Below are 528423 nucleotides of genomic sequence, written 5' to 3' on the forward strand. Positions count from 1 at the left end.
ACGTGTCAAAGGTTTGGTAGTCAGTAGTTCATGTAGGCAATAACACTAGTTTGCCCATCACCTCAGACTAAAGCTCCGGTATTACTGACGTGGTTTGTTCATCTTTACTTTCACTTGCTTTTCAACCTCATGCTGCACCTCAAATGGTCACAATCAACTTTTCACTCAGAGCTAATCTCAGTGCCATCATTCCTAAATGCAAGGACACCCTCTACTGGCCGTGTTCAACATAGGAATGCAGTCTATTGGGGACAGTACTGTAAGCACAAAACAGGACGCCCGCTCAAAGCTCTAGAATTTATTATAAATATCAGTTTAAACAAGGAGCAACAATTACAGAAATATTTACAGGTCTGCATTTTCTTCAAACTCGGACAAGTCCCCTTGTTTCAGGTTGGCCCCGCGGTGTAAGTCTCTGTGAGGCTCCATTTAGAGTGACATTTCACAAGGTCGGGGACGAGCAGCACCGGCCACGGCTCTTTCCAAACCTGTGCCTGGCCAGCCGTCTGATCCATACAGAGTTCTATGTGGGCGAGAAAGGTCAAGTGAATGTGCTTACACAGGATATGTGTGGGGAGACTAGCGTCACCTGGGGGTGGTATAAAATAAACAAAACACCCCTTCTAGTTAGTAGTCACAGTGCAATCCAGTAACCAGCTATAAAGAGCCAGCACTCTGGTGTGTGCGCACATGTGTTCCTATAAGATGGCTCCCCTTCTTTCTTCCTGTCAAACATCTTGTTTTTGCCTATACAGACAATAGAACACTGGTAGTCCTCTAAAAGTGGGTGTGGGAGTGTTTTAAGACTTCAGTTTAGAAGGCGGGACCACCACAGGGCTGGAGTGGTCTCTGGGGCAGTCCCATCTTGCTGCTCCACTGCACACGCAGTCTCAAGGAGAGATGACCTTGCTCCTCTGTTCCCCTGGGACAAGAGGGTACACAGCACTAAAGGCTGTCTAGTTAAGTGGGCTTTGGGGTGGGAGAATACTGAGGGAGCCATGGGGATAACCAGAATCAGACTGGCAGATAGCACTGAACCCTGGCTGGGTAAGAGAGGCTAGTGGAGCGAGTGCATGAAGCTGTCCAGGTTGTATTCGGTTTCGTACTGCTGCTGGTCCCACAGGTCCCCCAGGCCGTCCAGCACGTTCTTAATGGAGGCTTTCCCTCCAGAGGACGACGACTCGCCCTTATCGTCCTTCCCATCCTAGACAGAGAGAGACAGGATAGAGAGATCGAAACACACACACACAGGACAGGCGACACTGGTTAAATAGATGTGTGTGAAAGAGTAGAATGACTAAGAAGACAAAGGGGGGGGGGACGATGCACGTGTATAAGTGTGTGTGTTTGTACCCAAGCGAGCGCTACTGACCTTGTCCAAGGTGAAGAGGTTGAGGAGCTGGTCGGTGCCCATACTCTGCAGACTGGCGTTCTCCTGGCTGATGACAGTGTTGGCGATGCTCATCTTGAACTTCTGCAGGCCCATGATCTTCTCCTCCAGGGTGCCACGCGTGATCAGACGATACACGTTGACCACGCGTTTCTGCAAGAGGAGACACACCGTTACAGCAATGTGTCACTACGTTGGGACTGCCAACCGGCCAAGCCTGTGCGCATGTCTGAGACGAACTACGTTGCAGTTGGACCGCACAGAATCAAGACGAGTGATTCTGAAGCCTCGGCTTACTCAAAATTGATCCACTCAAACATGCTTTTTGCCTGATTCACACCGGAAGGCCGAACCAAACCACACTGTGCTGGCCTGGATATTTTATTTGACATTGTGCGCGGTCCATGCAGAGGCAGTAGTTTACCTGTCCTATCCTGTGTGCGCGGTCCATGGCCTGTAGGTCTCTCATCGGGTTCCAGTCGTGTTCCACAAACACCACCGTGTCAGCGCCGGTCAGGTTCAGACCCAGACCGCCCACGTGGGTGGTGAGCAGCAGCACGTCTATTGAGGGGTCGTTGTTGAACCTGAGAGCGAGCGTGACAGAGCACCGTAGGGAGACAGCGAGAGAAGGACAGTGCCACTCAATTCAGATGAGGTTTGTGAGTGACACGTCAGCAAAGGCGGCAGGACTGTGCCTTAGTCTGGTGTAGCAGTCTAAAAGCTCCCGACTACACATACCCCCCCTGGCGACGTGGGTTCCAGCCTCAGCTCAGCCTACTGTCTGAGCCCAATAGCGGTCCCTCAAACTACTTCTAAGGGGTCCCGTCCTAAAAACAAATAACATTGAAGGAGATCGGCGCTCCCGATCTCCTTAAAAAATAAATAATAATAAACACGGACTGCTGGCAGCACTACTGACGATAGTGTTACAGGCTTGTTTGACACCAACGCCATGCATTTGTATTGCCACACACAGGACCCATAGACTCCCTCCATGCTCCTCCCTTCTCACCTGGAGACGATGGAGTGGCGCAGGCCAGTTGGGACGCTGCCGTCCAGTCGCAGGTAGGTGACGGCGGGCAGCTGGGGCTTGAGCAGGTCGTGCTCCACGATGTCCAGCATGCTCTTCAGCTGACAGAAGATCAGCACTCTGTGCGGGGCCACCACCGCCTCTGTGCCCTCCGCTGAGCCGCTGCTGCCCAGACCACAGTCCAACAACAACTGGAATAAGGGGGGGGGGGGGGGGGGGGCTCAGTATAACAACTTACTCGCTGGGGTGTTTTTATCTGCAGGGGTTGAGTAGTGTGGAGTAGGAAGTATCTGCACCTCACTCCACTACTATCCCAATAACTGCCACTTCTGGAGCAGAGAAGATTTGGGGGACAGGAATAGGTTGGTATGTGAAGGCAGAGATGGGAATAGGGGTGGTGCCTGGCTGAGATTGGGGTCAGCGTAAGGAATGGGTGGCACCTAGAGGTAGGGTATAGGGGTACCTGTTTGAGAGCTGAGAGTTTGGGCGAGTGCTGGATGTCTCGGAGGCTGGAGTGTTGTGCTGCCAGCTGGTCTGTGATGCGCTTGTACTCCGGGTGCTGTGGCAGCAGTACCAGGCCCGGGTGGTTACACAGCTTCCGCAAGTACTGCAGAGCCTGGAGAGGGAAGAGGATGTAAATAACAAATACCAAGTATGGTGTATACGCACACATTTAAAAGATATAATACACATTTGGTGGGTGATTCTATTGTGTCCTATTATACGCATGTGTGAAATGGAAATGTGCGCCGCGTGGCACAGCAGTCTAAGGCAGGGTCACCCAAACTCGGTCCTGGGGCCACCCCCGAGTGCACGTTTTGATTATTTGAATCAGCTGTGTAGTGCTAGGGCAAAAAATGTAATTGTGTGCCATAGGGCGGAGCCTAGCGCCGTCCGGGTTAGACGGGTCATGTCTCGACCGTCGCCTCTCCCGAGCCCCCAGAGACACCCTCGGAGAGTGGGCTCACGGCCGGAGTCTGCCATTATCAACGGCGGCCCTGGAGAAATGACGGTTAAGTTCCTTGCTCAAGTGCACAGACAGGTTTTCACCTTGTCGGCTCTGGAATTCGAACTAGCAACCTGTCGGTTACTGACCCAACACTCGAAACGCTAGGCTACCTGCCACCTTCTACCATTTTCCATGCAGGTCACAAGTGGCAAAAAATGCCCCAGGCACAATCCACAAACTAAATAGAAGGCAGTCACATACATTGACCTGTGTGTGTGTGTGTGTGTGTGTGTGTGTGTGTGTGTGTGTGTGTGTGTGTGTGTGTGTGTGTGTGTGTGTGTACCTGGAACACGTGGCCCGTGGCCTTCAGCTTGGGCTTCTCCTCTTCGTGGATGGAGGCTGTAGAGATGGTGTCCTCCACACTGACCTTGGCCCGGGACTTGGCAAAGTCCTCATACAGCTGAACCTGCAGACAGAGAGCGCGACGGCGTGTTTGAGGGGATCGGTTTGAGCAAGGTGAGGCGCAGAATTGCTCATCTTAAATCATGTAACGAGTAGTTATTTGGGATGAACTGTAGATCAGTGATTCTACACAGTATGTCTGCAATGTAGTCAATCTCAAAATCCCACACAGATCAGGCTTTCATTTAATGGATTGTACCATTAACATTTGTTGCAGCAGCCTCAGATTTACTTTATATGGGGACGAGAAATCGGGAATAAAACACAGGGTAGACCATCACAACAGACGTACTGCTGTTCTCTTCATATGAAGAGGCCGTCTATGTGACATTATAACAGTGTTTCATAGTGTACCTGTAGAGGGCTGAGGTTGCAGTAGTAGTCCTGGATGATCTTGGGGGGCAGGTCCTGCAGCACGTCCTTCTTCATTCTCCTCAAGAGGAAGGGCAGCACCTGGCGATGCAGCGCCTCCATGGCCAGCACCCCTAGAGTGGAGGAGCGGAAGAGTCACCGCAAGAAACAAAAACACACCACCGTCGGTGTCAGATTCTTGGGGAAATCAAGTGTCGCAATATCGCCACAACCACGGTGCCAAATGAACGAGACCCAGCTTCCGTGCCCTCATTGTTAGGCATTCACAACTGGTGATTACACCAACATCAGAACAGAGAAAAAAACGGATCTTTACCGGCCTCTTGTTCGCGTGACGAGCTCTTGGCGTCACGGCTGGCCAGGATGGGCTTGCCATAGCGGGCGGCAAACTGGCGCTCTGTGCCCAGGAAGCCGGGCATGAGGAAGTCAAAGAGCGACCACAGCTCCAGAACATTATTCTGTGAGGCGGTAGAGGGAGAGAAAGAGTCCAAAAGTGAGAGAGTTGTATTAGAACGAAATAAACGCCGAGACTTGGAAGTAGTCCGACTGCTTGGACTGAACTCCTCTATAAAGGCTACAGCGGCAGACTGGCCAATAGGCATCACCGAATCTAACATACATCACCATTAATGTCACATATCTTTGGCATAATGTCCTCATTTCATCCACTAATAGACCCATCAATATAAAGACAATACGGCCAACCGAGTGGAGGAAGGAATCATTAGGCCAGTATAGAGAAATGATTAGGCAACATTGATCTGATGCAGTGAGCACAGAACATTAACAAGCTCAAGAGGATCCTGGTCTTACAATAAAGTCTAGTACAAACAAAAAGGTGCTAAAAACCAAAACAAACACACTGCAAGAGATTCATTTCCACTGCAGACGCCTCTGCTTATTCTTTACTGACTTAAAAAAAAAAAAAAAGCTCCCGAGTGGCGCAGCGGTCTAAGGCACTGCATCTCAGTGCAAGAGGCGTCACTACAGTCCCTGGTTCGAATCCAGACTGTATCACATTCGGCCGTGATTGGGAGTCCCATACAGTGGAGCACACTTGGCCCAGCGTCGTCCGGTTTTGGCCGGGGTAGGCCGTCATTGTAATTAAGAATTTGTTCTTAACGGACTTGCCGACTTAAATAAAGGTTCAATTAAAAAATACATATAATAATCGGCTGAAGTTTATGCGCCCACCTGGATGGGCGTTCCTGATAGGATGACTCGGAAGTTGGCCGCCAACTGCTTAATGGCCTTAGAGAGCTTGGTCTTCCCGTTCTTGATCACATGGCCCTCGTCGAGGATACAGTAATTGAATTTTATATTCCTGAAAATTAAAAATGGTATATATTATTTATAAAAATGACAGCCACCATTCCAAAGATATTTGTTTTTAAATAAAATAAATAAATAACCTAAAAAAGTCAATGTCGTTTCGTACAACATCGTAGGAGGCTACTACTAGGTTGTGCTTTTTCACTTGATGCTGTAACCTGCAATAGAAAAAAAACAATTATTTTAACCTCGTAATAATTTTAACAAATGATAATGCCGTGTTCTCCTATGCAATCTCTGTGGTGGAATCGTGTGTATGTTTGTTTGGGTGGGTGAGGGTCGGTCTAGGGGTCTTACCGTGCTCGCTCGGTGGGGGGTCCTGTGTAGTGCAGGGGGTTCAGGTACTCGTCGGTGCAGAACTTGCCCACCTCGTCCACCCAGTGACCCGTCAGGGTGGGGGGGCACACCACCAGAGAGGGCAGGGGGGTGCAGTCTGCTGCCTTGGTCTTGGCATACTCCTGCGCCCTGCACACAATTAATAGAACTCTTAACAACAGAGGCGCCTCCAATGTGCTGACGGTGTATAGTTTAGTCAAACAGTGGACACGTTCCAGGACGAATACATTGCAGTTGCCTGCCAGATTTCACAACGCCTGGATAGGTATTCAATCCAATCAAGCTTTATTTATATAGCACATTTCAGGCATGGATGCAACGATGTGTTTCACAGAAAAACAATTAAGAAAAACTACTATTTACTTCACACAAAAACAGATAGAAGAATCTTAATTTGTTCTAAAACTCACAGGCAGCCAGCACCCGTGCTGCAGCATTCTGTATGTTTTGCCCTTGACCAGTGGCTTTCTTGGGTTGACCAGACAGGAGAGCATTACAGTAGTCAAGCCTGCTTGTAAAAGCATGGATGAGTCTCTGTATCAGCCTGAGAGAGAAACAACCGCACCGTGGCAATGTTCCGCAGGTGGTAAAAATCTATTTTGGACACACACACACACACACACACATGTGTGATTGGAGTTCAAAATCTATAGTTACACTTAGGTTTTTTACCTTCACTGCCTGTGAATTAAAATGTGCAGTCAGATTCTCTCTCTATGCTGTGGCTCCAACAATAAGTGCCTCGGGTCTTGTCCGGATTTAGCTGGAGGAAGTTGTGAGCCATCCAAGTATTTAAAAATCACAAATAGTCTCATTTCTGTGGAGCTAAAAATCCTCTGGTGACACAGAAACGTAAAGTTGTGTATCATTTGAGTAGCAGTGGAAATCAATGCTGTGCTTGCCAAGGGGTAACATACAGTGCATTCGGAAAGTATTCAGAACCCCTGACTTTCACATTTTGTTACGTTAGTCTTATAAAAATAAACAGGTTAAGAAATGTTTGCAAATGTATAAAACAAATACCTTATTTACATAAGTATTCAGACCCTTTGCTATGAGACTTGAAATTGAGCTCAGGTGCATCCTGTTTCTATTGATCCTCCTTGAGATGTTTCTACAACTTGATTGGACTCCACCTGTGGTAAATTCAATTGATTGGACAGGATTTGGAAAGGCACAAACCTGTCTATATAAGGTCCCACAGTTAATAGTGCATGTCAGAGCAAAAACCAAGCCATGAGGTCAAAGGAATTGTCCGTAGAGGTTCGAGACAGGATTGTGTCGAGGCACAGATCTGGGGAAGGGTACGAAAATCTTTCTGCAGCACTGAAGGTTCCCAAGAACACAGTGGCCTCTATCATTCTTAGATGGAAGAAGTTTTGAACCACCAAGACTCTTCCTAGAGCTGGCCACCCGGCCAAACTGAGCAATTGGGGGAGAAGGACCTTGGTCAGGGAAGTGACCAAGAACCCGATGGTCACTGACAGAGCTCCAGAGTTCCTCTGGGGAGATGGGAGAACATTCCAGGAGGAGAAACCTCTCTGCAGCACTCCACCAAATCAGGCTTTTATGTTAGAGATGGAAGCCACTCCTCAGTAAAAGGCACATGACAGCCCGCTTGGAGTTGGCCAAATGGCACAGACTCTCAGACCATGAGAAACAAGATTCTCTGGTCTGATGAAACCAAGATTGAACCCTTTGGCCTGAATGCCAAGCGTCACGTCTGAAGGAAACCTAGTACCATCCCTACGGTGAAGCATGGTGGTGGCAGCATCATGCTGTGGGGATGTTTTTCAGCGGCAGGGACTGGGAGACTAGTCAGGATCGAGGGAAAGATGAACGGAGCAAAGTAGAGAGATCCTTGATGAAAACCTGCTCCAGAGCACTCAGACTGGTTCACTTTCCAACCGGACAACAACCCTAAGCACACAGCTCAGACAATGCAGGTGTAGTTCGGGACAAGTCTCGGAATGTCCTTGAGTGGCCCAGCCAGAACCCGACCGAACATCTCTGGAGGGACCGGAAAATAGCTGTGCAACAACGCTCCCCATCCAACATGACAGAGCTTGAGAGGATCTGCAGAGAAAAATGGGAGAAACTCCCCAAATACAGGTGGCAAGCTTGTAGAGGCATAACCAAAAACTCGAGGTGGTCATCGCTGCCAAAGGTGCTTCAACAAAGTACTGAGTAAATGGTGTGAATACTTATGTAAATGTGGTATTTCAGTTTATTTTTCATACATTTGCAAAAATGTATTAAAAAAACAGTTTTTGCTTTGTCATTATGGGGTATTGTGTGTAGATTCAGACAAAAAAAAAAACGTATCCATTTTAGAATAAGACTGTAACCTAACAAAATGTAAAAGAGGTCAAGGATCCGAATACCTTCGGAATGCACTGTATATCAAACCTCGCATCAGGTCTTGCCAGCCTAATGATTGGGATCTTATCTCTGAAACGCGTCACATTTAATATGTGGAGGAAAGTTCAGACTTGCGGGGGTTGGATTTATCAGGCCATCAATGGCAGAGAAGAACACTCGAATGATTCTGATTATTAGTGATCATGTCAGAAAAATGTACCCGTTTTGCATTTCTAATTGCCTTGTTATATATGCCAAGATGCGCTCTCAGAATATCATAATTGACCAGCAACTGACTTTCTCCACTTCCGCTCTGCCTTTCTGCAATTTCTTATTAATTGATATGTTTCCTGACTCATCCAATTGGCCTTTTTTTAACCTTACAGGAGCTATGGCGTCAATGGTTGCCCTTAGTTTGCTATTAAAGTTAACTAAATCATCACAAGAGGAAGGCAGAATAGGTGATGGTGTGTTGTTCATACACTCAAAATCTGTAGCAACTTCAGAGGTGAGATAGTGTTTAGTACTACCCTGTGCAATGGGGAACAAGGTAGTAAAAAAAACACAAGGAGATCAGACAAAGCAACATCAACAAGAGGATGTGTCAATAGAAAGCCCTTCGGTAATAACCAGGTCCAGAGCATGGCTGCAGTTATGGGTGGGTCCAGTGACATGTTGGATGAAGTCCATAGAGCTCAAAAGATTCATGAATTCAATTGCCTTGGAGTCAATCTCTGTCAACAATGATTTTATCATAGTTGAATGACGATAGTTCAAAGAAATCAGGAAATAAAATGGGGCAATGCTTTGATGGCCAATGCAAGGTTATCACCAGCACTGGTGGCTGACATTTAAACAGTATAGCATGATGCTCAAAATACTTACAAAAGTCACCAAACTATATGTCCTTACAGCTGAGAGTATTAATAAAAAAAATAGAGGCTGTCACCCCACCCTTTACTGAGAGTATGAAAAGCTGTAGTCTGGGGGGGCAACTCAATAACAGTAGAACTACAATCTGAAGACAGCCATGTTTCAGTGAGAAACATGCAATCCATTTTGCGCTCTGTAATGAGGTCATTCAACTACTGATTTAACTAGTGATTGCTCTAACATTTAAAAGCTCCATATTCAATGAGTGTGGGCCTCTCGAGGTAACCAATGGAAAAACGACCAAATGATTAACGTTACAACCAGATTTTCTGAAAGTCTCCAATTTACCAGAATGGCAGACGACAGTTTGTATAAACTCACTAGAAGGCAGAGTTAGAGGAACATAAATTAGGTTACAATAACCACAGTGCCATTTCCATGGGAGTTGATATGGTTTCCAAGTCCTCCGTTGCTTATTCTGACAGGGAGGACTGGAGCACTACCAGACACTGTCCGTCAGTCTCTAAACGGTTTGCCATTGTCCTGGAAATATTCCTATAACCCCTGCAGTTAGGGTGAAATCCAGTCTCTTAAAAAGTGCCGTTGCGCCCACAGCAAATCAAAGTTGTCACAAAAGGAGACGTTCCTGTCCTTGCAAAGTTTCTTCAGGTACTCGTTGAGGGCAACGAGTCGGCTGAAATGTTCCGAACCCCTTCGGTAGCACGGGAGGGGGCCAGAGAGAATTATTCTCTTCCCTGTGCTAGCGAAGGTGTTACCATTTTTTGCGTAGTACTCCCTCAGATCACCTAAAGCGAAGGTCGTTAAAAACCTTGTCAATAATGGAGTAGTTGGCCAGAATTGTTTGGCGGGAGGGAGTTGATGTCATGGAAACGGGCTCCTGTGTGACAGTGGTCTTTGGGTCGGTCCACAGAGGCTTCGAGCCAGGCTAGCCTGATTCTTCTCACCAGCAACAGTGGATGGCGTCGGAAAACCCCAGGAAGGTGGCGGCTGGCCCGAGATCCTTCTGTCTCGAGTCAGCGACCTGCTAAACTGTGGTGGCCATGTAGGAGGGTGCCACTGGCTGTTGGTATATTCCCAGGATCCGTGTTGACTCCCGGGCTGGGTGGTCTGTATCAAGCAGGGGAAAGCTGTTTGATAGCGGAATCGGATCTTCTCGGATATATGAAGAGTGGCCAGACTGCCTCCCCGATCTCCTACGGCTTGCGAGATCCAGTCGCCAATGGGCCGCAGAGTTGAGCTTAATATCTAGCCGTTGGATTGGGACAGATCAACGCCGCCTGACTCAGACAGCTTAGCTATAAGAGGCACTTAAAAACAGATTTGGTTTGCCTGGGCTACGGTAAGAAAATAGGTAATCCGCTACTCATAGCTGAAGGATCTCTTTCCCTTAAGATGCTTGGTGGTGGTGCATATAGGGCAGACCAATCCCAGTCCATTTGACAGTTCCACAATCTTGTGATTGTGAGGAAATCAAAACACCTAAAGCATGTGCCCAGCCGTGGGAAAAAAACATTGGTGGGCTTGCACTGCTAGCGTTAGCCTGCTCTGTTTTCATGACGGCTAGCAGCTAACTGCTACTTAAGAGGATTCTGCGACACAAACCTGCAGTCCCAGCCGTAAAGGCTAACCGCGTCACGGAATTCAATAAAACTTGAAAAAATATTTGTTGAAAACGATTCAATAAAAAAATTAACCAAATGTAGACAGTACACTGTTCTGTTGCGTGCTCTGATGGCGCCTGGTAACCACATATGATATAGCAATCTGATGCCCGACTGCAGTCAATGACATGGCATGCAACCGTTGATTGATGCATGCAGTGCAACTGCAATATAGTCGGCCTGGAACACAACCTGTTTGTGTGGTCTTGCAGTTAAGTACCTGAGGTAGTGGTCCCCTGCTAGGATGCAGATGGACTGCAGGGTCTTGCCCAGGCCCATGTCGTCACACAGGATACCATGCAGCTTGTACTTATTCAGGAAGGACAGCCAGTTCACTCCGTCCTGGAAAGATCAAAGTCATTGAAACGGTCCATCAAATTAGTCATTTTAATAACCTTATCAATCACATTCTGCATACTAGCTATGGCAGGGTGGGACAATGATGTGACTCAATGAGCTGTTGCACTGCATTTCATGCCACACCGTGTGAAGTGACGAGTGAAAGAATTCATACAAACATTGTCACTGTGCTGACATTTTGCGTATGACTACATCACAGGCAGAATCACTGATCTACAAATCACTTTTCCATTAGAGAGATGGATGTTGGGCACAAAGCCCATCCATTCAACCACTTTAAAATGTGTGTTCTGTTCAAAAGCCATTTGTCAGCAGCAGCTGCCCTCCCTGCTACATTTAAAGCAAACCCTATTTGTAGAGGCTGGCAGAAAACGATGAGACGGAAGATAAAGTGGAAAGTGCTGAATTGCTTGCAGAGTTATTTAACTAGTTAGAGACAAGGCCATCCCTCATCTTTTAGTCCTGGAGCATATCTGAAGAGTAGTGGATATCTCACACACACACCCACACGCACACACACACTTTCCAGCCCTGTTCCTTGAGAGCTACTGTTCTGTCGATTTTCACTCCAACCCTAATCTACAGCAGCTGAATGCTTCTTGATTAGAGTTGAATCAAGAGTTATTCAGCCATGGCATTGTAAACATTCTTGTTTGATGAGCTAGCTGCTAGTTAACGTTAGCATAACTAGCTAGCTACTTCTGTGCAATTTACGTTTTTGGCTGTTATCTAAAGAAATGCCCTTGGAATGCGTTTATGGGTGAATATTCTGTACATTTTCATTCGAAACTGCATGCATAATGGGTGTTTAAGCAACACAAGAGACAGCAGCAAGCAGTTGCTGTTGAGTAGTCTGAGACCGAGAGCACACTACGGTTGTCACTAGTTACCACAGCCAAAATTGGCTATACCGTAAAAAATGAATGAACACAACAATTTGCTTTTTGGTCTTCATTTAAAGGTTAGGCATAAGGTTAGCAGTGTGGTTAAGATTAAAATCAGATTTAATAGCCACCAAAAAATATAACTAAACCAAAATATACCAGAGCCTGTCGTTTCCAATTGGAACAGACGAGTCATAGTGGGCAGAGCCAAGCACGAACTAGCGAGATCCTATTGGCGCGATCTGCATATTTGCGTTATGGAACACCTCCTGAAGTGCGCAATAACTCAATTCGCCTTTGCACTTCTAAACAACGTGATTTTTTGAAAGGGCAAAGTCTACAAACAAAATCTACAAAAATAAATATTAAAAAACAGTCCACTCCGTTCATAAACAGTTTTGGGAACAGAAAACTGTTGAAATCCAAATGTTTCATTGATGAGAAAATGTGCTGAACGTCGGCCAAAATCAATCTCCTCCAACTGCCAGCCAGTGGGCTTCCTCTTCCTCTACCATATGTTTGGTATTGAGTGGAAACGCCAAGCGGATGCTTCACATTTATACATCCGGCAAACTATCTATCTCATTGTTCCATCTGTGGATTAGCCATAATTATTACTTTGTGCTTGTGGTAACTACTGACAACCGCACAGCAGAGCGCATTGTGCTCTGTGCTCATTGTGTAACGCGTTAACTTTGATAGCCCTTACAATAATAATCAATTTGACTTTGTTGTATGGTAAATCTATTGATAAACTGGGTAAATCAAGATGTTGTTTAGGCCTACTTACAATACAGGGAAAAGCATATTCAATGAATGCATGCATTGAGTTACTGAGCTTGTTTTGGCAAATGTCAGTAGAGTGTTTGTCATCTGTAACATATGGAATTGTTTTAAGTTGTTCATACCATGGATTTAGCTATTGATTTTGAATTTTAGGACCCCTTTCAGAATAAAAAAATAGTGATAAAATATTGAATTTGGCCTACAACTATAGCCCATAGAAACACATGGAATAACACATTCCTAAAACGGCAAAGACAGTAAAAAAATTACACATAAGGAATACGATTTAAGTGTCTGTCCTATACCTAGGAGATATAAGAAAGCTCAGGAAATTTGTATTTTTTTGACACCCCTTATTTTTGTTGGCACAAAACTACCTTAATTTGTTTGTGTGGGTTACCTTCAGACGAGTCCTGTGAAACTTGTGGGGGTCATAGAGCAAAACAGAGAACCCCATCATGTTCGTGAGAGTCTTCCCTTTCCATAGAGTCAAACCGTTCGGACGCTACAGACGTTTGTGAGAATACCGATTTTCAGGATGTCTGACAAACACCGCTGTAGCTCTGCCACCTTCCACCGCACATGCTGAAGGCCAACATCCCTAGCTCAAATATACATCTAGCTTAAAATGTATGGATTTTGATTGGTATTTTTATAATAATGTTACTTAGATTGACGCACAGCTGCATCAATAGACTCAAGGATATATATATATATATATTTTTTTATATATATATATATATATCTTTTAATCGGCCTATAGGTTAATTTGCATAATTTTGTGTCATTAAATTGGTGTCAGAATATAACAAACCCGTCATTCAAAAACAAAGTGTTGGATCCGACTGGAATTCTTATTTTGACGAAAATAGTAAAGTACAGTGAGTTTAGAGTTAGAAAGTAGCTTGAGTAACATCAACTAATGGCTCAGTCTAGTCAGAGCGAGCTGTGAGCAAGCCAGAGCGGAGACTTACTGCTAGGCAACAAGCCAGAGCGGAGACTTACTGCTAGGCACCAAGCCAGAGCGGAGACTTACTGCTAGGCAACAAGCCAGAGCGGAGACTTACTGCTAGGCAACAAGCCAGAGCGGAGACTTGCTGCTAGGCAACAAGCCAGAGCGGAGACTTGCTGCTAGGCAACAAGCCAGAGCGGAGACTAGCTGCTAGGCAACAAGCCAGAGCAGAGACTTGCTGCTAGGCAACAAGCCAGAGCGGACACTTGCTGCTAGGCAACAAGCCAGAGCGGACACTTGCTGCTAGGCAACTCAGACGCAGGCTGAAGCAGCGGAGCAGAGAGAGAAAGGAGACGCATGCAACAGCTAACAGCTAAGCTAGCGACCCAAAACGTGTCAGCATTTCTCTATTGGTTTTCATATCCACCTTCTTTCGTTGTCTAGAAGCCAAAGGCAAAATCCTAGTCATATTAACCCATCCTAGTTGTTGCATATATAGATTTCCCCTCTTTATAAGTCAACGGAGATGTTTCTCTTAAACCACTCCATCAGGTGCATCTTTTAGATCAATGTTTTCCCGCAAATTGTACGCCTTACTTCGTCTGCTTCATTACAGTAGTTGCACGTTCAATAATATGAGACGATCGGCTCGCTATTGTCGCATGTTTTTAAAGCTTTTAATGACACATTTCCATTCCTTGTACCCATGCTAGGGTGTTAGGTCACGTGACAATCTTGACAGAGGATTCTGCTGTTTGACTCTGGTGCGCACTTTCTAAATCATAAAAATGTTGGCACATTCGTTAACATGTTGTGAATAATGTGTAAATGTCAATTTTGTCTGATAAACCACTCATGAGCATGTCTCTGATATCGGGGAGCGCACAATCAGTGGGGCCAGAGCGGTTTTACGCTTCTTCCAAAAACTTTTCGCTGGAAGTGAGAAAGCTAAAAAAAAACGCCTGACGAAACGGCAAAAAAAAAATATATATATATATCAAGTCAAATTCTTGGGAACATTTTGCTATGTTGCTGTCAAGATTTCATGCAATCTTACAATCTCACCTTTGCTAGAGTAGCTATCAGGAAGGTTAGCCGCCACCACAGACGGTTTTAGAGCAGGTGGGCACAAGAAAAATAAGAGAATGTTGAGTGAAATTACATAAGTGTCTGTTAGAAGCACACTAAAACCCTACAGTATTACCTCTGGTTAGTACTGTAGCATATGTGTGTGACTAATTGCATTAGTAGGCCAAAATAAATAACTTAAGTGGAAAAAGCCTAATTGGTCAATGATTTATTGCGTACAACAGAAAATGTATACAGTACAGGTGCATACCGTTAAACTTCAATTAACAGCCCAGGCTTTTATTTGCTTCAATCACTGGACACAACAGACAGACTATTTCCTTAATGCACACAGCTTTGTTCATTTGCATAGTTCATTGTTTATTTCCAGCTTTTTAATCAATTCCTTAATTTCCTGCACTAATGTGTTATCATTTACACCCTTTTTTAAATTAAGACAAACTTCCTTGACAGAATTATTATCCTCTGACTGTGCATTTTTCGGCAGATCTCACTTTCACCACTAGATGGCGATATTGAATTTTTGTGCTTGTCAGTTAGCTATCATCCAATAGCTAGCAGTTACTTACTGGCGATAAAAACAGCTGATTGCCATAATTCAGTAATGACTTGCAAAAGTTATATAATGTGACACATCAAACATTAAACCTCGTAAACAAGTCACGGTAACCTCGTAAACAATTAATTTAGACAGGGCATTAATTTAAAACAGGCATTTATATTGCTGAAATGTGTAACATTGCCCGGCTACTAAAAATAGGACAAGTGGCTATTTGAGACTCAGTGTTTAATTGAAGTTTTACGGTATGTAAACATATTTAATTCTATTTCATTTTAACATGCTCATATTATTGTATAACCCTTGAAAATGTCATGTTGATAGGACTTTCCGATCTTGAGATATTTGAGTTTGTTTATTAATCCGAGTCCACTTGTGTCATTATGGAAAAGGCTCTGCCATTGACCGGTGCATTATCTCCTGTGACCTTTTGACCCAGAATTCGTACACACAAATTGTAATATCTCAGCAATGGTAAGGCCTCCAGACATTAAACAAAATGCACTGTGCTTCAGAGTTGTATCATGTGGTATGCTCAGTTCAGCAATGTTATTTTACCCCCTACCCATGCATAGTACTTTCCTTCAACTAATTTGACTGTTTTCTGTGAATGCTTTCTGTGAATGCTGAATGTTATCTTGCTAGCTAACTAGCGAGCCAACGGTATCAGTCTTTGTGCCGTAGCCTGTATGGACATTGTTTTGCCGAACAGGAAATTAATTTAGGATTCAACATTTTTGCATTATACAAGTGTGATAAATGATGTGCAGCATGAGTGGGTAGCAAGATGCAGCCTATAGGTTCCTTGAGGAAAGATAGCTTGCAGCAGCTTGACACAACAGGCACAGTGTGCTCGCGCTATAAAGGAGATCTCAGCTGCACCTATAGTCAAGGGCTGTTAGCCGATCGATTATGAAAATGGCTAATATTGTTGGTAGAATTCTAACACCCACAAAATGCAAATGCACACATAAACACACGTTAAAAAAAATAAAGGCCATGTAAACACACACCTGCTGATACTTGCGGAGCTCAGCCTTGATGGGCACAGGGATCTTGTAGTTCTCCAACTTCCTGCTGTCCAGCAGCTGTTCCATGAAGTGACGCTCTCTGGCCTTCTGGCGAATCAGATCATCCGACATGGTGGGAGGATCCGGGATACCCGCCTACGTTAACAAATAATAATAAAAAGGCAGACTCAAAACCCTTTTCACACCACTAACCTGAACCAAGCCCAGCTGTACTTTGCTGACCTGGTTTCACATCCACCATAGTTGCTGGAACCTTGCTGGAAATAATGAAAAAATTAAATACCTGAGCGCATTACAATTGTGGTCAGCATAGTGTGATAGTGTGAAAAGGGTGTAAGATATCCAAACAAACATTACCAGGTGCCAACATTTTTTATATGGGAGTCAACTGTGTCTGGGCGGTATGGGAGGTCATTCAGGTGACATTCAGCCGTTCCGATTCTGCAGTGCATCTGATTCATTACTCCCACTTAATCTCTCTGATTGAAGTCAACCAATGACCCAATGAACACTTAACCGCTGACAGATGTCAATGTCGCCATGAAGAGAAAAAAAGGCCAACTTCATTAGAGCACACACACACATCCTCCAAATGACAATCACATAAAATATTCAGCATAGGAAAATAGTGAGATACTGCCCTCTAGTGGGCAAAAGGCAAATAACCAAATTTGCACAGTAGGAAGTAACACCGAAGCTCTAGCGAGAGTTTGAAATCGACTACACTGCAGTCGGACTGCGCAGAATCACAGATCTACAAATTACCTGGCATCCCAAAAAAGACTAAATAACTACTCCCAAATAACTACTTGCTCAAACAAATCTCCTTAAAACATACTGTCTATGCTGTATTGTTCGGTGTGTGTGTTTACCTCCAGTGGTAGCAGGCGGATGAGGGTGGCGAAGCACTGCGTGGCCATGAAACGGACGCTGTCACTGGGGTCACTCATGCGGCCCAGCACCGGCACCACCAGCAACACAATGTACGGCACAATGTCCACATCCAACTGCTCCATCACACCTGGGGAGCGGTGGCCAAGGGGTCAAGGACAACCAACCACAAGACACCAACTCCCCTGGTTTCAATATTACACCCATTCTTTCAGTTATGTCAGGTCTTGTGGGGTTGTGGGTTCAATTCATGGTGGGGTCACATTTACAAAAAAAATGTATGCATGCACTCAATATACTGTTGGATAAAGTGTCTGCTACATGGCATGTCATTTTTCTATCTTTTATAAAAAACCATTGGTTGGTTGCCCATATACGGGAACATGTCTGACACGTATGAAGGATACAGGCCATGGCCTCGATGGCCCCCTCCTGCTTAGTGCCGTCCTCGATGCACCCCAGCCAGGGCAGCACACGTTCCAGGAACAGGTGCATGGTCTCCATGGTAGCGATCTTACTGAGCACACCAACGCAGCGCGCCGCCATGTGACGCACGGCCGTGTACGGGTGCTGCAGACAGGTGAACAGGTGGGGCAGGTGCTCCAACAACTGAAACACAGAGGGGAAGAACTTATCAGACAGACAATACAGTAAATGCGCTATTCTGAGACATTACGCTCCAAAATCAAAGTTTGTCTGCTGTTTTCATGTCAAAGTCCTCTGTTGAGATAAACGCACGTCCCAGAACACAAGGTGGTGTTTTGGATTGTGGCAAGTGATGTACATACCACAATTCAAAACACCACCACGTAATTTCCAGATACCGGTGCTCATCTTCACCATTAATTTTGGCTTGAGGCATACAGTGCCTTTGGAAAGTATTCAGTCCCCTTGACTTCTCCCCATTTTATTACATTACAGACTTATTCTAAAATGGATTAAAACACCCCAAAAATCCTCAGTAATCTACACACAATACCTCATAATGAAAAGGCGTAAACAGGTTTTGAATTTTTTTTGCAAATGTATAAAAAAAAACAAATACCTTATTTACATAAGTATTCAGACCATTTGATATGAGACATGAAATTCAGCTCAGGTGCATCCCGTTTCCATTGATCATCCTTGAGATGTTTCTAGAACTTGATTGGAGTCCATTTGTGGGAAATTAAACTGATTTGACATGATTTGGAAAAGGCACACACCTGTCTATAAGTCCCACAGTTGACAGTGCATGTCAGAGCAAAATCCAAGCTACGATGTCGAAGGAATTGTCCGTAGAGCGCCGAGACAGGATCGTGTCGAGGAACAGATCTGGGGAAGGGTACCAACAAAAATGTCTGCAGCATTGAACGTCCCCAAGAACACAGTGGCCTCCATCATTCTTAAATGGAAGAAGTTTGGAACCACCAAGACTCTTCCTAAAGGAGGCTATCCTGTCAAACTGAGCAATCGGGAGAGAAGGGCCTTAGTCAGGGAGGTGACCAAGAACCCGATGGTCACTCTGACAGAGCTCCAGAGTTCCTCTGTGGAGATGAGAGGACCTTGCAGTAGGACAACCATCTCTGGAGCACTCCACCCATCAGGCCTTTATGTTAGAGATGGAAGCCACTCCTCAGGAAAAGGCACATGACAGCCCGCTTGGAGTTTGCCAAAAGGCACCTAATGGACTCTCAGACCATGAGAAACAAGATTCTCTGGTCTGATGAAAGCAAGACTGAACTCTTTGGCCTAAATGCCAAGCATCACGTCTGGAGGAAACTTGGCACCATCCCTACAGTGAAGCACAGTGGTGGATGCATCATGCTGTAGAGATGTTTTTCAGTGGTAGGCACTGGGAGACTAGTCAGGATCGATGCAAAGCTGTACGAAGCAAAGTACAGAGATCCTTGATGAAAACCTGCTCCAGAGTAATCAGGACCTCAGACTGGGGCAACGGTTCATCTTCCAACAGGACAACGACCCTAAGCACACAGCCAAGACAACGCAGGAGTTGCTTCGGGACAAGTCTCAATGTCCTTGAGTGGCCCAGCCAGAGCCCGGACTTGAACCCAATCGAACATCTCTGGAGACCTGAAAATAGATGTGCAGCAATGCTCTCCATCCAACCTGAGAGCTTGAGAGGACCTGCAGAGAAGAACGGGAGAAACTCCCGAAATACAGGTGTGCCAAGCTTGTAGAGTTACACCCAAGAATACTTTTTCATATATATCTTAATCTCACTTTCTATCTACGAACTAAATATACTTTCCTGCAACCCGCCTCATCCAATGTGGTACGGATCTGCTATTTTTATTCCTTATAACTGGAACTTCCATCAGGAGCTAGCCAGCTAATTAGCTACTAGTCTTTGTTAGCCACGGCTAGAGGTCTTCACCTTCTTCCTCGGTCACCAGCCAGCCACCACTCAGCCTTAGCTCGGACAACGCATGCCTGTCTGCACAGCGTGATATCAACCCAGAGCATATCGGACTGCTTTCCTCTACCATATCACTGGATTGCTGCCGCTCTGAATCATTACACTGGATCATCACAGCTAGCTAGCTGCAAATGAGTGACTACTGTTAGCTAACGCCTCTGTCCCGAAGCAAGCACTAGCTAGCATTGAACTAGCCTCGAGCTAGGCCCATATACAGATTACCGACCATCTCGAATCCCACCATACCTTCTCCGCTATGCAATCTGGTTTCAGAGCTGGTCATGGGTGCACCTCAGCCACGCTCAAGGTCATAAACGGTATCTTAACCGCTATCGATAGGAAACAGTACTGTGCAGCCATATTCATTGACCTGGCCAAGGCTTTTGACTCTGTCAATCACCACATCCTCATCGGCAGACTCGACAGCCTTGGTTTCTCTAATGATTGCCTCGCCTGGTTCACCAACTACTTCTCTGATCGAGTTCAGTGTGTCAAATCGGAGGGTCTGTTGTCCGGACCTCTGGCAGTCTCTATGGGGGTGCCACAGGGTTCAATTCTTGGACCGACTCTCTTCTCTGTATACATCAATGATGTCGCTCTTGCTGCTGGTGAGTCTCTGATCCACCTCTACGCAGACGACACTATTCTGTATACTTCTGGCCCTTCTTTTGACACAACAACCCTCCAGGCGAGCTTCAATGCCATACAACTCTCCTTCCGTGGCCTCCAATTGCTCTTAAATACAAGTAAAACTAAATGCATGCTCTTCAACCGATCGCTGCCTGCACCTGCCCGCCCAACACTCTACTTAGCAAATTGGATGTAGTCTATCACAGTGCCATCCAATTTGTCACCAAAGCCCCATATACTACCCACCACTGCGACCTGTATGCTCTTGTTGGCTGGCCCTCGCTTCATATTCATCGCCAAACCCACTGGCTCCAGGTCATCTATAAGTATTTGCTAGGTAAAGCCCCACCTTGTCTCAGCTCACTGGTCACCATAGCAGCACCCACCCGTAGCACGCGCTCCAGAAGGTATATTTCACTGGTCATCCCCAAAGCCAACTCCTCCTTTGGCCAACTTTCCTTCCAGTTCTCTGCTGCCAACGACTGGAACGAATTGCAAAAGTCTGGAGACTCATATCTCCCTCACTAACTTTAAGCACCAGCTGTCAGAGCAGCTTACCGATCATTGAACCTGTACACAGCCCATCTGTAAATAGCCCACCCAACTACCTCATCCCCATATTGTTATTTATTTTTTTGCTCCTTTGCACCCCAGTATCTCTACTTGCACATTATCTTCTGCACATCTATCACTCCAGGGTTTAATTGCTAAATTGTAATTATTTCGCCACTATGGCCTATTTATTGTCATACCTCCCTAATCTTACTACATTTGCACTAACTGTAAATAGATTTTTCTATTGTGTCATTGACTGTACGTTTGTTTATCCCATGTGATGTTTGTGTCGCACTGCTTTGCTTTATCTTGGCCAGGTCGCAGTTGTAAATGAGAACTTGTTCTCAACTGGCCAACCTGGTAGGACAGATAAAGGTGAAAAAAAAATCATAATAATAATAATAAAATACTTATGCAAATGTGATATCTGTTTTTTTATTTTATAAATTAGCAAGCATTTCTAAAAACCTGTTTTTGCTTTGTCATCTGTGTGTAGATTGACGAGGGAAAAAACAATTTCATCAGTTATAGAATCAGGCCTAACAAAATGTTGAAAGCCAATGGGTCTGAATACTCTCCTGGACCTACACAGCAGATGGCGAGGGATGTGAACTCATCTTGACAGACTACAACTGAGGTGTGAAAACATTGGAGACATTTCTGAGCTTTAGATAGGATGGTGGTGTTTCTACTGGTGAGACTCCTGCATGTTGTCTTACCAGAGGTTTGAGCTCGGGGGCCATGGCTCCAGCCGTGACCTCCAGCACCTGCAGAGAGTTGACCAGCTCCTGGGCTGCAGCATCCCCCCTCTCCAACTGGAGCTTTGCATCTACAACACCATAGAGCAGAAATGCATCAATATCTCTTCATTGATGACAACATATACAAGAGGTATAGGAAGACGCCCATCTGGAAGTGGACAGTGGGTAGCAAATAGCAATACATCTTGGTCATGTTCATTAGGCACCAAATGGGACTGAAACAGGGAAGGGCTACCTTTACTTGTCCAATAAGAAACGTTTGCTTTCAGTTACGGTGATCCCTAATGAACATGACCCATATGATCTAATGAAGAGTGTAGCATACCGATGCCTTGGTTGTTCTCCACCACGGCCCTCAAAGGTCCCACCACAAACTCCCACAGGTAGGGCAGTGACCTCGTCAGCTCCTGGCCAAAGTGCCTAGCAACCGTCGTCAGAGAGAACTCGGCACCTCTTCTCTGAACGAGAAATGGCTTTTTATTCTGAAAAAATAAACGATAGTCATCAAGAACACAGTCAATACACAGGTAAATGTTTGCTCCCTCTGTCACCCACCTCATCAGTATCTGTGGTCGTGGTGCTGCCGGGTGGCAGTTCAGTGGCGGGGGTCTTGGAGGTTTTGGGGGTTGGGCCCCTCTTGCTGGTGATGACAAATGCTGCCCTCTGGTGGCGGTAGAGGGTGATGATGCCCTTGGTCTTATTGACCATGTGGTGCATGCATTCTTTCTCCGACATGCCAGCTAGGGGTGAGAGAGAGAAAGGGTCAACAGAGTGAGTGTCAGAGGGTTCTATGTAATATCTGTTTCTGGCAGCCACAACCTCGTTAGTGTTAATCTGGGTCATGTTCATCAGGCTGAAACACGGAGGGACCACAAGATCTTCTCCAGTTTTTGTCTACATTTCACTATGGTGTGCCCTAATGAACATGACCCAGATTAAAAATGTTGTGCATCCCATCCCATACCTTTGGCAGTCTGAGTGGGGGGCACGGGGCAGGCCGAGGAGGGCGTGAGCAGGGGGTCCATGCAGATCGACGAACACAGGTTCTTGACGATCTTGGAATTGGGACATGGCTGCCTAGTAGCACACTGCTGCAGCAGCTTGGCGATGAAGGAGGCGGCGTAACCCTGAACCAGGGTGTTCTCCTCCCGCTTAGCCGCCTCCATCAGCGGACGCACCACTGGGTTCAGCTTGTCTGGTAACGCCTGCAGGTTGGGATGAGAGAAAACAAAAATGAGCGTTTGTAATTGGTCAAGTCCAGATAGTCTGTTTCAGTCCGTTCGGTGCCTAATGAACACAACCCAGATTTAACGCTGTACATTTCAGTTTTCAGGAAATCAGTTCAAATCAAATAAAGTCATTAGTCCCTAATCTATGGATTTCACATGACTGGGCAGGGGCACAGTGAGCCTGGGAGGGCATAGGCCCACCCACAGGGGAGCCAGGCCCATCCACAGGGGGGACAAGGCAATCAGAATTAGTTTTCCCCCACAAAAGGCCTTTATTACAGACAGAAATACTCCTCAGAAACCCCCCACAGACGATCCCGCAGGTGAAGAAGCCGGATGTGGAGGTCCTGGGCTGGCGTGGTTGCACGTGGTCTGCAGTTGAGGCCGGTTGGACGTACTGCCAAATTCTCTAAATGACGTTGGAGGCAGCTTATGGTAGAGAAATGAATGTGCAATTCTCTGGCATCAGCTGGTGGATATTCCTGCAGTCAGCATGCTAATTGCACGCTCCCTCAAAACTTGAGACATTTGTGGCATTGTGTAGTGTGACAAAACTGGACATTTTAAAGTGGCCTGTGTAATGATCATGCTGTTTAATTAGCTTCCTGATATGCCACACCTGTCAGGTGGATGGATTATCTTGGCAAAGGAGAAATGCTCACTAATAGGGATGTAAACAAATTTGTGCACAACATTTCTGGGATTTTTTATTTCAGCTCATGAAACATGGGGCCAACACCTTACACGTTGCATTTATATTTTTGTCCAGTGTAAATGGATTTGAAAAAATACGGAATAAAATGCAGCAGCAAATAGAGACAATGGCCTACTTTGGAATGCCAAATAGGGCTTCAATTAAGAATATTATGCAAACAATGCTTTGGCTAGAACGGTGAGCAGAGGGAAAAAAATACTTACAAAATGGTAAATCTACACTGAGTACCAAACATTAGGAACACTTTCCTAATATAGAGTTGCGCATCCCCCCCTTTGCCCTCAGAATAGCCTCAATTCATCGAGGCATGGACTCTAACAAGGTGTTGAAAGCGTTCCACAGGGGTGCTGGCCCATGTTGACTCCAATGCCACCCTTATGTCAAGTTGGCTGGATGTCCTTTGGGTGGTAGACCATTCTTGATACACACGGGAAACTGTTAAGTGTGAAAAACCCAGCAGCGTTGCAGTTCTTGACATAACCTGGCACCTACTACCATACCCCGTTTACAAGGCACTAAAATATTTGGTCTTGACCACTCACTCTCTGAATGGCACACATCCACAATGTCTCAATTGTCTCAAGGCTTAAAAATCATTTCTGGTCTCCTCCTCTTCATCTACACTGATTGAAGTAGATTTAAGTGACATCCATAAGGGATCATAGCTTTCACCTGGTCAGTCGGTCATGGAAAGAACAGGTGTTCCTAATGCACACTAAGTGTATATTTCATGTAGAAATTATTAAAACAAAACCATTTCAATAGACATGCTATCGATATCAGGGAAAGCAAAGTGTTGATAAAGAAAGTTTCCAGTATTAGATGACATTTGTGTGGACACACCTACCTGCAGGTTGACCACGGCGCAGGCGGTGAACATGTGGACGCGCAGGTGCAGCTGCTGCCACTCCACACTGGTCTCGCCCACCGTGGACTGGGCCTGCTGGCGCTTGCTGTCCAGTGGATGAAACGGTTTGGACTTCATATCCAGACCCACGGTGGACTCTGCGAAGATGGTGGTCACCTATGTACGGAGGGAAGAACAGAGGATGTAGAAGGTGATTCGTAACATTCCTGGGTTTGTCATCGTTCAATACAATGGCGTTCAGCCTCCATGAACCCCAATAGGGTCTATAGTTGAATTCCGTCGGAGTTAAGGGAAATGACCCAAAGTCTGATAGGGAATGACAGATTCAGGGCAAATCTCTTCACAAAACAATCATTGCATTACCAATGTTCAACAAAATAGATGAGAACCAGAAGTCGCAATAACACAGAATTCTGAGTTTGTCATGCAAATAAGATAAAACATAATGCTGAGTTCTGTTAACGCAGGCATTTTGTCTGTCGCAGTTCGCGCCAAATCCTAAATGTTAAACGAATTGTGATTCAGTTGCACTTTCCCACTCAGATGAAAAATCTTGCTCGTCTTCAAACCAATTAAATCCCCCGCGTTCACAAAGGTACATTTGATCAGCAGACAGTGTTCTGACTGACGTTTACTTTTCTCCGGTAGTTTTAGCAAGTTAAAATGCAAACTTTTTTAGCCGATGGCCATGTATCGTCGATACAAAAGGTACTGCGCTCTTTCGTGGTAAGTCAATTTACTTATGCGTGGATGCTAACCAAATGGCGCAGCACTTCGGTTGTCCTCTGAGGAAAACTAAGCTATTTCCTCCCAAATGTTTGGCATTCATTTATTTTGTGTAATGAAAAACTATAGTTGCACACCCCTGATAACTCTACTGAAGCGACAACAAAAAAAACACCTGTCTTTCGAATTTCAATGCAGGTGAAATGGTTTGAAAACATATGATGGTCTACGTTTTGAAAATGAAGGTTTCTGAAACCTAATGCGACCCCTGGAGAACATCGATTCAATATTTAAACATAAATGTAATGACTTCAGACAGCTCAAAATGTCTTCTGCTAAAAGCTGCATTTAATCTGTGTTGAACATGTAGGTTATGAATCTATGAAGACTTAACCAAGGTGGCAAAAACATGGGAGTAGTACACTTAGTATAAGCAGCCACCTTCTCCTAAAGCTAGAATTGTTTTTGCTCCCAGACAGTGGCATATTTTATTTTATTTAACTAGGCAAGTCAGTTAAGGACAAATTCTTAATTACAACGACGGCCTACCCCGGCCAACGCTGGGCCAATTGTGCGCCGCCCTACGGGACTCCCAATCACGGCGGGATGTGATACAGCCTGGATTCGAACCAGGGACTGTAAAGTCGCCTCTTGCACCGAGATGCAAGAGGCACTGCGCCACTCGGGAGCATAGGACCAGAGACGGTCAATATTAGTACACGACCATCAGTCTCTCTAACACGGCGTCATCACACCCCTGTGTCTCCGTGGCAGATGGGCACAGGGCCCTGGCCTTCTTCCCAGGCAAGCCAACACACCACAGAGACAGCACAAAGCACAATAGTAACCTAACGTTGCTAAATGAGCGCATAAGATGTTTTTTTTTATATCAAACATGTTGAATATTATAAGTTATTATAGTAACTTGATCCCCGCTGAGCTTAGACTGAAACATGGAGATGGAAGGTGGCCAGTAGGTGGCCCAAAGGTTAGAGGCCGACCTGTAGCCGGAGGGTTCGATGACTCGAATCCCGGAACGGGCAATAAAGAAATGCGGTCTGAACTGGCAAGAGCAGAAAAATGTCTGTTCTGACAAATAGACAATTGAAATCCACAATGTCATTGAAACACTGGATTTGGCTGCCATTTTATCTTTTAGGGATGTAACACAGATACAGTGTGAGTGTCGTCCTCACCAGTTCGTTGGCCTGGTCGATAGTGAACACGCTGCAGTTGAGGCGGTCGCGCACGTCGATCTGAGCGTCGGCCAGCAGGGCGATGAGCTGCTTACACTCGTTCTGCATGCGTGTGAAGGGAATGGCGATCTCATCGTAGTACAGCTGCTCTGACAGGATGGCTAACAGGCGAGGCTGGACCATGGCTGACACCACCTGAGTCAAGAGAGGGCGGGGGCAAGGCGGACAAGGTTTCATTTGACATTGGCTGGGATTCAATGAAACTACAGTTTGCTGGTATCGTGTTGGCTATCTACGGTACACCTTTGACGTCGGCTCAAGCTGAAATTAAAGGTAAAAAAAAAAATCGCTCTGCACAGGTAGTTTGTGTTTGTTTGAATCCCGGCCATAAAAGCAGTTCTAAAATAAATCCCGATAGAATTGTGGTGAACAACTCCTATTCAGACAGCACCAAACAAAACAATCTGACGAACGAAAAAGAGACTCGGGCCCTACCTTCTGCACGGCGGCCCACTCACAGAGGACCAGTGCCACAACGATGCGCTGCAGGGCAGACTTGGAGTTGAGGTGGAAGAGGAGCAGCTGGCCCAGCGACTCAGCCGGCCGGATGTCCTGGGAGGATGAATTGAGCTGCGGGTCGCAAATACACCGACACAGGGCCCCCAACAGCCTGAAGAAGAGAAATAAAATGATTTTAGACATTCATCACTTATGCAAGTGTTGTAACTGGATTCGTCGCAATTCCACCACAGTTTTTACCTCGCCTTCTTTTGTCGTCAAGAGAACACAAGTTTTAGTTTGCATACTGGTTAGTTCAATGAGGAAAACAATACGCTGGGATGTGCGAAATGTTTGCGTCACAGCCGCTGCTAAATCAAATGAAATTGTATTGGTCACATACACATGGTTAGCAGATGTTACTGAGAGTGTAGCGACATGCTTATGCTTCTAGATCTGACAGTGCAGCAGTATCTAACAATTCCACAACAACTACCTAATACACACAAATCTAAGTAAAGGAATAATAATATATAAATATATGGATGAGCAGTGACAGAGCGGCTAAGATGCAATAGATCGTGTAGTATATACATGAGATAAGAATGTTTACATATCTCGCATTACTTTAAGTGACTAGTGTTCCATTTATTAAAGTAGCCAATGATATCAAGTCTGTAGGTAGGCAGCCTCTTCTGTGCTAATGATGGCTGTTTAAAACTTATTATGGCTGGGGGCAGTATTGAGTAGCTTTGATGAATAAGGTGCCCAGAGTAAACTGCCTGCTACTCAGGCCCAGAAGCTAAGATATGCATATTATTAGTAGATTTGGATAGAAAACACTCTGAAGTTTCTAAAACTGTTTGAATGATGTATGTGAGTATAACAGAACTCATATGGCAGGCAAAAACCTGAGAAAAAATCCAACCAGGAAGTGGGAAATCTGAGGTTTGTAGGTTTGCCTATCCAATATACAGTGTCTATGGGGTCATATTGCACTTCCTAAGGCTTCCACTAAATGTCAACAGTCTTTAGAACCTTGTTTCAGGCTTCTACTGTGAAGGATGAGGGAATGAGAGCTGTTTCAACCAGGTGTCTGGCAGAGTGCCATGAGCTCACTCAGGCGCGCCCCCGTGAGAGGTAGCTGCGTTCCTTTTCGTTTCTAAAGACAAAGGAATTCTCTGGTTGAAACATCATTGACGATTTATGTTAAAAACATCCTAAATATTGATTCTATACATCGTTTGACATGTTTCTACGAACTGTAATGTAAATTTTTTACTTTTCGTCTGGCCTGCGCGTCATGAATTTGGATTTTTGAACTAAATGCACGAACAAAAAGGAGGTATTTGGACATAAATTATGGACTTTATCGAAAAAAACAAATATTTATTGTCAAACTGGGATTCCTGGGAGTGCATTCTGATGAAGATCATCAAAGGTAAGTGAATATTTATAATGCTATTTCTGACTTCTGTTGACTCCACAACATGGCGGGTACCTGTATGGCTTGTTTTTGTGTCTGAGCGCTGTACTCAGATTATTGCATGGTTTGCTTTTCCCGTAAAGTTTTTTTGAAATCTGACACAGCGGTTGCATTAAGGAGAAGTTTATCTAAAGTTCCATGTACAGTGGGGAGAACAAGTATTTGATACACTGCTGATTTTGCAGGTTTTCCTACTTACAAAGCATGTAGAGGTCTGTAATTTTTACCATAGGTACACTTCAACTGTGACAGACGGAAAATCACATTGTATGATGCCCCACGCGGTGCTTTACCGAACAAAACTGTCACGGCTCCTCCTCTGCAGTGCAGGGGGCGGTTCCTGATTGGAGCGTTAGTGATTGGAGCTCAGGGTATAAAACTCCTTCACTAATCACCTCTCTCTCTCTCTGCTCTTCCAGGTATGATCATGTTTTGTTTGTTCCTTTGTAGTTTTGCATAGTTTTCACTCAGTCATGTTCACACACACATATTCACGCATCCATGCACTTTACATACACCTTACATTATGATACTTCCACACCTCATTCCTTTTTCTTAGTTTAGCTTTTTGTGACTCCTCTCTTTGGCTGGAAAAATGGCTGTGGTTTTCTGTGACTAGGTACTGACCTAACATAATCAGATGGTGTGCTTTTGTCGTAAAGCCTTTTTGAAATCGGAAACTGTGGTGGGATTTACAACAAGTTTATCTTTAAAATGGTGTAAAACACTTGTATGTTTGAGGAATTTTAATTATGAGATTACTGTTTGAATTTGGCGTCGTGCACTTTCACTGGCTGTTGTCAAGTCGATCCCGTTAACAGGATCTCAGCCGATCTCAGCCGTAAGAAGTTAACAATCTGATGGCCTTGAGATAGAGATTGAAAAACAGCTTCTGTCCCAGCTTTGATGCACCTGTACTGACATCCTCTTCTGGATGGAAGTGGGGTGTACAGGCAACGGCTCGGGTGGTTATTGTCCTTGATGATCTTTTTGGCCTTCCTGTGACATTGGGTGTGTAGGTGTCCTGGAGGGCAGGTAGTTTGCCCCCAGTGATGCGTTGTGCAGACCGCACCACCCTCTGCAGAACCTTGCAGTTGAGGGCGGTGCAGTTGCCGCACCAGGCTGTGATATAGCCCGACATGATGCTCTCGATTGTGCGCCTGTAAAAGTTAGTGAGGGTTTTTGGTGACTAGCCACATTTTTTTGAGCCTCCTAAGGTAGAAGAGGCACTGTTGGAACTGTTAGAAGCATATGGGATCAGTAGACTGGGATAGAGATTGATGGAATATGTCCGTAAACACACCAGCCAGCTCGTCTGCGCATACCTTAAGGACGCGGCTAGGGATGCCATCTCGGCCAGCAGCCCTGTGAGGGTTAACCCATTTAAAATGTTTTACTCACGTCGGCCACGGAGAAGGTGCCCAAAGTTTTTGGTAGCGGTTCGTGTCGGTGGCACTGTACTGTCCTCAAAGCGTGCAAAGAAGTTGATTAATTTGTCTGGAAGCAAGACGATGATTGTCTGTAGACCCCGTCACATACGTTTCGTGTTTGAACATTCCGTTGAATTGCGACTCCACTTTGTCTCTATACTGACACTTTGCTTGTTTGATTGCCTTATGGAGGGAATAACTACACTGTTTGTATTTGGCCATATTCCCAGTTGCCTTGCCATGATAAAATGCGGTGGTACGTGCTTTCAGTTTTGTGTGAATGCTGCCATCAATCCACAGTTTCTGGTTAGGGTAGGTTTTAATATTCACAGTGGGTACAACATCTCCTATACACTTCCTTATAAACTCGCTCACTGAGTCAGCGTTATCTGAGGCTACCTGGAACATATCCCAGTCCACGTGATCGAAGCAATCTTGAAACGTGGAATCCGATAGGTCTATCCGACACTGGTCCGACCAAACCACGGGCGCTTTCAGTTTGAGTTTCTGCCTATAAGAGGGGAGCGACAAGATGGAGTCATGGTCAGATTTGCCAAAAGGAGGGCGGGGGAGGGCCTTGTATGCATCGCGGAAGTTGGAGTAGCAATGGTTGAGCATGTTACTCGCTTGTGTACTGCAATCGATATGCTGATAGCTAATTTGAGAACAAGGCTACCTAAATTCTTTGTTAATATCCCCAGCTGCAATATATGCAGCCTCAGGATATGGTTTCCAGTTTGCATAAAGTCCAGTGAAGTTCCTTGATGACCGTCTTGGTATCCGCTTGCAGGGGGATATACACGGCTGTGACAATAACGGAGGAGAGTTCTCTTGGGAGATAATACGATCGCTATTTGATTGAGTAATTCTAGGTCAAGTGAACAAAAGGACTTGAGTTCCTGTATGTTGTTACAGTTACACCATGAGTCATTAATCATCGCTCTTCTTACCGGAGAGATGGTTATTCCGGTCGGCGCGATGCACTGAAAATTCTGTTAGCTGTACTGACTCTGACAGCATGTCCCAAGCTGGCCATGTTTCTGTGAAACAGTGTATGTTACAATCCCAGATATCTCTTTGGAAAGCAACTCTTACCCTAATTTCGTCAATTTTGTTAACTAGGGACTGGACAATAGCGAGTAATATACTCAGAAGCGGTGGATGGTGTGCGCGCATCCGAAGCCTCACTAGAAGACTGCTCCGGCACCCTCTCCTCCGGCTGCGTTGTTTTGGGTCGGCCTCTGGAATCACTTCAAATGCCCTGGAAGGTGCAGACAAAGGATCCGCTTTGGGAAAGTCATATTCCTGGTCGTAGTGCTGGCTGTGCTGGTAAATTGACGTCTCTCTGATACCCAATAGTTCTTCCCGGCTTTATGTAATAACACTTAAGGTTCTCTGGGCTAACTATGTAAGAAAATGTGTAAAATTGCAGGAAATTAACTTTAAAAACAGCAAAAGTTTGTCTCTGCGTCCACTATCTGTCAACATACAGTGCATTCGGGAAGTACTCTGACCCCTTGACTTTTTCCACATTGTTACGTTACAGCCATATTCTAAAATGGATTAAATCGTTTTTTCCCCCCTCAATCCACACACAATACCCCATAATGACACAGCAAAAATAGGTATAGAAATTTTTGCTAAATGAATACACATTTTAAACTGAAATATCACATTTACATTTGATAAGCATAAGTATTCAGACCCTTAACTCAGTACTTTGTTGAAACACCTATGGCAGCGATTACTGTCTTGGGTATGACCCTACAAGCTTGGCACACCTGTATTTGGAGAGTTTCTCCCTTCTCTGCCAGGTTGGATTGGGAGCATTGCTGCACAGCTATTTTCAGGTCTCTCCAGAGAAGTTCGATAGGGTTCAAGTCCGGGCCACTCAAGGACATTCAGAGACTTGTCCCAAAGCCACTCCAGCATTGTCTTGGCTGTGTGCTTAGGGTCGTTGTCCTGTAGGAAGGTGAATCGGCACCTCAGTCTGAGGTCCTGAGCACTCTGGAGCAGGTTTTCATCAAGGATCTCTGTACTTAGCTCCGTTCATCTTTCCCCTCGATCCTGACTAGTCTCCCAGTCCCTGCCGCTGAAAAACATCCCCACAGCATGATGCTACCACCACCATGCTTCACCGTAGGGATGGTGCCAGGTTTCCTCCAGACGTGACGCTTGGCATTCAGGCCAAAGAGTTCAATCTTGGTTTCATCAGACCAGAGAATCTTGTTTCTTATGGTCAGAGTCCTTTAGGTGCCTTTTGGCAAACTCCAAGCGGGCTGTCATGTGCCTTTTACTGAGTGACTTCCATCTCTAACATAAAGGCCTGATTGGTGGAGTGCTGCAGAGATGGTTGTCCTTCTGGAAGGTTCTCCCATCTCCACAGAGGAACTCTGGAGCTCTGTCAGAGTGACCTTCGGGTTCTTGGTCACCTCCCTGACCAAGGCCCTTCTCTCCAGATTGCTCAGTTTGGCTGGGTGGCCAGCACAAGGAAGAGTCTTGGTGGTTCCCAACTTCTTTCAAGAGTGATGAAGGCCGCCTCCCGAGCGGAGCAGTGGGTTCAAACCCAGGCTGTGTCACAACTGGCCGTGACCAGGAGTCCCATTGGGCAGCGCACAATTGGCCCAGCATCGTCCGGGTTTAAGGGAGGCTTTACTTGACTCATCGCGCTCTAGTGACTCCTTGTGGCAGTCCGGGCGCCTGCAGGCTGACTTCGGTCATCAGTTGAACAGTGTTTCCTCCGACACATTGGTGCACCTGGCTTCCGGATTAAGCGGTTAAGCGGGCAGGTGTTAAGAAGCGCGGTTTGGCATGACTTGACCTGACCTTTGCCTCTCTCGAGCATATTGGGGAGTTGCAGCGATGAGACAAGATCGACAATGGGGAGAAAAAGGGCGTAAACACAAAAAATTAAATGGGGCGTATACACAAAAAGGGCGTATACACAAAAAATTAAATGAGGCCACTGTGTTCTTGGGGACCTTCAATGCTGAAGACATTTTTGGTACCCTTCCCCAGATCTGTGCCTCGACACGGATCTCTACGGACAATGCCTTCGACCTCATGGCTTGGTTTTTGCTCTGACATGCACTGTCAACTGTGGGACCTTATATAGACTGGTGTGTGCCTTTCCAAATCATGTTCAATCAATTGAATTTACCACAGGTGAACTCCAATAAAGTTGTAGAAACATCTCAAGGATGATCAATGGAAACAGGATGCACCTGAGATCAATTTTGAGTCTCATAGCAAAGGGACGGAATATTTAAGTAAATAAGGTAAATTTTTTATACATGTGCGAAAATGTATAAAAACCTGTTTTCACTTAGTCATTATGGAGTATTGTGTGTAGATTGATGGAGAAAAACTTTTATCCATTTTAGAAAAAGGATGTGTAACGTAACAAAATGTGGAAAAAGTCAAGGGGTCTGAATACTTCCGAATGCACTGTATGCCAGGCACTAAGTGGCCTGGAGACAAAACGATGTCAGATGACCGAGTTGCTCTTGCACCAAGTAATGAACAGGCCAACCCGGAGTAGCAGCTGGCTGCAGATACCATACAGTGCTGCATTCAGTTCTTAATATTAGTCTCTCAGGATCCAACCGCTACCTACTGTCCCAAATCTACCATTTAGTGATTTTTCTTAAATCTCTCTAGGGATAAAAATTAGATTGAGGAATAGAAACAGAGACTAACTTAGCGGCCATGAGTCGAGCCCGTGTCACCACGTAGTCCCGCGTCACTGGGTCCTCGGTCACGGTTTCTGCCCCGGCGATGTACTCCTGAACAGTCTCCTTCACTTGAACCAAGGCTCCCTGGCGAGGCTTCCCACCAGCCTTCTCCTGTCAAATGATATTAGAGAACATCTGCATCAGAACCCTGGGTCGAGTTCAGTAAGCCTGAAATGTTTATTTTTTGCCCAAAACGGACTACCATCTGAGGTTGTCCAATAAGAACAGTCACTTTTGTTTTCCGTTGCAAAAAGTGTCTACAGTGTGCCCTAATGAATAGCGCACTAGACTATTGCATCATACGAGGCAATATACAATCAGTGGCCAGTTTATTAGGTACACCATCTAGTACCGGGTCGTTGCCCCCCCTTGCCTCCAGAACAACCTGAATTATTTGGGGCATGGAAACATTGCTCAATTGGTATCAAGGGACCTCACGTGTGCCAGGAAACATTCCCCACACCATTACACCACCAGCCTGTAACGTTGACACCAGGCAGGATGTGGCCATGGACTCATGCTGCTTACGCCAAATCCTGTGTCATCAGCATGACAACAGGAACCAGGATTCGTCTGACCAGGCAATGTTTTCCACTCCTCAATTGTTCAGTGTTGGTGATCGCGTGCCCATTATTGGTTTTAGCCGATAGGAGTGGAATCTGGTGTGGGCGCCTGTTGCAATATCCCATCCGTGACAAGTACAGACGAGTTGTGCGTTCCGATATGCCGTTCTGCACAACACTGTGGTACTGCACCGTTATTTGTCTGTTTGTGGCCCGCCTGTTAGCTTGCACGATTTTTGCCATTCTCCTTTGACATCTCATCAACGAGCTGTTTTCGCCCACATGACTGCAACTGACTGGATGTTTTGTTTGTCGCCCCATTATCTGTAAACCCTAGACAATGTCTTGCGTGAAAAGCCCCGGAGGCCGGCCGTTTGAGATACTGGAACCGGCACGCCTGGCACCAACGATCATACCACGCTCAAAGTCGCTTAGGTCACTAGTTTTGCCCATTCTAAAGTTCAATCGAACAGTAATTCAATGCCTTGATGCCTGTGCTTGCTTTATATAGCAAGCCACGGCCATGTGACTCTCTGTCTGTAGGAGCGAACCACTTTTGTTAACGGGGTGGTGTACCTAATAAACTGACCACTGAGTGTATATCCTAAGGGAGCACTCTAATTTTGGAATAAGAGCACAATTGAGAATACAATCTGTAGCGGATGTAACGATCAGTCCTAACAGAGTAACCATCCTCTCACCTTGCAGCGAGACTTGACTTCCAGCAGTATGTTGATGTCTATGGGGATATGAGAGGCTTGCATCATCAGACAGAGCCAGGCGCCCATCCAGGGACAGCTGGCTGCTACTACGTACTGCTGAGGGGCCTGGCGCAGCAGCTCTGTCCACACCTACAAGAAGACAAAACTCGTTAAAAACAGCAGCCAAGATTTACGGTTGTAAAATTCCTGGAACTTAATTTAAATTCCCTGGTTTTCCCCAAATCCCAGAATCAGGAGGGAATAAGCAGGAAAATTTGAATCAATCAACCAGGACTTCTGGAAAACTAGGGAATTTATTGATAAATGACAGGAATGTAGCATCCCTGTTTCCATTAACTTGTCCAGTGATTTTTTTTTATTGACATTTCGAAAGTTTGTATCGAAAACAGATGCAACAATTGCCTGCTAGGGTGCGTTTCCATTTGACAATCATGTCGATAACAGCTGGACGTAATGACGTCACAAAAAATAAAATAAACATCTGCAAAAACCTATTGTCATTTTTTTTTAAAGTGGTTGAAGTGTTTCCATTCCGCATTTAGGCAAATTGCGCATTAATAAATTGACGACAGCATGTATGCCCTCCCACCTCCCATCTGTTTCATGCCTCAGGTATCCTGTGAAAGCCAGCATGGATAGAATGCAATCATTTAGTAATATTTGCCATATTCCAATAATGCTCATGTGCCAACATATCGGTCTGTGCCATGGTGAAACTTGCACTCCTGTACATCTGAAATCATTTATTTTAGCAGGTAAGTTGATTGACAACACATTCTCATTTACAGCAACAACCTGAGGAATAGTAACAGGGGAGAGGAAGGGGGATGAATGAGCCAATTGGAGCCTGGGGATGATTAGGTGACTATGATGGTATGAAGGCCAGATTGGGAATTTAGCTAGGACACCAGGGTTAACACCCCTACTCTTACTATAAGTGCCATTGTATCTTTAGTGACCACAGAGAGTCAGGACACCTGTTTAACAGCCCATCCAAAAGACAGTACCTTACACTGGGCAATGTCCCCAATCACTGCCCTGGGACAGACATATTTATTTATTAGTACCTGTCAAAACTTTGGACACACCTATTAATTCAATGCTTTTCTGGGCAGGTAGCCTAGTGGTTAGAGCGTTGGTCCAGTGACCGGAAGGTTGCTGTATCGTAACCCCGAGCTTACAAGGTAAAAATCTGTCGTTCAGCCACAGAGCAAGGCAGTTAACCCACTGTTCCTGAAGACGTGGATGTCGATTAAGGCAGACCCCTGCACCCCTGATTCAAAGGGGTTAAGTTAAATTCCCTTTATTTTTTACTATTTTCTACAATGTAGAATGATAGTGAACACATCAAAACTATGGAATAACACATATGGAATCATGTTGTGTTAAAAAATGTATAAATAAATCAAAATATATTTTATATTTGACATTCTACAAAGTAGCCACCCTTTGCCTTGACAGCTTTGCACACTCATGGCATTCTCTCAACAAGCTTCATGAGGTAGTCACATGGAATGCAGTTCAATTAACAGGTGTGCCTCGTTTAGTTAATTGGTGGAATTTCTTTCCTTCTTAATGCGTTTGACCCAATCAGTTGTGTTGTGACAAGGTAGGGGTGGTATACAGAATATAGCCCTATTTGGTAAGAGACCAAGTCCATATTAAGGCAAGAACAGCTCAATTAAGCAAAGAGAAACGACAGGACCGTCACAGGAAAGGAAGACCCAGAGTTACCTCTGCTGCAGAGGATGAGTTCATTATTTTATTTATTTTACCTTTAATTAACTAGGCAAGTCAGTTAAGAACAAATTCTTATTTACAATGACGGCCTACCCCGGCCAAACCCTAACAACGCTGGGCCAATTGCTGCCCTATGGGACTCCCAATCAAGTCCAGATGTGATGCAGCCTGGATTCGAACCAGGGTCTGTAGGGACGCCTCTAGCACTGAGATGCAGTGCTTTACACCGCTGTGCCACTCGGGAGCCCAGCCTCAGAAATCGCAGCCCAAATAAATGCATCTGAGTTCAAGTAACAGACAAACCTCAACTGTTAAGAGGAGACTGCGTGAATCAGGCGTTCATGGTTGAATTGCTGCAGAGAAACCACTACTAAAGGATACCAATGAGAAGAGACTTGCTTGGGTCAAGAAACACAAGCAATGGACATTAGACAGGTAGAAATCGGTCCTTTGGTCTGATGAGTCCAAATAGATTTTCAGTTCCAACCGCCATGTCTTTGTGAGACGCAGAGTAGGTGAACGGATGATCTTCGCATGTGTGGCTCCCACCGTGAAGCATGGAGGAAGAGGTGTGATGGTGCTTTGCTGGTGACACCGTCAGTGATTTATTTAGAATTCAAGACGCACTTAACCAGCATTGCTACCACAGCATTATGCAGCGATACACCATTCCATCTGGTTTGCGCTTAGTGGGACTGTAATTTGTTTTTCTACAGGACAATGACCCAACACACCTCCAGCCTATGTAAGGGGCTATTTGACAAAGAAGGAGAGTGATGGAGTGCTGCATCAGATGACGAGAACCCTCTGAAATCCCCTAACCTCAAACCAAATTGAGATGGTTTGCAATGAGTTGGACCGCGGCGTAAAGGAAAAGCAGCCAACAAGTGCTCAGCATGTGGGAACTCCGGCAAGACTGTTGGAAAAGCATTGCAGGTGAAGCTGGTTGAGAGAATGCCAAGAGTGTGCAAAGCTCTCATCAAGGCAAAGGGTGGCTACTTTGAAGAATATATATATTTTTTAACACTTTTACTACATGATTCCATACATATTATTTCATAGTTTATGTCTTCACTATTATTCTAGAATGTAGAAAAATGTAAGAATTAAGAAAAATCCTTGAATGAGTAGGTATCCTATACATATATTTTTTTATTTATTGACCTCATGAAAGAGTGCCTCCTACTGGCCCTCCAACACCACTTCCAGCAGCATCTGGTCTCCCATTCAGGACCAACCCTGCTTAGCTTCAGAGGCAAGTCAGCAGTTGGATGCAGGGTGGTATGCTGCTGGCAAATTGAATGGAAAAACTTTACAGCTAACCTGAAAAAGCGAAGCTATTCAGGAATTCTTGAAAGCCAGGATAATCTTTGTCATCTCGCAAAGAAAACATTTTATAGTTGATTTTTTTTTTTTGCAAGCAGTAGGCACTTAGAATTAAATGTGGAGAAAAGCTTATAGTCATGCGATGACATCACATGCACCGTAGCATCAAAATCATTTGGCAATCATTTATTCAAAAAAAATTGTTTCCATCATTTGTCGCAATAAAAGTTAGACAAAAGACAACTCCACCAGTTGAACGGATAAAAATGTTGTCGATCTTTAGAAAATGTCTCCTGTCTGCCATTTTTTATTACACGTCACAATAATTTGTTTGCGAAATTGCTTTTGTCGAATAAACCTGGGTCAATGGAAACCTGCCTCGTGTGGTGTGTGTGTGTGTCTCAAACCTTTTGGATGAGGTCCAGGATCTCCTGATTGCTCTCCAGGATGCAGGACTGGAAGATGTGTCGGAGCATGTCTTGCAGGACCTGGTTGAGCCATAATGCACAGCTCTGGAACAACACAAAACAGACTTCAGTTATGACAACGAAGAGTTGTATTCATACATTAGCATTCCAAAAATTGGCCCAACCTCAAAAATCGATGACTAGACCGGGCGCTATGTTGATTTTGTCCACACACACACACCAGGCGCAATCAGGACACGCAGGTTGAAATATCAAAACTCTTAACCAACTACAGCTAATTATTCCTGGGATATAAACATTGGGTTGTTATTATTTTACCTGAAATGCACAAGGTCCTCTACTCCAACAATTAATCCACAGATAAAAGGATAACCCGAGTTTGTTTCTAGTAATCTTTCCTCCTTCAGGCTTCTTGTTCTTCTTTGGACTTTATATGGCGGTTGGCAACCAACTTTAAGGTGCATTACCACCACCAACTGGACTGGAGTGTGGACCTCAGCTCATCTTCCAAATCACCCACGTGGGTATATGCTCCTAAAAACCAATGAGGAGATTGGAGAGTCGGGACTAGCAGCACGTCAAGCATCACAAATAGAACCAAGTTCTATTTCAGCGCCTGGCTACTGTGGTGGTTAATTTCTGTATTACCAAATGAGGAGAGAGACAAACTTCACACACCAGTCAGAGTTATACTTAAACTACACCTTTAATGATAAGAGCTTTGCAATAGCAATGACTTTCAACAATTCCCTATTTCTAATGAACCGTTGAGAGTGTCCACACAATGGCTACTGAGATCTTTTATAGCGAAGATCCACCCCCCTGGTCGACATAACAAACCACAGATATTAGGAACAGTTCACAAAGGAAGACTTTATAATGAGAAAGGAGTATCCCGTAGCCAGATAGCATTCGCTATAAATTATCGATCAGTTTGGTCCCTAAGACGAGGTTCTAATCTCGTTCCTGGTACTTCATAGCACAAAACCACCAACTCATCCAATGGCATAACTCAATTGTCAACTCTAGATACTCCCATCTCAAGTAAAACCCCTTCTTGACCCCTCTCCTGGACAAGCTCTCTGAGGGGAGTGAGCCTCTAGGTCATATACTATCCCAGGATAAGTGCAACATCAGAGGGGACATACAATGGTTCCAGACACTGCCATACACCTCGCCCCAATGCCAAAGGAGGGAGTGACTTGCGCACAGACATTGTGGAGGCAAGTAATTGGTTCCCCATTAATCACACCATCCCTTCACATGGTTTAAGAATAGGTGAAGACACATTCACATATGAAAACCATGTTCCATCCTGTCCTCTTCCCTTTCTGATATTCTGCACCAGAGACATGTAAAAGACGTCGTTGACGTGCGCAAGCAGTGTGGATGCAATGACTGAATAACACGTATACATTTATTTTGTAACGCGAGCGGTGTGGTCAGCATGTAAGGCCGTACGTGTGTGGAGACCCGAGAGGATTTGATTGGTACAAGCAATATGGTGAAACTTCTACCTAGCCTATCAGGGGGCAAGGCAGAGCTATTACCTTATTACTTACACCTGTCAAATCCTCTTAGATTTGACACTAGTGCATAGGGCTCTATTTAGGATTGGGCCATTGACATATTTCTCTTACAAACCCACCTGGTCAGCTTTGGATAGTAGGGTGTAAAGGGTCTCTAGTGCGGCCCGTCTAACTGACGATATGGTGTGTCTAAGGAATGGCCAGACCCGAGGAACGAGGACCGTTAGGGACTGCTGCATGCTGGAGGGACAAAAAGAGAGCATTGTTGGGCCTATCATCCCTTGAAAAAGTTGTCCTTAGTACATCCTAAGCACACTAGACGTTTCATTGACAAAGGACACCACAAGAACAAACACGTACTGGTTTGAATGTTCCTCAGCCATAAACACCATTGACTTTACAACACCTGCTTTTTACCACAACAATTGTTAGTGCAACTTTTTGATTGTAGATCATCGGAATGTTCCTTAAAGTACAAGATGTTCATGATTTCCACAATGAAGTGGGAGAAGAGGTTATGTCTGTACAGACAGGAGAGGTGTCACTCACCTGCACTGTCGGACTTGAGGGTAGGTGAGCAGAGAGGACAGTAGGGTCATGATGCTGTTGGTGGAGGCTGTCAGATCATCCAGCTCCAGGAGAGCATCCCACAGGGAGTTCACTATGAATGGGACCTGAACAATACCGGGGAAATAACAGCAGTCATGATCTACATACAACTGAGACAACTGCTATGGTTAGCACAGTACTGAAAAAAAAAACCCAGAGCAAATAAACATCAAACTGGGTTGTGTTCATCAGCAAACTCAATGGAAAACATTTTTGCAACGGAAAACGAAAATGTCCAGGTAGTCCCTCCCGATTTCAATCAATCAGTCCATTTGGTGCCAACTGAACACAACCCTATTGTGCCATAGACATGCCAAGAATTTTGAGCACCACTTCTGCGCGGCGGCGGCACCCACCCCGCAGACCCCACGACGGCGCGGGCGACACCCACACTGCTCAAATCATAGCTAAATTGTGGGGGTTTTTGCCTTATGTTGGCAGAAGACTGCCTCAGTAGGAATGGTAGGCTATTCTTCAGTAATTAATTATACTGAACTAAAATATAAAAATGCAACAAGATTTTACTGAGTTACAATTTATATAAGGAAAATCTGTCAATTTAAATAAATTCATTTGGGCCTAATCTATGGATTTCACGACCGGAAATATAGATACGCATCAGTTGGTCACATATTTCCCAGCAGCATACCACCCTGCATACCACTGCTGGCTTGCTCCTGAAGCTAAGCAGGGTCAGTCCCTGGATGGGAGACCAGATGCTGCTGGAAGTGGTGTTGGAGGGCCAGTAGGAGGCACTCTTTCCTCTGGTCTAAAAAAAAATATCCCAATGCCCCTACACACTACCCTGTGTAGGGTGCCGTCTTTCGGATGGGACGTTAAACGGGTGTTCTGAGGTCATTAATTATCCCATGGCACTTATAGTAAGAGTAGGGTGTTAACCCTGGTGTCCAGGCTAAATTCCCAATCTGGCCCTCAAACCATCACTGTCACCTAATAATCCCCAGTTTACAATTGGCTCATTCATCCCCCTCCTCTCCCCTGTAACTATTCCCCAGGTCATTGCTGTAAATGAGAATGTGTTCTCAATCAATTTACCTGGTAAAATAATTGATTGTGGCCTGTCTAATGTTGTCACACTTATTTACATTTACATTTTACATTTAAGTCATTTAGCAGACGCTCTTATCCAGAGCGACTTACAAATTGGTGCATTCACCTAATGACATCCAGTGGAACAGCCACTTTACAATAGTGCATCTACATCTTTTAAGGGGGGGGGGGGGGCAGAAGGATTGCTTTATCCTATCCTAGGTATTCCTATCTTCAAAGGCTGTGTGAAGTTGCTGGATATTGGAACATGGTGACCCAGAGCATCCCAAACATGCTCAATTGGTGACATGTCTGATGAGTATGCAGGCCATGAAAGAACTGGGACATTTTCAGCTTCCAGGAATTGTTTACAGATCCTTGTGATGGCGGTAGATGAAGTGCACGACAATGGGCTATAGGATCTTATCACGGTATCTCTGTGCCATCAATAAAATGCAATTGTGTTTGTAGCTTATGCCTGCCCCGACAGGCACTCTGTTCATAATGCTGACATCAGCACACGTGAGGCCGGTTGGACGTACAGCCAAAGTCTTTAAAACAACATTGGAGGTGGCTTTAACATTCAATTCTCTGGCAGCAGCTCTGATGGACATTCCTGCAGTCAGCATGCCAATTGCACGCTCCATCAAAAAGTGGCATTGTGGGACAAAACTGTACATTTTAGAGTGGCCTTTTATTGTCCCCAGCAGAAAGTGCACCTGTGTAATGATCGTGCTGTTTAATCAGCTTCTTGATAATCCATCCACCTGACAAGTATGGCATATCTTGGCAAAGGAGAAATGCTCACTAACAGGGATGTTAACAAATTTGTGCATCAAATTTGGGAGAAATAAGCTATTTGTGCATATTGAACATTTCTTGGATCTTATTTCAGCTCATGTAGCATGGGACCAACACTTCATGTTGCGTTTATATTTTTAAAATGTACAATCAGGGCTCTCCCTAGGATATTCTGACAAGGTGGGGTTGATGTAGGACTTAGGTTGGGAGGTCCGGAGGGGGGGGGGTCAGTCAATTTCCCCCTCAAGAAGTCGGAGCATTTAGCAGTTTTTTTTTTACCTGTAATTGCCATTTCCGTGAAACTTAGTCTTAAATTATAAACAATGTAGCCAACATGGAAGTCTTATGTTTGATCCTTAAAATTTCACATTATTCCATTATTCTAGGTAAAATTGAGGGGTAAAGATTATTCTCATTATTAGGTGTCTATGTGGCTAGTCTAGTGAAAATGGCTTCTTACATTTTGTTTGGGGAGATAATTCAGAACAATTCAATTACTGGACGCAAAATAGCTAGTAGTCTAGCTCACTGTAGGCTATTTGGAATAGGAAACTGAACTAGGCCTATAGGAGCTTGTTTCAGATCTCCATCTCTGACCTAATCCATCAAGTTAAGTCTGACTACTAGGCTACCATTCATTCAACATGCCTCGTTGACATCGGTGAACTGACTATTATCATAATTAGCAGCCTACTGTTGACATACAGCTATTTAAAGAGGACCGATCAAGAACTGATTAATTAACATAGGCCTACTAATCTTTAAGAGTCTAACAGTACGGTTTCTGTTTCCATCCACGCAGCAACACACACTGAACTACGATAAGTGCTTTCTGGGATCAGAGCAGACCGCTAGAGATGAGTCAAAAATCACAATGTGCCAACGATAAGACTATTTTAGGGTCGTTTTTCGTACCAGCGAACTCTAATCTCAAATTGCGTGCATGGTGGGCAAAATGTGTGCAGGTTGACAGGTCTGAAGAAGTTTACAATGACAACAAAGGCAAAGCCATGGGACAGGCATGACAGAGGGGTGAGGTTGGAGAGAGGCTAAGGAGCAGATAATGTGACCACATGTAAAGAGTGACTGTGGAGAGGAGCTCCTGTCTGACCTTGTTGGGGAGTAGCTGCACTAACCCGTCCACCACAGGGATGAGGGCCGCGGCCGCCACCGCTCTGACATCATCATCCAGGTCCTGCAGCCCCTCCGTGATGGCAGGGAGCACCCGTGGAAGCAGAGCGGATATCAGGTCCTGGGAGGAAAGCGAGGGAGCGAGAAAAAAAAGTTACAGAAAGACAATGAGTGCAGTCCAGGGATCATGAACTAGATTCAGACTTTTTTTTGTTCAGAAAACTTGGGGGGGGGGGGGATAAATTCACCCACGGGCGAAATTCAGCCAGCTGGGTAACCCTGGTCTAGTCTACAGTATGCATGTATAAAACACTTGATTTACTGCCTTAAAATGGATAACACACATCACGTATGTTGGGTGGCAGAGGCAAGCAGACAGGACAGGAGGTTATTGGTACCTGTCTGACTGCCAGGCCATACTTGATGCCCAGAAGACCCCCATGCCGGACCTCCCACTGGTCCTCCGTCAGCAGCTTCAGCAGGATGTCTACTGTCATGGTAACACCGCTGTCAGTCATGTGGCGCAAGGCCACGCCCAGTGTCTGGGCACAGGTCTCTCTAACCGGAGCCACCACCTGACCAGAGAGACAGCATGTTGGACATAGAGCAAAGCCTGACTCGTAAATGCCAGTGAGTAGGGTTGCAAAATTCTGTAAACTCTTGCTTTTTTTTATGTTCCTGGAATATTGTGACCTTACCCCAAAGGAGTAGTCACCAACCTTTTAAGTCAAGATCACTTGGAGTCAAAATGAAAACCGAAGACTACCGCTCAGATCATTATACATACATACAGTTGAAGTCAGAAGTTCACATACACCTTAGCCAATTACATTTAAAATCAGTTTTTCACATTCCTGACATATAATCCTACACTCAATTAGTATTTGGTAGCACTGCTTTTAAATTATTTAACTTAAGCTAAACGTTTTGGGTAGGCTTCCACAAGCTTCCCACAATAAGTTGGGTAAATTTTGGACAATTCCTCCTGACAGAGCTGGTGTAAATGAGTCAGGTTTGTAGGCCTCCTTGCTCACACAGGCTTTTTCAGTTGTGCCCACAAATGTTCTGTAGGATTTAGGTCAGGGCTTTGTGATGGCCACTCCAAACCTTGACTTTGTTGTCCTTAAGCCATTTTGCCACAACTTTGGAAGTATGCTTGGGGTCATTGTCCATTTGGAAGACCCATTTGCAACCAAGCTATCACTTCCTGACTGATGTCTTGAAATGTTGCTTCAATATATCCACATCATTTTCCTCCTCATGATGCCATCTATTTTGTGAAGTGCACCAGTTCCTCCTGCAGCAAAGCACCACCACAACATGATGCTGTTCTTTGGCTTGCAACCCTCCCCCTTTTTCCTCCAAACATAATGGTCATTATGGACAAACAGTTCTATTTTTGTTTCATCAGACCAGAGGACATTTCTCCAAAAAGTACGATCTTTGTCCCCATGTGCAGTTGCAACAGTAGTCTGGATTTTTTATGGTGGTTTTGGAGCAGTGGCTTCTTCCTTGCTGAGCGGCCTTACGGGTTATGTCGATATATGACTCGTCGAACTGTGGATATAGCTACTTTTGTACCCGTTTCCTCCAGCATCTTCACAAGGTCCTTTGCTGTTGTTCTGGGATTGATGTGCACTTTTTGCACCAAAGTACGTTCATCTCTAGGAGACAGAACGCGTCTCCTTCCTGAGCGGTATGACAGCTGCATGGTCCCATGGTGTTTATACTTGTGTACTATTGTTTGTACAGATGAACATTGTTCCTTCAGGCATTTGGAAATTGCTCCCAAGGATGAACCATACTTGTGGAAGTCTACAATTGTTTTTCTGTGGTCTTGGCTGATTTATTTAGATTTTTCCATGTCAAGCATAGAGATACCTCACTTGCTTTGGCAATGTTTACACGTTTCCCATGCCAATAAAGCCCCTTGAATTGATACTGAGTTTGAAGGTAGGCCTTGAAATACATCTACAGGTACACCTCCAATTGACTAAAATTATGTCAATTAGCCTATCAGAAGCATGACAATTTTCTGAAATTTTCCAAGCTGTTCAAAGGTACAGTCAATTTAGTGTATGTAAACTTCTGATCCACTGAAATTGTGATACAGTGATTTATATGTGAAATAATCTGTCTGTAAACAATTGTTGGAAAAATTACTTGTGTCATGCACAAAGTAGATGTCCTAACTGACTTGCCAAAACTATAGGTTGTTAACAAGAAATTTGTGGAGTGGTTGAAAAACGAGATTTAATGACTACAACCTAAGTGTATGTAAACTTGCGACTTCAACTGTACATACATACATACAGTGCCTTGCAAAAGTATTCATCCCCCATGGCGTTTCTCCAATTTTGTTGCATTACAACCTGTAATTTACATGGATTTTTATTTGGATTTCATGTAATGGACATGCACAAAATAGTCCAAATTGGTGAAGTGAAATGGAAAAAAATTACTTGTTTCAAAAAATTCAGAAAAATAAAAAACGTAAAAGTGGTGCGTGCATATGTATTCACCCCCTTTGCTATGAAGCCCCTAAATAAAAAGTTATGCAACCATTACCTTCAAAAGTTAAATAAAGTTCACCTGTGTGCAATCTAAGTGTCACCTGATCTCAGTATGAACTTAGCAAAAACAAAGTCCTCTCGCTGTTTATTTTCAGAAAAATTAACATGTGCAAATATTTGTGTGAACATAAGATTCAAAAACTGAGACAAACTGAACAAGTTCCACAGACATGTGACTAACAGAAATTGAATAATGTATCCTGAACAAAGGGGGGGGGGGTCAAAAGTAACAGTCAGTTTCTGGTGCTTCATGAAGTACTGCAGCGCATCTCCTCCTCATGGACTGTACCCGATTTGCCAGTTCTTGCTGTGAGATGTTACCCAACTCTTCCACCAAGGCACCTGCACGTTTCTGGACATTTCTGGGGGGAATGGCCCTAGCCCTCACCCTCCGATCCAACAAGTCCCAGACGTGCTCAATTGGATTCGCTGGCCATGGCAGAACACTGGCATTCCTGTCTTGCAGGAAATCACGCACAGAATGGCTGGTGGCATTGTCATGACAGGATGAACCTGCAGGGAAGGTACCACATGAGGGAGCAGGATGTCTTTCCGTAACGCACAGCGTTAAGATAGCCTGCAATGACAAGCTCAGTTTATGCTGTGAGACACCGCACCAGACCATGACAGACCCTCCACCTCCAAATTGATCCCGCTCCAGAGTACAGACCTCGGTGTAACGCTCATTCCTTCGTCGATAAACATGACTCGTCAGTGAAGAGCACTTTTTGCCTGTCTGGTCCAGCGACAGTGGGTTTGTGCTCATAGGCGACGTTGTTGCCGGTGATGTCTGGTGAGGACCTGCCTTACAACAAGCCTACAAGACCTCAGTCCAGCCTCTCTCATCCTATTGCGGACAGTCTGAACACTGATGGAGGGATTGTGCATTCCTGGTGTAACTCGGGCAGTTGTTGCCATCCTGTACCTGTCCCACAGGTGTGATGTTCGGATGTACCGATCCTGTGCAGGTGTTGTTACACGTGGTCTGCCACTGCGAGGACAATCAGCTGTCCGTACTGTCTCCCTGTAGCTCTGTCTTAGGCATTGCAATATATTGCCCTGGCCACATCTGCAGTCCTCATGCCTCCTTGCAGCATGCCTCAGGCACGTTCACGCAGATGAGCAGGGACCCTGGGCATCTTTCTTTTTGTATTTAGAGTTAGTAGAAAGGCCTCTTTAGTGTCCTAAGTTGTCATAACTGTGACCTTAATTGCCTACCATCTGTAAGCTGTTATTGTCTTAACGACCGGTCCACAGGTGCATGTTCATTAATTGTTTATGGTTAATTGAACAAGCATGGGAAACAGTGTTTAAACCCTTTACAGTGAAGATCTGTGAAGTTAGATTTTTACAAATTATCTTTGAAAGACATTGTCCTGAAAAAGGGACTTTTTTTTGTTGCTGAGTTTATATTTCCCTGTTCTGAAAGGCCCCAGAGTCTGCAATACCACAAAGCAAGGGGCACCACCAAGCAAGCGGCACCTTGAAGACCAAGGACCTCTCCAAACAGGTCAGGGACAAAGTTGGAGAAGTACAGATCAGGGTTGGGTTATAAAAATTCTGCAACTTTGAACATCCCACAGAGCATCACTAAATACATTATTTAAACATTTAAAGAATATGGCACCACAACAAACCTGCCAAGAGAGGGCCGCCCACCAAAGCTCACAGACCAGGCAAGGAGGGCATTAATCAGAGGCAACAAAGAGACCAAAGATAACCCTGAAGAAGCTGCAAAGCTCCACAGCGGAGATTGGAGTATCTGTCCACAGGACCACTTTAAGCCTTACACTCCACAGAGCTGGGCTTCATAGAAGAGTGGCCAGAAAAATGGCCATTTCTTAAAGAAAAGAAATAAGCAAACACATTTGGTGTTCGCCAAAAGGCATGTGGGAGACTCCCCAAACATATGGAAGAAGGTACTCTGGTCAGATGAGAATTGAGCTTTTTGGCCAGAGAAAAACCCTATGTCAGGCACAAACTCAAAACCTCTCATCACCCCGACAACACCATCCCCACAGTGGAACACGGTGGTGGCAGCATCGTGCTGTGGGGATGTTTTTTTTCATCGGCAGGGATTGGGAAACTAGGCAGAATTGAAGGAATGATGGATGAAGCTAAATACAGGGACATTGGAGGGAAACCTGTTTCAGTCTTCATAGAGATTTGAGACTGGGAAGGAGGTTCACCTTCCAGCAGGACAATGACCCTAAGCATACTGCTAAAGCAACACTCAAATGGTTTAAGGGGAAACATTTAAATATCTTGGAATTGCCTAGTCAAAGCCCAGATCTCATTCTAATTGAGAATCTGTGGTATGACTTAAATATTGCTGTACACCAGCGGAACCCATCCAACTTGAAGGAGCTGGCGCAGTTTTACCTTGAAGGATGTGCAGAAATCCCAGTGGCTAGATGTGCCAAGCTTATAGAGACTTGCAGCTGTAATTGCTGCAAAAGGTGGCTCTACAAAGTATTGACTTTGGGTGGGTAGAAATAGTTGTGTGCTCAAGTTCAGTTTGTGTCTTCTTTCTTGTTTTTTTCACAATGAAAAATTATTTGCATCTTCAAAGTGGTAGGCATAGTGTAAATCAAATGACACAACCTGGTTATTAAAATGGGGGGAGGGGGGGGTTTGTAAGGCAACAAAATAGGAAAAATGCCAAGGGGGGTGAATACCTTTGCAAGCCACTGTACAAACACACTATATATATATATATATATATATTTTTTTTTTATTATTATTATTATTATTATTTTATTTTATTATTTTTTTTTACATACGCCTATCAACATTACCCAAAATTAAAAACAGTTCTGTAGCAATGTTTGTGCCGTAGGCTATAGACACAATACATTATCACGGTGTATTGGCAATGCTTGAATTGACCTGCCAATGTTGTCAAACAATTATGAAATTATATACATTTTTAAATTAGGTATATGATCACACTAGTTATGGATCATTTGTTGTATTATTTGTGAGGCTCAGCTTAGTAAGCATAATCATTTTACTTTCTTGTGGACTGATGGCCTACATCTGATGGAAGGGAGGAAGCAGCAGTGAGGCTGCCTCTCACCGGACTCAACGTCCCTCTGTCCCCTTTTCTCAGTTGAGGACAGTCTTCTAGCTCATGGCGATACTCAAGCAACACTCCATTATTTCTGCTTCATGCAGCAATTCACGTTGTTACTCCTATGCCCAAAGAAAGTGAAATATTCCTTGATATTAAAAAGAGACAGGCCGCTAATAATAACGATCCAAGCTTATCCTAAATCTTTGGTATAATCATTCGTCGCAGCTGCAGTATTGGTTATAGTGTATGGAAGTAAGGAACACACACATTATGGCTTATAAAGGTGTTGAACAAAGTGTTGACAGGGCGGAACAACTTACACATAAAAACAGCAGCTCTTTGCTGTATTTGTCGAGTCTGTCTAGTCATGGTTTTAAACGTTTAGAAATCTCACAGTAGGCTTGTCAGCTTTGCGTTCTGTTCGAGGCTTCTTTTTACAGTCTACGGCCTCGAGGAAACTGTGCAGACACAGTGATCTGAGCTCTGATTGGCCAGCAGTAGGCCTATAGGTGCACTTGATTTGTTCTCCGGGCCTGCCGGGTAGGCAGCGTTCCACCTTGAGACACATGAAATGGTTCAGAATGGGAACATTGCCTTCCCCGAGCTAGGGCTGCTGAATCAATTGCACCTACCACCAACAGCAAGACACAAATACAAAATAGGAACGAAAAGCTATATCGTTGTTTTTGTTTTTTACAGATATGTTTAGTTATTGACTAGAAATGCCTTGGAGATCGACTGGTTGGGGACCACTTATATTGAATTAAATTCAGCCACCCCTTGTATGCTACAAGACACACCTCATCAGAGACAAAATCTCCAAAACGGTCCAGAGCAAAGACACAGAGCAGCCGGATGACCACATCCTCCAGCCACTCCTGGTGGTACCGCGCCATCTGGAAACGGTCAGACATTAGTGGTCAAATCCATTATAGGTCAACTGAAATATTTATGTTTGGTTTGAATGAAGGTTGCATAGAGAGAAGTGTTAGATACAGTACCTGTTCTGCAGTGCTTCCCACCAGCTTCCCTCCTCCAGCGCCTTGAGACTTGAGGATCTCCCTGAGGCCTGTGCCTGCTCCGTGACGAATCTGGACACAGACACACAATCAGAGCACTAGTAGCTGCACAGCTCATATTAGTGTCAGTCTACATGCTGCCCGTTGAGTTATACATTGGATCCTTAAAATAACAATACAATGAACAAAAACACAATATTTAAACTGTTGATCCCATTTTTCATGAGCTGAAATAAAAAAATATCACAGAAATGTTTCATAGGAACAAAAAGCTAATTTCTCTACAAGTTTGTTTACTTCCCTGTTTGTGCACATTCCTCATTTGCCAATATAAGCCATCCACTTGACAGGTGTGGCATATCAAGAAACTGATTAAACAGGATGATCATTCAGGTGCACCTTGTGCTGGGGACAATAAAATGCCACTAAAATGTGCAGTTGTGTCACAACACAATTACACAAATGTCAAGTCGAGGGAGCATGCAATTGGCATGCTGACAGCAGGCATGTCCAAGAGCTGTTGACAGAATTGATTGTTCATTTCTCTACTATAAGCCGCCTAAGTCGTTTTAGAGAATTTGGCAGTAAGTCCAACCGGCCTCACAACCGCAGACCACGTGTGACCACGCCAGCCCAGGATCTCAACATCAAGCATCTTCACCTGCAGGATTGTCTGAGACCAGCCACCCGGGCAGCTGATGAAACCGTGGGTTTGCACAACCCAAGTATTTCTGCACAAACTGTTAGAAACCGTCTCAGGGAAGCTCATCTCCGTGCTTGATGTACTCAATGTCTTGACCTGACTGCAGCTGAACATTGTAACCGACTTCAGTGGGCAAACGCTCACCTTCAATGGCCACTGACAGTGTGCTCCCAGTTTCAACTGTACCGGTCAGGTGGCAGACAGCGGGTATTGCGTTGTATGGGCGAGCGGTTTGGTGATGTCTACATTGTGAACATAGTGCCACATGGTGGCGGTGGGGTTACGGTATGGGCAGGCATAAGCTAGGGACAATAAACACAATGTGCATTCAAATGACCATCAATAAAATGCTAGACATACAGTAACGAGATCCTGACGCCCCTTGTGGTGCCATTAATCCGTCACCATCTCATGTTTCAGCATGATAATGCAAGGGCCCATGTCACGAGGATCTGTAGACAATTCCTGGAAGCTGCATACTCAGACATGTCACCCATTGAGCATGTTCGGGATGCTTTGGATTGACGTGTACGACTGTGTTCCAGTTCACACCAATATCCAGCAACTTCGCATTGCCATTGAAGAGTGGGATAACATGCCACAGGCCACAAACAGCCTGATCAAATCTATATTAAGGAGCTGTGCTGTGCTGCATGAGGCAAATGGTGATCCAACAGATATTGACTTGTTTTTCAGATCCACAACCCTACTTTTTTCTTTAGGCATCTGTAACCAGATTTATATCTGTATTCCCAGTCATGGTAAATCCATAGATTAGGCCCCAAAGAATTCATTTAAATTGACTGAGTTCCTTATATGAACTGTAACTCAGTAAAATCTTTGACATTTTTGTATGTAATACCGCCGGCTGCTGTTTTACACAACCTTAAATCAACCGTGCTATCTTGTCACATTGTAACTTGTTTTTTTACATAATGTTGCTGCTACCGTCTCTTATGACCGAAAATAGCTTCTGGATATTAAAACAGCGATTAATCACCTCAAATTGGCCGAAGGGTATACTGCTTCTCCGAGACCAGGCCCAAATCCCTGTCCTTCGCGTGAAAAGACAGAAATACAGGGGGCGGAGATAGGGGTGCCTTGTTAGACTTCAAAGGCGAGTGGGTATTCCGCCTCAACCATCCGTTCTATTGCCTAACGTGCAATCACTAGAAAATAAACTAGATGATTTCCGTTCGAGACCATCCTACCAAAGGGACATTAAAAAGCTGTAATAGCTTATGTTTTACCGAGTCGTGGCTGAACAACGACGCGGATAATATACATTTGGCTAGGTTTTCCGTGCATCGGCAAGACAGAACAGCAACGTCTGGTAAGACGAGGGGCGGAGGTGTGGGTCTATTTTTCAATAACAGCTGGTGCAATGTCAAATATTAAGGAAGTCTAAAGGTATTGCGCAACTGAAGTAGATTACCTCATGAAACTGTAGAGCTGACTATTTTTCGTAGCCGTCTACTTAACACTACAAACCGATGCTGGCACTAAGACCGCTTTCAACGAGAACAAGAAAATGCTCATCCAGAAGTGGCGCTCCTAGTGGCCTGGGACTTTAATGCAGGCAAACGTGAATACATTTGACCTAATTTCTACTAGAATGTCACATGTGCAACCAGAGGGAGAAATAATTATTTTAAAAATATTTAAAAAACACCTCTAATCCACACAGATGCATACAAACCACTCCCTCCATCTAGCAAATCTGATCATAATTCTATCCTCCTGATTCCTGCTTAATTAAAGCAGGAAATTGTCAAATGACAGATGCTACAGGACAGTTTTCCTAGCACAGACTGGAATATGTTCCGGGATTCACCCAATGGCATTGAGGAGTATACCACCTCAGTCACCGGCTTCATCAATAAGTGCATCGATGACGTTGTCGCCACAGTGACCGTACGTACATATCCCAACCAGAAGCCATGGATTACAGGCAACATCAACACCGAGCTAAAAGATAGAGCTGCCGTTTCAAAGGATTAGGACACTAATCCGGACACTTATAAGAAATCCCGCTATGCCCACAGACAAACAACCAAACAGGCAAAGCATCAATACAGGACTAAGACTGACTCCTACTACACCAGCTTTGACACTCATCGGATGTGGCAGGGCTTGCAAACTATTATGGACTACAAACGGGAAACCAAGACATGAGCTGCCCAGTGACACGAGCGAAATGCCTTTCATGCTCACTTTGACGCAAGCAACACTGAAGCATGCATGAGCGCACCAGCTGTTCCGGACGACTGTGATCACACTCTCCGTAGCCGACGTGAGCAAGACCTTTAAACTGGTCAACATTCACAAGGCTGCGGAGCCAGATGGATTACGAGGACCGTGTATTCCGAGCATGCAATGACCAACTAGCAAGTGTCTTCACTGATATTTTCAACATCTCCCTCACCGAGTCTGTAATACCAACATGTCTCAAGCAGACCACCATAGGCCCTGTGCCCAAAAAAGTGACGGTAACTTGCCTAAATGACTACCGGCCTGTAGCACATGAAGTGCTTCGAAAGGCTGGTCATGGCTCACATCAACACCATTATCCCAGAAACCATACACCCACTCCAATTCCCATACTGCCCCAACAGCTCCACAGATGACGTAATCTCAATAGCATGCCACACTGCCCTTTCCCACCTGGACAAAAGAAACACTTGTGAAAATGCTGTTCATTGACTACAGCTCAGTGTTCAACACCATAGTGCCCTCAAAGCTCATCACTAAGCTAAGGACCCTGGGACTAAAACACCTCCCTCTGCAACTGGATCCAGGACTTCCTGACGGGCCGCTCACAGGTGGTAAGTGTAGGCAACAACAGTCACGATGATCTGCAACACAGGGGCCCCTCAGGGGTGCGTGCTTAGTCCCGTCCTGTACTCCCTGTTCACCCACGACTGCGTGGCCAAGCATGACTCCAACTACATCATTAAGTTTGCTGACAACACAACGGTGGTAGACCTGATCACCGACAACAATGAGAATGCCTATAGGGAGGAGGTCAGAGACCTGGCAGTGTTGTGCCAGGACAACCTCTTCCTCAACATGAGCAAGACAAAGGATGTGATTGTGGACTACAGGAACAGGAGGGCTGAACAAGCCCACCATTCACATTGACGGGGCTGTAGTAGAGCGGGTCGAGAGTTTCAAGTTCCTTGGTGTCCACATCACCAAAATATCATGGTCCAAAGACACCAAGACAGTCATGAAAAGGACAAAACTTTCTCCTCGGGAGACTGAAAAGATTTGCCATGGGTCCCCAGATGCTCAAAAGGTTCTACAGCTGCACCATCAAGAGCATCCTGACCGGTTGCATCACCGCCTGATATGGAACTGCTCGGCATCCGACCGTAAGGCGCTACAGAGGGTAGTGCGTACAGTATATCACTGGGGCCAAGCTTCCTGCCATCCAGGACCATCATGTAGTAATAAAAAAAATGGTTAAGTGTTTAATCAAAATTGATTTTAGATTGTTCAAAGTAGTATCAGCTTTGCCCACCCTTGGCATTCTCTCAACCAGCTTCACCTGGAATGCTTTTCCAACACTCTTGAGGGAGTTCCCACATATGGGGAGTACTTGTTTGCTGCTTTTCTTCCACTCTGCAGTCTAACTCATCCCAAACCATCTCAATTGGGTTCAGGTCAGGTCATCTGATGCAGCCCTCCATTCCCCTCATTCTTGGTCCAATAACCCTTACACAGCCTGGAGGTGTTTGGGGTCATTGTCCTGTTGAAAACCCTAAATGATAGAGGGACTAAGAGCAAACCAGATGGGATGGCGTATCGCTGCAGAATGCTGTGGTAGCCATGCTGGTTAAGTGTGCCTTGACTTCTAAATAAAATCAGTGACAATGTCACCAGCAAAGCACCCCCACCACCTCCATGCTTCACGGTGGTAACCACACATGCAGAGCTCACCCGTTCATCTACTCTGTGTCTCAAAGACAAAAAATAATAAATCAAATCTGGACTGACCAAAGGACATTTTTCCACCGGTTTAATGTCCTTTGCTTGTGTTTCTTGGCACAAGGAAGTCTCTTCTTATTGGCGTCCTTTAGTAGTGGTTTTTTCGCAGCAATTCAACTATGAAAGCCTGATTGACGCAGTCTCCTCTGAACAGTTGAGGTTGAGATGTCGGTTACTTTATTCGGGCTGGTAACTCCATATGAACTTGTACCCTGCAGCAGAGGTAACTCTGGGTCTTCCTTTCCTATGGCGGTCCTCAAGAGATCCAGTTTCATCATAGGGCTTGGTTTTTGTGACTGCACTTGACGAAAATCTCAAAAGTTCTTGACATTTTCAGGATTAAGACAAAGGTCAGTCAAAGTAGTGATGGACTGTCGTTTCCCTTCGCTTATTTGGGCTGTTTTTGCCATAGTATGGATTTGATCCTTCACCAAATAGGGCCATCTTCTGTATACCACCCGTACCATGTCACAGCACAACTGATTGGCTCAAACACATTGAGGAAAGAAATTCCACAAATTAACAAGGCACACATGTTAATTGAAATGCATTCCAGGTGACTAACTCATGAAGCTGGTTGAGAGAATGCCAAGACTGTGCAAAGCTGTCATATAGGCAAAGGGAGGCTACTTTGATGAATTTCAAATATATTTTGATATGTTTAAAACGTTTTTGGTTACTACATGATTCCATATATGTTATTTCATAGTTTTGATGTCTTCACTATTAAGCTACAATGTAGAAAATAGTCAAACTAAATAAAAACCTTGGAATGAGTAGGTATCCAAACTAGTTTATTTAGTAAATATTTTCTTAACTCCATTTCTTGAACTGCATTGTTGGTTAAGGGCTCATAAATAAGCATTTCACGGTAAGGTCGACACTTTGTAGTCGGGGGATATGACAAATACAATATGATTTGATGTTGCGTTTATATTTTTGTTCAGTGTTCATAAAGAGCTGTAGGATTGCAATTGACTTGAACAGGTCTGCTAAGACTACGAAGGTCATTACCTCCCATGAGGGGTTGAAGAGGTCATTACAGAGCTCATCACAGAAGCTCTCCAGGGGCCACTCCTGGGTCTGAATAAAAACAAAAACACAAGTTGAATCAGAACTTCTCTTCAATGTTTGGACAAAGACACTAATTTCATAACTATCCAGTCTGTTTTTTCAAACACCTAGTAAATTAATTCTCAAGTTCTGTGTAAAATAGTTTACTTCAGCCGTATTCTTTAACGAAGCTTTATCCTTGCTGACCAATCTCCTACCTCTTCCAAGAGACTGGAGTTGTCTGGAACGTTATCGATTAAGACTTTATGCTCCGTTGCCGGTTGCTCGATGACTACGTTACTAGTTTTCCTGTGCTTCTCCTCAGGCTCCCCCTCAAAACTGTCATTACTGCAGGAAGAAAAACATTGATCTGTGATTTGATTTCCCAACTCAGTAATCCAATTTTTTAAAAAGACCTGCAGATGGAAACCAAAGCCCAAAACACCTGGGTCGTGTTCATTAGGGCAAACGTAAATGGTGCATTTCTTACTGGACAAGCCTTCTCCTTCCAATTAGTTTCAGAACCATTTGGGTGCCTAATGAACACAAAGCTTTGGAAGAAATAGGTCATACCTTCTCTCGTTGGGATCCATGTCTCTGGATCGTTGCTTTGCCACTAGCTTGGCCATCCTCTTAGCCTTGTTCTTCTGTCGGTTGCTCATGCCTGGTCGAAACTCTGAGTCTATTATCTCTGCCGCCTGCATGGGCTGAAAAAATATCAATTTCAACTGAACATGAGTTTTTATTGATTAAACAAAACAATATTTACCTTATTGAAAATAAGATTGGAGTCATTAATTCCAGACCAAAGAGAGACTGTTCCTCAGACAGGGAGCATAATGTGTTCTTCTAACAGTGACAAATATTTATGAACAAAATGTGCAGATCACATGCTTAAGTGAAGTGAGCACATAATGACTTGACGCCTCACACGCTGAAAGGTGCAGGCCAGATGGGATGCTGTTGAGTTCATGATCCAACATCTTGAGTCCCCTCACTGTTGAGACTGGTGTTTTGCAGGTACCATTTAATGAAGATGCCAGTTGAAGACTTGAAGTCTGTTTCTCAAACTAGACACTAATATACATGTCCTCTTGTTCAGTTGTGCACCGGGGCCTCCCACTCCTCTTTCTATTCTGGTTTGAGCCAGTTTGCTCTGTTCTGTGAAAGGAGTAGTACACAGCGTTGTACCAGATCTTCAGTTCCTTGGCAATTTCTCACATGGAATAGCCTTCATTTAAGAACAAGAATAGACTGACGAGTCAGAAGATCTTTGTTTCTGGCCATTTTGAGCCTGTAATCTAACTCACAAATGCTGATGCTCCAGATACTCAACTAGTCTAAAGAAGACCAGTTTTATTGCTTCTTTAAATCAGAACAACAGTTTTCAGCTGTGCTAACATAATTGCAAAAGGGTTTTCTAATGATCAATTAGCATTTTAAAATTATAAACTTGGATTAGCTAACACAACGTGCCATTGGAACACAGGAGTGATAGTTACTGATAATGGACCTCTGTTTTTAATGGAATATCTACATAGGCATACAATCTGCCGTTTCCAGCTACAATAGCCATTTACAACATTAATGATGTCTACACTATTTCTGATCATTTTGATGTTATTTTAAAGGCCTTTCTTTTAAAAATAAGGACATTTCTAAGTGACCCTAAACTTTTGAACGGTAGTGTACATATGAGAAAGCTGAAGTCGACATTTACATCAATGGATAGGTAGTCCGATTCCCAGTTCGTCAACTAGATAGCAGTAGGTGATCACATGACGTCTCTTGGCCACTTGAGCCTGGTTTGTGTAGTTAGGCACTTGCTAGGTTTCCATCAAATTGGTGACAGATTTTCATGCAAATAATAAAATCTGTGCATTTCCCACCAGACATGAGTTCATCCAATGTACTTCTTGCGGATAAAAGGATGCGAGTGATGACGTAGTGCACATAAAATGGTGAAATGGGTTTCCACCGCATTTTCAACTCTACTGATGGTTGTCAGAAAGAATATATTTTATATAGCAATGTTGCACGATACACCGAAACTAGAACATAAAATAAAGTTTAAAAAAAACAGTTTGGTAGCAGAATATTACTTTCGGTACTTCTGTCAAATGTGTCTCATGGATCAACTCGGTCTATCAGTGCAGCGGATGTACCCCTTAGTGCGAAAAGCAGGGCCTGCACTGAGTTGCAGCATGTTAATGTGGGGAGCTAACGCTTGAATAATGCGACACGCCATGTAGACATTTTGAAACTTAATTACATTGCAAAACATGTCCAGAACACTTTACAATGCAAGATGATATCAGTAGCTTCCAGCTTTGTAGACTAACTTTTCTTGTTAAACTTACAGCTGAAGCTAGCATCAATTTACTATCCTGGTCATTTGTGTGATAAAATGCAAACTATGCTGATGACCACCAAAACATTATTTATTCCCTTAAGGCGTCGCTCACATTTCTCCCTAAGATTATCTATTGCCTCAGCGAACTGACTCTGGGACATGCCCCTCTTACATTACTGGTTGAAGAGACAGTGCGCACTTTTATCAAATAAGCTACTTCTATGCAAATGTTAGATCCATACAATAAAATAAGTTCCAAATGGAAGGGAAACAGATGGTTTGTCATCTGTATCCTCATGAAATCAGCCAAAACAAGCTCAGACGCAATGCATGCACACTCCTATTGAACACGCATTTATGTGAATAGGCCTAGGCTACATATTGATTTACCCAGTTCATCAAGAGAGAATCATTGTTATATACTGAGATTGTTTTTACCAAAGTCAATTTGATTGATTCATTAATGCATACATGGCTGTCTCTGAATAATGTTGATGTAAAAAACAAAAATGTCAAACGTATTGTTATTGAACTCAAGACGCCCAACGATTGAATAGAGCAGTAGCTGAGTTTATGTCTGGATCAAGCGCCATTCTGTGACTTTGGTTAATGTGCTCTCTTTAGTATCGTGAAGTATCAAGAATTGTGATACTGGACCTGGTATCAAAGTTACAATTCTGGTTTTGGCTTCTTAGCCTTTGTCCCATAATGAAGCTCAGATATTACGACTGACTACGTATCGACCATTATGTAACTATCAGTACAGTCTAACGAGACTACTATCAGTATAACTGTCCATTTTCTGACATCCCATTCATTGTGAGCTATCAACTTGATTTCGAGAGAGGAGAATATATATACACACCCAACATAAATGTGCATAACTGTCACTCATTGGCCCCAAGGGGGTCCTTGTTTCCTCAATGCCTCTAAGCTCATTGGAGGAGGTGGTCTGAGGGAGGGTCCTTGGATCCTATCCTCCAGTGAGCTTAGAGAGGCATTGAGAAAACAAGGATGGAGGAAGCAAGGATTTGACAGCTTGTAACATTTTCAAACAGTACGAGCCAAAGCATGTTGTCAGGACCTACTTCAATGCCTTCTACCGGACTTCCCAGTCAGACAAGCTACAGCATGCCTCTTTCCAAGTTTGGTTACGCATAGTCAGGTAATGATTGGTCAAAAAATACACCTGGCAATGCTGTTCGGTGCTGAAAGCGCCGCCAAGCTTCTAAGCCCGGCGTCACACACCGAGTACGGTTACATGCACACAATGTGATTATTGTGGATAGTCATAATATAATAGTTTGATTAAAACATTTACATGATTTGAGAGAAGAACGATTTCCTTAATAATCCGGTTTACATGGACACATCTGAAATCAGGCTACCTGATGGCAGACAATCGCTAATCAAAATAAGCGACCATGTTATTTTTGGGAAGCATATTGGATTCGGAGTTCGGCCCTATAAAGTTGTGAGAACTACTTCTAAAGACACATACATTCATTCAGTTGTCACTAACTCACTTCACTCGTGCTAAAGAGGGATGCTCACACTGCTGGTGCTACCCCACGGGCAGATCAAATACACAGCTTAAATGCCAATAAAGGCATTTACCTGTAACTAAAAATTCCCTAAATTACTCAGAAAACCAGTTGTTTTAGTCGGCATATGTTTACTTAGATTATGATGAGCAGAGTAAGGTGTTCACATGACTATTGCCTAATCTGCATACTGCCATAATCAGTTTAATATTGAATTATTACTGTGCATGTAAATGTACTCAGTCTGCCACCGTTGTGACCTGAATTAACCTATACTTAGCTTTCTAAATTAATGGGAAAGGATAATAGCCTGCATTTGATGCTACCTGGGATGAGTTCAGTAGTGAGAAAATGCTTTGCATCAGGGAGGGATTACATGGATACATCCAATAAGAAATGCTGATTTTCATTTCCCGTTACAAAATACATAGCCTAATGAACACGACCCTGGTATCAAGCTTCATAGGATGCGGTCCATAATTTGGAGCTCAACATACAGCAGCAGCGTAAAGGAGGAGAGTTGGAAATCACGGTAGTGTTACCGACTCACCACGTGATTGCTGGAGCAGGGTTCAGAGCCCCTCTCTCCCCGTCCCTGGGCCTTAGGGCCACTCGGCGTGCAGGTGTACTGGGTGTCCAGGTCCTCGTCGTTGAACAGCTCCATCGTGTCCATGCCAATGGCGGCACCCATGTCCAGTCCCAGCTTTCTCTGCAGCAGCTTCCTCTGGCGGGCCAGACGCTCTTTATGGTCCACCTCACCTGGCAGGGGCGAGCACAGAGCTAGGGTATGGTGCTTGTAGAAAAGACCAACTCACATTTTATGTAGAGAACACAGGGACATTTATGGCAGGCTTCCCAGACACAGATTAAGCCCCTAGTCTTGGATGTTGTGTGTATTAGACCAGGACCAATGCGTGTCCCTGAAACCAGCCCTTAAGGTATAAATGAAAGCTTCATTCTGCATGTTCCTGTACTTAGGGGACGTAAGTAGGGAGGTAGACTGACAGGAAGGCAAGTGAACTAGAGATTAGAGTATATTATATAACAGCAGGTCAGGTAAACTGTACTTTCACAGGTTGCAGCCAAAATATATCAAAGAGGCACGCAAGTCACTCTGGACTAGTGTAGCAAAGCACAAAAACATGAACTGTCACAGGACCTTGAAAATATGACATAGAGTAGTGAATACTAGGCGGTCCATAGCTGGGGGAACAAAATAAAAACATGTATTATTAAGTTAAGACAAAAGGACAGACTGGAGCCGTTTGAATTCAAATTGTATTCGAACTTGTCACTTGGATCACCACATCGTCATGTAAAAGCAAACTTAGAGGATACAGATTCAATAGTCTAAAGGAAAAGAATATGGGCCCTGGTCCAAAAATAATGCCCTATGAGATTATGGTGCCATTTGGGAGAGATTCAGAATGCAGATTATGCAACATTGAAACTAAATCCTGACACCCTACAGTGTCAAATAATTGTTTGCTGTGTGGAGTCCGGCACAAGCTAAAAGACGAATGTCAATACAGCGGCGGACTCAATCCAAGCAGCTACTTGCTCAGAAGCAGAACCAGACATAGCCTAGCCATGTGGTCACATATCGGATTCTCCCATAACATTCCTTCCAATGGGATAATAACAGACGCAAACCAAACTATTAGGAGCCTCACTGAGCACAGGTGTTCATAGTAGGAGTTAAGAGTTAAAAAGCAGATGGGAAACATGGTTTCAGGGAGTGGATAGAGACATGTTGGCCTTGTGGGGTTGGGGGAATGGGCTGGGAGGTTGGGGTGGAGGCCTACTTGTGTTATATTTTCTTTTCCTGTTTATACTGAATGTATTACTTAAACTTTAAAATATGATCAAATACTCAATACTTTGTAGTTATGTACCTTTTGTAATGTTTTAATTTTTTCTTCTGAGTGGCAGCCCACATGTATGAAATATGACATGATAATACTGATGAGAAAAAAATGCATACCAGACTTGTCATCCTGGACCTCAAACTCCGCACCGGCGGAACCCAGCAGAGAAGCACCATGTTTGAGCAGGCGGGAAATGTCAAAGCGGTAGAAACTCAACCGGTCAGAGGAGTCTTCTGGGGAGAAGTCTGCACACGACTCTGGAAGAGAGACAAGCATTCCATTTTAGTCATTCATCAGATGCTCTTACGCAGAGAGACTTACAGTTCGTGCATTCATAAGATAGCTATGAACCAAACAACCAAAGGCAGCACATGCTTCCTCAATATCAGTAGAGTCAGAGCTAGAAGCGAGGGGGGGGGGGGGACGGGACAAGAAAAGGAGAAACCTGCACACTTCACTTGCGAGTATCACTTGTTTATTTAAGCTTACATATCAGTCCCACTGCCTTGGTCAGGGATTTTTTACAGTACAAAATTAGAAAGTGTGGACCTTGAGTGCTTGATTGCTGATGAAATGTCAAGTGTTTCACTTCAATATGTGATATGAGCCTGAACCACTTTTAAAAAATGTGCCTGCCCACACCTACACACTTAAGTACCTCGTCACCTCCTGTCAATGGTTACTTAAGAGCAGTAGAGATGCAGCGCTAACATCAGTTGTATTACAACACCTCGGGCAAACATCATTACACCCATTCCTGGCCGTTTCAAAGGTAATTTAAATGATAATCCTTTGTGTAATGGAACGTTAAGGCATTATTTGTTCGCTGCTGTAACGATTAACAAAATACAGGCACTTGGCTGTGACTAACGTGGCAGGTTCGAGGTTGGTTCACCTTCTTTGAGCTTGGGTGACGGGTTCCACTCTGGGATATTCTTCACAATGGCCTCCACTGCCTGACCCGCAGCGATACGCGTGTCCCAGTTTGGACTTCTCAGGTATGTCAACACCTGTAGGTTATGGGCAAGTGAGAAAACAGACTCAGAGGATGAACACCTCATTCAAATAGGTGTCAGGTCCCATGTGGCTCAGTTGGTAGAGCATGGTGCTTACAACGCAATGGCTGTGGGTTCCATTTGCAATGAGAACCAATATGAGAAAAGTATGAACTCTGGATAAGGGCGTCTGCTAAATGACTAAAATGTAAATCAGATGGCTATTCCAGGTCAGACAGTCCACTTGTTTAATAATCACTTCAACATTCCCCTGAGGCAACAAAAGACAATGGGCTATGCAACATTCTGACCTTTACGGGCCGCCAGTTAGATTTTTCCAGACAAGGTGAAGGGGGGGGGGGGGGTTTGCAAATCTGTATGGTGGTTAAAGTATGGATGTCCTTTTGGCAGCACTGCAGGCAGATGTGTGGGGAGCTGACAACGTGGAATCCCTGGATCGTTTTCATTAGCCCCCATTGTAGCAAAATGGAAAAAAATAACATTTAAGAACAAGTAGTCTCTCCCCGTTTTAGTCTTTCCTTCCTTCTGGTGCCTAATGAATACAACCCTGATGTAGATAGAAACCTGACTGTAGGCACTCATGAGGACAAGCCCAGCACCCACCTTCGACAAAAGGTTGTTGAGCTCATGCGGGTGGAGCTTGACCACATCTCCCAGCTGTACGGCAGCAGCCTTCCTCGTCACCGGTGTAGTTCCAGTGTCAAGCAGGATGAACAGACGATCAAGCCTGGAGGACGAGAAAGAGAGAGAGAAAACAGAGGAAACAAGTAGATCAGAAAATAAGCATATGCATGCATTGGTCTACATTGCATATATTTTAAGAGACTTCTGAGAAGTTGCATTCATTTTTGGGGCATTTCCAAATGTAACGAAAGGATATCAACTCCATGGAGGGTTGTAAGAATCCTGTCGACAACACTGCAGTTTAAGTCGGAACTTGAACTTCAGCTTTGTGAAATAAGGTGTATATACACACACTTCAGTTTTGCAGTGTATATAACACTAGGGAGGGCACTTCATATCCAAACCATTAAATGAGTTATGACAATCATTCGAACCTAGAGTATACTGTGCATATTACTACCGTTTGATAGGAGCGTTGAACACATCTCTGCTAAAAATAAAACAGAGTGCCATTAAAAACGGCGACGCTGTTCAGTGTGGCAAAATACCAATCCCACTCAAAGTAAAACAAATCCAACCATCTCTAGGCTACAGATGAATACAGTTGTGGTTAAGCAATGGGTATATCTTTTGTGGATTAGGAATAATTTAGGCAGGGGCAGAAAAATAATTTATCCCTTTGGCCATTCAATACAAATGATCAGGGTGGAGCATTTCGGATTTGTTATTCATTGTTATTGTACTACTAACTACATAATTTCATATCAAAATGAGGATGTTCAGCAGCTTGATTATACAATGTGCATTTCATTAGAATTATAGATTCATAAATTGGCTGGAGGGTAACTGTCAATAGATATAAATAAATAAAGCCTTCAGCTGATTTATAGCCTATGTTTTAGTTGAAGGCTTCAAATAGGCATCTTCTTGCGAGCCTGACTAGACAAACTCAGACACGATTGCCCATGATATTTTTTAGCAAACTAAATTTACAAGATATGACACGGGAAACCCACCACCGTACAATAACCATACGTTTGGGAGACTAATCTCATCAAAATAAATCTCTGGATGAACACAATCTATAATCTGATTTGCAAGGATGACAGACTGGCACATTTGCAAGCAGATTGCACATCAATTAACGGTTAGCTAAAAGTAACATGTCTCGTTAAACATATTAGCAAGATCAATTGTATACTATACAGGTCTGCTAGTAACTAACGTTAGCTAACATTATGTATTTTTTTTACCTAGCTAATTGGCAATAGCTGTTGTGTAGATGCTAGCTAGCGACCTACCTCAGTAAAACTGGCTGGCTAATTGAAATAGCTAGCTAACGTTAATTTAGTTAGAGCTAACGGTAGCTAGTTAACACCACCGTGAATGATAATGACATTGCCTGTTCATGCTAAATAACAAGTACCTAACTATTTGTTAATCATCTTTGATAAGAATAGCTAACGTTAGTTGGCTAGCTAGGGAATCTTACCTTGACACGGCCATGACGATTAATTGAATGCGTAAATGTGCTCTTCTGTGATCCGCATTTAACAGATGCTATCATTTATTTTAAAAGTTATCCTCTTTACTTGACGCTAATCCAATGCGATAGCTAGCGAGCCTAGCAAAGGAGGCCCTGGTGCGTCTCTCTTTAGTCACACAGCTCACCACCTGAAACCAGTCGAAATTAGTTCAACAAATCATGGCTTCAAAGTAGGTCCCTCTTGTCTCTTCAATAACTTCTTCGTCAGTTACTTGCCATGTATTACACGTATATCACCTTAAACCTTGTATCAACCTTCAGCACTACTCCCAGATAAGTACTTTAATCTAATACGATTTAAAGAGTAATTTTGTTGTCCTCTAAACGGAACACAGGAGGCTGATTTTATATGAGGAGCCATCTTGCATTTATTCCTTCCTCCAAAGCAGACGCCGGCTGATTGGTTAGAAGCCATTTCAGCGACCAATCAAAAATAACATTGAAGAGGAAAGTACGAAAATGAAAAAAATCCTGCAGGAAATACTTTTTCCCTTTTGAATTGACAGAAGCCCGCCCACGCACCTTTCATTCCCTAGAGAGAACCTTTACAATCAGGTCTGTACAATGCATTTACTCAATGGTGCAACTCAAACCTCATGGTGATATATTTGATAAAACGAATTTATTAACCTAACTGTACATCAACGTTCCATCACCAAGTATTTTAAACTTTCTTCAGAGTCACACAGTTTAATATTTGAAGCTGCTAATTAAGCAAAACACTTTTAAATGGTCTAGATACATTTTATACATTCTTGAAGTGTCCGGCTTGCTAAATTTGTAAAAATATTTCAGCAAGCAGCCAAATCTGTCTGTCGTAGCTGAGTTTCAGCACCAGGAGCTGACCAGTGCTGAATCTGCCAGTTTGTACAAAGACGAGAACGTTGATTGAACGTTGATTTAGCGCGCTCTGATGTGTGGGCACAGCTAGCTAACATGACAGTGGAGCAGTGAAATTATGGCGAAGAAATCTCAGACTTTCGTTGGGTACAGTAGCTATGTTACATAAACATAATACATAGTAGCTACATTTATGGTCAATCAGCTGCTATCTAGCTACAGCGAGGGAGCTGTCTAAAGCAAAGCCTATCAAGTTCTATCTAGCTAACTTTAGCTGGCTAGCTATAAGTATGCATTTGGGAGGAACCTAGCTAGCTAGCAAACTAGCTAACGTTACTAGTAGCTAGCTAGCTATGCTGAGAGAAAATATTAGAACTAGCTAACCCCTTTCATCTGTGCTGAGAGTCTAACTAACTAGCTAGTACTTATCAATTGGGTGTTATTTTCCCTACACTTTCACCATGATGGTATTATTTGTCTTTCCTGAGAGTTTGTTTGTTTGTTCTAGTAGTTCGTTTATTTGATCTAATGTTTATTTGATACCATGGCGACCATGGCATGGTGACTTGTCTGCCAGGTCTCACTAGACTGTAAAAACAATATGATTAGGCTATCTGCTCCAGCTGTATCCTAACCAGATATTCAAATGAATTTAAGAAATGTTTATCTCATTTTTGCGCAACTTCAAGGTGAGGCTTGAGGATGAGACACGTGGCTATAACTCGTGGCAATAGTGAAACAGTTCTGTATGACATATCCATTTGTTTGTCAGGATGACAGAGGAGAATAAGGAAAAGGTTCAGCTTCAAGATGGAGTGTACATCCAAGAAAGGGGTATTGGCGTACTGCATACATTTTCTTTTATTCAGTAGAGAATTGTGCATTTGATTGTTGTGTTGTGTTTACTGACTCTGCTTGGTGACCACATTTGACAGTGATACAACATCCCCCGCATATTAGGCTCAGCAGAAGTCAAGAAAGAGGTAGACTCATGCTCCAGGAATACAAGGTGAGATAGTCTTTATTTCCACTAAAGCTATAACCACGATATGTGAACAGGTTCATCTTGTCATCCTTATGTTCCCTCATCTAGTTAAAAATCCTTCAAAGTAAAATCAATGCCGCAAGAGAAGTGAGAATAAAAGAACCTCAGAAGACTGCTGACAAGCCGGTAGGGAAAATACAGGTCTTGTCATTTGTGCATTATACAGTAGGCTAGAGGTCTGACCAGGGTATTGGGTCTGGCTTTCATCATTATGTTGTACTATTGATTTGATACATACTTACTTAAATGAGAGAGTGTGTTTCTCTTATAGTCTGGCCTGTCTTTGTACTGTTTTCTTTTAAGTCATGCTCAGAGGAAGAAGCCTATCGATTCTTCTGCCATAGATTTGATGAATTGGAGAAGAATGGACCTACCACTGGCACACTTTCACAACAGGTAGCCCAGCAATAGTGAAGAATATACATTTGGTGGAAAATGTACGAAGATAGCTGTGATCATAAATGTATTAAAGGCCCAGAGCAGTCAAAAACGTGATTTCCTGAGTTTTATATACACTGAGTAAAGGGATGCTGGTCCATGTTGACTCCAATGCTTCCCACAGTTGTGTCAAGTTGGCTTGAAAATAGTTAATAGACCAACAAGAAAGAGAGTTTCAAACATCTCTGCCACTAACAGCACATTTTCCCCTCCCCACTGAGGCCACTCAGTCCTAGCAAAATTCTTGCTTGAGAAATTGCTCTTTGCTAAGAAGCTATTTATGTTTCTTTTTGACCATTTTAATCGAAAACAATCACAGTAGCTAGGTTTCCATACAATTGGCGACAGATTTTCAATCAAATATTCTAAAATCCGTATCAAATTAATATGCGCATTTTCCATCAAATTGACTTGTTGGGGATAAAAGTCTGTGCGTGATGACGTAGTGCTCATAAAAAATATATTTTGCGGTTAAATTCCCATGTACCTAATAAAAAAATCGTATTTTCAACTTGACTGATGGTTTTCTCACAACAACAAAAAAATGGACCCTCGCTATTCATTGGAAAGGAGCATCAAGCTCATCGCCTTTCACTTTCACCACCCTGTGAAGTTCATCATAATTCAGGGAGGACCACACAACATGTCATCACATAAACTCCCAAGTTTACTTTGATATGATGGTTATTATATCAATATTTGCTCATAAAAGCGTCTCCACCGACATTTCTCGCATAATACATTTTACTGCCAAACAGATCCTACCTTGTGTAGTGTATTTTTGTTGTTGTTGACATTTGGAAAGTTTACCCGCACATTTTCGGTTTCCATCAGGCCTGTCATGACATTATTTTAGCCGACATGTACTTTACTCGCATAAAAAAGGTTGGATGGAAACCTGGTTAGTAAGGTACTTAAATTGTTCCCCAGAAATGATTTGATATTGAGATAAATACGGCTGCATTGGGCCTTTAAAACATTTTGTCATTCACCTATGTAACTGGGTTATGAAATGGCTGCCACATTATTAATATGCAGCCTCTATTGAAACATGTTTATTTTGTTTCCACGATAGAGTGGGATAGATACTGTCATCGATATTGAGAATGTGGATGAGTGTCACAATCCTCTTGTTCCTGGTGATATTGAGACACTCGATGTAAATCCAGACCTTTTATTTGTACCCAGTGATTTACCAGGTGATGTAGACCTATACTCTTTATGTTAACATTTTGAGATGTACAAGATACCCCTACTGTTTATGTTTAGTACCTTATTGTTGCTTTTGCTGTTATTATAACTGCATGTGAAGGAAATAGAATTTTAAAGTGAGAATCATTTGATTAAATCTGATGACAGTAAACCAAATGAGGATTATACCAAGGTATTTGAAGCCCCGTTTTTTGGAGGATGAAGGTTTTTATGTCTGTGAGAGGCCCCAAGTGCCGAGGAAGATGATAAACAAAATGGGCAACCGGCTGATTGAGGAAGAAAAGGTATTGATTCATGTTATATCGATAATAAGTACATTCCGGTACATAATCACAATATTTTGTATTTCAGTGTGTTTAGGGAGTAAAGGTTGACTGATATAGGGGTTACATAATACATATTTGTAATAATTTAATCGCATCATATGAGCAGCCTTTTCATGGCTCTCTTTAGAATTCTGGTTATGAAACAACGTGTTACGCAATATCTAAAATGAGCACAGGAAAGAGGAGTATTCATGTTTACATTCAGATGTCATCAAATGGTGCCTTTTACCATTCAGGAAATATATGGAATCGGCTCTAATGAAACATTTTATGCTATGTACAGTATACTGCTTAGCTAAATAACTAAAATGTTAAATTGCTGATATAAAGGCACATTACATTTGATCTGGTTTTGTCGACATTTTATCAGCAAAGTACCACGTTGACCTTTATTATGTGTAAGCAAAAGTGAGCGGAGATGCTGTGCACTTGTTGTCGTTCAGGGACAGTCCTGGTTTGGAGAGAATGGTTGCATGATTGCTATTCCGGACCCAATCCAGAAGTATTGGCATTGTAAAGTAGATTTCCCATTCTCATGCCAGTCTCCTTGTCTGGCCACGGTGCACATGAGGGTGAGTCTGTCCTTGAGTCTACTATGTGTGTTGTAAAATGTGTAATGTCTTATGAGTGGAATGGCTTGTTACATATAAAGTCCCTCTTTTCATTGATGCAAAACCCATTTTTAAATACACTTGACCTAATCCCACCTGTCATTAATACCATGCTCGAAGCACCCTACAGCCAGTCAGTAATACCATGTCCTCTTACAGCCTGATAAACTGCGAAGTGCAGGATCTGTTGTCTCTGATGCAGAGGGCAGTGCAGGGCTGTGGCAGCTTGACCTGAACCTAGCCAGGCTGAATTTCACCCATCATCCCCTGTTTAGCACAGAGCATGTGTTGGCTCAGAGACTGTATGAGCTCTATGGGCATTATGAAACCCGAGAGATGAAGGGTGCAGCTACCTCTCTGCAGGACAAGGTACAACACTATCATAAGACTTACAATTGAAATCATTTGGGGAAAAGTAATGCAGTCATACAGTAGTATATTGTTAATCTGCAAAAAAATGTTGTACCTCACCCTGGTAGCTAAGCGGACTGAAGAAGTCGGAAACAGCTTTGACCACCACTGATGAAACTGCTCCTTGCTCAAAGTTACGGGATCTGAGACATGAAATACGGTGAGAGGGATTTCTGTTCTAAGAAATACGATTATTTATGTTTGTAAAGGTATTGCTTTAATGAATCTGCTCACTGCAGAAAGACCCATGTAGCACTGAAGAATGAGAGGCAGGCAGACATCTCTCTGGTGAGGAACATTGTCGCTGCTTGGAAGCGAATCAAAACCCTCAGGGCCAAGAACGGCTATGTGAACACCACTGTGACATTACGGCTGCATAAGTAAGCATCATTAGTATTATTTTGACATAGAATAGACCTAAATATGCTGTACATGCAAATTCTGGTCATAAACGTTCATGTACGTCATGGGTCATATCACATGAACAACACACATCGCTCGATAGCCTCGTTATTGTTATTTGATTGTGTTACGATGTCCTTTTTTTTTAAATTTAGCAAATATTTTTCTGCATTGTTGGGAATGGGCTTGTATAAGTAAGCATTTCACTGAATACATCTGTTGTATTCGGCGGATGTAACCAATACATTTTGATTTAGATTTGATTTATATTTCTTCATCTTCACATTGACTTTTAAAGTCATTGCAAAGCATACAGTGGTGTATCATCTTAAAGTAGGCTATTCATGTGTTCAACATTTAGGATAGAGCAGTTGTTACCATTGAGATACTAGAGAACGCATCTCCTGTCTTTACAATGGCTGCTTCTGTGAAAGCATGGGCAGAGCCATTTAAGGCTACACTCATTTTAAAGTTTTCAGTTTCTTCTTTTACTTCTTTGAGTGTATTGACAGTTCGTTAATAAACTGAAAGGTGCATACTACAACTAGTGTGTTGTAGTGTGTATAGTCTGAACAGGTATAAAGCCAAGTTTGGTGATTTACTGCCACTTTCAGTTATGGAATGTTTGCTCAGGAGTATAATCCATTGGCTGACCCTCCCTGCTGACCTGGATGGAATTCTGTGAACCTTGCTTAACCCAGAGCAAGTTACATCCATTTGACTACTTCAAAATGGTGAATGGCCGTCAGTGGCACTTCCCATGATACAAAAAAATCTTTGGGCCAAGTCTGGCCTCTATCCAACTCTATGGTTGTAACCAGGAAGTGTTTAGAAAGCATTGCAATGTATCTTTTTCATTGCAACTAATCTCATTCACAGAGTGAAGGCAAGGATCACTGACAGCACGACAAACAGAACTGGGACAGATGAGCACATGAAAGCAAGTGTCTTCTCCCAATGACAATCTCTTAACACAACTGTTATTAATAAACTATAGCCGTGCTGTTTGTAGTAACCTTTGTTGCATTGTTGTTGGTGTAAACATCCTATTGCAGACACATCTCTACACGGATGGAGACGTAGCGATCAAGCAGCACTACCTGTGTAGGGAGCTGAAGGAGCATAACAAAGAGGATATATACATCCCTCCAGTTCCAGGACAAGAAGAGGAGATGTCTACTGATTCTGTCAAGCAGGAGGCAGATCAGTTCGATCTAGTTCCTGTTCTTACTATGTGTGGGGTGGTCACTCCAACCAGTAGCTGTCCACCGTAAGATTCTCTTCAGAAGCAGAAAGATTTGAGCTAGTTGTTGTTTATTCATTCATTGGAAATGTATGTTTTTAAGACTCTCCAGTTGAGAGTGAACATGGCACTTACTTTGGCACTGACTGATATACGATCATGTATTTTGATGTTATCAATATATTCAATTTGTTCATATTTTATAGTGATGAGAAGGTTAGAAGATATGAACTGGCCAACCACAAAGTATCAGTGACCATATTCTATAATGGAAAGCATGTGTCTACCTCCGAGCCATCCATGTTCGACAACAGTGACTTCGGAGTTCAAATTCAACAGATGTTCAACATGCAGATAGTACACAGCCCAGAGAACATTATGCTTGAGGTATGTTTCTCTTGCTGTCAATAATATTGGTCATTCGTTTTTGGCTTTTGAGAGATGTTAAATTCTTACATTGTTCCAGTAGCACTTTATGTTAAGCTACACCTTATAAGTAGTTTATAAACTTAATTATTTGTTTTGTAAATTCACAATTCCAGATTTGTGAGACAGTGAAACAAAAGAGCACTGTTGTGGCCAAAATGTATGTGCCCATACCAGACAGGAACATGCTCTCTAGCAACGCTACAATGGAGAGGTCAGAGTTCAGCAGTGACAGAGCCACCAAGGCCTACTACGCTGGTGTTGGGAGCAGTGAGTAACGTTGTAGCTAGGCTTTGTGATTGTTTGGAAGATGTGATATTTAGCATTGGTGAAATTGCTACAGGGAAATAACACATATGGAATCATGTAGTAACAAAAAAAGTGTTAAGCAAATCAAAATATATTTAATATTTGAGATTCTTCAAAGTAGCCACCCTTTGCCTTGATGACAGTTTTGCAACCTCTTTTATTCAACCTTTACTTAACTAGGCAAGACAGTTTAGAACAAATTCTTATTTACAATGACGGCCTACCTCGGCCATCGCTGGGCCAATAGTGTGTGCCTATGGGACTCCCAATCACGACTGGTGGTGATACAGCCTGGAATTTAACCAGGGTCTGTAGTGACGCCTCAAGCACTGAGATGCAGTGCCTTAGACCGCTGCGCCACTCGGGAGCTCTTGTCATTCTCTCAACCAGCTTCATGAGGAAGTCACCTGGAATGCATTTAAATTAACAGGTGTGCCTTGTTAAAAGTGAATTTGTGGAAGAAGAGACTAGCTTGGACATTAGACCGGTGGAGATCTGTCCTTTGGTCTGATGTGTCCAAATGTGTGATTTTTGGTTCCAACCGCCGTGTCTGTGAGACGCAGAGTATGTGAACGCATGATCTCTGCATGTGTGGTTCCCACCGTGAAGCATGGAGGAGGAGGTGTGATGGTGTGGGAATGCTTTGCTGGTGACACTGTTAGTGATTTATTTAGAATTCAAGGCACACTTAACCAGCATGGCTACCACAGCATTCTGCAGCGATACTCCATCCCATCTGGTTTGCGCTTAGTGGGACTATAATTTGTTTTTCAACAGGACAATGCCCCAAAACACCTCCAGGCTGTGTAAGAGCAATTTGACCAAGAAAGAGAGTGATGGAGTGCTGCATCAGATGACCTGGCCTCCACAATCATTCGACCTCAACCAATTGAGATGGTTTGGGATGAGTTGGACCGCAGAGTGAAGGAAAAGCAGCCAACGGGTGCTCAGCATATGTGGGAACTCCTTCAAGACTGTTGGAAAAGCATTCCTCATGAAGCTGGTTGAGAAAATGGTAACAGTGTGCACAGCTGTCATCAAGGCAAAGGGTGGCTACTTTTGTCTGGTACTGTATATACACACATTTTTTGGAGGCAGGGAGGGGTTGGGGGCCCCACAAATAGCATATGAACAAAATGTGTACAATTGCAGGAAATTTGCTTTAACTGTTGACTCTGATCACGAAAAACTGTCCAACTTGTCTTTCTCAATTTTTGAACAGAAATGGGTCTTGCCTTTGGTGGTTCATCAATGTGTCATTCTGGTCATGCACGCTGCGACTGACGTAGCTAGTTCGTTAGCTAGTAACTCCTCCAGTATTTGTTGACCCCATTTCACAGGATTTGTTTTTGGATGGAAGCTGTATAGATCAGTAAGAAATGTCACTTCTGTAGCCAAATATCTTATTCATCAATTTTTGTTTGTTTTCAAGCATTGAATGACCTGGTATGATGGTGCATTGATCAGTTATACAGTTTATAGCCGTTATTTTTTCGTTTTTGCCCAAAGTCAACTTTTAAAGTAACTGTTCAGTGTTTTGAGATTTCTATGAAATATGACCTATAATTAATTACAGTATGACTGAAATAGTTTTCCTTGAAAAAAAATAATTAATTAAGAAAAAATAATTAATAATTGTAATTAAGTTTGTGAAAAGCAGTTTTTAAGTGTTGGAATGGTGTGGGTGTACCCCAACAACAGAATGATGTGGGCGTATACCGGTCATTAAAAATATTCACACGAGTAGACCTCTGATTGACATTCCTCTATGAGGAAAAAGCAAGCATTTATTAAACGGTCTGTTTGAGATACAAGTTTGAGGTGGGGGTTTTTCTCTACAATTTATGCTTTGGCCACAAATAGAAGTATAATTTAGTCAACAACATTATTTGAGTATGATTTAACAGAATATAATTTTTTAAAATTTGTCTCAGCCTCATGGCAAACTGTGTAGAGTAGCAGGAAATTAGCATTCTCATTGCAAAATGTGAAAAATAGCATGTAATGAGCTATAAAACAGAAAAATTCTCTCTGCCCCATGGTAAAATGTGTAGAATTGCAGGAAATTAGCTGGCTTTCCACTTATCCTTACACTTATTTTCAAAATACCCCACCATATACCCCTCAAAATACCCCTCATAGATAATAAGTGAATTGCAGGAATTGCGTATAAATTTTTTTTTTAAATCTACAGTTCGTCACCCCCAATATCTACACCCCAATTTTACCGTTGATATTTAGTGATGAGCTATCCTGTGAAAGTCTATTTAAAAAGATATGGTAATTTAGCTCACTATGTGGTTTCTTGTTGTTGTATAAGGATAACGTCAACCCAGATCTTTAGTGACAAAACAATGGTCTTTTTAGATGTCCCATTCAAACTAGAGGAGGAGGATGCCGAGGTGTGCCTCATGACCTCTGGGAGGCTGCTGTATGACGTCTCCTGGGCTGTGGATGAGAGTGGCGTTCCCATGGCGCCCACTGCCCCACTACACAGACCCAGCTTCACCAGGTGAGTCTGAACAACACCTGACTGACTTCCACAAGGTTGACCGTCTTCACACACCTCTGTTTGTCTGTTACCTTCTGAGTTGAAGGCTTTTCTTTAGGCTGTCTTGCACTAGAAACCCTAACCATGTTACATTGCCTGTAGACCCATAGCCAGCGGTCCCAATGCAAGTAGGCTTGAATGGATCAGGGACCTTCAGTTTGACCCCAACCACCCTTCTAACACAGAACTCACAGAACTCCTTAGGGTGAGTGTTAACACTGTAGACTCAGAACCTCCACTTGTATTCTATCAAAATAAACCCAATGATGTGTTGTTGATACAAAACACTCAGTGGTTGCCATGGATTCAAATCCAGGAAACGGCTAGAGTGCTGAAACATGAAAGCTTGCCCGGAGCACTTGGTTTGAAGTGGACGTTTGAAGTAGCGTCTCATATTGTTTGACCAATAGGAGGCCTGTGAGCAGCGAGACAGAGCCACGGGTCACTTCCGCCTGCATGCCCTGGAGGAGGAGTTTGACTTCACCACTGAGGAGCAGCTGGAGAAGTCCAGACTGCGGAGCTCTCATGCTGTGGACGTCAGCCCCTCCAAACCCATCCCTCTCCACGATAGAGACATTACTGAAGCAATGTTCGCTGTAATGCCTTTCTCATATAGCCTGGTTCCAGATTAGCTTGTGCTGTCTTGCCAATTCCTACAGCATGGTCATTGTCATGCCAATGTTTGGCTATACACAGCATAAACAAATCTGTGGGACCAGAGTAGACTACTTCCTCATTCCTATATTCTGCAACGTTTTGTTTCATAAATAGTTTCATACAGGTACAGTTGAAGTCGGAAGTTTACATACACCTTAGCCAAATACATTTAAACTCAGTTTTTTATAATTCCTGCCATTTAATCCTAGTAAAAATTCCCTGTTTTAGGTCAGTTAGGATCACAACTTTATTTTAAGAATGTGAAATGTCAGAATAATAGTAGAGAGAATGATTTATTTCAGTTTTTATTTCTTTCATCACATTCCCAGTGGGTCAGGAGTTTACTTACACTAAATTAGTATTTGGTAGCATTGCCCTTAAATTGTTTAACTTGGGTCAAATGTTTCGGGTAGCCTTCCATAAGCCTCCCACAATAAGTTGGTTGAATTTTGGCCCATTCCTCCTGACAGGGCTGGTGTAACTGAGTCAGGTTTGTAGGCCTCCTTGCTTGCACATGCTTTTTCAGTTCTTCCCACGAAATTTCTATAGTATTGAAGTCGAGGCTTTGTGATGGCCACTCCAAACCTTGACTTTTTTGTCCTTAGGCCATTTTGCCACAACTTTGGAAGTATGCTTGGGGTCATTGTCCATTTGGAAGGCCCACCAAGCTTTAACTTCCTGACGGATGTCTTGAGATGTTACTTCAATATATCCATATAATTTTCCTCCTCATGATGCCATCTATTTTGTGAGCGGTTTGGCGGCTGCGTGGTCCCATGGTGTTTATACTTGCATACTATTGTTAGTACAGATAAACGTGGTACCTTCAGGCATTTGGAAATTGCTCCCAAGGATGAAGCAGACTTGTGGAGGTCTACAATGTTTTTTCTGTGGTCTTGGCTGATTTATTTTTATTTTCCCATGATGTCAAGCAAAGATGCACAGAGTTTGAAGGTAAGCCTTGAAATACATCCACAGGTACACCTCCAATTGACTCCAATTATGTCAATTGGCATATCAGAAGCCTCTAATGCCATGACATAATTTTCTGGAATTTTCCAAGCTGTTTAAAGGCACAGTCAACTTAGTGTATGTAACTTCTTACCCACTGGAATTGTGATACAGTGAATTATAAGTGAAATAATCTGTCTGTAAACAATTGTTGGAAAAATTACTTCTGTCATGCACAAAGTAGATGTCCTAACCGACTTGCTAAAACTATAGTTTGTTAACAAGACATTTGTGGAGTGGTTGAAAACAAGTTTTAATGACTCCAATCTAAGTATGTAAACTTCCGACTTCAACTGTACATACTTTACTCTCTTCCTGCAATAACTTTGTGGGTGAATTTCTTTTAACGAAAGGGGACATCTGTTGCTTTGCTGTTTCCCAGGATTATGGTGCATTCCCAAGTCTGTCCCTTATGGATGAAGACCCTATCACAATACAGAGAGCACGCTCTATCCACTACATCCAAAAGGTACTCTTCCTTCCCTAGATTCTGTCATCTGGAGTCAGATTGCATGTTATCGCGTATGTCTGTATTCACAGCTTACTCATATGATCTGTTTGATATATGAACATGTGCTAACGAGTAGCAATACAGACATGTCATTTTCGATTGTCATGCAAGCTGTAATTGGGTTTTTTAGGCGCTGAATTTGGCAAGAGAAAAACTGTTGAACATCAAGAGGAAGTACAAGTTCTCTGATATAGTCACCGAGTACCACGAGGCAGATACGGTGATGTGAGTATCAAGACTCATTTTCTCCTTAACCCTTCTCCACATACAAATGGTGTTGCTGTACAGCCCATAAACCACATGTCATAAAGAAATCTCAAAGTATTTTTAGCTCTTGGGGCCTCTGCGAAATTGCAGACATAATGATACTAATTTAGTGGGTGCTTATATTTGTCCTATTTCAAAGTGTTTTTTTGCATATCCCATTCTCCCTGAGACACCCTCGGAGAGTGGGGTCGTCACAGCCATTGTCTGCCATTCAACAGCAACCCTGGAGCAATACGGGTTAAGTACCTTACTCAAAGGCACATCGACAGATATGACACATTGTCAGTTCTGGGATTCGAACGAGCTACCTTTCGGTTACTGGCACAACGCTCTAACCGCTAGGCTACACGATGACACGTCTCTATGTTTTGCTCTGACACTTCTAGCGTCCTAGCCCAGAATCCAAACTGATATGCTTTGTTTCACCATTGAAATGGAGCATATCCATTTGAATTCCAGGCTAACACTCTCCACCCCATCAGGGAGTTCGACTGGGACGTGTTCAGACTAAAGCGACCTCTCCAGCCTCAGCGTGTGAAGAGGAAGATCATTCCTACCTGCTCCCTCTCAGACGGGGACCTGAGGATCCATGTTGCCATCAACAATGCCCAGGGTCTGCCTGTTCGCCAGGAGGCTTTCCTCAAGTATTGATCCAAGTTCTACCCATCCTACTCCTTTTACAACTACTACTACTACAGCTTCTAATGTAAAACCTATGCTATTACTATAACAAACAAACTATAACAAATACCTCTACTTCTACTATCATCACTTTACAGTACACCCAACCCAATACTACTTGTACTATTAGCTGAACATATTCGCTATATCTACAAAACAGTTGGCAACTTGCCTTAACAACCCCACATTGGCAGATACTTCAGCTTCTCATGCCTGCAGCTATCCTAATAGAATTCTTACTGTACTGTACAATGCGTGACGTAATGGTCCTCTTATCCAATTCTAGCAAAGATAAAAACCTTTTGACTGAATTTCCTCCCCCACTTGACAGCCACGCTCATAGAGAACACCATCAAAAATAGACACTGCTTTCTATTTCCTTGACAACGCAGTTCCATCTGTGTGGAAGCAGATCTAATGAGTTGTGTTTTGTGTACCTTTAAGGGAGATCCACGCAAGAGGCTCCTGCTGTGGTCTGTCCAGCAGCAGCAGACACACCATGAAAAGCAGCTCGGAAAAGGCTGTCGTACAGGTAAAATGGTAGAGGTAGCACATATTTGGTGTTAAAATATCACAGACAGAGACGTGATCGCCGTATATTGAAACAGAACTCAAATTGCATGATTGACAGTCAGATACTACTGGACTACGAACAGTAACTTATTTTCCTGATAGCTTTTTTTTGTTGCCGTATAGGCCGTTGACATGACTTACTGTATATAACAATATGGTTATGTAGGTTCATAACAGGTACAGTAGGTTGAGTTTGTCCCATGGTTGTGCCAGGCTCAGGTTCAGCCCTTCGTGGAGGTTAGGTTTCAGGAGACAACATATGAGAGCAGCATAGAGCAGGGACCCAACCCATGCTGGAGGGAAGAGTTCACCCTGGAGTTTAAGTATAACACCCACTACTGTCCTAATTCACTGTTAATTCCATCTCCACAAGTGAATACTGTGCATCCTTACACAAACACATGTAACTGTACTGTTCGTGCTAATAAAATCACATTTCAGAAATGTCAAATGTAATGTTCTCTCAGATCCTTAGGGGGTGATTATAGCCACGCAGGCCTTTCCAAAGTACAAGACGACATTGTCATCAATGTGTTTGATGAGATGTCCTTTCAAGTCATTGAGGTACTGTAAGCCTCAACCATGAAAGTACAATCACTATTCAAAGGCCACTTCAAATCGCAGGGTGAACTGGGAAATCAACATTCTGTCTATCCCATCTCCATCCCTCCCTTACTCTCTTTTTTTCTTTCATCTTTTATCTCACCTGTGTGGAACCCAGAGCAATTCTCTGAGAGGCTGCGGAAGCCAGGTGTTCTCTGGCAGACAGTGGCTGGGCTCGGTCACCTTACCCTTCAGATCTCTGCTGCAGCAATCCAAGGTACTGCTCTGCGCGCACACACACGTTCAGGTGGTGCACACAAGCCCGGATAAAAGGATTTAAAGCCTGTCAGCTTTGTCCAACTTGGCCTAGTAATGTTGGGGAGTTGCTGTGCTTGCTTACTGTATGTGAACATGTCTTTGTATGTACGGTTGCCTTGTAGATAATTAACATTCTTATATTGTCTTCTCTGCGACCATAAAAACAAGGTACTAAGTTGAACCATACAGGGTTCTTCGGCTTGTCTCCATATGGGAACCCTTTTGGTGGTAGGTAGAATCCTTTGCAGAGGGTTCTACCCAGAACCCTCAATGAAGGGTACTTCATAGAGCCCTCTGTAAATGGTTCTACATAGAACCCTCCATGAAGGGTTCTTCCTAGAACCCTTTATAAGTGGTTCTACAAAGACCCCTTTCATCATCTAAAGGTTCTTCCTAGAACCCTCTATGAAGGGTTCTACCAAGAACCCTTTTATCTTTGAAGGGTTCTTACTAGAACCTTCTACGAATGGTTCCACCAGCTTTAAATCAAATCAAATGTATTTATATAGCCCTTCTTACATCAGCTGATATCTCAGTGCTGTACAGAAACCCAGCCTAAAACCCCAAACAGCAAGCAATGCAGGTGTAGAAGCACAGTGGCTAGGAAAAACTCCCTAGAAAATGCCAAAACCTAGGAAGAAACCTAGAGAGGAACCAGGCTATGAGGGGTGTCCAGTCCTCTTCCGGCTGTGCCGGGTAGAGATTATAACAGAACATGGCCAAGATGTTTACTATTTGTTTACTTTACTATTACATTCTTTATGACAATACATGACATACAGTACCAGTCAAAAGTTTGGACACACCTACTCATTCCAAGGTTTTTCTTATTATTTTTTTTACTATTTTCTACAGTGTAGAATAATAGTGAAGGCATCAAAACTATGAAATAACACATATGGAATCATGTAGAAACCAAAAATAAATAAATAAAAAATGTATAAATCACAGAAGACAGAAATCATGGCAAAGATGTCAACTATAAAAGCTGAAGAACATGTGCACATCCTGGTACTTTCAGCAGGTGCTGGAGTTGTAGGTAAACTCATGGAAAACAGAGAGGAAAACACTGCCCACTGCTGCTCATGCTCCCAGGGGATATTTATTTATCCGTATCCCAGGTGGGGGTGGAAGGTCCTATATACAGGGGCAGTACTCAGTGACATCACTTTCTGAAACAGGAGGTAAAAAAATGTATAACATAGTTTCACAGTATTAACATTCAATGTATCAAAATATGTGATCATACACAGAGAATGTGATCAATATTTATAGTAATATACATACAATATTCAATTAGGATTTTTTTTAAACGACACACTTCAGACTTATTGAAACTTTAAGAACGGTTTCAAGTCAAACTCCTCGTTAAGGCCAAGAGGAGTCGGTGGTCAGCATGTGGATCCAGAAAGATTCCCTTTGAAGAAGTTTCCTCTCAATGTCCCCTCCCCTGCGTGACATCTTGACCATTTCTATTTCAATGTATCTCAGAGAACTAATAGGATGTGCAGCTTGTACAAAATGAGCAGCCACCAGATTTGTTTGTATCATCTGTTTTGTATGTTGCTGCGGTGCTCACTGATCCGTGTCTTAAGGCTTCTATGGGTTTTCCCTATATAAGACAGACCACATGGACATTTCAACATGTAAATAACATTGGTGGACATGCAAGTAATCAAGCCCTTGATCTTAAATCTTTGTCCTGTGGGGGGTGGGTAAATGAGTTCCATTTGTACGTAAAGCTGCTTTGAGCACATTGGCCACGTTTGTAATTACCCTCAGGAACCTTGTCCAAAAAAGTTTCCCTTTTCTCTGGTGGGTAATCAGATTTAACTACAATATCTCTCACGTTTGGAGGTGTTTTAAAAATCATACGTGGGGGATATTTAAAACTGGGTTTCAGTTGTGGGTCAGTATCAATAATGTACCAGTGCTTCCTGATAATGTCCTTAAATGCCTTCCCCAATGCGCTCAAAGCAGTGGCCAATGTGCTCAAAGCAGCTTTACGTACAAATGTAACCCATTTACCCACCCCACACAGGACAAAGGTATTGGACATTGGAATATGGAATAGAAATGGTCAAGATGTCACGCAGGGGAGGGGACATTGAGAGGAAACTTCTTCAAAGGGAATCTTTCTGGATCCACAGGCTGCACACCAACTCCTCTTGGCCTTAACGAGGAGTTTGACTTGAAATAGTTTTTATAGTTTCAATAAGTTAAATTGTGGGTTTTTTTTTATCCTTATTGAATATTGCATGTGTAATGTATATTACTATAAATATTGATCACATTCTGTGTATCACATATTTCTGATACATTGAATGTTAATATTGTGAAACAGTTTTTCATTTTTTACCTCCTGTTTCAGGAAGTGATGTCACTGAGTACTGCCCCTATGTATAGGACCTTCCACCCCCACCTGGGATACGTTGTAAATAAATATCACCTGGGAGCATGAGCAGCAGTGTGCGGCTTTTTCCTTTCTGTTTTCCAAAGATATCAACTATGTCAGTGTTGTATATGTGAAATGATTACGGTACCAGATACATGCACAAATATCCCTATATAGGTACAATTTCAAACATTCTAACACCTCTCTTTTTAAACTTATCCCGATTACTAAACGTTTAAACACTGAGGTAAAGAGTGATGCTCGGGCACTATTTCAAATAAAGGCTTCTTCAGATGAAAAACGTTTCTTGGTTTAAACCTATCCCTCTGCAAAGAATCATTTTGGAACCATTTTATCTAAGAGTCAACTCGCCCATATCTTATCATTTGATAGGTGTATGAGAAACTGACCATCTGTACCCCACCGACTCTACTGGGCTACATGTGGACAGGGGAGGACATGATCAATGACCAGGGAATAGAGATACCCGCGAGAAGAGATACCAGTTTCATGAATGTCTTCATCACTTTGGATCCAGCCATCTCTCTGAGTGATGACCAGACAGCAAAGGCAAATTATTTTAATGTGTAATACTGTTTCATTTTAAAGAGGTACTATGTTCTAAAACCTCTTTGCCTTCAACTAAAAACACTTAATTGTTATTTGATTTAGACTTTTGCTGTGGAAGACATTGATCGACAAGATGTGGAATATAATTACTTTAATCAGCATCCATTATTTTGATGTGCTTATGTTTAATGTCATGACTACTGTGATTGATAACCAACCGTACAACTGCATCAGAACACACATCCATGAAAATGTATTATTTGCCCTCTTCGCATTTAGTATGGTGACCAGAAGCCCCTTTGGCTGGTGAGTATCAGTCCAATTTGTATTGCTTAGCCTAAATGATAAGTCACCCTTCTCCATGCACTGCTGCTGCTCCTACAGAATTCTGTGTTTGTATCTGTCTCCGCGTAGTTTTCCACAGACGAGGATGAGGACTTGCTGAACTTGACCTACGAGTATGAGAAGCAGTGTAAGGTGGCAGCAGGCCGGGTGAAGAAGCGAGTCATAACCACAGTGATAAATAGTGAGGGGAGGCTTGTCCTGGCACACCGGTTCTTCAAGCCACTTCCTCCACCACAGGAAGTTGTACTGGACACCCCCGACAATAGCATGTCTGTTCTAGTAAGGCTCCAACATAACTAGATCTGGGTTCAAATACTATTTGAAATCTTTCAAATACTGATCGTTTGCTTTAGTCTGCCTGGAGAGCCAGATGGGCTGGTAGAACTTTTTAAATGTATATTTATTTCCTAAGAAAAACTGAATTGCACCGTTTTCACATATGACACCGGTATTGTGCCGGAGATAATGAAAATTAGGTTGAAAAGAGGTGGAGTTGCCCTTTAATTGATTTAAATGGGCATTATGTTGTGCTCTTAAAAATGTTTCGCTCCGTGTAACCCAGGAGAGGGTGGCAGCCTTCGTGTCCCTGATTCCCACCTTGTCCTTCCCATCTGACGTTGGTGACAGTGGGGAGATGTGGCTCACCTCAGAGGTAAACAAACACAAAATGTTAATTCTACAACATGGTCTATCAGAGCCAAGACTTAAAACATCACTTAATGTTGAGCAGATATTAAATACCAAGAAAAAGACCGATAATTATCAACGTAGTTTGGTCAAGTTGTTGTTAACCCAGTGGTGCCTTTTTCATTCCTTATTGCACACCGTTGCTATACACAATAGCAATGCTTGGAGCTGGCTATGGGAAACGATGTCAGTTTGGCAGTTGTGCTGTGCAACTTCTTTCATGACCTGACGGTAAATGTGTGGCTTCTCCTGGGAACATCGGTCATAGAGGTAACAATTGACATGTGCTGTTTAATTGCCTTCATGAAATTATTCACACCCCTTGACTTTTTCCACATTTTGTTGTGTTACAAGGTGGGATTAAAATGATTTGTCATTTTTCGTCAATAATTACACAAAATACTCTATAATGTCAAAGTGGAAGAAAAATACAAAACATTTGTATAAAAAATATGAAACATGAAAAATAGGACACTAATATATCTTGATTACATAAGTATTCAACCCCCCCCCGAGTCAATACATGTTAGAATCACTTTTGGCAGCGATTAAAGTGGTGAGTCTTTCTGGGTAAGTCTCTAAGAGCTTTGTACACCTGGATTGTACATTATTTGCACATTATTATGAAAAAGATTATTCAAGCTCTGTCAAGTTGGTTGTTGATCATTGCTAGACAGCCATTTTCAAGTCTTGCCATAGATTTTCAAGCCAATTTAAGTCAATACTGTAACTAGGCCCCTCAGGAACATTCCATATCATCTTGGTAAGCAACTCCAGTGTATATTTGGGCTTGTGTTTTAGGTTATTGCCCTGCTGAAAGTTGAATTTGTCTCACAGTGTCTGTTGGAAGGCAGACTGAACCAGGTTTTCTTCTAGGATTTTGCCTGTGCTTAGCTCTATTCTGTTTCTTTTTATCCTAAAAAACTACAGTACCTAGTCCTTGCCGATGACAAGGATACCCAGAACATGATACAACTACCACCATGCTTGAAAATATGAGTGGTACTCAGGGAAGGGATGTGTTGTGTTTGCAACAAACATAACCCTTTGTACTCAGGACATAAAGTTAATTTCTTGACCACATTTTTTGCAGTTTCACTTAAGGGCCTTATTGCAAACAGGATGCATGTTTTATTCTGTACAGGCTTCCTTCTTTTCACTCTGTCATTTAGGTTAGTATTGTGGAGTAATTACAATGTTTTTGATCAAACCTCAGTTCTCCTATCACAGCCATTAAACTCTGTAACTGTTTTAACGTCACCCTTCGCCTCATGGTGAAATCCCTGAGCGGGTTCCTTCCTCTCCGGCAACTGAGTTAGGAAAGACATCTGTATCTTTGTAGTGACTGGGTGTATTGATACACCATCCGAAGTGTAATTAATAACTTCACCATGCTCAAAGGGATATTCAATGTATGCTTTTTATTATTTCTACCAATAGGTGCCCTTCTTTGCTAGGCATTGGAAAACCTCCCTTCTCTTTGTGGCTGAATCTGTGTTTGAAATTCACTGCTCGACTGAGACCTTACCGATAACTGTATGTGTGGGGTACAGAGATGAGTCATTCAGAAATCATGTTAAACACACAGTGAGAGTCCCTTCAACATGTGACTTGTTTAAGACATGTTCTGTTGTGTGCCCTAATGAACACAAACCTGCTCTCGTACAATGGGGAGCGTGTAATGTTTCCACTAGAATACAAACAAGTGTTTCCCCTATGATTTTTTTTTTTTTTGCAGCGGTGGCAAAGTTAGAGGGAGAAGGTGACTGAGGTCACTTCTAGTAACTTTTTCAAAAGGACATTCTACTCCAAAATAAATTCAAATAGAATTACGCTGACATCTGAAATATACCTGTAGCCCTACTGATGCAGCATAGCGGCTTTAAATAAATGGGCTGAAGAAGCACGGGGTTGCCCTTGCACATTAATACTCAACGTATTTAGGCTTGCCGTAACAAATGTAATACTTAGACTCAAGACAATTCAGCTTTTCATATCTAATTTGTCTAAAAACATAATTCCACTTTGACATTATGGGGTATTGTGTTTAGGCCAGTGCCACATCTCAATTTAAAATTCAGGCTCTAATAGACAAAATATGGAAAAAGTCAAGGGGTGTGAATACTTTCTGAAAGCACTGTATACATAAAACATGATGCACTCCCATCCAAATCAATGTATTTGCGAGTCAGCTGAGAAAATAGACACCTGTAGTGCGTTTAATTGTATTCGTTGAGGGCAACACAGTAGCATTCATGTTTTTTGTTTCTTTTTCAGGGAGAGACCGCCTATGTCCTTACTCAGGAGAACACTTGGTTTGTGTTGTGGAACCCCAGAGATGGGAAGCACTACCAGTCATACGACTCCTTCTGTCCTCTAAAGACTGTCGACTGTCTGATCAATGGTGAAAATGTACGAGTGGAGTCCATGGACATCCTCAGTGTGTTTCATTTATGTCATCCACTCAGGATGTTGTGTACGTGAGTTTAGTCAAAACAGATGTCAAATCAATAACTACGCCCCAAAGTCCACTTCCCAACTGCTGTTCTTGGTCTCTACCCGTGCTGTTTACTATGCGATTGTTGCCGTGACACTGTGCTCTACCAGATATTCGATATGTTAGTGTCATGAGACTGTGTTGTGACCTATAAATCACTGTCAGTGATAGATACGGCTACATCATTATACCAGCACGTGTGCATTCTAAGCAAGTCTTGTTCACCAGCTGTGTGGCGCTCTAACACTGTTGAAAGGGATTCTCATCTGCAGCCGCCATCTTAAAACGTTTTTAGGTGACGTGTCCGTTGGCCATAAATGTCCATGATCTGACTGGATGTCTCACCAGGTGTGGTTCCATCTCCAGCCAACAAGAAAGATGCCCATCACTTTCGACGTATCAAATAACGCCACATGGAAACCCTTATTCCCCAAAGGATTCAACTCTGACTCATCCTCAATGGTATTTTTAACCTCGTTTTTTTGCTGCTGTAGTGTTTTTGACAGGACATAAAAGGAAAGATCCGGTTCCAAACATAAGAGGCGTAGGTTTTCCCCCTCATTGAGAATCAGTGACAGTAGTGAAATATTTGAAGAACATAAGTTATGTTGAGTCAACGATGCACAGTAAATAAAAACTGGTCAATGCTAACTGTCACATTTTACAGCCAACAGAAATTAAATACCGTCCCACTCAAATAGATCTGGTCAATCACCTTCAAAGAAGGTATGTTAAAATGGATTCTATATTTAAGGCTATGCATTGCTTTCAGAGACTGAAATGCAGGACAATTTCATTTATGGTCTTGTCTGTCCCATCCATGAATTTCATTCTTCACAGGATGGAGATGAAACTGAAAAGTTGTGTGATGGACTGGAGAAGCCCCCACCCTACACGTTGGAGCCCCCGCTGTGCAGCCATGCTCTCAGAGGTCACGCAGAAGCTTGAGAGGAACCCAGCCTCTGACACAATAGCGCTAGAGCTAGACAGGCTGCTGGACACCATGAAGGATTACAAGGTGAAATAGGCCTACCCGTAACCCTCTTTAATATGAAAAGGGGAATCATAGTGGTTAGTATTTATTATGGACCAAATGGATTGAAAACAGGAAGGGACTACCTGGACTTGTCCAATAAAAAGCTTATTTACTATTCTGTTGTGTGTCCTGATGAACAACCCTGCTCTTGTACAATGGGCAGGGTTTGATGTTTGAGATTGCCCTTAAATTTGATAGAAAACACACAGGCCTTGAGAATAAAATAGGTGGATACTGTTGTAAAACTTGTTACATGACTAATGACAGTGACCCAATAATTGGGTCACCCCCCCCCAAAAAAAAAAATTATAGAAAAAGGAAGATGAACATAAAAATAACTTCCCTATAATTTATTTCAGCAGCGGTCGCAAAGGTAGCGGGAGAAGGTCACTTCTGTTGACTGCAAGGTCACGTCTAAGGACATTCTACTCCAAAAGGAATCAAAATTGTGTTGACACCATCTGAAATATAATTTTCCCTTTAAAAGCATAACCTGTGGCACAACTGATAAATAGCGCCTTTCAATAAATATGAAAAAGCATGGGGTTGCCCATCATTTACATCATTGAAAAACCCCAAAAGACAATGCATTAAATACTACACGTTGTCATTTGTCCCTCTGTTCTTAAAAGCACATCTCGGCAGAAAGATACAAATAAACTATAGGGGAAAACACTGATTAACTGTGTGTTTTTAGGTGACTGGCTTCCCCATTCATATGGCCTACCAAGACATGAGCACAGTGATCGAGGCGGTCTACAACACCAGAATCCACAGCACTGAGATCCCTGGGACAGAGTTTGCTCTCTCCACCTACATCCACCCATACCCCAACCACATCCTGTCGGTGTGGATATTCCTGGCAACGCTGGTCAAACACCAGCACGGCGTGTTCAATGTTCCTTCAGTACACTGATACATCCTGGTTGTGTTCATTAGGCACCAAATGGAAGGAAACTGACAAACGGGGAGGGACTACCTGGAACCCTTTTTAGATTTGAGGGTTTTTTTGCACGCCCGTATGAACAAAATCTCAGCCTTTCGGGGTCAGCTTTTCCTAGACGTTTTTCTACTGTGGGAAAGGAATGCAGAATGATTCAGACCAATTGATTGAATCCACAAACTTGTACATGGTAAATTAATGGAAATACTCGACAATAAAAATTGTTCATAAATATGCCGGCAACAAGAACCTATATTTGTTAAACCCTTGATTAGCACATATCCGGTATGTTTTCAAGTTCACAATATGGTTGGTGAAATGTTTTAGGCAATATTTGTTGATGTATGTATAAAGCCTTATAGGCCAATTGATAGACATACTACTGGCATTAGCCGTATGCCAATAATATGATGCATTATTCAAAATAAACCAGAAGCACAACTGACAAGCATTTTATTTAAAAGTACCATATTAGAAGTACACAGCACTCCCTGCCATTCCGCATGCACAGGAAGGTGTTGACCTGACACATTCCCTCCAAATTACTGCTCGAAACACAAAACAAGAACACAAACTATACTTCCTGAATATTGCAGAGAACACTGTTCCGGAGCAAAGGTGCAGGTAGTCAACATTAACATTTGAGGTAGCTTCTGGCAGAGTGATGCGTGTTCCTCTATCAAACTACCATATCTTACTACTAGCTGAAAGTAATCCCTCGAGTTCAACACTGATATAAGATTCCCGTTATTACTCATGGCGGCAGGGAACGGAAAGAGAACATTCAATGCTTCGGAGGTATCGCAGCTGAAATAAATGCAGCACAGTCTCTTGTCTATAGTGCAATTAAATTATAGCTAATGCAGAGTGCTGGAAAAACAACCCTTTGCACATGACAACCATGCTTGGTGATAACTCAATCATATTGGTTTAAAAAAGAAGAAAAAAACACCTTTGGCAGGTTAGCACCGGAATGATACATGACAAATAACTATATTGCACATTTGTGGAATCTTATATTGCACATCTTACCATAGAAGAAAGTGCTTAAATCGCATCATAACTTCTCACATTTAAAAAAAAACATACCTGGTCCTGCTAATTAGTCTAATCCAATGAGACGACATACCCATCTAGTCGCTCGCACTTTTACTTCCCATACTGTCGTAGCTCTACCTTGGAGATCCAGCCATCACCTGTCAAAGCAGGGAGCTGCACAGGTATAGTGCATATTGACCTGGTAGGCTCTGCTTGGAATGTTGGCCTTGCCATCCAGACCAGCAGAGATGGTCTGGGGGTGGCTGTGTGGTAGGGTACCAGGGCCCTGCAGGGTGGCAGAGTGGGATACGTAGGAGGCCGGGCCGTGGCCTGGGGCTAGGGAAGGCTGGAGGGCCTGCTGAGGGTACTGGATGCTGGCCTGGTGCAGGTACTGAGGAGGCATGGTGGTGGTTGTCTGGCAAGGGTTATGGTACCCAACCTGGCCCGGCTGCTGACCGGGTGGCTGGCACGTCTGCTTGTTGGCCTCCTTCACGTCGCTGTCATGAGCACTGACAAAGAAAGACCAAAAGTGACTAACCTGTCAAGCCTGCGGCACAATTCTACAACCATGTTACTAAGATTATGGCAAGAGTTGACTTATTTTCTCAGGTTGCATCAAGGTCATTAGCCACCAAACGGAAGAAAACATACTGAAGAGAGAGGGACTCCCTGGACTTGCCCCCCCCAAGTTGCAAGAAAAAAATATATATAAGGTGTGCCTTAATAAACACGGCCCTGGTGTTTGGCAGTATTTGTCAGCAGGCAAGAGAGGCCAACTGAGGACAGACACTCACATGATCATTTTTTCTACACAGGGGACAAGATGATCCCAGCTGTATGCGGTGAGGCGCTGAAGCTGAGGTGGCCAGGAAGGGGATAGGCGCAGGATGACGCGAGAGGCTGCCACACAGGCAGCTGCCACCAGTGAGGGTGCAAACCTCAGAAACACATGATCTGGAATAATAGCAAGTCATTAATCATCACCATGTATTGCACCAGAATATTGTGCAACAAGGCTAGCTTTGTCTTTAAGTGCAAAAAGTGACATTACGCTCTTGTTCTTCTTAAAATCATATTTTCAGAAGGAAACACTGGTTTGAAAAACCTTGAAATACCGGTTATGATATACAAAAATAAAAGATGTGGATCCCCATTAGCTGTTGAAGAAAACAGAACATAAAACATTACATTAATGGACAAGAACAGCAAAACATTAAAACTAAGTATACATCGACCAAATGTAACGGATGTGAAATGGCTAGCTAGTTAGCGGGTACGCGCTAGTAGCGTTTCAATCAGTTACGTCACTTGCTCTGAAACCTAGAAGTAGTGTTGCACCTTGCTCTGCAAGGGCCACGGCCTTTGTAGAGCGATGGGTATCGATGCTTCGTGGGCGACCGTTGTTGTGTGCAGAAGGTCCCTGGTTCGCGCCCGTGTCGGGGCGAGGGGACGGTTTAAAGTTATACTGTTACACAAAGAACACCACGACTACTTAAAAAAATATGTATGTAGACACTTCTCTGTTGTAGCTAAAGAAAACAGTTAAAGAATAATGTGTGGGTGTGTAGAGCAGGGCTCTCCAATTCTGTTCCTGGAGAGCTACCCTCCTGTAGGTTCACTCCAACACCAGTTGTAACTAATCTGATTCTGTTGATCAACAAGCTAATTATTTGAATCAGGTGTGCTAGATTAGGGTTGGAGCAAAAAAACTCAAATCAAATTTGATTGTCACATACACGTTTAGCAGATGTTATTGCGAGTGTAGCGAAATGTGTGTAAAAAAAAAAAGACAAAAAAAAGACTACAAGCAAGACGGCCCTCTCTGTCGGCGCCATCTTGGGTACCTACAGGACAGCATCTCTCCAGGAACAGAGCCCCAGTCTCTAAAGGAAAACAGACAACTTTATCGGTGTTAACTAGACCGAACCTGAGAAACAGGAAGCGGGATGAAACGTTTACATGCCACAGTATCTTATCCAGGTTTCTCATAACCGGGATACAAGCTTTTAACATGAATAGTAACGGGATATTGGTGTGCATGTAAAAAACGGTCAGTCTCTCCACTCTGAACTAGGAGAGAGTGACATGCATGCTGTTGACATTGGCCCTCCGTCTACAATTGAGGCCAGACGTGGTGCTATATTCTTGGCCAGCTGCAGCTTTTCTAGCTCCTTTTTTGACACACCTGACCATACAACTGGGCAGTAGTCAAGATGCAACAAATCCTAAGCTTGCAGGAGCTCTGCATTCACTGGTCCTAATTGTCATCCTATAATCTTGTAAAGTAAATGATTGTATCTGTACAAATCAAGGATTATTTCTCATGTAATGGTCTGATAACTGGTTTCCAGCATGCATACAAAGGGCATTCTACGAGTATGGCCTTAGCACAAATGACAGATGATTGGTTAAAGAGTATAGATGACAGGAAGTTAGTTGGTGCAGTGTTGTTCGATTTCAGTGCTGCTTTTGATATAATTGATCATGAACTGTTACTAGGTAAACTCAAATATTATGGTTTTAAGTCTGCAGCTCTATCCTGGATGGAAAGCCATCTATCCAGGAGAAGACAAAAAGTGTTCTTTAAAACAGTAAAGGTATACACTGGGGTGATCATCAAGGAAGCTGCCTAGGTCCACTTCTCTACTCTAGCTTTACTAATGATTTACCCTTCAGTATTGAACAAAGCAAGAGTGGTCATGTATGCTGATGACTCTACAATGTATAGCGCAGCATCAGAATGTAATGGGCTAACAGATGTATTGAGCAGTGAAGAAGAATGGTGTAGGAGTGGTTTGATATGAACAAATTGGCATTGAACATTTCTAAAACCGAAAGTTTGTATTTTTATTTTATTTATTTTTTTACAGGGACAGTGCACATTAATCAACGTTTCAGTAAAAGTGCCGGTTTTAGCCAGCCGGCTAATTTTCAACCGCAGTCCCTGGGCAAGTTATTAAAAACAATTACAATATAGACAATAGCAACATAGAACAAGACATAGCAACATAGGACAAGCAAGACGTAGCATACAGACAGAGCAACATAGGACAAGCAAGACGTAGAATACAGACAGAGCAACATAGAACAAAAAGCAGCAAGACAAAATTCATAAAAGCAACAAAGTGTTTCCACACCTCACAAGTTACAGACAAGACATGGAAAGCGGCAACACACAGCTAGGGACCATGTTCACAAATCTGATTGACCTTTAGCCATGTCTTCAAGCATTTTGTGAAAGTGTGATATGTGGTGCAGTTATGTGTGTCTGATGGCAGTGTATTCCAGACATGGGAAGCTCTCACAGAAAAAGCGGATTTACTAAAGGTGCTTTTCCTTAGGGGAACTACACAGTCACCTCTCATGGCAGACCTTGTGGATCTGCTGCCATATGTTTGGGTTTTCTGTTTAACAAAAATACTGAGCGGAGGGGGAGCCAAGCCATTTAGGATCTTGAATACAAGACATGCATCGGTGTATTGCACAAGATTTTCCCAACTCAGGAGCTCATGCTTTCTGAGGATGTGACAGTGATGATGGCTATTGGGCTTCCTATCAAGCACTTTGAGAGCCTGTTTGTAGACAGACTGAATAGGTCTTACTGTTGTACAGCAAGCTTGGGCCCAACTAGTCAAGCATTATGTTAAGTGGGGGAGTATCATAGATTTGAAGTACAGTTTTGCTACCTCTGTAGTCAAACAATTCCGTATAAATCGGAAATTAGCTAGGTTGAATTTGGTTATTTGAATTACCTTTTTCACATGCTTTTTAAAAGCGAGGTTGGAATCAAGTATGATGCCAAGGTACTTAAAATCAGATACCACCTGGAGCTTCTCCCCTGACACATAGACATCTGGCTCAGTAGCATCTGTTGCCCTCTTTGTGAAGAACATGCAAACAGTTTTTTTCACATTGAGATGCAAACACGAGTCACTGAGCCACTTTGTAACCTGGATCATCACAGTAGTGAGTTCTTGTGCAGCTTGTTGTTTGCTCTTTGCATGCACATATATCACTGTATCATCTGTATACATTTGGTTCAAGATCTATGCTTGCTGATGATCCCCAATTGAATTTGTCGATGAATAGAATGCATGTAGAACACGGCAGGTAGCCTAGTGGTTAGAGCATTGGGCCAGTAAACGAAAGGTTGCTGGATCGAATCCCCAAGCCAAGGTAAAAATCTGTCGTTCTGCCCCTGAACAAGGCAGTTAACCCACTGTTTCTAGGCCGTCAACCCACTGTTCCTAGGCCGTCATTGAAAATAAGAATTTGTTCTTAACTGAATTGTCAAGAGCAAGTGAAAAAAACGAAACTACTAGGCGTCATGTTGGACGCAGCTTTATCATGGTCAGAACACATAGATAATATTGTTATTTAGATGGGTAAGGGAATTGCTGTTACAAGTACACAGGACCAGGGATTGAATCACCTGATTCAATCACACTTTCAGTACTGTCCAGTTATATGGTCATCTGCAGCAAATAAAAATATATAAAAAGCTCAAAATTGCTCAAAACAGGGCTGCCAGATTAACTCTTAATTTCTCTATCCATATGAATATTATCCAAATCTCTCATGGCTTCACATTGAAAACAAATTCATATCCAGTCTTTGAATTTTCTTTAGGAATGTTAAAAAAATAATTTAAAAACAGTATTTTTCAGGACAGTTAGTACATACTAGCAACACGCATAACCACCAGGGCAGCTAAGATAACCCAAGGCAAAGACAAATCGCCTTAAATCTACAGTTTTATATAGAGCCACAGCTGAATGGAACTCTTTACCAATCCATATTCCTCAGGCAAAAAGTAAATCCACCGGCCAGAAAAAATAAATAAAACATCTAATGCGATAGACCATATGACTGGACAGGAAATATAAAGCATCAACTGAAATGTTAAATGTGTTTCCTGACAGGTATTTTAATTGTCTATTGTCTACTTGTTGAATGTTTGTGAAGTCTTGATTTGTGGTTGTTTGTAATGTCTTGTTAATTGGTGTTGGACCCCAGGAAGATTAGCTAGCGTTACGGCGTTAGCGAATGGGGATCCTAAAAAAAGACAAAATTACTTTTGTTTGCCTGCATGAGTGTTAAAAAAGCAAAGAATCTATCAGACAGAACCCCCCCCCCCCCCCCCCCATCTTTACAACAATAGAATCAATATGCTTTGACCATGACAGTTTACAATCTAATATAACACCAAGAAGTTTAGTATCTTCTTGCTGAGCCACATTATTCATTACCAGATTCAGCTGAGGTCCAATACCTTGGGGATGTTTAGTACTAGATAATGCTTTTCGATCTGTTCAGGGCTAGTTTATTCCTAGCCACCCATTCTAAAATTGAGCCCAACTCTTTAAGGTTGCAATGACTTCACTAGCTGTGGGTGCTGACATGTACAGTGTTGCGTCATCTACGTACATACACAGGCTTTGTGTAACACCAACGGTAGACCATTAGTAAAAAATAGGTAACAGTAAAAGGGCCTTGACAGCTCCCTTATGGAATACCACACTTCACATGTTTTACGGTAGAGAAGCTTCCAATAAGGAAAAGACGGTTATATTAGATAATCTGGCATATCATGGATAGAGAGCTATGTTACGCCATCAATAATAAAGGCTGCACTAAAATCTAACTACACGGCTCTCGCAATCTTATCAGTATCACCAATTTTCAGTCACGTGTGTCAGTGCAGTACATGTTGAGTGTCCTACCCTAGAAGTGTGCTGAAAGTCAGTTAAATGGCATTATATCTGGTCAAACAATATTTTCCATAAATGTGCTAAGAACCGGAAGCAAGCTGATTGTTAGAAGCCAGGGAGCTTTAACATTTTTGGATAGCAGCATGACTTCCCTCCAGGTCTGTGGACAAACACTATTCTCTAAAGATGTGGCAAAAAGGAGTGGCAACATAGTCCGCTATCATCCGCAGTATTTTTCCAAATTTATACATTAGTTGAAGTCGGAAGTTTACATACAGTTAGGTTGGAATCAACCACTCCACAAATTTCTTGTTAACAAACTACAGTTTTGGCAAGTCGGGTAGGACATCTACTTCGTGCATGACACAAGTCCTTTATCCAACAATTGTTTACAGATTATTTCACTGTATCACAATTCCAGGGGGTCAGAAGTTTACATACACAAAGTTGACTGTGCCTTTAAACAGCTTGGAAAATTCCAGAAGATGTCATGGCTTTAGAAGCTTCTGAAAGGCTAATTGACATCATTTGAGTCAATTGTAGGTGTGCCTGTAGATGTATTTCAAGGCTTACCTTCAAACTCTGTGCCTTTTTGCTTGACATCATGGGAAAATCAAAAACAATCAGCCAAGATGTCAGGAAAATAATTGTAGACCTCCACAAGTCTGGTTCATCCTTGGGAGCAATTTCCAAATGCACGAAGGTACCATGTTCATCTGTACAAACAATAGTACGCAAGTATAAACACCATGCAGTAAACACCACGCAGCCAACATACCGCTCAGGAAGGAGACGCGTTCTGTCTCCTAGAGATTAATGTACTTGTGCAAATCAATCCCAGAACAACAGTAAAGGACCTTGAGAAAATGCTGGAGGTAACGGGTACAAAAGTATCTATATCCACAGGAAAACGAGTCCTATAAAATCGACATAACCTGAAAGGCCACTCAGCAAGGAAGAAGCCACTGCTCCAAAACCGCCATAAACTGCACATGGGGACAAAGATTGTACTTTTGGGAGAAATGTCCTCTCAACTGATGAAAGAAAAATATAACTGTTTGGCCATAATGACCATCGTTATGTTTGGAGGAAAGAGGGGGAGGCTTGCAAGCCGAAGAACACCATCTTAAACACCACGTGAAGCACAGGTGGCAGCATCATGATGTGGAGGTGCTTTGCTGCAGGGGGGACTGGTGCACTTCACAAAATAGAAGGCATTATGAGGAAAATCAAGACATCAGTCAGGAAGTTAAAGCTTGGTCACAAATGGCTCTTCCAAATGGACAATGACCCCAAGCACACTTCCAAAGTTGTGGCAAAATGGCTTAAGGACAACAAAGTCAAGGTATTGGAGTGGCCATCACAAAGCCCTGACCTCAATCCTATAGAAAATGTGTGGGCAGAACTGAAAAAGCGCAAGCGAGCAAGGAGGCCTACAAACCTGACTCAGTAACACCAGCTCTGTCAGGAGGAATGGGCCTAAATTCACCCAGCTTATTGTTGGAAGGTTGTGTTAGGCTACCCGAAACGTTTGACCCAAGTTAAACAATTTAAGGGCAATGCTACCAAATACTAATTGAGTGTATGTTAACTTCTAACCCACTGGGAATGTGATGAGAAAGAAAAGGTGAAATAAATAATTATTCTGACATTTCAGTCTTAAAATAACATGGTGATCCTAACTGACATGACAAATTTTTACTAGGATTAAATGTCAGAAATTGTGAACGGAGTTTAAATGCATTTGGCTAAGGTAAAATTCCAACTCCAACTGGATGTGGACACCGCTTCAAATTGGTGGATTCAGCCCTTTCTGCCACATCAGTTGCTAAGAGGTGTATAAAATCGAGCACACAGCCATACAATTGCCATAGACAAACATTGGCAATAGAATGGCCTTACTGAAGATCTGTGACTTTCAACGTGGCGCCGTCATAGGATGCCACATTTCTAACAAGCCAGTTCATCAAATGGCTGCCCTGGTCAACTGTAAGTGCTGTATTTGTGAAGTGAACACGTCTAGGAGCAACAGCGGCCCAGCCGCGAAGTGATGGGCCACTCAAACTCACAGAACGGGACCGGAAAGTGCTGAAGCGCGTAGCGCGTCAAAATCGTCTGTCCTAGGTTGCAACACTCACTACCGAGTTCCAAACTGCCCCTGGAAGCAACGTAAGCACAATAATTGTTCGTTATTGGGTTTCCATGGCCGAGCAGCCGCACACAAGCCTGAGATCACTATGCGCAATGCCAAGCGTCGGCTGGAGTGATAAAGTTAACCGCCATTGCATTCTGGAGCAGTGGAATCGCGTTCTCTGGCGTGATGAATCACGCTTCACAGTCTGTCAGTTCGATGGACAAATCTGGGTTTGGCAGATTACCAGGAGAATGCTTGGTGGAGGAGGAATAATGGTCTGGGGCTGTTTTTCAAATCTTAAACGCTACAAGATACAATGACTCTAGACAATTTGGCGCTTCCGACTTTGTGGCAACAATTTGGGGAAGGCCCTTTCCTATTTCAGCATGACAATGCCCCCATTCACAAAGTGAGGTCCATAATGAAATGGTTTCTCGCAAATTGTAATGCTGACTGCGTGCCCGACCTCACTAATGCTTGTGGCTGAATGGAAGCAAGTCCCAGCTGCAATGTTCCAACATCTAGTGGAAAGCCTTCCCAGAGTGGAGGCTGTTATAGCAAAAAAGGGGGGCCAACTCCAAATGTTCATGATTTTGGAATGAGATGTTTGACAAGCAGGTGTCCACATACTGTTGGTCATGTAGTGTAGGTCGTCAATACCAGGTGGTTTCTCATTGTTGGACAGTATGGCTGTCCCAGACTAACAAAAAAAATCTTGGTCGACCAAGAGTTGTCTGTTCTTTCGACCAATCGAGTGGTCGAAATGTGAAAGTGCATTTTTCCATATATAAACACCCCATCTGTTTTAATAAAATCAACTATATGTAGGCTGCCGAGCTTGTCTGATGCTTTAAGCACACTGATTAAATAAGTAAAATGACTCGAGGGAGCCAGAGATCAAGACAAAAACCTGTACACGAACCTCCACCTCCCGCTGCTGCTGGCCTTAGCAGATTCTGCCGTTACGCTCCCGAAGTTGCCAGTAATAGACTACCCAGGGGTCGGCAACCTTTTCCATTTGGAGTGAAAATGTATCTTACCAGCCCTACCAATCTGCGTGCCAGTTATGATTTTGATATGCACATTTTCATGGAAGTTTCATTTATAATTCAGTCTTCGTATCTCAAAATCATTGTCATGTGATTAAGAAATTATACAAATCTAAAAGTAGCCTAACTTCTATTGCCAACTATGTAAACATAGCCTCCATAAATACATTGCAGCCTGCAGGTAGAAAATAACCTGATAAAAATAAAGCACATTGGCTACGCAAGGCCTGTCTGCAAGGAACTTGAAGCACTATCAACTTGCTCTAACAAACTTGCAACATCATATAAACTCTGGACCCTCAGTTTCCCGAGCCAGTTTACTTCGGACTGAGACAGCTGTAGGCTATTCGCACAAGGGATACGAATATTTTACAAAATAGGCTACATTGGAGGAACTGTTGTCATCAATGGATGTAAAAACACTTTAACTTGCCGTTTGAGGTGAAGAAAAAAAAATCAGAAGCTCCATGTGCACATTTACAGTGTATTCGGAAAGTATTCAGACCCCTTGACTTGTTCCACATTGTTACGTTACAGCCGTATTCTAATATTGATTAAATCAGGGTTTCTTTCATCAAATCTACACACAATACCCAATCATGACCAATTTTGAAAACAGGTTTTGATAATGTTAAATAAAATAGCAGAAACACCTTATGTATTCAGACCCTTTGCTATGAGCCTCAATTGAGTTCAGGTGCAGCCCGTTTCCATTGATCATCCTTGAAATGTTTCTACAACTTGGGAGTCCACCAAGGCACACACACACCTGATACATAAGGTCCCACAGTTGACATGGCTTTGTTTTTGCTCTGACATGCACTGAGGTCGAAGGAATTGTCCGAAGAGCACTGAGGCAGGATTGTATCGAGGCACAGATCTTGGGAAGGGTACAAAAACATTTCTGCAGCATTGAACATCCAAGAACACCGTGGCCTCCATTCTTAAATGGAAGAAGTTTGAAACCGCCAAGACTAGAGCTGGCCGCATGGCCAAACTGAGCAATCGGGGGAGAAGGGCCTTGGTCAGGGAGGTGACCAAGAACCCGATGTTCACACAGACAAAGCTCTAGAGTTCCTCAGTGTACAACCAACTGTGCTGCATTTCACCAAATCAGGCCTTTATGGTAGAGTGGCTAGACGGAAGCCACTCCTCAGTAAAAGGCACATGATAGCCCGCTTGGAGTTTGCCAAAAGGCACCTAAAGGACTCTGACCATGGAGAAACAAGATTCTCTGGTCTGATGAAACAAAGATTACAATCTTTGGTCAATGCCAAGCGTCACGTCTGGATGAAACCTGGCACCATCCTTACAGTGAAGCATGGTGGTGGCAGCATCATGCTGTGGGGATGTTTTTCAGCGGCAGGGACTGGGAGACTAGTCAGGATTGAGGGAAAGATGAATGGAGCAAAGTACAGCGAGATCCTTGATGAAAACCTGCTCCAGAGCACTCAGGACCTCAGACTGGGGTGAAGGTTCACCTTCAACAGGTACGACCCTAAGCACACATCCAAGACAACACAGGTGTGGCTTTGGGACAAGTCTCAATGTCCTTGAGTGGCCCAACCAGAGCTCGGACATCTCTGGAAAGACCTGAAAATAGCTGTGCAGCAACGCTCCACATTCAACCTGACAGCGCTTGAGAGGATCTGCAGAGAAAAATAGGAAAAACTCCAAATACAGGGGTGCCAACCTTGTAGCGTCATACCCAAGACCCGAGGCTGTAATTGCTGCCAAAGGTGCTTCAACAAAGTACTGAGTAAATGGTCTGAATACTTATGTAAATATTCCATTTCCATTTTTTCTAAACCTGTTTTTGCATTGTCATTATGGGGTATTGTTATGGGGTACAGCTATGAAAAGCCAACTGAAAATTATTCATGATTATTATTTGACCATGCTTGTCACTTATGAACATTTTTGAACATCTTGGCATAGTTCTGTTATAATCTCCACCCGGCACAGCCAGAAGAGGACTGGCCACCCCTCATAGCCTGGTTCCTCTCTAGGTTTCTTCCTAGGTTTTGGCCTTTCTAGGGAGTTTTTCCTAGCCACCGTGCTTCTACACCTGCATTCTAGCTGTTTGGGGTTTTAGGCTGGGTTTCTGTACAGCACTTCGAGATATTATCTGATGTACGAAGGGCTATATAAAATAAAATTGATTGATTAAAATAAAATTGATATTGTGTGTAGATTGAGGGAAACATTTATTCATTTTAGAATGAGGCTGTAACAAAATGTGGGAAAAGGTGTCTGAATACTTTCCAAATGCACTGTATAAGTATACATCCCTTACTCAACATTGACAGGAGCCCTTTAAACAAAATACAATAAATAAATTAACTCTTAAATGGAATGAAATAAACCAAAACTTGTTTATCACAAGTGTTGCCTAGGTTTGCGCACTGCAAACATGTCCACTGTAAAAGACTAATAATATATTAAATGCATTAACAGAAATTACAGTAACCAAACAAACATTGCAGAATAGATATGGGAATTAACGGTAAATGTATTACTGGTGTGCCATCCCTGCGGCCTCCGCAATGGATTAGTCCACCGAGACAGACATCAAGACATGTGCCATGAAATAAATATTATTTTTTGCAACTGCTTAATTTAAAAAAAAAAAATTATTGGTCGACCAACAGCCTATCGACCAGTCGACTAAAATGGGGTCATCCAATGGACAGCAATCATTTCCCCACCTCTCCCACACGAACTTTAAAAATTACAATGCTTTTCTTTCATTATTAGGTATTTTATGCATGAACGATGCCTCGCAGTGTGCCCACTCTGCCAATGAAATCATAAAAATAATTGCCAATGTCAAAAGGATGTGATGAATGAGCCATCCGATTCAATGAAAGATGGAGCTGAATTAGTCTTTCTTGCCATAATTTCATTTTAAGTACTCCACAAAGCTTTTTTCAATCATACTTCCATCATATCATTTCTCTTGGTTTCTTAATACATTTTATTTTGTTCAGTTTAAAATCACAATTTCCCCTTTTACAAATGTCTGCCATTCTTATTTGGCTCTCCTTTGCTTCATTTCTCTCAACCATAAAGTTTTTCAATTCCTCAATAAGCCAGGGTTGCTTAACAGTTTTAGCAGTCAGTTTCTTAATAGTTGCATGCTTATTAGTGGTGCAACGGATCACAAAATTCGCGGTTGTGAGTCACGGATTGAATAATGTTTCAGATTTTTTTTTTAAATAAAAAACAATGTAGACAAATAACTTTGCTTTCCCTTTATTACTTAAAGAGCACTTGAAGCAAGTAACTTTTCAATGTTTAAATAAAATATTAAAATGAAATATTCAATACTCAATTGTTAAATGAAAGTGCAATATGAGGCATGATAACTTCTTCCTTGGAACAATAGTGAATGAAAAAAAAGCCTGTGTCCTCTTAAAAAAAAAAAAGAGGTTAAGAAAGCAAAGCAGACCTGAGCTTATAACTTAAATTATTTTTCAAAAAGAGGTCTACATTGTCTGGGGAGAGGGTAGACCTCTTTGCAGTCACTATGTCCCCTGCCGTGCCCTCTCGCCAGGAACTGAAGTGCCAGGCACAGTCGGGTAACTTCTTGCCATCATGGCAATGTGAGGGTATTTACACACATTGCTTTTCCACCATGCCAGTGGGAATGCCGCTTGCTGCCTTGCAAACGTCTTGCCTGTGTCCTTGCTCGCAAAGGTCTCCCCGAAAAGCTCCTTCATGGCCGAATTATTTTGTGGCGGAGAGGCCTCCGAGTCTGCTCCTGTCAGCTCTGTGGCTTGACCCTGCAGAAAAAAAGACTTGATCTATTAAACTAACAAATTATTTATTTTCATAGAACTATATTTGTGGCAATAACACTTAATAAAAGCCTTTATTCCACATAAAAAATTGATGACTCTAATAGCATAGACTAAAATTAGACTGCAGTGTATTTATTATTTAAGTAATTCACTATTTTTTTTACCTCATCAGTGGCCACAATCTCAGTGGTGAGATCACTGTATGTCCTCCGGTGTAGGGCAGGTTCTCGGTGAGACAGGGACTTGAACCTTGGATCCAGTGCAGTAGATAGATTTTTTTTTTTTTACTTTACCGTTATTTAACTAGGCAAGTCTGTTAAGAACAAATTCTTATTTTCAATGACAGCCTAGGAACAGTGGGTTAAACTGCCTTGTTCAGGGGCAGAACGACAGATTTTTACCTTGTCCGCTCGGGGATTCGATCTTGCAACCTTTCGGTTACTAGTCCAACGCTCTAACCACTAGGCTACCTGCCGCCCCATCTATGAAGGTAGTCCTGTACATTTTAGGGGGGTAACTGGGGTTCAGGTCCTCTCTAATGGCAGCCTTGGCATCTCTAGTGATGATGGTGCTGTCTTCCTCACTTGGGGCCATGGATTGTAGAATCCTTGTTTTCAGAGGTAGGATCATGGACACAGACAGTGCAGTTCCAGTGCTCAATAGGGTTGTAAAAGTTGAGAGGTTTGAGCACCTGGAGGACCTCCTCTGCCACTTTCACGTCATCAGACAAGGTGAAGATGTCTTTTTTTTTTCAGGGTGTTGTCTGTCAGTGCAGAGTATATAGCTGCCTGCTGCTCAAGATGGAACTCCACTTATGACATGTTGGAGCGCCAACTTGTTGTGACATCGTGTATGAGCTAGTGGGTCGGTTTCTGTAAGCATTTCTTGCTTGGTCTTAAGCACGTCCGGCTGTTGTGCGTCGGTGAAAAAAGGAAACCACCTTCCTGATCCTCGCAAGGAGGCGGTCCATCTGGTTCACTGAGATTCCCCTTTGAGATGCTAAATTGATCACATGTGCAAAGCAAGCCATCTGTGGCCCCAGTCCAGCCTCTATCACTGCATTTACTTGGTTCTTGGCATTATCTGTGGTGGTTGGGATATTGCTATATTGGGACTCTCTAGCTTCCTCTGCTACTGCTCCTAGCAGTCCCTGCGCCAAATTTGTGCCTGTGTCTCTGAAGGGGCGTGTCTGTAGCACCGGACTACGCATCTCACACTCCTCTGTGGTGTAGTGAGCAGTCAGTCACGTAGCTTTCCGTTGCCCTGGAGGTCCACCCGTCTGTGGTGAGGGCAACAGGGGATGCCTTGGATAATTAGTTGACAATTTTGATATTTTCCTGTTCATAAAGATCTGGCACGATCTTCATATTGAAGTGGATGCGCGAGGGGATTTCGTAGCGTGGCTCAAGCACGTTTACCATATTTTAAAACCCTTTGTTTTCCACAACAGAGTACGGCCTCATGTCTGCAGCGATAAACATCCCAATAGATTTGGTGATGGCTTCAGCCCGGTCTGATTCTGCAGCAAAGGGCTTAGATGCCGCGGTGAGAAGTTGTCTCTTGGCTAAGTTGGCTCCCGTCACTGACACACCAGGGTGATGACACTTAAATGTGTGGCCACGCTCCATGTATTTCCACGTTCATGCGGCTTTCTCGTGGCACAATGCCTACACACCCTAATGGTGTTGTCCACCACCCTTCTTACGTCATCATATTTGACTGGGAAGACAAAATGCTCCCGTACATGAGACTTAAATGAAGCGGGAGGCTTTTCCAGTTCTTCAGCTCCTCCCCCTGCCATGGCTGTCACTGCTCTTTTTTCTTCTTTGCTTTTTGCAACGCAAGCATCCAGGATTGATTTGTTGTGATTTAACATGCCCCGTTCACGTGAATAGTACACACAACTGCTTTAAAAAAAAATAAAAAAATAAACCTTCTGTCTTCAGAGTAAGACAGCACGCATCGGTCTTGTCCATCTTTTCACTGCATCGAGATTTAGGGAATTATTACTTTTAAAAAATAACAGTGGCAGTAAAACTGAATTCCACACTATGCTGGTTAAACTTTGCAATTGATCCGCGGTTCACATGCGGGCCGAACCGTGGGGGTGATCCGTACGGTCCGCTACACCACTAATGCTTATCGATAACTGGAAGAAACAATTTCATAACTGCATCAAGTGCAGCGTCTGGATGCTCCCTCATTACACACAAACCAACAAATCTCCAACACAGGCGTCACTAGAACATCTTGTGTATGATCTCTTATACACCATTTTAGGCCCAGCCTTTGGAACCGTGGCTTTTCTGGATATAGCCACTGCCACTACATCCATTGGGTGTGGATACAGCTTCAGAACAAAGTTCTGCAGCATTAGTAAAAGATATGATCAATACACTTGGATGATGAAGTCCCTGTACTGTTTGTAAACACTCAAGCAGGTCGACTGATAACCTGAGCCAGATTACAGGCACTGGTTACAGTAAGAAGCTTCCTCTTGAGTGGATAGCTTGATGAAAACCAGTCTAAAATCAGGTCACCCAAAAAAATAGACCTCTTAACATCACACATTATCAAGCATGTCACACATTATCCAGATACTGACTTAGCACTTGGTGGCCTAGAGCAGCACCCTAAAAGATGACTTCAGATAAAGGCAGGTGAACCTGCAACCACAACACTTCAACAGTAGACATGAGATCCTCGCTAACCTTTACATGAATATGGCCCAATATATGCAGCAACACCTCCTCCGTAGGCATTCCTGTCTCTTCTGGAGATGTTAAATCCCTGTATTGCTACTGCTGTATCAAATTCATTATCTAAGTGAAGCAGCAACAGAACTTGAACTTGCCTTGAAGGGAGACCTCAAGGAAGTAGTCGGCGTACTTTGTCATGTAGAGCACCGTCTTCTCCAGGCACGCCATGGGCCAGCCATCATGAAGGTCCGCCTCATTGACAGCGATGGACAGGTAGTACTCTATGAAGTGTGCAGCTGTGGGCAAGTACAGGTTCCACTGGAAGGTCTCCAGCAGGAGGAGCTCCATGTGCAGCAGGCCCTGCTTGGTCAGCACCAGGTTCATGGAGCTCATGCAGCCCAGGCTGTTAAGAGTCTCCAGCTTAGGAACTCGGTCCTCTCTCTCCTCAAACTTACCTGTAGAGGGGAAATAATCACAAGGGTACACAGAAAATTTGAGTTTATAGGTTAGGTGGACCACAGCAATTGGAAGTTTGGCCAAGCAGAGTCTTGCAAGGAAGCTGTCAAACTTACTAGCCAAAAGCAAGCAGCAGAGTGCGACCATGTGAAGCTGTTGCACCGTTATATCATAGCGGTCCATGAAAAGGTCCAGCAAGTAGACGGCAAGGTGTCTGGCTGTTGGGCACAGCCGGTAGCGATTGCTTACGATTGCTATGAGGTCTGCAAAGTAGCGCCTGAGGTTGATCTGGGGGGACTGGCCTTTGTAGGAGGGCAACTTGATTTCCTGAAAAAAAGTAAACAATATATTATAAGATCTGTAATCTTGGCCACCCAGATCTAAAATATTGCGTGACTGCTTCAGCTGCTCCATTATGGTCTGGGGGGAGACGTATGAGAAAAGATAAACAAGACTAGCGGCGTTCCCACCTCCCTAAACAGAAACTGACAGTTTTGGGTAAGTCGATGGGCCAGATGTCCCCTCCCCTTCAGAGATTCCAAAGATGCAAAGATATCGTGACAGTCCAAATGATCAATGACGAAAAATCAGGGCAACAGAAGTTGTTAGTCGTCTCATCCCACAGTCTGTTCCGATACCATTTTATGTTACGCGTCTGTCCACAAGCAATTATGGCCACGTTTTAACTGTTGGAATCATAGAAATACAATTTGTATTCCGATTCACTTTTGGCTGCAACAGCTGCACCTGCTTCGACTTTTGTCTGCAGTCGGTTGCTTTAGCCTTATCACTCAAACGTGCCCAATATCAAATCATTTAAGTAGCAATTTAACCTTACGGTTAAAAATAAACAAATTCCTTCTTAGTAGTGTTGCACAGTATACCGAAACGTCTCTAATTTTTAGATACTAGAACATGAAAAACATACTAGAACGTTACTTTTGGTACTTCTGCCACGAGTCTCACATAGACTTGAACCTCTCAATAAGTACATCAGGCCAGCCGATGTCCACTTATAGCGTGAGCTCACCGGTCATGCCTCTCGCCTGATCCACTTACGCACTGCTAGAGCTCTAGGAGTCTAGACTGCCACATGTTAGCTCCTCACTCATGCTGCATAGAAGTTGCTGATTGTCACCAAAAACTTATTGGTGACCTGACCAAATTCACATAGAAATGCGAGTTATAGATCTCAATGAAAGCTAATCTAAGAAGCAGTAGATCTGTTCTGTGCGCTGTGTCTATGCTTCCTGTTCTTTAGTTTAGTTTATGCGTCTCTCGGTTTTGTATACCAGTTTCAAACTGAAAATACAATATTTTTGGTTAATGAAAATACCTCTTTCACCGTGGTTAAGATGGTACAATAATTCTCTACAATTATCTATTGCTCGTTTTGTCCTAAACTGAAATTAGGAGAACTTAGAATGTTAGCAATCACGAAATGGCAGAGCATTTCAAAGATCAGAGGTATAATAAGAACTGGAGGCTGCATCCAAGATGTCCACCCATTGTTTTCAATGTAATTTACTCACGTTCGCATACGCCGATTCAAGGACCGTCTATATTTGGTTTGCATCCGGTTTATACAGACCAACATTACATGCACACTTGCACTCAGTGCGCACAGGGAGCAGAGCAAGCAGCAACAAAGTCATCACTTCATCCAAACACACACATTGGATGAATATACACTACATACATGGTAAAATCTTTTAAATTGTAGCGTTTTTATGAGTTACAGTTCATTTAAGGAAATCTGCCAATTGAAATAAATTCAGTAGGCCCTAATCAATGGCTTTCACATGACTGGGAATACAGATATGCATCTGTTGGTCACAGACCTTTTTTTTTTTTTTTAAAGAAAAGAAGAGGGGTGTGGATCAGTAAACTTGTCAGTATCTGGTGTGATCACTATTTGCCTCATGCAGCTTGACATCTGCTTCACAGAATTTCTATTAACTAATTTACTCTGGTGATGTCAGAGGCCAAAACACCATCCCACCACAATAGGCTGAAATTTCAGGCAGACTTTTCAAACAACTCTTACACAATACTATTACAACCTAAGCATGGACAAATTCTAATTTATATATATTTAAGTACCAGTCAAAAGTTTGGACACCTACTCTTTCCAGGGTTCTCTGTTTTTGTTTTTTTACCATTTTCTACATTGTAGAATAATAGTGAAGACATCAAAATGATGAAATACATATGGAATCACGTAGTGACCAAAAAAAGTGTTAAATCAAAATACTTTGGTCTGATTTGTCCAAATTCGAGATTTTTGATCCAACCGCTGGGTCTTTGAGACGCAGAGTAGGTGAACGGATGATCTCTGCATATGTGGCTCCCACTGTGAAGCATGGAGAAGGAGATGTGATGGTGCTTTGCTGGTGACACTGTCAGTGATTTATTTAGAATTGAAGACACTTAACTTCTTACGGCTGAAATCCGGTTAACGGGAACGATATGACAACAGCCAGTGAAAGTGCAGGGCGCCAAATTCAAACAAACCTCATAATTTAAATTCCTCAAACATACAAGTATTATACACCATTTTAAAGATACACTTGTTAGTCCCACCACAGTGTCCGATTTCAAAAAAGCTTTACGACGAAAGCATACCATGCGATTATGTTAGGTCAGCACCTAGTCACAGAAAAACACAGCCATTTCTCCAGCCAAAGAGAGGAGTCACAAAAATCAGAAATAGAGAATAAATGAATCACTAACCTTTGATGAGATGACACCATCAGATGACACTCATAGGACTTCATGTTACACAATACATGTATGTTTTGTTCAATAAATTTCATATCTATATCCAAAAATCTCAGTTTACATTGGCGCGTTATGTTCAGTAATGTTTTGCTTCCAAAACATCCGGTGATTTTGCAGAGAGCCACATCAATTTACAGAAATACTCATCATAAACATTGATAAAATATACAAGTGTTATGCATGGAATTAGAGATAAACTTCTCCTTAATGCAACCGCTGTGTCAGATTTACGGAAAAAGCACACCATGCAATAATCTGAGTACAGCGCTCAGAGACCAAAACAAGCCATACAGATACAAGCCATGTTGTGGAGTCAACAGAAGTCAGAAATAGCATTATAAATATTCACTTACCTTTGATGATCTTCATCAGAATGCACTCCCAGGAATCCCAATTCGACAATAAATGTTTGTTTTGTTCAATAAAGTCCATAATTTATGTCCAAATACCTCCTTTTTGTTCTCGCGTTTAGTTCACAAATCCAAATGATGCAGGCACTTAGTTCAGACGACAGTTCGTAGAAACATGTCAAACGATGTATAGCATCAATCTTTAGGATGTTTTTATCATAAATCTTCAAAAATATTCCAACCGGACAATTCCTTTGTCTTTAGAAATGAAAAGGAACGCAGCTAACACTCACAGGCGCATGCGAGACTGAGCTCATGGCATTCTGCCAGACCTTAGTCAATCAGCTCTTATTCTCCCCCACTTCACAGTAGAAGTCTGAAACAAGGTTCTAAAGACTCTTGACATCCAGTGGAAGCCTTAGGAAGTGCAATCGGACCAAATTTTACCACAGAGTGAAGGAAAAGCAGCCAAAAAGTGCTCAGCATATGTAGGAGCTGTTGGAGAAGCATTCCAGGTGAAGCTGGTTGAGAGGATGCCAAGAGTGTGCAAAGCTGTCAAGGAAAAAGGTGGCTACTTTGAATATAAAATATATTTTGATTTGTTTTACACTTTTTTGGTTACTTCATGACTCCATAGTTTTGATGTCTTCACTATTATTCTACAATGTAGAAAATAGTAAAAAATAAAGAAAAACCCTTGAATGAGTAGATGTTTTGACTGGTGTGTGTGTGTGAGACACAAAAACACTGGACAATCACATTTTTGACTTCACTATGATCAGCCTTCTATTGTAGGCGTATGTGTTAATATAATATATCAGGTCACCAGCTCTCACTTTTGGGATATTAAACTAATGTAGCCAGTTATTGCCTCCACTTTGAAATATGACAGCATACTTACTTTGTAGCGCAAAGCCTGGTATATATCTCCAGCAAGTTGTCCTTTCCACCATTGGCCCTCAAGCTCCATTTAATCGAACTTTTAGAAATTTCTGGAGGCACAAAATTGTCCAGTCTAAAGAGTCAAAAGTTATGACAACAGTTACATATTCTGCATTGCTGAAATTCCAGCAGTGAACCACAATGATCGCTTATCTTCCCTCTGCATTTTCACTATTGACACAATTTCAATTAAAAAGGTCAAATACAGCCATTCATTTCTCAATATCAACTCATTTCTGGGTAACAATTAAGTACCTTAATGTGATTGTTGTCAATTAAAATGGTCAAAAGGAAACAAAAAAAATAGCTTCTAAGCAAAGAACAATTTTTCAATTAATCATTTTGCTAGGACTATCTGGCGGTGGTCCAAGTGGTGAGGTAAAAACTGAAAACTAGCTGTTATTGGCGTAGAGGTTTGGAACGCTTTCTTATTGGTCTATTAACTAATTTACCAGGCAGGCCAAACCTCCATCCCACCAAAACAGGCTGCAATTTCAGGCTTACTTTTATAAACAGCTCTTACATTACCATAATTTTCACAATTTCACAGCATCATTCCAACCTCAGTGTGGAAGTATATATATACACAGAAAGGAAATTACGTTTGACTGCACTGGGCCTTTAAAATAAATTAAGATTAGAAAACGCTCATAGTAGCCAAACCTATAACGTTACTATTCAGCAATTCAGGACAAAATAATCAGCAAGCCAATTGATGAGTTGGAGGGCGTAACAGTGGAGCCAAAACAGCTGTGTTCGTGTATAAATTAGATCGTTTGTGTAAACGTAACTACGAAGCGAGTAATATACTAGTTGCTACAAGTTCACACACATGACAAATCTCAACATTGATTTCAAGATGATCAGCTTGAGGTGACTATTGGCTACTATCCTACATAAAAAATGACAAGTGTTGAGTCAATTGAAATTTAACAATGGCCAAAAGTACGACTAATCAGACAAATCAACCCTGACTTTTCAATACTTACCCCTACACGCCACACTTAAAAGCGTGGTACAACTACACAGCTGACTTTTGCTCAAAAACTCGATATAGCCGTGAGTTTTCCAGTTGACATAAAGTTATGATTCTTCCATTGTTGAAGATACTCGAGTCAGTCGATGTCAGCTCAGCTCAGGCATGCGAGCAGTCCCAAGAGTGCTGCTGCAATGGGAACTCATGATAAAACGTTCTCAAAGCACTGCTGCCAATTGAAACTCACCTTACACACCAGAGACATCCAATCACTGGCCAGGATTCATAGACGTCAACAGTGATAACGTTTTTGGTCACGGCTGGTGCAATCTGGGATCCTTGGAACGTCCATACCCTAACCTTAACTATAACATAACCCTTACCTAACCCTAAAATTAACCCTTACCTTAAACATTTTATTTTTCAACTTCAATGGGTTAGGGACGTCCCAAGGATCTGTGATAGGATGAGACTTTTGGTCACAGCTGAGTCAGAAATTGCTGGAAGAAAACACTAAATAACGGATAATGTCTGCGAAATAACTCACATTTTTGTGAATTAGAATCCGATCTGAAATGAAATTCCTTCCAATACAACGTGCAAGGCTGACCCCCCCTCCACATCCAACAAGAACCCGAACAAAGAGCAGTCCAAACTACCCCCCTCAGCACTGCCTGGACTGCGGCAAAATGCAAATTCCTTCCGTTTGAGTTATGTTATAATTGTATTTTTTTTGTAGTTTTAATATTTCTATAATTCTTACTCTAGAGTAGCAGGTGCAAGTTATTTTCAATAAAGAAAGGTGCCCCATGAGTAATATCAGCTATTACATCAGAACTGGAAATGGCAATTTCAGAATAAATAAACTTCATGTGTGAAATGAACGGCTGGAAAGTAATGTATACTGAACAAAAATATAAAAAGAACACGCAACAATTTCAAGATTGTAATAAATTACAGTTCATATAAGGAAATCAGTCAATTGAAATGAAATCATTAGGGCCTAATTTATGGATTTCACCTGACTCGGAATACAGATATTGGTCACAGAAACCTTAAATAAAAAAGATAGGGGCGTGGATCAGAAAACCAGTCAGTATCTGGTGTGACCACCATTTGCCTCATGCAGAGCGACACATCTCCTTCACATAGAGTTAATCAGGCTGTTGATTGTGGCCTCCAGGAATTGTGTACAGCTTCCAGGAATTGTGTACAGATCAAATCAAACGTTATTAGTCACATACACATATTGAGCAGATGTTATTGCGGGTGTAGCGAGATCCTTGCGACATGGGGTTGTGCATTATCATGCTGAAACATGAGGTGATGGCGGCAGATGAATGGCACGACAATGTGGTTCAGGATCTTGTCACGGTATCTCTGTGCATTCAAATTGCCATTAGTAAAATGCAATTGTGTTTGTTGTCCGTAGCTTATGCCTGACTATAACATAACCCCACCGCCACCATGGGGCACTCTGTTCACAATGTTGACATCAGCAAACCGCTCGCTCACACAACACCATAAATGTTGTCTGCAGTTGTGAGGCAGGTTGGTCGTACTGCCAAATTCTCTAAAATGACATTGGAGGTGGCTTATTGTACAGAAATTAACATTAAATTGTCTGTCAACAGCTCTGTGGGACATTCCTGACGTCAGCATGCCAATTGCACGCTCCCTCAAAACTGGAGACGTCTGTGGTATTGTGTTGTGTGACAAAACTGCACATTTTAGAGTGGCCTTTTACTGTCCCCAGCACAAGGTGCACCTGTGTAATGATCATGCTGTTTAATCAGCTTCTTCATATGCCAAACCTGTCAGGTGGATGGATTATCTTGGCAAAGGATAAATGCTCACTAATAGGGATGTAAACAAATTTGTGCACAAAATATGAGCGAAATAAGCTTTTTGTGCTTATGGAACATTTCTGGGATCTTTTATTTCAGCTCATGAAACATGGGACCAACACTTTACATGTTTTGTTTTATATTTTTCTTCATTATAGTAATCCATCCAACACAGTAAACATGCATTGCTAATCAATGATAAGTGGCGACATCAACAACTTATGAGCATGTAGTGCCTTTTGCTTCTAAAAAAAAACAGATGAAAATTGTCTCTCACAATGATTTGCTTCCGACTTCAAGTTGCAGTTGGTGAGGAGCAGCTGCAGTAATTTCCAGTCGACTGCATTCAAAAGTTCATGACCTTAGAACACATGGTTGTTGTAAAGATCAAGCAGTAGTCGCAACTCGGAACATTTTTATATCCATTATGCAACGAACTTTGAAAGGGGGTGACCGACGTTGGTCAACGTCTTGACAAAAGTGATCCTCTCCAACACGCCCATTGTAAATTCATGTCTCCCATTCAAATACAAAAAAGCTAACAACCCGAGTTGCTTCAGCTGGAAGGTGGTAGATAGGCCTAAGAGTATTTGTCACTTGTGTACATTGGAGGAGATACGTAGTATCCTACGTTCATGATCTGGTGGATTTACAAAGCAGTATAGGAGGAATCAGTTTAGGCTTAGGTCAGAACCAGACATCTCTGAGTGTGCATTGTGCAGTGTTGGAGAGCAGCTCTCCATTTGGGCTGATCTGTGATCATGACCCCCTAGCACCACCCCCGGTCAGAGGGGAATAGGGCAACCTCACAAAGTTACACACAAGGATACTTTATTTACATACAACAGACATCGAATGGAAATGGTGGGAATGGTAGTGTTTTTTAAACATGCCCAACCCACCATCCCACAGGTCCAGAGATATGATTGTGATATTACTGTGCAGGACAGAGGGACCTTTGCTGTTCTCTCTGCCACTGCTTGGAGGAGACTGCATGGAGAGTGTGGCCATAGAGATCCTATTACTTGTTGAATTAACAACTTGTCCAGGTACTTGTTGCATTAACAACTTGTCTAAATCCTATTGATGGGTCCTGACTTCTAAACTTGAAAACAGGAAATATCTTTATTCATGTCACTGAGGGAGAGAGGGGAATGTAGAACGTTTACATTCTGTCAGAATTGGGTATTTGTTAGACATCAGGTATCTGATGGGAAGGAGAAGGGACACAGTCTGGTACAAGTCAACAGGACAGCCGTGAGTTGGGGAGAAGTGAGGAATTTGGGCTGAGGTCAGGTCAGATGAAGTGAGGAAGAACAGATATCACTAAAATTCTGTCTAGCAACAGAGGTGTATTGGCTGTTCAGATGTGTAAGGAGAAGACTCAGCATAGGAGAAATGGTTAAATACAAGTACTTTCGTGAATATGTCTTGGTCTGTTCAGCTGTCTGACCTATTGGGTGAATAAACTTGGTTTGAGCTTTACTAATCGTCTGTGAGTTTTTTACTCTTTATTTAGAACCTAACACGATCATCAAATTAGATCAGCCAGTGCATGGCTGTGGATTGACTGGATTGTTTGAATGGAATGTTAGCATATTGGCAGTTTAATTTGAAACATTTATGGAATCATTCATCTAAAACTGACTGGCTAGCTAGCTAGCTAACAAACATACAGTGCAGATACAGTGCCGTGAAAATGTAAAATCAGCAAAAAAAATAAACGTCCCTTTTTCAGGACCCTGTCTTTCAAAGATAATTCGTAAAAATCCAAATAACTCCACAGATCTTCATTGTAAAGGGTTTAAACACTGTATCCCATGCCTGTCAATGAACCATAAACAATTAATGAACATGCACCTGTGGAACGGTCGTTAAGACACTAACAGCTTACAGACGGTAGGCAATTAAGGTCACAGTTATGAAAACTTAGGACACTAAAGAGGCCTTTCTACTGACTCTGAAAAATACCAAAAGAAAGATGCCCAGGGTCCCTGCTCATCTGCGTGCCTTAGGCATGCCTTAGGCATGCTGCAAGGAGGAATGAGGAATGCAGATGTGGCCAGGGCAATAAATTGCAATGTCCGTACTGTGAGACGCCTAAGACAGCACTACAGGGAGACAGGACGGACAGCTGATCATCCTTGCAGTGTCAGACCACATGTAACAACACCTGCACAGGATCGGTACATCCGAACATCACACCTGCGGGACAGGTACAGGATGGCAACAACAACTGCCCGAGTTACACCAGGAACGCACAATCCCTCCATCAGTGCTCAGACTGCCCGCAATAGGCTAAGAGAGGCTGTACTGAGGGCTTGTAGGCCTGTTGTAAGGCAGGTCCTCACCAGACATCACCTGCAACAACGTCGTCTATGGGCACAAACCCACCGTCGCTGAACCCAACAGGACTGGCAAAAAGTGCTCTTCACTGACAAATCGCGGTTTTGTTTCACCTGAGGTGATGGTCGGATTCGCGTTTATTGTTGAAGGAATGAGTGTTACACCGAGGCCTGTACTCTTGGAGCGGGATCGATTTGGAGGTGGAGGGTCCGTTATGGTCTGGGGCGGTGTGTCACAGCATCATCGGACTGAGCTTGTTGTCATTGCAGGCTATCTCAACGCTGTGCGTTACAGGGAAGACATCCTCCTCCCTCATGTGGTACCCTTCCCTGCAGGCTCATCCAGACATGACCCTAAAGCATGACAATGCCACCAGCCATACTGCTCATTCTTTCCGTGATTTCCTGCAAGACAGGAATGTCAGTGTTCTGCCATGGCCAGCGAAGATCCCGGAGCTCAATCCCATTGAGCACGTCTGGGACCTGTTGGATCGGCGTGTGAGGGCTAGGGCCATTTACCCCCAGAAATGTCCGGGAACTTGCAGGTGCCTTGGTGGAAGAGTGGGGTAACATCTCACAGCAAGAACTGGCAAATCTGGTGCAGTCCATGAGGAGGAGAAGCACTGCAGTACTTAATGCAGCTGGTGGCCACACCAGATACTGACTGTTACTTTTGATTTTGACCCCCCTTTGTTCAGGGACACCTTATTCAATTTCTGTTAGTCATAGGTCTGTGGAACTTGTTTAGTTTATGTCTCAGTTGTTGAATCTTGTTATGTTCATACAAATATTTACACATGTTGTTTGCTGAAAATTAACACAGTTGACAGTGAGAGGACGTTTCTTAATTTGCTGAGTTTATTTGCCTCCTTTCTCTGTTTTTGTGTATTTTGGAAATTGAATGTTATCAGATCTTCATCCAAAACCTAATATTAAATAAAGGGAACATAAGTGAACAAATAACACAACAATTACAGATTTATTTCATAAACAAGGTTATGGAACACCCAATTCCCTTGAGTGAAAAAGTAATAGCCTTCTTACACTCAATAACTGGTTGTTCCACCTTTAGCTGCAATGTCTCCAACCAAACGCTTTCTGTAGTTGTTGATCAGTCTCTCACATCGCTGTGGAGGAATTTTGGTCCACTCTTCCATGCAGAACTGCTGTAACTCAGCGACATTTGTGGGTTTTCAAGCATGAACTGCTCGTGTCAAGTCCTGCCACAACATCTCAATTGGGATTAGGCCTGGACTTTGACTAGGCCATTCCAAAACATAAAATGTGTTGCTTTGTAGCCATTCTCATGTAGACTTGATTATGTGTGTGTGTGTGTGCATCTATCAGTTACACATACATGTCAGTATATACACACACACAACAATTAGGTCACATGGGGGAGAAGGTGTTGTGCCGTGAGGTGTTGCTTTATTTATTTTTTTAAACCAAATTTGCTATTCACTTGCGCTATTTAAGATGAAAGGGATTTCCATGAACTCATGGCTCTGTATAATACTGTACGTTTCCTTGAATTTGTTCTGGACCTACTGGAGGCTATTTTGTAAATGACATCGCCGAAGTCAAGGATCGGCAGGATAATCAGTTTTAAGAGGGTATGTTTGTCAGCATGAGTGAAGGATGTTTTGTCGCGAAATAGGAAGTCAATTCTAGATTTAATTTTGGATTGGAGATGCTTAATGTGAGTCTACAGTCTAACCAGACACCTAGGTATTTGTAGTTGTCCACATATTCTAAGTCAGAACCGTCCAGAGTAGTGATGCTGGACGGGCGGGCAGGTATGGGCAGCGGTCGGTTGAAGAGCATGCATTTAGTTTTACTTGCATTTAAGAGCATTTGGAGGCCACGGAAGGAGAGTTGTATGGCATTGAAGCTCGTCTGGAAGTTTGTTAACACAGTGTCCAAAGAAGGGCCAGAAGTATACAGAATGGTGTCGTCTGCATAGAGGTGGATCAGAGAATCACCAGCAGCAAGAGCGACATCATTGATGTATACAGAGAAGAGAGTTGGCCCGAGAATTGAACCCTGTGGCACCCCCATAGAGACTGCCAGAGGTCCGGACAACAGACCATCCGATTTGACACACTGAACTCTATCTGAGAAGTAGTTGGTGAACCAGGCGAGGCAGTCATTTGAGAATCCAAGGCTATTGATTCTGCCGATAAGAATGTTGTGATTGACAGAGTCGAAAGCCTTGGCCAGGTCGAGGAATACAGCTGCACAGTATTGTCTCTTATCGATGGCGATTATGATATTGTTTAGGACCTTGAGCGTGGCTGAGCTGCACCCATGACCAGCTCGGAAACCAGATTGCATATTGGAGAAGGTACGGTGGAATTCGAAATGGTTGGTGATCTGTTTGTTAACATGGCTTTCGAAGACCTTAGAAAGGCAGGGTAGGATAGATATAGGTCTGTAGCAGTTTGGGTCTAGAGTGTATCCCCCTTTGAAGAGGGGGATGACCGCGGCAGCTTTCCAATCTTTGGGGATCTCAGACGATATGAAAGAGAGCTTGAACAAGCTAGTAATAGGTGTTGCAAGAATTGTGGCTGATAATTTTAGAAAGAGAGGGTCCAGATTGTCTAGCCCGGCTGATTTGTAGGGGTCCAGATTTTGCAGCTCTTTCAGAACATCAGCTATCTGGATTTGGGTGAAGGAGAAATGGGGGAGGCTTGGGCAAGTTGCTGTGGGGGGTGCAGGGCTGTTGACCGGGGTAGGGGTAGCCAGGTGGAAAGCATGACCAGCTGTAGAAAAATGCTTATTGAAATTCTCAATTATTGTGGATTTATCAGTGGTGACAGTGTTTCCTAGCCTCAGTGTACTGGGCAGCTGGGAGGAGGTGCTCTTATTCTCCATTGACTTTACAGTGTCCCAGAACTTTTTGGAGGTTGTGCTACAGGATGCAAATTTCTGTTCGAAAAACCTAGCCTTTGCTTTCCTAACTGCCTGTGTATGTTGGTTCCTAACTTCCCTGAAAAGTTGCATATCGCGGGGGCTATTCGATGCTAATGCAGTATGCCACAGGATGTTTTTGTGCTGGTCAAAGGCAGTCAGGTCTGGAGTGAACAAAGGGCTATATCCGTTCCTGGTTCTACATTTTGTGAATGGGGCATGCTTATTTAAGATGGTGAGGAAAGCACTTTTAAAGAATAACCAGGCATCCTCTACTGACGGAATGAGGTCAATATCCTTCTAGGATACCTGGGCCAGGGCGATTAGAAAGGCCTGCTCGCTGAAGTGTTTTAGTGAGCGTTTGACAGCGATGAGGGGGGGTCGTTTGACTGCAGACACATTACGGAAGCAGGAAATGAAGCAGTGATTGCTGAGATCCTGGTTGAAGACAGCAGAGGTGTATTTGGAGGGCAGGTTGGTTAGGATGATATCTATGTTTATGGATTTGGGGTTGTACCTGGTAGGTTCATTGATCTTTTGTGTGAGATTGAGGGCATCACGCTTAGATTGTAGGATGGTCTGGGTGTTAAGCATGTCCCAGTTAAGGTCACCTAACAGCACGAGCTCTGAAGATAGATGGGGGGCAATCAATTCACATATGGTGTCTATGGCACAGCTGGGGGCCGAAGGTGGTCTATAGCAAGTGGCAATGGTGAGAGACTTGTTTCTGGAAAGGTGGGTTTTTAAAAGTAGAAGCTCAAATTGTTTGGGCACAGACCTGGATAGTAATACAGAACTCTGCAGGCTATCTCTGCAGTAGATTACAACTCCGCCCCCTTTGGCAGTTCTATCTTGTCGGAAAATGTTATAGTTAGGGCTGGAAATTTCAGGGTTTTTGGTTGCCTTCCTAAGCCACGATTCAGACACAGCTAGGACATCCAGGTTGGCAGAGTGTGCTAAAGCAGTGAATAAAACAAACTTAGGGAGTAGGCTTCTAATGTTAACATGCATGAAACCAAGGCTTTTACGGTTACAGAAGTCAACAAATGAGAGCGCCTGGGGAATGGGAGTGGAGCTAGGCACTGCAGGGCCTGGATTAACCTCTACATCACCAAAGGAACAGAGGAGGAGTAGGATAAGGGTACGGCTAAAGGCTAAAGGCTATAAGAACTGGTCGTCTAGTACGTTTGGAACAGAGAGTAAAAGGAGCAGGTTTCTGGGCACGGTAGAATAGATTCAAGGCATAATGTACAGACAAATGTATGGTAGGATGTGAATATAGTGGAGGTGAACCTAGGCATTGAGTGATGATGAGAGAGGTATTGTCTCTAGAGACACCATTTAAACCAGGTGAGGTCACCACATGTGTGGGAGGTGGAACAAAAGGGTTAGCTAAGGCATATTGAGCAGGGCTGGAGGCTCTACAGTGAAATAAGACAATAATCAGTAGCCAAAACAGCAATGAACAAGGCATATTGACATTTGTGAGAGGGATGCGTAGCCGAGTGATCATAGAGGTCCAGTGAGTACCTAGGCGAGCTGGAGACACATCGATTCAGACAGCTAGCGGGCCGGGGATAGCAGGCTAGCAGAAGGGCCTTAGAGGGACGTCGCAACGGAAGAAGTCTGTTGCAGCCCCCTCGTGCGGTTACGTCGGCAGACCAGTCGTGATGGATCAGCAGGGCACCATGTAGTAAAAGGGGCAAGGCCAATTGGCAAAATAGGTATAGTGGCCCAAGAAATTGGCTGATGGACCTCTTCAGCTAACAGTCCGATATGCTCTAGACAGCTAGCGGGCCGCGGCTAGCAGGCTAGCAGATGGGCATTCAGGGGACGTCGCGACGGAGGAGCCTGTTGAAAAATCATTGGTGATTTGTGTCAGTGCAATACATGTTGAGGGCCCTTCTCTATAAGCATGATGAAAGTCTGTTGTTAATTTGTTTACAGAGAAATAGCATTGCATTTGGTCAAACGCAATGTTTTCCAATAGTTTACTTAGAGCTGTCAGCAAGCTGATAGGACTGCTTTTCGAACCAGTAAAGGACGCTTTAACACTCGTGTAGCGGCATGATTTTGGCTTCCCTCCAGGCCTGAGGACAAAGACTGTCCTTTAGGCTCAGATTAAAGATATGACAGATAGGATTGGCTATAGAGTCAGCTACCATCCTCAGAAGCTTTCCATCTAAGTTGTCAATACCAGGAGGTTTGTTATTATTTATTGATGACAATAATTAAAAATATATATTTAAAAAAATACTTTAAAGTATTACTTAAGTAGTGTTTGGGGTATCTGTACTTTACTTTTTATATTTTTGACAACTTTTACTTATACTCCACTACATTCCTAAAGAAAAGAATGTACTTTTTACTCCTTACATTTTCCCAGACACTCCTTACATTTCCTTAAATTTTCCGACACATTTTCCCTTATATTTTCCCTGACACACATTTTTTATGCTTAGCGGGACAGGAAAATGGTCTAATTCACACACTCATCAAGAGAACATCCCTGGTCATCCCTTCTGCCTTTGATCTGGCAGACTCACACAAATGCTTTGTTCGTAAATTATGTCTGACTGTTGAAGTGTACCCCTGGCTATCCGTAAATGAATGTAAGGAATTTGAAATGATTTATACTTTTACTTTTGATACTTAAGTATATTTTAGCGATGACATTTACTTTTGATACTTAAGTATATTTAAAACCAAATACTTTTATACTTTTTCTCAAGTAGTATTTTACTGGGTGACTTTCACTTTCACTTGAGTAATTTTCTTTTAAGGTATCTTTACTTTTACTCAAGTATGACAAATTGGGTAGTTTTTCCCCCACTGCTTCTCCCACACTAACTTTACAGAATTCAAACTTATAATGCTTTTCTTTTATTATTTATTTTCTTTATGCATGGGAACGATGGCTCAATGTTGGCATTTCCTGCCTAAGTTTGCCAACTTTGCCAATTAAGTAATCATTAAAATAATTGGCAACATCAAATGGTTTTGTGATGAATAAGCCATCTGATTCAATGAAAGATTGAGTTGAATTTGTCTTTCTGCCCATAATTTCATTTAAAGTACTCGAAAGTTTTTTTTTACCTTTCATTCTTTATACGGTATCATTGATCTTGGCTTCATAATACAGTTTTTTTTTCTTTTTGGTTAGTTTATTCACATAATTTCTCAATTTGCAGTAAGTCAGCCAGTCAGATGTGCAGCTAGACTTATTAGCCACTCCTTTTGCCTCATCTCTTTCAACCATACAGTTTTTCAATTCCTCATCAACCCATGAAGCCTTAACAGTCAGTTTCTTAACAGGTGCACGTTTATCAAAAATTGGAAGAAACAATTTCATAAATGCATTAAGTGCAACGTCTGGATGCTCCTTATTAATCAATGGGCTATACTCGGCCTTGTCTCAGGATGATACGTTGGTGGTTGAAGATATCCCTCTAATGGTGTGGGGGCTGTGCTTTGGCAAAATGGGTGGGCTTATATCCTGCCTGTTTGGCCCTGTCCGGGGGTATTGTCGGATGGGGCCACAGTGTCTCCCGACCCCTCTGTCTTAGCCTCCAGTATTTATGCTCCAGTAGTTTATGTGTCAGGGGGCTAGGGTCAGTCTGTTATATCTGGAGTATTTCTCCTGTCTTATCTGGTGTCCTGTGTGAATTTAAGTATGCTCTCTCTAATTCTCTCTCTTTCGGCTATAGAACCCCGACCTGTTCACCGGACGTGCTACCTGTCCTAGACCTGCTGTTTTCAACTCTCTAGACAGCAGGAGCGGTAGAGATACTCTGAATGATTGGCTATGAAAAGCCAACTGACATTTACTTCTGAGGTGCTGACCTATTGCACCCTCGACAACCACTGTGATTATTATTATTTGACCCTGCTGGTCATCTATGAACATTTGAACATTTTGGCCATGTTCTGTTATAATCTCCACCCGGCACAGCCAGAAGAGGACTGGCAGCCCCTCATAGCCTGGTTCCTCTCTAGGTTTCTTCCTAGGTTCTGGCCTTTCTAGGGAGTTTTTCCTAGCCACCGTGCTTCTACACCTGCATTGCTTGCTGTTTGGGGTTTTAGGCTGGGTTTCTGTACAGCACTTTGTGACATCAGCTGATGTAAGGGCTTTATAAATACATTTGATTGATTGATTGAATCACATCAGGCCAACAAATATTTTTAACATCATCCACATAAATCCCAGCAACATATTTTGTATAACCTCTTATATAGTATTTTAGGCCCAGCTTTTGGAACTTTGGCTTTCCTGGATATAGTCACTATATTGTGATCACTGCATCCAATGGGTATGGATACAGCTTTAGAACAAAGTTCTACAGTATTAGTAAAAATGTGATATACATGTAGATTATCTTGTTCTTGTAGTGTTTGTAAACACCCTGGTTCGTTGATTAATAACCTAAACCAGAGTACAGGCACTGGATACAGTGAGACGCTTCCTCTTGAGCGGAAAGCTTGATGAAAACCAGTCAATATTCAGGTCCCCAGAAAGTAGACCTCTCTGTTTACATCACATACACTATCAAGTATTTCACATGTATTATTTAGATACTGACTGTTAACACTTACTGGCCTATAGCAACACCCCTAAAGAAAAAGCTTTAGATGTGCCAGGTGAACCTGCAACCACAACTCTTCAATAACACTCGACATAAGATCTTCTCTAAGAATTACATGGTTCTGAATATATGCAGCAACATCTCCCCCATAAGCATTCCTGTCTCTTCTATAGATGTTATATCCTTGTATGGCTACTGCTGTATCATCAAATTAATTATCTAAGTGAGTCTCAGAAATGGCTAATATATGAATGTTATCTGATGTTAGCAAGTTATTGATTTCCTGAACCTTATTTCTAAGGCTACGAATATTAATATGGGCTATTTCCAGCCCTTTCCTGGGTAGCTGATCAGAGATAGACATAATATGGAAAACAGCAAACAAAGCAAGATAAAAAAATATACACTCAGCAGTCCATTAATCAGTTGGTGTTTGTAAGTATATGTGTGTGCTGTGGGGTTGATGCTCCGAACCCATAGACTTGGCTCTCTCATCCCTTCCAGGCTTTTGGGAGGGAGGGTGGACAATGCTTACATTCGCTATGACAGGCTCAATGTCCCCACGCGCTCTGGCATCTTTCATGGCAGGGAGTTCTTTCCTCTTCTGGGGCACAGCTTCAGGATAGTCCTCGTTGAGGAAGATGTACATTCCTCTCAAGTTCTTGGCTCTTTCCAGAACAGCTACCTTGTCCTTGAACCTCAGGAACTTGACTACTATTGGCCTGGGCATGTTACCCTGGCCGGTGGTGGGTTTTCCAGTCCTGTGGGCACGCTCAACCTCAATCTTCTTGTGGTCCATCTTCAGTTTCTCCGAGATCATTTACCTCACTTTCTCCTCAGACTACGTCCAGGTCTCATGTGGAGATTCTGCAATTCCATCCACAACCATGTTGTTCCACCTTGATTGTCCATCGAGATAATCTGATTTCTCCATCATTGTTATCATCGATTCACATACAGTACTGATGTCCTCTCAATAACTTACAGGTTGCTGTCATCTTGCCATTCTCCATTTTAAACTCATTGAGCTGACCATGGGAGAACTGCAAACTGTTCTTCAGGTCCTGGACCTCTCTGGTCAGGTCGTCCATTCTTTTATCAGTTGATGCCGACAGTATTTGGACACAAAACTTGAGGCTATTTTCTTGTTGTTCTAACAACTGCTTGTAGAACTCTTTTTGTTAATTTAAAAGATCCAGGTTTAAAAGATTTTGGGTTTTATCATGGCAGCAACATAGGTTACACTGTTACTCCTCGCAGTTCCAGACTGGGCAGGTCGCAGGGAATATTGGAAATAACAAAACAGAAGGGATCTAGACAGCCACAAGCCCGGGATAATCCGCGGCCCCAACCACAACGGCTAACCGCGCCGCGGGCTTCGTTCAAGCCCTCAAGAAAACCCTGCTAGCTTGACAGGCAGCTTGATAGGCAACTAGCTAGCAGCAAGGCTAGCTGCTATGCCAAGCAGCTCCTCAGATCCGGCCTTGGTCAGCAGGATCACTGGAAAGATAGTAGGGGTCCCAGCAACTGATACCAACCGCATCGCGGGATCCAAACTCCAAAAGTAGTTAGTTAGTCACCAAACTTTTTCAAGAGACTTTCAAAACATTCCAAAACAATAAACTTTTCAAAACAACAAACCAAGTTCTCCCTCGTTCCACGTTCTGTTGGTATGAGGTTCTTACTGTGGAATGCAGTGCTTGGTTTTCACCAGGCATAATGGGATCTATGTCGTGCAAAAAGATGACTCAAGTTTGCCAAAAAGCACCTGGAAGCACCTGGATGATCATCAAGAGTCTTGGAAGAATGTTCTATGGACAGATGATTCAAAAGTACAAATGGGTCACATTATGCCTGGTAGAAACTAAACACTGCATTCAACAATAAGAACTTCATACCAACGGTCAAGCATGGTGGTGGTAGTGTGATGGTTTGGGGATGCTTTACTGCCTCAGGACCTGGACAACTTGCCTAATAGAAGGAACCATGAATTCTGCTCTGTATCAGAGAATTCTACAGGAGAATGTCAGGCCACCCGTCTGTGAGCTGAAGCAGAAGCAGAAGCACAGCTGGGTCATGCAGCAAGACAATGATCCAAAACACATAATCAAGTCAACATGAAAATGTCTAAAAAGCAAAAAAAAAAATCGAAGTCCAGACCTAATCCCAATTGATATGTTGTGGCAGGACTTGAAACGAGCAGTTCATGCTTGAAAACCCACAAATGTCGCGGAGTTACAGCAGTTCTGCATAGAAGAGTGGGCCAAAATTCCTCCACAGCGACATGAGAGACTGATCAACAACTACTGGATGTGTTTGGCTGGAGTCATTGCAGCTAAAGGTGGCACAACCAGTTATTGATTGTAAGGGGACAATTGCTTTATCACACGGGGGCATTGGGTATTGCATAACTTTGTTTATAAAATAAATGAAATAAGTATGTAATTGTTGTGTTATTTGTTCATTCATGTTCCCTTTATCTAATATTAGGTTTTGGTAGAAGATCTAATAACATTCAGTATCAAAAATATACAAAAGTGTAGAAAATGTGAAAGGGAGCAAATCATTTTTCACAGCACTATACATTCTTCAAATTCATTATTTTACACAATATCTCATCACAGCACTGGCAAACCATGGTTGACCAATTCCCTGATCAAAATGGCTGACCTTCATACCATTATAAGAAGGTTCATGTCCATTCTACAATTCTAATTCCTAATTCTATGAGTGTGACCTGCAGAGCCAGAAGGATGGGCTGATGTCTGTCCCCCTAGCGACCAACCAGGGGCCAATGTCATAGATGTGAAGGGCCAATGTACAACCCCCTAGCCTGCTAGGCTCCTGCCGGTGGAGGGACACCTACTGAAGAGTCAGAAAGTCTCTGAGAGGGCTGTAGATTGACATGTGCAAGTGCAATGGTAAGGTGTGAGTGTCAGGGTATTTTCCAACATCTATAAATCTCTTTAGTGCTGCCACTTACCTGCATGTAGAGAGCATGTCTAAGGCTGGACACAGTGGTTGTCTGGTTCATTAGTCCCCATTGACTGGTGTTCACCCGTGTTCCCATTATCAAACATTTGGGAGAAAAATCTGCTTTTGAGTGTTGACAGATCAAAGGCTGTAGATCTTCTGAGTGGCAACGGAGTGACACGAGCATTCATACGTGTACTGACAATTAGGAGTACAAAACTAGGGTATTTGGTGCAGTGTGTGAAATGTTGATAGAGTCACAGGGAATTCATGACATGTAGTGGCTCATGAGATTTAAAGGGCGACTGCACTTCCTGATTTGGTCTCATTTTAGATTTGGTTCATTAAGAAATGCTAGCGGCCATGACTGAATTAAAACGTGAGTTGGCTTGGGGGTGTGGTTTGATGTGCGTGTCGCTTGTGTGTGTTCGCAGGTGGGAAGAGTTAGCAAAATGATTTCGCCAATAAGCTTCAGCCGGCTCCTGTGCACACGTGGCAAAGTTGGTTCGACTTTGGATAGTCTATCTCTGGGGATAGTTAGGGAACATTAACAAATTACACAATGTAAATGGGACAATATTTTCATGTTGCCCTACTTTTTCTTTTCTCATTATATACGTATATCAATGATGTCGCTCTTACTGCTGGTGATTCTCTGATTCACCTCTACGCAGACGACACCATTCTGTATACATCTGGCCCTTCTTTGGACACGCTAACAAACCTCCAAACGAGCTTCAATGCCATGCAACACTCCTTCCGTGGCCTCCAACTGCTTTTAAGTGCATGCTTTTCAACCGATTGCTGCCCGCACCCGCCCGCACATCTATCACTCCAGTGTTAATGCTAAATTGTAATTATTTTGCCTCTATGGCCTATTTATTGCCTTACCTCTCTACTCTTCTACATTTGCACACACTGTATTTATATATTTTTCTATTGTGTTATTGACTGTACGTTTGTTTATCCCATGTGTAACTCTGTGCTGTTGTTTTTGTCGCACTGCTTTGCTTTATCTTGGCCAGGTCGCAGTTGTAAATTAGAACTTGTTCTCAACTGGCCTACCTGGTTAAATAAAGTTGAAATAAAAAAAATTAAATGCTTTCAATATTTCAGCATTGTTCACACCCTCTTTAGCCTCATCCCCACCCATCTCTTTAAGAGTTCAATTACATTTTGTAGCTATCAGACTTGACATCAGACCCCCCAGACCTCCTTACAGCAAAAAATACGAGAACATTTTCAATAAATATGCATGTGTTTGTCTGATTTGGACACAGATTATACCAAACAAATGGGCTGCTCAATATGCATCGGTTGGTATATGCCTATTGGTCCTTCATGTACTTTCTTGCACCATGTGTTTGAAACAATATATGGAAAGGATTCAAAGGGTGAAAAGACAAGTTAATTTACATTTATTTGACACTCAATATTATTTTTTGAAATAAACCTATTTCTATGATGTATTTTAGTCTGTGCCAATTGAGTAAGTCTCACACAAATACCATCTTTCTGTAGATATAAAGGTTTACTAGTCTTCATGGCCCTCTCTGTACTGACTTTTATCCGGGCATAGCAAATACAGAATAGGCGAAAGATCGCTCCAAGCTGGTCAGCTGAATTAAAAAGAGAGGGACAACAATGTTACAGCCGAAAACCCAGCACAGACTATAAGACTTTTTGAAAACCTACTGAATCATTTTGGTAACACCTGCACATATAATGCATCATGATGTGGTTATTATGCACTGTAAGACTTGTCTTATAATGGCTTATTATAATTTCATAATTATCCTCAGTTTAAAATGTCCTACATAGAGACAACTTATTATAAACCTTAGGGTATCATAAGATATTATAACTCCTCATACATGTATGTGACAAATAATAAAGCATTACTATAGGATTTAGGTAAAGTATTACCATAATTTCAAGCAGCTAAATGAATGTCTTCACAGATTTCAAAAGAAGACTTTTGAAAATATTTCAATTAGCGCTGTATCCCAAACATGTCTTTAACCCAACTCCCTGATCTGTTAGTCCAACAACCCTTTCCATTGCCCATAGCAGCAAAGGACATGGGCATGTACCCTCCTGCTTCCTCTATCCAGAACCTCTGGTCTCTCATGTAACTTTATCAGCAGGCTTCTATGGTCTGATTGAGGCACCATCCCACCCCTGACACCTGTGTAGCAAAGTTTAAAGAGGCAATCTGTGACTGCTCCATCCGTTTTTTGAATATTAAATGAATAATACCGGCCCATTGATTCTTGTAGAATATGACTTATAAATGCCTCATGACCTTAGTTAAACTGTCGTACCCCATCAGAACCTGAAATATAAGCTTATTTTACTCCATTGTCTGTAAACAATTAAATTGTAAACAAACACTGTATAGCCTCAAAACACGGTTAACACTATCATTTTGATATCCTACATGATCTGTCCTTGCATCCATAGCTCTATCTATGAATTTGAGAGTGGTTACATTTCTCCAACCCCCCACAAAAGTGCCCACTTTGTTATTATTTGAAATGCAGATTGCCCCTTTAAGGTGGTCAAAAGGGAATTATGCAATTCCTTGTTTACTAACAAATACATTACCCAAAAATACTATCACATACAAGTGAACATTTACCGAGCATTAATGACCTCAAATTGTATTATTATTATTTTAATGGGTGCAATCTCCCATTTTTTTTTTGCTTTGCATAATAATATTTTCACTGACAGCACAAAACACCAGGAAGAGATGGGCCATATCATCCTGTTCAGTGAACAGTAGGCTGGAGAGACAAAGGAAGTGTAGCTTAATCTTGTTATGACTCCCTCGAACAGTAATAACACTGGTATAAACTAATGGAGGGCACGTGTCTCAAAGTTAAAGTTAAAAAAATACTATATCGACTCGCCATATAATAAAACACGCGTGGATAGTCGACTTCGGACGTATCTCTATCATGTCGGCTAAAAGCGGTACATGAGCCATTATTCATCCGTTCTGGTACTCAGCTAAAGAGCTTTCCTGTGCGTAATCCCCGGATGAAGCTGTCATGGCTGCTATTCGCTGAGCTGTCAAGTCTACAAAAGAAAAAAACAAACGAAGTCTCGAATTATACATCGACGTAGTCCAATTGTATCGGAGCTTTACTCTGCGGTAAATATATTTCGGTTCACATACATTGATTGTATAAACTTTTTGTCATGCATTTTTTCTTCCTACTTTCTCACATGAGCTGTTTATGTATATTTCATTCAAATCAATCAACTGGCACGTCAGCCAGCCGTCCAAAAGCTCATACTTCACAGTAAATGTTTTACCAGGCAGTGAGGCAAAGGTGACGATGAGTGATCGTCGAAGCAAAATATGAATTGCTTTAAAACAAATTAACGCGTTTGTTTGTAACATGTTAATGAAGCTTCTCAGTCAGTTTGTTTTGGTCAAGCCAAACAGCACAACAGAAATGGCTGACAGCTTTGGTCTAATGCAAAGTTAACAGTAACATTCCGTAATAACCTTTCTTTAGCGGCAAGCAATCAATTTAGCGTTGAATATTTTCTTCTATTGAGACCCATAGGTAACAGGTGGGCTTGTTTACCTGTTTTAAATGCAAGTTTGGTCAGATTTTGTGAATTGTAGCAAGTCCTTTGGTCAGTCACATTGAGAAACTTGCATGGCACATCATTTGAGTAAACAATAGCCTGAAGTCTCAAATGTAAATAGGCTACATTGAATCTGCAACAGGTGGATCAGGTTTATCCATGATGTGGGTTGTGAGATCATGCACTACACTGGCAATTAGTCACACAGGTAGGCTACAGAGCAGTTTTGAATTGAGAAGATTGCTAGTTACTAGCCTTACAGTGAAGACTACTGCACTACAGATTTTTTACGTATTGTCTGTGGTAAGAACAAAGGCAAACACAACATCATTCTAGTTGATATACTTGATTACAGATCAGGATAATGTGATGACCATTTCAAACATGCATCTCTAATATGTTATTTTCTCAGATCTGGTCTCTATGTGGGCTGTAGACTGTAGATTCTGAGGGGACATTTGCATATGGTCTTTGACGGTTGCCAGTTTACAGACCAGGAGATTGTTGAGTTTGGTGAAAATGTTTTGTGCTCTGCTATTTAGTCATCTTCTTTCAAAAAGATGAAGCCAAGTTAAATCAATATTGTTGACTGGAAATGTGAAAAGGTTTTTACAATGAGGTCACAGGTTCATTGTCTATAATGAATTGCTGGCGTGCAAATCAACTGTCGATAGTTTATTTTACATCTGTTACAGGGGCCTGAATTGACATGGATCCAGCACATGCTGAAGTAGCTGTCCCCGCTGGAGGTAAAATTAAAGTTCTCGATGATGAGGACAAAAATTGGCACAAACGACTCCGTCTCAGGAAAGCTGCTGTTCAGGCCCCAACTATGCAAAGAGAAGATAAGCATGGGCCGAAGAAGATAGAGGACAAGGAGAAAAGCACAGAGCAGAGGCATTTGAAGAAGATACCCCTTAAAACACAAAAGAGTCAACGTGTGACAAAGGTTTATGGAAATATACTTAGGTTTAGATGTTTTGAATGCAACGGTAGTACAGAATTCAGCCCTAATGACTTACTGAGGCACTTTCAGGAAACTCACCCAGGAAGCCAACAAATCTTTCCTTGTGACATGTGCGGTTTTATTACACAGGAATTCTCCCACCTTCAAGTTCACCAATTAGGTCACAGAGACACTTTTGTCAGCTGCAACATATGCAATGACAATGTCCAGCACACTCTCTTGCAGCTCACCGCACATTTAAACACGCACCACAGCTTGAATGGCCACTACTCTTGCGAGAAGTGCAAGTTCTCCACAAGAGATGTAGGAGCATTCTTGGAGCATATGTATCTACATAACATGGTGCCGCAAGCAGGTGGCATGGCTGATCATTCAAATCCTGCTGACCAAGATTTGCAGAGACATTTCATGGCCAAAACAGCACAATTCCCCTTCAGTTGTCAGTTCTGTGACTATATAGCGCATCGAAAAGATATCATCACTAAGCACATTGCCACCATCCATGGTAAAGCGACTAGCCAAAAAAACAAGCTGAAAATGAAAGAGGTTGGTCCTAAACCAGTAGGTAATTCATCATCAAGACTGAAGCACGTGGTGACAAGGAGTACAGTGAGGGAAAATAACTGGATGTCACAAGGCTGTCTTTCTCTGCCGGGGGAAGGATTCCTGGATAAATATTGCAGACTGTCAAATCCAGAGAGGGCTTTGGAGGAGACCCAGCAATTTTTAGAGAAGTCTGTGCCTGCTGAAGCTCTTAAGACTGTACTTTCAAATGTACCCAAAGCCATCACTTCCTTTTCAAACTCTGACAACTGCATGATATCCAACCCTGGATTCCCAAACACAGGCAAGGACCTCACTGTCCTGATGCTCAAAAACAAGATTTCAGTTCCTCCGAATGGCACTACTGAAGCAATTGCTTTCAAAATGGTGGAAGGCAAAAAAGATTTGGTTCTCAAGGTTACACCATCAGCAAAGCAAGAGACCTCTGACACAACAAAGGCGTCATCGTGTGTCACTGAGCAGGAATCAGAGAATATTGCTTCTCAAACTAGTGCTGGGGACTCCAATGCAAATGGATGCCAATCAAATTCAAGTATTCCTCCAAAGACCAAGCCACCCAGTTGTCCAGGATCATTCTTGACACCAAATGATGTTGCCACTATTTCAACCCTAAACGAGCTAGTAAAATATGATCAAACTCAAGAAAATAGAGAGAACCAGGAAACAAGGGTTGGCCAAGTGCACAGAAATGATGCAGAACCCAAAGATGTGAATCACTGTGAAGATACGGCAGAGGAAACCAAGATGTCGAAGTTGCCAAAGGAGAAAAGTAAAAAAGAGCAACAATCCTTTCCTGAAGCTCTGTGCTCTTCCAAGACTATGGGGGACAAAAAAAGGGTGAGAAAGAAAGTGGTCGGCCCTAAAACTGTGGAGAAAAAATCATCACCAACATTAAAGCTCCTCCTGAAGAAGAAGCCAGTTAAGGAAATGCAGTGGATGCCACAAGGTGCCCTTCCCCTGTCGGGACGAGGTTTGCTGAATGATTACCACAGACTAGAGCACCCACAGAAAACTTTGGAGAAGACGCAGCAATTTCTTAAAAGAGCACTGTCAGCCGAAAATGGCAAAAAGAAACAGTCCAAATGTTCCAAGACTGACCAGAAACAGAACTCCAAAGTGGTCACTAGGTCGTCAAAGTCAGAGGGAGGCCTAATTCCAAACCCTGGGCATTTCAGCCCCAGAGGTAACAACCTTAGTGCCCTCATGGTAAAAAATAAGATTTTAGTTCCTCCCAATTGCACTACAGAGGCCATGGGTTTCAAAATGGTGGACGGCAAAAAACATTTGGTTCTTAAGGTTATACCATCAGCAATGCAAGAGACCTCTGACAAAACAAAGACATCCTTACATTCCATTGAGACTAAGGAAGACAACACCACATCTAAAACTTGCACTACGAGCCAGAACAGTTTAGTCGTTGTTGATAAAAGCCAGCCAAATTTGAAAATCGCTCCGAGCACCCCAACAAACAGTAGCCTAGAATATAATTTCGAAAATGCGGAGCTTCCAAACACTGATGTCAGTTCTGAAAACACAGAAGGGATGAACAATGGCATGAATTCTCATGTCCTGGATGGCCAAGATTGTCCAAGGGTAGGCTTACCTCATGTATCTAATGGAGCCAAATCAGCTGGAAATGATTTGGGCCAGATGACGGAGGAGAAGTTGGAGGCTGTGAACTATAACCAGCCTAACCAGGAAGGGCTTGGAACTACAGAAGCTCAGGTCATCATGATGTCTCCCTCCCCCATACTCCATTTCCTTACTTCCCCACAAGGTAATCAAAACTATCTTACTGAAATGTATAAAACATGATTTGTTGAATGTATTTCCAAATATTTACTTCTCATTACCTGTCGTGCATGACTCTGTCCATGCCACTCTATGCTTTATTGATAGACAATAACTTGAGTCAACATTCTTGTAGCAGTTTTACTTCCCTTTTTAACTGGACTAATTGTGCTTTGTTAACAGACTTGTCAGAGTATCCGGTCGAAACTCCAGACATTTGTTTTCAGGACGTTCCTCCCAATACCATGCTAAGAGATGTAGGACAACAGGAGGGCTCTGACAGGATTTGCCTCTCACCACAGACAAATGAACAGAGAGTTAACGGAAAGAGGAAGAGCGAGCCGTCCACAGAAGACTCTCCCGAGCCCCTCTCAAAAGCCTTCAGGAAAGTTGTGGGAGAAGAAGAGGCCTCACCAGCAGCTGTGCATCACTGGGAGCCAGGCCCTCGAGATGTGGAGAGGACCCTGAAGCTATTGCCATTAAGTCCCACTCAACTCATTACACGTCCAAGAGGAGACCAGCCTGTTGTAGTGCTAAATCACCCAGACACAGACATTCCCGAGGTCACAAATATAATGGAAACAGTCCACAGGTACAAAGGAGAGGTCCAAAAAGTAGTGCTGTCTCGAAAAACATTGAAGGCCCTTGCAGCCATGGGTTGTGATATGTTTAGGGCAAATGCCCCAGCGATTGAACGTGTGTGCAGAGTGAAAGAGAGATTCATCTTGAAAATGAAGCTGAAAAAGATGAGCAGAAAGAAGTACAAAGTGGTGAACGCAATCCCGCGCAGCACTGAGCCTTTATTAAGATTTAGCTGCTGGTTTTGTGGCCGAGTCTTCAGTGATCAGGAGGTCTGGATTGGTCATGGCCAGCGCCATCTGATGGAATCTACTAGAGAGTGGGGGAAGCTGGAAAGTGAAAAGTCATAAATGTCACCTACACTGGATACAAAGTTGAGAAAGGTGCTCCTGTACAAAAGCAATGGACAGAAAAGATGCTAGATGGAAATGATCTTAATTTATTAGAGAAATATGTTGCTAATAAGGACTTAACAAGTGTCCAAAATCAATATAACTTAATGTGAGTTCTTCCAAAGTACAGGCCTCTAATAATAGGGCTCTAGTCATTTTTGCATTTTCCGTTGCTCAAATCGAAGTATTTAATTTGAAACCCACTTCTGTTTCAGTGCTATCATTGTTTTAGATTGGATGCAATCTATTTGTCGTTTCAGTTATGTCTAGCCAAGATGCAATGCTATTTAAGTTGACCAAAGTACACTGTCATAAGGCATTTTTTCACAGAACACTGTAATTAGGACACAAATTAGGCACACTCAGAAGCTCTAAACATGAACATGTAATGTTATACGGGTATGCATAGTGTGTGTGCTAAGATGATTCATTTGGGAGGGGATGGCAGGTTTCCTTTGTTACTAGGCTATACCCGCATTGTTTAAAAAGCTATTTTATGTTTATTTCTGATTTGCAGATGTACACTGCTTTTCTTTTTTTTCTGTGATTGGCCATAGAAAAGAGTGAATGTGTTTGTTTTGTTTGTATGCACATAGTACTTACCAAAAATATGAATGGTTTCAAATCGAGTAATTTTGTTACGTTAGTCTGAGCTAGTAGCAGGAGTAGTCCAAAGAATATATCTTTTTACAATTTGTATAATATTGTATAGGATGGCTGACTGATGGCATTTGTGCATATAATTGAAATTACAATCAGTTTTTTTAATTGCACTATGAACTGACAGTGAATATTTCTTTCCATTACTTCACTTTATGAATCTTATGACAGTCTTGATATGCATGTTCTTGCATGTATCCTTATGTTCTGATCATCTCACAGTATCCATGGCAAGGGATACTTTTACTGTAGTTAGTCAGCCCAGGTCAAGGCCCAAATCACAAATACATGTAGCACATCCCTCTGAGCATACCCTTTCTTCTAGTCACCCATCATTTATTTCTTCAGATCAACAGAAAAGAACTGGTTTGTAGTAGTATTGAGAAGTCGGAGAAAGAAGTACAATTCTGACTTAGAAAACATTTGTTTTTCACCAAGTGCCTGACCTTTTCTGTTCCACGATGAATATGTATTTATCTTGACACACCTGGTAGAATTATGTGTTGAACAGATCAATAAATACGAGTAGATTGAAAATATGTGTGATTATTGAACATATACAGGTGTAGGATCTTAGTTTTTCTCGATTGATACGACACTTTTAATTAAACTGGGGTCCACTTGATCTCCATCAACCTAATGAGCACAACAGTATTATTTGGTGTAAAACTGTAAGTCATTTCTCATTGCTTTCACACACAATGCAAATGCTAAGCACATTTTTGCAAAGCAGTAAACACAACTCTTTACAAAATACTCTAAAGTCAGTTGAGTAAATGATTTGCCGTCAAAATTAAACATTTGGTCACAGCTGATACAAATTACTCACATGAATGTGAACCTGTGTGCAAAACATATTTGCTAAATTGTTCAATCAGCAATCAGGCCTTATTCATGACTAAAAGAGTCCACCTGTTTGAAAGAATTTATTGGGATGTTGTGCAATGATTGATTGATATAACTTTTCATTAGATGACAAGTTGCATGTTTTGATGTACAGTTGAAGTCGGAAGTTTACATACACCTCAGCCAAATACATTTCAACTCAGTTTTTCACAATTCCTGACATTTAATCAGAGTAAAGATTCCCTGTTTTAGGTCAGTTAGGATCACCACTTTATTTTAAGAATGTGAAATGTCAGAATAATAGTAGAGAGAATGATTTATTTCAGCTTTTGTTGTCTTTCATCACATTCCCAGTGGGTCAGAAGTTTACATACACTGAATTAGTATTTGGTAGCATTGCCTTTAAATTGTTTAACTTGAGTCAAACGTTTCGGGGAGCCTTCCACAAGCTTCCCACAATAAGTTGGGGGAATTTTGGCCCATTCCTCCTGACGAGCTGGTGTTACTGAGTCAGGTTTGTCGGCCTCCTTGCTCGTGCACACTTTTTCAGTTCAGTTCTGCCCACAATTTACTATAGGATTGAGGTCAGTGATGGCTTTGTGATGGCCACTCCAATACCTTGACTTTGTTGTCCTTAAGCCATTTTGCCACAACTTTGGAAGTATGCTTGGGGTCAATGTCCATTTGGAAGACCCATTTGCAACCAAGCTTTAACTTCCTGACTCATGTCTTGCGATGTTACTTCAATATATCCACATAATTTCCCTCCTCATGATGGCATCTATTTTGTGAAGTGCACCAGTCCCACCTGCAGCAAAGCACCCCCACAACATGATGCTGTCACCCCCGTGCTTCACGGTTGGGATGGTGTTTTTTGGCTTGCAAGCCTCTCCCTTTTTCCTCTAAACGTAACGATGGTCATTATGGCCAAACAGTTCTATTTTTGTTTCATCAGACCAGAGGACATTTCTCCAAAAAGTATGATCTTTGTCCCTATGTGCAGTTGCAAACTGTAGTCTAGCTTTTTTTATGGCGGTTTTTGAGCAGTGGCTTCTTCCTTGCTGAGCGGCCTTTCAGGTTATGTCGATATAGGACTCGTTTTACAGTGGATATAGATACTTTGGTACCTGTTTCCTACAGCATCTTCACAAGGTCCTTTGCTGTTGTTCTGGGATTGATGTGCACTTTTTGCACCAAAGTACGTTCATCTCTAGGAGACAGAACACGTCTCCTTCCTGAGCGGTATGACGGCTGTGTGGTCCCATGGTGTTTATACTTGCGTACTATTGTTTGTACAGATGAACATGGTACCTTCAGGCGTTTGGAAATTGCTCCCAAGGATGAACCAAACTTGTGGAGGTCTACAATTTATTTTCTGAGGTCTTGGCTGATTTCTTTTGATTTTCCCATGATGTCAAGCAAAGAGGCACTGCGTTTGAAGGTAGGCCTTGAAATACATCCACAAGTACACCTCCAATTGACTCAAATTATGTTAGTTAGCCTATCAGAAGCTTCTAAAGCCATGACATAATTTTCTGGAATTTTCCAAGCTGTTTAAAGGCACAGTCAACTTAGTTGGAATTTTATGATCCATTGGAATTGTGATACAGTGAGTTATAAGTGAAATAATCTGTCTGAACAATTGTTGGAAAAATTACTTGTGTCATGCACAAAGTAGATGTCCTAACCGACTTGCCAAAACTATAGTTTGTTATTAACAAGAAATTTGTGGAGTCGAAAAATGAGTTTTAATGACTCCAACCTAAATGTATGTAAACTTCCGACTTCAACTGTAGGTTGTTGATTTTGTGTCATGTAGTTAATGTTTTGAGAGTTTTAATGCATTTTGCAAATTAAATGTGTCATTTTGGCAAAAGGGTTTGAGTTTGGGCCTGCGTGTTAATTCTTTTGAAGAAGTGAATTATGCTTGAACAAATGTGCTCAAGCAATTGAGAAAATGTCATTTGACCTGTATTTTCGCTGCAAAATAATCCTGCAGCAACAGGATTTAAGCGTTTAGTCCATAATGTTGCTTGATTGGTAGTTAAGCTATCAGCTGGCCAAAATTAGACTACATGAAAAGTGCAATTCTGTTAATACACTGTGTACAAAACATTAGGCATGGACTCTACAAGGTTGACTACAATGGTTATCATAGTTGTGTCAAGTTGGCTGGATGTCCTTTGGGTGGTGGGCTATTCCTGATACACACAGGAAACTGTTGAACATGAAAAACCCAGCAGCGTTGCAGTTCTTCACACATTCAAACTGGTGCGCCTGGCACCTACTTCCCTACCACGTTCAAAGGCACTTGAATCTTTTGTCTTTCCCATTCACCATCTGAATGGCACAAATACACAATCAATGTCTCAATTGTTTCAAGGCTTAAAAATGCTTATTTAACCTGTCTCCTTCCCTTCATCTACACTGATTGACGTGGATTTAACAGGTGACAAATAAGGGATCCTAGCTTTCACCTGGATACACCTGGTCAATCTGTGTCATGGAATAAGCAGGGGTTTCTAATTTTTAGTAGAGTCAGTGTGTGTTAAAGTAGGTTTTCATTGAATTTATGTAAATCACAAAGTTGATCTGTTTTCAGTAAGGTTTTCTATCCTCATATACCATTCATACTTACTGTATATATACTACTACACTGAACAAAAATAAAAATGTAACATGTAAAGTGTTGGTCCAAAGTTTCATGAGCTGAAATAAAAGATCCCAGAAATTTTCCATACTCACAAAAGGTTATTTCTTTAAAATCTGGGGCAGAAATTTGTATACATCCCTGTTACTGAGCATTTCTCCTTTTCCAAGATAATCCATCCACCTGACAGGTGTGGCATATCAAGAAGCTGATTAAAAAAAATGATCATTACACAGGTGCACCTTGTGCTGGGGACAATAAAAGGCCACTCTAAAATGTGCAGTTTTGTTACACAACACAGGAATGTCCACCAAAGCTGTTGCCAGACAATTGAATGTTAATTTCTCTACCATCAACCGCCTCCAACGTCATTTTAGACGTTGGGACCTCAACATCCGGCTTCTTAACCTACAGGATTGTCTGAAACCAGCCACCCGGACAGCTGGCGAAACTTTGTGTTTGCACAACCAAAGTATTTCTGCACAAACTGTCAGAAACCGTCTCAGGGAAGCTCATCTGCATGCTCGTCCTCCTCACCAGGGTCTTGTCTTGACTGCAGTTTGGCGTCGTAACCGACTTCAGTGGGAAAAGGCTTACCTTCGATGGCCACTGGCAAACTGTGTTCTTCACAGATGAATCCCAGTTTCAACTGTAATGGGCAGATGGCAGACGGCAATTATGGCGGTGTGTGTGCGAGAGGGTCACTGATGTCAACGTTGGGAACAGAGTGCTCCGTTGTGGCGGTGGGGTTATGGTATGGACAAGGAACATGTTTGCTTTTTATCGATAGCAATTTCAGTGCACAGAGATACCGTGACTAGATCCTAAGGCCCATTGTCGTGCCATTCATCGGTCACCATCGCCTCATGTTTCAGCATGTTAATGCACAGCTCCATGTCACAAGGATCTGTACACAATTCCTGGAAGCTGAAAATGTCCCAGTTCTTCCATGGCCTGCGTACTCATCAGACATGTCACCCATTGAGCATGTTTGGGATGCTCTGGATCGACGTGTACGACAGTGTGTTCCTGACAATATCCAGCAACTTCGCACAGCCATTGAAAAGGAGTGGGACAACATTCCACAGGCCATAATCAACAGCCTGATCAATTCCATGTGAAAGGCATGTGGCACACTGCATGAGGCAAATGATGGTCACACCAGATACTGACTGGTTTTCGGATCCACACCCCTATCTTTTTTAAGGTATCTGTGACCAACAGATGCATATCTTTATTCCCAGTCATGTGAAATCCACAAGTTAGGGCCTAATACATTCATTTCAATTGACAGATTTCCTTATATGAACTGTAACTCAGTAACATTTCAAAATTGTTGCATGTTGCCTTTATATTTTCGTTCAGTGTATATATACTACATTACATTCTATTCATAGCATTTCTATAATCTGTTATTCTTTAAGAATACATAATGGCACTGTCCAAGGGATCATGCTTGTTGGAAAAGACCCCATAGAATGCAAAATGTTCAACACAAGTTTGAATATTCACACACATGAACAATTTTACTGAGCTAACACAGTACATTAAGTACATGTCATGCTGGTCTTGCTTTGATAGCCATGGCTGGTGAATGTGACTAAACTAATCTAACTGTTGTTCACAAACCCTGAACAGATGCTCTGTAAGATCAGACTTGAGTGCAGCATCAAATTGCCTGTTGATTTGCACACAGGTCTAACACTAGACACACTGATTTGGGATGGTCCATAGTACTAGTGAGGGTCTAGCGAGGCCTAAGGCTTCACAGCATAGCACAGTTTGGTGAAGTCCTTGGTGTTCCTCTGGCTGTCAATCAGTACCAGGGGGTTCCTCTGATGGTTCTCAATGATGTGGGAAACACTGGTGAAACGCTGAGGGAATACATTAAGAGGTGTTAGGCCTATAGGTTAGCAATCAGACCATCAATATTACATTCATATCAGAATATTGTTATAGAGCAAGATGAGACGCTGTCTACCTCCTCTCCTTTCTTCTCCCTTCCAAGAGTGTACTGCTGCGATGCTTGGATGTAGCGTACTGGGATGTTGTAGACTCTACTGTTGTAATACACCACTAAAGTGTATGGCTGATGTATGTCTTGACCAGAGCTCTTCCTTATTAGAAATGCCCCATCCTGACATAGAGAAGACACACAATACAGTCAACATAAAGATGGTCATTATGGCCAAACAGTTCTATTTTTGTTTCATCAGACCAGAGGACATTTCTCCAAAAAGTACGATCTTTGACACCATGTGCAGTTGCAAACCCTAGTCTGGCTTTTTTTTATGGCGGATTAGGAGTAATTACTTCTTCCTTGCTGAGAGGCCTTTCAGGTTATGTCGATATAGGACTCGTTTTACTGTGGATATAGATACTTTTGTACCTGTTTCCTCCAGCATCTTCACAAGGTCCTTTGCTGTTGTTCTGGGATTGATTTGCACTTTTCGCACCAAAGTACGTTCATCTCTAGGAGACAGAACGCGTCTCCTTCCAGAGCGGTATGCCCGCTGCGTGGTCCCATGTTATTTATACTTGCGTACTATTGTTTGTTCAGATGAACGTGGTACCTTCAGGCGTTTGGAAATTGCTCCCAAGGCTGAACCAAACTTGTGGAGGTCTACAATTTATTTTCTGAGGTCTTGGCTGATTTCTTTTGATTTACCCATGATGTCAAGCAAAGAGGCACTGAGTTTGAAGGTAGGCCTTGAAATACATCCAAAGGTACACCTCCAATTGACTCAAATAATGTCAATTAGGCTATCAGAAGCTTCTAAAGCCATGACATAATTTTCTGGAATTTTCCAAGCTGTTTCAAGGCACAGTAAACTTGGTGTATGTAAACTGCTGTCCCACTGGAATTGTGATTCAGTGAATTATATGTGAAATATTCTGTCTGTAAACAATTTTTGGGAAAATTACTTGTGTCATGCACAAAGTAGATGTCCTAACCGACTTGCCAAAACTATAGTTTGTTAACAAGAAATTTGTGGAGTGGTTGAAAAACGAGTTTGAATGACTACAACCTAAATGTATGTAAACTTCACGACTTCAACTGTAGGTTGATTTTGTGTCATGTATTTAATGTTTTCAGAGTTTTAATGCATTATATGCATTAATGTAAACTTTCCACTTCAACTGTATAATGTATATATACAGTGCATTCAGTGCATTCAAACACCTTGACTTTTTCCACTTTATGTTACGTTATGGTAGAGTGGCCAGACAGAAGCCACTCTTCAGTAAAAGGCACATGACAGCCCGCTTGGAATTTGCCAAAACGCACTTAAAGGACTCTCAGACCATGAGAAACAAGATTTTCTGGTCTGATGAAACCAAGATTGAACTCTTTGGCCTGAATGCCAAGCGTCACGTCTGGAGGAAACCTAGCATCATCCCTACGGTGAGGAATGGTGGTGGCAGCATCATGCTGTGGGGAAACTGCCCAAATGCAGGTGTGCCAAACTTGTGGCGTCATACGCAAGAAGACTCAAGGCTGTAATCACTGCCAAAGGTGCTTCAACAAAGTACTGAGTAAAGGATCTGAATACTTATGTAAATGTGATATTTCAGTGTTTTATTTTTCATAAATTTGCAAAAATTCTTAAAAACGTATTTTTGATTTGTCATTATGGGGTATTGTGTGTAAATTAATGAGGATGTTAAATTTTTTTAAATCCATTTTAGAATAAGGATGTAACGTAAGTCAAGGGGTCTGAATACTTTCCGAATGCACATATATACTCTGGACTCTTACATTCCTCGTCTTACTATTTCTACATTTCTTAATTCCGTTATTTTACTTTTTAGATTTGTGTGTATTGTTAGATATATTACTGCACTGTTGGAGCTGGGAACACAAGTGTTTTGCTACACCCGCAATAACATCTGCTAAATATGTGTACGCGAGCAATAACGTTATATTTTATTTTGATATTTGAGTAACTCAAACACACAAAATCTAAAGGCTAAAAAACATAGCTAAAAACGTTAGGTGACATGGGCTCATTGATCTGGACATTTCTGACAAGTTATAAACATGCTTTGACTGACATGTCGAGAGGAAAACTATCCAGTTTCGAATGTGCATCTTGTGCATTCTACTATTACAACTTCCAAGAGTAAGTTGAAAGCCGGACCGAGTTCCAAAAAGGGGCGCCACCCCTGCCGCCTCGTCCCACATTTTGGGAACCACTGTCTTAAGACTATGTAATGATAAGAGTATGTTAATTTGTCCGTAATCATGTGAGTGTGACTCGCCTTATTTGAGCGAACCAAAGTATCCTCAGCTGTCTTACGGTCACAGGTGCTGGCATACCAAGGTTTCTTCAAGACATCTGCCCCCTAACAACAACAACAAAAATACAGCATCAAGAAAGTGGGTTTAAAGTCAAGTCCATGTGGCTATTAAAATACAGCCTTTACAGTCTCCACAAACGTAATAGTGGATTCATCCATGCATCGTGTACCAGTATTCTGAGCTGTGTTATATAGTATATAAAATGGTGAAATTCAGGTCAGGTCTTTATCACCTCTTCAGCATCCGTTAACTTGTTTTCAGCTGTGGGTACAGTTCCTCTGTCAGGTACTGAGAATTATAGAACAGTGAAGAGAAAAATTCAAAAGTGAAATAATAATTGAATGTTGTATGGACACAGTAGATCCATTTACATAATACATACATTGTTTGCTATGTTGTTTCCAGTGGATGCTGCTTAGTGGAAGACGGCTCATAGTAATGGATGGAATGGAGTCAATGGAACGGTATCAACCACATGGAAACCATATGTTTGATACCATTCCATTAACTGCATTCCAGCCTTCCTCCTCTCAGTAGCCTCCACTGGTTGTTTCACTTTCAGTGTCAAAGTTATGGTCATCTTTGGTGTTTGGTATTATATTAGGATCCCCGTTATCTGTTGCAAAAGCAGCAGCTACTCTTCCTGGGGTCCACACAAAACATGAAACATAATACAGAATGACATAATACAGAACATCAATAGACAAGAACAGCTCAAAGACAGAATTACATACATTTTTTGAAAAGGCACACGTAGCCTACATATCAATGTATACACACAAACTATCTAGGTTAAATAGCCGCGAGGTGTTTTTTGAAACCAGGTTTGCTGTTTATTTGAGCAATATGAGATGGAAGGAAGTTCACTGCAATTAGGTCTCTATATAATACTGTACACTTTCTTGAATTTGTTCTGGATTTGGGGACTGTGAAAAGACCCCTGGTGGCACGTCTTGTGGGATAAGTGTGTGTGTCAGAGCTGTGTGTAAGTTGACTGTGCAAACAATTTGGGATTTTCAACACATTAATGTTTCTTATAAAAAGAAGAAGAGATGCAGTCAGTCTCTCCTCAACTCGTAGCCAAGAGAGACTGGCATGCAGAGTATTTATATCAGCCCTCTGATTACAATTAAGAGCAAAACGTGCTCCTCTGTTCTGGTGCTGCAGCACCCTTAGCACCCCTACTTCCCGTGGATATGGACACAAGTCTCTCAAACCTGTACTTACTTTGAGAGGTAAACAGCTGTGGCAGAGGAATCCTGCAGTAGAGAAAACAAGAATATACTGTAATTTGCCAGGACACTGCGGTTTGAGTAAACATACAGTGCTGTGGTTACAAACAGCATTCCTTCATTCCAAGATAATTGATATTGGCCTTGTCCCTGGTCTGTTTGTGCTGTCTTGCAAACAGATCTGGGACCAGGCTGGAAAAGAGATATGTGCGTGCAAAATAGTGACTTCTTGAGGTCATGATGTTTCTTACTTGGTACGTTTGTATTCAGAGGGCTGGGGTGTGGTCGTGGGTTTCTGGGTACTGTGCCTCATGGCCAGTGCTGGGCCTGTCGAAAAGCAGACATAGCAAGAGTGTGTGTTACAGTAGCCTACTATTATGTAAGTGGAAGACTGCATAAAAGATTTACAACTTTACAACTTGTAATGGATTTTGGTAAATGCATTACATCTTTGAACATCCAATGAAAAGAAATGAAGCTTTGATCCAATTGAGCACTCTAATATTTCAGTAGTAGTTACCTTCATTTTCCCTGGATGCAATATCTTGCCTCTGAAAAAATACAAACATGATCATTCTCCATAATTTCCCATAACATTGTGAATTCCACTTGTTTTTTCCCCCCAAAGAATATTTTACAGGTGTCCTACCGGCATTAAAGGTGGCTTCAATGGCTTCCTAAAATAGAGAGGTTTATGTGAGTTAAGTTATACCTGGAACCAAACCTTTCTGCCACTCCTAATTGAACGAGCGGCCAGCAATTAACAGAAAATAAGTTATATATGATTTTACACGCCACGTACATCTCTCTGGGCAATGGTTTGGGATGCACAGGCAGCGCCTTCTCAGCAGACTTTGTACTGCCACCTAGAAGAACAGAGATGACATACAAAATGTGCACACATACACAGCACTCATAGTATCTTACACTGGGGAGTTCTCTCATGCTCTTTTAAGATATGTTCCGCTCTTTGCACTGTTTTAACGTCTATTCATTGTTCTGCACTGTATGTTGTGTTGTGTCTCATGTATGTGTAACTGTATGTATGCTGCTTTCAGGGCTCACTTGAAAAAAAGACACGTCAATCTCAATGTGAATTATCAGGTTAAATAAAAGATGAATAAATAAATAAATAAATAATCATGGAAATAGCAGAGTAGTGTTGGCAACGGGAATGAGATGGTTCTGTTTTGCGTTAAATACAAACGTTGGCAATCCACTAGATGGCATGATAAGCCAAGTGAAGTAACTACCAGTACAGTACTTCAAATATTTAGAGGATGTGGAACAGTGGTCTTTGTCAATAGTTGCTTGTAGTCTTTTGGAACTTGTTAGTGGCATATTCTGGTTTTTCATTTGGGCTGATGGTAGTAATATGGATGAAATACATACTTTGATCTGGATCGCAGACTTCATATTCATCATCCATGGACTCCTGGACCTGGATAATAACAACAATACATATAAACGTATATGATTCCCGTGTTGATAAGATTCAAGGTTTTCTTTACTTTTCTATTATTATCTCATAAAATAAACTATTTGTGGTCAGGTACAAAGCCTAGATTCTCTTTGGGAAAGTAGCACTTACTGGGATGGGTGGACGTGTCTTTAGGTGCATTCTACAGAGAGAAGATGAAATATAAATGATTCATGTGTGACAATGAAACTGAAGGAGACAACCTTGTGTTTAGCGAATAGTTTATCTTTAAATGGTTTTCATGCAGGGAATCATTTCCCCGGTCTCTTGAATAAGTTGTAGTCGTTATAAGCACCTTGGGCTGGCTCTAGGGGGGAAACCCTGTGCAGGGACTTTGAGTGTGGAAGGTCTGTTGAAAAAAAATGTTCGAAAAAACAGTCATTTTGGTATCTCATCCATCATTTTAAGCAATTAATATACACTGAGTTTACAAAACACTGCTCTTGCCATGACATAGACGGATCAGGTGAATCCAGCTGAAAGCTATGATCCCTTATTGATGTCACTTGTTACATCCACTTCAGTCAGTGTAGATGAAGGGGAGGAGATCCAGTTTGTCAAGAACTGCAATGCTGCTGAGTTTGTCACGCTCAACAATTCCCCTGTGTATCAAGAATGGTCCACCACTCAAAGGACATCCAGCCATCATGACACAACTGTGGGAAGCATTGGAGTCAACATGGGCCGGCATTCCTGTGGAACGCTTTGGACACCTTGTAGAGTCCATGCCCCGTCAAATTGAGACTGTTATGTGGGCAAAAGGGGGAGTGCAACTCAATATTAGGAAGGTGTTCCTAATGTTTGGTATACTCAGTGTATCTTTAGATATTTCCCTTAGAGGAAATGTTGATCGCATTTGACCCTGTCTGAAAAGTGCTATGCTCCCTGAACCAGAACTGACCTGCTCACTGGGGGAGGAGAGTTTTCCTTAAGATAAAAGAGAAAATAGGACACATCAAGCATAATCCTACAGTCATTGCATAGTCAATAACTATACTATTAATTGCAACGTATTAGTTATCAAACCCACCTCAATGTCAGGAACTTCATACACATCTAAAAAAAAGAAAAAAGACTAAGCCTCAAAGTTAGGAATACCGGAGAGCCGGGTTCTAACCCAGTCGTTCACATTAAGCACAATACATTTATTAACCCCCCCAAAACAATGACATACAGTGACAAGAAAAAGTATGTGAACCCTTTGGAATTACCCGGATTTCTGTTTGACATAAAATTTGATCTGATCTTCGTCTAAGTCACCACAATAGACAAACACAGTGTGCATAAACTAATAACACACAAACTATTGTATTTTTCTTGTCTATATTGAATACATAATTTCAACTTTCACAGTGTAGGTTGGAAAAAGTATGTGAACCCCTTGGCTAATGACTTCTCCAAAAGCAAATTGGAGTCAGGAGTCAGCTAACCTTGAGTCCAATCAATGAGATGAGATTGGAGATGTTGGTTAGAGCTGCCCTGCTGTCACGTTCCTGACCGGTTTTCTGTTATTTTGTATGTGTTTGACGGTCAGGGCGTGAGTTTGGGTGGGTAGTCTATGTTATGTGTTTCTATGTTGGTTAAAGGGTGACCTGATATGGCTCTCAATTAGAGGCAGGTGGTTTTCATTTCCTCTGATTGAGAGCCATATTAAGGTAGGTGTTTTCACATTGATTGTTGTGGGTGGTTGTCTCCTGTGTCAGTGTCTGTGTATGTTACGCCACACGGGACTGTTTTCGGTTTTGTTTGGTCGTTCGTTTTATGTAGTCATTTTTCCTGTTCATGCGTTCTTCGTGTTTCATGTAAGTTCGTCGTCCAGGTCTGTCTACATCGTTTATTATTTTGTAAATTGTTCAAGTATATTTTCGTTTTCGTCCTTGTGAAATAAATATAATGTCAAGTTACAACGCTGCGTCTTGGTTCAATCCATGCTCCTCCTCTTCGGATGAAGAGGAAGAGGAAAGCCGTTACACCTGCCCTATAAACAACACTCACAAAATGTTAGTTTGCTATTCACAAAAAGCATTGCCTGATGTGAACCATGCCTCGAAGAAAAGAGATCTCAAAAGATCTAAGATTAAGAATTGTTGACTTGCATAATGCAGGAAATAGTTACAAAAGTATTTCTAAAAGCCTTGATGTTCATCAGTCCACGGTAAGACATATTGTCTATAAATGGAGAAAGTTCAGCACTGTTGCTACTCTCTCTAGGAATGGCCGTCCTGCAAAGATGATTACAAGAACACAGTGCAGAATGCTCAATGAGGTTAAGAAGAATCCTAGAATGTCAGTGAAAGACTTTCAGAAATCTCTGGGACATGCTAACATCTCTGTTGACAAGTCTACGATATGTAAAACACTAAACAAGAATGGTGTTAAAAAAAACATTGCTGCACGTCTGAAGTTCGCAAAAGAGCACCTGGATGTTCCACCACGCTACTGGCAAAATATTCTCTGGATAGATTAAACTAAAGTTGAGTTGTTTGGAAGGAAGCAACACACAACACTATGTGTGGAGAAACTATGTGTGGAGAAAAAAGGGCACAGCACACCAACATCAAAACCTCATCCCCACTGTATAGTATGGTGGAGGGAGCATCATGGTTAGGGGCTGCTTTGCTGTCTCAGGGACAGCTTGCTATTGTCGACGGAAAAATAAATACCCAAGTTTATCAAGACATAATTTTTTTAAACCCCTTTTTCTCCCCAATTTCATGGTATCCAATTGGTAGTTACAGTCTTGTCTCATCACTGCAACTCCCGTACGGACTCGGGAGAGGCGAGGGTCGAGAGCCGTGCACAACCCAGCCAAGCCGCACTGCTTCTTGACACAATGCCCACTTAACCTGTTGAGGATGGGGGCGCTGTTGTCACTATTTATGCTAATCGTGTAATTTTTGAAACGGCTTCCCACAAAATTCTTGATCGTACAATATGCATATTATTATTATTGGATAGAAAACAGTCTATAGTTTCTATAGGAGTTGAAATTTTGTCTCTAAGTGGAACAGAACCCATTCTACAGCAATTTCCCTGACATGGAGTCAGATTTCAGAAATGTTGGCCCCTGATCTGGAGTCAGTTAAAAGGGCACTGTTATTGCTATGAGTATACGGACACTGCTTACGTCTTCCCCTGGATGCCTTTACGTGATGACGATTTGAATGGGGTCGATTGCGCGTTCACAGGCACTATAAATTAAAAAACCCTGTAGCTAGCAAGTCTTTTCTTGGTGCGTCATGCCCGTGGAGGACACCGACCCGCACCTGTTCCAAGCATTAGTGTTGGGAGTAATCTTTCTCCGGTCATGTTAAGACTCGTTATAGGAGTTAAAAACATCATAAGGTAGTTAATTTAAAGCGTTTTATAGCAATTTATATCCGTTTAGTGCGATTTTGGGACATTTATTTCTGAAACGCTGTGAATAGCTGGGCACGCTTCCAGTTCATCCCGAACGCAGTTGGCATTTCCACATGGCAAGAGGACAGCTTTCCACCAAAAGACGATTAGACCCAAGAAAGGATCCTTTGCCCAAGATACTGATGGAAGAACAGCTCAAAGTAGGAACAATTTATTATGATAAATCGTGTTTCTGTCGAAAAATGTTAGTGGCTTAGGACGCCATGTTTTTTGAAGTAGCTTCGCTTGGCGCAAACTGTATTGAAAAGTAAGGATAATTTAAAAAATGTAATTCCGCGATTGTATTAAGAATTAAATTGTCTATCAATCCCTGTCCACCCTATATTTTTTAGTCACGTTTATGAGTATTTATGTATAAGAGTAGATCACTGTCTAATATGGCGCACGGACATTTTCTCACCAGCTGGGCTACATTTCACATTGTCTAACCATGATTTTGGTGGCTAAATATGCACTTTTTCGAACAAACTGTATATGCATGTTGTAATGTGATGTTACAGGGGTGTCATCTGAAGAATTCTGAGAAGGTTAGTGAAAAAAATAATATATTTTGGCGATGTTGACGTTATCGCCCACTTTGGCTAGAATCAATGCTGGGCTGCTATGTGCTATGTGCTATGCTAATATAACGATTTATTGTGTTTTCGCTGTAAGACACTTAGAAAATCTGAAATATTGTCTGTATTCACAGGATCTATGTCTTTCGATTAGTGTATGCTGTGTATTTTTACGAAATGTTTGATGATTAGTAAGTAGGTAAACACGTTGCTCTATGTAGTTATTCTAGTCCATTTGTGACGGTGGGTGCAATTGTAACCTATGCCATCTACCTGAAATATGCACATTTTTTAACAAAACCTATCCCATACCATAAATATGTTATCAGACTGTCATCTGATGAGTTTTTTTCTTGGTCAGGGGCTATAAATATCTTAGTTTAGCCGAATTGGTGATAGCTACTGGTGTTGGTGGACAAATAAAAGATGGTGGATTATGCTAATGTGTTTTTAGGTAATAGATGTACATCTTTACATATTGTGTCTTCCCTGTAAAACATTTAAAAAATCGGACATGTTGGCTGGATTCACAAGATCTGTGTCTTTCATTAGCTGTATTGGACTTTAATGTGTGAAAGTTAAATATTTAAAAAAAATATTTTTTTTGAATTTCGCGGCTCTGCCTTTTCAGTGGGGGTGGGGGGGGAGTGCCGCTAGCGGCACCCTCATCCTAGACAGGTTAACCTGGAAGCCAGCCGCACCAATGTGTCTGAGGAAACACTGTACACCTGGTGATCGTGTCAGTGTGCACTGCACCCAACCCGCCACAGGAGTCGCTAGTGCACGATAGGACAAGTACATACCTGCCGGCCAACCCACCCCTAACCCGGATGTTGTTGTGTGCTGCCCCATGGGTCTCCCGGTCGCGGCCGACTGCGACAGAGCCTGGACACGAACCCAGAATCTCTAGTGGCACAGCTTGCACTGCAATGCAGTGCCTTAGACCACTGCGCCACTCAGGAGGCGTTATCTAGATATTTTGCAAGGCTATCTGTCAGCCAATTGAAGCTCAACAGAAGTTGGGTGATGCAACAGGACAACAACAAAAAACACAGAAGTAGATCAACAACAGAATGGCTACAACAGAAGAAAATACGCCTTCTGGAGTGGCCCAGTCCTGACCTCACCCCGATTGAGATTCTGTGGCATGACCTCAAAAGAGCGGTTCACACCAGACATCCCAAGAATATTGCTGAACTAAAACAGTTTTTTAAAGAGGAATGGTCCAAAATTCCTCCTGACCAGTGTGCAGGTCTGATCCAAAACTACAGAAAATGTTTGGTTGAGGTTATTACTGCAATGTTTCCTCCAGGAGGGTCAACCAGTTATTAAATCCAAGGGTTCACATACTTTTCCCACCCTGCACTGTGAATGGTTACACAGTGTTTTCAATAAGTAACTTAGACGAAGATCAGAAATCCAGGTAATTCCAAAGGGTCACATACTATTTCTTGCAACTGTATGTTCAGTGCTCCTGCTGAGATGCAGTTACATACCTGGGCTATTTGAGCGCTCTGGCACAGTCTTAGACATTGAAGGACTGCTCTTTACTGGTTTGCCTCTTCCGTGCATTGGACGGTCTGAAGAAAGTTTACATTTATATTGTATGTTGACATTGATGTGTCTTGGTGAGGTTTGTCTGACAGTGATTGGCAACAGATGAACATGTGCAGTGGGTTTCATGACACCTGTATGCTGAAAAAAATATAATTGACGCACATAGTGCACTTGGTCTTATTTTCAATGTTTTACTTTTTCTTTTTTTTTTCACCTTTATTTAACCAGGTAGGCTAGTTGAGAACAAGTTCTCATTTACAACTGCGACCTGGCCAAGATAAAGCAAAGCAGTGTGTCACAAACAACAACACAGAGTTACACATGGAATAAACAAACATAGAGTCAATAATACAATAGAAAAAGTTTATATACAGTGTGTGCAAATGAGGTAGGATAAGGGAGGTAAGGCAATAAATAGGCCATAGTGGTGAAATAATTACAATATGGCAATTAAACACTGGAGTGATAGATGTGACCAGTGAAATATACCTGCTGGAGCGCGTGCTACGGGTGGGTGCTGCTATGGTGACCAGTGAGCTGAGATAAGGCGGGGCATTACCTAGCAAAGACTTATAGATGACCTGGAGCCAGTGGGTTTGGCGGTGAATATGAAGCTAGGGTCAGCCAATGAGAGCATACAGGTCGCAGTGGTGGGTAGTATATGGGGCTTTGGTGACAAAACAGACGACACTGTGATAGACTGCATCCAATTTGTTGAGTTGAGTGTTGGAGGCTATTTTGTAAATGACATCGCCGAAGTTAAGGATCGGTAGTCATTTATACGACGGTATGTTTGGCAGCATGAGTGAAGGAGGCTTTGTTGCGAAATAGGGAGCCGATTCCAGATTTAATTTTGGATTGGAGATGCTTAATGTGAGTCTGGAAGGAGAGTTTATGGTCTAACCAGACACCTAGGTATTTGTAGTTGTCCACATATTCTAGGTCAGAACCGTCTAGAGGTGGATCAGAGAATCACTAGCAGCAAGAGCGACATCATTGATGTATACAGAGAAGAGAGTCGGCCCGAGAATTGAACCCTGTGGCACCCCCATAGAGACTTCCAGAGGTCCGGACAACAGACCCTCCGATTTGACACACTGAAGTCTATCTGAGAAGTAGTTGGTGAATCAGGCGAGGCAGTCATTTGAGAAACCAAGGCTATTGAGTCTGCCGATAAGAATGTGGTGATTGACAGAGTCGAAATCCTTGGCCAGGTCGAGGAATACAGCTGCACAGTATTGTCTCTTATCGATGGCGGTTATGATATCGTTTAGGACCTTGAGCGTGGCTGAGCTGCACCCATGACCAGCTCGGAAACCAGATTGCATAGCGGAGAAGGTACGGTGGGATTCCAAATGGTCGGTGATCTGTTTGTTAACATGGCTTTCGAAGGCCTTAGAAAGGCAGGGTAGGATAGATATTGGTCTGTAGCAGTTTGGGTCTAGAGTGTCTCCCCCTTTGAAGAGGGGGATGACCGAGGCAGCTTTCCAATCTTTGGGGATCTCAGACGATACGAAAGAGAGGTTTAACAAGCTAGTAATAGGGGTTGCAACAATTTCAGCGGATAATTTTAGAAAGAGAGGGTCCAGATTGTCTAGCCCGGCTGATTTGTAGGGGTCCAGATTTTGCAGCTCTTTCAGAACATCAGCTATCTGGATTTGGGTGAAGGAGAAATGGGGGAGGCTTGGGCAAGTTGCTGTGGGGTTGCAGGGCTGTTGACCGGGGTAGGGGTAGCCAGGTGGAAAGCATGGCCAGCTGTAGAAAAATGCTTATTGAAATTCTCAATTATCGTGGATTTATCGGTGGTGACAGTGTTTCCTAGCCTCAGTGCAGTGGGCAGCTGGGAGGAGGTGCTCTTATTCTCCATGGAGTTTACAGTGTCCCAGAACTTTTTGGAGTTTGTGCTACAGGATGCAAATTTCTGTTTGAAAAATCTAGCCTTTGCTTTCCTAACTGCCTGTGTATATTGGTTCCTAACTTCCCTGAAAAATTGCGTACCGCGGGGGCTATTTGATGTTAATGCAGTACGCCACAGGATGTGTTTGTGCTGGTCAAGGGCAATCAGGTTGTGAGTGAACCAAGGGCTATATATGTTCCTCGTTCTACATTTTTTGAATCGGGCATGCCTATTTAAGATGGCGAGGAAAGCACTTTTAAAGAGTTACCAGGCATCCTCTACTGACAGAATGAGGTCAATATCCTTCCAGGATACCCAGGCCAGGTCGATTAGAAAGGCCTGCTCATTGAAGTGTTTTAGGTGCGTTTGCCAGCGATGAGGGGGGGTCGTTTGACCGCAGACCCATTACGGGCGCAGGCAATGAGGCAGTGATCGCTGAGTTCCTGGTTGAAGACAGCAGAGGTGTATTTGGAGGGCAGGTTGGATAGGATGATATCTATGAGGGTGCCCGTGTTTACAGATTTGGGGTTGTACCTGGTAGGTGCATTGATAATTTGTGTGAGATTGAGGGCATCAAGCTTAGATTGTAGGATGGCCGGGGTGTTACGCATATCCCAGTTTAGGTCACCTAACAGCACGAGCTCTGAACATAGATGGGGGGCAATCAATTCAGATATGGTGTCCAGGGGGCTGAAGGTGGTCTACAGCAAGTGGCAACGGTGAGAGACTTGTTTCTGGAAAGCTCAAATTGTTTGGGCACAGACCTGGATAGTAAAACAGAACTCTGCAGTAGATTGCAACTCCGCCCCCTTTGGCAGTTCTATCTTGTCGGAAAATGTTATAGTTATGAATGGACATTTCAGGCTTTTTGATGGTCTTCCTAAGCCAGGATTCAGACACGGCTAGGACATCTAGGTTGACAGAGTGTGCTAAAGCAGTGAATAAAACAAACTTAGGGAGGAGGCTTCTGATGTAAACATGCATGAAACCAAGGCTTTTACGGTTACAGAAGTCAACAAATGACAGCGTCTGGATAATGGGAGTGGAGCTAGGCACTGCAGGGCCTGGAATAACCTCTACATCACCAGAGAAACAGAGGAGAAGTAGGATAAGGGTACGACTAAAGGCTATTAGAACTGGTCGTCTAGTACGTTCGGAATAGAGAGTAAAAGGAGCAGGTTTCTGGGCACGGTAGAATAGATTCAAAGCATAATGTACAGACAAAGGTAAGGTAGGATGTGAATACAGTGAAGGTAAACCTATGCATTGAGTGACGATGAGAGAGATATTGTCTCTAGAAACATAATTTAAACCAGATGAGGTCACCGCATGTGTGGGAGGTGGAACTAAAGGGATTCATTTATTGGAATAACTTACTAGCAGGAGGTTCCTCTGTGGGATCTACGTAGTTGTCTTCATCATCACTTTTTGGGATGACGTAGTCTTCCTAAAGAGAGCAGATCATACAATGTGTCAAGGAAAATATGAGGCAAAGAATCTGTCAATATGCTGTCATAAATGTATGACAGATAACTTTTTGTCATGACAACAGAAACCAACAAGAATAATTATTATTTTGCCTAACAACTACACAGTACCTCATTGTCGTCCTGCTGGTTGGGTTTGGGGGGAAGTGATGGTGATGGTCTGGTGGGTTTTGGTAGGCAGATGGGCTTCCTGGGTGGGTGGTTTGGCCTGTCACGGCAGCTGTCTGAAAAAAAAAGAAGCAAAATCACAAACAGGACGTCAGTATTTGCATAACACAACAACACACTGTCTTTGTGGCACTTTGTGTCTGTCACAGTCCACTGACTAGTCGCTTTCATCAACACAACGATCTATGAGTGGTGTCTCAACAAGCCAAGTGTGAGTGAGGATGTGTGTGCGTGCACGCCCGCATGGATGCGCACGCATGTGTGTGGCAGAGTGGAAGAGCCCTCACCTACATAGTCCCCCCTGGAGAAGCAGGCAGATGAGGTGGGGGTGAAGACGCTCTGACTGGGAGGAGGCTCATAGCTATCATCCTGCTCCCCTTGAGGTTCCTCATAAGTGTCACTATCCTGCAACATCATGATATTGTTAAGACGCTCAGCCCAACAGCTTGGTGCGATGGAAAGCTTCTGACAGAAGTCAAACGACTGTGGAAAACAATGTCGGTTGCGAGATTCTTTGAGAAACATTAGAATATTGTAGTGTTTAGGAATCAGCAAAGCATGTGGGTGAACTCACAAACTCATTTTCAGACCACTGTTCAACATCCAAGTCATCACCTGCATAGAGAAGTATCAAATAAGGGCCCCGCATGATGCAAAGTCATTGTAAATTATAATATTGGGAAGACGTGCATGATGGCTTCCGAATCATATACTGAATATATTGCCCGGAAATACTGCTGGCCAATCTCACTATTATATACAGTTCTTCAAGGGCCACATTGTGAGACTAGAAGAAAGGTCTTACCTTGATAGTCTCTTACTGGTACTTTTGGAGCTGATTTGTTTTTAAATCTGCAGTACAGAAAGACCAGTTAGGAGTCAAAAGTGTTAGAAACAAGAATGGACTTGACCAAGAGTGTAACTTCTTTTAGACCTTACACTTTGGGCCCGAAGAGGGATTGTACACGTCAAAGGTACCCAACTCAGTTATGTGTAGTATCGCACAACCTGCTCATTCTGAAACCTATGTACTTTTTTTTCTCATCATCTATCACACTAAATGTGTTGTCCCAGTGGATGGTCCCCTTTCAAGAAAGGAAAGTGAGAGAAGAGCCATCTGTCCTTCTGCTTGTCTATTTTCAGCTTGAAGGACTACTTATGTTTTTCTAATAGTTGAAGAAAGAGGAATAACCAACTTTCCCCACAAAAAAAAAAACATTGAAGAAAATATAACTGCGAGCAGCATTGAACAAGGTTCACAGGATGACAGAAACTGACACAAGATCAGTTCGAACTCAATCATGTAGGAACCATCTACCCTTATGTGCAATCACGAGTCATAAGTACAACATCTGGATTGACTCTGGTTGACGAGAAGAAGATGATTTCGTGCATTGGTGTTAAATATGAGTTGTTAATAGTTGTTCCCTTGTTTTTTGAGATATCAATACCAAATTCAAAGTCAGATCAAATTGTATTCGTCACATGCACCGAATGTAACAGGTGTAGACCTTACAGTGAAATGCTTACTCACAAGCCCTTTACCACCAATGCAGTTTAAAGAAAAATAAGTGAAAAAAGTAAGTAAAATAAAATTCAAATAAATTAAAGACTGCAGTAAAATAAACAGTAACGAGGCTATATACAGGGGGTACTGGTACAGAGTCAATGTGCGGTGGCACCGGTTAGTCGAGGTAATTGAGGTAATATGTAATATGTATGTAGAGTTAAAGTGACTACGCATAGATAATAAACAGAGAGTAGCAGCAGCATATAATGCAAATGCAAATAGTCTGGGTAGCCATTTGATTAGCTAGATTTGCTAGATTTGACGCTCCGGTACAGCTTGCTGTGCGGTAGCAGAGAGAACAGTCTATGACTAGGGTGGCTGGAGTCTTTGACAATTTTTAGGGCCTTCCTCTGACATTGCCTGGTATAGAGGTCCTGGATGGCAGGAAGCTTGGCCCCAGTGATGTACTGGGCCGTACGCACTACCCTCTGTAGTGCCTTGCGGTCGGAGGCCGAGCAGTTGCCATACCAGACAGTAATGCAACTAGTCAAGATGCTAATGATGGTGCAGCTGTATAACCTTTTGAGGATCTGAGGACCCATGCCAAATCTTTTCAGTCTCCCGAGGGGGAATAGGCTTTGTCGTACCCTCTTCACGACCGTCTTGGTGTGTTTGGACCATGTTTGTTTGTTGGTGAAATTGACACCAAGGAACGTGAAGCTCTCAATGTGCTCCACTACAGCCCTGTCGATGAGAATGGGGGCATGCTTGGTCCTTCTTTTCCTGTAGTCCACAATCATCTCCTTTGTCTTGATCACGTTGAGGGAGAGGTTGTTATCCTGGCCCCACACGGCCAGGTCTCTGACCTCCTCCCTATTGGCTGTCTCATCGTTGCCGGTTGTGTCGTTGGCAAACTTAATGATGGTGTTGGAGTTGTGCCTGGCCATGCAGTCATGAGTGAACAGGGAGTACAGGAGGGGACTGAGCACGCACCCCTGAGGGGCCCCCATGTTGAGGAGCAGCGTGCCGTATATGTTACCCACCCTTACCACCTGGGGTCTGGCACGTCAGGAAGTCCAGGATCCAGTTGCAGAGGGAGGTGTTTAGTCCCAGGGTCCTTAGCTTAGTAATGAGCTTTCAAGGGCACAATGGTGTTGAATGCTGAGCTGTAGTCAATGAATAACATTCTCACATAGGTGTTCCCTTTGTTCAGGTGGGAAAGGGCAGTGGAATGCAATAGAGATTGCATCATCTGTGGATCTGTTGGGCGCTATGCCAATTGGAGTGGGTCTAGGGTTTCTGGGATAATGGTGTTGATGTGAGTCATGACCAGCCTTTCAAAGCACTTCATGGCTACAGACATGAGTGCTACGGGTCAGTAGTCATTTAGGAAAGTTACCTTAGTATCCTTGGGCACAGGGACTATGGTGGTCTGCTTGAAACGTGTTGGTATTACAGACAGGTTGAAAATGTCAGTGAAGACACTTGCTAGTTGGTCAGCGCATGCTCGGAGTACACGTCCTGGTAATTCGTCTGGCCCTGCGGCTTTGTGAATGTTGACCTGTTTAAAGGTCTTACTCACATTGGCTACAGAGAGCGTCATCACACAGTTGTCCAAAACAGCTGATGCGCTCATGCATGCTACAGTGTTGCTTGCCTCGAAGCGAGCATAGAAGTAATTTAGCTTGTCTAGTAGACTCGTCTCACTGGGCAGTGTGTCATGGCTGTCACTGTGTCATGGCTGTGCTTCCCTTTGTAGTCTGTAATAGTTTGCAAGCCCTGCCACATCTGACGAGCGTCGGAGCCGGTGTAGTACGATTCAATCTTAGTTCTGTATTGACGAATTGCCTTTTTTGATTGTTCGTAAGAGGACATAGCAGGATTTCTTATGAGCTCCGCTCCTTGAAAGCAGCAGCTCTACCCTTTAGCTCAGTGCGGATGTTGCCTGTAATCCATGGCTTCTGGTTGGGGTATGTACAGTGACTGTGGGGACGACGTCATCAATGCACTTATTGACGAAGCCAGTGACTGATGTGGTGTACTCCTCAATGTCATCGGAAGAATCCCAGAACATATTCCAGTCTGTGCTAGCAAAACTGTCCTGTAGCTTAGCATCTGCGTCATCTGACCACTTCTTTATTGACCGAGTCACTGGTGCTTCCTGCTTAAGTTTTAGCTTGTAAGCAGGAATAAGGAGGATAGAATTATGGTCAGATTTGCCAAATGGAGGGCGAGGCAGAGCTTTGTACACGTCTCTGTGTATGGAGTAAAAGTGGTCTAGTGGTTTTTTTCCTCTGGTTGCACATTTCACATGCTAATAGAAATTAGGTAAAACAGTTTCCCTGCATTAAAGTCCCGGCCACTAGGAGCGCCTCCTCTGGATGAGCGTTTTCCTGTTTTCTTATGGCCATAAACAGCTCATTGAGTGCGGTCTTAGTGCCGGCATCGGTTTGTGGTGGTAAATAGACAGCTACGAAGAATATATTGGTAAACTGGTAAATAGTGTGGTCTACAGCTTATCATGAGATACTCTACCTCAGGTGAGCAAAACCTCGAGACTTCCTTACTATTAGATTTTGTGCACCAGCTGTTATTTACAAAATATACACACACCGCCACCCCTTGTCTTAAATGTCAAACATTTATTTGAATAGACTGACCTTCTTAGCCTGTTCAGGATACTGCCATCATTCTTCTTGATATCCTGGACCATCTTCTGAAGCTGGCTGGAAGACACGTTTAAAGCGTCTCATAAAAGTTATCCTAATATATTCAACAAAAACCATGTAATGTTCATGAACGTAATACAGGACATAACTATTAATACAATTTGGAAGTAATAACAGGTGCTAGACAAATGTTAATGTATGTTAATACTAGAATATGGCGTAGCCTAAATATATGGCCCTGGCCGAGTTTATTGCAGGCTGCGGAACACTGAAAATATGTAAACTTCAGCATGGAATAAAACTTTTCAGGGTCTACTTTCCATGTTGGCTAGCAGTTGGAGGTGAAGGTTAACTGTAGTTCTGAGTCAAGTACACACCCATACACACTGGAACTTACTTACTCACTGCCTACATGCAATTACAGATTGAGAGCACGAGGGAGACAGGTGTGAGACGTGTAATTACAGTAACATCCACATTAGTCAGCCTTCTCTTACCACATTCCCTCTCCCTTTCAAATGTTGCATCACTAGCACCTTTTACAAATGTATGTAACAGCCACCCAGCTCCTTCATAAAGAAAATACTATACAATAAACCCATTTTTACTGTTTAACTTCATCTAGATGCAACATTTGATAAAAAAAATACAATAAGCTATTGTTGGGTAAATCTATTCTTGTGGGCATGGCAGAAAACAATTGAACATATGTACAGTATTATAAATGGTTGGCACTTTGTGCATATAATTATACTATATATTTACTGTAGGCATTTCTTTACTTGCCAGTTGCCACTACGTCATCATAACCATTGACACATAGTCAGAAGTTAGGTTGTTCTGATCACAAAGGTTAAACCATTAAACATCTGTCCCAGTTTTACAAATACATTGCCCAGCATAGAAATATGGGTATCTCTTACCGAAGTTTTACAGTTGCAGGAGCTCTGAACTTGTTCAATGTATCCATATATTAATGAGGCAATTGACCAGAGAGGCCACCTTCTGCGTCTAGCTACTATCCAGCTCAATGTTTGCGTTGTGAATGAATTCACTGGCATTGGCTGCCTGCCTAAAATTACTCTACTGAACAAGTCATGCAGCAATCAGTGATCACAGCGGAGGTGAAAAAACACCACCTCTGCAAGAACAATCACTTCTCCTTTCCATTCCACAAGTTTGAACACACTATTTTGCAGTATTTTGTTGTGGGTGAAACTCTCCTTGAAATGTCTTTCTCCTTGATGATCAATTTGAACAGAACGCTATTTCCCGTAATGCTTCAAAATGTGTTTCGCATAACCCAGGGCCGGCCCTAGCCTTTTGGGGGTCCTAAGTGAGATTTGGATTGCCCCCCTAAAATGTAATCAAACCACCGCGGGCCGAATTGGTCTGATTTAGAGGCTGGTGTGGTGAGGGAGTTTGTAACTTGTAAGGGCTGGCTTTCAACTTACTCTTGAAAGTTGTAATAGTAGAATGCACGGGGTGCGATTTCGAAATTGGGTAGGTGGTGCATCATCCGTTTTCCTCTTGTCATGTCAGTCATTGAATTCCTTAGAGAGCTATTTATAACTTGTCGGAAAGGTCCAGGTCAACTAGCCCATGTCAGCTAACATTTTTATTAGCTTACACATTTTTTAGCCCATATATTTTGTTGTCATGTCTGAGTCACTCAAGTATTACATGAAGAAACATTAGACATGACAAATAAAAGTGAAATAAATAAATAAATAAAAAAATGGCAAAATGTATAGAATTGCAGGAGCTCCCCAATGCTGGAAGGGGGGCTTGCGTGAAAAAGTACCACAAGGGCCCACAGAGTTATCAATAGGAGGGAGTGAATATGATGACAATTCTGTTTTCTGTGTAATTTGGACTGACACAATAACATTCCCACCACATAACTTGGCAGTTTATAAAGGGAAATATCGCCCCCTGCTGTGTACGGCCTCTGATCAGCCGGCACAGTAAACAGAGAGGGTAGCCTTCACTGACATGAGTCTTTTGAATTATCTAAGGAACTGTGGTGAACCAACTGCAATTGCTCAATAGATGGAAACACCCAATGGTTGCTAAAACACTGAGTAAACATTCTCCAAAGCCACTGTTCAAAAGTTGAACAGATTGCCTGATGCTTTCACTGTGCAATGTACAGGCTCAGTCTGTTGGGTATTAGGGAATATTTTCAATAAGGGTTCTAGTCTGGGATCAAGTATTGTTATTAGGCTTAATTTGCAGTGGAACATATGTGCGATTGAACTTGCAAATTACATGGGTTGAATTGAATCGAATTTAATTTATTTGGGCCAACAGACATACAACAAAATGCACAATATGGACCCAGAGGATATCACTTGAAAGCCTACAGTGCACTGTAGGCTACTGTATCAATGATCAAAGTCAAATACGTCATGTTCTTATTTTCAGGGGTTTGAATTGTTAGACTGTTCTTGTTTCTATTTGTGGGGTAATGTGTTCTGTCAACTTGCAAGGCAACACAAATGTGATAACATGAACATTGAACCTGTCTGGGAACTCTTTGAACTTCTACCCACTAGCCTCAAGCCTACCCATATGAGCAGAAATTAGACATAGGCTATAGTACACTATTGCTACTTCTAAGCAAGTACCGGTTCTGTTTATGGTTCACATACCTTGTCAGTTGACTCATGACGCTTATTCAGTAGAGCAGCTATATCTGGAGCTGTGGTTAGTTTGCCAGGAAGTGTATTGACAATAGTAACTACAGTATTTTAACACTAGCAGACCTGATCAGAAGGGGAGCCCATTTTACATTTCCCTCTAAAGCTCTGGCTCCCTGATAATCCATATGTTTCTTCTTCAGATATCAAACAAACCAAACAACAGAAACACTGAAACAAGGCAAGGAAATCATGAGCACGTGTGAGGCTCAATTCTGGAATTGCTTATGCAACTTCCTATTTGCAAAAGTTTATGATTAACCACATGAAAACGGGAACTCATAAGGAAAGAGTTCATAATAAATCTATCAGCCTACTAAAATAGACGGAACATTTTCCCCTCAGAGGGCGCACCTACACACCTACACATGCACTCGCACATGGACACACACACACGCACGCACGCACACACACACCCACACACACACCTGCTTTGCAGTGCTCTCTTGGTACTCGCCTCAAAGGCCTCAGCTATCTGCTGTGTTCACATGAGGGAAGAACACAAGAGAGGACAGAGAGAGTGTGAGGGAAGAGAGAACAGAGAGAAATAGAAGAGAGGGTTACTCACGGCTGGTGGATGAGGCTGAACCTGCTCAAATCACTGTCAGACAGATTCTGTTAAAGTAAAAGAAGCCGAAAAATACAAGATAATTATACGTTTTTTTTTTACAAATCTGTGTGTACTGTAACTGACTGGTTCTTATGTTGGGTTTTGCAAAATAACATTACAATCTGTAATTCAGTTTTACACAACATGGTGCGCCAGTTATGGAATGTATCACTTGGTAGCTTACACCAGATGGCAGCATGATGCTAAAACAGCCAAAAGCCTTTGAAGCATGCCTGCTTTTAATAAGAAAATGATTGTTACTTTATGGCCCTACTTGTGTACCCTTGATCCGGTGCAGATTACACTCAATCTTATTTTGTCTCTAATTTCATTCCAGTGCCCTGTGACATTACCTATGAAAAAAATTACAATGATGTCTCTGAATGTCTACTCACATTCCTTAATAAATTGTATTTTCATGGTTCTCTTTGAAGGGAAGCAGTTGCCCTGAATTCCAGAGTAAAATTACACAAAAAATAAAATGTGCTCTAAATCATGCTAAATTATGTATTTCTCTCTTCATTCATAATTGATTGCTTCAGGGTCCTCCTTTGGTCTCACTTGCTCTCCTTTCTTGTTATCCCTTGCTTGTATTAGGTTGAATTGATTTTCAGCATAATGAACTTTAGTACGTAGGTTCCTGATTGAATCATCTGCAAATCAGTCAGATTCCTTCAAATGAGAGGCATCCCCTTCCTCACAGAGAAACAGACCCCCACACACATCAAGGTGCACACTTGATCATTTCACTCACTTATAGGAGGAAAAGCGTCTCCACCTAAATTCAGGCTTAACTTTTTGACATTGAATAAAATATCAAATATTTCGCCTGAGTGCCTTCGCATATGCTGCTCCCAGATTGAATTATTTATGGCAAGTTTCTCCCGGTGTTTGAATGAAACACAATAGGCCCTATGCCCTGAAACCACTCCTGCATATTGAAGACCAGCAGTCCCCACTACAGAAGACACTAGAGCTTCTTCACTCCGCAGGACCTCAAAGCTCATATTCTAACTAGGTTTTGAAGACTTTGTTTGAAATCTAAATCAGCTCGGGGAAAGAGAGAGAGAGGTGGAACCACAGTCTGACCCAGCCTGCCCTCCACCTAAAATCAACATAGCAACTCAACCTTTTTCATTTAGCACTCTGCCAAGGAAATACGGGAGGATCTCAGACCTCAAAGATACTGTTGTTAACTCCCTCTGTTACAAGACACTTGCCTTCTCTCCAACCACATCTCCCATGCCTCACATACTAAAATACCCCTCTGCTGAGGGAAGTAAGGCACTCCACATCATCACCATATAAAGTACATGGAGGAACTTTGAACTGCTACAGCTTCACACACCATCCAGGACTCGCTACTACCCACACATGGTGTGGATAGACTGACCCTCTGCTGTCCTGTCCTCTGTTGTGCCTGTGGAGATATGATGATATGTCATATGGGAAACATGAGAGAAAAGACCTGCTCACTTTCTGAGAGCTGCATGCACAGCCAACCCTAATATGTCAATATGTCATATTATGTTTAAGGCTATAAATACCACATGAATATGCAAATCCATCTAAAGGCACCCGCAGCACCTACACAGGCTGACATGCAGAGGGCATGCAGCACGGCAAGCGCAGGTCCTCTCTGCCCTTCTATGCAAAACCAAAAAGTGCTGTATTTGTAACGGTATCGGAACCCTTATTGGTGCTTTATAGAACCTTTTTTAATGGTTCTTTAAAGACCCTTAGGAAAATGTTATCCAGAGCACCATAAAGACTCCATTTAGAACTCTATGAGCATGGTTCATTATACAACCTAAAACAATGGTTTCTATATAGCACCAAAAAGGGACAGGCTGTCAATATGAGCCAAAGAACCCTTATTTGGAACTATATAGAACAATTTTTACTTAAAAGTTGCTACACACTTTTAAGTGTGTACGCTAGCTACATGGACGCGGGTCTTTCTATAAATAATGGGGCCAATGTGTGACATTGGAATACACATTTCAAAATGGTTTGAAACAAAAATTATTATTATGCAGTTCCACATGTGTACTTTTGAGGAATAAAAGTGAATATATGAAAATTGGCCAATAACTCCACCTATACAGCAACATAGGCCTAGGACTATACATCCTTTAAGCAGGGTTCCTACAGACATTGGCAAGTCAAATACAAGGACTTTCAGGGAACCTTTCATGCACTTAATTGTAATTTTCAAGGACCTCAATGTTATACAATTGTTTAAATAGAATTTATAGAATTGAAACATACAGGGCCTAATATGGAACCCCCCCCCCCCCCCCCCAAAAAAAAACATCATGCAAAAAGTATACAAGAAAAAGTAGGCCATTACCACTTTAAAAATAAATCAATTATTATGACATTCAATTATTATGACTAAATAGATTGGATACATGCAGACAACAGATAATAAACCCATGAATAGCAGTAGCATTAATCTCACCATTGTTTTATAATGAGAAAGTTAAGCAAGTATGACTTTTTTAATTTTATTTAGAATTGTTTTAAATCCACAAAATTTGTGCACTGTGCCTTTGCTAGGCATGTATTAGTAGATTTAAAAAGTTTTCAGCATTGCTTTTTCAATCTGATTTATTCTTTTGGATTTCTGTGCCTATGAAAAAAACGTTTTCACCACTTTTCATTGGGGCAGCAGGTAGCCTAGTGATTAGAGCATTGGACTAGTAACGGAACGGGTTGCAAGATCGAATCCCCGAGCTGACAAGGTGTAAATCTGTCATTCTACCAGTGAACAAGGCAGTTAACCCACTGTTCCTAGGCCGTCATTGAAAATAAGACTTTGTTCTTAACTGACTAGTTAAATAAAAAACACAAGGAGACAAAATGTTAGATAGTTACACTGCATTTCTGAGCTCTCTAAACACAACAAACTGTCAAACAGAACCAGGATTCTTACAGGGGTCATGTTTATCTTAACTGATTAACGCTTAATAATATGATAATACAAATTACACTGTCATACATTTTACGACAGACAAGTCATGTTTTATGTCATACGATTTCGGACAAATCCGTCAAGACACCAACCATGATAAACGTAAGTTTAAATCAACGTTTTAAATCAAATCGTGAATTTGATTGAATTGAATATAGCTAGGATCCCCCTTCATATCTTAATGTAATGACGCACACGTTTTTTTGTTCAGATTATTATCAATGACTTATCAACAGCTGTAACATGTTGTCCAGTGTAGGAAATCCTTACTGGTAACCTAGTTTGTAACCTAGCTCTACACACTGCCATATCCCACCTGGACAAGAGAAACACCTATGTGAGAATGCTGTTCATCGACTACAGCTCGGCGTTCAACCCAATAGTCCACTCCAAGCTCGACACTAAGCTCAAGGCCCTGGGTATGAACCTCTGCAACTGGATCCTGGACTTCCTGACAGGCAGACCCCAGGTGGTGAGGGTAGACAACAACACTGCCATGCTAACCCTAAAAGTGTTCCCCCAGGTGTGCGTGCTCACCCCCCCCCCCCCCCCCCCCCCCCGCCCCCGTACTCCCTGTACACCCATGACTGTGGTGGGCCTGATCGCCTACGGCAATGAGGTAAGAACCCTGGTAGAATGGTACCAGGAAAACAGCCACTCCCTCAATGTCAGCAAAACCAAGTAGCTGATCGTGGGGGAAATACCGTACAGCTGTCGACCTGAAGTCAGCGTGCATGCGCCCGACTGCCACAAGGAGTCACTAGAGCGCGATGGGACAAGGACATCCCAGCCGGCCAAACCCACCCCTTAACCCAGACGACGCTGGGCCAATTGTGCACCACCTCATGGTTCTCCTGGTCGCGACCGTGACTTGCACTGTTTACAATAACAGAGTGAAGCGTTGTCATAATAGCAGTAGAGAATCATCTTGAACACGATCTACTTCCAAAGCTAGTTTAGCGTTTTTAGTCTGTAATCTGAACGGGAGAACGGATACTACGGCAGTGACTGGGAAGAATTTGTCTGTCACATTTTGAGTTTAATCCTCAAAGCTCCAGAGCTTGAATATGGCAAGTTGGCATTACAGAGAGTGCTGCAAACTATGAAGCTTGAAAAAAAATGGGGCTACATGAGTCTTAGCTGGACCCAGGTGTTCTGACTAGATCAATAAATGCCAGATCAATCAATACGTGTAGGCCTATGTGCATGCTTCAGATCTGGCCTGGTAACCCCCACATCAAAAGCGAATCCTTTGAAACATTAATGACTTTGATTGATTCACCTTGAAATCCCCATTGACCTTATTTTGGGGGAGTTAAAACTAGCTTGGAGGCATAGACGGACAACTTGAAAGTAAATGTCCAGTTTAGCAAAATCCCTCGTACGTAGTATTGCTGTGGTATCCTACCTCCAAATGAAAGCTGTGCAGGGTCACTGAATAGTGCATAGAAAACTAGATACAGTAGCAAAGCTCACACAATAAAATCCTTAGATGACAAGAGCTCCTTAGTCATTGCCATGACGAATGACTTGTCAGCATGTTACCTAGATCAGGCCCACCACCTAGACAAGCAGTTCACCCAGAATGCAGAACAAGTGAATAAACCATTTACACCTTCGAACAGGTAAATCCTTTATGGGCTACACCTTAACGGTATTGCACACTTTACATTACAATAGCCAATACTTAACTTGGTGACGAAAACAAAGGCATCATTTGTATAAACATTAGCGTTTCTCATATAAAATGAAAACACAGGAGAAACCAAATAAAGAGGCCTACCTAGAAGCTTGTTCAACAGCGGTGGTGAGTAGGCCTAGTTGGTGATACCAAACAAAAGACCAAATGGTAAATATTTATTTATAGCTAAATGATAATGGTAACCAGACTCTGGCATTGGTGTTCACTCAATGTAGGGACTAGCGATAGCATATAGCAAGAAATGTTTGTACAAAACAATTGTCTGTTAATGTGGGGAGAAATGGAGGGAAATGTCCCACAATGTTACTACTTCCTGTAGCGCTGTGGTATTCTCAAAGCGGAAGTTGATTTTGATGCCTCACTATTTATGTCATTCTGGGAAGTAAAGGTGGAGATTTTTTTTAAACTAATAATTGGTCACTTCCTGTAAACTTTCACCAGACTCTGTCAACTTGACTGTTGCTTTACCCTGTCTCATACGCTCAGCATACTGCTGGAAAATCCATTATGTCCATTATGCATTTCGAAAGGATTGGAAGTTTTGGTCTTACAAATCTCATGTTTACCAACAATGTTGCAAACCTGTCAGATTTTGTCTCCCCTAAATTAACAATACCAGTTAATTAACAAGGATTTAGTGAGAATGGATAAATAATGTCCACTAATTTCAGCAATCTATGGCTGAAAGTAGCATTAGGACATTTTAATTATTGCACTCCTTTCAAGGCCATAATTGCTGTCGGAATTTGAAGGGAATTTAGAGTCCAAGTCTATTGTCTACTCTTACATCATTAGAACACCAAACTAAATCTGGCCAAAAGCCAAATGTTATTATGTACCTGTTGATATCGAATTATGTGGGTTTGTTGTGGTTTGGTGATAAAATGTTGTGGTAGTATTGGAAGTAGTATTCTGGTAGTATTGACGTGTCAAGGGAGAGAGAGTATAACAAAATAACTTACCATAAACCTCTGTCCATTAATCCTCATTCTTTCAACAGTTGCAGCACATTCTTGCATTTGATTCTGAAAGCGGTATGACATTCATCCTAATGATTAACACATCATTTGCTGTGGTTTGGTGAATTCATTCAGTGGCATACAATAATGTAGTTGTTCTTTGCTCATTGGTGAAACTAGCAGTACCTTCCCAAAATAAACACACACAGTTCCTTGGAGATACCACGCAGAGGATTTCTCCTCCCACTCACCTGGCGCAGTAAGTTTGCCACCTGAGCTGAACTCCAGTCCTCACACTGCTCCCTGGTCGGCAGGTTCATCACTGTCACCACCAAAGGGAAGTCCAGGCTCTAATAGAAAGTGATGGACTGAGGTCTCTCTCTCGCACCATGACTACACTACAGCACTCAAGTCCCACATCAGGAAGTGGACTAGGGGGAGGAGGGGAGGTCATCTCTCACTTGGGCAGGCCATTCTCTCTCTTTCACTCGCTATCTCTCCCTCTTTCTCTCTCTCGTGCTCTAAAAAAAGTCATATTTCTGAAACAAATTTCCCTTAATCTGCAGGGAGAAAATGGGAAATAAAAACTTCCTCAAAGTCGAAGTGAGATATTACATTTGAAAGGGGACTTTTATTGGCTACATGACACCTTTGCATGACAACGTTCTCCTTTTTACAGATGAGGCTGACCTCATTTATATTCAGTCAACCTGTACGTGTCTAAAAGTGTCATGTTTCACTTCAACAGAAACTTGATAATGACAGCCCACTCAGCCCACTCCACAGCCCTTGTCACCAAAAGACAAAGCACTCTCCAATCTCCATTACATTTGACAACAACCTTGCTGTTTTTTGCTCAACAATCAGTCACTTTTAATACAGCTGGAAAAAAACCTTCAGTGAGACAATTATGTAGGGGGGGGGGGGGGGTGTATTGTTGTAACATCTCCAATATATAATACACATAAAAATGAAATGAAATAATTGATTCAGGTCATATAATTGAATAACCAACATCTTCAGAGTCTTTGCGTGTGTGTGTGTGTGTGTGTGTGTTTCATAGATCACACTGTTGGACTTGGGCCAGCGCGGCACACAGCTGAGTGATCAGGAGGGAAGCGGGCAGACAATTAGACAAAGCCTGGCCTGTGACACTACTTAACCCTCAAGCATCAGGCTAATGAGAGTTGTAATGTGGCTGAATACATTCCGTCAGGCATACAGGCCCCATCGGTGGGTTCACTCTGATCAAGGCATGCTTGCTTAAGGGAAACGTTAGACACTGGTGGTTCACCACATGCCTTGACATCCGCTGGTGTGTTTCATGTATTTTGTTTAGAGCTCTTACAGTCAGATATTATTATGTGGTAACCAGTGGTGTAAAGTACTTAAGTAAAAATACTTGAAAGTACTACTTAAGTGTTTTTTTGGGGTATCTGCACTTTACTTTACTATTTACATTTATGACCACTTATACATTTGTCCTTACAACCCAAAGTACTCCTTACATTTTCAATGCTTAGCAGAACAGAACAATTGTGAAATTCACTAATTTATCTAGTGGTCATCCCTACTGCCTATGTTCTGGCGGACTTACTAAACACACATGTATCTTTTGTAAACAATGTCCGAGTGTTGGAGTGTGCCCCTGGCTATCCGTACATTTTAAAATCAAGAACATGGTGCCGTCCGCTTTTCTTAATATGAGGAATTTGAAATTGTTTATACTTTGACTTCGACTTTTGATACTTAAGTATATTTTAGCAATTAAATTTACTTTTGATACTTAAGTATATTCAAAACCAAATACTTTTAGACTTTTACTCAAGTAGTTTTTTTCTGGGTGACTTTCACTTTTACTTGAGTAACTTTCTATTAAGGAATCTGTAATGGCTTTCGTCGGTAGAAGGAGAGGAGGACCAAAGCGCAGCGTGGTATGTATCTATATTTATTAGAATACTTCTTCAATACGAACAAAACAATAAACAAACGAAAACCAACGAAGCTACAGTCCTGAACTAGAGAACATAAAACACATGAACGCACGAACAGGAACAATCACCCACAAACCAACAGTGAAAACAGGCTACCTTAATATGGTTCCCAATCAGAGACAATGACAAACACCTGCCTCTGATTGAGAACCATATTAGGCCAAACAACAAACCCAACATAGAAACACAAAATAGAATGCCCACCCAGCTCACGTCCTGACCAACTAAACAAAGACTAAACAAAGGAAATAAGGTCAGGAACGTGACAGAATCTTTACTTTTACTCAAAAATGGCAATTGGGTACTTTTTCCACCACTGGTGGTAACAGATACAGTAATATATGCTATTGCACAAACACTATATATACAAAAGTATGTGGACACCCCTTCACGACCAGGAATACAACTTTCCCGAAGCGGATCCTCTGTTCGGTCCACCACCCAGGACAATGGATCTAATCCCAGTAGCCGACCTAAAACAACGGCGCCGCAGAAGTGGCAGACGGAGAGGTCTTCTGGTCAGGCTCCTTAGATGTGCACATCGCTCACCGCTCCCGAGTATACCTCTCGCCAAGGTCCAGTCTCTTGGGAAGAGGAAGGCCGGGAGTGTATGCTTTATGATTAACAACTCATGGTGTAATCATAACAACATACAGGAACTCAAGACCTTCTGATCACTCAACTCAGAATTCCTTATACTCAAACGCCGGCCATTTTACCTACCAAGAGAATTCTTGCCAGTTATAGTCACAGCTGTGTACATTCCCACTCAAGCAAACACCAAGATGGCCCTCAAGGAACTTCACTGGACTCTGTGTAAACTGCAAATTTTATATTCGGAGGCTGCATTTATTGTAGCTGGGGATTTTAACAAATCAAATCTGAGAACAAGGCTACCTAAATTCTATCAGCATATTGATTGCACGACACGCAGGACTAATACTCTTGACCACTGCTACTCTAACTTCCGCGATGCATACAAAGCCCTCCCCCGCCCTCCCATCGGCAAATCCGACCATGACGCCATCTTGCTCGTTCCGTCTTCTAGGCAGAAACTCAAACAGGATGTACCAGTGACGAGAACCATTCAACGCTGGTCTGACCAATCGGAAGCCACGCTTCAAGATTGTTTTGATCATGCGGACTGGAATATGTTCCGGTCAGCCTCCGAGAACAACATTGACCTATACGCTGACTCGGTGAGTGTGTTTATAAAAAAGTGCATTGGAGATGTTGTACTCACTGTGACTATTAAAACCTACCCTAACCAGAAACCGTGGATGGATGGCTGCATTCCTGAACCTGAAAGTGTGATCCACCGCATTTAACCATGGAATGAGGTCTGGAAATAATATGGCTGTATATAAGCAGTGTACTTATTCCCTCCGCAATGCAATCAAACAAGCGAAATGCCTGTACAGGGACAAGGTGGAGTTGCAATTCAACGGCTCAGACCTGAGACATATGTGGCAGGGTCTACAAGAAATCCCGGACTACTAAAACAAAAACAGCCACGTCACTGACATCGACGTCATGCTGAACACCTTCTTTGCCCGCTTTGAGGATAATACAGTGCCACTGTCGCAGCTCGCTAACAAAGTCTGCGCCCCCCCCCCCCCCCCTCCTTCTCCAAGGCTGACGTGAGTAAAACATTTTAACTTGTTAACCCTCGTAGGCTGCTGGGCCAGACGGCATCTTTAGCCGCGTCCTCAGAGCATGCGCAGACCAGCTGCCTGGTGTGTTTACAGACATATTTAATCGCTCCCTATCCCATTCTGCTGTCCCCACATGCTTCAAGATGGCCACCATTGTTCCTGTACCCAAGAAGGCAAAGATAACTGAACTAAATGACTATCGCCCCGTAACACTCACTTATGTCACCATTAAGTGCATTGACAGGCTAGTCAAGGATCATATCACCGCCACCTTACAGGCCACCCTAGAACCACTTCAGTTTCCATACCGCCCCAACAGGTCCACATTTGATGCAATCACCATCACACATCAGCACAAGAACTGTTCATCGGGAGCTTCATGAAATGTGTTTCCCTGTCTGAGCAGCCTCACACAAGCCTAAGATCACCATATGCAATGCCAAGCATCAGCTGGAGTGGTGTAAAGCTCGCCGCCACTGGATTCTGGAGCAGTGGAAACGCATTGTCTGGCGTGATGAGTAATGCTTCACTATCTGGCAGTCCGACAGACGAATCTGGTTTTGGCGGATGCCATGAGAATGCTATCTGCCAGAATGCATAGTACCAACTGTAAAGTTTGGTGGAGGAGGAATAATGGTCTGGGGCTATTTTTCATGGGTCGGGCTAGGCCCCTTAGTTCCCCTTAGAAATGTTTACGCTACAGCATGCAATGACGTTCTAGACAATTCTGTCCTTCCAACTTCGTGGAAACAGTTTGGGGAAGGCCCTTTCCTGTTTCAGCATGACACTGCCCCCGTGCACAAAGCGAGGTCCATACAGGAATAGTTTGTGGAGGTCGGTGTGGAAGAACTTGACTGGCCTGCACAGAGCCCTGACCTCAACCCCATCGAACACCTTTGGGATGAATTGGAATGCTGAGTGCGAGCCAGGCCTAATCGCCAAACATCAGTGACTGACCTCACTAATGCTGTTCTGGCTGAAAGTCCCCGCAGAAATGTTCCAAAACCTAGTGGAAAGCCTTCCCAGAAGAGTGGAGGCTGTTTCGCAACAAAGGGAGGACCAACTCCATGTTAATTCTCATGATTTTGGAATGAGATCTTCGGCTAGCAGGTGTCCACATACTTTTGGTAATGTAGTGTATTTACAATATTGCAAATCAGTAAAGTACGTAACGCATTACCGTGAACATTTGATATGAAAACGAAATTAAACATTGCCCCTAAAATAAATTATGAAACTATGTGTTTTTCCCTGTTTTTATCTCAATATCAAATAATTTATGGGTAACAATTAAATACCTGACCGTGATTGTTATCTGTTAATAAAATGGTCAAAAAGAAGAAAAAAATAGTTTTTTAGGAAAGAGCAATTTCACGTGCAAGAATTTTGCTAGGACTGTCTGGGAATAGTCTGAGTGGGGAGGGGACAACTGAAAACGAGCTGTTATTGTCAGAGAGGTGTGGAACTCTCTTTCTTATTGGCCTATTAACTCATTTACCGCCTGGTGATGTCGCAGACCAAAACTCCATCCCACCAAAACAGGCTGAAATTTCAGGCGGTCTTTTCAAACAGCTCTTACACTAAAAGGGCATTATCATCATTTTCACAATTTCAGAGTATTATTCCAACCTCACAGTGTCAAAACCACAGGAGGCTGCAGAGAGGACGGCTCATAATTCATAATAATGTCTGGAACGGAGCCAATGGAATAGCATCAAACACATGAAAACCATGTGTTTGATGTATTTGATACCATTCCACCCATTCCGCTCCAGCCATTACCATGAGCCCGTTCTCCCCAATTAAGGTGCAAATCAAATCAAAACACATTGTATTAGTCACAAGCGCCGAATACAACAGGTGTAGACCTTACAGTGATATGCTTATTTACGAGCCCCTAACCAACAATGCAGTTTAAAAAAGAATACAGATAAGAATAAGAGATAAAAGTAACACGTAATTAAAAAGCAGCAGTAAAATAACAATAGCAAGACTATACAGGGGGGTACCGATACAGAGTCAATGTGCGGGGGCACCGGTTAGTTGAGGTAGTATGCACCAGGCAGTGGCTTGGATGGTTGTTGTCCTTGATGATCTTTTTGGCCTTCCTGTGACATCGGGTGCTGTAGGTGTCATGGAGGGCAGGTAGTTTGCCCCCGGTGATGCGTTGTGCAGACCTCACCACCCTCTGGAGAGCTTTGCGGTTGAGGGTGGTGCAGTTGCCGTACCAGGCTGTGATACAGCCTGACAGGATGCTCTCGATAGTGCATCTGTAAAAGTTTATCAAGGTTTTGGGTGACACGCCAAATTTATTCAGCCTCCTGAGGTTGAAGAGGCGCTGTTGCGCCTTCTTCACCACACTGTCTGTGTGGGTGGACCATTTCAGTTTGTCTGTGATGTGTACGCAGAGGAACTTAAAACTTTCCACCTTCTCCACTGCTGCCCTATCGATGTGGATATGGGGGTGCTCCCTCTGCTGTTTCCTGAAGTCCACGATCATCCCCTTTGTTTTGTTGGGATTGAGTGAGAGGTTGTTTTCCTGACACCACACTCCGAGTTGTTGGTGATCAAGCCCACTACTGTTGTGTCGTCTGCAAACTTGATGATTGAGTTGGAGGCGTGCATGGCCACGCAGTCGTGGGTGAACAGGGAGTACAGGAGAGGGCTGAGCACACACCCTTGTGGGGCCCCAGTGTTGAGGGTCAGCGTTGTGGAGATGTTGTTTCCTACCTTAATCACATGGGGGCGGCCCGACCCAGTTGCACAGGGCAGGGTTGAGACCTAGGGCTTCCAGCTTGATGATGAGCTTGGAGAGTACTATGGTGTTGAATGCTGAGCTGTAGTCAATGCACAGCATCGTCTGTGGACTTGTTGGGGCAGTATGATAACTGAAGTGGGTCTAGGGTGGCTGGTAAGGCGTAGGTGATATGATCCTTGACTAGTCTCTCAAAGCACTTCATGATGACAGAAGTGAGTGCTACGTGGCGATAGTCATTTTGTTCAGTTATCTTTGCATTCTTGGGTACACGAACAATGGTGGCCATCTTGAAGCATGTGGGGACAGCAGACTGGGATAGGGAGCGATTGAATATGTCCGTAAACACACTAGCCAGCTGGGCTGCGCATGCTCTGAGGACGCGGCTAAAGATGCTGTCTGGGCCAGCAGCCTACGAGGGTTAACACATTTAAATATTTTACTCACGTTGGCCACGGAGAAGTGGGGGGGACGCAGTGCTTGTCAGTCGGCCGTGACGGTGGCACTGTATAATCGTCCATCTTTCTGTTGGAAAGTTCGTCTGCCCTCTCTCTCTCTTCTGTTGTTAGAATGGATACCTCAGAGTCCCATTCAGAAATGTTCTTATAGAATAGATGTTTTGGCGGTTGTCGGTCCTCGCATTCACGGGTACATAATTTCTAGCTGCAGACTAGTAATTAGTATCGGAGAGTTGCTCTTATTCTGTCGGATCGATAGTCTCAGAGTTTAACCATGTGGTATGGTTAAAAGATTCAGCAACCATTACAATCTTAGCTCCCTCTGTGATCGAGGTACTGGTCTACTGGGAAATTCCCATGGTGGGGGTTATACCCAGAACAGTAGGAAAGGGCTGTCCCATGACGCCAGATCAATGTCTGTGCTCATGGGGCGGGCCTATGACTAAGTTAAACTCCGAAGGGATTTGGAGTTTCCTTCATTAACTTCTTTGGGGTAGGGGGCAGTATTTTCACGTCCGGATGAAAAGCATGCCCAGAGTAAACGGCCTGCTACAAAGCCATAGAATGTGCATATTATTAGTAGATTTGGATAGAAAACACTCTGAAGTTTCTAAAACTGTTTGAATGATGTCTGTGAGTATAACAGAACTCATATGGCAGGCAAAAACCTGAGAAAAGAATCCAACCAGGAAGTGGGAAATCTGAGGTTGGACGATTTTCAACTCAGCTCCTATTGAAGATACAGTGGGATATTGGTAATGTTGCACTTCCTAAGGCTTCCACTAGATGTCAACAGTCTTTAGAACCTTGTCTGATGCTTCTACTGTGAAGTGGGGCCGAAGGAGAGGGGATTGAGTAATGTCTATCATGACCTGAACATGCGCTGACCATGGGTGTTCATGTGAGAGCGAGCTCTGTTCCATCATACTTCTGAAGACAAAGGAATTCTCCGGTTGGAACATTATTGAAGAATTATGTTAAAAACATCCTAAAGATTGATTCAATACTTCGTTTTTCATGTTTATACGGACTGCAATATAACTTTCTTAACTTTTCGTCCGTACTTTCCGCTGGACTTGCTCGCGCGTCGTGAGTTTGGAAAGTGTACTGAACGCTAGAACAACAAGGAGGGATTTGGACATAAATGATGGACATTATCGAACAAAACAAACATTTATTGTGGAACTGCGATTCCTGGGAGTGCATTCTGATGAAGATCATCAAAGGTAAGTGAATGTTTATAATGTTATTTCTGACTTATGTTGACTGCACAATATGGCGGATATATTTGTGTCTTGATTGGGCTCTGAGCGCCGACTCAGATTATTGCATGGTTTGTTTTTTCCGTAAAGCTTTTTTGATATCTGACACAGCGGTTGCATTAAGGAGAAGTGCATCTAAAAATCCATGCATAACACTTATATCTTTTAGCAATGTTTATTATGAGTATTCCTGTAAATTGATGTGACGCTCTGCAAAATCAAAGGATGTTTTGGAACTTCTGAACGTAACGTGCCAATGTAAACTCAGATATTTGCATATAAATATGAACTTTACCAAACAAAACATACATGTATTGTGTAACATGAAGTCCTATGAGTGTCATCTGATGAAGATCATCAAAGGTTAGTGATTAATTTTATCTATATTTCAGCTTTTTGTGAATCCTCACCTTGGCTGGAAAATGGCTATGTTATTCTGTGAATAGGCACTCACCTAACATAATCGTTTGGTTTGCTTTCGTCGTAAAGCCTTTTTGAAATCGGACACTGTGGCTGGATTTACAACAAGTGTATCTTTAAAATGGTGTAAAATACATGCAGGTTTGAGGAATTTTAATTATGGGATTTCTGTTGTTTTGAATTTGGCGCCCTGCACTTTCACTGGCTGTTGAAGAGGTGGGATGCTACCATCTCACGTACCCTAGAGAGGTTAAACAGTTTAAAATCACATTACATAATTTCACAAATAGTTTAATCTTTACTCATTCATTTTATACAACAATTAGATGCAAGCCTCACAACTGAGACTTGTATAAACAGAGTTATGCTAATGTGGCTGTATTGTCTCTCATGATTTTCACAAACATTAAATGAAATGGAACGGTCGTAGCTGGATTCTCCCCTGACCGCGTACACATTCTCCAAAACATGGACATTGTTCAGTTCTCAAGTTCTATGATAGAGAAGAGGTTCCTTTGTTCTCCTGTGAAACCTTCTCTCTATACTGCCTGGCCATGAGGAGAGAGACTCCTCTAGGAATTTATGAACTGCGATAACAGAGCCTGGGTGTAGGGGGAAGAGAGAGGTGTGGTGAGAGAGAGAGGGGGATGGTGCAGAGAGAGGGGGATGGTACTCGCTATCCCTAAAGAGGGCCACGTTATGACATCGGATTTGCTGAAGGGAGGGCGGGGGAGGGCTTTGTATGCACCGAGGAAGTTAGAGTAGCAGTGATCAAGTGTATTACACCCGCGCGTAGTTCAATCAATGTGCTGATAGAATTTAGGTAGCCTTGTTCTCAAATTTGCTTTTGTCACGCCCTGATATATTTCACCTGTTTCTTGTGTTTGTCTCCACCCCCTCCAGGTGTCGCTTATTTTCCCCAGTGTATTTATCCCTGTGTTTCCTGTCTCTCTGTGCCAGTTTGTCTTGTATGTTTTTAAGTCAACTAGCATGTTTTCCTGTGCTCCTGCTTTCTTTTTCTCTTTTGCTAATCCTCCCGGTTTTGACCCTTACCTGTTTTCTGGACTCGCCTGCCTGGCCATTCTGCCTGCCCTGACCTCGAGCCTGCCTCTGTACCTCCTGGACTCTGAACTGGTTTTGACCTTTATGTCTGTCCACGACCATTCTCTTGCCTACCCCTTTTGGATTGTTAATAAATATAAAATACTCTAACCATCTGCCTCCTGTGTCTGCATCTGGGTCTCGCCTTGTGCCCTGATAGCTTTGTTAAAATCCCCAGCTGCAATAAATGCAGCCTCAGGATATATGGTTTCCAGTTTACATAGAGTCCAGTGAAGTTCCTTGAGGGCCGTCTTGGTGTCTGCTTGAGGGGGAATGTACACAGAAGTGACAATAACTAAATTCTCTTGGGAGATAATATGGCCGGCATTTGATTGTAAGACATTCTAGGTTGGGTGAGCAGAAGGACTTGAGTTCCTGTATGTTGTTATGATTACACCATGAGTCGTTAATCATGAAGCATACAGCCCCGCTCTTCCTCTTCCCAGAGAGGAGTTTATCTCCACAGTTTTTATGAGAGTAAAGTCATACCATTCAACAAAAAAATCACGACGCTGTGATGGAAACAGGAAGTTTCGGGTACAATTTTGTAAATGCTGACAGATCATTTGTTCATTTGACATGGTGAGATCTTTTTGTGTCCGTAAAATGAATTATGCGAGAAATGGCGGTGGAAATGCCTTTATGCACAAATATTAATATAATAACGATCAAAGTAAACTTGGAGTCGCGATGATATGGTGTGGCGTCCCACTACAACTCGGGAGACCATGCAGTTTACTAGACTGCAGATGAAATCAATTATGATGAAATTCACAAGGTGGTGAAAGTGCAGGGTGATCTTGATGCTCCTTTCCAAGAAATATTGATGGTCTTGTTCTGTGGACACAATGCTTGACTGCCGTTTGTAAAATAAACATAATAAGATTTGACAAATGATCCATAATAATCTCATGTAGACTAGCCTACCCACACAGCCTGGTCCTCTGTAGCTCTGTTGGTTGAGCATGGTGCTTGCAACACCAGGGTAGTGTGTTAGATTCCTGGGACCACCAGTAGGTAAAATGTATACACGCGTGACTGTCAATCGCTTTGGATAAAAGCGTCTGCTAAATGGCATATATTAGTATCTGCGAGGTGTTGACTAGAGTGCTCGTGCCAAGACCAGAGTAGGCACATTTGCTATTTAACGCAACAGTTTTTGTGACAAAACTAGTTGAAAATGCGATGGAAAAACATTGAACTTTAGATTTTTATTTGGGACATGCAAACTTGAGCAAAAAAGTACATTTTGTGTGCACTACGTCATCGAGTCCGTTTGATGGAAAGGTGGAAAAACTTGCATATTTTCTTTGTGCGGATTTTCAAATATTTGCATGGAAATCTGTCCCCAATTGGATGGAATCCTAGCTGGTGTCTACAAAAAAAGCTCAATCCAGACTACACTCTTGAAGGAAGTTTGGATATTTTAATCTATGTGACAAAATCCTTTGCGTGTTCTAGAGCAGCGCCGTGGCTAGCGTGGTGAGCTATGCCATTGTATTCTGGAAAGGGAACTTAGCCGAGGAGGACTTAAATAAGCTTGACAAAATCATCAAGAAAGCCAGTGCTACAATTGGCTGCAGTCTGGAATCGATGCAGAACACGTTCATAAAAAGGCTGAGAGCAAAGGCACACGTGATCATGGACAATGACACACACCCACAACCACAGCACTGTCATGCAGCACAGGAGGAGCTTCAGTTAGCTTCAGTTAGCAGGCTCATACCGCCCAGAAGCTGCACAGAGAGCTTACCCACAGCCATGAGGCTTTTTAATGTGTAATTATTAACTGATTTATGTATTCTTAATATGAATGTTGCTGTTGCTCGTTTCCCCAAGGTAGGATAGACAACAACATTTCTTACCTCCTTTTAATCAGACTCTACTACTAAGACGTGGGTGCCTTCATATGTTTCTTATCATGTGTTTGTCATTGATACGTGTCTTGTCCTTATTGACGATGCTGAGTGATTAAACCATTTTCCAAGTTGGGATCAATAAAGTCATATTCTTCTCTCTACACCCTCAATTTGGACAAAATAGTCCTAATCATTGACCGATGGGCCATGGCATACCTACCTACACGAGTGCAAATCTTCTGTATAAGGTATCTCAAGGGGATGGCTGACCAGGAATCCCATGTGAAGCTGTCAGCTAATTAAGTGTTGGAGCAGATGGTGGAAGCGTGGTCTGGACATAATGAGATGCAGGGATAGGGGAGGTGGACTGGACTTTGTGGTTGGACAGCTGTGGGGGTCTTGTGAGGTGACCAGTATCCCAGCAGTCCCCTGGAGCAAGGTTTTTCTCTAACCTGCAGTCCAGAATCCTGATTAACAATAATCTAAATGCAACTTTTTCTGGCCCAGATTCATTATTAATATTTTTTTTTTTCAGGGGGTAAATCAGCTTCAATAGTGCAGATAGACTGTAGACTCCAATCTCCCATATATATCTTTTAAATATATATACCACCCCTCTCCTAATTGGAGTAAACTAATGGACAACAACACTTAGGCCTCTACTTCCAGCTTATATGGACAATGTATTTTACAATAGTTAACTTTTGATTGTTTTTAATCACAGCTTCCATACACACCTCACATCTATCTCTGAAGCCCATCCAGTTTGATTTCTATTTTGCCATATATTTTTAACTGTGCTGTTTCACAAAAGTTCTGAACCTATATATATTTTACGGACACAGTATATTTGACATTAGTTATCTTGTTGTTTTTAATCCCACCCTTCAGCTCCACTCAACCCCTCCCATCTGTCTCTTAACACCATCCATTTTTGATTTCTATTTGCCATATATTTTTCAACTGTGCTGTGATGTTTCACAAAAGTTTCATTAATATTGATTACATGGCTTTGCTTTTCCTCTCTGGATTCTATGTGGACTATAACTTTCGATCCATTCAATGTGGATTCATGAAGTCTCTCTAATACTGAACGTTTTATCTGTTGATTCATGTTAACCATTGAGGTATCCTTGGTTGAACTCCGTTCACTGTCATTTTTGGATGTTGGCAGTTGATCTCTGCCTAATAAAACCCAAATCATAAACACCTGTTGCTTTGCCAGAGGTTTCCTGTCAGCCAGCCTCTCAGAGACCTCATTCAAACTGCCAGTTTGTCCTTGTGTCGATAAATAGGAGCCCAACAATTGTGGCATCACCAAAACAAGGTAAGAAGTGCGGGGCACAACACAGACTATCGTTACAAAGTAGCACAAACAAGTTCCATGTTCAGGTGCTACACTTTTTGAAGCTCATCCCAAAGAGATGATCCATGCTAGCATGCTACCGCGTGTGAAGAAAAGGCCAAGGCCAGTTGAGGCTGTTGCTCGGGGTCAGGAAGAGGTCAAGTTCAATGAGGTGACGGTGTACCTGGTGGAGAGGAAGATGGGCAGCAGTAGAAGGAGCTTTCTGACCAGCCTGGCCAGGTCAAAAGGCTTTCGAGTGGAATACGTCCTCAGGTAGGCCAACCAGCCCATTCTCTTTCTCAAGTCAAATAGAGTCTCTTATTGTTTTTCCTTAGTGATCAAATAAAGGGACTGATCATGTTATGGTAGGCCCTATGTGATTGTTTGTCATAGGTTCCTGGTCATAGTATTGCTGCTCTATGTCTGATTGTGAGAAGTTTTTTGTTTCCAAGTGAGGACATTGTGCATTTAGCAGAGAGCAAAGATTATTACTTGATCTCATATAATGCCATAACTTGCATAATAATAATTGCCAGCAGCATACCACCCTGCATACCACTGCTGGCTTGCTTCTGAAGCTAAGCAGGGTTGGTCCTGGTCAGTCCCTGGATGGAAGTGGTGTTGGAGGGCCAGTAGGAGGCACTCTTTCCTCTGGTCTAAAAAAATAAAAAATATCCCAATGCCCCAGGGCAGTGATTGGGGACACTGCCCTGTGTAGGGTGCCGTCTTTCGGATGGGACGTTAAACGGGTGTCCTGACTCTCTGAGGTCATTAAAGATCCCATGGCACTTATCGTAAGAGTAGGGGTGTTAACCCCGGTGTCCTGGCTAAATTCCCAATCTGGCCCTCAAACCATCATGGTCACCTAATAATCCCCAGTTTACAATTGGCTCATTCATCCCCCTCCTCTCCCCTGTAACTATTCCCCAGGTCGTTGCTGCAAATGAGAACGTGTTCTCAGTCAACTTACCTGGTAAAATAACGGTAAAATAAAAAATAAATAAATAAAAAATAACATATGTTTAACAAGACTTCCGATGCAAGAGAACCCACACAGACGGAATCGCCCACCAGCTACCACACCATAGCCTGTATAACAGAGCACCTAGCCACACGTTCATTTAAGGCTGCTTATACGGTTCCTCCATACGCCTCTCCATGCTAGTAAGGATCCATTGTGCCATAGCTGGGTGGCAGAGAAAAACTGAGCTGATCGAGCTCAGCCAGGCAGACCCAGCTGTATGGGCCTGCCTGAGGGGCACCGGTGGGAGTAGCTGAGCTGGGAGGCTGTAGAACAGACCTGCTGCCAACGCCGCATCGAGCCAGGCTGGGGCTGATGGCAGCATTCCCAGAAACACAGCTTGAACGCTCCTACGGTTACACTTGGCTTGATACAATTGTTTGAAACAAACCACAGCTAGGAAGTAGACAGTGTGTGTGTGTGTGTGTGTGTGTGTGTGTGTGTGTGTGTGTGTGTGTGTGTGTGTGTGTGTGCGCATGCCTCAAACTGACATTCTACCTAGCAGACTATTTGATATCAGCTGCAACCATAATTTTTTTTTTATATAGATACTGAACAAAAATATAAACGCAACATGCAGCAATTTTAACAATTTTACTGAGTTTCAGTTCATATAAGCAAATCAGTCAATTGAAATGAATTCATGAGGCCCTAATCTATGGGTTTCACATGACTGGTCAGGGGAGCAGCCATGGGTGGGCCTGGGAGGGTGGTAGGCCAACCCCTTGTGACCCAGGCCCACCCACTGGGGAGCCGGCCCAGTCAATCAGAATTAGTTTTCCCCACAAAAGGGCTTTATTACAGACAGAAATACTCCTCAGAGTCGTTAGCTGTACAGTTGGCTGATCTCAGATGATCCCGCAGGTGAAGAAGCCGGATGTTGAGGTCCTGGACTGGCGTAGTTACATGTGGTCTGCGGTTGTGAGGCTTGATGGACGTAACGCCAATTTCTGTCAAATGATTTTGGAGAGAAAAAACATTAAATTCTCTGGCAAAACTTGAGACATCAGTGGCTTTCTGTTGTGTGACAAAACTGAACATTTTAGAGTGGCCTTTTATTGTCATCAGCTCGAGGTGCACCTGTGGAATGATCATGTGTTTAATCATCTTCTTGATATGCCCCACCTGTCAGGTGGATGGATTATTTTGGCAAAGGAGAAATGCTCACTAACAGGGATGTAAACAAATGTTTGCACAAAATGTGAGAATTAAGCTTTTTGTTCTTATGGAACATGTCTGGGATCTTTTATTTCAGCTCATGAAACATGGGACCAACACTCTATATGTTGAGTTTATATATTTGTTCAGTATATTTAACATCATGTAAAATGTATTTCAAATACATTTTAAAATGTATGTAATACTTTAAACTGTATTCCAGAGATAAATATACTGTGCCTTCGGAAAGTATTCAGACCCCTTGACTTTTTCCACCTTTTGTTACGTTACAGCCTTAATCTAAAATGGATTTAGAAAAAATCCTAGGCAATCTACACACAATAAACCATCCTTTTATTTAAAAAAAGAGAAATAACTTATTGACATTAGTATTCATACCTTTTGCTATGAGACTCGAAATTGAGCTCAGGTGCATCCTGTTTCCATTGATCATCCTTGAGATGTTTCTACAACTTAATTGGATCCCACCTGTGGTAAATTCAATTGATTGGACATGATTTGGAAAGGCACACACCTGTCTATATAAGGTCCTACAGTGCATGTCAGAGCAAAAACCAAGACATGAGGTCATAGGAATTGTCAGTAGAGCTCTGAGACAGGATTGTGTCGAGGCACAGATCTGGGGAAGGGTACCAAAAACTGTATGCAGAATTGAAGGTCCTCAAGAACACAGTGGGCTCCATCATTCTTAAATGGAAGAAGTTTGAACCACCAAGACTCTGGTCGGGCAGCCAGCTCTAGGAAAACTGAGCAACCGGGGGGCGTTGGTTAGAGGGGTGACCTAGAACCCGATGGTCACTCTGACAGAGCTCAAGAGTTCCTCTGTGGAGATGGGAGAACCTTCCAGAAGGACAATCATCTCTGCAGCACTCCACCAATCATGTCTTTATGGTAGAGAGGCCAGATGGAAGCCACTCCTCAGTAAAAGGCACATGACAGCCCCCTTGGAGTTTGCCAAAAGGCACCTAAAGGTATCTCAGACCATGAGAAACAAGATTCTCTGGTCTGATGAAACCAAGAGTGAACTCTTTGGCCTGAATGCCAAGTGTCACATCTGTAGGAAACCTGGCACCATCCCTACGGTGAAGCATGGTGGTGGCAGCATCATGCTGTGGGGATGTTTTTCAGTGGCAGGGACTGGGAGACTAGTCAGGATCGAGGGAAATATGAACGGAGCAAAGTACAGAGAGATCCTTCATGAAAACCTGCTCCAGAGTGCCAAGGACCTCAGACTGGGGTGAAGGTTCACATTCCAACATGACAACGACCCTAAGTACACAGCCAAGAAAATACAGGAGTGGCTTCGGGGAAAGTCTCTGAATGTCCTTGAGTGGCCCAGCCAGAGCCGGACTAGAACCCAATCAAACATCTCTGGAGAGACCTGAAAATAGCTGTGCAGCGACGATCCCCATCCAACCTGACAGAGCTTGAGAGGATCTACAGAGAAGAATGGGAGAAACTACCCAAATACAGGTGTGCCAAGCTTGTAGCGTGTGACGTAGACGCTGGGGGTCGAGAGGCAGGTGATAAGATTAATATAACAAAGAACATGGAATGAGCATCTTGACATGAAACACAGAAACAGTTCTGCCTTGGGAGAGAACTTGAGGGAGTGCCAGATAAAGGGAGGTAATAAGTGAGGTAATCGAGTCCAGGTGTGACTCCTAATGAAGCACAGGTGCGAGTAATCATTGATGCCAAGTACGCATAATGATGGTTACCAGGACCAGTGGTTAGTAAACCAGCGATGTCAAACGCCGGAGGGAAGGAGCAGGAGTAGACGTGACAGTACCCCACGTGACAGCTCCAACGGATTATGTTGGGATCCAGAATGTCCTCCACCGGATCCCAACTCTGCTCCTCTGGGCCGTACCCCTCCCAGTCCACCAGGTAATGGAGCCAACCGCCACGATGTCGGGAGTCCAGTAGGGATCTGACGGCATAGGCGGGACCTTCCTCGACATCCAGGGGGGGCGGAGGGGTGTCGTGGGGGACAGCATCAGCCAGGAGACCAGGAACCACCGGCCTGAGAAGGGAGACATGAAAAGAAGGTGAGATACAGTAGTCACTGGGAAGCTGTAACCTATACGTCACCTCGTTGACCCTCTGGAGAACCTTGAACGGCCCCACAAACCGGGGGCTCAGCTTCTTGCAGGGCAGTGTGAGTGGGAGGTTCCTGGTAGAGAGCCAGACACAACCCCCAGGATGGAACACGGAAGTCTTACTGCGGTGGCGCTCTGCCTTCTCCTTCTGATGGCGGACGGCTTGCTGGAGTCTCGCGTGAATCAGTTCCGTTTGGACCTCCTTGCGCAGTCCTCTTCTGAATAGCGTACGAAGCGCCTGCTCATTCCATCCTCTGGATGCTGCTACTGTCCGGAAAGTGAGTGTGTACTCGGCAGCAGTCTGGTCCTACTTCCGTAGCTGGCGTAGGCGCTCAACCCCTCTCTGCCCTCCGGTGGATGATTGAAGATACGTCTGAACAGAGCCATGAACCCCTCATGTGAATCCAGCGCCTCCTCTCCTTTCTCCCAGACGGCCGCGGCCATTCCAACGCTCTCCCAGTCAGCAGAGAAATAACCGTGGCAACCTTGGACCTCTCGGTGGTGGGGGCTCCCATCTGATGCGCAAAGTAGAGGGCACTGTAGTAGGAAGCCACGGCATTTAGATGGGGTGCCGTCATATTCATCCGGGAGGGACAAACGGGCATCGCTGACCTGGGCGGGTTGCTGAATGTGCTGGTGTGCTGAGTCAACTGGTGGCAGAGTATTCTCTGCTAGTTGAAGGCAACGCCTTAAGCAGTTTTGAATATTGCTCATTAAGAAATGCTAGCGGCCATAACTGAAGCTAAATGAGAGTTGTCCTGGGGGTGTGGTTTGATGTGGGTGTGTTATGTTCGCATATTGTACCCTGGTAGGTACTGTTGTTTGTCCCTCTTGAGTCACTGTAGCAACAACATAGCCACTTCCTTAAAATAGTCAAGAAATCATGAAATCTGTAATTAATTTAGACGTTTTTGCCGAGGAGGTTTTAGTTGTACAATTTTACATTTCGCTAAGTTGTTTGGTGCAGTATTTCTCTCGTAAAAAAATGTGCATGAAAAACTAGTAAGTGTGGGAAAGTCTGGCTGCGTACTCAGGACTGATTTCTGAGATACATAACATGTCTACAACTTCATCATCTGCAAGCTATCAAACTCTTGAAATAAAGCACAAGCTAAACACTGTTTATCAGTGCCCCAAATCACTTGCTAGCTAGCTATGTTCCAACTCTGTTTGTCAATGAAGATAGCAAGTAGTAGCTAGCAGGCACATTGAGCAGCCAGGCTACAATCACCTAATCAAGTCACTGGCGAGTGGCGACGTGCTATTTCGTTTTTTACAAATTTCTCACTATCTATTACCAGAGTGTGAGTCTGTCTGGCAGTGTTTAATAGGGAATCATGTTACAAAATCATTCGCGCGGGAGACACACGCAAGATTGTTCACGAATGGGTTTTTGGACAAGTTGCAGTTGGGATACAAGTGCGCTCTGATCAGCTCAATTCTCATTTTGACCAAAAAAGTGGCAGATTCGAGTGATTGACACTGTCAAACACATCATCAAGTGACCATCCCATAAAGGGCTTAGGGCAAAGGGTTATTTCAGCAGAACATTGCGATGTGTTGTCTTATGTAAACAAGTCTGAGGCACTGCATATTGGGCAAGTCTATCTCACTCTCTGGAGTTTCTGGCTGCTATGCTTGGATAGAGTGTGCGCAGCTGATAGAGCACAATCAGCACAGCTGCTTCTCTCATGTTAGTGGGGACTGGGCAAGTGGGCATGATCGTTATACATAGACAACCTTCCAATAAATCATGATGAACTCACTTACAAATCTCAGTTTTGGACGAGACTGATCTATTTACACTTTGTAGTACATCTGACACTATAATTAATGTTTCTGACTCAAATCGATGCAACTTAGGGTTTTTAAAAGCAGAGAAGTTGGTTCTAAGGGCAGTTGACCATTAAAATTAGGGACGGACGTCAATGAATTACTAATTGTAGTGGCTTCCTTTCCTCTTTACCTTACTTTTGCCACTGCCCTAGCCTGAAGCGGGGTTGTTTCGTACGCATACAGTTCACACTCAAGGTTTCCAAACGGCCAAAACATTCAATGAGATCCAGGGATATGGTGCAACAAAAAGGTTTATTCTTCTTATATCTAACAAAAAAATTATTCTCCAATCAACTTAAAGCATAGATTACTTGACATGGAAAATACATAATATGACCTGTTTGTATGTCTGTCTGTCTGTATGTCTGTATGGTCAAAAAACTATACCGCTCCGTGTCTAGCAAGGACTCCTCCCCCCGAAGGCCCAACTTCCTACCTTTATCCTAACACACTTACCACAGACCAATGAATGGGCAAGAGGGGGGGGGGGGGGGGGGGCAAAAACGAAGTTACACTAATAACAAATGAATATATCTCAATCAGGTAAATATAAATCATTAAGGTACGTACCTAATATTTCATCATATACATTAATATGTAATATATTTACACAAATGTACATGGAGCTCTGTATGTTTTGTCTTTTATACAAATATGTCCAAATCGGCTCTAACATACCGGACCCTAAATGTTGACTGCACTGAATGCACAACAATTACTTAATACTCAAACGTAGAGCCAATACACAAAACATTCTGTACCAGAGCACTATTACAGTTCAGTTATATACAAATATACAAGGTCCCATATAGGAAAATAGTCCATAGATCTCAGTCTGACTTGAAATGTTCAGGTGTTCAACTTCCAAAGATGTCAAGATTTTGACGTCCAAAAATGTATGACTACTACAAAGAATGTAAGAGTACGACATCAGCGAATCAGAGGTGCACGTGATTCGAAGATGGAGCACTGTGTGTGTGTGTGTGTGTGTGTGTGTGTGTGTGTGTGTGTGTGTGTGTGTGTGTGTGTGTGTGTGTGTGTGTGTGTGTGTGTGTGATGTATGTATGTGTATATATATCTCACTCCGTCGCCTCAAGGAGCAGACAAAGTTTATTTATAGGCCTCTGTAAGATACTGGTCTTGGTCTTAACTATGATGCTCCGGACAAGACCTTTGGCCCCTGGCAAGGCCTCCACCACACGCCCCATTAGCCAAGAGTTCCTTGGGGCGGTGTCATCGACGATGACCACAAGGTCACCAGGACTGAAGTTTCTCTTAGTTTTGTTCCACTTGTTCCGCTCCTGCTTAAGTGGAAGACACTCCCTGATCCATCTCTTCCAGAAGAGGTCAGTGATATATTGTACTTGCTTCCATCTCCTTGGTGAGTACAGGTCGCTTCTCTGGAATAGTCCTGGTGCCAGGACTGGGTTTGCTTTCAGATGAAGCAGATGGTTCGGAGTCAGGGGTTCTAGATCATTAGGGTAATTTGTTACAGTAGTGATTGGTCTGTCGTTCATAATTGCCTCAACTTCACGCAAGGCTGTCTGCAAAGCCTCACCATCCAGTACTTGCTCTTTAGGGACTGAATAGAGGATCTTTTTCACCAGTCGGATCAACCCCCATGGTGGGCTCCAGAGGGAGGATTGAATGACCATGTCACTCCTTCCTTCAGTAATTCATTTTGAATCTTGTTGTGATCCAGCTCTTTTGGAGCTTCTCCTAGCTCTCTGTGTGTTCCAACAAAGTTGGTGCCATTGTCTGTTCTGATACTTATTACTGGGCACCTTCAACAGATGAACCTGCACAGGGCATTGATGCAGGAATTAGTATCCAGATAACTAGCAACTTCTAGATGGACAGCTCGACTCACAAGGCAAGTAAAGGTCACACCATACCGATTCACATGAACGCGGCCTCGCTTCACCTCTATGGGGCCAAAGTAATCTATGCCCACATGGGTGAAAGGCGGCAAATCAGGTGACACCCGATCTTTGTGGAAGGTCGGCCATCTTCTGTTCTCCAGCTCTAGCTTGCATCCGCCTGCAGAAGACACAGCTCTTAAGGATCTTCCATGCTTAGGAGTTGGCACAGGGTATCCAAAATCGCTTTTCTGCTTTATCTAGGTCATCCACAGACAGACGTTCTTTTCCAAACGTCAGTTTGAACTTGTCAATTTGTTCCTTCAGTGAGTTTGTTAAACTCTGATCTGATCCTGGATCAGTTTGTGTGAGAACTTTCCTTTTCTGGCTTAACTGTAGAAGAAGTCTCTTCAGTTTCACTATCCAGGCAACTGCTTTCTTCAAGCTGTTCCATGTTTAATAGTACTCAATCAGTTTGCTGGTTGGACTCTTTTCTTCTACACTTGTACTGTTTACGATTACGTCTTTTCTCACCTCTGGATCATCTGGAGGGATGGAGCCAAGCTGCTCGGGGACTTTCGGCCATTGCGTTTCTGGTTTCTCCAGGAATTCTGGTCCTTTGCGTCATCTCTTTGAGTTCAGGAAAGTTTCAACATGTAATCCTCTTGAGGCATCATTGGCTGGGTTGTGTTTGGAGTTCAAATACCTCCACTGTTTTGCTTTCGATAGGTCACAGATCATAGCAACCCTATTAGCCACAAAGGTATTGAATCTCTTGGTATCGTTGCGGATGTATTTTAGCACAGACTGGCTGTCTGTCCAGAAAGTTGACTCCTCAAGTTCAATCTGGAGCTCCAACCTTAACACCCTGTCCACTCGCACTGCCAATGTTGCTGCAGCAAGTTCCAGTCTGGGGATCGTCATCTGCTTGACTGGAGTCACCCTTGATTTCCCCAGTATGAATGCGATGTGGACCTTTTCCATACCGTTTGTGAACCTAAGGTAGCTTGCCGTACCATAACCTTGTTCACTTGCGTCACCGAAGTGATGCAGCTGTGCGGTCTTGACTTGACCAAAGTTCTCAGGCATCATACACCTGTCTATCTGGAATCTGGAGAGCTGATCCAGCTCTGAGAGCCATCTCTTCCATGAAATACAGTGTTCTTCAGGGATGACTTCGTCCCATCCACACTTTAGCTGTCAGAGCACTTGAAGAATTTGTTTTGCCTTTAATACGAATGGGGCGAGGAAACCTAATGGATCATAAATAGAGCTGATAGTTGAGAGAATACCTCTTCTTGTAAGGGGTCTGTTCTTGACAGTGACTCGGAAGGTAAATGCATCACTTTCAATGTTCATTCGGATTCCAAGTGCTCTTTCAACAGGCAGCTTTTCTCTGTCCAGGTCCAGTTCTTTTATCTGCTTGGCTTTGTGTTCATCAGGGATAGAAGCCAGCACAGTGCGGCTGTTGCTGACCCACTTGGTCAATTTGAATCCACCCTGAGAGCACACATGCCTGAGGTTTTTTGTGAGAGCTATGGCTTGTTCTTCTGTGGCCACTGACTTGAGGCAGTCATCAACATAGAAGTTGGACTTAACTGTTTGAATCACCTCTTCATCGTACCTCTCACAGTTGTCTTCTGCAGTCTTTCGCAGTGCAAAGTTTGCACAACTTGGAGAGGATATAGCACTGAAAAGATGTAATGTCATTCTGTACTCCTCCCATGTTTTGTTAGTATCACCATCCGGCCACCATAGGAATCGCAGGAAGTCTAAGTCATCTCCATGGACACGTACTTGATGGAACATTCCTTCTATGTCTACCATCACGGCAATGTGCTCTTGCTGAAATCTTAGCAAGACTCCCAAAAGCTTGTTTGCCAGGTCAGGGCCTTGAAGGAGTTCACTGTTAAGAGATGTAGCTTTATAGGATGATGAACAGTCAAACACCACTCGTATTGTTCCTTTGCGCGTATGGTGAACGCCATGGTGTGGTATGTAACATGCCTTGCCTTTCTCTCTGAGGAGCTGTTCTTGTGGTACCTTCTCGGCGTAACCTTTTGTTATCATCTCTTCCATGAAGCCTTTGTACTCTGCAGCATAACCTTTGTCCTTCTTGAACTTCCTGGTAACATTTAGAGCCCGCTGCTTTGCCATGTCACGATTGTTTGGCAGGACTACATCTTTGTTGCAAAAGGGCAACGGTAAGTAGTAGTGGCGGTCTTTGAGGGCTATGGAGCTTGATACTATCTCCATAAACTTACGATCCTCAGCTGACATCTCACTTTTCTCTTCATACTCTCTCTCAGGGAAGTCATGGTTGTACTGATTTACAAGAAGAACCCCCAGGTCGGCCATTGAGATACGATTGGCCATCACCGCAGGACACCCAGATTCTTCTGCCATGGTACAATTGTTAAGAGGACCGTTCATCACCCATCCAAAGTACAGCGTTCAGACAACAAAGCAGCCAAAAAGATATCCGCCATATTTGGTGGTCAACATTAGTCAGAAATAGCATTATAAATATTCACTTACCTTTGATGATCTTCATCAGAATGCACTCCCAGGAATCGCAGTTCCACAATATCGAACAAAACAAGTTTGTTTTGTTCGATAATGTCCATAATTTATGTCCAAATAGCTTCTTTTGTTAGGGCGTTTGGTAAACAAATCCAAAAGCGCGTTCTGGTCCAGCCGAACGTCGGACAAAAAGTTCAAATAGTTCCGTTACATCCCGTAGAAACTTGTCAAACTAAGTATAGATTCAATCTTTAGGATGTTTTTTTATCATAATTCTTCAATAATGTTCCAACCGGAGAATTCCTATGTCTGTAGAAAAGCAATGGAACGAGAGCTGACTCTCTCGTGACCGTGCCTCAGAGCCTGTGGCACTCTGCCAGACACCTGGCTCATTCCTCTCTCATTCGGTCCCACATCACAGTAGAAGCCTCAAACAACGTTCTCAAACAATCTCCATACAACGGATCCTGCAGTATTTTGGCCTGTTTTTCCATGAACATCACAAGGTCACCGAACTGGGCCCTCAAGTGGCTTCTCTCTAAAATATCACATGCTGTAGACCTCCATTTTGCCCTTAGTTTGTAGGGAAGATTAAGCTCTTCCATGTTCTATAGGTCTTGCATAGCGTTACAGAAACCTCTAAGATAGAGTGCATAGCCACCCAGTCCCTTTCCATCATCCGGTTTCATGTTTGTCCAGTTCCAAGCTTTTTCCATGTAAACAGTTGTGACTTTGATTTCATTGCCAAAGTGTTCCTTTAACAACCTCTTAGCCTCTGCATAGCCTCTTCTGGCTTCCATATGCAGACAACTACGGACCAGATCCTTGGGCTGACCAGATCCTTGGGCTGACCAGGTAATAGAGCCTATCCTGGTGACTGCTTGTCTCATCTTCTATACCATGCTCAAATGCACGCATGAATGGCCTAAAGTTTAGAGGATCACCGTCAAACATAGGTATCTCCCTAACAGGGAGTGTGGCTTGTTTGTGCTGTAGTACAAGGAGGTCAGCAATTTCATTCTGCCTTTGCATGACAGTAGAGAGGTTATCATGGCTGGAATTATGGCTGATACCCGCAGTGTTGATCCTGTGTTGATTACTAGACCTTGCTGTTGGCTGCTGAACGGTGTGGTTTATGACTGTTTTCTGAATAGGTTTTGATGGCTTTGTGGTCAGCTGTTGTAAAACTCTTTGTAGTGGGGTCTTTGGAACTGAACCTAATGCAGCAAACTCAACAGGTGATGGTTCAGGTTCCTCATAGACCTCGGGTTCCGGATTCTCAAAATAAGAGTTCATTCCATCTTCTTGGCTTAGTAAGTGGGCTGCCACGCCATGGGATTGACTCAACACTCTCCAGGACCTTCAGTTTGACATTATATGCTGCTATGTCCGTTTCCAGTGCCATTTCTTCCATCCTAATATTCAGTTGAGCTTTCTGTTGTTCCATTTGAGCTTTCTGTTGTTCCAGTTGAGCTTTCTCCAGTTCCAATGCATGCTTGTCCTGTAATGATGCTTGGCGAGCCAGTAGAGCTGTTCGTTCTGCCTCAGCTTTTAGGCGTGCAGAGGACACTGAGAAAGCAGTCTTAGAATACTTTGTTTTACTTGATGTGTTTGACACATTGGAAATGCTGTCGTGTGGTTCAATGAGCATTTGTGGCTCAACTTCAGCCTGTTTGATTGTTAAACGTGGCCCTTTAAACGTGGCCCTTTAAACGTGGCCCTTTAGACCTCCTTTAACGCTTTAAAACACAGTGATCCATTTCAGCAAATTGACCCATTTTGAATTGTGCAAGTTCGGTATTTTAGATGCGTTTTCAACATTTCATCCCATTATAAGTTTTGTCCCTTTAATGATGTTTAAACACGCAGTATCTTTAGATCCTTAAATTGCATTCGTTGCGTTGATGCATTGCATTTCCACGTTAGGCCAAATATTAGACATAAGATTAGGCTACATTGTGCATAGGATCTTAGTGTTTCCCAAACTTAAACTTCTTAATTGTTTTCACAGGGCTGTGTTTTGAATTCCATGATAATCTTCAGAAATAACTTTGTCAAAGCAACGAAATAACTTGGCCTTTACAATGATGGTGAAAACTTGGAGTATTTCTTTTTTTTTGGGGGGGGGGGGGGGGGGGGTAGTGGGTTAAAATCTTCTTAGTTGTCACCGAGAGTGCACGGAATATGTCTTTATTCATATTGAAAATCGGAATGATTGAATTCTCCATGCGTGCCCCAAAGCCCTGAACATAGGACTTTGCATTTAGGCCTAAAGTGTATTCCTTTGCCATGTTTTTTTGCAGTATTACTTTAGTGCCTTGTTGCATGTTTTGGAATAATTTGTATATTTGCGCTCTTCTTTTCACTCTGTCATTTAGGCCATTATTGTGAAGTCCCTACAATGTTGTTGATCCATCCTCAACTCTCTCCCATCACAGCCATTTAACTCTGTAGATGTTTAAAATCACCAATGTCCTCATTATAACATCACTGAGCAGTTTCCTGTCCTGCTGCTCAGAGTGGTTTTATTTGGCCTTCCAAGTTTCCTGGGAAAAATTATAAAATCAAACAAAGAATTGTTGAATTTTCATGGTTGGACATCATTCTCAATAATACACGGCAACCATTTTTGTGCCAGAACTCTCCACACATATCAGCTACCAGGTGGAGAGGTGAGGAGTGATATATGACAATTAGGAATGAGGGGGATGATTTGGTGGCCTTGATGGAATGTGGCCAGGTTGGGAATTTAGCCATGACACTGGGGTGAACACCCCTACTCTTACAATAAGTGCCATGGGATTTTGAGTGACCAAAGAGAGTCAGGACACTCATTTTAGCATCCCATCCAAAAAGACGGCACCCTACACAGGACAATGTTCCCAAATGTAATCAAGGTTCGAGATGATTATGTTTTAGTCAAATATTATAACTGTTTAGGCTTCTTGCGGTCAGTTGCTGTGTAAAAATGTTGTTTTATTATGTTCCAGCCACAGACCATCCGCCAAAGAAAAAATTGGCCCTCGGCTGAATCTAGTTGATGATCCCTGAACTAGACCATGCTTAAAAAGATATTCATTGTCTGATTTGTTATTGTTACCCATCTACCAATCACTGCCATTTGTAGGCTTTCAAAAAGCACGCTGGACTTTGTAGTTGAATCTGTGCTTGGAATTCAATAATTGACTGAGGGACCTTCCAGATGTTATATGTATGCTGGACAGAGGAAGGGTTATTCATTTAATAATCATGTCATGCACTATTATTTCACACAAAGTGAGTCTCTGTAACTTTTTATGTTATTTTTTAAGCCAAATTTGACTCCTGAATGAATTTAGGCTTGCCTAAACAAAAGGGGCTGAATACTTCTTCCACTTTGACATTACAGAGTATTTTGTGTATATTGTTCACAGAACAATGACAATTAAATACATTTCAATCCCACTTTGTAACACAATCAAATGTGACAAACCCAAATCTAACTGCCTGTAGCTCAGGACTTGAGGCAAGTATATGCATATTCTTGATACCATTTTAAAGTAAACACTTTGAAGTTAGTGGAAATGTGAAATGAATGTAGGAGAATATAACACATTAGATCTGGTAAAAGATAATACAAACAAAAAAACATGCTTTTTCTATTTTTTTTTGTTCCATCATCTTTGGAATGCAAGAGAAAGGCCATAATATAATATAGGAGTCTAGGTGCAATTTAGATTTTGGCCACTAGAAAGCAGCAGTGTGTGTGCAAAGTGTCAGATTGATCCAGTGAAGCACTGCAATACTGCACAATATTTTCTATCAAGTCGGCCCAAATGTGCCAAATTGGTCAATTGAGACATTTTCAAGTAGATACATACAAAAATTATATGGTAATACAAAATGTAAGTTTACACACTCCCTGAAATGTTATACAATAACTTTCACACATCTAGATGGCCGGGCGGGGTGGGTGTGGAGCCAGAGACAGCAGGGGTTCAAACTGTAGAACCCAGTTCTACAGTTTGAAGTACAGATCAGGGTTGGGTTATAAAGAAATATCAGAAACGTTGAACATCCCACGGAGCACCATTAAATCCATTATTAAAAAATGCAAAGAATATGGCACCACAACAAACCTGCCAAGAGAGGACCGCTCACCAAAACTCACGGACCAGGCAGGAAGGCATTAATCAGAGAGGCAACAAAGAGACCAAAGATAACCCCGAAGGAGCTGCAAAGCTCCACAGCGGAGATTGGAGTATCTGTCCATAGGACCACTTTAAGCCGTACACTCCACAGAGCTGGGCTTTACGGAAGAGTGGCCAGAAAAACGGCATTGCTTAAAGAAAAAAATAAGCAAACACGTTTGGTGTTCGCCAAAAGGCATGTGGGAGACTCCCCAAACATATGGAAAGAGGTTCTCTGGTCAGATGAGACTAAAATTGAGCTTTTTAGTTATGCAAGCTCAAGTTTTCAGTTTTTTTTGTCGTATTTCTTGTTTGTTTAACAATTAAAAATATTTAGCATCTTCAAAGTGGTAGGCATGTTGTGTAAATCAAATGATACAACCCCCCCCAAAAACCTATTTTATTCCCGGTTGTAAGGCAACAAAATAGGAAAAATGCCAAGAGGGGTGAATCATTCTGCAAGGTACTGTATCCTAAAGAATGTAAAAAAAAAAAAAATGTAATAATTGTATTGGGCAGTTTTGATAAACACCTCCCTAATTCAGCCTTTCACAAACAAGATATGTGTTCTCTTGAACGTTACACACACACGAGCACGCAGGCGCACACACATTGTTTAGTGGGTGTGAAGGCTGTTTGTGAGGTGGACGAGAGGCACAAACCCTCATGTATCATCTGTTTAGTTTCACCTTTCTAATTTCAACTCTAAAATGCAAATACACAACAACAGGATCACGTTTTCTGAATTGTGAGCTTATTGTAGGAATTCTTTGTGCTGAGCTAGTCTGTGATTTTGCCTTTAGCTGGTGTAAAATGAATGGCATGTCGATAATTATGTTATACGATACACACTTTCCGTAATCTTGATCTTGGCTCTCCTAGTGGGATGCAGTGTTTGAGAGACTTCATTTAGCACAAGTGTCATCTCTCCCTGTCTGAACCCCATTGAATATACCATATCCTTGCTCACTGCACTGGGGCTCAGGGTCCCGCTGTTCCTGGAGCTCCCTTCGGGTGCAGTGCTTCGTGCTAGCTCATTTGCATCTGCTGTGCCATTTTACATTCACTGCTGGTCACAAGTTGGAAAAATATCTACATTTGGGTTGGATTATAGGAGCTATGTTTCTGTAAGGAGGGCAGAGTGTAAAAGAGCATGTGTGAGAGAGAGAGCACAATTTTCTTTACCCCGTGTTTATAAGAACAAACCCGCCATGGCTAAATTCAGTACCTATCAATTTAACCACAGGGTTGGATGTCTACATCAATCAACATTCGATTGTGACCGTCTGAAAGACTTCCTGTCTTGTTAAAATCAACAAGGCTGTCTGAAGGACACTTTCTTTTTCCTTTTTCCAAGATGATGGGTTATGCCATTTATTTTTCTGCAAAAATCAAGATTCAGTTCACCCCAATATACTTCTAAAGTTGGTGTTGGCAGTGTGCAGAATTATTACTTTCCTTTTTTTGTAATCATATAGTCATATTCACACCTGCGCAAAGCCATTGAATGTGCTCACATGCTCTACCCACTCATACGGTTTGTGTTATCTGATCAATCAATCAATCAATTTTATTTTATATAGCCCTTCGTACATCAGCTAATATCTCGAAGTGCTGTACAGAAACCCAGCCTAAAACCCCAAACAGCTAGTAATGCAGGTGTAGAAGCACCTGATGAGCCTCACTCTGGGTCTGTTATTGTTGTGGAGCCTCTCTAAACCTGGTCTCAGTGGTAGGCCAACCAGCCAACCAGTACACAGAGCAGTCAGACAGAGGATTAGTCTCACCGCTGATTTGGCCGATTAGGCTCCTGAAGCGACACTCTGTTAGACTGTTGGGATGTCCTGGGAGGGCCGTAGGAGCCGTCATGCTGTTTTACCTCTGCGAGGAGAAGGAGGAGCATGGGGAGGATAATTATGCACGCACGGGTGCTCTGATTGGCTCATTGGTATGGTAGTTAAACAGAGAGGGTTTCCTTTGGGGGAAAACCAGACACGTCTGTTGTGAGGATTCCTATGGAGCTGTGTGATACACTATGTGAATGCATGTCTCCACTCTTAGGGGCGTATTTTCAGTCATAAACATCTGAATGATGCTCAGAGGTCCTGCTGAGGAGGCTGTGGTGCATGTTGTTCAGTCTGGGCTGGTCCATATAAGGCATGTTATAGTAGTCCCTGCCAAGACTCACACTGGATCTGAAACCTTTATATATCTCTCTAAAACAATACAAATAAAGACAGTGACGTTGTTCTCTTTCTACTCCAACTAAATTCCATGAGATAAAAGGAACCACTGATCATCCAGATTCACAGTCTACAAATCAAGGCAAGTTCCAAGCAAAGGGACATTTTAGAGCCATTTAGATGGCTCTGAGACATTTGAATATCTTCAGTGGGACCTTTGACCCAGAGAAGTGATAATAAGACATCATGAGGGTGTCATACATGCTTATGACCAGTGGTGGAAAAAGTACAAATTTGTCATACTTGAGTAAAAGTAAAGATACCTTAATAGAAAATGACTCCAGTAAAAGCGAAAGTCACCCAGTAAAATACTACTTGAGTAGAAGTCTAAAAGTATCTGGTTTTAAATGTACTGAATTACAGTGGTGGAAAGAATACTCAAATGTCATACTTGAGTAAAAGTTCAAAGTAAATGCTATACATAAAATTACTTATGTTAAGCAAACCAGACAGCTCAATTTTTTAATATATTTTTTTATGGACAGCCAGTGGCACACTCCAACACTGAGACATCATTTACAAATGCAGTATTTGTGTTAAGTGAGTCCACCAGATCAGAGGCAGTAGGGAAGGCAACACGTTATATTGCTATGTGAGTGAATTGGACCATACTGCTGTCCTACCAGAGCATTCGAATTGTAACGAGTGCTTTTGAGGGTCAGGGAAAAATAATGGTAGTAAAAGTATATATTTTCTTTAGGAGTACAGATACCCTAAAATACTACTTACATTGTACTTTAAAGTATTTTTACTGAAGTACTTTCCACCACGGCTTATGACAAGCCGTACAATACATATACATTGTTTATTTCTTATTAGTTAGGCTGTCTGGTACAAATGTACATCTTAAAGCTGAAATGCAGTATACAGACGAAAAAAGAAGAAACAAGTTTATATTAAAAAAAAAGTAATTTGAGCGCAAATTCTAGTCTTGACAGCTTCGGACGGATGTTGTCTGCTCTTGGTGAGGGTCTCTATTCTGCTGACAGCCGAGTTGGTGGTTTGATGATGGTGATGTTGGTGCTAGAGTTGGCTCGCCGTTCCTGACGCTGTTCTCGGTCCTCAGCTCAGCTCTCAGCTCTCACCACTGAACCTCTTCTACAGTAACGATGTGTACCGCCACTTGTAACCACATAATCATGCATTATACCTGCAGACTTACTGACCTGTCACCCCCTTCTTCTTGTTCCCTGTGCAGTGATGAGGTCACTCACGTGGTGGCAGAGGATAACCAGGCCGGGGCATTGTGGGCATGGCTACGGGGGAGTGGTCTGAGGGATGTCTCCAGACTGCAGGTGCTGGACATCTCCTGGTTCACGGACAGCATGAGAGAGGGGAGACCTGTCACTGTGGAGACCAGGCACTGTATTCCGGTGAGGGAACCTGTGGTCAGTTTGAGTGTTGGTGGGCATTTTCCGCTGTGTGTGTGTGTGTGTGTGTGTGTGTGTGTGTGTGTGTGTGTGTGTGTGTGTGTATGTGTGTACATGTGAGTGTGCAATAGAGAGATTATTTTGGAAAACAATTGAAATACTGTATAGATACTGTTATACTGATATAGTATTTTGTAGTTCTGAAAACATACAGATTGGAGCATCAGCAGTTGTGGGTTCGATTACAGGCTCAAAATGGCCAGAAACAAAGATTTTTCTTCTGAAAAATCTGAAACAGTCTATTCTTGTTCTAAGAAATTAAGGCTATTCAATGCCAGAAATTGTCAAGAAACTGAAGATCTGGTACAACGCTGTGTACTACTCCCTTCACAGAACAGCTCAAACTGACTCTAACCAGAATAGATAGAGGAGTGGGAGGCCCCGGTGCACAACTGAGCAAGATGACAAGTACATTAGTGTCTAGTTTGAGAAACAGACGCCTCACAAGTCCTCAACTGGCAGCTTCATTAAATAGTACCCATAAAACACCAGTCTCAACGTCAACAGTGAAGAGGCGACTCCGGGATGCTGGCCTTCTAGGCAGAGTTCCTTTGTCCAGTGTCTGTGTTCTTTTGCCCATCTTAATCTTTTCTTTTGATTGGCCAGTCTGAGATATGGCTTTTTCTTTGCAACTCTGCCTAGAAGGCCAGCCTCCCGGAGTCGCCTCTTCACTGTTGACGTTGAGACTGGAGTTTTGCGGGTACTATTTAATGAAGCCAGTTGAGGACTTGTGAGGTGTCTGTTTCTCAAACTAGACACTCTAATGTAATTGTCCTCTTGCTTGCTCAGTTGTGCACAGGTGCCTCCAACTCCTCTCCTAGTCTAAAGAAGGCCAGGTTTATTGCTTCTTTAATCAGAACAACAGTTTTCAGCTGTGCTAACATAATTGCGAAAGAGTTTTCTAATGATCAATTAGCCTTTTAAAATGATAAACTTGGATTAGCTAACACAACGTGCCATTGGAACACAGGAGGGATGGTTGCTGATAATGGGCCTATGTACGCCTATGTAGATATTCCATAAAAAATCTGCCATTTCCAGCTACAATAGTCATTTACAACATTAACAATTAACATTAACATTAACATTAACAACAAAGGACATTTCTAAGTGACCCCAAACTTTTGAACGGTATTGTATATTTGTGTGTAATGTTGTGAATTGTTAGAATCTACTGCACTGTTGGAGCTAGGAACACAAGGATTTCGCTACACCGCAATAACATCTGCTAAATATGTATACGTGACCAATAAAATTTGATTTGAGGTAGTTAATGATGTAGCTAGCTAGCAGCTAGCTAGCCTAGTGTTGTCTAGCTAGTTAATGTTAGCTTCTCTGGCGTTTTTGTTAGCCCTACAAACTGGGCTAGCTAGCTAACTAGCTACCATCTACAGAATAGACTTTCCGTGCCATCTGTTGAGATTTTTTGGGATAAGCTAGCATGCTAGCTAGCTAACTAGTTTTTTAACCTTCTAAATTAGCTATCTAGACTACTACTCACCACCACTAGAATAGTTATTTTATGTTACTGAGTAGGCATATATCTTTGTTTAATCTAATTAACCAATTTATTAATCTAACTATAAAAATACTTGCAATTTTGTAAGAAATGTAAGGTATTTTTACGTTGTAATAAAGTTGACTAAAGGAAAAGCTCATCTTTTGTTTGTAGGTATTTTTACTTGGTCATGAGTAGTAAGTAATTATATAAAAATTGGTCATAGGAAAATGTTAAATTAGACTTAAATTTAAATAGCTAAATCCTGTTACAAGTGACGACCTTGTACTTATGCAGATATTGCAGATATGTACTCTTTGGTGTATTAGTGTGTTTATTTTCTCACTTGGATGGTGCTGAATATTAGATTGTCAGGATGGGTAACATACTTTGTAGGTACACAATAATTACAAGTAAATACCCTTCAAGATACACTTCATTTTATTTCATTTTAGAAAAATGCTGTGTAACGCCTAGTAATTACATTGTACTTATGCAGATATTACATGTACTCTGTGATGTTCTAGTGTGTTTATCCTCCCACTTGGATGGTGCTTCCAGAAGCATTAAAATAATGGCCAGGGTTGTCACGATGGGTAATGTACTATTTATAGTAAGTACACATTAACGACAAGTACTGTAAGTACCCCTCAAGATACAGTTAATTTTAACTAAATTCTTTGTAACACTAGTAATTATGCAGATTTTGCATGTACTCTGTGGTGCATTTGTGTGTTTATCATCCCAGTTGAGGATGACACGCACTTAAGGATGACACCAGTATGTTAGACCCCAGTCAGTGAGGTTGACCTAAATCATTTTGAGTTTTTTAAAGATTTTAGCATTTTACCCCCTTTTTCTCCCAAATGTCGATCTTGTCTCATCGCTGCAACTCCCCAATGGGCTCGGGAGGCAAAGGTCAAGTCATGCATCCCCCGAAACAAACCACGCTTCTTAATACCCGCCCGCTTATCTCGGAAGCCAGCCGCACCAATGTGTCGGAGGAAACACTGTTCACCTGGCTACCGAGGTCAGCCTGCAGGCGCCCGGACTGCCACAAGGAGTCATTAGAGCTTGATAAGCCAAGTAAAGTCCCCCCCCGGCCAAACCCTCCCCTAACCCGGACGACACTGGGCCTATTGTGCGAGCCACCTCATGGGACTCCCGATCACGGCCGGTGGTGATACATCCTGGGATGGAACCCGGGTCTGTAGTGACGCCTCTAGCACTGCGATGCAGTGCCTTAGACTGCTGCTTCACCTATATGTAATAGGTTTTTGTAACTCAGATGGTACGTTTTTGGGGGCCAAATGCTAGCAATAAAATGTAGTGGAAATTTGAAGAGTGTGCATTCCCGGGTAGGTAATTATAGCCTATGTGATCTTGGGACACCCAGTGCATCTATACACAAGAGGTTGCAACCTTGTGATAGTTGTTATTGAATTGGATGCAGCTGAGAAGAAAAACAACACTAAATTGGTGAATTTAGTGCAAACTTCCCTTTTTTGGAAAAACAATAGAAGTTGGAAGGCAGTATAACTGCAGTTTACTGCTGTCCAAAATATCACAGTCGACTGCAGTTACTGTACTTTTACTGCAGTTTCAAAACGGCAATCTTTTTTTTGTACGGGTTGCTCATTTGTAACAAACATGGTAACAAGCATTCATTGTCACACCTCTAATTACAGACTGCAATTACTAGCAGTTACATGTTGAAATAATAGTGTAACTATGAGTTATTACTATTAACTGCAATGCTCGCTACAGTGTAATTAATTAAGAGATAATCAACTAGGGGCTATGTATTCTATGGAAAATAAGGAACAATGTGGAAGGTGTGTTCCACGGCGCGTTAGCAAAGTGGAACTCACCTTCCACTGAGTTGCATTATTTTCAAGAGAACGCATAGGCACCCAAGTTAGTTATCCTTTTTATACCATGGCTATAATTGAACACATTTGCCACTAGAAATGTGTTCATTTGCCACTAGAAACCTCAATTGAAGTAGCTAGCTAGAAAGTTTACTAGATAGCTACAGTAGTTGCCATGGTAATCAAACAAGCAGACTAGCTAGTTTACAGTGAATTCGAAAAGTATTCAATCCCCTTGACTTTTTCCATATTTTGTTACGTTACAGCCATATTCTAAAATGTATTACATTGTCCCCCCCCCCCTCATCAATCTACACACAATACCCCATAATGACAAAGCAAAAACCAGATGTATTTATTTTTTCAAATGTAAACAAAAAAAAAACTAAAATATCACATTGACATAAGTATTCAGACCCTTTACTATGATGCTACAAGCTTGGCATACCTGTATTTGCAGAGTTTCTCCCATTCTTCTCTGCAGATCCTCTCAAGCTCTGTCAGGTTGGATGGGGAGCGTCGCTACACAGCTATTTTCAGGTCTCTCCAGAGATGTTAGATCGGGTTCAAGCCCGGGCTCTGGCTGGGCCACTCAAGGACATTCAGAGACCGAGGCTTGTCCCGAAGCCACTCCTGCGTTGTCTTGGCTTGTCTTAGGGTTGTTGTCCTGTTGGAAGATGAATCCATTCTGAGGTCCTGAGTGCTCTAGAGAAGGTTTTCATCAAGGATCTCTCTGTAATTTGCTTTGTTCATTTTCCCTCAATCCTGACTAGTCTCCCAGTCCCTGTTGCTGAAAAACATCCCCACAGCATGATGCTGCCACCACCATGCTTCACCGTAGGGATGGTGCCAGGTTTCCTACAGATGTGAGTTCAATCTTGGTTTCATCAGACCAGAGAATCTTGTTTTTCATAGTCTGAGAGTCCTTTAGGTGCCTTTTGGCAAACTCCAAGCGAGCTGTCATGTTCCTTTTACTGAGGAGTGGCTTTTGTTTGGCCACTCTACCATAAAGACCTGCTTGGTGGAGCGCGACAGAGATGGGTGTCCTTCTGGAAGGTTTTCCCATCTCCACAGAGGATCTCTGGAGTTTTATCATAGTGACCATTGGGTTCTTGGTCACCTCCCTGACCAAGGCACTTCTCCCCCGATTGCTCAGTTTGGCCGGGCAGCCAGCTCTAGGAAGAGTCTTTGTCATTCCAAACTTCTTTCATTTAAGAATGGCCACTGTGTTCTTGGAGACTTTCAATGTTGCAGAAATTTTTGGGTGCCCTTCCCCAGATCTGTGCCTCGTCACAATCCTGTCTCGGAGATCTCCAGACAATTTCTTCGACCTCATGGCTTGATTTTTGCTCTGACATGCACTGTCAACTGTAAGCCTTATATAGACAGGTGTGTACCTTTCCAAATCATGTCCAATCAATTGAATGTACCACAGGTGGATTCCAATCAAGCTGTAGAAACATCTCAAGGATGATCAATAGAAACAGGATGCACCTGAGCTCAATTTCGAGTCTCATAGCAAAGGGTCTGAATACTTGTGTAAATAAGGTATTTCTGTCTTTATTTTTGAAATTGCAAACATTAAAAAAACTGTTTTCACTTTGTTATTATGGGGTATTGTGTGTAGATTGCTGAGGATTTTTTATTTTATTTAATCCATTTTAGAATAAGGCTGTAATGTGAAGAAAATGTAGAAAATGTCAAGGGGTCTGAATATTTCACTGAATGCACTGTAACATAACAATCTGTCCTAGTTTGCCATTATGAAATTCGAATTTAACAATGCCAATAATGTTTTCATTTCGACTTTTGCATTCAAAAGCAGCTCAAACATAGAATGTAAGAATGAACTATAGCCATTGAATTGTACCGTGAGTTAGAGGGAAATAATGCATGCTCTAGAATGCCCTTCAAGCCAATCAGAAACAAGTAGTTTGTTTGGTTACCACTTGCTAGCTACTTCAGTGGATGTTGAACACATTTCTAGTGGCAAATGTGTTAAATTATAGCCAAGGTAAAAAAAAAAGAAGGATAATGAACGAGGGGCTATGCGTTCTATGGAAAATAATGACTATACCTTACAAATCCCCATGGCTGCCATGGAATGCTGTAGTGTCATGTAAATGCATCGTAATGCGGAAACCTCTCTGCATACGGCAGAATTGCATTATTGGAAACAAATGCTGTTTTGCGGGCTGGCCTGCATTGTAAATTTAAATGCGTTTACATTTTTGTCATTTAGTAGACGATCTAATCCAGAGTGATTTACAGGAGAAATTAGGGTTAAGTGCACTGCTCAAGGGCACATCATCAGATTGTTTCACCTAGTCGGCTCGGGGAAACAAATCAGCAGCCTTTCAGTTACCGGCGCAACACTTAACCCCTAGGCTACCTGCCGCCCTGGCCATTGTCAGGCCTCTACATTGTCATGACAATTTAGAATGAAATCACACAAGCACACACAGTAAATGATGTAGTATTCGGAATTTGGAATGTTTGGTTGGTTGGTTGGAACTCAGTTTTGTGGCAACAACCTCACGACGAGGCATGCGACTTGTTTCTGCTATCTGAGATGATCCATTTGTCACAAATGGCCATCTACATTGAGCGAATTGACCAGTATATACCGTGGAGGGGACAGGGACAGCAGTATTTTCCTGGCCTGAAAGTCTCCTCCCCACAGAAGCCCACTCTCTCAGGCATCCTCTGCTACAGGGATGGGAGGCAGGTGTGTACAGTAAGTGCCTCTCTACCTACTGTACCCTACTATCTACACTGTTAACCTATTCATTATCTGAGTAGAAAACCTCAAATCTTGTCACGGCTTCATGTTTTCCAGCCTGCTACCTCTACCTGGCGTGATGTACCAGCGCAGGCGAGGCCCAGTCTTTCTCTGAGATATCCAGTTGTAAAAGCACTGGGAAGGCCGGTGCAGACAGATACAGTAACTCAGATCTGGTTATTACAACCAGCTCCTCACCTGCTTCTACAACCAGCTTCCCACCTGCTACCTCAAGGAGATGAGGCGCATCGCCGAGTTTTACCAGAACTTGAGAGTCTCGTATGAGTCATCCAGCAGTGGAAGAGAACAGCTTGGGTTGAGTGTGCGGACACTGAGGACGAGGTAGTGGGATCTCTACAGGGCAGGCAGCGGGTGAGCTCGGATGACCAGGAGGTGTTGGCGCTGGTTAAGGCCACGGGCCTCCTGTCTTTCTCAGACTAGTCACCCAGCTCACAATGATTGAGGCTAGCAAATTGGTAGGTCAGGTGAGTTCGATAAGTGTAAGTTGGACACATACACACACAGAAAGAGACACACACACGCACACGCACACACACAGTTAAATATGAATAGTATTATTATACTATCAATAAATGTATTTGAATTTAACTATACCTACTGTGATGTGCAATTTATGGAGTGAGTGTGACTGTGTGTGTGACTGTGCGTGTAAATGTGATTGTGTGTGTGTGTGTGTGTGTGTGTGTGTGTGTGTGTGTGTGTGTGTGTCTGTGTGCGTGTGTGCGTGTGTGCGTGCGTGTGTGCGTGTGTGCGTGTGTGCGTGTGTGCGTGTGTGCGTGTGTGTGTGTGTGTGTGTGTGTGAGGAGAGTGCAATGGCCATGGACTGAGCAATAGATGGTGCTGTAAACTGTAAAGGGAGGTTTTATTAATGAACATAATAAGGGGCACTAATCAGTTATGATTTTAAATATGCAACAGAACAAAAGTGTTCATTTATGGTAGACTGCAGACATAGAGATGAATGGCCTGTAAAGTAAACGAGAAGCCAAAGGAATCTTTAAAAATATGTAAATGATGCAGACAATTAAGAGATAGTGTGAATAAGTCCATGAAAGAATGATGGGCACCAGAATCATAGATATGACAAGGACAGGCGGACAATAAAATGTGACCTTGAACATACTGAGTCCATTTTCTCAACGACATTTGCAATACTAATTACCATATGGCAAGACTTGACTAGTCAGTATGTCAAATCTATTGTTGATGCTCAGCAAACGAGTAATACAAGATCAATCCTTTATCCAAGGTTCAATGCTATATCAATATTAAATGCTAACACCTGTCAAATGGGAGCTTTATTGTGTGTGTGTGTGTGTGTGTGTGTGTGTGTGTGTGTGTGTGTGTGTGTGTGTGTGTGTGCGTGTGCGTGTGTGTGCGTGCGTGCATTTGTGTGTCTGTCAAATATACCTACCAGAGAGGAATTGTAGACGAGAACACATTTACCTTTTTATAGCCTACGCTCACATTATCACATTTCAGTTTGCTTGACAGCAGCAGAAGGATCCCCCATAATGCTTTCGCGTGCCAAATAGACCCATCAGCTCGGAGCTCGCCGCTAACCAACACACAGACAGATTTGTTTCTCCTGGATGGCACTGTGGGAGCCTCCGCAACATATGGGCCTAAAATAAAGAAATATGCTGCCTGGTTTAGATGGACAGTCTATCTCTCTACTCTCAGTGGGGGGAAACAGAGACAGACGTTCTTCCCTTCTTCCCAACATGCCGGGGTTCAAATAACATTTGAAATCACTTCAAATACTTTAGCTGGGCTTGACTCAGATTGCCTGGCGCAATGCAACCAATATAAAAGTACCAAAAGTGCAAACCCGACCATCTGGGACAGGCAAAACCAAACGCAAAAAAATATTTGAAATATTTCAGATAGTATTTAAACCCAGGTTCCTACCAACCTAAGGACAACAGTGTTCACAAGAATGGCTCTCTGACAGCGTTGTGCCAGAGTTATGACAACAAGCGTTGTGCCAGAGTTATACAACAACAGATATGAACATGCGTATTTCCCATTCCTGAGCACCCATTCGTGCTAGTCCATATGACATGTTAAAATGTGGCCCATCAATAGATGTATTTTGCCTATGTCCTTTAAGCAGCTGAGCTAATGATGCAATGTTCACATTTATCAGCCTTTCTCCTAAGGTAACCACAGGGCTCTTTTACTGCTTCTCCTGTGATGTATCCCTTTTCTGTATACAACAAGGCGATACACTGTGGCATTTATGTGTGCCGTACTTCCAATAGATTGTTTTTTATGAGTTATAAATCTATTTAAGAGCCTTGGGAAGAGACACAATATTCTCCGAGCTGGCTTCGCTAACACATTCGCCTCAGGCTCTTCCTACCACTCTAAAAACGTTATGTGTTTTACAACCATAAATATTCCACCTTGTACCCTAAATGCTGCTACTATGGAGAATTACACGTTTTGAAAACCCATTGAAATGTAATATTTCCATTGGTTACTTACCGGCATGCATACAATGGGCTACAGAGGCTGTTTTGCGTAAGTTGAATGTGATGTGGAATAGGCGGTAGGCTGGTGAGAACAAGGAGAGAGGAGGCAGTGTGCAAGAGATTGTGGGAATGATTGCTGGATTGGAGAGAGATGTGTCAGGCCTGTGAACACAGACATGCTCGCCGCAGACATGTGTTGTCCCTGTGCGGTGTCTGTCATCAATCTTCTCTTAAGAAGGGCTAGTGCGGCCTCTGTGACCCCTAACCCTGCTCGGTAGTCCGTGAGGAATTCATTAACCTGCCTGAACACTCCTCTCCGTCTGTGTGTATACAATTAACCTGAACAGACAGCCCCTGTCTGTGTCTGTAGACACACACACAAGCGTGCACAGGCCCGCCTGCTCACCCTCACCCATGCAAGCAAGCAGTCAGGAACGCACGCACGTACCGGGCATGCACGCACGAACACACATGTGCATGCGAGTGTGCCTGATGCGTGCATGTGTACGTGCGTGCGTTCCTGCCCGCTTGCTTGCATGGGTGCGGGCGAGCAGGTGGGCCTGTGCACGCTCGTGTGTGTGTCTACAGACACAGACAGGGGCTGTCTGTTCAGGTTAATTGTATTCACACAGACGGAGAGGTGTGTTCATTCCACACACACACACACACACACACACACACACACACACACACACACACACACACACACACACACACACACACACACACACACACACACACACACACACACACACACACACACACACACACACACACACACACACAGTTAGTCTGAGGAGCAGGCATCTGGGGTCTAGCATCACTCCCCTCTCCCACTAGCAGCAGATGTGAAAGGGTCTGTGAAAGGGTCTGTGAAAGGGTCGAGACCGTGGAGCATAGGTGTCCAACTTTATAAATTCAGCAGACTTTTATATGTGGACATTTAATCAATAGATCCTCTCTGAGTTTAGCAGGAGGTGAGCCTTGGGGAGAGAAAGGCAGAAGGGAGCATACAACATGGAAGTCTGTTAGAGCTGGATACATTATAGGCCTGTATAATAACTAAACCCAATTGTATCATGCCTACCTCCAACTCCCTGTGCATACTGATGTAAAAAGAAAAAAAAGAAGAAGAAAAAGTAGGTTCTATTCTGATCTGTGTAAGAGAGTTTCACTTTTGATCGTCAGAAAATCTGGTGCCATGAAATATATTCAGAGCTATTCAACACTTTTTAAGAACGTTAGAGACTTATTAGAGAGTTATTGACATAGCCTTGTTCTGTTCAATGTTCTCTACCTACGGTATATAGTACTCTAAATACCCCAATTCATTTTGTTAACTTCAAGAGTACAATATAAAAATTGCTGACACCATTCAAACCAATAAGGGTTCGGAACTTTAAAGCCAATTATCTCAGAATGATCTTTTTGCAGATAGATCCTTATAGTCCCAAGCTCTAGATTTTTAAATATTTTGATTGATTTAGCCCTCCCAATGTAGGAGACCTGGAGAGATGCCAAGCACTTTTTCATTATCTTCATCTTAACACTCCTTGTTCCTTCTTTAAAAGTCTCTGTCAACATGGCATGGTGTCATTAACTCCCTACAATTATTTTCTGTGTCACAGTGTACCCAAACTGCCTGAAAATACCATGTGTAATTTTCACAGACTCAATGTTCCATTGTAGATGTCTAATTGTCTACCAGAACATGAACATTACATCTGTAATCCTTTTGATATATTACAAATGAGCAATTTCTTCTGCGGGACTGAAAAGGCAATTTACAAATGGCAAATTGGATTATGGGTTTGCAGAATTCTTGATGTGTTACAGGTTAGCTGGAGTAATGGATTTGGATACCACCAGACTGTGTGATGAGTGTCATCAGACTGTTGCCCTGGTGATGTGGGGACTGGTGTATTCTCAAACTCTTTTATTGCTGTTCTGCTTTCAGAACCCAGAACAATTTCACATAACTTTTGAAACCCACTTTTGTCACATTTTCTATGATCCAGAATCTCTTCTTCAACTATGATTTTTCATTTGATTGCTGGTGAACATGACTCCCACTGATACTTGCACTTGCAAACATTTTGCAATGAATTCAAATCTACTGTACGTTTGTTTTTGTATACAGGCTACTTCATCCACTGCGACAGAATGTTCTCCACCCACTGCTGCAACCAACGTTTCTCAATACGCATGTCTGAGACGGACAACCACGGAAAATCACAACAAGATATTCACGGTAAGGGAAAACAACATATACAATCACACCTTACTCAATTTATCCTAGTAAATACACATATCCTAGTAAATACTACAGTATCTTATTTGCATATACCCTGCCCATTCCCCTCCCCATATCGCAATTTGTGCCACCATTAAGGGAGAAACCTACATGCCAAGTATATACCATATAGTATTGTGTTCCCTACAGGCTATAGAAAAGAGCAGAAGCTCTGAACAATTAGTTCAGTTTATGAAAGGAGAAAGCTTGAACAATTTGTTCGGACCCCAGTCCTACCTACCTACCTACAGGTTATGGAAAATTTGCTCTGTTGGTATTTTTCTAGTAGGTTTCTTGAAGGTGAAAGCCTCCACTTCTATGTCAAAGATAATGAAACAGGAACGCTATACCAAATGCTACAGTATTGTCTGCAAAAACACTAAATACTACATTATAGTACAGTCTGCAAAAACACAACATTAATTACTACAGTATATAGTATAGCTATATTTTACTATATTATTTATACTATAGTTAACTATAAATACTACAGTATAATAGATTATACTACAGTAAATCCTACAGTATCAGTATTCATTGTAGTGTTTTTGTACTTTAGTCCGCATTAACAGTGGTAGTCCACAAAAACACTACAGTGAATACTATAGTATTTAGTCTTTTTTTATGTGGGTCTGCCTTGCTTCACATACCAATGCACTGACTCTGCCCCCCATCAGATACATTAACCTACAAATGAGAAGCATCTGCAGGTATGTCATGATGAAGGCAGAACAGCTGAGGTGCCCGCAAGGGCTGGAAAGGGCTGACCCTTAGGCTGGGCATGCCACACTGATATGGGCAGTGGATGTGACGCTTCTCACCAACAATGATGGATCTTTCTCTATGCCATCGGGCAGCTATTGGCCAACGCCAGGGTGCGGGGGGTGGTGCGGGGGATGGGGGGGTGTTGATAGCACACGTTTTCAGACTGGCTGTGATAGAGGGTAATACTGCAGCTTGCCATTGCATTGTGTGCGGTAATGTTTTCCTACACAACAACAATGCCGCTTCTCACAAACATTATTAAAAAAGAAGTTTCCCGATAAATCTCACTGCCAGTATTTAATACTCGCTGCCAGTGTGTAATATGGTCTTTATGTGCACTGTGAGGGCTGTTTTGCTGACAGTCCAAGGTGATCAAAAGCACCTTTAAAGAATAGTCGGAGTTAGGGAATACATTTGAGAGATATTGCATGGAAGCATATCGTATCTGACTCTACCGCTGATACGATTCCAAACTTCCAGTGGGGCTGTGTGTGTGGGAGGTTGGTGGCTTGGTGATGATGAGTTCCTCCAAGCCTTATACAGCAGAGCTTACTCGGAGCCTATGGAGACATCTGTTTCATAATGACTTTCACTTCTCCCTGACTGACTACACATGCACACTCTCACACTTGCAGGCATGCATGTAAGAATGCAGGCATATTCATGTGACACACACACACGCACACACACACACACACACACACACACACACACACACACACACACACACACACACACACACACACACACACACACACACACACACACACACACACACACACACACACACACACACACACACACACACACCACACACACGTCAACTGGGAGTGGTGCTCGGTTCCCCTTCTCCTGTTCCTTTCCACCGCATTAGCTCTTTAATCACCTGGCTGATGATTCCCTCATTATTCCCCTTCAACATACATCACTCACCAGTGTTATTGGTGCTAATAAATGTCAGTTCAACCTGTGGCTGCGGAGGTGAGATACAGGTAATTAAACTAAATCCTAATATCCCGAGAGATGTCGAGCTTTTTAGATGTCAATTCTGCTGTTATGGCTTTGATCAGTAGGGTTTAAGACCAGGGAGGTCTGGTGAAATATCAAAGAGCATGAATGAACTACAAAACATCACCTGGGAGGTTTCTATACAGGAAGCAACACATCTAAAAAAGGTGGAGATTATATTCGGTTTAATTTGCTGTAAATTCGTTGTATACAGTATGAAAAGCACATTATCCCTGCAAACATTCAACATATAAGAGAGAACTGGTGAGTGTGTGTGTACCTGTCATCAGGCCTGTGTAAATGTGTCAGACCTACTGTAGGGCAGCTATTTTCAACCGGTGGGTCACGACCCAAATTTAGGTCGTGGGAGGTTTTGAATGTCTGAGTAAAAAAAAAAAAAATCAATTTCATTTTATTAAAAAAATTCCAGTCTGAACTTAAACGACTAAAAGCAGGTAGAAAAAGTGTGTAGAAATGATTATAAACCTATTTATTTAACATTTTCATAATAAACCTATATTTTTCTTCAGTCACGTTTTTTTTTAAAATATAGAGTTATTAGCAGTGCTATTTAGAAGATGTGGTTGATTTTGTGGTCTCAAACCAGTGTGCTTGACATTCTTCATCAAGAATATTGTAAAAATGCACAATGAAAAAGATGGGACTGTTGTTTCCTTGGTACATTTACTACCAATATAGCATTAAAAATTGTTTTCCAGATAGCATTTTTGCAACAACAAAGAAACGCAATGCGAATATTGGATTGCGACTGAGACAACCTCAACCTGGTTCAATTTGGGTCCCAAGGCAAAACCAGTTGAGAACTACTGCTGTAGGAGATCCGTCAGGTTGAGAGGAAGTGTGAGAGGAAGCAGCTCATGCTGCCATGGGGGGAGCCACAGGGTGTAGGAAGAGGAAGCACGAGGAACCAAGAGGTGTCAAGATCAGGAAAAGAGGACGAGTATGATCTACCCAACAGCACCCCAGCCAGCTGTCAATCAGCTGACAGCAGCCCCTCCCCAGGGCCACACATTAATATTCTCTCTCTCTCTCTCTCTCTCTCTCTCTCTCTCTCTCTCTCTCTCTCTCTCTCTCTCACCTTGTGTCTTGCTTAGATTCCAAAAGACATTTAAAATGTCATATTATGTGCGATAAATAAATATGGGATGTATTTACAATGGTGTTTGTTCTAGTTCACTAGTCTTTGTCGGTCTGTGTAATCTGAGGAAAACATGTGTCTCTAATATGGTCATACATTGGGCAGGAGGTTAGGAAGTGCAGCTCAGTTCCCACCTCATTTTGTGGGCAGTGTGCACATAGCCTGTCTTCTCTTAAGCCAGGTCTGCATACAGTGACCTTTCTCAATGGCAAAGCTATGCTCACTGAGTCTGTACATAGTCAAAGCTTTCCTTAATTTTGCGTCAGTCATATTGGTCAGGTATTCTGCCAATGTGTACTCTCTGTTTAGGGCCAAATAGCATTCTAGTTTGCTCCGTTTTTTGTTAATTCTTCCCAATGTGTGAAGTAATTATCTTTTTGTTTTCTTATTGTTTGTTTGGGTCTAATTGTGTTGCGGTCCTGGGGATCTGTGGGGTCTGTTTCTGTTTGTGAACAGAGCCCCAGGACCAGCTTGCTTAGGATAATTCTTCATGCAGAGTCTCAATTTGGTGTTTGTCCCGTTTTGTGAATTCTTGGATGGTGAGCGGACCCCAGACCTCATAGCCATAAGCCATGGGTTCTATAACTGATTCAAGTATTTTTATCCAGATCCTAATTGGTATGTCAAATGTTATGTTCCTTTGGTGGCATAGAAGGCCCAACTTGCCTTGTCTCTCAGATCGTTCACAGCTTTGTGGAAGTTACCTTTGGCGCTGATGTTTAGGCCGAGGTATGTGTGTTTTTTTGTGTGCTTCCAGGACAACGGTGTCTAGATGGAATTTGTATTTGTGTTCCTGGCAACTGGACCTTTTTTTGAACGCCATTATTTCTGTCTTACTGAGATTTACTGTCCGGGCCCTGGTCTGACAGAATCTGTGCAGAAGATCTAGGTGCTGCTGTAAGGCCCTCCTTGGCTGGGGACAGAAGCACTAAAACATCAGCACACAGTAGACCTTTGACTTCAGATTCTAGTAGGGTGAGGCCGGGTGCTACAGACTGTTCTAGCCCTCTCCAATTCGTTGATATATATATATTGAAGAGGGTGGGGCTTAAAGCATTTTATTATGTCGTATGTTTTTCCCCTAACACCACTTTCCATCAATTTGTATAGCAGATCCTCATGCCAAATTTAGTCAAAAGCTTATTTGAAGTCAAAAAAGCATGAAACAGCAAGGGTTCAAACTGTAGAACCCAGTTCCTAAAATTGAATATAACATGAATTTATCAAACAAAACTATGCTTAATTTTATCTCCGGGACCCACAGATTACTGAATGTAAGTACATTATTTACCAGAGGTGAATGTATCAAACCAGTTGCCATGATAAAAGTGTTTTGTTGTTGTGCACTCTCCTCAAACAATAGCTTGGTATTTTTTCACTGTAATTGCGAGTGTAAATTGTACAGTGCAGTTAGATTAACACGAATGTAAGCTGTCTGCACATATAAGACATGTCTATGTCCTGGAAAGTTGGCTGTTACTTACAACATCATTATAGTCACATTAGTGCACATTAGCAACAACCGTCCCGGTATAGGGACACCGATCCCGTATAGGTTTGATAATGCTGAGGATTTTCCCAAGGTTTCTGTTGAAGCATATCCCACGGTAGTTATTGGGGTCAAATTTCTCTCACTGCCTATGTTGCTGAACTGTAATTTATTCTCTCACACACACATACACGCTTGTGCACACACGCCCACACACAGAATCTCCTCTCCTGTTCATTCAGGTCTAGCCTACCCCTCCTCTCCATCATTCTTGTGGCAGTCAATCTTCCTCAGTCAGAATTCTACTCCCAGCCTGCCACACACTGATCCAAATATTGATATGTGTGTCCCGGTTGATTGACATGATGCATTAACGACTTTCAAACCGATGGCAACACGGACATCGCTACACACACACACAAACACACGCACGTACGCACACGCACACACCCCCACACACACACACTGGCCTCTGTCACTAATGAGAGGAGAGGAAGAGAGGTAGAGAGAGGAAGAGATAAAGGGCTAAAGGTCTTTGATTTCGTTTCCTTTCATCATATGGCCTCTGGTGATTGTCCAGCATGTCGATAGCAGCATGAAGGCAGTCTGTGTGCTTGACTGATCTTCAACTGCATCACCCTGTGTAGGTGCAACTTACACAACCATAGCAACGAGCAAACAGCAGTCTGACTGAATACAACCAGTCCTCACTATGGGCTCTTTCTATCTTGGCCTCGACAGACTCTTGGCCTCTCAGACACATTGGAGGCAGTGCTGGGTGGTAAACTGGGATGCTACATCAACTCTGCATGAACTAACTCTCCCTCCAGCCTTTACTTTTCATTAATTAGACCAATGCAAATGTGCCTGTCCTCCCCAGCGTCGGCTCTGTGCTGGAGGTAGGAAACCTGACAGCTGACAGACTGGCCTCTAAGGGAGATGAGAGGGCCAGGGTGTGTTGGTGCTGCTCATCTGTTCAGGTTGGTCCAGGAGCAGGCCGGGCGCTTTAGGAGCCCGCTGACTGCAGCACAGTCTCTGCACGACTCTGCTGGTAGCGACTCAGCACCGAGCCATCTGTCTCCTCGAGCTCTGGGTGAGACTAAGGTGAGACGTCAGTGAGATGTCAGGGAAATGTCAATTAGGTGTGGCTGACAAAAGGACCTGCTGTAAGCTGTTAGTATGAGTTGGTGAGAATGCTGCTCTGTAGTCCTATGTTACTGTACAGTGCTTCTAGTGGACAAACAGAGCAAATACGTTAGCATGAGCCGGTGGGAAAACCACTCTGTAGGTCTACATTCCTGTAAGTGATTCTACTAGACCAGTGTTACAAAGTTTATTCGCCATGTACACAGGATACAACAGGTGTGTCACGGATCCCTCCGGAACTTTCATTGCGCACACCTGGCCCGTATTCCCACGAATTGTATTTTTATATATGTGCCCCTTGTTCACCATGGTCTGGTCGATTATTGTTACAATGTCCGTTGGTGCGTGTGAGTACCTGTGCTGTGTGTTTTGGGCTTTCGTGCCTTTGTGGATTGCGCAGATGGTTACTGGTCTCGTCCCGTGCGTTAATCATTGTGCACGTGTGTTATTTATTCGAGGTACTCCTCGCTCTTTTGTTTTGGGTTTTAACCCTGTGTTTTTGTTACGTGTTTGTTTGGTCTTCGTCCCCGTGCCTTTACACGGCACGCCGTCATTTGGGATTCATAAAAAAAACGAACGGGGGAAAAAAAAAAACGGATTCCTGCGTCTTTCTCCCGACCCTTCATACCAATGTGACAAGGTGTAAAACTGTACAGTGTAATTCTTACCTTAAGAGCTCTTTGCCAACAATGCAGTGATAATAATAGTATAGATAATAATAGAAAATAGAATAAAATATAAAAATAAAAACCACACAAGAACTACGATGTGAGTTAAAGAAACACGAGAAGTACATCCAGGTCAGTGCCAGTACATTATTCAATGTGCAGGGGTACTGGAGTGGTTGAGGTGGGTTTATACATAAAATGTGACGTAGTAGAATATACATGTAAACAGGGCTGAAAAGTGACTGGTAGCAGGAATATGTAAATACTTATGGTAATATACTAATGGTAACATACTGTATACATGTAAAAAGGAGTAATAGTGACCAGTAGTAGTATAAATAAATAGTGGTAATGGCAATCAATAATAATGGACAGCAACGTAATGGAGTAATACATCTGATCAATAATCATTTTAGCAGCCGCGTAGGTTGTGTCTGAGTGGGTGGAGACCTGTGGTTGAAGTCTTAGGCAATTTTTCGGGCCTTTCATGAGCTACAGGAAACAGAGGTGGGTGCACACACCCATCCACATCAATGGGGCCGCAGTGGAGAGGGCCAAGAGCTTCAAGTTCCTCTGTCCACATCACTGAGGACTTAACATGGTCCTCTCACACCAGAACTATCGTGACTAAGGCACGGCAATGCCCCTTCTCCCTCAGGAGGCTAAAACTATTTGACATGGCCCCTTAGATCCTCAGGAACTTTTACAGCTGCACCATTGAGAGCATCCTGACTGGTTGTAACACCGTCTGGTATGGCAACTGCAAGGCACCCGACCACAAGACGCTACAGATAACGATGAATACGGCCCAGTACATGACTGGGGCCAAGCTCCGTGCCGTCCAGTACCTCTGTACCAGGCGGTGTTATAGGAAGGCCCAAACAATTGTCAGACTCCAGCCACCCAAGCCATAGATTGTTCTCTCTGCTACCACATGGCAAGCTGTACCAGTGCACAAAGTCGGGAAACAACAGGACTCTGAACAGTTTCTACATCCAAGCCATAAGACTGCTAAACAAGACAGCTAAATAGCTACTCAAATGGCTATCCGGTCTACCTTCATTGACACTTTTTTTGCACTAAGACCAAGAAGGCAGAATCACTTTCCTTAAATGCATCAATGATGGAAAGAAAATTGCCTTTATTAATGTGTACGCTCCGTTATTCTCTGAATATCATATTTTCTGTGAAAGATAACGACCTGGCTTTACGTATTTTACTGGTTTATGACTCAATGACACCACCCCCTGTTAGAGGGGAATAAAGCAGCCCAAGAGTTAACACACAGAAACGTTATTCACACAGAGGAGAAAATTAATATCGGGAAGGAAATGGGGATGTACATGGGGATGCTTCTCAAAGGTACAGAGAAAGGAATAATGAATATTCACATACAGGCTACAAATCAAATACAATTTTATGGTCGCATTCACATGTTGAGCAGATGTTATTGTGGGTGTAGCAAAATGTTCATGTTCTTAGCTCCAACAGTGCAGTAATATCTAACAATACACAACAATATATACACATCTAAAAGTAAAAGAAAAATAGAAATATTAGGACTAGCAATGTCGGAGTCCGGAGTATAAATATGTGGTGTGATGTATAGACAATATGGACAGTATGTGGATAGAATACACTACATAGTATATCTGAAGAATACATGGATAGAATAGCATATGTACAGAATATTAACTAGAATACAGTATACAGTATACATATGCTGTCACGCCCTGACCATAGATAGCCTTTTTATTCTCTATTTTGGTTAGGTCGGGGTGTGACTAGGGTGGGTAATCTAGGTTGTTTATTTCTATGTTGGCCGGGTATGGTTCCCAATCAGAGGCAGCTGTTTATCGTTGTCTCTGATTGGGGATCATATTTAGGCCCCAATGTGTTTTGTGGGATCTTGTTTATGTGTAGTTGCCTGTGAGCACTTCATTGACATCACGTTTCGTTTGTTCTTTATTGTTTTGTGCGTTTCACTTCAATAAATATGTGGAACCCATATCACGCTGCGCTTTGGTCCGAATGTTCTTACGACGATCGCGACAGAAGATACCACCACAACAGGACCAAGCAGCGTGCCCTGGAGGAGAAGGTATCCTGGACTTGGAAGGAGATCTTGGATGGGAAGGGATCCTGGACTTGGGATGAAATCAAGGCAGGACAGGATATCCTTCCTTGGCGGCAGACGCAAGGAGAGAAGGGAGGACAGCGACGACGCCGGGGTACGCGGCCACAAAGAAAGCCCAAAAAACAGCCCAATCTTTTTTTGGGGGGTGGGGGGGTGGGGGGGCTGAGGAGTGAACCAGAGCCAGTCTGGGAGAAGAGGGAGAAGTTGGAGGAGAGTGAACGGAGAGAGTCAGAGACCGTCAGTGAGTTGATGGAGAAATTGGAGGAGAGAGAAATGAGAGAGTTGTTGTGTTGGTATGATGCACGACATTCGCCCTAAGGAGCGTGTTATCAGTTTGATGCCACCTGAGTCAGCTCTCCATACTCGTCCTGAGGAGCGTGCTAGCATTCTCGTAAAAACTGTGCCGGCTCCATGCACCAGGTCTCCAGTACGCCTTCACAGCCCAGTACGTCGTGTGCCTGCTCTCCGCAATATACTTGAGGAGCGTGTCATCTGTCCGGTACCATGTGTGCCGGCTCTACGCACCAAGTCTCTAGTACGCCTTCAAAGCCCAGTACGTCCTGTGCCAGCTCCCCGCACTCGCCATGCGAAGTGTGTCATCGTTCCGGTACAATTTGTGCCGGCTCTACGCATCAGGTCTCCAGTGCGCCTCCAAAGCCCAGTACGTCCTGTGCCAGCTCCCCGCACTCGCAGTGCGGAGTGTGTCACCAGTCCGGGACAATTTGTGCCAGCTCTACGCACCAGACCTCCAGTACGCCTCCACAGCCCAGTACGTCCTGTGCCAGCTCCACGCACCAGGCCTCCAGCGATGGTCTGCAGTCCAGAGCCTCCAGCGAGGGTTCCCAGTCCAGAGCCTCCAGCGAGGGTTCCCAGTCCAGAGCCACCAGCGAGGGTTCCCAGTACAGAGCCGCCAGCGAGGGTTCATAGTCCAGAGCTTCCGGCGACGGTCCCAAGTCCAGAGCTTCCGGCGACGGTTCACATTCCAGAGCTTCCCGCGACGTTTCACAGTCCGGAACCTCCTGCGACAGTTCACAGTCCAGAACCTCCTGCGACGGTCCACAGTCCGGAACCTCCTGCGACGTTCCACAGTCCAGAACCTCCTGTGACGGTCCACAGTGCGGAACCTCCAGCGACGGTCAGCGGTCCGGAACCTCTAGCTCCATGGCCAGAGCCTACCCCTGCGCCGATGCCCAGTCCAAGCACGGCGTCCAGTCCAGCTCCAAGGCCAGAGTCTTCTTTTGCTTCGGTGGCCAGTCCAGGCACGGCGTCCAGTCCAGCTCCAGGGCAGGAGCTTTCCTCCGCGCCGATGGCCAGTCCAGACATGGCGTCCAGACCAGCTCTTCGGCCGGAGCCCTCCTATGCGCCGATGCCCAGTCCAGGCACGGTGTCCAGTCCCGCTCCCTGGCAGGAGAGTTCCTCTGCACCGATGTCCAGTCTAGACCCGGTGTCCAGTCCCGCTCCATGGCAGGAGCCTTCCTCTACACCAAGGTCCAGTCCAGGCACAGTGTTCAGCCCGTGTCCATGGCTGGATCCGCGGGATGAGCGGGTTCTTCGTCCCGTAACATCAGCCAGGAAGCATAGGAACTGAGAAGTGGTCTGTGGTCACCACCTGCAGAATCACTCCTTTATTGGGGGTGTCTTGCTAATTGCCTATAATTTCCACATTTTGTCTATTCCATTTGCACAACAGCATGTGAAATTTATTGTCAATCAGTGTTGCTTCCTAAGTGGACAGTTTGATTTCACAGAAGTGTGATTGACTTGGAGTTACATTGTGTTGTTTAAGTGTTCCGTTTATTTTTTTGAGCAGTGTATATTGAATGCAGTGTCGGGACTAATGCAAAATTTTTATAAAATTGCTTGGCATGCCAAGGCAAATACCCTTGCATGCCAGCCGTGGCACCTATGCCATAAGCTGCAGATGCCTGTACTAGACAAATGGAGCTGAGATATTTTCCCCCATAATCAGTGGAAAGTTGCTCCATACTGTATGGTAGTGCTAGGTGAATTAGGGCTAAGGCTCTATCTGCTACAGTAGCCAGCTAGCTAGCTTCTCCAGGCAGACCCACAGTGCAGACAGAGTATCCCACCACAGCAGGAGCCTGCACTCTCACCCCTCTCAATTAAGGCCTCATCCTCTCATTATCTCCCTCTGTGAACAGAGCCCAGCTGTGTGTGTGTGTGTGTGTGTGTGTGTGTGTGTGTGTGTGTGTGTGTGTGTGTGTGTGTGTGTGTGTGTGTGTGTGTATGTGTATGTGTTGGTATGTTGTGTGTGTGTGCATGCATGCGTGTGAACTTCCTGTGTGTGTGTTTGCGCACGCTTGTCGGTGTGTTTGAGGTCATCCTTTCGCTACGTGTTGTAAATGGGTCAGTGGAGTCTCCTGCCAGGCTGCGCTCAGGTCTTGCCTGCTGACCCGAAGCAGCATGTCTGGACAGATCACCCATGGCCTGGCCACGCTGTGGGTGACTGCACTGATCTAGCTCACTACTCAACCAAACCAGGAGAGAAGAAACCTGCCAACTTGGCCACGACTGCTAACATGATCTACTGAAGAGAATCACTGTTTTAAAGGTCGGATTTTCTACAGTAAAGGTGTCCCAATTTTACCCCATCTGATCTCGTCCTCATCAGTGGCACCTTGTGAATACCCAGGGGGGTATTCAGCCATTCACAAGGTGCCACTGATGAGGATGAGATCAGATACGGTAAAATGGGGACAGCTTTACTGTCCCCATGTTACTGAGTTACTCTTCATATAAGGAAATCAGTCAATTGAAATTAATTCTTTAGACCCTAATCTATGGATTTCACATGACTAGGCAGGGGTGGGCCTCACCCACTAGGGAACCAGGACCAGCCAATCAGAATTTGTTTTTCCTCACAAAAGGGCTTTATTACAGACAGAAATACTCCTCAATTTCATCAGCTGTCCGGGTGGCTGGTCTCAGACAATCCTGCAAGTGAAGAAGCCGGATGTGGAAGTGCTGGGCTGTTGTGGTTACACATGGTCTGCGGTTGTGAGGCCGGTTGGATGTACTGCCAAATTCTCTAAAACTACTTTGGAGCCGGCTTATAGTAGAGAAAAGAACATGAAATTCTCTGGCAACAGCTTTGGTGGACATTCCTGCAGTCAGCATTCCAATCTGTGTTATTGTGTTGTGTGATGAACCTGCACATTTTAGAGTGGCCTTTTATTGTCCCCAGTACAAGGTGCACCTGTGTAGTGATCGTGCTGTTTTATCAGCTTCTTGATATGCCACACCTGTCAGGGGGATGGATTATCTTGGCAAAGGAGAAATGCTCACTAACAGGGATGTAGACAAATTTGTGCACAAAATTTGAGAGAACTCATGAAACATGGGACCAGCACTTTATATGTTGCATTTATATTTTTGTTCAGTAAATATAATATATATTTAGTAGATTTTTTATATATAATTTTTTCTTAGATATTTTGTCTTATTTTTTGGACCAAACACAAGTGTGCCACTGCCCCTAATGGATGATCCGCCACTGCTCTTTATATTTTTATTACAAAACGCATTGCATTCTGTATTTCAAGTCATTAATTGCCTCCATATTTTTTTTATCAGACACGTATGTTTATTCTATCTGCGTAATATGCCTAATATACTGTACATCCCTACATTTACCATTAGTCTGTACTTTACTGTACTGTATATCAATGCAGAGCAGAAGGAAGCTTCTCTTCTCTTGAACATGGTGTCCTCTGAGACTGCTCAGTGAGTAAGGAAGCTTCTCTTCCCCGGAACATGGTGTCCTCTGGGACTGCTCATGCATAAAACCCTCACTCTCTCCCTCCTGGCAATATCCTTCTGTTGAAAAAAACAAAATTGAAAACTCCTGACAGTTGTTCTTTCCTTTCGTTGAACCACCATGTTGCTTCAGAGAGGAAAGTCCACAGCAGCATCGCAGGCCCCTAGGGAGCCTGTTGTGAACAAGTGGGAAATGACAGGTTCCTCTCCGGCGCACACCGACCCAAATATCGCTGTGCGGTCATACGGAAGAGGCCTGTGTGTCGGGGTCTACCGCGGCGGGGAGAGAGATGGATGGGGGGAAGAGGTAGAGGGGAAGGAGAAAGGGAGAGGGGGATTGTGTGCTCCGATCCCTGTCTAACTGCCACCACAGGTCAATGCATCTGACGTGTGATTGCACACCTGACACATCTCTCTCGCTCTCTCTCTCTGTCTGTTTTTCTCTCTTTCTCTCTCTCTCTCTCTCTCTCTCTCTCGCTCTCTCTTTCCTCTCACTATATCTCAATTTGTTTTTATTTTCTTTCCTTTCCCTATATTTCTCTGACCTCATACTATAATTATTTTGTGTTTGCTTTTCCATCGTTATTTCGCATTTACATATTTATATTTCCCTCTCCTTTCATTGTGCCTCTCTCTCTTTCTCTCCTCTCTCTCTCTATTTCTGTCTCTTTCTCTCCCTCCCCCCTTCCCCTCCTCTTTAGGATGTGTTGGAGGAGCTGGCGGAGAATTCTGAGTTCAATGAAAGTAAGGGTCCATGTCTGGCATTCCGGCGAGCAGCCTCAGTCCTGAAGAGTCTGCCATCAGCAGTGCACTGTCTGGGGGCCATCCAGGGCCTCCCCTGCCTGGGTGAGCACACCAAGGCTGTCATGGAGGTAACATCAGCTCCACTGCATAAATTCAGTCACACACACACACACACACACACACACACACACACACACACACACACACACACACACACACGCGATACACACACACACACGCGATACACACACACACACGCGATACACACGCACACACACACACGATACACACACACACCCACCAGTGTAAAATAAACAGAGTGAAGCCCAAACGTTTCACATGTGCGTGGACATTGGAGTGACACTCAGTAAGCAACCGCTCAGTTGAGTGAACATCAGAGGGGAAAAAATCTAAAGACCCACTGAGATGAAATAGTAGCTTAGTGAGCACTGAGGCCATGGTAGTGATGAACAATGTGTGTGTGTGTGTGTGTGTGTGTGTGTGTGTGTGTGTGTGTGTGTGTGTGTGTGTGTGTGTGTGTGTGTGTGTGTGTGTGTGTGTGTGTGTGTGTGTGTGTGTGTGCAACCCCATGAGAAAGTAAGTCAGAGCTTGAGGAGGTTTGGCCTTGGCTTGAGGGTTGCAAACCAGTGTGGAGATGCATCATTGAGCAGCATTGGAGGCTGCTGAGGGGAGAACGGCTCATAATAATGGCCGGAACGGAGCCAATGGAATGGTATCAAACACCTGGAAACCATGTGTTTGATGTATTTGATACCGTTCCACTGATTCCGCTCCAGATATTACCATGAGCCTGTTCTCCCCAATTAAGGTGCCACCAACCTCCTGTGTTGAGCAGTGGACTCAAGGCAGAAATGTCTACTCTGCTTTAGCTGCTGTTCCTTGTTAAAATAGTAAAGTAAACCAAAATACTGCTTTGTAGTCTTTTTTCATGCACACACACACACACACACACACACACACACACACACACACACGCACACACACACACACACACACACACACACACACACACACACACACACACACACACACACACAGTTGAAACAGAGTTGAAGCGGATGACAGCAAATTACAACAGAACCTCACATTTAAAAAAAAAATAAACGCTTCTCCGATAGTTGTGTCCTCTGAGATGTCCAATGATGCTACTATTACATAACTGTGATGTTGTTTGGACTTTTTATCCTACACCCTAAGCAGCGCCTTGGTGTCTACTGCTTTTACATCTTTGATAAATGTGATATGGAGACACTTAAAATGTGACCAGCAAATGAGTTGCGCTCCCTGGAGAGGAGAACGCTATTAAGCCCGGCAACAAAGCCTGTTCAAAACAAACAGTCGGAGCTGTGTAAAATTACACCCTGAGCTTTTCATTACAGCTATAAAACCGGAATTAATCCGATGCTTTACTATACCAAAGCTATTATTTCTATAATAGGAATGGAAATGAGTATCAGAGGGGTACTTTAAGTACTCCTAGAAACAAATTCCATGAGCAGCAAGACTTAAGAGTTCCTCCTTAAATTGCATTTTTTTTATTTGTTATTATTTTATTATATGTGACCAGTTGAGGGTAGACTTCATCCTAAAAGTGAACAAGGAATCAAAGGAGGCCTTCTGTTCTACATGGATGATCCCAATGCTTGGCACACAACTCTCCACAAGGCCAATAATGCACTTAAAATGTCAGAAAACAGAACAATGAGGCAGTTATACATTGATTCCACCCCCAAAATTTAACATTCATATTGTAATTACGGCACTGTGATGGTTCAAGTCTCGGAGGCTAGTCTGGATACATTTGTCCATTTACCAAACTCAAAACCTCTCCACCAAAACTGCCTACAACTGTCACGTTCGTTCTCCTCCTCGTCTGAGGAAGAGCATGGATCGGACCAAAACGCAGAGTGATATGAATACATCTTCTTTTATTAGAGACGAAGACGAAACGAACACTATACAAAAACAATAAACCACGAACGTGACGCTACAAACGAAAGTGCACACACAGCTACTAACGTTAGACATAGACAATTACCCACAACAGCCCAATGCCTATGGCTGCCTTAAATAGGGCTCCCAATCAGAGACAAATGAATGACAGCTGTCTCTGATTGTGAACCATTCAGGCAACCATAGACATACCTAGACACCTACACTCAACACTAACCCATACACTCTAACCAAAACCCCCTAGACACTACAACCACCCAAGACAAGACAAAAACACAAACATCCCCCCCTGTCACACCCTGACCTAACCAAAATATTACAGAAAATAAAGATAACTAAGGCCAGGGCGTGACAATAACACCTCCTTTGTGTCCCAGGATGTTGTCCCCAGAGTCCCTCTCCTTCCCCTGCCTGCAGGAGACATAGCCCTCAGTATGCCACTCTTACATGTGACACTTGCAGTATCACAGCATTCCAGAAGAGGAGATCAGCCTGGTGCGTCAGCATATGGATGAAATGCGTTAGTTGCATTATGCTATCAGGTGCATTGAGGAGGGCAACCAGTCTCTCAGGATTGAAGTACGCAGAATACGAGCGGAACTGTCCACCACAGTCAATATAAGCCATCTCCGGGACCTAAGAAATTAGAAATTAGTCAGCTACAAACATCCACTCCTAAAAGAGTCCAGTAAAAACCTAGAACCTAGCAAACTGTTGAACAAGGACCCATCAACCGTCTCAAACATTCAGCCAACCCAATCAACCTATCCACCAACCCAGCTGACCCCATCCACCCCAGTCTCACGGGCTGTGATTGCTCCCACTCCTGCCATCCTCCACAGGTCCGAGAAGAAGCCTGACATTGTTTTGACGATGGACTCCAATGGAAAATGAATGAATGAGCATTCACTTTTTTTTAAATAGGGTGGTGGCTAAGTTGTGGTGCCCCACATCTTACATACCCATGGAGCTCCTGACAGTGGCCCAGCTTGGCTCACCGAGCCTTGTCATTGTGCATACTGGAACCAATGACTTGCAGGCTCAACAGGAAAAGGTGGCCACATCACTTTCAAGGGTGATGGAGAGGTCCTCTACCACCTTCCCAGATGCCAGGATTGTAATGTCCACCCTTCTCCGGAGGAGAGATTTTCACCCTGCCACGATCGAAAGTATAAATGCCAGCCTCTCCCGGGATTGTGCTAAATGGCCAAATGTAAAATTGGCCCACCATCCCACCCTTACTCTGGACTGACTGTATGATAATACACACTTGTTCAAAGAGTCTGCTTCTCTGGGTGCCCAGTCCACCTCACCCCACAGGAGCAGCAGACCAGCTAACAACTTCCTGAGACAAGTCGGACATTCCTTTAGACATGCCTCCAGTGGTGCTTCACAGAGACTGGAGAACAGTCAGCAACACTGCCCCAGACCAGGCCCACCTCAACTCAGCCCAGCTCTACACAGCACCGACCACAACCTAGGGTCTGGCAAAAGACTGTTGAGGATAGTGCACCACACGACGCAGTCCACACCATGTATCAGTCACATAGCCATTTAGAGGATGCTTTTATCCAAAGCGACTTACAGTCAAGCGTGGATGCATTCTTATGTATGGGAGGTCTCGGGAATGGAACCAACTACCCTGCCGTTACAAGCGTCATGCTCTACCAACTGAGATACATGTATCATTCATATAATCAGCCCTCATATGCTGAGGGTTTGGAGCTTTCCCAGTGCCACTACCCTCCATACCACCCTCCTCGATTCCCACACAACCTCGCTCACAGGCTAGTTCTGGTTACCCTCCCTACTCCCATCCCCAGGATAGGCCTGGAACACTCCTGCCTCGAATGGCAGTCCCAACCCTGCAACAGGAGCCACAGAATGGAGCATCGGAAGAAAATCCGGTCCCCTGCAGCAGCTCCACTCAATTGGCAGGAGCTTCATCAGGGTGGACTGAGCTCTGCCAACGCTGCTCACCCAGTTCCCGCCCCATCCCCTGCATCCAGCAACTTGGGGGAGGTCTGTCGAATGCTCAGTCTGCTTTGCTCTCACGTGGTTGGACCTTGGCAAAGTCTCAGCTCACTCAATAAATAGCTGCAGCAAAAACTCCTCTATGCCTGTTAGCTCTTATGGGAATGAGCTGAATACCCCCTCTGACTTTAAATATCCTAGGGGTTTGGGCTAAAATGGACACAATTGACATTCTGGTTCTTTTGGAAACATGATTGAAAGAGACATTAAAGTACAGTACCAGTCAAAAGTTTGGACACCTACTCATTCCAGGGTTTTTCTTTACTTTGACTATTTTCCACATTAAAGAATGATAGTGAAGACATCAAAACTATGGAATAAAAAATATGGAATCATGTAGTAACCAAAAAAGTTTGAAGCAAATGAAAATATATTTTATATTTCAGATTCTTCAAAGAAGCCACCCTTTGCCTTGATGACAGCTTTGCACACTCTTGGCATTCTCTCACAACCAGCTTCATGAGGTAGTCACCTGGAATGCATTTCAATTAACAGGTGTGCCTTGTTAAAAGTACATGGAATTTCTTTCCTTCTTAATGAGTTTGAGACAATCAGTTGTGTTGTGACAAGGTAGTGGTATACAGAAGATATCACGATTTAGTAAAGACCAAGTCCATATTATGGCAAGACCAGCTCAAATAAGCAAAAAGAAATGACAGTCCATCATTATTTTAATCTGGAAAATTTCAAGAACTTTGAAAGTTTCTTCAAGTGCATTTGCAAAACCCATCAAGCGCTATGATGAAACTGGCTCTCATGAGGACCGCCACAGGAAAGGAAGACCCAGAGTTACCTCTTCTGCAGAGGATGAGTGAATTAAAGTTAACTGCACCTCAGATTGCAGCCCAAATAAATGCTTCACAGAGTTCAAGTAACAGACACATGTCAACTTCAACTGTTCAGAGGAAAACTGCGTGAATCAGGCCTTCATGGTCGAATTGCTGCAAAGAAACCACTACTAAATGACACCAATAAGAAGAGACTTGCCTGGACCAAGAAACATGAGCAATGGACATTAGACCAGTGGAAATCTGTCCTTTGGTCTGATGAGTCCAAACGTGAGCTTTTTGGTTCCAACCGCTGTGTCTTTGTGAGACGCAGAGTAAGTGAACAGATGATCTCCACATGTGTGGTTCCCACCATGAAGCATGGAGGAGGAGATGTGATGGTGTGGAGGTGCTTTGCTGGTGACACTGTCTGTGATGTATTTAAAATTCAAGGCACCCTTAACCAGAGTCAAAGATAGATCTAACCTTTGGTTTTCTTCAGAGGTATCTCAGCTCATTGAGATAAGAAATCTCGCCTGAGCCAAAGCAAGGAAAATTGTACTGGCAATCTTTCAGACAACTGAGAAACAGATTTACTATCTCGATTAAGAAAGCTAAATCAAGCTACTTTTAAGCTCTATCTCTGACTCTGCTTGTGATCCTTCAAAATGTTGGACAGTATATGCACTGAAGCATACAAGTTCTCTCTGACTTTGGCATCATAACTGAGAAGAATGGGATAAGTGATGCTTTTAATCATCATTTTATCTCGGTAGCCTTTTTATTTGAGAGAGACTGTGGTTTAATTGACCCTGGTCAGTCAATCAATTGCTCTTCCCTCTGCCAGTCTCTAACTTACTTGACGGTTAACCTGCCAACTTCTAGTGAATCTTTGTTTTCATTTCAACAATTTACTACCTGTGATGTACTAGATGCCTTGCTTAAGATTAAAGTTTTAAAAAATCAGCTAGGGCTGATATGCTTCATACATTTTTTGCTTCAGCTCTCTGCCCCCCCTGATTGCTGTATCATTAACCCATACTTTTTATCTGACAATTATATCTGGTACTATCCCCAAGGTTTGGAAGGTGGCCCATGTACTCCCTCTTCACAGAGGTGGTGACCCTTGTGACCTAAGTAATTATTGGCCTATTTCTAAACTTTGTTGCCTAGCTAAAATATTAGAATCCTCGAATCATTCTCAGCTAAGATCGTTCCTATTTTTGAAATATATTCTAAATGTACATCAGTTGGGTTTTACACCAGGTCGTGGGACTATCTCGATTGCATCCCTAGGTATAAATGATGTGATTAACTGTATGGATAATAGTCACCATTGTGCTGCCCTTTTAATGAACCTGTCAAAGGCCTTCAATACAGTTGATCACTCATTGCAAATGCAGAGGGTATCCTCCATTGGCGTAGACTCGGCTACATGTAACTGGTTTAAAAATGACTTAACAGATAGAATTCAATGTGTATCTACTGATAGTGTTAAATCTTTTTTTTTTTTTTTACAAAATAAAATGTGTCCTGCAGGGGTCAATTCTGAGCCCTGTACTTTTTACTGTTTACAATACCAATATGGGAAAATCGTAATCTGCTCTTGTATGCCGATTATACTGCTATGTATGATTATAGTATGCCTTAACTGTATTACAGAAAAAAAGTAATTGACCTGAAATGAGTTTTGAATGCAGGTAAAACTAAGTACAGTGCCTTCAGAAAGTATTCACACCCCTTGACTTTTTCCACATTTTGTTGTGTTACAGCCTGGATTTAAAATGGATCACATTTAGTTGTTTGGTCACTACACACAATACCCAATGATGTCAAAGTGGACATTTTTACAAATGAATTACAAATGAAAAGCTGATAGGTCTTGAGAATTCAAGCCCTTTTTTATGGCAAGGAGTAAAAATGTGCTGAAAAAGTCACATAGTATGTTGCATGGACTCACTCTGTGTATAATAATGGTGTTTAATATGTTTTTTGAATGACTACATCGTCTCTGAGGATAGATCGACAACATTGTAGTTACTGCACAATAATAACCTAATTGACAGTGTGAAAAGAATACAGAATACAAAATATTTCTAAACATGCATCCTGTTTGCAACACGGCACTAATGAACTCTCTATATTTTCATGCATAGTGGTGGCTGCATCATGTTATGGGTATGCTTGTAATTGTTAAGGACTAGGGAGTTTTTCATGATTAAAAAGAAACGGAATGGAGCTAAGCACAGACAAAATCCTAGAGGAAAACCTAGGGGGTACTAAGTTAACATATGGAATTGCTTTAAGTTGGTCATACCATGGATCATTTAGCTTTTTGATTTTGAATTTCACGACCCCTTCAGGTATAAAAACACTATATAAAAACATGTTTGAATTTGGCCTTTACTACTATAGCCAATAGAAACACATTGGATAACACATTCATAAATAGCAAGTAAATCATAAGGAATAAGGTTTTGAAGGGTCGACCTCTGAATGATCAGCTATGAAAAGCCAACTGACATTTACTCCTGAGGTACTGACCTGTTCCACCCTCTACAACTGCTGTTTTCGTTATTTGACCCTGCTGGTCATCTATGAATGTCTGAACATCTTGAAGAACACTCTGGCTTTAAATGGCCATGTACTCTTATGGCCATGTACACTCCACCCGGCACAGCCAGAAGAGGAATGGTCACCCCTCAGAGCCTGGTTCCTCTCTAGGTTTCTTCCTCGGTTCCTGCCTTTCTAGGGAGTTTTTCCTAGCCACCGTACTTCTACACCTCCATTGCTTGCTGTTTAGGGTTTTATGATGGGTTTCTGTGTAGCACTTTGTGACATCTGCTGATGTAAAAAGGGCTTTATAAATACATTTGATTGATTGATTGATTCTACACCTAAGAAAGCTCAGGAAATATTTGTGTTTTTTTTGGACACATATTTAACCCTTTTTTTTTGTTGGCACACAACTACCTCCGTACTCCCATTTGTTTGTATGGGTTACCTTCAGATGAGTCCGGTGACACTTGTCTCCCCTTTCCATAGAGTGGTCATAAAAGTTTGTAGCCCAAACCGTTGGGACACTACAGACGTTTTTGTGAGAAGAGCGATTTTCGGGATGTTCCATGATCTGACAAACACCAATGTAGCTCGGTCACTTTCCACCGCAGATGCAGAAGGCAGGCAAAATTGTTTATATCTCTCACTTAAACTGAAGGTGCGTCAATAGACCCTTAAGGATGGACAGATTTTGATGGGGTGCGTCAATAGACTCTTAAGGATCTACTTGAAAATCTATCGCAAGTCCTGAATGATCGACAGCCAATTTGACAGAGCTTGTACAATTTTTTAAATAATAATGGGCAAATGTTGCCCAATCCAGGTGTGGAAAGCTCTTAGAGAATTACCCAGAAAGACTCACATTTGTAATCGCTGCCAAAGGGGATTTTCTAAAGTATTGACTCAGGGGTGTGAATAAGTCTGTAAATGAAATATTTCTATATTTCATTTTCAATACATTTGCTAACATTTCTAAAAACATGTTTTAATTTTCTCATTATGGGGTATTGTGTGTAGATGGGTGGGCATTCAGGCTGTAAACCAACAAAATGTGGAATACGTCAAGGGGTATGAATACTTTCTGAAGGCACTGTATATGTTGTTCTCTGAAGCTCATATAAATAACTCTGATTTAAACAACTTTGGATGGTGTTCATATTGATCATGTCCTTGCTTACAAATATCTGGGCATCTGGATAGATGAAAAGCTGTCTTTTAAAAAGCATATTGATGAGTTAGTTAATAAGCTGAGAATAAAAATGTGCTTCTTCTATAGAAATAGGTCCTGCCTCTCACTAGATAGTAGAAAGCAGATTATTCAGTCGATGTTCCTATCGGTCCTAGACTATGGCGACATCATCGATATGAACGCAACTGACACTTCATTAAAGCTGCTAGATGCAGTTTATCATTACGGACTGCGATTTATTACGGGTGACAATTTCAGTACTCTTCACTGCATTCTCTTCCAGTAAGTTGGTTGGCCCTCTTTGATGTCACGTAGGTTGATACATTGCTATGTTTTCATGTTTAAAGCCCTTTTACAAAAACTCCCACTGTACCTACCTTAAATGATTACTAAACTTTAGACTTGTCTGGTCTCGGGGATGGCTAACTCTGGAAATTCCTTTTAGGAAATCAGCTTTTAGTTTTCTGTTCCACAAATTACATACAAATCTTCAAAATGTTGTTAAATTTGATGTTTTGGTGCCTCTAGGGCAATTCAGAAAGATGATTGAGGACCTTATTACTGATGAATGCGCTTGTTTTTTATGATTGTGTTTTTCTTTCTGTTTCCGTTTTGCATTTATATTTCGATGCATATATTTTCTGTAATTTCTGTACTTCAGGTCTTATCTGTAAAAAAAAACCTTGGTCTCAAAATGACTCCCTGATAAAATAAAGGTTAAATAATAAAAAATAAATAATACATATTTTCTAAAATGAAGAGCAATAAGCTATAGAAGTGTTTTTTTGGAAAAACCACAAAGGACTCAACAGAAGTTTGGAAGGAAAAATCAACATAGTAATGTAGTCAATTTTTTTTTTTTTTTTTACAGGAGATCCTTATATTTGGCCGCTCCTTTAAAGTTGAAGAGGTACAGAGTGATGAACGATATCAAGCACTTAAGGTGAGTGGATCAAAAGGAACTCTTTTCAATTGTCTTGTGAAATTATTTTGAAGTTATAGATACCATAGTTTAATTTGCTGTACATTTCCGCCAAATTATTATTTTATACACCATACAAATGCTGCCAGCAAGACTTAAATAGAACCTATACTAGTAATTCCTCCCCCCCAAAGAGATCCCATCTGACAACATGTTATTTTGAGTACATCAATGTTTTCTTGCCAGCTGTTCACCAGTGTGTTCGGGGTTGGACCCAAAACTGCTGAGAAGTGGTACCGCAGAGGGCTGCGCTCACTCAAGGAGATTCTGGCCGAGCCCAACATCCAGTTGAACAGGATGCAGAGAGCTGGTATGAACAGGACCTCCTCCCTTTGTTTTGATACCAGAACACTAATATGTAGCTGATCTAAAATGATCTTACTTTTGATATTGCCTTAATTGCAGAAAGTAGTCAACTCTGGTGGTTTCTCTATCTCTGGGATTGTATTCACAAAAGGTCGCGGAATACGATTCTATGAATAGACTCGATCATAAATCAGCACTTCTAACCTGATACGCTTTTACAGGCCCCAGTCTCTCATTCTGTTAAGGTAATGTCCCAGAGTAGGTTCTATATCCGATGCTCTAAAAGTAGCAGTTGACCCCCAGACAGTTGGCACTTTACAGTGATAAGCTGAGACCGTAGGTGAAGTAACACAATGAAAACCTAACAAGGGGGATTCATAATGCAAATCAATGAGTTGTAGTTATAAAGAGTAAACCTTGTCATGGGACACTCATCAATCAGCTTGGGAGAGAAGGCCCTCATTAACATAAAGACCAAAAACATTCCCTGACTTTCAATATGAGGATTATGATTTGTTTGTCACATCATTGATGCAACACGGCAACAGAGTGAAATGTGTCAGAATATTCTATCCCTACTTCTTTGCTTGGGAATTGGTTTCAGCTGACTGGGGGATCTTTTTAAGTTGATTAGCCAGGTTTGGAAGTCTTTGGCAAGCGGCCATTTGGGGTTAAGAGATGAAATACATTACAGTGGAGACAGATGGGACTGGGACATAGAGAGGAAAGTGGCAGATCGAACCAGCGCCTATGGGGCGATATGTGGACCAGAGTCAGTGGCACTACCGCTTGACCAGACTTACTTACTGATTTTATTGTTACTTTGATTTTATTTTTGTTGTCGCGGTGTCATGTACACGTTTAAAGTGGCGTTTAAATACAAAACAAAATTGGCAATACAACTTTCATAACAGTTACACACCAATAAAACGTTTTTTTTTAAGACAAGCAACAAAAAAAGACTCCAGCATGCTTCTATAGCTTGCAATAATTCAATTAAAATGGCTTTAATTGTATTTTTTTTGTCAGCAATCTACAGAAAATACTCTGTAATGTCAAAGTGGAAGATTTATAAAAAATTTTGGGGTGATAAATAAAACACAAATGTATCTTGATTAGATAAGTATTTAACCCCCTGAGTCAATACAAGTTAGAATCACATTTGGCAGAGATCACAACTGTGAGATGTCCTTAGTAAGACTCTAAGAGCATTGCACATCTGGATTGTACAATAGTTTCCCATTATTCTTTAAAAAATTCTTCAAGCTCTGTCAAGTTGGTTGGTGATCATTGCAAGATAGCCATTTTCAAGTCTTGGCATAGACTTTCAAACTGTAACTAGGCCACTCAGGAACATTCAATGTTGTCTTGGTAAGCAACTCCGGTGTATATTTGGCCTTGTGTTTTAGGTAATTGTCTGTTGAAAGGTGAATTTGTCTCCCAGTGTCCGTTGGAAGTTTTGTTTTGGATTTTGCCTGTGCTTAGCTCTATTCCGTTTCCTTTTGTCATAAGAAACGCCCTAGTCCTTGCCGATGACAAGCATACCCCTAACATGATGCCATGCTTGAAAATATGAAGAGTGGTACTCAGTGATGTGCTTTGTTGGATATGTCCCAAACATAACGCTTAGTATTCTGGACAAATTTTGGGTTTGTTTGACACATTTTTTGTATTATTTTATTGCCTTTTCGCAAACAGGATGCAGGAGGTTTTGGAATACCTTTATTCTGTATAGGCTTCCTTCTTTTCACTCTGTCATTAATTTAAGTATTGTGCAGTAACTTCGTTGTTGTTGATCAATCCTCAGTTATCTCCTATCACAGCTATTTAACTCTGTAACTGTTTTAAAATCACCATTAGCCTCATAGTGAAATCCCTGAGTGGTTTCCTTCCTCTCCAGCAACTGAGCTAGTAAGGGCACCTGCATCTTTGTAGTGACTGGGTGAATTGATACACCATCCAAAGTGTAATTAATAACTGCACCATGCTCTAAGGGATATTCAATGTTTGCTTTGTTTTACCCATCTACCAATAGGTGCCCTTCTTGTTGAACTATTGGAACACCTCCCTGGTCTTTGTGGTTGAATCTGCGCTTGAAATTCACTGCTCAACTGAGAGACCTTACAGATAATTGTATGTGTGAGGTAAAGAGATGGGCTAGTTTAAAAAATCCTGTTAAACACTATTATTGCACACAGAGTGAATCCATACAACTTTGTTATGTGTACTCCTGAACTTATTTAGGCTTGCCATAACAAAAGGGTTGAATACTTATTGACTCAATACATTTCAGCTTAACATTTTTATAAATATGTAAACATTTCTAAAAACCTAATTACACTTTAACATTATATGGTATTGTCACGATCGTCTTGAGGACAATGAGTGGACCAAGGCGCAGCGTGTGAAAAATACATCTCTTTTATTGGAAGCGAACGAAAACAAAACAACAAACAGACGAACGTGAAGCAATAAAAGACTAAGTGCTAACATGCAACCTAGACATAGACTACCCACAAAAGCCTACTGCCTATGGCTGCCTTAAATATGGCTCCCAATCAGAGACAATGAATGACAGCTGTCTCTGATTGAGAACCATTCAGGCAACCATAGACATACCTAGACACCTACACCTACACTCAAACACAAACCCATCTACTCTACCTAAACCCCCTATACCATACAACCACCCAAGACGAGACAAAAACACACAAACATCCCCCCTGTCACACCCTGACCTAACCAAACTATTACAGAAAACAAAGATAACAAAGGCCAGGGTGTGACAGGTATTGTGTGTCTGTTGGAAGTTTTCCTTTGGATTTTGCCTGTGCTTAGCTCGATTCCGTGTCTTTTTGTCCTAAGACACAAAATCTCAATTTATCCGTTTAAAATGCAGGCTGTAATACAACAACATCTTGAATAAATCAAAGGGTGTGAATACTTTCTGAGGACACTGTATATGGTATTGTACAGTACATAGCTTATTTGGGGATTCTACCATTGGCTTCGCGAAGTCATAATAAACCATTTTATTTTCTGTTCTACAGTAATATCCAGTTACTAAGCAGTAATGACAACCAAATCTCTCCCGTTGTGAAATCCCAGCGAAATCAAGATGGTGTACAGTGAGATTACTGGCTGACATGGAACAGTTTCCTAATCTTAGAGGAGAGGGAGAGTCAACATTTCAGTTTGGGGGTAGACGTAGGTAGGAGCAGAAAGATGGAGGCCAGGATTAACTGTGTTTGTCAGACTGGTGGGGAAAAGCCACAAAGATCGATTCAGTTTTCACTGTCAACAGGGGAATTGATTATTTCATAACCTTATTGATACATGTCACATATACAAAGTGGTGCAACCTTGTTGGGGGAATAATAGTTGAAATAAACAACTTCAAAGTGTCTCAACAGACTAAAGGGCATTTCAACAGGTACTTTGGGGATTCTATGGACACTTTGAGAATGTACACTTGAATTATCTTTATTTTTTTTTTACATTCTACCTTTTATCTTTTACCTCAGATTATTTGATATATGTGTCCATATTGTCGATGAGTGTCCAGTAGATGGATCACATGGTTCCAGATGTAATAGCCTAATGAAAAACAACAACAACAACATCTAATCGAGGATGTCATTTGAAAGTGAGGCGAGGCGAGGAGAGGCCAGCCGAGCTGAGGAGATGCGAAGAGAAGACATTTGATTTGGGTAGAGGAGGGCCAGGCACGGGTCCTTGAACATCCATTAGGTGATATTCCCACTTATTGTAGAGTACTAGAGAGCTATTAGGTTGTACTTACGCACCCTCTTTCTCAGTTGCTCTTGAGTAATTTTTGTGAGAGAGAAACTTAGCGCAGGGACTTCTTCTTAGCAAGAGTATAAAGTTTGGTAACACTTCATTTTAAGAGGTCCTTGTTACAGTGTAACTACATGTGTAATTACAATAACAACTATTGTAGTTAATTGTAATAACTCATAGTTACACTGTAATAACAACATGTAACTGATGGTAATTGCAGTCTGTAATTATAGAGGTGTAACAACAAATGCTTGTTACCAAGCTTGTTACAAATGGGCAGGTTACCACAAAATTCACAAATGTGTTTTTGTTTAGTTTCTTTCTTCTGTCACAAGATTGGACGGATACACTGGGTGTCTGGGATTACAAAGGTTGGAGGCTCACTGGGCTCTAATTACCTACCCGTGCGCACTCTTCAAAATCTCTACTCAATGTTGTTGCTAGCACTTGCCCCCAAAAAGTGTACAAACTGGGTTAACTTGGTAGAGTTTACAATAAACCCACAAGTACACCACAGAGTACATGTAATATCTGCATAAGTAGATCATAATGACTAGGTGTTACACGGGATTTAGCTACATAAAATTAAGTGTGTCTTGAGGGGTACTTACTTGTAATTAATGTGTACTTATATAGTACATAACCCATCCTGACAAGCTGGTACTTATTTTTGTTAATTTGGTATTTTATTAGGATCCCCGATAGCTGATCCCCAACTATTCTTCCTGGGGTCCACATAAAACATGAAACTTGACATAATAGAGAACATTAATAGAGAAGACAGAACTACATATCTTTTTTAAAGGCACACGTGACATACAGTTGAAGTCGGAAGTTTACATACACCTTAGCCAAACACAATTAAACACAGTTTTTCACGCTTCCTGACATTTAATCCTAGTAAAAATTCCCTGTCTTAGGTCAGTTAGGATCAACACTTTATATTAAGAATGTGAAATGTCAGAATAATAGTAAAGACAATTATTTATTTGAGCTTTTATTTCTTTCACCACATTCCCAGTGGGTCAGAAGTTTACATACACTCAATTAGTATTTGGTAGCATTTCCTTTAAATTGTTTATCTTGGGTCAAACGTTTCAGGTAGCCTTCCACAAGCTTCCCACCCTAAGTTGGATGTATTTTGGCCCATTCCTCCTGACAGAGCTGCTGTAACTGAGTCTGGTTTATAGGCCTCCTTGCTCGCACACGCTTTTTTCAGTTCTGCCCACAAATTTTCTATAGGATTGAGGTCAGGGCTTTGTGATGGCCACTCCAATACCTTGACTTTGTTGTCCTTAAGCCATTTTGCCACAACTTTGGAAGTATGCTTGGGGTCATTGTCCATTTGGAAGAGCGATTTGCGACCAAGCTTTAACTTCCTGACTGATGTCTTGAGATGTTGCTTCAATATATCCACATCATTTTCCTACCTCGTGATGCCGTCTATTTTGTGAAGTGCACCAGTCCCTCCTACAGCAAAGCACCACCAAAACATGATGCTGCCACCCTTGTGTTTCACGGTTGGGATGGTGTTCTTCTGCTTGCAAGCCTCCCCCTTTTTCCTCCAAACATAATGATGGCCAAACAGTTCTATTTTTGTTTCATCAGACCAGAGGACATTTCTCCAAAAAAGTACAATCTTTGTCCCCATGTGCAGTCGCAACCCTGGCTTTTTTTATGGTGGTTTTGGAGCAGTGGCTTCTTCCTTGCTGAGCGGCCTTTCAGGTTATGTCGACATAGGACTTGTTTTACTATGGAAATAGATACTTTTGTACCTGTTTCCTCCAGCATCTTCACAGGATCCTTTGCTGTTGTTCTGGGATTGATTTGCACTTTTCACACCAATGTACGTTCATCTCTAGGAGACAGAACGCTTCTCCTTCCTGAGCGGTATAAACACACCCATGGTGTTTATACTTGTGTACTATTTTTTGTACAGATGAACGTGGTACCTTCAGGCATTTGGAAATTGCTCCCAAGGATGAACCAGACTTGTGGAGGTCCCCAAACAAATTAGAGGTCTTGGCTGATTTCTTTTGATTTTCTCATGATGTCAAGCAAAGAGGCACTGAGTTTGAAGGTAGGCCTTGGAATACATCCACAGGTACACCTCCAATTGACTCAAATCATGTCAATTAGCATATCAGAAGCTTCTAAAGCCATGACATAATTTTCTGGAATTTTCCAAGCTGTTTAAAGGCACAGTCAACTTAGAGTATGTAAACTTCTGACCCACTGGAATTGTGATACATTGAATTATAAGTGAAATAATCTGCCTGTAAAAAATTGTTGGAAAATGTACTTGTGTCATGCACAAAGTAGATGTCCTAACTGACTTGCCAAAACTATAGTTTGTTAACAAGAAATGTGTGTAGTGGTTGAAAAACGAGTTTTAATGACTTCAACCTAAGTGTATGTAAACTTTCGACTTCGACTGTAACAAAACAAACACACAAACGATCTAGTTCAAATAGGGAAGAGGTGTTGTGCCGTATAGTGTTGCTTTATCTGTTTTTTAAAACCAGGTTTGCTGCTTATTTGAGCAATATGAGATGGAACGAAGTACTATGCAATAATGGCTCTATATAATACTGTAAGCTTTCTTGAATTTGGGGACTGTGAAAGGTCCCCTGGTGACATGTCTGGTGGGGTAAGTGTGTGTGTGTCAGAGCGATGTGTAATGTTTCTTATAAAAGCAAGAAGTGACGCAGTCAGTCTCTCCTCAACTCTTAGCCAAGAGAGACTGGCATGCATAGTATTTATATCAGACCTCTGATTACAATGAGGAGCAAGACGTGCCTCTCAATTCTGGGCCAGCTGCAGTGTAACTAGTTCTTTCCTTGCAGCACTCGACAACACAATAATCAAGATAAGGCACAACTAGAGCCTGCAGTACTTGCTTTTTGGAGTGTGGTGTCAACAAAGCAGAGCATCTCTATATTACAGACAGACCTCTCCCCATCTTTCCAACCATTGAATCTGTATGTTCTGACCATGACAGTTTATAATCTAAGGTAACACCAAGTAATTTAGTCTCCTCAACTTGTTCAACAGCCACACCATTAATTTCCAGATTCAGCCCAAGTCTAGAACTTAGGGAATATTTGTACCAAATACAATGCTCTTAGCTGCCCTGCGATACACCACGTCTTACATGTATAACACCATAGAAGCTGCCATTAAAGAAAAACCCTTCTAGTTCTATTAGATAAATTGCTCTGAATCCACAATATGGCAGAGGTTGCGAAGCCATAACACATATGTTTTTTCAACAAAAGGTTATGGTCAATAATATCAAAGGCTGCACTGAAATCTAACAGTACAGCTCCCACAATCTTCTTGTTATCAATTTCTTTCAAACAATCATCAGATATTTGTGACAGTGCAGTACATGTTGAGTGCCCTTCTCTATAAGCATGCTTAAAGTCTGTTGTTATTGTCACGCCCTGACCATAGTAAGCTGTTTATTCTCTGTGTTGGTTGGGGCGTGATAGTGACTTTGGTGGGTCATCTAGGTGAATTTGTATGTCTATGGTGGCCTGATATGGTTCCCAATCAGAGGGAGCTGTTTATCGTTGTCTCTGATTGGGGATCATATTTAGGTAGCCATTTCCCCATGGTTATTTGTGGGATCTTGTCTACGGATAGTTGCCTGAGTGCACAACAGTAGCTTCACGTTTCGTTTGTGCTTGTTTGTTTTGTTTTGTTGAGATTCGGTTTATTAAAAATATGTGGAACTCTACTCACGCTATCGCCTTGGTCTATTCATTACGACGAGCATGACAGTTATTTTGTTTACAGAGAAATACCATTGCATTTGCTCAAACACCATTTCTTCCAACAGTTTGCTAAGAGCTGGCAGCAAGCTGATAGGTCTGCTGTTAGAATCAGCACAGGCCGCTTTACCCCTCTTGGGTAGCGGAATGACTTTGGCTTCCCCCCAGGACTGAGGACAAAGACTTTCTTCTAGGCTCCGTAGAGAGTACCGGTACAGAGTCAATGTGCGGGGGCACCGGTTAGTCGAGGTAATTGAGGTAATATGTACATGTAGGTAGAGTTAAAGTGACTATACACAAATAATAATCAGAGAGTAGCACCAGTGTAAAAGAGGGGGGGGGGGGCAATGAAAATAGTCTGCGTAGCCCTTCGATTAGCTGTTCAGGAGTCTTATGGCTTGGGGACAAAAGCTGTTAAGAAGACTCTTGGACCTAGACTTGGCGCTCCGGTACCGCGTGCTGTGCGGTAGCAGAGAGAACAGTCTATGACTAAGGTGGCTGGAGTCTTTGACAATTTTTAGGGCCATCCTCTGACACCGCCTGGTATAGAAGTCCTGGATGGCAGGAAGCTTGGACCCAGTGATGTACTGGGTCGTACTCACTACTCTCTGTAGTGCCTTGCGGTCGGAGGCCGAGCAATTGCCATACCAGGCAGCGATGCAACCAGTCAGGATGCTCTCGATGGTGCAGCTGTAGAACTTTTTGAGGATCTGAGGAACCATGCCAAATCTTTTCAGTCTCCTGAGGGGGAATAGGATTTGTCGTGCCCTCTTCAAGACTGTCTTGGTGTGTTTGGACCGTGGACACCAAGGAACGTGAAGCTCTCAACCTACTCCACTACAGCCCGTCGATGAGAATGGGGGCGTGCTCGGCCCTCATTTTCCTGTAGTCCACAATCATCTCCTTTGTCTTGATCACGTTGAGGGAGAAGTTGTTGTCCTGGCAGCACACAGCCAGGTCTCTGACCTCCTCCATATTGGCTGCCTCATCATTGTCAGTGATTAGGCCGACCAAGGGCCCCCCTTGTTGAGGATCAGTGTGGCGGATCTGTTGTTTCCAACCTTTACCACCTGTGGGCGTCCCGTCAGGAAGTCCAGGATCCAGTTGCAGAGGGAGGTGTTTAGTCCCAGGGTCCCTAGCTTAGTAATGAGCTTTGAGGGCACTATGGTGTTGAACGCTGTGCTGTAGTGAATAAACAGCATTCTCACATAAGTGTTCCTTTTTTCCAGGTGGGAAAGGGCAGTTTTGGAGTGCAATTGAGATTGCGTCATCTGTGGATCGGTTTGGGACGGTATACCAATTGGAGTGTGTCTAGGGTTTTCGGCATTAGGGTGTTGATGTGAGCCATGACCAACCTTTCAAAGCACTTCCCGGTTACCGACGCGGGTTCTACAGGGTGGTAATCATTTAGGCAGGTTACCATCGCTTTCTTGGGAAAAGGGACTATGCTGGTCTGTTTGAAACATGTTGGTATTACAGACTCCGCTAGGAAGAGGTAGAAAATGTCAGTGACGACACTTGCCAGTCGGCTGCGACAGAGCCTGGGCGCGAACCCAGAGACTCTGGTGGCGCAGCTAGCACTGCGATGCAGTGCCCTAGACCACTGCGCCACCCGGGAGAAATCCGTTGGTAGGATAAACGTGCTCATAGCTCATCTGTTTTATTATCTAATGATTGTACATTGGCTAATAGGACCAATGGTAAAGGCAGATTACCCACTCGCTGTCGGATCCTTACAAGGCACCCAGACATACGTCGCTGATATCTCTGTCTCTTTCTCCTGCGAATGACTGGGGTGAGGGCCTTGTCGGGTGTCTGAAGTAAATCCTTAGCAATCTTCTTCCAGTACGGGGTGAGTGATCACTTTCCTCATATCTAGAAGCTCTTTTCGGTCATAAGAGACGGTGGCAGAAACATTATGTTCAAAATAAGTGACAAAAAACGCAAAAAAACACAATAGCACAATTGATGGGGACCGTAAAACGTCAGCCATCTCCTCCAGCGCCATTATCAACATTCTTAATATCATCAATCTTGGCAATTAAAACAGTTTTGTCTTCTTTTTGTTGAATTTAGTCACATCATTTCTCAATTTGCATTAAGTCAGCCAGTCAGATGTGCAGCCAGACTTATTAGCTACTTCTTTTGCCCCATCTCTTTCAACCATACAGTTTTTCAATACATTAATGACACTCAAATATGTCCTACTACTCGTTATGATTTCCTTGTTAAAAGAGGTGTGCTTTCTGGTGTACTTTGCAGAAGTGTGAATTGTTTACCGTGTGCGTTTGTTTCATCAGTGAGTTTGAGACTTAGTGTTTGTTGTTTTTCCAGTGTACTGTGATCCTGCGGCTACTGTTTATCAGTAAAGTATTTACGTTTATCCTTAACCACTGATTCCTCGTCTGGTCTCTTCTCTGCACCTGGGTCCCACCTCACCACGCCACAGCAGGCTTCTGCCAAAACATGGACCCAGCAGAGATCACCCAGATCAAGAATGTTGTAACCCACCATAGAGCACTGCTGGGGCGGCAGCAAGGACAACTCTCCCAAATATCAGAGACCCTCCGGACACTTACCGACTCCCTCCAACCACAGTCCAACCTCATCCCAGGAGGAGCCAATGCCCAAGTCTAATCGCCCAGTGCTACAGGCGTCGCCATAGTTCCTCCAGGAATCCTGCCCTAGGAAGCCTATATCCCAGCCCCCGAGCAGTATGACGGCCACCCGGGAGGATGCAAGGGGTTCCTCACTCAGTGTTCTCTGGTGTTCGAGCTACAGTCCTCCTTGTTTCACACCGATCGGACAATGATGGCCCACATCATCTCTTGACTCTCGGGCAGAGCGTGGGCAACAGCGGTGTGGGAACAGTAGCCACCATCCAGAGCTGCGACGAGTCTTCGACCACCCAGTTGGCAGACGAGAAGTGGCCAGCCAACTGTTCAACATCCACCAAGGGGCCTGGCCAGTGGCTGACTTCACCATTGAGTTCTGCACCCTCACCGCCGAGAGTGGATGGAATACGGAGGCCCTGGTCACCACTTTCCACCAGGGTTTGTCTAACTCCATCAAGGATGAACTGGCCTCTCGGGAACTGGGAGAGGACCTCGAGTCCCTGATGGCGCTGGCAATCAGGATCAACAACCGCCTCCGAAACGCATGAGAAAGCGCCTTTTTGACACCATCCCAGTATCCTGAGCACCCCAAGTCCCCCGAACGCAGCATTGAGGGGCCCATGCAGCTGCGACGCATACATCTGAGCCCATAGGAGCGTGAAAGGCACATGTGTGAAGGCTGCTGCCTCTTCCTGCTGAGGTCTCGGCCATCTCCGAGCTACATGACCAGAGCTGACGGGAAATGCCAGGGCTCGCCAGGACAAGGGGAGACCCTGTTGAGCTGTGCAGTTACCCTCTGGCTACCAAGTCACCATTTGTCTCTACACTACCCACAACCATCCACTGGGACAACCGTCAGCACCAGATTCAAGCCTTAGTGGACTCCAGGGCCACAGATTTCATTTAATTTCATTAATCAATATTTCGCCAGAAAATTACAAATCTCCTGCTTGAAATGTCCCATCCCTCTGCAGATTCAAGCCCTCGATGGACGCCCCATTGGCTCCGGCCAGGTGGTATATCAGACCAAGCCCGAAAACCCCCTTATCCTAGGGTACCCCTGTCTAGGGCTACATAACCCACTATTCCTTTGGTCCATGGGACACCTACTAGACTGGGGTAAGGACTGCCAGCCTAAGTATCTAAACCCCCACCAAAAGCCTTGCCATGTCCTCCTGCATCCATTGAAGACCAAGGCTTCTTTGCTCACCCTCCCGAATACTTCGACCTCCGGGAGGCCTTCAGTAAGAGGCAAGCTGCCACCCTTCCCCCCCGTTGTCCATACGACTGTGCCATAGAACTCCTACCCAGCTCCACACCTCCCCGGGCCGTATATACTCCCTCTCGACCCCTTAAGCAGCAGTCATAGACAATTACATCCGGGAGTCGCTGGAGGCGGGTTTCATTCGCCACTCTACATCCCCAGCTGGTGCAGGCTTCTTCTTCATGGGTAAGAAGGATGGAGGCCTGTGTCCTTGTATCGATTTCAGAGGGCTGAACCGGATTACGATCTAGAATCGTTACCCCCTACCCCTGATGTCCGCCGCCTTGGACTTGGCTCAAGGGGCCAAATTCTTCACCAAACTGGACCTCCGCAACACTTACAATCTGGTGAGAATCAGGGAGGGAGATGAGTGGAAAACTGCCTTTAAGAGAGGTTTAGCATTCTCTGTCACTTTTGAGTAGTTTAGGTGAAAGAGCAACCTAGAATAGGAACTTTTTCTTAGCAAGACTTCAAAGTTCTTATATGAAATACCCATGACTGCCAACTTGGGAGAGTGGAGGAGAAAGGTAGAGAGGCGAGTACAGGAGGGCAGGTCAGACGAGATAAAATAGCATATTCCTTAGTGTCACATGCATTTTGAGTTATACCTGTATACTCTCAGAAGAGAGGGTAGTTAGTACCAAGAATGGGTTCTTCATTTTGTCGCTGTAGGGGAACCCTTTTTTGGGCTGTGGAGAATATTTTTGTTTCGTTTTTTTTAATAACCCTTTGTATAACTATTTGTATGGTTCTTCATTACATTGTTAGAACCAGAGGGTTCTTTATTACGCTGTTGAAAATTTCCCGGCTACTGGTTGCAGTAAAAATATGGTAAATATTCAAAAAGCAGCTGTATTTTCTGAGTTGGATTAAGGTATTTTTTGCTGTAAGGGACAGTATCCTTCTGTATTCTGATAACCTGGAAGTGATCCTCACTTGGGATTTGAACTCACAACCTCTCAGTTGCTATTGACCTGAATTTCCTGTACATCCCCCAAGTCTGTAGGTATAATGGAGATTTGTAAAAATATTAGAATATTGGGACAAAAGTTTCTGTGATTTGTCCCAATGGGGTTCCATTTAGAACTATCTCATGAAGAACCCTCTGGTTCCAGGTAGAACCAATAACAGGCTCTACAGTTATACTTATAGGATACTTCAGATGCGCTTATGGCACACACTGTTAGGTACTCACATGGTACAGGTCGGTATCTTTATTGGTAAATGTGCACAAAATCTAATATATTGGGACATTTTTCTACCCAATATATTCAATATAAGGTACAATCATTACTGCACTCATTAGCATATTTGCAGGCATGGTCTAAAATATGTTGTATTTGTGCCAACCATTAGTGGAAGTGTTGTACGAGTTAAAATGGTTTCATCATTATATTGATAAAGGTTGAGCAACTCATTTGTCTACTTCCAGTTCTGCAATCTTTGTAATTTTTTTTATTTTTTTTATTTCACCTTTATTTAACCAGGTAGGCAAATTAAGGACACGTTCTCATTTACAATTGCGACCTGGCCAAGATAAAGCAAAGCAGTTCGACACATACAACAACACATAGTTACACATGGAGTAGAACAAACATACAGTCAATAATACAGTGAAAAATAAGTCTATATACAATGTGAGCAAGTGAGGTGAGATAGGGGAGGTGAAGGCAAATAAAATATATTAATAAATAAAAATATAAAAAAAGGCCATGGTGGCGAAGTAAATACAATATAGCAAGTAAAAAAACATGGTTGGTTTGCAGTGGAAGAAGGTGCAAAGTAGAGATAGAAATAATGGGGTGCAAAGGAGCAAAATAAATAAACACAGTAGGTAAAGAGGTAGTTGTTGGGCTAAATTATAGATGGGCTATGTACAGGTGCAGTAATCTATGAGCTGCTCTGACAGCTGGTGCTTAAAGCTAGTGAGGGAGATAAGTGTTTCCAGTTTCAGAGATTTTTGTAGTTCGTTCCAGTCATTGGCAGCAGAGAACTGGAAGGAGAGGCGGCCAAAGGAAGAATTGGTTTTGGGGGTGACCAGAGAGATATACCTGCTGGAGCGCGTGCTACGGGTGGGCGTTGCTATGGTGACCAGCGAGCTGAGATAAGGGGGGACTTTACTTAGCAGGGTCTCGTAGATGACCTGGAGCCAGTGGGTTTGGCGACGAGTGTGAAGCGAGGGCCAGCCAACGAGAGCGTACAGGTCGCAGTGGTGGGTAGTATATGGGGCTTTGGTGACAAAACGGATGGCACTGTGATAGACTGCATCCAATTTTTTGAGTAGGGTTTTGGAGGCTATTTTGTAAATGACATCACCAAAGTCGAGGATTGGTAGGATGGTCAGTTTTACAAGGGTATGTTTGGCAGCATGAGTGAAGGATGCTTTGTTGCGGAATAGGAAGCCGATTCTAGATTTAACTTTGGATTGGAGATGCTTGATGTGAGTCTGGAAGGAGAGTTTACAGTCTAACCAGACACCTAGGTATTTGTAGTTGTCCACATATTCTAGGTTAGAGCCGTCCAGAGTAGTGATGTTGGACAGGCGGGCAGGTGCAGGCAGCGATCGGTTGAAGAGCATGCATTTAGTTTTACTTGTATTTAAGAGCTAATAGCTTATAAATATCAAGAGCTGCACTGAACCTCAATCAGTGTCCCTGAAACAAGGACGGTTGTTGCTAACGTGCGCCAATGTGACTAGAATGACTTTGTAAAAACAGCCAACTGTCCGGGACATAGACATGTCTTATATGGGCAGAAAGCTTAAATTAACTGCAGTTTCCAATTTACAGTAGCTATTACATTGAAAAATTACCATGCTATTGTTTGAGGAGAGTGCACAACAACAAAACACTTATCACGGCAACTGGTTTGATACATTCACCGCTGAAGGTAAATACTGTACTTACATTCAGTAATCTTGCTCTGATTTGTCATCCTGAGGGTCCCCGAGATAAAATGTAGCATAGTTTTGTTTGATAAAATCCCATTTTTATATTAAAATGTAGGAACTGGGTTCTACAGTTTGAACTTCTTCCACAAACTTCAAAGTGTTTCCTTTCAAATGGTATCAAGAACATGCATATCCTTGATTCAGGTCCTGAGCTACAGGCAGTTAGATTTGGGTATATCAGTTTAGGCGGAAATTGGTAAAAATGGTACGATCCTTAAGCGGTTGAGGTTTGCATTTTCCGATTAACTTAATGGCAGTTGGTCCTTGCCCCCGGGTATATAGACTACTGCAGCATAGATACTGCCAAACACAGCCCCCATACCACTAAAGGGAAATCAACAGAACACCAACTTACAGTACTACTCTGAGACAAGGCTGAGTACAGCCCACGAAGATCTCCTCCACGGCACAAGCTGGAGTCAACCCACTCAAGTCAAGTATAACGAAAAAAGCCTGGCACGACGTGACGCAACCCTCCTAGAGACGGCATGGAAGAGCACTAGTAAGCCAGTGACTCCCCAGTAGTGGGGTCAGAGGCAGAGAATCCCAGTGGAGAAAGGGGAGCTGGCCAGGCAGAGACAGCAAGGGTGGTTCGTCACCCCAGTGGCTTGCCGTTCACCTTCACACCGTTGGGTCAGACTACAGTCAATCATAGGATCTACTGGAGAGATGAGTTTTCAGTAAAGACGTAAAGGTCGAGACCGAGTCTGCGTCAGATTTTTGCAATGTTGACTTTTTTCCACATTTTGTTGAGTTACAGCCTGAATTTAAAATGTATTAAATTGAGATCACTGGCCTACGCACAATACCCTATAATGTCAAAGTGTAATTATGTTTTTCGAAGTATTTACAATGTAATAATTAATGAAAGCTGAAATGTCTCGAGTCAATGAGTATTTGTTATGGCAAGCTTAAATGAAATCAGGAGTAAAAATGTGCTTCAAAAGTCACATAAAAGTTGCATGGACTCACTTTGTGTGCAATAATATTGTTTAACATGATTTTTGTGTGACCACCTCATTGCTGTACCCCACACATACAATTATCTTTAAGGTTCCTCAGTCGACTAGTGAATTTCCAACACAGATTTAACCACAAAAACCAGGGAGTTTACTTTATGTCCTTAATACAAAGTGTACTGTTTGGGGCAAATCCAACACAACATGGCGGTGGCTGCATCATGTTATGGATATGCTTGTCATTGGCAAGGACCAGGGAGTTTTTGGTTATAAAAAGAAACGGAAGAAAGCACAGGCAAAATTATAGAGGAAAATTTTCCAACAGACACTGGGAGACAAACATACCTTTCAGCAGGACAATAACCTAAAACACAAGGCCAAATGTACCCTGGTTTTGCTTACCAAGACGCCATGAATTGTTCCTGAGTAGTCTAGTTACAGTTTCGACTTAAATCGGCTTGAAAATCTATGGCAAGACTTGAAAATGACTCTCTAGTAATGATCAGCATCTAACTTGACAGAGCTTGAAGAATTTAAAAAAGAATAATGTGCAAATATTGTACAATCCAGGTGTATAAAGCTTCGAGACTTACCCAGAAAGACTCACAGCTGTAATTGCTGCCAAATGTGATTCTAACATGTATTGACTCAGGGGTGTGACTACTTATGTATTTTGATATTCAACACATTTGTAAAAAATACATAAACACATTTTATCAATGTGTGTAAATGGGCGAGGAAAAACATGCATTTAAGCCATTTTGAATTCAGGCTAACACAACAAAATGTGGAATAAATCAACGGGTATGAACACTTTCTGTAGGCGCTGTAGTGATTCTAAAATTTACAGTAACTTCCTGTTGCTGATTTTTGGCACGCTCACTTACCTGATGGTGTGGCAAGAAGGTCAGTTGGTTGTCAGCCAAGAGGTTGAGGCCAGGTGAGGCTATCCCAAGTGTGCTCACCAGAAATAATGCTTAGTAGTACTTTCCTGCTGTCAAATGACCTAGTGGCCTCATGGGTGGAATGTTATTCACATTTTTTTAAATGTCTTGGTAAATATTTTTATTTTTTTAAACCTGTCAAAAATCTGTTTCCATGTCAAACTGTTTTGTTATATTTCAGTCTTCTGTGAAGTATTTAAAGTGTAATATTGGGACACAAACTCGAAATGTAATACATTTCAACTGACAGTTGAAGAAGGTGTCTTCCTTTTTGTAAGCCCAAAACCATATGTGTGAGGTGTATATTTTTTGTTTCAAAGTAGATTTGTTTAAGACCAGGAAACACTCTGTGTGACCATGATTTAGCCCACTGCAGTAAAAGGACAGCGGGGCTCTTTATCACATTCTCTTACAAATACAGCAGAACTGACAGTGTTAAAAGACATGCTCAACCTTTGACAAAATAATCATCAACCACTTAAATTGGTACAACACTTCCACTGACGATTGGCACAAATACACAAAATTCAGTAACTTGTTGTTGTTTACTGTACTTTCACTGCAACCGGTAGACTGTAGTGTACTGTAAAATAACAGGAACTTTTTAACAGTGTAGCATTTCATGGCATAAAGGGAAACATGGTGGAGAGGGAAAGAACAGGAAGGTTCTTCACAACCATCACAGCAATAAAGAACACTTCCTGAAATGCAAAAACAATTGTTACACATACTATATCACTCTGACCCTGGACAAAGAACCCCCCCAACAAAACTTTTTTTAGCGTGTACTCCTTGAACACCAATTAGCTTATATTCCCACTCTTTTTAGGGCTCAAAGAGCTTTAGCACTTCAGTGTGTAGTGTTAAATGCATCCGCATGCATGATACACTTTATTTGCACATTAGTGTGTCATGCAGCATAATCAGTTTTGCAACAGAACGTTTAAAACACATACAATATAGTCCATGCTGTAATCTTCATATTAAAAAGCTACAATATTCACAAAGTTTATGGGTTATAGGTTATACTTAGGAAAATGTTTTAAAGATTTGTGATTCTAGTTTTCATATGAATAATTACAGGTAAATTACTGGTACATTTTGAAAGTTACTGTGAATATTACCTGCCTTTGCAACCCTATATATAGTCCACAATGCTAATGCTACTGTAACTATTGTCCACTTCAGATAGACAGCTCATAGTGCTTTTTATATTTTCCCCTCAGGCTTCCTGTATTACAGGGACATCTCCAAGGCTGTCAGTAAAGCCGAGGCCAAAGCTCTTAGAAGCATCATTGAAGAGACTGCCCATTGGATCGCACCCGATTCTATACTGGCTCTGACAGGTGGCTTTCGCAGGTACAGTACAACTCTTATCTCAGCTTGTCAGTGTGGATGTATTTGTGTACGTTATTGAGTTTGAAATAGTGAGCCATTGCAACACTTTCTGTACAGTATGGAATACTCTTAGTTTCTTGTAGTTTTCAGTCTACATATGACAGACATGGTTCTTTTGTTCCTGCCACGCAAGAGAGAAGAGGCATCAATCGTGTGTTACACTACAGTAATTACATTCAGCATCTAAACCAATGTCACTTACATGACATTACCATGTTCACAAGGAACGGCTACATTAACTTAAAAGGCCAGCTAGGCGGATACAATGTGGGTCCGTTTGTTCACATCCTGCGCCATCACTTTCTCTTTATGTCAGTTCCCAGTGAGCTCGAAGCACTGGGCTCTATGGTATTGTAAAAATGTTGCCGTGACTGGTGGCGGTGTGTGGTTAAATAATGCATGAGCAGTCTGGCAATAAGGACAGGCGCTTCTCCTCTCTACAGGAGTGACAGGCCTTCTGCTGCTTAGTCAACAGTCTGTTCCACGTATATCTTTTTGATCTGTCCTCGTTCCACAACCATCTCTCTCTTTCTTTCTGTATCGCAGGTTGGGGCATTTCTTGTCCTGACTCGTGTACTGGAGGCTCTGCAGAGTGGTCATTAGCTGCCACTGTCACAAAGTCATAAAATCGGATTTTAAACCTAACCCTCACCTTAAAGGCCCACCTTAGAGGAAGTTGCTGCAATATGTTTCGAGTAATTCCTGTCCTACAGTGAAAATTCTTGTTTGTTTAACCTCGAAGACTGACGCTGGCTGGTAATACATATTCAGGAATTGGGGGTGGGAACGTTGTGGCGATTTCCACATTTAGCAGAGAAATAGCAATAAATAGGCCACTGACTGACAGCTGTCAGTGTAATTAGCTAGCATGCTAACCTTAGCAAGCTAATGAAAGTTATGTGAACACCATTTCAGTTAAGACAGGCATACGAGCTGTTGACATGTTGAGGGTTGAGATTTGTCTGACTCTTGCCATTTTATAATTCCATTGAAACAGTGTCGGATTCCAGACTTCATTCATATTTGGAAACGCACACAGACATGATCATATAGCTATATTCTTCGTTCTCTGTTATCATTTCAGCAAGCTAGCTAGCTATATATCAGTGCATTATCTAAACTGTGCAGCTATATATCAATGTATTATCTAAATTGCACAGCTATACTGTATAGCAATGTATTATCTAAATTGCACAGCTATACTGTATATCAATGCATTATCTAAATTGTGCAGCTATATATCAATGCATTATCTAAATTGTGCAGCTATACAGTATATCAATGCATTATCTAAATTGAAGCAGGGAATCTGCCATAGAAATAGAACGAATATAAGCTCCGGAAATATGGATAGCCTAACTATTGAATGGTTTGGAATGTGTATTGAAGCAATGGGCAAGTTTGGTTTGCATGGCCCGGTACCCAGTGCTACACTGATTCTTTAGAATCAATGGAATTGTCAAAAAAATTGCAAACCCTGCAAACATTTTAAAAAATGTTTTATTTCCTCTTTATTTAACCAGGTAGGCATGTTGAGAAGAACTTCTCATTTACAACTGCAACCTGGCCAAGATAAAGCAAAGCAATGCGACAAAAACAACAACACAGAGTTACACATGGGATAAGCAAACGTACAGTCAATAACACAATAGGAAAATCTATATACAGTGTGTGCAAATGTAGTAAGATTAGCGAGGTAAGGCAATAAATAGGCCATAGTGGGGTTAAATTACAAATTAGCAATAACGCTGGAGTGATAGATGTGCAGATGATGATGTGCAAGTAGAGATACTGGGGTGCAAAATAAAAGAAAATAACAATATGGGGATGAGGTAGTTGGGTGTGCTATTTACAGATGGGCTGTGTACAGGCACAGTGATTGGTAAGCTGCTCTGACACCTTGGGCACAGGGCCATGCAAAACGAATTTGCCTAAAACGTTAGTGGTCAAAACCATTAATCTTGGGGTGACGGGGGGAGCGGGATTCTAAAATACAACCATATCACACAATTTTACCATTTCTAAAATGGTAATGTGTTTTCTTTATGAAGACTAGCTCAAAAATAAGTGAAACCTGACAAACTATCCAATGCTGCACCCCCTATTTTAATTTGCTCCATGGCAAGGTGGCCAAGTGTAGCGTCGTCACAAGTTAACAGCCACAACGTATCCAATTGTTACTAATTGGCTATTTTATCTGGTGGAAACCAAAGTGTTGGCTACAGAGAATAACTGTTTGGATCTCAGTCACAAAGTGGAATTTCAACTGGTGTTTCTACTGGTATGGGCATTTAACCCTAACCTTTACCACACTGCTAACCCTAATGCCTGACCCTAATTTTTGTTTTCATAAATGTTTATGATATAGACGATTTGACTTGCAGCTGGCCCATCTCTCTCTCTCTCTCTCTCTCTCTCTCTCTCTCTCTCTCTCTCTCGCTCTCTCGCTCTCTTGCTCTCTCTCGCTCTCTCTCTCAATTTCAATTCAATTTGCTTTATTGGCATGACGTAACAATGTACATATTGCCAAAGCTTATTTTGGATATTTACAATATAAAAATAAAAAGTGAGAATCAAAATTGTCAACGGGACAACAGTAACAACAATAACCAAGTGTCAAAATAACCATACATTCAACAATAACAATAAACATACAGTAGAGGACATGTGCAGGTTGATTGGTCTGTCAGACACTGTCCCTCAACTTATGGCAGGCAGCAATGTAGTGCGCTGCCAACCCACAGCTCTCTGCTTCCTCCCCCAACAGGACGGGTAGCATACTCTCATCAGAGAGGTCTTTGAAACCTTGAATAAGGGTTTCAAATTTGGGGAAATGGCACTCTAATTGTTTTATATTTTTTACATTTTGTCAGGAAATGCAGCTCCGTCTCAGGTTCTGCTATTGTGCCGTGGTTGCACAGCCTTTCATCTACAGGGAGCCAGGTTGTCCTGTGTCTACCCCTCTAAATTGCAAGGCTGTGCTCACTGAGCCTGTATTTTGTCAAAGGTTTTGATCAGTAACCATGGTCAAATATTTAGCCACGGTGTACTGTCGATTTAGGGCCAGATAGCACTGCATTTGTGTTTGTGCTTGTGTTTCCCAATAAGCAATATAGTTTTGTTTTGACTGTGTTGTAATTTGGTTTTTCCTGATTGATTGGATGTTCTGGTCCTGAGGCTTCAGTGTGTTAGTAGAACAGGTTTGTGAACTCAGCCCCAGGACCAGCTGGATGAGGGGACTCTTTTCTTTGCTCAGCTCTTGGCATTGCAGGGCTTGGTAGTGATATGAGAGGGGGTCACTGTATTTTAGATGTTTCCAAAACTTAATTGCTCTTTTTTGAGTTTTTATTATTAGTGGATATATGCCTAATTCTGCCCTGCATGCATTGTTTGTATGTCACGTTCCTGACCTGTTTCTGTTAGTTTTGCATGTGTTAGTTGGTCAGGACGTGAGTTTGGGTGGGCAGTCTATGTTTTCTGTTTCTATGTTTGTTTAAGGGTTGCCTGGTATGGCTCTCAATTAGAGGCAGGTGTTTGGCGTTTCCTCTAATTGAGAGTCATATTAAGGTAGGTTTTTCACACTGTTTGTTGTGGGTGGTTGTCTCCTGTGTCAGTGTTTGTTGCACCATACGGGACTGTTTCGTGCGTTCTTCGTTTTATGTAGTAATTTTTCCTGTTGTGCGTTCTTCGTGTTTTATGTAAGTTCGTATGTTCAGGTTTGTCTGCATTCGATTTACATTTAAGTCATTTAAGTCATTTAGCAGACGCTCTTATCCAGAGCGACTTACACATTGGAAAGTTCGTACATATTCATCCTCGTCCCCCCGTGGGAATTGAACCCTGGTCCCCCCCGTGGGAATTGAACCCACAACCCTGGCGTTGCAAGCGCCATGCTCTACCAACTGAGCCACACGGGACCACACGGGTTTTGTTATTTTGTTAATTATTCAAGTGTTTTCGTTTTGTGTTTTTTCCAGTCTTGTTTAATTAAAATTATGCCATTTCACAACGCTGCGCCTTGGTTCAATCCATGCTCCTCCTCTTCGGATGAAGAGGAGGAGGAACACCGTTACATTGTAGTTTTCCTCTGGACATGTAGGATAATCTTACAGAACTCTGCATGCAGGGTTTCAATGGGGTGTTTGTCCCATTTGATGAAATCTTGTTTTGCAAGTGGATCCCACACCTCGCTGCCATAAAGTGCAATTGGTTCAATGACATTCAATTAGTTTTAGCCAAATTTGAATAGGTATTTCAATTTGAATTTGCTTTTTAATGGCGTAGAATGCCCTGCGTGCTTTCTCTCGCATTTCATTCACTGCCTCATTAAGGTGTCCAGTTGAGCTTATTTTTAAACCTAAGTAATTGTAGTGTGTGCAGTACTCTATATATTTTGTACCAATTGAGAACTTTGGTTCCCTGAGATCTGGATCGTCTCTGGAAAATCATTATTTTAGTCTTTTTGGGGTTTACTGCCAGGGCCCAGGTCTGGCAGTACTGCTCTAGCAGGTCCAGGCTCTGCTGTAGGCCATGTGCTGTGGGTGACAGCAGGCATAGGTCATCTGCGATGAGTAGGCATTTAACCTCTGAATTGTGGAGACTAACACCAGGGGCTGAGGATTTTTCTAGAATAGTGGCCAATTCGTTGATGTAAATATTGAAGAGTGCAGGGCTCAGATTACAACCCTGACGAAGGCCCCGCCCCTGGTTAAAGAATTCTGTTATTTTCTTGCCAATTTTAATGCTGCACATATTGCCAGTATACATTGATTTAATTATGTCATATGTTTTACCCCCTACACCACTTTCAATAATTTTGTAGAACAGTCCTGTATGCCAAATAAAATCAAATGCTTTTGGGAAGTTGATAAAGCAAGCATATATTTTGGTATTATTTTGGTGGACATGTTTATCTATCAGGGTGTGTAGGGTGTAAATATGATCAGTTGTGCGATGTTTTGGTATAAATCCAATTTGGCTTTTACTCAAGACATTGTGCTTATTAAGGAAGTTTAGAACTCTTACATTTATAATACTACAGAAAACCTTCCCCAGGTTACTGTTCACACAAATGCCTCTGTAATTGTTAGGGTCAAATTTGTCTCCGTTTTTAAAGATTGGGGTTATGAGTCCTTGATTCCATATGTCAGGGAAATAACCTACACTCGGGATCAAATTAAACAGTTTTAATATAGCCAATTGAAATTTTGCACTGGTGAGTTTGAGCATCTCATTTAGGATGCCATCAGGTCCACATGCTTTTTTAAATTTGAGAGCCTGAAGTTTCTTATAGAGCTCCTGGTCAGTAATTGGGGAGTCCAATGGATTTTGATTGTCCTTTATAGCTTTTTCTAATCCATTCAACTTCTCATGAATTTGGCGTTGTTCTGCGTTTGTGTCAATTTGAATGGTGTTGTAGAGTGTTTTAAAATGGGTTGTCCATATGTCACCATTTTGTATCGCTAATTCCTCTTGTTTATTTTATTATTTTTTTTTTCCAATTTTGCCAGAAGTTGTTTGTGTTTATGGACTCCTCAATTAGTGTCAGCTGCTTGCTGTTGTACTGTGCTTTTTTGGTTCTGAGTGTATGTTTATAGAGTTTTAAGGTCTCACAGTAATGAAGGCGTAATTCACCATTATTTGGGTCTCTGTGCTTTTGGTTGGATAGTGTTCTCATTTTTTTCCTTATAATTTTACAATCTGCATCAAACCAGTTGTCATCTGTGATCTTTTTTGTTTTGTTTTTTATCAACTTCAATTGTGCTTCTTTTGCCGTTTGCCTGAATATATAGTTGATGTTTTGTACTGCTAGATTGATGCCTTCTTTACTGTGAGTGAATGTGGTATCCAGAAAGTTATCGAAGAGTGTTTGGATATTTTGGTTCCAGGTTGCTTTCTGGTATTCTTCTGTGCTGTTTTGGGCCCATCTGTATGAATTTCTGATGTTGTAGAGCTTACTGGTCTGTGAATGTGTGGTTGTTTCCATGTCTGTTCTTTTGAGGAACAACGTCATTTGGCTGTGATCAGACAGAGGTGTTAGTGGTTTGACAGTGAATGAGCTGAGAGAGAAAGGGTCAATGTCTGTGATCATATAGTCTACTGTACTGTGGCCAAGAGGTGAGCAGTAGGTGAATCTCCCCAAAGAGTCCCCCCGTAACCTACCATTGACAAAGTACAGACCCAGGCTTCTAGAGAGCTGCAAAAGATCCCTTCCAGTTTTGTTGACGGTGCTGTCACTGTTGTTTCTATGGGGGAGATGAAGACAGTTAGAAACAGTATGGCCTGTAATAAAGCTGTCCCCTCGTGTGCTTGTTAGATCAGGTAGTGTTCCTGTGCGCGCATGTGTGCCCACAGATGAGCACATTTCCCTGTGCCTGGAAATGGCACATCTCTTCCTCAAGGGTGGGGAAGATCTCCTCTGAGTAATATGGGGATTCTGAGGGAGGGAGGGGGGGGGGGGGGTGTATATTGCGCAAAGGAACACATAGTTTTCTGTCAGAACAAGTTCTTTTTTCAGTTTTAACCAAATGTGATATTTGCCAATTTTGAGGGGATCAATTAGATGTTGTTGTTCGGATTTGTACCAAATTATCAATCCTCCAGAGTCTCTGCCTCTATTGACAGAGCTGTGTTTCTGTGATAGCGCAATGACCTCTCTGTAGCCTGTGGGACAGTGAGTGACAATGTCAGCCTTACACCATGTCTCCTGCAGAATGATGACGTCAACATCTTTAAGGTTTTTGTTGAACTCCAGTGATAAACTCTTCAGTCCAAAGGTTGATGAGTTTAGGCCCTGAATGTTCCACATGTTACTGATAGTGATTTCATGTTCCAAAAGAAAGAATAGCAGTCAGAAATACAGTAACTACTAACTAATAAGTTGTTAAGAGTGAGATAAACAGGATAACATCTAACATTATTTCTGTTGTAAAAATAAATATTCCTATTCATTGAACAAGTAAATTCTAGTACAATAGGTGTGTGTGTGTGTGTGTGTGTGTGTGTGTGTGTGTGTGTGCGCTTGCATGCGTCCGTGTGTGTTTAGTGCAGATGTATTGGAGGAGCTGTTAAATCTCACTTAATCCTACAGGGTTCTCCTGTCCTCTGACGACCTCTGCGTAGCTGCGCTGGTCCTGCTGTTGGGCCCTGTGGAGTAGAGGGGGGCCAGTTCTGGGCTGTGGGGCTTCCTCTCTGGTCTGGTAGGGATGGTGGTCTGATGCGGGGTAGTAGGCTGGGCCCGGTCCGGTCTGGCTAAGCCGATGGAAGTGGTGATGCTCTGGTGGTGGGTGGGGCCTGTGGAGTGCGCTGGGTCTGGTGGGGCGTTGAAGGGGGCTGGGGCTCCTTGTTGGTGCAGAGGTCTGGTAGGGGTCTCTGGGTGGTCCTCTGTCCAGTGCGGCATGGGGTGTTTGTCTACCAAGTGCCACGTCCTTTAGAGACTTGGCAAACATCCCTACTGTCTGCTTCCTCAGGTGGGAGTGGTCGTGCAGATGCTCTGGGGTGATTGTTGGGTGGTGAGCAACGTGTACGTTCGGGAGTAGGCCACACCCTCTGGTGATGTCAGCGTTAACTTTCTGAATGGTACAGGGATGAAAGTCTTTGCGGGGCAGCAGAGTGGAGATGGTGATGTGGGAGTTGGGGAACCGCTCAGAGGCCCTCTCTGCTATTCTGTTGACCAGGCTGCCTACTCTCTCCTGCTCCACTCGCAGGTTGTTGGTGCCAGTGTGAATAATAATGTGGCCTGGTGTGCCAAAGTCAGGCTGGGACAGGATGTGGAGTGCATCCTGTGTTTTTGGGCACCATATTTTCCACACCTTGTGTTGGGGGAAGAGTTTATCTTCTTGGATGAATTTCCCGTTTGAGTCAATGAGGATGGACACCTCAGTGGGTTTTACCAGATTAGTGCGTTTACGGTCTGGGGCTGGAGTACACAGGGTCTGTGTACATGGAGGGGTGTGTGGGGGTGTGTCAGGGGGGGGTAGAGAGCTTCTCTCTGTAGTAGGTGTTCCAATGTGAGTCTCCTTGTTGACTGGGGGTGTGGGTAAAGTGTTGCCGGTATTTTTTTGGGGGGGGGGGTTGTGGGTAAAGGTGGGTCGTGGGTAAAGGTGGGTCAGTGGGGTTGTTAGGGGTGGTGAGGGGCTGTAGCTTCTCTCTGGGAGTCTCTACAGTCTGTTCTCTGTGTTGTAGCACTGTCTTGATGACAGACAACTCTTTTTCCATCTCCTCCTTTACCTGCACCAGCTCTCTCCTCATGGTGGCCTTTACCTCCTCAAGCGCTGTGGTAAGGCTCTCTCTCAGCTCCTGGACAGAGTTCTTCAGCTGGGTCCTGCACTGGTTGATCTGGTCCTGTAGAAGCTCTGTGTCTGGGCTGGTGGTGGTGTAGCTGGGGGGCTGCTCCTTCAGCTCAGTAACCCATACCTCTAACAGAGCCAGCCTGTCTCTGAGCAGGCTGATGGTAGTGTGGTCTTGACTCTGGTGGTTGTAGGCAGGCAGGGGGAGGATGGTCCTGCTGTTGGGGTGCCTGAGCTGAGGGGAGAGGTCGGGGTGCTGTCCTTTTCTTTTTTGCTTTCCGGTATCTTCGTTAGGGTGGGGAAGTCCTGCACAACAGAGCTGAGTGCAGCCTCACTGCCCTGGACCATGACAGTGCCGTTCTGGTACATGTTTACCGTCAGAAACCTGTTTTCCTGGTCCTTATCGCTGTCCTCAAAAATGTGGATTTGCCTTCCCTTGCAGATGCCTTTTTTTGTGGTATAGCTGAAATGCCTGGTTACAGCTGTATGCCAGGCAGTAGTGTGGTCTGTTTACCACCAGTAAACAGTTAGAGCGAGACGGTGAGCTAGCTGACAGATTTGAATTTGGCTAGCTAGCACGATTAAGATTGGTCTTTTAACTCACTCTCTGTTAATCTTTTCCTCCTGTGTCGATCTTCAGTTGTACAATTTGATTACCTATACATTTTTTGCTAATTTAACCGTGTCAATCTCGCTCTTAACAACCAAAAAGTTATAACAAGTCAGGAGCCGTTCTTCTGCATGACTATAATTCTCTCTCTCTCTCTCTCTCTCTCTCTCTCTCTCTCTCTCTCTCTCACTTAGAAATGTCCATGTTTTTGAAAGAAAAGCAAATTTAGTTTTAGAAACAGACGCCTCAAAAGTCCTCAACTGACAGCTTCATTAAATAGTACCCACCAACACCAGTCTCAACGTCAACAGCGAAGAGGCGACTCCGGGATGCTGGCCTTCTAGGCAGAGTTCCTCTGTCCAGTGTCCGTGTTCTTTTTATTGGCCAGTCTGTGATATTACTTTTTCTTTGAAACTCTGCCTAGAAGGCCAACATCCCGGAGTCGCCTCTTCACTGTTGACGTTGAGACTGGTGTTTTGCTGGTACTATTTAATGAAGCTGCCAGTTGAGGACTTGTGAGGCGTCTGTTTCTCAAACTAGACACTAATGTACTTGTCCTCTTGCTCAGTTGTGCATCTTCAGTTTCTTGGCAATTTCTCGCATGGAATAGCCTTCATTTCTCAGAACAAGAATAGACTGAGTTTCAGAAGAAAGTTATTTGTTTCTGGCCATTTTGAGCCTGTAATCGAACCCACAAATGCTGATGCTACGGATACTCAACTAGTCTAAAGAAGGCCAGTTGTATTGCTTCTTTAATCAGCACAACAGTTTTCAGCTGTGCTAACATATTTGCAAAAGGGATTTCAAATGATCAAAAAGCCTTTTAAAACGATGAACATGGATTAGCTTACACAGCGTGCCATTGGAACACAGGAGTGATGGTAGCTGATAATGGGCCTCTGTATGCCTGTGTAGATATTCTATTAAAAATCTGCCGTTTCCAGCTACAATAGTAATTTACAACATTAACCATGTCTACACTGTATTTCTGATCAATTTTATTTTATTTTAATGGACAAAAAACGTGCATTCCTAAGTGACCCCAAACCTTTGAACGGTAGTGTATATAATGTAGGTAAAATCAGTGGAAAGCGACACACACTTGGTAATAAAAAAAAAAAAAAAAAAGATCTTTCTAATTTGTCTATTTTTAGGAAAGTCACACTCCACTCAGGTTATTTCTGAAAAGATTCCAGTCACCTTAATTTTGGAAACCCATATTTATAAACAATTGTGGAAGTATAGTTATTTGTAACGCTCTGGGCGGCCACACAAGCATACTGTGTGGCCTGTGTGCCAATAACCTCTCTACTCCAGTGTGGTTGTTCTTCTGGAAACAGCTGGCAATGTCACATTACTCTTGTACCCTAAGGAGGGATGACAGCTGGAATGATATTTGATTATGTAAATATTTTCTTCGTGGGGGAAAGAGGAAGAGAAGGAAAAAGTGATGATCATGGGTGGCTAACATTATGATTGGAGTTGAGAGGATGAAACCGTAGATTATTTATACTGAACAAAAATATAAATGCAACATGTAAAGTATTGGTCCCGTGTTTTATGAGATGAAATAAAAGATCCCAGATATTTTCCATGCACACAAAAATCTTATATCTCTCTTATTTTGTGCACACATTTGTTGACATCCCTGTTAGTGAGCATTTCTCCTTTGTCAAGATAATCCATCCACCTGAGAGGTGGGGCATATCAAGAAGCTGATTAAACAGCATGATCATTACACAGGTGCCACTTGTGCTGGCGATAATAAAAGACCACTCTAAAATGTGCAGTTTTCCCACACAACACAATGCCACAGATGTCTCAAGTTTTGAGGGAGCTTGCAATTGGCATGATGACTGCAGGAATTTCCACCAGAGCTGTTGCCAGAGAATTGGATGTTAATTTCTCTACCATAAGCCGCCTCCAACGGCGTTTTAGAGAATTTGGCAGTACATCCAACCGTCCACACAACCGCAGACCACGTGTATGGTGTTGTATGGGCAAGCGATTTGCTGATGTCAACATTCTGAACAGAGTGCCCTATGATGGCAGTGGGGTTATGGTATAGGCAGGCATAAGCTACGGACATTGCATTTTATAGATGGGAATATGAACGCACAAAAATACTGTGACCAGATCCTGAGGTCCATTGTGAGGACCATTTTTTTAAGGTATCTATGACCAACATATGCATATTCCCAGTCATGTGAAATCCATAGATTATGGCCTATTGAATTTATTTCAATTAACTGATTCCCTCATATGAACTTTAATTCAGTAAAATTCATGAAATTGTTGCATGTTGCATTTATATATTTGTTCAGTATATTTGATGTATTTTTTGAAGGATGTGTTGATGTTGAAGGGTCTATGAGGTATAAATAATCTAATTTGCATCATGAACTAGTTGCTATGGTATTGTTCTTGGAGACAGGTGACCCCATCAAGTTCATCATTGACCCTTACATCGCACTGTCTGGAAAGAGAACATGTGCATCACCATGGAGATAATCTCAGGGGTTGATGAAACACCTCTGCAGTGGAGACCTTTTAGACCAAAAATAAATGTTATTACATAATTAATTCAAATGTTCCTAACAGTATGGCGCCTTCCACTCATGCTCCTTTACATCACTTGATAACATAAAGGAGTTCAATGTACAGAATGTTAATTATAAACCCTGGTAGACCTTTTTATCTACCCATCCATCCATGCTAGTCATACTGTCCTAGATGTATAATTCATATAAACTCTCTAGACATTATTAAAAGTGCGAGTAACCATACACACCCATTGTACCTCAGGGATTCTTGAAAGTCAGGACAATCCTTGTCCGGCAGGGAAACGAAAACATTTTATAGTTGAAAAGAATAGATTTTGTGGCATTATTTGACCTAAAAAAATTACATTTAGGAGGATTGTATTTTTCAAAAACATTTTCCATATTATTAATTTCCATGTAGGAAGTCCCTTTGTCCTGAGCAAAAACAGACATAAATGAAAACTGATCCTTTGTGACTTGTAGGAATATTTCTCTCAAGACTTGGATTCAACCCTCTTAATATCAGAACTCAGGATAAGACCCAGATGCAGACGGCTAGAGTCACATATGTTTATTGACCCAAGCAGGGGGCAGGCAAAAGACAGGTCAAATCAGGCAGACGTCTGTAATCCAGGGCAGATTGAATAAGGTACAGAACAGCAGTCTGGCTTGGGGTCAGGACAGGCAGAATAGGGAAACTAGGAAACAAAACTTGAGAAAGCAGGGAAACGGGAAACCACGCTGGTAAGACCTGACAAGACAAACTGGCAACAGACAAACAGTGAACAGAGGTATAAATACATTGGGGATAATGAGGGAAGATGGGCGACACCTGGAGAGGGGTGGAGACAAGCACAAAGACAGGTGAAACAGATCAGGGTGTGTGTCACGACTTCTGCCGAAGTCGTTGCCTCTCCTTGTCCGGGCGGTGTTCGGCGGTCGACTTCACCGGTCTTCTAGCCATCATCGATCCATTTTTCATTTTCCATTGGTTTTGTCTTGTCTTTCCACACACCTGTTGTCAATCCCATTCATTACCTGTTGTGTATTTAACCCTCTGTTTCCCTTCATGTGTTTGTCAGAGATTGTTGTATGTCAAGTGTTGTTTTATTAGTGTATAGGTGTGCGACGGGTCCTTGTACCCATTTTATTTTGATATATGTATATTACTCGTGTTTGGAGCATTTCATGGACGTTTATTAAAAGTCTCCATATACACTTCGTTTACTCTCCTGCGTCTGACTTCCCTGCCACCTATACACACGACGTTGACAGTGTGACACTTATCGGGGCATTTCTAAAATTGTAAACTTAATTTTCATCTCCAGCACCACCCCACCATCAACATATGTGAAAATGGTGCATTTCTATGTTTTGTGGGGAAAAAAGATGGCGAAAGATAAAAGTTTCCAATGACGTCATTGGTGTGCATCATGTGATTTTAAACAATTGAAAGATGGCGACGACAGGTTAGCTCTGCTTCTAGCTCCTAAGCAACTTTGCAGTATTTCGTTTTCTTGTGTGTTATTTCTTACATTATTAGCCCAGTGCATTTTTTCTGTTATTTTATATAGCTGGAAATAACTTTTGTTATTGAAATCACTGGCCACTAGTCAGTTGAATAATGTTTACATATTTTTGCTTGTATATATGTGTTTATACTGTATTCTATTCTACTGCATTTAATCTTTGCCACCCCGACATTGCTCATCCTAAAAATTCCTTAATTCCATTCTTTTACTTTTAGGTTGTGTCTATTGTTGTGAATTGTTAGATATTACTGCACTGTTGGAGAGAGAAACACATGCATTTTGCTTCAGCCGCAATAATATCTGCTTAACCTCTACTTCCTCAGAAACCCGGGTCCGGGAGCACCCCCACCAATAAAAAAGCTGACTAGCATAGGCTAGCATAGCGTCACAAGTAAATCGTAGCATCTAAATATCATTAAATCACAAGTCCAAGACACCAGATGAAAGATACACATCTTGTGAATCCAGCCATCATTTCTGATTTTTAAAATGTTTTACAGGGAAGACACAATATGTATTTCTATTAGCTAACCACGATAGCAAAAGACACAACTTTTTTTACTGCATAGGTAGCTATCACAAATTCGACCAAATAAAGATATAAATAGTCACTAACCAAGAAACAACTTCATCAGATGACAGTCTGATAACATATTTATTGTATAGCATATGTTTTGTTTGAAAAATGTGCATATTTAAAGTATAAATCATAGTTTTACATTGCAGCCACCATCACAACTCTCACCAAAGCAACTAGAATAACTACAGAGAGCAACGTGAATTACCTAAATACTCATCATAAAACATTTATGAAAAATACACAGTGTACAGCAAATGAAAGACAAAGATCTTGTGAATCCAGCCAATATTTCAGATTTTGTAAGTGTTTTACAGCGAAAACACAATATAGCATTATATTAGCTTACTACAATAGCCAACCACACAACAGCATTGATTCAAGCCAACAGTAGTGATAACGAATAAACCAGCAAAAGATATGAATTTTTCACTAACCTTCTCAAACTTCTTCAGATGACAGTCCTACACCCCCCGTTCCAAGAGCCTTTATACTGCCTCATATCTACCTAGCAACCCCATTCCAATTCTCACTGCTTACTGACATCTAGGGGAAGGCGTATGCAGTGCATGTCGACCCATAGATTACATGCAGATTTATAAACTGACCCTGGAACAGAGCCCCAGATTTCAGATTTTTCAGTTCCTGACAGGAAGTTTGCTGCAAAATGAGTTCTGTTTTACTCACAGATATAATTCAAACAGTTTTAGAAACTAGAGAGTGTTTTCTATCCAATAGTAATAATAATATGCATATTGTACGAGCAAGAATTGAGTACGAGGCAGTTTAATTTGGGAACAAATTTTTACAAAGTGAAAACAGCACCCCCCTATTGAGAAAAGGTTTTAACCTGTCTAGGATCAGCGTGGCGCTAGCGGCACACCCCCCCCCCCCCCCACTGAAAAACCAGTGCCGCGAAATTCAAAAAAAATATTTTTTTAAAATATTTAACTTTCACACATTAAAGTCCAATACAGCTAATGAAAGACACAGATCTTGTGAATCCAGTCAACATTTCCGATTTTTAAAATGTTTTACAGGGAAGACACAATATGTAAAGATGTACATCTATTACCTAAAAACACATTAGCATAATCCACCATCTTTTATTTGTCCACCAACACCAGTAGCCATCACCAATTCGGCTAAACTAAGATATTTATAGCCCCTAACCAACAAAAAAACTCATTAGATGACAGTCTGATAACATATTTATGGTATGGGATAGGTTTTGTTAGAAAAAAGTGCATATTTCAGGTAGATGGCATAGTTTACAATTGCACCCACCATCACAAATGGACTAGAATAATTACAATGAGCAACGTGTTTACCTAACTACTAATCATCAAACATTTCGTAAAAATACACAGCATACACGAATCGAAAGACACAGATCCTGTGAATACAGACAATATTTCAGATTTTCTAAGTGTCTTACAGCGAAAACACAATAAATCGTTATATTAGCATAGCACATAGCACATAGCAGCCCAGCATTGATTCTAGCCAAAGTGGGCGATAACGTCAACATCGCCAAAAATATATTAATTTTTTCACTAACCTTCTCAGAATTCTTCAGATGACACTCCTGTAACATCATATTACACAATCCATATAGAGTTTGATCGAAAATGTTTATATTTAGCCACCAAAATCATGGTTAGACAATGTGAAATGTAGCTCAGCTGGTCAGAAAATGTCCTTGCGCCACTTAGACAGTGATCTACTCTTATACATAAATACTCATAAACGTGACTAAAAAATATAGGGTGGACAGGGATTGATAGACAATTTAATTCTTAATACAATTGCGTTATTACATTTTTTAATTTATCCTTACTTTTCAATACAGTTTGCGCCAAGCGAAGCTACGTCAAAAAACATGGCGTCCTAAGCCACTAAAATGTTTCGACAGAAACACGATTTATCATAATAAAAATGTCCTACCTTGAGCTGTTCTTCCATCAGTATCTTGGGCAAAGGATCCTTTCTTGGGAGAAATCGTCTTTTGGTGGAAAGCTGTCCTCTTGCCATGTGGAAATGTCAACTGCGTTCGGGATGAACTGAAAAGCGTGCCCAACTTTTCACATCGTTGCAAAAATAAATGTCCCAAAATCGCACTAAACGGATATAAATTGCTATAAAACGCCTTAAATTAACTACCTTATGATGTTTTTAACTCCTAAAACGAGTGAAAAGATGACCGGAGAAATATAACAGGCTAAACTAACGCTTGGAACAGGTGCGCGCCGGTGTCCTCTAGGCTCATGACGCAGCTCCCAAAGAATGACTAGCTTCAGGGTTTTTTCATTTGTAGGGCCTGTGAACGCGCAATCGACCCCGTTGGAATCGTCATCACGTAAAGGCATCCAGGGGAAGACGTAAGAAGTGTCCGTATAGTCATAGCAACGACAGTGCCCTTTTAAATGACTTCAGAAGAGTGGCCAACATTTCTCAAATCTGACTCCATGTCAGGGAAATTGCTGTAGAATGGGCTCTGTTCCACTTAGAGACAAAATTTCAACTCCTATAGAAACTATAGACTGTTTTCTATCCAATAATAATAATAATATGCATATTGTACGATCAAGGATTTTGTGGGAAGCCGTTTAAAAAATTAGCCAAATTAGCATAAATAGTCTAAACAGCGCCCCCATCCCCAACAGGTTAACACATTTTTGTCTTTTGTTGAATTTCTATCACAATCTAAACTTGTTAAGCATTATCCAGTCCAAATATGCCATGATTCCACTATTTGTATCTGTTTGCGGCAATTTCAATGCGAACCACAAATTCTACTATTGTGGCTAATCGTTATTGTGACTAGCTTCGCATAGGTGGTGCAAAAGCAGGCAAAAGCAGTCAAGCAAAGTGCCGTGACATTGATCAACCAATGGTGTGTTAGATACCACCCACAGACTTTGATTGACACCCCCACATTGTCATATTGGAGGAAGAAATACAGAAATAAACAAATGAACAAATATATAAATGAGTACAATTAATTAAAGTTTGAATAAATATATAATACATACATAAATAATTAAATAGATATATATATATATAGTCAGTATTTTCTATTTTCTTGGTAATATCTTTAATTATGTGTGGATTTATTTATCTATTTATTTATCTATTTATATGTGCATTTATTTATTTAATTCAAATTATGGCAGGTTTGGTCTTCCATATATTATCATATTATAGACACTTATTATACTATGTCCTTAGATTTCTTAGATTTCTTTCTTAAGCTTTCAACCGATATAAGACACTTATATGTACCTAAATGTTTAATATACATAATTTTAATGATTATTTATTTGAATTGCGTGCCCTCCAGTTTCACCGGAAGTTGTCCTGCTAGCGGGACTCCTAGCCCTAAAGCTTGGCACATCTAGCCACTGGGATTTTTGCCCCTTTTTTGAAACAAAACTGCTCCAGCTCCTTCAAGTTGGATGGGTTCTGCTGGTGTACAGCAATATTTAAGTCATACCATAGATTCTCAATTAGATTGAGGTCTGGGCCTTGACTAGGCCATTCCAAGACATTTAAATGTTTCTCCTTAAACCACTTGAGTGTTGCTTTAGTGAATCTCAGTCCCAGTCTCAAATCTCTGGAAGATTTAGCACCATCCATCATTCCTTCAATTCTGACCAGTTTCCCAGTCCCTGCCGATGAAAAACATCCCCAAGCATGATGCTGGCATCACCATGCTTCACTGTGGGGATGGCGTTCTCGGGCGGATGAAAGGTGTTGGGTTTGCGCAAGACATTGCGTTTTCCTTGATGGACAAAAATCTCAATTTTAGTCTCATCTGACCAGAGTACCTTCTTCCATATGTTTGGGGAGTCTCCCACATGCCTTTTTTTTACTAAGATCATGTGACAGATCATGTGACACTTAGATTGCACACATGTGGACTTTATTTAACTAATTATGTGACTTCTGAAGATAATTGGTTGCACAGGATATTATTTAGGGGCTGAATAGCAATAGCAAATACATATGCACAAACCAGTTTTCAGTTTTCATTTAAAAACATTTTTTTTTTAAACAAGACATTTTTTTTCATTTCACTTCACCAATTTGGACTATTTTGTGTATGTCCATTACATGAAATCCAAATAAAAATCGTTTTAAATTACAGGTTGTAATGAAACAAAATAGGAATAATGCCAAGGTGCATGAATACTTTTGCAAGGCACTGTTCTTCACTCCTACGAGTGTGTAGTGTAGGGTTTTTATGAGGTATATGGCTCATTAATAGCGCCCGTCTTGCTTTCCTTATGTCATTCCCACTCACAACGTGCATCTGTGTGTGCTCAGCTACACACTCATAGTGGGCTGTGCTACATGCAGAGTGGTTAGAGGAAGAGAGAGAGAGATAGAGAGAGAAGAAATCTGAGCGGTCCAAGTTTTTTATGGAAAAGAGGTTATCTTGTGAAGAAGTCAGATGGAACACATTATTTATTAACAAAGACAGAATGACTCCTCCATCCCTTTGCAAGGGTGGGGGATGAACAGTGGGCGCTGTCACAAGAAGTGCTGCGCTCTCTTCGGTCCTCTGCCTCTCGTCCCGTCATGGTCGTTGTCTCTTCTGAGTGCCCCTTGGCTGCCCTGGCGAGAAAATGAAAACCTTTCTTGTCGGTTGAGCCCCTGTCTTCTCTGGTGCTGCCGGAAGGGCAGGACCCGCTCTTAGTACACCAGGTGCTGCTACTTGACGGGCTCTCCGTCTGGCCATAGACCCTTTGCAGCTGCTCTAGACCCTCCTGCCAATGGCAGGTGTCTAGACAGCTGCTTCCTCTCCTCCTCAAGGTTCCCGAAACGTGTCGTCGCATCTTTGACGGCGGTTCTGAAGAGACCGTTGTCAGAGATGGGGGAGTTCAATAGTGCGGCTTTGTCGGTTTCTGTCATAGCCGTCAAAGACAGCCAGAGGTGTCGCTCCACAACCACCGAAGTGGCTGTGGACCACCCCGCAAATGCAGCCGACGCCTGTGTGAGACGGAGGATGGCGCTGGAAATCCTTGATGCTTCCTCTATCTCCTCTCTCGACAGCTCATTCCTACCCGTGGTGAGACGTGATAAAGAGTCTGCCAGGAGGGCAATATTATTAGCTGCTGCTACATCTTGTGCACCTAGAGCGAAGGACTTCTCCGGCATCTGTGCTGTGAGACGGTCCTTGGTCGTAGGTAGTGTGGGTTTCTTGGACGACGGTCAGAAGCGCGAACCTGGGACGAGGTACGCAGCTAGTGCGTCCTCGAGCCTAGGGATCTCCTGAAGTCGTTTTCTGTTCCCTTTGGTGAATGGGGTATACGCCTTCGCCGGCGCTCTGGCCGTTAAAGGCGTCTCCCATGTACCCTCCACATATTTAGCGAGTGAGGGCATGGTCGGTACCAAAGGCGGCGGGTTCGTCCTGCGATTTATTCTCTTCTCTTCTCGGCTTCTTCAGTCCAGACCTGTCGCTGAAGATAATGGGAGGCTGATTGAGGGGACGCGTCCCCTTATATAGGGACACCTGTACTCCTATTGGCTGCAGGTGTGTGCATAATTCCCTCTCATGCTGTTCGCTGCCTAGGCAGCAGGGTAAACCACTAGAAGCAGAGCTCTCCTATGGGCGGAGCTCCACGATATAGAACTAAAACTTTCTTGTGCATGTGCAGCATCTCCCCTCAAACAAAATAAACATTTCTTGAAAGCATGGTTTACTAATGGGGAATGCAGTCAGAGGCTATAAAGGTGCTGCAGATGACAGTCCCCCCAGTTCTCTCTTTACTGAAGCCATGAGTGCACGTTTCAGTGTCCAACAGGTCGTAGATCAGATTTTTTCAGATGTCCAGGAGGAACGAGAGAACAATGATTTAAAAGAGGAGGAGGTATCTGAAGGAGAAGATGGGGAAGAATACAACCCAGAGCACGATGCATCATCTTCAGATGAAGAAGAAATACCCCAGGCTGAAAGAGAGACATTTTTGTCAAAGAACAGCAAAATAACATGGTCCTTGTCACCATATGACAACCAGGGCAGGATGGCACCACAAAATGTCAGAAGGATGACCCCAGGGCCCACAAGACATGCAGATGCCCATGCCCAGGACATCGCCTCAGCATTCCACATCTTCATCACACCAGCCATCAAAAAAACATCATCCTGGAGATGACGAATTTGGAGGGTTTACATAAATATGGAGACAACTGGAAAAGGATGGATGAGATTGACCTGCGTGCCTACATAGGGCTGCTAATCTTAGCGGGTGTGTATAGGTTCCGAGGCGAGGCTACATGTAGTCTCTGGGATGCAGAGGCGATTTTCCGTGCCACGATGCCACTGAGAGTCTTTCACACTTTGCTACGATTTGATAACCGTGAGTCAAGATCTGCAAGACGTGTGAAAGACAAACTGGCGGCCATAAGAGCGGTCTGTGAGAAGTGGGTGGAGCGTCTGCCATACCTCTACAACCCTGGGCCTGAAGTAACACTGGATAAGCAACTGGTTCCTTTCAGAGGTAAAAAATATATATATCTGTAATGTAAGTGAATTTCACTGTTAATTATATTATGGGGGGGCACAATGTCACGTGACAATTTCTTCACTTTTCACTTCTTATGAACTCAGCCAGCAGCTCCTGAAGAGAAAGATTCCCATGGTTGGCACAGTTAGAAAGAACAAGCCTGAGCTCCCCCTGCACTCCCCGCAACAACGGGGAGAGCGGCCTTCTCATCGTGAGGACAGGAAGCCAGCCATCATCCTGGACTACAACCACAACAAAGGAGGCGTAGACAACCTGGACAAGGTGATTGGAACTTACAGCTGCAGGAGGATGACTGCCCACTGGACCCTGGTCATCTTCCATAACATCATTGATGTCATACAATGCCTTTGTGATATGGAACAAGATCAATCCTACCTGGATGCCTGATAAGCGGAGCAAGAGTAGGGTGTTCCGGGAGCAGCTGGGAAATGCACTTGTAACCCCACATATTCAAAGAAGGGAGCGCTGCCCCGCACAGCAGCCTTTGCAGTGCTTGTGAAAGCTGTTCAGGGGGCTGAATCTTGTCCTGATCCACCTGAGGCTGCAGCTTGGGCAGGCAAGAGGAGGAGATGTCAATTCTGCCCCCCAAAAGAAGGACTGTAAAATATATACTATGTGCTGCATATGTGAGAAATACATCTGCAAAGTCCATGCACACACACTTGCATACTGTCCTATATGTTCTAATTAGAGTTGATTGATTTATGTTCTTTAAGCTGTTGTTTTGTATCTATTATCTTATTTTATTCTTATTTATTGTTGTGTTTTATACACCTTGTGGGGGTGGGCAATGGTAAAAAAATGGGCGATGACTAGTATTTTGTAGTTGAATTCCTCATTGTGTAGTATATACGAATATATCACTATTTTGCCAAAAAGGTTTGACTGTTACTGTTTTAATAAAATGCATTCAAAACTACTTTCGGCAAATTTCTGCTACTTTTTTAGGCTTTACAATTGCTATCTCTTGCTAAAAAAGTAATGTTTACACCTATGCAGTACCTTTAGCAATAATAATAATAATAATAATAATAAACCTCTACTTTAGTAAAGAAAACAATTATGACTGGTGTGTTGTAATAAAACGAGTGGTGTCCACTGATTAAATGCAGTCTTTCTGCATTGTGAAGCGGGAAAACCCAGATATTCACAAAGTTTGTGATGAATGGCAGGTTGATTCTTCATGCAAAATAGATTTAGTAGAGGGTTTAGTAGAGGCGGGTCATTTTTTACCCTTAGGACAAGGGGAATATAGAGAATGTTAGACTACGCAAGGGTTAAAAGGGGTTAGAAACCTAAATCGCGGCAGCGTCGCAGTGACACTCATTGGGTTAAATAATAGCATGGTAACATTAACCCAAATGCAATCTATACGTATCTACACGAGATGAATTTACAGAATATTTTAAGAATGGTATGTACAGCAACATATACATTAGAGTGGGCTATGTCAACAATCCAGTATATCGAATCCATGATGGCGTAGCAGTAGGACGTGTGTGTTTGTCTTTGTCTTATCCCGTGTCTTATCCCGTGTCTTATCCCGTGTAAATAGCCGGCCTTTTTCGTATATATCTAGCTACAAACTAAATATACTTTCCTGCAACCCGCCTCACCCAATGTGGTACGGATCTGCTATTTTTATTCCTTATAACTGGAACTTCCATCAGGAGCTAGCCAGCTAGCCAGCTAACTAGCTACTAGTCTTGTTAGCCACGGCTAGTGGTCTTCACCTTTTTCTCGGTCACCAGCCAGCCAGCCTTAGCTCGGACAACACCTGCCTGTCGGCACAGCGTGATATCAACCCAGAGCATATGGGACAGCTTCTCTCTACCACATCACCGGATTTCTGCCACTCTGGATCATTACACCAGATCATCGCAGCTAGCTAGCTGCAAACGAGTGGCTACTGTTAGCTAACGCCTCTGTTCCGAAGCAAGCACCAGCTAGCCTTGAGCTAGCCTCGAGCTAGGCCCATATACCAGCTAATTCTAGGGCTACAATACCTCTTTTGTCAATTGGCCTGGACCCTTTATTGTCCACACCGAGCCCCGCTGATCCATCACGACTGGACTGCCAACGTGACTGCCCGATGTGGTCTCAACAGGCTATACTGTTATGAGGTCGCCGAAGAACCATCTACTAGCCCCGGCCCACTAGCTTTTCTGAATGTTGTGTCCCCTGCTTCCCTAGTGTAGTAGTGACTACCGAATGGCACCCTGACTCACCTATTGCTGCTCTTGATCACTCGGCTACACAGCTGATGCCCCCTGGACTGTTTCAATAACACGGTACATCATTTTGTTTACCTGTCGGCCCCAGCCTAAAATTCAGGTCCTGTATGTACCTACCTGACCCGCTCTGCCCATTCGTCACCATTTACCCATTGTTGTCTTAGCTCTACTGATCAACACCTGTGTTTGCTTTATGCCTCTCTATAATGTCAATATGCCTTGTCTACTGCTGTATTGGCTAGTTCTTACTGTTGTATTTCACTGTAGAACCCTCAGTCCCGCATGTGTGTGTCCCACACCACACACATGCGGAGACCTCACCTGGCTTAACTGGTGCCTCCAGAGACAAAACCTCTCTCCTCGTCAATCAACGCCTAGGTTTACCTCCACTGTATTCACATCCTAACATACCATTGTCTGTACATTATGCTCTGAATCTATTCTACACCCAGAAATCTGCTCCTTTTATTCTCTGTCCCCAACGCACTAGACAACCAGTTCTTATAGCCTTTAGCCGTACCCTTATCCTACTCCTCCTCGGTTCCTCTGGTGATGTAAAAGTTAACCCAGGCCCTGTAGCCCCCAGTTCCACTCTTATTCCCCAGGCGCTATCATTTTTTGACTTCTGTAACCGTAAAAGCCTTGGTTTCATGCATGTTAACATCAGAAGCCTCCTCCCTGAGTTTGTTTTATTCACTGCTTTAGCACACTGCGCAAACCCTGATGTCCTAGCCGTGTCTGAATCCTGGCTTATGAAGGCCAACAAAATTCTGAAATTTCCATCCCCAACTACAACATTTTCCGCCAAGATAGAACTGCCAAAGGGGGTGGAGTTGCAATCTACTGCAGAGATAGCCTGCAGAGTTCTGTCATGCTATCCAGGTCTGTGCCCAAACAGTTCGAGCTTCTACTTTTAAAAATCCACCTTTCCAGAAACAAGTCTCTCAATGTTGCCGCTTGTTATTGACTCCCCTCAGCCCCCAACTGTGCCCTGGACACCATATGTTAATTAATTTCCCCCCATTTATCTTCAGAGTTTGTACTGTTAGGTGACCTAAACTGGGATATGCTTAACACCCCGTCCGTCCTACAATCTAAGCTAGATGCCCTCAATCTCACACGAATTATCAAGGAACCTACCAGGTACAACCCTAAATCCATAAACACGGGCACCCTCAGATATCATCCTGACCAACCTGCCCTCTAAATACACCTCAGCTGTCTTCAACCAGGATCTCAGCAATCACTGCCTCATTGCCTTCGTTTGTAATGGGTCTGCGGTCAAACGACCACCCCTCATCACTGTCAAACGCTCCCTAAAACTCTTCAGCGAGCAGGCCTTTCTAATCGACCTGGCCCAGGTATCCTGGAAGGATGTTGACCTCATTCCGTCAGTAGAGGATGCCTGGTTATTATCTAAAAGTGCTTTCCTCACCATCTTAAATAAGCATGCTCCATTCAAAAAATGTAGAACTAAGAACAGATATAGCCCTTGGTTCACTCCAGACTTGACTGCCCTTGACCAGCACAAAAACATCCTGTGGTGTACTGCATTAGCATTGAATAGCCCCCGCGATATGCAACTTTTCAGGGAAGTTAGGAACCAATCTACACAGTCAGTTAGGAAAGCAAAGGCTAGCTTTTTCCAACAGAAATGTTATTGTAATTATTTCGCCACTATGGCCTATTTATCGCCTTACCTCCCTAATCTAACTACATTTGCACACACTGTATATATATTTTTCTATTGTGTTATTGACTGTACGTTTGTTTATCCCATGTGTAACTCTGTGTTGTTTGTGTCGCATTGCTTTGCTTTATCTTTGCCAGGTTGCAGTTGTAAATGAGAACTTGTTCTCAACTTGCCTACCTGGTTAAATTAAGGTGAAATAAAATAAAATTTAAATAAATATAAATAAATATGCGGTGTGTATAATCAGTGTCAAATAAAATAAAATGTTTTTTGTCACATACACATATTTAGCAGATGTTATTGCGTGTGTAGCGAAATGCTTGTGTTCCTAGCTCCAACAGTGCAATAGTATCTAAAAATTCACAACAATACATACAGAAAATACATGCAATGTTGGAGCAGCATTGACTAGAATACAGTAGAATACAATATATACATATGAAATGAGTAAAACAGTATGTAAACATTATTAAAGTGACCAGTGTTCCATTATTAAAGTGACCAGTGATTCCATGTCTATGTACATAGGGCAGCAGCCTCTAAGGTGCAGGGTTGATTAACCGGGTGGTAGCCAGCTAGTGGTGGTGACTAAGTTCAGGGCAGGTTACTGGCTGGAGGCCGGCTAGTGATTGCTATTTAACAGTCTGATGGCTTTGAGATAGAATTTGTTTTCAGTCTCTCGGTCCCAGCTTTGATGCCCCTGTACTGACCTCGTCTTCTCGATAACAGCGGGGTGAACAGGGCGTGGCTCGGGTGATTAATGTCCTTGATTATCTTTTTGGCCTTCTTGTGACATCGGGTGCTGTAGGTGTCCTGGAGGGCAGGCAGTGTGCCCCCGATGGTGCGTTGGGCAGACCACACCACCCTCTGGAGAGCCCTGAGGTTGTGGGCGGTGAAGTTGCTGTATCAGGCAGAGATACAGCTCAACAGGATGCTCTCAATTGTGCGTCTGTAAAGGTTTGTGAGGGTCTTAGGGGTCAAGCCAAATTTCTTCAGCCTCCTGAGGTTGAAGAGGTGAAACTTTTCACCTTCTGCGCTGAAGTTCACGATCAGCTCCTTCGTTTTGTTGACGTTGTTCCTGGCACCACTTCACCAGGACACTCACCTCCTCCCTGAAGGCTGTCTCGTCATTGTTGGCAATCAGGCCTACTACTGTTGTGTCGTCTCCAAACTTAATGTTTGAGATGGATGCCACGCAGTCATGGGTGAACAGGGATTACACAAGGGGGCTGAGCACGCACCTTTGTGGGGCCCCTGTGTTGAGGATCAGCGAAGTGGATTTTTTTTTTACTACCTTCACCACCTGGGGGCGGCCCGTCAGGAAGTTCAGGACCCAGTTGCACGGGGCGGGGTTCAGACCAAGGGCCCCAAGCTTATTGATGAGCTTGGAGGGTACTGTGGTGTTGAAGGCTGAGCTGTAGTCAATGAACAGCATTCTTACATAGGTATTCCTCTTGTCCAGATGGGATAGGGAAGTATGCAGTGCGATGGCAATTGCATCATCTGTCGATTTATTGTTGGGGTATGCAAATTTATTTGGGTCTAGGGTGTCAGGTAAGGTGGAGGTGATATGATTGTTAACTAGCTTCTCAAAGCACTTCATGAGGACAGAAGTGAGTGTAACTAAAATGCAATGTACAGTAGTAGAAGTATTAGAATGAGCTATGTCGACAATACAGTAATATATAATATAATCGTTTCTTGAGGCCCTTGTGTTCCTGCAAACTCTATAGCCTATAACTGTCATGAGACTTCAGTTGGAGATGTGTGTGGAGGATTTGTTGATGCTAGTGATTTGATGCTTGTGACATTAGCCTTATTGAGAGGACAGCTATGGAAGGCGGGTACAAGGCTCAGAGCGGTTTGTTGGGAGGATTATAAATAGATAAAGAGAAAAACTGTCTCTGCCACTTCAGTGTCAATAAGGTGCTGTTTTTATTTGCAATGAAGTTATCACAGATCGCAGCCATGACTTTGCATTTTTGTCTGACTTTCACTTAAAAAATGCATTAGCTCAACTTGCTCCATTTATCTGAAAATGTCTCTGATTTGTGGAATCGTATAGGGACTATTTGAATTACTTATAGTGTTTATAGAGTTCTCTCTGACATGTTAAGAACGTTTTTGATGATAAGCCATCACTTCAAGACAATTTTGTTAGGAATTTTGGAAAACAACATATTGGTAGATGCAATTACACGTATCACTTAGTATAGTAGCAGTATGTGGACTTGCCCATTACAGTATGTTCAGGTGTGTCATCTTAGCCAACAAAGCAACTGTTCCCCAAAATGCTCAGGAAAATAGGAGATAGGAGCTGTTAAAGACACCACATTAAATGAATCAGGAAAACACAGCGGTTCGTTCTCTTGACAGGTATTTCTAGCTGCCGTACTATAGCTAACTTAAACATTTTTTTTAATGCGATTCTAAGCACAGCAACACATCTGACAACTCATTTTTTTCACATGGTCACCCTTGTCATCTACTTGTAAATATTCATGTATATTTGACATGTTCTTTACACCTTTTTCCTCACTCAATAGCATTATAAACTGTCTGTAACTGCACTTTAGGTATACAGCTTACTGTAGTAGATGTAGTTATGTCAGCAACTGTTGTTGTTTAGGTCGCAGAACTGGAACAAGGCCAGGGTTTCTAAGTACAGCCTTTAAAAAGGCCATCCGTCTTTCTTTCCAAGCAGTCATAGAAGAGCACTTTTAGAGCCGTACCGTTGGGTTGGAGTGGATGCTGAAAACTAAGTAAGAATATAGTGTTGTCAAGGCATACCATAAAAAAATCTCTTTGCCGGGAGAGAAAGACTCTGACATGCTGTCATCTCTTTTTCCGCTGACTGAGGTTTATTCATAGGAAGTATCTGCCTACTGTAGACGAAAGAAAGCCTCTAAACTGATGCCATGATGAGCTGACTGGACTGTAAAAGCTGCTTCTCCTTGGTATCGGAGCTCTCATCCTAAATTAGCTCCTGGAGCACACACTTAGATAAACCCCTTGGTGTTTGAGACTTGATTGTAGGTAAACTGAATTTATGCTGATGATTTTCCCCCTCCAGTTTTGCTATTCATGACACACACTTATGTGGTGCAGTCGAGTACATTTTGCTAGCACAGCAGAGGCTAGCTCAGAGATTCACTTAACCACACTGCCTTAGTATTAGGCAGAATTGTGTTGTGGCATCTTTGCGTTGCTAATTAAGGACGTTGAATAAAGTAGTGCCCATTCCGCAGATAGTACTGTGCTGTGTGTTTCCAAAAAGGTTACGAATCCTAGCTATCTATCTCACGTTGCAGCTTCTGTCTCTCATTGAATCAGAATGTGGAACTCAGAAAGATAGGCCTCAGTCCATGGCAATTCACTTTAACTTTTCAATTTGGCACATAATGATATGTATACTCAGTTGTAAGTCATAATATTGGTAAATCGTTAGAGGGAAGTGTTTTTCAATCAGGTTGCGCAAGAGATTGGCAGTGATTATGTATGCCTGTGTCAAAGTGGCCATAGCGATTTCAAAGCACATCACGCCCTGAACCAATCTCTCACAATAAAGCTGTGACTTTATCTAACAACGTGACTGCCCCGCCCACCTGAGGATCTGTCTTTGTCAGCAATCTATTTCCTGTTTTTCAGGGTTGCAAAATCCACTCGTCACTTAAATCTTGCTGGATTGATTACTTTCATTTTACTCCTGCAACTCTTTTATACTCTTGCTTCTGCCTGTCATTTTCCCACGCTAACGTTACGACCACGGAAATCTTTGTAATGACCTGTCAAACACACCCCGGTAATAGCTGAAATAGGCTCAAAGGAATACATTGGCTTTCCGTTGCATTTATGAGCTAAAGCTTCGTCGGGACTTAACGCACCGTCTCGACACTTACAGAAGGAGAAGAGATATTGTTTTGTGGAATTGAAAAAAGTATTAATTTAACACTGTTCAAATGTTTACAAATTAGATGCACTGAAATTAAAGCAACTTCCCGAAAATGAACACTCAGATCATTCAACTCGCCATCTTGTAGTCCTAAAAAACGGAAATTATTTACCTGTGGTTGGTTCAACCATCCCTATGGGGAAAACGAATGGGGAAAGAATAGCGTTTTGGGATAACCCCCGAAAATAAGGCCTGAGGTTAAAACAGGAGATCTTGTTTTGTTCTATGAGATAATATCAGTCAGTTAACATGACCTTTATGAATTATGAAGCCTATTATGTGCTTTATGTGCTTTTTTTATTGCATAAATGCTTTAAAATTCACAAAAGGTGATGTTAACTGATGAAGATGACCTCATAGAACAAAACGCTAAAGATCTATGCCTGTGTTTACCACAGACCTGATTTTTGGCTTTTAACTCCGATGAACGCCATTCATTTTTCCATAGGCTTTGTCCAACGATCCATGGCGGAGTTAGTGACTACAAAAAGACGCCATTACTATTACTCTCTATGTTGACGTTATGTCTGATCTTGCAGACATAAAGTTTAGATAGATGTAATCTAATCTTTTTATTTAAGGGTACCCTGCTAATGATACACTTGTTGAATTATGCAAGAGAACGCGACAACAATTAATGAGGCAGTCTAGACAGCGCATGTGAGTCCTGGAAGGGTAGACCGAGCAAGTGTTTGGTGGTTGCACCTGTTCCACCCCTTAATATTAATATATTCGTTTATGCAAATACACCCTGTGTATTTATGCAAATTCGGCACATACTTTTCTTTATTTTAACACAAAACATATTTATTAAATACCTTATACAATAAGAACATGTATATGAGTGCATTCTCCGAAAATAAAAGTACAATTTGACAATACATTGAACACCTGAATTCCCACCAAAATCTCTGAAAATGTTTTATGTGCTGTAATTCAGTCAATATCTGATGGATTATAAAAATTATAAGAGTTTGGAGTTGCATTAATTAGAATTGTTTTTCAAACCTTTTAACAATTTCGATGACCGTTGCTACTTTTTCTTCAGTTAGACTAAACATGTGAGCAAGAAATTGTGTCTGCAAGGTATGCTTCCCCGCTGTGCTACAGCTGAGCTAGAGAAGCATTAGCATGCCCTGTTGAGCTCTAAATGGCTGTTGTCTAATTCCTCGCCCACTGAATTAGAAACAATGACCTTTTGCTGCAGACTTCTCCCTCTGTTTTTCCTCTCCTTTTTCTCCCTTTGTTGCCCTGCTGCTTTTTCGCTCTGAAAATTCAGATGGCGGCGGAGGTGGCGGCAGCGCACAAGATCAAACTAGGTTCCTTGCCGCGACCAGAGCCTTAAGACACAGGGGCCATTTTGTTCTTGTTCAGCCTCGTTGTTAACTGTGAGATGGGCACTTATGACTGCATGATTTTGGGCACCTGTTGATCAAAACGGGGCAATCAGGAACTGAAAGAAACCTGTGGTTTGCTTCAGTGCCCTGGGCTGACACCAGCAGGGTTATATAGAGCCACCTAAGCCTAGGTTCTGAGGGGGCTGCTCCTCTGTACAATCCCTATGGGATCACAATCAGGAATAACTTTGCTATAACCGTTGAGGGCCAACCAGACCCGGCGCCAGAATAAAGTGACTAAAGGGGCATTTGAAATCGGTGAGGGGGGCACAATTTTGGTGTGTGCTGCATTGGAATTATATTGAATTCTGCTTATGTCCCGCTATACCACAATAAACATAACGTTCAAATGCAGAGACTCTGAGACCTTGGGCGCTGGCGTGAAATCTGTAACCCATCTCCGTTGCACTGTATCAGCACAATGGACAGCACCCTACAGAGTAAAGCAAAGACTATTTGGCAATGAATATAGGCCACAAGATATCATTTTGAAAAGAATAATGTGCAAATGTTGCACAATCCAGGTGTGAAAAGCTCTTACAGATTTACCCATGAAGACAGCTGTAATCGCGGCCAAAGGTGCTAATACAAAGTAGTAACTCAGGGGTGTGAATATTTATGTAAATTCGATATTTCTATATTTAATTTTCATTAAATGTGCAAACATTTCTAAAAACATTTTTTCACTTTGTCATTATGGGGTGTTGCGTGTGGATAGGTGGTTTTATTTGTGACATCAATCGTGGCAGTGGCAGATAAACTGGTTAGAGCTAAATAGGCTAATAACACTAATGCCTTTTACAGCTAGCTAAGAAGATATGTAAACTACTAGTGGTTGGGCAAAGCAGAGTTGAGTGAAGCAGCTTCAACCGTAAACTTGACCCCGTCCTTATAAATCGTACAAATCAAAAATTACATGCGGAAGTATATCTCATATTTCATGTAGCCTAGCAAGTGTATCTCGTATTTCACGTAGACTAGCACGCTACTCACGTAGCCAACCACAGATGAGCAGCGTTTTCCCCCCGCTTTTTATGGAAAGGAGTCATACCTAAACGCCCAATGGCTTTCCATAGCCCCTCTACACACAAACACACACTCTGTTGCGCACTCTGACCATGGTGCTGACACAGCGCAGTGTACTCTTTGCTCCTCTCATGTCTAGTGGAAAAGCCACACTGTTGATGTCATCTGAGCCTGAGAATCTAGTCGAACGGGTGGGTTCCCATGATTTGGACATTTTCATGATTTGGATATGCTCCGTAGATCATCCTCTCAGGGAAGAAGGTTCCAATTAAAATCAAATCATAGCAGAAGAATAGAGGCCTCCAGATATCTTCTCTGATTGGTTGGTTGAATAAGGTCTTCAGGCCTTGTGGTCCAGAAACAGTTTGCTGAGGTTGTCCTGATAGGAATTGATATATTTCACTCAGCTCATCTGGCATTCAAGGGCACATCTGTGGTAGATACGTCTCAAAGCTTCGGTACATGTCAGATAAGCACGACACGTATACCCATTAATCTATTAAATAGCCTTACAATTACATTTTTTCTATTCACTTATGTCTGTCTATCTGTTCACTGCCCACATTTCTGCTGACGTTGAGAGGCAGCCATGCTCAGTACGAGTGCTCTTTATTACAAGTCGAAAATGATGATTCTCATAAAAGTGAAGGCTTTGCTGACAACCGAGGCAACAAAAAGAGTGCTTTTGAACTTCATTACACAGCACAAATTGCTTGTTTGAATAATAAAAAAAGTCAAAGCCAATTAATAGGCAAGGCAGGTCACCAGTGATACAAGTCAGTATTCGACATCCATCCATGTCTGAGGACGTCGGGAGATGCCATAGAAACCTACCACTAGGGGCAACAGTGAGAGCTGTTACCTTCAAGTAGGTTTCGGTTTAGCTAGGGGGTTGTGGATGGGAATGGCAGATGGTCTAAAGCATCTGGCCCTGGTTTGAGAGGTTGCATGTTTGAATCAAGCGATGGAATGTCGTTTTTTACGTTTTTGATTTAAGCCTACCCCAAACCTTAACCCTTACCATAATCATTCAAAGTTAATTCCTAACAATAGGAATTCAGAGTTAATGCCTGAACTTAACCCTAACCTTAATTTTAATTTGTAAATGCCGAAATGCAACCTTAAACACTACAACATTTCAGGTTTGGAGCAAATTCTAAATTGTGAGAAACGTGGATGAACGTCTAATTCTGCTGTGAGTCTGTGAGAGCTTGTTGAATGGCTCCCTGCTCCTAATGCTATGGCTGCCATGTAACAGGTATCCAGTGTTACTAAAGATTTTCTCCTTTAATTATTTCCTGCTTTCGCTGACTGGTGACAATAGTCTTAAAGTGTCACTCTAGTGTTCTCTTCATCTCATTTAACAACTGATTTACCGGTATGTCATGACATATAGTGCTTTCAGAAAGTATTCACACCCCTTGACTTGTTGTTGTATTACAGCCTGAATTTAGAATGGATTAAATTGAGACGTTTTGTCACTGGCCTATGCACAATACCCCATAATGTCAAAGTAGAACCATGATTTTTGAAATGTTTATTCATTAAAAATGAAAGCAGAAATCTTTTGAGTCAATAAGTATTCAACCCCTTTGTCTTGGCCGTACATAATAAGTTGCATGGACTCGCTCTGTGTGCAATAATAGTGTTTAATATGATTTGTAATAATGGCGCCAGAGAGGATGGCTGACATTTTATGGGCTCTTAACCAACCGTGTTATTTTGATTGTTTTTTCATATTGTTTGTAACTTATTTTGTACATAATGTTGCTGCTACCGTCTCTTATGACCGAAAATGGCTTCTGGACATCAGATCAGCGATTACTCGCTTTGAATTGGATGAAGATTTTTTCTTTAATGAGTCGGACGAGAGGGATTTACTCCAGACACCCAAACAGGCCCACATCCCCGTCATTCGCAGGAGAAAGTGACGGAGGTTTCACGGAAGGAGATTGGAGTGCCTTGTGAGGATCGGGCGACGAGTGGCTAATCTGCCTTTGCCATCGGTACTATTGGCCAACGTACAATCGCTGGATAATAAAATGAACAACCTAAAAGCACGGGACATTGAAAACTAATATCTTATGTTTCACAGAGCCGTGGCTGAATGACGACACCAATAGCATACATCTGACGTGTTATACACTGTACCGGCAGGATAGAACAGCAGCCTCTGGTAAGACCAGGGGTGATGGTCCATGTATATTTGTAAACAACAGCTGGTGCACGATATCTAAGGAAGTCTCAAGGTTTTACTCGCCTGAGGTAGAGTATCTCATGATAAACTGTAGACCACACTATCTACCAAGAGAGTTTTCATCCATATTCTTCATAGCTGTCTATTTACCACCACAAACTTATGCTGACACTAAGACCGCACTCAATGAGCTGTATATGGCTATAAGTAAACAGGAAAATGTTCATCAAGAGGCGATGTTCCTAGTGGCTGAAATCCATTTTACCTCATTTCTACCAGCACGTTAAATGTGCAACCACAATTTAAAAAACTCTAGACCACCTTTACTCCACACACAGAGACGCATGCAATGCTCACCCTCACCCTCCATTTGGCAAATCTGACCATAATTATTTCCTCCTGATTTCTGCGTACAAGCAAACATTTAAGCAGGAAACACCAGTGACTCGGTCAGTAAAAAAGTGGTCAGATGAAGCAGCTACAGGACTGTTTTGCTAGCACAGACTGGAATATGTTCTGGGATTCTTCCGATGACATTGAGGAGTACACCACATCAGTCACTGGCTTAATCAATAAGCGCATCGATGATGTGGTCCCCACAGTGACTGAACGTACATACCCATAAGCCATGGATTACAGGCAACATTCGCACTGAGCTAAAGAGTAGAGCTGCCACTTTTAAGGTGCGTGACTCTAACCCGGAAGCTTATAAGAAATGCCGCTATTCCCTCCGATGAACCATTAAACAGGCAAAGCGTCAACTCAGGACAAAGATCAAATCATACTACACCGGCTCCGATGCTTCTCAGATGTGGCAGGACTTGCAAACTATTACAGACTACAAAGGGAAGCACAGCCGAGAGCAGCCCAGTGACACGAGCCTACCAGACAAGCTAAATTACTTCTACGCTCGCTTCGAGGCAAGTAACACTGAAACATGCATGAGAGGATCAGTTGTTCTGGACGACTGTGTGATCATGAACTCCGCAGCCGAGATACCTTTAAACAGGTCAACATTCACAAGGCCGCAGGGCCAGACAGATTACCAAGACGTGTACTCTGAGCATGTGCTGACCAACTGGCAAGTGTCTTCACTGACATTTTCAACCTCTCCATGTCCGAGTCTGTAATACCAACATGTTTCAAGCATACCACCATAGTCCCTGTGCCCAAGAACACTAAGGTAACCTGCCTAAATAACTACAGACCCGTAGCACTCATGTCTGTAGCCATGACGTTCTTTGAAAGGCTGTTCATGGCTCACATCAACACCATTATCCAAGAAACCCTAGACCCACCCTAATTTGCATACCACCCCAACAGATCCACAGATGATGCAATCTTTATTGCACTCCACACTGCCCTTTCCCACCTGGACAAAAGGAACACCTATGTGAGAATGCTATTCATTGACTACAGCTCAGCGTTCAACAACATAGTGCCCTTAAAGCGCATCACTAAGGTAAGGACCCTAGGACTAAACACCTCCTTCTGCAACTGGATCCTTGACTTCCTGACGGGCCGCCCCCAGGTGGTAAGGGTAGGTAACAACACATCTGCCACGCTGATCCTCAACATGGGGGCCCCTCAGGGGTGCGTGCTCAGTCCCATTCTGTACTCCCTTTTTACTCATGACTGCACGGCCAGGCACGACTCCAACACCATCATTAAGGTTGCCGATGACGCAACAGTGGTAGGCCTGATCACCGACAACAATGAGACAGCCTATAGGGAGGAGGTCAGAAACCTGGCAGTGTGGTGCAAGGACAACAATCTCTCCCTCAATATGATCAAGACAAAGGAGATGATTGTGACCTACAGGAAAAGTAGGACCGAGCACGCCCACATTCTCATCGATGGGCTGTAGTGTAGCAGGTTGAGAGCTTCAAGTTCCTTGGCGTCCACATCACCAACAAACTAACATGGTCCAAGCATGGTCCAAGACAGTCATGAAGAGAGCACAACAAAACCTACTCAGGAGATTTGGCATGGGTCCTCAGATCCTCAAAAGGTTCTACAGCTCCACCACCGAGTGCCTCCTGACTGGTTCCATCACTGCCTGGTATGGCAACTGCTCGGCCTCCGACCGCAAGGCACTACAGAGGGTAGTGCGTATGGCCCAGTACATCACTAAGGCCAAGCATCCTGCCATCCAGGACCTCTATTCCAGGCGGTGTCAGAGGAGGGCCCTAAAAATTGTCAAAGACTCCAGCCACCCTAGTCATAGACCGTTCTCTCTGCTACCGCACGGCAAGTGGTACCGGAGCGCCAAGTCTAGATCCAAGTGTCACGCCCTGACCATAGAGAGCCTTTTTATTCTCTATTTTGGTTAGGTTGGGGTGTGACTACGGTGGGTAATCTAGGTTGTTTTATTTCTTTGTTAGCCTGGTGTGGTTCCCAATCAGAGGCAGCTGTTTAGCGTTGTCTCTGATTGGGGATCATACTTAGGCAGCCATTTTCCCCACTGTTTTTTTGTGGGATCTTGTTTATGTGTAGTTGCCTGTGAGCACTCCATAGCTTCACGTGTAATTTGCTGTTTATTATTTTTTTGCGTTTCACGAATAAAAAGATGTGGAACCCATATCACGCTGCGCCTTGGTCCGAATGTTATTTCGACAACCGTGACACCAAGAGGCTTTTAAACAGCTCCTACCCCCAAACCATACAACTCCTGAACATCTAATCAAATGGCTACCCAGACTATTTGAATTGCCCCCTCCCTTTACACTGCTGCTACTCTCTGTTATTATCTATGCATAGTCACTTTAATAACTCTACCTACATGTACATAAACTCAGCAAAAAACGAAACGTCCTCTCGCTGTCAACTGCGTTTATTTTCAGCAAACTTAACATGTGTAAATATTTGTATGAACATAACAACATTCAACAACTGAGACATAAAATGAACAAGTTTCACAGACATGTGACAAACATAAATGGAATAATGTGTCCCTGAACAAGGGAGGGGGGTCAAAATCATAAGTAACAGTCAGTATCTGGTGTGGCCACCAGCTGCATTAAGTACTGCAGTGCATCTCCTCCTCATGGACTGCACCAGATTTATCAGTTCTTGCTGTGAGATGTTACCCCACTCTTCCACCAAGGCACCTGCAAGTTCCCAGACATTTCTGGGAACCTTCTGATCCAACAGGTCCCAGACGTGCTCAAATTGGATTGAGATCAGAACACTGACATTCCTGTCTTGCAGGAAATCACGCACAGATTGAGCAGTACGGCGGGTGGCATTGTCATGCTGGAGGGTCATGTCAGGATGAGCCTGCAGGAAGGGTACCACATGAGGGAGGAGGATGTCTTCTCTGTAACGTTCGGCGTTGATATTGCCTGCAATGACTACTTCATGTCTGTACCCCACACATACAATTATCTGTAAGGTCTCAGTCGAGCATTGAATTTCAGACACATATTCAACCACAAAGACCAGGAAGGCTTTCCAGTGCTTCACAAAGAAGGGTATCTGTTGGTAGATGAGTAAAAAATAAAAAAGCAGACATTGACTATCCCTTTCACCCCCAGTCAGCAGTACAAAGATACAGTTGTCCTTCTTAACTCAGTTGCCTGAGACCAATGTAAACAGTTACACAGTTTAATGACTGTAATAGGTGATAGCAGAGGATGGATCAACAACATTGTAGTTACTCCACAATACTAACATAAATTACAGTGAAAAGAAGGAAGACTGTACCAAAAAATAAAATATTCCAAAACATGCATCCTGTTTGCAATAAGGCACTAAAGTAAAACTGCCAAAATGTGCTGAAGAAATTTGCTTTATGTCCTGAATACAAAGCATTATATTTGGGGCAAATCCAACACAACACATCACTGACACTCTTCATATTTTCAAGCATGGTGGTGGCTGCATCATGTTAGAAGTATGCTTGTCATTGTCAAGGACAACGGAGTGTCTTTATGATTAAAATAAACAGAATATAGTTAAGCACAGGCAAAGTCCTAGCGGAACCTGGTTCAGTCTGCTTCCCAATAGACACTGGGAGACAAAACGTTCCTCTTTTTGTTCTCTATTTTTCCTCAAGGAAGGGGGGGGGCTGATGACATCACGGACAGGGGAGGCTGATGGCATCACGCAATCCCAAACAGAAAAACTCTTTGAATGCCCTTGCAGTTGTGCCTAAATAACACTATTTGCTCAAAACATATTTTATTTACCCTTTAGTTTGTGGGGTTAGGGTTAGGGTTAAAATTGATGGAGGACGTCTTTAAGTCACTTTCTGTCCCACAGGGGGAAGGAGTACGGGCACGATGTGGACTTCCTGTTGACCGTGCCTGAGATGGGAAAAGAGGAGGGGCTACTGCTTCGTGTGATCGACAGACTTAGAGACCAGGTAAGTTTGTGTACTACGGCGTACATTAAAATCTCAATGTAATCCAAAAATTTGAGCAATTATACACAATATACAGTACAAAAAGAAATATCAGTCTTCTCAGAGAGAGAAGGTTACAGACTGGTTACTTACTCTTTACCAAGATCAATAGTAAAAAAAAAAAGGCGCAGCACAGTGATGTTTGGATTATGGCATCCTCAACGGTTTTAAGACATTGAGTGGAGTTTCGAGTTTCAATTCAGTAAAGGTTGGAGTGTGGAGTTACGGTAAAGGTTGACTCTACCTTAGAGTCTGTTTTATTATAAAGGTCAATTCTACTTCCTTGCATCCTTGAAATGTCAAGACATCAAACTAATAGTTGAAAAGAGCGTAAAACCCTTGATAGCAGCTTACTCAGTGCTGACAAAGAACAAATGTTTTGTCTCCCACAAGGTATGGAAATTGTGATTCCTCCCCCCACCATCCTAGTGCACACAAACTACCGCAGCGACAGAGAATGATGTGCCTAACCCTCTTAAACATAAGTGAAATCATTCTGTTCAGACACAGAATTTTCAGAAAAATGATGAAAATAATGAGCACCAAGTACAATAGACAAAGATTACGAAAGTCTATCCCCTGTTTGTAGAGTTGAAGGTAATAAGAGTAGAGGAGAAGACGAGAAGGCCGAGGCGAATTGGGTTAGTGACCTGCAGTGTGGAGAGGGAGAAAATGATTGGAGGAGAGGATGATTACAGAGCCAAGTGCACATGAGTTGACATGTAAGGAGGCAATAAAATAAAATTCACACCAATATCGAGGGCCTTGGTCAAGGAAAATTATTACAATTTGGCCTTAGTTTATACAGTTTGAGAGAGAGAGAGAGAGAGAGAGAGAAAGAGAGAGAGAGAGAAGTGAGACAGCAAGAGAGAGGGAGGGAGGGAGGGAGGGAGGGAGGGAGGGAGGGAGGGAGGGAGGGAGGGAGGGAGGGAGGGAGGGAGGGAGGGAGGGAGGGAGGGAGGGAGAAAGAGATGGGGTGGGCTGAGACAGTCATCCCTCCTCAATGGATGTCGCGTTGGAGAGGCTAAAAAGAGAGGAGTGTTTGATGAAGAGCAGGGCTGCGGGTCTTGCTGCAGGCCTCTCTTTGTCATCGCTGCCTGTGTTTAAAAATACATCTCCCTCCCTCCTTCCACCCCTTCCATCCGCCCCCAGCCTTCATTTGCTTCAGAAGGCCATCCTGCTGATAATTACCTCCTATGCTAACGTGTGCCCTCTTATGGCACGCTCGCACGCACGCACACACACACACACGTACGCGCACACACACACACACGCGCGCGCACACACGCAGGTCTAAGGTCTACAAAACTTGCTGATGGTTACTGCTGGTTCTTCCCACCCTTGGGTGAGGAGAAGAGAGTGGAGGGTGGGAAGAAACTAACTTCCCCATAATGGGTCCCTTGGCACGGCGGAAGAATGTGACGAGTCCACGGGGAAGGGAACACCAGAGACCGTGATTAAGTGGAGGTAGCAGAGGTCGACTCTAAGTCGTGTAACCTTGTCATCTGTGATCTGGTCCTCCGGGGGCCACATGTCTTTGCAGAGGCCGAATATCATGGCAATTTTTTCAACTTTAGCCTGGGGGAGGCAAAAATACATCTATCTGGAAATGTCCTTGTTAAAAGGGGCTTCATCATTTTTTCTGTTGGTTATGAAAGTATAACTTGGGGGCACGAGCAAGATCAGCCAGACTTTTCTATAGTAGATGGATGAGATGCAGCTATTTGCCCTGGTATTAGCAACAGAGAGCGTGAGAGAGCGATGCCTCATCCACCATACACTAATCATCTGCTCTAACTGTCCGGGTGGTGGTTGTAGATGAATTGCCATGGTAGAACACGCTTGCTATTTTTTGCCTTCCTAACACAGAAGGCTATCATGTCCTACCACCAGCGGGTGAGCAAAGTTTGCCGCTTATGACGAGATTTGCATCTCTGGTGGGTTGATTTGCATCTAAAAGTGGCCCCCCACCAGTAAAGCCGGTGAGCAAGTCTGCTGTCGGCACACCAGAATCGTATCGGAAGGCCACCTGCCTGCTGCTTGCTCGTTGCTAACTGGCTAAATTGAGTACTGATGTAATGATATTATATGATTCTGGATATATTGGACCAGGGGCTGCATGAATTAGTTATGTTGTGGGATTTGAGTCACGTAAACTGTAAGCTGTGAGGTTAGGACCTTTATGTACGGTAGATTTGCCTTCTGGTTGAATAACCCATTCAATGAGAGACTATGACCGATCACCATGATACTGGGGTTAATGGAAAGTCAGAGACATTTTTTGGGGTTGAATAAAATCACAATAGATGCAGCCCAGTCGGCAGTCGTTTATTCGCTGTCCCGCTATATTTAGAATGGTGAAGTTATGGCTTGGCGTGGCATTTTAATTCCATGACGATTTCCAAATGTCCACGAGTGCCTGTTACCATCTAGTAGGCTCGCAACAAGCTAGTGCAATGGGGATGAGGTTGAGGATGGGCTTAAACCGCAAGCTAGGGCTCCAAGCATTGAGGGTTCAATCCCAGTACAAAAGTTAATCATTTTGTAACTTTTGTTTTTCTGTTTTAACCCTGTCCCAAACCTTAAACCTAACCTTATGTCTCCATTTGCTATGGATGTTGTGTTGCCAAAAAGAGAACTGCAGCTGATCGTTTTACTTGTACTGACATTGGATGAACACACACGCACACGCACACGCACACGCACACGCACACGCACACACACACATATTATACCCCCCCCCACAAACACACATACAGACTTTTAAAAAAGTATTCACTTTAATTTCAGCAATCAGACCGGACCGTTCTGGTAAAGCTCCGAATCAAAGGAAAGCACAGTTCAAACACAGCCTACTAACACACGCTAATCTGGGGCTTGAAGGGAGGGTTTGAAGTCTCTCGCTCTGAGCCAATATGACATTAGATCACAGCAGCCTAGTGTCCTGTCACCGCCGTGACTGCTTCTCGCTTTGTCCTCTGGGGCATGTGGCCATGGTGGCAGCCTGCTTGTCAGCTGTTTGTCACACACTTGAAAAGTACAAAAACAAAAGAAATAAGAAAAAACGCTGACCTTTTGGATCACATTTGACGAGCCACAGAATTACATCAATTGTGTTTGTGTTGTTGTTTTTTCTCTCCGAAAGGCACAGCTTAACTTCCTTCAAAGATGAACTCCCTGCAACACGTCCGCCTCTGTAATTCCCTCTGTAAACAGTTATGGTGAAATAAGCTTACTTTGGGATGCTTGCTGACATTACCTGCTGTGTAGGAGATGATTACAGCACTGCGTCGCGCTAAACGGCCCTCAGCGCTGCCGAGACGGAAACTTTTAAGACTTCCCTTTTTTAACGGTGGATTTGTGCATGTGTGGCCGGAGGCTTCATTAAATGAAGGGCCCCCGTGTTCAGACACTTAATGGTCTGTAAAACTGTTGCCTACTCATTAATCCTTTGGCTCAAGGCATCCTTACTGATTCAAAGCTCAAAAGGAAGGAAATGTACAGCCAGAAAGGGACAGAAATATCTCGCGGTGTATGAATAAGTGGCCTACATTAAAGCGTTTTAAAATATGTACGTTTCTCTTCATCAACCGACTTGTGACAGGAAATTGCCTAGGCTATACATTTTGATGCAAGATTGTTTTTAATCCGTATTTAAGTCATATTACAGCTGCTTTTGCTTCATAATCTATGTGGAATGTAGGTAGTGAGGATGTTGGTAGTGTGAACGATCATGTATTCAGTATGTGAAAGAGTTGGAGGATTTCTAATCTGTTCCTATCCTAGTGGGAAGTGAATGGTTGGTTCTTGGTTCTACTCCGTGTTGCTCAGTTGGTAGAACATGGCCCTTGCAATGCCAGGGTTGTGGGTTCGATTCCCACAGTGGACCAGTACAAAAATGTATGCACTCACTACTGTAAGTCTCTCTGGATAAGAGCCTCTCCTAAATGTAATTTAATGTCCCTCCAATGTCATCAGTTAATGACTCAGTCGTCATCTCCTCTCGCAATGCCCTCTGGGAAATGCTGTTTCCTTTCGATGAAGTAGGGCAACGCAGTCAAGCAAGTTCGGAAAGTACCGGCTCAGTAGTGTTTGCCTCTTGATTGACCTCAGTGTCTTGGTTGGACAGGAGGAGTGGTTAGAGCTGCACTTTCTCCTGCCATTATTGCTCTTTAAAGGAGCAATCAGGAGTTGCTACATCCAATAACCTGTACCCATTGAATCTTAAAGAATATAGCTTATAAATGCCTCATGAGCTTAGTTCAACTGTCCTTCCCCATCTGAACCCAAAATATAAGCTTGTATTACTCTAATGTTTGTAATCAAAGAAAATGTAAACAAACACTACAGCAAGGATATATGCCTCAAAACATGGGTAAAACTATCATTTTGATTTCATGGACGGCCAATGCTTGAATTCATAGCTCTGTCTATGAATTTGAGAGTGGTTCAATTTATCCAGCCTCATCCCTCAGATTTTTACCAAACAAAGGGCGGGGAGGCCGCTTTGTTATTACTTCTACTGCTGATTGCCGTTTTAAGAAGAGCCTGGCAGATTTATGGGCAGCAAGAGGAACACAGCATCCCCACAATTACTGTGGGTGCTGGAATTAAATTGACAATTTGTAATGTTAATCTCCTTAGCGCTCCTGGACTGGGGAAGCTACATAACCACCCGGGCCAAAGCCCAGAGGAAATCAATCCTCTTCCTGCTACTGCCTACTCTCCACTATCTGTCCCCTATCTCATCTTCTCTACTCAGCTCCCGCTCTCCCTTTTCTCTTATCCAACCGTATCTCTCCCTATATATCTCTTTCTTCTCTGTTGTCATCCCTCAACCATGTTTCTCTTTCTTTTTATATCTCCCACTCTCTCTTTTTCTATCTCTCACCCAATTTGTTCTCTCTCGCTCTCTCTCTCTTCTTGTCTCCGTTACTTTCTTTCTGCTTAAAAGGGATGTCTTACTTGGGGGTGATTTTATTTTCCATGAAGTGGAACCGTGTGCCAGTGAGTCAGACTGGCCCCCTATTGTTCGGGATTTTGAAGGTTGTTATTTAGTTGGGATCTCACAGTTGGCTTATTTAACTCAGTTGCAGACCATAAACTGGTGGCAGTTCTAGACATCTGTTTCTAATGGTTCCAGATGTTTCATGTTACTTGGCTTACCTAACAGCCCTGTGATTAAACTTGCTTGATTTTCAGGCAATTTTTACTTTGATATTTGCATAATGATATGCTTCTACCATGAGGCTATATAGAAATGTGCAAATTCACAACTCAATATTCATAATAAAATACATCAGGCACTGAAGTACAGTAGCAGCATAAAATGTACAATGTCAATACCTATATTAAATGTATAATGTCAATATTTATTTTATTATATAACAGTGCCTCTATGTCCACAGTTATTAATATTATCTCCTCACAAGGGCATTCTGCTATACTGTGAGCACCAGGGCTCCACCTTTGACATGAGCAAGCTGCCTAGTCGCAGGTTCGAGGCCATGGACCACTTCGAGAAGTGCTTCCTGATCCTGAGACTGGAGGAGGGACAGATGGAGGGGGATGGAGGGCTGCAGAAGGACCCAGGGGAGAGCAGGGGCTGGAGGGCCGTACGGGTGGACCTGGTGGCCCCACCTGTTGACCGCTATGCCTTTGCCCTCCTGGGCTGGACCGGCTCCAGGGTAGGCATGAATCAAATTCATGTAAAATTTATGAGGATGCCAAGACATCCACATTCATTCCTCCATTGACTAAAACCATAACAAAAACAAGCTTGGTGGAGATTTCCTTATTCAGTCTTGTTCTGAGGGCAACGATTCACATTAGTTTCTGGTCTCGAGGCAGAGCTGCTCTCAGGACACGTTTGAATAAGGAAAAATTCAATTTGGGGGAAAAAATGATCCAATTCACGTAGTGCTCGACAGAGTAGTCAATAACCCCCCAAAAAACATTGATGATGAGAAATACATACATAGCAATGGGAAGTAGGGGTGCTGAGGGTGCCGCATTACCCCCTGTAAAATCTGAATTAAAAACAAATCTAGTTTAAAAATGCATAAAAAATTCACAAAATTTGTGTACTGTTCCTTTTCTAGTCCTGCATGAGCGGACTGATATAGCCGTCTGTAGCGGCTTTAAAAATTGCAGCACCCCCACCCCCAAACATCTTCCCGCAGCTATGAATGAATGCATAGCTAAATCCCAGGAACTGATCTAATATGGCAGACGTCTTACTGTTGAGGAATAAAGTAAACCGAGGGTGGCGGAAAAGGGAGATCAATTAAATGAAAAAGAATAAGAAGAGATATGAGTTGTGATTATATTCTTCCACAGCAGTTTGAGAGAGATCTGAGGAGGTTTGCCAGGAAGGAGAGGGGGATGTGTCTTGACAACCACGCCCTGTATGACAAAACCAAGGTACTGTTTGTTCCCTCAGATAGACTGCAACTAAAATACAAGGTGCAACCATTTGTTTTAGACCAGTTCTGTCCCAACCTTGGTGATGCTCAATATATCTTTACTATTTTTTAAGTCACCGACTGTTGTGCAAGTACAGCAGCTGGGCCTGTATTTCTTGTGCTTTTGCAAACATATTGAAAACATGTGGAAAGCTTATTCTGAGAGTAAACTGAACGAGAGCAGCAACTCCATGAAGTCATTCAAATTTCCCCTCACTTGATCCTGGTAGAAATTCTTTAGAGAGAGAGAGAGAGAGAGTGTGAGAGAGAGAGAGCAGTCCTTGCACTGCATAGTACTGAGTCAAAACGTCTATCTGTGGTTTTGTGCAGAGTGCAGTTTCAGGTGGGATTTGCACAAAAGTTTAGCCTCCGCACACAGTGCGTGTTTATGAATTTAGGTGGTGAATTACAGCAAAGCCCTTGTCCTCAAAGGTTATTGGTGGGATTAGGCTTGGGTGTTAGAAGACGTGGGCTGGGGATACACAGACACATTATCTTAAATTATTTGATGCCTCCTCTGAGTGAGCAGAAACTCGATATTGGCGTGAGGACAAACATTTTCTTTTGCTTGCTGTGAGGGGCCATGATGCGCCACACACACACATGCACGCACACGTACATACGAAGGCACGCACACAGAAAAAAAACACACATGCACAAACACGCGTGCGTACAAATGCACACGCAGACAGATGCACGCACGCACATCAGCAATACACACACACCCATTCTAAAATACACACTAAAACAAGAAGCGATCTAAAATAATCCGCTTTGCCGTTATAAGTGAATAAAATCCATCTGAACAGTTTCATTATATCTGGTAGAAGCTTGTTCGGTGAAGTTAATTTCACTGGGAAGCACGAGGTTCATTTAGACATTTACAAATGTATTCAATTGCATCTCAGTTTCAGCCAACCGATTTGATCTGATATCCGTTTACATCTCGCTAGACTTCAAATCACATTAACCCCTCACTTGCCCACACATCAAGACCTTATTACACTCAGTTTAAGGACAATATCCCATTTGTTTGGATTCAAGATGTAATTAGTCCTTTTCTCACAGAGGGTTACTGTTATTACTCTGTTACTACTGCACTATAAGCTACATACCACGGTGTGAAGTTGTGGTAGATACATTTTGAATCAGGGTGCTTCATTTTTCAACCACTTTAAAGGGAAACTTCAAAATGGTTCAACTTCATATTCATAGCCATCCTCTCCGGCACCACCCCAACATCGTCAACCAATGAGCAGACAATTGGAAGGCAATTAGTAGGCAATGCCTACTCATGATTGGTTAAAACCACATGATGCACACAACTGACGTCATTGGAAACACTTATCTTTCTCAATATATTTTTTTACTCCAAAATTTAGAAACCATTTTCACGTATGTTGATGTTGGGGTGCTGCTGGAGATGGTGAATATGAAGTTGAAACATTTTGAAGTTTCTCTTTAAGTAGCTGAACAATAAAACACACGTATTCAAAATATATCTTTCCCTTTAAGGGTCATCCTAAAGCTTACCCTAAAATCCCTCTGAACAAATATAGCATAAGATAATGTGTCACAGTCTCAGCTGACGGGTTGTGCATACACTTAGCCCTGCTAAAAGCATGGTATCCTGAAGATATGTATCTCATCTCATGTACATTTACAGGGCCGGGGGGGGGGGGGGGGGGGGACATGGGGGGGGGGGGGGGCATCTTGAGGAGTGAGTGGAGCGGGACAGGGGTGCCAGGAATGTCACTGACCTGTCTCTACAACGTTCCCATAACCCCCTCCCTGGGGAACAGGGGTCAGGACATAAAGAGAGCAGGGTGGCAGCTTTATGACACATATTGTACAGACGCTGCCATCTCAGATGTTGTTTATTCAAACACAAGGACAGAGAGAAGCACACAGGCTGTGCAGTGAACCGTGTGCTGGGAGGATATGAGTGATCCGATCACATACATTTACACTCACAAGGAGATCTGGGATCTGGTGGGATGGAGTGTATGGTTGAGTTTTCGAGTTTAACGAGGAAAGCGTTGTGAACATTTTGATAAATTGAGATGTTTTTGTTATGTGCGTGCACGTATGTATGCATGTACAGTATATACACACACACACACACACACACACACACACACACACACACACACACACACACACACACACACACACACACACACACACACACACACACACACACACACACACACACACACACACACACACACACACACACACACACACACACACACACACACACCTCACTTATTTAGGCTCACTTTGACACAGACTGCAGTTTCACTGCTAGTTTCAAGGTCGGCAGATCACTTAAAAGGGTATAGGTTCTGACGGAATCATTCAACAGTGGTTTTCAGCTCTCCGCTCCACATTGCAGCCATAATTAAGGTAATGAAGATCAATTAACTGTCTAAGTCACCGTGCTGCCTCCAACTCCATAGATAATTGATCATTCTTTCTGTTCTTCTGTTCGCACCAGGCAGGGAGGAGTGGTCCCTCTCTGTCCGGCCCTCGTCACTGTTGAAAAGCCCTCATTAATTTGATCAACGTATGGCCGCCACTGCTCAGATAATGGGACTTTTATCTTTGTGGCCGTCCTAATTGACCAATCTTTTCCCAGTGAGTCGGTGCTCTGCATCTGACTTGTGGCAAGACAAAATGGGAGATATGGGAATGGGCTGATTGGGAGGGAGGGGGGGTTTCGGAGCGAGGGGGGTTACTTGTCGCCGCCCAACCATTGAAGCCCAAGCACGGTCATTTAGAGGACTTTTATCTTGTCATGTGCTTCAAAGAGCCCTCGCTGCATGGATGCACGACTTTCTCTGTCTCACTGTAACATGTAATATGGTTTAAAAAAAATATGTCTCAACACACTAATGATCCACTCCCAATTAAGGAAGGAGTTTCAGGGGAATAACCTGGAGAATGCGAGTAAATGCCTTTCAAGACAGCTTGTCATAAGGCAGTAGCAATAACTTGCAGTTTGACTTACTATACAAACATCACAGAGTACTACAGTCCTGTGTGGTTCAGTTCGTAGAGCATGGCGCTTGCACCGCCAAGGATTGTGGGTTCGATTCCCGCTGGGTCCACCCATGCAAAAAAAATGATGCACGCATGACTGTAATTCATTTTGAATAAAAGTGTCTTCTAAATGGCGTATTATTATACATATTACAGTCATTCTGAACGGTGTCCATATTAGGACAGAGACATACTCCCAAGGCCTCAGATCAATATAGTGGTACTGCAGCTGTATTTAAAGCGTACATTAGCCCAGTATGTGAGTGAGGGCCTGTGCTCTATGGGAGCGGAGAGCGGCGAGTTGGGGTGAGCGTCTGTCCTCTGCTGTTAGGCTGAAGGTGTGGGATAATTAATATGTGTTGTGGGCTTGATGAATGAGGACAGGTGGAGGATTTCATCAGGCCCAGACTTACTGACCCCTTCCCCGAGCAGGAGGGCTCCATGACCTGTCCAACACCTCCTAAACACAGCCCTCTACTGCACGGTGTACCCTTGAAATTCCCTGCGTGTGAGACTGTGTGTGCGTGAGCTAGAGTGCGTAAGTGTAAAGAAAAGTAGGAGTATTTGCAGGTACAAATGCATGTGCAAATGTGTTTCTCTACTGTATGTGCTAGTGTGTAAGTATGAATGTATGCTGCATAAGTAATGTATGTGTGATTATTACTATATATCAGTATGTGAGTCTCTTTGTGTGTGTGTGTATGTGTGTGTGTGTGTGTGTGTTTGTGCTGTCATGCAGTGTGTGTGCGTGTGCGTGTGTGTGAAGAAGTATCTCACAGAGGGTAATTACTCAAAGCCAAATGTAACAGTGTGATTAATGATGTGGTGGTCAGGACGTTTTGGAGTCTGATATCCTAGCTTTAGCTGTAGCAGTGTGGCGATATGAGAGGAGACATGTATATTCTATCACCTCCTAGGAGTCTCACTATCCACCTCTCCTCTGAAAACAACAGGAACTGGAGCCAAACAGTGCTTTTGAAGTGTCATTGAGTTGGAAGGACAGTGATAAAACTAAGATGAACTAGGCATTATCAGAATATTTTAACACGATGAAACAATCACTGTTTTCAAGTGTGGAGCAGGGCAGGCAGCTTCTGAGCTCAAAACCTGGTGTACTGCATTTAAGGTTAGAGGTGGGTCTGAAACTCAGCACTACATTTTGCCTTGCAAATACGCAGAGCTAGTATTTGAATTTACAATTTACCCATTTAATAGACATTGCACACTGTAAAAAGAAAGTGTTTTGGGACCAAAATTCCCCAATGCCACCTCTGTTGTCAGACATTTAGAGGAAATTCTCAACACCACAATCCAATCTTATTCCCTCTCAGTTAAGTTCACATCTGTTGCAGTTTGTAACATTCAGTTTTTAAACAATCCTCCGGAAACACTCTAGTTTACAGTCAGTTGTTTGTACAGCTGCCTGTCATATTTCAGATGCAGCATGTGGAGTGTTCACAACTCGTCTTCCTCCCCTCCCTCCATTCTCCCTCCATTCTCAGAGCAGCGGATGTGTGGATGTGTGGACAATACCGGGGCAATTGCACTGGGCTTTGGGGAGCGGTGTTTTTTGAATGCTCCCTAGCTGGTGCTGAAAGGCACTGTTTGCAGAGAGGATAAAAACTGCTTGGAAAGAGGTCATTCTCAAAAAGGAGAGGATCGGGAGGAAATGCTCTGGGTTTAATGTTGCGTCCCTCAGAGAGACACACAGACACCTGTGAGGTGTGACAGACAAACATACAGACAGGTGAACAGACAAAGTAGGGTAGAGTGTCTTTACGCATCAGGAGAGGCAGTTTGAGATTTTGAGCGTTCACATTTTCATAATATTTAGTGGATAGACTACGTAAACATAAATGGTACCATTGATCAGAGGAAGGTCCTAAAAATTGTAAAAGACTCCAGCCACCCTAGTCATAGACTGTTCTCTGTGCGGCGGAATACCGGAGCGCCAAGTCTAGGTCCAAAAGGCTTCTTAACAGCTTCTACCCTCAAGCCATAAGACTCCTGAACAGCTAATCAAAGGGATACCCAGGCCCCTCTTTTACGCTGCTGCCACTCTCTGTTTATTATATACGCATTGTCACTAACTCTACCTACATGTACATATTACCTCAATTACCTCGACTAACCGGTGCCACCGCACATTGACTCTGTACCGGTACCCCCTGTATATAGCCTCATTACTGTTTATTTTACTGTTGCTGTTGAATGATTTGGTACTTTTATTTACTTATCTATTTTTTACTTAACACTTTTTTTCCTTAAAACTTCTGAAAGCATTGTTGGTTGAGGGCTTGCAAGTAAGCATTTCACTGTAAGGTCTACACCTGTTGTATTCGGCGCAAGTGACAAATAAAATGTGATTTGATTTGATCTGTCAAGAGACTATGGGATGCAACCGCTAACGAGCACCAGTAGTTCTTGTGCCTGGGTTTTTCATCACTGGTTATTTGGATGTATTAGCTTTGGGTGAAGGCGGTGCTTAAATTGGCGGGATTTTCTGGCGTGTGCAGTAGTCAATGTAATGCTGGGAAAAACTTGACGGACCCCTCCTCATACAGCATTGAAATTAATTAAACAAACATGGTGCAAAAGCCTCCTGGATAAAAATAAAATAAAACTGGAAGTGTGTCGATTTTGTTGATCTACTTTCGATGCAAATCCCCATTTGCTCCTCCATTATATAATAATGGGCATACCGCCAATAACATGGTGTTCTGGGACAGTAGCTTCTTCGCGAGGGAGACCTGACACATTGGTCTCCCCCAGACCCAAATATTTGCAAGCCCTCTGGTTTACCTGTTTCCGCGAAAAAAATCCTGTCACCGAAGGCATGTCTATAATCTGACCCAGCAGACTCAAACCAGCTCCTCAATGCTGTCTCCCTGCAAGGAGCTACCCTTGGAAAACAAAAGGAGTTACTTCAAGGTCTTATGGAGGGACTCCATACCGTGACAGAACACCATAACCAGGCATTCGTTACCTTGCTGGAGCAATTCCTCAGATTCCCCACTGGGCAGCGGGACACACTCGTAATCTCCCAGCCTACCCTAGTGTCCCGAGAACCCCGCTTACCTCCTCCGGAGTGCTACGCTAGAGATTCCGGAACCTGTCAGGCTTTTCTCTCCCAATGCTCACTCATTTTTGAGCTGCAGCCTTCTTCGTTCCCCTCGGACTGCTTGGGGATAGCGTACATCATAACGCTGATGGCCGGGAGGGCACTCACCTTTAGTTACGGCGGTGTGGGAGCAACAATCTGCCGTCTGCCTCAGTCTGGAGGACTTTGTGGAGGTGGTTCGGAAGGTGTTTGATTCTCTGTTGTCCGGGAGAGAGGCTGCTCGCAAGCTGCTCGCAAGCTGCTCCAGCTGCGTCAAGACTCCCGCAGTGTGGCAGACTATACGGTGGATTTCAGAGTGCGAGGAACCCAGAAACGCTGTTCGACATGTTCCTACACAGAGTATCGGAGAAAGTAAAGGATGAGCTTGCAGCCCAGGAACAACCAACGGATCTCAACTCGCTCATCGCCTTGACCATTCAGATCAATGGGCAACTAGGGGAACTAAGGAAGGAGAGGAGATTCGATTTCACTCACCCGTCCAAGGATTCCACCTCGCCTCCGAGGTATCCCGGTAGTCCCCGACGGCTCCATGGCAGAGAGAACCCGATGCTACCCGTGTTCCCCTGAGAGCCTCTGAAGATAGCCGATTCACCTCTTCCCGAGCCCATGCAACTAGTCAGAGCTAAGCTGTCTCCAGCTGAATGGCTATACTGGCTTCACGCTAAGAGCTGCCTGTATTACTGGACTACTGGTCATTTCGTCTCTACCAGTCCACTAAAGACCAGGCTCACCGGTAAGAGCGAGTACTCTGGTGGGCCATATGGAGAACTTTTCTTCTCCCCTTACTTGCATCCCTTTTCATGCCATATTGCTGTGGGGGAAACAGTCAAAATCTCTCTGGGTACTTATCAACTCTTGCGCCAATGCAAGCTTTATGGACGCTTCCGAGTTGGGTATACCCACTCAGCCCCTCTCTATTCCCATGGACGTTAGAGCACTGGACGGGCGCTCTATAGACCGGGTCACCCACAATACCACCCCCATCAACCTACATCTGTCAGGGAACCACAGTGAGACGATCTAGTTCCTGCTCATTATGTCTCCTCAGGTTCCCGTGGTATTGGGAATCTCATGGCTCCAATGACACAATCCCCTCATTGACTGGTCTGCCAGTGCTATCATGGGCTGGAGCACGTTCTGTCACGCCCATTGCCTGAAGTCAGTGCAGCCTGCCCTGGGACGTCTTCCTGGGGCCTCGGAAGTTGCCCAGGACCTCTCCACCATTCCCGAGGAGTACCAGGACCTCCGGCAGGTGTTCAGTAAGGCCCTGCCCACTTCGCAGCCGCAGAACCGACCATATGACTGCGGGATTGACCTTTTCCCAGACACCACTCCGCCCCGGGGATGACTGTACTCTCTGTCGGGTCTGGAGACCAAGGCTATGGAGACCTACATTGAGGACTCCCCTAGCTGCAGGGTTCATCCGTCGTTCTGCCTCCCCCACCGGAGCAGGGTTCTTAGTGGAGAAGGACAAAACCCTGGGCATGTGCAACGACTACCGGGGTCTTAACGACATCACTGTGAAGAACTGGTACCCGCTACCTCTCATCTCCTTGGCCTTTGAGCAGGGGGCCACCGTGCTCTCCAAGCTGGACCTATGGAACGCCTACCACCTGGAGCGGATTCAGGAAGGGGACGAGTGGAAGACTGCCTTCAACATGTCCAGTGGTCGCTACGAGTATCTGGTCATGCCATTTGGCCTTACCAACGCCCCTACTGTGTTCCAGGCTCTGGTTAATGACGTTCTCCATGACATGTTGAACCGGTTCGTCTTCGTCTACCTTGATGACATCCTTGTCTTCTCCCACTCCACCCAAGAACATGTGATCCACGTCTGACAGGTTCTCCAAAGCCTCCTGGAGAACCAGCTTTTTGTAAAAGCAGAGAAGTGTGAATTCCATCGCTCCACCATCCCCTTTCTGGGTTACATCATCGCTGCTGGGAGTATACAGATGGATCCTGAGATGGTGAGAGTGGTGGTATATTGGCCACAGCCTACGTCCAGAGTACAGCTGCAACATTTCCTGGGGTTCGCTAACTTTTATCGCCGCTTTATCCGGGGCTATTGCAAACTGGCTTCCCCTTGTCTCCACTCACCTCTCCCCAGCTGCTGACAGGGCATTCCGGGATCTCAAACAGCATTCATAAAGCATATATAAACATGCCTCACTTATCAAACTAATACAGACACAACACAGATAGGATCATTTTATCTACATTTTCCAGATGTAGCATAAAAAACAATTGCTGAGGACATCACCAAAGAATCCTACTATTGACATTTTTCTGTTTGACTTTTCTTGAATAGATTTACACAAATATTCATGTTCAAAGCTTTAAATGAAATTCCCCATTTTCAGACTCATACATACAGTATTGGCGCCAGAGGGGATGGGCCATTTGTGCTATTTTGTGTTTTTTATTTTGTACATAATGTTGCTACTACCGTCTCTTATGACCGAAAAGCGCCTCTGGATATTAGAATAGCGATTACTCACCTCGAATTGGATGAAGATTTTTTTAATTTAATGAGTCTGACGTGCCAACAGACATGGCACCTCTAGCTCCTAAGCAACTTTGCAGTGTTTTTCTTTTTTTTGCAGTATTATTTCTTACATTATTAGCCCAGGACGTTTTTCGTGTTATTCCATACAGCCGGAAATAACTTTTGGATATCAGAGTGGCGTTAACTCACCAGCATTATGACCAGGAATACGACTTTCCCAAATTGGATCCTTTGTTCATACCCCACAGGGCAATTGAACTTATCCCAGAGGCTGCTCCACGTCGCCGCTGGCAGAGAAGAGGTATTCAAGGTGGACTTCTAGTCTGACTCAGGAGATGGGCACACCATCCACTACTTCCGAGTATATTACTCACTAACATTCAGTGTCGGACAATTAAGTAGATGAGCTAATTGCGAGGATCTCCTTCCAGAAAGACATCAAGGACTGTAACATACTCTGTTTCATGGAATCATGGTTGTCTTGGGAAATACTTTCCCCATCCATACAGCAAGCTGAGTTCTCAGAGCAGACAGGAATAAAGAACTCTCCGGGAATAAGAAAGGCGGGGGTGTATGCTTCATGATTAGCTACTCATGGTGTGATTGTGATAACATACAGAAAGTAATTTTGTTCACACAACCTAGAATACCTCACAATCAATTTCCGACCGTATTACCTCCCAAGAGAATTCTCTTTGGTTAGAGTCACAGACGTGTATATTTCCCTCAAGCCGATACCATGATGGCCCTCAAGGAACTACACTGGACTTTATTTAACTGGAAACTACATATCCTGAGGCCGCATTTATTGTAGCTGCGGATTTTAAATAAGCAAATTTGAGGAAAAAGCTACCGAAGTTCTATAAAACATTGACTGTAGTACTCGTTTAGGGAAAACACTAGATCACTGCTACTTGCCTTTTCGAGATGCCAACAAGGCCCTCCCCCACCCTCCCTTCGGCAAATCAGATCACGACTCCATTTTGCTCTTCCCTTCCTATAGGCAGAAACTCAAACAAGAAGAACCTGTGCTAAGGTCTATTAAACGCTGGTCTGACCAATTGGATGCTTCAAGATTGTTTTGATCACGCAGACTGGGATACGTTCCGGGTAGCCTCTGAGAATAAAATTGACGCTTACACTGGCACGGTGACTGAGTTCCTCAAGAAGTGTATAGGGGATGTTGTTCCAACGGCGACTATTAAAACCTACCCAAATCATAAACCGAGGATAGATGGCAGCATTCACGCAAAACTGAAAGCTGAACCATCGCATTTAACCATGGAAAGGTGACTGGGAATATGGTCAAATACAAATAGTGTAGGTATTCCTTCCATAAGGCAATCAAATAGTCAAAACGCCAGTACTGAGACAAAGTGGAGTCGCAATTCAACGGCTCAGACACGAGACGTATGTGGCAAGGTCTACAGAAAGTCACGTATTACAAAGGGAAAACCAGCCACGTCTCGGACACCGACGTCTTGCTCCCAGACAAGCTAAACACCTTCTTAGCCCACTTTGAGGATAACACAGTGCCACCGACGCGGCCCGCTCCCAAGGACTGTGGGTTCTCGTTCTCTGTGGTAGATGTGAGTAAGACATTTAAGTGTGTTAATGAAACAGTTTCAATAACTTTTAATAATGCGGTTAGGACCTGTTATAACACATTCATGAAATGCTTGTAAGGAATGAATTATGGATATGTAGTCAAAGTAAATTGTTACTGAAACCTGTGTTAGATCCAGTTTTTCCTTAGCACACCGAATGAACTCCATACATCCCCAAAAGTGCGAAGCCCTCTGTGATCTTGTAATCTCGAGGGACAACTACTACGTAGTATAGAGAGTAAGGAGTGAGCTTCGTAAAAATGTGGATTTCACATTCTGTATTACAAATACAATATACTGACACCCATGCACTTTTCTGAAATGTTTCCCTATTTCTTTTAACATAAATGTAGATGAAACAAAAATGGTCTCCACACGTTGTTATTGGATTGTCACATTTTTTGGGGGGGGGGTGGGGGGGACGACGACTTACGTTCCAATGTTAATTAACAAAATTCAAATGAATGGCATGGACACAATTATTGGCACCTAGGAGCTAACTTTGGGTTAAACAGCCTTTGGCGAAGATAACTCCAAAAATAAGCTTTTTGTAGCCGTCAGCTTCTTGGCACCCAGGAGCTTTCTGCACCTTTCACTGGCAACTTGTCCCACACTTCAGCTGCACACTACTCCAATTCTTCAAAGTTTGAGGGGTGCCTTCCAGAAACTGCTGTTTTCAGATCTCACCATAGGTTTCTGATGGGATTCAGATCTGGACTCATTGCTGGCCACTCTAGAGCAGTATTCAACCATTCCTGGGATCTTTTTGACACACACACACACACACACACACACACACACACACACACACACACACACACACACACACACACACACACACACACACACACACACACACACACACACAACTTCTTCTTGGTTGGGTCCTCTTATAGTCCACTTAGGCCGCCTGGTCTTCATCACTGATTGATTCGTTTTTGCTGCCTCCTGAATTCAATCTGAGTGCAGCTGCTGTAATCAGGGCCTACTCTTCTGGCTTGGACCAGACCAGCCTTTATGGCACAGTCAGTTTATCTGGATGCAGCCCTGCAACAGGTCTGTCTCTCTGCTTACAGCCTGGGTCATGTTCATTCAGCCTGGTCTCATAGATTAGATGTAACATAGTAAACGTAAATCCAGGACACTCAAATTAGTATGATGTATTATGTTTGGTATGGTTAAAATAAAACAGGTGGCTAAGGCAAACACTGAAGTAGGGTGGTTGGTTGGGCGTTTAACACAAACATCTAGCAACCCAAAGGTTATGAGTTTTAATTTCATTATGGACCATTTTAGCAAATTCAACTACTTACTACTTTTTTGAAACTTTGCAACTACTTAGCATTTTAGCTAACCCTTCCCCTAATCCTAACCTTAAAACCCTTTTAGCTAACTCTTCCCCTAACCCTAACCTTAACCGTTTAACCTAACTCCTAAACATAACCCTAACCTAAAGTTAGCCAGCTAGCTAACAATAGGCACCTAGCTAGAATTAATGACATATTATACATTTTGCTGGTTCGTAACATATTGTACATTTTGCAAATTCGTAACATATAATACGAATTGTAATTCGTGACATATCATACGAAATGGGTGATGGACATCCACAAATGAATACATACCATACAAAATGTAACATATCATACTAAATGAAGCATCTCGGATTTACATACAGAATAATATGAAGTGCTCTGAGACCAGCTTGATGTGCCTGGACTGTGCCTATAAATGCTCATTTTTGATTTCCGTTTTTAAATGTTTTCTACTGCGTGCCCTAATGAATACAACCCAGATTAAAACTCTCTCATTCACTCTCCTTGACCAGGAGAAACTTGCCGCTTTGGATAACAAAGACCAAGAGGCAGTTTAGCTTAAAACCTTTAAACGTACAATATTCTGGCCGTCAAGAGCAGTTCAAGGACTTTCTTTTGACATTTTCTTTGGTTTATCACTGGGTGTTGACGTTAAGAACAGGTCTGAAAGCTCTGGCTTTGAGAGGGCAGAGTGTCAGGTATTAGTGGAGATGGTATGACACTAGGTTGATATACACTGCTCAAAAAAATAAAGGGAACACTTAAACAACACAATGTAACTCCAAGTCAATCATACTTCTGTGAAATCAAACTGTACACTTAGGAAGCAACACTGATTGACAATACATTTCACATGTTGTTGTGCAAATGGAATAGACAAAAGGTGGAAATTATAGGCAATTAGCAAGACACCCCCAATAAAGGACTGATTCTACAGGTGGTGACCACAGACCACTTCTCAGTTCCTATGCTTCCTGGCTGATGTTTTGGTCACTTTTGAATGCTGGCGGTGCTCTCACTCTAGTGGTAGCACGAGACGGAGTCTACAACCCACACAAGTGGCTCAGGCAGTGCAGCTCATCCAGGATGGCACATCAATGCGAGCTGTGGCAAGAAGGTTTGCTGTGTCTGTCAGCGTAGTGTCCAGAGCATGGAGGCGCTACCAGGAGACAGGCCAGTACATCAGGAGACGTGGAGGAGGCCGTAGGAGGGCAACAACCCAGCAGCAGGAGGGCTACCTCCGCCTTTGTGAAAGGTGGAGCACTGCCTGAGCCCTGCAAAATGACCTCCAGCAGGCCACAAATGTGCATGTGTCAGCATATGGTCTCACAAGGGCTCTGAGCATATGGTCTCACAAGGGCTTGATTTCACAGAAGTGTGATTGACTTGGAGTTACATTGTGTTGTTTAAGTGTTCCCTTTATTTTTTTGAGCAGTGTACATAATGAAGCTCACATTTGCTGTAGATTTAGTTTCAAATGTGGCAATATACTTCACTTAAGTCCTTTAAGCATTTCAAATTTAAATAAAGTTACTGTAAGCAAACTCAATGAAAGAATATTAAAAACTCGAGCCAGCGTTTGGACTCAAATTTTCCATGACTATATATAGTCTGCCAATGTCCATTGTGAGGAGATTGTCATGCTTTTTACACAGAGATCTCTTCAAAGCCAACCCTTCACAATGCCTCTCAATCTCCCTCTCCTTGAACATGGAGCCTTTTCTCTCCATCCACCAAAGAAATCCCATCCCCAGTGACAGGGGAACAATGCAAATATGGACTCTCATTTCAGGCTACAATTGCCGTGTGATTGGGTCATTTTCCATGGAGGTCAGGGACACAATTAAGGCCGGTGTAATAGGAGTGATAGGGGAGAGTCGGGGAGAGAGAGCTACAGGGAAATTGATGGCGTGCAATGAGAGAGTGACAGGAGCGGGGTGTTGAACTGTTGGCCTGTGGTGGTAGATTACGGAGACTACTGAGTCTCCGTGTGGGCATAGTGCTGAAGGCAGGTGGGGGTGATGATGCTGGCAGCACTGAGTTATCAGGAAGTGGTATGTGTGTGTGCGTGTATGACTGTATGTTTTACCTGGGCTGAGATTTCACTTTTACTGAAAGATCAGAAGCCACAGGTATACAGTGTCCATGTTAAATATGTTATAACAATAATAATAAATGGATAATGTTATACATGGAACTTTATTAAACCATTAACTAATTGAGTTGATATCTAACTTCCAGATCTGTACAGATGGTTCCTGGTAAAGCCACGCTAAGCAATGTATGTTGTGTGATCATATTCTATCGAGGGACCTTACACTGAGTGTGCAAAGCATTAGGAACACCTTCCTATTATTGAGTTGCAAACCCTTTTAACCTCAGAACAACCTCAATTCGCCAGGGCATGGACTCTACAAGGTGTCGAAAGCGTTCCACGGGGATGCTGGCCCATGTTGACTCCAATGCTTTCCAGAGTTGTGTCAACTTGGCTGGATGTCCTTTGGGTGGTGGACCATTCTTGATACACAAGGGAAACTGTTGACCGTGTAAAACCCAGCAGCGTTGCAGTTCTTGACACGCTCAAACCGGTACGCCTGGCACCATCTACCATACCCCTTTCAAAAGGCACTTAAATATTTTGTCTTGCCCCTTCACCTTCTGAATGGTACACATTCATAATCCATGTCTCTATTGTCTCAAGGCTTAACAATCCTATAACCTGTCTCCTGCCCTTCATCTACACTGATTGAAGTGGATTTAACAGGTGACATTAATAAGGGATCATAGCTTTCACCTGGATTCACTTGGTCAGTCTGTCAGGGAAAGAGCAGGTGTTCCTAGTGTTATGTACACTCAGTGTATGTTAGGCAAAATGAATTATTCTGAAGGTCAATGCCTTTGAGGGAAGCAATGAAACTGAGATTGAGCTATGGATGGAGAGGTCAAGAAACCTTGTGAGAGAAAAGAGAGAACAGAGACATAAGACAGAGCGAGACAGAGGGAGAGACAGATATGGGGAAAAAACATTGATTAAAACAGTCCCCACACGAGGGTGAATAATGCCATGTGAATAATGCCAAAGTTTCTCTCACCATCGTCCCTTATTTCCTCACCTCCCCCCTCCCTTCCCATCCTCCCTTCCTCCCACTACCAGCCCATTACCAGTCTTTCCTGGGAGAGAAAACGAGTGGTATTTATAGATCTGTCAATGTTTTTCTGTCAAAAATGGAATTCAATGCCAAGCTATTATCCTTGAATCCACAACCTACAATCTATTCTTATGGAATCATAAAGAAAATAAATTAGTTCCGAACTCATAAGATTTCAGAAGAGAATAGGAGGGGGAGGATGAAAGAGACAGGGGAAGGAAGGGGGTAACGATAGGAGTGCGGTGTCGTCGCTCGGGCTAACTCCAGAGACGGATCTTTCTCCATTATTGATGAAAGTGAATTGCAGAGGTTTTCACTCTGGCTCTGATGTTGGATCTATATGCCTGTCATATAACATGAATTGACATGGCCCTTGCGGTGACACAGGCGCCATCCATCCGTAGCTCCTATTTCCTGCTATTGTGTGCTATTCCTGCAACCATGGCATGACCATTTACTGTGACCACAGTAAAAAACTAGAGGCAACAATGACCGTATGTGTGTGTATGAGAGAGTTAAAGGTAGCCTGCCCACTAGCGTAATATTTTGTTACTGCAACATGAACAATTCCAATACATTAGCCAGACACATTCAAATCAGTTACATATCTTATCTCGTTATCAGATGAAAACACAGTTAAAAAACAACTTCAAAATAGCTCATATTTTGCAGATGCTTTTTTCATTCATCAGAATCCTCCTAGTGCTGATACAGCAGCATTGGATCACAATGCAGGAAGAAGTAAATTGGTCATGCAAAAAAACATCCCCTTTTGAAGAAACCAATTAATTATTTACAGGCTTCAGTAGAGCAGAGAAACTTAATTTATTGTTATCATTAAAGGAGCGTTCTGGTTGGGTCCGTACAAGAGAGAGCCGGGCAAAAGGCTCATTAGTTAGCCGGGAACTTCATAACACTGCAGCAGTTTAGAATACTTCCTAGAACTTCATGGATATTTCCTAACTTCAGCATTCTATTGTTACTGCATTGGAATACATTGGAAAATAAAGCCAATACCAATTGACAATATGGATTTACTGTAGGAGGGAACTCTGAAACTCTCCAACTTGACAGTGTCATATAAGTCAGGTATAATCAAGGAACGGCTGTGGCGTTCTATGGAAATAATCCGCGATGCAAGGGGTGTGATACAGACTTGAGGTGCCGTTTTCATCTCATACTGACATCTGTTGTCTGTAGCCCAAATCATACAGGTTGATTTTTTTTTATTCACGTGTCAACCAGCGTGCTAACACGGGAAATAGAATGCATGGGAGTGAATCAGGGAAAACGGAAGGGCCCCGAGCATCAATGGCGTCTTGAGCGTATCTCGCGTTCAATTAGGCAGCAAGTGTCACGCCCCGGTCTGTTTCACCTGTCCTTGTGCTTGTCTCCACCCCCTCCAGGTGTCGCCCATCTCCCCCATTATCCCCCGGGTACTTATACCTGTGTTCTCTGTTTGTCTGTTGCCAGTTCGTCTTGTTGGTCAAGTCATTCAGCGTTTTGTCTCAGCTCCTGCTTTTCCCCAGTCTCTCTTTTTCTCGCTCTCCTGGTTATGACCTTTGCCCGTCCTGACTCTGAGCCGGCCTGCCTGACCACTCTGCCTGCCCCTGTCCCTGAGCCTGCCTGCCGTCCTGTGCCTTTGCCACTACTCTGGATTATCGACCCCTGCCTGTCTTGACCTGTCTATTGCCTGCCCCTGTTGCTGTAATAAACATTGTTACTTCAACACAGTCTGCATTTGGGTCTTACCTGAAACGTGATAGCAAGTTTATTTTGCTCATGTTTATGCATAGAAAAATAACTTTTGTGCATTGTTACCTATGGAATTCTTTTATTTTGTTACGAAGTGTCTATTTAGTGATGATAAGTTTAACTGCAAGCCAATATTATGTATAGGATAGTGCTTCAATAAAAAATGTGTATCAATACTAGAATGCAACAACATTCAACTGGGTTGTGTTTCAGAAATATATACTGTATATATATACATATATATATATATATATACACATTTATTTATTTAAATGTTATTTTATTTAACCTTTATTTAACTTGGAAAGTGTAACGGCTTTCCTCCTCCTCTTCGTCCGAAGAGGAGGAGCAGGGATTGAACCAAAATGCAGCGTTGTAGTTCGACATATTATTTATTTACAACAAACAGACGAAGACGAAAAACTCTTGAACAAAAATACAAAACAATAAACGACGTAGACAGACCTGGACGACGAACTTACATGAAACACGAAGAACGCATGAACAGGAAAACTGACTACATAAAACGAACGAACAAACAAAACCGAAAACAGTCCCGTGTGGCGTAACATACACAGACACTGACACAGGAGACAACCACCCACAAACAAACAGTGTGAAAACACCTACCTTAATATGGCTCTCAATCAAAGGAAATGAAAACCACCTGCCTCTAATTGAGAGCCATATCAGATCACCCTATTACCAACATAGAAACACATAACATAGACTACCCACCCAAACTCACGCCCTGACCGTCAAACACATACAAAATAACAGAAAACCGGTCAGGAACGTGACAGAAAGTCAGTTAAGAATAAATTCTTATTTACAGTGATGGCCTACGCCGGCCAAATCCAGAAAATGCTGGGCCAATTGTGCTCCGCCTGTCACGACTCCTGCCGAAGGTGGTTCCCCTTCCTGTTTGGGTGGCGCTCGGCGGTCGTCGTCACCGGCCTACTAGCTGCCACTGATCCTGTTTTCCCCTTTTATGTTTATTGGTTGCACCTGTGTGTAGTTTAGGTGATTGGTAGGGCTTTATTTACCAGAGGGCCCGCCTGCTGGTTGTGCGGGATTATTTTCGATGTACATGTTTGTACACGGCTGTATGTCACGGTTGTCCGTGTGTTTTGGGTTTTTGCTGGACTGTTTAAGTCCCCGTGTTTGGGGCATTTGTTTTGGGCGGCGTCTGTTCACTATTGTGATGGAAATGAAAGTACGCTACTCATAACTCGCTGCTTCCTGCACCTGACTTCTTCCCCACTACACCCCAGATGTTACACCGCCCTATGGGACTCCCAATCACTGCCGGATGTGATACAGCCTGGATTCAAACCAGGGTGTCTGTAGTGATGCGTCTAGCACTGAGATGCAGTGCCTTAGACCGCTGCGCCACTCGGGAGCCCTGGTTCAAATCCATACATGTCACGTTGTCAATGGAATTTCTTGACAGTATCGCCGTTTTTGATTACAGACGATAGATTAATAAAGTTCAAACAGAGTGCATGGTTGTTGAGTGCCTTGGTTCAAATGAATCAATCTGATCTAGAGATTGAGGGGGTCATTTGTAGAAAGGAAATCAGAGGAATTTTTATGATTTCCCCTACCTTGCTAAAGTTGAACAGTATAAAAAAAACATTCGTCTGTATAGGTTATGGTTGATCTGACAAATAGGCTGCCTGTTTGAAAACAATACTCTTGCACACGCAAATTCACGCCGTTGACGAATGTCCCTCCGTGTGATTTGGGCTTACGTCAGTCATATGACAGTCATGTGTTATGTCGGCCTTATGACTGAGTGCGGAAGGAACGTGTTACAGAGGAAAGAAATAGAGCATTATTACTTAATAGGCAATGAGATGTAATGCCTTTATCTTCCTCTGATCATTACATTTGGACACTCATGAACAAACAGCGGTCATTTACTGGATGTTTATGTGGCTACATAAATGAAATGAAAACCAAACAAATGAAAACCAAAACGTATGAAACCAGGGTGGCCCAAATAAACTCACTCTGTGTGTATGATTAAAAGGTTGATTATCTGGCACTGTTTTCCCTTACTGCCCAGTGCGTTGGACTGATTAGCAGGCTGAGAGAGTTAGGTAATGAAAACCACATTCAGCTCAATAGCCTTTTTATGGTTCAGAGTGGTTTATGATGCTAACACTAATTGCTGGGTTGATTAGTTAGGTGTCTGAGTTGTCTCCTCTCTCTGTGGTGCTATTCTGTTGCTCTAGGGTGCCCGAAGAAGGCTGGGGGTGTGCGCTTGCGTGTGTGTGTGTTCTGTTCGTGGGCGGATCTTTTCAGTAGGACAGCAGAGGCCCAAATCGACTCCCTCTTTTCCGCCACTGTCAGCCCTTTCCTGTAAGCTGCAATAAAGATAGATTAATTTAGAGACAATCCAAATATTTTCGATTCATCAATCTCTAGGCAATAACAACCTGGTTCAAGGTGGTGACAGTAAGGAGAAAACGATCTAAACAAAGGGAGGGAGGAAGGCTGTGGCCCACGCTGGTATGCCTTATGTAATAGCCTTGATGTGGTTTGATACAGTATCTATAGATTTCTAATGGAGAGACCCACAGGAAGAGTATGACGGGGACAGTAGAAATATGATACAGTAAGCTATAGGTGAATGTGTGTCTTCCTTACTGAAACAATATGTTCTTCAGTCCTGGGGAAACCTTCTTAGAGGTGTCAAAATCAATGGTTGATTTTGAAAAGGTGACTTTGTTCAAAATACTTATTTTCCTTTCAATACATAAAATGCATCGCTTGCTGTCCAACAGAGGAAAACAAACACAACAGTCCTGAATTGCCATGTCCTTCAGACATACTCATCTCTGCCAGTGTATTATACCCTAGATGATGAATATCAACAGTGAGATTACAATAAAACATAAAGTAGACTACTCTCCGACATGCCACCTGTTGTGTGTGTCTGTCGTGTTTGTGTAGCCTTTGTAAATTTACATGTTCCTATTAGTTGTCTTTTTGTGAGTGGATTTGCATATTATTCAACCGTTTGCATATCCCTGTGTCTAAGGACCCACAAGCCAGCAGGTCTGTTGCAGTATGTGTGTGCGGTGTGCGTGTGTGTGTGTTTGGTTTTCCTATTCTTGTGGGTACCAGAAGTGTCGTCGGGTCCCCAAAAGTAAAACAAAAGAGCACATTTTAGGCTTAGGGGTTAGGTTTAAGTTTAAGAGGGTTTCTGTTTGTGCTGGTATCAAACCTTGGGTTGCATGTGCCTATTGCAACTTCCTGCTCTGTCCGCATATTGCAAGTCAGTCTGGTCTGGAGAGGGTGGGGGAACACGGGGTGGTTCTTTACCTGAGGGATCAATGGAGGTTGATAGCTCAGAGGGGGTCACCTGCGACAGTTCAACGAGAGGAAGACGACAATAAGAGGAAGACGAGGGCTGATTAAGTGCTGAGGGTAATCAAGTAGAAAAAAAAAGCATTATCATAATAAATCATGCAACTGGATCAATACATTTAGAAACAAATCACACCAAGTGATAAAGGGATTGAGGGATTCCATGCTACACAAATAAGTGCTATGTTAAAGCGGTGAAAATAAGAAAATGAAATACATTCAAAGGGCAAAACCAAAGACAAAACAAGACAGGGCAAATAAACACTTTATTTTCTGAACTTCCTCCTGGTGTTGGTGGACCCGCTGGCTCTCCTAATTGGGCCCCCACTGACTCCTACAGGTCAAGGCTGTATATCATTCTTTAGCATTGAAGCGAAGTCCAGACAAGTTTAAGTTTGGCTATCCACCCGGATGCAGCTGCTCTTCCCTGGGCTATGGTCCAGGAGGCTTTCATCACCAGACCAGTGATGCTGAGGGAGGTTGTGGGGTGGGTTTGAAAGTGTTTGACCAGGTGTGTTTGTAGTGTGTTTTTTCCCAATTGTGTAGAGGTGTGTGTGTGTGTGTGTGTGTGTGTGTGTGTGTGTGTGTGTGTGTGTGTGTGTGTGTGCGCGTGCGTGTGCGCGTGCGTGTGCGCGTGCGTGTGCGTGTGCGCGTGCGTGTGCGTGTGCACGTGCGCGTGCGCGTGTGCGTGTCCGTGTGTGGATGGGCATGGCTCTTTGAGTGACAGCCAGGCATTTCCATTTCCATCAGGCCCATCCTCTTGAGTGGCAGCCAACCATTTTCATCAGGCCCATCCATCAGGCTGTGTGTCGTGGTAGGGAGGCAGTGACATAGAGCAGAGCTGGGGCAGGTGTTTAGAGGGCCTGATGTCTGTGTTCACATCCATGAGATCTGTAATTACGCAGTGGACAGAAGAAATACACAGCTGATTAGCTGCTCATTAATGAAGGCAAGGACACTGGAATGCTGGAACGCAAACTCCAGCTCCTCTACCCTCTGGCCTGAGCTGGTACTGCTACACTTACTCTGTTGGAAGTGGAGTGCTTACTATAGTTGTGTTATGGCAGAATAAAGTAGTACTTATTGTAGTACATGGAAGGTGGGATCATTTGTGGATGACATATGCTCCTTATGGGAGTAAAAGGGTTTACGTCAAGTCTCAGAAGAGCAACAATTTGTTCTTGGTCAAAGCTTTCAGGTGGCCAGTAAGTAAAGCAATGTTATCCCCAGAGGGGATTGGACAGAGCTCACATTTCACAGACCAGGCTTCGACTTGATCGAGGACCATGGCTAAATTGGTCAGTAGTTGGAGCTGATCCTTGTCTGTACTGTTTCCTTTGTTAGCTGGACCTTACCATAGCTTTCTGTGGAGCCTTTTGAACTGCTAGCGTGCATCTTGTTACGGATGCCTGAACTATGAGCTAAATCAACTTTAGAACTGACTGTCCAAAGCTCTTATATGTAACCACCTGTTTCCCCGTCACTGTGTGTATTTTGACTTATTTGCTTCCTGAAATCTCAGTCTGCTCTGGAACTATGGAGTTGGGAAGAATAGAGCCAGTAGCACTCATCTCTGTGGAAAGGTTTTAATGCTGTAACTCTATCTTCCACTGACCCTACGCACGCTTGTTAGAAAATATACAGTTGAAGTCGGAGGTTTACATACACTTCATTAAAACTCGTTTTTCAACCACTCCACAAATTTCGTGTTAACCAACAATAGTTTTGGCAAGTCAATTAGGACATCTACTTTGTTCATGACACAAGTAATTTTTCCAACAATTGTTTACAGACAGATCATTTCACTTATAATTCACTGTATCACAATTCCAGTGGGTCAGAAGTTTACATACACTAAGTTGACTGCCTTTAAACAGCTTGGAAAATTCCAGAAAATTATGTCATAGCTTTAGAAGCTTCAGATAGGCTAATTGACATAATTTGAGTCAATTGGAGGTGTACCTGTGGATGTATTTCAAGGCCTACCTACAAACTCAGTGCCTCTTTGCTTGACATCATGGGAAAATCAAAAGACATCAGCCAAGACCTCCAGAAGTCTGGTCCATCCTTGGGAGCAATTTCCAAACGCCTGAAGGTACCACTGTCATGGCCTGGCCATAGAGAGGCTTTTATTCTCTATGTTGGTTAGGCCAGGGTGTGACTAGGGTGGGCATTCTAGTTTCTTTATTTCTATGTTTTTATTTCTTTGTGTTTGGCCGGGTGTGGTTCTCAATCAGAGGGCAGCTGTCTATCGCTGTCTCTGATTGGGAATCATACTTAGGCAGCCTTTTCCCCACCTGGGTTTGTGGGTGGTTGTTTTCTGTATAGTTTAGTATCCTTACAGAACTGTTCGTTTTTCTCTTTGTTATTTTTGTTCTAGTTTTCTGATTTAATAAAATATCATGAACACGTACAACGCTGCACTTTGGTCCAGTCATTTCCAGGAAGAGGATCGTGACAACCACGTTCATCTGTACAAACAATAGTAAGCAAGTATGAACACCATGGGACCACGCAGCCATCATACAGCTCAGGAAGGAGACGCATTCTTTCTCCTAGAGATGAACATGCTTTGGTGCGAAAAGTGCGAATCAATCCCAGAACAACAGCAAAGGACCTTGTGAAGATGCTGGAGGAAACAGGTACAAAAGTATCTATATCCACCGTAAAACGAGTCCTATATCGACAAAACCTGAAATGATGCTCAGCAAGGAAGAAGCCACTTCTCCAAAACCGCCATAAAAAGCCAGACTACGGTTTGCAACTGCACATGGGGATAAAGATATACATTTTTGGAGAAATGTCCTCTGGTCTGATGAAACTAAAATAAAGCTTTTTGGCCATAATGACCATTGTTATGTTGGGAGGAAAAAGGGGCTTGCAAGCCGAAGATCACCATCCCAACTGTGAAGCACAGGGGTGGCAGCATCATGTTGTGGGGGTGCTTTGCTGCAGGAGGGACTGGTGCACTTCACAAAATAGATGGCATCATGAGGCAGGAAAATTATGTGGATATATTGAAGCAACATCTCAAGACATCAGTCAGGAAGTTAAATGTTGGTCATAAATTGGTCTTCCAAATGACCCCAAGCATACTTCCAAAGTTGTGGCAAAATTTCAACAAAGTCAAGGTATTGGAGTGGCCATCACAAAGCCCTGACCTCAATCCTATAGAACATTTATGGGCAGAACTGAAAAAGCGTGTGCGAGCAAGGAGTCCTACATACCTGACTCAGTTGCACCAGCTCTGTCAGGAGGAATGGGCCAAAATTCACCCAACTTATGATGGGAAGCTTGTGGAAGGCTATACTAAACGTTTGACTCAAGTTTAACAATTCAAAGGGCAATGCTATCAAATACTATTTGAGTGTATGTAAATTTCTGACCCACTGGGAATGTGATAAAAAAAAATATCTGAAACAAATCATTCTCTCTATTATTATTCTGACATTTCACATTCTTAAAATAAAGTGGTGATCCTAACTGACCTAAGACAGGGAATTTTTACTAGGATCTAATGTCAGGATTTGTGAAAAACTGAGTTTAAATGTATCTGGCTAAGGTGTATGTAAACTTCCAACTTCAACTGTATACACAAACTATTTACACACTCAATCACACACACTATATGTGACCCGTTTCAGGAAACTAGGCGTATGTCGCAAGTCACGACTTCACAGGAGAGCCATTTAGATTTTGGGGGATTTTTTTATCAAAACGTGTTTTTTTGGCTTGAAATGCCTTCTGGAACATGTGAACATTCCTGTGCCTTAATAACAAACTTGTATGCCATCTTTAAATACGAATAAAATTGTTAGCCTTTTTGTTTAAGCCACAGAAAAAGTCAGCAACCTTCCCACTAGCCATGATTGGCTGAGGTACTGAGTGGGGTGGACATGCCGAGAGTTCGGGCCTCATCTGCCATATAGAAGGCTTCTGTCTATTTGAGCTGGTCAGTCTGTGTTGGTAATCTGTTAGCTAGCTAGCTAGTTAATGTTAGCTGTCTGGCTCTCTAGCTAACGCTACGTGTATGACGTTATTATTCGTATCCCAGAACCATTTGCTTTGCTAGTTAGAGCCTAATGTTAGCTAGCTAACATTGAACCTGGTTGGTTAGCTCCCAGCAGATTCATGCAGGGTAGTAATGATAGCTCGCTGACTCGTTAGCTAACGTTACGTGATGTGTGTGATCTTACTCATTGTTTACCTTGCTAGGTTAATTGTTTACCTAGCTAGCTAGCTACATGTCTTAAGATAAAGTGTAATGTTAGCTAACTAGCTAACGTTAGCTGGCTGGCACCCTAGCTAACGTGCATGACATAATTATTCGTATCCCAGAGCCATTTGCTTTGCTATTTAGCTGGCTGGCTCGTTAGCTAACGTTATGTGACGTGTGTGACCTTACACGTTGTTTACCTTGCTAGCTAGCTTCATGTCTTAAGCTAAAGTGTGCAACACCCTTTGAATATGGCCGGTGTCAGTAAACATCGGCAAAAAAAACAAACGTAATGAAATTGTTGATAGCAGTGCTGATTAGGCTGTTTTCATGAGGTAAACAAATCATCGGCCAGAGCGTCTAGTGTGCTCTGAATGCTCCGAGAGCGAAATTAAATGGGCGGGGCTAAAGCTTAAGAGGGTGTGAACGATGCTGAATGGGTGTAGACAAAGAAGAGCTCTTCACTAGATACCAAAACATTCAAAGCCATTTTCTCAAAAGTGAGTTTACAAGTTTATCAACTTTCAAAGCAGAATTACTTTCCCATTGTTCCTCAAAAATGCAGTGTATGAAATGCAATTTTATAGCTCTGAGTCTCTTCTTTTATCCAATGTAAAAAACACCATTTAAAATTTTGCTACATAAGACAAAATCCAGTTGGTGAGTCCCATATTGACATTCCCACACAGAACCCACACACATACACCACCACACGCAGACCAATACAACACAAACACACATACATACACATTACACACGCACGCACACTCACACACACTTTTACACTCATAATTTGCTGCTGCTACTCTGTTTTTCATTTTACTCTATCTATCCTGATGCTTAGTCACTTTAACCTGCCTTCATGTACATACCCACCTAAAATACCTCGTACCTTTGCATGTTGATCTGGTACTGGTACTCCCTGTATGTAGCTCCATTCTTGCGTATTTTATTTTATTCTTCTTGTGTTACTATTTTTTTGTGTTGTATTGTTGGGTAAAGTCTTTGTTTTCTATATGTTTTGTATGTGTGTGCGCATGTGTGTGTGTGCCTTGCGGGCATGGCTGCATTTGCTGAGAGTCAGGTCATAATCAAATTGAGAGGATCAAGATTCAATCCTTGACTGTTTGTAAGATAGATTTTTATCAACAGAGATAGAAGTCAAATGAAGACTGAAAGAGTGTTTAAACAGACTGGACCGTGGCTGGCCTGAATGCTTTTACCCAGCATGCACTTAGGGCCTCTAACATCCCCCTTGTCATTTGCATTGTAAATAACGAGTTGGCATGGCGGGATATATGCCTAGAAGTGCTTTTCACTCTCACCTACCAGTTATGCTTGGTTATCATCTGCCGTTAGCTGGCAGGAAAGGCCACACTTTTTCATCTCTTCTCATTTCTGTGTGCCAGGTCTCGTTTAGCATTTCAAGGCAGAATGTGTCAGGGTTAAAGCTTTTCACCGGGCCTCTCACACTCACAAGGTGAGTCAGGCTCACCACTGAAACATAGCGTTACTTAGAGCAAGGTCAGAGTTTTTTTTATGACTCTGAGGAGGACGCAGGTAGCCGGATATAAATCTGGGTGTTCACGCTATGGTCAGAGTTGGCACATTTACTGTTCAGTAGCAAATGTTAGACCATAAGAATGATGGCCTCCATTCTACTTTATATGAGTTAATGCACATCTTGATAGGTTAGATTTTCATCAAATCATAGCAACTGTGTTTTCTTTGGTTCAAGGGGTACTGTTGTGAGTCAGAAGAGAAAAGTCTAGTAACTGACCATGTTGACTCATTGATATAGCGATCTCATCTTGAGTTACTGATCTAATCAGACTTGTGCTTCTATGGTTTGACCCTTGAGATGTTTTCAGTGCGTGCGTGGCCTCTTGCCGTCAAGCCATGTCAACTCTCACAGTCTATTTATGTGTTTGTGATGTTGCAGACTACAGTACATGAAGACACCTGCTCGTTGAACATCTCATTCCAAAATCATGGGCATTAATATGAAGTTGGTCCCCCCCTTTGCTGCTATAACAGCCTTCCACTTTTCTGGGAAGGCTTTCCACTAAATGTTGGAAGATTGGAAGCAAGTCCCCGCAGCATTCAACCACAAGAGCATTAGTGAGGTCGGGCACTGGTGTTGGGCGATTAGGCCTGGCTCGCAGTCAGCGTTCCAAATAATCCCAAAGGTGTTCGATGGGGTTGAGGTCAGGGCACTGTGCAGGCCAGTCAAGTTATTCCACACCGATCTCGACAAACCATTTCTGTATGGACCTCGCTTTGTACACAGGGGCATTGTCATGATGAAACAGGAAAGGGCCTTCCCCAAACTGTTGCCACAAAATTGGAAGCACAGAATAATCTAGAATGTCATTGTATGCTGTAGCGTTAAGACTTCCCATCACTGGAACTAATGGGCCTAGCCCAAACCATGAAAAACAGCCCCAGACCATTATTCTTCCTCCACCAAACATTACAGTTGGCACTATGCATTAGGGCAGGTAGCGTTCTCCTGGCATCCGCCAAACCCAGATTAGTCCGTAGGACTGCAAGGTGATGAAGCGTGATTCAAAACTCCAGAGAACGCGTTTCCACTGCTCCAGAGTCCAATGGCAGAGAGCCACTCCAGCCAACTGCTAGGCTATGGAAACCCATTTCATGAAGCTCCCGACGAACAGTTATTGTGCTGACATTGCTTTCAGATGCAGTTTCGAACTCGGTAGTGAGTGTTGCACTAGGCGGTCCCGTTCTGTGAGCTTGTGTGGCCTGCTACTTTGCGGATGAGCCGTTGTTGCTCCTATACGTTTCTACTTCACATTAACAGCACTTACAGTTGACCAGGGCAGAAATTTGATGAACTGACTTGTTGGAAAGGTGGCATCCTATGACGTTGCCACTTTGAAAGTCACTGAGCCATTTCACTGACAATGTTTGTCTATGGAGATTGCATGGCTGTGTGCTCGGGTGTGAAACGGGTGTTGCTAAAATAGCCAAAACCACTAATTTGAAGGGGTGTCCACATACTTTTGGACATGTAGTTTATATTTTATGTCTACAATGTTTCCGAATCCAACCATCAATTTTGTCTTTGTTCTTTCTCCAGAAACTATTCCTACCGGCAACTTCAGAGGAGGATATCTTTGCCCATCTGGGTTTGGAGTATGTGGAGCCCTGGCAGAGAAACGCATAAGCATGTTTCCCTCACAGACACCCATACAATGCCACCTTGGCTACATACAGTACATCACTCCCATCTGTCTACCCGCTCGGCTGCACACTACTGCAATCTCATTTCAAAGAGCCTAATCTGGGTTGATTTCTATACTTGTGTTCTGTTGTTGGACTAGATGCTGATGTATGATTCATCATTTTAGTCTTTTCATCATGCCTGGCTGCTTTCTGTTAGCCTCTTAGCGAGTAAACATTCTGCTCTGTCATTCACAACCCACTTTTCTCTGAGCATTCTTATCTATGTGACTGATACAAAGCTAAATCAACAAATGAATTGCCTGTGGTGGCTGCGAGGTAAAAAGGGAGAGAGGGGTATAAGCGTGGGCGAGAGAGAGAAAGCCTCATCGAGAAAAATGGTTGTAATCAACCTCCTCCTGGCAGGAGAGCGCTCAGCATGAACCGGTGCCAAGCCTCCTGGGAATGGAGAGGTGGGTAATGAGCTGCAGATAGGGGAGCATTCAGCATCCCCCGTTTAGCCTCCGTTTGAGCCTCCACATCCATTGGAGATCATTTAGCAACCGCTCGCAACAGCTACAGCCTTCTCCGCTCAGTCCACTGTCACAATCAATCCCTTTCCCGGGCCACAGAACTGAATTGTGCTGATTAAGGCCAATCAACTGAACTGGACAAGCTGCGATGGCCAGGGTTCATATGACAAGTCAGTTCACATTGTAAATGCAACGTTGGTTATTAAGATAGATGTTGACATTTGCAAACATTTATCCCAATATACAGTAACTTAGTGAGCGTAGCCGTTTTAATGGCCTCTTGTTAGGAAGCATGGTATTATTTTTCCTACGGTAGCTTTGCTGGGACATACAAATTCATCTGCTTGAGATATACTGTAATGGCCTGCTGTCCACAATCTAGCTCAGTTTCCCATGATGCTCAGGTAAAGCACATCCCATGATACCTCCGAAACGGCAGATATACTGTACGTCACTGGGGCTATCGCATCCTAGTGGAGAACCCTATTTAAAGATCTTTAAGTAGAGCATCCCAGGCACATTGAGGAGTCGACCCTAGGGCCTAGCTCTCACTCCCTTTACCCTCTCTCCCCTATCCAGGCTGGTCGGTCAAACAGAGAGCCACACTAAATGCATTGGATCTGAGATTGAGCTCAGTTTCAACATCACTGTGAAGAACTATCTGTTTTTCTATGGGGGACTGGGTCATTGGAATATGTAACAATGAAAACAATGAACCTTTCACTGTCCAGCTGAGGAAGCATAACTAATACTGCATGGACAAATACTTTTAAGCTGTGACGACTTCAGTAATTACTATGGGATTAGTCCTAACAGTTTCAGAATCTTGCAATTTTCTAGGATTTAAATCCCATTCTTTCTGATCTGAAATGGTCCCGTCTGCCTTAACAATTAAAGAGGAGTGCTCCCACATAGCACACACATTTAAGAGTGTGTATTCTGTGATACAAGGTGATAAATTGACTAAAAGTACACAAGTGTGACAGACACCACTGTATATGGAAGTGTATAACGGGCCATTTCATTCATACATTGTTGTGTTTGTTTGCTCCTCCTTGCAATAAATCAACAGACCAATCAACAGCCTCTCAATTCTACCACCACTGAAATAAACAGTTCACTGTTATTATACTATGTCCAGAACCGCAATAAACTAAATTACAAGGGAGCATCAACCAATTATCCAATCCTGAAAATGCATGTTGTCCCGGGCCCAGTTCTTCAAAAGTAATCTGATCAGATTTTGGCAATCGCTTAGAATGAAATCCATAGAAATAGAATGAATGGAACACGCGTCCCCATTGGTTGACTTCACCAAAGTAAGGTTGTGGTCAGTAAACAGTGGTACAGTGCAGTATCAACTCTTCAATAAAATGATTCAGTAAATCTGGGTTAAAATAATGACAATAGAATAGCAACCAGGTGGTCTTTGCACGTGAATGCAGCAATACACCATACTTGTAACGGCTGTCTATCTCTTCCTCCTCATCTGACGAGGAGAGGCGAGAAGGATCGGAGGACCAATACGCAGAGTGGTAAGTGTCCATGTTTTAATAATATAAACTGAACACTACACAAATAACAAAGAACCGAAACAGTACCGTGTGGCGACAAACACTGACACGGAAGACAAACACCCACAAACCAACAGTGAAAACAGGCAACCTAAATATGGCTCCCAATCAGAGACAATGCAAAACACCTGCCTCTGACTGAGAACCATATTAGGCTAAATGAACAAACCTAAACATAGAAACAAATAACATAGACTGCCCACCCCAACTCACGCCCTGACCATACTAAATAAAGACAAAACAAAGGAAAATAACAGTCAGAACGTGACAATAATACCATTCTGTGCACCTGTTTCAGATCATTTAATATGATAATAAAAAATTCTAATAATGAATTTAATTCAACATAAAAAAATAAAAATAAAGACTTCCCCTCTGTGTTATTAGCATACAGGTAACTGCTAAAATAAAGGAAACAGTTGAGTAAATGAGGGATACAAAGTATTTTGAAAGCAGGTGCTTCCACACAGGGTCATGTATAAAAATATCCAGTTGCCCAGTACTTTGGCTACCATGGCTAGAAGAAGAGATCTCAGTGACTTTGAAAGAGGGGTCTCACAAGGAGCATAGGGGGTTTAAAGTGTTTGTGTGCGTGTGTGTGTGTGTGTGTGTGTGTGTGTGTGTGTGTGTGTGTGTGTGTGTGTGTGTGTGTGTGTGTGTGTGTGTGTGTGCGTGCGTGCGTGCATGCATAGGGGGTTTAAAGTGTTTGTGTGCGTGTGTGTGTGTGTGTGTGTGTGTGTGTGTGTGTGTGTGTGTGTGTGTGTGTGTGTGTGTGTGTGTGTGTGTCAGTCACCATATCTCAAACCAATTGAACACTTATGGGAGATTCTGGAGCAGTGCCTGAGACATTGTTTTCCACCACCATCATCAAATAACAAAATTATGGAATTTCTCATGGAACAATGGGGTCGCATCCCTCCAATAGAGTTCCAGACACTTGTAGAATCTATGCCAAGGCACATTGAAGCTGTTCTGGCAGCTCGGGGTGGACCAGCGCCCTCATGTTGGTGTTTCCTTTATTTTGGCAATTACGTGCATGTGTGCTTATTCATGACTTAAATAATGTGTGTGAATAAAACCAGCTTGATTCGCTGAAAAAAAGGATGTGTTTTGCAGTCCAAACAGCTTACATTTCTCCCTATGCAATCTTTTTTTAAACAGCAGTTTACTCTCAGCAACATTCTACTGGCACCCATCCTATTTACTCAGCACGGAAGGGAAAATGTAAATCGAAGATTGGTGGTGGGTATACCATGTAGGCAGGTCCCACTGCGTGATTTTAGTTGCAACCCTTTTCCCTGACCTTTTAAAGAGCCTCTGCACTCGGAAATATCCCAATATAAACCTCCATATAAAAAGATGTAAGGTCATTCTACAGCTCTATCAATGTGTCCGCATGCAGATTATGGGGGTGATTGAGGGAGGTGATGATATCAGGACAGTTTGCATTGAAAGCTGGTGCGGGAGATTGAGGTGGGGGCCGTTAGATTGATGACTGGCCCGTTCAATAAGACACTAGATCCACAGGGGCTCATGCATCAGCCTCAGCTCATGCACCAGCAAACGGGATACTACACTTTTATCACTGAAAATGAACTTGACATTCATGGATGCTTTTGTGTGCTACGTTTGAAATCCTTTAAAAAAAAATATTGGCATACGGTATGGGTGTATGTTTGTATTACGCTACACTACCCAAGAGCACATAGGTTTGCATCGTATTATAGCCTAGAGAATAGCTGTAACAATAAATGTATGGGCTTCCACTCCAACTGCAATGTGGCGTAATACTGTGCATGCAGCAACGCTGTCACAATATCACTGTCATGCTTTCACGTACTGACAAAAGTTCTCTTTCAACTCAGCCATCCCCTAAACTAATAGAGGAGAGGAGACAGAAATAGATCAGGTTGAAGGCTGGTAATTTCATAGCTCCTTGAGTAAACTCTTCGTTATTGTATCAGAGGACAGTGATTTATTAGATGTGCTGTACAGGCTAGAATGTATTGTGTCTGGGCCAGTCAAAGCCAGTGGAGGAGGGTGACAGAATAAGGACGCTGTGTATCCTTGCCTCTCAAGTCTTGTCAGGCTGTCAACTCACCCGGAGAAAAGTGAAACCGATACATGGCTGCAGTTTATGTGGAACAAGAGAGGAGAGAAGGGGGAAATACTCAAGAGTGCCTGGCTTCATAGTTCACATGGTTAGAGTCACCCACACAAAAAATAACAGACGTTTGAGAGAGATCTACTCTTAGCCCTGTAAATGTCTCCAGGTGCCTGTTGGATGGTTTTCCACTGGGGGAAAACAGTCAATCAATCTGATTTGTACTCTAACCAATCATTATAATGGCGATGATAGTGTTGATTGGGCAATGCGTGTTAAAAAGACTCTCGTCTTTTTTTTGTCAATCCTCCGTATTCCAGAATGAAACTGTGCACATCCACATAGAACTACATTCCCTAAATACCCTAAATACTCACCAAACAACACCCAGATCCGTTCACCAGTTTTCTTTCACGAAGATAGGTTTAAAAATCTGCACTCTGCCATTGACAACTATTGAACAGACATTCAAGAAATCCAACAAAGTTGTTGGCTATTGCCAACACTGTCATTCTAGGAGAGATGCCATTTGTCTCCATTCGTATTGTCTCATTACAAACATATATGATAGACTCAAAGGAGAGGGTTCATGGTTTCTTTAGGAGTCTTATCTTGTTCATGAAAGGGTAAGTGAACGGGGCTCAGAAAGGGACTCCTCTCTTGACCTGACAATGATACTGAGCTTGCTGTGGAGTAGTCTTGCATGGAGCTACTGCACAGTGTGTGTAGATCTCAGTGATAAATGACCTGGATCCTGGATTCCTGGGGAGGTTGGGCAGAGCCTCAGGAAGTGTCCGCCTCCACAGGTGGAAGAGGACAGAATGGAAAGAGGAAATGGAGGAAGAAAAGAGGAGCTATGCCATCTGCTCCACAGCGCGTCACCTCGCTGCCCTCTACCTTCTGCTGTGTCTGAAAGAGGGGCTGTGGTGACCTTCTTGCCCATCCTCAAGCTGTCTTCGACCACACTTCTCTACCCCTCTCTCAGCCTACTGTCTGGTCCGGCAGCCGCGCCCCAAGAATAACCTGATAGGCCCACCGCCTTCTCGAGATAGTCATTTTGACACTCTTTGAATAGAGGGCCAATCGTTTAACCCCTCCCAAACCCCCCTGTTGACCTGTTGTATTTTTAGATATCGCCACATTTCATGCCACGGTAAACACCTTCATCAGGAACGTCAGGGGCAAGACCACAATTCGACAGGGTGGATTTTGGAAAAATGAAGTCCTCAGATTCATTTGACAATCAAGCCATTAGCATGTTGGAACAAGAGGACATTTACGAATGTGCATTTAGGCTACATGACTGCGTCTGTGTGAGTAAGTGCATATTTGTCACGTTCGTTGATGGAAGAATCAGACCAAGGTGCAGCGTGGTAAGCGTACATCATTTATTTTGATGAACACAAAAAAAACAATAAACTACAACCGAACGTGAAGCTATGTGTAGTGCAGAAAGCAACTAGACATAGACAAGATCCCACAAACTAAAGGTGGAAAAAAGGCTGCCTAAGTATGATCCCCAACCAGAGACAACGATAGACAGCTGCCTCTGATTGGGAACCATACCCGGCCAACAAAGAAATAGAAAAACTAGAATGCCCACCCAAATCACACCCCGACCTAACCAAATAGAGAAATAAAAAGGCTCTCTAAGGTCAGGGCGTGACAATATTATCTATCAGAGAAGGTGGATATCTGAATCAGAAATACTCTGGTAGTTTTGGGAGGTTTCTGTCAGCCGAAAAATGTCCGTGATGTGTTCAATGAGTAGTAGCTCCTGCATTAGGGTCAACCTCTTTCCACAGATAATTCATTCCAACGTGTGAGTGGCTGAGATTCTCTATGGAGATTCTCTATTGACCATTTCCCTCTGTTCTGCCTGTGTTCCATTGACCTGGCAACTCAACCGGTTTGATCCCCTAAGCAGAGACACTTGTGCCAAGACACACTCAAATAAAACAAGCTAGCAACAATTGTAAAGATTGTAACACTACGTGACAAAAAATAGCCATTTTGTTAGGACATCTATACTCCCAAAGTCAGTTTGGTTTTAACTTTTAAGGTGATGGTGATAATTAGGCAAGAGAAGACAGTTACCAGCATCAGGGAAAGCCTGCACACACAAAGTAAAAATCAATTATCTAAGGCACTCATTCTGTCATTCTTGTCATTTTAATGTGAAATGATGGCACCTGATTAACACCATTATATCCAAGACTTGAATCACTAAATGTGATCTCTAGGGAACTTTCATTGTCAATCTAATGCTGTGCCTGTCCCTGTCCTAATTCATGTAGCTTCATTTTTCAACACACTTCTCATTCATTCACATGAGAGCTCATCAAGAGAATTGGCATTATATAGGTTCGTGCCCACGCTATTCTTAGCACTCACGCTGCCTCTTGATTTGACTAATTTTAGTGCGGAGGACTGTACTGTTATTGTGCCCATCATTAGTCAAGGACTTTGAAAAAGCAAAGCTCAGATGTACTGTCCAAAGCCAGGATCAAAGCAAGCAGAGAAACAAACAAACATCTCTCTCTCTCAATTCAATTCAATTCAATTCAAGGGGCTTTATTGGCATGGGAAACATGTGTTAACATTGCCAAAGCAAGTGAGGTAGATATTATACAAAAGTGAAATAAACAATACAAAATAACAGTAAACATTACACATACAGAAGTTTCAAAACAATAAAGACATTACAAATGTTATATTATATATATACAGTGTTGTAACAATGTACAAATGGTTAAAGCACACAAGTTAAAATAAATAAGCATAAATATGGGTTGTATTTACAATGGTGTTTGTTCTTCACTGGTTGCCCTTTTCTTGTGGCAACAGGTTACAAATCTTGCTGCTGTGATGGCACACTGTGGAATTTCTCCCAGTAGGTATGGAAGTTTATCAAAATTGGATTTGTTTTCAAATTCTTTGTGGATCTGTGTAATCTGAGGGAAATATGTGTCTCTAATATGGTCATACATTGGGCAGGAGGTTAGGAAGTGCAGCTCAGTTTCCACCTCATTTTGTGGGCAGTGAGCACATAGCCTGTCTTCTCTTGAGATCCATGTCTGCCTACGGCGGCCTTTCTCAATAGCAAGGCTATGCTCACTGAGTCTGTACATAGTCAAAGCTTTCCTTAAGTTTGGGTCAGTCACAGTGGTCAGGTATTCTGCCACTGTGTACTCTCTGTTTAGGGCCAAATAGCATTCTAGTTTGCTCAGTTTTTTTGTTAATTCTTTCCAATGTGTCAAGTAATTATCTTTTTGTTTTCTCATGATTTGGTTGGGTCTAATTGTGCTGTTGTCCTCGGGCTCTGTGGGGTGTGTTTGTGTTTGTGAACAGAGCCCTAGGACCAGCTTGCTTAGGGGACTCTTCTCCATGTTCATCTCTCTGTAGGTGATGGCTTTGTTATGGAAGGTTTGGGAATCGCTTCCTGGTGGTTGTAGAATTTAACGGCTCTTTTCTGGATTTTGATAATTAGTGGGTATCGGCCTAATTCTGCTCTGCATGCATTATTTGGTGTTCTACGTTGTACACGGAGGATATTTTTGCAGAATTCTGCATGCAGAGTCTCAATTTGGTGTTTGTCCCATTTTGTGAAATCTTGGTTGGTGAGCGGACCCCAGACCTCACAACTATAAAGGGCAATGGGCTCTATGACTGATTCAAGTATTTTTAGCCAGATCCTAATTGGTATGTTGAAATTTATGTTCCTTTTGATGGCATAGAATGCCCTTCTTGCCTTGTCTCTCAGATCGTTCACAGCTTTGTGGAAGTTACCTGTGGCGCTGATGTTTAGGCCGAGGTATGTATAGTTTTTTGTGTGCTCTAGGGCAACAGTGTCTAGATGGAATTTGTGGTCCTGGCGACTGGACCTTTTTTGGAACACCATTATTTTGGTCTTACTGAGATTTACTGTCAGGGCCCAGGTCTGACAGAATCTGTGCAGAAGATCTAGGTGCTGCTGTAGGCCCTCCTTGGTTGGTGACAGAAGCACCAGATCATCAGCAAACAGTAGACATTTGACTTCAGAGTCTAGTAGGGTGAGGCCGGGTGCTGCAGACTGTTCTAGTGCCCGCACCAATTCGTTGATATATATGTTGAAGAGGGTGGGGCTTAAGCTGCATCCCTGTCTCACCCCACGACCCTGTGTGAAGAAATGTGTGTGTTTTTTGCCAATTTTAACCGCACACTTGTTGTTTGTGTACATGGATTTTATAATGTCGTATGTTTTACCCCCAACACCACTTTCCATCAATTTGTATAGCAGACCCTCATGCCAAATTGAGTCGAAGGCTTTTTTGAAGTCAACAAAGCATGAGAAGACTTTGCCTTTGTTTTGGTTTGTTTGGTTGTCAATTAGGGTGTGTAGGGTGAATACATGGTCTGTTGTACGGTAATTTGGTAAAAAGCCAATTTGACATTTGCTCAGTACATTGTTTTCATTGAGGAAATGTACAAGTCTGCTGTTAATGATAATGCAGAGTATTTTCCCAAGGTTACTGTTGACGCATATTCCACGGTAGTTATTGGGGTCAAATTTGTCTCCACTTTTGTGGATTGGGGTGATCAGTCCTTGGTTCCAAATATTGGGGAAGATGCCAGAGCTAAGGACGATGTTAAAGAGTTTTAGTATAGCCAATTGGAATTTGTTGTCTGTATATTTGATCATTTCATTAAGGATATCATCAACACCACAGGCCTTTTTGGGTTGTAGGGTTTTTATTTTGTCCTGTAACTCGTTCAAGGTAATTGGAGAATCCAGTGGGTTCTGGTAGTCTTTAATAGTTGATTCTAGGATTTGTATTTGATCATGTATATGTTTTTTCTCTTTATTCTTTGTTATAGAGCCAAAAAGATTGGAGAAGTGGTCTCTCTCTCTCTCTCTCTCTCTCTCTCTCTCTCTCTCTCTCTCTCTCTCTCTCTCTCTCTCTCTCTCTCTCTCTCTCTCTCTCTCTCTCTCTCTCTCTCTCTCTCTCTCTCTCTCTCTCTCTCTCTCCTCTCTCTCTCTCTCTCTCTCTCTCTCTCTCTCTCTCTCTCTCTCTCTCTCTCTCTCTCTCTCTCTCTCTCTCTCTCATATCACCTTCCCTTGCATCTCTCATTTGCTCAACTGTGTAGGGCTTGCGAAAGCTCACGCTTCCTTCCGAGCCACAGTGTTATTTTGCAAAAACACAGAATATGTGGGATTAACTAAAAAAATGGCATGAAGCTCAAACCTCCTTCTGAGCCATAGTGTTAGTTTGCAGTTGGACTGCAAAAACCCATGACATTTCAATAAGTAAGGGTAAAGCTTTAGAAATGACAGTGTGTATGATTTTCTCACCACCCCACCCCTCCATACAGTGCTCTCTGCAAAAAAACAGAATATGTGGGATTAACTAAATAAACAGCATGAAGCTCAAACCTCCTTCTGAGCCATAGTGTTAGTTTGCAGTTGGACTGCAAAAACCCATGACATTTCAATAAGTAAGGTTAAAGCTTTTAAAATGACAGTGTGTATAACTTTCTCACCACCCCACCCCGCCATACAGTGCTCTCTGACAATAACGGGAGATGTAATAATGTGTGCGATTAACTGAGTAAATGGCATCTTTGAATTGACTAAGCTTGTGACCTTCCATTTCTCTCTTATCAACACGCAAAAACACTGTTCTCACGGACTAATCACAGGAGGTGTGAGGCACAGACACTTGCATGAGACGAGAATTAAGTGAGCTGAGTAGCAAAGGCATTGCATCAGACATTCTGAACCACAATCAGCACATTTACTTATTTTGGCATTTATGTGACAGGGACAGTGCACATCAAATCAAATCATGAATGGCATGAATCAACATTTCCGTTTCCACATCAATTTAAATATGCCAGAGTTAACAAAATACCAAACTTTCATCCCTAGTAGTCCCTGTTTGTGTCGCAGACAAACTCATGCAAAGAATCATGCCATTGCCAACAATACCAGTAGAAGTGTTAAAGCCCTCTCACAAATTGTGTCCCTTGCTGTAAAATCAGGATGTAGACTGGAAGACAGCCTTATGGCCGGAGTGGGGTAAACCTCCTGAAGAGATGATGACAACAGTATGACCTGTCATGCTGAGACGGATGACCAATTGCTAGAATGTTACTTGGGAAAGCAAAACAAGTTTCCTTCCACCTCCCATCCCCTATCGCTATTATGAACATCATAGATATTTAGAACAGCGGGCCCCTGACACTGTGTTCCAGAGCCCTGGAGAAAGCTTATGGCAGCGCCGGGTAATTCACTTTGCCTTATTTCGCTCACTGCTGATGATTATGTGTAAGCGAAATAATTCATCATATTTCGCTGCCTTCAAGAGTGATATTGCTTTTTCCCAGAGCTTACAGAAGGGGGTTAGCGAATGTAAAGGTTGGGGTGCTAGATCTTGGTGTAAAATCTATCATTGATCTCCAACCCTAAGCTTCCTGTACATGGTGACATGATAATGATCCATGGCCTTGTACCCCCCAGCTAATAGAAGTGATATTGAGTTATCAGGATTTTTTTTCTACTTTCCTGGCAGGGCCCACGCCCACACAGCCAGAGTTACAGAAAGCCAGAAATGAGTTGTTCCACAGGGGGCTGAGGAGGTGATAATCTAATAGGGACATTTGTTTTTGTCTCCCACTCGTTTCTCGCTCCTCTCCTCCTTTCCTTTCCTCCACTCCTCTCCAGCTCGGAGGAGAACAAAAGCTCTAGTCTGGAGGGCCCAGTCATTGCTGTGGTAGCGTATAAATAACAGTTACCGCGACGACAAGAAAACAAGTGTAACACACACCATTTGGCTCTCCACCGGTGTCTGGCGCTTCAGACGCAGCGAAGGGGGTGGATCGATGGATGGCCTCACTCAAGACGGTATGCTGATTCTGCTCCTCTAACTCAAGAGGAGTGCCGTGTATGAGCCAAAATAAATCTGCAGCAAGGTTTTGTTCTCATTGAAAACTGGCTGCATCACTGAAACCCACAAGCAAAATGTGCCTTTTGGGTTAATGTGGTTTATCCTTATAAACACACTCAACATGACCTCATCTTTACAAATACCATCTTCATAAGCGTAACCATACGGTTCGACTGTTACTCTGATTCTATTAGTGTGCTTACAATAGTTATTGTATAGCTCTGAATATATAATTTATTTGGAAAACAACTTGTAAGGCATAATGTGTCTCACCAAGGCTTAAAGCAGATTTCTGCTTGATCCAGAGAATTTGCGGTAAGGAGGCACCGTACGGAGGGTGTGACGCAATGGAACCTCGGGGGCCAAATCAAACTCCGTACCACATCCCGGTGCTCCTCCCAAATGTTGTAACAATGCAGAGGGTTCCTTATAGCTCTGCATTGACTTGATTGGTTGACGGTAAGTGGGGGCGGTACATCCTATATAAACACAAACTCACTTCCTTGACAGCTTCTTTCACAACAGCTTTGCTCTGCTCCGTGAAGCGCAAGACATACGAATGCCTAGACTCCTGCAGAGGCCGCATCTTAGTAAATACTGTACGGCCAATGCCCATGACCATAAATCGTTTTTTATATACTGTTAATGTGAGACAATAAACCACCTTCTCCCAGCATGTTCCTCAATATAGCATGCAAAGTGTTAGAAAGGGGCAGAGGTATTTTCTGCCTGGCTCTCCTCCTCTGTTGGTCTCCTGGTTAATTTCTCCCATATCCCACTCAGATAGATTTTCATCATTCTCATGAATCACAATCGATTCTTCCCGCAAAGCAAGTTCCATTACTGAGAATTACTCATCTACGGCTGGGAGAAAAGAGATATTAATCAATGTAACCTTTACAACTAACAACCTTGTTATTCTTCAAAGCCAAACAAAATGAGAGAATTTGGCTGTGTTCAGGTCTCATTATTAAGACGAGCATGGGAACAGACTTTATACAGAGCTATTGATCATCATGTGAAGACAGGCCTACACAGCCCATACCTGCATGGAATTAAACATTTTCTTTTCTTATTACTGTATCCAGCAGAGAAAAATACTCCCTTTTCCTTACTCAGTTGTTCTGTTCCTTTGCTTCTCAATCCATTAGTTTGTCCCTATGAAATATACGCTTATCCAATTACCCCTAAACTGTTACGTCCAGATATTAGTGGTGTTCGATGTAATGGATTTAATTAGTAATTAAATTACAGAAATTAAAAATATATCTCCATGTGATCTGTTCATCCTCATAAGTAGTAATTAATATACAACCGTATAATGTATTAGACCTGTGTTGACTGATACCTGCATCATGATGTACAGTAACACTCTATCAGTATGGTTTGCTTTGAGATGATCCCACACTGAGCGTCATGGATACTCGGATAATGATGACAATAATGATGATCATTTGTCACATGATACTGCAACCCAAAATAGTAACAGAAAGAATTGCCTCCCAGACTGACTGTGAATCGAACCAGGACTTACGAGGTTAAAAAGTAATTGTTAAGACTTGTTATCACCAGTGAAAATCAAATTAAACCATACCAATTACTGTACATTATTATTTCCATGGGGTGACTTGTATCCAATTAATATTGTTGCAACGTGTGGTAATGAATTGTGAATGTCTGCTACTGTTGAGTTAATCCAAGGTTTCCTGTGTCTTCCATTAACACATGCACACACACACACACGTACATTATGCATGCACGCATGCAAACACAAACACACACGCACGCGCACACAGAGCGATAAAGATAGCCGGGAGGTACTAGACCACTCACATGGCTTGTTTCCCCTCCTTTTTAAGACAGATTATATAGTGGCTGCACAGACGAGACAAATATTTCCCAGCAATACCTCTGCTTGTTCAATGCTGTGGACAAACAGCCAACTCATATGACTGTCGAACAAAACCTAATACCATGCCGTTCATTATTTAGCGCTAATGCTCTAGCAGACTAACTATTTCTCCTAAGCTTAGCTGTAAATTCACTGGCAATAATTTGATTCTTAAAGTATGCCATTTAGCAGACGCTTTTATCCAAAGCGATTTACAGTCCCGCGTGCATACATTTTCTAATGTGTGGGTGGTTGTAAACGGAGACGCTGTAAGTCGAGAAACAGGTGCGGGTGAAACGTTTAATAAAACAACAAACATGAAACGAGACAACATAACAGGGGCGATAATGCAAGAACGCGGGAACAATACCGACCGAGGAAGGAACCAGAGGGAGTGACAGATAAAGGGGAGGAAATCAGGAAGGTAATGGAGTTCTAACATCAGCTGTATTCCCCACTCATGTACTCACGCCAAACCTGACTCCTCAACCAAATAGATGTAGCCTTTACGTTTTTTTCCTTGTCATAGGTCCACCATGATAAGTACTAGAAGATCCCACTCTATTGAAAAAATATGAGTTTCAGTACTACTGTGCGGGCCATGAAAAGGTCACCCTAAGTGACGATATAACTCTGACAGTCCTGTCCATGACACAAGGAAGGTCTCTGATCCACTCTAAAGATACATGAAATAGGCGGCAGGACCTTCAGAGTATCTTTTATAGTCATGGGACATGATTGGAGACAACAGGGCTTGCTGAGAGATGAGTGCACCGTCATGGATAACATACTTCATAGGCCAATTTGGCATACGGATAACATAACTTATTACTGCTTGTCTTGAGCTCAGAACAAGCACTATCAAATCATTCCATCTGAAGGCACGGGAGGAAACATTGTGATTCTATTTCTACGAGAGGACATGTACGTTTTACAGAGAGATGACCTTTCCCAAATCAGATGCAGCAGCTGGGAATGTGTGTACGGGCAGATATGATGATCATCTTTTCAGGACTGTGTCCCTGCATTTATAGGAAGGCATATGAAATCATCATGGAGCACATAAGTCAGATTCCTCTGAGCAGTGTTTAAAAAGATCTAAGCCTAAAATATTGAATTTGAATTACTTCTCAGAAAGTATAAAACTGTCAATAGGAATAAAACAAGGTTGTCCACTATTGGTATATCTATTTATTATGACCATCTAAATGTTAGCTATTAAAATCAGATCCAACAATAATATCAAGGGCTAGAAATCCAGGGTTTAAAAACAAAGGTGTCATTGTACGCTGATGTGTAACGACTTTCATCCTCTTCGTCTGAGGAGGAGTAGCAAGGATCGAACCAATGTGCAGCGTGGTAAGTGTCCATAATAGATTTTTAATCAATCAAAATGAACACAGAACAAAAATAACAAAACACGAACAAACAACCGAAAGTCCCGTATGGTGCAAACACTGAAACAACCACCCACAAAACACACTAGAAAACAGGCTACCTAAATATGGCTCCCAATCAGAGACAACGACTGACACCTGCCTCTGATTGAGAACCATACTAGGCCAAACACATAGAAATATAACAACAGAACAAAACATAGAAAAACAACATAGAATGCCCACCCCAACTCACGCCCTGACCAAACTAAAATAAAGACATAACAAAGGAACTAAGGTCAGAACGTGACATGATGATTCATGTTTTCTTTTAAATACAAGATTTGGATCCATCCACAGCCTCATAGAGGATCTAGATACTTTTTCTAACCTCTCCTGTTGAAATCAAATTAACTGACACGCAAAATGCCGCTGGATTCAACATTTTGAATTTTTGAATTTAAATTATACAAAATTCTTGCAACCAATATAACATTACAGTGCCTTTAGAAAGTATTAAAACATTTTACGTTATAGCTTTATTCTAAAATTGATTGAATAAAAAATGTCTCAGCAATCTACACACAACACGCCATAGACAAAGCAAAAACAGGTTTTTATACATTTTTGCTAATGTATCATTTAAAAAAAACAGAAATACCTTATTTACATAAATATTCAGACCCTCTGCTATGAGACTTGAAATTGAGCTCAGGTGCATCCTGTTTCCATTGATCATTCTTGAGACGTTCCTACAACTTGATTGGAGTCCACCTGTGGTAAATTAAATTAATTGGACATGATATGGAAAGGCACACACCTGTCTATGTAAGGTCCCACAATTGACAGTGCATGTCAGAGCAAAAACCAAGTCATGAGGTTGAAGGAATTGTCTATAGAGCTCTGAGATTGTGTCAAGGCACAGATCTGGGGAAGGGTACCAAAAAATGTCTGCAGCAATGAAGGTCCCCAAGAACACAGTGGCATCCATCATTCTTAAATGGAAGAAGTTTGGAACCACCAAGACTCTTCCTAGAGCTGGCCACCCGGCAAAACTGAGCAATCGGGGGAGAAGGGCCTCGTTCAGGGAGGTGACCAAGAACACGATGGCCATTCTGACAGAGCTCTAGAGTTCCTCTGTGGACAACCATCTGTGCTGTATTCCACCAATCAGGCCTTTATGATAGAGTGGCCAGACGGAAGCCACTCCTCAGTAAAAGGCACATGACAGCCCGCTTGGAGTTTGCCAAAAGGCACCTAAAGACTCCCAGACCATAAGAAACAAGATTATCTGGTCTTTTAAAACCAAGATAGAACTCTTTGCCTGAATGCCAAGCTTCACGTCTGGAGGAAACCAGGCAGCGCTCATCACCTGGCATATACCATCCCTGCGGTGAAGCATGGTGGTGGCAGCCTCATGTTGTGGGGATGTTTTTCAGCGGCAGGGACAGGGATGCTAGTCAGGATCGAGGGAAAGATGAACGAAGCAAAGTACATAGATCCTTGATGAAAACCTGCTCCATAGCGCTCAGGACCTCAGACTGGGGTGAAGGTTCACCTTCCAACAGTACAATTACCCTAAGCACAGAGCCAAGACAACGTATGAGTGGCTTCAGGACAAGTCTTGAATGTTCTTGAGTGGCCCAGCCAGAGCACGGACTTGAACCCGATCGAACATCTCTGGAGAGACCTGAAAATAGCTGTGCAGCGACGCTCCACATCCAACGTGACAGAGGTTAAGAGAATATGCGGAGACAAATGGGAGAAACTCCCCAAATGCAGGTGTGCCAAGCTTGTAGATTCATACCCAAGAAGACTCGAGGCTGTAATCGCTGCCAAAGATGCTTCAACAAAGTACTGAGTAAAGGGTCTGAATACTTATGTAAATGGAATCAGTTCGTTTTTATATATATGCACATTTGTAAAAAACAAAAATGTTTTTTTTTATGGGCAGAGATGATGGTTATCATTATGGGGTATTGTGTGTAGATTAATTCATTTTTTTAATAATGCTGAATACACACACACACCCACACACACACACCCACACAGTACAGTGAAAAAGTTTTAGGCAGGTGTGAAAAAATGCTGCGAGCCCCGGTATTTTTGCCAGGAAGGCGGGGCCTCCGAGGGTGGGCTCGGCATCCATTGGCACGTTGGGCATGATTTCAGTTCAGGTGAATATGAATGGTCATTGACTCCCCATAGTATATACCTCGTTCCCTTCGGGAAACAGTAGTTATATTCACAACTGACTTTATAAGTCAAGAAATGGCTTCTAACCTCACAATTGCTTGCTTGGCTTGAATTAATCTTAATCAAATTTCTGTCTGGAGTTGTTTAAAAGCCCTGAAGTAATTCTCCAGTAATTTTGTATACTTTTTAGCCAGTAGTTCTGAAAGTAGAACTCACAAGCTAAAAGTGGACCCGGAAAATCGCATACTACATCACATACTGTATGAGCAGATATGTGCACCACGTCATTGCTTTCTCTCTGCATCTGCTCTGTGTTGTGTTATTGACTGTACGTTTGTTTATGTGTAACTCTGTGTTGCTGTTTTTGTCGCGCTGCTTTGCTTTATCTTGGCCAGGTCGCAATTGTAAGTGCGAACTTGTTCTCAACTGACCTTCCTGGTTAAATAAAGGTGAAATAAATTAAAATAAATAATAAAAGTGTGCATCTTGCTAGCTGTCAATCAAATGGCAAGGGGCTGAAGCTCATTGGCTAAACCTTGAATTGCTATGGGGCTGGCCCACATGTCACGCTCTGACCATAGAGAGCCCTCGGGGTTCTCTATGGTGTTGTAGGCGACTAGGGGGTGTTCTAGTCGATTATATTTCTATGTTTGGGTTTGAGTATGGTTCCCAATTAGAGGCAGCTGATTATCGTTGTCTCTAATTGGGGATCATACTTAAGGTGTCCCCGTTCCCACCTGCATTGTGGGATATTGTTTGTGTTAGTGTGTTTAGCACTACGGCGTTCACGGTCGTATTATGTTTGTTTATTGTTTTGGTAGTGTCACTCTATAATAAAGTATGTGGAACTCAACTCATGCTGCGTCTTCTGCGTCCGTCCTTTACGACGAATGAGACACCACATGATGGAAAATGGCGCAGCACAACTTTCAGAAAAACAGTCGATTTTAAACTAGGGATTCTGTGGCTGATAGAGGTAAGACAGTAATTCTGCTCATATACGGAATTAAAATACAAACACAGCACGCAACAATTTCAAAGATTTTACTGAGTTACAATTCATTAGCCCCTAATCTATGGATTTCACATGACTGGAAATACAGGTATGCATCTGTTGATCACAGATAGCTTTAACGAAAAGTAGGGAGTTGGTCAGACTGTTGATTGTGGCCTGTGTAATGTTGTCCCAATCCTCTTCAATGGCTATGCGAAGTTGCTGGATATTGGTGGTAACTGGAACACACTGTCATATACGTCAATCCAGAACATCCCAAACATGCTCAATGAGTGACATGTCTGGTGAGTAAGCAGACCATGGAAGACCTGGGACATTTTCAGCTTGCAGGAATTGTGTACAGATCCTCAGGATCTCGTCATGGTATCTCTGTGCATTCAAATTACCATAAATAAAATGCAATTGTTTGTTGTCTGTAGCTTATGCCTGCCCATACCATAACCCCACCGCCACCATGGAGCACACTGTTCACAACGTTGACATCAGCAAACCACTCGCCCACACGACGTTACACATGCGGTCTGTGGGTTGTGAGGCCGGTTGGACGTACTGCTAAATTCTCTAAAACAAAGTTTTATGGTAAACGCTTTATCGTAAAGAAATTAACATTAATTTCTCTGGTAACAGCGCTGATGTACATTCCTGCAGTCAGCATGTCAATTGTACGCTCCCTCAACTTGACATCGGTGGCATTGTGCTGTGACAAATCTGCACATTTTAGAGTGGCCTTATTGTCCCCAGCACAAGGTGCTTCATGCTGTTTAATCAGCTTGTTGATATGCCACACCTGTCGGGTAGATTAATTATCTTGGCAAAGAAGAAATGCTCACTAACAGGGATGTGATTTCTGTGATCTTTTAATTCAGCTCCTGAAACATGGGACCAACACATTACATGTTGCGTTAATATTTTCATTCATGTATGAACTACACATTAACACATCCAGCCCAAAGGCGGAAGGTTTAAAAAGACTTGAGTTCATGTTCTTCTATCTTATCTGTAGATAATCGTTGTTTTGAGCTCAAAAAGCAGTAGTAGCAGTATGCAAATCAGGGAAGCAAGTTATTGTCTCTTTCACGATGCGATTCGGTTCCCGATGTTCACCAAAAATAGCCATTCAAAAAGAGCCATTCATTTCGCAAATTATTTTGTTATTTTTTTACCCCAACCCTACTACACCTCCCCTGATTGGAGTAAACTTACGGACAACAATACTTCTACTGCTACAGTACTTACAGCAATTTTTGCTCACATGTACGGTACATGTTCTTAACTAATTATACATACTGTATATTCTTATGTAGTAATGCTGCATACTCCAAGAGGCTCAATTCTCACCTTTCTGGTAAAATTGTTAAATTGCTGAGCTGTTGTCACGTTTGAGGACACAAGCTCAAGAACACAGTACAAATATGACAAGAATATAAAATATTGAATATGATGTTCAACAAAACTGTACGAATAAGTCTTGAAATCACATATCAATCACCTTTCTAAATATAGTACAATCAAATTATAAAATGACAACTGATAAGATTTCACCTTCCTTATAACTCTAAAATACATATTTGTATGTTTAGTGTTAGAGAAAATGTGCATATTTTCTAAAGGTCTCTCTTGATCAAAACATCTGCCCCCACCGCTGTGAACATCACATAGAGCGATAGCTTGGCTTCCTGAACTCAGTAGGAACTCACCTTTCATTTCATATTAATCTTGTCTGAAAAACAGAAAGTGTTTTTTGTTTAAAATCTATTAATTATTTTAGATTAATTTGATCAAGTTGGCTATAAATTGATTTCTGAATGTGCTAGGGCAGGGATGGGAAACTCCAGTCCTCGGGGGCTAGCAGACACAGATGATTAAATGCATTACATTCTAAATGGAAGATCATGATTAGTTTATTGGATTAAGGTGTGTTAGCTGGGGCAGGGGAACAAGTGTGACTCCAATCAGGCCCCAAGGACTGGAGTTTACCATCATTGTGCTAGGGTGACAAAACCACTCTTTCCTGCTGCGCCACCATGTAAGCATTGCAGGCATGTGCTTTGTCAGTGGCTGTGACATAGGGTTCAGCCAGGAGTTGATGGACAGTCGGAAGAGCGAAAGAAATGGTAGGAGAGAGAGCCCAGCTTCAAGTGATTTCACATCCTACATCACACAGGCAAAAAACATATACTCCTGTGTCCGTGAGACACAGGGCTCCCCACTCAATGCAAGCCGTTTTGATCTCAAGTGTCCACAGATCGATTTATACACTGGAAGTGAAAATGTCGGTCAGAACCGGTACCAGAACCACGCAGTTCCCCAAAACAGGGGACTTTATTAAAGTAAGATATATTTGATTTGATATACACAACACTGGATGGCATGAAAGATGGCAAAAGTAATTCAAATTATTTAAATTCAGCTTGCAGGAATGGGACCAAGTTACCGAAGTCGCCATTGCCAAGAGGAACAATCTCTTCTGCCAAGATATAAGATGAAGTTAGTTTGTCATACAGGTAGATTGAAAACAATACAAATGCTCACAACACTACAAGACAATCACACGAAACATAAATATAACTATAGAAAAGCAAGTAAAACAGTACTAGTGTGCAAAAGCAAATATAGGTAGTGTGTAGTGTGACAATATGTGATGAATGCGACCTGGTGTTGTTGAAGGCCCAGATGGTAGTGGGCAAGAAGGATTTAATTCATATCGGTATGAATTAATTTGACTCTCTCTCTCTCTCTGACAAACAAACACATAGAGATTTGTATTTGTATGTATTAATGAACCCCATTAGCTGCTGCCAAGTCGGCAGCTACTCTTCCTGGGTCCAGCAACATTAAGGCAGTTATATACAATTAAAAAATATGACATGACATTGCATTTCATAACACTTTTCACAACACATTACGTGAGTGTATAATATAAAATCCATGCGTACGTGTGTGTGTGTGTGTAGAGTGTGTGTGTGCGTGTGTCTGTGCATGTGTGTGTCTCTTCACAGTCCCTGCTGTTCCATGTGTATTTTTATCTGGTTTTTAAAAATCTGATTCCGTTGCTTGCATCAGTCACCTGATGTGAAATAAAGCTCCATGTGGCCATGGCTCTGTGTAGTACTGTGTTCCTCCCATGGTCTGTTCTGAACTTGGGGACTGTGAAGAGAACTCTGGTGGCATGTCTTGTGAGGTATGCATGGGTGTCTGAGGTGTGTGTGCTAGTAGTTTAAACAGACAGCTCGGTGCATTCAACATGTCAATACATCTTACAAAAACACTTTGAGCCATGAGTTTGACATGCGTATTATTAATGTTAGCTCTCCGTGTACATTTAATGGCCAGCCGTGCTGCCCTGTTCTGAGCCAATTGCAATTTTTCTAAGTCCCTCTTTGTGGCACCTGACCACACGACTGGACAGTAGTCCAGGTGCGACAAACTTAGGGCCTGTAGAACCTGCCTGGTTGATAGTGTTGTTAAGGAGGCAGAGCTGACTTCTCCCCAGCTTAGCTACTGTTGCATCAACATGTTTTGGCTATGAAAGTTTACAATCCAGGGTTACCCCAAGCAGTTTAGTCACTTCAACTTGCTCAATTTCAAAAAATGTCATTACAAGAATTAGTTGATGTTTAGTGAATGATTTGTCCCGAATACAATGCTTTTAGTTTTTTGAAATATTTAGGACTAACTTACTTACTTCTGAAACTGACTGCAGCTCTTTGTTAAGCGTTGCAGTGATTTTACTCGCTGTACTAACTGACATGTATAGTGTTGATTCATCCACATACATAGACACACTTTACTCAAAGCCAGTGGCAGGTCATTAGTAAAGATTTGAAGAGGTCTAGACAGCTTCCCTGGGGAATGCCTGATTCTACCTGGATTATGTTGGAGAGTTAAAAAACACCCTCTGTGTTATGTTAGACAGGTAACTCTTTATCCACAATATAGCAGGGGGTGCAAAGGCATAACATATACATTTTTCCAGCAGCAGACTATGATTGATCATGTCAAAAGCTGCACTGAAGTCTAACAAAACAGCTCTCACAATCTTTTTATCATTAATTTCTCTCAGCCAATCATCAGTCATTTGGCTAAGTGCTGTGCATGTTGAATGCCTTCCTTATAAGCGTGCTGAAAGTCTGTTGTCAATTTGTTTACAGTAAAATAGTATCTGGTCAAACACCATTTTTTCCAAAAGTTTATTAAGGGTTGGTAACAGGCTGATTGGTCGGCTATTTGAGCCAGTAAAGGGCTCAAATACTATTCTTTACTATTCTTGGGTAGTGGAATGACTTGCTTCCCTCCAGGCCTGAGGACACACACTTTGTTGTAGGCTTAGATTGAAGATATAGTAAGTATAGTAAGCAAGTAACAGTGGCAATATCGTCCGCTATTATCCTCAGTGATTTTTCATCCAAGTTATCAGACCCAGGCGGCTTGTCATTGTTGATAAAAAATATTGTTGTCTTTCACCTCTTCCACACTCACTTTATGGATTTTTTTTTTTTAAATACTTGTCTTTCAAAATTTGGTCAGTTATACTTGGATGCCTTTATTGCTGGCATATCATGCCTAAATTTGCTAATCTTGCCAATGAAAAAGAATCACTAAAAGTAGTTGGCAATATCAGTGATTCAATGAATGAATTAGCCTCATTCCTCTCCACCATACAATTTTTAAATCTCAAACACACACAAACACAAACTAGGTCATCATTTTTACCTTAGCTGAGTGCTCCATGGTGACAACCACCTTGGATCCAACGCTGGCCACCAGATCCATGAGCCCATTCCCTTTCTCTTCACGATCTTACCCTGAGGAAAAAAAGCATTTTTCTGTGCTTTACCAAGTGCGATTTATTTGGGTCCACAATAAAGTAAATGGTCATGAAGACCCAAATATTTTAAAAACACACACACACAAAGGAGGGGCTCTCTTCTTCTTCAAACCTTTGAATGTCTCTTATCTTTGTCTCTCTCCCTCACTATGAATTAACATTAACTTGTTAGCTAGCTAACTTATTTTGTGTGATACAGAGATGAAAAATACCATCGCTGGTGAAATAGTCAGTGAAACATTTAGGCTAACATTAGCTATAGCAGCTTGTATTCATTTTTTTTTCAATAGTACTGTAACTCCAACAACACTGGCTATAGCCTACCTTGACAAATACAAAGAAGATGCATGTAGTGAAGACATGGTACAGTGAATAGCTGGATATAGGTAAATCTTGGTGACTTGGGTGAATACAGGCCTTGGCAAAGTGTGTAACAGAGCTGAGATAGGCAAGTAACAGCGATGAGGTGTTTTGGCAAAGGAACTGGAGTCTGGGTAAGAAATAGGGCTAATATGGGCGAGGATATGGCTGTATATCTTGAATGTACAATATTACGGTATTAGGATTAGGGAATTGGGGAAACAGGGCTGGGGTGGGTGGTGAATTAGGTAAGGTGTGTGGGTAAGTGGACTGAGATATATTGATATTGGGGCTGAGGAATAGGGGTAAATGTCTGTTAATTTTATTATAGACAGAACAGTGTATGTTCCCATCGGTCACAATTGTGAAAATTAAACATACTTTTTTTACATACATTTCAGGATTATATTTTAAAAAACAACATGGATTACATGTAATGGTTACTAATGGCATACGGTTTGCATGGTGGCATGTCTGAGAAACATTTGGAAATGGGTTAATATAGGTTTACTGCCTTAATACTCAACAACTTTAGCCCTTTATCTGGTTTGCCATTCCAAATGAATTTGATAATTTTTTGCTCCAATTACTTAAAAAAAAGTTATTCTGGAGTTGGTAGTGCCATGAATATATAGTATATGAATGCTGCGATATTACTAGAGAATTAATCATGGTATTTTTCCCATAGATGGAAAGACACTGAACAAAACTATTGACTAAATATTTGTTATGTTATTGTACTAATTGAGTTCAAGTGTCTTTACATCGCAAATTCACTGAAAAACTAGTTTTAAAAGTTTTACAGTCTGAATAATTGATTTAAGCATATGAATAATGGTAAAATTATCTGTAGGATCAGCCTGATGAAGTATATCCATAACCTAACTCAAATTCAATCTAGTGAAAAAAATGTATAACCTGCTATGATTAAATATATACACTGTACAATAAGAGACACTGCATTGTACTATCGGTCACAAATGTGACTGCTAAGATATATATCTAGTGATAATGACAAAGCGAAACAGGTTTAGATTTTTTTGTACATTTATAACAAATTTTAAATAGAAATGCCTTGTTTAGATAAGTATTTAGACCCTTTGCTAAATTGAGCTCAGGTGCATCCTGAGAAATTCAATTGATTGGACATGATTTGGAAAGGCACACACCTGTCTATATAAGGTCCCACAGTTAACAGTGCACGTCAGAGCAAAAACCAAGTCATGAGGTTGAAGGAATTGTCGGTAGAGTTCTGAGACAGGATTGTGTCGAGGCACAGATCTGGGGAAGGGTACCAAAAAATGTATGCAGCTTTAAAGGTCCCCAAGAACACACTGGCATCCATCATTCTTAAATGGAAGAAGTTGGCAACCACCAAGGCTCTTCCTAGAGCTGGCCACCCTAGAGCTGGCCACCCTAGAGCTGGCCACCCGGCAAAACTGTGCAATCGGGGGAGAAGGGCCTTGGTCAGGGTGGTGATCAAGTACCCGATCACTCTGACAGAGCTCCAGAGTTCCTCTGTGGAGATGAGAGAATATTCCAGAAAGACAACCATCTCTGCAGCACTCCACCAATCAGGCCTTCATGGTAGAACGGCCAGACGGAAGCCACACCTCAGTAAAAGGCACGACAGCCCACTTTGAATTTTCCAAAAGGCACCCAACGACAATATTCTCTGGTCTGATGAAACCAAGATTGAACTTTGTCCTGAATGACAAGCGTCACATCTGGAGGAAACCTAGCACCATCCCTACGGTGAAGCACGGTGGTGATAGATCATGCTGCGGGGATGTTTTCAGTGGCAGGGACTGGGAGACTAGTCAGGATTGAGGGAAAGACGAACAGAACAATGTACAGAGAGATACTTGATGAAAACCTGCTCCAGAGCGCTCAGGATCTCAGACTGGGGCGAAGGTTCACCTTCCAACAGGACAACGACCCTAAGCACACAGCCAAGACAACACAGGAGTTGCTTCGGGACAAGTCTCTGAATGTCTGTGAGTGGCCCAGCCAGAGCACGGACTTGAACCTGATCGAACATCTCTGAAGAGACCTGAAAATAGCTGTGCAGCGACGCTACCCATCCAACCTGACAGAGCTTGAGATGATCTGCAGAGAAGAATGGGAGAAACTCCCCAAATACAGGTGTGCCAAGCTTGTAGTGTCATACCCATGAAGACTTGAGGCTGTAATCGCTGCCAAAGGTGCTTCAACAATGTACTGAGTAAAGGGTCTGAATACTTATGTTAATGCGACATTTCAGTTTTTTTGTTTTTGTACATTTGCAAAAATGTCTAATCCTGTTTTGCTTTGTCTTTATGGAGTATTGTGTGTAGATTGAGGGGAATAAAATGATTTCATCCATTTTAGAATAAGACGAGGAAAAAGTCAAGGGGTCTGAAAACCTTCTGAAGGCACTGTATACAAAATGATGTGGACCCCCTTCAAATTAGTGGATTCGGCTATTTCAGCCAAACCTGCTGCTGACAGTTATAAAATCGAGAATGGCCTTTCAAAAAAGCTCAGTGACTTTCAACGTGGCACCATCATAGGATGCCACCTTTCCAACAAGTCAGTTCGTAAAATGTCGGCCCTGCTAGAGCTGCCCCGGTCAACTGTCAGTGCTGTTATTATGGAGTGGAAATGTCATACAAGCTCACAGAATGTGACCGTTGAGTGCTGAATAAAAAATTGTCTGTTCTCGGTTGCAACACTCAATACCGAGTTTGAAAATGCCTCCGGAAGCAATGTCAGCACAAGAATTGGGTTTCCATGGCTGAGCAGCTGCACACAAGCCTAAGATCACCATGCTCAATGCCAAGTGCCGGCTGGAGTGGTGTAAAGCTCGCCACCATTTGGACTCTGGAGCAGTGGAAACGCATTCTCTGGAGTGATGAATCATACAGTGGGGCAAAAAAGTATTTAGTCAGCCACCAATTGTGCAAGTTCTCCCACTTAAAAAGATGAGAGAGGCCTGTAATTTTCATCATAGGTACACTTCAACTATGACAGACAAAATGAGAAGAAAATCCAGAAAATCACATTGTAGGATTTTTTATTAATTTATTTGCAAATTATGGTGGAAAATAACTATTTGGTCAATAACAAAAGTTGATCTCAATACTTTGTTATATACCGTAATTGCTGGACTATTAAGCGCACCTGAATATAAGCTGCACCCACTGAATTTTTATTTATTTTTCATTTTGAACATAAATAAGCCGCACGTGTCTATAAGCCGCAGGTGCCTACCGGTACATTGAAACAAATGAACTTTACACAGCCTTTAAACGAAACACGGCTTGTAACAAAAATAAATAGGCTTTAACGAAACACGTCTTGTAACAAATATAAATAGGCTTTAACGAAACAGGCTTGTAACATTTTTTTTTTTTAATAGCAGTAAACAGTAGCCTACCAAGAAAGTCCTTGGTCACTATCTTCCTCCTGTGCACTGAAACCACTGAAGTCATCTCCTTTGGTGTCGGAGTTGAATAGCCTCAGAATTGCTTCATCCGATGTTGGATCGTTTTCATTGTGCTCTCCTCACTTTCATCCGGAGGCAAATTCCCCGCTGAGCTTATGCTGCCCTCTTCAATACGCAGCAGCTCCACGCTGTCAGGACCCACTGGCAGACTTGACCATAAGTCGCCCGTTTTAGTGAAGGATTTCTCCCCACTTGTCATCCAAGCCTCATTTTCTAGTTCGGGCCATCTGCTTTTCTTTCCTCTGAAAGCTTTTGTTGTCTTTTTGTACTAAGTCAGTTTCTCACGCTGCTGTTTCAGACGTCTTATCATCGACTCATTAAGGCCAAGCTCCCGTGCAGCAGCTCTATTTACTTTTCAAACAGCCAGATCGATCGCCTTCAAATTGAAAGCTGCATCATATGCATTTCTCTGTGTCTTTGCCATGATGACAGGGTGACAAAATGACTACCGTAATCAGAATGATGGAAAGTTTGAGCGAGCTCGATTTACTTCACATTATGTGACGGTGCTCAGTTTTTTGGCGGCATGAATTTGGCGGCATGTGAAAGCGGGAAAAATCCATAAATTAGCCGCGACATTGTATAAAGCGCAAGGTTCATAGCGTGGGAAAAAAGTAGCGGCTTATAGTCCGGAAATTACGGTACCCTTTGTTGGCAATGACAGAGGTCAAACGTTTTCTGTAAGTCTTCACAAGGTTTTCACACACTGTTGCTGGTATTTTGGCCCATTCCTCCATGCAGATCTCCTCTAGAGCAGTGATGTTTTGGGGCTGTTGCTGGGCAACACGGACTTTCAACTCCCTCCAAAGATTCTCTATGGGGTTGAGATCTGGAGACTGGCTAGGCCACTCCAGGACCTTGAAATGCTTCTTACGAACCCACTCCTTCGTTGCCCGGGCGATGTGTTTGGGATCATTGTCATGCTGAAAGACCCAGCCACGTTTCATCTTCAATGCCCTTGCTGATGGAATTAGGTTTTCACTCAATCTCACAATACATGGCCCCATTCATTCTTTCCTTTACACGGATCAGTCGTCCTGGTCCCTTTGCAGAAAAACAGCCTCAAAGCATGATGTTACCACCCCCATGCTTTACAGTAGGTATGGTGTTCTTTGGATGCAACTCAGCATTCTTTGTCCTCTAAACACGACGAGTTGAGTTTTTACCAAAAAGTTCTATTTTGGTTTCATCTGACCATATGACATTCTCCCAATCTTCTTCTGGATCATCCAAATGCTCTCTAGCAAACTTCAGACGGGCCTGGACATGTACAGGCTTAAGCGGGGGGACACGTCTGGCACTGCAGGATTTGAGTCCCTGGCAGCGTAGTGTGTTACTGATGGTAGGCTTTGTTACTTTGGTCCCAGCTCTCTGCAGGTCATTCACTAGGTCCCCCCGTGTGGTTCTGGGAATTTTGCTCACCGTTCTTGTGATCATTTTGACCCCACGGGGCGAGATCTTGCGTGGAGCCCCAGATCCAGGGAGATTATCAGTGGTCTTGTATGTCTTCCATTTCCTAATAATTGCTCCCACAGTTGATTTCTTCAAACCAAGCTGCTTACCTATTGCAGATTCAGTCTTCCCAGCCTGGTGCAGGTCTACAATTTTGTTTCTGGTGTCCTTTGACAGCTCTTTGGTCTTGGACATAGTGGAGTTTGGAGTGTGACTGTTTGAGGTTTGGACAGGTGTATTTTATACTGATAACAAGTTCAAACAGGTGCCATTAATACAGGTAACGAGTGGAGGACAGAGGAGCTTCTTAAAGAAGTTACAGGTCTGTGAAAGCCAGAAATCTTGCTTGTTTGTAGGTGACCAAATACTTATTTTCCACCATAATTTGCAAATAAATTCATTAAAAATCCTACAATGTGATTTTCTGTAATTTTTTTTCTTCTCATTTTGTCTGTCATAGTTGAAGTGTACCTATGATGAAAATTACAGGCCTCTCTCATCTTTTTAAGTGGGAGAACTTGCACAATTGGTGGCTGACTAAATACTTTTTGCCCCACTGTACTTCACCATCTGGCTGTCCGACAGATGAATCTAGGTTTGGCTGATGCCAGGAGTACGCTACCTGCCCTAATGCATAGTGCCACCTGTAAAGTTTGGTGGAGGAGGAATAATGGTCTGGGGCTGTTTTTCATGGTTCGGGCCCTTTAGTTCCAGTGAAGGGAAATCTTAGCGCTACAGCATACAATGACATGCTAGATGATTCTGTGCTTCCAACTTTGTGGCAACAGTTTGGGGAAGGCCTGACAATGCTCCCCTGCACAAAGCGAGGTCCATACAGAAATGGTTTGTCGAGATAGGTGTGGAATATCTTGACTGGCCTGCACAGAGCCCTGACCAAACCCCATCAAACAGGCTTGAGATGAATTGGAACGCCGACTGCGAGCCAGGCCTAATCGGCTAACATCAGACCCGACCTCACTAATGCACTTCTGGCTGAATGGAAGCAAGTCCCTGCAGCAATGTTCCAACATCTAGTGGAAAGCCTTCCCAGAAGATTGGAGACTGTTATCAGCAAAGGGGGGACTAACTTCATATTAATGCCCTTGATTTTGGAATGAGATGTGTCCACATGCGTTTGGTCATGTAGTGTATATACACTCTTAGAAATAAGGGTTCCAAAAGGGTTCTTCGGCTGTCCACATAGGAGAACCCTTTTTGGTTCCAGGTAGAACCATTTTAGGTTCCATGTAGAACTTTTTAGAAAGGGTTCTCCATGGAACCCAAAATGGTTCTACCTGCAACCAAAAGGGTTCTCCTACGCGGACAGCCAAAGAACCCTTTAAGGTTATAGATAGCACTTTCTTTCCTAAGAGTGTAGTGTATTAAAGTAGTCATATGTTTAGTATTTGGTCCCATATTCCTTGTATGCAATGACAACTTGTGAGTCTACAAACTTGTTGGGTGTATTTTCAGTTTGTTTTGCCGAATAGGAACTGAATACATAATCATGTCTTGTCACTTTAAGAATAAAATATATTTCTGAACCCTTCTACATTCATGTGAATGCTACGATGATTATGGATAATCATGAATGAATCGTGATTTTTGGGGTTTAAGATTTTAATGTGTCTTTTATAAACAATACAAAACATACAAACAAAAACATCATAAACATGAGCTAGATCACACCTGCCCAGACCCATTACCCCCCTCCCCCCTCTCCAGTGCCCACATCACTTTCTGCCACATGCCCTGAAACTGAACCATTTTGTTTGTCTCCGTAGCATACGCACTTGCAATATTTCAACAATAAATATTTCGATTTTTCCATTGTGTTAATGATGGTGGATTGATTAATTGATTACCAAGTTTTTAGTATACGTTTTTTTCAAGATGAGGGATGAGAAGAGAATTGTCAGGTATCTCACTGCACTCCCATATGCCATGTCTTGAAATATACAGACAGACAGATTTAAAAGTAAGTTTACATTGTAATACTTTCAAATTTCTCACTAAAACCCACAACTTCTGGACTTCATAGAATTCCGAGAAAGCATGGATTATACAGAAATTCTTTGTTTTACAACAATGGGTACATACTGAAGAAGTGCATGCTCATTCACAATGTTTTTACATGTCTATTTTCAAAAGTATTAAGCTAAGAATATTCACAACTTCATAGTTAAGAACACTATTGCATCCCGAGTGGCACAGCAGTCTAAGGCACTGCATGCTTGAGGCGTCACTACAGCTCCGGGTTCGATCCCAGTCTGTCTCAGCCTGCCGTGGCCGGGAGACCTATGAGGTGGTGCACAATTGGCCCAGCGTCGTCCAGGTTACAGGAGGGTTTGGCCGGCTAGGATTTTCTTGTCCCATCGCGCTCTAACGACTTCTTGTGGTGGCCAGGGTGCCTGCAAGTTGACCTCGGTTGCCAGTTGGACTGTGTTTCTTCCGACACATTGGTGCTGCTGGCTTCCGGGTTAAGCGAGCATTGTCAAGAAGCAGTGCGGCTTAGCAGGGACGTGTTTCGAAGGACGCGTGGCTCTCGACTTTCACCTCTCCCGAGTCCGTAGGAGAGTTCCAGCAATGGGACAAGACTGTAACTACCGATTGGATGTCAGGAAATTAGGGTGAAAAAGGGGTAAAAGTACAAAAAAATAAAATGACTCCGCCATTGTGCTGTAGAGTTTCTGAATTTTGTCTCTTGTATAATACGTTTGTTTATACTGGATAAAGCATTCATTTTAATTTACGGTCATGTCATTAGTTATGTGAATTCTGAAAAGCTATCCAAGGGTTGTTCCATAAGGTTATGTATTTAAGAAGTGGTCCTTGTAGAATACGTTTCGTTACATATTGTGTTCTCAACTAGTGTTTTAATTTTTTTGTACTTTTACCCCTTTTTCTCCCCAATTTCCTGACATCCAATCGGTAGTTACAGTCTTGTCCCATTGCTGGAACTCTCCTACGGACTCGGGAGAGGTAAAAGTCGAGAGCCACGCGTCCTTCGAAACACGGAGAGTCTTCAGACTCCTTGACTTTTTCAGGTCTCTTCAGAGATGTTCGATCAGGTTTAAGTCCGGGCTTTGGCTGGGCCACTCAAGGACATTCAGAGACTTGTTCCGAAGCCACTCCTGCATTGTCTTGGCTGTGTGCTTAGGGTCGTTGTCCTTTTGGAATGTGAACCTTCGCCCCAGTCTGAGGTCCTGAGCACTCTGGAGAAGGTTTTTTTATCAAGGATCTCTCTGTACTTTGCTCCGTTCATCTTTCCCTCGATCCTGACTTGTCTCCCAGTCCTTGACACTGAAAAACATCCCCACAACATGATGCCGACCCCACCATGCTTCACAAAGGGCTGTCATGTGCCTTTTACTGAGGAGTGGCTTCCATAAAGGCCTGATTGGTGGAGTGCTGCAGAGATGGTTGTCCTTCTGGAAGGTTCTTCCATCTCCAAAAAGGAGCTCTGGAGCTGTCTCAGAGTGACTATCAGGTTCTTGGTCACCTCCCTGACCCAAGGCCCTTCTCCACAGATTGCTCAGTTTGGCCAGGCAGCCAGCCAACTCAGAGTCTTGGTGGTTCCCAACTTCTTCCATCTAAGAATGATGGCGGCCACTGTGTTCTTAGTGACCTTCAATGCTGCAGACATTTTTTGCGCACCCTTCCCCAGATCTGTGCCTCAACACAATCCTGTCTCTGAGCTCTACGGACAATTCCTTCGATCTCCTGGTTTGGTTTTTGCTCTGAAATGCTCTGTCAACAGTGGGACCTTATATAGACAGATGTGTGCTTTTCCAAATCATGTCCAATCAATTGAATTTATCACAGGTAGACTCCAGTCAAGTTGTAGAGACATCTCAAGGATGATCAATGGAAACAGGATGCACCTAGCTCAATTTCGAGTCTCATAGCAAAGGGTCTGAATACTTATGTAAATTAGGTATTTATGTTTTTAATACATGTTTAAACATTTGTGAGGTACTGTGTGTAGATTGAGGAAAACAATTTAATTTAATCAATTTTTGAAATTGGCTGTAACGTAAACATTTTGGGAAAAAGTCAAGGCGTCTGCATACTTTCCGAATGTAAAGTGGAATATTGGAATGCAAACTCAAAATGTAATACATTTCAACTCTATATCTGAAATGGTACAGGTGTCTTCTTTTTTTGCCCATATCTATGTCTGTGAGGTGTAGACTTTTGTTTCAAAGTAGATTTGTTGAAGACTACCAAGAAACACTGTGTGACCCTGATTTGGCCCACTGCAATAAAAGGTCGTACTGTAGTTGGTTTGTATTACTTTATAAATTACATGATGTATTGTTGTCTCTACCTTCTTGCCCTTTGTGCTGTTGTCTGTGCCCAATAATGTTTGTACCATGTCTTGTGCTGCTACCATGTTGTGTTGCTACCATGTTGTCATGTGTTGCTACCATGCTGTATTTTCCTCCAAGAGACTGAATTTACTCTTCCTTGCCCCCCCCTCAAACCAAGCTTGTCCCACTCTCCCATCCTTACCCACACTTTCCCCCCCCAAGCCAAGCTTACCACCAACCCCCCCTCCTTGCCCTTCCTTAACCACCCAGGCCACGTTTATCTCAACCTCTGTCCCCCCCCCCCCCCCTCTTCTTCTCAAACACATTTACACCCCTCTATACATCTACTTACTCATCCATTCTCCTTCATTCACACACACACACACTCTCTCCCGCCCTCATATTCATATTCACAGACACATACACCCACACACACACCCACCCATAGAACAATTGACAATTATCGACTTACATGCAATATTTCCTCTTTTATATTGTATTTTCAGTGTCCATGTACTGTATCTCTTTGGCATCGGTTAATTATATTGTTACTTCCTAGAGAAGAACAATTACTTGGGGATAATAGAGTCTAGATTTTATTGGGGGGAGGGGGAAGGAACATTTCCTCAATTTACGATAAGCTGGTCTTGGGCATCACTGTATGTAGCCTAGTGTGCTTATCAGTATTTTTTCTCACTTCTACCTCTCCCCAGGGCACTGCGTTCTCTTTCAACTGGAAAGGTTTCTTGCAGCCCGTCCAGGGCTTCATCGACGCTTGTGAACTCCATTCTCTGTGTTCCCTTCCATACCTACAGCACTACCAGGAATCGGACTTGAGACTTCCTTTTTTTCCCTTTTTCCTCCAGTGACTGTCTGATCAGAACTAATTGCTTGTGTTTTTTCCCTCAGTCTAGCAGACAGGTTCTGGACGAATCGAATGGATTGGCCGTGGATCTTGATCTCCTTTCCCGCCTGTGCCCTCAGAATGTTGACTTTGGTCTGATAGTTCCACAGCTTAAAGATTCCCTTGCGAAGGTATTTAGCATTCTTCTGCTTCACATCGATCTGAAGGCATCCTCCAGATCCTCCGGTAATCGGTAGGGACAATATTCTCATGTTATTTTTTCTCGATCTGTTTTCTAACTGATCGAGTTAATCTTCTAAATGTGTGCGCCTTTGTTTCCAAAAGGCCAATTTTGTTGTATTGTTTGTCCACGCACCCACCCTGTATATGCATGTGACACGACTCTACTTTCCTTTTGAGCAAATCTACTTTTTTAACAACAGATTGTAACAGTTCATTTGTTTTGGTGAGCATTGACAGCATTTTTAGCTTGGTTTACCTCCTTTAGCTCGTTGTGGCTCTCATTTGCATCTCCAAGTTGTACTTTGTCTTTTCCTCTGAGGGAAGCTGCTATGCCTTGTTGGGTTCGAGTCTCAGTGTAGCTTTACTCACAGATTGGTTCGTGGTTGTGTATAACTGATCGCCCCACTCTACCGCTTACTCTCTCCCGGTTTCTGAGGATATATTTATCTTAAAGGCTCAATTTAAACTATGTTGTCTGGCTTCTACATATAATCACAGTTTTGACGGTACAAAACGGAGCGACTGTCTCCAATTGCGTCCTATCGTTATACGCTTGCAAATCATGAATGACAATCGATGAATGCGAAAACAGAGGCACAAAGATCATACCCATGATTAATTAAGAAAAATCATGAATAAATCACGCATTATCAGGATTAATTTAGTAGTGTTCAGAAACACTTTAAAAGAAAATGACGACAGTCATCATTCACCATTCAGAAAATAACCCAAAACATAACAAAAACAAACTGCAAATGCATCCAAAGCATTTGCAGAGACAAAAACTTGACGTAGTAATTTAGTAATAGTAATTTGTGAGTGGGAGTGTGTGCATGTCCGAGCATGTGTGTGTGTGGGGGAACCGAGTGAAATTACAATAACAATGCACTGCCATGATGCGAAAAAAATAGGTCTGTTTGTGTAGACAGCTGCATTTGAGGATCATTTCCTGTCTCTATATAGAATGGACACCATGGGATTCATACATCACCCTAATCATTACCAACATGCACCTTTCTGTATCACTGGATGCGTGTCTTAATAATAATGTGTTCATATTATTTAGTGTCCTTTCATGTAATGACGACAATAATCTGTCACATTAGGTAGCCTAGTGGTTAGAGCGTTTGGGCCAGTAACCGAAAGGTTGCTAGATTGAATCCCCAGCTGACTAGGTAAAAATCTGTCATTATGCCCCTGAACAAGGCAGTTAACCCACTGTTCCTAGGCCGTCATTGTAAAAAATGATCTGTTCTTAACATAAATATTCAATAATGTTCCAACCGGAGAATTCCTTTGTCTTCAGAAATGCAATGGTACTCAAGCTAACTCTCACATGAACGCGCATGGTTAGCTCATGGTCAGCTCATGGCAGACCTTACTCAATCCCCTCTCATTCGCCCCTACTTCACAGTAGAAGCATCAAACAAGGTTCTAAAGACTGTTGACATCTAGTGGAAGCCTTAGGAAGTGCAACATGACCCCATTTCCACTGTATCTTGGATAAGGAAAGAGTTGAAAAACTAAAAACCTCAGATTTCTCACTTCCTGGTTGGATTTTTTCTCAGGTTTTTGCCTGCTATATGAGTTTTGTTATACTCACAGACATAATTCAAACAGTTTTAGAAACTTCAGAGTGTTTACTATCAAAATCTAATAATAATATGCATATCCTAGCATCTGGGCCTGAGTAGCAGGCAGTTTACTCTGGGCACGCTTTTCATCCGGATGTGAAAATACTGCCCCCTACCCCAAAGAAGTTAACCAACTTGTCTCGTTAAAAAAAAAAAAAATAATATTCCCAATCAATGTACTACTAAGAGTTTGATGAATGTGAATGTTTCTCCATAAATGTTGTCTTTGTTCTGATAGAGGATAGATCATGTTAGCGGATAAACAATGATGAAGTGTATTCATGGCAGCAATCTTGACATGGTGTTTTGTCATCCTCACCTATTGCGAGTGTCATCATGTTAGCCGTGCTGCCACCGTGGGAAGACGTACAACACTCAATCTCTTCGCTCATCTCATTGACATACTTCACTGATTGACGTGGTTGTCATTAGTGATGGGCAGCAGCCAGTTTTTCACATTGTCTTGGGCCTTGTACAGAATCCAGACTGAATTTGTCTGTTTCATTACTGTTTAACTTCACTGATTCAGTCTGCTTTTGCCTCCATCAACACACACTTGTTCCTATGTTTGTAATGAGTGGTGTTTTGCCAACCACATTTGTTAGCAATTGGATCACCTTCTACCAATCAGAAGCCTGCTACTGCATGACACAGTACAGCCGAGCGCAAAAGTCAAGCAACACGGTACGGGAGGAAATAGGAGAGGAAATTTAATTGGATTATTAACAATGTAATATCTTCTTGCATCTTTAATTGTTTCACTGTGCCGTCACTTGTGTGAAAATCATGCGTGTTTATGAATGGTTAAATTGATCATACTTGCTGAACCAACTTTATGATTTGAGTTCATGGTTCACACTGAGCACAAACTGGTTGAAACAACATTTCCACGTAATTTAAAATGTACATATTTGATGTTGAATCAACATGAAAAACTGATTGGATTTGCAAAAAAAAGCATCAATATGATTTTTTTGGGGGGGGGGGAATTATTGTCTTTTTAACCTAAATCCAATGACATCGTTAACATTTTTCTTGATTTGACTTTGAATTCACGTTGGTTGACAACTCAATCACATGTTAATGAAAAGGTTGAACTAACATCTGTGCCCAGTGGGTTATTTGTAATTGCCTGACATCAAATATTTTAATTGCATACAAAATCTAAATGGATTTGACAGCACTCTTTCAGTAAAGATTTTGACATTTATAGTACCAATTATTATAATCATATTATTCTCATCATTACTATTAATTATGCAATAAGTTTGTGTTCCCATGGTTTTGGTATGCTTACGCCATCTCTTAATTTATCTGAAGAGTTAGATAAATCTCTGCTTCAACATGAGATTGTTAACAATCTAAATACTAATTTCTTATCCCAGCAAATTACTTACATCTCAGCCACAATGACACTGTCTGTTCCCACATTTGGTGGCAGCACTGGGATCCATTATCCACCTTGTTCTCACTCTTCTGTTTATTTCAGTCAGATTATTTGCCCCAGTTAAGTGAGTGAGTGACAATGCTTTGTGAGTGACAACCAACACTTTAACTTGAAGGTAATTAGCTCTGTGAAGAGCTCTTGATGCCACTTTGATGTAACTTTCATTGCAGGCGGTGAAAAGACTTTGTTTACCAAGGGCGCTCTCCTCCACGCATCATCATGAAATTGAGCATAATTAATGCAGAGGTTTCTGCATCGTACAGGCTTTTCCACTTCAAGTGGGATGAGGTATAAACAGCTGCATGATTAAAGATGCATTTTTTTTGCAGCCTTCGCCCTCTGATCTCTGGACCCCCCACCTCGGCCCCTTCTCCAAAGCCACCTCCTGTGAGTTTTGTTTGGAATTCCACTGCAGTCCCTCTAGAACCTTGACTTGGACCAGAAACACTCCATCCGCTGTGATGCAGAAATCATTAGAATTTTTAAAAAAACTCACAATCTAAAAGACAGCATGTTTGTGTGTATATTTGATATTGTGTTTACGTGTGTGTTTGCGTGTGAACTCACGCATGTGTGAGCCTGAGATTCTTTGCAGCATAAACGCACAAATTCCTGAGAAAGCCTTTAATATTCAGTGGGAAACGATAGAGGCCTGTTTAACGCTCCTTGACCCTAAACCATAACTATGGATGCACCTGAAGCAGACTGCACCTGTAGCACAAAACGTTCAAATAACAATTAGAGCATGGTTTGAGAATGGTTCTACTCTGGTAATTTGGCATAAGACCTTCCCAAAATTTTCTGGAAATGTTGCAGGATCGTTGTTGCCTGGCTACCCAGACTCCTTGCTCCAGCCAAATGCAACACCACGCCCACGGACGTTAGTTTCTCCGCAATGAGTCTCGATCTGAGTACCTCCCCAATCCTTCACCGAACGCAAACAAATTAGAGGCCGTCTGATTGGTCCAGCAACCAATGGGTTGGGCCAGAGCCAGAACACAAGTAGGCAAAGCAGCAGTTTAAACCATTTGTCATTGGCTTTGATACCCTGATTATTTCGAGAAAATCGAATTGCTGATGACTTTGTATTTGGGAAGAAACTCCCCAAATTCAGGTGTGCCAAGCTTGTAGCGTCATGCCCAAGAAGACTCAAGGCTGTAATCGCTGCCAAAGGTTATTTAATAAAGTACTGAGTAAAGGATCTGAAAACTTATGTAAATAAGATACATTTGCAAACATTTCTAAATACCTGTTTTTGCTTTATCATTATAGGGTATTGTGTGTAGATTGGGGGGGGGAAATGATTTTATCCATTTTAGAATAAGGCTGTAATGTAACAAAAGTTGGAAAAAGTCAAGGGGTCTGAAAACTTTCCGCTGTACTTTGCACTTTGCAACTTTGCACTGTATTCCTATTGTTATTTATCTCTGTATTGTGGGAAGGGCCCGTAAGCCTTTCACTGTCTACACCTGTTTTTTACCAAGCATGTGACAAATACAATTTGATTTGCTACTAAAAATCTTATTGAAACATTCAATGAAAGTTTAAAGAAAGTTATTCAAAAACATGGGAATAATCTTTAAATTCCGTTCTCAGTGTTAAGAACACTTTCAATAATAACCAAGACAAAACTTTCACAACATTTGGATCTCAGAATCTTATATACTGAATAAATTACCTTCAAATCATTTATCAGAGCGTTAATGAAACTTTCCCGGTAAACCTTCAAGGAACTCCAATGAAATGTTAACATATCCTTCCTGTAACCTAAAAACAAACGTTAGCAGAACAGTTTGGAATGTTAGCTTTTGTTTTTAGAACGTTTAAAGGCCCAGCGTGTCAAAAACGTGATTTCCTGAGTTGTATGTATGTATGTATGTCCGTCCGTCCACACTGAGGTTGGAATATTACTGTGAAATTATGATAATTCCCTTTTAGTGTAAGAGCTGTTTGAAAAGACAGCCTGAAAGTTCAGCCTGTTGCGGTGGGTTGGAGATTTGGCCTTCCTGGTGACATCACAAGTTAATAGACCAATAAGAAAGAGAGCTTCAAACCTCTGGCAATAACAGCTACAGTAGTTTTCAGTTTTCCCTTCCCCATTGAGACCTTCCAGACAGGTCTAGCTTTTTTTTTCATCTTGAAAATTGGGTTTTTGCTAAAAAGCTATTTTTGCTAATAAGCTATACCCAAAAATGATTTAATATTGAGATAAAAACGGCTGCATTGGACCTTTTTAAAAAGCTTTGTTTCACCGGTTAGGAAACTCATGTTCCCACGACTTCCAAGCAACCAAATATGTTAGCAGGGAACCCTCTGTCATTATTACTGCTCTCTGTGTCACGCCCTGACCTTAGAGATCCTTTTAATTCTCTATTTGGTTAGGTCAGGGTGTGACTAGGGTGGGCAATCTATGTTTTCTATTTCTATGTTGGCCTGGTATGGTTCCCAATCAGAGGCAGCTGTCTATCGTTGTCTCTGATTGGGGATCATATTTAGGCAGCCTTTTCTCACCTGTTGTTTGTGGGATCTGGTTTTTGTGTAGCTGCCTGTGAGCAGCCCAGAACGTCACGTTTAGTTTTTGGCTGTATTGCTTTTGGAGAGTTTCATATTTATTAAACATGTGGAACTCTAAGTACGCTGCGCCGTGGTCCATTAATTCAACCAACGATCGTGACACTCTGAAGGATAACTGGAGGCATAGGATAGAAGTATACTTCACTGTAAGATGTACTGTTACTACATAGACCTTCAAATGGGGAAAGAAAAGTACACATTTATGTAAAGCAACTGGACTTGTGAAGTTTTAGGTTCTCCCCAAATGTCTTGGATTTGACTAAAATCCCAGTCTACATTTCATTGGACTAAAGGAGAAGAAAGGCCATTCATATTTAATGGTAGACTTTCAAAAAGTGATGAACGGTCATTTTCTAATCCTCTTTTGTCTATATTTAATGCTGGTTTGGGGTGCTGTGGACAGGGAGGAATCAATAAATCAGGGGTGCGGGTGGAAATAGGGGCTCTGCCAAAAGGTGCTAATTAATTTGGGCGGAAATTCTTGATTTGGCCTCATTTTCAGCATTGTCATTAATTAATGCAGTGGCCATGACTGAAGCCAAACGAGAGTTGTCTTGGGTGGGGGGTTTAATATGGTTGTCTCGTGTGTGTTCGCACATGGCAAGAGTTTGCACATTCAATCTGGCAAAACAGTAGACAGTTACAGTCATTCACCCTTCTCCTAAATTGAAACAGTCTAACCAGGTCTCGTGTCTTAAAGTAGCCTAGGCTAGCTAATGCTAGCCAACTTCTTTCACCATTTAGCTTCAGTTGGCTAGTGTGCTGACCGTGGCAAAGTCGGTCTGACATTGGATAGCCTATTGCTGGGGCTAGTTAGGGACTGTCAATAAATTACACAATGTGAATGGGACATTGTCATGTTGCACATCTTTTAGTTGTCTCTTAACCTCTCTAGGGTACGTGAGACGGTAGCGTCCCACCTCTTCAACAGCCAGTGAAACTGCAGGGCGCCAAATTCAAAACAACAGAAATCCCATAATTAAAATTCCTCAAACATACATGTATTTTACGCCATTTTAAAGATACACTTGTTGTAAATCCAGCCACAGTGTCCGATTTCAAAAAGGCTTGACAACGAAAGTAAACCAAACGACTATGTTAGGTGAGTGCCTATTCACAGAATTACACAGCCATTTTTCCAGCCAAAGAGAGGATTCACAAAAAGCAGAAATATAGATCAAATTAATCACTAACCTTTGATCTTCATCAGATGACACTCATAGGACTTCATGTTACACAATAGATGTATGTTTTGTTTGGTAAAGTTCATATTTATATCCAAAAATTGGAGTTTACATTGGCGCCTTACGTTCAGAAGTTCCAAAACATCCTTTGATTTTGCAGAGAGCCACATCAATTTACAGGAATACGCATAATAAACATTGCTAAAAGATACAAGTGTTACACATGGAATTTTAGAAGCACTTCTCCTTAATGCAACCGCTGTGTCAGATTTCAAAATAGTTTTATGGAAAAAGCAAACCATGCAATAATCTGAGTCGGCGCTCAGAGCCCAATCAAGACACAAATATATCCGCCATATTATGCAGTCAACAAAAGTCATGAATATCATTATAAATCTTCACTTTGCTGATCTTCGTCAGAATGCACTCCCAGGACTCCCACTTCCACAAGAAATGTTCATTTTGTTCGGTAATGTCCATCATTTATGTCCAAATTCCTCCTTGTTGTTCTAGCGTTCAGTACACTTTCCAAACTCACGACGCGCGTTCAAGTCCAGTGGAAAGTACGGATGAAAAGTTTAAAAAGTGATATTACAGTCTGTAAAAACATGACAAACGAAGTATTGAATCAATCTTTCGGATGTTTTTAACATAATTCTTCAATAATGTTCCAACTGGAGAATTCCATTGTCTTCAGAAGTGCAATGGAACAGAGCTCCCTCTCATGTGAACGCGCGTAGTCAGCGCATGGTCAGCTCGTGGATGCTGGCAGACCTCTGACTCATTCCCCTCTCCTTTGCCCCCACTTTACAGTAACAGCATCAGACAAGGTTGTAAAGACTGTTGACATCTAGTGGAAGCCTTAGGAAGTGCAACATTACCAACATTACCAATATACCACTGTATCTTAAATAGGAGCTGAGCTGAAAATCGACCAACCTCAGATTTCCCACTTCCTGGTTGGATTTTTTCTCAGGTTTTTGCCTGCCATATCAGTTCTGTTATACTCACAGACATCATTCAAACAGTTTTAGAAACTTCAAAGTGTGTTCTATCCAAATCTACTAATAATATGCATATTCTAGCTTTTATGGCTTTGTAGCAGGCTGTTTACTCCGGGCATGCTTTTCATCCGGATGTGAAAATACTGCCCCCAACCTTAAATGCTTTCAATATTTGTATATGAATTTCTACAATTTATACTTGGTTTGAGGTTGTCATTGAAATTTGGAGCTATTGAAATGTTTTAATATTGATGGACTCATTTCCCTTTGCTTATTTGAACTGTTCTTGCCTTTTAATATGGACTTGGTCTTTTACCAAATAGGGCTATCTTCTGTATACTAATTGACATCATTTGAGCCTATTGGAGGTGTACCTGTGGATGTATTTCAAGGCCTATGTTCAAACTCAGTGCCTCTTTGCTTGACATCATGGGAAAATCAAAGATTTTAGACCTCCACAAGTCTGGTTCATCCTTGGAAGCAATTTCCAAATGCCTGAATGTACCATGTTCATCTGCACAAACAATAGTACGCAAGTATAAACACCATGGGACCATGCATCTGTCTTACCGCTCAGTAGGGAGACACGTTCTGTCTTCTGGAGATGAATGTACTTTGGTGGGAAAAGTGCAAATCAATCCCAGAACAACAGCAAAGGACCTTGTGAACATGCTGGAGGAAATGGGTACAAAAGTATCTATATCCACAGTAAAATGAGTCCTATATCGACATAACCTGAAAGGCCGCTCGGCAAGGAAGAAGCCACTGCTTCAAAACCGCCATAAAAAGCCAGACTGTGGTTTGCAAATGCACATGGGGACTAAGATCATACTTTTTGGATAAATGTCCTCTGGTCTGATGAATCAAAAATAGAACTGTTTGGCCATGATGACCATCGTTATGTTTGGAGGAAAACGGGGGAGGCTTGCAAGCCGAAGAACACCATCCCAACCGTGAAGCATGGGGGTGACAGCATCATGTTGTGGGGGTGCTTTGCTGCAGGAGGGGCTGGTGCACTTCACAAAATAGATGGCATCATGAGACGGAAATTATGTGGATGTACTGAAGCATCATCTCAAGACATCAGTCAGGAAGCTAAAGCTTGGTTGCAAATGGGTCTTCCAAATGGACAATGACCCCAAGCATACTTCCAAAGTTGTGGAAAAATGGCTTCGGGACAACAAAGTCAAGGTATTGTAGTGGCCATCACAAAGTCTTGACCTCAATCCTGTTGAACATTTGTGGGAAGAACTGAAAAAGCCTGTGTGAGCAAGGAGGGCTACAAACCTGACTCAGTTACACCAGCTCTGTCGGGAGGAATGGGCCAATTTGTAAGTCGCTCTGGATAAGAGCGTCTGCTAAATGACCTAAATGTAATGTAAATGTAAATTTACAACCACGAAAACCAACAGGCTACCAAGAAAACCATAATAGAATATCTATTTCTATGATGAATTATACCAACATGTAGCTATACCCAGGGGCTTCATTTGTGTAATGCATTGGAATTATATTGAATTATGCTTATATCACACTACCACAATAAACATTAAAGTTTAAAAACCTGTTTAGGATGGGTGTTCTGCTAGCGGAACTCCTCCCACATTCCACTGAAAAGGCAGAGCGGGAAATTCCCCAATTTTTTTTTTTTAAATATTTAACTTTCACACATTAACAAGTCCAATACAGCATTTGAAAGATAAACATCTTGTGAATCCAGCCAACATGTCCGATTTTTTAAATGTATTACAGCAAAAACACCACATATATTTATGTTAGCTCACCACCAAATACAAAAGAGGACAGACATTTTTCACAGCACCGGTAGCATGCAGGTAGCATGCACAAAGCCAACCTAACTAACCTAGAACCAACCTAACTAACCTAGAAACAACTCCCTCAGATGACAGTCCTATAACATGTTACACAATAAATCTATGTTTTGTTCAAAAAATGTGCATATTTGAGCTATAAATCAGTTTTACATTACTGCTACCATCACAGCTACAGTCAGAAATAGCACGGGAGTAGCCAGAGTAAATACAGACACCAACGTCAACTACCTAATTACACATCATAAAACATTTCAGAAAAATATATGGTGGATAGCAAATGAAAGACAAAGATCTTGTGAATATAGCCAATATTTCCGATTTTTAAAATGTTTTACAGCGAAAACACCACGTATATTTATGTTAGCTCACCACCAAATACAAAAGACAGACAGACATTTTTCACAGCACCGGTAGCATGCAGGTAGCATGCACAAAGCCAACCTAACTAACCTAGAACCAACCTAACTAACCTAGAAACAACTCCCTCAGATGACAGTCCTATAACATGTTACACAATAAATCTATGTTTTGTTCAAAAAATGTGCATATTTGAGCTATAAATCAGTTTTACATTACTGCTACCATCATAGCTACCATCATAGCTACAGTCAGAAATAGCACGGGAGCAGCCAGAGTAAATAGACACCAACGTCAACTACCTAATTACACATCATAAAACATTTCAGAAAAATATATGGTGGATAGCAAATGAAAGACAGATCTTGTGAATATAGCTAATATTTCCGATTTTCTAAGTGTTTTACAGCGAAAACACAATATATCGTTATATTAGCTTACTACATTAGCTAGCACACAGCAGCATTGATTCTAGTCGAACGGTAGCATAGCACAGTTCGACAGATATATGAAAAAGCATCCCAAATTGGGTCCTTATCTTTGTTGATCTTCCATCAGAATGTTCTCCAAGGGGTCCTTTGTTCAGAAACGTCTTTATTTCGATCCAGAACGAACGATTTCCCTCTTGAATTAGCAAGCACACTGGCAGTGCGACGCTAACCTCTCCATCTTGACAAAATTCTTGCGTAGCATCACGTCTAAAGTCCAGAATAAATTTCAATAATATAATTAAACTATATTGAAAAACATACTTTAGGATGATATTGTGACATGTATCGAATAAAATCGAAGCCGGAGATCATATTCATCAATAACGACGCGTTTCCAGGAGGTGATACCAGGTCCAAATTCGCGCCTCCCAACAAAAAATAAATGGCGGTCCTCTCAATCAAAGAGGTTGTATTCAACCCCTGAACGAGATAATCACCTCATTTCTTCTCTCACTTCCACATGACACCCAGGGGAAGGCGTATGGCGTGTTTCTACAGTCATAAGTGACATGCCCTTTTATAGACAAGCTTTTGAAGAGAGACCTCGATTTTGGAAATCTCACTTCCGGATAGGAAATGGGCTGTACAAATAGTTCTGTTTCACTTAGAGAAATAATTAGAACTGTTTTAGAAACTAGAGAGTGTTTTCTATCCAATATTAATAATAATATGCATATTGCATGAGCAAGAATTGAGTAGGAGGCCGTTTTAAATTTTGAACGATTTTCCCCAAAAGTGTAAACTCCACCCCTAATCCTAAAGAGGTTTTAAATGCTGAAATAATTTGGTACTATCAATACCATTCTTCAAGTTAGAATACCCAGCTTGGGTTAAGGCCTTGTCTGCGTTAGCATTGGACAAAACACATAACTTGTATTATGGGAAACAAAATGCTGCATCTGGAGTAACTGAGTATTCCAGCCACTCTCTTCCTACGAACCAATTGCTATTAAATTATCGTTTTTGTACAAAAAAACATTGGACAGAAATGTTTTTGGACAGAAAAGCATTTTTGGACAGAAAACCGGTTAATATATGATTCTATACAACCCAGGGCTGGCTTCTCTGTTCCAATATCATCAGCAACAGTCGGAGGTGGAGGCGACTGTGAAGCCAGAATTATCCTGGTGGCTCTTGTGGAAGAATGTGTAGGATATGCACACAGAGCTAGCTGGAGCTCGGCAACACCATCACGGCCTCAGTGGTTTGATGCTGCTGCTGCTGCTCATCGCTCTCTTTCGCCTTAGTTTGGGTACTTTGGCAAAGCCAATTTCTGATCTCCATCGTGGCCGATTAGCTGGTTCGAGCTAGCTAAATAGGCTAAGGCTAATAACATTAATGCTTTTTACAGCTAGCTAGCTAAGAGTAAAACAGCTTCAACAGTAAACTTGACACCGACAAAGTCAAATATTACAGGTGGAGGCGTATCACGTTATCCACTTAGCCTACCACAAAAAATGAAAGATGAGAAGCGTTTTTCCCCTGCTTTTTAGGGAAACCCAAAGGAGTCATACGTAACTGCCTAGTGGCTTTCCATAGCACCCCTTGCCTCCCTACACACACCGCGGTGTGCACTGTCCATTATGCTGACACAGCGGAGATAGAGCACCAACCTGTCACTCAATCATCTTAACTTTTTTGCTATTTTTATATAGGGACATAAAACAAAAACTGAACCGGGCATGACTTGGGTGCTACCAAGGAAAACTGTTACTGTACCCCTCGTTCCTTTACATATTAATTCCTATCATCTTTTTTTACCAAAATTATCATATTTACACTTTGTATTGACGCTTGAAACTAGAATAAATGTTTCTGACTCATATCGCCGTTTTCAAAATGAGAAGTTGCTTTTTAGGGGCAGTCGTTGTTAAATAAATCGAATAAAAATTCTCTCTCTCTCTGGACTGAGTTAGGATATTTTTTAATGGAGCTTGATTGAATGAAGCTCCAATTAACACCAGCCGTCACGAAGTATGACATCATAAGCCATCATAGCATGGGTGTATTGTTGCTCCCCCCCCCCCCCCCCCCCCCCCCGGCTTTGCCTGCATTTCTGACAATCAAGTGAGGTCTTTTGTCCTATTTCCTGGTCAGGAAAAGTTGTAGTAGTCGTCCGTACGGGACACGCATGCTATACTGCACGTCATCCAACAAAATGCTTACTTGCAGGTTCCTTCTCGACAACACTACTACAATAAGAAATAATATAAGATACGAACATAAAGTAAATGGCAGAAGATTAGAATAACACATTTTAGCATAAGTATAAGACAGGACGGCACAATTCGTAGCCCAACATTTACACATGTATTGGGGAAGGGGGGATGGGGGAAAGTGTACAAATTGAGCAGAATAATAAGAATCTGTTAGCAGTATTTGTGATGCGTGTGTGGCAGGAATGCATACAATGCATTCGGAAAGTATTCAGACCCCTTGACCTTTTCCACATTGTGTTACGTTACAGCCTTATTCTAAAATGTAGGAAAAAAACGTTCCCTCATCAATCTACAAAAAAATACCCCACAATGACAAAGCAAAAACAGTTCATGTGTTTTTTTTTCAAATGTATAAAAAAGCTACAAGCTTGGTATTTGGGGAGTTTCTCTTCTCTGCAGATCCTCTCAAGCTCTGCCAGGTTGGATGCACAGCTATTTTCAGGTCTCTCCCTCCAGAGATGTTCAATCGGGTTCAAGTCCAGGCTCTGGCGGTGCCACTCAAGGACATTCAAAGACTTGTCCCCAAGCCACTTCTGTGTTGTCTTGCCTGTGTGCTTAGGGTCGTTGTCCTGGTGGAAGGTGAACCTTTGCCCCAGTCTCAGGTCCTGAGCGCTCTGGAACAGATTTTCATCAAGGAACTCTCTACTTTGCTCTGTTCATCTTTCCCTCGATCCTGACTAGTCTCCCAGTCCCTGCCACTGAAAACATCCCCACAGCATGATGCTGCCGCCACGCTTCACCGTAGGGATGGTGCCAGGTTTCATCCAGATGTGATGCTTGGCATTCAGGCCAAAGAGTTCAATCTTGGTTTCATCAGACCAGGGAATCTTGTTTCTCATGGTCTGTGTCCTTTAGGTGCCTTTTGGCAAACTCCAAGCAGGCTGTCATGTGCCTTTTACTGAGGAGTGGCTTCCGTCTGGCCACTCTACCATAAAGGCCTGATTGGTGGAGTGCTGCAGAGATGGTTGTCCTTCTGGATGGTTCTCCCATCTCCACAGAGAAACTCTGGAGCTCTGTCAGAGTCACCACCAGGTTCTTGGTCACCTCCCTGCCCAAGGCCCTTCTCCCCCGATTGCTCAGTTTAGCCAGGCAACCAGCTCTAAGAAGAGTCTTGGTGGTTCCGAACTTCTTCCATATAAGAATGATGGAGGCCACTTTATTCTTGCGAACCTTCAATGCTGCAGAAATGTTTTAGTACCCTTCCTCAGATCTGTGCATCAACACAATTCTGTCTCGGAGCTCTACGGACAATTCCTTCAATCTCATGGCTTGGTTTTTGCTCTGACGCACTGTCAACTGTGCCTTTCCAAATCATGTCCAATCAATTGAATTTACTACAGGTGGACTCCAATCAAGTTGTAGAAACATGATGATCAATGGAAACAGGATATACCTGAGCTCAATTTTGAGTCTCATAGCAAAGGGTCTGAATACTTATGTAAATAAGGTGTTTTTGTTTTTTGATACATTTGCAAACATTTCTAAAAACCTGTTTTCACTTTGTCATTATGGGGTATTGTGTGTAGATATTTTTTAAATCCATTTTAGAATAAGGCTGTAATGTAACAAAATGTGGGAAAAGGGAAGGGGTCTGAATACTTTCCAATGCACTGTATGTGTGTGTGTATGTTTGTATAGGTTTGTGCATTTGTGCTAAAGTTCAGAGAATCAGAGCAGGTGGTCAGTCCAGTTCAAGTGTTCAGCAGTTTGATGGCTTATAGATAGAAACTGTCTCTGAGCCTGTTGGTATTAGCGTAGATGTCCTTGATGGGTGGGAGCACGGTCTTCACTACCCAATGGAGGGCATTGCGGTAATGGACGGAGCCATTCCCGTACCAGCTCTCAATGGTGCAGCGGTAGTATTTGGAGAGGACCAGGGCGGCATGCCGATTTTCATGCCAAATTTCTTTACACAGGGGGAGGGCCCTGTGTTAAGAGTGAGTGTGGAGGAGGTGTTGTTGCCAATCCTCACATCACAGCCTGTAGTCTGCCCGTCATGAATTCCAGGATCCAGTTGCAGACCAGGATCCAGTTCCAGACCCAGGCTCTGAGCTTGTTGTCAAGCTTGGAGGGAACAATAGTGTTGAATGCTGAACTATAGTCAATGAACAGCATTCTAACATAGGTGTTCCTTTTGTCCAGATGTGTTGCAGCCATGTGAGTAGCGAGGGAAATGGCATCATCCGTGGATCTGTTAGAGTGATAGGCAAATTGGAGTGTGTCCAGTGTGCCTGGCACACTGACCTTTATGTGGGCCATGACCAGCCTCTCAAAGCACTTCATGATGACCGAGTGGAGCATGACAGGGCGATGGTGGTCTGCTCAAAGCAGATGGGGACTACAGCCTGGGACAGGGACAGGTTGAAGACGTCAGAGAAGACACCCGCCCGCTGGTCAGTACACACTCTGAGGACGCGCCAGGGATGCCATCTGGGCCGGCGGCTTTGTGAATATTCACTCTTAGCAGAGTTTTCCTCATGTCACCTGGTCGTCCGGAGCAGCAAGAGTCTTCCTGAATGGCTTGGTATTGTCTGCCTCGAAGCTAAATGTGTTAAGCTCGTCTGGGAGGGAGGCTTCGGTGGGCACTGCACAGCTGGATTTGCCTTTGTAGTCTGGGATAGTTTGTAGTCCTTGCCACATGCGACACAAGTCTAAGTTGTCAAACATCATATAAAGTTTGAGTCTGTATTGTCTTTTTGCGTGCCTAATGGATCTGCTTGCCTTGTACGCGTTGCGCACAACCGAGTCATCGGGGTTCATTCTGATGACATTGAATGATGCTGTAAGGGCTCTCAGAATTATATGGATATCTTCATTCATCCAGGGTTTTTGGTTGGGGTATGTCCGGATTGTTATTGTGTGTACAACATCATCAACACATTTCCTAATGAAGCCTGTGACTGTCCATGTATATTCCCCAATTTGGATGGATGAGTCCTGGGTGGATGAATCTTTGAATATATTCCAATCAGTATTCTTAAAACAATCCTGCAGTACTGAGTCTGCCTCCTCTGTCCAGTGCCTCACTATTCTCTATGTTGGTGACTCCCTCTAGAGTTGCTGCTTGTAGGTGGGGAGTAGGAACAGAGAGACGTGATCTGATTGGCCGAAGTAGGGGCGGGGGATGGCTTTATACGTCTGCACGGGTACTAGCGTCGGTTGGTCTAGGCGGAAATGAACGTGCTGGAATTCCAGAGCCTTATCAGTTTGTGTCCTGGCATTAACATCCCCACTGGACACAAAATTGGTAGCTAGCTTACATGGGGCTCGTGGAAGATATTTTCAATGAATGTATTTCGAAAGTCAGTAGTTTGCATGCTCCGCGACAGCTAACGTTAGCGTAATGAGTTTACATCCACTGACTCGCTGTGGCTATAATTAGCCTAGCTATCATTGTCCGCATTGTGTCCACCTCTGTCATGTTTCTGAAGGGATTATTTCTCAAGAGCACAATTCTCGCTGGTATTTAAAACTCACCTACCCAAACTCGTAATTTGTTGGGAGAGTTATCTGTCTGCAGAACAGCCACCCCCGATTTTTTTTCTTCTCCCCTTTCGAAGTTGCAGAGAAAATCTCTCATGTTTCCCAGACCTAGTGCTGTTGCCCAAGATCTGGGATTTCCAAGATTAGGTCAGCGCTGATCGCTTGAGTAAGGTAATTCTCCCTATATTTTGATGTACTTTTCCGCTAAACGTGGGGTAAACGCTTAGGCAAGATAAAAAAGGCCCATAAATGTAATTTCCCAGTACGTTGCAGAGAGAAAGTCAGGACAGTACTAAGGGAAGTGATTAACCTCCTATTAACCTCCAGTACTAAGGGCAGTGATTAACCTCCTGTCTGCGCCTCTCAGAAATTGAATTAGCATAATTAAAAAATCCACATTAAAAATTAAAGATATTTCTCAATGTTCCACTTCTGCATCTGCGGTGAAAGGTGACAGAGCTAGAGCGGTGTTTATCAGACCATGAGACAACCCGAAAAATCGGTCTTCTCACAAAAACGTCTGTCTGAATGGTTTGGCCTAGAAACTATTATGCACAGGCCTCAACACACAGGCCTCATAAGACTTGTCTGATGGTCCCCCTGTACCAGTTGAAAAATGATTCTAAGTATATATGGAGAATGTTTAGTGCCAAAAATAAGAAGATAAATACATGTAAAAAAATATATATGTGTTTATGTATATATATATATATATATACCCTGCTCAAAAAAATAAAGGGAACACTTAAACAACACAATGTAACTCCAAGTCAATCACACTTCTGTGAAATCAAACTGTCCACTTAGGAAGCAACACTGATTGACAATAAATTTCACATGCTGTTGTGCAAATGGAATAGACAAAAGGTGGAAATTATAGGCAATTAGCAAGACACCCCCAAAAAAGGAGTGATTCTGCAGGTGGTGACCACAGACCACTTCTCAGTTCCTATGCTTCCTGGCTGATGTTACGGGACGAAGAACCCGCTCATCCCGCGGATCCAGCCATGGACACGGGCTGAACACTGTGCCTGGACTGGACCTTGGTGTAGAGGAAGGCTCCTGCCATGGAGCGGAACTGGACACCGGGTCTAGACTGGACATCGGTGCAGAGGAAGTCTCCTGCCAGGGAGCGGGACTGGACACCGTGCCTGGACTGGGCATCGGCGCATAGGAGGGCTCCGGCCCTGGAGCTGGACTGGACGCCGTGCCTGGACTGGGCACCGAAGCAGAAGAAGACTCTGGCCTTGGAGCTGGACTGGACGCCGTGCTTGGACTGGGGATCGGCGCAGGGGTAGGCTCTGGCCATGGAGCTAGAGGTTCCGGACCGCTGACCGTCGCTGGAGGTTCCGCACTGTGGACCGTCACAGGAGGTTCCGGACTGTGGACCGTCGCAGGAGGTTCCGGACGGTGGACCGTCGCAGGAGGTTCCGGACTGTGAACTGTCGCAGGAGGTACCGGACTGTGAAACGTAGCCGGAAGCTCTGGACTGTGAACCGTCGCCGGAAGCTCTGGACTTGGGACCGTCGCCGGAAGCTCTGGACTATGAACCCTCGCTGGCGGCTCTGGACTGGGAACCCTCGCTGGTGGCTCTGGACTGGGAACCCTCGCTGGAGGCTCTGGACTGGGAACCCTCGCTGGAGGCTCTGGACTGCAGACCGTCGCTGGAGGCTCTGGACTGCCGACCGTCGCTGGATGACTGGTGCGTGGAGCTGGCACAGGACGTACTGGGCTGTGGTGGCGTACTGGAGGTCTGGTGCGTAGAGCCGGCACAAATTGTCCCGGACTGGTGACACACTCCGCACTGCGAGTGCGGGGAGCTGGCACAGGACGTACTGGGCTTTGGAGGCGCACTGGAGACCTGATGCGTAGAGCCGGCACAAATTGTACCGGAATGATGACACACTTCGCATAGCGAGTGCGGGGAGCTGGCACAGGACGTACTGGGCTTTGAAGGCGTACTAGAGACTTGGTGCGTAGAGCCGGCACACATGGTACCGGACAGATGACACGCTCCTCAAGGATATTGCGGAGAGCTGGCACATGACGTACTGGGCTGTGAAGGCGTACTGGAGACCTGGTGCATGGAGCCGGCACAGTTTTTACGAGAATGCTAGCACGCTCCTCAGGACGAGTATGGAGAGCTGACTCAGGTGGCATCAAACTGATAACACGCTCCTTAGGTCGAATGTCGTGCATCATACACCAACACAACAACTCTCTCATGTCTCTCTCCTCCAATTTCTCCATCAACTCACTGACGGTCTCTGACTCTCTCCGTTCACTCTCCTCCAATTTCTCCCTCTTCTCCCAGACTGGCTCTGGTTCACTCCTCAGCCCCCTCCCCCCCAAAAAAAGATTGGGCTGTTTTTTGGGCTTTCTTTGTGGCCGCGTCCCCCGGCATCGTCGCTGTCCTCCCTTCTCTCCTTGCGTCTGCCGCCAAAGAAGGATATCCTGTCCTGCCATGATTTCCTCCCAAGTCCAGGATCCCTTCCCATCCAAGATCTCCTTCCAAGTCCAGGATACCTTCTCCTCCAGGGCACGCTGCTTGGTCCTGTTGTGGTGGTATCTTCTGTCACGATCGTCGTAAGAACATTCGGACCAAAGCGCAGCGTGATATGGGTTCCACATATTTATTGAAGTGAAACGCACAAAACAATAAAGAACAAACGAAACGTGATGTCAATGAAGTGCTCACAGGCAACTACACATAAACAAGATCCCACAAAACACATTGGGGAAATGGCTGCCTAAATATGATCCCCAATCAGAGACAACGATAAACAGCTGCCTCTGATTGGGAACCATACCCGGCCAACATAGAAATAAACAACCTAGATTACCCACCCTAGTCACACCCCGACCTAACCAAAATAGAGAATAAAAAGGCTCTCTATGGTCAGGGCGTGACAGCATATGTATACTGTATTCTAGTCAATATTCTGTACATATGCTATTCTATCCATGTATTCTTCAGATATACTATGTAGTGTATTCTATCCACATACTGTCCATATTGTCTATACATCACACCACATATTTATACTCCGGACTCCGACATTGCTAGTCCTAATATTTATATTTTTCTTTTACTTTTAGATTTGTATGTATTGTTGTGTATTGTTAGATATTACTGCACTGTTGGAGCTAAGAACATGAACATTTTGCTACACCCACAATAACATCTGCTAAACATGTGAATGCGACCATAAAATTGTATTTGATTTGTAGCCTGTATGTGAATATTCATTATTCCTTTCTCTGTACCTTTGAGAAGCATCCCCATGTACATCCCCATTTCCATCCCGATATTAATTTTCTCCTCTGTGTGAATAACGTTTCTGTGTGTTAACTCTTGGGCTGCTTTATTTCCCTCTAACAGGGGGTGGTGTCTTTGAGTCATAAACCAGTAAAATACGTAAAGCCAGGTTGTTATCTTTCACAGAAAATATGATATTCAGAGAATAACGGAGCGTACACATTAATAAAGGCAATTTTCTTTCCATTATTGATGCATTTAAGGAAAGTGATTCTGCCTTCTTGGTCTTAGTGCAAAAAAAGTGTCAATGAAGGTAGACTGGATAGCCATTTGATGAGCTATTTAGCTGTCTTGTTGAGCAATCTTATGGCTTGGATGTAGAAACTGTTCAGGGTCCTGTTGGTTCCCGACTTTGTGCACTGGTACAGCTTGCCATGTGGTAGCAGAGAGAACAATCTATGGCTTGGGTGGCTGGAGTCTGACAATTGTTTGGGCCTTCCTATAACACCGCCTGGTACAGAGGTACTGGACGGCACGGAGCTTGACCCCAGTCATGTACTGGGCCGTATTCATCATTATCTGTAGTGTCTTGTGGTCGGGTGCCTTGCAGTTGCCATACCAGACGGTGTTACAACCAGTCAGGATGCTCTCAATGGTGCAGCTGTAAAAGTTCCTGAGGATCTAAGGGGTCATGTCAAATAGTTTTAGCCTCCTGAGGGAGAAGGGGCATTGCCGTGCCTTCTTCACGACAGTTCTGGTGTGAGAGGACCATGTTAAGTCCTCAGTGATGTGGACAGAGGAACTTGAAGCTCTTGGCCCTCTCCACCTCTCCAAAATGCAGCCAATTTGGGAGTGGGTGTGGATGACCACACACCATAGCAGTCATCTTATTTGGTTTACACTTTGTCTGTAAAATGTTAAAAGCATTCACATTAGAGTAATTTTAAATGTATTAAAAAATATATACAGACACACACACAGTACCAGTCAAAAATCTGGACACCTACTCATTCTTTATTTTGAAATTTCTTCACTTCTTCACTTTGACATTCAGAGCACTGGGCAGAAATCACATCGCGTCATCACCCACCTTGGGCCTTCGCGATGCATTGTTTTAATTAAACAGTCGGATTCCCCTGGTCCGCACCAGTTCTACCACATGGCAAGATGACTGCTATGGTGTGTGGTCATCCACACCCACTCCCAAATTGGCTGCATTTTTTCCCCTTGCATTACTTGACATAGATCCAGAAAAACTAGATGTGTAAATCTAGTAAATCCAGAACTGGCATAGTCCTTTAATGGGTCCTTTAAGACAACGGGGCAGATATTGTATGTTACCAGAGAGCTACAGTGGGCTCCAGGTGGCTCAGTGGCTCAGGTAGTGCAGCTCATCCAGGATGGCACATCAATGCGAGCTGTGGCAAGAAGGTTTGCTGTGTCTGTCAGCGTAGTGTCCAGAGCATGGAGGCGCTACCAGGAGACAGGCCAGTACATCAGGAGACGTGGAGGAGGCCGTAGGAGGGCAACAACCCAGCAGCAGGACCGCTACCTCCGCCTTTGTGCAAGGAGGAGCACTGCCAGAGCCCTGCAAAATGACCTCCAGCAGGCCACAAATGTGCATGTGTCAGCATATGGTCTCACAAGGGGTCTGAGGATCTCATCTCGGTACCTAATGGCAGTCAGGCTACCTCTGGCGAGCACATGGAGGGCTGTGCGGCCCCACAAAGTAATGCCACCCCACACCATGACTGACCCACCGCCACACCGGTCATGCTGGAGGATGTTGCAGGCAGCAGAAGGTTCTCCGCCGCGTCTCCAGACTCTGTCACGTCTGTCACATGTGCTCATGTGCTCAGTGTGAACCTGCTTTCATCTGTGAAGAGCACAGGGCACCAGTGGCGAATTTGCCAATCTTGGTGTTCTCTGGCATATGCCAAACGTCCTGCACGGTGTTGGGCTGTAAGCACAACCCCCACCTGTGGACGTCGGGCCCTCATACCACCCTCATGGAGTCTGTTTCTGACCGTTTGAGCAGACACATGCACATTTGTGGCCTGCTGGAGTTCATTTTGCAGGGCTCTGGCAGTGCTCCTCCTAATCCTCCTTGCACAAAGGCGGAGGTAGCGGTCCTGCTGCTGGGTTGTTGCCCTCCTACGGCCTCCTCCACGTCTCCTGATGTACTGGCCTGTCTCCTGGTAGCGCCTCCATGCTCTGGACACTACGCTGACAGACACAGCAAACCTTCTTGCCACAGCTCGCATTGATGTGCCATCCTGGATGAGCTGCACTACCTGAGCCACTTGTGTGGGTGGTAGACTCCGTCTCATGCTACCACTAGAGGGAAAGCACCAGCCAGGAATCAGCCAGGAAGCATAGGAACTGAGAAGTGGTCTGTGGTCACCACCTGCAGAACCACTCCTTTATTGGGGGTGTCTTGCTAATTGCCTATAATTTCCACCTTTTGTCTATTCCATTTGCACAACAGCATGCGAAGTTTATTGTCAATCAGTGTTGCTTCCTAAGTGGACAGTTTGATTTCACAGAAGTGTGATTGACTTGGAGTTACATTGTGTTGTTTAAGTGTTCCCTTTATTTTTTTGAGCAAGGTAAATATATATGTGTGTTTCCTGATCTTTCTTATATCTCTCAGATATAGGACAAACCCTTCCACTTCCTTAATTTTCAAACAAATAGCTAAATGATCCTTTGTATGACCTTCTTAAAACAATTCCATCTAGCTTAGTGGAACCCCCCGGCTTAGACAGGGATTAGACTCTTATGGGTTAAAATTTTACACAAACATCTCCACCATGTTTGACCCCCATTGTTCCACCAATGATTGGCAGCCACATGTAGCAATCACAACGTTTTTAGAGCAAAAATGTACAGACCAGCCGAGAAAATGGGTTTCTAAAAATGAGAACACTAGCAATTATGAAGAAAGAGAATAATTCCCTGAATTAAAGCACTTACAGGGAAGGAAAGTGGGAGGATGCAGAGAGTTGTAGAACCACAGTCTGGAGCTTCCTGGCTGGCAATGTGAGTTAATTCCAATGATTTATGTTTGCATTGGGATAAATGGGGTGTGAAGCCAGTCTTTCCTCTTTTCGATTTGGATCATTTGAAGATCTCTCGTTGGGATGGAGGTGGCAGAGCAGCACTCAACTGTTAACCCGCCCATGTGTTGGAGTGTATGGAGAGTTTGGAGTATAGAGGGAGACAGGTGGGCGAGTCCTTCTGCTCTAATTGATATCCCCATTGTTCCTACTCTGTCATCCATGGCCCATCGCTTACCGCAATAGGAACTCCCCCAGATGAATGAGTTACAAATCACAAAGCATATCAGCGGAGAGCTTTACATCTTAGTGATATATTGTGGGGAGAGATAAGAGTCTGTGATTATAGCCTGGTGCGTACAGAGTGGGAAAATTATACCTCATCATGAGACAGCCAACTCCACCATAATAATGTGACAGAGAAAATAACGATTTTTCATTGGAATTATTTCAGTTAAATGTTTCCAGGACAAAATTCCATGTATTTAAGTATTTATTTGTTGTAGTGGGGACAGTAACATGGGGTACTATCAACAAATGTGACTTTAAGAATTGTTCTGTTGTTGATTATTATTAAAACAAATTTACATTCAGTTCGGTTTAAAGTATGCATTAAAACCTCACCTTTGGAAATGTTTTATGATGGTCATACCAAGGATCATTTAGCTATTTTATTTCGAATTTTAGGACCCCATGTATATTTAATTTTTTTTAAATTTAACCTTTATTTAACCGGGTAGGCTAGTTGAGAACAAGTTCTCATTTACAACTGCGACCTGGCCAAAATAAAGCATAGCAGTGTGAACAGACAACAACACAGAGTTACACATGGAGTAAACAATAAACAAGTCAATAACACAGTAGGGGAAAAAATGAGTCTATATACATTGTGTGCAAAAGGCATGAGGAGGTAGGCAATAAATAGGCCATAGGAGCAAATAATTACAGTTTAGCAGATTAACACTGGAGTGATAAATCATCAGATGATCATGTGCAAGTAGAGATACTGGTGTGCAAAAGAGCAGAAAAGTAAATAAATAAAAACAGTAAGGGGGTGAGGTAGGTAAATTGGGTGGGCTGTTTACAGATGGACTATGTACAGCTGCAGCGATCGGTTAGCTGCTCAGATAGCAGATGTTTATAGTTGGTGAGGGAAATAAAAGTCTCCAACTTCAGCGATTTTTGCAATTCGTTCCAGTCACAGGCAGCAGAGAACTGGAAAGAAAGGCGGCCAAATGAGGTGTTGGCTTTTGGAATGATCAGTGAGATGTACCTGCTGGAGCGCGTGCTACGGGTGGGTGTTGTTATCGAGACCAGTGAACTGAGATAAGGCAGAGCTTTACCTAGCATGGACTTGTAGATGACCTGGAGCCAGTGGATCTGGCGACGAATATGTAGCGAGGGCCAGCCGACTAGAGCATACAGGTAGCAGTGGTGGGTGGTATAAGGTGTTTTAGTAACAAAACGGGTGGCACTATGATAAACTGCATCTAGTTTGCTGAGTAGAGTATTGGAAGCTATTTTGTAGATGACACCGCCGAAGTCGAGGATCGGTAGGATAGTCAGTTTTACTAGGGTAAGTTTGGCGGTGAAGGAGGTGAAGGAAGGAGGCTTTGTTTGCGAAATAGAAAGCCGATTCTTGATTTGATTTTGGATTGGATATGTTTAATATGAGTCTGGAAGGAGAGTTTACAGTCTAGCCAGACACCTAGGTATTTATAGATGTCCACATATTCTAGGTCGGAACCGTCCAGGGTGGTGATGCTAGTCGGGCGGGCGGGTGCAGGCAGTGAACGGTTGAAAAGCATGCATTTGGTTTATATACAGTACCAGTCAAAAGTTTGGACACACCTACTCATTCAAGGGTTTTTCTTGATTTTTTTTACTATATTCTACATTCTAGAATAATAGTGGAGACATCAAAACTATGAAATAACACTTAGGGAATCATGAAGTAACCAAAAAAGTGTTAAACAAATCAAAATAGATTTTAGATTCTAGATTCTTCAATGTAGCCACCTTTTGCCTTGGTGACAGCTTTGCACACTCTTGGCATTCTCTCAACCAGCTTAATGAGGTAGTCACCTGGAATGCATTTCAATTAACAGGTGTGCCTTGATAAAAGTTCATTTGTGGAATTTATTTTCTTAATGCGTTTGAGCCAATCAGTTGTGTTGTGACAAGGTAGGTATACAGAAGATAGCCCTATTTGGTAAAATACCAAGTCCATAATATGGGAAGTATAGCTCAAATAAGCAAAGAGAAATGACAATCCATCATTACTTTAAGACAAAATACAAAAAAAATCAGAATTGGGCACTTATAAAACGTTTAAACACATGTACATGTATAACTGCCACTTTGTGACCCTGTTTCGGTTTAATCGTGAAGCCCAGATGTGGTGAAAAATTCACAATATTTCCTCTGAGCTGATCAGGATGCAGCTTTGAAAGCTACTTTGCACCTTAGGGCCGATACAAACTTAACATGCATAGTTGTACACATGCACGTGGGCTTGGGCGGAGTCAGTGCATACTACAAGGAGCTGCCCATTTTGTGACAAAACGTTTTGCGTTGTGTTGTGTCGGGTGAAGCTTGTATCTGCCCTCAGGGCCACCCTACTGAAGGGCTATAAGAGCATTTATCCTAAATCAGCTGCCAGGCCACACATTGGTGTCATGGAGAGTTCATAAAACAAGTGTTCTGCGCAAGTGGACACCCAACCCCCATGGCTGGCTAGAGAAGCAATTGGCACCTGTTCATTTGAATACCGGTGTGTGGGTGTTGCTTGTGAAAAACTCAGTGTGCACACACTTCTGTAAGCCTCTGACGTGTTTGTATAAGTGATGATTTGCATTGTGTTTATTTGTGTGGGTGCAACTGGGCGCATTTGCATACGTGTGGTTGGCTGTTGTACTTTTCCACTGAGCACAGACGTCAATTCAACATCTATTCCACGTTGGTTCAATGTAATTTAATTGAAAGGATTTGGAAACCATGTTGATTCAACAAGTGTGTGCCCAGTGGGTTATTACAGTTTCTATGAACCATGTGGGGGATGGAGAGAATTGCAGAGATTGTTGCTTACCATGGTTGATCACGTTAAATGACCTTCTAAAACAGCAGAAGGAATCCATGTGTCATCACACGAGCTCCCTCTTTGTCTTGTTGCATATTGTGCACTGGGTATTAACCCAGTTCCTGTCAATAGTCTATCTGGTTCAGCTAATTTCTTGGAATTGCATTGGAACACTAACAAAGATGTGGCCTTGGTGAATCCATTACAGTGTAGATGCCGTAGTGCAGAGCTATATAACAGCAGAGTTGCCTTTGTACCGTTCAACAACAGACAGACACTTTTGAAGACAGAGGTCAAATTGATTGTGTTGACGCAGGCTTACTGCCACACATCAGGGTCCTTACAGAAATGGCTCACTCAAAGCATGGCTCACTCAAAGCGGAGAAGAGATAGTTTTCGAGAACGTACAAGTGACTCATCCCTTTGGTTGAAATGCAACGTTGAAGCAAAAACAATATTTTTTGGGCAACGGTCTTATTCCATTTCAACGACTTTTGAGGAGATGACATTTGATCCACACCACTAAGACCTGAGCCTTTCAAGTGGTTTGCGCAGAGAGACACTTCAATAGCGATACCTCCCTGAGGCTCTGCCTCAATCCCCTCAGCCATAAATGTGCTGTGTTGCTGAAAAACTTGGAGGAGAAACGAGACAAAACAAAATATAACAGTGAATAAAAAGCCATCTTGCTCTGTACTTTTGGTTCGCCTCAGGACACAAATAACATCAAAGGTCTCTGGAAAAAGGCGACAAAAAAGAGGTGGGAAATGGTTTGAGGGCAGAACCTGAAAATGGGAGGTTGGGGCCATCTTTGGGAGGATATCTGGTGGCGTTGCCTCAGTGATTATGACTGCAGAGGTGATTAAAGCTATAGTCTGGACAGCCCCCAGCACTGACAAGATAACAAATTGTCAGCGAGAATCATTTTGCATACCAGCAGTAATATGCAATGCATTATCAATATGGTGCTATGGCTTTGTGTGTTAGGGAGACATTGCTGTACAACAGGGCCTGTAACAAATCTATATCAAGCAAGTACTCTCCCAAAATATGTGTAATTTGCCAAGAGCATTGGAGATATGTAAATTCTGACTCATGGACCAACTACAATAAGCAATAAGGTTATGAGACCGTTTACATTCTTTGTATCATTGCATAATGACATTTTATATATCTATAGTGTCCCATCAGCGTTGTGTTTTGTTTCGCCAACAAAAAGCTGAAAATATGCTTACGTAGCATATCAAAACCACTTACATCTCATTAAATATTTAAACGTGCCTTGCATAAAAATGTTATGATGGTGACGACAGTATACCAATGTAAACACACGTTTGCACGCACATGCACATGTACAGTTGAAGTCAGAAGTTTACAAACACCTTAGCCAAACACATTTCAACTCAGTTTTTCACAATTCCTGACATTTAATCCTAGAAAAAACTTGTTTTAGTTAGGATCACTACTTTATTTTAAGAATGTGAAATGTCAGAATAGTAGTAGAGAGAATGATTTATTTCAGCTTTTATTTCATTCATCACATTCCCAGTTCGTCAGAAGTTTACATACACTCAATTAGGATTTGGTGGCATTTCATTTAAATTGATTAACTTGGGTCAAACGTTTCGGGTAGTCTTCCACAAGCTTCCAACAATAAGTTGGGTGAATTTTGGCCCATTCCTCCTGACAGAGCTGGTGTAACTGAGTCAGGTTTGTAGGCCTCCTTGCTCACACAGGCTTTTTCAGTTCTTCCCACAAATGTTCGACAGGATTGAGGTCAGGACTTTGTGATGGCCACTACAATACCTTGACTTTGTTGCCCCTAAGCCATTTTTCCACAACTTTGGAAGTATGCTTGGGGTCGTTGTCCATTTGGAAGACCCATTTGCGAACAAGCTTTAACTTTCTGACTGATGTCTTGAGATGTTGCTTCAATATATCCACATCATTTTCCTACCTCATGATGCCATCTATTTTGTGAAGTGCACCAGTCCCTCCTGCAGAAAAGCACCCCTACAACATGATGCTGCCACCCCATGCTTCACGGTTGGGATGGTGTTCTTCGGGCTTGCAAGCATACCCCTTTTTCCTCCAAGCATAACGATGGTCATCATGGCCAAACAATTCTATTTTAGTTTCATCAGAACAGAGGACATTTCTCCAAAAAGTAAAATCTTTGTCCCCAGTTGCAAACCGTAGTCTGGCTTTTTTATGGCGGTTTTGGAGCAGTGGCTTCTTCCTTGCTGAGCGGCCTTTCAGGTTATGTCAATATAGGACTTGTTTTACTGTGGATATAGATACTTTTGTATGTGTTTCCTCCAGCATCTTTACAAGGTCCTATGCTTTTGTTCTGGGATTTATTTGCACTTTTCAGACCAAAGTACGTTCATCTCTAGGAGACAGAACACATCTCCTTCCTGAGCAGTATGACAGCTGCGTGGTCCCATGGTGTTTATACTTGCATACTATTGTTTGTACAGATGAATGTGGTACCTTCAGGCGCTTGGAAATTGCTCCCAAGGATGAACCAGACTTGTGGAGGTATAATTTTTTTTCCCTGAGGTCTTGTCTGATTTCTTTTGATTTTCTCATGATGTCAAGCAAAATGAGGCACTGAGTGTGATGGTAGGCCTTGAAATACATCCACATGTACACCTCCAATTGACTACAATTATGTCAATTAGCCTATCAGAAGCCGTGACATTTTCTGTAATTTTCCAAGCTGTTTAAAGGCACAGTCAACTTAGTGTATGTAAACTTCTGACCCACTGGAATTGTAATACAGTGAATTATAAGTGAAATAATCTGTCTGTAAACAATTCTTGGACAAAGTGTCATGAACAAAGTAGATGTCTTAACCGACTTGCCAAAACTATAGTTTGTAAACAAGAAATTTGTGGAGTGGTTGAAAAACAAGTTTTAATAACTCCAACCTAAGTGTATGTAAACTTCCGACATCAACTGTAACAGTTTCGCTTCCATCCTGGGCTTGAACCAGTGACCATCTAAACACATAAACAACTGCCTCCCACGAAGCATCGTTACATATTGCTCCACAAAACAACTACTTTAAGGTCTCAGAGCGATGTCACAGATTGAAAAGCAAATATAGAGCACCGCTAAATAAACTCAGCAAAAAAAGAAACGTCCCTTTTTCAGAATTCTGTCTTTCAAAAAAAAAAAGTAAAATTAGGGGGCTTGAAGACCTGTTGAAAGGCAAGTCCTCACCAGACATCACCGCAACAACGTCGCCTATGGGCACAAACCCACCGTCGCTGGACCAGACAGGACTCCGTACGAAGTGCTCTACACTGACGTGTCATGGTTTTGTCTCACCAGGGGTGAAGGTCGGATTCACGTTTATCGTCCAAGGAATGAGCGTTACACCGAGGCCTGTACTCTGGAGCGGGATCGACTTGGAGGTGGAGGGTCCGTCAAGGTCTGGGGCAGTGTGTCACAGCATCATCGGTCTGAGCTTGTTGTCATTGCAGGCAATCTCAACGCTGTGCGTTACAGGGAAGACATCCTCCTCCCTCATGTGGTACCCTTCCTGCAGGCTCATCCTGACCTGACCCTCCAGCATGACAATGCCACCAGCCATACTGTTCGTTCTGTGTGTGATTTCCTGCAAGACGGGAATGTCAGTGTTCTGCCATGGCCAGCGAAGAGCCTGGATCTCAATCCCATTCAGCACGTCTGGGACCTGTTGGATCGGAGGGTGAGGGCTAGGGCCATTCCCCCCAGAAATGTCTGGGAACTTGCAGGTGCCTTAGTGGAAGAGTGGGGTAACATCTCACAGCAAGAACTGGCAAATCTGGTGCATTCCATGAGGAGGAGATGCACTGCAGTACTTAATGCAGCTGGTGGCCAGACCAGATACTGACTGTTACTTTTGATTTTCACCCACCCTTTGTTCAGGGACACATAATTCAATTTCTGTTAGTCACATGTTTGTTGAACTTGTTCAGTTTATGTCTCAGTTGTTGAATGTTGTTATATTCATACAAATATGTACCAATGTTAAGTTTGCTTTAAATAAATGCAGTTGACAGTGAGAGGACGTTTCTTTTTTTGCTGAGTTTAGATAGCCATTTCACACCGGTTACACTTTTTGTGCAAAAATGTATTTACATCCTTGTTAGTGAGCATTTCTCCTTTGCCTAGATAATCCATCCACCTGACAGGTGTGGCATATCAAGAAACTGATTAAACAGCATGATCATTACACAGGTGCACCTTATGCTTAGGACAATAAAAGGCCACTCTAAAATGTGCAGTTTTGTCACACAACACAATGCCACATCTGGCTTCTTCACCTGCAGGATCGTCTGAGACCAGACACCCCGACAGCTGATGAAACTGTGGGTTTGCGCAACCGAAGAATATCTGTACAAACTGTCAGAAACCGTTTTATGGGAAGATCATTGTCCTCACCAGGGTCTTTACCTGACTGCCGTTCGGCATCATAACCGACTTTGGTAGGCAAATGCACACCTTCGATGGCCACTGGCATGCTATAGAAGTAGATGGATGAATCCCGGTTTCAACTGTACCGGGCTGATGGCAGACTGATTTCAACATACTTTAGACCTGGAACCCCAATCAGAAGCTAGCCAGCTAACTAGTTACAAGCTAGTAGTCAGTTAACCACTGCTGGCAGTCTTCACCAGCCTCAGCTTGGTCAATACCTGCCAGTCTTCACAGCGCGATATTAACCCAGAGAATATCGGACTGCTTTTTCTCTACCACATTTCCGGATTCCTACTGCAAGCTCTGAACCTTTACACCTGATCATCGCAGCTAGCTAGCTACTCCTGACTAACATCTCTGTCCCAAAGCAAGCACCAGTTAGCATTGAGCGAGCCTCGAGATAAGGCCCATCTCCCGGCTAGCCGAAGAGGTCCACCAGCTAATTATTGGGCTACAATACCTCTTTTGCCAATTGGCCTTGACCCTTTACTGCCAACTTGGAGCCCCGCCGATCCATCACGACTGGTCTGCCGACGTAATTGTCTGAGGTGGTTTCAACAGGCTCTAACGTTGTGATGTTTCCGAAGGCCCATCTGCTAGCCCCGGCCCGCTAGCTGTCTGAATCGCTGTGTCTCCAGCTCGCCTAACATAGTAGCGACTACTGAATCAGCAACCAAATGAGCTTCAATGCCATACAACACTCCTTCCGTGGCCTCCAACTGCTTTTAAATGTAGGTAATACGAAATGCTTGCTCTTCAACCGATTGCTGTCTGTACCGGCCCCCCCGACTAGCATCACTACTCTGGACGGTTCTGACTTAGAATATGTGTACAACTACAAATACCTAGGTGTCTGGTTAGACTGTAAACTCTCCTTCCAGACTCACATTAAGCATCTCCAATCCAAAATTAAATTTAGAATCGGCTTCCTATTTCGCAATAAAGTCTCATTCACTCATGCTGACAAACATACCATTGTAAAACTGGCTATCCTACCAATCCTTGACTTCGGCGATGTTATTTAAAAAATAGTCTCCAACACTCTACTCAGCAAACTGGATGTAGTCTATCACAGTGCCATACATTTTGTTACCAAAGCCCCATATACTACCCACCTGTATGCTCTCGTTGGCTGGCCCTCGCTACATATTCGCCGCCAAACCCACTGGCTCCAGGTCATCTAAGTCTTTGCTAGGTAAAGCCCCAAACTTATTTCAGCTCACTGGTCACCATAGCAACACCCACCCGTAGCACGCGCTCCAGCAGGTATATTTCACTGGTCATCCCCAAAGCCAACACTTCCTTTGGCCGCCTACCAGTTCTCTGCTGCCAATGACTGGAATGATTTGCAAAATCACTTAAGCTGGAAACTTATATCTCCCTCTCTTTAAGCATCAGCTGTCAGAGCAGCTTACCGATCACTGTACATGTACACAGACAATCTGTCACACCCTGGCCTTAGTATTCTTTGTTTCTGTAATATTTTGGTTAGGTCAGGGTGTGACAGGGGGGATGTTTTGTATGTTTTGTCTCGTCTTGGGTGGTTGTATTGTATAGGGGGTTTTGTTGAGTGTATGGGGTTGGGTTTAGTATAGTTGTCTAGGCAAGTCTATGGTTGCCGGAATGGTTCTCAATCAGAGACAGCTGTCATTCATTGTCTCTGATTGGGAGCCATATTTAAGGCAGCCATAGACAGTAGGCTTTCGTGGGTAATTGTCTATGTTGCATGTGTGCACGTAGTTCGTTTTAGCTTCACGTTTGTTGTTTTGGTCATTTATTAAGTGTTTGTTTGTCTTCATTAAAAGAAGATGTCTTTCTTTCACGCTGCGCCTTGGTCCACTCATTCGTCTCATAACGATCGTGACACAATCTGTAAATAGCACACCCAACTACCTCATCCGCATATTGTTATTTATCTTCTTGCTCTTTTGCACCCCAGTATCTCTACTTGCACATCATCATCTGCACATCTATCACTCCAGTGTTAATGCTAAATTGTAATTATTTCACCTCTATGGCGCTAAATACAGGGAAATTCTTGAGGGATACCCGTTTCAGTCTTCCAGAGATTTGAGACTGGGGCAGAGGTTCACCTTCCAGCAGGACAATGACCCTAAGCATACTGCTAAAGCAAACCTCGAGTGGTTTAAGGGGAAACATTTGAATGTCTTGGAATGGCCTAGACCTCAATCCACTGGAGAATCTGTGGTATGACTTAAATATTGCTGTACACGAGCAGAACCCATCCAGCTTGAAGGAACCGGAGCAGTTTTGCCTTGAAGAACGGGCAAAAATCCCAGTGGCTAGATATGCCAAGCTTATAGAGACATACCCCAAGAGACTTGCAGCTGTAATTGCTGCAAAAGGTGGCTCTACAAAGTATTGACTTTGGGGGGTGAATAGTTATGCCCGCTCAAGTTCTGTTTTTTTGTCTTATTCTTGTTTGTTTCACAATAAAAAATATTTTGCATCTTCAAAGTGATAGGTATGTTGTGTAAATCAAATGATACAAACCCCCCAAAAAGCTGTTTTAATTCCAGGTTGTAAGGCAAAAAAAAAAATAGGGAAAATGCCAAGGGGGCTGAATACTTTCTCAAGTCACTGTAAATGGTGGATTGCCATCAGTATCATACGAACACTAAATGAACGTCCAACATTGGAAAGGTGAAGTATATTGCTGTCATTCACCGCCTCCTACAAAACACATCACTGAGCAGGGTGCTCATGTACAACCCAAGGCCGATGATTTTCCTCTACAGGCAGAATATCTGGACTGATACCACTCTAAACTTTTTTGAAGCTTCTGCGGCCCCTCCAGGATACTACACTGGAAGGGAGTGCAAGCCTCAAACATTCAAAGGTCACCTTTTGACATTATGGAGTGATTGCGCTTTGTTAACAGGATAGCAGGAGAGAGCTTTCCATTATGAGTCCTCTCTGTGTGTTGGGGGCGAGAGAGGCAGAATTGGGAGAGGGAGTGGGAGCGAGGAACAAGGGGTCACAGCTCTTGAGCCCATCTTTTAGGAAGGAAAGGTATTCCATCGCTATGTGAGGGGTTGATGAGATGGCCTCTTTGTCACCATGGCGATTGAGTCATTATAATGTACCAGCCCCCCTGGTAGCGCTTCTCTCTTCATCTCTCAGCAACCAATCACAGCAAAGGACTTTTGGGCACTTACCAATCACAGTAAAGAATGCCACACTACAAAAAAAATCTACTTTTACCTAGATTGCTTATCTTGTAATAACCCTTTACACTCAAAACCGTATACAGGTTGAAAATAGCAGATTTGGGCACTGGCAATCGCACTGTCTGTACAATAACATGCTCTAAATGACGTCAGAGTCTAGGCTCTGCGCTTCACAGCGCTGTATATATTTTGACTGTCAGCCTTTCTGAATTTGAGCACCGCACGCAACAATAAGTTGCCCTCATCCGTCCCGCTAATTGCGCAACTTTTGCAATTGTTTTGTTGTCTTAAGTGAGGGAAATCCTGTAAATTAAGAGGACTCTGTGTATTTTGAAAGATGAGACGTTGAGGAGTATAATAAATACCACTTTGATGTCATACATGCAAGTCCAAATATGCACTTCATCTCATAACTTATACAGTGTCAAAGTTTATGATCATTATGTTTGATGTACAATTACAAGATGAAGTGGCATTGTGCCCTGGGTTGTTCTGAACAGAATGAGCATACGTTTGTCTATTCTGAAGAAAATTTGCCGCGGAACACACATCTGAATGCACGCATGACTTCTTCCTATGCGCACCAAAATTACAATCTCTTTCTCTAAACTGCCCTGTGGAAGCCTAACACTGTCAAATCGTATTTTATAACTTAGCTAGTCATATTGGCAATAGAACACGCTTTCAAATGATGCTCACCTAATCCAGATCTCAATTTACAGAGCTATTTTCTGTTTGCGTAAACAACAACAGTGATTGTGTGATGGCGGGGATGCAGGGTTGTGTTCCCCCCCAAAAGTGTACTTGCTCTAGTTCCTCACCAGCACCGCTAGGAGAGCTCAAGAAATAACCTTATAGTTGAAGACTCTTTTTTGAGTCATAAAAGTGTATTGAAATGACTTAGGAACTGTGCACACTTGGATAGGTGTGTGGGGACTTGGAGACACCGGTTCCACCAGTTCCTCACCACATCCTCTCATGTTGCACCTACCCCACAATTTCCAGGAATATAATTACATGTTACTGAATGTATCCAGAGAATTTTCAGATTTCGTTATCAGCAAATGCGGCGAAAAGTACAGTAAATGTAAAATGCACATAAAATCAACAGTGTAATGTTTGGATTCAGTCTTGTGTCAGGTGGACTGTTGTGTCCTCAACTTTGATCTAATCCTTTTCCCATAATCTCCAAACTGTTCCCTTTCAATTGCTACGATGCTTAAGTTAATGCTTTTCATATTTCTTCTGTAAGAAACATTTTAATTTAGCCCATTCCCACAAATGTAAAGGGTTAAGATAATAAAGTCAAAATCCCTTGTTTTGAGTTGATTTGTAAAGCACTTGTGACCACTGCTGATGTAAAGGGGAGTCATAAAATGCATTTGATTGATTGATATACGTGTTTTGTTTTTACCCAGAAAATTCTTATCACACTAACTTTGGGAAGTGGGATGACTATTCCTATTCAATGCAGACAGCTAATGCACTAGTATTAGCAGTTGCAAAGTCTCATCATAAAGTCACATGCTTATTCTATTCTACTGAGCCATTTACTTTATGTACATATTCTTGTTTTTTACTATGCTTATTGTAGTTGCATTGTCGACAAGGAACCTCCAAGTAAGCATTTCGTTGGGTGATGTATACCAAGCATATCCCGTACGACTAATGACACTTGAAACTCTTGAGAATAGCCCTGCCCTAGCCCTGAACTAGTCCTACGTTTGTTGAGAGAAGGCTTACCCTATTTAACCCGTATTTAACAGTATTAACACTGGGATGCTCTCCAACAAACATGTAATGTAGATAAGACTGGTTCAGGGCCAGAGCTATTCCCAATAATGAGACTTTATGATGGAGCTGCAACTGCAAATACTATTTTATTAGGTGCCTGCATTGGATAGGAATGAGACATCCTACATCCGAATGTTAGCACGATAAGGATTTATTTTGGACAACACCTCCCACATGTGTTTAATCTCTAAAACATTAATTAATATTTAGCCAGGACTCCAATTTAAGTTTAAGCACTCATTAAATCATGTTTGGGCTGATAAGAAATTTAAACGTAAGCCTGCTTGCAATTTGTGCAAAAGGGGTAAAGAGCAAGTAAGGAGTCTTGAGTTCCCCTGTAAGTATGGTGTGGAGATATGGAATAAATAAAACATATTTTCTTTTCACTTTCAACTGATAACCCTCAAATCCAAGAGGGTCCCTCTCTTGTGATTTGGGATTTTCGATTTCTTAAAACCTGGGAGACATTCAAACTAACTCAACTCTGACTAACAGTATCAGCTCTGATGACCAAATGGGATCTGCTGTTCTACAAACATGAAGCACACTTCCCTCATTATTTGACAAGACATGGTGGTGAGAGTATACTATGGGAAATGTTCTCTGTACATTTTTTTTATTAACCTCAAATTTGATTTCAGAGGCTTAAAGGCAACTCACAAACTAAAAAAAACATACATTTAGAAAATATGACTGAGCTCAAGGATTAAACAGCAACCAAGGGGGTCAGTGGTCAGGCTGCTGAAGTGCGTCTGCAGACTGTCAATGGAACCAGAGGAGTTCACAGCCATCGCTATGAAACTGATTACCCTCGTCACCCTGTACCTACCGACTTGTTGACATTAACGGGTGTGCAACAATGTCACGTTTGTCATGGAGTCAGTAGCGTTATGCAGCCATGTCACAACCAAAATCAGGAAATCATAGTCCACCTAAAAGCCTAAACACTGACCTGAAGAGGTTCTTTCAGCCGCCAGGGCATCTTTACCTTCTTCTCATACCGTATTTCGATGGAACAGTATTAATATAAGTGTATGTATTCCTAAGAGGGTTCTGAAACTGCCTGACTATTTTGCTCAATTAAAAATGTATCAACTGGAGTCCAGGACAGGCCAACGCTCCTGCTGTCGCCCTGCTCTGCTACGGAAGGTGATCACAGTAGCACCACCACACGACAAAGACACACACACACAAACTCATGCGATCCGATAACACAATGATTAACACTCAAAGCTTACGTGAAGGAAATTAGACTGATTTCAAAGATAATTATTTTTCAATTATTATCTTTGAAATCAGTCTAATTTTCTTTTGATGGTCACTTTGAAATATGTCACCATGGGAGTGAGCAATAAATACCTCTGTAAATCACAGCTCGGGAAGCCACCTTTTTAGCTGAATCCCATGGACCCAGAGAGGTGTCTGTGCAAATCACCACTGCTCAAAAGAACATATCACCTGATGTCTTTATCAAAGTCTGCACATAGCTTACTGCTCCCACTACTATCCAGTGGTTTCAACCAGTCGTTTCCCTTTGCAGTGTCAGAGCTCAGAGGTCTGTCTGGAGCTCCTGTCTTTAGCCTTACAAACAGCATGCATTTTTAACAAATCAAATACTCATGTGGATTTTTTTTCTTCTCTCTCTCTCTCTCTCTCTCTCTATCTCTCTCTCTCTCTCTCTCTCTCTCTCTCTCTCTCTCTCTCTCTCTCTCTCTCTCATATATAGGACTGCTGAAATATAGATGTGTCCCCGGTTTGCCCTCTATTTGTCTCAGAGGAGGCAGCAGGGCTAGCCAACTATTATGACACATGTTTTTTTTGTAGGTTCAAGTTCCTATAGTGAACGGAGATGAATGTGGCATACACCTTCCGTGTCTATGGTGAACGTGCTGTCAAATTGGAAGTCGCTGCACTGGAGGAAAGGCTTGCATAATAGCAAGCGATAGCCTCGAGGCTTGTTTGATCTCCTCTATTGAAAGAGTTTACAGATGTTTTCAAAGGAGACATGTTCACTATCAACTGAGAAGGGATTGATCATTTCCTCAACATCTCAGCACTTAATGTATGCTTGACGAGTCATTCAAAATTGTTCTCGGAATCACATTTTGTTTATCAGAGATGCAATTCGATCAGTGATGCTCCCGGCATACTAACCTGCGGTGTATACAATTTGGAATATGCATATTCACTTGAATTGGAAGTGCGAAACGTAGCTAAAATCTGTAGATGCCCATAATTAAGTAGCCTACAATAATATGAGTTCACATTAAGCGCTCCTAATAGTAAACTAAATGGTTCATTTATGAAATATTAAAAAAATAGCACCTTTGAATTAGTACCGCAGCAATTTACCTGGTCACCTTACACGACTCCTCCCACAGTGCTACGCAAGGCAGCGCTCCGCACAAATCTCACTACGTTCGGATAGAGTGGGGTGTGCATGTCTGTTTCGAGGGATGGAGTCAAAACAAGGTCTGAAAAAACCGGGGCTCAGTTTCCCTAATGTCTTCCTTCGAATTAATTAGTGATGAGAGTGGCTGATGCTCCGAGTGTATTTCAGTGAGAGAGAAAGGACGACCGTTTTAGGCTCTTGTAGTCAGCTGCTGGTGTAAAAGTGCAATCCGTTGGTTCATCTGTGACTGAACTCAAGCCAGACCGATGACTCCCGGAGATTCCATCACTGTCGCCGACCTCATGCAAGGTAACTAGATTTTGTCTCCTAGGTCTAGGGTAGTCTACTTTTTCGTTCCCTCCAGTCTAATATCTCTCTCTTCATTTGCGACGGGAATTGGGACGCAGGTTGAATGATCTGTGATTGCGTTCTGAAATAGAATTCCTTCTTGTTTTTGGATAAGTCATGAGTAGTTCCAGCTCAATGTATTTCCGAGTTAGTTGGGAAATGTGTAGTCATATTCTTGTAATCTACCATCATTCCTCGTTGGAAAATTCGTGTGACATTCGATCCATTACCTACAGTATTTTCAAACCAGATAAATGTTGATCTTCTATCGTAGATAACCTGTTTACAAACCTAATATTCTATATTAACATCCATTCTATATGAATATTAAAGTACTATCCTTCCCTACATTATTCATGCGCATGAACTATATATATTTTTTTATCTAGGCTATTGTATTTAAACGTATCTAGTCGTGCACATAGGATACAGTGTAACTTTAATACTTGGTAGTGGGCATTGGCTTCCTAGATAAGATAAGGGTGGTTGCATTAAATACATTTTGACATAAACTGAGGCCTTTTAGATCATTTGCGTTATAAAAAACAACGGAGTTAAACTTGTAAGACCCCAAATCCGTTTTTACGTTGATGCTGCTGTAAACCACACTGATAATTGGGCATTAAGTGGTAAATGGCCATGTCTGTGGCAGCAATCGAGCATTCCAAACGATTGCGGTTTAATTGCATAAATCAAGTCGTCGTTCCCGGGCAGCAGCAGCTCTCCACCCCAAAAAGCCTATTATTGGGTTCTCAATTGAAGCATTGCTGAGGGCACAGCCAATGTGTAGCCTACAGCAGTCCCAACGCTCTGTCTGCACAATAATCATAGCTTGCATTACAGTTTAGAAAACCTTTGGAACTTTACTTTCATATCATTGAGAAATAATTTTCTAAAAACAAAAGGTAACATGACTATGGCTTGGAAAAGAGAGGCGCCCTGCTGTTCTAATTAGCTATATAGCTCTGTTGTAACAGAAATATACTGTTGGATGCAACTGTGTTAAAACAGTGCACATTGAGTGTATATTTTGCATTTGGAAAATCGTTTTTTACTGAGTTACAGTTAATATAAGAACGTCAGTCAATTGAAATGCATTTAATATGTAATATAATAATAATACATAAATAATAATAATAATAATCATGTATTAGACCCACATCTATGGATTTCACGTGCCTGGGAATACAAATATCCATCTGTTGGTCACAGATACCTTTAAAAACAAAAAAAACGGTAGGGGCGTCGATCAGAACCAGTCAGTATCTGGCGTGACCACAATTTGCCTCATGCAGCGCGACACATCTGCTTCGCGTAGAGTTGATCAGGCTGTTGATTGTGACCTGTAGAATGTTGCTCCACTCCTCTTCAATGGCTGTGCGAAGTTGCTGGATATTGGCAGGAACTAGAAAACAGTGTCGTACACTTCGATCCAGAGCATCCCAAACATGTTCAATGGGTGACGTGTCTGGTGAGTATGCAGGCCATAGAAGAACTGGGACATTTTCAGCTTCCATCCTGGTGATCTGCCCAGTACAGTTGAAACCGGGTTTCATCTGTGAAGAGCACACTTCTCCAGCGTGCCAGTGGCCATCGAAGGTGAGCATTTGCCAACTGAAGTCGGTTACGACACCGACCTGCATTCAGGTCAGGACCCTGTTGAGGACGACGAGCATGCAGATGAGCTTCCCTGAGAAGGTTTCTGACAGTTTGTGCAAAAATTCTTCGATTGTGCAAACCCACAGTTTCATCAGCTGTCCGGTTGGCTGGTCTCTGACAATCCTGCAGGTGAAGAAGCCAGATGTGGAGGTCCTGGGCTAGTGTGGTTACACGTGGTCTACGGTTGTGAGCCCTGTTGGATGTACTGCCAAATAATCTGAAATGACATTGGAGGTGGCAGATGGTAGAGAAATTAACATTCAATTCTCTGGCAACAGCTCTGGTGGACATCCCTGCAGTCAGCATGCCAATTGCTTTCTCCCTCAACTTGAGACATCGTTGGCATTGTGTTGTGACAAAACTGCACATTTTAGAGTGGCCTTTTACTGTCCCCAGCATAAGGTGCACCTGTGTAATAATCGTGCTGTTTAATCAGCTTCTTGATATGCCATACCTGTCAGGTCGATGGATTATCTTGAAAAGAAATAGAATGTTCACTAACAGGGATGTAAACAAATTTGTGCACAACATTTCACCAATTAGTTTTTTGTACACAAGTAACATTACTGCAATCTGTTATTTCAGCTCATGAAACATGGGACCAGCACTTTCACACATTGTGTTTTATATTTTTGTTGTATGTATATATTTACACTACATGGCCAGAAGTATGTGGAACATCTCATTCCAAAATCATGTGCTTTAATATCGAGTTTTTCTCACCTTTGCTGCGATAACAGCCTCCACTCTTCTGGGAAGGCTTTCCACCAGATGTTAGAACATTGCGGTATGGATTTGCTTCCATTCAGCCACGAGCATTCGTGAGGTCGGCATTGATATTGGGCAATTAGGCCTGGCTCACAGTAGGCGTTCCAATTCATCCCAAAGGTGTTTGATGGGGTTAAGGTCAGGGCTATGTGCAGGCCAGTCAAGTTCTTCCACACCGATCTTGACAAACCAATTCTGTATGGATCTTGCTTGTGCATGGAGGCATTGTCCTGCTGAAATATGAAACTGTTTCCACAAAGTTGGAAGCACAGAATCGTCTGTGGGGATACCTAGTCAGTTGTACACCTGAAATGTGTCTTACGCATTTATCCCAGCCCCTCTGAATCAGAGGTGCGGAGGGCTGCCATAATCGACATCCACGGCGCCCAGGGAACAGTGCCTAACTGCCTTGCTCGGTCAGAACGACAGATATTTACCTTGTCAGCTCGGGGATTTGATCCAGCAACCTTTCGGTTACTGGCCCAACGCTCTAACCACTAGGCTACCTGCCGTTAAGGGGGCTAGCCAGAACCATGAAAAACAGCCCCAGACCATTATTCCTCCTCCACCAAACTTCACAGTTGGCACTATACATTGAGGCAGGTAGCGTTCTCCTGGCATCCGCCAAACCCAGATTCGTCCTTCCAACTGCCAGATGATGAAGCGTGATTGGTCACTCCAGAGAACGCGTTTCCTCTGCTCAAGAGTCCAATGGTGGCGAGCTTTACACCACTCCAGCCAACACTTGGCATTGTGCATGGTGATCTTAAGCTTGTGTGCGGCTGCTCGGCCATGGAAACCCATTTTCTAAAGCAGTTCTTGTGCTGATGTTGCTTCCAGAGGCAATTTCAAACTCGGTAGTGAGTGTTGCAACCGAGAACAGACTATTTTTTTTAATGCTTCAGCCCTTGGCGGTCCCGTTCTGTGAGCTTGTGTAGCCTACCACTTCACGGCTGAGCCATTGTTGCTCCTATAAGTTTCCACTTCACTATAACAGCACTTACAGTTGGCCGGGGCAGCTCTAGCAGGGTAGAAATTTGACAAACGGACTTGTTGGAAAGGTGGCATCCTATGACGGTGCCATGTTGAAAGTCACTGAAATCTTATGTATAGGTCATTCTAGTGGTGATGTTTGTCTATGGAGATTGCATGGCGGTGTCCTCGATTTTATACACCTGTCAACAACGGGTGCGGCTGAAATAGCCGAATCCAAGCATTTGAAGCGTTGTCCACATACTTTTGGATGTGCGTGTGAAAGATATATTGTTTGTATATACAGTACCAGTCAAAAGTTTGGACACCTATTCATCCCCTGGGTTTTTCTTTATTTTTATTATTTTTCTACATTGTAGAGTAATAGTGAAGACATCAAAACTATGAAATAACACACATGGAATCATGTAGTAACCAAAAAAGTGTTAAACAAATCAAAATATATTTTATGTTTGAGATTCTTCAAAGTAGCCACCCTTTGCCTTGATGACAGTTTTGCACACTTGGCATTCTCTCAACCAACTTCTTGAGGTAGTCACCTGGAATACATTTCAATTAACAGGTTTTCCTTGTTAAAAGTTCATTTGTGAAATGTCTTTCCTTAATGCGTTTGAGCCAATCGGTTGTGTTGTGACAAAGCAACTGTGGTATACAGAAGATAGCCCTATTTGTTAAAAGGCCAAGTCCATGTTATGGCAAGAACAGCTCAAATAAGCAAAGCAAAGCAAAATGACAGTCCATCATTACTTTAAGACATGAAGGTCCTTCAATACGGAAAATTTCAAGTTTGAAATGCAGTTATAAAAACCATCAAGCGCTATGATGAAACTGGCTCTCATGAGGACCGCCACAGGAAAGGAAGACCCAGAGTTACCTCTGCTGCAGAGGATAAGTTCATTAGTTACCAGCCTCAGAAATTGCAGCCCAAATAAATGCTTCAGAGTTCAAGTAACAGACATATCTCAACATCAACTGTTCAGAGGAGACTGCATGAATCAGGCCTTCATGGTCAAATTGCTGCATGAAAACCTCTACTAAAGGACACCAATAATAAGAAGAGACTTGCTTGGGCCAAGAAACAAGAGCAATGGACATTAGACCGGTGGAAATCTGCGATTTTTGGTTCCAACCACCATGTCTTTGTGAGACGCAGAGTAGGTGAACGGAAGATTTCTGCATGTGTGGTTCCCACCGTGAATGTGTGATGGTGTGGGGGTGCTTTGCTGGTGACACTGTCTGTTATTTTTATTTACAATTCAAGGCACACTTAACCAGCATGGCTACCACTGCATTCTGCAGTGATACGCCGTCTCATCTGGTTTGTGCTTAGTCCCACTATCATTTTGTTTTTCAACAGGACAATGACCCAAAACACACCTCCAGGCTGTGTAAGGGCTATTTGACTAAGAAGGAGAGTGATGCCTCAGATGACCTGTCCTCCACAATCACCCGACCTCAACCCAATTGCGATGGTTTGGGATGAGTTGGACTGCAATGTGAAGGAAAAGCAGCCAACAAGTGCTCAGCGTATGTGGGAACTCCTTCAAGACTGATGGAAAAGCTTTCCTCATGAAGCTGGTTGAGAGAATGCCAAGAGTGTGCAAAGCTGTCATCAAGGCAAAGGGTGGCTACTTTGGAGAATCTAAAATATATTTTGATTTGTTTAACACTTCTTTTGGGGGGGGGGGGGGGTTACAACATGATTCCATATGTGTTACTTTATCATTTTGACGTCTTCACTATTATTCTGCAATGTAAATAAGAAAGAATAACTCCGGATGGAGTAGGTGAGTCCAGACTTTAGACTGGTGCTGTATAGATTGTTTTATTTGTACGCGTTGTGCTTCAGCTGAGCTTATTCTTCAGAGTCAAATATATTTGTCCAGGCCTCAATAGTTCCTTGACTAGCACCATTCATTCTCGCTGTCGATAATTCTGTTACAAACTTCTAAGATGATTCTGATGTGTTATGAAAGTAAGAGAGCTTTATGTTTCTAGAACCATGTCACAATTGAGAAATTGATTCGCGTTGAGGTGGAGTATTTGGGTGTTTTGGCTGCCGGAGCCAGTTTTACTCTGAACATAACATACAATGGCCATGGATGTTAAAGGATTGTGCTAGGCTAGCCGACACTCCGTAACAGTGCATCTGTTGCTGGGCCAGTAGCGTCCACAGTTCCTCTATTTTAACATAATATGTAAGCCTTGGTGATTGATGAAACTGGGGTGAGAGAGTCGTACCAGCTAGGAATGGATTTCACGAGAACAATGGGCTGTGTGTTCAGAAGGGCATTGAGTGTACCTGTGCAGATGTGTGCTGCGTTTTACGACGGTGGTGTGATCTTTCCATCACCTTTATTACCCTGTGTGAGAGCACCGTTCCTGCTGTCTATTTCAGTTCATGAATATTGGGACTTGGGGGACATTATCATCATTTTTCTCTAGGTGGTTGGTTAAGGGGGCTTCAATGAGAGATTGCACTCCCTCAGTTATTCCGCTGACACGCAAAACGTTTAGTGACTGTAAACCAACATATAGTTTGTGTCGAGTTTTCCTTTAAGATGAGCCAGGAGCTTCCTATATCACGTATTACAGGGCTAAGCTTGTTCATTATTGCCATGGGTTGTCTCATCCGCCTGTAATTAGAATAGTGTGGGTGGTGTAGACTAATGAATGCAGCTTGATTTTGGAAAGGTAAAATACCTTTCTTTTTTTTAAAGTCTTCTGTTTAAGATTAAACACATCAGCCAGATTAATCATATCTGGCATCCAGTCCTGTGTGAAGGGCCGGCCCTAGCCTTTTGGGGGGCTCTTAGCGAAAACATTTTTGTGCCCCCCCCCCTTTGATGGCAGCGATAATTATTTTTAGTTTGAGTCCAATTCCTACTATTCTACACATTTTGCCATTGGGCGTAGAGAAAATGTTGGTGTTTTTAAAGCAAGTTTGCTGCAATTCTACACTTGCGGCTGTAGAAGGCGCAGAAGATTTTTTTAGCAATTTTCTAACTAGTCTCATGCAATTCTACTCGTTTTGCCATGGGGTGGAGATGCATCTATGTTTTTTAAGCTAATTTCCTGCAATCTTTCACATTTTTGCCATGACTTATGCCATGTTGATATGATATCTGAGTGAGCGCGGGAATAACAAAATCAATTGGGGTTCCCTGGAGGTCCGGGACCCAAACTATGTGCCGTGCATGCCTTGTCAGTAATTCCACCATGCCTAATAACGTTTAGATCGCTGGTTAGACTAAAGAAGACACTGTCCATTGCAAGAACAGTCCTAGCTTGTGGCTGAAGCATAACCTACAAGGTATTGTGATGGAACCATTGCGAGCGGGTTGTTAGTAGCACACTGAACTTCAGCAGGTCTGAGAAGACAAGGCTTTGCCTCATGGACAACCGCTCAGGGTGGCGGGTAGGGCTCAGCTCGTTATTTTCGTACTTCACTGATTACCATGAATGGCTCATTGTTTGTCTGCAGCAGAATCATTGTCACGTTTGTTTGCTTTCTTTTTTTTCTATAGTAGCCAAGGACGGGGCATGCAGGGGTGAGCAGAGAGCAAAGGGAATTGGGGATGGGTTAATATGGAGAATAGCTGGAGGGTGACTGATTCAGATGCTGAATTCCAAATGGACCCCTAGGCACTCTTGTTGCTTACACCTATCCAATTCTTTTAGATCTACAGGAGTGCCTAGGGGATGGGCTAGGGTCTATTTGGAATTCAGTTATTAAAAACAGGATGTTAGTGTGATCCGGCCTACCAACACATGAGGGACATTCTAAATCCCACAGTGTCAGGATGTCACATTAACACACGTTTGGCCAAATGCAGTCTACAGAGACTTGACTAATGCAGAAGCAAGCAATGGCAAAATAAGGCAGTGGAGAAGGTACTCCTACCAAATATCCAGCACTGCAGAGAAAGAGGGGGAGATTGTGAGTGAAAGCATCTCTGGTGTACAAAAATTAACCCCCGGGTTTCATTTGATGTATTCCATGTTACTGTATTCAATTTCACTGGATCTAAAGGATATTTTTCAAGTTTTCTTCAACACCAATAAAAGACAACACACGATTGGTATTAATATTAAATGAGGTTGTGTTTGCTGAATTAAAATAATAACTGTACTAGTGGAAGGAATGGCACAGTTTCTTTTTTAAACATGTAAATGTATTCCCCAAAAAATGTATGGGAGAAAATGTTTGGTATTCTCCCTCAGGAAGTGGAGTATCTATCATGAAATCAACAGTGTTTTCAACAGTAATGTGTGCCAGAGTCAATCTCCAAACCCTAAAATCTGGAGTTAATATTCTCCAGTTAAAAGCAGGCCTATCTTCCTGATTTGGCTATTTAGGGATATTTGAATGCTGGAGGGATATGAGGCTGGGGTGTGGCCTGTTCTGTTGCCATGGTGAGAGGACAGGTATTGTATGTCAGGTTCTCTTTCAAATCTGAACAGTCATATGTCCTCAACAATTGACTTTGATTGAAGCTAATGATTAGGTTGCTCATCGTAGAACCGTGGTGACTCATTCATTGTGCTTCTGGCCTGTGCTGAACGTGGCAGTAGCCTCACGTGGCCTGTGATTTCAACCTCTCATGGACCCAGTAACAACCTGTGCTACTGGTGGGTCCTTGTTGATGACTACCATATCATTGTAGGACTATATTCAACAGGGAGTGTTCATCATAGGCTTACATCACGATGGCAATGTTATACAGAACAGTGGCCTATTTTCTGCCTGCCTGTAGAACCTTCATTTCCATCCCCTGCGTACTTATTACTGATCAACACTTCGTATCAGCCTTTGAGAGGAATCAGGGGATTGGCGACAGCTTCATGCTCATTCCCGCTATCTTATAGGATTTGGAAGCCTATCTATGCAATTGTTTATCTTAAGTAGCATGGCAATTTAGTGTGGTGGTGGAATCCAATGCTAATTGTTTACGTCTTCGGCGATCTAGTGCCCCGTAGCCGTAGCATGTAGCCACTTCCCCTGCTATTCTGCGCCTTTTTTGTGACGCGAGTTAGCTAGTGACTGTGGAGACCGTGAAGTTAGCTGTCGGACCGTCTTTCCAATAGGGGGCTCATGAATAATAGATAAGTCACTGTAAGTAACAGTACAGGGGTATAACTAGGCTAATGCCCAGATTTGCATATTTGTACAGAATTCCATTATTCATGAGTACGGCAGGGTTGCGTGGAGCGTATTGCTACTTAGACTGTATCTATCTCTCTGGCTGATCACACTTTGCCTGATCCCACTCTGCCGGCTCGCCTGCCTTCGCACCAGTAACCAGGAAACACCACGTGAAAAAGCAGTATTGATACTGTCGCCGTCTTTCGTCTCTTGTTGCTCGGGAGCCGCGATGCTGTTGCATCAAAAGCCCAGAGTCTGAATTCTTGCCTGAGGAAAGCCTTATTAAACTCACATGGATTTTGATGAGGTTTCCTAGATGCATTCTACAATCCTTGCTACCAGACGATGGGCTTTGTTCTGCTCAATTTGCTGTCTTTTTGGAATAATGGGATAAAGGGATAGAGGGAGTGGGTGAGGGCGCAGTAGATGGGGAAGAGGCTCTGACATCTAATTCAGAATGTATTTTATGGGTAATTTTTTTCATCTGGGATTCTGAGATCGGCAGACGCCATAATTTCCATGTGTTATGAAGTAGATGTATCATTCCCCTTGTTGATGACTGGCAGCTAATTTATTCATTACCTTTTGTTCCCTCCCTATCTCCTCTGTCAGATGAGTAGGTACATGTCAAGCAGATCCCTCATTATTGGGTATTGTGTAGCATACAGGCTTTTTCATGTTGCAGCCGTGCCATGTCATTTCTGCCACAGAGATCTGGTTTTTAGAGGTGTGGTGAGGGGGGGGGGGGGGGGGTTGTTTGGATTTCGGCAGAGTTCAGGTCTTATGTGTCAACATTATGTGTTCATGAAGTGTGTGTGTTACAGAGTAGACACCAGACATACGTTACCCTTGTGATGGATGTAGTAAGTTAATTTGTAAATATTTTCTTCTTCTCATGTTTATAAAGTATGCCAATATTCTGACTCTCTTGGCCTCGGAATATTTTAAGAAATAATTTACGGGAAGTGATTTTAATTTAAATATGTTTAATTGACTGAGGCTCAGCACAGAGGCTTTTCTAAAATGTATTTTAGGATAAGGGCATTCATTTGTCTGGGCGCCTTGACAAGGTGATTTAGGAGGGATACCGTTTAGGGGCCACTTTATGCACATATTATGCATGTGTGAGGTGTAGTCATAGCAACTGTTAGGTGAAGATCAAGCTGTTGTCACTCATTTCTTAAATGAAATCGGGAGGTAGCTTTGTAATTCAGCAGGGGCTTTTATCAAAAGTTTTAGGGGGTTTTGTTGGCACTTAATAAAGTCATTTTAAAAGAACAACAAATTATAGCAAAAGGTCAATGTCAACCAGTCAACTCTACTGGTTCTCACATGGCACCAGGAGTGGCATTTGACATTTGTAATGAGCAAAAGATTTGAGTTGGACTGAAACTTGCTATTTATAAGCACTGAGGTTTATGTAGGTGAAAAGGTCAATCAACTTCAGGGCAAGCCACATGCATGCTGTGCTCTTATGAATGGCTTTTAGTTCAGTGTTTGTGCCCTGCCATTGAACTCGGTATTGTGGTGCAGTATGGGTTAGTGACAGTGACAAGGTGCCATTGGGATAGGGAAATTAATCTGTATAAAGGCCTCGTATATAAAAAAAAAATGTATGGGTAATTCAACTTGTATGGAGATTGTTTGAGCAGTAGGCTGGGTACCAGAGGGCTAAAAGGGTCATGGGCACACAAGGTGGTCAGGATGGGCCCAAGGCAGAGGCATCTAAAGAGATACCTGTTGATAGCAGTGAGGTGCACAGGTTATGAAAAGCATCCTGTGACGTATCTCAGTGTGGCTTTAAAACGGTCTACCCTTTTGCCAGAGTGACAGTCTAAAGAACCTTGACTTGGTGCTTTCCGCGGACCTGAACGATTCAAGTCCGTTGCTTTGGGTCTGTATGGACAGCGCCGTCTTAGCCTTGAGCCATGCCTTTTTCTCCCCACCGCTCGTGCCATATTCGATCTTTCAGAAGTGTATACACGGATGTGGTCCAGTAAATTGTATACGAGAGGGAGCAGGTATACACAACGTAGCAGTGGTAGGCAGAAGACTGGGATTGAACGCAAAGCCAAATCCACGGGGGACAGTCATTGCCCGGCAAATTAAACCATTACCTCCCCAGTCTGAGTTAAATATGAAGAAATTGCTCATTTAATGTCCGATTTAGTCCTTAATACAGCCGGCGTAAGCAATGGCAGGCGTTCATTCCCTGATGTTAATTCTGCTCCCTGGTGAGATAAGGGCCGCGATATTGTCATGGGATGTATTAGACGTAGATCTTTTATTAAAAGATGCCCCAATGCGAGAGAGAAATGATTCTGTTGTGATTCGTTATGAGAGGACTCTCCATTCTGGAGATTCGTCTTCATTATCCGCCGGAGCGCCATTTTAACAGATAACGCTGCTTCCTCATTTGCCCGCTGAGCCTCAATTTTCCCCCCGGACAATATTGCAGCTCTTTAGTGTGGCTCTTGCAAGAGACAAGTGGAGCTATTCTCAATGTGCACATAGGATTAGGAAGGTTAATCATCAATTTAAAGCTAATCTTTGTTAAATACCAATAGTGCTTTGGCGCTTGCTTGTGATGCAGAATGGTTCATTTAGGGTTTATAGGAGATTCAGGGAAGAAGAGGATCGCTTCATCCCTTTCCCCCAGTTCCCACTAGGCTATTACTGTCTTTCGTATTGTTTTAGACCTGTGATACTATATCTGAACTTGTTTGAACATTGGGCTGTTATATGGGGCATATGGCTACTTGACGATTTACTCCATACACTGTAGGTGTAAAAAATTATGTGAAAATCAAAGCCAATTAATCCCTCATAACATGTATTTTTTTGGGGGTCATGTTGTCTTCTACAGGCGATAATCACGCTTTGAACGGTCAAAGGGACAAACAGGAACTATATGCGAGTCCCCTTGACTACTACATATTCACTGTGGAGTGGAGATAATTATGGAGTTTGGTAAATTATGCAATCGAGGCCACAATCGCTCTTCCTCAGTCTGGGAGAGTGAGTAATTAATTCCATTTTTTTTTTTTTACAATGATTATTCAGATGACTGAGAATAGGAGCGCCAGTCATTATCTGAGTATTTTGGCACATGTCTGCTTGGCTAATTACATTTTCAACTACTTCCTATTCAGAGGTCTGAAAGGTAACATTTTTTTATGGAGTAGGAACAGAATGGCCTTACGATGCTAACCTTTTAAAATTTGCTGTTGAATATTGTCAAAGGTTAAGTATCATAGGATGTCAAGAGGAACGGCGTGGTCTGGCTAGAGGTAGGGGATGTTTTATGCTAGGTGTTTTACATTCAGGATTTTGGAGTCTGCCTGTCTTGTCCAAGTATGGTGAGGACCATTGTCTATGTAAACTAAGGCTTGGTTGCTCAAAATTGGAGTAATTGCGACGAGATTTGTTGTCATTTCATCTGTTTTCCTCCGTATGGTCACCATGACCAATAAGGCACATTCATTTAAAAAAATATATATATTTGTAAACCTTTTCTGCTCCGTGGGTAGTGTTAGACTTACGGGAAATCCGAGCAGAGTAAATTAATGACTTTGGCAGTAATTCAACCGATAATGTAGACATGACTTGCACAGATAAAGCTTAAGAAAATCAATGAACTGAACAAATGTATTTCAAATCTATTCTAAATAGTCTAGACAACCTGTGGCATTCAAGCGTTGCAGAAAAGCTTTACAATGCTTCTCTAAAAAGGATTTTTACAGATATTGCTTTGAGGTTACAGGGCTCCTATCTCTCCATCGACGCCGGCAGACACAGCACAGCGCCAGACAAGGCCAACGAGAGATCCCGCAGATGCTGCCCTTTTCAATGGCTGTTTTTATCCCCCCCCCCCCCCCCCCATTATGCCTCTGATGTTGGGTCCACAAACTTCTCTAATTAAATATTCATCTTCAGTATGGGCTCTCTCTCTCGTCTAATGTATATCGCTGCAGAACGTAGGATGATAAAAGGCGTTATTGGGCGTGCAACCTCCACCGCCTCTTATCTCCCATAAACACTTCAGTTGGTTTACAGGGCCACGGAGGCGGTGGAACGATGAGCAATAAGCCAAAGGCCCTGATGACTTATTCATAGGGAGCGCAGAACAAGAGGCCACGGATGAAAGTGTTGGAGAAAGGTTAGGACGATAAGTCGTTACAGTTATGATAAGGCGTGTCAGAAAAGACTTGTGACCTGATTTTAAAGTTTGACTCCGGGGAAAACTTTTGTCTCGACATGTACTTTATGGTCAACTTTACAGATGATGACTTTCGGACTGCTCTGAAACAAAATGCTTGTGTATGTTTGGAAATATATGTCTTTGGGTTGGTCAAATAGCATACAGAGGAACGTGAGAGTTTTGGGGCTTGGATGACTGACATGGACTTGGTGGTTGTCTATTAGGCCAGAGCTACAACACTGATATTGTAAAAGAGAACCCTCAAAAAACAATTCCTGACTACACAGTCATAACCTCATTCTGTCAGACAGTAAAATCTATACAAACAGAATCACTAGCTATTTCCCTCTTGGGTATTAAATGTACTTTGAGTCAGAAATAATTACCGTGTATTTTCACACATTCACCCTTTTTTTAAACTGATAACATCGACACCCTCTAAGTGAAGTGCTAGATTGTTTTTCACACTCCCAAAATCTGCCTTAAAATGGCTGGCAGACAGAGATGGGAACTGGGGGTACAGCATCATCGGGGAAGGGCATGCTGGTAATAATCTAATGGCGGAGCCTAGCTTGCTAACACGACTACCAGGTGAAGCTCGGATGCTGTTTGCGTCGGCCCAATCAGCTCTCTGCACCTCTCCTCTGCTTCAGAGCCAGAGCTGGGATGCAGGGAAATGGAGCTCGAGCTGATCATTATAGATAAACATGTCCCCTCCAATCTATTCCGCTTAATAGTGGGAAATTACAAGGATGCCGCTGGAAGTTTAGCACGGGGACAGTTTCGTTTGTATCCAAAGGGATACAAAGTGTGCTCAGATGGCGGCTGAAGAAAACCGCATACGTTATGCTCAGACAGACGACCATGCCTACGCATTCAAAGCATGACAGCGAACATGAAAGCATGTTGTGCTGATTCATGTTTCTTTTTCCCCCTCCGCCATCTTGACCTACATCATCAGAGCCGTGTGATTATTATTTTTTTTTTAGGTTACAATCAATAGGCAGCGTGCATGTAGTGCAACGACTTCTGGTTATCTGAGAACTCAACACTGGGATCGTCTCACGTGAGCATTGTTTTTTTGTGTGAGACCAAGGTCACGCACTGTGTGCAAATGTGCTTCCAGGTCTGTCAATACCGATCCATACCACTTATGATCTGCATATCTCAGTCTCAGCCAGAATGGTTTACAGATAGCACACACTGCAGTAGATACCCAACACTCTGGGAATCTGGGAAATGCTTTGGATCCAATGGATTATTATTAGAATGAGTTCCCAGCTGCATCAGCATTCGAAGCGCTCCAGTGCTTGGCACTCAACGTTGGATCACAGAAGGGCCAGCTCAAAACCCAAGAAATGTCTTGTCTGCCGTGCCTGATAAGTACATATTTGTCTTGACGAAAATGCTGGCGGGACCAGACTGTGCGCCTTCCAATAGGATACTATTGTGCCAGAACAGGGAACAGATTCCAATATGTGGAGAACATGACATATACCAGCTGTAGATTTGTAGAAGATCAGAAGTGAAGTCTGCAGTTACTGGTTACCCCTCTGTAGGATTTGGTAGGCCTACATCTCTGGAGGGTACATGCAAGCTGTGTTGAGGAAGAAGCAACGCCAGGACATCCATAGAGTTTGAGAGTTCCGGGCCTGTATTCATAAAGCTTCTCAAAGTAGGAGTAAAGATTTAGGATACGTTTTTCATTTAGTTCATAACGAATAAGGTTATATGGACGGGGTAACTGGGCCCTTATCCACAAAGCATCTCACAGTAGGAATGCTTATCTAGGATCAGGTTCCCACCTGTCCATATAGTCGTATACACTGTGTACACACATTAGGAACACCTTCCTAATATTGAGTTGCACCCCTTTAGTCCATCGGAACAGGAGTGCTGGCCCATGTTGACTCCAATGCTCCCCACAGTTGTCAAGTTGGCTGGATGTCCTTTGGGTGGTTGGACCATTCTTGATACACATGAGAAACTGTTGGTTGTGAAAAAACAACAGAACCGTTGTAGTTCTTGACACTCAAAGCCTGGCACCTGCTACCATACCCTGTTCAAATCCACGTACATTTTTTTTGTCTTGCTCATTCGTCCTCTGAATGGCACACATACACAACCCGTGTCTCCAAGGCTTAAAATTCTTTCTTTAACCTGTCTCCCCCATTTGATGTGGATTCAACAGGTGACATCAATAAGGGATCGTAGCTTTCAGCTGGATTCACCTGGGCAGGTTGTCATGGAAAGAGCAGTTTTGTACACTCAGTGTACAATATGATATAAAAGGCTAAACTGATCCTAGATGATGCACATGCTCCTGCTCTGCGCAGATTGTGAACAGAGTGGGTTGGATGGAGGATAAACAAACGGGCGGACGATAAACGAAACGCATTCGCTAAGTGACCATGTGAATCTCCGATCGGTCTTACTCTTTTCTGCTTTTTTCCCCCGCTGCTGTGAAAACTTTGTCAGCACTAAACAGGCCCTGCTATAGTTCCCTCGTTAAACTATTCATCAGATAGGCCTCATCAACGATGAAAAGTATCCCTGCAGTTTATCACAAGATGCCCTGCATTTTTATTTGAAGAAGTAATTAATCCATAATGGATGTGTGTACTGCAGCTTGTGGGAGGCCTGGAGAGTCTGGAGAGAAAGCCTGGCTCAGCCTTCTAGAGAATGAACAGGGAAAAGAGAAAGCAGAAGTGAATTTGTTTGAATTAAGTAGGGAGAGAGCGTGGATGTCTCCGACTCGGATTTGTGTTCCCTTTTAGAAGAACTATTGACCAATTACTTTACGAGAGAACCTCAAAACAGAGATCAGACTCGTTGCAACGACTTCAAGATGCGCGATGAGATCATGCGTTTGTGTTCACATGCTTGTCACTGACTTTGTCTCTGTGTGCATGCTTGCGTCTCTGTCTTACTTAGCTGTTTTGTCAGTACTGGCAGATAGCATGAATCTCATCGGGCCACTCTCTGATCGGAGCCTTTCCCAGTGTTCCTATCTGACCGACTGTAGACTGCTTCCCTGAGCGAGTCAGTGTAGGTTTTGATGAGCGGTCTCCGTTCATTCAGGGGCGATAAGTAAGTCGGCCTGTTTTGTCTGCCAGAATGCCTCTCGGGAATCGATGTCAGTTGATGCCCAAAGTAAATCGTCAGACATTGACAAATGTCAAAGCAACTCTGGGTGTATGTGCAGTGTCTTCAGAAAGTAGTCACTAACACCCCCTGAATGTTTCTGAATGTTGTTTGTTACGGCCTGAATTTTAAAATGGATTAAATTGAGATTGTCTCACTCAATACCCCATAATGTCAAAGTGGAATTTAGTTTTTACAAATGCTTACACATTGTATTCAAAATGAAACGCTGAAATGTCTTCAGTCAATATGTATATATATTCAATCCCAAATGAGTTCAGGAGTAAAAATGTGCTTAACAAGTCCCATAATAAGTCGCATGGACTGTGTGCACTCTGTGCACAATACGTGTTTCTGACATGATTTTTGAATGACTACCACATCTCTGTACCCCACACATACGATTCTCTGTGAGGTCCCTGAGTCGAGCAGTGAAATTCAACCACAAACACCAGGGAGGTTTTTCAATTACTCGCACAATCCAACAACACATGACGGAGTACCACTCTCCATATTTTCTAGCATAGTGGTGGCTGTATCATGTTAAGGGTATGCTTGTAGTTAAGGACTGGGGAATTTTTCAGGTCAAAAAAAGACACGGCATGGAGCTAAAAACAGGCAACATCTGCTTTCACCAGACACTGGGAGATGTCTGAATTTGCCATTCAGCCGAACAATATGCTAAAACGCAAGGCCAAAACTATGGTACGCTGGAGTCGCTTACCAAGAAGACTGTGAATGTCCCTGAGTGGCCGAGTTACACTTTTGACTTAAATCTGCTTGAAAAGCAATGGTCAACAACCAATTTGACAGAATTTTTGAAAGAATAATGGGCAAGTGTTGCACAGTCCAGGTGTGGAAAGCACTTAGACTTACCCAGAAAGACTCACATCTGTAATCGCGGCCAAAGGTGATTATAATATTTATTCACTCGGGGTTGAATACTTCTATAATCAAGATAATAGTATATATATTTTTTGGGGGGGGGGATATATTTGTTTTTACAAATGTTAGAATTTGCCTTCCACTTTGACATTCGAGTATTTTGTGTAGATCTTTGACAAATAATGACAAATCCCACTTTGTAACACAGCAAAATGTGGAAAAAGTAAAACGGTGTGAATACTTTATATGGTAAAGCATGCATATATTCAAATCAAGCTGAAGATGGGTACGACCCAGAGCCATGGAAGATAAATATATGGCTCTGGGTAGACCGGTCATCCATTTCCATGTCTGTTTTAAGCTTATTGTTCTCCATTGTTTCAGTGTGAGGGATGTTTATTGGCTGCCAGTCAGTGAAGGAAAAAGTACCCAATTGTCATACTTGAGTAAAAGTAAAAATACCTTTTTTAAATAGAAAATTACTCACGTCAGTCACCCAGTAAAATATTACTTAAGTAAAAGTCTAAAAGCATTTGATTGTAAATATACTTAAGTATAAAAAGTAAATGCAATTGCTCAAATATACTTAAGTATCAAAAGTAAAAGTATAAATAATAAAAAATTCCTTACATTAAGCAAACCAGACGGCACAATTTAGATTTTTTTTTTTAAATGTACAGATAGCCAGGGGCACACCAACACTCAGACGTAATTTACAAACAAAGCATTTGTGTTTAGTGAGTCTGCCAGATCAGAGGCACTAGAGATGAACAGGGATGTTCTCTCAATAAGTGTGTGAATTGGAAATTTTTCCAGTCCTGCTTAGCATTCAAAATGTAACAAGCACTTTTGGGAGTCAAGAAAAATGTATGGAATAAAAAGTACATTTTCTTTAGGAATGTAAAATATACACTCCCCAAAAAACAACTTCTGTAAAAAAAATACTTTTAGGTACTATTTAAGTACTTTACACCACTGCTGCCAGGGTATCTAGTCATTTCACAAATACACAAATGGTCAGTACTTGCTAGTGGCAAACTCATTGGAAATACTGTACGTATTAAAGTGTTGTAGGCTATCCCCATTTGCATTCTGACATTTGGCTGTATCATGGTCCACAGGGAGCACTCTGTTACAGGCGCGCACATGCATGTACACACACATACAAACACACACGGAGTTCCAGCCATAAACGTTGCTAGCTACAGATGGCGGTGGGCAGACGGGTGTCTAATTGGGAGATGCTGTTCGCAACAGTCAAGCCGACTGCAGTTAAATGAACGAAAGAGCTCCACTCCACCATAGACTTAACCAGAGAGAACACAAGATTAGAGTTAAAACACCACAATTAGTGTCTGCGCTGAGGGCATGTGTGTCTGTACCAGTTAATTGCAGTTTACCAGCAGCACATAATGAATGCCTCGGCTGACATGTGGGTGCGGATTAGGTCGCCGCCTTACTCACGCGCTACAGAAATAGCCTAATAGCTGGCGCTCCTCGCTTTTCACCCAGCTAGTGCTGCCGACAGCTCCCCAATTTCAGCCAAAACAGAGAGATTTTCTTCCTTCGCCCTGCTTATTGTCATTCAAAAATCAGCATATGGAGTGGAGATGTGGGAAGTATGTCGTAAGTGGTGCCTTTTTATAAATAGAATGAAAATATTATATTTCTGTGTGTGTGTGGTACCATCTTCATCGAGAGAAGGACATCTTGGGACGCTGGTTGTTTGAAGACTGGGATCACGTTTTGTTGATGGAGTGTTTTGTGGGTTTGAGTTGAAGCAAAGCGTGCATCAATTATTGGGCTACTCTGAACTACTACTAGTCTGGCAAGCCAGGTTTCACACGATGTCGAGTGACAAGTTCAATGTCAAGATGGTGCCGACAATGGTCGCCCTGTTGCTAGCTCCCAGGGAACTTTGCAGTCAGTCTGTTTATTTTGTGTTCTTTTTTATATTATTTGATCAGAAAGTTTCTAGTATAATTAATATGACAGACAAGCACTTCTGGACATCAGATCGAAGATTAATCACCACTTTACAGAGCTGGATCCTTTGTCTGGACTAGCCGAAGCAGTTTTTAGTTAACCTTTGATTTAACTAGACAAGTCAGTTAAGAACAAATTCTTATTTACAATGACTGCCTAACCCAGATGACGCTGGGCCATTTCTGCGCCGCCCTGTGTGACTCCCAATCACGGCCAGTTGTGATACAGCCTGGAATCGAACCAGGGTCTGTAGTGAAGCCTCTAGCACTGAGATGCAGTGCCTTAGACCGCTGCGCTACTCGGGAGCCACAGTTCCATTCATCAGGGGAGCCTTTGTCCGATTTTTAAGGAAAGGGCAAACCACCCTTCGCTTTCTACTACTTGCTAATGTACAGTCTCTGGACAATAAAACTGCGAGCTCAGAGCGTGGACCTCCTACCAGAGCGATACGAGAGACTGTGACTTACTCTGCCTTACAGAGACTTTGTTGACAGTGGAGGTTCTTGATCAAACTTAAAGCGGTTGAGTATGTTTCATGATAAACAACCCATGGTTTGATTGTAGAAATGTACAAACCCTTAAGAGTTTCTGTTCCCCTGACCTGGAATACCCCCCCTCCCCCACAAGCCGACACTATGCTGGCACTCAAGGAATTACACTGGACTTTGAAAAAATCAAACACCGAAAATCCTGAGGCCACATTCATTGTAGCCAGGTACTTTAACAAAGGAAATGTAAGAAATTCTCCCGAAATTTCACAAATACATTCTACTATGTCTCAGACACAATATGCATGTGGCAGGGACTTCAGACAATCACGGATTATAAGGGAAAACCAGCCACATCGTGGACACAGACTTCGAGGAAAACAACACTGAGCCGCCGACATGGGCCCCGCTGCTGACGAGTACTGTGGGCTCCCGTTCTCTGTTGCCGACGTGAGTAGGACCTTCAAGCGTGTGAACCCTCGCAAGGCTGCCGGCCCAGAAGGCATCCCAAGCCGCGTTCTCGGAGAATGCGCAGACCAGCTGGCTGGAGTGTTTACGGACATTCTCAACCTCTCTCTTTCCCAGGCTGTCTTCCCCACTTACTTCAAGATGGCCACCATTGTTCCTGTACCTAATCAAGCTAAGGTAACTGAACTAAATGACAATCGCCCTGTAGCACTCTGTCATCATGAAGTGCTTTGAAAGGCTAGTCAAGGAACATACCCGACGCACTGCACACCATCCTATCTCACCTGGACAATAGGAACACCTGTACGAGACTGCTGTTAATCGACTGCAGCTCAGCTTTTAACGCCATAGTGCCCTCCAAGCTCATCACTAAGTCCAGGGCCTAGTGATATTAACAGGCCATCAGACTGTTGAACGGCCCTCACCAGTCGTCTACCAGGTGATGCACACTCACTCATACAAAACACACACGCAAGCTATCATACTCACTCACACTCACACGCACACATGTTATAGAGACATTGAGCCACTGGACACTGTATTTAAGTTCAAGTTTTGTCACATGCACAAGTACTGTTAAATGCCTTTATTGCTAACTAAAACCCCCCAAATGCAATAATTAATAACAATGTATTACTAGAAATATATATGAAATACACAAAGGAGGTAAGTAAGCTTACTATATACAGGAAATATTTTAATTTCAATACCATATGTGCAGGGATAATGGAGAAATGGAGGTAGATTTGCGTTGGAGTGACAGTGAGTATGTAGGGTGTACATAGAGTTCAAATATTGAAATAAAAGGTCAATAAAGTTGCAAGGTGAACTTGGTTCGTGTAGCCATTTAAATACTGTATCTCTGACATAGCTCATTCTAATACTTCTACTATTGTACATTGTATTTTAGTTAGTTTATACACACCGCATATTTATTTTTATACTGGATTCTTGACATACTGTAACTCACTCTAATATATCTACTGCTGTACATATTGGTTTTACTATATCTTGTGCAAATTTCCCCTGTGTACATATGTATAGATTGCATTTTGATTGCTGCTACAGTGCTATTTGGATTGTTAATTGGATTCGTCCCGCCGTTCTTGATTTCTTGTTTCTTTTGTATTTATTTTACAATTGAATTATTTGTGTACTTGTTTGACATTTTACTGCATTGTCAGAAGCTAGTGACATAAACATTTCGCTGCACCCGCTGTAACAGCTGATAAACTGTGTATGCGATTAATACACTTTGATTTGACAAACCGTTTAGCTGCTAAGTGGGTAGAAATGGCCAAATGTTTACTTTTTGGCCACCAGGGGGCGCTGTAGGTACATTTACATTAGTCCAACGCAAATTTGATGAGAGAGCAAGTCTCCTACCAACCCCCCTCCCGCCCTCTCTCAAGTCCCTTCTTGTGTGACCTTCGCATGTCCGCTGCTTGCAAAGAGTGTCTACAAGGAATGTTGTAAGAACCTGGGCTATTGAATAGCTTGTGTACTGTACTCTTTCTCTGGCGCTTAATGATTTAAAATATATACACTGCTCAAAAAAATAAAGGGAACACTTAAACAACACAATGTAACTCCAAGTCAATCACACTTCTGTGAAATCAAACTGTCCACTTAGGAAGCAACACTGATTGACAATAAATTGCACATGCTGTTGTGCAAATGGAATAGACAAAAGGTGGAAATTATAGGCAATTAGCAAGACACCCCCAATAAAGGAGTGATTCTGCAGGTGGTGACCACAGACCACTTCTCAGTTCCTATGCTTCCTGGCTGATGTTTTGGTCACTTTTGAATGCTGGCGGTGCTCTCACTCTAGTGGTAACATGAGACGGAGTCTACAACCCACACAAGTGGCTCAGGTAGTGCAGCTCATCCAGGATGGCACATCAATGCGAGCTGTGGCAAGAAGGTTTGCTGTGTCTGTCAGCGTAGTGTCCAGAGCATGGAGGCGCTACCAGGAGACAGGCCAGTACATCAGGAGACGTGGAGGAGGCCGTAGGAGGGCAACAACCCAGCAGCAGGACCGCTACCTCCGCCTTTGTGCAAAGAGTAGCACTGCCAGAGCCCTGCAAAATGACCTCCAGCAGGCCACAAATGTGCATGTGTCTACTCAAACGGTCAGAAACAGACTCCACGAGGGTGGTATGAGGGCCCGATGTCCACAGGTGGGGGTTGTGCTTACAGCTCAACACTGTGCAGGACGTTTGGCATTTGCCAGAGAACACCAATATTGGCAAATTCGCCACTGGCGCCCTGTGCTCTTCACAGATGAAATACAGGTTCACACTGAGGACATGGGCACATGTGACAGACGTGACAGAGTCTGGAGACGCCGTGGAGAACGTTCTGCTGCCTGCAACATCCTCCAACATGACCGGTTTGGCGGTGGGTCAGTCATGGTGTGGGGTGGCATTTCTTTGTGGGGCCGCACAGCCCTCCATGTGCTCGCCAGAGGTAGCCTGACTGCCATTAGGTACCGAGATGAGATCCTCAGAGCCCTTGTGAGACCATATGCTGACACATGCACATTTGTGGCCTGCTGGAGGTCATTTTGCAGGGCTCTGGCAGTGCTACTCCTTGCACAAAGGCGGAGGTAGCGGTCCTGCTGCTGGGTTGTTGCCCTCCTACGGCCTCCTCCACGTCTCCTGATGTACTGGCCTGTCTCCTGGTAGCGCCTCCATGCTCTGGACACTACGCTGACAGACACAGCAAACCTTCTTGCCACAGCTCGCATTGATGTGCCATCCTGGATGAGCTGCACTACCTGAGCCACTTGTGTGGGTTGTAGACTCCGTCTCATGTTACCACTAGAGTGAGAGCACCGCCAGCATTCAAAAGTGACCAAAACATTAGCCAGGAAGCATAGGAACTGAGAAGTGGTCTGTGGTCACCACCTGCAGAATCACTCCTTTATTGGAGGTGTCTTGCTAATTGCCTATAATTTCCACCTTTTGTCTATTCCATTTGCACAACAGCATGTGAAATCTATTGTCAATCAGTGTTGCTTCCTAAGTGGACAGTTTGATTTCACAGAAGTGTGATTGACTTGGAGTTACATTGTGTTGTTTAAGTGTTCCCTTTATTTTTTTGAGCAGTGTATATATATATATATATATATATATGTCTTTTTCATACATTGAAATGAATGTGTCATGTTAACACTCTCTCCATAGAGTTCTGTGTAAATATGTTTTTTTTTCCTGTATTCTGAAACATCAGTGTAGCAATATCCAGTAAACCACAACAACCCAAGAGTCCAGAGTTTATTAGGAACCAAGCGGAAGAAAACAAACAAGGAAGGAAGGAGTACATGGACATAAGAAAATGTCACTTTTGTTTTCTGTTGCGCAAACAAAAGTTTTGCTACAATGTCTTAATGAACACAACCCAGTCTTTCTTTCAGGTCTGTTTGCACGGTTTCCTTTTTTTTTAACTAGGCAAGTCAGTTAAGAAGAAATTCTTGTTTTCAATGACACCCTAGGAACAGTGGGTTAACTGCCTTGTTCAGGGGCAGAACGACAGATTTTTACCTTGTCAGCTCAGGGATTTGATCTTACAACCTTTTGGTTGCTAGTCCAATGCTCTAACCACTTGGCTACCTGCCGTCCTTATACCTCATACTGTTGCTTAGGGCTTATTCAGACTGGTGGGAGTTGAGAAAAGTCTGTGGACTCTACTTCTTAATTTACCTTACCTTTGGCCATGGCTTGGCAACTCTACATTCTGGCTGAGCAGCAATATTTACAGTAAATATCACATTAGTCCGCATGTTTTTAACTAACTATTAATCAACTATGTTGGCCTGTTCCTAGGCCGTCATTGTAATTAAGAATTTGTGTCTTACTAAGTTTTAACCTAGTGTGTTGGTGTGCCTGTGTAATAGAGAGAAGATATTTATTGTTCTTTCCTAGCATGTCAAGGAACATTAACAAAGAAGTGAGCCTCCAACCTCCCATCCCCTTCTCCAACCATCCAACATGTCTCCACCCAGCCACCACCCTCCCCATACCATCCCTTCCACGTGGGCCTAAATAGACATTCTAATTGTTTAGACATGTCTATAGACAAACTGTAAACCAGGCTAGGGTCAAGGACTCCAGTTCTTTCGCGATGAAGGCATCGTTTGTGTGTGTGTGTGTGTGTGTGTGTTTTTGAAGTTGTAATCAGGCATCTAAGAGGGAGAAAAAGAGAGGGTGTTTGAAATGGAGAAAGCTGACAATTAGTCTTTCTGCTTGTACTGTAGATGAATCGGCACTGGGTTTAAAGGTCTTGTAACAACTCGCTATGCAGACGACAGTGACGGCAGAATGAATGAGATGGGGAGAGCGTAAGAAAGATGGGAGGATGGCTCCATGCCCTGACCTCACTGTGTGTGCGAGCTGCAGTTGGTTTTGATCATACCATCTCGTCAGCAAGAAGAGCGGTGGTGCGTTTTGATTGGGGGCTTGAGTCCCACCTCCCAACATAATCTATCGCCACACTCCGCTGGCGTCCGGTCCGCTAGGCTATTCTTCACCGCGGTAAAAAGCCCCTGGAGCCTGGCCGAGGGCCATCCGGCACAGTACGACCCAGTGGCCCACAGAAAGGGCCCGTCTGTACAGTACAGTGTAGTCTAGCACAGTTCAGTAAGTGTCATGATTCGTTTTTCTGAATGGCTCGTTCATTTTAGTCTTTAGTTGGACCTGCTGGCCTCAATGAATTCTACAGCAGTGTTATTAATATGCGCTCCTCCGGTGACTCCGGACACGTGCTCTGACAAAGAACGGTTGTATATGCGCACAGGCGAAATAGATGAGGCTGCAGGCAGCATAGAGAAGAAAAATACATGTTTAGAGCTGATAATTGATCGCATGGTGCAATTAATTTAATGTTATGATGGACACTTTGTGGAGCCAAAACATACACAGCTTCTGCTCAACAAACTCGAACTCAAAAACTAATTGTTTGGGGTGCTGCAGTTCGCAAATAATGTTGTGCTCCTCATCCTCACGGCAATCAAGCAATTAATTCCGCCTAGTCGTTCACAATCTAGTCCAGTTGCGGCCACAACTACACCTTGTTTGAAATGTACAAAAAAATAATAATATTTGCCTAGCAATCAATAAATGTACATTGTTTTTAAGCACACTTGTACACGTCTCAGTCACAAACGACAGCTCCAATAAGCCCCTTATGGTGAACGGCATGTGATCGAGAGAATCACGTTTCTTTCTAGTTTTCAGTTCATCGTTCACCGGTAGAGGGTCCTGCATGCTCTGGGCGTTACCGACTCAAATTAACGAAATTAAGCAAAATATGTATTTTTTTGGTGTTGTTGACTGAACGAGTCAAAAGTATCACAGTAAATAGACTAACTTCTCATCACTAAGTGCAGTGTGTTACACACACGCGGTGGCACCTTAACTGGGTGGCACCCGGTGGCACCTTAACTGGGGAGAACGGGCTCATAATAATGGCTGGAACAGAATAAATAGAATGGTATCGAACACATCAAACACATGGATTCCATTCACGCAATTCCAGCCATTATTCTGAGCCGTCCGCCACTCAGCAGCCGTGTGTGTGTGTGTGTGTGTGTGTGTGTGTGTGTGTGTGTGTGTGTGTGTGTGTGTGTGTGTGTGTGTGTGTGTGTGTGTGTGTGTGTGTGTGTGTGTGTGTGTGTGTGTGTGTGTGTGTGTGTGTGTGTGTGTGTGTGTGTGTGTGTGAGAAAGAGGGCATACCTACATATCAATAGTAATACCCTGCAACTGAACCAGGCACAAAAATGATACTGTTTTGATTGCACAAAGGGCTTGGTAATCAAGCTCCATAGAATCAATAATTGTTCTGGATGAACAGATCTCTGAGGTGTCATTAAGAAAACTAACTCCGCAGTACAATACCTGCTGCTCACCACATGTTACCGAACGGGGAACCCACTGAATATGAATGAGGGTTTGTTCTGGCTCCTGCCTTAGATATAGCTGGCTGGCTGGTTTGAGTAATTAGTGGGAGCTGGGTTCCCGTGAAGCAGAAAACCTGTTGTTTCTCCCGCTGTGCCTGCTAGGATGATGAATAGCAGGGTAGAACCATGAGCTTTGCTGGCTCAGGCTCTCAGTGGCAATGCTATGAGAAGATAAGCCACAGTGTCTGCAGCCACTGACAAACTGTAGAATGAGATCACAGGTCAGTGAATCGTGCCGTGTGTGTGTGATAGTTGGGTCATTTGTCATAGGTAGGCGTAGCTAAACGATTGCGGATGTAAAACATGAAGCTGTTTATAGCAGATTCTTTTTCAGGGCGAGTACACTAACTTGCCATAAGAGTTAGTGCCTTCGGAAAGTATTCAGACCCCTTGACTTTTTCCACATTTTGTTACGTTACAGCCTTGAATTAAATTGTAATCTACACACAATAACACATAATGACAAGGCAAAAACTTTTTTTCTGAATTAGCTAATTTATCAAAATTAACAAGTTTGAGGTCCTAAGCAGGTTTTCATCAAGGATCTCTCTGTTCTTTGCTCCGTTAATCTTTGCCTCGATGCTGACTCGTCTCCCAGTCCCTGCCTCTGAAAAACATCCCCACAGCATGATGCTTCACCGTAGGGATGGTGACAGGTTTCCTCCAGACGTGATGCTTGGCATTCAGGTCAAAGAGTTCAATCTTGGTTTCATCAGACCAGAGAATCTTGTTTCATGTTCTGAGTGTTTTTTAGGTGCCTTTTGGCAAACTCCAAGCGGGTTGTCGTGCCTTTTACTAAGGAGTGGCTTCCGTCTGGCCGCTCTACCATAAAGGCCTGATTGGTGGAGTGCTGCAGAGCTGGTTGGCCTTCTGGAAGGTTCTCCCATCTCCACAGAGGAACTCTGGAGCTCTGTCAGTGACCATCGGGTTCTTGTTCACCTCCCTGACCAAGGTCCTTCTCCCCCGTTTGCTCAGTTTGGCCAGGCGGCCAGCTCGAGGAAGAAAGTTGGTGGTTCCGAACTTCTTCCATTTAATAATGATGGAGGCCACTGTGTTCTTGGGAACCTTCAATGCTGCAGACATTTTTTGGTACCCTTCCCCAGATCTGTGCCTCGACACAATCCTCTCGGAGCTCAATGGACATTTCCTTCGACCTCATGGCTTGTTTTTTTTCTCTGACATGCACTGTCAACTGTGGGACCTTATATAGACAGGTGTGCCTTTCCAAATCCTGTCCAATCAATTGAATTTACCACAGGTGGAGTCCAATCAAGTTGTAGAAATATCTCAAGGATGATCAATGAAAACATGATGCACCTGAGCTCAATTTCGAGTCTCATAGCAAAGAGTCTGAATACTTATGTAAATAAGGTATTTTTCTTTTTATTGTGCAAAAGTTTCTAAAAAAACTGTTTTTTTCTTTGTCATTATGGGGTATTGTGAATAGATTGCTGAGGAAATTGTTTTATTTAATCAATTTTAGAATAAGGCTGTAATGTAACAATGTGGAAAAAGTCAAGGGGTCTGAATACTTCCCGAAGGCACTGTATATTTTATCTTAGTTGTTTTACTCAGCCAACTACAACGTGACCTCTTACCTAGTTCGGGACTGTAAATCGATGCCAGTGTCTTGTCTGTAACCTTCCAGTACTCCCTTTCTCTCTCCCTCAGCATTCAGTCCAATAGTTTTAGTTAAATGCTCTCCCAGATACTGAGATTGTGTGCCGGGCAGCTGTGTGACGAAGAAAGCCATGAAGATATGCATCAAGTCTTGAATAAAGCAATGCGGCCCAGCGGGATGTGAAACAATGGCTCATTCCAGGTGACGGTGTGCTGAGAGGGAGTGAGGGGAATTGGATAAGACAGGAAGCGCGTCTGGCTGCCTGGCTGTTATGTTAGCATTGGACTTGGCAGCTCTCCACCATTGAAACACTGACGGGCAAGCTCGCCTGTCACAGCGCATAAGTGGCTCCCTGCACAGACGTTTACAGTAGAGCACCTTTTCTCTACCCACAGTGCTGCAGGGCAGGTCCAGCCCCCAGGGCTGCATTCCCTAACCCCAGTCCCCATACCTAGCCCCTGCCCCAGCAGCCATACCTACTCCTAGTCCCAGACCTCATATCTAGCCTCGACTCTATACATTGCCCAAGCCCTTAGCTACCTAGCCACAGCAGGTGATGCTGGTGACCAAGCTGGTCTGCAAAACCATGCCCAGGTAGCCTAGTGGTAAAAAGTGTTGAGCCAGTAACCGAAAGGTCACTGGTTCGAATCCCCGAGCCGACTTGTGCCTTTTGAGCAAGTCACTTAACTCTAATTGGTCCTGTAAGTCGCTCTGGATAAGAGTGTCCTGCTAAATGTCTTAAATGTAAATCATTATCATATTTACCAGCATGGTCTATTGCCGTTAGCTTTTTAGAATAGTTTGTTTCAGTATATTTTTACCAGTGGTGTAAAGTACTTAAGTAAAAAATACTTTAAAGTACTACTTAAGTCATTTTTTGGGGGGGTATCTGTACTTTACTGTTTATATTTTTGAGAACTTTAACTTTTACTCCACTACATTCCTAAAGAAAATTATGTGCTTTTTTAACTTCTTACAATTTCCCTGACACCCAAAAGTGCTCGTTACATTTTGAATGCTTAGCCGGACAGGAAAATTGTCTAATTCACGCACTTATCAAGAGAACATCCTTGGTCATCCCTGCTACCTCTGATCCGGCAGACTCACTAAACACACATGCTTCATTTGTAAATTATGTCTGAGTGTTGACCCTGGCTATCAGTAAATAAAAAAACAAGAAAATTGTGTCGTCCGGTTTGCTTAATATAAGACATTTTTAAATGATTTATACTTTTACGTACATTTAAAACCAAATACTTTTACTCAAGTAGTATTTTACTGGGTGATTTTTACTTGAGTCTTTTAAGGTGTCTTACTTGTACTCAAGTATGAAAATGTACTTTTTTTTGCGTATACATTGAATTAATTCAATCTTATGCTACACAAACATGATTAACATATCGATTTTTCTAAACAAATCCAATCTGTTAGTTGGACGTATTGCAACCATTGCTAAAATGGTTGTTCCTGTTTTAGATGGTTTAGGTATTGTCATTTATAAATCTTTCTAACCCTGGCAGTCATTCTGAATGCAGATTCTTGGATATCCCCACTCTGACTGGATCCCAATAGGAATAAAACATAATTTTGCAAGCTGAATTGATGCTAGTTTTGCTGGTGACCGGCATGTCTAGTATGCTTGTGAACAGCTTAGTTACCAGTGTCCAAAACACAGCGACGGCTGGTCACCAATGTCCTAATCTCGGTTAACACAGAACGAAAGTATGATTTAAGTTCTGGGTCCATACGTGTTGAGAAGAACTAGAATGAGGATCTGAACCGGAAGGAAGAGCTCCGTCCTCTCTCTCTGTTAGTTAAGGGCAGGTCTATGGGCAAAATGTTCCCTCCTGTTCCGGAATTCGAAAGATTCTAACACCTACGAAAGTGTGATTTTATTTATTTTTGTCCAAATAACCAGTGACGGAAAAAAACGAACACTTTTAACTAATAGTACTGGATCTCACGCATCACGTATCGTGACAGATCTATGGTATCATTCATGTTTACGCAGTCTGTTCACGAGAGACTACCAGGGTCCATAACACGGCGGCGGCTGGTCACCAGCATGACTAGCCTATGCTGTTTTTTTTCTCAGCAGTGAAGCCTATTTTCAGCCGGATAATGATTCTGGGAGTTTGTTTAGAGCCTTACCATGACCTTTCGGTGGTATTTGATGTTTATGCAACAGAGCAGTTGTTTTGACTTGCATGGAGGAATCGACCTCTCCCTTAGTTTGTTATCCCGGTGAAAGTATTTGGGAAGACTTAAGGTCAGGAGGATTTAAATGTGATGGCTGTTCAGAGTCTATCCGGTATTATTAAATCCTAGTCCCCCCTGGCCTAGTTCTCTTGGCCTTGTCTTTGATCTTGCTTCACATGTATAGAAAATCAGAAGGTACAGTAGCCAGAACTTAACGCTTCTCTTATTTCTACAGTCACACTTTGTCCTTTACGCTTAACCCCCGGCTGTCTTCATTGAAATGTTCCCGGGTGAACGTTAAGTGTATTGATTCGAGTGAGGATTATGACCCCTGGTAAAACAAAATGAAGTAGTGTGGCCTCTGTTTTGGCCCAGAGCCAGGCACTTGCATAGTTCATCCCAAAAAATGTGTCTGAGAGATCTAAATATTTTTCAGCCAGTGAAATTATGCCAGTGACTCCTGATATGGAAAGGGGGGAGATGGAAGGAAAACATTTGAAACAGAGTGAGATGAATAATAATAACCAAAAGAGAGGAAATTCTTGAGACAGACTTCTATTAATTACTGGAAAGCTTTGTCAGGTTAAAGAAATTGCCTTGGGGTTATACTAGCTTTTCATGACAATCAAATGGGAAGACCTAAGTACATTTTTTTCCCTTCTGTCTCTACAGATGTGCTCTGGACTGGCTGTGATTTCTCCTCCTCGTGCTCAATGGCAGACGAAGACAGCCGCTCCGTTCGTGTGAGCTTTGATCACAAAGAGATGGCTCTGATCCACAGCTAAACCTGATCCACTGCTCTCCTGTCTCTCTGACCATCTCCCCTCCTCTATTTTTCTCTCCTCGTCAACCTCCCTCACCATGGCCTGCTTGTTGCTGTCAGTGTTCCTCCTGGTTCTCCAGACCTATGCTGCCCCATCAGAGTTTGTTCAGAGTCTGGATCTGGGCCCTGGACTCACTGCCAATGTCACTCTGTCACCACCCCCGGGGACTAGCAAACATGCCCCCCACAGCATCATCATTGGGGTGCGCAAGGGGGGGACACGCGCCCTGCTGGAGATGCTAGATATCCACCCTGAGGTAGCTGCCGCCGCCACAGAGGTGCACTTCTTCGACTGGGATGAGAACTACGCCAAGGGCTTTGACTGGTACCGTGAGCTGATGCCCTATTCCTACCCGCACCAGATCACAGTGGAGAAGACGCCAGGCTATTTCACCTCTTCCTTGGCGCCAGAACGCATCCGTGCCATGAACTCCTCCATCAAGCTGCTGCTGATCCTGCGGGACCCAACTGAACGCGTCATCTCGGACTACACCCAGGTCTACTTCAACCGCCTGGAGAACCACAAGCCAGTGCAGGCCATTGAGAATCTGCTGGTGCGCAGCGGAGCTCTCAACACCCGCTACAAGGCCATCCAGCGTAGCTTCTATGACGTGCATATGCGGAACTGGCTACGCCACTTCCCTCTGGAGCAGATCCACATTGTTGATGGGGACACTTTGATCCGGGACCCCCTTCCTGAGCTGCAGAAAGTAGAGCGTTTCCTCAACCTGCCCTCCAGGATAATGTCGTCCAACTTCTACTTCAACCAGACCAAGGGGTTCTACTGCATCCGGAGTGAGGGGCGAGAACGCTGCCTGCATGAGTCCAAAGGGCGTCCCCACCCGGCCGTCAACAGTACCGTGCTGCAACAGCTACGCTCCTACCTCCGGGAGCACAATCGTAACTTCTACCGGCTGGTGAAGCGCTCTTTTGACTGGCAGTAAGACAGGGCAACCCTCTTCCTATGTGGACTAGTTCCCCCTGGCCCACAGAAGACTTAGGAACCATTGCCCTGTTTAAGGACTGACTGACCACTATTAAAGGGGCAAAAGCACTTTAAGAACTCTGACACCCAAACACTCCTGTCAATTGCCTTTTACTCTGCTCTGGTGTCAGCAGAGCAGTTCCACATTTACAAAAGAAAGCAAGAACTTAAAATATAAGCTAACGTGGAAAAATCGCCAAGCTTGATAAGTCATTCTCTGTACTGTACCTAACAAAAGTGAAGTGATGCAGATTGCGGCAAAACAATGTTGTGAACCTGATGAATTTTTTTCTGCTTTGTTTGATATTCTTGTACTTGACAATAAATTGTTCTGCTTTAAAAATGTACATGTGGAACGGGAGCTCTTTCTCATTTTGTTTCTTTGTGCTGTCCTCCAGATCCTAACCGGAGTTGTTTAGTCCAGCATGCTAAGGTAGACAGAGCCATTAGGATAAGCCTTTGATTCACTGCCGTGGAAGAAGGACATTAATGCATGGAAATGGTTGCCCTCGAGCGCCACTTTAGTATTACAGAAATCACTAATGGTTTGGACATTGAAGGTAGTGCCTGCAGCAAAAGGGGCCGAATCGCGAGAGTCAGCAAGCTGAAGTCAGAGCTCTTCCTGTATTTTAGCACTGTTAAGTGTTCAACAGTTTGATCAGGCTGCAGAGGCAGCCAGTAAATCAGATGCGTATTGTAGTAGTTCTCACTGGAGTTGTGATTATTCAACATAAACAGAAGAGTAGCAATTACTATTTTCATCGTGATTATTATCCTCGTTGATTAGGCTTTAAAGAGCAGGCAAAGCCAGGGAGACCACTGATGATTATGTGATTTCCCTTCTGTCTGCTGGCTCTGACAGAGGCTAAATAAGTTCTCCCACCCCAGGGGGGACAGCCATCGATGCTGGTGGCTTTATGCCTGGCCAGTAGGAATAAGGGGTGTGTTGGTCAGTCCACACAAAAAAATATGAACCAATGTTTTTGCACTCAATCTTACCATCTCACATTTACTGATACTTTCTTGTGTTTATTGATATGTCATTAGTGTATTCAACTGTAGTCTTGTTCTAAGGTTCCATCCAGCACTTGCTCTCAGAATACTCAGTATTCTATTTTGACTTAGAGGAGCTGGTAGTGTTTCAAAAGTAATTTGTCATTGCAGTACTGGACCAAGGGACGTTATTGCCCTATGTCTTCACTAGGGGGCGCATAGGTCCTTCAGGAATAGTATGGTGTGATGTGTCTGGACATGCTCTTTCAAGTGTTCCCCTTGTCAGTGGTGCAGGTGAAGAGGCTGTGACAGGGAACCAGTGACCCTTGCCAAGGCCTCGCTGGGGCCTGCCCCATCACGTGTGTTTCATGTGCCTGTTCACCTGGAAGAGAACACCCTGTCCTGCCTCCACAAGGAGGCCCTGTCCAGGTCACTGAGCCATCTCAGCCGTGTGTGTACATGCTTCCAGCCCGCACAGCACCCACCCACCAACACCTTGTCTGACTGTAGACACACTCCTGGTGTGTCATGCTTTGTGTAAGTTTGAGTAAATTATAGCTCTATAAATGTTTTGTATACAAATGTTAGATTTCTGTTCTTTTCATTACTCATTTGCATGCTTGTAAGAGGGAAAGGCATTTTTACAGGACTTCTAATACAAACCCACTGCCAGATCAATGAATAACCTTGTCTGGAATATATTCCTCTATCAACTGATGCTCCAGAGTCTAGACCGCTGCTTCACCCATATCACAGCAGTGACCATCGGCACTGGACTCGAAGCTCCTTTTCAATACAAAGCTGGCTACATGGTACAACAAGTATTTTTAATTCAGTCATGTCTGAGTGATATTCAGCCGTATGAATCTCTCGGCTTTTTCATGTTGCAACAACAATGTCCCCAGAGGCGAGCAGGACGGTCAATTGTTGCATGTTGGGTTCACTGCAAACAGCCTTGAGGGAGAGATGTTCTCAGAGACGTTAACTCCCCGTAGATCATCACCTTAAACGACCTCTTTCTCATGCAGGTTGATTGAGAAATGAACAATGAAAGGTTTCACCTTTTTTTTTTTGTGTTGCTTTGGGGAGGGTTGTGTGTTATTTATTTTTGGGGACATGGGAAGGTAGTGCTTTCCCCCCCCCTGGTCTGTTTGCTCTTTTGCTGGTTTTACTATACACGTTCTTCCGTCCTAGACAAATGTCCTCATCTGCTTTCATGCGCCTTCCCTATATCAAGGTGTTTTGGTACTTCCCTTATGCACTACGCTTTTCCCCACACTAACTTTTTACTATACCACAGGTCAATATAGTCTACCAGTCTGTCTGGCCCTCTATCCACCAGTCATAGTGACAATAGAGGTACAGTAGGTGGATTGTTTGTCCAGATCTGCAATAGGCAGCAGCAATCTAGCAATCAACTAGCAATCATACCACATTATAAAACCATTCAGAGCTGCACACATTTTCAATATGACTACACAAGAACGAATAGAAATGGGCTAACTGATCGGCAGTGGAGAGGCCAGATACATCATTGTGCATGAAAGAACAGTGAAGACATGACATAAGCAGCTCAGAAAGCTCCCCTCTTGATCTTGTTCAGGGACAATACAATGATCCTGACCCAGACCTAGCCTACAACACCACAATGCAATGAATAATTGCTTCATTGTTTTCAAGTGAGTTCAAAATTCTAGTCTAGGCTGTAAACTGCAGTGAAAAAGGTAATTTGAAAAACGGCCCAAAAAGTCCTGTGATTTCAATGTTTCATTCTATTTGGATCAGTTGTGGGTCTATTCTCGACAGTTTATAAGGTCTAGAAAGGCACAGTAGCAGGCCAGTCCGGCTGTATTTTTACTTTGAATACTGCGATGTGCTGTCTGTTGTGGGCCGGGCAGGCCCAGTTACTCAGGAAAGCTTATTGCATGCGCCACTCTGCCTCCTCTCCAATCCGAGCGGCTATTCCTCTCGCACCTTGAACCTAAGACTTCAATATAGCCTAAACACTGTGTCATTTTAACTTCTAAAATGTGTATTACATTTGATGTAGGGCATAATAAGCACAAGCAGTCACAATGTGTTAATCTGATTAGGCTACTTCGTCCGAAATGTAACTCCAGCATCCGCAAAATGGGTTGACAACGACACCCTAAAGACTGGCAAGTGCGCTAGTCCAGTGTCACTTTTGATTATGCCTGCACATCATGGTTCACCAGCAGCCCCAAACATGTAAAGAGTAAGCTACAGACCAGCCAAAACAAGCTTGTACAAATCTTAAGCAGCTATGCAGGCCATCTGTGGAAAAAAATAGTACTATTAAATCCACAGAATTATCAGACTCAACCCCCAGGTACCTGCCAACTATTTTTAATTTGTTAGAGATGTCCACCAGCATTATACCAGTGCCAGATACTCTAATATTCACTGTTTTTAAACGTAAGACTATTTGGTAAAAAACAAATTGTTATATACAGGTGCTGTCGAGTAGCACAAACTACTGTACCACAGCAACACAAAGCCATATCAACCTTAAAACCACTTGGCTAATGATTGAATGGTATAACCTTTTTTTTTGCCTGTATCTCTGTAATGTGTCTGCATCTATGTAATTGTATATGTATTTTATGTAAAAATAGAGACCATAATGGAAATATTTCCCAGACTTTTAGTGCTGAGCGATTTAACCAACATTTCGTTTTTTTTCCCTTCTATTATTAAACAACTAATTGACTGACTTTGGTTCAATTACTTGAATTCCATTTTGTTTTTTGTTTTGTTTTCTCTAGAGAGAGATCAAATCATTCATGAGAGAAATCATGTCAAGAGCTATGTGGGATGCTGGGCTGAAGGGAATTGTAGTTTTCGTTAAGCAACTATTTAACCTAGTTCAGCGTAAGAACGTGGTAATTAACTACAATGACCATAATCTATTGCGCCTGTTTTTTCCGGCGCCGACCTAGATGGATACACTTTTACGCCTGCTAAGAATGCAAGAGTAGGGTGACTCGCTTAGCGGCTCTCGATCACAGGGCACCAATGAACACCCACTGTCCAAATAAGGGATATCTCTAGGGCAGGGGAATTAAACTATTACTCTACAAGGTCTGGACCTTGCTGGTTTTCCGTTCCACCTGATGATAAATCGCTGTTCTATCCTGCCGAAAAAGTGTAGAACCCAACAGCTGTATGTTATTCATGTCGTCGTTCAGCCACGACTCGGTGAAACATAAGATATTACAGTTTTTAATGTCCCGTTGGTAGGATATACGTCCTCGTAGTTAGTCTATTTTATTATCCAGTGATTGTACGTTGGCTAATAGGACCGATGGTAAAGGCAGATTACCCACTCGCCGTCGGATCCTTGCAAGGCACCCAGACCTACCTCCCCGATATCTCTGTCTCTTTCTCCTGCGAATGACGGGGATGAGGGCCTTGTCGGGTGTCTGGAGTAAATCCTTTGCGTCCGACTCATTGAGTAAAAAAAAAAAATATTCCAGTACGCGGTGAGTAATCGCTGTCCTGATATCTAGAAGCTCTTTTCAGTCATAAGAAACGGTGGCAGAAACATTATTTACAAAAGAAGTTACAAATAACCATAATAGCACAATTGGTTAGGGGACCGTAAAACGGCAGCCATCTCCTCCAGCGCCATTATCCATTATCCCATCAATTGTTGAAATAAGTAAATCAAATCAATGATCAAAGATTTTAATTGTTAACTGACACAGACATTGTAGCAGTAAGATCTGAATTATCTTTGAACCAAAAGGTTGTAAGTTCAAATCCAAGAGGAGGACATGTTAAGTAATAATTACTGTATGACTGAGCATGTACAATGTAATCATGGATGTCAAAGTGTGTCAAATATTTAAGTTGAAAACACTGTTCAATGCACGATGTGTGAATATCCCTAACCTTGCCAACGGACAAAATGAGTTGTGAGTGGATCAGTGGTTCACTAACCATGTCCATCAAGGTCCTGATAACAAAGTGTGATGTGTAATGAAACTTTTTTTGGGGGGTGGGGGGGGGGTGGGATTTTTATTTAGGACCATTGGGCAATGTCCTGACAACTGATACACAGAAATGCAACGTTCCCATGAAATGTGTCTAGAACACTAATAAACAGGACCCTGTCTTTCAAAGATAATTCGTAAAAATCAAAATAACTTCACAGATCTTCATAGTAAAGGGTTTTAACACTGTTTTCCATGCTTGTTCAATGAACCATAAACAATTAATGAACATGCACCTGCGGAACGGTCGTTAAGACACTAACAGCTTACAGACGGTAGGCAATTAAGGTCACAGTTATGAAAACTTAGGACACTAACGAGGCCTTTCTACCGACTCTGAAAAACATAAAAAGAAAGATGCCCAGGGTCCCTGCTCATCTGCGGGAACGTGCCTTAGGCATGCTGCAAGGAGGCATGAGGACTGCAGATGTGGCCAGGGCAATAAATTGCAATGTCCGTACTGTGAGACGCCTAAGACAGCGCTACAGGGAGACAGGACGGACAGCTGCTCATCCTCACCCTCAGACCACGTAACAACACCTGCACAGGACCGGTACATCCGAACATCACACCTGCAGACCAGGTACAGGATGGCAACAACAACTGCCCGAGTTGCACCAGGAACGCACAATTCCTCCATCAGTACTCAGACTGTCCGCAATAGGCTGAGAGAGGCTGGACTGAGGGCTTGTAGACCTGTTATAAGGCAGGTCCTCACCAGACATCACCAGCAACAGCGTCGCCTATGGGCACAAACCCACCGTCGCTGGACCAGACAGGACTGGACCAAAAAGTGCTCTTCACTGACGAGTCGCGGTTTTGTCTCAGCAGGGGTGATGGTCAGATTCGCGTGTATCGTCGGGCCGTCATGGTCTGGGTCAGTGTGTCACAGCATCATCGGACTGAGCTTGTTGTCATTGCAGGCAATCTCAACGCTGTGCGTTACAGGGAATACATCCTCCTCCATCATGTGGTACCCTTGCTGCAGGCTCATCCTGACCTGACCCTCCAGCATGACAATGCCACCAGCCATACTGCTCATTCTGTGCGTGATTTCCTGCAAGACAGGAAAGTCAGTGTTTTGCCATGGCCAGCGAAGAGCCCGGATCTCAATCCCATTGAGCACGTCTGGGACCTGTTGGATCGGAGGGGGAGGGCCAGGGCCATTGCAACAATTTTCACATGTCTGTGGAACCTGTTCAGTTTATGTCTTAGTTGTTGAATCTTGTTATGTTCACACAAATATTTACACATGTTAAGTTTGCTGAAAATCAACGCAGTTGACAGCGAGAGGGCGTTTCTTTTTTTGCTGAGTTTAAATTATGTTGTGAGAACATGGCAACCATGTTCTGTGTATGTTTGACGTGACATTGTTGCAATACTCTCCTTACACTCAGAAAACTGGACACGTGAATGTTCTTGAATCGTCCCATATAACGCATCTGGAACGTCAATGTTGTGTATTCTGAGAACATTTAAACAATGTCCTAGATAAGATAACATTCCTTTAATGTAAAACATAACTTTAACACCAGAACATGCTAAAAAAGTTTTCTAACAAACAGAATGTACCCCTAATTAATGTAAAAACTGGACACTCAAACATTAGGGGAACATTACGGGTAGCATTACAAATACATTCTCTCTCCCTAGAATTGTTAGCTGGGCTGAGAGATTGAGAGATGAGAAGAAAGAACACAAAACAACATTTCTAAACTGATCATATGTAAATGATGGAACACTGTACCTCATAAGGTTTACACCTCCGCTCTGTGTAATTAGCTATTAATTTGTATGTGGATTTTCAATTGCCTTCACAGTGCAGAGGGCTTGGTTTTTGATGTGTTCCCACAGCGGCCTTTACTGAGAGGGGGAAAGCAGCTGCATTTAGGTCACAGGGAGGGGAAAGGAGGCTTGTCTCTGCTCATCTGGGCCCTCAGCATAAAAGCCCTGTGATTTATTAATTTAGATGACAAGGGAAGATGTAGATGTTAGAGTAGTAGGTGTAAAATCAGGGGCACACAGGGTAAATGTGCGGTAAAACCTCACTGGCTGCTGTAAAAAGCCAGACTGTGTTTATGAGAGTAACTGAATTACCGCTCATATTTAGCCCCCCAAAAAAGTATTCCTTACCATACCGTCTTATTATACCGTTTTCTGTTAATGAGTGGAGAGCGTGAAAGTCAGACATGCTGTGTGGATGGGTGTTTGTGTGGATTAGAGTAGGCCTACAGTCAAGTGCACCTTTCACACTGATGTTTCCTTGTGTGGTCACTGGGCAATTCTCCAATGGGCTTTCATCTGGTGAATGGATGGGCTCATCCACACTAAATGTTCTCAGCATAATGTCTGAATGTTGATAGATCAACTCTGTTCTGGTGTTGAAACCCCTCCGTCCTCTCTCTTTTCTCCACTTCACCATTCACCCCTACCCCAGGAGTTCCTGTCTATTTACATTCTGGGCTGGCAGAAATGTGGCGGGAGGGATTTCCACTCCAGAATGAGAAATCAGTTCCCATCTGAGCGAACTGTTTAGCTTTTAGTCCTGCTTGGATTTTCCCTCTGCCAAACAACAACAGTCTGAGTGAACAGGCTAGTAATGGCAAACGGTATCATCTCAACGCAGGGTAAAGACGTGAGTAAGACCTTTAAGCAGGTCAACATTCACCAGGCCGCTGGGCCAGACGGATTACCAGGACGCGTACTCAGAGCAGCTGACCAGCTGGCAAGTGTCTTCAATTACATTTTCAGCCTCACCCTGACCCAGCCTGTAATATCCACATGTTTTAAGCAGACCACCATAATACATGTGCCCAAGAACGCCAATGTAACATGTCTAAATGACTGTTGCCCCGTAGCAATCATATCTGTAGACATGAAGTGCTTTGAAAGGCTGGTCATGGCTCACATCAACACCATCATCCCAGACACCCTGGACCCACTCTAATTCGCATAGGGCCCGATTCAGACTTAGGAAATGTACGCCTTTCCAATGCACTTCTTAGTAGTTTTTAGTAGGTATTCAGACTTTCCTTATGCAGGTGCACAATGGGCTTTGCATGTGGTTCCCTTGCGCACACTGAATACAATTTACTCAACTGCTGAAAACACTACCAAATTGCTGGCCACCAGATTTTCTCGTGGCGTTTTCATTCAATAGAGTTTTCAGTACATTTATCTAAAGCCATCCCTTTAAATTTGGTGTACCATTTTTTTGATAAACAAATTCTCGACAGACTCACAAAAAGGAGAGAACGGTTCAGGATATTAGGGATCAATTTAAGAAAGCTATGCAAATATGCATATTTGTCACCTTAAGCACTAACTAATCGTTAAAAAAATACTCTGATCTTGTATATTATTAAGGGTTAAACTATTTCTGAATAACACAAAAACTCATTTGGAGAGCCTTTACGCAACAAATATATTGGTAAATCAAAAATAGTGGTTTAATTCATCCTGAATAATGATATAAATCTACCCTAATTATCCTCACTATTAATGGAACTGTGATGGCAATCGTTGAGTCATTGTGAAGCGTGCTCCAGGTTTAAACTGCTACGTATGGTTTGCGTTCCACAATCAGTCACATAGGCTACATGTACCAAATTATTGCACAACTTGTAATACATTAGCCTGATATGATCCAACATTGCTAGTGGTCCTCTGGAACATGAACGTGACAGAGGAAAGAATGGTAAACTAACGATGTAATGGAACTAACACACAGTGATTTTTAAGAAGTCAATGATTTTTATACATGTATGCAGGTAAAACTGACTGCCTACCGATAGTGGCTAATACATTACACATTGTACAAAATGCTGATAAGTCTAGGCGTATAATTAAAACATTCTAGAAATCATGAATCAACTTGACAGGTTCGGCGCTATCATTTGTCATTTGCGCATGGCTACAGAAGCCTATAACCAGCCTGGGTCTCAAAATTTCACCCCAAGTTATGAGTCCAGCGTTTCATAACCTGCACTGTGGGGAAAGGGATATGTTGATATGTCTCAGTTTGCTGCCATATGACTGGTTTCACATTTTGTCCCCAGCGATCATAAGGTAAAATATAACTAAAATAAGTCAAAAGTTTGGACACACCTACTCATTCCAGGGTTTTTCTTTATTCTTACTATTTTCTACATTGTAGAATAATATTAACGATAGCAAAACTATGAAATAACACACATGGTATCATGTAGTAACCAAAAAAGTGTTAAACAAATTAAAATATATTTTATATTTGAGATTCTTCAAAGCAGACACCCTTTGCCTTGATCACAGCTTTGCACACTTTTGGCATTCCCTCAACCAGATTAATGAGGTAGTCACCTGAAATGCATTTCAATTAACAGGTGTGCCTTGTTCATTTGTGAAATTTCTATCCTTCTTAATGCGTTTGAGCCAATGAGTTGTGTTGTGACAAGGTAGGGGTGGTATACAGAAGATAGCCCTATTTGTTAAAAGACCAAGTGCATATTATGGCAAGAACAGCTCAAATAAGCAAAGAGAAATGACAGTCCATCATTACTTTAAGACATGAAAGTCAGTCAATACAGAACATTTCAAGGACTTTGAAAGTTTCTTCAAGTACAGTCGCAAAAACCATCAAGCACACTATGATGAAACTGGCTCTCATGAGGACCGCCACAGAAAAGGATGACTCGGTTACCTCTGCTGCAGTGGATAAGTACATTAGAGTTAACGGCACCTCAGCCCAAATAAATGCTTTGCAGAGTTCAAGTAACAGACACATCTTAACATCAACTGTTCAGAGGAGACTGTGAATCAGGCCTTCATGGTCAAATTGCTGCAAAGAAACCACTGCTAAAGGACACCAATAAGAAGAGACTTGCTTGGGCCAAGAAACACGAGCAATGGACATTAGACCAGTGGAAATCTGTCCTTTGGTCTGATGAGTCCATTTTTTTTATTTTTGGTTCCAACCACCATGTCTTTGTGAGACGCAGAGTAGGTGAACGGATGATCTCCGCATGTGTGGTTCCCACCGTGAAGCATGGAGGAGGTGTGATGGTCACTTTACCCCTACCCTACTGTATATGTAAATGATGTACAGTGGGGCAAAAAAGTATTTAGTCAGCCACCAATTGTGCAAGTTCTCCCACTTAAAAAGATGAGAGAGGCCTGTAATTTTCATCATAGGTACACTTCAACTATGACAGACAAAATGAGAGAAAAAAATCCCATTGTAGGATTTTTAATTAATTAATTTGCAAATTATGGTGGAAAATAAGTATTTGGTCAATAACAAAAGTTTCTCAATACTTTGTTATATACCCTTTGTTGGCAATGACAGAGGTCAAACGTTTTCTGTAAGTCTTCACAAGGTTTTCACACACTGTTGCTGGTATTTTGGCCCATTCCTCCATGCAGATCTCCTCTAGAGCAGTGATGTTTTGGGGCTGTTGCTGGGCAACACAGACTTTCAACTCCCTCCAAAGATTTTCTATGGGGTTGAGATCTGGAGACTGGCTAGGCCACTCCAGGACCTTGAAATGCTTCTTACGAAGCCACTCCTTCGTTGCCCGGGCGGTGTGTTTGGGATCATTGTCATGCTGAAAGACCCAGCCACGTTTCATCTTCAATGCCCTTGCTGATGGAAGGAGGTTTTCACTCAAAATCTCACGATACATGGCCCCATTCATTCTTTCCTTTACACGGATCAGTCGTCCTGGTCCCTTTGCAGAAAAACAGCCCCAAAGCATGATGTTTCCACTCCCATGCTTCACAGTAGGTATGGTGTTCTTTGGATGCAACTCAGCATTCTTTGTCCTCCAAACACGACGAGTTGAGTTTTTACCAAAAAGTTCTATTTTGGTTTCATCTGACCATATGATATTCTCCCAATCTTCTTCTGGATCATCCAAATGCTCTCTAGCAAACTTCAGACGGGCCTGGACATGTACTGGCTTAAGCAGGGGGACACGTCTGGCACTGCAGGATTTGAGTCCCTGGAGGCGTAGTGTGTTACTGATGGTAGGCTTTGTTACTTTGGTCCCAGCTCTCTGCAGGTCATTCACTAGGTCCCCCCGTGTGGTTCTGGGATTTTTGCTCACCGTTCTTGTGATAATTTTGACCCCACGGGGTGAGATCTTGCATGGAGCCCCAGATCGAGGGAGATTATCAGTGGTCTTGTATGTCTTCCATTTCCTAATAATTGCTCCCACAGTTGATTTCTTCAAACCAAGCTGCTTACCTATTGCAGATTCAGTCTTCCCAGCCTGGTGCAGGTCTACAATTTTGTTTCTGGTGTTCTTTGACAGCTCTTTGGTCTTGGCCATAGTGGAGTTTGGAGTGTGACTGTTTGAGGTTGTGGACAGGTGTCTTTTATACTGATTACAAGTTCAAACAGGTCCCATTAATACAGGGAACGAGTGGAGGACAGATGAGCCTCTTAAAGAAGAAGTTACAGGTCTGTGAGAGCCAGAAATCTTGCTTGTTTGTAGGTGACCAAATACTTATTTTCCACCATAATTTGCAAATAAATTAATTAAAAATCCTACAATGTGATTTTCTGGATTGTTTTCCCTCATTCTGTCTGTCATAGTTGAAGTGTACCTGTGATGAAAATTACAGGCCTCTCTCATCTTTTTAAGTGGGAGAACTTGCACAATTGGTGGCTGACTAAATACTTTTTTGCCCCACTGTATCTACCTCAATTACGTTGTACCCCTGCACATCGACTCTGTTCTGGTACCCTGTGTATGTAGAAAAGTTATCGTTACTTATTGTGTTTTTAATCCTCTTGTTATTATTTTTAGATAACCTAGGAACATTTTCTTTCTGCATTGTTGGGAAGGGCCCGTAAGTAAGCATTTTACTGTTAGTCTAAGCCTGTTGTTTTACGAAGCATGGAACAAAAACATTTTTGATTTGATTTAAAGCTGCCCTGACGCTCAGGAGCCAAGTGTCACAGACAAGCTATTTCCATCCGCAAATGGGCTAAGGGTGGGGTGAGCTCCAGGGGGATGATGGGTAGGAAAAGAGCAGGGGTCGTATGTATCACGTCTCTCAGAGTAGGAGTGCTGATTTGAGGATTTTTGCCTTTTTAAGCCCAGCTCAGATCCAACAGCCCATAAGGTCCGATAGGACGACTCAAAATTAGCCAGTTTTAGAATGTTGTATAGTAGGACAGTTAACTACAGACAGGGCATTCAGATCAAAAAGATTAGATGCATAGTTGAGACCGTTTCCACTGTAACATGACTCTTTTTAACAGTTGTTGGAAGCCATGGGAGTCTACAGCCATGTCTGAGGGTTAAAATTACACAAGAGTGTCCTAGCACTAACCAAGCACTGATCAGCACAGCATAGTACAGACGTGTTGAGTCTTGGAACCTCCAGCAGCCCTACGTGAGACGTTCTAAAGCTAGACCACTCAGCTCAAGCTCAGCATAGTACAGAACAGCTGACCACTGTACTGCACAGCCACTGAAGTACGAGACACCAAACAGCCACCTCCATTGTAACGATCTGTCAATACTGTTACATCAGACAAAAAAAAGCACAAGTCTACATACACATCAAACATACCCAGATATGAATGTGCTGTGTGTTACCAACAATTAATCTCAGTGTGGGCTGCACTGTCCATTCAACCCAGCATTGATTGACCTCCTTGGTCATCTAAAAGAGGAACGTGTTGAGCTTGATGGGAGGGAAGGAGCTCAAAGTTTTCTGTTATAACTAGGCCAGTAGCCTTCACAGCGATCCATTTACTATTCCCATGACAAAATGAATTGCCCAAAATGTGTCCAGTGACTTACCCAGAATAATGGTTACCATGTTCTCAGAACTTAAGACATTTAAAGTTGTTTTAGATCGAGGAAGGAGGATTGCTGGTTTGTGGACAGGGCCTATCTATACATAGTGATTCAGGAGTATTATTAAAACAGGTTAATATGCCCCACCAACATTAGACAACTATTCAGAAAGCCCTTGAATTGTTGAAATAAGTCATATCCATGATGAGAGAATAGTCCAACTAGCTGCTAACTGACAGAGATGTAGTGGAGCTGCAGAAAGAGCTGAACGCTGTTAACCAAGAGGTTGTGAGTTGAAATCCCAGGTGAGGACACATTGACTAATAATCGCTATATAAATGAACACGCACAATATAATGATGTGTGTCGTATGTAAGTTGAGAACATAATGTTAATCACTGTTTGTTTGATTATCCCTAACCTTGCCAACAAACAGAGCTATGAATGGATTAGTGGTCCACCAATCAGTGCCTTGATGGGCTTGACAACAAGGTGTAACGAAACACTTTTTGGGGAGAGAGAATGTTTCTTTGGGATAATCAGGCGACGTCCTGACAATTGATACATAGAAATGCTCTTGCAACGTTCCCATGAAACCTTTCTGGCATATTAACATTGTATATTCTTCGAACATGGCAATCATGTACTGTGTGTGTTTGGTGAAATGTTGATGGAATATTCTTCTAATCTTTAGAAAACTGGACACAGGAATGTTCTTGCAACATTCTCATGAAGTGTCGGGAACATTGTTATTGTATATGCTGAGAATACTGTAAACACGTTCTAGGTAAGTTCTGCTTGACATTAAGGAAAAGTTAATCTAACTTTAAACACTAAAACATTTCTAAAAAGGTTCTCAAAATGCTTTTGCTAACAACGATAGAATGTTCCCCCTAACTAATTGAAAAAAAGGACCAAAACATTAGGGGAACATTACGGGTGACATTACAAAAACGTTCTCTCTCCCTGGAATTGTTAGCTGGGATCCGAGCATGCACGCACACACGCACAGTCTCACACACAATAACAGATTTAATGATAATCCCTGCTCAGGTCACGTCTGGAGGATAAACCTGCCCGGTTGGTTGTGTGTGGTATCTGGCCAACCTGAGCACTACCTCGTTAAAAAGTACATTTTAAAAGGAGACAACTAAGGAAGGAGAAAAGGTTGTTTCTCCCCTTTAGCTCTTTTAGTGTTCAGAGTTTGTTATCAACAACTGTGTGCCAGGGTTATTTGTGGACATGTGAGTGACGCACTCTGAAAAACCAACAGTACAACGGGAAGTCACCAGGCTCAAAGTAAAAGAGAGCCTTTGTTTATGAATTGAGAAGGTAAAAAAAAAAAAAAAAACATTTTCCACATTGGAGATTTGTTCAAAGTAATTGAATATCAAAGTGTGACAGTTTTACCAGGTCACTTTTAAACCATGTGCTCCAAAGAGTTAATCAGATGTTTTCACCAAGCTTCCCTCCTGCGCTACTAAAAAGCACTGTGAATGTCTCCTCTTCGTTAGTTCCTCCTGCTAAATTAACCCTGTGGCAAAGCACATAAGGAAAAGGCTAATAACATTCTCTTCCAAATTGAATATGAGATTCAAGGTCAACTAAACAGAGAGACACAAATGTGCCTGTTTGTTTTCGTGCCAGCCGCCACAGAGCCAGTTACAGGTTTTAGTAGAGCAATAACACACACGTCCCTGACACTGTAGCCTGTGGATCAAACCGGTTATTTGACTGACAGCTCATTAACAACCTTGGAAAGGGAGAAAGTATCTGAAATCAAAGTAACACTTTTTTTTATTTTTTTTACAGGTTTTCAGATGCCTTCCAGGTGGTGGTAAAGTGACAGGGGACACATTGAAGGACTGAACATGAGTCCTGTTTATAACTGATTCGAACATGCACCCTTTATCCTGATCTTGTCCACATTCTGATTGTGCCCACATTTTAGACCGATGTAGACAATTAAAAGACACATTGTGATCTGACTTTGATCAGATCTCTCTGACCTCCTCCAGAGGTAATCAGGCACGCATTGGCTGTGTTTACACAGGCAGCCCAATTCTAATATATATATTTATTTTTTTAACAATCAGATCCGCTCTAATGCCAGTAATTGGTGCAAAATATCAGAATTGAGTTGCCTGTGGAACCATCGCCCTTGTGTCTGGATATCTTACAAGTGTAGACAGATTTGTACAGTTTAACCATCATTCTCCAGTCCTCCAGAATCATTGACCGGCGGCTCTACTGACATATGGCAACAATATGTGTCTTTAGAATAAATCAATATCTGTCAAAATAATTTGCTTACTGGGAGAAACCAGGAAATCTGGTGACAATGCAGACCCAGTGGATGGATAAGAGACATGTTTTAATATCAAGACACAGGACGTATGATGGCGCCATGTATAAACTAGGCTATTGAGATAGATGAAAAGAGAACATAACACTGTGGCTGGCCTTGGGAGGTTGCTCTGGGCTGGGTCATCCTGACCTGTGCTTTGATTATCCTTGATTGGTTATGTAAGTTCACAACTGGTTGCAAGTATTTTCAAGGATATGGGACTGATTTACTCAATCCAAAAGCACATTCTATTCACGGAAAAAACATACATTTTGGAGACATTTTCCTCATGTCTGTGCAGCTCTGAAGAAAGTGGAAGGAAAATGATGAACTGAACTGCAACGGTGTACCGGTTTCTTGTGAAATAGCCCTGAAATGTCACAGTACCAGTACAGTACCAGTCAAAGTTTGGACACAAGGTTCTTCTTTACTTTTACTATTTTCTACATTGTAGAGTAGTAATGAAGACATCAAAATTATGAAATAACATATATGGAATCATGTAGTATCCAAAAAAGTGTTAAACAAATCAAAATGTGTTTTATATTCTTTAAATTATCCACCCTTTGCCTTGATGACAGCTTTGCACACTCTTGGCATTCTCTCAACCAGCTTCACCTGGAATGCTTTTCCAATAGTCTTGAATGAGTTCCCACATATGCTGAGCACTTGTTGGCTACTTTTCCTTCACTCTACGGTCCAACTCATCCCAAACCATCTCAAGTTGGTTGAAGTCGGGTGATTTGTGGAGGCCAGGTCATCTGATGCAGCACTCCATCCCTTACACAGTCTGGAGGTGGGTTGGGTCATTGTCCTGTTGAAAAAAAAATGTTAGTCCCACTAAGCGCAAACCAGATGGGATGGCGTATCGCTGCAGAATCCTGTGGTAGCCATGTTGGTTAAGTGTGCCTTGAATTCTAAATAAATCACTGACAGTGTCACCAGCAAAGCACCATCACACCTCCTCTATGTTTCACTGTGGGAACCACACATGCAGAGATCATCCGTTCACCTACTCTGCGTCTCGCAAAGACGCGGTGATTGGAACCAAAAATCTCAGATTTGGACTCATCAGACCGAACGACAGATTTCCACTGGTCTAATGTCCATTGCTCGTGTTTCTTGGCCCAAGCAAGTCTCTTCTTATTGGTGTCCTTTAGCAGTGGTTTCTTTGCAGCAATTTGACCATGAAGGCCTTATTCACAGTCTCCTCTGAACAGTTGATGTTAAGATGTGTCTGTTACTTGAACTCTGCAAAGCATTTATTTGGGCTGAGGTGCCGTTAACTCTAATGTACTTATCCACTGCAGCAGAGGTAACCGAGTCATCCTTTTCTGTGGCGGTCCTCATGAGAGCCAGTTTCATCATAGTGTGCTTGATGGTTTTTGCGACTGTACTTGAAGAAACTTTCAAAGTTCTTGATATTTTCCATATTGACTGACCTTCATGTCTTAAAGTAGTGATGGACAGTTGTTTCTCTTTGCTTATTTGAGCTGTTCTTGCCATAATATGGACTTGGTCTTTTACCAAATAGGGCTATCTTCTGTATACCATCCCTACCTTGTCAGAACATAACTGATTGGCTCAATCGGATTAAGAAGGAAAGAAATTCCACAAATTAACTTTTAACAAGGCACATGTGTTAATTGAAAAGCATTCCAGGTGACTACATCATGAAGCTGGTTGAGAGAATGCCAAGAGTGTAAAAATTAAGAAAAACCCTTGAATGAGTATGTGTGTCCAAACTTTTGACTGGTATTGTACGTGCATGCACACACGCGCATATACGCAGACACACACACACACACACACACACACACACACACACACACATGGTATTCATGGTGTCACCACCCAGCCGGGGCAGTCGACCTCCCTCCTTCCCACTCAACCAGTATCAGTGTCTTAGAACGCCCTGTTCCCTGGAGACGACCCAGCCACATCACCTTATCTATGGGTTCCCATCACTGAAAGAAGCGCTTTCATTTCTACAGTCCTCACCATATGTATTTGGACAGTGAAGCTAACATTGAAATGTACTCCGGCATTTTGTATTTGAGATCAAATGTTTTTTTAGTACAGAATGTCAACTTTCATTTCCGGGTATTTTCATACAGTATATGTCATATGTACCATTATGTTTCATACCATTTAGACACAAAAGCATTCACTTTATGTATCTCGGCTCCCCCAGTTGAAGAAGTCATAAGTATTTGGAATACGTTTTTCACCTACATTGTACTATAGTATTCTAAAGTTTAGTGTTTGGTCCCATATCTCTTGCACACAATGACTGCATCAAGCGTGCGACTCTGCATACTCGTTGGATGCAGGTGCAGTTTGTTTTGGCTATGTTTTAGGTCATGTATTGTCCAATAGTAGCTGAATGGTGGATGATGTCTGGAGTCCTTTCTTTCTATGTGAGGAGAGAAGATCTTTCTGAAAACTCCCATAGTGCCATGATTAGGAAAAAACACCAAGTAAGAAAGTTACAGAGGCTACAACCAAAGATGCTAACCTTTCAACCATCACCAATGACAAGGGAGGTTGGCATTTTGGGAGAAGTGTGGTCTTTCTGGTTCTGTAACTCTCTCACCCATCATTATTCGTGATCCATTCATGATTCCTAATCATGGCAGCATCCACCAGAAACATCTTCTATCTTCACTAACAAAAAACGTTACTATTGTATGAGACATGACACAAAGCATAGCCAAAACCAACTGCAAATGCATCTGAGTCACAAGCATGCAAAGTATTTGGGGCCATATACATTTAACTACTTTAATACACTGTAAGTATTCATAATTTGATCCAAATGAATATCCAATTTGCTTGAGTATCGAGCCAAAATGTAAATGTTTTGTTCTCTGTTGAAATTCATACAGTGAGGACTGTATGTTATCATTGCACTGGGTTGAATGGGGAGGGGGGAAAGTGGGGAGTTGGGAGCCCCGCTGAACAATGCTTCACCTGTGTTTCCCATGTCCATGAGTTATCTGCTGCCTGCCTGCTAGAGCTTGGAGCACACAGCTCTCAATGCGCTGTGGGCCACAGGGAGGGGGGGGGGGGGGGGGGGGGGCTCAGAACTGGAGAAAGAGAAAGCTCAGAACTGGAGGAATGTCAAAACAAGAAACAGCCAGCGACCTTCACATCTCCCCTCTTCAATCCGACGAAGGGGAGGGAGAGAAAAAAAAGGAGTGAGAAAGAGAGGTAAAGATTTCCATTTCCAACAACCACTCAATTGTTCTGTTCATGTCTTAGTTCAAATGCCTTTAGAGCCTTGAACACATCTAAAACAGAGCACATTTAAATACTTACCATTCAAATCCAATAGCGTAGGGAGAGGGAAATGAGAGATCAAAGGACAGGGGTGGGGATATGAAATAGAAAGGGCAAGAGTAGGGAAACGTGGGGCCTCGATGCCCACGCAGGATAAATATAATGCTGCTAGTCAAGACTTTCAGAGGCGTACAGAGGGAACAAGAACAAGCTCGACCATAGGACGTGTGAACACTACACGTTTCATCAATCAGTGTTTGATCTTTAATTGCAGCATTACAGCACTATTAGCAGAAATCAAACCATCTAATCTAGGCAGCACAGGTATCATCGTGAAACTGCTGCATTGGGGATTCATGGTGCTGTCTCAAGCAAGAGGTTGCGTTCACTTTCTACCTATCGCACAGTTAAGTAGCATGCCGAGTAGTCTGATGTTCTCGCTTCACTACAGTCATGTCAAGGTTGTTCCCATCTCTCTCACCCTATAGTATATACTGGGGAGCACAGTTGGCTGATTGTACCTTCATTGGGGTGGACGGGCTCATAGTACTGGCTGGAACGGCGTTAACGGAATGGTGTGAAGCTCATTTTACACAGGGTTTCCGTGTGTTGAAAACTATCCCGTTTATTCCATTCCAGCCATTATTATGAGACGTCCCCGTTCCCCTCGCAGCCTCCTGTGCTGGGGAGGCCCTTGTCCGATCACAAGAAGGCATGTTGGAATGAATCTACTCAAAAGTGCAACATCTACTGTGTGAAACAGAAATGGACTTAATGTCATGTAACTTCAGAAACATCCTTTCTCACTGCACACCGCAGGTTTCGATTGAATAATACCGTTAGATAACAGTGACTAAAACCTCACACGGATTTCACTGTCCACGTGTAACTTTTCTACAACAGTCACAGGCTGCTCCGTCACATAATAAAGATTTGAACAATTCAAATTGTCTCCACTTGTATATTTCCTGCTGTAAACATTCCATCCGGCACACTGCAATTAAGATGTTATTCTATTCATACAGAATAATTCAGTGTGCTACTTCAGTGTGTATCCATCTGAGAGTCCTTTGTTTTGGATGGGGACAGACGTGCCACAGGGGTGCCGAGGTACTCATCAGCATTGCTGAACAGTGGGGTGAAAGAGATAGTCCCTAGCCTGGCGCTCCAGGGGAAACCTGGGGACCCTCTGCCTTTAAAGTGGTAATTTGCCCAGGCCCGGAGGGAGGCATGCGATTCAATTGAAATGTCTTTGACGCGGGACTGACAGCACTGACAGGTGTTGTTGTTTATCTGAACCACCTTTGGGCAGGAAGTGAGGAGAGAGGAGAGACGCCGAGCGGATTTCACAAATCAAAACATCCTCCACCAAATTGAACACTGTTAGACCGGTAGGCTACTGACAGGGATTTGGTTTAGTCTGGTAAATCTGGTGAAGAACAGAGTCAAGTGAATGAGCCAGAAAGCAAACTTGACCTTGACCTGTCTAAATGAGGGCCTGCAATTATTTTGACCTCAGGCAAGGCCTTTAGTTGAATTAATATTAGCTGTAATGTGTCTTTGGTAATGATATCTGATAACTAAGGAAAGAGAAGACAGGAGGAGGAAAAGGAGAAGGAAAAAGAAGAACAGTACTGTGGGTCAGAAGGAGTAACGTTAACTCAGCCAGGAAGAGAGAAAGTCTTGTCAGCAATGTTAGCAGGGGGAGTATACAGTATCATATAGTTTTGCTGATATCATGAACACTTCTGACTGTGAGACAGCCGGGGGTTAGACCTCGACACTTCAGCATGAAGTGAACTGGTGCGTCTCAGGTGGTAACAGCAACACAACAGTTGGTGACAGGTAGCATAGTTGTTAGACCTTTGGGCCAGTATCCAAAAGGTTGCTGGTTCAAATACCATCTGCCGATGTGCCCTTGAGCTTAATCCTAATTTGCTCCAGGGGTGTAGTACTACTATGGCTGACCCTGTAAAACAACACATTTCACTGCACCTATCCCTTGTATGTGACAATAAAACAGTTATAATTAGTTGTATTATTATTCCCACAGCGAACACATACACAAAATAAATATGTACTTCCCGGAAGTAGCTTTGCATAAAAGCTACTGCCAGTGAAACAGTCAGTGATCTACAATGAGAAGGGTCATGGAAAAAGGTATTTACAAACAAGAAATCAGCCACATTATTACTATATTAAATAAGTGACATATTCATCAGACTGTATAATGAGTTTAAGCGCGGTTCACTTGAAAGGCCGAGCTATGAGAACTCTGTACACATTACTACCCCTCATTCCTCATTTACTGTACAGAAAGGATTTGAACTGAAGAGGTCCTGAGTTTCAGCTTGATCACTGAAGATTAGTCGGTCTGTTTCTCTCTGGTTTCTGAAGCTTAGTCTCTCTCTCTCTCTCGCTCTCTCTATAAGACTTCAAACAGCAAGAAGAACACCGCTTTACCAGGTTTGACTCAGGTCACCTCGTTTCCCTCTCAGCATTGCTGCGGGAATTAAAGATAAACAGTTCAACATTGGAAATTGTAAGTGGTCTGTTCTGTAAAAACACAATGCAACCAAGAAAACATATATAGTGAATGCATGTCACTGTCAGCCATAAACCAAATGCTTTGTCAAAGCCCAAAATCCACGAGTTGAAGAAATGGCAGATATATTGTCTGTGGGCCAATCAAAACACATGTATATTAGGCAAATGAACACGTTTGTAGTCATCGTTTATTTGAGCACAACAAACACCTCAAGTGGGTTCGAATATCTCAAACTAATATCTCAAACTGTTACTTCCTTCAAAATATAATGCCAAGCACCTTTTGTTGCCCAATTCTGAGATGGAAGACAGTTTCACTTAACTCCATCAAATATAAAACTCTGCAACAACAAAAAAGGAGAAATCAAAACTGCTGCATGTTTAAGGGTAGCCAATCCAAAGGGGTCTCTTGGGGACTGGGAGTAAAACTAGTCAGGGTATTCAATCAAAGTGAACTGTAAGCAAAAACAGGACAGGTACCTATTCTGTTTAGCAGGCATTCATACAGTACAGTATACTAGAGAGAGAAAGAGAGAGAGAGGGGGGGAGAGGGAGGAGGGGGAGAGTGAGAGACAGAAAGAGAGAGGACGAGGGAAAGGGCGAGAGGACAGGAAAGAAAGGCCATAGGCCACATGGGTTAGTGCATAAGAGCATTGCTACCATCCAGCGTTTGAATCTGCTGCCTCCCAGTGGTGATTGTGGAACACTGTCAAAGTTTGAACATGATGGATGGGGGAGAAGGAGTTCAGAGCAGTGGTTTTCACAACAGGGTATGTGTGCTTCATCCAAGGGTCCTGTGAAGGGTATGACTAGGCTGACACATTCACATCTGACTAAGGTATTCAAATCAAATGTCCATGTATTGTTCTACATGGGATATTGTGCCAGCTTGTCATGATGCAAACACATGTCCATGGTGAAATCGAATATCTCTATACATCACTAGAATAGCCCGAAACACATTGACTGAGGGCCCATCACTGTTTGAACCGTGTTCTTAGTCTGTCAGAGTCCATTCTAAATAGTTCCCCACACTGCTGTTCAAAAGCTAAACTTGAACAGGTTTTCCTGGCCTGGTTAGGATATGGTCATGTGAGGATATGGTCATGTGAGGATATGGTCATGTGAGGATATGGTCATGTGAGGATATGGTCATGTGAGGATATGGTCATGTGAAGATATGGTCATGTGAGGATATGGTCATGTGAAGATATGGTCATGTGAGGATATGGTCATGTGAGGATATGGTCATGTGAGGATATGGTCATGTGAGGATATGGTCATGTGAGGATATGGTCATGTGAGGATATGGTCGTGTGAGGATATGGTCATGTGAAGATATGGTCATGTAAGGATATGGTAATGTGAAGATATGGTCATGTGAAGATATGGTCATGTAAGGATATGGTAATGTGAAGATATGGTCATGTGAGGATATGGTCATGTAAGGATATGGTAATGTGAAGATATGGTCATGTGAAGATATGGTCATGTGAGGATATGGTCATGTGAGGATATGGTCATGTGAGGATATGGTCATGTGAGGATATGGTCATGTAAGGATATGGTCATGTGAAGATATGGTCATGTGAAGATATGGTCATGTGAGGATATGGTCATGTGAAGATATGGTCATGTGAGGATATTGTCATGTGAGGATATGGTCATGTGAGGATATGGTCATGTGAGGATATGGTCATGTGAGGATATGGTCATGTGAGGATATGGTCATGTGAAGATATGGTCATGTGAGGATATTGTCATGTGAGGATATGGTCATGTGAGGATATGGTCATGTGAGGATATGGTCATGTGAGGATATGGTCATGTGAGGATATGGTCATGTGAGGATATGGTCATGTGAAGATATGGTCATGTGAGGATATTGTCATGTGAGGATGTGGTCATGTGAGGATATGGTCATGTGAGGATATGGTCATGTGAGGATATGGTCATGTGAGGATATGGTCATGTGAGGATATGGTCATGTGAGGATATGGTCATGTGAAGATATGGTCATGTATGACAGGACGTCCGATAACAACTTCTATGATACATGAACACCCCTTAGTGCAAAACCAGAAGAGGAGTGCAGTTTCACACAGTTTCATTTCGGTCTGGTGAGAGGGTATGTGCTGGCCTCTGGCCTTGACATACCAGAACGCCCCTACTGCTACAGTGTGTGCGTGTGTGTGTGTGTGTGTGTGTGTGTGTGTGTGTGTGTGTGTGTGTGTGTGTGTGTGTGTGTGTGTGTGTGTGTGTGTGTGTGTGTGTGTGTGTGTGTGTGTGTGTGTGTGTGTGTGTGTGTGTGTGTGTGTGTGTGTGTGTGCGCGCTAAAGAGAGAGAGCACATCAGTGCGTGTGCAATGCATATCTGTGTACTGTATGAATGTGTGTGCATTTGTGTGTGTGTGCATGGGTGTACTACGTCGGTGCGTGCACACACACTCGTGTGTGAATGTCTCACCTCAGCACATCCTGAGAGTCCTTGTCCGAAGACCTTGAGGAGTACTAAAGCATGGGGCCTCTCCTGGGAGGGGGAGAGAAAGAGACCCTGAACCGATAAGAAACATTTTAGCTGGTAGGAACGAGGTGTCCTAACCCTCTGCCTCCTTCCTCGCTGTGCTGTTGATGTCTGTGAGGAAGATAGCAGATTATGTAGCAAGTTTATCCTCCGCTACCATGGCGAGCAATGACAGCCAATCAGCCTTAGCTGAGACACTGAGGCTTTGTCATGCTTGTTGATGGTTACTTCATGTAATGTACCTATTTTTTTTAGGGGGTTGCTCTGGCCCCTGCAGGTGCATGTTATGCCATGGCCTGAAACCAAGGAGGTGGGATAAGTGCTGACGGAGCTCAGAAAACAGCTACTCTGTCTTTTTCAAACATCTTCAAGGTCTCTGGGGAGGGATAAATGCCCACGAGAAGGTGTTTGCTTTGGGGAGAGAGCTCTGGATCTGTACAGGGTAAGTCAGCTTCTTCTGGACGATTTTCACCTGATAATAATATAGACCTAAAACTTTATCCTACAGGCTCAGGCAGAGTATAAAGTCTATTTTAGGTTTTTCACATTTGCCGTTTAGCAAATTCTTATTAAGAATGTGTTAATTGCAGTTATTGTCTTATTCAATGGTTGAAGTCCTGAAAATTACTTTCAACGCATTCTAAAGTATATGTTACTTGTGCAAAGTTGCCTATACATGATCAAATATGAATCACTTCATTTTTTTATGTTATTTTAATGACATTGCATACGTATTCAAATCCAAAGAGTTCATTCTGTGAGGTTGTCTGTGCCTCTCCCTTCTAGGTCCATACAGCGGCCGATTCGAGAGGGGTATCTGTACTCGCTGTTCCTTTTTCCTATGCATATACCTCTTTGAGATCTAGCTTTAAAGAGGCATAGGGCATGGGAAAATGGGGCTGCAGAGGTATTTCACCGACCGGACTACCCCTGGTCAACCAGCAGAGCCCTAAGTTCTCTCTGTTCCCCCCATCTTGGACCTGAACCAGAGGACTCCAGGAAACAAGACCACAACAAGACACCTTGAACTCAGTGGAGAGACTATACCATACCTCGTAATGAGAAACTGGGTTTTACGATGTCCTGAAATATTCTATTGTCATTTCCTTTATTTTTTGTATTTTTGACGATAATACTATAGTACATTTCGTAGATGTCCAAGTTGTTGTTTAATTGCAGACTTTCTATATTGATGTGTTGTCCACCTAGTGGGTGGAATTGTCTGGTGTTGTTCAGTGACATTCTATTAAAAAAAAATGTTGGGCTGAAGGACCAATTATTGATCTTCAAATGTTTGTGTCTTATTTTCTATTATAGGACAAATGTGTCCCTTCAATTGGATAACCACGAATAGTTAGTGAGTAATCAGCCAGTCAAATCTTAGAAAGATTGACATTTGAGTTATTCTTTGACATAGTTCAAATAACACCATACCAGCTTGTATTTATACCATGCGGACACAGCCTTAAGACGATTTTAACAGAACATTCACAAATGAATAAGATTTTGAGGAATGGCAATCTTTGTAAGGTCAAGGGCGTTGCAAAAGATGATTTAGATCCCAGTAAAGTCCCCCATTAGCTTAGTTACGGAAAGGTTGCACTTTAATAATTAATAAACAGTCGTTTTTCCTCCATCCTGTGAGATGACAAGAAGAATATAAAGTGGTTATGGTAAAGAGAAAGGTTTGAAATAGTGTGTTTCTGATCTTATCATACAAACTTTCCACCAAAAAAACAGGAATCTCCATAATTTTGCAATGTTCTTAAAACTGTGCTACGTTTCTAAGAACGATGCACGGTTCTAAGAATCTTGCCTTTAATTCTGAGAATTCAGTTGCAATAGATGCGTGTACTTCTTGAATAATGTCTCCTGTATCAGAGCATCTGGAGCCAAGGATAAAATGGAAGAGGCAGTGATGGGAGAATAACATGAGTGCTCATTATTCAGGAAACAGCCATTAGGACTACTACTCCCACCCTCTTCAGTCCTGTCGGCTCCACTCTGTCTGTAGCCATTCAGCCACAGAGCAGTCAGCTCTTAGCAGGGCAGTTAGCACATTCTTACATTACTACACATGCTAGTTTGTCACAATGGTGAATTACTAACATTAACCATAATGTAAACTGTAGTTTATTTTTAAATAATGTAATGAATATTCATGTTGTGCCTACAAGTGGGTATTACCAGAATAATGTTTTGTCAACCAATGACAGAAAATGTTTATAAATGATATATGTCTGTTGCTCAGTTTGTAGTATTTTTTGATTTACTTCATACTGTGATTTATTTCATTACAACAAACTGTGTTCTTGACACAATTTTAGTAAACAATCAATCAGATATTGTGCCTGATACAACTCATGTATACAGTAAATGGATGAGTAGCACTTACAAAATAAGTTAAATAATTTAAAAAAATCTTACAGGTCTCCTCAACACCCGGAAACAATCTAGTTCAACCCAAAGACAATCCCTTCCTATCCAATACCCACCCTCAGATCAAACAAACTCAGATGGAACTGATTCCGATTTATCTGCCTTTAGATATTTACAATAGTTTATCCACTCAGAAATGTACTGTTTGTAATGATGAATTTAAGAGGTATCTATTGTTGTACTAAAAATGCAGTGACTTTAAAATAAAATAAAAACATAAATTAGGCCTACACTATCCTTTCCATTTAGCTTAGACAATACCATAATATCTCATGGCTGAGAATGAATGTCAATCAAAGTTACTTCCAGTAGCCAAACAGTTACCCCTGAGTTCCTTTAGGCCCCCAGCACCACACTCATATGCAGATCACCATTTTGGTCATGCAAAAACAGTGCCTCTCAGTCTACAGACAAGTGGTAAAAGCAACAACACATTTTAACCATTGGTTGTTATCTGTGCCGTACCAAACCCAATGCAAGAAGCAAAACAATTTGTGAGGATTTGTTTTGCAGAGCCCAATAACAGTCTTGTATTTACTAGACCAATAACAAAAGCAATAGGTGTTAGATTTTGCATAAACCATAGATTATGCGGTAAAATATATAATTTAGGCCTATTGTTTGGAAACTCTAAATGTCTTTGTTTAATAGAGTGCACAGTCAGTGACTAATTTTGCAGGACTGGCAAAAAAAAAATACATTTACATTTGAGTCATTTAGCAGATGCTCTTATCCAGAGCGATTTACAGTAGTGAGTACATACATTTCTATACTGTAGTGAGTGCATGCACATTTCGTACTACTCCTCGATAATATCTGGACATATTTGACCTCAGAAGCACTGCAAGCCCTGAGTGTTGTGTCAGATGTTCTGTTCTTTAGAACCAACTTCACTCAGAACTGGTTGAGATAGAGTGAGCATATCATCCGATTAGAGGTGACAGAAAAAGACTAGTTTCAACATAAATTTCCCATTGGTAAATGGGATGGACCCTTGAATGACTCCAGAATTGTTTATGACGGAAATTCGGAATGACTCAATCAGCCACCTATTTAGCTGGTATCAACTAATGACTTTAACTTGAGGTAATATACACCTCTAGCAGACTTTAGGGCGCTGTTCCCTCGCGCCTCTCGAGTAAGTGCGAATCCTTCGATTGAGAGACAATAGAGCTCAATGATCTTGTAGTTCTCTTCTTTGATGTCTCTTTCAACCTCTTTGAAGATGCAATTCTCCTAGCAGAGTGCAGTCAAGGCTCGGAGCCACACCATACCACCGGACGCCATCGGAAATATTTGTCTACAGCAGCCGGCATACAGACGTATCTATCTGCATACAGGCGTATCTATTTGTATGCCACTACATGTTGCTGCAGACAGATGGCAGTGGCCTATACTGCCTGCTGATATACACCCTAACCCTAGATAAGCCCTATCTAATCAATTTGGATTATTGTGATCATGATGTAGTCTGTATGTTCACAATGTAAAGGGTTGGGTTGAAGAAACGCACCACTGACACCTGCTATCCCCCTTCATATGGAATATTTGCTAAACCTATAGAAGGAATGGGCGATACCAAAATAAGCACCAACGAGGAATCAGCGACAAATTATTGCCATACGTTTTCTGGAATTATATCGCTTGTTGCGTGACCTTATGACAGGTGTTTAAACACCAAGCCATTGTGTTCTTTCATACACAACCCATGCTAACGTATCGTGTCAATAACTCGTCTCATAGCTATATACCTACTTATGTCATGGTTTTATTTTTAGTTGGCCTAGAATTTGCATTGATTTATTTAACTAGGCAAGTCAGTTAAGAACAAATTCTAATTTTAAATGACGCCTAGGAACCGTGGGTTAACTGCCTTGTTCAGGGGCAGGACGACAGATTTGTACCTTGTCAGCTCCGCGATTCGATTTTGCAACCTTTCAGTTACTAGTCCAACGCTCTAACCACCAGGCTACCTGCTGCCCAGTATTTGGAAGATTAGTGAACGCAATTGTGAATGAAATACGCCCCTGATTGTAGAGTATCTGTTTGGTTAAAAGACAACTATTCCAAGGACTGAACCGAAACTATTATGGAATAGTACATGCATAATGGCAAAAACAAGCAAAAGCAAGAAGCTGGTAACAATTATACATTTTATTTGTGAAAAACGTCATATCCAAATGTTTACATATATTTATCTGTATATACATAACACGTAGTACTTTGCAAGTAATTAAAATGTCTATAATAGCCTCAAAAGGACAACGATGGAGACAGATCTAGATTCTAGATACAAATTCCCCAATTGGAATCAACCAGTTGCGAGTCAAATAATTAAACAGAAGTTCACTATTAAAACATAAGTTATACTATAAGAATCAGTCTTTAGGATTGCTGTCCAATCAGTAGTAACAGGGCGCCAACATCATGGGGTGAATTGGTTTTCCATGAATCATCTGTTGCAAAGGGACTCTCTGAATGTGATGCGGGCAGAGCGCTTGTGTTCTCTGGGCGAAGGTGGAGAGCTGTCCACCAAGCGCTTGGTGCTGAAATGACGGAGCGGCGTAGACCAGTGGTGGCAGCAGAGATGCTGGAGGAGAAAAGAATTCTGGTCGCAGGTCTTGGACCTCGCGTTTCAGCTTCATCCTTCTGTTTTGAAACCATGTTTTCACCTGAAAGGAAATCATAAAATATGATACATTAGTGAATGCTAACGTTGTAATGGTGTTATTGGTCAAACGATAAATCCAAGTCGTGAAGACATGTCCTAGCTCAGGCTGTGGCTTGTGCCCTCACCTGAGTTTCAGAGAGCTTCATTTTCTCAGCAATCTTTCTCCTCTGAGTTGTACCGAGATATTTGTGTTTGTTGAAGGTTCGTTCTAGTCTGCAGATCTGATCAGAGGTGAACTTGGTTCTCATCCTGCGGTGTAGTGTATACTCGCCCTCGCTATCGTCCCCCACCTCGCTCTCAGAGCCCGTCGTGTAGCCACAGCTATCTGGAAAGGTAAACAAACAAACTATTGTCATTCATTCATCCAGAAATCACAAGTAGGCCTATATGTAACACACTCCAACATCAAATGCTCAAATCGATTGTTTTGAGGGGGGAAATTATACACGTACTGTTTGGAGAAGATGGAGTGTAGTCGTCTTTAGTAGCAAGCTCGTTCATGTCGACATGAAGAATCACTTCAGTAGGTTCTTTTGGCTCAACTGTATCTTGATTATACGTTGATGGAGCCCGGGGAACAACTACACAAGGCATGCGAGAACTTGTCCTGTCATATGTTGTGTCTTCTTCGATGTCCACTTGGTCCGTTGAAGTGTGGTAAAAACTTTGAGATAGCCATTCTACTGAGAAGTTCGCCATGGTGTGACCTCTTGTTGGTGCGATGTGGTGGTCTGTTGTAAGGCCTCGGGTCCTCGCTCTATATAGGAGACACCCCACTGTATTTGCATATGCAAAGGACTCTCAACCGAATGATAAAAAAACGTGATGGTCGGTGTAATGGAAATTAATAGATGTTGCAATTGTGTTTTTTTACAAGTTCAGTGGCCTCGTTGATGTGTCCCGGCGTCACCATGTCTGAGTAAGCTATGAAACTCGTCTTGAAGGTATAGCCTCCTAGTTGCCCATCTCAGAATGAAATTATTTAGGAATGTCAATTACTAAAGACTATGACTTTATTATAGGCCATTATGAGATTAGAGTAGACGGGGTTAAACACAATTGTAGGCCACTGCTTTGATTATATTATATTATTTCATTTGGAAAAGTAAATAATATTTTTTTTTATCTGTCAATAGCATTGTAATGATTTATTGATAGCCTACAATAATCTAATGGGGAAATGTATAGGCTCTATATATCCATACAATGCAAATATTACCCCAAAATGTATGATGGCATACGGCCTTTTTCTATATGTAAATGTTCTCTATTGCGCTGATATTCTATGGGGCCAGGCTACTGTAACTATCATTTGTGAGACCATCGTTCCAGACGTAGACAGAAGCGCCCAGCTGTCTGCTCACCAACATGAAGCTGATTGCTGATGAGGACCAATTGTAGGTCTGACACAGTGGGTGTGATTGCTGTCAGCATGCCTAAACGGAGAATGAAAGAACCACATTCGATCTCTGTTTACTTGTGAATTTGAAAAGGCATTTGCTTTAGGCCCCTGGCGAATCGTGAATCTCAAGCAACCATGTTCCATAGCAGGTCTCAATGCAGTTCATAAATTTCATTCATCACTGTACTTCTTCATAATACCTGCACTGTTGGAGCTAGAAACACAAGCATTTCGCTCCACCTGTGATAACATCTGCAAATCTATGTGCGCGACCAATAAACTTTGATTTGATTGAATTGCATAATATAGCACACAGTAGTTACTCTCTATATCGTATCTGTCAGTATGGGTGGTTTTGTGATCTAGTCTACCACCTTTAAATGATCACGCTTCAATTGATTCGTTTATGGCCAACTGGACAATGCCTGGTTTTCACATGTATTTATACAGACAAAGTTGTCCTATCTATTTCCTACTTCAAGACAAGGGGTCTCAGCAATCGGATCACATAATCCCAGTGTTACCTCAGGCTCAACTTCAACCCTGAGATCGGACTATTTAGCACACAAAACACCAGACTCTCTGGAGCCAGTCCCTAGGGCTCATGTGGTAAGTGTAAACTCCTCAATGACAGGCTCAATTAGGACTAATTGTTGACCATGATCTCCCCGTTAGCTAACATTTGAAGTGGCGCATTAGAGACAAACAGAATTAGTTGACGCGCATATGAAAGCACAGTATGTGGGCCACTGCTGTGGTGGACAAGAGAGGGAAGTGACGTAGATGATACAGCCTAAAATGTAGATTTTCATTGATTCGTCGATAAATTAATCACGGTTACCACGCTATATGCAAAGGCCAATACATAATTCGTTTTGTAGGCCAAAGATTTGTTACCTGGTAGTCATGGGCCAACATCAGGAAGAGTAGCTGCTGCCTTGGCAGTTTTGGTTTACAGCTCTGTTCAACAGCGTCTACGCTAATCTCATAAAGGCCTATAATGAAGTCATACTTTTTAATAATTGAAATGCCTAAATAATTTAATTCTCAGATGGGCAAGTAGGAGGCTATACCTGACAAGACGGAGTTAATGGGGATCCTTAATAAATACAAAACATACAAATATCACTGTTGGTTTATGTAATTAAACATTTCACGGTAAGGTCTACACTTGTTGTATTCGGCGCATGTGACAAATACATTTGCTTTGATTTGATAAGGGAAGCTACCAGATTGACAACCCTGGCCCAAGAGCCAACCAACTGATTCCCAACCACACTGCGTTTCGTGACCCTGGAGCGTCTATTCTTTGAACGATAGATCAATGTGATCTATTCATGGTACCCCTAATCATGTAATCAAAATAATGGGATCATCCTACATTGAACAGTATTTATTTAACCTGTCCATATGGCCCTTGACAGCAACTATTGTCGCTGTCAAACTTGGAAATGCTGACATTGCATACGAAAGTAGAAAAGTGAGGTGATATAAGATTGACTTTATTGAATTATAAATATACTTATAACATCTGTACATCTTTAAAGAAAAAGAAAATAAAAAAATCACGGCCAAGAGAAAACAACAACTAGATTGCACTTGATTTTAAAGTGTTAGAGTTCAGTCTGGTTAATGTCCTTAGTAGAAATGTGCGAACGGGTGTTGATGAGAAACCATCTGTTCCATGGGGATCTGTTGCACCATGGGCTGGTATATCACGTGGTTTGCAGCGGGGGAGAGTTGCTGTTCACCGAAGCCGTGGTACTGAAATGGTCGCATGGGCTGGAACATCATCTGAGACTGAACTGGGTACTCTGCGCGCAAGTCTTGGAGCTCCCTTTTCAGTTTCATCCTCCTGTTCTGAAACCAAGTTCTCACCTGAAACATAACATGAAAATGGATCAGAACCAAATGAACACTAATGTAATCGAATGAAATATAAATACACATTGTATAGGCCTAATGACAATAATGTGCATATCCACTGGGAACAAACGGGTTGAATCAACGTTGTTTGAACCAATGTGGAATAGACGTTGAATTGACATTCGTGTCCAGTGGGTAGTTTACATTTAGTTTATTTTCTTACCTGAGTTTCAGAGAGGTTCAACTTCAGTGCGGTTTTGACTCTTTCTCCAGCATCTGGATATTTGTGCTTGTTGAAAATCTTCTCCAGCTTTTCTATCTGCTCCGGTGTGAACCTAGTACGCACACGTCGTTGGCCCCCGTCTCTCTCTCCCTCGCTCGCCTCTTCCACAGAGGGACATTCCGAGGAGGCAGCCTCACTGTCATACCCCGAGGTGTACCCGCTGTTTTCTGAAACTGTGATAAGATGTCAGTGAATCAACTTCAATTAAACACCACCATGAATCATGTAAAATATATGTTTTATTGTTATTATTATTATTGTATCGTATAGTAAATTGTACTTACGACTTGGGGAAGAGCATGTTATCGGATGCAGAGGTGAGCTCAACCTGGAGTCTAGATTTTGGGGTTTTTCAGTGGAATCCGTGAGTTCAACCCTCGCGGTCTTTGGTTTTGGTTGGAGGTAGACCTTGTTATAAAATGTTGGCGGTTGAGGCTGGACCATACAAGGAACATGGGGTCTGAAGTAGGTTGGTATAGTATCCACAGGTCCTTCTTTCGGGTTGGTGTTGTGATTGCTCTGTGCGAGCCAGTCTACAGAGAAGACCTTGACCATGTTTGCTTCTAGGAGCCCTGTGTTGGTCAGCATACTATCTAAGGAGGGTCAGAGAATGTTGTGACAAGACCTGTTGAGGGCCCTCCATATAAAGTCCCGACCAACTTAAAAATTTGCATCTGCAAAGGCGTGTTAACGCCTGATCGATTCCCAGTGATTGAGGCCTAATGCCTCGTTGTTGAAGCCTTTACACATCCTGTGATTGTGTGAAAGCCTGGCGCCACCACGTCTGTGAGAACCAGTTGAGCTCATGCATTTGTCTGCCTTAGCTGAAAGTATAGCGAAACATCACATACAGAGGCGGAGAGTCCTCCTCCGCATCATAGTTCAAAGGCTATTATATGTTGACACAAACGCCTAGTGTGTGTATTTAATCAAACTAAGAACTGGATGTTTAAGTTGTATTCCAGAACGAGTAGTTCACACCGAAAACAGCAGACCAATTAAAAACACTATCTAATCAAGATAACAGGATTTGCCATAGGCCTAGACCTAATAAAAAGGAAACCTCAATAGGACCTAACCTGTAACACCATGCTGCAACACAAGTTAGTGAGACGTGACACCAGAGGTGGCACCACAGGTTCCAGAGTGCTGGGTGATCTTTGTTCCTGGGGCCAGTAGTTTATCCTGATCTGGTAACCTAAACAGGTAAAACAGACCTTCTACAGTATTACGTGATTAATCAGTTGTGAAAAGGTTTTCTATGGGCTACATGGGACCGGAGTTTTTCTAATTAGGTCACATGGTAAAAAAAAAAAAAATTGGCAAAACTCCTGGCCTTGGGGAGGATGAAACCCCTGTCAAACTGCAGCAAACTTGTACTTGGTCATATTCATTCTATTTTAAAGCTACTAACAGGGGTGTTACCTCTAGCCCACACAGAAACAGTGACAGCAACATGATTGGACAATATAACTGCTTTGTGCATGTTGGCATCATGTAGGCCTGCCCTACGCAAGTTTAGGCCTAATAACTCCCAGTCTATTGTGATTATTGATTCAATTTGGGCTGACTAGGCTACCTAGACTTTTTAAATCCAAAATGATTGACAGAGAATTTGTGCACGAGTTGACAAATCATGAGGCTAATCGGTCTAAAAACAGCACTTTGGCCCTCCCTTTAACGCTTTTGCATCAATATCTTTCATTAAACTAAACCAAAAGTGGTGGAGCTCTGCCCACACCTGATTGAAACGTTTTCTGCCGGTCCAGGATCGTACGCATACATTTCAGGCAATCACTGTGGCCTCTAGGATTTTATGGGAATGGAATGCTATTTTATAATCCTTTATAGTTGACCACTTTGAAATAAATGATTTAAATGATTTGACACAATATGCAATATAACCACCAACATTGTTCAGCCTGCAGTCCGATCATTTACATCATTCCTTTCTAAATATCAGCCCCTTTCCACGACACTAAAATCAAATGTAAAGCAAAGGCAAGTAAAATACTGCTCTAATGGTTTAGCATTAACACCTCTTCGATACCCCGGTGAGCACTGGCGCCACTGGCCCAATAGACAGCATTTGGCGCAGTCGGTTTAAACATTACAGATCAAAGGTATTACAGTAGCAACACAATCAGGTTTGATTGTAATGTAAATAGTGGAGAGCAAGCTCTAAAGAAGTCTGAAAAACGCCTACAATGGCTACAGCACATGTGGTTTTGCATAGCGTACAACTGCGTAAAGTATCCCCAAATAGGCCTATCCAAAATTGCATTCCAGACAGATGTTCTCCAGAAAGAATGTCCAAAAACATTTAGAAATGGGAAGTTGAAGAAATTTGGTCAACCCAAAATGATCCAACCAGGCCAATGTCGCCAGGTGTCCCTTCTCTCTGTATGGCGAAGCCCTTCACGTGTTTCAGTCTCTTCAGATGGAATACCCCCAGCAGCTACGGGACAATAACCCTAAAATGATCGCTTAGCTATGACAATGCAGATAAGGATATATTGAATGTCTCCTTTATCGATGATCTGACTATTGCTTCTCAGCCTCCCAATTACGACCCTTTATCTCGTGTGCTTTGAAGAGGTGCCCTGATCCCGTCAGATAACAATGGAAGCTGTCCGTTCCTCACGGGACGCCGCCGGGGGAAGTCGCTTCCATACAGAGCATATTTCCTCGCCTCTGTGGCAACGTCCTTAGTAGTCGGAGACAAATTGGACGCACAACTATAACACCCCCGACACACGCACACAATGAGTCTGCCACTGTCGCATGCTCTCCGATCCTCGGTGATCAGGTAGTTTTTGTTTGTTTGTTGTATTCCTATAAATCGATACAAAAACATAAGTAGGATACAATACATATTTTCATACATTGAGTTTGCTTCTCATTTTATTAAGCATGGTGGGCTACATTCTCGTCCCCTGATTGATGAATTATATAAAAATCATGAACTTTTCTTTCAGTCAGAAAATATATGAACATATGTGGGAAAACACCAAAAATGGGCATTTGGCATAAACTAACATATTTAGCACATTTACATCAGACTCTGAAACATGAAAGATTACAAGGTAGCTTACTTTGCGTTTTTAGAGTTTTTAGACGCTTGAAATAGTGACAGGAGGCATACAATAATTGTAACTACAGCACTTAATTCTCATATTAAATACATCATTTAAACGATAATTAACTTAATAAGATGTCAATGTGCTAAATATGGTAGTATTATTATGCAAATGTGTATTTTATGTTTTGACACATGCATGGTATGTTCATATATTTTCTGACTGGGGAAAAAAAGAGACGATTTCATGATGTTTTAGCATTAATCAACCTCAATCTGCAAACTCAATCTGTTAAAATATTTATTGTAGTTGTTTCAAATAGTTTGCAAATCACATGTTTAGAAAATAATCAAATTTCACTTTTGCAAGTATGGACTATGCAACAATTTGTTGCCTATATACACCGTAGTTACATTGCAACATTAACGTTTGTTTACAAAACAGTTAGTGTATGGAACTATAGCAATCATTCAGGTATTTGAAATCATTTAGTCGTAATAGCATAATACATCATGATTTTGATATTTTTTTTGTATCTTGAAATGCTGTAATTATCATGTCAAATAGGCCATTGGCAATGTATTTAAAATTGTGCTCCGGAGGGATGAAAATGGTCATTAGCTATCTGTGGTTGTATCAAAATATCTAATTGAGCTATAATACATGAGTACACTCAGTGAATTAAAGACATTAAGTCAACTCGTTATGAAACATTGTTGCACATTATCATCATTATGTTGTCTCAGGAGACTAGCGATCAAAATTCGCGTAAGAGAAACGCGAGCATCCATATGCATCCACCAGAAGGATTTTTAAAAGTCCCATACTGTTTTCTACTCTCCTCATCCCAATATCAACCACAACAAAAAACATTCAACGTTTCACCTGACATTGTAGCCCGCTTTGGAGAGAATCAAGGAGTTGGATGTGCGCCGGTGGGTTGTCAGGCTATGGGGTGCAATGTGGGAGGTTGAGCTGGATTCTTACAAAAAAAGTTATTACCAATAAAGAGAGAAAAATGAACAGTTTTCCCAGACACCCACCCAGTCCCTGCTACTAATGGAACCCAGTGGGGTGTGGAGGGGATGGAGTTGAGTCGTTGTCTGACCAGGGCTAGGAATAGGTCCTCTCTGTCCATATAATCATATTCATTATCACTTAATAGACCAAATTGATCAGCAAGGATGTGGGTCACTGGAAGGTGGCCTTCACCCTCTTCAGTGTGTCCTGGATCCTGCGGGTGTGTCGGTCAGCGGGGTTGTGGTAGAAGTTGGCCTCGTTGTCTGCAGCCAGCAGAGGGATGTCACAGCCGCTGAGCTGGGCTATTCTTAGTCTTATGTAGGCCTGCAGCCCCGGGTCAGGCGTGAAGGAGTACACCGTCTCCTGGAATGCATGCACTTGACTCACCACCTTGGCTATGGTCCTAGAGAGAGAGAGCGAGAGAGCGAGAGAGCGAGAGAGCGAGAGAGCGAGAGAGCGAGAGAGCGAGAGAGCGAGAGAGCGAGAGAGCGAGAGAGCGAGAGAGAAGGGACTCATGGGGAGTGTGGGAAAGAAGCAGATAAAGTGGCAAAGAGGGGTGACAAGAAAGTACAGGAAATTAGGACAAATGCAGCGGTAAAAGTTGAGGCCACCATGGAGATGGAGAACAAGACAGACAGAGAGAGTGAAAAGGAGAAAAATGAGTTTGCTATGGTTCATCTGCGGCAGAAACATAAACATAGTTTGCCACCCCTTTACTGAACACTTGCACCATATACAGTACAGTAAGTGACCTGATTTCCAGAGTAGTCGGGGAACCTAGGGTCTATCATAACCAGCTGTGACGCTGCCTCTCACCGTGACCCTTATGACCACAGCATCTGTCAACATCGATGCGTCTCGGAGCACCTGGTGTGCCACATCTCCTAATATCACCCCCCTTTCCCGATACACCATCTGGCTGTGTGCTAGCTTTAGTAGAGGAACCCAAATCGTACACGACTGCCACAGAATAAGCAGCTGTGTCATTATCGTCCGCCGCGACTTTCTGTGAACCCAGCATCTGGCCGCCATATTTGAGTGGGTAGAAGGACACAGGGAAACTTGTTTGATGGCAATTTGGCCCACTTCGTTACATCGAGGGAGAAAGTTAATCTCAAGTTTATGCTGTTTATCAATGAGTGTCAGGTTGATATCCCTGTCAGTGCAAAGGTGACCAAAATTCATCTCAAATGTAGATACATGCAAATAAACGCTATAGGCAAGTATTTTGAGTGTAAGGCCTTGTGTAGGCCACAAGATTTTCTAGACTCAGATTAAACATAATCCTGGGCATGTATTCACAAAGCATCTCAGATTAGGAGTGCTGATTTAGGATCACATTTTCCCTGTCCATATAATCGTATTCATTGTGATCTAAAAGGCTAAACTGATCCTAGATCACCACTCCTACTCTGAGACAGTTTGTGAATACAGGCCCAGGTGCCGGTTTCCCGGACCCTAAATAAGCCTAGTCCTTGATTTAAACCCACTTTCAAATACTCCATTCAGATTCTCCTTAAAACACCCTTTTAAGTCCACGACTTAACCTGTGTCCAAGAAACCGGCCCTGAGAAATTGCATTGCGTTCATTCACCTGAGTTTTGGCCACTTGTAGGCGCCACTGGTCAGAGTGAAGGCTCCTATCTCTAGCTGCTGGATGTGCATGGCCAGGATGTGGACAGCAGGGAGGGTGGGTCTCCTCCCCACATGCTCTCCTCCCATCAGACACAGGTTATCACTCTTCAGAAAGACCTGACAAAGAGGGAGGGGGAGGGGAGAGAGGGAAAAAAAGAGTGAGTGAGAGAGAGAAAGAGCATTCACAAACAGATGTCTTACTCTTCCACTGATTTATAACATTGATTTCATGAAAAAAATGAACTATAAAGTTGAGCAAAATCCCTCCTCTTTGCAAGGTCGGCACGTGTACTGTATGTTACTTGAAAATATTTTCCGTCGAGTTTGGTTTTATATGCGCTAAGGCACTGCATCTCAGTGCAAGAGGCACCGGTTTGAATCCAGGCTGAATCACATCCGGCTGTGATTGGGAGTCCCATAAGGCGGCGCACAACTGGCCCAGCGTCGTCCGGGTTTGGCCGGGGTAGGTCGTCATTGTAAATAAGAATTTGTTCGTAACTGACTTGCCTAGTTAAATAAAGGTTAAATAAATAAAAATAAATATATAACCAGTGGTGGACAAAGTCCTAAAATGTTATACTTGAGTAAAAGTAAAGATAACTTAATAGAAAATGACTCAAGTAAAAGTCACCCAGTAAAATACTACTTGAGCAAAAGTGTAAAAGCAGTTGGCTTAAATATTCTTAAATATCAAAAGTCAATGGAATTGCTCACATATACTTAAGTATCAAAAGTAAAAGTTAATGATTTCAACCCCTTATATTATGCAAACTAAATTCAGCAACAAAAAAAAACTTCCTCTCACTGTCAACTGCATTTATTTTCAGCAAACTTAACATGTGTAAATATTTGTATGACCATAACAAGATTCAATAACTGAGACATAAACGGAACAAGTTCCACAGACATGTGACGAACAGAAATGGAATAATGTGTCCCTTTAACAAAGGGGGGGACAAAATCAGAAGTAACAGTCAGTACCTGGTGTGGCCACCAGCTGCATTAAGCACTGCAGTGAATCTCCTCCTCAATGACTGCACCAAATTTACCAGTTCTTGCTGTGAGATGTTACCCCACTCTTCCACCAAGGCACCTGCAAGATCCCAGATATTTCTGGGGGGAATGGCCTTAGCCCTCACCCTCCGATCCAACAGGTCCCAGACATGCTCAATGGGATTGAGATGCGGGCTCTTCGCTGGCCATGGCAGAACACTGACATTCCTGTCTTGCAGGAAAACATGCACAGAACGAGCAGTATGGTTGGTGGCATTGTCATGCTGGAGGGGGATGTCAGGATGAGCCTGCAGGAAGGTTACCACATGAGGGAGGAGGATGTCTTCCCTGTAACGCACAGCATTGCGATTGCCTGCAATGACAACAAGTTCAGTCCGATGATGCTGTGACACACCGCCCCAGTCCTTGACGGACCCTCCACCTCCAATCCATCACGCTCCAGAGTACAGGCCTCAGTGTAACGCTCATTCCTTCGTCGATAAACGCGAATCCGACCATCAACCCTGGTGAGACAAAACCGCGACTTGTCAGTGAAGAGCACTTTTTGCCAGTCCTATCTGGTCCAGCGACAGCGGGTTTGTGCCCATAGGCGACGTTGTTGCCGGTGATGTCTGGTGAGGACCTGTCTTTACAACAGGCCTACAAGCCCTCAGTCCAGCCTCTCTCAGCCTATTGGGACAGTCTGAGCACTGATGGAGGGATTGTGCGTTCCTGGTGTAACTCGGGCAGTTTTGTTGCCATCCTGTACCTGTCCCTCAGGTGTGATGTTCGGATGTACCGATCCTATGCAGGTGTTGTTACACGTGGTCTGCCACTGAGGACGATCAGCTGTCCGTCCTGTCTTCCTGTAGAGCTGTCTTAGGCGTCTCACAGTACAGACATTGCAATTTATTGCCCTGGCCACATCTGCAGTCCTCATGCCTCCTTGCAGCATGCCTAAGGCACGTTCACACAGAAGAGCAGGGACCCTGGGCATCTTTCTTTCTGTGTTTTTCAGAGTCAGTAGAAAGGCCTCTTTAGTGTCCTAAGTTTGCATAACTGTGACCTTAATTGCTTACCATCTGTAAGCTGTTAGTGTCTTAACGACCGTTCCACAGGTGCATGTTAATTAATTGTTTATGGTTCATTGAACAAGCATGTTTAAACCCTTTACAATGAAGATCTGTGAAGTTATTTGGATTTTTACAAATTATTTTTGAAAGACAGGGTCCTGAAAAAGGGACAGTTCTTTTTTTTGCTGAGTTTAGATGGCCCAATTTTAATTTACAGATAGCCAGGCGCAAACACCAACACTCAGACATTAATTTACAAACAAAACATGTGGGTTTAGTGAGTCCGCCAGATCAGATGCAGTAGGGATGACCAGGGATGTTCTCTTGGTAAGTGCGTGAATTGGACTATTTCTGTCAAAAGTTAAAAAGTGCTATTGGATGTCAGGTAAAATGCATGGAGTAAAAAGTATGTTATTTTCTTTAGGAATGTAGTGAAGTAAAAGTAGTCAAAAATAGTAAAAATACCCCCCAAAAACGACATAAATAATTACTTAAAGTATTTTTACTTAAGTACTTTACACCAGCCTTCAGCCATTCTGAAATGAGAATACGGTGTGATAGCACAAGATTAGTTTCTATCTAACAATCGTTTAAATAAACCATTAAAAAAATGAATGTAACAAAATGCTGGCCAGCTGTGAGCATGTCACAGAATTTCACACACAGATGTGCTGCTTGAAGGTGTTGTTCTTTCGGTTTATTTGCCTGAAGCTCGACGTCTCTGGTACAGCAGAGGGCACACACACACACACACGCACACGCACACGCGCACGCCTCACCTGCACGGCTCGCAGAACCTCAAGGACCTCACACACCTTGGTAGACAGATGTTTCCAAGCCTATCGGCAAGAGAAGAGGTGTTTCATTTAGCAAGAACCAATAAATCTGTCTCACACTTAGGGAAGCTTTACTCCCTTAAAGTTCAGCATTGACTAGAACAGGTAGAATATTATTAGAACACGGAGAAACAACAAGAACACATCAATTTCAGTTGTTACACTTACACAGTTAAACTGGACGTTTCTGTTGCACTTCATGGGGTAAGAACCCATTGTCGGCGCTGTTACTTCCTCCTACATCTTGTTGCAACACAAATTCTGATGTTCCGGCTTCCATAACAGCAGAGTAAACGAGACATTTCCCTTCATTAAGGGCCTACGAGGTACGTTACTTTACAGACGTTCCACCTATCTCTTGTAGAATTTTTTCATGTTTTTTTTTCTTCATGGGGTGATTCCAAAATGGCTCTGGTCGAAAGTAGTGCAGTACAGTATGTAGGGAATAGAGTGGCGTTTGAAACGCAGGCACGCAGACTTACCGGTAATTGCCTGACAATCACATTCTCCAGGCCTCCAAGGACCTGCATTGCCGTGGCAAAGTCTCTTGACTCATAGCAGTGTTTGGCAATTAGGAGACACTTGGTGAGCAAAGCCGCTTGGATCTGCAGCAAGAAAAGAAGACGAGAGATCCGATGGTCATGCATTCACACAAATCATTATAGAAAACAAAGAATACATCATATAAGTGCATCTGATGGCTCTCATGTAATTAGATTCAATGGACAATGACTGACTGTGAATTCAAATAAATGATGTGTGTGTGTTCAATGAATGAATGATGCACATCGATATAGAGATCACTCCGTACTGTCCAACAGAGTTGTAGCCTCATTACTAGTAGATCTCACCTTTAACGAATCACAGATGACGATTTCTGCAGAGACCCAATTGGAGACGCTGTCGGCATATCTCAGTAGCTGTTGGAGGTGGCTGTCATGTGGAGTCCCTTCATTAACAAATAGACTGCTGCCCTCTACTGGAGGAACAGAGTGTGACGCATGTCTGTGGCAGAAGACAGGCAGTCAGACGAGAGACTGGGCTGTAGATGAATGGTTTATTTTATGTCACAGAAATTGTCAGGGATGCAGTGGCTGACTGGAACGAATGTCTCATTATCTAGCAAGTGATAATGTGTTCAGATTATGCATTCTGGTGTACTCATTTGGTATTTCAAACAAATTTGACTGAAAAGCCACTGAAATATTTGGAGCGCAGGGAATATTTACTCACTTGGTGACACTAACAGCTTTGTCCCTGACTCCTTGAGATTTAGAGTTGAGGAAATGAATTGGGTGACAGGCTTGAAACATTTCCTGCATTTGGAGAGAAAAAAATCAAACCAAAAGCTTATTTTACACATTTATCTGCTAAATGACTCAAATGTAAATGTAAATAAATACTGTAGGTCTGTGAATCTGTTTTAAATTTGTAAAGGAGTGATTTGTCTCCACCTAGTGTTTATAAATGACAATGTTTGTGGGTGAGTGTGACTGCATGAGAGAGGTAGAAATTGTATGCCTGTGTATATGTTGCAGCAGGATGATTTGGTGGGCTGTGCATGTCAGTGTGTACCTGCTGCAGTAGAGTGAGTTGCTGTGCCGTGTGTTGGGCGCTGTGTTCACTCTGACTAAAAGGGTGTCTCTCCTCGCTTCTGAGGCAGGCACTGGAGATGTCATCCATAAGGGAGGTGTAGTCGGGCCGGGGCAGGGCTGCTGCTATGGAGTAGGCCTTGTCTTTAGGCTGGGTCGACTGGGGCTCAACCACCCTGGATATCCTCCACTGGAAGCTCTACAGAGATACATCAACTTAGAAAGGTTCTGGCTTTGAATACATACAGAAATTATACAGAAATCATCAGAAATTATTCAGACGCCTCGACTTTCCCCCCATTTGGTTGAGTTACAGCCTGAATTTAAAATGTATTAAATAGATCACTGGCCTACACACAATACCCCATAATGTCAAAGTGGAACTATGTTTTTAGAAATGTTTGTCTCGAGTCAATAAGTATTCAACCCCTTTGTGATGGCAAGCCTAATTATGTTCAGGAGTAAATATGTTTAACAAGTCACATAAGAAGTTGCATGTGTAATAATAGTGTTGAACGTGACTTTTGAATGACTACCTCATCTCTGTACCCCACACATACAGATCATTTGTAAGGTCCCTCAGTCGAGCAGTGAACTTCAAAGACAGAATCAACCAACGTTTCGCAAAGAAGGGTAACAAAATCCAAAGCGACACTGAATAGCCCTTTGAGCATGGACAAGTTATTAAGTACACTGTGGAAGGTGTATCAATACACCCAGTCACTACAAAGATACAGGCATCCTTCCTAACTTAGTTGCCGGAGAGAAAGGAATCCGCTCAGGGATTTTACCCATTAGGCAAATGTGACTTTAAAACAGTTACAAAGTTTAATGGCTGTGGAGAAAAATGATGATCGATCAAAAACATTGTAGTTCCTCCACAATACTAACCTAAATGACAAGAGCGAAAAGAAGGAAACCTGTACAAAATAAAAAGTATTCCAAAACATGCATTTTGCAATAAGGCACTAAAGTAAAACTTTTTTTTAAATGTGGCAATGAAATGTACTTTATGTCCTGAATACAAAGTGTTATGTTTGGGGCAAATCCAACAACACATCACTGAGTACCACTCTTCATATTTTTAAGCATGGTGGTGGCAGCATCATTTTATGGGTATGCTTGTTATCGGCAAGGAAGAGGGAGTTTTTTGTTGGCTAAAATTAAATGGAATAGAGCTAAGCACAGGCAAAATCCAAAATCCAAGAGGAAAACCTGGTTCAGTCTGCTTTCCAACAGACACTGGGCGACAAATGTACCATTCGGCAGGACAATAATCTAAAGCACAAGGCCAAATATACATTAGAGTTGCTTACCAAGACAAAACTGAATGTTCCTGAGTGGCCCAGTTCCAGTTTTGACTTAAACCGGCTTTAAAATCTAAGGCAAGACTTGAAAATGGCTGTCTAGCAATGATTAACAAACAACTTGGCAGAGCTTAAAGAATTTGAAAAAGAACAATGTGCAAATATTGTACAATCTAGGTGTGCAAAGCTCTTAGAGACTTACCAAGAAAGACTCACAGCTGTAATCACTGCCAAAGATGATTCTAACATGTATTGAATACTTATGTAAATTAGATATTTCTGTATTTAATTTAATACATTTGCAAACAGTTCTAAAAACATGTTTTCATTTGGTCATTATGGGGTATTTTGTCTAGATGGGTAAGAGAAAAATATTTAATCCATTTTGAATTCAGACTGTAACACAACAAAATGTGGACTTTGTTAAGGGTATGAATACTTTCTAAAAGCACTGTATATACATCGCTGTACTGATTAGGGCGCACACTGTGGTTCTTATTGGACAAGTCCAGGTAGTCCCTCATTTACTCAGTCCCTTTTCTTCCCTTTGGTGCCAATGTTTGATGCTAATGTAACACATTATTCACGTAATGAATACAACGCAGCTCTGACGGTCCCCATCAGTTGAAATACATAGTGTAAATGGATTATTTTTGAGCCAGACAAACTTCCAGTACTTTGATCCAACCATTTTCTTTTCTGGCAAGAAAAACATCAACATAATAGTACTCATAATAATCCTTTTATGGACCTTCCTTCCAGAGTACTCAATAGCTGATTTTCTGCATAAGGTATGGGCAGACAGTGCGCCATCATCCTCCTGCATGCTGATTGGGCTCCCACAGCCTTGGCTCCACCTCTTCCTGGGAGACCTCTGAAGAGCGGTCAAAAGCCTCTCTCCTCTACTGTCTACTGGAGACACCTAAATAAGAACCAGATCATTACAAAAACCCTCCTTCAGAGTATTGCATGTCTAAACACTGACAAATAGACAAGAGCAACAACGCTGCTACAGATTTCGCTAATTAGTTGACATTTTCATCATTTAGCAGATGCGCTTATCCAGAGCAATTAGGATTAAGTGCCTTGCTCAAGGGCACATAGATTTTTCCCCTAGTTGGCTCGGACAAGCAAACCAGCAAACTTTTGGTTACTGACCCAACACTCGTAACCGCTAGGCTTCCTGCCGGACCAGTTGAGACATTAATCCAATGATTAATTTCTTGAGTGACTGGATTGAGCTTTTTTGTGATTAATTGATGATTGATCAGCTCTGTAATTACTTCAGTGGTGAGGAAGTTTTCCAGGGTCATCAGCAGGTTGGACTTGGGGCTGAAGTCCACCATTATGTAGTCAGTCAGCCAGGTTTGCAGCACGTCCAGACTCCGGTGGTACACCTTAGCACTGTCCCCTGACCCATCTGGACCACCTCTGGTAGAAAAAGGAATGTGAAGATCACACAGAAGCACAGAAATAGAATATCTAGACCGGATATTCTAGTTACACAGATTATCTTCAATGTATTTAAAAAGGTGAAAATGAGCTATATTCAAGCCTAAAGTATTTTAAGCACGGTGTTGTTTTTGTTTTTTGAGGGGGGGGGGTAAAAACGATGTCATTATTACAAAAGAGTAAAATTAATTCTGGCTAGCTACTTTTCAAAATTCCTCTGAAAATAGAGTTGATTTTCTGCCCGGGCCAGGCCTGATATTCTGAGAAGTGATTCAGGCCTGGGCTTAGATTTGTCATGACAAGATGTTTTGAGACCAACTCTACTATAGGGGGGAAAAAACACATGTCTGTACTCCCTCTCCCTCTGTGTGCTAGACATGAGTCTGCAACTCCCTCCAGCTATCTATCCCAGCCCAGAACCCAACTTCCTCTAGAGCACCTGTCAAACTCATTCCATGGAGGGCCGATTGTCTGAAGGTTTTTGCTCCCCCCTTGTACTTGATTGATGAATTGAGGTCACTAATTAGTAAGTAACTCTCCTCACCTGGTTGTCTAGATCTTAATTGAAAGGAAAAAACAAAAATCTGCCAAAAAAAAGGAAAAACCAAAAGAATCGGACACTTTTCCTTTTTTTGGGCAGATTTTTGTTTTTTTCCTTTCAATTAAGATCTAGACAACCAGGTGAGGAGAGTTACTTACTAATTAGTGACCTCAATTCACCAATAAGTTAGACACCCCTGCTCTAGAGCAACAATTCTCAATCCACAATTTTTTTCTCATCTACCCCAGAACAGACACCCGTCCAGCTGGCGCTGCTGTTGTTCATTCTGGGCTTTACAACTGATGAAAAACAAAAGAAGAGGAAAACAGAGAACTAGAATTGGAGGCAGGTTTGTCTTGATTTTCAACATTCCTTGTGTGAACTTAAGATCCATTGAACCGAGTACTCAAGGGTCCACTCAAAAGGGCTAAAATCCAGTCTCCGAGCATGTTTCTGAATGAGCGTTTGTTATCGGCGGTTGCCATAGAGATTCTTGCAGTAGTAGAGAATGTGGTAGCAGAGTACCAGGAGTAGATTTCCCGATCTAAAGAGGAGAATGACCGGCTGCGAAGACTGTTGCAGATCACACCGGAGATAAAACTATGTAGAATAGACTCCCTCTGGTTCTCTCTTGCTGTCTCTAACGGGGTTATCCCTGAGCAGCAGCACTGTGAGCAGCAGTGGAGACACAGTCTGGTGCAGGAGGACACAGAGCCCACACCGATTAAGGAGAAACAGGAGGAACTCAGAACCAGTCAGCAGGAAGAGCAGCTTCAAGGGATTTTTTTTTACACCAAAGACTCAATTTCACTCCTGCCTGTGTGAAAAGGGAATGTGATCAGGATGACCGAGAGGGACTAAGCCCTTGGATCTCAAACCTTTTCGCACTGTGACCCACCTAATGGGTCTCCACATTCCCTGTGACCCTTCAGATAATCAAAAACAATGCCTCCAGTCACAGCTCAGTCGTAAGTAGCGACCCGGTAGGACTTGACATCAGCTACCATTAGATCCCAACCTTCCATTGTGTACAAAAACACCATTGAGATAACCCAGCACCATGTCTAAAAAAAAAACTCACCGCTGACTTGACTGGGGCAAATGCTTCCCTGAGATTGGTAGGCTGAAGACACACTTGAGGATTCACGTAGAGAAAAAAGTATATGGAAAACCTATCAAAACATATGACTCACAGGGGAGAAAACATTTAGCTGCGGTCACTGTGGGAAATTCACTCGCAAGGAGTCCCTAATGGGGCGGCAGATAGCCAGTAACCAAAAGGTTGCTGGATCGAATCCCTGAGCTGACAAGGTAAAAATCTGTCGTTCTGCCCCTGAACAAGGCAGTTAACCCACTGTTCCCCGGTAAGCTGTCATTGTAAATAAGAATGTGTTCTTAACTGACTTGTCTAGTTAAATAAAGGTTAAATATAATACCTGAAAATGCATATAAAGTGTCACACAAGAGAGAAATCATGTGACTGTGGGAAACGCTTCCATCGCAAGGGGACCCTGAACAGGCATATACTGTTTGCCCAGAAAGAAAACAGGACAAAAAATGTATAGAAGAATTTAAATGCAGGCAGCGAGATCTTCTCTCAGGAGATGGGAACAAAAAGGCAGAATATGGACAACACTGTTAGGAAAGCAAATGATTTCTGTGGGTTTCAGAAATTCATGTGCTATGAATTTCCTTTTGTAAAACGTCCGATACAAATACAGTTTTATTTCATTTGAATGATGATGTAATCAGAGTATTGCAGGAAACGATGGAAAGGAATGGAAAAGCTGGCTAATTGAATTGTATGGCCCTATTCAATCAAACTTTGATAATATTCAGTTATTGCAACAAAGGACTTCCATCCTGGATTCATACACTCAAGTAACAAATTCATAAACATGCTGGAGGAAAGTTGGACTTATCCCAATCGCAGCTTACTGGTTTTGAATTATGTTATCAATGTTAAACCATTTTGTCAAATTTTCATGAAGCAAAATGAATAAGACAAGTATGATAGAATGTAGCTCATTTTCAAAGGCAGCATTCACGCCAACATAATTATAGTTGTGGAAAAATTTGATCCTTGTTTAAACAGGCCCATGTTTACAGTTTTCTTATTTGACCTCATTCTAATGTTATGGAAGCAGAGGTGGCACGACAGGTTCAAAAGCGTAGTGATTCTTGAATGAATGGCCAATAATATTGCTCAAATACAAAATAGCACGACTTTTCTGCGTGTAGTCTTCAATAGTTTACAATGGCGGACTGCGACAGAGCAGGTTAATTTTGAACTAAGAAGCAGAAATGTGCTGAGAAGTTACTGGTCCGGTAGATGCTGCTGCCTCTTAAGTACTAGGGCAAATGTTGTTTCACCACATTTTATACAGACAGTTATAGTAGTACTGCCAATTAGGCTTCATTTTTATTTTACAAGTGGCCATACATTTTCTTATTCATTTCTTCAATTAGCATTTTACCATAGACAATTATTAGACCAGACATTAATTCCACAGACTCAAAGCCATAGAAATAGAATGAATAGAACTGACATTCCAATTATATTTCTATGCAAACACAAGGTGTCAGGCCACCATCCAAAGAGCATGGAAATCTATTTAGTTTTATGTCTGTTTCCATTTCTGCCACGGTAGCCTACATACCCTGCTGCTGCACTGGTGAATTTGTCCATCAGGAACTGAAGGAGTTCTTGAGGGGTACAGAAATAGCGGTACGTGTACAGGAACTGTTGGATGTAACCTTCCAATGGAGCATTTCTGTCAGAGGACGAGTTAGAAAAGAGTTCAGTTCGTCTGTTGAATGCAATATCTAAGCGATCGCACCACACATGTCTAAAAGAATTAGGACAAATCAGTGAAACACGTTTGGACACAGATATAAATGAACAGAAATGTCTTATTGTGCCCTATGTAGGCATAAATTAACGTTACATTTTCTCAGCAATCAAAAACATGATGATTGACAGTAAACTGTGATGCTCAGTTTAACACATTGACCACTAGAGGGCCACCATTTAAAACAGGGCTGCCCATTTCCAGTAGCCTCAAAGCCACCTGACCCTGCAAGCTTACATAAAATGATACCCGTGCAACGTTTTATGTAAGCTTGCAGAATAAGGCGACTTTGCGAGGCTACAATTCCGGTCCTGGAGGGCCAAAACACCTCTGGTTTTCATCCTTTTAATCAGGGACTGATTCAGACTTGGGACATCAGGTGAGTGCAATTAACTACAAGGTAGAAACAAAAAACAGAAGTGTTTCGGCCCTCCAGAACGGGAATAGGAAAGCCCTGATTTAAACCATACTTGCTATTACACTGTTAACCACACTCATGGGTTTAATAGTTAATGTATTATTTTAACCTAAACCTTTTACTGTAACCCGATATATAGTTAGTGTTACCTGGCATAGAGGTAGGACATGAAATCCAGGGGTGTGGCGGCCTGTAGGCTGCTCTTCCCTGTCCCTGCCCCAGACAAAGACACCAATCCTAACACGGCAGGATCCTCTGAGGGCTGGAGATTCAGAGGGCTCCCTGGATCAGAGGCTGCCAGGGAGGGAAGGAGGGACACATCCACACCCCATTGATCCACACTCAGAACCTGACCAAAACAACCAGGCACAGATATGAACCAACAACCCATCAGAACCAGTAACCAATCAATGATTTGAACCAACAACCAATCAGAACCAACAAACAATCCACGATATGAGAGTGTACAGTGCATTCGGAAATTATTCAGACCCCTTGAATTTATCCACATTTAGTTACATTACAGCCTTATTCTAAAATTGATGAAATAGTTTTTTCCTTATCCAGCTACACACAATATCCCTTAATGACAAAGCAAAAACAGTTTAGAATTTTTAGCAAATTTATTACAATTAAAAACTAAAATATCACATTTACTTAAGTATTCAGACCTTTTACTCAGTACTTTGTTGAAGCACCTTTGGCCTCGCGTCTTCTTGGGTATGACACTACAAGCTTGGCACACCTGTATTTTGGGAGTTTCTCCCATTTTTCTCAGCAGATCCTCTCAAGATCTGTCAGGTTGGATGGGAAGCGTCGCTGCACAGCTATTTTCAGGTCTCTCCAAAGATGTTTGATCGGATTTAAGTCCGTGCAATGGCTGGGCCACTCAAGGACATTCAGAGACTTGTCCCGAAGCCACTCATGCGTTGTCATGGCTGTGCGCTTAGGGTTGTTTTCCTGTGGGAAGGTGAACCTTGGCCCCTGTCTGCGGTACTGAGCGCTCTGGAGCAGATTTTAATCAAGATTCTCTGTACTTTCCTCCATTCATCTTTCTCTCAATCCTGACTAGTATCCCAGTCCCTGCCACTGAAAAACATCCCCACAGCATGATGCTGCCACCACCATGCTTCCCCGTAGGGATGGTGCCAGGTTTTCTCCAGACATGACACTTGACATTCAGGCCAAAGACTTCAATCTTGGTTTCATCTGATCAAAGAATCATGTTTCTCATGGTCCGAGAGTCTTCAGGTACCTTTTGGCAAACTCCAAGCGGGCTGTCATTTGCCTTTTACTGAGGAGTGACTTCTGTCTGGTCACTACCATAAAGGCCTGATTTGTGGACTGCTGCAGAGATGGTTGTCCTTCTCCACAGGGAACTCTGTCTTCGTCACCTCCCTGACCAAGGCCCTCCTCCCCCGATTGCTCAGTTTGGCTGTGCCTCCACACAATCCTCTCTGTGCTCTATGGACATTTCCTTTGACCTCATGGCTTGGTTTTTACTCTGACATGCACTGTCAACTGTGGGATCTTAATATAGACAGGTGTGTGCCTTTCCAAATCATGTCCAATCAACTGAATTTACCACAGGTGGACTCCAATCAAGTTGTAGAAACATCGCAAGGATGATCAATGGAAACAGGATGCACCTGAGCTCAATTTTGAGTCTCATAGCAAAGGGTCTGAATATTTATGTAAATAAGGTATCCGTTTTTTATTTGCAATAAATTTGCAAACATTTCTAAAAACCTGTTTTCACTTTGTCATTATACAGTATTGTGTGTAGATTGAAGGCTAACATGTTTTATGTCATCAATTTTAGATGAAGGCTGTAACGAAACAAAATGTGGAAAAAGTCAAGGGGTCTGAATACTTTCCGAAGGCACTTTATGGCCTGCTTTGTGTTAGTATGTGGGGATTATTTCTGTTCAACCTGTCCGCACCTCCAGATATTTCTTTATAGAGTCTAGAAACTCCACTTTGGACCTCAACTCCTCAAGCTGGACTTTGAGTTTGGACAGCATCAATCTAGCATCCGAACCTTCAGCAGAAAAACACATTAAAATGGTGTGTTTATTTCTCTATGTCTCAACCCCGTAGTAGAAATTGTAAAAGTCATGAGGGATTGATTGGTACGTTTGTTTTTTCTCTCTTGATGGAGCAGCTTTTGGTAGAAATGTCTGGTCTTTTTCAGACTCTTCGTCTCGATCATAAGCTGCTGTTGAAGCTCCTACAAGTAGAACATTTAATGCATAAAACAAAGTAGACTACAAGCCATTCAGATTGTACACTTTAGAACTGTCAAGGGTTCTTTGGCTGTCCCTGGAGGAACTCCCTTTTATTTTGTTCACAGGTAGAACCTTTTCGCCAAAGGTTCGGTTTTTCGTTGGGTGAAAATGTTGTCATAGCAGGGATAGCCAAAGAACCCATTATTAACCCTTTCCCCAAAGGTATATATATATATATATATATACAGTACATGAAGAGCCTTTTAAGCCCCGTTTCCACTGACACTTAAAATTAGGGCCAAATTGTCGAGGGAACCCCAGACCAGCGCAGCCCAGTTTCATAACCGGTGCCAGCTCGATTCGAATTCAGGCTGGTGACGCCGTTACTATGCAACCACCGGCTGATCACTACTGGATGATGACAACTTTAAGCTTGCTCGTCTGGGCTTGCTGCTGTTAGCTAGCACATGGACAATCAGTACTGCAGTAGTCAGATATTACACGAATTACCACCATAGCTGGACCCTTCATACATTTTTGCACAACACAAACTTTTATGAGAACAGTCAGGCCTCGAATACTATCTACCTAACGTTAGCTAGCAAATTCGAGTTGAAACAAGCTAGTTAGCTAGCTAATGTGGGCTAGCAGGAGTTTTAGCAGGCCAGGTCGTATTGAAAGCTAGCTAGCTACATTATATCAAAACTGTCTGGTTTGCTTGGTTAACTAGCTAGCGAATAGTCAAAGCCGTGGCAAGCAAGGTAGGAATTAAGCTAGCTAGCTAGCCTGTTACGCTAGTGACAATACTAACTGTTTAGCTAGCTAATGTTAGCAAGCAAAATACATGGCTCTGAGTCTTACTGGCATGAGTATGGGGTAACGTTAGTTACAGCATGGTTAGAAGGAATTAAAAGCTAGCTAGCAACATTTGCGAAACCAGCTGCAGTCACATATTGACTACCTAGCAACATGACATAATTTCTCGTTTCTGTAGGCTGTGGTGGAAACATAATTCGATCTAGCCAACCAAGGCTAGCCCAACCCGGGTTAACTTCAAAGTGCCAATGGAAACAGGGCTTTAGAGTATACAATATAACACCGATATGGACCCATGGCTCTTAAAGAGCCCCTGAACACGCTGATTAGCAAGCATGTTTATCTGGTGCTCATTAGAAAAACAAGATTTCAGTCTTGGAGGTGTGTATCCTGACCGATTCCGCGTTTGGTTAATTATGTTTTTTCCCTCATGAGACATTGTAGACGCATAAGCCTATTTCACATAATCAAAATCACCAGAATTCATCTAATATAACTCAAGAAATCTGTAAATAATTTTGACGTTTTTTGCAGAGGATGTTATAGTTGCGCAAGTTTACATGACGTTTTTTGGTGCTCTATTTCTGAAGTAAATATATGTGTGACTTGTCTTATGTAAACAAAGTCGGAGCTGCCGGGCAGGTCTGTCTCACTGTCTATGCTATTTGACAGAGAGCAAACAACACAGCTGTTCACCCCCATGTTAGTGGGCAAATGGACATCGTCAAATCAAAACCCAACCTTCATTTACCCGTTGTGACGCACAGATGTTCCAAACTCCATTTTAGACAAGACTGACTTGATGACTGACTATTTACACTTTGTAGTACATTTTGACACTAGAATAACTGTTTCTGACTCATATCGATGCCACATAGGCCGCTTTCAAAGGGATTTGTTGCTTTTTTAAAAGCAGTCGGTCTTTAAGGTATGAGAGTGGGGCAGTCAGACTATTCCAGTGAAGGAGCCGATAAAAACGTACATCAGGACCATCAAAGCACACAGAGAGAAGGACAGCCCATCATTATTCTATTACACATGCTAATGGATTTTGTGTTGAAGGGTAGATAGATAAGGAGAAAATAATGTGCCACAATTACCCTAAAACCTCCAACTCTCTTCCTGTTCACCTCAAATCATGATTATATGCTGATTTGCTTCAGCTAATAATGTTGTTTTGCTTGGTTTGAAACTAATAATCTCATAGCTTTCTCATGAAAAGCATGCACTTATCCAAACATGGAGTTTGACTGAAAGTCTAATTACCATTTAATTATTCATTAGTAAATTAGTTAATTATTCATAGTAAATTATGTCAATGATACTATTTTGTGAATGCTCAAACTGCAAGGGAGTAGCACATTCTCTACGATAGGTCATCATTCAATCCATTCATTTTAAATGAGATGGATGAGACTAATAGAAAGTGCATGCTTTATATCAAAAGTGCCACTCCTATGTAATTGGCAATACCGTAATGCCACAACGAAATTAATAGGGCTTCATCATTGGCTGCAATGCAACAAACACTACCTGGATAAAATCAATTTTAAAGACAGAGGAGTCCTTTTAATATAGTGAGCATTAAGTGAATGTTGAACAGTAGAATTAGAACAGCCTCAGGCAATGACACTACTTGCCTTAAACATTAAACATGATTTCGCTTTATTTTAGCCTGCTTGTTCTCTGGCATTTATATAGATAATCACATAATTATGATATAATAACTAATTATTGTTTATTTCAGATGCATGTCACTTTTTCATTATGCACTATTTGGTAGAAAGTAGTAACTAATCATGTTGAATCTTTGAAGTATCAGACAGTATACATTTACCACGTCTTCTAAAATGAGAGTCACATATTTACACATTTACAAAAAAAGCACTATTCCAAACATTGAGACCATGGTATCTGTATGGTCTGTCATCACTCATAGCTAGTCTATTATATTTAAGCTCAATGGCTTTTCCTCCCAGGTTACCCACCTGTGTTTTCAGCTCCAGGCACGGGGACTCACTATGCTGTCCCAAGTTCCTAGCATATTCCACCACATCCTGACTAAAACAGTCCCCTCCATAGAAGGCCAGGGCCCAGGCTGGGCTGAGGCTGTGGCTGGACTCCTCTGCTCCTGAGCTGGGGGAGAGGAGACAATGAGACACCAGAGATTCTGTGTCCTCCATGTCCTCGCAGCAGTCAGGGCTCATCTGGCCTCGGTGGCCCACCCTCAGTGGCTCGTCCGTCCCCCATAGAGAGTCAGCTTCAGAGGGGCTTTCATCGCCGCCCCCCACTGGATGCTCGGCACTCTCCATAGCCCCCTTAACCAAACACTCAGCAGCTCTCAATCCTGGACCAGGAAACATGGCAGAGCAGGAAGAGAGAGAAAATGGATGGGTCAGGCAGTCTGTATGTGTGTTTGTGTGTGTGTGCAAAGAATTTGAGAGGTGTTATTCTCGCAAGGCTGAAGCTTTCTTTTGGTGAAAGGCTCTATTAAATTTGTTTTATGGTATGCTGTTAAATGCTAACCTTGTTATATTGTTTGATTCTGCATCACAGGCGTCCTCCACCTTACAGCGTGAGCAGACTATTTTTGCTCTGATTTATCATCTCACACAAAGTATTTTGTGTGAAACTGAAGGTGTGTGCAGTGTGCAGTGTTTGTTACCAATGGGTCTTTAGGTGTTTGTTTGCGTGTGCATTATGCTAATTGTATGTATTGGGGCGTGTAGATGGAAAGGACGTGACTGTGCCTGTGCCTGTTTCCACAACAACTCTCTCCAGCTGAGGAGATCATTGTAACATCACAGCGTGATTTGAGGAGTCTTGAATAAACCGTGCTCTTAAATACTTAATCCAACTGCCAATCATTCACCTAACAACTTGATTCAACTGCCATTCAAAGCTGGATTTGTCACAACATCTCGCTACAGTATACAACTTCATCTAACTACGTCATCTCACAGACATTTATCATGATAATGCTAACAGTGATGACAGTTGTGAAGAACTGGTAACAGTGATAAATAACAGTTGCGTAGTAATGGTAACTGTAATGACAGTTGTGAAGTAATGGTGCTAAATTATATTGCTAGAGGACTCCTGATATCTACATTATAAGTATAATTACTGTCTTTGTTTTTGCTAGCTAGGGCCATCTCCTTTAAGTGCTGCCTGTCTTCCCAGTAGCCTACTTGGTGTGTGAACTGCTGAATGCTATTAACGTGCAGATGATTGTTGACACATTAACCAGGATTAAGAGGCAGGGCAATTTGTGACTGTTGTTGTTTTGGTAATCAGTGGCTGTATTGGAGGTGGAGGGGTTTCACCTCTCCTAGGCAATCAGCAATTAGTACCGGGAGGTGTGCTTGTGGGCTCTTCACCTTTTGCAAGGCAATTAGTACTTCAGTCTTGACTGTTTTCAAAGCGGCAGCTGTAAGCAGCGGTCTCGTCGCAAAACTAAGATGGTCGCCGAAACAGAGAGGGTTCTGCAGTGTTATGAGAGGAAGGCTCCACACCACTGTCTCCCTTGAGTATTTTCCCTAGTTATTCTCAATCTCATTTTGCTCTTTTGTAGCTTTGGCAACTATGTGTGTGTTTTCTATCCTAGTTCGCTCCACTCCCCGTAGGCTTTACAGACTCTCCCCACCCCTTGGCTGCAACCCTTCTAATTTAGTGTACCCTGCGCACACAACCCATGTGGAATTCCTGGTCTCTGGCAGCGTTTGGAACTGCCGATCTGCGGTCAAGAACGCCTAGTTCATCTCAGCCTATGCTGCCCTTCAGTCCCTTGACCTTTTGGACCTGACGGAGATATGGATCACCCCAGAGAACACTGCTCCAGCTACTCTCTCTTCATCTGACTACGTTTACTCTCATAGTTCAGTTTGAGAGCATCTGGTTGTCACGGTGGTGGCACAGGGCTACTCATTTCTCCTAAGTGGAAATTTGTATTTCTTTTCTCCTGTCTCACCTGCCCATCTCCTCATTTGAATTCTATGCTGTCACGGTCACTTGTCCATTCAAGCTTAACATTGTTGTCATTTATCGCCCACCAGGTGTCCTTAGAGAGTGCTTCAATGAGCTTGACACCTTGGTAAGCTAATATCCTGACGATGGCTTACCGCTCATCGTACTTGGTGACTTCAACCCCCTGACGTCTGCCTTCGATTAATTTCTTTCCTACTTGACTCCTGTGACGTGAAAAACTAAAGACCGGTAGCCCTTATTTATTTTCTTTCTAAAGAACTTGAGCGTGCTGTCTCTGACCAACTCTTTCGCTATCTCTCTCAGAACAATCTTCTTGACCCTAACCAGACAGGCTTCAAAACGAGTCACTCAACAGACTGCTCTTCTCTGTGTGACGGAGGCTCTCCACACTGCCAAAGCTAAATCTCTATCCTCTGTTCTCATCCTCCTAAATCTATCCATTACCTTCAACACTGTGAACCATCAGATCCTCTCCACCCTCTCAGGGCTGGGCGTCTCAGGCTCTACACACTTTTGGATTGCATCCTACCTGGCAGGCCGCTCCAGGTGACGTGGAGAGGATCTGTGTCTGCACCACGTCCTCTCACTGCTGGTGCCCCCCAGGGCTCGGTTCTAGGCCCTCTCCTCTCTATACACCAAGATACTTGTCTCTGTCATATCCACACACAACTACTTTTCTCCTTTCCCCCTTCTGACACTCAGGTGGCGACACACATCTCTGCATGCCTTCCAGATATCTTGGCTTGGATGTCGGCCCACCACCTCAAGCTCAACGTCGACAAGACAGACCTGCTCTTCCTCCCGGGGAAGGCCTGGCCGCTCAAAGACCTCTCCTTCGTGGTTGACAACTCCACGGTGTCCCCCTTCCAGAGTGCAAAGAACATTGGCGTGACCCAAGACAACACCCTGTTGTTATCTGCAAACATCAAAGCAGTGACTCACTCTTGCAGGTTCATGCTCTACAACATCTGTAGAGTACGACTCTACCTTACACCGGAAGTAGAGCATGTCCTAATTGAGGCACTTGTCATCTCCCGTCTGTACTTGTCACGTAGAGTAGGCCAGAAGGCTAAACTGGATAACCTAACCTCTATCAAAATAAAAAGATGGCGGAGCCGCAAAAGTTCTTCTGTGCAAAGGTGTTTATTTACAAGTGATTCCGGAACAAAAAAAACAACAGTACTGCTATCAACGTCTACCTGATGGGACAGCTTAAAAACAATGCTGCCCCATCCACAGCTCGATCCAAAATGCCTCCAAAATGCCTCCAAAATGCCTCTCAAAATGCCTCTCTCCTGAACTGAAAGAGAGGCTCCTTTTGTAAGGCTAGCCCCTCCCCTCAGAACAATTAACCCTAATTAATTAATCAATTAACAATACAAACCTACATTTTCCATTAACTAAACATACTAAAGGAAATACATTGCAACACGGTTTTAAACAATATCACAACATAACATTTACAACATTACATCACTACTGACAATATCTTTCAATATGCCCATATGCATTAATGAGCCATTTGGGACAGGCACTATAAAGCCAGCCCAATTCCCTTAGCTCGGGTCCTTTTCCAGCATACCCGGAAGCTACAGAGATGGAGAGAGAGAGGAACAGAACAAACAAACAATGCGCTCATCCACAACATTGATAAGTATAATTTATATTGTATATCTCAAATATGAACATTGATATAAGTGTGAAATGTATGCACTAAGACAGAAGTTAATTTGTGTGTCGACCCACATTGTTAACTTATCTTATAATGGCACAGGGAGGAGTGATGAATGCGTGTGTGCGTTGAAGAACCAATTGCTGCCCGCGGCCAGTGACGGACTTCTACGTCACAGTACTACTGCAACTCGCTGTTGGCTGGGCTCCCCGCTTGTGCCATCAAACTCATGAAACTTATCCAGAATGCTTCAGCCCGCCTGGTGTTCAACCTTCCAAAGTTCTCCCATGTCACACCGCTCCCCTGCACACTCCACTGGCTTCCAGTCAAAGTTTGCATCCACCACAAGACCATGGTACTTTCCAATGGAGCAGCAAGAGGAACTGCCCCTCCCTACCTTCAGGCTATGCTCAAACCCTACACCCCAACCCGAGCACTATGCTCTGCCACCTCTGGTCTCTTGCCAGAGGTGGCACATCTAAAACCCTACTACAAAGCATTTTTGTTGTTGTAATTTGACCACTTTTTCTCCCCAATTTCGTGATTACGATCTTATCTCATCGCTGCAACTCCCTAACGGGCTCGGGAGAGGCGAAGGTCGAGTCATGTGTCCTCCGAAACATGACCCCCCCAAGCCGCACTTCTTTACACCTGCACGTTTAACTCGAAAACCAGCTGCACCAATGTGTCGGAGGAAACACCGTTCAACTGACGACCGTGGTCACCTTGCAGGTGCCCGTCCCACCACAAGGAGTCACTAGAGCGCGATGAGCCAAGTAAAGCCCCCCGGACAAACCCTCCCCTAACTCAGATGACACTGGGCCAATTGTGCGCCACCCTATGGGAGTCGCTTTGGGTTCATGCCATGGGGGAGATCTTCGTGGGCTATACTCGGCCGTGTCTCAGGATAGTAAGTTGGTGGTTGAAGATATCCCTCTAGTGGTGTGAGGGCTGTCCTTTGGCAAAGTGGGTGGGGTTATATCCTGCCTGTTTGGCCCTGTCCGGGGTTATCGTTGGATGGGGCCACAGTGTCTCCTGATACCTCCTGTCTCAGCCTCACAATAGTTTGTGTCGCGGGGCTTGGGTCAGTCTTTTATATCTGGAGTATTTCTCCTGTCTTATCTGGTGTCCTGTGTGAATTTAAGTATGCGCTCTCTAATTCTCTTTATTTTTCTCTTTCTTTCTCTGAGGACCTGAGCCCAAGGACCATGCCTCAGGACTACCTGGCCTGATGACTCCTTGCTGTCCCCAGTCCACCTGCTCGTGCTGCTGCTCCAGTTTCAACTGTTCTGCCTGCGGCTATGGAACCCTGACCTGTTCACCGGACGTGCTACCTGTCCCAGACCTGCTGTTTTCAACTCTCTAGACAGCAGGAGCGGTAGAGATACTCTGAATGATTGGCTATGAAAAGCCAACTGACATTTACTCCTGAGGTGCTGACCTGTTGCATGCTCTACAACCACTGTGATTATTATTATTATTTGACCCTGCTGGTTATCTATGAACATTTTAACATCTTGGCCATATTCTGTTATAATCTCCACACAGCACAGCCAGAAGAGGACTGGCCACCCCTCACAGCAAGGTTCCTCTCTAGCTTTCTTCCTAGGGAGTTTTTCCTAGTCACCGTGCATCTACACCTGCATTGTTTGCTGTTTGGGGTTTTAGGCTGCGTTTCTGTACAGCACTTTGTGACATCAGCTGATGTAAGAAGGGCTTTATAAATACATTTGATTGATTGATTGACTCCCGGTCACGGTCGGTTGTGCCAAAACCCGGGATCGAACCCCATGCTGTAGTGAAGCCACAACAATGCAGTGCCTTAGACCGATGCGCCACTCGGGAGGCTCAAAGCTGATCTTAAATAATCCCACAGCACCCCATCCTCACACCCGCTTCAGTTGTGAAGTAATGGTAACAGAGAAGAGTTATTGAAGTAATGTTAACAGTGATGAAAGTTGTAAAGTTCCAGTATTTCCTTCCCTACCTGGGCAGCCATGATGTTGACCCTCCTCGGATTCAGTATCTTCTCCGTATGCAGACAGGGTCCTCTGGTGTCTCTCAAATCTCTCCCACGCACCTGAAGCTACAGGTCCACTGTGGTGCAGGTTGCCGTTCAGGTCGACATGACCACGCCGCAGTGCCTCCATCTCCTCCGCTCTACAGCTGGCAGCACTCAGGGGTGAGGTGGCTGCCCTTTGCCATGGCTTTGATGGAGACTGTTCATTAGAGCCTCTACATGTGGCACATCAGCAGCCAGAGAGGGAGAGAGTAAACACAAAACGACAGTCAGTCACAGCTAGTCACAAACATCACAGCCACACACCTAGACAAACACATAAACACAGGCAAAACACACATTCAATAAAACAGAATGCACACTAAGAGCTCAGACTGAAAAGTAATTGAAACATCAGATAGTAATTAGACACAACATAAACAATGCAAACAAAATAGCGGGAATAACAACTCAGTCAATACGAAAACACAGCAGATACTGAAAGTTCAGACAACTAATCATATTATGAGAAATCTAGACAGATAATTGAAAGAAGCCCACTCCTCACAGGCATAATTAAAACAGTTAAGTAGGCGCACATAAATGAATTAATCAGAACAAAACAATCAATAATTAGCTTAAAAAAATAAATAACTATCCTTAGCGGCTCCTTAGCAGCTGACTGCTGGGGTTGAGTGGTCCAAAACTGTTGGTATCCAAAGCAGAGTTGTTCTGTTTGTATCCAAAGCCTAGTGTTCCAGCACCAAATCAAAATGTATTTGTCACATGCGCCAAATACAACAGGTGTAGTAGACCTTAGAGTGAAATGCTTACTTACAAGCGCTTAACCAACAACGCAGTTTTAAGAAAATACCTACAAAAAAGTAAGAGCTAAAAATGACATAATTCAAGAGCAGCAGTAAATAACACTAGCAGGGCTATATACAGGGGGTACCAGTACTGAGTCAATGTGCGGGGGTACTGGTGTTAAGGTAATATGTACATGTAGGTAGAGTTATTAAAGTAACTATGCATAGATAAGAACAGAGAGTAGCAGCAGATTAGAAGGGGGGGGGGGGGCAATGCAAATAGTCTGGGTAGCCATTTGATAGATGTTCAGGAGTCTTATGGCTTGGGGGTAGAAGCTGTTAAGGAGTCTTTTGGACCTAAACTTGGCGCCCCGGTACCACTTGCCGTGTGACAGCAGAGAGACCAGTCTATGACTAGGGTGGCTGGAGTCTTTGACAATTTTTAGGGCCTTCCTCTGACACCGCCTGGTATAGAGGTCCTGGATGGCAGGAAGCTTGGCCCAGGTGATGTACTGGGCCCTCTGTAGTGCCTTGCGTTCAGAGACCGAGCAGTTTCCATACCAGGAAACTGGTATGGAGTTTACAGCTGCACCATGCCCTCGATGGTGCAGCTGTAAAACCTTTTGAGGATCTGAGGACCCATGCCAAATCTTTTCAGTCTCCTGAGGGGGAATAGGTTTTGTCTGGCCCTTTTCACGACTGTCTTGGTGTGCTTGGACCATGTTAGTTTGTTGGTTATGGGGATACCAAGGAACATGAAGCTCTCAACCTGCTCCACTACAGTCCCGTCGATGGGAATGGGAGCGTGCTCTGCCCTCATTTTCCTGTAGTCCACAATCATCTCCTTTGTCTTGTTGTCCTTGCACAACATGGTCAGGTCTCTGACCTCCTCCCTATAGACTGTCTCATTGTTGTCGGTGATCAGGCCTACCACTGTTGTGTCATTGGCAAACTTAACCTGTTGGGGATGGGGGCGCTGTTTAGACTATTTATGCTAATTTGGCTAATTTTTGAAACGGCTTCCCACAAAATCCTTGATCGTACAATATGCATATTATTATTATTATTGGATAGAAAACAGTCTATAGTTTCTATAGGAGTTGAAATTTTGTCTCTAAGTGGAACAGAGCCCATTCTACAGCAATTTCCCTGACATGGAGTCAGATTTGAGAAATGTTGGCCACTCTTCTGAAGTCAGTTAAAAGGGCACTGTCGTTGCTATGACTATACGGACACTTCTTACGTCTTCCCCTGGATGCCTTTACGTGATGACGATTCCAATGGGGTCGATTGCGCGTTCACAGGCCCCACAAATGAAAAAACCCTGAAGCTAGTCATTCTTTTGGAGCTGCGTCATGCGCCTAGAGGACACCGGCCCGCACCTTTTCCAAGCATTAGTGAAGGGGGTAATATTACTCGGGTCATGTTTCTACTCGTTATGGGAGTTAAAAACATCATAAGGTAGTTAATTTAAAGCGTTTTATAGCAATTTATATCCGTTTAGTGCGATTTTGGGACATTTATTTTTGCAACGATGTGAAAAGTTGGGCATGTTTTTCAGTTCATCCCGAACGCAGTTGACATTTCCACATGGCAAGAGGACAGCTTTCCACCAAAAGACGATTTCTCCCAAGAAAGGATCCTTTGCCCAAGATACTGATGGAAGAACAGCTCAAGGTAGGACATTTTTATTATGATAAATCGTGTTTCTGTCGAAACATTTTAGTGGCTTAGGACGCCATGTTTTTTGACGTAGCTTCGCTTGGCGCAAACTGTATTGAAAAGTAAGGATAAATTAAAAAATGTAATAACGCAATTGTATTAAGAATTAAATTGTCTATCAATCCCTGTCCACCCTATATTTTTTAGTCACGTTTATGAGTATTTATGTATAAGAGTAGATCACTGTCTAAGTGGCGCAAGGACTTTTTCTTTACCAGCTTGTCTACATTTCACATTGTCTAACCATGATTTTGGTGGCTAAATATAAACATTTTCGATCAAACTGTATATGCATGTTGTAATGTGATGTTACAGGAGTGTCATCGGAAGAATTCTGAGAAGGTTAGTGAAAAAATTAATATCTTTTGGCGATGTTGACTTTTATCGCTCACTTTGGCTAGAATCAATGCTGGGCTGCTAATTGCTATGTGCTAAGCTAATATAACGATTTATTGTGTTTTCGCTGTAAGACACTTAGAAAATCTGAAATATTGTCTGTATTCACAGGATCTGTGTCTTTCGATTCGTGTATGCTGTGTATTTTTACGAAATGTTTGATGATTAGTAGTTAGGTAAACACGTTGCTCATTGTAATTATTCTAGTCCATTTGTGATGGTGGGTGCAATTGTAAACTATGAAGTCTACCTGAAATATGCACTTTTTTCTAACAAAACCTATCCCATACCATAAATATGTTATCAGACTGTCATCTAATGAGTTTTTTTGTTGGTTAGGGGCTATAAATATCTTAGTTTAGCCGAATTGGTGATGGCTACTGGTGTTGGTGGACAAATAAAAGATGGTGGATTATGCTAATGTGTTTTTAGGTAATAGATGTACATCTTTACATATTGTGTCTTCCCTGTAAAACATTTTAAAAATCGGAAATGTTGACTGGATTCACAAGATCTGTGTCTTTCATTAGCTGTATTGGACTTTAATGTGTGAAAGTTAAATATTTAAAAAAAATATTTTTTTTGAATTTCGCGGCACTGGTTTTTCAGTGGGGGGGGGGGGGGGGTGTGCCGCTAGCGCCACGCTGATCCTAGACAGGTTAATGATCGTGTTGGAGTCATGCCTGGCCATGCAGTCATGAGTGAACAGGGAGTACAGGAGAGGACTGAGTACGCACCCCTGAGCGATTTGTTGTTACCTACCCGTACCACCTGGCAGAGGCCCCTAAGTGATGAGCTTTGAGGGCACTATGGTGTTGAACGCTGAGTTGTAGTCAATGAATAGCATTCTCACATGGGTGTTCCTTTTGTCCAGGTGTGAAAGGACAGTGTGGAGCGCAATAGAGACTGCATCATCTGTGGATCTGCTTCAAAAGTACTGAACCTTTCTATTCTCATAGGTTCTACAGATTGTAAATTAAAGAAAATGTTTTGTTAAAATAATGATTATATTATTGATTGATTATGACTTTTCAAATCACCCAGTATTGCTATCTGCAGCGTTAGTTCTAGGTACATTGTATACCGAGTATGTCCACATCCCCGTCAGAGCATTTTATTGGTAAACTACACGGTAATGTAAAATTAGATTTTTTTTTGTGATCTAATATGTAATATAGTACATTTATCATATTTTGGTTTTAATCCAGAGAGGTAAGCAAAAGTATCTAGATCCTCTGAGGCTGTGGAGGGATTCTAATTGTGGTTGAAAAAGAAAACATGAATCATCAGCATTGTTTGTTTTAAGCCACAGATTTCTAATCCCTTAATATTATTGTTGGATCTAATTTTAACAGCTAACATTTTGATGGCAATAATAAATAGAAATGCCGATAGTGGACAACCTTGTTTTGCTCCTCTTGACAGTTTAAAACTTTGAGATGTAGCCATTATTACCATTTTACACCTAGAGTTACTATACATAACTTTAAACCATTTTATAAGAGATTCTCCAAAATGGAAATATTCTAGGCATTTATATATAAACACCAGTCGTACTTTATCAAAATACTTTTTAAAATCAGCTATGAAAACCAGGCCTGGTGTCCCCGATATTTCATAGTATTCTATTGTTTCCAGTACTTGTCTTACATTATCTCCAATGTATCGTCCATGTAAAAAACTTGTCTGATTAGGATGAATAATATCTGTGTCACGATCGTCTGAATTAATGGACCAAGGCGTAGCGTACTTAAGTTCCACATGTTTAATAACTATAAAACTCACCAAAAACAATACAGAAGAAAACAAAATGTGATGTTCTGGGCTACTCACAGGCAGCAACACAAAAACAAGATCCCACAAACAGGTGGGAAAAGGCTGCCTAAATATGATCCCCAATCAGAGACAACGATAGACAGCTGCCTCTGATTGGGAACCATACCAGGCCATCAAAGAAATAGAAAACATAGATTGCCCACCCTAGTCACACCCTGACCTAACCAAATAGAGAATTAAAAGGATCTCTAAGGTCCGGGCGTGACAATCTGACAATACCCTTTTAATTCTATGCGCCAAGCATTTAGCTAGAATATTTGCATCACAACACTGAAGTGTAAGAGGCCCCCAATTTTTAAATGGACTGGATCTTTATATATACCACTTGGATCCTGTTTCAGTAATAATGAAACCCGACCCTCTTGTTGCGTATTCCAATAATCTACCGTTTATATAGGAGTGGTTAAAACATGCTAATAATGGCCCTCTGAGTATATAAAAAAAGTTTGGTATACCTCCACTGGTATGCCATCCAGCCCTGGAGTTTTCCCAGCCTTAAAGGATTTAATTGCATCAATAAGTTCCTCCTCTGTAATTTGGCCTTCACATGAGTCTTTCTGTACAGATGTTCATTTTACATTATTAATAGGGAAAAAATCCATACAATTTGCGGAGATGGAGGAGACTGAAAAGAAAACATTCTTAAAGTACTTTACTTCCTCTTTCAAAATATAATTCGATGAATCATGTGTGACTCAATCATTTGTAACAAGTTTCAATAAAAAAAAATTGTAGCATTTCTATGTTGAAGATTCAAAAATCATTTGGTGAACTTTTCCCCATATTCCATCCAGTTCACTTTATTTTTATAATATATTACACTGGATCTTTCTTGAATAAGTTCCTCCATTTCTTTGTGTTATTCTTCTAACTTATTCTGTGCCTCTATGGTACAGTTTTTGTTGCTATCTAACTGTACTGTTAGTCCTTCAATTTCCTTTGTTAATATGGACCTTGATCTAAATTGCTTTTCTTTTATAGATGAGTACTGAATTGCATGGCCTCTAAAGGCACATTTAGAAGTGTCCCAGAAGTGTCCCAGGGGATCTGCTGTACCTATGTTATGTCGGAAAAAGTCAGTTATAACTAGGACAGAAGAATTTATCATCCAATAGGCTTTGACTAAATTTCCAATATCCCCGCCCACGTGGGAATTCTGTAAGAGTAATATATATGCCAATTCTGTGATGATCCGTCCGCAATCTGTCCCTTATCAACACTTTAACTTTTGGTGCCAGAGAGAGTGACATAAGAAGGTAATCAGGATGACTAGCTTGATTAAGCCTCCGCCATGTACAGTATATCTCACTAGGTCAGAGTATTTAAGTCTCCATATATCCACTAATACCAGTATATCCATGACATTCCTGATTTCCTTAAGTGCCTGAGGGTGATAGTTTGTAGTGTGATTTCCTTTACGGTCCATAGAGGTATTTAAAACCGTATTAAAATCCCCCACAATAATATTAATAGAGTCTAGTGTTGCTTGTAGGGTTGATAGATTATTATATATATTTTCAAAGAAGCGTGGATCATCATTATTTGGACCGTATAGGTTAATAAGCCATATATGTTTATTGTCCAATAACATATTTCAAATCATCTACCTTGATGATCTGTTTGGACAATTTGCACATTTGGATCAAAATGACTGTTAATTAATATCATCAGCCCTTTTGAATTTCTTTGCTCATGGGAGAAATATATTTAGCACCCCCAGTCCTTTTTCCACACAACTTCATATAAAATTGTTGAATGAGTTTCCTGTAAACAATAGATATTATATTCCTTCTCTTTTAGCAAGGTAAATACTGATTGTCTTTTCTTATTATCTGCTAAGCCATTACAATTATAACTCGCTATACTTATTTCACCACTTACCATAATGAGACAAGTTTCAATTATATTTATCAAAATATATGTTTGTAAATGTACCATTAAAAAGTAACATAATGATTGAGGTTCTATATAGCTGTACCATGATATTTGCATTGCTACGAAGTAAACCTACAATTGGTGCCTACTATTCCATCCGCTAAAAGCCCTCCTCATCCCGAGTTGGGTTGTCATCCCAATGCTCGACAGACCACCCCAAACCCCCCGGATCCCATAGCCCCGGAGAGACCGGGACCCATCCTTTGAAAAGAGCACACAGTGCCACCCACAGAACAGAAGCAGATCAACCGCCTAATGCATTTCCATCGCCCTAACCTCGATTTGTATTATATATAGCCCCCCCAAAATAAAACAATTATATATATATATATACACATACATACTTTAAAAATCCTGTTTCTCTTATTTTCAATAATTAGCTATTAATATTTGTAGTAATATAGGACATTTATGCAAAGGATTTTTACCTCCCACTAGTCCAGCCATTACCAAAATTGCATTATGGCAACCAATTATTATATTAGCAAACAATTATTGTGAATCATCCTATATTGTCCTACACACACTCAACCCCTTTCCCCCACAATAATCATAGACACATATTCTCAACAGTTGCACCATCCCAGAGCCCAACTCAAAGTTCTTGATTTTACGAATGCATATACAGTTGCAGCTGTATGAGAAGGCCTGCAAAACCACGCAAAAAAATGGGCAGAAATGGGGAGATTTGATTAACCATTGTCACGTCCTAGATGGAGGTCAGATATACCCCCTTCCCCCGAAACACCCACAACATGGACCCCTGTAGTGACCAAATTCCCAACCATCTCTGTGCAGTCAGACCTTTGATTTTGTGCCACCAGGGCCACAATAATATGCCCCCTCTCTGAATGTCTGAGTGTGACCCCCCTCCCCATGGGTTACTGCAGCTAGTGTTGCCAACACTGTCATTGCCTGGGTGGGGGCACCCCAACGGAATCCCCACCGGCTAGGTACAAGGTCGTCAAGGTTCTCATTAACAGCTTTGAGAATGTCTTTGTATATTACGCTCTCCCTTCAGGGGGCTTTGGCTTTGCAGGACCAATCCTGCCAAGCAGGCTCAGAATCTTGAGGGTGCAGTGCTGCTCTAGAAGGTCTCTGAACGCATTTTGGCTGCATGAATGTTGACCTGTTTAAAGGTCTTACTAACATCGGCTGCGGAGAGTGTGATCAATCAGTCGTCCGGAACAGCTGATGCTCTCATGCATGTTTCAATGTTACGCATAGCGGGATTTCTTATAAGCTTCCGGGTTAGAGTCCCGCTCCTTGAAAGCGGCAGCTCTACCCTTTAGCTCAGTGTGAATGTTTCCTGTAATCCATCGCTTCTGGTTGGGGTATGTACGTACAGTCACTGTGGGGACGACGTCATCGATGCACTTATTGATGAAGCCAGTGACTGATGTGGTTTACTCCTCAATGCCATCGGAAAGAATCACGGGAACATATTCCAGTCTGTGATAGCAAAACAGTCCTGTGGTTTAGCATCTGCTTCATCTGACCACTTTTTTATAGACCGAGTAACTGGTGCTTCCTGCTTTATTTTTTGCTTGTAAAGCAGTCAGATTTTGCCAAATGAAGGGCAAGGGAGAGCTTTGTACGCGTCTCTGTGTGTTGAGTAAAGGTGGTCTAAAGTTTTTTCCCCCCTCTGGTTGCACATTTAACATGCTGATAGAAAACTGATTTAAGTTTACTAGGAGCGCCGCCTCTGGATGAGCGGTTTCCTGTTTGCGTATGGTTGTATACAGCTCATGGAGTGCGGTTTAAGTGCCAGCATCGGTCTGTGGTGGTATGTAGACAGCTACAAAAAATACAGACGAAAACTCTAGGTAGATAGTGTGGTCTACAGCTTAGCAAGAGATATTCTACCTCAGGCGAGCAAAACCTTGAGACTTCCTTCACCAGCTGCTGTTTACAAATATGCATAGGCCCCCGCCCTGTGTCTTACCAAAGACTGCTGTTTTATCCTGCCGATAGTGTATAACACGGCAGCTGTATGTTATTATTGTTGTCGTTCAGCCACGACTCGGTGAAACATAAGATATTACAGTTTTTAATGTCCCATTGGTAGGATATACGTGCTTTCAGCTGTACGGATGGCAAAGGCAGATTAGCCACTCGTCGCCTGATCCTCACAAGGCACCTTGATCTCTTTCCGTGAAATCTCAGTTTCTTTCTCTAGCGAATGACGGGGATGAGGGCCTGTTCGGGTGTTTGGAGTATATCCTTCCTGTCTGACTCATTAAATTAAAATGATTTGTCCAATTCAAGATGAGTAATCGCTGTTCTGATGTCCAGAAGCTCTTTTCGGTCATAAGATATGGTAGCAGCAACATCATGTGCAAAATAAGTTACAAACAATGCGAAAAAAAACAAAATAGCACGGTTGGTTAAGAGCCCATAAAATGGCAGCCATCCCTTCCGGAGTCATCTTTCCAATAAGCTTCCCTAGCAGTGAAAGGCTACTCCAGTTGACAGTCTAAAATCTCCACTCAGAGCATTGCTTGTCTGTCTGTCCAAGGCTGTGATCTCGGTATGTATCATCACCACAGAAGATCAAAAATTATCTCAACACACTGCCCCAGCCGTTAAGAGCACGGCAACCACGAGATGAAACAGTATCTAAGTAAACTGACAAGCTGCACATCTCCTCACCACACTCATGTGCCCCTCCATCTGTCTTGGTCTGCATAAGTAGCAACAAAAAAGGGGTGAGTCCTTATTTCACCTTTTCCTTCATTCATGTACACTCCTCAAGGATCCTTATGGTTCTTCCTGTCCAACAGAGTCATAAGTAGCTCATTAATGGTGCCAAGCCAATATTCTCGAGACAAACAAAAAACTTGCTGGAGAAAGCCAGAGGCAGTGGAAGTGTGTGTCTGAAGTGCATCTTCTGTGAATGCTGATTATGAATGGAGTGTGCGTGTAAGGGGGAGTGGTTGTAGCATCTCAAGTGCCTATTGTTGTTGAGGACTCACATGAGAGAAATTAACATTCTAAACACAAACACTGCCAATTTGGGGCTTTTCCCCTGCTCAGAGAGACAAACTAGGCTTGTTGACAGAGGATACTTTTAAGGAGAACAAAATCCTTCTTATAGTATTGACAGCCCTTCCAGCTAAAGACAGTTTTATGACAAAGGCATTATTTTTTGTTTAAGGGTGTAAATTAAAGAGTGACTGAATCGAAAAGGTAACTGCTCTTTTTGAAAATGGTGTATATGGCATCGATATGAGTTCAAAACAATTATTTTAGGGTCAAAATTTACTACAAAGTGTAAATAGGATAATTTCGGTCATAAAGTCAGTCTCGTCTAAAACAGCGTTTTTTTAAAGTAAGTTTGTCACAATTTACACAAAGGTTGGGTTTGGATTACAATTATGTCAACATAATTAACACATGGTGGTAATGCCTAGGGAGAATTGTCATGCACGGAGTAATCTGTCGTGGATTGATTCTCGTGGACGGATAAAATGGCGAGAATCTGTCAAGGCTCACGTAGAATTATGTGATTACGAGCAGCAGTAGTTCCTGGTTTTGGGTTTTTGTTGGTTGATTATTTGTTGAATCAGGATTGGGCGAAGTTGGTGCTTAAACTGGTGCAGTGATTTTCAAGCCAGTGTGAGGAAGATAAACTGTTTCCACTAGATTCTGCAGCCACAAAGTCAAAATTATCTGTATTGTAAAAATAAATAATCTGAAAACAAAAATGTGCTTTTTGGCCATGATAAACACGGGTGAAATTAGCAGAAGGGAGGGGTTTGGCCAAGACTTCGCTTCCTTCCTTTGCACAAAGGTAATCACAATTGGTAATGGCATTCCCCCAGAAGTAAAACAGGAAATGACAAATTTTCATGAGATAATTTGACTTGTGGGTAAGCAAGATTATGCAAAGAGAAACAGTCTTCTCAACATTATACTACATTATTTGATAATGCTAGCGAGCCATGCTAGCTATGATCCTGTGATGTAACTAGTGAAAGACAAAGCCTCTCGCTAATGTGTAATGTCAGAGGAATATTTGCATTGCTAACGTTAACAAGCTAGCTACCTTACTAACAACAGCAAGGTGGTGGGATCTCGATTGGCTGTCATGCCAGATTTGCTAACTGTAGCCTATTCATTGGCAGTTCAGGTTTGATAGGATGTAGCAAGCTTGTTTTTAATAATGTTCCAACTCGAACTGGCTAGCTAAGGTCCCTGCTAGCTAACGTTACCTAGCTAACTTACTAACGTTACCTTATTTCAATTTGGATTTGCTAATTAGATAGCTAGCAAGCTAGTTAGCTATGGAGTTAGGGAAGCTAGGTAGCATTCAAGGGCTTCAGCTAACCCAAAACCAAAATAACATGCCAACAACATTGTGTATTCTCTAGGGCAAAAATAATGATGACACACCACCAGGCAAGGCTGAGCCAGTCCCGTTTCAGAAAAATTGCGGACACCTGAATCAGGTTGGTCACATTTGATGTCATCAAAGCTCCAAATACTATCACTTGGGATTCACCCATCATAACCACCATTGACAATGTAATCAGTGCTGTGTGTTTTTACGGGTCTTTATGTTGTAAGGAGGTACCCCCTTCCACAGTGCCAATGGACAAGCCTACTCTTGGGCCCGGGTGATTAATACCATCGGTGCCATCCTTCTGCATCTCACATCTGCCTGTAGTTCTTGAACTCTGCCTGCTGGACCCATGGGTTGAGGCAAACTGTCATATCCAGACGGAGTGTCATGCACTCCACCCCTCCTGCCACCTGACTCCACCTGTAATATATGATATATAGAAGCTACTTCATCACCCACTGGAGACTTGAAGACAGAACCTCACCCAGAGAGCATTGCATGTCCGTGTGTGGTTAGACAGACAAATCCTTATATTTGGCCAAATATACCTATGCCATTCTAGTTCTGGTTATACACCTGAAGATGTACTCTACACACAATGTGTTTTCATTTGATAGGTAAAGTGTCAGCATAATGTCTTTATAAAAACACCAATATGATATTTACAGCAGAAAATGTTTTGTCAAACAAACCCATTCATTTTTAGTTGATAAATGTATCTACACTCAAGCTGGGTGATGTTTGTGCAATATCCACACGTAGCATACATTTGTCTGGACATTAGTAATGCTGGGATTTGTCCCCCGGGAAAAATCTAACAGCGGACATAAGGAGAGACGTGACAAAACTAGCCAGTTATAGAATATTGTGTTATAGGACAGCTGAGCTGACTGAAGAATGGACATTCAACTCGCAGTTGATATCGTGTCCACGGTAACATGTCTTTACATGACGCGACAAAACTTTGAAACTAAGTCGCAAGCTACTTCAATAGCAAGGTGTTGAAAAACAAGTGTCTCATAAAACACATTGCAGACACTGGTTCTTGCCATCTTGGCATGACTGTGATTTGACAGAGAAAAAGCTTGCTGCAGTCAGCTTGGCTAAACACAAGGTTCGTACAGGCTTGGCGAGTCAGTCAGGACGGGAGAAGTCCTCAACTTCAAAACTTCTCTCAGTAGCAAAGTTAGCTTAGCTTACCTCGTTGTCACTACTCACTACTGCCCTTGTTTGAGGTGATTGAATGGCAAAGACAACCCCAAAAAACACCCGCATCAAACATCACCCTGAAAACAAATTTCATTTGGTGTCAGTCATGGCCGCCAGGATTTCTTAATAAGCAAGTAAAAAAATCGAGGCCAAATCAGAAAGTTCAGCGCCCTTTAAAGAATTACTAGAGATGAAGTGAGAACAGGATCAGTGTTTGCTCATGCTTTCCGTCCATATAAATGAAAGTGTGAATCTTTTTTCACCTGTATCATTTATCTTCTGTTAGGCTTCTGTTATTGAGAGAAGACCTGTGGTTGGATCACCAGTGAAACAGGCAATCATTGACATACTCACAGAGATAATTGGCTGTAGTTGACCACACAATGTAGCACTCCCAATAAGTCCTCATTCCAGTAAAGGCCACAGAACTTCTCTTTCACAACATTGCAGAATGTCTGGTACTGTAGATCCTTCAGAGACAGGAAATACTCCCCTTCAAACACATAAACATGAGACATGAGTACATCAACGAATGGTTTTTAGACAGAAAGCTTGTCATACAAGTTTACACCAGATATCATACTATTTAATGTTACAACTTGTATAATGGTCGCCGGAGATGATGGCTTCCATTTTATTGGCTCTTAACCAACTGTGCTATTTTGTTCGTTTTTTCGCATTGCTTAACTTTTTTTTGTACATAATGTTGCTGCTAACATATCTTATGACCGAAAAGAGCTTCTGGACATCAGAACAGCGATTACTCATCTTGAATTGGACTAATCATTTTTCTTTAATGAGTCGGACAGGAATTATATACTCCAAACACCCGAACAGGCCCTCATCCCCGTCATTGGCTACAGAAAAAAACTGAGATTTTGCGGAAAGAGATCGGAGTGCCTTGTGAGGATCAGACGACAAGTAGCTAATCTGCCTTTGCCATCCGTACTGTTAAAGTTAATTCGCTGGAAAATAAATGGGACTAAAACTAAAAGCACGTATATCCTACCAACGGTACATTAAAAACTGTAATATCTTATGTTTCACCGAGTCGTGGCTGAATGACCACATTAACATACAGCTGGCGGGTTATACACTCTATCGGCAGGATAGAATAGCAGCCTCTGGTAAGACACGGGTGGCGGCCTATGTATATTTGTAAAGAACAGCTGGTGCACGATATATAAGGAAATCTCGAGATTTTGCTCGCATGAGGTAGCGTATCTCTTGATAAGCTGTAGACCACACTATCTACCTAGAGAGTTTTCATCTGTATACATACCACCACAGACCGATGTTGGCACTAAGACCTTACTCAATGAGCTGTATACAGCCATAAGCAAACAGGAAAACGCTCATCCAGAGGTGATTTAAATCAGTTTTACCTAATTTCTATCAGCATGTTAAATGTGCAACCAGAGGGGGGAAAAAAACTCTACACCACCTTTACTCCACACACAGAGACGCGTACAATGCTCTCCCTCCATTTGGCAAATCTCACCATAATTCTATCCTCCTGATTCCTGCTTACAAGCAAAAATTTAAGCAAGCATCATCAGTGACTCGGTCTATAAAAAAGTGGTCAGATGAAGCAGATGCTAAACTACAGGACAGTTTTGTTAATACAGACTGAAATATGATCCGAGATTCTTCTGATGGCATTGAGGAGTAAACCACATCAGTCACTGGCTTCATCAATAAGTGCATAGATGACGTCGTCCCCACAGTGACTGTACGCACATACCCCAACCAGAAGCCATGGATTACATGCAACATTCGCACTGAGCTAAAGGGTAGAGCTGCCGCTTTCAAGGAGTGTGACTCTAACCCGGAAGCTTCAATACAGGACTAAGATCGAATTGTACTACACAGGCTCTGACGCTCGTCGGAAATGGCAAGGCTTGCAAACTATTACAGACTACAAAGGGAAGCACAGCCGAGAGCTGCCCAGTGACACGAGCCTACCAGACGAGCTAAATAACTTCTATGCTCGCTTCGAGGCAAGTAACACAAACATGCATGAGAGAATCAGCTGTTCTGGACGACTGTGTGATCACTCTCTCAGCAGCCGATGTGAGTAAAACCTTTAAACAGGTCAACATTCACAAGCCTGCAGGGCCAGACGGATTACCAGGACGTGTACACCGAGCATGCGCTGACCAACTGGCAGGTGTCTTCACTGACATTTTCAACCTCACCATGTCAGTCTGTAATACCAACATGTTTCAAGCAGACCACCATAGTCCCTGTGCCCATGAACACTAAGGTAACCTGCCTAAATTACTACTGACCCGTAGCACTCACGTCTGTAACCATGAAGTGCTTTGATAGGCTGGTCATGGTACACATCAACACAATTATCCCAGAAGCTCTAGACCCACTCCAATTTGCATACCGCCTCGAACAGATCCACAGATGATGCAATCTCTATTGCACTCCACACTGCACTTTCACACCTGTACAAAAGGAACACCTATGTGAGAATGCTATTCATTGACTACAGCTCAGTGTTCAACACCATAGGGCCCTCAAAGCTCATCACTAAGCTAAGGACCCTGGGACTAAACACCTCCCTCTGCAACTGGACTTCCTGACAGGCCACCCCCAGGTGGTAAGGGTAGGTAACAACACATCCGCTACGCTGATCCTCAACACAGGGAGTGTGTGCTCAGTCCCCTCCTGTACTCCCTGTTCACTCATGACTGCACGGCCAGGCACGACTCCAACAACATCATTAAGTTTGCCAATGACACAACAGTGGTAGGCTTGATCACTGACAGCGATGAGACAGCCTACAGGGAGGAGGTCAGAGACCTGACCGTGTGGTGCAAGGACAACAACCTCTCCCTCAACTTGATCAAGACAAAGGAGGTGATTGTGGACTACAGGAAAAGGAGGGCCGAGCACGCCCCCATTCTCATCTACGGGGCTGTAGCGAGCAGGTTGAGAGCTTCACGTTCCTTGGTGTCCACATCACCAACAAACTAGAATGGTCCAAGTACACAAAGACAGTCGTGAAGAGGGCACGACAAAACCTATTCCCCCTCAGGAGACTGAAAAGATTTGGCATGGATCCTCAGATCCTCAAAAAGTTTTACATCTGCACCATCAAGAGCATCCTGACGGGTTGCATCACTCCCTGGTATGGCAACTGCTCGGCCTCCGACTGCAAGGCACTACAGAGGGTAGTGCGTACGGCCCAGTACATCACTGGGGCCAAGCTTCCTGCCATCCAGGACCTCTATACCAGGCGGTGTCAGAGGAAGGCCCTAAAAATTGTCAAAGACTCCAGCTACCCTAGTCATAGGCTGTTCTCTCTGCTAACGCACGGCAAGCGGTACCGGTGCACCAAGTCTAGGTCCAAGAGGCTTCTAAACAGCTTCTACCCCCAAGCCATAAGACTCCTGAACATCTAATCAAATGGCTCACCAAACAATCTGCATTCCCCCCCCCCCCCCCTTCTACGCTGTTGGTACTCTGTTATTATCTATGCACAGTCACTTTAATAACTCTACCTACATGTACATATTACCTAAATTACCTCGACTAATCGGTGCCCCCGCACATTGACTCTGTACCAGTACCCCCTGTATATCACCTCGCTATTGTTATTTTACTGCTGCTCTTCAATTATTTGTTACTTTCATCTCTTACTTGTTTGTTCTTGTATTTTCTTAAAACTGGTCTTGTAAGTAAGCATTTCACTGTAAGGTCTACTACATCTGTTGAATTCGGCGCATGTGACAAATAAAATGTCTATTTTCTCTATCTCTCTATAAAGCAATTATTCTAATCAAATTCAGTCGCGGGGAAAAACAGGGAGAAAAGGGCTTCTAACCTGGTGCCATATCTGTTTGTGTGGTCTTACCAACTGGTGTGAAGAACCGTAGAAGTTGTCGAAACAGATCTGGGGCCATAGGCTACATGAGAATGAATATCAATCTTCATGTTACTTACCCATTGCTAGATCCTCTACACCATTCTCCAGATAGCCATCAAGGGCAAACTCTGCCCTGAGCAGGCCAATAACCTCTTGTATGGATGTGTTCATCAGGGCGGAGGGGGGAGGAAGTGAGTCTGCCTGAGGAGGTCCATGGGACTCTGATAGGTGTTCACCCTCACCTTCTCCTGTCCTTGGACCTCCTTCTCCATTGTGTGGATGGGGCATGGACGCTGTGGGGTCCGAGGGTCGGCCATTAAGGCATTCCAAAAGAGGTTCAGCTCCCTGGCCAGGGGTCAGATGGTCTCTAGGGCCCCGTGGATGTGTGGGTTGACCCTGGAGGTAGCTGGAGCTTGAGGTCAGGGGCAGATTGAGCTCCAGACCATGGAGGGACTCAGGGACTGTTATCTGCACTGGCACCAGAGTTAAGTGCCCTGTTAAAGGGTCCTGACGCAATAGAAAGTTGTTGAAAACACCACCAGTCAGATGAGAGCAGGATGACGATTGGCAAGAGGAAGACGAAGTCAATTGGGTGGTCGAAGGAGGGAGTGGGTGGTCTGAAACAGGAGTCCTCTGGTTGCTGAGTTCGGGGGAGGTGGGAGGTGGAGAGTTTACCAATGTCCTGCCGCTAGAGGCAGTGGAGGAAAGGTTATGTGTGACCACGCTCCTTTGATTGGCAGGGCTGTCCTGTCCGTCGTCCTGTAGGTCTCTATCTGACTGAGGTAGGGGTAGGTCCTCAAGGTGTGAGGGGGTTTCTCGGTCCTTGGCCTCTTGCATAGCCCTGCAACACAAAATGATGTGATAATTAAAAATGCATTCTGAAATCAGCGCTAACATTCAATGACATCTCTGCCACAATCAATAAAGCTCCAACTTGTAAAAACATCAATGGTGTGTGAAATAATTCCTTGACTGGTAGCTCTTATCTCCATAGAAAGCAGGCATACTGCTTACTCCTGAATGTCTGAAGCAGGAAGGGGAGTTTCCGCAGTGTCCCCCTCCCTGGTCAGGATGATGGGGGTGAAGTGTGTGGCAAGGGAAGTGAAGGCCTCTGGAAGCTGGGGGGCTCCACTAATTGGATAGCTATGGGGAACAGGGCCAGGTACAGGAGCCAATCGGCTCTCAGTGGCCATGGGCACAAACCCTACACACAGTTACAACAACCTCAGTTACAACATCAATACCATTTGATGATCACAAATCTGTATGTAGATGCAAGGTCAACAGAATCGCTTGAACATAATGTCTGAAAAGATGAATTAATCGTACCACTCTTGATACGTGTTGATTCCTGACTTGAGCTTACTCTACTGTTCAATCCATTCTGATCCTCTGCGTCAATGTCCTTTGTGAGTGGCTGAAAGGTAAGGGAGGGAGTTATCCTCGACAGACAATAATGGAATAGCAATGTGTCCTCCCTTTCACTCTGAGGGGCAGTATGTTTCTCACTACCCCTGCCAAACAGTAGCTACAGTGGTACAGTGGAGTGGTACCGGGTGGACTCTGTTGATCAGCTTCGTCCACACTGTCTCAGCGTTCGTTCCTTGGCGTGATAGATAATCCCAACAGCTCTGTAACAGCAGAAACAAAATGAAATCTTATACCTTAGCGCCTAAGATACTTCGTTCATCAATTCAAACTTAATTTAAAGTGCATTTCAAAATGCAACACACTTTACGGTAAAGAAACTTTGCTCATTCATTCACAATATATTGTGTCACGATTGCGTCTATTAAAAATGCTAAATGAGGTTACATATGTAATTAATGCTACTAAAACATTGATCAAAAGAAGAATGGATGAATGTGCTTTCACTAGAGTGGTTGAGAGCTGAAGCTTTGACTACCTTCTTAGCTACGACAATGGAAGGTCTCTCGATGGGCGTCCTCTTGGCCATCTCCAGCAGCAGCATCTTCAACTTCCTGGGCATAGCCAGCTTCTGATTGGCTGACAGGTTGAACTTGGCCGTGGCCCATAGGATGGCAGCCACCCCATAAACACAGGCCTAAAAACAGACAGAAGGACGGACGGATGGACCGAGAGAAAGACATACAGATGGATGGACGGACAGACAGACAGACGACGCCCACTTAATCAGTAATCAAAGCATCTACTTGATGGAGAAAAAGGTTTTATTTTAAAAGATGAATGTCAGAAGTTGAGGCAAACCTTTTCAGTTACGATTCCATGATCCTGGAATTCAGGAGCCAGATAAAATGCGTCGCAGGATCCTAAGAGGAAAATTCACGTTGAATTATTGAGCGCGACATCATTTCATAGAATGTTCCTTCGGACACTACTCAAGACACTTTTCTCAGGATAACTTTTGAATATTTGAAGTCACAACAGTTGTAAATAAATAAACAGAGACAAAGAATAAATGGAAAGTGGCGACGTAACTTTATCATTCCAAACAGAGTATTGCTGACTACCGTGTACTGCATAAGCAAAAAGTGCCATACCTGTGTTTTTAGGTTTCAAGAAGAGAACTTCTCCCTCACAACCCACATACATTGTATCCAGGCATAGGTATGCTTTCAGGAAGTAAATAAAGAATAAGAAAGAAAAGTAAGCCTAAGAGGTTAATACATTTTAATAAATTACATAAAATGTATGTCGAACTAAACAAAGTTTTAAATGATTTATTGCCACTGCCATAGTGACGTTTCTCATTATAATTTAATCAACAGCAAAGTGGTTTACAGAGACCAGACAAGGTGAGGGATTGGATGCTTACTGCTTAGTAAATCATGTAATTGATTTACACAGAGCAGAGAATCAGTGGTTGGTTAACTGAAGATGTGAGGAGTCCAACCTGGGTAGTCTAAGTAGGTCTGCAGTGTGGAGAGGCAGGTATGACACAGGGCCCATAGCTCATTCACAGACAGTCTCTGCCCACTCCGTGTGAGTAGATCCCTCAGAGAGATCCACTAGGTCACAATCAATAAAAATCACTGTTAACATTTCTTTCACTCTTGGCCAGTTTACCAGTCCCAGATTAAGCTAGTCCTGGACAAAAACCATGGTCAATGAAAAATCACCACTGAAAGTGATTTTTAGTTCAGGAATAGGCTTAATCTGGGTCTGGGAAACCGTCCCAAAGAGTTGTGAACAGAGTTGTGAAACGAAGGCATGTAAATCTACATACATTGTACAGTACATGAAACTAATCCTTGAACTCACCTCATCCTGAGATTCTTCATTGAGGCACAGCATGCTTTTAGTCATGTGATTATTGGGAGTGTAAAGGTTGGAGGTTGAAGTCATGTTGCAAGCAGAGTCGACCAACACGTCCGGGTCTTGAGCTGGGCGGGACGAAGAGGTTTCATCTCGTGTTCCACTTTGACTGTCTGAATCCGTTTCACCACCACATATGGGAAGGGTAGAATCTCTTTCCCCTTCTAATGTCTCACTGTCTCTCGCTGAGTCCCATTGCTCGGAGTCATTGCACTCATAAGGGGCCTTCTCTCTGTCCCCTCTCTTGCTCCAAACAGACCCGTGCCCCATGCATTCCTCAGCTCCTATCTCCGTGAGGTCCGATACATTGACACTGATATCGCCATGGGGCGCGGGCGGGAATGCGGGGGGATTATTGGAGTCTGGGACAGAGCAGGAACGATTCAGAACCCCCCTCACCCTCCCAGCCCTCTCCTGAGCCCTCCTGTGTACAGGAGAACTATTCTGAGATCTGCTATCCAACTGAGAACCAAACATGTCCTCCTCTCTGACACATCCATCGTCTTCCACATCCCCCATACCGTCAGCCCAAAGGGTGGAGTCCCAGGCTCCACATACGTGATGCCGAAGCAGGCCGTTGGAGTCGTTTAAGTCCGGGTTCTCTGCCGTGGTATGTGAGACAATGCCCTGGTTTTTGGAGCTACTGTCCTCAGAGTTGATGCTCTTGTGGAGCTGCCAGTTGGGTTTGGGCTGCTGCCATCGAGCCTCCCAAGAGCCATCAGACCCATCTGTGGATAGATACACAGGTAGTATGGTTATGGCCACAGTGGACCACAACAGAAATGTACGTTTACATAGATATACAGACATGTCCCATGTCTAAAGGCAAACCTTGAAATGTTGCGACAGATTCGATTGACAGAACTCTTCGTCCTATAGAAGAGAGTTTCCGGCACAGGGCTGTGGAAGAGGTATCTACTAGCTTTTCCTCTGCAAGGGAGAGGAGGTCCTGAGAGGAAGACACATAATATATCAGCTAGCATAGACATAAAGTACTTTATGATGCAATGGTATGTTTAAGTTTATATAGAAACGGTACGTATCTCACATTTACCATTGACATTATATTAATATAAACTATGAACTTTAGGGGGTTTAATACGTTTTGACATTTCATTGTTGATGACTCACTGTTGAGGACACAGTGTTGAAACAGATTGAATTTGTTTCCCAAAAGAAAATACATCCTGTTATTGGTGTAAACTTCATATTTTAGTTTTATCCCATGGGCAGAATTCTTGTTTCGTGCATGACTAGTGACCCTGAAGAAGGCACAATGATGCCGAAACGTTGGCGGTTTACCCAATAAATTACTGGGAGATTTTATATAGAGTGTGCGACTCGCTTTATTTATTTTTAGAGCATGACTGTAACATCCTCCATTTTGTTTTTCCCTAACCGTAGCGATGTGCAGTTTGAGAACTATTTGTTATTTTTTAACAACTATTTTTACTGACTCGAGTCAGGATTCGTTTTTTTTCTGAGTGACTCGTTAATTTTAGCCGTTTGTTTGACCTGCTAGCCCCAATAAGTCCTACAGCATGATTGATACACACTTCTCCGGCTCATGAGGATCTAGAGACGTGCTCTGCTCCGACCAATAACTCTCTGTCATATATGCGTGCAGGACAATAGATCATGCAGCAGGTAACATAGAGAAGAAAATTACATTTTTTAGAACTAATAATTGATCGCATGGTGCAAGAAGGAATTCAATTGATTATTGAATGTTATGATGGACACAGCTTTATAGAACCAAAACATACACCGTCTCTGCTGAACAAACTCAAACTTGAGAAGGAATCGTTGGGGGGGGGGGGGGGGGGGGGGGACTACAGTTCACAAACGATATTGTGCTTATCAGCCTCACAGCAGTCAAGCAATGCATTCCATCAAGAGTCCTTCACAATCTAGCCCGGATGCGTCCACAACTAGATCTCCTTACAAATGTATCAAGAAATAATCGATTTTGGATGCCTAGCAATCAACAAATGTACATTGTTTAAAGCAGTCACAAATGACAGCTCCAATAAGCCCACTATGGTGAACGAGAGGCCTGTAGAATCATATTTCGAGTTTTCAGTTCATCGTTCACCGGTAGAGGATCCTGCGTGCTCTGGGCGTTGCTCACTCAAATGAACAAAATTTGTCGAAAGCTTTGTTCTTTTGACTGAACGAGTTGAAAAGATCAGAGTCATTAAAAATAGCCAACCTTCCCATTACTACCTATCTACATTGCACTGCCATTGCTCCTCCACACGGTGCTGCTCATGTTCAGTGTCTGTGCACATCCAAAGGTACTCTACATGAAGGGTTAAAGTGACTGATATAAATGTTATACAAAAAATTATTTATTGAAACTTGGACACTTTTGTCAATGTTGGGGTAATTATTCTGTTCACATGCATATCATTACCTGCAAAGACATCGGCCATCTCCTCAATATCAGTATGTCATATCTCTTGTATCTGTTTGCCAAAGGTGCTTCTACAAAGTATTGACTCAGGGGTGTGAATACTTATGTAAATGAGATACCTGTATTTCATTTTCAATACATTTGCAAACATTTCTGAAAACATGTTTCGCCTTTGTCATTACGGGGTATAGTGTGTAGATGGGTAAGAATAATAATACATGTAATCCATTCTGAATGCAGGCTGTAACACAACAAAAATGTGGAATAAGTCAAGGGGTATGAATACTTTCTGAAGACACTCTATTTGGTTATGTTATGTAGAATACTATCATGTTGTGATCTTGCAGACTTCGATTCAGCTTTGATCTAACGTTATAAAATGAGCACCATTCTCCATTCATCACTGACATTTGCCAGAGTAGTTTGTTGGTAGCCTGTTCTCTGGGCAGCCAAATGAGTAGATCAAGAGACTGTGAGTAAAGTAGAGAATCCCGGACATGTACAAACATTTAGGATTTTGTGCTATCGGGAAGAGACTTGCAGAGAATTCGGAATCGCAGCCTCTCCGTAATTTGTATAATAAGAGCGTAAAGACAGCACTCCATTAAAGTTCATCCATGACGGTGACGTTACCTGGGGGAGTGGCCTGTCCTCTGGCCCCTCCTCCTGCATCTGCTCCAGCAGTCTCTGAATCTCCTCCCCCAGCTCTGCCTCCAGCTCTGGCTCAATGACAAAGTCCAACGCGGCAGAGAGGGTGGAGCCCAGAGAGTACACGTGTCCCTGGAGAAGATTCAGAGCGTCATTGACCTCAAACTGACCCATAACATTCACCACACTGCAATTGTTTATCATAAAAATAAAAGAAAAACAAGACTGCTTAGACATGTTTACACTGTATGGACACGTTCACTTTAAACCATATGGGAATGAAAACCTCAAATGTGTGTTATTTACCTCATGTCAGCAGCTCATGTACTAAAAAAGAATCCATAAATCACTACTGTATCCCATGACAACCTCCGTTTATTAGTATATGCAGCAGATGTCCTTTGGGCATCTCTGTGGGGTCTTGGTGGAAACTAGGCCTAGTTGGCATGCTTTTGGTTGAGGAAGTTATTCATCAGGCCATTATTAAGATGTCAATAAAGCTGCAGTAGGCCAGGTCAAGGCAATGTTCCTCCCTCATATGAGCGCCTTCAGATCCATTAGGACAATCGCAACCATCGAAAGCTACTAAATTATCGCCAGCTAATCTCTCGTTAAAACAATCAACACGGGCTAAAATAACCCGCAGAGCCGATCATCTCAATTTGCAACCAACATTACCGCTCCCTAACGTGGATGTTGAGGTTATCTTTTAGTCTTGATTGCAGCCATCATTTTTCAAGACCATTTCACCATCTGGTTGGTATTATCATGGGAACAATTTATTCCTATTTTATGAGCTAACTAATGGCGATTTATCTATTTGACAATCATTCCTTACAACTGAAATAAAGTAGTTCCTCATTTACCACGGCAAATCTACTGCGGTAATTGTCAAATAGATAAATCTATGCGAACTGGTATTGTTCCGAAAGACTTGAAAATCACAGATATGGCTCTTTTGCAACTGGTGGATAAAATCTTTACAGCCCTTAACAACAATGAATACACTCTTGGCACCTTTTTAGATTTATCCAAAACGTTTGACATGGCTGAAATATTACTTTCTAAATTGTATTATTACGGTTTTCATGATTATACATATAAATTGGTTATATAGTTAGGTATATGATAGAGAATAATTTGTTGATGCAAACAGCTGTGCATCTACCAGGGCCAAGATATCCTGTGGCGTGCCACACGGTTCGATAACTGGACCTTTGTTATTCCTAATCTATATCAATGACCTTGCTGCTGTGTCTTCTACCGTACTTCCCATTCTCTTTGCTGATGATACCAATTTGATTTTATCCCAAAATTTGGATTCACTAATTAATGAAGTCAACTCAGGCATGGCTAAATTTTCTGAATGGTTCCAGACAAACAAATTATCTTTGAATGTAAAACAATCCAACTTTATTGTATTCACTAGTAAGAATAGGAAATATTCAAATATAAAATTTGAAAAAAGAGCCAGAATCTCAATTAGTGGGAACGAAATGGAACCAGTCACATCAATTAGATTCCTTTGAGTTCTAATTGATGAAAATTTATCCTGGAAAGATCATATTCAATTTGTCTGCAGCAAAGTGATGAAATCTGTTGGTATCATCAGATAGATAAGTGGTTTGGTTCATCAGGCTTGCTTCCTAACTCTATACTATAGCTTCATTTACTGTAATATTGTCTGGGCCAGTACATATTTTATTTTTTATTTTACCGTTATTTTACCAGGTAAGTTGACTGAGAACACGTTCTCATTTGCAGCAACGACCTGGGGAATAGTTACAGGGGAGAGGAGGGGGATGAATTAGCCAATTGTAAACTGGGGATTATTAGGTGACCATGATGGTTTGAGGGCCAGATTGGGAATTTAGCCAGGACACCGGGGTTAACACCCCTACTCTAACGATAAGTGCCATGGGATTTTTAATGACCTCAGAGTCAGGACACCCGTTTAACGTCCCATCCGAAAGACAGCACCCTACACATATGCCTCCTACCTACACAAATGACTCATCATACAAAATACATTTGCATGCCTAGCCACCTCCTCTAATTACCTGGCACCATCTGCACCTTTTGTTATAGAAACTCAATATCTTGTCTATTTACAACAATGTACGCCAATTATGCACTTTTATCTACAAATACTCATACCGCCCGGACAATTAACCTAAACCCTTCAATGGATTGTTCCAGGTTAATTCTGAAATCCATCTATATAACACAAGACACTGCGATAACCTTCACCCTCCCCACTGCCGCATCTCACATAGTCAATTCTCTATCCGATACAGAGGTACCGTACTCTGTCATTCTTATCTTCACATTGCCAAAATATTATCATCATCGCTCAATAACTTCAAGCGAAGACTGGGGGTCAGCCTGATGATCCTACTCAGTAATCTCCTCAATATAGCTTAACTCTCACATGAACACACGCATTTCAACAAATTATTACTGATCAATAAACGTTTTCGTGTACAATTAGTGTTACACATTTATAATTAGTAGGTTTTGTTATCTGTTTTAACAAACCAATTTTTTTTTTTTTGTACTCATGTATTGTAGATAGTTTTTTTTGTGTGTGCTTTTCATGTAATCCCATGGGCTTTCAACCACACCTGCACACTATTTTTAATTATTCATTATTTTTATCTGTATTGTTGTTTATCACTTGTTGTCTCTGGTGCAAATAAATTAAACTAAAGTTATTTAAAATGGCATGTATTATTTTGCCATTTAAAGTGAAACGTTTGAATGAAATATAGGCCTACTACTTCTATATTCTTATACTCTAATAAGTATTTTTTACGTTCATCAGCCTTATGGTTTTCAATGCTCCTGATAGGTCGATATTTAATTGGGAACGGGATTAGGGAATCTAGACCAGCTATCTGGTATCATAATCACTTGACATGATAACAACAAGAGATCAACTGATCTGCTGTTGTATCCTAATCGGTGTTGTTACAACCAAGCTCAATTTAGCCCGCAGGTGCATGTAATCTCCCGTTAGTAGTGTTTCAAGAAATCCAGCGGCAAACTGCACAAGTGCGTTAAGTTCTGCCTGTTCGTTGTAATCGAGCCATTACGCCTTGCAGGCAATGCATTCGGGGGCCTCATCTAACACACGCATAATGAGCTCTCCATATTTGCCTTGGATCTCATCAGATCATTGGCTGCAATACCAGGAGTCAGTGGAGATGAAATTACAGCACATAAGTGGGAATTTCATGAGAGCCTGTCTCTTTGTAAGACTCAAGAGACTGAAAGCTGAAAAGTCAGACACTTTTACTCCAGTGAACTATTATTGTAACTTGCAGATATTTGACAATCTTCTCTTGTGCTTTACTTGGGGGAATTGTGCTCTCTGTTGCAATTATGGTTGACATGTTGGCTCTTGAATGAATCTGAACCAGGTGTTTTTTTTTAGGTCAAATCTCAGACAAGATACGTACTGTATTGTAAACAATTAAAAGGAATGTAACCCATACTTATGTGGTGGATATGGGGAAGGTGGACGATCCAGATCTCAAAGTGTGAGACATAAACATGCCAAGAGCCAGAACATGTTAAATCCACCAGCTGTTAGGTAATGTCTAGTTCCCTTTGTGTGCACAAGCAGGTCCCAGCCATAGAAATATAATGACTAGAAAGAATTATATTTCTATGGCCTCAGCCGTTCCACTTGGATCACTTACGTACATTGGAAGATATTGGAAGACTAGATACATTAGACAACCATTAAACCTGAAATTGAGCAACTGATACATGTAGTCAAGACAGGAAATAAATTCACGGAGCTACACAACCCAAAGGGAGAAATTAGAGAGAGGGAGATCTGATAGAGAATAAGTGAATCAAAAGACGAGAGAGAGAGGGGAGGGAGGGAAAATAAGTGAATCAGACAGAAAGATAGATGTAATGAGAGAGTGAAATCCTTTCTTAGTGAGACATATTGTTATCCTCTGTATATGCTGCTATACATAAAGAGGATTTAGATTCCTTTGATTTCCAACATGTTTGTTTTGAAATAGCGTTTATGTAATATTGATTTCTAGTAAATGAAGATAAGAGCGTCTGCTAAATGACTTAAATGTAAATGTAAATGTAAATGAAGTATGGTGGACTAATGTGTAGGCACAGTGTTCATCAAACAAACTTCAACAGTGAAAGGTTGTTGCCGTATTGTGCATTTTTATTATGTCCAGTAACAACAATAAATGGAAGAGAATGTCTTGAGAAGAGATCTTATCACTTCCTTTCTAGCGGACATATTTCAGAGCGCAAGTCTTTTCCCCAATGCCAAAATCCACTTACATGACTATACACGAAAATATGACAAAAAAGGCCTGGTAAACGAAAGGCACCTCAACTGTTGTTTTCTTACTCGTTCTCAAGCCTCAATGTCAAGAATGTATTGTAGCATCTGCTACAATGAGACACAAAACACGCTGTGAAGTAGCCATTGGTAGTGAAAGAATCCCCTTACCTCAAAGGTACTGCCAGTCTTGTCAAACTCTGGAGGTATAAACGAGCCCTCAGGGTCATCTGCAAGACAAGCGTACAAAAGTACATCTAGTTAACGGGTGTAATAAATCTTGGATTATATGTGGTGTTGTTAGGCCTACCGTTCCACAAACATATGATCACACGAGTCCATCTTAATTGACAATATGGGGCCAATTATAAGACCAGGTGCTAAGCCAATGAAACCATTTGCAACCAGTCATCTACGTCATTCAGTCCAGAAGAATAAGCAAAACAATACAGTGTTAAAATGTGTAACAAATGTTTTATGACATGTAGTGTTGGTATCAGTCCTAATTGACAATATGGGGCCTATTATAAAACCAGGTGCTAAGCCAATGAAACTACCCACTCATACTGTACATCATTCATTAGCTCAGAGACAATCCCACACAAGCGGGACTGCAGCCATCTCCCGATCAGAGCCTTGGTGTTGCGATGCGGAGCATCTTCCGTCTTAAGTAGGCCAGTGTTTGCGCTGGGGTGGAAGCAGGGATAAAGCCGCCCGCCTTCAGCCTCCTCTAACCACAGTTAGAGACGGTTAAGTAGGTCAGGTCTAGATTTGGGGCTGTCTCTGACTACTAGAGTTATGACGGGCTCCCAGCTAGGAGGAGGCCAGACACTCCAGAGGGTCAGAACGAACGGCCAAGGAGAAAGTGAGCACTATTGGGTAGAGATCATAGGTGAGCTGGCTCTATGATATGACAGAAGGGGCAAACACATAGGAAGGAGACTGCAGTGAACTCAGTGAGTGAAGGAATGTGCTCCCTCACACTATGATTGAGAAAAACGATCTAAATTAAGGCTCCCATATTCTCCCAGATGGGACTGGAGAGAGCTTATATGAATATGTATTACAATGTGGTCGGTGTGTCATAAAAGTATAATGCCATTTTCTACCAATGAATTGAATGGATACTGCCCCATGAGTTATAACACTGCTGCATGCTGATCATTAACTGGCCACATAAAGTCACTCTGTAGGCTCAATCCTGAGGGGACACGTGATGATCTCACACATGCATCAGTATTCAAGAAAAAGCTTCTAAGGTCAATTAAACCTAATGCAGGGAAGAAGAGTAGTATTGGCATATAAGTGCTGGTTAGTGTTCCATTGTGGTTAAAACACATCAACCCAATTACTGATCAGCAATAGATTCTAATGTGAATCCAGGGTGAGTCAAAGGCACTTATAGGCAGCTGACCGCCAGAATATCTGTTACCGTGGCAACAATCCCCTTGGCAATGTGGACACTGTTGAGCTCATCAATGCTTATCAATTACTGATGTTGCCATGGGGAAAATGGGAGGCTATCCCGGAATGGTTATGTGTGTGTGTGTGTGTGTGTGTGTGTGTGTGTGTGTGTGTGTGTGTGTGTGTGTGTGTGTGTGTGTGTGTGTGTGTGTGTGTGTGCGTGCGTGCGTGCGTGCGTGCGTGCGTGCGTGCGTGCGTGCGTGCGTGCGTGCGTGCGTGCGTGCGTGCGAGAGAGAGAGAATCCGGTGCGCATGTATGTCTGTGCGTCCATGCATACGTGTGTGTGTGTGTGTGTGTGTGTTTGTGTGCCTGCTTGCCTGCCTGTGTATGTTTGTGTGGAAGGGACAACACAGGTGAGTGTGACAGGTGGTGACATAACCCTGTTTGGTAAAAGACAGATGATTGAGGTTCGTTGAGAGGAGAAGAAGCTAGTCTGTTGGCAGAGACGATTTATCACAATGTCTGAGGGACAAGCCATAGTGAGAAAGCGGCAGAGTATCCTGAACTTGAAAGATGTGACTCAGTTTCACCAACACTCTCCATCCAAATGAAACCAGGCACTGCAGACGACTGCAAAATCACATCACACAGATGTAATCGCACAAAGGCTCAGCATTTTTTAATTAAGAAACAGCCCTCTTTTGCAAATGCAGCCATTTTACATTTCAATCATTTTGGGAAAAGGTGTCATTTTCGTTTGAGACAGATACTGCTGACCAATAGAGAATATGATGGGGTTTGGAAACAAACTTTTCATGGAGAGGAGAGTCTAGGGACCCATTCATAAAGCATCTCAGAGTATGAGTACTGATCTAGGATCAGTTTGAACTTTCAAATCATAATGAATAGAAGGGGGGACTTGAATACGGGCCCTGATCTTCATGACCCTTTGACTTCCCATAGGAAGGACATATTGATCTATGACCTCAGGATACCATGGTCGATCAGATCAGACAGATTGATTAGTGGAGAGAGTGCCGCCTCAGCCTTTTACAATAGCAGACCGCACTGACTAACAGATGTACTGTACGAGACGAAACACCAGATAATCCACTGAATAACTAATAGACCTGGGTCGTGTTCATTAGGCACCCAATGGTAGAACATTAACTGAAACAGGGAGGGACTGCCTGGACTTGTCCAATAGGACACACTCATTTTAGTTTCCCGTTGCAAAACATTTGAAACGTTTGTGTGTGCCCTAATGAATATGACCCTGAATAGACAGGGAGACCGCATCGTCTGTGATGTAGAGAGGGCCGTGTTGAGCTGTGTTGAGCTGTGCAGGGTTGTGTTGAGCTGTGAAGGGTTGTGTTGAGCTGTGTTGACTCACCACTGAGCTGCTCCATGAAGCACACGTTGCCATGGGCGTTGAAGGCCAGGGTGTCGGGCGTGATGCACAGGGTGTGGAACAGGGGTGATGAGGCGATACTCTGCAAGGCCAGGATACACTCCACACACACCGCCCACACCTCCTGCTCCGTCAGACAGATGTCCCGCAACGACAGGATATCCGCCAGGGACACGTTCTCCTGTGGACACACACAGGCAGGCATCGACCCAAGCATGCATGTGCTCACACGCAGACATACACACACAAACACACACAGGAGTAACACACACCCAACATTAATACAGTAAGTGTCCTGCAGCAATATACACACTTACACCTACATCCTAGTATGTCATGCTGCAAACGGTGGGAAGCCAAGTGGGCACATTTCGTGTTATGAAGAAGCCTAATTGCATCCATAAATAGAAAACATCTCATGGCATGTTCGACATTTTCATCACGTGAAGAAGACAGGATCTTTTGTTGGCTTGGCACAGGAGCACAAAAGAAAGTCTTTGATAGCACTGGAGATAGAGAGACTCCATTGTGACGTGGTGTCCAATCCTCTGCATTTCCATGATGTGCATGTGACTGAACAGTGTAACAGACCACTGTCTTTTCACAAAAGCCTAGTCTCATGGGACATGGGCATTCAGTCGTTGTCATTTGTTTCATAATGGGAGTCAAGTTGTCTTTCTGAGTTGAATGAGGAGCTCATCCCTCACTAGGATGTCCCGTCCTCACTAACGTTCCATGACTATTTTCTCTGTAAAACATCTGGGTCTGTATACACAAAGCATTTCAGAGACGGAGCGCTGATCTAGGATCAGTTTAGTCTTTTAGACCATAATGAATGAGATTACATGGACAGGGGGAACCTGATCCTAGATCAGCACTCCTACTCAGATACTTTGGCGGCACTGGTTGTCACGTCCTGACCATAGAAAGACTGTATTTTCTATGGTAGAGTAGGTCGGTCAGGGCGTGACTATGGGTTTTAGTCTAGTTTATTATTTCTACGTGGGGTTTTAGGTTTAATTTTCTATGTTGGTGTTTGTATATGATTCCCAATTAGAGGCAGCTGGTAATCGTTGTCTCTAATGGCGTGATCCTGGACAACACCCTGTCGTTCTCAACTAACATCAAGGCGGTGGCCCGTTCCTGTAGGTTCATGCTCTACAACATCCGCAGAGTACGACCCTGCCTCACACAGGAAGCGGCGCAGGTCCTAATCCAGGCACTTGTCATCTCTCGTCTGGATTACTGCAACTCGCTGTTGGCTGGGCTCCCTGCCTGTGCCATTAAACCCCTACAACTCATCCAGAACTCCGCAGCCCGTCTGGTGTTCAACCTTCTCAAGTTCTCTCACGTCACCCCGCTCCTCCGCTCTCTCCACTGGCTTCCAGTTGAAGCTCGCATCCGCTACAAGACCATGGTGCTTGCCTACGGAGCTGTGAGGGGAACGGCACCTCTTCAGGCTCTGATCAGGCCCTACACCCAAACAAGGGCACTGCGTTCATCCACCTCTGGCCTGCTCGCCTCCCTACCTCTGAGGAAGTACAGTTCCCGCTCAGCCCAGTCAAAACTGTTCGCTGCTCTGGCACCCCAATGGTGGAACAAACTCCCTCTCGACGCCAGGACAGCGGAGTCAATCACCACCTTCCGGAGACACCTGAAACCCCACCTCTTTAAGGAATACCTAGGATAGGATAAAGTAATCCTTCTGACCCACTATTGTAAAGTGGCTGTTCCACTGGATATCTTAAGGTGAATGCACCAATTTGTAAGTCGCTCTGGATAAGAGCGTCTGCTAAATGACTTAAATGTAAATGTAAATGTAATTGGGGATCATACTTAAGTTGCATTTTTCCACCTGTGGGTTACGGGATATTGTTTGACTGTATGTGTTTAGAGTTAGTGCACATAGCATATCTGTTGTCACGGTTTGTTGTTTGTTTATTTGTTTTTGTCGTTGCTTAGTTTCACTTTCATTAAAATATGTGGAACTCAACATACGCTGCTCCTTAGTCCGACCATTATTACAACGAGCGTGACACTGGTTTTGTGTCTTTGTCATACATTTTAAAAATTGGAACTGGAGTGAATACAGAATATCCTTCTTCAGTTGATCTGAGCGAGATCTAAGAGATTATTGTTCGTTACAAAACTTTTTTTGCAGAACTTGAATAAAGCACACCCATAATGCTGTAGAATATGGCACAATAATAGGGCAGAGAGAAGTCACTAAGCAGCAGCGTACAGTAAGCCTATAAATAGACTGTTGCCCTTGAGAACAGCGCAGAGAAACATTGAGTCTCTCCCTCTCCCTCCTCAAGTTAAATATGCCGGCCTACATAACTTTCCCTCTCACTCCATGAGCTCTAATAAGACCAACTATACACTGGTGGAGCACCTCAAAGGTTTAGAGAAGGACATACAAGAAGATCGAGGAACGAAAAGAAGAGTGAAGTAGTGATGGACTTTTTTTTTTCTGGGTGGGCTACTAAGTGGGTGACTAAGTCATTGAGGGAAATCATGGTGAGCTGTTAGTGGTTTAATTAACCCCTTAGTATTCAAAGGTAAAATGTGAGTAAGTTTACACTTGTTCCCCTTGTGTGTAGGCTACAGCTGAATGCATCTGTCAGGCTGACCTCGCACATACCGCCCTCCACTCAAGATTACCCTGCAGTGTCTCTGGACTCTCCACACTTGCAAAGGCACCTGCAGCTCAAAACGTCTGGAGTGAATAACTGTGAATAACTGTTCTGCGCTGAATCATATTTCCCACTGTACATTGTTTAACATTGGAACTTTAAAACACTCAAACTAAGGGACGGGGCAGTGTTTTAATGAATGCCCGTAATATCCACATAAAGCCAAGAGAGGACACAGCAGGGGTCAATACATCTGTACAGTGAGCTAGTCATGCAGATCAATGGTGGATACTACTGTACATCCCACAGTACAATTAATATGGTCCCTGATCACCATGAGAGTTATAAGGAAAGGGGCCACAGACACATTCATCTCATCTTGTTGTCCTGAGAGAGAGAGAGAGGGAGGGAGGGAGGGAGCATGTTGTTGATGAAATTAGACATTAGAAAACAGCATGTCTTCTTCAATCATTCAATCCCCCGGTCAAGAGCATAGGTTAGCCTATACACTCTTTTTAAAGGGTACCAAATGGGTTCTTCGGCTGTCCCAATAGTATAACCCTTTTTTGTCCCAGGTTGAACCCTTTTTGGTTCCATGTAGAACCCTCTGTGGAAAGGGTGTTAAATGGAACCCAAATGGGTTCTACCTGGAACTAAAAGGGTTATACTTGGAATCAAAAAGGGTACTTCAAAGGGTTTTCCTATGGGGAAAGAGTGTATATATTGGTACTGCACAAGTGAATAACACAAGTGTATATGTCACAGCCAATACAGTCAGTCCCCTGGGGACCTCAGTCCACAATATTGCTGGTACATAATTCTGGCTGATATAATATATGCCATTGAGAGAACAATAATAATTACGATGATAATAATGTAGGCTAAACATAAATGTTTACTCTCACCTCATCTTCAAGGAGTGGAGGCAGACGCTCAACTTCATAGTATTCCTCCTCTTCTTCCTCCTCCACTTCCCCTGAGAATGCGACTGCATCAGTTCCAGACGTCCCCATTGTATTTAGTTTTAATCAAGACTGTGGATATTTGTAGAATTGGGTGAGTGTAGTGTCACTCCCATAGCCTTAAACCTACTGTAAAGCTTTCCCCTTTTGCTTACTGTCCTAGCAACAGTGTATCAGGTCAGGAAAGATTACATGAATGAAAGATTAACGTTACATGCAATCGTTTTCCAAACACGGACAGCGCGGTCTACTTTTTCAAATGTTCCCCGTTCTACCAGCAAGTTGCAACATGATGCAGCATCCCACAAAACGTTCGGTGTCACTGCGGTTCTTTTAATTCCAAAACAGACGAAAGACAGCTGAAAAACGACCAGAGCAATGCGTTTGAATGTGTAGCCTATTGCTAATAATTGATGGCAACAGGGTAGTTTGCCAACTATATGCTGTCATGGCAACAACTGCCGCACCTCCACAGAAACAACTGACATTGCGATAATGAACTGCAGTTCTCAAGTCCTCCTAGCAAGGGCTACACTATGCACTACACTACAGCCTATATAACGTTACAATTTGTTTTGAAGAGGCGTTGCCTGCGCTGCCCTACATACAAGATTCGCTCCGCAGTGGCGTGTATTCATGGTTGCCAAGGGAAGCCAGGCTTCCCAAAAGAATGTACCAAGATTTTTTTATGTTTTATAATGTATCTTTCGTCTCTCTGTGTTTCATACTTTTCCTTCAATTCTCAAGAGGCTGAATGTATCTCACAGGAGAAAGCTATCGAGCGAGCGAAACAACGGCCCTCTGTCTCTGTATGTGTAGCCCATCTAGCTGATGCTGTCTGGTCAAAAAATAGTATGACATTGTTGCCGCCTGTAGCATCGCACACAAGTGATTGGCCTACCTTCATAAACATACATGCAGATGAAACAACAGCCAAACAGCTGTTGAGTGAACTCAACTGTGAATGATCCTGGTGCACAAAAAAAAGTGTCAAGGGAAGCAAGTTTGGATTTGGCTTCACACCAATCACATCAAAGGAAAAAGGTAATTTACAGAAAAAAATTGAACTATTGCATCTCGTTGTGTCTTTGTCCTCCGGTGGCTAGCTAGCTCAAATTGCCCCTTTCCTATAAATTAGCCATGGATGAAGATAGGGATTTGGACTTAATTCTCAGTACCGGCCAATGGTTATTCTGATCCAACCATAAATGCATACATTGTGCCCCTGGTCTGAGAGGATGAAAGTTCAATATGTAGCTAGATGTAATAGGCTAATGTTAACTAGCTGGCCTGGCACATCTTTACCCATGAAAGGAAGTTAGGCTAGCAAGCAAGCATTTTAGCCAGGTAGCCTAGGACTGTATGAGTCACAGTCCTAGGCTAGGGCATTGTTTCTATTCAAGTAGGGTGAGTCAACATGTTCTTTTCTCCTTACGCACGCAGGCACACACACACACACACACACACACACACACACACACACACACACAGAGAGAGAGAGAAATCAGTACCATGGACAGCCACATCATATTTAGCTTACGTTGATTGGACTGATTTGTTTTTGGAATCTTAGTTGTCACTGGACTAAGCATAGGTGATTTGATAATGTTGGAGTTGAAATGGTCCTGGAGTAGTGGTGGCAGCTCCTGTTTTATTTGCGACTTGCGGTAACACCGGGGTTCTAAATCAATTGTTGGTTAGTAGTCCGAAAATGTCGTAAACATTAACCATGATGAAGGTCATGTAACTGTTTGCTACATACAATATGCTTTGTGGATCTCACTGGACAGAGGGTGCTATCCGGTTTTGTGATGAAACAAATGTGTGGTTGAATTTATTCTGCCACTGTGTCGTCTTATTGTCTCGGCCTTTAGGCCTATAGATCACAGTGGAAAACTATATGAACTAACAGGGTATAGAGCAAACAACTCAATTATCACAACACAGATTGTAATATGTTTTCTTTCCTGGCTTGGTTTCCCCAGTGATTTTACCCACGCACTAACGCTACTGTTCGCTCCAAGGTGCCTCTGCATCAAAGCAATTCGTGACATGAGTCATGGGGACTTTTGCTGCAAAGCCTGTCCTACACATATTTTGCACTCCTCGTGACATGAATTGCAAGTGTCACTCATGTATTACCAAGGGCAAAATCACACCTGCACTGGTGACTTATGCACTGATATTCTTAACATTTGATTGAGGATCTCTCTCTCTCACTCTATCACCAACAGTTTTCTGTGCCAATGCACCACACAACCTAAAGCAAAGCATAATTGCATACCAATTACTGACTTTGGGCACCTCAACATCGTGGTTTGTGTTTTCAACACCACAATCAAATAGACGAGGGTTATGTCAATCTCGACAAACAGAAAATACATCCCTCCCTACTCAGTATGGAAGGCCTGGCTTGACAGTCTCCGAATGTCATTAAACGTTTTGGTGTTTTGTAACAAATGTCACTTTACGTTCATTAAGTGGCAGGTGCACTGTTTGGATGCTGGAATTATATTCGAGTAGAGGGGATGAACGTGTGCAGGTAGCATACAGGAGACTTTTGAAGTAGCCTAATGAGATTAAAACATTGTGACTGGTCGTGTTTATGCCACACATAAGGTGATACATTTGAAAAGTTCAAATATTTTCACTTAAATCGGAGATCCATGCGCAATGATGCACCTGCCTCTTTGCCGCCTATCAGCTATTCCTCTTTGCTCTTGTGGATTTGTATAGAACATTTGGTTCAGCTTTTAATGATTTCATGTGTGGTACATAGCCGCGGGACAAACAATCCACCTACCACTATTGCAACTATGAATGGTGGATAGAGTGCAGGATAGACAGACTGGTAGACTATATTGACTAGTGGTGTAGTAAGCGCACGGAAAAGCGTGAAAGGTGGAGGCGCATGCAAGCAGATTAGGAGATTTGACCAGGATGGAAGAAATTATTTAGTAAAACCTGAAAAACGGTGAATGTAAATCAGGGAGAAAACACACTACCCTCCCCTGTGCCCAACAAAACACACACAAGCTTCCCCAAAGAAAAATATATATTACACAACCCTCCCCTATTTTGGACCCCCCCCCCCCCCCCAGTAATTGTCTAATTGTCCTTTAGAACACTGCCTTTTTAAAAATATGGGTCATGGCTCTGAGGAAGTTTTGAGCCTGCTTGTGTGGGTTCATTAATGTTATTCTAGTCACACGGTACCACTACCCAGCTCGGGGTGAAGCTCTCATATCAGCCATCAGCTGATATGATAAAGCTTGCCATGATTCGTCCCCCATATCTAACCAGTGGTGCATTTGTTGCCCAATCCATTGAGGTGGTCACCGATCTGCCTGGCATACATTGTAGATGTACAATGCCATTTGCAGAACATGATTGCCAACATCATTACAAAGTCCATTTGAGCATAATCCCATGCCTGTTCTAGCGGGTTGAAGTCGAGCCTGTTTGGGCGCCTGCCGAGATGGAGGTGGCAGGGCGGGTGGCAGGGAATGAGATTGCTAATATGTTGGCAGCGCCCTGTGGCTGCTCAGCAGTGATGTAGAGGTCTGCCCTGGCTGGACTGGGGAAAAGACTATTAGATTCGAAGAGTTTCTTTCCAAAACACTATATATCCATTTTCAGAAATGTTGGTAAATGAGCTTTTATTGTTTAAAGAACTTATGAAATAGATGTGGATTTTCTTTTCATGGGATGGGATTGTTCAATGATAGTGTATTTGTGTAATGTATTTGTTTGAAATCTATCACTTGATGGTTTCATTTCAGAGAGACAAATAAAAGTTTTGTTGCAAAACGCTATACAGTATACCCGCCTCACTCTCAGAGAAATAAGCAGTACTACTAGGCTTTACAAAGACAAATGTGACAAATAATCGAATTTTTTATAAGGAATTGTACACGTGACATGTATTTATTTTTTTGTCAATAAAGTAATATGAGATCTGTATGTAAAATATTTACATTTGACATTTTAGTAATTTAGCAGAAGCTCTTATTCAGAGTGCATTGAGTTTAGGATTAGGGTTACACATATCATACCACATATCACATACATAGGTGAGACAAGCACATATCACAGTCTGGATACGAGCATTCCATTCCAGCTAGACAATTGATATATAGCTTTTTTGTAACAAAACATTTTAATACACATCGAAAATCTATGAATTAACAATCTGAAAAAATTTACATTTTACACACACATGAAGGTACCCAGAAGCAATGATTTCAGATGAAAAAACACAAATGTGAAAAATGTGTATATATGGCGTTTTGAAACAAAACTATTCATTTGCTGACTGTTCAGCACTCTGTGGTGTTGAGATATTGGGGCAACACTTTTTACGAGGTTAGCCAGATAATTAATGGGGAACACACACATCCGCACAATGGCTATAGCATTACACTAACTGGGTAATTCATATTTTAGCATAGCTGGCACCCCCGTAGCAGAAAAACACAGTCTCATATTCACAAGATATTTCCTCAGGGAATATGGGGGTCATCACTAGTTGCCACAAAGTCATAATTATGGCTAAACCCCTATTTCGACAATTTATTTTCTTAAAATCAGATTTTAGACCTAACCCTAACCTTAACCACCCTGCTAACCTTATGTCTAACGCTAACCTTAAATTAAAAAAAAATGTTTTTGTTTGAATTAATTCATACAATATAACGTAAACTCACCCCATTCCGTACAAATGTGCGCAACCGCGACATTCAAACGAGGCTGCAAAGAAAACTAATGGGACTGTAGCGACTGTGTTGACTTCAGAATCTGGGGTATGAACTACGTTTCTACTCAAGCGTTGATCGGTAATGGCTCTACAGTATTGGGGAAAAGTTGAAAAAACGGACCCTCTGTTACATCATGACATGTCATGCCGTAACGTACAGCACGCATAAAGCTACTATTTCTGTCTTACATTCTCTCTCCACCAGGTGTAGCACTTCTTTCATCGTTTAAAAACAAGAAATGGACAGTGACGGGGTAAGGGGGGGATACCTAGTCATATTTTGCGTCATCACTGCAAGCGATCACAACTCTCAAAACAACTGTTTTCTTCTGAAGATCAGTTTAGCACCGTCCTAAAAACCCGATTCAAATTCGACACAAACTTTCAAATAGGTATGTAATCACACATTATATAAACTGTTTTATTTACATTTTAGAGGCGATAAGGTGATAAGTTGGACAGATCGAGTGGAAAAAAAGCAATTTTCCCACACAACATCTCTCCTTCTCACTATCACGCATTAGTTTCGCTTCCCCACCCGCCATTTTTAAAAAGACCCGACGGGGCTCATTGCCTTCTTGAATCATGCAGAAACGGGCAGCGTTTAGGTCACATCATTTATTTTGTTGGAAAGGGGAGAACGTGTGCCTTACAATGGTATTGAAATTACAGTTGTTCTGGAAGTATTACGTTTTTTTGGGCGCTAAAATAAGTGAGTGAGTTTACGTTAGCCATATTTTGACTTTGTTGTTGTGGTAACTAATGACAACCGGATTGTGGCTACGAACCCAGGTAATGCTTCAGCTGCTCTGCTTCCCTTTGGGAGATGCATCCACAGTATACAAATGAGCCCATATTTGGCTGGTGTGCGCTCAACAATGGCAGCTGCTGTCATCTGATAACACTGAGGCAGACTAAGGTGACCTACCTGATATCATAACCAGGCGAACAATGAGTATACCAAACATTAGGAACACCTTTATAATATTGAGTTGCATCCTCAATTCACTGGGGCATGGACAACACAAGGTGTCAAAAGCATTCCACAGGGATTCTGGCCTATGTTGACTCCTATTGCCTCTCACAGTTGTGTCAAGTTGGCTGGATGTTCTTTGGGTGGTGGACTATTCGTGATACACATGGGAAACTGTTGAGTGTGGAAAGCCCCAGCAGCGTTGCAGTTCTTGACACACTTAAACCAGTGCACCTGGCACCTACTACCGTAACTCATTCAACAAAGGCACTTAAAATCTTTTGTCTTGCCCATTCACCCTCTGAATGGCACACATACACAATCCATGTCTCAAATGTCTAAAGGCTTAAACATCCTTCTTTAACCTGTCTCCTCCCCTTCATCTACACTGATTGAAGTGGATGTAACAAGTGACATCAATAATGGATCTTAGCTTTCACCTGGTCAGTCTATGTCATGGAAATAGCAGGTGTTCTTAATATTTTTTATACTCAGTGTGTATGGGTGATTCTACAGAAGTGGTGAAAATTGGGGGTTTGATTTAAAAAAAAATGTATATCCTATTTTTACCAAACTTTCAGCACACATCTCTTACAACATACAGTATGTTACATAGACATATGTAGACATATCTACGTCTCACATATTTGAAATATTGCCCTGAATTGTGAATTGTGTAACTGACTAGGTATCCCCTTTCTGTTCCCTTTTTTTTAAACAGTACAATACAACACAGTACAGAACATTATAGACTTCTATGTTTGGGCCAAATAGATGTAAATGTTTAGGCTCTTGGAGGGTTGGAGCCCCCTACTGGCTATGCATCTCAATACTCTACGCTTTTCCCTGAAGTGTGCACTTGTCCACTACCCACACGGTCGTTCTCTGTAGCTCAGCTGATAGACCATGGCACTTGCAACTTTAAAATAGAGATAGCCTCAATGGCGCTGCCTGTGCGGTCACAGACGCCATAATGGCCCAGATACAAAGATGAGACCACTATATATCTCTATGGTGTAAATTGTTTTGGTTGCGACTGTTTCGGTTTGCACAATTTAGATTTATTATGGACTAATGAATCCCATAGCTAGCATATGACTGGCTAGCTTTCATTTGGACAGATATACATCCTAGGAAATATATTTTAGTCCCAAAACTATACTTTACACATTTCTTCAAATATTAGATATTAAATATTAGGCATGGCCGATTAATTAGGGCCGATTTCAAGTTTTCCTAACAATCGGTAATCTGCCTTTTTGGATGTCGATTATGGCCAATTACATTGCAATCCACGAGGAGACTGCATGGCAGGCTGACCACCTGTTACACAAGTGCAGCATCAAAAGGACCTGTGGCTGCAAGAAGTCAAGGTAAGTTGCTAGCTAGCATTAAACTTATCTTATAAAAAACAATCAATCTTAACATAATCACTAGTTAACTAAACATAGTTGATGATATTACTAGGTTTACTAGCTTTTCCTGCGTTGCATATAGTCAATGCGGTGCCTGTTAATTTATCACCGCATCACAGCCTACTTCAACTTCGCCAAACAGGTGATGATTTAACAGAAGCGCATTTGCAAAAAAAAGCACATTCGTTGCAGAAATGTACCTAACCATAAATAACAATGCCTTTCTTGAAATAAATACATATAAGTATATTTTTTTTAAACCTGCATATTTAGTTAAAATAAATGCATGTTAGCATGCAATATTAACTAGGGAAATTATGTCACTTCTCTTTCGTTCAGTGCAAGCAGAGTCAGGGTATATGCAACAGTTTGGGCCGCCTGGCTCGTTGCGAACTGTGTTTCTTTCTAACAAAGACTGTAATTAATTTGCCAGAATTTTACATAATTATGACATAACATTGAAGGTTGTGCAATGTAACAGCAATATTTAGACTTAGGGTTGCCACCCGTTCGACAAAATACGCAATGGTTCCGAATTTCACTAAAAGAAGAAATGTTTTTTTTTTTCGAAATGATCGTTTCCGGATTTGACCATACTAATGACCAAAGGCTCGTATTTCTGTGTGTTATTATGTTATAATTAAGTCTATGATTTGATATTTGATAGAGCAGTCTGACAGATCGGTGGTAGGCAGCAGCAGGCTCGTAAGCATACCACCCTGCATATCACTGCTGGCTTGCTTCTGAAGCTAAGCAGTGTTGGTCCTGGTCAGTCCCTGGATGGGAGACCAGATGCTGCTGGAAGTGGTGTTGGAGGGCCAGTAGGAGGCACTCTTTCCTCTGGTCTAAAAAATATCCCAATGCCCCAGGGCAGTGATTGGGGACACTGTCCTGTATAGGGTGCCGTCTTTCGGATGGGACGTTAAACGGGTGTCCTGACTCTCTGAGGTCATTAAAGATCCCATGGCACTTATCGTAAGAGTAGGGGTGTTAACCCCGGTGTCCTGGCTAAATTACCAATCTGGCCCTCAAACCATCATGGTCACCTAATAATCCCCAGTTTACAATTGGCTCATTCATCCCCCTCCTCTCCCCTGTAACTATTCCCCAGGTCGTTGCTGCAAATGAGAACGTGTTCTCAGTCAACTTACCTGGTAAAATAACGGTAAAATAAAATAAAAAATAAAATAAAAATTCATTCAAACAGCACTTTACTGTGTTTGCGAGCAGCTCTTTGCAGTGCTTGAGGCACAGCACTGTTTATGACTTCAAGCCTATCAACTCCCGAGATTAGGCTGGCAATACTAAAGTGCCAATAAGAACATCCAATAGTCAAAGGTATATGAAATACAAATGGTATAGAGAGAAATAGTCGACGCGTCATAATTCCTATAATAACTACAACCTAAAACCTCTTAACTGGGAATATTGAACCACCAGCTTTCATATGTTCACATGTTCTGAGCAAGGAACTTAAACGTTAGCTTTTTTTACATGGCACATAATGCGCTTTTACTTTCCAAATTGAACATGTTTCATTATTTATTTGAGACTAAATAGATTTTATTTATGTATTATTTTAATTTAAAATAAAAAGGGTTCATTGTTTATTCAGTATTGGTGTAATTGTCATTATTACAAATATATTAAAATCGGCCGATTAATCGGTATCGGCGTTCTTTGGCCCTCCAATAAATCGGTATCGTTATCGGCGTTGAAAAATCATAATCGGTTGACCTCTAATAGACACAGGGTAATACACGGGAATGCATGTATGTGGCCAGTCGGGTTGACCTGGGCCATCTGGACAGTACTGTTATACAACAGTGGCATGAGGCCGATCAAGCATGCACAGTCATCCGCCCTGAGGGGATTGTGACAACCAGCAGACAAGCAGTTCTGAGGTGTCAAAGTCCCCAGTGTGGACAAGCCAAAGATGATGCATACTGTAACTGAGCAGCCTTGCCGCTCCAACTAGACGTAACATAGTAAACTTAAATTTGGGTCTGTCAAATTAGTGTGACATTTTACGTTTGGTATAGTTGCATGAGACACGTTACTCAAGGCAGAAGCAAAAAGGAGGGAGGCTGGTCGGGTAGGTCGGGTGGGCATATAATGCAAGCGTCTAGCGACCCGAAGGTTGAGTGTTCAAATCACATCACTGACAACTTTAGTAATTTAGCAACTTTGTAATTACTAACAGTTTTTGTACTAGTATGCAACTACTTAAGTTAGCTAATCCTTCCCCTAACCTCTCGTGGACAGACTACGTAAACAGAAATGGTACCGTCTGATGAGTGAGATCGAGCGGTATTAGGAGAGATGGTAGAGAAAGCAAAACATTCCAACATATTGTATGAATTGGAATTCGTAACATATCATACAAATTGGACATACTATGCAAAATGGATGATAAACATCCACAAATTAATACATATCCTACAAAACGTAACATGTCTAAGTGTACAAATGTACATTTACTTTATTACTTCGACCCCAAGTTCAGGTTGAACTGAGAGGCTTTGGATCCATCACCGCCTAGTGTAACAAATCACCCCCTCCTTTGAGACGATTGTTATATAGGCCGTGGGAAAGTTAAGGCTTTGGAGTATTGAAACAGACATCTATTGAACTCGAAGAAGAGTTCAACATTGAAGTAGGAAAAACAGGCCATCAGCTGAACAGTATTAAAACAGTTGAATGCTCGTGGCATCCAGACCAGAACTAACACCATTTCCTCTCCTTGAAAATATATGCTGTGAGTTAGGACACGTGATCTAGTCCACAAATTAAACATCTGGTTTATGTGAACAAGGATAAAGTGAATTAACAGCCGTTCTGCTCTCTGTACAGCTAGCCCTGTGTACAGCTCTCTGTACAGCTAGCCCTGTGTACAGCTCTCTGTACAGCTAGCCCTGTGTATAGCTCTCTGTACAGCTAGCCCTGTGTACAGCTCTCTGTACAGCTAGCCCTGTGCTGGGATCTTGCACTGCAGCCAAAGGCTTGAGGCAGCATATGGTTTTACACACTATACTGTGAAGTGAGAGCAGTGCTGTGGGCTCTGATAAATATCCAACTTGTAAAGTTTCTTCCAGAGCATGGCAAGGAAAGAAAATGTGTGCCTGCATCTTCCATGCATGCAGACATACATGTTTGCATGGACCTAGACACACAGACAAACACACAGCTAATCCCCCCCCCCCCCCCCCTCCACACAAACTTAAGCACACACATGAATGCAACGAGTATGCAGATTCTGTTGCAAAACGGATCTTAAACGGAGGCAAACAGAAGAGGGAGGGACCTACCCAAATTTGGACTACTGATTACACCCCAGGTTTCTCGATTCCAGGCCACCGCACAGACAAGGCTTCAGGAAGTTAACGGTTTTTAATTAAAGAAACGTATCAGGGGATTTCACACAAAGTCCCGTCTTTGGCACCCGAACGTGCACGAGAGTGCCATTCCGAACAGAAGTACTCAACCACACGTTTAAGGGGTCGACTATCCCATATCTGCGTTGTCGACACTGGTCCCCATTTGGCTCCAGGTATCAATGGTGACTGGCAGTGACAGCACACGTTAGTGGTGACGGTATTATCCCTCAGGCAGCAGGCCCTGAACTGGAGCTGCAGGCTCCCTCTTCAGTAATACGGCAGCTCGTTATGTCAATCAGGCACGGGTGTGGCAGACTCGGGGCCCACTCAGTCTCCGAGGAGTAAAGGGGTCTACAATAAATCAACTAAGAAGGAAGAGAAACATAGAAAACCAAGGTAAATCATGCAACATTTGAATAGGGCACATAAAATAGGTTAAATAGAAGATATCTGCAAACTCAATATAAGTAATAAATACAGACAAATTGGACTGGTCTCCATTTTGGGGAAAACAAGTGATGGCAACACGAGACATACACAGACACGAGCTTGTATTTCTCCAACTTTTACTCACCGTGATGAGACAGCTCTGGGTAACATCTTGGGTATTACATAATTAAAACTGTTGAAAGTAATTAAACAAATGACATCTGCCAGACTTGATCGTTCTTGAGTACAGCATCGCTCGTAGGAGTTTGCTGTCAAATGTGAAATTCAGGTCAAATCCTATCTTGCTTCTGGCTGACATAAGATGGGGAAGATCAATTAACGCAGCCCCTTCATCTGTATTTTCATCATATCAGACCGTAGTAGTAACTGTTACTGCTGTAATAGCACTCTAAAAAGGACAAGGGACTTCGTCTCCAAGGACATCCTCCTGACAGTCTACCACACCCTGATAACAACTCACCTGGAGTACTGTGCCACACATACTATATGAGCATAATAGCTTCTCTGTGACATTGAGAACTACTGATGTGTTGATGTTAAAGATGCGCATGTCTGTGTGTGTGTGTGTCTGTGTGTCTGTGTGTGTGTGTGTGTGTGTGTGTGTGTGTGTGTGTGTGTGTGTGTGTGTGTGTGTGTGTGTGTGTGTGTGTGTGTGTGTGTGTGTGTGTGCATTTTCCTCTAGGGAGTTCTTACGTCTTTTATGTCATGCTAGAACGCAAATTGAGCATGCAGGCAGAAAAGCTAGAGAACAAGGGTACATATTCATCAGGCCTTCCAGACAAGTCATGAGACGCAACAACCAACAACATACTGCCTCAGACTGGGGATGAATTACTGGGGGACAAACATGGGGACAGACATGTTGTTTTGTGGAATGCCCTAGAATGCCCCTTGGAGACGGAGGAGAGGGGTAGAGGGAGGGAAGAGGAGTGAGCTGCGGCCCCTGGAGTTTGCGCCTGTCTCCAATTTTTCACTTTCATCTGAACACTTAATTACTTCAGCTAGCTAATCTTTCACTTAATAAAATCAATTGAATGAAGCTGTCAGGGTCGTAAGTGGGCAATAATTTAGAGAGCTGGAGCACTGCCCTGGTGTTTCTGCCACGCTTGGCCAAGTCATATTTGCGTTCTATGCGTTCTAGTAACTGCTGCATTTGCCACTGTGTATTATGACCAGTGTGTACAAATAATCAATGTCTTTTTTGAAATTAATTAACAGTGCAAAATGTAAATAGAAATTGTTCTGATTTATATTACTATTGCATACAGTTATATAAAAAAACAAGAAAACAAACATATTTTTTTTTAGCTTTGGCTGGTCATGTATATTATAGTATGCTGTTCTCCCAAGTCCCACCACAAGTTATACCCAACCCTACTCTGGTGTCCAGCCTGTTAAACTCAAGTCAGACCTACTGCTGCTGATGAATTGGATAAGCGGCCACAGATTCTGTAAAACTTCAAAAGTGACCACAGATGCAGTATCCAATGACCACCCCCCTTGAGAGCAGCCTCAGCACTGTACTGTACCGGTGTGTTGTTGCGCATCTTAACCAGCAGAGAGCAGCACTTCACAGTGTTCACGCTAACTGATGCTTCGCCCAATGGGCAGGATTTATCTGCAATGTGTTTGACTCTGGAACCATTCAACACCAATCTTTGCTTAGTTACATCATGTTGAATCATCATTGTCTGTACTTTCATCACGTCTGTACTGATAATATGAATCAGAGTCTATGTTTGTACTATGGTTATTATGAAGGAACAGACCAAAAAGGATATTAGTTTCTTCGCCCATCCCCATCCCTGTAAATGTACTTAATGAAATAGTCAAATAGTACTTCTGTATGAAACTCAATGAGACTGACTCTCACTCTTACTGGTTATAAAGGTTGTACAATACTGTAGGTCATGTTAACACAGCTGTAAGGAGATCTCCTTACAGCTGTGTTAACATAACCTATAGTATGTACAACCTTTATAACCAGTAAGAGTGAGAGTGAAGGAAAGAGAGAGGTTGACAGTCAGTCAAAGAGAAATGGGTAGAGAGAGAGAGAGAGAGAGAGAGAGAGAGAGAGAGAGAGAATGGACAACTGTCCATTGCAATGCTGCCAGATTTTCTCAGCACTGCTAACACACTAGAGTAGTAATCATGCCGTCCCCCCACCACCCCACCACACGGTCACCAGCTCCCCAGCTGTCCCCTCAGTGAGGTGGCCCTGGCTGGTCCTGCTGTCACAGACAGCAGCCTCTTAGGCTCTATAATCCACTTGATATTAGTATTGTGTATTAAAACCCACCGCATGATTCCTTTCTCCATTCCAGTTGTACCATGTGTTGCATCACCACACAGCTATAAATAACATGGGTATAGATGAGGGGGGGTTCGGGGGCTGAGGCTCAGACAGTGCAGCAGAGACTGAGACTGGCAGACGATTGGCTCAGCGGTAACTCTGCTCACATGAACACAGGCTTTGGGTTAGAGTATTGTGCATGCATTTGCATAGGGTTACATAGCAGTATTTTCATGTGCATATAAGCTTTGGCTTACATAACATTTATATATCAGTATTCACAGAGGATTTTATACACTAACTGTCTGTCTAAGGCAATGCAACAGCACAGTAGGAGGCACCAAGAGCTCTGTCAGGACTACAACGATGAGAGAGAGAACGTTTGAACTTGTTACTTATCGAGACACCAAACTCCGCTGCAACAAAAGACCCATTGTTATGCCATAGAATAATACAGCCACAGTAACGGAGTCAAATCTGGCACAGCAGTGAAGGGTGAGCCAGCAATGTAAAATAGGTTGGGTAGAATTCCCCGAATTTGGTTCGTTCCTTGTGTTCACTGAGGGAGTATCTCTCTCTACTAAGGTCTTCTCAGGGGAAGCAGGGAGAGAGACTAGCTGGGAGGCGACAGCTGCGAAAGAAGAAATACTGGGGGGTGAAGTAGAACAATGACAAGAAAATAAACCAATACATTCCTCCTTTGTTTTCATGGTCGTGGCCCCTGTGTGTTGCATTCACACACAGCACAGTCTCCAATCCTCCAACCTCCCGCAGGCAGATAGCTACTGTACTGTACAGCTCAGTGGAGAAAATAAACAACCCATTTCCTCTCAAATCTGTAGGAAGCACGAAAGCATGAAATAGCATGACACAGAAATGTGCCTGCTGCTTATTACTATCATCATTAGCAGAGCGGCAAGAGCAGTACAAACACAGTCAGACCCCAGCATTAATGATCGTTCATATGCACACACATGCAGACACTGTGAGATATGCTACACACACAAAGGCAGTCACACATGCTGGGTTTTCTCCCAAGCTTCACTGTCACTCTGTGGAGCTGATGTGAGCAAAGTCTCTCTCTCTCTCTCTCTCTCTCTCTCTC

At 42.7% G+C, this 528423-nt stretch overlaps 12 protein-coding genes and 3 long non-coding RNA genes across 28 annotated transcripts; 7 read left to right on the top strand and 8 right to left on the bottom strand.

The window, feature by feature from the left end:
• Positions 1–283: 283 nt before the first annotated feature.
• On the bottom strand, positions 284–65237 carry LOC129836141 (TATA-binding protein-associated factor 172-like). Its single transcript, XM_055901974.1, has 39 exons — positions 64797–65237; positions 63284–63407; positions 62560–62674; positions 61781–61921; positions 60347–60555; positions 56473–56606; positions 56118–56247; positions 55861–55929; positions 50136–50225; positions 49935–50030; positions 43884–44060; positions 43466–43606; positions 40444–40568; positions 40014–40134; positions 38345–38449; positions 34851–35000; positions 33552–33697; positions 26934–27108; positions 26439–26633; positions 24496–24672; positions 22669–22909; positions 22260–22444; positions 22030–22186; positions 21663–21772; positions 17747–17948; positions 17321–17469; positions 16431–16583; positions 11008–11129; positions 5833–6000; positions 5616–5693; positions 5398–5527; positions 4520–4661; positions 4186–4316; positions 3713–3835; positions 2884–3036; positions 2403–2611; positions 1815–1974; positions 1373–1543; positions 284–1204 (listed from the first exon to the last, which is right to left on the bottom strand). The coding sequence occupies exons 1-39, from the start codon at positions 64808–64810 to the stop codon at positions 1058–1060; spliced, it is 5565 nt and encodes a 1854-aa protein (XP_055757949.1). The 5' UTR covers positions 64811–65237; the 3' UTR covers positions 284–1057.
• Positions 65238–65447: 210 nt separating this feature from the next.
• On the top strand, positions 65448–75247 carry LOC129835917 (protein CC2D2B-like). Its single transcript, XM_055901621.1, has 19 exons — positions 65448–65837; positions 66463–66524; positions 66626–66699; positions 66784–66861; positions 67039–67131; positions 68249–68372; positions 68533–68669; positions 69155–69283; positions 69482–69691; positions 69802–69893; positions 69973–70113; positions 71015–71075; positions 71191–71405; positions 71585–71765; positions 71921–72074; positions 74481–74625; positions 74767–74869; positions 75075–75194; positions 75236–75247. Exons 1-19 carry the CDS (start codon positions 65809–65811, stop codon positions 75245–75247), a joined length of 2160 nt encoding a protein of 719 aa, XP_055757596.1. The 5' UTR covers positions 65448–65808.
• Positions 75183–78335, top strand: LOC129836148 (coiled-coil and C2 domain-containing protein 2A-like). The gene is made up of 5 exons (XM_055901987.1): positions 75183–75260; positions 76715–76801; positions 76974–77068; positions 77593–77754; positions 78236–78335. Exons 1-5 carry the CDS (start codon positions 75252–75254, stop codon positions 78333–78335), a joined length of 453 nt encoding a protein of 150 aa, XP_055757962.1. The 5' UTR covers positions 75183–75251.
• A 509-nt stretch (positions 78336–78844) lies between these two features.
• On the top strand, positions 78845–88139 carry LOC129836143 (protein CC2D2B-like). 2 transcript variants are annotated; one of them, XM_055901977.1, is made up of 12 exons: positions 78845–78928; positions 79086–79184; positions 82014–82190; positions 82470–82496; positions 82605–82814; positions 83098–83187; positions 83379–83492; positions 85500–85634; positions 86068–86181; positions 86387–86445; positions 86560–86737; positions 87453–88139. In XM_055901977.1, the coding sequence occupies exons 1-12, from the start codon at positions 78908–78910 to the stop codon at positions 87669–87671; spliced, it is 1443 nt and encodes a 480-aa protein (XP_055757952.1). In that variant the 5' UTR covers positions 78845–78907; the 3' UTR covers positions 87672–88139. The 2 variants fall into 2 exon arrangements, with proteins under 2 accessions (XP_055757952.1, XP_055757951.1); XM_055901976.1 differs by having other exon boundaries at positions 86387–86737.
• On the bottom strand, positions 88135–109863 carry ccnj (cyclin J). 3 transcript variants are annotated; one of them, XM_055901980.1, is made up of 6 exons: positions 109651–109858; positions 108621–108734; positions 104705–104915; positions 104288–104587; positions 89531–89690; positions 88135–89245 (listed from the first exon to the last, which is right to left on the bottom strand). In XM_055901980.1, exons 2-6 carry the CDS (start codon positions 108687–108689, stop codon positions 88891–88893), a joined length of 1095 nt encoding a protein of 364 aa, XP_055757955.1. In that variant the 5' UTR covers positions 108690–108734; positions 109651–109858; the 3' UTR covers positions 88135–88890. The 3 variants fall into 3 exon arrangements, with proteins under 3 accessions (XP_055757955.1, XP_055757954.1, XP_055757953.1); XM_055901979.1 differs by having other exon boundaries at positions 104288–104915; positions 108621–108711; positions 109651–109863; XM_055901978.1 differs by having other exon boundaries at positions 104288–104915; positions 109651–109862.
• On the bottom strand, positions 100870–104279 carry LOC129836150 (uncharacterized). The gene is made up of 2 exons (XR_008756609.1): positions 101598–104279; positions 100870–101415 (listed from the first exon to the last, which is right to left on the bottom strand). It is a non-coding gene; the product is annotated as an uncharacterized LOC129836150 (long non-coding RNA).
• A 17186-nt stretch (positions 109864–127049) lies between the features above and the next one.
• LOC129836151 (zinc finger protein 518A) lies at positions 127050–133391 on the top strand. Its single transcript, XM_055901989.1, has 3 exons — positions 127050–127455; positions 128597–131209; positions 131407–133391. Exons 2-3 carry the CDS (start codon positions 128611–128613, stop codon positions 132150–132152), a joined length of 3345 nt encoding a protein of 1114 aa, XP_055757964.1. The 5' UTR covers positions 127050–127455; positions 128597–128610; the 3' UTR covers positions 132153–133391.
• A 4292-nt stretch (positions 133392–137683) lies between these two features.
• On the bottom strand, positions 137684–159555 carry blnk (B cell linker). Of its 2 annotated transcripts, none has more exons than XM_055901991.1 (22): positions 159285–159555; positions 156622–156687; positions 153257–153303; positions 153026–153066; positions 152739–152856; positions 152395–152507; positions 152174–152243; positions 148839–148922; positions 144396–144421; positions 144267–144292; positions 143661–143714; positions 143477–143507; positions 143278–143326; positions 142688–142751; positions 142535–142562; positions 142406–142436; positions 142137–142212; positions 141881–141912; positions 140886–140941; positions 140614–140697; positions 138332–138487; positions 137684–138224 (listed from the first exon to the last, which is right to left on the bottom strand). In XM_055901991.1, the coding sequence occupies exons 1-22, from the start codon at positions 159299–159301 to the stop codon at positions 138108–138110; spliced, it is 1386 nt and encodes a 461-aa protein (XP_055757966.1). In that variant the 5' UTR covers positions 159302–159555; the 3' UTR covers positions 137684–138107. The 2 variants fall into 2 exon arrangements, with proteins under 2 accessions (XP_055757966.1, XP_055757965.1); XM_055901990.1 differs by lacking the exon at positions 159285–159555 and adding an exon at positions 157554–157726.
• An 18953-nt stretch (positions 159556–178508) lies between these two features.
• On the top strand, positions 178509–319297 carry dntt (deoxynucleotidyltransferase, terminal). The gene is made up of 11 exons (XM_055901993.1): positions 178509–178702; positions 196560–196734; positions 207581–207691; positions 220584–220754; positions 230021–230092; positions 230318–230441; positions 247973–248105; positions 284990–285092; positions 290564–290818; positions 291471–291554; positions 318792–319297. The coding sequence occupies exons 1-11, from the start codon at positions 178509–178511 to the stop codon at positions 318876–318878; spliced, it is 1509 nt and encodes a 502-aa protein (XP_055757968.1). The 3' UTR covers positions 318879–319297.
• LOC129836155 (uncharacterized) lies at positions 180224–389537 on the bottom strand. Its single transcript, XR_008756610.1, has 3 exons — positions 389449–389537; positions 341203–341294; positions 180224–182655 (listed from the first exon to the last, which is right to left on the bottom strand). It is a non-coding gene; the product is annotated as an uncharacterized LOC129836155 (long non-coding RNA).
• Positions 389538–389706: 169 nt separating this feature from the next.
• LOC129836153 (heparan sulfate glucosamine 3-O-sulfotransferase 1-like) lies at positions 389707–421511 on the top strand. Its single transcript, XM_055901992.1, has 2 exons — positions 389707–389797; positions 420029–421511. The coding sequence occupies exon 2, from the start codon at positions 420218–420220 to the stop codon at positions 421121–421123; it is 906 nt and encodes a 301-aa protein (XP_055757967.1). The 5' UTR covers positions 389707–389797; positions 420029–420217; the 3' UTR covers positions 421124–421511.
• Positions 421512–444713: 23202 nt separating this feature from the next.
• LOC129836035 (uncharacterized) lies at positions 444714–445953 on the top strand. Its single transcript, XR_008756599.1, has 2 exons — positions 444714–445104; positions 445449–445953. It is a non-coding gene; the product is annotated as an uncharacterized LOC129836035 (long non-coding RNA).
• Positions 445954–449276: 3323 nt separating this feature from the next.
• vent (ventral expressed homeobox) lies at positions 449277–450531 on the bottom strand. Its single transcript, XM_055902113.1, has 3 exons — positions 450225–450531; positions 449898–450097; positions 449277–449773 (listed from the first exon to the last, which is right to left on the bottom strand). The coding sequence occupies exons 1-3, from the start codon at positions 450469–450471 to the stop codon at positions 449504–449506; spliced, it is 717 nt and encodes a 238-aa protein (XP_055758088.1). The 5' UTR covers positions 450472–450531; the 3' UTR covers positions 449277–449503.
• Positions 450532–452660: 2129 nt separating this feature from the next.
• vox (ventral homeobox) lies at positions 452661–456109 on the bottom strand. The gene is made up of 3 exons (XM_055902003.1): positions 453608–456109; positions 453264–453496; positions 452661–453052 (listed from the first exon to the last, which is right to left on the bottom strand). The coding sequence occupies exons 1-3, from the start codon at positions 453909–453911 to the stop codon at positions 452813–452815; spliced, it is 777 nt and encodes a 258-aa protein (XP_055757978.1). The 5' UTR covers positions 453912–456109; the 3' UTR covers positions 452661–452812.
• Positions 456110–456689: 580 nt separating this feature from the next.
• Positions 456690–514823, bottom strand: LOC129836157 (kinase non-catalytic C-lobe domain-containing protein 1). 10 transcript variants are annotated; one of them, XM_055901997.1, is made up of 30 exons: positions 513998–514714; positions 510439–510637; positions 507813–507871; positions 503303–503449; positions 501085–501202; positions 500200–500981; positions 499832–499946; positions 499479–499550; positions 499186–499247; positions 498863–499021; positions 498510–498587; positions 498286–498373; positions 497971–498160; positions 497034–497797; positions 493431–493569; positions 480813–481060; positions 475155–475297; positions 472259–472352; positions 472066–472163; positions 470272–470471; positions 469513–469626; positions 466143–466290; positions 465611–465781; positions 463536–463751; positions 463194–463276; positions 462812–462965; positions 462443–462565; positions 461904–461963; positions 459018–459175; positions 456690–457826 (listed from the first exon to the last, which is right to left on the bottom strand). In XM_055901997.1, exons 1-30 carry the CDS (start codon positions 514103–514105, stop codon positions 457595–457597), a joined length of 5322 nt encoding a protein of 1773 aa, XP_055757972.1. In that variant the 5' UTR covers positions 514106–514714; the 3' UTR covers positions 456690–457594. The 10 variants fall into 10 exon arrangements, 7 of the variants coding, with proteins under 7 accessions (XP_055757972.1, XP_055757971.1, XP_055757970.1 ...); XM_055901996.1 differs by having other exon boundaries at positions 475155–475513; positions 497199–497797; positions 513998–514713; XM_055901995.1 differs by having other exon boundaries at positions 475155–475513; positions 513998–514713.
• Positions 514824–528423: the final 13600 nt, after the last annotated feature.

Source organism: Salvelinus fontinalis, chromosome 37 (genome assembly GCF_029448725.1).
Source record: "Salvelinus fontinalis isolate EN_2023a chromosome 37, ASM2944872v1, whole genome shotgun sequence".
Lineage (NCBI taxonomy): Eukaryota > Metazoa > Chordata > Actinopteri > Salmoniformes > Salmonidae > Salvelinus > Salvelinus fontinalis.

Excerpts from the sequence above, each read along its gene's own strand:
- LOC129836141 (XM_055901974.1), bottom strand. Across the intron at positions 11,130-16,430 it reads AGCTCCGCAAGTATCAGCAG|GACGGAGTGAACTGGCTGTC; the intron begins GTGTGTGTTTAC and ends TGATCTTTCCAG. Across the intron at positions 5,694-5,832 it reads CCCCCCACCGAGCGAGCACG|GTTACAGCATCAAGTGAAAA; the intron begins GTAAGACCCCTA and ends TTTCTATTGCAG.
- LOC129835917 (XM_055901621.1), top strand. The coding sequence starts at position 65,809 with ATGGCGAAGAAATCTCAGACTTTCGTTGG. Across the intron at positions 67,132-68,248 it reads CTGGCACACTTTCACAACAG|AGTGGGATAGATACTGTCAT; the intron begins GTAGCCCAGCAA and ends TTTCCACGATAG. Across the intron at positions 74,870-75,074 it reads AACTCACAGAACTCCTTAGG|GAGGCCTGTGAGCAGCGAGA; the intron begins GTGAGTGTTAAC and ends TTTGACCAATAG.
- LOC129836148 (XM_055901987.1), top strand. Across the intron at positions 76,802-76,973 it reads CTATCCACTACATCCAAAAG|GCGCTGAATTTGGCAAGAGA; the intron begins GTACTCTTCCTT and ends TGGGTTTTTTAG. Across the intron at positions 77,069-77,592 it reads CACGAGGCAGATACGGTGAT|GGAGTTCGACTGGGACGTGT; the intron begins GTGAGTATCAAG and ends CCACCCCATCAG.
- LOC129836143 (XM_055901976.1), top strand. The coding sequence starts at position 78,908 with ATGTCCTTTCAAGTCATTGAG. Across the intron at positions 83,188-83,378 it reads AGATGTGGCTCACCTCAGAG|CAATGCTTGGAGCTGGCTAT; the intron begins GTAAACAAACAC and ends TATACACAATAG. Across the intron at positions 85,635-86,067 it reads GTCTGATCAATGGTGAAAAT|GTGTGGTTCCATCTCCAGCC; the intron begins GTACGAGTGGAG and ends ATGTCTCACCAG.
- ccnj (XM_055901979.1), bottom strand. The coding sequence starts at position 108,689 with ATGGAGCTTGAGGGCCAATGGTGGAAAGGACAACTTGCTGGAGATATA. Across the intron at positions 104,916-108,620 it reads ACCAGGCTTTGCGCTACAAA|GAAATCAAGTTGCCCTCCTA; the intron begins GTAAGTATGCTG and ends ACTTTTTTTCAG. Across the intron at positions 89,691-104,287 it reads CCTTGAGGTCTCCCTTCAAG|ATCATGTGTTTCTGAGGTTT; the intron begins GCAAGTTCAAGT and ends CTATTATTCCAG.
- LOC129836151 (XM_055901989.1), top strand. The coding sequence starts at position 128,611 with ATGGATCCAGCACATGCTGAAGTAGCTGTCCCCGCTGGAGGTAAAATT. Across the intron at positions 131,210-131,406 it reads TTTCCTTACTTCCCCACAAG|ACTTGTCAGAGTATCCGGTC; the intron begins GTAATCAAAACT and ends CTTTGTTAACAG.
- blnk (XM_055901990.1), bottom strand. The coding sequence starts at position 157,600 with ATGGATACATTGAACAAGTTCAGAGCTCCTGCAACTGTAAAACTTCG. Across the intron at positions 142,563-142,687 it reads AAACCATTGCCCAGAGAGAT|GAAGCCATTGAAGCCACCTT; the intron begins GTACGTGGCGTG and ends TCTCTATTTTAG. Across the intron at positions 142,213-142,405 it reads TGCATCCAGGGAAAATGAAG|GCCCAGCACTGGCCATGAGG; the intron begins GTAACTACTACT and ends GCTTTTCGACAG.
- dntt (XM_055901993.1), top strand. The coding sequence starts at position 178,509 with ATGATCCATGCTAGCATGCTACCGCGTGTGAAGAAAAGGCCAAGGCCA. Across the intron at positions 220,755-230,020 it reads ACACCAAGGCTGTCATGGAG|GAGATCCTTATATTTGGCCG; the intron begins GTAACATCAGCT and ends TTTTTTTTACAG. Across the intron at positions 248,106-284,989 it reads CTGACAGGTGGCTTTCGCAG|GGGGAAGGAGTACGGGCACG; the intron begins GTACAGTACAAC and ends TCTGTCCCACAG.
- LOC129836153 (XM_055901992.1), top strand. The coding sequence starts at position 420,218 with ATGGCCTGCTTGTTGCTGTCAGTGTTCCTCCTGGTTCTCCAGACCTAT.
- vent (XM_055902113.1), bottom strand. The coding sequence starts at position 450,471 with ATGGCGAACTTCTCAGTAGAATGGCTATCTCAAAGTTTTTACCACACT. Across the intron at positions 450,098-450,224 it reads CACTCCATCTTCTCCAAACA|ATAGCTGTGGCTACACGACG; the intron begins GTACGTGTATAA and ends TTACCTTTCCAG. Across the intron at positions 449,774-449,897 it reads TGAAGCTCTCTGAAACTCAG|GTGAAAACATGGTTTCAAAA; the intron begins GTGAGGGCACAA and ends ATTTCCTTTCAG.
- vox (XM_055902003.1), bottom strand. The coding sequence starts at position 453,911 with ATGCTGACCAACACAGGGCTCCTAGAAGCAAACATGGTCAAGGTCTTC. Across the intron at positions 453,497-453,607 it reads AACATGCTCTTCCCCAAGTC|TTTCAGAAAACAGCGGGTAC; the intron begins GTAAGTACAATT and ends ATCTTATCACAG. Across the intron at positions 453,053-453,263 it reads TGAACCTCTCTGAAACTCAG|GTGAGAACTTGGTTTCAGAA; the intron begins GTAAGAAAATAA and ends GTTATGTTTCAG.
- LOC129836157 (XM_055901995.1), bottom strand. The coding sequence starts at position 514,105 with ATGGGGACGTCTGGAACTGATGCAGTCGCATTCTCAGGGGAAGTGGAG. Across the intron at positions 463,277-463,535 it reads AACTCACTCTACTGCAGCAG|GAAATGTTTCAAGCCTGTCA; the intron begins GTACACACTGAC and ends CTCCAAATGCAG. Across the intron at positions 457,827-459,017 it reads TACAAGTGGCCAAAACTCAG|GACCATAGCCAAGGTGGTGA; the intron begins GTGAATGAACGC and ends CTCTCTCTCTAG.